The sequence below is a fragment of the Panthera tigris genome, chromosome B3, assembly GCF_018350195.1.
Source record: "Panthera tigris isolate Pti1 chromosome B3, P.tigris_Pti1_mat1.1, whole genome shotgun sequence".
Lineage (NCBI taxonomy): Eukaryota > Metazoa > Chordata > Mammalia > Carnivora > Felidae > Panthera > Panthera tigris.
In genome coordinates, this window is record NC_056665.1 from 126,268,481 (window position 1) to 126,845,196 (window position 576,716).

A 576,716-nucleotide genomic window follows, 5' to 3' on the forward strand; every position below is an offset into this window, starting at 1 on the left:
AGATACCTGCACTGAAAAAGCCTTGTCATCATGTTTCCACATTACCGAATACACTGGATAACAGACTAAATAGAGGGACCTATACATTAATACCTGTGAAAATGTTTGTAGAGATATAAAGTTGGAATCTAATTATTTCTCTCTTGCCCCTTTTTGGATTTGAACTGGTGGCAAATGTTAGAAAGTCTTCCTTTCTGTATGTGTAAGGTTCTGTGCAGAGGTACCAACATGAGACAGTGTCAATGGACCATTATTGGCAAAGATGGTGCGACTACGATATAATAGTTACAGGTCTCCAGGACTCAGGCTTACTTTTCAGGCAGAATAGGAAATACTTAAGTTATAAATTTTAACAATGACAATTTACAGGCCATGTTTTCTGGGTGATACTAGACTAGATACTTGAAGAAGGAGAGTGATTTGGGAGCTAAGCTACTCTATAAGCTCTCTTCTTGTGATAGCATATGATACAAAATAAAATTCCTTGTCAAATGCAACAAATCCCCAGAACATGTCAATGACACTGACCCCGGGCTTCCCTGATTCTCTGTAGAGGAGTGGAGCCCTTGTGACAACCTCATTATTCCATGGACTCACCTTTTATTTCAAGGCCTACCGCAAAATCACTTTTTATTATTGAGCATTAAAATATAGGAATAAGCTAAATATGTGGAAATAAATTAAATGTCTCCGCAGGTGCGTTCTACTCTGGAGCAAACGTAGTTTGTAGCTAAACCCTGTCACCATGACATGAGCAAAAGCATCTCCAGCCATTTGGCACAGTTTTTCTGTCTTTGTCATTGCCTGTCTTCCATCTTCTCTGACACAGCTTTCTTGGCTACTGAAGCTGTGAATTCATTTTTCATCTTCCGCTCTGTTCTTTGCTCGCTTCATTTAATAACTTACTTGCTCTACTCGGTTAGTCTTTTGTGTGAAAGAGAATGTGTAGAGTTGTGTTTTGCAATGCTTTATGCTAGCGTGACATCTATAGACAACACTAGTGGTTTATACCTGAAAGAGCTAAAATAATTGCATTTTTTTCCAAGCGCAGTCTTTGGCATTGAACTAACCAAAATTTAAACCTCAACTCTACCACTTGGTCAAAGCCAGGCAACTAGTAAATTACACAATCTCTGTAAGTCTGAATTTTCTGAACTGTCTGGTGAAGAATTTATGTGTATTTTTAGGACCACTTCAAAAATTAAATTAGTTAATTTCTTATTTAACTATAATAAAACACTTATTATTATATATTATGTAATAATTATCACTTCTCGACCTTTTGGCTAAGATCAAGTGTATATAATAATTATTATCAAATTATTATAAAATATTTATCACAGAAACTTGGTAAAATATGCTCTAAATAAATGGATAATATTGAATCATATAGCTCTAATCCACTAAAATTTATTTTGATTTTATTTAAAAAGAAGAAAGCCCATTGGAAGACATTAGCATCACCCTAATATCAGAATAGTATCAGAGGAATAGCACAGAGCCAATGTTCAGATTATCCAAGTTCTAATTATAATTTTACCACTTACACATTTGATGACCTTAGGCAAGTTGTTTAAACTCTTTGACTATAACATTGTAAAAATAATGTTGAAGTTTTTAAATGTTTATTTTTGAGAGAGAGAGAGAGAGAGAGTGAGTGGGGGATGGGCAGAGAGAGAGGGGAACAGAGTATCTGAAGTGGGCTCTGTGCTGACAGCTGAGATCCCAATGTGGGGCTTGAACTCATGAATCACAAGATCATGACCTGAGCTGAAGTCAGAGGCTTAACTGAGTCACCCAGGTCCCCAATAATGTTGAATTTTCTAAGGAGTCTGAAAAATATAGAAAACAAAGTGCTCAACTTTGTGTCTGCTATCCCAGAGAAGTACGTGTATTGGCTGATGCTCTCTCCTCATTAGGCCCCTTGTAGACAAGCTACTAAAAATTCTCAACTTGGGCACCAACAGGAGGAACTCTTCAAAGGGAACTTAACTATACTCTTCTCCTAGGTAAACCCATTGCAAAAATCCCTCTCATCTATAGCAACCCCATCAATAAAGACCATCTCAAGTTAAGGATAAGATTTGTTTCCTTCTCCTCAAAACTTATCACACCACATAGCTGGTCATAGGAGCTTCACGGACATTTCCTAATGAATGAATGGATAACTATTGCTATCCTGCCAACTTGAGAGACACTTTCTGGATTTCTCTCCCTCCCTCCCTCCCTCCTTCTCTCTCTCTCTCTCTCTCTCTCTCTCTCTCTCTCTCTCTCTCCCTCCCTCTCTCCCTCTCTCCCTCTCTCCCTCCCACTCAATCCTTCCTGGTCCTTTGAGCCAAACAAGTGAGGTTCTGTGCATGTAACAGACCATTGTTCTTGACCTCACCCTGCCATTAATTAACTTAAGAATTGAGGCAAGTAAACTGTCTAGACTTCATGTGAAAATAAGAGGCTGTTTTAGCTCTCAAATGATGCCATAGTTAATATTTCTTGGCAAAAGATAGAAGTTTACCCTGTGGTTCCAGAATGAAGCTAGGTGATCAACCTAGAAGTGAAACTCTTAACCTCAGTGTATCAAGTTCTAAACTTCTGAGACAATTAGTCCCACTCAAGCAGGAACTTTTAACAGTGCATGTCAAAAGTGAAGAAAAATCATGCATTCTTCTGGCTTCAGTTCTATATTCTACATACAATTCTAAATTCTTTTTCAGAGGGAGTTGTTTTCATTCTTTTCATTGAGATAAACAATAGGAGCAGACAAAGTAATGAGCGCTTTCCTCTACCAACTTGTCTTGGCTGTTTGGGGATTGTAGATTTTTTTACTATCCATTCTTCTGGAAGTTGAGTGTAGAACATGAAAGGTTGAAATTTTTATAGATAAATCATCTGCCCTTGTCTGAGATATCTGTGCATCATAATGCTTTCCAGCCAGTAGTAATGAGCCAATCTGTCTCTTGCTTCTCAGAGACCTTCCTTGTATTATTAAAAAAAAAAAAAAAAGTAGTTTGTTATAAATGAAAGTAAAGGCTTAACAATAGAACATGCAATTAAAATAAAAAGATTTCCAGAGTCCAAAAATGACCAAATTAATTTAAAAAAACAATGAAAAGTCCACGGAGGCAAAGATGCTGGCTTCAATAGTTTGGGATAAGGCCATACAAAGAAGAAAAAAATAACTGTCGAAATTTTTAATGATATATGACAATTTATTAATTATTATTTTCATTTAACAAAGACCAAGAAATATCCCTCAACCATGTTACTATGTTGACTTCTAGTTGGAAGTTTTCATTCAAAGTTTCCATGATAGGAAGGAAAAATGGATCAAACACTTGTTCATGCCTTTATTCTTTTACAACACCATTAAGAATGAGAAAAAGAAAATTTTGTCCCATTTCTGAGCATTCCTTTTCATTTGGCTCTGCAGTCTGTGCATGTCTATGTGGCAATTTGTATTTGTAACAGATAGTGCCATCATGCTCTGTGATAAACTCATCTGGTAAACACAGATTATAGAAATATAGGCTTATGAAAATAAAATGTTATAATAGTGTAAAATAATTGTTTGGAGCTATTACAGTATAGTTATAGATACTATAACAGAAATAATACAGAACTAGAAGATATTCCATACACACAATTTCATTTAAATGGAGATTCTCCTAACACATCTAAAATTTAAAAGTAAATGTTGAAAATAGATTACAATCATCTATTTTTTCTAATAAAAAGGGAAAAAATTAGTTCATAATTTTATTTTTTTTGTTTTAAATTAGGCATTAAATTTATATTTTCTGAAAGAATTAATAAACTTAAACCAGATAAATCATTTTAAAAGATAGTTATTTTAAATAATTTTTAAAGTGTATTTATTTTGGGGGGGAGGGGCAAAACGAGAGGGTGAGAGAGAATCCCAAGCAGTCTCCACACTGTCAACACGGAGCCTGATGCAAGGCTCAATCCCATGAACTGTGAGATCATGATCTTAGCTAAAATCAACAGTCAGACATTCAACTGACTAACCACCCAGGTACTCCATTGTAAATAATTTTATAATCATTGCCTTGAATATTTTGCTCAAAAAAGTGATAATATGTGTATAATGTCCTTTTAAATAAAACATTTACCCATTGTTTCCAATAGTAGATACCTAGTAATCCCTTTTACAATTGTCTGTGCTCTGGTTATGATTTCATCTTAATGTAAGATTTTGACATAAAATTTAATATTTTAGAAGCACACAAGCCTTTAATCACAAGACAGAGTTTCTTTTCTACCCAATGAAGATATACTAATTTATAGCAGAAGAAATATTATTTCAATGGTTATAAAATTGCAAAGATTAAAAACAAGCAAAAGAAGGTAGAAGTAATTATTTTCTAATGTCATCCAGATTCTAACCAGTAGAACAAAAAAAGTAGGAAGAGATGTTCTTTGGATTCTGGAGTGATTAACTAATTTGGTGCTTTTAAATTCAAGGTCTTTCACTTTAATTCAAGAGGCTTTTGTGAAGTATTAAATATCACTGTGATAGTCACTTTGCACTTTAGATTAGGGATATCTAACCACATAAATAAGTAAATAATTTAAATTTAAATTTTAAACTTAATAATAATCATTAATATGCATCCCTATAACCAAACCTGGATATCTCAATTTAGAATCTGTTGAAATATAAAAGTGTTTTCTCAGAAGTAGTCATTCATATAAGAATATAATTAAAGGAAGGGTGCTAAATGTGAAATGTAGTCGGAGGCCTTGGATCACCATTAACTGAATCTGTGTGAATATGGAAAACTTAAGCATCCCTGGGGGGCTCCAAAATGCTAAATAAAACATTCTAGCTTTGTTGCATTTTATAACTTGAATGTTCAAGTCAGTTGCATCCATATAAAACTAACCTGCACAATATTTTCATGTTCGATCTGCAATTAAAAGAATAATCAAATATCACCTTTAGCTGTAGTCTTAAGGGTTGTCCTTCAATCACATAAATCATTGTAAAAGAAACTAAATACAAGCTGTCATACAGATGATGTTTTATTGAAATCATAACCATCTGAAATGAGATGAAAAAAAGTCAGATAGCTCTATGTTTCCAAATTCGTTTCTTAACATTTTCAGTTCATTATCAATATGTTTTGGCCAATTACTCTGATTTTATTGGGCATTACTTGACTCTTGCAATAAGCAGTTTATAGTGAGGTATAGACTATTGCTTTCAAACTTTTGAAAGGATATGGAATCAATGTTTAGAAATCTAACATGAAAATAGCACTCTTCTACATCATATTTCATGGAATCAGGGTCTTTTGTGTTTATAGTATAATGAAGAAATTAGCTTGAACCAGAAGTAATGATGATGATGACGGTCCTGGTGGGGTAGCTAGTGATAATTGCTGCTAGTTGAGTCCTACTATGAATTGGTGCTGTGAAGTACATTTGAAATAGAAGATTTCTCATCATTAAAATAACTTTGCAAGGTAGAATTTTTCCTCCTAGTTATGAATGAGGAAACTAACACTGAAAGATAATAAATGAATTCTCTAAGACAGGCAACGGGAGAAAAATAACTGGCTCCAAGCCAGCCTTTAACTATGCCACGAATCAGTCAGACAGAACAACACAAGATAGGTAAAACAGTCAAGAGAAATAAAACTGGATTTAGAGGAAGTTATCAGTGTACTCAGTGACATTTGTTTGAACAGTGCTGAGCTCAGTAATAAAGCAAAGAATGAATCAGTGACATATAAATGCAGGAAAACCATCACAGAGTAATTTTGCTTATTTATGGAAAACTGGAATCATGACTAGGAAAAAGCACTTAAAAAGGTGTTTCTTGAGCATCAGTTATTTGAATAATATCCTATATGTTATGATGCCAAAGTTTTGAGGACATTTTTCAAATCATCTTATTACTAAAACTAGAGATATACATGATAGCTGTTAAATAATATAGAAATATTTTACAGATATGGAAGAAAATGTTCGGTACCTCCTGTAAGCTTAACATGAACTCTTGGGGAAAAAAGATGTTCCAGTCCATTGCAGATGTTCTCAGTTGAAATAACATTCTCATGGAACATTGTTTCAGCTATTTAACTGGTATAAAACCTGAGGGGAAATTAAATGTACTTGCTTTGTGAAATTTAAAAACTAAAAAAAAAAATTAAATCTACAGGTGCCTTTAGTCATGTGCTTTGATATTGGTCATTCTATCCCATAAGAGGTATAACAGTTGAATTGGAAAATGTTACTTTTACTGATTAATTTGCTTTTTGTTTCACCTTGTCATATTTGCATATACAAGTTGAGGAAAATATTGATCATAGAGGTATGCTAACCTTCAGTGGCATTTAATTAAATATTCATTACATGTCTCTCTATTGTTAGGAAAAGCAGATTCACCAAATGTCCCTATAATGAGGAGTAGTATGGCCTCAATGTGAAAAACTAGTATTTTGTAGCAACACCACCTGTGTACCTGCTGGGAATCTCTTTCTTCCACTAGCTCTGTGATCTTGGGCAAGGTATTTCATCACTCTGTGCCTCAGTCTCCTCTATGAAGTGAGGACTCTTTAATTATTTCCTTGTAGGTTTGTTGCAAGGATTAAATGAGTTGTATAAATAAAGTGCTTTAAACAATGCTTGAAACATAAATCTGTTATTATGTTCATCTTGCTGCATCTCATGGCCTTTGACACACATGCCTGAGTTGTGAAAAACCTAGTAATAGTCATTATGAATCTCAGTCAATAGCTAACCCACAAAGTGATTATAGAATGGCTGATGTATCTGAGAGTGAACAAAATGAGAAAGGCAATTGTTGGAATTGGCTAATAAGAATTATAGGTCAAGAAGACAAGATTTTCAACATAAAGAGAGAGGTATGGTCCTCTTCCAAAAGAGGAAGAGACAAATGCTTTCAGTATTCATTTGCCCAATGGTTCCCATGGAGAGTGAAAGCAGTATTTAATCTGGAGGAAAATCTGAGGAATACATTATACAGCTCAGCAGTTCCTCACCAAGCAAGTAGAGGGTGCAGGAGATCTTAACATTAGCACAATTCTGAGACTCAAAGTGTAGGAATTATTGGAAAAGCCGTGGTAATATTTTTATTCATTCATTTATTTCATTTTAAAATATAATTGATGATGAAGAAGATGATGTTTAGAGTAACAGATGTTCAAAGTACAAAAATAATTTAAAATGACCAAAATTGTATTTTAAAAAAGTAAAAGTTATCCTTGGTGCTGTGAAATCTGTCCAATGTTACTCATGTAATCAGTATTAAGAATGTAACCAAAAAATTTTGTAGTGGAGTGCATATAAACATAGACGTTTACCCAATGATACCAATATTGGATTATCTCTGCTTCCATTTCTGATGAGTTTCTCATAAAGTAGAGACCAGAATGTTAAAGTTAATATTGTGCAATCCCAAACACCACAGTATATATATGAAATTTATTGCAGAAAATGAGAAGAATAGTATGACTTTTGAACCCCATAATTCACTTGGAGAATACAGAAAGATGGAGAAAATGGAACGAATATTGTCAGGATGTTAGAAAAGATATTACTTTGGCAGTGATGGACATATAGGTGAGAGAATCACCTTAGGGTCACTTAGGTCCAATAAAATTGAGCTTTTTTAAGACACAGGTGACCCCAATAGATAAACATTAAAGGAATATCATGTGATACTCAGGGTTTAGGGAAGAACCACCTTTAACCATCTTCCAGGCCCACAGTGCTCTCTACATTTCATTGCATTTCATCCATCCTCTCCCAACCTCTCTACTATATCTGGGAAAGAACAGGCAGCTAAAAAAAAGAAAGAAAGAAAGAAGGTAATTGGAGGAGAGTAGAGATGCATTAGGACCCCATCCTCCCTCTCCACTGTTGTATTACAGATTGAAGAAGGTCCAAATTGGGGGAGGGGGGAAAAGTTTAACACTGTTTTAAGTTAGGACTTTCCATCAATATATTTGATTGATTAAAAGTGATTGTACAAATGTCTTCATTAACTACAAATGAGCAGAGAAGGTGCCAGTTTTCAGAGTACTAAAAAAAGGAGCTGGGGTGTATAACCTCCTCAGAATACATTTTAATAGATTAAAATCTATTTTAACACAAATGGGATCATAGCACATGCACTGCCTTCACTTTTCCATGCCACTCCTTTTTTGTAACCTATTTATTTATAAGGAATATCTTTTTATGTTAATATATACAGGTAACTCTACAATTTCTTTCAGGAGATAGAAGCAAATGGAATGTTTCTTAACTCATTCTATGAGGCCAGCATTATCCTAATACCAAAACCAGACAAGCACATTAAAACAAAACAAAACAAAACAAAACAAAACAAAACAAAACCACAACTACAGACCAATATCTCTGATACATGCAGAAATCCTCAATAAAATGTTAGCAAATTGAATCAAACAATGTACAAAACAATTGTACAGAATGACCAAGTGGGATTTATCTTGGATGTGAGGCTGATTCGACATTTAAAAATCAATTAATATAATCCATCAATAACATGCAAAAAAATTTGACAAAATCCACTGCTTATAAATGATTTTTTAAAACTTTCAGTAAACTAAGAATAGAGTGTAACATCCTTAACTTGACAAAGAATATATTTTAAAAAACATTATCTACAAATAATCTACAACTAACATAATAGTTAATGGTAAAAAACCCAAAACATCCCTACCAATCATGTACGAGACAAAGGCATCCCCTCTCACCACTCATCTTCAACATCATTTGGGCAGTTCTAGCCAATGCAAGAAGACAAGAAGAAGAAATAAAAGGTATACAGATTGGTAATGAAGAAATAAAACTCTTGCTCACAGATGACATGACTATGTAGAAAATCTGAAAAAATTGACAAATATATGGAACTACAAGCTATTGTAGCATGGTTGCAGGATACAAACTTAATATAGAAAAGTCAGTTGCTTCCTATATACTAACAATGAACAAATGGAATTTGAAGTTAAATACACAAAATACACAATACCATTTACATTAACACCCTCAAAAATGAAATGTTCAAATATAAATCTAACAAAATATGCACACGACTCTTATGAGGAAAATTATAAAAACTATTCTAAGTGAAATTGAAGAAAAAGTATGTAAATGGAGACATAGCCTATGTTCATGGATAGGAAGACTCAATATTGTCAAGATGTTGGTTTTTCCCAACTTGATTTATAGATTCAACACAATCTCAATCAAAATCCTAGCAAATTATTTCATGGATACTGACAACCATTTCTTAAAGTTTATGTGGAAGAACAAAAGATCAAGAATAATCAATACAATATTTAAGGAAGAGAACAAAGTTGGAGGACTAATGCTATCTAAATCAAAGCTTACTATAAAGCTACAATAATCAAGATATTGGTGAAAGAATAGGCAAGTAGATCAATGGAATAAAATAGAGCTCCCAGAAACAGATCCACCCAAGTATAGTCAATTGACAAATTGACAAATAGTCCTTTGGCAAAGGAGTACAGACCATACAATGGATCAAAGATAGCCTTTTCAACAAATAGTGGTAGAACAATTGGATAGCCACAAACATGAATACCTGTCTATATACATACACACACAGATCTTATATCTTTCACCAAAATTAACTCAAAACAGACTATAGACCTAAATGTGAAACACAAAATTATAAAATTCCAGAAAATAACTTAGGCAAAACCTGTATAAACTTGAGTACAGTGATGACTTTTTAGGTACAACACTAAAGGCACAATCCATGAAGGAAAAAACTGATAAGTTATATGTCTTTAAATTAAAAGCTTCTGCTCTATCAAAGGTAATTTCAAGAGAATGAGAAGACAAGCCACAGAATGGGAGGGAATGTTTGCAAAAGACACATCTAATAAAGCACTGTTATCCAAAAAATACAAAGAACTCTTAAAGTCCAACAGTAAGAAAACAAACAACCCAATTAAACAAATGGATCAAAGACTTTAGCAGACACCTCAATAAAGAAAATATATATATATGGCAAATGGGCACAGAAAAAGATGTTCACCAAGATATCTTATTGGGAAAATGCAAATTAAAACAATAAGATGCCACTACACACCTAACAGAATGGCCAAAATTTGGAACACTGACAACACCAAATGCTAGTATGTATGTGGAACAACAGGAATTCTCATTCATTGCTGATGGGAATGTAAAAGTATATAACCAATTTGAAAGACAGTTTGCCAGTTTCTTAAAAAACTAAAAATACTCTAAATATACCAAATAATCCTTAATTGCTCTCCTTGGTATTTATTCAAGTATTGAAAATATGTCCACACAAAGCCTTGCACATGATTGTTTACAGCAGCTTTATTTATAATTGCCAAAACTCAAAAGCAACCAAAATATTCTTCAGTAGGTGAATGGATAAACTGTGTTATATGCAAGAATATTATTCAGTGCTAAGAGAAATTACCTATCAAGTCATGAAAAGCCATGAGAGAAGCTTAAATGCATATTACTAAGTGAAATAAACCAATCTGAAAAGGCTATGCACTATATGATTCCAACTCTATGACATTCTGGAGGCAAAACTATAGAGATGGTGAAACAATCAGTTGTTGCCAGGGGTTGAGGAGGTAGAGGAATAAAAAAGATGGAGCACTGAACATTTTTAGGGCATTGAAAATACTCTCTATGATACTACACTGATTGATACACACCAGTATACATTTGTCTAATCCATAGAATGAGTGACACCAAGAGCAAACCCTTAGATGGACTTTGGACGATTATAATGTATCAATGTAGGTTCATCAATTGTGACAAATGTACCATTCTAGTGGGGGATGTTGATAATGGGGGAGTCTGTGCAAATGTGGGAGCAGTGGATATATGGGTAAATTTTGAATGCCTTCCCCTCAATTTTGCTGCGAACCTAAAACCGCTCTAAAAAATTGATGTCTTAATAAAAAAAGAAAGAATTCCTCTTTGAAACTAGCACTCAGATAAAGAAACAGAATGTTATCCAAACCAAGTCTTCCTCATGCCCTTTTCCATTAAATAATTAAAAGTTGGCTATTACCTTGACTTCTAATATTACCTATTTTGTCTTTCAAAGAAGTTGCTCTACATTGCACATACAGTTTTATCTGCTTTCTGTCTCACAATGTTGTTTGTGAGGTACGTTCATATTTTTTTGTGTGGTTGTGGATCAGTTTTATACTGCATTGTATTCTACTATGTGAATATATCACATTTTAATGACTTAGCTCATGGGTATTTGTGTTTGCACTCATACAAGTAGTGCAGCTCTAAACATTCAAGTAGATGCCACTTGAGGTACATTTTATTTCAGCCTTTAAAATTAAGTAGGTATCTTTGGTGAAAAGAAGGAAAATACTGTAGTTGAAAATATTGAATCTAATCTAATGGATACTTAAAATAGCAGCCTGATGATAGTATATTTGATTATAATTATTAAAATATACACTTAGAATTAAAATGTTAAAAACTGTAATCTTAGAATAATAAATGAATAAAGTAACTAAAATAATAAAAATAAAATAACTCTAGGAAAAGGAAAATGTAATATCAACTCTTAAAATAACAAGTGTATGTACCAAAGTAATACAAAGAAGCTAATACCACTGACCTTAAATTATGACTTCACCAAGTTTTAGCTTTTTAAAATTGTACAAATTAACATAATTTCTCTGTGCCTCCGTTTCCCTATCTATAAAATGGGGATAATAGTAATATCTATCCAGTAGGATATGTGGAAATCAAATAAGTTCATACATATAAAATGCTTGGAACAGTACCCAGCACGCGGTACCAATAAATATTTATTTTATAGTACTGAATAAAGGCTCTACCTCAGGAAAACATCCTAAAGTTGTAAATAGCATAAGGCAAGGTATCCAGGAATTGTGAAGCAGTAACTCCTTATAGTAGAATAAAGTTCAGTAATTTAAACACTCTTTCACCTGCCTCAGTTGTTCCAAGGGGATTTTTATTATTCTCATTTTAAAAAGGAGAACACTATGTTTCAGGGAATTTATATGTTTAGTTAGAAGTTGACTTTTTCCCCTTAGATAAAAAAAAAATCAAGATCCACTCCAGAAATGAATACAGCACCAAAAATAGAAAAAAAAATAGATAAATCAAGACAAATGGAGTAAGCAAAAGCAGTACTGAAAGTAAAAGGTAAAAATAGAGCATGAAATATACACCACATTAGTGTATAGTTACTAGAAGGGAAACATTCAATTCTGATACCTTAGTAGCCAGATCCAAGAAAAAAGCATGATTAGTGTTAAGATTCACCATGCACTTAAGAACACATACAATCACACATACGTTCTCCAATTCACATACTCATGCATTCTGACTTACTTTTACACAACCACATATATTTTATTACACATGCATTTACACACTCATGGACCTGGACACACACACACACACACACACACACACACACACACACACCAGCAGTTGTAGTATCTGCACAGATTTTCCTTGTATTGAGTGTTCAAAAAAACATCTCCCCTTTATAGGAGAGACGCAGTAAGATTAAGTGGCCTCCATTCCTACAATTATCCATGAAAATACATGAAATACTTTTGCAAGCCACAGACAACACAATGCCCCACTGCAGTGAAATCAGCTCTGAGGGGACGATGGTCTGTCACAGACCCATCTCTCAGCTCTTGAATGCTTCGGCTGGATGCAACAACTTTGCCAGCAAATCTTCAGTCGTGACCGATAGTTCACAATGGCAATAGAGGAATTGCAGTCCTTTACCCAGGAGACATCTACTTTTGAGAAGTGCAACTTCCTAATGTTGGGTAAAATTAACTCCTTGACGTGACATGCCCCACTATGTCAAGTCGCTGGTTATAAAACAATTAAATGTCAGAGGAGTTCTTGTACAGGCTCTGAAAGCAGAGTGATTGAGCACAATTTCCATTTTCACCTCTTCCTGAATGAGAGACTATTTAACTGCCTTCAACTAATTTCCTCATCTGTACAATAATAGTATTAATAAACACCTGACAGAATTGGTATGAGGATTAAGTGATATAATTGATGTATATTGCTGAACATAGCATCTAGTACGTAATAAGCACTTAATGTTAATGATTATTAATTTTGTTATTTGTAAAAAAAAAATCAGAGATGAAATCTTGAGGTAGTCTTTCTGGCAATTATCAGCTTCACTATTTTTTAGCATTTGTTTCTAATTCACAGTAAATCTCAGTATTATCTGCCTAGTGGAGAATAAACTGTTCTCTACATATAGGGTCCATGTATTTCACTCATAAACAATGCATTTTTTTAAATGATGATCTAAACACATATGTGTTTTGTGGAGCTCAAAGTGATTGGAAAACTTGTTTTGACAAAATGCCTGCTGACCTTGCTTCTTAAGATTAAGGTATAAGGTCTATACCAGTAACTATACCTCATATTGAAAAAAAATAACTACTTTTGACATGAATTGATTGACTTCATAATGCATAATGATATGCATTTACAATAATGCATATACATTTACAATAATGCATTTACAATAAGTGTTTTTGTATGTAATTGATTTACTCTTCAAATAATTTGATACTTTCTTAAACACTTTGTCCAGGAGGTAATGAAATGTATTACTAAGACCACTAGTTGATAAATAATAAGATTAAAGCTATCTGCTCTTCTGTGACTGTGCCTGTGTCTATGTGTGAGAATACACAGAGCTTCAGACATGCAGATTTACTTTGGACAAAGAAACTGCCGAAGAAACCAGACAAATGGCTACTAAAAATTTGAGCCCCAAACTGTAGGAGATAACCGGATTGCCCTTTAAGATTAGGACAAATTGGGGCACCTGGGTGGCTCAGCCGGTTGAGTATCTGACTCTTACATTTAGCTCAGGTCAGGATCTCAGGGTTCCTGAGATGGAGCTCCATACCAGGCTCTGCGCTGACTGCACACAGCCTGCTTGGGATTCTCTGTCTCACTTTCTCTCTGCCCCTCCTCTGCTCACATGCATGTGCGCTCTCTCTCTCTCTCTCTCTCTCTCTCTCTCTCTTGCTCTCTCAATAAATAAATAAACTTTAAAAAAAATTAGGACAAATTGCATCCAGAGCTAACCAAACATAAATTATTACAAAGTTACCATGGGTAAATAGACAACCATTTTTAGATAAATTTGTTTAACATTCTGAGATCACATAGCTAATAAGTTCTAAATCTGTGACATATGGGTTCTAACTTATAACTGAATTTTTTTAAATTTAAGTGGTTTTTAATTCTTTAAGTAAATAGACACCCTTTTTGGAGCAAACTGTTACTAAAAAGTCCCAAAATATAAAACAGATACTGAGATGCTTTGGTTGATTTGAGGCTACGGGTCCTGATTGCTGTCCCTTTAACTCTCCAATACCATCTAGAAACTCCTTATGAACTTCAACAAAGCCCTAGGCAAAGTAACACAACTTGAAAATCCTCTTGTGTGCTCTACATAGTTCTAATCATTTATATGCTTTACAAGATCCTTAAGTTACCATATCACATTTTGTGCCCATAAGAAACACCATAATATAAGTAGATATTATTTCTTTTAAACAAAATGTAACTTATATTGAGATTTATAAATTATGTGTTTTGCTCACAGCCACACAAGTAATTAGTAAGTGGCAAAGCAAAATTAAGACTCAGATCAATGACACCATGATGCCATGGTCCAAGAATGGTTCAAGAATTAGTTTCAGTACATTATAACTATCAAGGCAAATCTAGTTTCTTGACCCAAAGAGTTCTTCAAAGATCATATAAGCACCTCTACTTCGCTTTCATTCTTTTAACTGTAAATTCTAAAGACTTGCTTTCATTGCACATATAATTCTTCCCTCCTATAAACTCTACTATGATAATCCCTCTTATGGAAATTTCTCAATCTTTTCCCCTCTTTTCTACCACCTCCTTAAACTGCATTGAGGAGCACTGGTGTTTTTCAAGAATAACACAAAACGCATCAGGCATACAGGTGTGGTCTTTAAACTGAGGGTAGAGTTATCAGTGACAGAAGCAACCAATCAACTTTCAGATTAATGTTAGTTATAATTTTTTAGATAATTCCAGATTGAAAGTGATGAGATGCTGGAGTATTCTGCCTGGAAAGCTCCACCATCCTGGAGGTCCAAGGTTGATGGGGGAGGGGCAGTTGTACTCCAAGAAAAGAACAGTGGATTAGGGTTATTGCACTTTAGGAAAGGGAAGGTAAATGGTTATCTACTTTACAGATTCTTTTTCTGTATTTTTTTTTTTCTTTTTAGCTCCATATTGGTAATATCTAGGTTTGATGCATCTTCTTCTTGGGGCAATTCTCAAGGTTTAGACATTTGCCAGAGCTTCTATGTGATCTCTTTCATCCTCATACTTGGATGCTTTCCTATGTAGAGACAGTAGTTCTGTAGACAAAAAAGAGGAAGGAAGGAAGGAAGGAAGGAAGGAAGGAAGGAAGGAAGGAAGGAGAAAGAAAGAAAGAAAGAAAGAAAGAAAGAAAGAAAGAAAGAAAGAGAAAGGAAGAAAGAAAGAAAGAAAGAAAGAAAGAAAGAAAGAAAGAAAGAAAGAAAGAAAGAAAAAGAAAGGAAGGAAGGAAGAAAGAAAGAAAATAGTTGTCTGGGGAAAAAATTACTGAATGGAAATAGAGTGTGCAAGACATTTTTAAAAGTATTTAGAGAGACATGCAAAATAGTGGGGCTTCCAAGATCCTAGGGAAGAAACAGCATGAGCTCACAGGAAAGCCCTGCACTAATAAACTGGGTGACCATGGCAAGGCATCCCAAACTTCTTAGACTCCAATTCCATGTCTGAAAAGCAACTTGCTAATTGTCCTGGCTCAAATCCAAAGGAGATGGTGATACTAAGGAGCCATCACTACATACTAAAATTGTAGTGAAAATCTTGATTTTGCTTGGTTTTCATCTCAAACATGGTTAAAACACTTAAGATACATAATACAGAACTGAAATTGTATTTCTATGGCATTATTGAAGAATTAGAGATATCTGATTTTTACCTAAAATGTAATAGAGATGCTGAAAACCACATAATAAAATTAAGAAGAAAATTATAACATAAAATAAAAGGAGGAGGCACTAAGAATAATCCTGGGGAATAATTCTGGGAAATGATGTCAACTTAATATGAGTATTTCTTCAATATGGCCAGAGCATTCATGACAAGTATAAGGAGGGATATTTTAATTCACTTAATCCAGAAATATTATTTATGAGCCAATTTTTCACAGCAGAAATTCTTTGGAAACTTTTTCTTAACTTTCTAAAACAGGGAATATCAAAACCACAGTCCACGAACCAAATCTTGTCCTTCACCCATTTTTGTAAGTAAAGTTTTATTGGAAAAGAATCACATTCATTCATTTACATATTGCCTATCGGTGCTTTCATAGTACAATGACAGAGTTGAGTTGCCACAAAGATCACATGACTTCCAAAACCTAAAATATCTACTGTCTGGTTCTTTAAGAAAAATTTTGCCAACCTCTGTTCTGAAACATATTTTACGAGTCTCTCTAAACACAAGTAATATTTAATTAATACCACAAGCATCATTTTTATACATCAGAATAGGAATTAGCAAGATATGTGATAAAAGTATAAGATTATATATAGTTTATCATGTTAATATATTAAATATTAGAGAGTCTTGGACTTTTACCTTTCACCTAGTTAGGCACTGTAAATCCTCTATGTCTTTTGTTACTTATATGAAGAGAGACTGTTTAAATGTCTCTGGTTATTTCTCTTGAAAACACAAATAAGATAGAACCTCCTGGAGAAAGGCACCTTATATTAGTTACTCCTTCTTTGTTAATTCTTTCATTCAATTACTGTGCTTTTGAGCATCTACCATCTGCCAAGCAATTTTTTTGATGTGAGGGATGAAAAAGTGAATCAAGGGGAAATAGATCTCTGCCTTCAACTAGCTTCCCTTTATTGTGTAGCCCAGGGCCTTCCACACTGGCTACTGGACAAATGTTGGTTCAGTGAATTACTGAATGAATCACTGAGTGATATTAGGGTCTCAAAAGTGATATTAGGGCCTCAACAGCTTGCTTGTCGGGAGAAGGGAAAAAACACTCTTGGGGAATCATCATAATGACTGTCTCTAGACCATCTTGAGGCTTTTGAAAATTAAGAGAAATCTAACATCTTTGAATGTTTTCCATGGGAAAAGACATATGCTTGTGTGTGTATCTGTTGACTTAGGGAGAAATTCTGTAAGTCAAATCTATCTAATATATGGGGAGTAGAATTCTCTGAAACACACACATGCACACAGAATTTTTAAAAATTGGTACTATTTTTAAAACTCTGACTTATAATAATAATAATGTATTAGGTCAAAAACAATATATGAGTCTAATTTAAGGGGAAAGTTTGCTCATCTACCTAAAAAAAATCCTAGTGAAGATGCTGGAATTCTTAAATATGTCTTTCCAATATGATTACTTCTACTTATTTTGATGTATTTTTATGTCATGTTTATATGAATGTAAAGCAAAATTAAATGCAGCTAAAGAGCAAAGTGTATCTGTCACTTCTCTACTTCTGCCTAAATATTCAAATTATCACTATTACTACACACCTCTTCTAGTTATTTTGCTTGGATGTCTTGAATGTTAATTTATAGCACGATGTCAAAGTGGTTATTTGTTTCTCAGGTCCTTGTAAAGATCTCAAATAAAAACTTCCCTTTAAACTCAAGCTCTGGATCTAAGGTCACTAATGGGCATTGCATTTAAGAAGTTCTTTTCTGGTGAGCCTGGGTGGCTCAGTCAGTTAAGCGTCCAACCTCAGCTCAGGTCATGATCTCACGGTTTGTGGGTTTGAGCCCTGCGTCGGGCTCTGTGCTGACACCTCAGAGCCTGGAGCCTGTTTCAGATTCTGTGTCTCCCTCTCAGTCTCTGCCCCTCCCCTGCTTGTGCTCTGTCACTCTCTGTCTCTCAAAAATAGACGTTAAAAAAAAAGACTTAAAAAAAGAAGTTCTTTTCCATGCTGGGAATCATTTTGGCAGGGTGGGGAGACTGCATACTTACCTCTCACTTTGAAGAAAGTGGATTGAGTTTCTGAACAACTACACATTGCTAAAACTTTGGCTTTTGCCGTATATTCCAAATGATGTTTATCCCTGTGGCCATTATAAAGGATTGCTTTGCCATTTTAATAATCAGATCTGCAAATTTCCACTTAGCATCAAATCCAAACAATTCAATCTGAAGGTGATTGACATCCCTGCCTGTGCATCAACATCTATTAAACCAGATGTTTTACCTCTTCCCCTGCCAAGAGTGAGCATCTTTTTATGATCAATTGTCAAGGCAAGCCTGTCAATGGAGGCAGCATCACTGATGTTTACATGCAAAAGCATAAGTCATTCAACTGCAGTCATGCTATATCATCTATCTAGACTGTTCCCACTTCACAATTAGATTTTTTTCTTAACATGAAAATCAGCTGGAGCTCTCCCTGAAAATATTTGATGTCAAAAGTGCCTTCTGACCCGCAACAATAAAATCTTCTAATTGCAATCAAAATGAAGCTCTTGTTTATGTGAGGGAATAACTTGGGCACCAAGACTGTGAGTCTGAAAATTTCCTTAATTCGCTCTTAAATTTAGAAGCCTGCGACAACTTTCCTTTCTAAAAATTATCTTTCCTTCTCTGACTAAATTGGGGGCAGATCTTGGGAAAAATCGTTGCATAGCTAATGATCTTTCAGAGCATCCTATCCACACTCCCCTTCCTAATATAAAATAACTCGTTGCTCAATGAATGCAAGAAGATGGCATTTTAACACAGAATGGAATTATACTGAAAACGTCAACAAGAAAACTTTACTTCCTACCTTTAAAACAAACTGAAAATACACTAAACTTCTTCAAAGACTGTTGGAAAACAGTCAAGGTAGACTCCCTTCCTCTGGGAGGTTTCATAGCATCTGAAGAGGCCTTTGGAAAATACATAGTTTAAACCTTATTCTGAAATAAAATATAAAAACGACAATAACAAATGATTAATTGTGGGAGTTTTTAGGGATGGTAATAGAATGTTCAATTTCAACAGTCATATTTCATGCCAGTTTTCTCAAAATCCAAACAATTTCCTCTTGGAGTATGTATTGTATTTTTGTATAGAGGTTGTAAAAACATTTGAGGAAATACAAGGAAAAAGGAAAGTTGATCAATACTTTTGAGAAGACACTGAATGGAAATCCTTAAATAACAGTAAATAATCCCTTTGAAGTTCAAAAATGTGAAGTTCAGAAACAATCAATGCCATGTGAGTGTGGCTTCGTTCACACATACATTCAATTATCAAGAATCAGTGGTGGCTGAAAACATCTGTCAGTTTTTAGTTGTATTAATGTAGGAAATCCAAGACTGTACTCAGTTCTGAGATAAATTGAAAGATGAGTAAGTTTCCCTCTCTAGCAACATTTCTTTTAGAGACAGAGTCAGGAAAAAAATGGAGCAAAGTTTGACACAGAATGATAACTCTTGCTTACCCTGTACAATTAAAGTAGCAAAGTAATAAAATATGGCAACATTGAAAGCTTTGTGATATTAATTTTCTTGGTCTTTATCTTTTACAGAGTACTGTATTCTTTTCCCACCTTTTCACTTCTTTCTTTTCCTCTTCTACTCACGGCAGATAGGCCAAAATCTTTGCCTAGAATTAAATCTGAAGATAAGAAAGTAGCTTAACAAAACATTATGACATGCATGCTCTGTTTAATTACATGAAAGCTTTTAAAAGTTATCTGAGCATACAGAGTCCCTATGTGAATGCATTCATATAAATTCTTCCAAGGGAAGTGCAGCTAGTTTAGTGGAAATGTGGGTAAACTGAGTTTTAGTGGCAGCAAAGCATAAACTATGTCCAAATGAGAACCAACCTCTTCTGGGAGTTTCAATGCAAGTGTAAAAGTATCCCACACATCTGCTAGTGCATTTCCTTTAGTGAGGCATGTTTCCAATGAAAAAGCCGCAGGAAGAGTGGCCTCCTAAACAGCCTGACTGATATGAGCAGAAAGAGAGCATTTTCCAGTGCCCAGAATGTTCACCCTTTGTCTTTAAAACATACCGCTCCTCCTTGGGATAATTCTCCATCTGTAATGATGAGTGCTGTTTAATTTGGTTTTACTTTATGTGTAGCCTTGGAGGCCTTTGTAGTGCAAGGATTAGAGGAGTTAGCAGGAATATAGTGAGGATTTAAGTCAGCGATAGTTGTTTAGTGGGATTGTGAAACTTAATGAGCCCCTTCAAAACTCTGTGGGAAAGATGTCCTGGTGACCACTGGGTAAGAAAACATAAATCTGAGCTGTGCTCATGTTGTTCCTGAGATCATTTGCTATAGAGAACATTTGCTTCACCTAAATTTTCTAGGAGGAAAATGACAACGGGCCCTGTTGTTGGCTGAGGTTAGCAAGCCCTCCTGATGTTCTATGTTATCTGCTCGACAATGGTTTCCCATCTCTGCAAACTGCTGTGATGGAAGGAGGAGAAAGCATGGGAGAAGAAGGAAAGTGAAGCTTTCATGATAAAAAAGGAGCATATTATCCTCTTAAACAATTAAAGCATAGTCACTAGCTGAGATGATTGTGTTTAATCTTTGAATGTGTCCATGAACCTAGAAATGGTGAAGGAGGCAGGGAGAATGGCAGACTAGTAAATCTAAGGTCCAGCATTAAGAGACCACGTTAGCAGAACTCATAAGTGTAGTTTAGGGCAAAAAGGAGATTGTAACCCAAGTTAGTAAGCAAGTTAGGCAAAGAGCACCAGTGTGTTGAAACAGGCTCTATTTTTTTTTTTTTAAATGCTTCTACCATTGCCAGATAGTCTTAATGTAAGCTAGATACTTTACTGGGGTCAGACTTTCTTTTATTTTGCCGTTGACTAGTTCAGAAAAAGAAAGCAGAGGTACCTGGGTAGCTCAGTTGTTTGAGTGTCCAACTCTTGATTTTGGCTGAGGTCATGACCCTAGCCACGGTCATGGGATTGAGTCCTGCATCGGATGCTGAGTGTGAAAACTGCTTAAGATTCTCTCTCTCTCTCTGTCTCTCTGTCTCTCTCTCTCTCTCTCTCTCTCCCCACCCTCTGGCCTTCTCCCCTGCTTGCACTCAATAACTTTCTCTAAAAATAATAATAATAAATAATAATAGTAATAAAATAGCAAAAAACAAAAAAAATCCCACATCTTATGTTACAAATAATATTAGGTAGGAGGCTGAATCTTCTGTTTCTTCTTACTGGGAAACTTTTAGTTATAGGAGTTATTTAATCTTTCCATCACTGACATGATCCTCAATAACTTTGTCTCAGTTCATTTGCAGTATAGAAACTAAGGATTTAATTTTGTGAGTACTAACAATACTGTACTTAGGGACTAATTTTGAGTTACAAATACTTCCATAAATTTTCTAAGTTTGAAATATCCTTTAGTGAGCAAGTAAAATTTCTCCATTGGGTTCCTTCTCTGTGTGCAATTTACTGAATCCAAAATACTTTTGTGGTAGAAAAAAAACAAGAAAATAAATCAAAATAGACAAAAATAATAATGCCCTCAGCATATGTTGAAGAGAAAAAACACCTAAATGTCAAAATCACTGAAGAAAAAAGAGGAGAAATTCTAGGGATCCAACGTACAGCATAGTGACAATGATTACCAATGTAGTATCATATAATTGAAATTTGCTAAGATACTAAGTCTTCAATGTCTCACCCCACACACAAGGTAACTATGTGAGGTTAAGGATGCATTAACTACCCTTATTGTAGTCATTATTTTATGATATATACATATACCAAATCATCACAATGTACACCTTAAATTTATAATTTTACACAATGTTATTTGTCATTTATATTTCAATAAAGCAAGAAAAAAATCACTGAAAACTCAAACAATGTAACACAGCTAGTATTTAAAGTTATAATCTAAGAAAACTTTCCAGAAATCATGATAGAAATGAAACTTCATATTGTAGATTCCACTGAATACTTTGGAAAATTAATCTAGAACAATCAATTCTGAGTAATATTATAATTGATCTATTGTCTTCAAAGTTAAATACCTTATTCAATACTAAAAAAAAACTCAATTTAAATGGCAGTGAAATAATTTTGACACCATCAGATTGGAATAATTGTAGTTTCATAGTATAAGTCATGTCAAATGTGTGATTGTAAGTATGTCAGTTTGTACAGTGTCAGAGTTTATTGTGTATATATTCATTCAAATTAAAATTCTACATAGTTTTTATTCAGCAATTACATTATAATAATTCAGTAATTGTATAATAAATTGTCTAACTCTATATAAATGAAGAAAATCATTGAAATCTTTTGGAAAAAAATTTTTTTAAAAAAGAAAAACTATACAATGAAAACTAAAAATAATAAAATATGGACCACTATTTTATTTTATTTTATTTTATTTTATTTTATTTTATTTTATTTTATTTTATTTTATTTTATTTTATTTTTAAAATTTAAATCCAAGTTAGTTAACATATAGTGTAATAATGTTTTCAGGAATAGAATTTAGTGATTCATCACTTACATGTAACACCCAGTGCTTTTCCTAACAAGTGTACTCCTTAACGCCCTTGTCCATTTAGCCCATGCCCCCACCAACCACTCCACCAACAATCCTGTTTGTTCTCTGTGTTTAAGAGTCTTTTATGGTCTGTCTCCCTCTGTTTTTTTTATTTGTTTTTATGTTTATTTATTTTTTAGAGAGAGAGAGAGAGTGAGCAGGAGTGAGGGAAGGGCAGAGACAGAGACACATAATCTGAAGCAGGCTCCAGGCTCTGAGCTATCAGCACAGAGCCCAATGCAGGGCTCAAACCCATGAACCGTGAGATCATGACCTGAGCCGAAGTTGGACACTTAACCAACTGAGCCACCCAGGCACCCCTCCCTCTCTGTTTTTATATTATTTTTGCTTCCTTTCCCTTATGTGTATCTGCTTTGTATCTTAATTACACATATGAGTGAAATCTTATGATATCTGCCTTTCTCTGACTGGCTTCTTTCACTTAGCTTAATACACTCTAGTTCCATCCACATTGTTACAAATGACAAGATTTCATTCTTTTTGATTGGCAAGTAATATTCTATTGTGTGTATATATATATATACATATATATGTATATATATATACATATATATGTGTGCATATATATGTAATATACATGTTATATATACACCTATATTATATATACCACATTTTCTTTATCTATATATGTTATGTATATATATATATATATATATATATATATACACACACACATACGTGTGTGTGTGTGTGTGTATCTGTATATATACACCACATTTTCCTTATTGATTAGTCGATGGACATTTGGGCTCATATGTTGGCTATTGTCAATAGTGGTGCTATAAACATTGGGGTGCATGTGTCCCTTTGAATCAGCACAACTGTATCCCTTGGATAAATACCTAGTAGTGCAGTTGCTGGGTCATAGGGAAGTTCTATTTTTAATTTTTTGAGGAACCTCCATACTATTGTCTAGAGTGGCTGCACCAGTTTGCATTTCCACCAGCAATGCAAAAGCGTTCCTCTTTCTCCACATCCCTGCCAACATCTGTCATTGCCTGAGTTGTTAATTTTAGCCATTCTGATTGGTGTGAGGTGAGATCTCATTATGGTTTTGATTTGTATTTCCCTGGTGATGAGTGATGTTGAGCATTTTTTTCATGTGTCTGTTAGCCACCTGGATGTCTTCTTTGGTAAAGAGTCTATTCATGTTTTGCCCATTTCTTCACTGGATTATTTGTTGTTTGGGTGTTGGGTTTGGTAAGTTCTTTATAGACTTTAGATACTAACCCTTTATCTGATATGTCATTTGCAAATATCTTTTCCAATTCTATCAGTTGCCTTTTAGTTTTGCTGATTGTTTCCTTCATGGTGCAGAAGCTGTTTATCTTGATGAGGTCCCAGTGGTTCATTTTTGCTTTTGTTTCCCTTGTGTCTGCTGTGGCCGAGGTCAAAGGGATTGTTGCCTATTTTCTCCTCTAGGATTTTGATGGCTTCCTGTCTTACATTTAGGTCTTGCATCCATTTTGAGTTTATTTTTATGTATGGTGTAAGGAAGTGTAAACCACTGTTTTTAAAGAATGTGATAAATGCTGTGTAATTATATACAAAGATTTTTAAGATATATTGTTAATTCAAATTACTAAGTTATTAAATAGTATCTAAAGAATATGTATGAATGTGTTATTTGTGTGTTTAAAATAAATGGGAAATTTCTGCAAGGATATTCAAAACAAAGTGTTTTTGGATTTAGAGAGAAAATCTATTCTTGTGTACACTTTCGTTTCATTTGCTTGCATAAGGTGCACGCATTATCTTTATGATAATAACAGTCCAATCAATAAAAGCAGAATCAATGGGCACTGTGCACTGGGAGTTCAGACAAAAGTGAGAAGAACTCAGAGAGAAGTCTAACAAATTATTGGAATTTATTGGGAACAGGTAAAAGCTTTGAGGACTTGAGTGCAAACTTTAAAATATAGAAAAATGCAACTAAATCAGCCCCTCTTCTGCAAAAGTTTGTTTAGTTTTCTCGACTCACATCTGAGCAAATGGTCCTAAATTTCTCTCTGAACTTGGAATTACAGAGTTCCAGTGTTGAAAGGGACCTTTGGGATCATCTAATAGGACTTGGCATTTTATAAATGAGTAAAGTAGATGTACACTCATCCCTCCTTATCCATGGTTTCCCTTTCTGCAGTTTTGGTGACCCACTGTCAATTGTATTTAGAAAGCAGATGATCCTTTTTTGACATATGGTCAGAAGGTCAGTATTCACCTAACATTATTGATCTCACCTCATCTCATCACATAGGCAGTTTCTCATTTTATACCATCACAAGAAGGGTGAGTATAGCACAATAAGGTATTTTGAGAGATACCACATTTATGGAAGTATTTGTTATAGTTCTATTTTATTATTAGTTATTGCTGTTAATTTTTTTCTGTGCCTAATTTGTAAATTAAACTGTATCACAGATATGCATGTAAAGGGGAAAAACACATATACGGTAAAACCTTGCAAACATAATTTGTTCCAATAACATGCTTGTAATCGAAGCACTTGTATATCAAAGTAAATATCAAGAACCATGGCTCAGTTGTGATCATGCGACATTCAGGTGTTACTCACTGCTCATATTTCAAGACATCGCTCATTTACCAAGTTAAAATTTTTTAGAATTGTTTGCTCATCTTGTGGAACACTCACAGAACAAGTTACTTACAATCCAAGGTTTTACTGTATAGCTTTCGGTACTACATGGTTTCAGGTATTCTCTGGTGGTCTTGGAAACTGTCCCCTGCAGATTAATGGAGAAGAAGGGATTACTGTACTTTGCAGATGATGTGTGCTGACTAATTCAGCTTGGGCAGGTGGAAGGGCCTACAATTCAAGCCACCTCTATCAGAACTCCATCACAACACAAAATTGGCCTAGCAAATTGACAAATGCAGGATGGATTTTTCAACCTCATTTGTGGCCTCCTGAGTCACAATGGGATGGGAGTGTTTCCTGCTGGAAGTAAATGTACAATGACTGTCCTGAGGGAGAATTCAATACAATATAAAATAAAAATCAATAATAAGGCATCTGTTGTCACCTTAAGAGAGTTGAACTATGGTTATTCTATTAACTCACTTTCAAACAGAGTAGAAGTTGGTAATGGAGCCATGATCCTATTTTTGTTTGTTTTTCTTTTATTATTTTTGGGGTTTGCTTGCACTAATGTGTTTTTTTCAAATGTTTATTCATTTTTGAGAGAGAGAGAGAGAGTGTGTGCACGCACATGAGTGGGGGAGGGGCAGAGAGAGGAAGGGAGAGAGAATCCCAAGCACGCTCGGACTGTCAGCGCAGAGTCTTATGTGGAAATTGAACTTACAAACCGTGAGATCATGACCTTAGTGGAAATCAGACCCCTAACCAACTGAGCCACCCAGGAACCCTGCACTGATGTTTAGAGCACCACAACATAAGGTAAGGCTTGAGTGGCCAAGAATCATCTTTTAAAATCTTGTTATGTTAAGTTACTGGATTGAGGGCATGTATGACATCTAAAAGTAGCTAAATTTTTTAAAAAAATTTCACCTTTCTTTGTTAAATTTTTTTTTCTGTAAGAATCACATAAGAATGCTGGCTAGTTTCACTCATGTTCCTCCTTTGAGTTTTGCGATTTCTGGGTGAAATAATAACACCTAACACTTCTACAGCACTTACTACGTATCAGACATTCTTCCAAAGACTTTGAAACTATTAAAACCACCTACCCTTCCAACCGCCTTGTAAGGAAGGCACTGCTATGTTTCCCACTTTACAAATGAGGAAGCTGAGGCACAACGTGCTTAAGCTACCTGATTACGATCACACAGCTGAGACGTAACAGAGCCAAACTCCAGTGCTCATGATCATGACTCCAGAGGAGTGTCTGTGGAAAGCAGTATGGACCTTGCCCTAAAAGCCTCCTTTTTTCTTATACAACAGAGAAAGCACGGTCAAATGCAGGAATAAAATCATAATCCCAAATAACTATTCAGTAATTTATAGTCTTAGCTGCTAGGCCTCCCAGTGCTTTTCTGCACTGAGAGAGCAGATGATCTGAGGAAAATAGCTCTGTCCCATACACTTTTGTATAATAGGCAGAAATTTTCACAGGATTCAGAATTAACATGGATAGATGCTTACTAAATCAGTTTGTATTTTGCGCCCTCTTTAACCTCACCTGTTGGTGTGTGTCTATCCCCTACCCCATCACCCCCACCCCACCATGATTACTTGTGCCCTTTTGTCCGAGGTTCCTATGCCTGCTTGTGTGCATGAATGTGCAGTTCACCAGTTCTATGCCACCTTTCCACGACTGCCTTTGGCAGCCAGTGTCTCATCCTCTAAAATCATTCCTCTCCTCCCTTCCATTGTGAGCTGGAAAGAGGAGTGATTGATGGACTGGTAAATTCAATACTCTACTCTCTGGAAAGTGTTTTGTTGCTGCTATTGTTTATTTTAAAGAAGACTCTCTGATGAGTCTCTAATGCTTGTATTTAAAGCAGAATGCAGTGTGACAACGGGGGAAAGGTTTAGGTAAGAAACAGTCCTTCCAGTTTCTGGAAACAGGCGGTATGGGCAGCTCTCTGTGTAGGTGTGTAAGTGTGGTCTGATTCTGAGGGCAAGCCATGTGAAGGGGTCCTGGGACTTCAGCTGCCTTTTCGGGGCTAAGCTTCACACAAACAGTCCTGATTACACCCTGACTTACTACCCTGTCCCTACTGCTGTGCTTGGTGCATGGTATTGCAAATGTTAGCCCCACAGCGCTGGCTGCATTTTTTGAATATGCAAAGCTGCTGGCCTTTGCGGCTTTGGTCCCTCTGCCTGAAATGACCTTCCTTGCCTCTCCCCAGCCCCAGTCCATTCTCCCCCCTTCCGTTGAGTGCTGCTAGGGGCAAGCTGCAGTCTCCATTCAAAGTCATCCTTCATGGCAATATAAAACGTTTCCTTGTGCTCATGCCATACACTCATCTCCTAAATGTCCCTGTAGGAACTGGACTGTTTGCCTGCATCACAAATGGTCAACGAATCATCTCTGTACGTAGCCTTTGAACGCACACAGGGTGCATGCGGTACTGTGATTACTTGTTCACGTGTAGTTTTCTTTGCCTTATGTTTGCCATTCTCTAAATCCAAGACATTATTTCTCTCAAGGTGTATGAACACTGCACTCTCTCCCTTAACATGTCTGTGTAAAAAAAATAAAGGGGGATTTAAAGAGAATTATTTTCATTTTGTGCATTTTATGAGGGAGGGTGGAGGGAGAGAGGAAGATGTCCAAATTGTCTGGAAAATTAAATCTATAATTCACTTTGCCCTTTATGAGCTGCTATAGGAGATATTTTTAGTATTGAAGATGAAATAAAAATGAAAGCAAAATATATTTTTAAATAATGTGACCTTAAATTTCATTCTATTTGATACTTATTAAGTTTGCTATGGCCCAGTACCTATTCTAGGTATTTGGAATACAGAGCTAAATAAGAAGTCCAAAATAGAGGTTAGAAAGAAAAAAACAATGAATCTGGTTTAATATGCTATCTTAAAGGGTAAATTTTCTGAAATCAAAATTAACCTGTAATGGAGGCTGACTTGAATTTCACATCAAAGCCTTTAAAGACTCATCTTTTTTTTCTGGTCATGTTTACAGATTTCCATGATTGTTTATGAGTTCTGCTATCTGTACCTTTGTGAGACTCTTTACAGGCCTGGCTAATTGCAGATACTTGAAGTGGAAAACACCCAAAGATACTACAAGTGGATGCATGAGTAAAAGGGGGATGTGAGGCAGTGAGAGAAAAGGCTGATAAAGAATCTGTGTCTTGATTAGGGCTTTTAATGAGACTCCATTAAGGCAGATATGCAAGTAAATCTAAAATATGGCTCCTGTATGCTTCCTCTCAGTTGAATTATTAGGTATCTTCAGGGCATCAGAGAATAAGGAAGAAAGAGGACCAGGTTAGAGAAAAAAGTGACAAGTGTGACAAGAAGGAAGGAAGGAACATACCTCTAATGAAGCCTGTACTTGTACTGTATTCCTTCATCTTAAAGTTTGATAGTTTCTATTGAGCCAACATCTTTAACTATTCGTCTCCCATATAATCATTAGGAAAACCTTCTCAGAAATTTATTCTTTTTTTGGCAGTCTTGGTGTTAAATTTTTTCCTGTCCTTTGAGGCAAATAGATAAGCCTACCTGGAGCCTATTTGTTCAGGTGGTTTGGAACAAATCACGTATGCTATGCTCCTCCATGGAGACACGGCTGAGCATTACGTCATTCTCTCCTCTGTTTCCTGTATTTTTTGAAGTCACTCAAGCAGCAGCTGTAGTCACTCTTAAAGCGTGCAAGAGGCACTTCTCCTCCAGGTGCTGTTCCCCAGTTGTACTAATGTTTTCCTTCCACATCCTGTGTATATTGGTCAGCCCTTGCCAAGTGTAATACTCTCCTTTCATGTAGAAAATAATTTTCAAGCCTAGTATCCATCTGAGAATGACCTAAGAACTTCTAGAACATATGATAACTTTGCTAACATATTCTCTCAGGAAGCAATGTTTATAGAGGTTCTTACCTGTAGATTTTCAGATGCTTCACTTTGTTAGTGAAAATAAAATCATTTACCAGAAAAAAAAAAAAACATGAAAAGGAGAGAATTTTGTAGTCCTAATAATCAGAGAGATGTGTTGGAATAACTGAGATTCTGGCAATTTTTCAGGAAGATAAATTTCTTTATTGGAAGAAAAAACATATTGTTATTAGAACTAAGTAAAAGGTCAAAGTCTAGTCATAGGAATAAGAAAAAAATTGCTTGAATTAATAGATATTGGTCCTTAGGTAAGAAGTACCCCAGCTTGTTCAAATTTTATTTGTTAGAGTTTAAATTCTTCTGGATTAGGAGAAGATTAATTTCAGAGCCTGAGTTAGCTTTTGACCTGTGTATGGGACCCAAGTGGCCACAGCTGTGGGGAATAGGAGCCCTAGTGTGGCAGGGATCATAGTCCTTTGTGTAAAGTAAAGAGAATTCACACGTGCTGTAGCCATCACACTCTCATAGGTACTCTGGAAATTGTTATCGTCAAAGTCATCCAAATAGCCATACTGGAATTAGATTTGCAGAATCTAAGAGCTAATTTTAGTATATTGGAGTGGCAAGGCATAAACTATCTTGGGTAAGAAATGAGGATGACTTCACCAAAGGAAGGATAACCAAATTTACATTAATCAATAAAGCAGACATATTTCATATGAACTCTATTAACACAGTGCTTTGAATGTGGTATATGCCATTTTATCATTTGGATGCAATTCTGAGCCTGCCATTCTTCCACAGCATGAAATTCATTTCTTACTTTCTATTGTTGTTTGGAACAAAAAATAATACAAGAGGAGAATTTAAAGGGTACATAAAGTCACTTATTATATTTCTTCAGTTCCAATGCAATAAATTTCTAGTTTCTTTTAGTTGCCTTGTGTCTGTGCAAGTTTTTGCCACCTCCAGACTCTGAAATTCTTTGATCAATCCTTCAGAAATTATAATAACCCATATATAGTAGGAATCATCTTTCAAAAAATGAAAATTTTGTTAAATGTGTTATGTATGACATTAATGTGAATACTTAAGTGAATCCAACCTTAAAATTGAATGCTAATAAGGATTTTTTTCTAACTATTTCAGATCAGTTATTCTATGAGATGAGAATCCTGACCAAATATTAGTATGAAAGACAACTGGTCAAATCATGCCTTAGTATAATCACAGGTAGAATTCACTTAAACAATTAAAATATAAAATAAAGCATCAATATAACATAAACAAACATAAGAAAGTTTTAATTGTACTTTTTTTCTGCAAAGTTAAATTGAGCACCTGCTGTTTACCAGGTTGTGTTACTACTTGGCTTCTATGCTTCAAATACCTTCTCATTGACATTAGAATGAACTCTGATTTCCTTACTATTCCCTCCAAATTCTAAGCTGAACACATACATTTCTCTGACTCCCTATTCCCACCAAAGAGCTCTCCCCTCTGTTTCTGTAAATCCCCAGAACTCAGTTTTGCACTTACTATTATTACTCTTGGTAACACCCCTTCTCTCCCCAACCCTGCTTCCAACCTCCACTCCTAAAATGGTTCTACTTTTCTTTTTACTTATATTTTGATCTTTCTCCACTTTTGTGGGGTAAGAATTTGCAGATTTTGTGCCTACTGTATTCTGAATATCCAGAATAGTGCCTATCACAAAATAGATTTTCAATAAATAAGTTTTGTATATTCTAGATGCAGGGGATTTAATAGTTTGTCCTTAACGGAGTTTTACGATCTCTACTGAATAAGATACATTTTTTTCAAATACATAACCAAAGCACATGTATGTTTTTGTTGCTATCTTTCAACATCATCCAGTCTTGCCATGTGAGTACATGGTTTCATATGTCTAGTCATAGGTCTGGCATTATTGTTGAGTAAGTAAACCCCTCCACCTATCAAAGTAGTAGAAAGACATATTGCTCATACATAATGCAAAGAAAGAAAATTTTAGGTTTGGATTTTTTTAAAGAAAGTTATAATAGATTTCTAGCGTCTTATTATTCCTAGAAGACAAATACACTTTCATTCTTGCTGATATCGTACGGTCAATTGTTTTGTCAATCCAGCAATGCTTCCATTATAAAGATAGTGAGTTTTTAGTCAACTGTTTTTACTTTATTATCTTAAAGTTGGAGTTACATGTAATATGGGTTACTACAAGGTCTATATGATGAAATAATGAGTATTATCCCTCCATTGTTGGATTGCTGAATATTAGGAGAATGAAAAGGTTGGGGAATATAACAAAAATATCACTACATTATAGTTAATGGTTAAAGTTATGTTTGCAGGTAAGCAAATATCCAGGTAATAAATAAAACTTTATTTAACTATTCAGATGTTTTGGTGTAACAGCATCGAATAGATATGTTTCTAAAACTTGTCAGATTTTCCCATCCTTAGAAATGAGACTTCAGCACTTTTCCTTCCAAAAAAAAAAAAAAAAAAAAAAAATCCAAACGAAATGCTTAAGCCATTTTTAAACTTTTACTTTGTGTACTTTTTTTTTAATCACATTTTTGGTCATGTTAATTTTTTCCCCTTATTTGCCTTATTATTCCATCTCTACCTTCTAAACCTTACCTGAAAGCCTTGTCACTTCTATGTAATAAGTATTTCCTCAACCCTTCCCACTACCAAGAGATTATGATCATTGGATTAATTCTCATTGCACTAACTCTGTTCAGGTCTGTTTGTGTATTTGTCACAGTATTAGATTTTAAGATGCCTGAGAGCACATAATGTTTACATCCATATTTTCATTTCTGTAGCCCCTAGAATAGCTTCTGAGACATACCATTGTTTAGCACATCTTTTATGAATTTAATGTCTATATGACTTGAATTTCATGAGCATTGCAAAACAGGTCAAGTCTTGAGAGCCAGCTGTGGAGAAATGAACAGTTTTAGTTGACAAGTACAGCTGATACCAGTAAATATTCTTCCTCCAAAAGATAAAGCATCTATCTTATTTTTTACTAATGTCAACAAAAGAAAAAAATACCAGAAATTGAAACCAATCACATATTAGCAAGAGAATTGAACATTTCATTTGAACTAATTTTATGTTGTAACATATTAAAATAGAAAACTACTAAAATTTCCACAAAACACCCCATGGCTTAGTAACTTATGAAACAGATTTCAAATCAGATGAAGCAATTCTTTTTTAGAACAAAATTTCTGCTATGTACTTTTCATTTTGCTAGTTAAATTGCATGTGGTATAAGCAAGAAAGCATTTTCCCCCTCTTGAGACATCAGATTACCAAAAGCACTATAAAGACTCCTCTCTTAGTCTTTAGAAAGAGAATGAAGCCAACATCAAATATCTCACCTAGGGAATGATTGAAGGAAAAGTCTCAGGTCTAAAATTTGTAAGTGTTCAAAGATTCTCCTCAAATCTTAGATGTTGAGGGGCACACGTGGTTCTAAAAAGTGCATTTAGATCCATGGTTAAAGAATTGCTAGGACCAAATAAATTAAGCAAGAATGGGATGCCTTGACAAGATACTGTAGTGAACAGGAATAGATCTAAATCCTGAATATTCCATAGTGGTAAAGGAAAAATATCAAATGTGAGAAGCGAGGGATGAGGGCCTTAATCATGACTTCACAAAGTTATGATTATGGATTTATTAAACCTAACAAAAACAAACTTTTATTATAATTACCATCACCCAGATAGATATATTGGACATGTATTTTATACGCACCAGAAGATGATGCGATTGATCAATAAACAATGGATTTGCTGAATATCAAAAAAGTAGAACTAGTCATCTGGTCAAATGCATCAGTTATTTGTAAATTTGATAGTCATGGGGTTCTCAGTTTGGGAAATAGACATAATCTTTACCATTCTCCACCATGTAATCGATTATATACATTTTATTTATGAAACAAATGTTGATAAAAATGAGACAAAAGAAACTATTATGTTATAAGTTTATATTATGACAGTTATACAATTATTCCCTCATCCACAGTGGCTACTGGAAGCCAAATGCCATATTATTATAATTACTAATTATATTCTTTCCCCCCCGTACCCTAACATATAATAAATTGGCTGTTTTGGAAAGTAACCTTCATAAACTTTGATGCATTGCCCTTCTATTTTTGCATTTTTCCCATCACCTTAGTTTAGACTCATATCATATCCATTATGTAACTTCCATATAGTATTCTCATCATTCTCCCTGCCCCTAATACGCTGCTGTTCAAACATTTCTCCATACAGTCACTGGAATTTTCTTTCTTAACATCCAGATATGTCACTCTTCTGTTTAAAATGTGACTATCCCTCCCCTTACTTTCAGAATAAGGAACAAACTCTTAGGCATCATAATTCTCACTGACCACTCTTTCTGCAGCCATACTAACTCATTATTTAACTGTTCAGATGTTTTGGTGTAACAGCATCATTTGTTTTATTGACTAGATTTATTGCACATCCCCTGTCTCCCAATTACCGTGCTTATGCTTCATGTATATCATATCATGTGTATCATCATATTTATTCCTTATAGTGGACACTATTGATGCCCCAACCCAATCCCCTTTACTGGCTGATGTGCCACTTCTCCAGTTGTGAGGATTAGCTGCTAATGACTAATAGACACTTGCCCTCCATCAAATGGGAGCCACTTCATCCAGGAGTTTACACACTTCATTCCCACTCCTCCTCCCACCTACAGCCCATGACTGACAGATTGACTGACTGACTGACTGACTAACTGACAGACTGAAAGGAGTTATGACAGCTAGCTGCCTTGCCTCAAAGTGAGACCAACTCTATATACTTCTTGTTCCTTAAACTTTCCATGGGATTAGGCCAAGGGTGAAGCTGGTCTCCAACTGAAACCATTTCCTTGATTAGCTTATTTTTCCCTGTTTTATCCGTGCTTTTCATTCCCTTTGTACTGACAGTACTCTTTCTATGAAGAGTTGGCATAAGAATCTGCTTCTCAGGTTCCTGATTTAGGAAACCCAAGCTAAGATATCCTTGAGATGAATTTTGTGAAGCTCATATGCCTACCATCATTTTACAGATGAGAAAATGAAGGTTCAAAAATAATAAGTTGTTTCTTCCTCTATTCTTTCATAATAACTGATACATTGTTTTTAAATAATTGGCAAAATATTACAGTGAGTCACAAGTGCAAATAGCTTTAGAGTTCAGGGAGGTAATATGCACAGGAACAGGCTAAGATATAAGACAATATACCTGTGGAATAGTTGTTGAAAATAGATCTTGGGTCACCAAAAAGCCATTCAGATGTTCTTGATTTTTTCAAGATGATGCCTGTAGGTCCAAATTGATCTTTGTGCTATAGGTTTGTATTTTAGTTCCAAAGTCCCAAATGAATGAAGGCACACATTTCAATATATTTACTTTATTCCAGGCACTAAACTAAATAATGTAGCATGTGACTTGATTGAGCCTCCATTGTACTGTGTAAACTGGATGTTTATGATAGATGGAAGCTGCTGGTTGTGAACCCTACAGCCATCTCTTTCTCCTTCTGAACTTGCCAGCAGAGCCTACTTTGTACCATAGTGGCTGAAAATAATCAACACACTCCCAGGCTGCCTTGAGGCTAGGGACAGGCATATAATCCCATTAATATCCCATACAATATAATGGGCATATAATCCCATTCAATGGAATTGTGGGCATGATTCTCCTACTGATAGAAGAAGAAGAAAGAGAAGAAGGGGAGGAGGAGGGGCGGGGGAGGGAGAGGTACAACCAGTCAGAAAGGGCAACCCATTGTTTTTCTGTAAGAATGGGATACCCAGGGCGGCTACAACCATCTTTCTGATTGATTGATTGATTGGTTGATTGATTGACTGATTGATTGAGCAAGAGAGCGAGCGAGCTGGGAGAGGCAGAGAGAGAATCCCAAGCAGGCTCCACACTGTCAGCACAGAGCCCAATCAGGGTTCTAACCCATGAACCATGAGATCATGGTCTGAGCCGAAATCAAGAGTCAGATGCTTAACTGACTGAGCTACCCGGCTGCCCCTAGCCATCTTCTGACCATAAAGGTTGATCCCTACAATACAGTGAGGATGGAGAGCAGAGAGATAGGAAAAGCCAGAGCACCCAGTGATGAAGATAAATGTGAGCACTGAATCAACTCTGAGGCTCCTTCCCTTTAGTTTCTTGTTAAGTAAAAACAAACAAACAAAACACACACACTCTTGCTTGAGCCTCTGTTAGTTGGTTAGCATTTGGTCACCAGCAGCAGAAAACATCCTGACTGACATGATATGGAAAAAAGTAAGCCTCAATTAATTTTAGTGGCTTAATCATTTTTTTACTGCTAAATCTGACATGTAACATTGTATAAATTTAAGGGGTATAATGTGTTACTTGCACACATTTTTATATTATAATATATGAAATATGTATGTGATATATAATATGCATGTAATATATAAAATGTATGTGATATTTATCACATTACATACTTAGAGTACAGCACTATTGTCTATGTTCCATAGCCTGTACGTTAAATCTCTATGGCTATTTTGGTACTTGTTACAAGTTTGTACTCTTAAACACCATCAATCTTATACTCCCACCTCTGTCCTCTGGTAACCACTGTTACCAAGAGTGTTTGGTACCAACCCAAAAAACCTCAGTGTTTTGTTTGTTTGTTTGTTTGTTTGTTTTGTTTTGTTACATGCTTGATTTTTTTTAGATTCCACATATAAGTGATATAATACAGTATTTGTCTTTCTCTGTCTGGCTTATCTTGCTTAGCATAATGTGTTCATGGTCCATTCATGTTGTCAATTTTTTATAGGTAATAAGTGGCAGTGTTAAACATTCAGACTTGGATCACCTGACACTTATATGTAGAACATTTCTCCTTCTGTAGCATTCAATGTTTATAAAGGCTTCCCCTTTTTATATGGTTTTCATTAGGATTCTTTCAAATGCTACATTGACCAAATGGTTCAGGACATCTGGATTTCCCAGGGAAATAATGTGCATAAGGAAGGATTTTCACTGAAGTATTGAGGATGAGCACCCAGCTTATTTTTCTTCTCTTTAGAATAAAGCTTTTAAAATAAAGCTTTGCTATCTCAAGTAGCTGGACCTTCAAAATAATGTACTTTTTTAAATCTTCTGTTCATATTTCTTCCATAAAATAAAAGAATATTATTCCATTTGAGTGATGAGCACGATAATTTGATTGGGATATTGATTCTCAATTTTTCAGTACCTAGGCATTTTTTTTTTCCATACTCAGGAAATTTCTTTTAAAGGCACACTTAAGCAATCTGGAAAGTTTAGTCCTCTACCTAAGCATAAGCAGTGTAAAGAAAAAATAAAAACAGGAACATTTTTTGGGGAAATAAATTCTCAAAATTGTTTGTAGGAGATAAATATGTATGGATTCAAACAGAGATTTGTATAAAATCACCATAAATGGCATTTGTATCAAAGAATAGTTTTCATAATTCAGGTGTCTCCTATTTAAAAGTTTTAAGTTTGAAAGAGTAAGTGATTTTTACAATCAACTGTGTATTTCACAGGACTTTCATCTGTATATTGCAAAATGCTTACTAGTTCTTTTTTGAGAGACACTGCGGAATGAGCCTCAATAATCATGACCTTATTACTCCAGTAAAATTTCCTTCTAATATATCACAAATAATCACTGCTTTGGCAGAAGAGCCAGAAAAGCATAAATACACAAGGGGAAAGAACTTAGAAGGGAGATATTTGTTAACAGGATGAAATTGAATAAGGGCAAATGAAGTATAAACAGTTGATTATTAGAAAGAACTTCAATAGTTTCCCAATCAAGAGATAGGAACTATTTCCTTTGGGGATAAATCAGATTGATTTATTAAATTTGAAATATTCCAAGCTAGTTTGAGAAAACAGGTAATACTTTTTTTTTTCTAGTTCTTTACAATTTAAAATGGATTACTGTATGCATTTGATCATTTGATCATTACAATTTTCCTGTAAGGTAGATAAGCTAAGGATTATTACTTTATTATTTTATAGATTGTGAAACTGAGACACAAAAAGAATACTTGTCTAGGGCTTTAGGCAGTAATTGGCATATTTTGTTCTAAACTCTAGAATTCTATTCTACTATTTTTACAAATGCCACTGTTAGAAATTCTGAATAACTGAGCCTGAATAGAACATACAGTTTTCTGCAGTTTCCTATTTTAAGTTGTTAAGCAAAAGAGCTTTTCTTTGAATATTTCAGGGCTTTTTCATTTTTATTATTATGGAAGAATAAAGAAGGTTAAGAATCAAGTTGCCCCCCCCACCAAATTGAAAAATAATAAAGACAACTAATAAGAGATACGACTCTTATGAACTAGAGATATTTTATATCTTGATCTGAGTGATGATTATGCAGGGTATGCAAATATAAAAAATTATCAAGCTGTAACTTTAATATTAGTACACTTTACTGTGTAAGATTTAGCTTGACAAAGGTAAAAATAAGTGTGTGTGTATGTGAGTAATCACATCTATAATCTCATTCATACATGTAGAACTCTTCTAGATATAAAATTAATGTTGCAATGGCAACTTTGTCCAATGCTTACTTTGTTACACAGGCATATTAAAACTCGTTGTTTTAAGTTTCTTTATTTATTTTGAGAGAGAGGGGCAGAGAGAGAGAGAGAGAGAGAGAGAGAATCCCAAGCAGGCTCTGTGCTGTCAGTGCAGAGCCTGACATAGGACTCAAACTCATGAACTGTGAGATCATGACCTGAGCCAAAACCATGAGCCAGACGCTTAACAGACTGAGCCACCCAGATGCCCCTAGAAAAACTTACCTTTTTAGTGTACACATGATAAACTGTTAAAGAATAATATGAAACCCATTGTCAGTCATGAATGAAATGGTTTATTTACATAACTAAAACTTTTTTGGGAATTGTTTTGCATTCTCCACTTCTAAGGCCCAGACCAATGGGCACAGAAAAGATAATAAATATACACTCATTGATCAAGTGAAATAAACTTCAAAACCACAGGGTGTGCCTTTGACAAATCTTGCTAGCTCCATTTCTTTCTCTCCCCATATCTGGACTACATCTTAACTTGGTATGATTCTTGGCTGTCCAGAGTCACCAGACCTTCCTTGGCCAATCATCCTTCGTGGTCCAAAGTTTCCCGTGAATCTGTCTCAGTTCATTTCAACAAAGCATATGTGCATATGATCACCATCTTGGCTCCTATCTGTGAAGTAACCTCTCTTAGCTCTAAAGAGGAGAGGGGTAAGGCGTCTGTGTGCAGGTGTGTGGGGGAGGGTGAGAAGCAGTAAGCTGGTAACAAATGATAGTATAGGTACTATACTAGATACTGGATACTTCATATATCTTAAAAATTCTCACAATATTATAAGCTAAGAATTGGTCTCAAGGTATATACGATGCCAAAGTATTTCCATTTGAAATAAAGTTGAGAAGAAAAATCAGCTTTGTCTCACTCTGAAGGGCAATCTGTTGTTATTTTGTTATTCTTCTTATTCATATTCGACTTAAATTACAGAACATGAGGGCAACTTTAGGGATTTCTAGATAGATAGACAGATAGATGTTATATATTCATATATATGGATTCCGCAGAACATATATATTCTTTATATACACTGAAAGGCATTCAGTGTTCCACAGTTAGTTAAAAACATAATTAAGACTAAAATGTAGATCTTTCAGTTACTGTTGGAATGTGATTTCTTTTACATGAAGCTCTAGGGTGCTGAATGTCCATCTAATGATGCATCACCTCTCCTAAAAGCTAGTAACAAGTTTTAAAAAAAATTTCTTGGAAAGAAAAACAATTTCAATTTCAAGTAAAAAGTTCTTAATGAGGTTGTAATCCCACCCCTCTCTTACATGCATGATAGACCTTTTCTCATTATATTTTAATTATGTATATTTTCTCATTTCTCATACTAGACATGAAGCTTTGAAATTGAAAGCTCTATTATTTGTCTCCATTTTTTGTTTGTTTTATTTTGTTTTCTCTGGGTTTTTTGTTTGTTTGTTTGCTTGCTTGCTTGCTTGCTTGTTTGTTTCACTCTAGTAGGGCTTGGCATATAATTAGTCACTTAGTTTGATGCATGAATGAAGAATGAATGGTCTCCTGGATGGATAGTGGCATTTTGGTCAACTTGATTGTCGGTAAGGAATCTATTATTATTATTTTTAATCTAGGGAAGCCTTTGGTCTATCTTGAAAATATCACCTATTGACAGCCTACTTAAACTACGGGTAAGTATGGCAGCCAGAGTAGAAATAAGTCTGTCATTCCTACAGTGGCTATCAGTCATTGTAAGAGGTAGTCATGATTTACTCCCATGGAGAGAGATACAGTACTTTCTTTTACTGAATTTCATTCCAAGAAAATAATGCTGTTGAAACAACTCAGAATGTTGGCCAAAACAGACATGTTAGTTTTAATCAAACTTTGTGATCAATCACTTGGGAAAGATCATTAGTTCTCCTATAATTCATTGTATATGCTAATATATCATATAGTTTTTTTTAATCTCAAATGGAGGAGGGGATGTTGTCTATTCCTTCCACTTTGCTTATAAATGGCCAAATCTACCCTTCTCTTCAATGATCAGTGCTAAGTGTTTCCTCCACAGATGCCTGGCCAACTAAGATTAGATGCAAAACTAAAGTTAATTTCTCCCCAATAGTAAGTGTGTTTGCTGTGTTAAGAACACTGTCTGGGCTTAAGGATATGGATGCAGATGTAGGAAATTGTCAAAGGGAAAAGACTGATTTCATTAGCTGGAAGTGGCTGAAACTTTTCCCATTACAATAATAGTAAGGTCAGAAGTCTGATTAAGAATTCATACTGCATATTGGTTAGATTTCATTATAAAAGGCAATTTGTCAAATTACCGGAAAATTTTATCAAATGCCATCATCATCTGAAATGACACTGGCAAACTACGCACCCCTGAAAGTAGATGCCTGGCATTTGTGGTCACCAAGAGAAGTACTAAGACACAGCTCCATGGGAGAAGAAGAAAAATGGATTATTTGGTATAGGAAATGAAATGATTAGAAAGATTAACCATTTTGCTTTTTGTGGTTAAGGAGGGCCCTCACAAACAAAACAAAACAAGCAAACAAAAACTCTGTGTATCACTGAACTTCACATTGGTAAGAGGGGAAACCAGTGAAAGCCCACACCCATCACTACAATAGCAAAAACAGGAAGATTGTCATTGAATTCTGTTTTCTAGAAGAAGATGAACAGCAGCTACCTTTAAGATTCCTGTATACCCTTCTGATGGCCAGAGTCTCCTCCTGATTGCCTCCTTGTGGCCCTGATGTTGACTGGATATTAGCACTCAGAAAAGTTTGGCAGCTTAAGAATGTGCTCTCTTTCTTCTCAGCTATAAACTGCTCCCAAGGTGACTCTAAATCCACAGCTGTAGGCTGTGTTACAGTGAAGGGAAAAAGTGACACTACCCTAGTAGGAATAAAAAGGGACCTTCTTTCACTGCCCCCTGTTATAAGAACAGTCTAGGCCTGGATAAAGTAAGTTTTCTCTTTGGTCTGCCCACTGAGAGTGTCAACATGTTCACTACAATTGTCATGCGTGGTTAACTTGGGCCCCTGCAAATATACTAATGACGATAGCTGGAAGGGTCTTTTGTTTTGTTTTGTTTGTTTTATCTGTAACTTCACAAGAAAATATTTTTCCAGAATAACCTAAATAGTATTTTGAGATGTGAATTATATAATGGTTACTCTATAGCTGCCTTTATGCTTATGATGTAATAATATTCTGATTTTCATTTCCCATGCTGTTTTAGTAGTATTTCCAAGTCTTCATGAGTAATTAATAAAAATCCTTGTCTGTTAGGGCTATCTTTTTTTTCCTGACATAAATACTTTCCTACTCTCCCTCCTCCACCTTCTGCTACCCTCCTCTTCTTTTCTTTCCCCTTCCTCTTCTATCCTCCTCCTCCCCCTCTTTCTCTACCTCCTTCTACTCTCTTTCTCTTTCTTCTTCATTTTCTTATTCCCCTTCTCTTCCTCCTTCTCCTTCTCCTCCTTGTTATTTTTCTCCTCCTCCTCCTCCTCCTTCTCCTCCTGCTCCTCCTCCTTCTCCTCCTCCTTCTTCCTCTTCCTCATCTTCATCTTCTCCTCCTCCTCCTCTTTCTCCTCTTTCTCCTTCTTCTACTCCTTCTCCTTCTCCTCTTCCTCCTTCCCCTCCTTCTCCTTTTCTTCTTCTTCATCTTCTTTCCAATTTAACTGTGTGTTCTTTTATATAGAAGTATGTGTATATGTGCCACATATAATGGTTTCTTACAGTGGTTGCCTTTACTACTATTGCAGATTGTCTCTTTGTATTCCTGTTTAAAGTTGATGGCCCTTTTTCTCCAAAATTTTAAAATTAAGTTGAAAAGAAAAACAATGAAGATGGCGTATCTGTTGTGATATCAAAAATATCAACACTGTAGGGGACAATTGAGTCAAGGAGTGAAGATTAGAAAGCAGATGTTATTAGGTTGTAAAGTGTGTGGTTGTGGGATATAAATATACTGGCCATATGGAAAGGCAGCCCTGAAGAAAAATGCAGTAAACTCTGCATGTCTGGTTAAGTGAATTCAAATATTTCTATAGGCCATACAGCACTTTTGTAAATCTTTGAAAAATAGAGTGCCTTACTCACACATTTGTTTGAAAAAAGAACTGAAATCTGATGGCAGTCAGATTCTACAAGTTTGTCTCCATATCTTTAAGTTGAAGTGTCTAGGAGACTAAGGGACAATAAGAAGAAGAGATACAGATTAGAGCAGATGCTGGTTACAGATTGGAAGCAGAGAGTTTGGAGGACGCCCAATTAAAAGCCAATAACAAAAATCTATGCAAATACTGTGAAAGTCTTAACCAGCAAAAATAATATTTGACAACTGACAGTGAAACATTGAGAGAGGATACTTAGTCTGCCTGGGCCTCCATAACAAAACACCACAAACTAGGAGGATTAAACAACAGACATTTATTGTCTCACAGTTCTGGAGCCTGGGGAGTCAAAGAGATTAGGGTGCAGGCCAATACAGTTTCTGCTGAGGGCTCTTTCTCTGGCTTGCAGATGGTGGCCTTCTGGCCATGTCTTCGCGTGGCAGAGACAGGGAACAAGCTGTCTGGTGTCTCTTCGTACAAGGACACTGGTCCTAGTGTATCAGGGATCCATCTCTATGATCTAAGTAACCTCAAGTATCTCCTAACAGGCCTCCTCCTACAATATGATCACATTGAGTGTCAGGGCTTCAACATAAATCTTGGGCGGATGCGATCCAGTTCACAGCAAAAGGAAAGAAACCTAATCCAGGTGCTGTCTCTCTTCAGGCCTGTTCTACATCACAAAGTCCAAAATGTTAGGCCACAAGCCATGTTTAGCACTTTGTTCTAATCTTATAGGCTCTGGAAAGAACTCTAATGTTTCAAAAGCTGTGTTTCACATTGGAAATAATCTTGGATAGTACTAAAATATGCGCTACCAAGTACAGGAAAAAATTAGGGAGAAACTTCAGGAATTAGGAGTCAAAGGATTTTGCTTGTTAATGCAAAGTTTCACCATCATAACCTGATAGTTGCTGCCCACTTGACAGCTCAACCAGCCTCATCCAAAATCTCCTCATGGTCACAGATTTCAGGTGAAAAGAACAAGTGGCCCTCTAGCTCAGTCATGCAGGGAAGTCATATGGTACTTCTTATTCCCATAATACACTAACTCTATATAGGGGAAGCCTGGAAATCAGTACAGAGATTTGATGGTTTTAAAACCCCAATTAGGGAAGCCTTGTTAATCATGTGGGAAAGTTCAAGGAAAAGATTTGAATCCTTTGGCTTCTGCCTCCAAGACCAAAATGAACTGGCAAGAAACTGTGTCTGGTCTCAGAACCCATACTTTGCCCTGAGCCTTATGCTTGATGGTGTCTTCCCCCTGTACCTTATTAGGACGGGATGGTGGGCATGCTCAGTGCAGAGACATGTAAGCTGCTGGTGGTATGGTTTTGAAGCATGTTCTCAAAGCTAAGTGCTGGGCTCCACCTTGAATATCTCTGGCTGAAAGTAAATGGCAGTTGGACGGTTTCATTCGAGGCTTCATGCAATGTTTGTGGGTCCAAGCTCTTCGAAATGCAAACAGAATCCTACATCCTTTCAAATACAGGACACACAATTATATATCTGATCTTATGTATAAACAGCAAGTAATGTGACAGTTTTTCAACTACTCTATTTTCATTCCGCATGACCTGCATTTTTAAAACCTACTAACACTTTCATTATCCCTAAAACTTTCATAATTTAAAGGTGTGATATTATGCAATAGGCAGAACTGTTTATCTGGTGGTTCCTACCTGCCCCCTTCTTTTATTTCTAGGGAACTAAACTGGTTTGAACTGCTAATAGGCAATGGCATTAGAATCAATTGTGGGGAAATGAGAAACTTTTGGATTAAGTTTGATCTTGGACACACAGGTAAATCTCTACCAAGTGAGCATTTAGCTCCTGTACATTGATTCCCCTAGGATAAAATGCAGGTTGCTAGAACAGCTAATATATATTAATTTCATCAAATCGATCAATTATAATTTGATACAGAATTCATAGTACAGTGAATATAAGCATGTCTGAATTGTCATTTTTCCTCCTGTTGTTTATTGGGCTAGGACTACATGATTGGGAGGAGGGAACTCATTGGGAGAACATCCATTGATTTGGGGATCATTAGCTTGAGCCATGCTACATAAGACATACGTCAGTTCTGAGTACATCACATGTGTATTTTAAAACAATTTTTCTTTCAAATATTATTAAGTAGGATATCTTATATTTAGAAATCTTATGCCAGAGAGTATTTAAAGTAAGTTTAAGGTCAGTGTTTCAGGCTATTTGTCCACTTTTCCAAATAGCAAACAAATTGTTTAGTTGGAACATAGCCATTTCACTGGTATGTCTTGTTTCAATATTAAAGTCTGAAGATTTTTATTCTAATCCCAGTAATGCCCTCCCCATCTTGATGGAATCTGCCTTGTTTTTTTTTTAATTGTTTGGGATAAAATATTAATTGAAGGTGAAAGATGAAGAAGTGAAGTAGTGAGTATTTATAATTCTGTTGGGGGATTTTGTTGTAAAGAGGAAATGAGAAAGTAGGTAGTAGCTTGAGGGGATGCAGGATCAAGTGAGGTTGTGCTTTACTTTGAATGCTTGTTTTGCTCTGCTTTTTAATTTTTAATTTGCTTTTTATTCTTGAAGATGGGCTATTCTATAGCTAGTTGGTGTGATGCAAACTCCAGAGTAAATGAGAGAGGAATCCAGACTGCCACCAGAGGAGAGTAGTTACAATTGTTCCGTTGTCTCTCTATTATAGTCCATTTTTTTGGTTAGATCTTTCCTACGTACTAATGTGTGGATCCAGTTCCAGCTCCCATTATCGAAATTTGCCCTATTTCATTCCAATGACTGCATTTCTGCCCCAATTTTATATGTAAGATTAAGTTACAAAATCAGTGAACTCAAAGATCTCTCACTGCATTTGTCTGTTTATGCCCACCATTGCTCATGTGACCTTGCTTGTGACTGAGCTTGCTGATGGAGGACAGAGGAGAAAGGCTTGGGCAGGACCTCAGACATGGCCTTGCTTCCTGCGCATGTTTCTAACACTGTTATAGATGTTCCACATGCATTGCTTCATTTCATCCTTACAGGGAACCCATGTTATGATTGTCAGTATACACATTTGGCTGATCAGGAAACCTGAGTACTACTTGCAAGTACTTGTTTTGCAATTAGAAATCAGATCTCCTTATTTCTTCTAAGGGCTGGCCTCAGCCCTGTTTATCTCACTAATACATACAATTTTGCAGGGCAAGGGGAGGGGACATAATTGGGATTAGTCACAGAAAGGAGTATGACATCTGGCTGAATGACAGCAGATAAAGGACTGTTAACTGCTGGCATTTAACTTTCCCCCTCCACTAACTGTTAACTTCTTAATAAAATTATAGATTCTACCAGTTATTAGTATTTTCCAGTATGCTAAATCTTAACCAGCTACCATAAAATAATTACCAGCATTATAGAGTTGGATGCCATTTATGTCCTCAAGGCCCTCAATATCTGCAAAGTGTTAGTAGCATCACTCTCTCAGATATGGTAGGTTCGTTTGTAATAGTCAGTTCTCTAAAGTTCATCACTGAGAGACTGAAGAAGAATGAACTAAAAATATGTGGCAACATACACATTGCAAGCCATCTGCCAATGCAGACTCTTCGAAATATAACAACCTCATTCCTGGTGTCCTCCTTTTTAGAACAGTAATCATCTTGGAGTCCTTTTTCCCTTAAAGTCTTAGGGGCAAAACAAAAATTTCATGGTAAAATACCTCAGTTCAGTACAGTAAAATCAGTAGAGTTCAGACTATGTATGAATGGGGGCGTGGAATTTATTGATTAATGGAAACATTGCTTTCCATATTGTTCCCCTTGGCCATAATGCCAGCAACCTTTTAATTTTTATGATATTTGTAAGAAGTATTTACAAAACCTTCCTTAACATTTTACTTATGACAGATGCGATGTGATCGTATGCAGTCGGGTCCAAATTGTTTCTACTATGGAAGAAATCTGTGGGTTTCAGAAAGACCTTTTTTCTTTAGGATAAACCATGGAAATCTTTCAAGGATGCTGGATTTTTTCTTGTAAACAATTCCAGCTTTCATTTATCTGACTGCCAACAACCCAGGCTACTTCATTGAATTGAATGGAAGTTTACTCTTCAAAATTAACTCTTTGGGGCTATGACTTATTAACTTACTGCCAGGATAGAATCAATATTCAACTAATGTAAATTTGTTGTCTAGCTTTACATCATGTATTGCTTGGAACCAAGATTTTCAGAGCGCAATGCATTTAAAGAATTCTCATGTCCAATCATTTCAACCTATGAATGGGGGAGCCAAACCCTACGGGGAAAAGCTGCAATACGTTTTGTTCTAAATCACAAAGTAGGGAAATGGCAGAGCTCATACTGGAGCCACTTGCCACCCTTTAGTACTGAATTCATTTCTCTATAGCACTCCTTAACAGCCATGACTGGCTTATAGATGAAAAGCAGACAGTGTCATTGAAAATCCAAACAGATAAAATGTTTAGAAAGAAATAATACTATCAAGTGGGGCTTTTGTTTTGTTTTCTACTCTTCCTTAGAGAAAAAGCCCAAACTCCATTGCTTTGTATTCAATCCACTTAATAACTTTGTTTATTATGAGAATGTAAGGCTCAGTCTATGAATTCTTTTCACCAAAGGCCCCTTATGTAGGATGGCATTTAAATGGCTTATTTGTAGGTTACTTGTGATTATGTCCCCAGAGCAAGCTAAATATGTATGTTATTGTTATTGCATTCGACAATGGGATGCCAGGAAGAGAAAATTGTATGTAGTACATTCTGCCCTTACTTCTTATACCTGAATTTGTCTCATTTTGATTTCTTGGGAGTCAGATAAAACATAGGGAGCCAGAGTTCCTACACCATGACCTGAGAGATGAGAGTCACATTTCACAGTGAGAAATAAGGGTGTGAGGAGGGAAGCGAGGCTCTCTCTCTGCTTCACTCTTCTTGAGTGTCCATGGTCGGGTTGCTTCCTAATCTGATGTGTTTTCCTTCAGCTTTGTGGGAACCTTCCTGATGTTTCTAGTTCATAAAATAGACTTCTCCTTTGAATTCCTGCATCCCTTCAGGGGCCTTAAAATTTAATTTAACCAAGTTTTATATTGGTGCTAAGGAAATGTTCTTGGGTATTAGGCAAATATTTATGTATAAAGAATGATAAATTTAAGAAAATCTTAAAAGGACAAAAATAATACTAAGTGCCCCATCTCCAGGGAATATTCATGTACAGTCTTGTATGTCATTCAATGGACTTTGTATGACTACTTAAAAAATTTGTGAAGACTGCAATAATGGAAAAATCTATGTTATAAAAAGTGAAAACAAGGCATATAATTTTATATCGGTATGATAATTATGGAATGAAAAATCTTTACATAAAAATGCTAGGAGGATTTATAAAAATACGTTACAGTATTTTTACATGGGCAGTAATATTTTGGATGATTTAAAAAGTATCTCCTACTTTTGTACCTTTCTCAAATTCTATTTAATTTATTCATTCAACAAATATTTAGAGAGCACAAAATATGTGTCAGGTTCCCTGCTAAGTGTTGAGACAGGCTAAGGAAGTTAGCTAACCATGTGCAAGGGCTAATGAAAAACAAACAATTCAGAAGAAACAAGAACAGGATAAATGAAGTTCAAGGACAGGGTAAGCCAAATTTTCCAATAGAACGTAAGAAAGGGTGCCTGAAATTTGTAAGGCAAGGTAAGGAGAAGAGTATTGATTAGGATACCTTCAGCTGCAAGTAATAGAAACCATGGAAAATATTTTTAAAAATAAGAAATATATTGGTTCATGTGGTTTGCATTGTGTCCCTGAAAAATGTGTGTTGAAGTCCTAAATCCTGTATCTATGAACCTTATTTGGAAATAGGATTTTTGCAGATACAGTCAAGTTAAACACGTTAAAATGAGATCATGCCAGATTAGGGTGGACCTTAAATCCAATAATTGGTGTCCTTATAAGGAGGGAGAGATTTGGAGACAGAGACCCCAAGGAGGCACACATGGAGTGAAGAAGGCCACATGAAAATTGTGGCAGACACTGAAGCTACAAGTGAATGAACACCAAGAATGCAGGGGGCCACCAAAAGCAAGAGAGGCAGGGAAAAGATTCTCTCTCAGCGTCCTCAGAAGGAATCAACCTGACTGACACCTTGATTTTGGATTTCTGGCCTCTTGAACCAGGAAATTTATTCTTTTTATTGTGTGAAGCCACACAGTTTGTGTTCATTTGTCACAGCAGCCCATGACATTAGAAGTCCAAAGTATAGGTAGAGTTCGGGATTAGCTTAACTCGATGGTGCTTTTCCATTTCTTCCTTCCCCACTCAATTGTTCATGCCCTTTCTTGGTGACAATATTATCTTCACACAGGGGTAAATGACTGTGGCAGTTCATAGCTTTACTCTTACACAGAACATGGAGAGGAAGAAAGAGGTGTCTATTTCAATTCCTATTTCTTTAGAAGGAAGAAAAAACATTCCCAGACACCCTTCACAAACTTCACATTGTTTTCATTAACCTCAATTAAGTAACATGTCTGTCTTCAAATCAATATCCTTGGGTAAGAGAATGCTATGAATAAACCACTTAAGCCTGGATTCCCACAACATTCACTGGAAAGACAGATAGCATGACTGTTTTATGATCAGGCCACATGGGGAGCTTAGATGGAGTCCTCTAATGTGGCTCATGGGCTCTATGGGAGCAAGGTGGACACTTGAACCAAAGCAATGCTTCATTGGGTATGAATCTTGGGTAGAGGGTAGGAGGGATAGATGTTGGGGAGGCAATAAAATATTCTATTTTTCATCTGAGGTCAATTCCTACCTGAGATGGGAAAATGATTAGGATTAAAATGACAAAAAATGAAAAAGCAAGTGAGGGACTTATGGAGGCCTAGAGACACCTAGAAGGAACAATAGGGTGCTATGTGAAAAGACTGGAATGCAGCAGGGTGGGGATGGTGGGTGATGAGCATGGCCTTAAAGACCCCTGAAGACATTTAGACTCATCGTAAGAGCTATGAGGAGGTTTTCAAAAAGAATTATGTAGGCAGATAACATTTTCAGATTTGTGTTTTCAATAGAGCATTCTGCTTTAAATATGATGAGAGTATTTTAGAATTCAAATCTAGAAATAATCATATTGAGGGAGGGAGGTTGTTGCATTAACTTAAGTAAGAGAGAATCATGGTCTAGTTTAGGGTGTTAGCATTCAAGATGGAAATAAGGGGATAAATTTGGATCCATATAGCATGAGCTATGTACTATTAAATATTTAAAATTGTGTGAGTATCTCAGTTGGTTAAGGGTCTGACTCTTGGTTTTGGCTCAGGTCATGATCTCAAGGTTTGTGAGTTTGAGCCCTGCATCAAGCTCTGTGCTGACATTGCAAAGCCTGCTTGGGATTCTCTCTCTCCCTCTCTGTCCCTCCCCTGCTCTCTCTCTCTCTCTCTCTCTCTCTCTCTCTCTCTCTTGCTCTCTCTCGCTCTCTCTCAAAATAAATAAACTTTAAAATGTAAACAAAATTAAAATAAATTTATGGGTGTAGACAAACACACACGCACAGACACACAGACACAAGTAGAAATCAATTGCCTCATATGATTGAACATTTAATTTTGTATGGAAGTTGAAAAATCAACAGGGGCTGGGTCATTCATTCTTTTTTAATCTCCTCATTGTTACCACCCTCCCCTACTCACTTAAGCCTATGATAGGGATGGGCACATTTTCACTTACTAAAATGCTAACTAATTAGAAGAACACATCCTACTTATCCTAATTCCTTAAATCAGGCAGTTATCCTATTCTTCATACTCTCTATGGTCCCACCAATAGCCCTGAATGCTGCATGATAGACAACCTTGGGTACAAAAAACATTCAGGGTACCCAGGGATCAGCTTAATTAGAATTTGTTTGGACCAGCTTAGAAATGCCAAGATACTCGGCACCATTAGGAAGTGTAACCCACCCGCCCTGCCACCCACCATATCTCCATATATTAAATAACAGTCCTTTTATTTTTATTGTTTTAATTCCTCTCCATATTTTCCTGTTCTTCTGTCCTCCATTCAGGCAGTGTGCTCAATCCATGTGTCATCACCTTAGGGGAAGGATGAGGCAAGAATGGAAACCAGAAGAGCACAAAACACTTGGGCTTTATTTCTAAAGCCTAATTGGTTGGGAAAACTGAAAGAGTCATGTTCCTGTGAATGAGGTACAGGAAGAAAGAATGGGATTCCTAGACATAGAGAGAGTCCAATGATGGTACAGGAAAGGTGAAGGATTTCTACCAACTGGAAACATCTTCCCTGGGGCAATGAGGGAGAAGGAAGGAAAGAAGTAAAGAGGGAGAGCAGGAGGCTAGAAGAGATCTCTGAGTTTCACATGGAAAATGAGAACTAGCATCAAACATTTTGCTTCTTAGAAGTACCACCAGGGATGTGTCAAGACTCTAAAAAGGAACAACTGTGGTATAAATCTGGGAAAATAAAATCATAGGCAATCTCACAAAAATCTGTGGACATTTAGTGGGTAAGGAAGCAACAGAACTCTCCTGGACTTGAGGCCATGTCGATGGGCACAGTAACATTTCCCTTCATCCCGTGTGAATGAGGACTGAGGGAGCTCCCCGTACTCCTTGAACCCATACTATGGCACAGCACAGGACTCTGAAACTGTGTAATAAACTTGATTAGGAGTAAAATTGGGACTGAGTTAATTTTTTAGCCTGCTGGTGGAATTTAAAAAAGATCGTGTTATTTGCACACCTGAACTTGTGGACTGAAATTCATACCCACATGCCATTTAAAAAAAAACTATAATTATCAACTAGTTGAAATCCAGTGCCATTATCAGGAACTGACTCTTATTTTTCACCTAGTTTGTATTATCCTACAGGTAACAGAAAAATTATGGCTTAGGTAAACAGTTTTTCTGTTTGCTTTGTTTATTTATTTTTCCCAATGTAATAAGAGGTAGACATTTTCAGATGTTGATTTCAGATATATGGTGATGTCATTTGGAGCACAAGCATGTTACTTCTGCCTTGCTCACCATGTGGATGTCACTTTCATGCCATGTCATTATCACAACCTCAGACATCATGTTCATGTTCAAAGTAAGTTTAAGAGGGAAGATTGGAGCCAGCTGTATCTGAACCTTTTTATTAGAAAAGAAAAAGATTTCCCAAGAAGCTCTAATTTATTTCATTGAATATCTAATGGTATGCCTAGCTATGAGAGATGTTGGGGCTGAGTAGATTGCTATAATGAACACAATCAGGGTTACATTAGTAAGGAATCTGAGGGAATGTTTATGGGTTATGCCCCTGACAGTGTTTGCAACTCACTAATGGAGAAATAAGAAAGGGATAAAAAGCCTTTCCTAATTGTTTCCTATTACTGTCAACAATCACTGTTACAAGCCCAGGGTTTACTTTGGACAATAAAGTGAATAATTTCATATGGTTGTGTGTTAATGGTGGATTTTACATTCATTATTTGATTATTTTTACACTGCCCCATTTATCAAACACTGATTAGTATCAGAGCTGTAAGCCTCTAATAAAAAAGAAAAAAAAGAAAGAAAATCTTGGCTCTTTTCCTGTTTATTTCCTATTTATATTCTTAGAATTAAAATAAACTTCAGCCATAAGAATAAGCCATATTCTGTCAGGGTTGATGAGTTTTGATAATACTGGACAAATCCTATGTTGTGAATGCACACTTGAGTGCTGATTGGGAAGCCCAAAGGCATCTCCACATAAATCCCTCTGTAGTCATTCCCATATGTGAAAGGTGGAAGGAAGGATGGCAGGGCTTCGGGACAGTCCTTTAGATGACTTGTCTAGCGCCTTTTCATTGATGATGGTATGATAGCCAAACTAGAATGTATCACACTTTGATAAAAATGACTTACAAAAGTGCAAAGTACAGGCAGGTGGAAGGAGAAAGAAAAGAGATGATGTGCCTTTGCAGAGTTCTTCTCCCTAAAGTTAAAACTGAGAAAACATAAGTCCATATATTTTACTCCTCTGGGAGAAGGACAGAGGAGGCCAGTAAAATCTATGGCATAGTCTGGCTTACTTTGGCATTTACTTTTAAGCCTGAGGTCACATTTCTCTGATGAAATGTTCCAGGGCCTTCCTTAGAAATGTAGACTATCTCATCGTGGCCTAAATATGTTATCTCACTTTTCATTTATTTTGCATTAGTCGTCTCTATTGACATTCAAGCCATAATGAAGAGATATCCTCACTCCAAGTTGTATGTGTGGGTAGAGGGGTGTTCATGTGTTGTTTGTCCTAGAAGACTTCCAGTTGCATTCCTGCACTCACTAATTCTGTCAATCACCAAATATCTATTTGATATCCACTGACATGCTTACTGCTTCAGAGAGTGTGGATAACAAGACAAAGGAGGGTTCCTGAACTTCTGAACCCATACAGCTCTTTGTGTAACACAGCCTAACATGGTGAAGAACTTAGGACACCACATCTCCTCCACACACATGGATTTAGTCCTGCACAAGACTTCGTTTTTCTCCTCCGGTCTCTCTCCTGCACTTGTAATCATGCATGAAAAGACGTATCTTCATCTGCTTCAGAACAAGCAAAGAAAGAAAAGAGGGTGGGTCAACAGCCTTTGTAAATATCACTTGGTTTTAAGCTCTTCAGGAAATGCTGGCATAAGCCCTCAACTTTGTGTAGCCCTAGAATCCTCCAAATGACTTCTGCTTCAAAAATGTGTATCTTGGAAAGTAAACTCATTCTGTAGCTATTTGGTATTTGTTACATCTTTCCATATCTACTTCCACCACTTTTTAAAATTCATTTATTTAACAAATATTTACATGTTTACTACAGAACATGGAACAGAAGAAATGCTTTGCCCTACAGGCTATTTTGCAGTTTTCAACTACAATTAGTAGAGTAATCCTGAAGATAGGACTTTCATTAGAACGACAGGGGTGGAAGAGAGATCGCAAGGGTTTCAAAGGCAAATAAAAGAGGAGTGAAGAATGGAACCATTAGGTAGACCCCAACGGTTTAGCCAAAGACGAGACTTCAGCCTTCTAATGAGTACTGGGCTACATACATGTCATCACTTTTCTTCAGCTGACCTGCTCTTGGTCCTGAAGGTAATTTCCCCCTAGCTCTATGCCTCACTTCTTCCCTGACCCCTGCCTTGAGTGATCAGGATACTCTAGCCTAAGATCTGCCGTCTCCTAAACTAAAAGAAAGAAAAATAAGCTCCTGTCCCTCAAGTTTCTCTATTTTTATTTCATCCTGACTTAAAATCCCATGATTCTGTGCAAGGAAAATGGGAATCTGACCACCTGCTTCTACCTCATCGCAATTTACTCATTGTCAACCCTCTGCCTTCACTGATATTTAATTGCCAACATGAGGAATGTATTCAAGAAGGCAGGCTTCCCAGAGGAGCTTTCGCCAACCTGCTTCAGATCTCTTGAGTCACTTGGTCCTATCTTACAGTATTCTAAGTTTCAGTTAAATGTGTTTAAAATATTTAGACAAGAGAACAAACGGAGCAGTTTAAAGCATGTTTACAACACAGTGTCATTCTCTTACTTGGAAAAGGAAAGACATTTCAATATTGTCTTAAATAATGAGTTCATGTTAATCCAAGAATAACAGTGGTTAAACATTTGCTTTTCCATAGCTGAAATGGCCTCAGGAGATTATCTAATTTAACGGGCACCTTTAGGTGATAATGTAATTCTCACATTTTACAGAAATGCCTCAGTGGAGGCAGTAAAGGTTAAATGTTTTGCTGAAGGCCACAGCAGGGGTTTCTAGCAATTGAGGGTTCGGGGACCCTTTTTCCTTTTTTTCCTAGTCATCATTCTAACTTTCTTCTGGAAAAAACTTGTATTATGACCTCAGACTGACTTATTTCTTACACCTCTTATGAGCTACATAGCTTTCCACAAGCCACTTAATGTGTTAGCGTAAATGTCCTTGTTTTGTAAAATGCAGAAAACAGCTATTTTGAAGAGATGCTACAAGGAGACTGCATATGTAGACCCCTTTTGAAAAAGATGCCCCCCAAATGATTGTCATTTTCACATCATTTAATACACAGTATTTACTGAGTACTTAGACTATGAAACAGTACCAGACACTGGGGAAATATGGATAAAAGATGCGGCCATGTGTAAGAAGAACTCAGTCATGGAAGGGGAAAAAGCAATCTATAATTACAATGCAATACAAGGTGAAATTTCCTTAAGAGATGTCCTGAATCCACCTGAGAGGAATCAACCCAGTCTGTCTCAGCTTCTATTTCAATAGCTGCAGTGAGAGCTAGACATGGGAGCAGGAACCTTTTAAGAATTTTATGAGATTCCACGTGCAGTAATGGAGTGAGTTGCTTCACCTTTGGGTTCATAAAGGTCAACCACTTTTCAGGGGTTCCCACTTTGTCCCAGACAGAGAAGTCTCGGGTGGATGAATGGCCCCTACTTGTTCTAGTTGAGCAACGCGGCTGGTTAATGACTTGTGGCAAATCGATATTTACACCCTCGAATTTTACCAAGGTCGCCAAAACCAGGGCTCTTATTTGAGTCAGTCTTGCTAAGAAGACTGCTTTGCCTCTGGGTAATGTATTTCCATAATCTCCTGACCTCAATCTCACTGGATATTCAGAGAGACTCAGGCAAAAACCCACAATTCCTCCAAGTGCGTGTTTACTCTCTAGTGCTATGTCCCTCTGCCTGAGTGACTGGCACCCCTGAACTGTCCTTTTTTTTATCACCTGCAGGTTGCACTGGCATTTCTGCTTCGGACCATCAAACTTTAATACATCATGAGGACCCCGAGCCAACCCAGGAAAAGTGTGCCCTTTCTGGTCCAGCACCTGTCTGTTTGCTCAGCTCCATAAACTGCTGACTTATAAGAGCTACTCACACAGCGTGTGAGTAATCCAATTATTGAAGCTTAGCTGGGAGGGCTTATCCCAAACAAAGCCATGTCCGCTGGCGTTCAAAAGAAAGGGGGCAGGCAAGAGGAGAAGGCGAGTCAAAAAACTTCGGAGCTACCAGAGCAGCAGTGTAGAGTGAGTGATTAAATTCTTTTTGTCTTTTCAATCAGAGCTTTCACATAAAGAGTAAAGAGCATCTCTACTTGCTGCAAATCTGGCTGTCTTGACAGACGGATTTAATTCGGCCTCGCTTTCTGCCTGATGTGGAGTGACATGCAATACAGGCTGGTCTGGCGTATCAGATGGATGAAATTGCATGTGGGGCTTTTCAGCTCCCACCTCCTCCCTCTTGTCTGATCTTAGGCAAGAATGGAGGTGCAAGGTACTGCATCTGGGTCCTAGGAATGAAGATGGCACTTTCTCTCCAGAGGCAACTTGGCAAAGCACAGGGTAGAATTCAACTGACAGGTGACATTAGTGCTCAGCTTTGCTCCGCAGTTCAGAGAAGTGATAAAGAGCACAGGTTCTGAACTGGATTCTGCCACAGCCCCACGAGGCAGCCTTAAGAAAATATACCTGCTAGCCTTAGTTTCCTCATCCCTAAAATGGGGCAAATATTAGTTCATACCTCACAGGACTGTAGTGAGACTAATTCCTACCCTGTTCTGGGCAAATTGTCTGATGCAAACTGTGTTAACACTTCATTAGTGTTAGCAATCAGTGAAGTATGTTATGATGTAATAATAATAATATCAATAGTGTGCACCATTTCATGGTTCTTAGATCAAAACAATCTAGGCATTTCAGTGATACTATCCTACAGATTAGGTTGGCCTGATGAAAACTATAGCTTTGACCTGTAGAAAGCCATCAGATTGTGATGCTTTATTTAACATGAGCAAGATTAGCATTTTGCAGCAGATTCTGTGGGGCCTTTAACTATTAGCCTAGGAAGAATCAGAGATCTCTCGAAAACGGGCACGTTAGCAGCTACTGTGATAGCTCAGCTAGCAATGTGGGTGGAGACCTGGTTGACTGTAGGAACAAATGATTGCTCACTGTTGGGCTCCCCAGGAGAAAGGAGAGAGAGGAAGGGGAGAAGCTAACTTCCCGGTTATCTCCTGACTGTTCATCCACAGTGCTCTGTAAATGTCACAACACACACCTGTAGGGAAGGGTTGATACCATAGCAAAGGAGAGTATTATAAAGTCTAGAAGTCAACGTGAAACTCTAGCCATTGTGTTCTTTTAAATCCAAAGGGGAAAAACAACTTTGAGAAAAATACATTTTTCTGCCTCCTCATGTTTCTGCTTTCTTTAACTGGTGTAATAAAAGATTCATGAATTGAGCAAACTAAATAGAAAACAATAGACACAACACATGAATTTGTGTAAGAATTGTATGACAATATCTATATGTAATATGCATGCTTTACTGGGTGTGTGTGCCTTACATGTATGTAATTCAGATGTCTCCACCTCCTCTGGCCTTCTGGGGTCATTGTTTCCTGTAATACCTGCATTCTGTTCACCCTGGACATTCAGAAGCCTGCTCAGGTGGGCTTGCATGTTGCAGCAAGTGGCCCTATGACTTTCTGCCCTTAATTGTTGGGAAGCTTCCAGTGGCTTCTGCCTTCCTTTCTCCCTACACCACTGCTTTCCCCACTTGCCGCCTCTGTTCCCTGCTTTTGCACAACACACATCAGCGAACGGTTCATTAATGAAAAAGACATTTACTGAGACTTGTAAACAGTCCAAACAAGGTAACAGTCTCAAAAATCACTGTCCTAAAATACCTCAATTTTTTCTAATATGACAAACTTGTACCATCTTTTCCTCTAACCTTCTACTTGCCGATAAGTTACTGGAAATTCTCTCCAATTGTCTAATTGGATCTTTCTTTCCTCTTCTTCTCCTACTGCCTTCCTCCATTACCATCACTGTCTTCACTTCCATTTCTAAGAAAGAATTAAATCCGGGGCACCTGGATGGCTCAGTTGGTTAAGCATCCCACTCTTGATTTCGGCTCAGGTCATGATCTTATGGTACCTGGTTCGAGCCTCACATCAGGCTCTGTGCTGACAGCATGGAACATGCTTGGGATTCCATCTCCCTCTCTCTTTGCCCCACCCCTGCTCTCTCTCTCTCTCTCTCTCTCTGTCTCTCTCTCAAAAATAAACATTAAAAAAATAAATAATTAAAATCCTTGTTACTTTATTATTAAGTGTATTTTAGCTTATTTCTGTCATGGTCCAGAACTGCATGTGGGTATTTTAAGACTCACTAAAGTACTAGGCAAACAATGAGCTCATCTATCCTGGGTTTCAAACAGTCCCCTCTTTTTCTTTCTTTCTTTCTTTCTTTCTTTCTTTCTTTCTTTCTTTCTTTCTTTCTTTTCATTCTTTTTTTTTTTTTAAGTCATGCTGTGGTTCTCATTTCTAAGAAAGCATCCTTCCCATCCAAGCAAATCCCTGAGACAATGTGTGGATGTGGAAAGATCTCTTTCACTTACAAGAATGCAATATATGTGTCTATGACAATGGCAACCCCTAACACCTGTGGAGAGCTTTCCGCCTGCCAGGCACTGAGCCAAATGCTTTATTTGCCTCAATTAGCAAATCTTTGCAAAAAGCTTTGGGGGGAAATGCGATTGCATTTCCCATCTTACATTTGAGGAAATGGAGACTTGGAGAAGGAAAATAATTAACTAAAGGTGATGGTGATTAAGCTGGGGACGAAGCCCAGTGGGTCTGACTTGGGACCTCTCATTCCTGTCACTGCACTGCTCCCTGTGTGTTACACCAGGGGAGAATGAGTGGGCAATTCATAGCAATCCCTGGCCATTCACAATGGACTCAGCCTTCCCTGCATCCTAAATATTTGCTCTTTGTTTTCTGACTTTGGTACAGCAGGTGCAAAGAGGACTAGAGTCATAGGTTCAATAGATACACAACATTAGGAAATTCTGTTAATATATCTGGGGCTCATTATTTTTCATCTCAACATTGGGGGAACAATAACTTCCCAATACTCTCCAATGTCAGGAAACACAAAAGTTGAGTTTGAAACAAAAATACGCAAAATTTCCTCAAAGTTGAAAAACTCTACAGAAATGTTTTCCACAGGCTCATTATATTATTACTATTATTATTTTATATAGTTGCTTATATCCATGTGTGACTGCAAATGACTAGCCTGATCATTTCCCTATGTCTCCAAGGCTGATATATTTTTTAAATTGCCATTCATTTTATATCAAATTTAGCAGAATGTAAAAGATTTTCAGACTAACTTATGAAGAGAAAGTTACTTAGGCATGGTTTCCTTCGATTTAATATCATTTTAAATTGCATCAAACACTCAGTAAGGGGCACCATTTATATTGGTCCCCGTGGAAAGACTGAGAAGAGACTGGTACCAGAGAAGTGCCTGGCTCTCTATTACTCATATTTTTGGTAACTAGCCCACAGAAACTTCAAGTGTGCAATCAGGCTTTGGGCTGATCTGTAGCTAGCCCCTACATGCTAGAGTCTTGGATTCTCCCTGCATACTTTACTTTCATGGATGAATTTCTAAGCAGATTCATTATCAAACATCTGCCAGGGTCACTTTGAGGATGATGTGGGTATTAGTGCTAAGTTAGCATCGAAAAATCAAAGACAGATGCCCCTTTTTTATTTTAAAGGAAAATGGGTTTTTTATTTCCTTTAAAAAAACTAAGATCATAGGACTTGATTTTATTTCTTTTTAACCAATCAATTTATCCCTCTGCTTAGGAAGCAGAGAATAAACCCCAGAATTCAAGCCCAATAAAAGCCATTTCAAGAGTATGTCTATCAAATACACTATCCTATGTCTCTAAGGGCCATATGTACTAACTGTAAAGCTTTCTTGTTATTCACATAAATGTACTTATCAGATGATACACCTAGTAGATAGAAACACTGCTAGGTTCTGGGGTACCCAATGTCGGTATCACTTGTGGTAGCTAGAACTACAGAGTGGCCCAGAGAGGATGGCAAAGCACCTTCACCAGCTGGTGACATAGAAGACCTAACTTGGGCCCATGTGCCAAACCACAAGGCAATAAAGGAACAATCAAGGTTATCTATTTAGCAATATTTTTCCCTCACTGTGTACATTACCTGCTACTGAGCAAAACTTCACTCAATAGTACAATTAATAAATTTAATAAAACAATGATTAAATCAATAATAAATGAATAAAATGAAAGGCAATTCAGTCTTCACTTCAACTTTCCACTTTTAAGCTACATCCATCCCTTTTATAATTTCTTCTCCTCTTTGCTTCCCTTCTAAAAGAATCCTGCAGTTTATTTAAAGCAGACAAAGCAACACACACACACAGACACACACACAGACACACACACACCTGGGGTAATTAGGCAGAAAAAAGAGCATGCTGGGATTTGTGCAGTAGCACGTATGCCTTTTATAATGACCTTGGCTTCACCCAAAAGTACTTAATAGAGCAACTGCCATCACTATTCAGTCTTACATAAACCAACCCAGGTAAAGAACTATCATGTATTATCTCAGCTGTTAGTCTCAAAATCTCTACTTGCCCATGGCTGAAGGCAGGGGTATGACTCCAGCAAGGGCTATTCTTTGCTAAAGACAATATTGAGAATAATGAATGTAAAGGTTTGAACACAGAGGACGTGGCCCTTCCTCCTCTGGCTTTTACACATACCATCATAAGTATGACATGCACACACAGGTCACTTCTCTATTACAATTTATTCTCAGCCAAAGGGCTTTAAGAGGGAAAATGCTCTTTAATGGGATTTTCTAGAAGTGCTTAAAGACAAAGAAATCTGAGCTGGTAACTTGTTTCAGAGGACTGCAGAATAGTTAGCAATGGCAAATATCTGTTCAAGGTTTTTTGTACTCTCCTTGGAAATGTCTTAGGGTCTTTAGAATGTTCAGATGTTTAAATAGAGAAATATATATTTGTATATTAGAAAGTAAAAACATATGTATACATATTATATATTGTAGATTATATGGATGTGTATTATATATAGTAATAGATATTATACATATACATTTATAACATATAGAAGGTAATATGCACATATATGTACATTTTTACTTATATTTACATATATAACATGTTTTTAGTACTTTAGCAAATTCTAGACTCTTTTGTAAGTTTTGTAAATGAAGGCATGTTTGTTTTACTGTAGTAATTCTGGTAACTATACTTTTTATCTATAGGCATCTTCCATATTTTGGAAGTTGGTGTTAGGCCACTTCACTTTTATGAAAGACCTACATCATGACTTGTTTTCACTAACCCAAAGAAAATCCAGAGAGTTTTTCAGGGGCGCCTGGGTAGCTCAGTCGGTTAAGCGTCTGACTTTGGCTCAGGTCATGATCTCAAGGTTCCTAAGCTCGAGCCCCACGTAGGGCTCTCTGCTGTCATCATAGAGCCTGCTTCAGATCCTCTGTCCGCATCTCTCTGCCCCTCCCCTGCTCCTGCCCTCTCTCTCCCTCAAAAGCAAACAAACATTAAAAAAAAGAGGATTTTCTATTTTGTGGATCAGGGCAAGAAGTAAAAGCAGTGTTCAACCTTTGTTCTGCAGTGAGCCGTGATAGAGGCAGCACATACCTCCAACAGTGAGAGTGGTACCACCAAGCTCCTTCCCGGAAACTACATCAGCATCTCAGCATCAAGCTGCCAGAGCTTTGAGCTCTGTCTGTGAGCATCTGTGCTTTATCTCCATATATTCGGAGATCTGTAGCAAGATGTGTGCTAAGGTATCAGAAAAACCTAAAAGAGGTTATTTTTGGGGTCTGGGAATGCTCAAAATTCTTTCTGTGTAAATTAATGGCAATTTCTTCTTTGCTTTACATTATTTCTGCTTACAAAAGTTTTCACAGGTATGTTCTACTCTTGGATAGCAAGAGAAACTGGTAACCATTCTTTATTAGTTTTTTCTAACAATGGCATTTCTTTTTTCCACTTGATCTTTCCCCATTTCTTGTGTTCTAGGGAAGCAGTCAATCATGGAGCCCAACACCCCATGGCTATATAGTGGGGGTGGGTAAATGAGCCAGGACCAGCCATTGTAACCCGTCCCCTAGACTGTTCACAGTGACACCCAGCATGCACCTCTGAGCTGGGCTGGTCAATCAGACTCCTCACTTGGAATTTCCAGTCTGAGACTTGAATGGCCACTGTCTTCTCTACCTGTGGAGAGACTGTATAAAGCATGACACTTCAGCGAAGAAAGACAGAGACGTATGATCCTTTCTTTTTCCTGAATCTTTGCATTACATTTGACTGAAAAAAAGCTGCACATCCACTTATAGGAGCCACAACAACTGAAGGAACTGAGAATAGTATCTTGGTAATAATTGAACAAGATGGAAAGTTCTGTGGTCTTGGAGGTGAGAATGAAAATGTCTTCTTTATTGAGAAAAGAGCTTAATAAACTTGTTTGAGGTAAGGCAGCTTAAGCTAAGATTTCCGAGTGGAGAGCAGTTACTCTGCACAAAGGAGAAAACCGTGCAGGATGTGGAACACTCAGGGAAGGAGGGTATTAAGAGAATATAGAGAAAGTAGGAAGGAAGGAAATGAGGAGAAGATTCCAGTGAGCACAAGGAGGGTCAATCACACATGGCTTACCCTGCCCTCCTCTCCCTCAAAGACACACTAATGTCCCTAAAACCACTGGAGTTTTGAGGTACGTGTACTTTTGTATAAAATGATGAGGGGGTGATACCTTCACTACAGAGGAATGAGAGACAACAAATGTAGCATAAGTTGTTGCTTATCCTTGACCATAAAATCATAAGTCTTGGAAAGGAAACAGAATATTTGGGAAGAGATTTGGATTTTTATAGACTATGGAAGTAATTCCTAACTAATTAGAGATTACCAAGAGTTGAGTATGTACCAGCTGACCTACAGGTTAAAGTTATAAACTGAAGGAATAATACTCTGAATACTGGGAAATGAGTTGGGCAGCATATTCCTCATTTTAAGAAACATCATTGTCCACAGGCCCATTTCCAGCATTGTCTACCGGTATCAGGTCCTTTGAAAGCCCTCATAAATAATGATGGTGTAGACCCTGATAATGCCTGCAGCTTTTCAATCTTAAGTGGCTTTGAGGATGTTGCAAACAGATGATAAGCTGTGTTCTGGACAAGAAATTCAGACTTCACAGTACTTCACCAAATGTCTATGTTCTGCTCCTTAACACTGGTGAAGATTTGGAGCTGTCTTCCCCGACCTCCTCGTGCACACCTACTCTCCCCTCAAAGTGCATGCTTAGTCAAAACTGAGCAGGGAAAGGCAGATCTAGGGAGGGTATATCACTGTCAAAATGCTGGGCTAGTAGAACCTCCCCTTTCCTCCTCCCACTAAATGGATCCCACTATATCACTATACCAGCTTCCCAACACATTTTAACGGGGCTGAAGGATTTCATTATATGGGGAAGCAACACTCTAAAAGGAGACTGAGCTTCTGGGTGTTGTATGTAAGTGATGAATCACGGAATTTTCCTCATGGGACCAAGACTGCACCATATGTTAACTAACTAGAATTTAAATGAAAATTTAAAAAATAATAATATACAATAAAAAATAAAAATAATTAAGCAAAAGGAGACCAAGCTTGGTGAGAGAACATTTTCTTTAATAAATCTGATTGCTCAGCTCCTACTAGCTCTGAAAGGCCCTAGAATCTTCTCCTCTTTCTCTGCTTTCACCCATACTCTGTTGGATCTTGAACTCCTTTTCTCAGCACAGATGCCATGTCTACATATGTAGTAAGAACTCAGAATTTATTATTTTGCTAAAATGTACTTTTCCCAGGAGTTTGCCTGCTATTTCTTCTACCTTCTGTATTACCAAATTCCCCTCTCCTTTATTATTTCCATCAGCATTCAAAGATGCAGTCATACTCCCTTACTTAGTTTCCATGTCTTCTACCTGCTCTTTGCTATTATTTTGCCCTCCTGTAGAGAAGAGCTCCCTGAATGGCTTGTCTACACCAGCTGCTTCAATTGTTGCATGTGCCATTCCTGTGTTAGTTCACTCTGAACAGGTTTCACCCAACATCATTCAAAGTACCACTGATTTCTATCCTATGTAATCTTTTTAATTATTGGTCTGTTCCTTACTAAGCCCCTTCACAGCATTAGTCAGAGTTGAACAATCCATAACCTGTAATGGAGAGTATTAATAATGGCCTGCTCACACACATAATTCTAGCCATTGTCACAGGGTTGAGGATCCAATGAGGCAGCACATGTAAAAATAATTTTTAAAAAGTAACCATTAGGTACACATTAATTTACTCAGAGAATTATACAAAATCCAGTTTACTGGAAAAAAAATCCATTTTATTGGGTTGTTTTAAAAGCTAGCACAGCTGAAGAAATACAGATGACCATATGTTATCCCTTGATCTTTATAAACTCTCATCTTTGGCATGAGATTTTATTTACTCTATTTAAGTAGGAGCCTTAATTTTACACAATTTATAATTGTTCTTTGCCTCATTCCCTTTCTGGAAAGCAGTCCTATAATGAAAATCATAGAATATGAAGATGAAAATTGAGATGGTCTATCCCTCAGAAAAGTCTGTATCAAGTGTATTGTTGTAATTTTATGCTTAAGCCTCCATTCCCATTCTAGTGGCCCCAACACTAATCTTCAAATTCCTACACTTTGAAAAATAGAGATGTTCCAGTTGGAAGGACACTCAAGAACAAAGAGTTTGAGTTTCTTAGTCTGTTGATAAAGATTTGAAGTCTCAAAACAAACTACTAGTGAGTTAGAACCACTATGACTCGTGGATTGTTCTGTGAACCTTCCCTCCCTCTGCCTCCAGGCTGCCCCTCCTAAGTGCCTCGATGTCAGAAAGTTTGGGGTATGGTAAGTGACTATGGTGGTGTATTGAATAAAAATAATTTTCAAAGTGGATTCTGGACTAGACTCTTAAGCCCATCCTGGTATAACCTTATTGCTTACCTTAAAGTGATCAACACTTATACCAAATTCTTTCTAAAAGTGATCAACCCTTATATTAAATTCTTTCTAAAATCAAGTGTATAATTTCAGATGTTGTGGAATAAAAGGGCAGAGGTGGAGGAAGAGATTGCATGTGATTTCTTCTTCCACCGCCACTTCTAAGTAGGACACTCTCAAGATTCATTCATTTTCTTCTTTGGAACAGATGCAACTGAGATTGAGTGATATTCACGGCCTCTTTACGTTGTGACTTGTTTACACAGGTCGCCTATGTTTGGTTACCTTCCTTGTTGTCATGTGGAAAATTACTGAGTTAAATCAGTTTCAAATTATCAACGGGAAAATCCACCTCTGACTGATGTTTCAACCCTGTTTGCTACTTGTGCCCTGCTTCTGTTTGTATCTAGCTGATCCCTAAAGATTTCTACCAAATAAGAGGGCTATTAATCATTGACTAATTTGCTCCTAAGATCTACTTGTGGACGTAAGTTATCTATAAATCATCATAAATTCAATTGATTCTTTTTAATTAGGAAAAAATGGTGTTTAATATTTGAACATAAAATGTGTTTTTTCATCTGAAAATCTTTATTTTACTGTAAATGTTGATTTTTATTTGGAGATAATTGTAGATTCAGATGCAGTTGTAAGAAATACTACAGAGTCATTCAATTGTACTCTTTACCTTGTTTGCCCCCATGGTAACATCCTACAAACCTGTAATATGATATCATGGCAAAATATTGACATGAATAGAGTCAATACAGAACATTTCCATCAAAGGTAAGATCTCTTATGGTGCTCTTTTAAAGACATACCTATTTCCTTATAGCCTACCACCCCCTCCTTAATTTTAGGCAGCAACTAATGTGTTCTCTATTTCTATGATTTTGTCGTTTCAAGAAAAAAGTCCATATATGCCATCATATCAGTATGTATCATTTTAAAAATTGGCTTTTGTCATTCAACTTAATTTTCACAAAATGTTTTTCTGATCAGATCATGGTTGCCAGTACAGGGTTATCTCTGATGGACAATAAATTGGAAAACAAATGTACACACTATCTAGCCTTCGCCTAACTAATATGACTTTTCTGTCTGTTTTTTCTAAGAGGAACAGTCATAACAATATTCTGTAAGAAAAATTCCCATTCCCGGATATCTCATGATCCTTTTCATTATTCTGCCAATGAGAATTTTAGGAAATCACCACAGTTGGACAGCTACTATTATTGTATTATTGTTGCTGTTGTTGTTTGTAAGGGTTGTCCAAGAGAAACAAAGCTGGACATTAGTAGAAGGTGGTAAAGGCAGATTTTATTCAGTGATAATGACTGCAGCTGAGAAGAGTCCAGAATTAACTGAGCTCAGCTTTGCCAAAACAAAGGGCACAAGACTTTTTAAATCTAGGTGTACTAAAGGAAAGGCACCAGAGCACTGAGGTCGATTGGGTCCATGTCAAATTGGGTCCCAGTCAGTCCTCTGGGTTTGCTAATTGGTGCTTATCCAAAGGAGAGACTGACTTCTTTGTGATGAAGGTAGTTGTGTAAGTTAGAATAAGGTGCCCAATGAGATTAGGCCCTTACTCTCCCACCAGACCTGTCTCCTGAATGTTTACATTTCAAAGAGACTGACTCTAGGTCCTTGGGAAGACGGTGCTGGGTAGTAGTAGATTTACATTTGAAAGCAGCAGAGAAGGGATTTATTGGTGCAAGGTTTTCTGAAATAAGTTATCTGAGAGGGGGTTCAGGGCCTATTTACTTATTACCAGGTTTGAGCTGAAACAAACAGCAAATTTACCTGGCAGTGTTGAGTTTTCTCAGACAGGCATTGTGAGGGGGTCTGGGGTCATTTTAGGAACATGGCCTTATACTTCTACAAGCCATGCTAGAAGTTTGGTCATCTTGGTTCAAAAGTTTAAATGGAGTCATTTTGTGCTGAAAGTTTTTGCAGTTCTAGGGCCCACTCTGGGTCAGGTGTAGGATTTGTTAGGACATTCACATGTACTATTGCAAATCATCCCCCAAACCCTGAGAGGGCTATTTTCAATCTCTTTCAATAACCAAGGTAACGTAGATTTATAGAAAGAGCTATGATAATTAATTGGTAGGCGTAGGATTTGAAGTCAGTTATATCTTCAAGGGCATAATCTTACTGATTCTCCAAAATTTAAAATCTATAAAGTTGGTAATTTTTTCAGATTCTTGTTTGAAGAAAATTTTTTGATGTGGTATTGTTGTAAACTTACTTCCAGCTTCTTTTTCTGTATTTGTCGTTGCTTTTGTTGTCGTTGTTTTGAATTGAACATCCTTGTACCATCTCTCTTTTCAATTGAATTAGATCTTTGGATAAAGCCAAATGAAGAGAAAATGAAATCAGTCTTTTATTTTTTTGAATATTTTCTATGCTCCTTAACTTTATTTTCTCCATGCATTCATAATTTTCTCTCCTTCTGTTAGGCTTGAAAAGGGGATGAATAGCAGAGGAAAGAGAAAGACGTGCACATAATTGAATGAAAGCAATGAAGTGCATTTTAAGAATTAGTTAAGATTAGGCAAAATGCTAGGATTTTTAGTTTCACCAGTATTCGCATTTTGGACCAGACAATTCTGTGTTGTGTGGGCCTCTCCCATGCATTGTGAGATGTTTAAGAGCATCCCTGGCCCCTCCCACACAAATGCCAGTAGCATCCTCCCCTATGTGATAACCAAAAATATCTCCAGATATTGCCAAATGTCCCGTGGGAAGCAAAGTAGTCGCAGGTGACACTGGATGAAAGGGAAAGAAAAGAAAAGAAAAGAAAAGAAAAGAAAAGAAAAGAGAAGAGAAGAGAAGAGAAGAGAAGAGAAGAGAAGAGAAAAGAAAAGAAAAAAGAAAAGAAAAGAAAAGAAAAAAGGAGGAAGGAAGGAAGGAAGGAAGGAAGGAAGGAAGGAAGGAAGGAAAGTAGAGAGGAGGGGAGGGGAGGGAAGAGAAGAAGAAAAACATTCTACTTACTCTGTGCCCCAACTGCTGCCCTGTTTTGGTTAGTAAAGTCTTCTGAATTTCACCATAGTGCTTTTGGATCCTGCCCTGTTTCAAACTCTGTCTAATATTCTCACAGACGAGTAGGCCTGGCCTTGGTGTGACCTCATTGCGTGGCCCAGGCACCAGTTCATTGATGAGTTCTTGCTTGTTCAGTTCTTTGTCTCATACTCCAATTTCATGTGGCATATTTGCATTGAAATGCCAGTTTTTCTAGGGACTAAAGTACTGCCCTGCCTCTCCGCCTCTTTGGCTGATGTTCATTTCACAAGTAACCTATGGCCTTGCTCCTTGCCCGCCTCCTGGGGCATTCCCCACAGTCTCTGCTGCCAACACTCTTGTCGCTGTGCTCTGTCTTGTCTCTCTGCCTAGGCCTCTCATTTTTGTGTGGCACTTGATAAATAAAACCCCTCACAGATGTGCTTCAAAAATGAAAGGCAAGAGCTAAAAAGTAGAAAGAGCCAATCCCAGCAAAAGTTGCAGGGACTGGCAAAAATAAATAAAAGAATTGATTCACAGAGAGAAATGGGACAAATTAGCTTCGGTGAGGAGACCACACATTTCTGTAGAAATAACTCCCTGACTATACAATGCCGCAGTCAAGGAAGGCAAACTGAATAAAATTGAATTAAATTTTGAAAAGACTCCCTATTAGTTAACTTCTGTTTCAGTTACTTTTCTCTTTTCCCTTTTCATATGTTTGTACAGGCCCTTTCTCTGTTATTAATTGCTTTCCTCATTTTACGTGCTGTCCGGTAGTGGGGATGTGTTCAGTAGGTCCATGATAGGGTTAGCGTGTGCCACATCATTAAACAGTGGCCGAATGCATCCCTCAGTTTCAAAACTCTAATGGATTATGGGCAAACTAAAGACATCTTGATGGTTTTTGTCTGTTTTGGTTTTGAATACGAAGGAGAGGATAAATCTGTTTTAATTCAGAATTCAAAAAAGAAAGCTGGGGAATTTAATCAACAACCTCAGGAATTAAATCAATAAATAAGCAAATCTTCCACATGCGGGCACTTTATTTTAAAGCTCCTTTTAGTGTCTGGCCACACCTTACCTGGTCACCATTCCCTTATGCAACAAGCACTTCAAGAAATGTATGCCATTTAATTGGAGCCACCTTCATAGCAAAGTCTGTCTTTGTTTGAAGGGCAGACACATAATATATCATCTGTTTTGTACCTTAATCTGAAAAGTGCATGGAAATACTCAGTAATCCACATGTTTGTTTCATCTTTACCAGGTCTGGTTCCATAACAAATTTAGAACAGAACAGCTTCTAGATACTTAATGCACTTGAACTAAAATATATTCCCAGAGGACTCACAGTGATTTGCATCAATTGTACATTTTGCAAATAAACATTTGAATGCTTTAGAAAAAAAATCTGTCCATCTATCAGTGAAAGGAACCGATTGCAAATACTAAGAATCTAAAATTGGGGGTGTATTTCTTTCTGATCTTTTATTGTTGGTTACATTAGCTTACTAAGTACCTTGCTTGTTAAGAAAAGGCCATTGCCCTACTTAGTCTGATTAGGTTTCTAGAGAGCTTATCAGAAGTTTTTCTTCCTAGAATAATCATTGTTATTAGAAATCATTATTAATGTCACAAACTACTAGGTAACACTCAATATGCATACTCCTGATCTTACTGACAGGATTATGTAAACCGTTTCCTTGTATTTCTTCTGTTATTTGGGGTCACCATTATTATTAGGTAGTTTACTTGATTTTTGTTTATTTACCCATATATATTGTTTATTAGGCTTTCAGCAGAGAGGCAAAATAATTTAAGGAGATGATTCTTGGATGTGTTTGAAAGGAGAGTAATATTTCCACTACTGATCAAGAAGACAGGATGTAGTAGCAAATAGAAATTTTTAAGGGTCAGAACAAAAATGCACAATCATATATTTCAATAAAATCGGTGTGCTTTCAAGTAGAAGCCACAGAGTTGGGTTTGGGGGATAACTATAAAAGAAAGTCCCTATTTCAGAAACTACATAATTGCTAATTAAAAAGCTCATCAGAACAAAAAATGGCAGGTCTGCAGTGTGTACAAAGTGGAAGATGTAGCTGTGACTTTACAACATGAAGAAGAAGAAAGATGCATGACCAAGGTACAGGTTTAGAATGGAAAAATCTCAATAACTTATGACCAGTCATTCGTTGTAATAATATGTAAACTCCTAACAATGCAATACATTGAACAAGTCAACATGTGAGATACAGTCATCAAGCGATTTTCTTAATCTCCCTTTTTTTTTTCTTTTCAAACAATTAGAAACAAATCTTCATCAGTAGGTATTAGATAAAATACGGTACATTAATATAATAGAATATATATATCATTTTTAGAATGAAGTAGATAAACATATTTGGACTTTGAAAGATGTCTAGATAGTTGTTATGTAAAAAGAAAAGCAAATTACGGAAGAGAACGTAGAGTATAAGCTATTTGGTAAAAATATCAAATCAGTAGGTATGACAGATAATATGTAACATATATTAGATACTACATATCAAGATGATGTATATCATATATAATTATATAATTATTATAATATAAAAGATAATGTATGTATAATAGATAACATCTTTTCACTTCTTTAGGTTGGGATTATAGGAAACTATTTGTAATTATTATAGGTTGGGATTATAGGAAATGTTAGTTTTTTTTAATTCATTTCTGTATGTGAATTGTTTACAGTAAGCATGCTTTTATTATATAATTCATACAATTTATAATACAAAATACATAAAATTTCAACATAGAAAAGGACAGAGAAATATACTAACATGATTACAATAATTATGTCTAGTTGATGAAACCATGAAAGATTTTTAAAAATGATTTATGCTCTAACAAATCTTCTTCCATGTGTATATGCCACACTGTTTTAAAAATCAATTTATTTAAACTAAGTCAAAATCAAAAACAAAAACAAAAGTAGTCCACCCATTCTCCCATCCTCCACACCCCACCTCTGGCAACCACAAATCTGTTCTCTATATGTATGAGCTTTTTTAAAATTCTTTTTAAAATTTCCATATATAAGGGATATCATACAGTGTTTTTCTTCTCTGACTTATTTCACTTAGCATAATGTCCTCGAAGTCCATCTATGTGGTCACAAATGGCAATATTTCATACTTTTAGGACTGAATAATATTCCATTGTGTGTGTGTGTATATGTGTGTGTGTGTGTGTGTGTGTGTCACAATTTCTTTATCCATTCATCCATCATCACTTAGGTTGTTCCCATATCTTGGCTATTGTAAATAATGCTTCAATGGACATGGGGGCACATGTATCTTTTTGGGTTAGTGTTTTAATTTTCTCTGGGTAAATACCCAGAAGTGAAGTTGTTGAATCATATGGTAGTTCTATTTTTAATATTTTGAGGAACCTCCACACTATTTTCTCCCATTTTAAATACCTGCAGAGGGCAAATTCTTTCCTTGCCCTTGGGTAAAAACAGGAAGCCCCCACAAAACCAGTGGCTAATTACTCTATCTCATTCAAATAATAAAAATATCTATTCCCAGGAAAAAATTAAGGTACAAATTTGATTTAAACTCAAGTGAGAATTTTTTTCTTTTCCAATCTGAATCTAGAAGCAATCTTGAAATTTGGCAAAGTGAGCAACAGATTACTTTTTTTTTTTTCCCATCCCTCCTTCCAAGCTTACTAACCTGTCTTTTTCTTTTCCCTCTATAGCTCTCCTATTCCTTGCCATCAGCATCTGGGTCAATGATGAGCAGAAGTAAGGGGTAAAGGAAATCTCTCTGTGGACACTGAGGTAGGGATTGACTGATTGTCTCTGGATTTGACAGATATTCAAAGCTGACTCACTTTTGTAGGCTCTTCAGAAACCATCCCCATCCATTTGAAGAATCATTCACCTATAGTCCTTCTGACAGAATTAAATGCATCTCTACTTCTGCTGGTCCTTCCATTTTCATCACTAAGAATCCACGTCACTTCTGCATTTTCCTGGCTAAAGCCTACTTGTCTTTCTAGAATGTCATTTGGACAAGACCTAAATGACCATGAATCTCTTGCCCTTAGATCCTCCAGTCTTCGTGCTCCTTCAAGCTTCAGGAAGGCGCGTTAAATTTTAAATGCTCTCCTGAAGTCTCTTAATTTATTTAAAAAGGGATAAAAGCTGCACTCCTTTATGGATGGAGGAGACTCCTAATCCCCCAACAAATCTCTCTACATGAGGTTTTTGAATAATTTCCTCCAAGTTCTTCTAGCTTGTTTTGAAATTTGGAGGTGGCAACCAACCTCGTCCTCCTCAGTGAAGCAGGACAGCGAGAGAGATTTCCAGCTTGGCTCATTCCAAGGAAATCATTTAAAATCCTTTCTCAAGTTCAAAGTTCCCTCATCATATCCTTTTTATAAGTGAGGAAGTCAAAGGTTATTCTAATGTAGTTCATCATCTATTCTAAACCTTTTCATTGCTTTTTAGGCTCTCCTTTGGAGTTTACCTCATTCATTTTAATATTTTTCTTTGTATTCTGCCTCAAATAAATTGTGATGTTCCTTATAATGTTAGAATTGCACTATGAAAAACTATTGTATTCATTTGTATGAACTATTACAGTAGTATAATTTCTTTCATTCATCTTTTGTTATCATGGTCCATCCTATTAAATGTTCTGGGAATATTTTTTTCCTTACATGGACTCCAACTCTCTTAATCTTCATCAAAATAATATCACGTCTCATTACCAAAACAAGTCATTTTCTTTTAAAGTCTTTTATTATGCTCTTTTCTTCATTAAAACACCATCAGTCTCATCCCTAATGCTAAATCATTGTGAGTGAAGGAAAAGTTCACTCAACTTCTCTATGTGAATTACAAAATCAATTACAACATTGTCAAGGAAAGATTGATATAAATTGGGATGAATATCCAAAATGAAATAATACTGAAATGATATATGCAGCCTGTTGAGTAATATTTGAGATTACTAATTTTCTGGGAATACTCATTCTCTCAATATTTAAATTTCAAGCAAAAACACTTGAGATGAAGCACATTTTATCCTCATGGGTACTATCATTACATGATTATCATTTAAGGAAATGGTACATATACTAATATTTCAGACCTTTCTAATATTGTGTGCTACTAAACTTAGCTGTTTTATTTGCTTAAAATTTTTGGACAGCTTTTGTGAATACATACATTAGTAAGGAAGATTTTCCCAATTTGTCCTCAGATTTTGCTTTCGGGGTGGAATAGAAGAAATGGTTTATTTCTCTTCTCCCTCCTTCTCTTCTTCCCTCTCTCCTTTTCCTCATTTTTTCTTTTCAAGATATATTTAAGTGAAAAAGAAGTTGATATATAAACCTATTTTCGCTAGATCATTCTCATTAGCAACGTACATCACATCTACCCAAAAGTTTGGTACAATCAAGTGTCCACAGGCCATTTACTATAGGAAGTCAGTATTTGCAAGCCAGAAAGGGACATAACACCTAATACATGCCATATTACTCAATTTCCTCCCTCTACACAGAGAAAAGACATAGGAAAGAGTTTTCCCAAATGCCTCAGACTGCTTACTGTTTAGTGGGGGGGAGAAAAGTAATTCGGAAGTGCTTTTAAGAGAAATTAGTTTCACTTGTCAACTGTCATTAAGATGGATTACACTCAGCTGCATTGCAGAAGCAGCAATGAAATCTAACATATTTGCAGCCAAGACAATAGTGTGCATATTTTTAAATTGCATCAGGTAGGGCCTATTATTTAAGATTCGTTGCTATTGTCATTGTCACAACATCCTACATTATTCAAACCAAGCATCAATTCCATTAGTCAGTCTCTCCTTTGCTGTCAAAGATGCAAATACAGGTTTGTATTGCTTAGAGTAAATGCATCATCTGAATGGAAATGTGTCAAGAGATATAAAATGATATAAGGTATGATTTGTGAAATAAAATCAAATAAATATGAGTCCCTTTCTCTCCAAAAAAAGGGAAATTCATTATTAAAAAAATCCCGTAAGATTATGAGCTCAAATATAATCATCTTTGTGTTTCTACCATTTGAAGAATAATAGGTGTTCTCCAGTCTCATACTTAATAGATGCTCAATATATATTTTTTCATACAATATTTAATGAATGAATGAATGAATGAAAATCAAAGAATGTATTGATATTAACAATACATTAAGGAAATAATTTGACCTATTAACATTTCCCTGGGTGTTCAGGAAAACATGAAATAAACATACACCATTCCAAATACCCAAACATTCTATAATGAGTCATATTTATGTCAACTTGTGTGCTTAGGAATTGGCAATATTTCAGTCTACTGAACAAGAGTAAAGTGCTGCCATAATTAACTATATTTGAATAGATGTTGTTGTATGCCTGCTACTTGCATGCTTTCATCAACACGTACATCCAGGGGTCCAAAACACCAGGGGAAATTACATCTTTTGTTGCTGAGAAATATTAGATCAAGACCCATTTCATGAGTTAAGGATGAAACCCACAACACTTTCCCCAGAGCTGACCTGAGGCTATCCATCAAAAATGGATATTGGTCAACTGCTTTCAAAGATTTTTAGCTACACTGTCACAAAAGTGATTCCATTAAACCTTTAAAACTATTCGTTAAATTTAATCAGGTTAGTAAAATAGCCTATCTAGTTTGCTTAAAAATTTAAATAAATACTATAAATATTTGCATCTATTCAACTGATTATGTAATTCTTTTACACCATTATATCTTTATAGTTAGAAAACAACCGGCTTATTTTAAGTTACTACCACTGCTTATTATATGAATATTTTGCTAAGTATTTTTAACTTTGCATTAATGCCTCATGAAGTCCAGGATAGTTTGAACTAAAGTTGAAAAACAGAATTTGTTTGCAGTACTAAGAACTGAAAATCTTATTATTTATTAAGTATCTACTATGTTTCATGGGCTTTATTTTATCTTTCAATTTAATGAGTTTGGTGTTATAATCTTTATTTCATGACTGAAAAAGACACTCAACAAGTTTGGGTAACTTGCCCATGTCTAGACAACTAGTAAGGTATATTCAAACCTTAGCCTTTCACTATGCCATCATCCCTCCGCTTCTGGTGGAATGAATTGGATATCCTCTCATCGATGAACATCACAACCAGGCTATTTTTCTATTGCATTCAAAGCTATTCCATGCCTTCCCTTTAAGGTCTCTTTTCAAATAAAAGTACAAAAGACTATCAAATATATAAATAAATTCGTAGAATGTTGTGGGATAATGTGTATTCTGCACTTTTAACAGTTCCATCCATATGAACAAAGCCAATAGTATAATATCCCTGGCCTGTCTCTCTTCCCCTGCTTATGTTCCCTCTGGGGAGGCATAGTCACTTATCTGATTGATGCATGGGGAAGAGCAGATTTGGAAAAACAAAGCTTGACCCTGCAGTTCCCTTATTCCTCTTAAACAAGCTACCTGTTAGGACCAGAAATTCTTTCCTGCTTTTTAATGTCTGAAGTACGACCTGGACAAGATTCACCTGTGGCAATGCCCGCCCTAGTCCAGCCTATGCTTGCCTGTATCTGGGCTTTATATGTTATGCACGTTTGTTCTCCTACTAATCACTATCTACCATCTTAGTCTTTATCAGAAATAACACTGAAATTGGGTCAGCACCTAATACTTCTTTAGTTTATGTCCCAATTTGTATTCATTTGGGTTAAATAAAAAAATGCCGTTTATTAGTTCCCCTCAGACCCTTCAGAGAACCTCAACAAATGATAAAAAAAAAACAAAAAACAACAAAAAAAAAACACATGGGGGTGCCTGGGTGGCGCAGTCGGTTAAGCGTCCGACTTCAGCTCAGGTCACGATCTCGCCGTCCGTGAGTTCGAGCCCCGCGTCGGGCTCTGGGCTGATGGCTCGGAGCCTGGAGCCTGTTTCCGATTCTGTGTCTCCCTCTCTCTCTGCCCCTCCCCCGTTCATGCTCTGTTTCTCTCTGTCCCAAAAATAAACAAAAAACGTTGAAAAAAAAAATTAAAAAAAAAAAAACACATGTAAATTTACCTACATAGGGACATAAATACACAAACACACAAAACCAGAAATCAAAAAAACCCCTTTATTAATTACTATTTTTAGATAGTACTTTGCTATAAGAAGTCAGTGATTTGCCTAGTTTTATTGGTCTAGTCTTATTTTCAATATTCAAACAAAGAGAAAAAAATGAGTGATAGCATGAGTACTATATGCAGTATTGATACTTTTCTTTCTACCTCTTGTATTTGCCAAATTATAACTCACACGTTTGGTGTTTTCACTGAAATTAAACTTAAAAAAACTTTTAAAAAGACCACTTTCACGCTTTATTTAGGCAACAACCTGCTGTGTTATAAACCTGTGAAGGGAAAAATTGATGCCTGCTATTTTTTTCTTTTTGAACATATGGGAAAACATACATTTAACTACAAACGACATAAATATTGACATACAAGTGCCTATTCCTATGTCGGGCATGAAATATTTAATTTTAATGACCTAAATATTTTACATTAGCATCTGTTTTTGCAAGCATATGCTTATAAATTACACTGGCATTCTGAATAAAATATCTTCCTAAACAGCAAAGTTTAGGTAACCCACAGGGTTCAAGTACATAAGTACTGTGTTTATATTAGAGATACCTCATATTTTTCTTAGTTAGTATTTTGATAGAGCTACTATATTTTAACTTAACTTCACAGTAATAATATAGCACCTTTGGGATATACATGTCTGTATAGCTAGGATTTCAACACCAGAATAATTTACATCAAAAAATCACTTCTGATTCAATTCTGGTGTTTGCCTCTAAACCAAGATGGGAATAAGAAAACAAAAATTTAAATATGACTACTAGTGAAATAACTTACTAATCAGATGTGACCTATGCTCACTCTTTCATTTTAGCTCATCTGGTTCTCTGCTTCACTACTGCCAGGATTTCAACTTACCATGTGATGTAATGTGTAGGATAGAAAGCAAGTCTCAGTAACTAATTTTTACATGCACGTTTTGGCACTTAAGCAATATATACTGCCCAAAAATAAATGTTTGGAGAGTAAAATTACTATAAATTTTCAGTGAAAATGAATATGAATCTTTCCCAGTTGGCTTTATATGTCATAGTAGTACAGTGGAATTCTTGGATAACCAATAAAAGGATGAAATTATCTTCTCTACTTATAAAAATCCATTACTTTTTATCCTTATTGTGTATTGAGAATAATACAAACGAAACCAAAACAAACAAACAAACAAACAAACAAACAAAAAACACAGTTTTGTAGAGAAAGGGCATGTAAGTGTTCATAAAATTGCAAGCACATATCTTCTAATATGTTAACTCAATGAAAATGAATAAATATATAAGCAAGGGGTTTTATTTTATTTTTTTAACGTTTTATTTATTTTTGAGACAGGGAGAGATACAGCATGAACGGGGGAGGGTCAGAGAGAGAGAGACACACAGAATCCGAAACAGGCTCCAGGCTCTGAGCTGTCAGCACAGAGCCCAACGCGGGGCTCGAACTCACGGATCGCAAGATCATACCTAAGCCAAAGTCGGACGTTCAACCAACTGAGCCACCCAGGCGCCCCACAAGCAAGGGATTTTAAAAGGTGCTTTTAAAATGGCCTTTCTTTTTGGAGTGCAGGGATTTTCCTATCAGTTCTTAAATGTTTATAAGAGATCACTGGTTGGCCAGCATTCAAAATGGTTACTCAAGTTAACCTCCCACTGCAGGCTGCGATAGAACTAGACAAATACATATAGCAACCATGATGTGCACGATTGTGACCCTTAAAGGAAGGAAAACACACAAGATGAGCTCCATATTCACCCTGGGAGTTTGTCTGGGATTAACTTTCTGAGCTGAGGCAATGGAGCCCAAAAAGAAAGCAGGGTCTTGCCTGGCAGAGGAAACTGAGATTTGAATTGAGGGATGCAGAAGAAACTAGAATAAGCCTTATAGGATATGAGAGAGAAGAGAGTTGCATAGACAAGGGACACTAGAAATCTTCAGTCCCTTGGAATCTTTGAATATGATAAGCTCTTTCTGTACAAGGAGGGGCCCAAATCTATCATAAATACAGATATAAAGTTGCTTAATAATGTTAGAAAATTTAATTCAACTATAGAAAAATATAATGCATTAGAATCAAGTGGAATTTTCTCAGAAATTCACTAATCATTAGTGTAATTTGTGCACACTTGATTTAAGAAGAAAAATTATAATGTCCTCTTAACAGGTATATAAAAAGTAGGTGAAAAATTCAATGCATATTTATAGTAAAAGTTTTTTCAGCACAGTAGAAATATAGAAATAAAGGGCACCTACAACAAACTTGCAGTTAATATCATAGTTGATGGTAATAGACTGAACACTTACCCCTAAGATTTGAAACAAGGTGGGAATGTGTTAAAGTGCTTTATTGAGCATTGTATGGCAATCCTATCCAGTGCAGTAAAGACGAATAAATACTAAGGGAAAGAGGAGGAGGAAAAGGAGATGGAGGAGGAGGAGGGGAAGAGGAGGAAGAGTAACATACAAAACACTAAGGAGTCTAATATGAGGGAAACTGCATAATCAATACATCACATGGTGCTTTGCAATGATTAAAAACATGACTTATCCACCTACTCTCTACAAGGACTACAGAAATTTTGTCAGTGACTCATGCAATCCTTTTTCTGATGAGAAAGACCTGAGCAATGTAAAAGCCATAAATAATGTAAGATGAAAAAAATGGATAGAGGGATAGAGAGATGAAAGTTTATAGACATATATAGATCTATGAATATGTAAGTAATTATATATAAACATATATATATATATATATATATATATATATATATATATATATCTAGGTAATCGGAAATATAATAAATAATGGTACATATACACATATCTATCTACCTATCTGTTGGTTTGCAAACTGGCCCCCATACACAGAGGGCTAGGAGAGAAGAAAAGAGGCAAACTTCTCCAGATTGGTAGGTGGCAAGTTTAATAAGCAAGGAAACTTACATATAGGAGGCTTGTTTTGGGAGGCCACAAGGATGAGTACATCTCCGTACTGCTCCCCAGAATCTTAATAGTTTACATAGAGGCCTTAATGGTACTCAGTCATGTATTTGGTCCAGATGGTCTCTATAACACATTGCTCTCTTAAGGCTGCATCCTTGGCAACAGCATGGCTTTGAGAATAGTGGGCAGAACGTAAATTCTAAATGCGGGCTAGGAGGTCAGGAGTCTCTAATTGCCTGGATCCCCTGTAGGTCAACCAGCAGTCATGTCTTCTCAATGACCTCCTCCAACTCTATCATTCATCTATCTATCTATCATCTATCTATCATCTATCATCTATCTCTAAATATAAAAAGGAAATTTTGCTACCATTGAGAATACAAAAACTAATAAATATATCTCAGATTTGCAGGCTTCTTAAAAAATAAGAAACAATGAGGAAAATTACTCTCATGGAAATAAACATCTGTCTTCTAAAAGTGACTACTCTGAGGAAAGGAGAATGTCTTCATTTAGATGTAAAGTTTCTCATCTGTCTGCAGACTAAGACAATTCATTGTTCTTGTTATATATGCTGAATTAGTAATAATTAATTGTCACAAGGAAGACTGGGCACATAAAAGAAATAGATAGTATACATTAAAGATCTCAATATGTTTGTAATATCTATTGGGTGAACAACAGTCATCAGCTATCTCTATGTTTTGAGTTATGCATATTCTAAATAAAAGTGTGCCGTGTGATCAAAAGAATGAAATCTTGCCATTTGCAGCAACATGGATGGAACTAGAGAGTATTATGCAAAGCAAAATAAGTCAGTCAGAGAAAGACAGATATGATATGATTTCACTCATATTTAGAATTTAATATACAAAACAGATGAATATAAGGTAAGGGAAGCAAAAATAATATAAAAACAGACCAGACAAACCATAAGAGACTCTTAAATACAGAGAACAAACTGAGGATTGCTGGTAGGGTGTGGGTGGGGGAAAGGGCTAAATGTGTAAGGGGGATTAAAGAGGACACTTGGGATGAGCACTGAGTGTTATATGTAAGTGATGATCATCAGATTCTATTCTTGAAATTATTACACTATATGTTAACTAACGGATTTAAATTTATAAAAAAGTGTGCCATAATTCCAAGCATCTTCACTAATTAATTAAATTAACTTTTTAGTCTTTCCACAATGGCATGTGCAAAGTGAAAAATCACAATTTGACGCCATTAGTTTTTAATGTTAATGCAGAATAAAGATAATTTTGGAGTATGAGTGGAGAATTTAATATATTAAAGAGATATTATTGCACAATGTTTTAAGAGCTTTGCACTGCGCAGGGTTGCTTTAGCTCAAATACTAGTCTGCTGCTTAGTGGTTTTTGTTTTTCTTTCTTTAACCTTTATAAAATTAACTTATTTATGCCTTAGTTTCCTTATTCATAGAAGGTGAGTGATTGTAGTTTACCTATGTCATTGGGTTATTCCGTGAATTCAATGAATTGATACAGGGAGAGTCTGAATTAGAATACAGTCTTAATTAGAATACTTTCTGACCATTGGTGGCTCTCTATAGGCTCACTAGTATTTTTACATCCTCTCTTTCACAAATCTGTTGTTCTTCTGTCTTTCCATTCTTATAATTGGTCAGTGTTGAACAGTACTTTGAATCACATTACTATTGCATTATTATAATTATTTTAGTTATAATTAGTGGATCACCTAATGTATAGGCTACTATGATAGACCCTTTATTTACTGCTCACAACAGCCCTATAAAATAGGTATTGTTCAAATTTAAATAATGTGAGAAATGAGGTTCAAAGGGTTTACTAAATATTACTTTCAAAAGCTGAAATTCAAACTCAGGTTCGTCTACATTTCAAACCATTCTTCCTTCCGTTAGGATTATTAATTTATCACATTTTTATTCTCTTGGAACTCTATCCTCATAAATTCCTGGTTATGTAATAAAAAGTTACTGTTAACTCCTCATGAATGAGCAAGAAAACTGGAAGTAAAGTGTGTGTGGCTTTTTAATCTAGCCTATATGAAATGCTGCCAGTAATATGCGACTAATGCACTAATTAGCAGAAGCTGGTGTCTTTATTATGGGTAGGTAGGTCACTTTAATAGAAAAAAACTTATGCTAAACACAATATTGACTTGTGAATTGAAAGGAAGTCATTTAGCTAAAACCATTGAAAACAGGGGCACCTGGGTGGCTCAGTCTGTTAAGCATTCCATTCTTGAGGTGCTCAGGTCATGATCTCATGGTTCCTGAGTTCAAGCCCCAGGGAGCTTGCTTGGGATGTCTCTCTGCCCCTCCCTCCCTCTCAAAAATAAATAAATAAACATTAAAAAAAACATTGAAAACGCAATACGATTTGAAAACAGAATGAAAGAAAACTGAATTATATGTACTTTGGTGAGAGGTCTGGTAAAAAGATCACATGTATTATTCTACACAGCTCCCTCTCTTCACCAGGTGTCCTTCTATAACCCCTTGAAGTGGCCTGTACTTTGCATAGATCCCTTCTCTAATAATTCAAAGAGGAAGGGTGACCTTTCCATTTACTCCCCCCCCATGGAAGTTCCCATTTTGTGGTCATAATTGGTATGATTAAGTTATAAAGAGAGAATAAGCATCTGTATCATGGGACTCCACACCAAACCATGGATGAATTATAGCTCTGCTTAACCTCAAGTAGTACTGACATTTAAAAAATCGAGCTTCTTAAGACACATGCATAAATCTCTAATGTTGGAATTTCGGAGGATATGTTTTTGAGTAAAAGTTTCCTCTTGGAGCCAATAAAAGTGCTACATTTGTGTGAGAACAGTCATGATTCTTTTTAAAGATAACCTTGAGTTTCCAGTGGGCAGTTTTTCATGTACAATTGATGGTCCCATGCAATACCACCACCTGCCATTAAACATCATCCACGTAGCCTTTTCCAGCCCTCTCCTGCAGCTCAATCTTTGAACAGAAGGACAGGAACACTATCGTTCTTGCCATTAGTTCACATTTGCATTCCTCAAACATATACTATCTTCTCCACAAAGGCAATGAGTGGCTGACACTGCCTCTCCCGGAAATGCTTTCTAACTTTCACATTTCCCACAACCCAGCACCTCCTTTTGGCCCTTTCTGTCACAGATTAGATGCCACTGCCTGCAACGAGCTTTTCAAGAACCAGTAATTCTGTACTTCAACAACATATTCAAAATGAATTCCCCTTAGAAGTATGTACTTCTTAAGGGTAGCAACCACATCATGCCTACTTCTGTATCCCCAACATATAGAAAATAGGTGTCGAATGAATAAATAAGAGGCACTGGGGTGCCTGGGTGGCTCAGTCTGTTAAGCATCTGACTCTTGATTTTGGCTCATGTCATGATCTCACAATTCATGAATTCAAGTCCTGCATTAGGCTGTGTGCTGAAAGTTCGAAGTCTGCTTGGGGTTCTCTCTCCCTTTCTCTCTGCCCCTCCTTGGCTTGCATTCTGTCTCTCTGTCACTTTCTCTCTTATAAATAAACAAACAAACAAATAAATATTCTTATTTTTTTAGTGTTTATTTTTGAGAGAGAGAGACAGACAGAGACAGAGAGCATGAGTGGCGGAGGGGCAGAGAGAGAGGGAGACGCAGAATCGGAAGCAGGCTCCACACTCTGAGTTGTCAGCACGGAGTCTGATACGGAGCTCAAACCCACAAACCCTGAGATCATTACCTGAGCTGAAGTCAGACGCTTAACTGACTGAGCCACCCAGGTGCCCCTAAATAAATATTTTTTAAAAGGAGAGTTACTGTGGGAAAGATAGGGAAGAATGGCAGAATATAAAGGGGCTTTATACTGTAGGAAGAACAATATTATTGTTCATTTATTATCACTTAAAAGTGAAAAAAGTTAACCTCACGGGTCAGGTGCAGATAAAATATTCTGAAAATGTGTTACACTTTCTATTTTGAGTCACAAATCTGGAAAGGCTAATGGAAATATAACCCTTCTCATCATACAATTATTCACCATTTTGCTTTTTTACTGGAGTCCTCATAACCTTAAACAGTCTTTAGGAAAAATAAATAGGAGTGTTCATAACATTAAGTACTTCTTCTGTTAAGTACCAATTCCCATAGATTCAAAACCCTTGGGGAAATTGTCAGGTGTTTTATCATCCATGATATATAGCTTGATTTCACAAAAACAGGTGTGGCTGGGTTTGTCCAAGGTTGTTATGAAATATTTGTCATAAACTGGAGACATCCTATTAGAAAAATGATACAATGTATGATTGGTTATACATTAACAGAAGTGAAGAATTAAGATGAATTAAGGTAATTGCTCACTCTATAATCTGGGCCACTGCCCCTACATGGCTATGTTCTGGTTCATGTACCTCATGTGAAATACTAGAATACATCTTAAGATGAGCAAACAGCCTAATGAGAAACCATAAATACCACTGTAAGGTGGGGTTGATGGAGAATTATGCATCCTGACATCCTCAGATGGGTAATACGCAGTTTTCTGTGAGAAAACTGCCAAATGACATGGATCCATTTATGTAAAGTGGAAAAGATATCATAGTTCTATTTGTTTTGTGATATAGTAACACTACCAAATTTTTGTAGAGAAAGTAAAATATCAAAGAAAAACTACAAGAATAACTAGACAGAAGTGACCAAATTTACAGATTTTTAAGAAACGATTTTGCCTTTTTAATGTTTGACTCTACTGATTGAAAACAAAACAGTTCCCAAAGTGAAAGTACAGGGATATACTTTGCATCCTTCCAGGCTAGGGGTCGGCATTCACACGGCAGAGAAAAAGACATGGGACTTTTCGTACATCTGTGGGCTGTGAAGACCTACATCTGTGTTGTCGGGTCCTAGGAGGTACAACAAATCTATGGGAGAGCTTCAGAAGGTAGAAAGGCAGTCGCATCAGGTGGTATGAATGTCTTTTCACCACAGGTTGCTTTAGAGGGAGGGCCCTGGAGACCTCTACTTTATGAAGCTAACTGCATATACACATGGTGCTTATTAAGTGCATCCATGAATTAAGGTATTCAGTGATGGCAAGCTGCCTACAGCCAAGCAAATGCCAATCATTTCAAACATACCTTTAAGGTCAATTATACTCCTTTAATTTAGACACAACACCGAGCCAGAATCCACACTAATACATTCATATAATGTTTTATCATCCTACTGTTAGAGTTTCAGACCTCGATTCAGAACACTTAGAGGACAGTCAAGTGACCTCCCAGAAAAAAAAAAATAGTAGCATTTGCTGTGGGAGTACAGTACCAAATCAATAATTATCCTTCAGATCCATATCAGTGCAAAGATCTGAAATCCTGGTCAATGACTGTGAATATGCCTCCCTCTCACACACATGTCCCTGCCCCCTGTCCACATACATATGCTTCTCAAGTCTTTTTTTTTTTTAATTTTTTTTAATGTTTATTTATTTTTGAGACAGAGAGAGACAGAGCATGAACGGGGGAGGGGCAGAAAGAGAGGGAGACACAGAATCGGAAGCAGGCTCCAGGCTCTGAGCCATCAGCCCAGAGCCCGACGCAGGGCTCGAACTCACAGACCGTGAGATCGTGACCTGAGCCAAAGTCGGAGGCTTAACCGACTGAGCCACCCAGGCGCCCCTCAAGTCTTATTTCTAAAGTGGAATCCGTGTCACGAGAACAGGTCTAATAAAAATGCATTAATAATAGCACATACTGAGTTTTTACTATGTTGAGGGACTGTTGTATACCATTTTCCATCTTTTAATTTTAGAATAGTGTTAGATTGATAGAAAAATTGTAAAGAAAGCACAAAGAATTTCCTTATACCCTGCATCTAGTTTCCTCTATTGTTTAGATGGTATATTCATGTGATACATTTCTTACAATTAATGAACATAGATTCAACACCCATAGATTATTTTTTTTTAAGTTTTTTCTTAAGGTTTATTTATTGTTGAGAGAGAGAAACAGAGCATGAGCACGGATGGACAGAGAGAGAGGGAGACACAGAATCCAAAGCAGGCTCCAGGCTCTGAGCTGTCAGCACAGGTCCCAATGTGGGACTCAAACTCACAAACAGCAAGATCATGACCTGAGCCGAAGTCAGACACTTAACCCACTGAGCTACCCAGGCACCCCCCATAGATTATTATTAATTCAAGTCCATACTTCATTTGCATTTCTTTAGTTTTTACCTAATAATCTTTTTTTTGGTCTTAAGATCATCTAGATTACCATACTACATTTATTCATCATGTCTCCTTAAGCTTCTGTGTGTTTTGGACTTGCCTTAATTTTGATGTCTTTGATAGTTTTGAGGAGCATTGGTCAGGTATTTTGTAGAATTTCCCTCAATTGGGAATTGTCTGATGTTTTTCTCACAAATAGACTGGGGCTATGGGTTTGGGAGAGGAAGACCACAGAAGTAAAGTGCCATACTCCTCACATCATATCAAGGTAACACTATCAACATTAGTTATCACTGTTGATGTTAACCTTGATTACATGGCTGAGGTAGTGTTTGTTAGATATTATCCACTGTAAATTTATTTATTTTTCCTCTTTTCATATTGCACTTTTTGGAAAGAAGTTACTACGTGCAGCTTATGCTTAAGGTGTAGGGGGTTCTACTCTACCTTCCTAAGGGATGTAGTGTACATGTTTCATAAATTAGCATATTTAATGTCCAAGATAAAGACTATGAGGTAGGTAAAATCATTCCATTTTATGGATGAGGAAGCTGAGAAACAGACAAGTTTAAATAAAGAACAAGTGCCCAAATTACATGTCTAAAGGTTGTTGTGCTCCAATATGAACTTGGGAACCCTGGTTCTAGGTCCTGAGCTCAAAGTCAAATGTGCCTGTGATGAATTCAGACAAATGAATCCTAAGAGGTGACCTGATGATTATAGTCAAGTGGCTGAAAGCCTACTATATAGAAGAAGCTATATATTTGTACTGGATACTCCAAAAAGGCAAAACTGAGACCGATGGATGGAGTTTACAAAGAGAAAGAGTTCAACCCAAAAATCAAGAGACAATATGCTGAAAAATGTGAAGCAATAAAATTAGAGTTAGTAAGATACTGGAGACTAGTAGCCCTTGGGTGACCGGGTTATTTCAGAAAGGATAAAGTAATAAGAATGAAAACATTTATCACTTAGAATGGTTCTCCCATTGTTATAAGTGTTTTAAATGCAATTACTCATATATTAATTACAATGATCCCACAAGGTAGCTAATGCTCTTATCTCCATTTTGCAAAGATAAAATTGGGCACAGAGAATCTAAATAACTTGCCTGGCTCTGAACTGACAGTGTGGAGCCTGCTTAGGATTCTCTTTCCCTCTCTGTCTGCCTTCCTACCCCTCAAAATAAATAAACATATATTTAAATAACTTGCCCAAGTTCACACACCTAGTACATGGCAGACTCTGTGTTCAAACAGAAGTAATCTTAGATCCTTTGTTCTTGGTTTTGCTCCTACAGACTGCCTTCTGCATGGAATTGGAGGCTAAGGTAGACCTTGCTCAGAAGCACTTCCAAACTGCTAGAAGCTGTGGTGTCTTCCATTTGACTAGTGCTTTCTCCTTAGTAGAAAACGTATAGCCTTTGGAGGTGCCTGGGTGGCTCCTTCGGTCATGATCTCGCGGTTTGTGAGTTCCAGCCCCGCATAGGGCTCTGTGCTGACGGCTCAGAGCCTGGAGCCTGCTGCGGATTCTGGGTCTTCCCGTCTCTCGGCCCCTCCCCTGATCATGCTCTGTCTCTCAAAAATAAATAAATTTTTTAAAAAATTTAAATAAATAATCTTTTATTAGTGCATTGTACTTCTTATAATCTTGAATTTAATTTATTTGTATAAATGTAAAGGCAGATCTCCAGCTTCAGTTTTATTTCAGGAAGTAACTCAGGAAATCAGAGATAAGAGAGGAAGTCATCAGCTTAGAAAAATGAACATATATCCCTAGATATATCCATATATATATGTATAAATATCCCTATAAGTGGGAAAAATGATATAAAGGGTTTAAATATGGCATGCAAATACAATACCCAGTGATTTTTTTCTCTAAATGTAATAAGTTCTTATTCCTGGAGATGAAAAGTCCTTATTTTTTGACTTGTGTTTTTGAAAAAGGTGATAAATCATTCATTCATTCAACAGAATAATTAATTTGAACAAACACAGAGACCAAGATAGCAGCTGGGGTTTCCTTCCAGCTCCTTAAAGCCAAGAGTTTAAAGCAATGTCAGAAAAGGTTTAAAAATATTTCAGTTCACCAGGCTGAGTCTATGCAACGCAGTGATGTCCCAGTCTTGGCCAAAGGAAAAGGAATAAAAGCAAGGGGTTGGGAGCTCAGCTAAGCCCATGAAAGAGCACCACCTTCAGCTAATCAATGTCATTACTACACTCAGTTAAAAGGGTGAGAAATCTGAGTTTAACACAGAAGAGAAAAGGAGGAGTTATTTTGTGAACCTCTATCAGCAACAAATTATGGCCTGAGCATGGTAACAAGCAGAGGAGATAAATGGAATCCTGTGGTTCACCTTCTAGATTTCCGTACTGCAACATTTGTTCAGGTCTACAGAATTGATCTGGGCGATGCCTGGAAACAGGAAGCTTCCAGGAAGTTCCAGTAATGAAAGGGCTTTGTCTCCCCCCCATCGCACATAGGGAGCAGGGCTGCGGACAAAGTAGAATCCATCGGGTTTCTCCTGACTGACACATGTGGTTAATTGAGTGTCACATTGTGTTCATGTTACCTCTGTTCTGAAGCACATAACAAGCAATCACCCCTGACAAGTGATAGCTTAGAGCAAGCATAAATAAAGCATTTCATTGATCTGGCCATGGCTATATAGGTAGAACCCACAGCCCATCTGCCTGACAACCATTGCACATCCTAAGAGCATCATAATCTTTTTTTCTTTTTTCCTCTCCCTTTCTTTTCCAATATGATTTAAACACATGGCCATTTAGATTGATTTAGTGGTCACTAAGATGCTGCTGATTTATCTACAGCAGGATGTGTAACCCTTCACCATGTCACCCCACCCTACTAACCCCCTGCTTATGCTTTTCCTTCATTAAAAGTTTGCTTTCCAGGAAGAAATGCTGGAAGTATTTCCCGAAGGCTGATGGATGGAGTTGCACATGAGGTATCGATAGTCTTTTAAAGGGGATCCAGAACCAAGTGGGATGAGAAGTGGAGAAGAGAGGATGATAGGAAGAAAGGAAGGAACAGGGGTTTAATGTTGGTTAAATACTATAAGCCAGACATTGTCCATCAAGCCTTGACTCCTCCAAGCAGAGCTTGACTTATTAATCATGTGTGTTACCACAGCAACTGAGCCTCGGTCTTATTAGAATTATCTTTTTGCAGGTAGAGTTCTAACATCAAATTTTGTGCTTTCTGAAAGCTCTATCTTCACTGTTTATTACTGGAAGTGTACAAAGCAGAGCAGAGTTAAGAAGGCCTTCACTAAGAATTTGGTCAAAGAACATGTGAGTAATGAAAAGTCATAAAGTGATGAATGTCTTAAGAAGCATGTATAGTTTATTCACCTACATAAATCAGAGGCTCTCAAACATTTTAGTCTTTAGAACTCTTTATGCTCTTTTTTTTTTTAATTTTTTTTTTCAATGTTTTTTATTTATTTTTGGGACAGAGAGAGAGCATGAACGGGGGAGGGGCAGAGAGAGAGGGAGACACAGAATCGGAAACAGGCTCCAGGCTCCCAGCCATCAGCCCAGAGCCTGACGCGGGGCTCGAACTCACGGACCGCGAGATCGTGACCTGGCTGAAGTGGGACGCTTAACCAACTGTGCCACCCAGGCGCCCCTATGCTCTTTTTTTTAAATGTCCATTTATTTTTGAGAGAGAGAGAGAGAGCAAGTAGGGGAGAGGCAGAGGGAGAGGGGGTCAGAGAATCCAAAGTAGGCTCTAGGCTGACAGCAGAGAGCCCTACGCGGGGCTCAAACTCATGAACCCTGAGATCATGACCTGAGCCAAAGTCAAAGGCTTAACCAACTGAGCCACCCAGGCACCCCAAGACTTCTTTATACTCTTAAAAGTGTTAAAGTATTAACCATTCAAAATGCTTTTGTTTATATGAATTATGTTTATTAATATTGGCCATATATTTTGAAATATTAATTCATTTTTAAAAGAAGTAATCATTCTATTACATGGTAATATAAAATCTGTATTTTTATAAAAATATATATAAGAAAACTAATTTATAGGAAGAGTAGTATTATTTTTCCATTTTGTGAATTTCGAACAACTGACTTAATGGAAAACAACTGGGTTCTCATATTGATTTCTGTAATCACTGTGTTGCAATATGACATGTAATGTGTGGCCTCTGCAATACTCCACTGAACACTTTTAAGAGAATGATAGTGAAAAAGGCAAATGACGTTTTAGTATTAACATGGAAATTGTTTTGACGTTATGGCATCCCTGAAAGGGTTTCAAGGACCCTCCAGTGTCCTCGGGACCACACTTTAAGAAACTCTGGTAGATGTTTTGAAACTCCACTTAAAGCTTCAATTAGCTCAACTGATTTCTCATTGAAATGTAGCTTAGAAAATGATGAGCCAGCTGTGTGACATTGACCCTACAGGACCTACTGGCAAGTTGTAAAACTTTGCAAAGGTTTGCATTTAACTCTTCTGCTGATCCCCTCCATTTCTGTAAATTCCAAGCATAAAAATGATGTTGCCACAAAACATCATTGCCGCAAAACAATACCCAGCCATCCTCAACCCCCTTATCCAATGACTTCCTTGTCAATACCCCTTTCTACACATGGAATAGCACTTACATGCCTCTCCAACAGATCCTGGGCTGATCCTGAAATTTCAGAGAAATGGAAAGTTGTTCCTTTTCTCAAAAGGGTTGGGGAATACATAAAATATACACTGCTTATTTTGATAACTAAGTATAAACAAGGATTAAAAAAAATTTACCTGGAAGCCTGCAGATGGCAGCTGTCAATCCTGGCTCTCTGACACTGTCTAAATCTAGTTCCAATTAAATAAGAATACGATTTCCAATACCTTTAAATAGCAGAATCATATGGCCTCTTGCAGCCAAGTAATGCTTAAAAAGGAAAGAGCCAATCAGAAACCCCCACCCAAGGACACGGAAGCTAACCCTATCAAACTGACTATCAATAATTAAGGCCTTTGATGCTTTGAATCATTAGATAATAAGATTGCTTTGAAGTAAATAAATATCAAATTAGGATTTGTGGCAGTCACAGGTGTTTGGCAGGGCTGGCCTATAATCACAGAGAAAATGAATGCATTTTATTCAGCATAATTAGAAAAAGAAATGAAGTTTATATGCAAATTGTAAACCACTTTAGTCAAAGATAACCGGTCAGACTGCTTTTGGTAATTTAAACTTTCATTTAGATGAGAATTTGCAAAGTATCTATTTTCAATGCAATTTGAGTGCAGCTGGTTGCACTCGCATAGTCATTGAGAGAAAAATGTAAATGTCCCTGATAACCCTCCAGTCTTGTTTTGGTGCTGACAGAACAACATATGCATTTTTTTACTTGACTTCTCTTACTCTTTTTTTTTAATGTTTATTTATTTTTGAGAAAGAGAGAGAGTTGGGGAGGGGCAGAGAGAGAGGGAGACACAGGATCAGAAGCAGGGTCCAGGCTCTGAGCTGTCAGCACAGAGCCCGATGCAGGGCTCGAACTCACAAGCCGTGAGATCATGTCCTGAGCTCAAGTCAGATGCTTAACCTGCTTAAGGGACAGAGCCACCCAGGCACCTCATTGACTTTTCTTACTCTTGTCTGTGCAAGAAGCCAGTTACAGAAGGTTATATGGGATTTTTAGCACTCAGCACCCACCCAAAGGAAAGCAGGTTTGGGAGGGGGATCAACACAGTAAAGATCAGGAAGAAGAAATTTATTTGAATGATTGTAACATGTAAGAGTTCTAAGAACAAAGTGGGAATGTAAGCACTGTTTATGATTTTGTTTTTCCTCTGGTAGAGCTACATGCCTCTAAACTCTTTTAACTCCTTTGTGGTAGTCTCCCATATGGTACTATTTACCTGCCTGGCTTAGCTTCTTCCCGTTAGACTATAAGCTTCTGAAATCCAGGGGCGTTTTTCCACAATTTTTCCTGAGTAGCCAGCACCATTACTTGCCCTAAATAACTTCTTGGTAAATATTTGTGAAGTTAAATGGAATCATTGACCAGTGCTAAAAACAGAGAATAATTTTAAGGGGAAAAAATATAACTTCTTGAAGGGAGGAAATGTAATATTTAAAAAGTAGCAAATTATTTTTCATATGCTGCAATATTTAGTTTGCTCCTTTTCCCCCCTGAAGAGTTGCTAGTTGGATGCAAAATGCTGCCTCTGCTTTCCTTTGCACCTGTCACCTATTCCACCAGTCACCAGCAACCTCAATCATTTGCCTGATACTAAATGAGTACATTCCTATCTTAGTGCTTTTTGCAAATGCTCACTGTTGTTAAACATATGAGCTAGTCATATTTGCCTCTAAAAAAGGCATGTTCCATACCAATATTTTAAGCTTACAGTGTAGTATAACAATCCTCAAAATTAAATGGGCATCAAAATCCCTGAGGGAGATTGTTAGAAACAGATATTTTGGCTCTGCACAAGACCAACTAACTCAGAATCTCTGAAAATCAACTGGATCTCAAAAGGGTAGTAAGGATTAAGACAAATTAATGTATGAAAAGCACTTGGCATAGTGTCTGGAACAGTAAGTGTTTTTATATATTAGCTATTGCTATTAGATATTCAACAAATGTATAAATGAAAACAACGGACAAGTGAATAAATGCCCAAAGGAATAGGTAGGTATATATGAGTAGAAAAGTTTCAAAGAAGATAGTCTAACATGGCCCTGCTAAATATTTGGATGAAAATGTCATCTCCATCTTCTTTCTGGCCCCTTTCCTCTACCTCTCTCAAACAGAGTCTCATTTATATCAAGGCATATATAAAACAAGTTTGTAATATTTCATCATTACTTCACATGGAGAAGTTGGTACCTTTCACTAATATGCTCGTGAAAGAGGATGGCCTTTATGGGACAGTGCCCATTCAGATGGCAAGTAACTGAGAGCCACACCTATCCTTTCTTCCAATTGTGAAGAAATGTGGGTCCTTCACAGATAAGCGACCACTGGCTGTCCAGGAAAATCTTAAGGACCAGGTCTTGATTCCTCTCCATTTTTGTTCACTACTTATGTCTTCATTTCTGAATCTTAGCATGGATTAATAATATACAACCCAAGAGAATAAAGTTGTTGTGGTAGAACTTTGAACACTATTGACTGAGACAGGAAGGTGTTTGTTGCTATTAGGTGTATTTGTTATCAATTGCTGCATAACAAATAACCCCCAGTTGTAGCAGCTTTGAGCAATACATATTTGTTATCTCACCATACTTCTGGATCTAGAATCTGATGTGGCTAAGATGGGTTTTCAGACTCAGGGGCTCTAACAAAGCTTCCATCAAGGTGTCACAGAGATACCATCATCTTATGGGTCTATGGGAACAGACTACTTACCAGCTTATTCTTAGGCTGTTCGACTGAGACCCTTAGTTCTTTGCTGCCTGTTAGCCACAGGCTTCTCTCTTTTCCTTACCATATGGGTTATCTCCATCGGAGAGCTTGCAACATGAATTTTAGTTTCAACAAAACTAGTAAATAAGAAGGTAAAAGAAAGAATGCCAACAAGTTAGAAATCCCAGTCTCTTATAATCTATTTTTGGAAGTGTTATCTCATCACTTTGCCATATTGTATTGGTTAGAAGCAAGTTACTAAATTCAGGTATATTCAAGGGGAGGGAATTCATACACAAAGGCATTAATATGAGTAGGTAGGGGTCATTGAGAGTCATCTTAGAAGCCACCTATCCCATTAGGGGCTGCCAATTCTTATTTAGTTATATCACGTGGACACTACTTGCTCCTTTTATCAGTTTGGAAAATAGCAAAAGAGAGCCTACTCAAGTTCAGAGAATTTGTATTTTCTTAATGAAAAAGCATTAGTATGTGAGGCTAATAAGAAGATGTATTTTTGGATATGAAGGCACTTTTAAAACATTTCCCTGACACTCCATATCATATAGGGTAAAATTCAAGAGACTTAACATAGTGAATATGCCTGTAAAGCTGGCCCTTCCCACCTCTATAGCCCCCCACTGTCTTCCCCTTGATGAAGTTTTACAGTCTAACAGTATTACATTGTATTTTCTGAGGTAATTAGGCACATATTCCTATTGTTGCTAGTGTCTCAGATGTTCCCGTACATATCTTAGCCACCTGATTACCTCTTACTCAAGTCTCAAGAATTAAATTTGACATAGTTCCCCTAAAAAGCCCTTCCTAACCTCCTCACTGGGCTATATACTCATTATCCCTATTTCCCTAATATTTCATGCTTACCCCCAATGTTGCATTATCTGTTTGTCTTCTTCAAGAGTATATGGAATTTTTTTAAAGCCAAGAATTACTAATATATTCAACTTTGCATTATCAACACCTAATGTGACACATCGGCTATAATAAATTTCAATAAATATTTGTTGAACAATGAAGATAGAAAGAAAGAGAAAGAAGAGAGTACTATCCTCCAAGCCACCTAAACTGCAAAGCTCTTATAGCCATTGCTGGTAAGTGCAATGCAAGAGATAAATAAAATATGGTAATCCAATGAAATTATCACCAACTTGATTCAAGTTCTTTCCTTGTAGTCATAGATTTGAAAATAGACAAAGAAGTAGAGATCAGAGTAGAGGCTGTCCTGCTGTGGCTAAAACTCGTGACGTAAACAATGTTTTCAATGATTACAAAAAGTACTAGAATGAGAGAGTTTCAGACTCATTGCAGTGAAACAAAGCTGTCTTGAGGAACTTCATGAACAAAAGTGTCTTTTTAGGTCAAAAATGTGAACATCTCAGAGCACATTCATTGTCTGAACATACTCCATTTTCTCAAGAGGTGAGGCTCTGTCTTGTAAGTGATTCTTATTTATTCCCATCACTTCATCATTCATCCTTATGCAAAACAAAGCACAGACCACTCAAGTTAAGAGCTGTGCTATTTAACTCACCATTGTTACTAGAAGTAGCCACTCTCCTCCAGCCAGGACTGTTGTTTCTGTTGTTAAGTGAGATAATTCACCTTCCCCAAAATCATGTTGTTAAAGAAAATCCAACAGTTGCAATGTCCCTGATACATACGGGTAAATATAATTGGAAGAAATTAAATAATGTGATATAAAGAATACCAAAATAACACTTTACTTCTTCCTTCTTCTTGTGTTGTTAGTGGAGAGGTCGCTGAATAGGCGTGATCCCGGATAGACCTGTGAGCCGGACCCAGCAGATCCTAAGCTTTGCAACTCCACCCCTGCCCTGGAAATGTGGGTTCCACTTGACCTTCCCACTCCCAGAGGCCACTCCAAGGAGATGGCCTTGAGATAATGATGTGTTGAGAACAGCTGTGCAGTATACATGATCCCAGTTAGGGCCTCTTTTTAAACTCTTAAGAAGGTGGCTGTGGGAAACCATTCATCTTGCTGCAACCCTAGACAAGCCTCATATATAGGCTTCCTCTGCTTATTAAAACTGCCATCTACCAATCAGGAGTGGCCAGCTTCTTCCTTAAGTCTCTCCCTGCCCTCCACACAAGGGGGACTATCTCATGGAGGCCAGTTTCCAATTTCACCAGGGAGAGTCCCCATAAGGTTGCAAACAAACAGTTGTTTTATTTTGCAATCTGGAAATTGATGTTCACTGTCAGAACGATTGTTTTTTGTATTCATGTTTTTCCTTCACCTGTGTTCACTTTTGTCCTTTGCTTACAAAGTCAACACTTCCTGGGTAGCATAGCCCCAGTTCTTAACTCCGTGAGAATGTGTCCCATCTAACTGGACAGCCTGGGCTAGGCAGACAACTGTGGCAGGCAGAACAGAGCATTGGGAGGGGCAAGAGTAGCAGGTGCCCTAGTACATCAGTCTGGGTAAAGACGGCTCTGTTCAGAATGCACTCTACAGCAGATACTCTGAGGAAAATAGTATTCAGTAAATCCCTTCTGAGTGAGAAGTGCTGTCCTGTAGAATCCTTATTTCTTCTTTTAATCTCACTCTGCTTGTTTTTTCTCCTCTCGGCATCTCCTTGTAACTAAAGCTCCCGGTCCTGATTTTCTGCCCAGGATTCATTTTCCTGACTAATACAGAAACATATCACCTTCATGGACTCCTGTTTGCTATTTTCCAACCGATGATGATGCCAAATCCAGAATTTTCCATAATTGATTTTTTTGCGCATTTTTCCTACCCAATAATAACCTTGCTTATTAAATTATACTTATATCCTGAGTTGTGGTCTCTGCTTAATACATAAATGCAAATACCAAGTAGAGTAAAGGATTACTTATAATAAAAAAAGAAAGGTGATTGGGTAACTTTGAAGAATATCCATTATTAAAACACATTTCCAAGAAGCAAAAAAAAAAAAAAAAAAAACCAATCTATTTCCAAGTTAACTCCTTTTTCAGGTCCCCTGAATGTCTAAGTTGTCAGGGTGTTTATTGTAGAAGCCAGGTGTGATTGGACATTTCACACTTTTGACTTTCATAATTTTTAAACTATTCTTAACTTTTTAATACTCTAGCTGACAATATTTTCTCACTAAGGTAACATGGCAGAAACTTTACCATAAGCAAAAACTATGCAGCACCTATGTTTCAAAGATGTAAAAGGAATAATTTAACAGCTGAGGTTCTTATAGAGAGCTGGATGTACAAGACACTTAATTTTATCTACCAAATGTTATCCTTATATCAACTCCAAGAGGCAGATAAAATTACAGTATCAGTTTACGTCTGAGGAAATAGGCAGCTTTCCAGAGTAGATGAGTAACCAAGGACATCTGCTAATTTGCAGTGTGCCCTGGACTTGACCCAATATACCGATGCTCTACCCTAGGTTCTTACCCACTACTCTGCTCTGTTGCCCAGATTTAGTCCTAAGGTCTCAAGAACAAGGACCCCACGGAGAAACAGTATGTATTCTAATCTTTTTTGAGGGAGGGGAAGGGATAGAACATAATCACCTTTGAGACTGTGTATGGCTTTTTTTAGTTTTTTTTTTTTTAATGTTTATTTTTGTGAGAGAGAGAGAGAGAGAGAGAGAGAGAGAGAGAGAGGAAGGGGAGGGGCAGAGAGGGAGGGAAAGAGAGGATCTGAAGTAGACTCTGGACTGACAGCAGAGAACCTTATGCGGGGCTCGAATCTTGAGAGCATGACCTGAGCCAAAGTGGGACATTTAACAGACTGAGCCACTCGGGGGCCCCATAAACTGGGTAATTTTTTCATAGGTCGAGAAGATCTTCTCACCCAAGTTATCTTCTTATTGTCTTAATTGACTCCAAATTTCCAGTTCATTCCTGGGGTTAAGATTTTCTGTGTATCTGTGCTGCTTCAGAAGGTTTACCATTTACAGACCTTAACTTTTTAGTTCGAATGCGTTTATTATCTTTGCCTTTCAAGACTAGAGAACCTGAGAATACTTGAAGGGCCTGTAATTAAGTAAGTTGCAATTCTTTGAGTTAAATAGCAGTGCCTAAGAAAAATACCTTCAGCAAGATCTGTATACAATATTATTCTCATATGTTTATTTTTTAAGGGAATCTTGCAAGGAAAAGGAAATAATCTAAATATACTTTGATAATGTAGGAAATGTGGTTTAGATCAATGCAAAGTTTGACATTCTTAGGTAGGCTACTATCGCGTGCCTTTCATTCCCACTTTGTTTAACCACATGCTGACCCATTTGATGTTTAAATTCTTTTCTTTTAATGTACATTTATTTTTGAGACAGAGACAGAGACAGAGCATGAGCAGGAGAGGGGCAGAAAGAGAGAGGGAGACGCAGAATCTGAAGCAGGCTCCAGGCTCTCAACTGTCAGCTCAGAACCAGATGCAGGGCTCGAACTCACAAACTGCGAGATCATGACCTGAACCAAAGCCCCATGATGTTCAAATTCTTTTACTCAAAGGTGGGTTAATGAATTATGCACTCTTGTAATTTTAAAACCATCGAATTTCAGTTGAAAATCACACTTGTCATAATTTTTCTCCTCTTATTTTCTGGGCACTTTATGCTACTATGCTTTATGCTACATGTTATCGAACAGTTGGCTGCATCCTTTTCCCTTGTAATGTGAAGTTATTTACTTTATGTACATATTTAAAAATATTTATTTACTTACTATATTTTTACTTGACCAATTTGGTTTATACTGGGTAGTTAAAGAGCCACAATTCCTTAAGTTTCCTTGAAATCATTTATGTTATGTCATAAGTGCCTGTGATTTTAATGCAGAGATATAGCTGACAATTCTATAGTTCCAATTAAGAAGATATCATGTCTTAAGCCTGCCAGAAATATTATTTTTTGACCTGATATTTGGCAGAAAAATATTAAAGTAATATCTGGGGAAAGTTCATTGTAAACATGAACTGATATGAGGAACTTTTAACTCACCAGTTTCTCTTACACTGTGATTTGGTCTCAGAAAATAGTACCAATGAACATTTTCTGGGAAAACATACATACACCAAAGGAGGCTAACTCAACTCTAGAAAGACATTTTGATTACTTTTGGGTTTATAATGGATTGTTAAGGACATCATCCATTCGATTCCAGTTATTTCTTTCTTCTCTGAATCATGTCCATTAAACATGAAATAAGAGAAAGAGTAAGGGCAGTAGATCATGTAGTGATGTCAAATCAAAGTATTCTCATAATACCTGATCAAATCAACACAAACATTTTTAAAAATAGTAAACAAATCAGCTTCAGCAATCAAAGAAGGGAGAACAGCCACATATAGATCTATCACAATACACGTATATAGCAAGAGAGACAGAAAAGAACAGACATGGAGACAGACTTAGGACTTAAGCATGGATTTAGGCACACTACCTTGACCCAGAAACCAATATGGTGACTGCTAAGAATTCTTACAAAAGCCAGCAAGCCCGAGAAAGCAAACCTAACGCATTTTCTTCATTTCCTCCTTCGGGTCTCTTGGGGGAGCCAAGCAGAGCACAGAAGCCTCAGGCAAAGAGAGCAGAGAGGCCCTGCAGGTTAACACAAGTTGGAGGTCTGGTCTTGGAAGGCTTCCAGGAGGCAGCAGCCTTGGGTCTGACCAGACTCTTTCTGAGTCTTGAAAGGCCACATTGCCTGGGTCTGCCTGCAGGACCAAAGCTTATGGGAAATCCTATGTGAAGTGCCATATAATCACTAAGAACCACATGGAAGTGCTCACTGCCTCAAGATGCTGATCTTGGAGATAGCAGGTGGGCAAATCGAACTTGACTCCTAGGTGATGCCCAGGGCACCTGCGGACCAGGGAGTCCTGCTAGAGCACTTCCTGGCTGTAGAGGGAAAATACTTATGAGTTTCTAGAACAATTTTGAAATAGCAGATCCCATAAAGATGTAAATGCTATAATGGAAGAGAAAACTCCATGATCTGAACTGGGAAGAATGATCTGAAGCTTTAGCAAAGGAAAATCAGAATTTACCCTCCTCCCAGTTAATGAGACCACTGGTATATGACCTTTGTAACTCCTCACAAGAGAGGAGAGATGCCAAATATTCTGGCAAATAATTTATATAACTTTATTGTATGCGCAATTTTCATTGTTATCTCCTCCTCCATCTCTTTAAATAATTATTGAAATAATGTCCAGTTAATTTAATAATGTCAAAAAAAATGAAATACTTTGAGAAGGAACAGTAGTCTCCTATTCTGATATTTAGGAAGAGAAACAAAGATAAATCATCCAAATTACGTCAAAACAAACAGGAATCTAGACAAAGACATACAAGATGAAGTAAAACGGAAAAAGAATCAGATAGTAACCGTGCAATTATATGTCTCCTTCCCCATCACCAAAAAGAAAAGAAAAGAAAAAGTTGGGAAAAAAAATAGTTCCATAGACAACAACAACTAAAAAGAGAAAAGAAGAAAAATAGCATAAGAGTTTATATGAACAATGCAATCTAAAATGAAATATAATGCAAGAATTAAGGTGAATGTTTCTAAAGAATGATTTATGCTACAGAAAACCTTAATGAAAACATAAATGTCATAAATGCAAATTTCAAAGAGAAAATAAAACAACAAAATGAGATTGTAACAAGCTCACTTATGGCTCCCAAAGGTATGTTCACCTAGAACCTCAGAATGTGGACTTATTGGAATAAGGATTGTGCAGATATAATTAAGGTAAAGATTTCAGATGAAATCACTGTGGATTACGGTGGACCCTAAATCAAAATCCCAATTCCTTTTAAGAGACTGAAGAGAAGACTCAGAGACACAGGAGAAGCAGCTATAGAGAAACAGGAAAGAAGGCCACGCGAAGAGGAAGGCAGAAGGGGGTTGAGGGTGTGCAACTACAAGCTAAGGGATCCATGATTGCCAGTTGCCGGCAGAAGCTAGGAGAGAGGCATGGACTAGTCTCTGTCTTTCTCTCAGACTCTCCAGAAGGAACCAGTGTTGCTGAGAACTTGATTTCAGACTTCAGGCCTCTGGAACTGTGAGGGAATTAGTATTTGTTATTTTAAGCCACTAAATTTATAGTAATTTGTTACAGCAGACCGAGGAAACTAAAACAGAGATGAAAGGGAGATCGCATAGCTAAAGAAGCAAATCAGAGATGAAACAAGGTTATTACAGAACTAATAATTAAATTAGAAGCTGTGGGGATAAGCTAAACACCGAATACACTAAAGAAAATGTAGCAGAAGTTCCTAGTTTTCCCCCAAATGCCTTGACACTCTTTTCCTTGAAAAAGGAAGCCTCTCTAATGACATTTCGTGGTCTCTCTTGCAAGCAGGTGTAAAGTGTAACCCAAGTTCTGATTATGGGGTAAAATAGAAGTACATGTGCAATTTCTGACATGTCTTTAAAGAGAGAATGCTGGCCTTAATCTTTCTATTTGCTTGCTGGTTGACACGTAAGTGTTATGGATGGAAACGGAGTAACCCTCTTGGATTTAATAATCCTTCCTGTTCAGACTAGCAGAGCAAGGAAATGAAAGCCAAGTGGGTCTCTGACAGTGTTTTAAGAACATTGTATCAGCTATGCGTGGCTTATTCCAGGCTTGTATGAAAAACAAAGGAACTGCTATCTTGTTTAAACCACTTCTACATTCCAGGCTGTGTTATATAGAAGCCAGAACTCTTAAGCGATGTATCCAGTTTTGCACAGAGATACATGTGAAATTATATTTAAAAATATGTTAATGATGAGTATCTGCTTAACTTTTTATAATATCTATTTTTCTTTACGGAAAAGAAAGAGAACAGCTTTGAAATTAGACTGGGATTCAAATTATTGAACTATCATTTGGCAAATGATTGATCTTAGCTGAATCATTTTATCTGTTTAACCCTTTTCTTCATCTGTGAAATAGAGATAAAACTACCCATTCAGCCTTCTCATACTTCACTTTTGTAAACTCCAAAATGGTCATACTAGTTTTTCCTCTTTCATAAGGTTGTTTTCAGGATTTATTTCAAGCGTTTAGAATGATGTCTGGCACATATTAAGCAATATGTAACTTCTAGTGATCATCAATATTGTTATTGTCATTATTATAACCTGGTAAGGTGTGAGGTTTAAATGTGATAAAGTATATAAAACGTTTAGCTTAATGCCTGACAAACAACAAATGCTAAGTGATAGTCACATTATTTCAACTGTTACTTAGTAATCACCTTAAGCTGTGTTTTCCCATCAATCTTCGACTGTCATGTTAATCGAGGTCCCTTATATAAGAGCAAAATTTTAGTTTCCCACATAATAATCTGATATTCTTTCTAGAGTATCCTTCAACTTTAATATATTCTAGCCATTTCTATCAGATTAATTATTTTGAAGTTTGCCTTCGTAAAATCACTATCTACCATGGACTGAATGTTGTGTCCTCTCAAAATTCATGTTGAACCCCTAATCCCCAACTGGATGGTATTAGGATGATTAGGTATTAGGATGATTAGGATGTTATTACCTTGAGGAGGTAATTAGGTTGTGAGGGTGGAGGCTTTGTGATGGGATTCATGCCTTAAAAGAAGAAGTGCGGAAGAGATGATCTCTTTCTTCACCATAGAAGGGTACGGTAAGAAAATTGCTATCTGCCAGCCAAGAAGAGGGTCCTCACCAGACAGAGTCACCCAGCACCTTGATCTGGGATACCCCAGCTTCCAGAATTCTGAGGGATGAATGTTTGTTGTTGAAGCCACCCAGTCTATGGCATTTTGTTATTGTAGCTCAATATGACTAAGACACTATTCTATTCCTTGTGTCCTCAAGAATCAAATAAAATTCCTCATTCTGTTTTACAAATCCTTTCATGATATAATCCTAACATCCCTTCCAGTTTTGCCTCTTTGACTTTTATGCTGGTGTTCTAGGAGCTGGTGTCAAGTCAAGGAGACGAGTCATAATTCCTAAATATTCCTCAAACTTTTCTTCTCCACACCTTTGCTTGTGCTAATGTTGCCATTTCTTGGAATGTCTTCTTCTCCTCTTTCTGTATACATAACTGACTAAAGACTTTCTAAGTATTAACTCCTCTGCCAAGTCTCTCTAGGCATTTCTTGATTGAATGTACATTTTCTCTCTTCTGATTTTTGAATATCTGTATAATATTAGCTATGATGGATTGGATGAGAATTAGTATGCAAATCTGACTGATCACTTTCCTCCCCAATAGGCAGCATGAAAAGTCAGTTCCAAACACTGCACAGAAGACAATAGCTAAATGGGAAATAGAGTACCTCCCCCACCAGCTCCCTACTCCCACTGGGTTGTGTAATGTTACATGGACAAGGAAGCTAAGTAACTCTTCTCTTAAACCCAACCTTCAGTTTAAGGTTTAAGAACCTTCAGTTCTTAAAACAAAGAAAGAAAACAAAATTATGGTGACATTTGGAATTATCCATTAATTTAATGTAAAAAGACACTACTGATCATTAGAACTGAATGAACTGAATTAGTGTACCTAAATTGTAATACTTCAGAGAGGTGCAGTGGACTTACGATTTGAACTTGAAGTAATACAAATATTTTGTAGTCTTCTTATCCTATAGATTACAAGTTTTCATGTTCTTGAAAAGTAACAAGAAAGTTTTGTGACAGATGCCACATACTTCAAAGCACGTCAACAATGTGAAGACAAACGCTATTGATGGAATACATAAGCTTTTATGTTGCAAAATAGGGTTCATCCAACCCAGTAATTGACTTGATATGCTGACTATGGAATCCTAGAAAATGGTCTCAGTACTTCTTTCTCGGAGAGGTAGTGTGCTAGATACAAATGATTAAGTTAAAGTTAATTGTTTAATGCACAAGAGGAGGGAATCTGGTATAGAAGACAGAAATATAAGCAGGTACCAGTAATTTTGGGGGTTGGGAAGGGAAAGGACTACTAAATCTATCTGTTGGGGTGCAATAAAGATTAGGAAACGTTGCCTACAGATAGGAAAAGGCATTTGAGCTATGACTTGAAGTCTGGTCAGAGTTTTGCCAAGCAGACAAAGATTATGTATTAGGGTTTTCCAGAGAAACAAAGCCAATAAAGGACATCTATTTATCTATCCATCTGCCTCTCTCTCTCTGTCTCTCTGTCTTTTCCTTTATTTAGATATTTAAACATATTATAGAAAAGAATTGAATAACAGAAATTGGCTCAGGCAGTTATAGAAGACAAGAGGTCCCACAATCTTCTGTCTGCAAACCAGAGAACTTAGGAAAACCAGTAATGTAATTCAGCCTGAGTCCAAAGGTCTAAGAAGTAGTGTAACTCCAGTCCAAGCTCAAAGACATGAGAACCATGGGGTCACTGATGTAACTCCCGGAGTCCAAAGACCTGAGAACCAGAAACTCAGATGTCCCAGCTCAAGAAGAGAGAAAGAATTCACCCTTCCTTTGCCTTTTGGTTTTATTTGGGCTCCCAATGATTTGGATGCTGCCTGCCCACATTGCTAAGGGTGGATCTCTTTACTAGTCTGTGGAATTAAATGCCAATCTCTCCCAGAAAGGCCTTCACAGACACCACCAAAAATAATGTTTTACCAGCTATCTGGACATCCCTTAGGCCGGTCAAGTGGACACAAATTTAACCATCACATGAAAGAAAAAAAAAAAAAATTTCCAGGCAGAGAGACAACATTTGCAAGTCTCTGAATCCTAAAAGGTCTAGTCTGTATAAAGAGTCATGAGATGCCCTGAGAGGGTGGTCATGAATGGCAAGTGACACTTGTGAAGAGAAAGAGCCCAGTGGTGAAGAATGTGGCTCTGTCTCTGATTCCCCGAGTTACGACCCTAGCTCCACAATTTATGATCTGTGCCTCATTGGACAGGGGATTTAAACTGCATCACAGCCCACTCACCTATGCAATGAGAAGAACTTTCTTGTAGGGTTATTGTGAAAACGCATGAGTTAATATTTGTATTGTGCTTAGAATACTGAAATGTGTCTAGTACAGAGTAATCCAATGAGGAATGAGCCTTAAGAGTGTTCCTAAACAATCTGCAATAGTTTAACAATTTAGCCTGTTGCATAAGTGCAGTATTTGTGTGTGTGTGTGTGTGTGTGTGTGTGTGTGTGTATGCGTGTGTGTATGAGAGAGAAGATACATGATATCCATTATAACCTATAATATTTTAGAGGGAGTGAATATATGTGGGTATATGTATATATATATAAGAGTATGGGGGTTGTGGGGGGAACACAAGACAGACAGAGAAAAGGCACCCCATCTAATTTTGTAGACAGAAACCAACAAATTCCTTTTTAGATCATGGATTTAAAACAGCTAAAGCATGAAAATCCTTTAATGTTTTTTAAAGGCGGATTTTTTGAGTTAACTGAATATTAGAAAGTATTACTCAAGAGAGAATAAAATGCCTTTCCAGTTAGCTGGATTAATTCAGTAAAGCCACTAGGCAAGATTATGGACTCATAGGATCATAAAGAGAGAATCAAGCTCTCTCTAGCTCTCTGTCTGCTATCCCTCCTTCTTGCCTCTTTTCCTGGTTTCATTACCACTCCCTGCAACTCCATACCCCAACCGCCAATATTATACATATCCCATTATGCTTGTTTATCTTATGTTTTAAAAAACCGAATATAGATGAAGGAGTCTCTTGGCATATGACTTTTGTTACTTATTAGGCTAGCCCAAGATCCTGCTGGTGCCATCACTCTTACCAATTCACATCTCTCTCCCTGGCCTCTCCACACTGGCTCCATTCCTCTCCGCAGAGGTTCTATCTATTGAGTATATCCTAGAGAAACACATCGTTACTTAGCTACTCCCTTAGAACAACATCTGATGAATGAAATCACTCTGAGATACTAATGGCTCATTGCTTAGTTTTAACTATGGCCTGGTATATTTGCATTTCACTTAACTTCCCTTATGAAGGGAAGCAAATTTCAAAGCATGTATATATCTTTTTCTGGTTTGTGGGAGAGACCTTCTAAACTCATACTGTGTACATAGACTCCTAATGATTAAGACTAGCCCTCCTGGAAGATTTATCTTTAACACCAAATTTTAGTGTTTCAAGTTAGGCAATCCCCTTAGAAATCTATCACTGCATACAGTGCCTTTGCTTCTACTTTTATGAGAGTTACCATGACTTAAATCTTATCACAGAGTTAACCTTCAATAGGGATTGAAGCAACTGATTCCTTTTGTCCCTTTTGGTATTTTGGTTTGAAAATCTTATTTCTCTTCAAAAATTCATTCTTGAAAGAACAGTTATACAGATCACAAGGGGTACCAGTGTTTTTCCTTAGTGGTTTTTCTTTTTATTACCACTGTTTTCTGCCATTCTTTTCAATCTTAGTATAATTAGTCACCCCTGATGCTCCTCTGCATCCTTCAAAAACTTTATTATCTTTATTTTTTTCTCAAAACAAGGAGGGCATTGATTGGACTGTAATGCTTGGACAAGTTACAATGTTGCGATTTTCTTATCAAGAGAATCTGATGTCTATGAACATCCACAGAGAGTCTTGGAATTTTCATTCAGGCTAGGATAGAGAAGCTTATTTTGTGTGCTTCTTGGTTGTCATTCATGTTTTGGGGGTGGGTGGGAGGAAATCACACGGCCCAAGAAAACTGACAACCAAAATAAGGCTGTTCTGGGTTTGAAGCATTGCATACTTCACCCATGCCTATAATTTTAAAGACATTTTAACTTTCTTTGATAGTTTAATTCAACCAAACGAGCATTCAGTGTGGACTTAGTATATATCTAGATCCTGGGGGAGGCACAATAGCTGGCACAGGAAACCTTCTTCAAGGACATAGAAGGCTTGGTGTATTTGAATTAACAGGCTTCAAGAAAAGGCAACATACTCTCAGATCCCAGCTCTATCAGCTCTTATAGGGTCAGAATCCTAATTTTAGGATTATATCTGGCTTGTGAGAGATGGGCACACAGTCTCTGATCTGTCACTAACACTTAAACTCTTCGGTCTCAATGTCTTTGTCTGTAATTAAACATTACACTAAATTGGCTGTATGGCCTTTTTTTTTTTACATTCCATGATTCTTGAAATAAGAATTATGCAATACAGTAAGCCACACAGTGCCAAATCAGATATATTATACAACCTTCATGGATAGGACAGATAATTCTATGTGTGATCAGGAAATGGGGGTGGGGGGGGAAGCAACTGCAATAACTAGAAAGGAAAGATGGAGGATGTAAAAATGGACCAATCTTGAAGTTAGACAGAGGGTGGATGGCCTAACAGAAAGGGAACAATGGAATTAGCATATTCTATCAAATGTATGATATCATTAATTACGTGCATACCTCATTTTATTTTGCTTTGCACATGCTTTTTACAAATTGAAGGTTTGTAGCAACCCTGCATGGAGAAAGTCTATTTGGACCATTTTTCCATAGTAATTGTTCCTTTCATATCTCTGTGCCATATTTTAGTATCTCACACTATTTCAAACTTATTATTATTACGTTTGTTATGGTGATGTGTGACTAGTGATTACAATTCATTGAAAGCTTGTTTTTTTTTTTTTTAGTAATAAGGTATTTTCATTAAAGTATGTACATTGTTTTTAAGACATGATGTTATTGCACACTTAATAGACTACAGTATAGTGTAATATGATTTTGATATACACTGAAAATTTTGACTTGATTTATTATGATATTTGCTTTATTGCAGTGGTCTACAATCACACCAGCAATATCTTCATGGTATGTCTGTATAAGATACATTATTATTTTATGCATTGCTAAAAGGTAAACTACCAATTAAACTACAATCCTGTGCTTTGTTATCTCTTTCTTTTTCTTTTTAACTTTATGTATTTTTAAAAAGTTCCTTTTTATCCACTGGATGTAAAAAAGACATACAGATTGCCAATAGGTACATGAAAAGGTGCTTAACATCACTAATCATCAGGGAAATGCCAATCAAAATCACAATAGGATATGACCTCACTCCTAACTCATTCTAACTAATGGTTATTATAAAAAAGACAAGGCAAGGATGTAAAGGGAAACCTTGTACATGCACTGTTGGGAATGTAAAGTGGTCCAGCCACTATGGAAAACAGTATGGAGATTCCTCAAAAAATAAAAAAAAACAAAACTACTATATGATCAGAAATTCCATTTCTGGGTATTTCTCCAAAGAAAATGAAGACACTAACTCAAAAAGCTATCTGTACTCTATGTTCATTGCAGCATTATTTACAATGGCCAAGACATAGAAACAATCTAAGTGTCTGTGGACATATAAATGAGTGAATGGATAAAGAAAATGTTATATACATATATGTAAAACATGTAATATTACAATATATATGTATAATATATTATATTAATATACTTAATACATTAAGTATATTTATTAAGTATATAGATGTATACTATATTATATTAATATGCTTAATATATTTATATTAATCTGTATAATATATAATATGCATTATATATATATACGTTTGCCATTTGCAACAACATGGGTGGATCTTGAGGGCATTATGTAGTGAAATAAGAGAGACGGAGAAAGATAAATACAATATTATTTCACTTACATGTGGAATTTAAAACAAAACAAAGAAAAAGAACTCACAGATATGGAAAACAGATTAATAATTGCTAGAGGTGAAGGGTGAGAAGCAAGTAAAATGGGCGAAAATAGTCACAAGGTACCAACTTCCAGTTATAAAATAAATAAGTCCTAATGATGTAGTTAATACAAAGCATTACTCTAAGGTTAGTAATACTGCATTGTATATTTGAAGGTTGCTAAGAGAATAGATCTTAAAACTTCTCATAAAAAGAAAAAATTATTTGTGATGTTAGATGTTAACTAGCCTTATTGTGATGATCATTTTATAATATATACATATATAGAATCATTATATTGTACACCTGAAACTTAAATAATGTTATATGTCAGTTACAGCTCAATTTAAAAAGAAGTTTCATTATATAATTTGGATGTGACCCTCACATGAACAGCTATGACCAAATTTATCCAAGCAGTCATTGACAGTTGCACTGTCACTGCCGACTGGCCAAAAGATATGGTAGATGCTACTACTGACTGTAGGACAGCCTATTTTCAGAGAGGTTAAAATACGACAAAATAAATCTGTTTAATCTTAAAAATCAGCCAAATGGGCTAGCATGCATCTTATAGGTAAGACCATGGGGTGTTCATGCTAGTGGCTAGAATGGTAAAGGGATTGTGTGAATGCAGGGATATTGCTTGGAGGAAAAATCACAAGGCCCCGAGAAGAAAAACTGGGGTGCAGGACATATAAAAGAAGATGTGACATATAAAACAATGGAAAATCCCAAGAAGGCCTGTTGAAATGCATGCGTATATGAATATAAAAATTCCTAATGACTTTTTCTAATCTGTATCCCATACCTTGATCAAGTAGAACTTGCCAAATAAACTGGATTCTGAAAGAATTGTTATAAACTAAATAGCACCTCTAATTAATAATTGACTATCAAATGACCCATATTTATACAAAAGTAGCATTTAATTGCATGTTATATACTTTCATCTTCGTTCTTGGAGACAGAAATTAAGGATTTTTTTTATACCTTTTGGTTCACAGAATACAGGAAAAAAATGACACTTTCCCCTGTTTTTTCACTGAAACAACTAGGAGTCATTTTGGATTTTATTCAAATCTTCCGGTGAAGGTACTTCTTATACAAATCTTCTCCAGAAAACAGCCAGATGCCTGCAAGCAAACTAAAAGAGAACAAGTCAAAAAGAAGATCGTTCCTCCAGTAATGAGCAATATTTAAGATTCTTATTTTACACCATCTTTACCAAATAGACTACTCTCTGTAGTGTTGCCTGGGGAGTGGATTTCATTACTAAACCCAAGGTCACAGGTGGTTTTGCACTGAAGTATAATTAAATTGTGCAGAAGGAATTAAAATGGTTTAGCAAATAAGGTCTTCTTATTTGGTCTGAATAGGACAGATATAATGCAGTGCCATGTTCAGGCTACAACCAAGCAGCACTTTGGCCCAGGGAGATTAATCTGGAGAGCAATCACTTGATGATCCCTGACTATGAATACTTAGTTGAAATTATTCCTCAGTCACCCTGGGATGGGAAAAGCAATCACTCATAATTAACAGGTCACTTTCTTTGTAGGAATATTTATGCAGGGCACGGAGAGGATGGCATAAGAGAATACCCTTCTTGTTTAGGGAAAAATTGATATGTGTGCTTGGGATGAACACGATGATCAAAAACTATTAAAGAGAAAAGAAACTTATTAAGAATGAAGAGGTATCCTTAATTGTATATTTTCACGTGTGCATGGGACAGGGGATGAAAATACCTACTCTGAAATAGGCAGAAGAATTGTGATAGAAGTTTTTTCACAGTTTGAGAGAAATCAGTTTTCTTCAGCTAGGTCTTGAGGAAAGACAAATAAGCACATCTGACACTAGCTTCTTGCCCTGTTTCCCAAAGATATGATTTTTTTATTTTTGCCGTAAGAGAGACCCTTATGCCTGCGGACTGTAGAAAATTATAACTATATCTCCCATTCAGTCATGATGTATCATTTAAACCATTTTTACATTATCCCAGTTAGTATACTTGTCCAGTCAAGGAATCATAATCTCCAGTTACCACATGGAACAGAACATTTGTTTTTGGACAGCACTTTCAGAATATGTAATGCAATATTGGCATACGAAATACTTACATGCACTGTATATGTGTGGGGAGTACGTTGTCTGTGTTGTGTGTGTGTGTGTGTGTGTGTGTGTGTGTGTGGTGCTGGTAGTATAATAGCCAAATAAGTCCATGAGCAAGTGGGAGAGACTAGCTGTTGGTTTTACTTGATAGAAGAATCTAACTATTTTTTACTAGTGTACTGGAAATATTTGAATGTGACAATTTCCATGAATATTCACCAAGCAGGTCTTTTGAAAGATTCAGGTCCATGAATTGGATTAATCAGATTATCAGATTCTCAGTTATTCAGTAGACATGCAAATTATACTACAACTTTACTGCCAGTCCTAGCAAAGCTTAAAATAGGTAGCTTTCCCCAACTCCTCTTTTTTTTTTTTTTAAATACTTGTTCTGCTACAGTAGAAAGAATTCAGAATATGTAAATACAAACGCAACTTTAAAATGTTATTGTATTGCCTTCCACTTAATTCAAACATTATTTCAGGTTTTCATCCAGTAGGCGGTGGGAGATAGACTTGAGGCAACACAATCAGATTCAACTAATTCACATTCATCTGAATAACTGATACTAATTTACCCATGCAAGATACATAAAATTTAAAACGGGTTCAGATTAATCCAAGTGAAGTCAATTAAATCCAATTGATTTAATTGGATTAAAGTCCAATTAAATCAAGCAAATCAATAACTATATGTAGTTTGAAAATATTCAAAGGGTTTGGGTATATTTTGGAATTGATAACTACTTTTAATATAGTAGTCCATCCTCTGTCTTCTTGGCCCGCTTCCTTGACCTATTACTGCTTTTCCCAGCTTCTCTCTTTCTCTCTCTACATATACCTATACATATATTTACACAATGCTTTTTGTTTGTTTATGTATTGTAAAAACTCTACATCTGTTGTTACACATTTGTGTATACATTTGATCTAAGCACCTGGAAGGAATTAACCAGAAATGAGTTACGAAGGACATCCTTTCCAAGAGTGAATCTCAATCATAATCTATATAGTTAGGATTCTGTAGAAATAAGCTGGAGGTACTTCTCCGTTTGCTCGAAGGTTGCTAAATCCCAGTTCATGTCTGTTGTCCATTTTCCAGTCCAGCTTATCATTTACCCTGACTTTGCCATTTTAAAACGGGACTCAAACGTGATTCAAACCACTTTCTCCCAGAGGACTATCGAGAGCAGGGACTGGGTAAGGCCAGAGAGGCCCCACCGTGCAGCTTTTCCGGGCTTGAGGTAGCGCCTATTTTCTTTTGGCTGTCGATCCACTGCATTCCGGTACCGCTCATCTAGCCGGTTCTCCGACGCACCATAGAGAGGCCCGAGTCACGGTAGAGCGTCCCGTCGCGCCCAGATGACGTCAATCAGGCTCCATTCGCTGAAAGCTTTTCCCGTCCACACCCGCTTTAGTTCTCTCTTTCAAGCCCCAGCCAAGCGGCAGGAGCCATTATAGGAAGCGATGTCCGTTTGGTTTGGGAAAGGAATGCACGCTTTGGAATGGATGTCACTGTCTTCGTTGGTGAGCCGAATTGTATTATTACTAATAGTTGCATTTCAGTAAGCCACGATGAGTTTGGTAGACCTTCAGTTGACATTTTAAATTTAGCACAATGAAATGCACGTGCCGGAAAGAGTTCCTACTTTAATATTACGGTAACAGGTGAAAGATGAACAGAGATGACACCTATTTCTCCCGAACCTTTCCAGTCACATGTATGTGCACATACATAAATGTACCTTCAGTTTCTCTTTCAGGGACAAAATACAGGACATTTGAATAAAACAAATGTTCTTGAAAACAAGTCGCCAGTGATCTTGATGTTGCTCTCCTCTTGTTGCTAGACACTTGTTTTAGCAGTCACCTTTGCCCTAGACTGTGTGCACTGTGACTTGAGCTGCAAGAACGGCATGGGTTTCCTAATGGGTGATGTTAACAGGAGTTTAGAGGGTAGTTTTGCATTAAATGTGTTTGGGAAATAAAGGCTGAACAATTGTGCCGTAATTTGTATAGAGAATAGTCCAATGTTCTTGGTACCTGGTTTTGTCATTTATCACAAGGTGTAAAAATACAAATATATATATTATTGCTCAGTAACTAATTTTTAAATTTTTCCATAAATCCTTTCAACAGCAATGACTTTTCAAAAGTGCATATTTAATAAAACTATATGTATTGTATTTCATTTCTCAAAAAAGTTTATGTAAATGTATAAATTTCATAAAATGTTGACATTTACTATCCACCATGGAGGATGTAGTGAAATAACTGACCACAAATGAAGAGGTCAGCAGCTACATTAAAAAGCAAAAAACAAAACAAAACAAAAACAGTCAGATTTAACTTGTGTCACTACAGAAAGCTTGTTTACAAAAATAATTCTGTTAAACATGGTTTTTCATCCAGATCAAATACATGCTGTTCTCAACTGATTTCCCTTGTTTTCAGTTTTCTTGTGCATTTATAGCTGTTAACATGTTGCCTCGTTAGTAAAAGAATGTAAAGACAGTGAATTATACCAATTCAATAATAACATTAGCATCAAAGAGAAAATCACTGATATTAATGCCAAGAATGGATAGATTTTTTTACATTTCATTACATCAGAACTATTGAATTGTCATACTGTTAAAGGTAAAAGGTAAAACATTCTATCACAAATTCAGTTGAGAAGCTTAACACTGAAAGCACATTTGTTTTTGTATTAATAATACAAATATAAATTTGATAAAGTGTATGTTGTGATAAAAACATTGGTTTTACCAAATCAATAAACTTACATAACTGGTGTAAATTTGGATTTAGTTGTGGTACAGACATGCTTCGTGATTTAATCCAAACAAGCCATAGCATTCTACAGTCTCAAGAGAAATTGCGTTGGCAAAGTTTACATAGATAGGCGATAGATAAAAATGAATTACTTTTTTTTCCTGATGAAGGTAACGTTGTATACAAATTTGCTTAAGCATGGCACCCCACACTTCTTCTTTCGTTGCCACCCATCATCGACCAGAATTTTGAAATATCTGAGCTTTTAAAAATCGAGCAAAATGCCTCTCAGTAGTACTGAAGATTTTTTGAAATGGGGTTACTCAACTGTAATAACCATATTGTTCAAGATGAGGTGGACATTTTTTCTCAGTTTTATTATTTACTTTTTTATTAAAATATAATTAGTGCTCATCATAATAAGTGTATCTTAATCCTCTTTATTTCACCCATTCTACCCTGCCCCTTACCACCCGGACCTCTCCTCTTGGCAACCACCAGTTTGTTTTATTTTGTATTTAAAAATGAGTCTTTTTTTCTTGGTCTCTTTTTTTCACTTGTTTTGTTTCTTAAATTACATATATGAGTGAAATGGTATTTATCTTTCTTTGTCTGAATTATTTCACTTAGCATTATAGCCTTTAGGTCCGCCCCTGTTGTCACAAATGGCATTATCTCATTCATTTTTATGGCTGCATAAAATCATATTCCTGTGTATGTATATGTAGATGGCTTCCATGTATTGGCTATTGTAAATGATGCTGCAGTAAACATAAGGGTGCATATATCTCTTCAAATTAGCATTTTCTTTGGGTATACCCAGTAGTGGACTTACTGTATCATATGGCAATTCCATTTTTAATTTTTTCAGAAACATCTATACTGTTTTCCACAGTGGCTGCACCAATTTGCATTCCCACCGAGTGCATGAGGGTTCCTTTTTCTCCACATCCTCCACTACATTTGTCATTTCTTGTGATTTTGATTTTAGCCATTTGACAGGTGTGAGGTGATATCTCATTGTGGTTTTGATTCGCATTACCCTGATGATTAGTGATGTTGAGCATCTTTTCATGTGTCTGTTGGCCATCTGTATAATTTCTTTGGAAAAATGTCTATTCATGTCCTCTGCCCATTTTTTAAGTGTGTGTGTGTGTGTGTGTGTGTCTGTGTTATATAAGTCCTTTGTACTTTTTTGATATTAATCCCTTATCAGATATATCATTTGTAAATATCTTCTCCCGTTCAGTAGGTTGCCTTTTTGTTTTGTTGATGGTTTCCTTTGCCCTGCAAAAGCTTTTCATTTTGATGTGGTTCTGGTAGTTTAATTTTGCTTTTATTTCCTTTGCCTGAGGAAACATAACTAAAAAAATGTTTCTATGGCCAGTGTCAAATAAATTACTGCCCATCTTTTCTTCTAGGAGTTTTATGGTTTCAGGTCTCACATTTAGGTCCTTAATCCATTTCAAGTTTATTTTTGTGTATGGTGTAAGATAGTGGTCTAGTTTCATTCTTTTTCAGGAAGCTGTTTAGTTTTCCCAATGACATTTGTTGAAGAGACTGTCTTTTCCCATTGTATATTCTTGCCTCCTTAATCATAGATTAATTGACCATATATGTGTGGGTTTATTTCTGGGCTCTCCATTCTGTTCTATTAATCTGTGTGTCTGTTTTTATGTCAGTACTAGACTGTTTTGATTAATATAGCTTTATAGTATATCTTGAAATCTGGGATTATGATATCTCAGTTTTCTTCCTCAAAATTGCTTTGGCTAATTGAGGTCTTTTGTCCACATAAATTTATGTCCATATAAATTTTGGTATATTTTGTTCTAATTTTGTGAAAAATATTGTTGGTGTTTTGATAAGGATTTCATTTAATCTATCGATTGCTTTAAGTAGTGTGGACATTTTAGCAATATTGTTTCTTATAGTCCATGACCATGGAATATCTGCCATTGGTGTCATCTTCAATTTTTTTCACCCATTTTTACAGTTTCTGGAATACAGTCCTTTCACCTCTTTGGTTATGTTTATTTCTGGGTATTGCATTCTTTTTGGTGCAGTTGTCAGTGGGATTGTTCTCTTAATTTCTCTTTCTGCTACTTCGTTATTAGTGGATAGAAATGCATCAGATTTCTGTGTATTAATTTGGTATCTTGTGACTGAAACAACTGAATTTATTTATTCTAGTAGTTTTTTGGTGGAGTCTTTAGGATTTTCTATATGTAGTATCATGAATGCAAATAGTGAAAGTTTTACTTCTTCCTTACCAATTTGAATGGCTTTTCTTTTTTGTTGTTGTTTGACTACTCTAGCTAGGACTTCCAGTACTATGTGGAATAGAAGTGATGAGAGTGGACATTTTTGTCTTGTTTCTGATATTAGAGAAAGAGCTGTCAGTATTTGTTCAAGATATTGTTCAAGATAAGTTGGAAATTTTTAATCAAATTAATCAAAGAGTGGAGTGTAGAAGCTTCAGATTTTCAAGCTTTTAGTCAATTGCAGTTATTGAAAAAAAAAGCATATAGACAGGAAGTCAGTGACAAGTATCCTTATGAAGCAAATGTGTAGCTAAATAAGTTAAACTAAGAGCATATATTGTACATAGATTTAGTATTTAAGTCTGTGAATATTTTCTGAACTATCTCAACCTAGAGACAAAACTTAGTTTGAGCTTCTTTTATTAATTGGATAAATTTATTTTTCATTGAAAAGTCCTATAACTTTGAAATTCTAAAATTAATGAAATTTTTTTTAAGTCATAAGTAGAAGCAACTGGAATTAAAAAACAATTCTAGAAGCAAAGCAGTATCTATAAACATATTTGAGTCAAATACTAACACGTATTGATATGACTAGATGAAAAAAGGCAGTCGCTGTGAAAATATTTTGAGTGGAATAGTCACACATGTCAGTATAAAGTCTGGTAAAATTTAGAATATTCTGTACTCACCAAACTTTTATCTGAGTTTACTAATTACCCCAGAGCCTGAAACATCATTTTCTCAATTCAAAAATATTACATACGATGTACTATAGAAAGTCATAAGTTGAATATTTTTAAATTCCACATTTATTATCTATAAAACAAACTTTGAAGGGAACTACAGGCAATTTTATGATAAAGAGTAAAAGTAAGACTGTATTGAAAAAAAAGATTCTTTCATAAAAATACAGATAGAGCTAAGAAACTGATTACTTTAGCATGTAACAAAGGAACCATTTTTTTTTTTTTTTTAGTTTTTAGAAATAAATACAGAGATTTTTAAAATAATTTTGCTTTCATACTCAGATATGTTTTAATTTTCAACATAGATATGTTTTAACTTTCAGAAATAATTCTTGAAAATACATTCAAATAGAGCTGTAATATGTAATACAATTAATATATAAACAATAGAATGCAGTGTGAAAACATGAACAATGTAAGAAAACCAATTTATCATCAATAAATCATATTTGAAAATTTATTTTTAGTATCCCCATTTCACTCTAAGGTTGTCTAAATTTGAATTATAATTTATGGAAGTCTTTACATATAAACCCCATATTCATAACAATCAAGAATATTAACCAAATAGCCCTTACAAGGATAAAATCTAATTTATTCTGTCAATTCTCTTTTGTCCATTTTCCATTGTATCTTTATTATAAATACTGCTCTTGTACATCCCTAGAGGACCCAGGATAATCCTGCCTCCAAGTGTTCTGGGTTGCCAGTAGCTCAGTTTTGGGGGCCAGATCAATAGGTCAATGTTCTTGCTAAATATACACACAGACAATATATTGTTATCATTCATTGAATATGCACATACACATAACATGTTAGTCTTTTCTTAAGTGTCAATTGTTTTATTTTCTAACTGTATTAAATTAAATATGCAGACTTCATTCCCAGTTTAAGATTTTATTCATGATACCTTAAAGTGGTGAATAGATCTTGAATCTGCCCATTAAGAATGAGGAGGTAGGAATTCAGTAATAAAATTAGAAAAAAAAATAACCATATTCTTGCCATTCTAATTAACCCATTTACCTCTTCATGTGCCAGTGAGAAGCAGTCTCTTTCTTCCTTGGTCCCTCCTTCCTTTCCTCCCTTCCTCCCTTCCTCCCTTCCCTCTTTCCTTCTTTCAGTAGACTTTATATTTATTTTATTTTATTTTATTTTATTTTATTTTATTTTATATTATTTATTTTAGAGAGAGAGAAAGAGAGTGCGAGTGGAGGAGAGAGGCAGAGGGAGAGAGAGAAAATTACAAGCAGGGGCCATGCTTTATGTGGAGTCTCACATGGGGTTGACCTCAGGATCCTGGGGTCATGACCTGAGCCAAAACCAAGAGTTGGACGCTCAACCAGCTGAGCCACCCAGGTATCCTGCAATAGCCTTTTGTTTTGTTTTGTTTTTTTAAAAAGCAATTTTAGAAGGTGTGGAGATTTCCTTTACACCCCCTGCCTCAACGCATGCATAGCCTCCCCCTCATTATCAACATCCCCCACCAGAATGGCAATTTTTAATCTGTGCTTTAAGATACATTTAGCCTAAGTGTGTATTAAAAAGACAACTATTGGGGCTCCTGGGTGGCTCAGTTGGTTAAGCATCTGACTTCAGCTCAGGTCATGATGTCACAGTTCGTGAGTTCAAGCCCCGCATCGGGCCCTGTGCTGACAGCTCAGAGCCTGGAGCCTGCTTCAGTTTCTGTGTCTCCCTCTCTCTCTCTGCCCCTCCCTGCTTATGCTCTGTCTCTGTCTCTCTCAAAAATAAATAAGCATTAAAAAAAAAAATAAAAGAACAACTATTTTACTTTTTGTTTTCTTTTCCATTAACATCTAAGCTGACTTTTCCCTCATTCTGCCTTAGAATTTAGCTAGCAAGTTGTCTTACAGCAAAAAATTTGGTGAGCACGGCTTATTCTAGCCGCCTGTGTTGGCAGAGTACTTACACTGCCAAAGGCATCTCAGTCTCTGCTAACTATTGATTTTAATGGATTTTGTTGGCCATTCCCAGTCCATCTGTCTGCAATAAAACAAAGATCTCTTCAGCCCCTGTAGGAATTTCAGAGCTATGAACACTCAGAAAATGCCACCAGGGAGATTATTTTACCTCCCTTTTTGGCAAAGATTAAAGTGTTCTTCTGGGATTGATTTGTGTTCTTCCAAGCTTTTGAGTAGCTACTTTTCTCACAACTCTTAAAAAAAAAATTCTTTTCCAATGAAATACTCACTCTTGTGAACCCAGAGATGCTGGGATAGCAATAATCAAAAATATGGGCTAATGATCATCTTTCTAAGGAGAAATGTTGTAATAGGACAATATTCACCCTAAGAGACTCTGAGACAGCATCTTTGGGTATCTTCTTCACTTGTTCTAAGAAGGTGTCTCCCATTTTAATTCTGTATTTATTTAAGTATCTTCCAATAAGTATACAGTTCTTGTTTTCCTTCTATACATCATTTCACTGGGAGACCGACCAAAAGAGAACGGAGGGATGTTAACTCTGTAGATTCTTAGGCTAAAGTCACGTCTTCCCCGTTCCCTAACCAAGGTTATAATTCCATAATGTTTCTTCCATCAACTCCTGGAAGATAGAGGAGATATTTCATTCTGAATTACCATGGAAACTTCCAAAAGTGTTCAGGCACATTGTCCCAGCTCAGAGACAGTGGCAGCCTGCATGTTTAGGAACAGGTGTAAATAGTTTCCAATTCTTCTACAGAGACTAAGACTCTAAAAAAAACTCCAGGCTGTCTTTCACATCTTTAATCCTTTTCCCAACTCATGGCTCCAGAGCTGCAAGTTCTCAGTTTCTGGAAAACTTGTGGATTTGAGCTTAAGGAAAACAAATGTCAAGATGCTGTAGCCACAATGATTTATATCTCTATTCATTACCGTTAATATTTTTCTTCCCTATCATAAATGCCTAGAAACTGCCACATGAAATCTAAGGAATGTTATTGCTCAGACAACAAAGGGAATAGAGCGACTTAATGCATTTTATCATTTTACAGGAGGCAAACTAAAGTGAATAAGTACCATGCATCATAAAAAGAATCATATTTTTTAAAAGCCAAATAGAGAGCTAGTAATAAAAGTGAAGGCTTTCTTATTTCACTCAGTCCCCTGCAGAGAAAGAAGAAGGAGAGGCGTTGAAGCTGAGGGGCTTGGCACCCCAAGCCAGGGATCACGCACAGATGTCTGAGGACTGCATTTCAGCCTTCCCTCCCAAAGTCAAGAGGGATACATGCTTATATGGGATAGCTGAGATTCCTGAAGGTTTAGATGATTATGTCAGCCCATCAGAGGATAAGGAAAGAGCTTCCTGGGACCAGACATCTTTACCAAAGGTCTGTTGCTCCTGTTGGCAGAGCCTGTACCCAGCCTGGTAATATTGCAGCTCATTTTACCAAAGCAGCCACTGTCTGTGACTGTTGCCATTGGAAACACTTCCACGGTCCAGACTGGGATTTTCTTGCTACTAATCAGTGAGGGAGTAATTAGGCATGCATAGTTAACTGACAGTGGCTGTAGAGAAGGCACTGGCTTCCTTCTAAAGGGAATTTCCAGTTACACTAACATTATGACACACACGAGATGCTCTGTGTTCCATATGGAATGAAGCAAAGACTGTCACACTCATCTGATTTAGGACTGTGAACCTGGATTCCCATGGAGGTTTCAAAAGCACGAGGTCAGGACTCCTAGTTTGAAGTAATTCAGCACTTCTTTTTTTTCAGCTGTAGATTTCCCTAGGAATCCTCTTTAATATTAGGGCATCCATGGGATTGTGCTCCTAAAAGAAAAAGGCATAGATGTTTCTTTCAATGCCCTGAATACAGAGCTTACCAGTCAGCTCATTATATTCTGCATATAACGTGATGGGAATATTTTTTTAGAAAAAAAAATTCCATAGTGGGCCACTGTTTTATATTAATGATTTTCATGGGAAAATTGTCTGCTGATTATATGGTGAAATAAATTAGTGTGTTGTTGTGATCTACAACCCGCCGGGACATAAAGGAAAAGTAGACAGTTGAAAAAAGCTAAGCACGGGAAGCGTGCACAAAGTGGCAAGATGTGGAATGCCGTTATCTGTAGTGAAGCCAAGGAAGTCCATGTGGGTTTCATATTGACAAGATTTTCTTTTACCTTTTCCTAAAGGAGTACAAAGAATGTATTTTTTACTAAAAATAAAAGATGGGACCAAGTATTGAATGGGGTTATGCATATACTTGTGTGTCAGAGGGTGGTATTGAGAAATAAAGGGATGTGTACGTGAACAAAAATTTTGCTAAGTCTTCTTCATTAGAAAAAAAATGATAAATTTTCGAGGAAGAAAATGGGATATTCTTTGAATAAATGAACTTGATTTCTAGCTTTAAAAATGTAGTTTCAGATTTGGCCAGCAGAAGGTACACTGCACCAAGGGCTGGGTTACAAACTAGCCTGGTACGGTGCGCCCATAAATCAGTTTGCGTAGTATGTTGAATTATGTTCTTAATCATGCAAGGGTGCTTTTGCTTGAAACTATTCTTTCTCATGTTTCTAGTAGTCTTATTTATGGGCATGTTGGAATGTGGCCAAAGCTTTTCCCTTAGGTAAAATGACAACATCTTAATTGGGAATGTTTGGTCTGTGGCATGAGTTGCCAGAGAGCGGTCCCATTGTTCTAATGCACAGACATCCATCATCAGCCTGCTCACAACGCCTGTAGCCTAGTGGTGGAAGCACAGGGCTGAAAGACATCTGAATCATTTTTTGGATTCCAGCACTGTCTAGTGCTATAAAAAAAAAAGGCACGTCATACTCTCTTAGAGCTCAGCCATGTCATCGTTCAAGTGACTATCCCAAAGTTTTGTGAAAATTAAATCAATTTAAGTCAAGGGAATCACTTCGCCCTCAAAAAAGTCATGGAATTTAAAAAAAATGTCAGATAATGTTGATACTATTTTTTCTTGGGAACAACATATTGTAATTCTTAGATGAGCAGAACGGATCCTGTATTACGATTGTAGCTATTAGTTTCTTAGCAATATAATAGAAAATCTCATTGTTTTGTAGGATAGGACAGGGCTGCAGTCTACTCATCTCAGAAGCTGCAGAGAATGCATATCATCTGGTCAAGAAGTATTTCTGAATGCAGTGCAAAGGAGAGGATTTCACAGCAAAATAAAAACAAGCCAAAAAGCTGACTAGAAATCTGTATTCTAAGAAAACTACAAAATACTCCTAAGAGGTACATTAGGGAGGAAAACTTTCCCTTTGAGTGTCTGGAGATGACATTGTGGCTTTAAAGAAAATGAACTGGAATCTAGGAAAAATCTCAGTACGTTATGTCACACAACCCAGGCATAAAGAAACTGATAATTATTTCTCATTTGTTACATATCTTCTAATCTAAAAATTTGGACTGTAAAGGAAACACAAAGTGTGTGTGTGTTTCACGTAGGATTGTGTGTTTGTATCGGAGGTGGGAAGAGTTCAGGGCAAATGTGAGAAAGTGCCGATCTGTGTCATATTTTAGTGACTTCAGAAATAAGGAACACTCCACCTTTCTGAAACAAGCTACACATCTTATGACAAAATATTTTGGTATTGTGAAGACTGGCAGTTGTCAAACTTGATTCAGAAGTATCTTAATCTTTAAGCCTGTCGCCTTTGTCAAATCCCTTACAAGTGCAAAGCAAGTGCTTTCAAGAAAGACCTTGGCAAATATGAAGACCTGCTCTGTTGCCACTAGGTAAGAATGTTGAATTCTGAAGGAGCTGCCAAATCATGCCCTCAATCACAATAAAAACTGATGCAAAGATCAAAAACATTAAGATGTGTTTTAGATTAAGAAGACCCAACTCCTTATTAGTAGTGTTGTCAAATATGGTTCTACTTACTGGGATGGCAATAGCTAATGAAATGCAAGTGTTCTTTTGAACTGAAAACATTTGGAAGATTAAAAAAAAGGTAAAAAGAAGGCTGCCACTTATATTCTTCTCCAGTTTCTGTTGCTCATTGTTTTCAAAAGTTAAATGACTGGTCACCCTTACCTTGCTCTGAGAATCTGTTTTTTTTTCCTTTGAGAATCTGTGTTCTTTCTGTTTTAAAATATTTGTTATTTTGAAAGAGGTTAAGACTTAAAAAAGTTGCACAGACAATACAGAGAGTTTCTGTGTATGGTTCACCCAGTTTTCCCTTATGATAACATCTTACATGAGTACAATACATTGTCAAAGCCAGGAAATTGACATTGGTACAATTATATTAACACAAATACAGACCTTGTTCAGATTTCACGAGTTTTTACATGCACTCTTTTTTCTCTCCCTCCTGGGATTTGAGTTACCTAAATCCCTAACTGGTTATCAATAATAAATACTATGTGATACAGAAACAAATCATTGACCAGCAGTGACATTTAAAATGAGCAATGCTAAACCATAAGTCCCATCTGTTTTCACTTACTTCACACAGTCCCTGTCTTTAGCCTACTTAATCATTCCAACAACCTTCCCTTTTCCAGACCTCCCTCCCAACACCAGTATCCAGATAGCAACTGCCTAAAACAAGAGTTGACATTTCTGAGTGTTTTATCTTTGATAAACTCATGGGGGTCATTTCTATAAATTCAACAGATGCTTTCTGACATTAATACTGACAAATTAAAGAAATGAACACAATTTATAAATCAAAGGGCTTGCCAAGGATACGAGACATTTGTTTATTTCTACCTGGTGAACACCTGGGCTCAACTTGCTAAGGAACAATGAGCACATTGTTTGGAATAGAAAAACCAGTCTGAAGGAGACTTATTGCTGAATAGATACCAATGTAGTGCTTTGGCACACTTGAAGATGACATACTGTAAGTGTGTCATATTTAAAAATTAGAGAGATCATGGCCATTTGTGACCATTAAATGCATCATATGTGTTATTGTGGTTGAATTCAGTACCATTGCAATTCAATACCATTGCAATTCAATATTAATCAACTGAAGGATTAAAAAAGTTTATGTAAAGGAAAAACAGGCAGCAGCCTGTAGAGAGATGAGAAAATCATTATTATTATGCACAAATGTAGCAGAAGTAGACTTAGTCAACTGAAATTATGTGAGCTAGACTAACAGTTTATTAAATGAGAGATGGCCATCTCATGGCCATTTCTCTAATTCTTCAGTGGGAAGGCATGAGACCAGGGCCATTTTTTATAAGCTATGAGCTGGGCAAATTAAAAGAGAAAAAGTGGGATGTCCATAAGACAAATACCTCAATGTGTTTTCAAACATCTGGAACCCTAAAGTACCTTTTTGGGAGACATAAAATCTTCTTTAACTACTGCCTATGTATCCAACTAATAGAGGAAAATTAAAAGATTGTAATAAATCTCTCTACTTTTGCAACCCTGTCTCTAGATCCTCAAGTTCAGACCAGACCAGTTAATAGCATCTATTTTCACTTCATTCACTTTGCTATAAATGAAGGCAAATGCTGTTGGGCTCTGGTGAGTTTGAGTGGGTAATGACTGCTGGGGAGGGGAATGTGAAGTTAGTGGGCCCAAAGGTTAGATTTATGACTCTGGGACACTTAAGTTGTTTTGAAAGCATATACTGGCAGGAGCCTCCAAATAACAAAAGAGAATGAATAGCTTTGTAGAGAGATTTTTGCCTATGTTAAAGATTTATTTATTTATTTATTTATTTATTTTTATTTTGAATATTTTTTTATAAATAGTTATCCTGATGACCTTACATGAAAACATTCATGTCAATTCCAGGCATTAAGGACATTGAAGTAGAAGAATAATTGGGCATTTCAACATTGAAAGGAAATTTACAGAGCACTATTACATACCTGAGCCTCTCTGTCCTTTGTAGAAACTTTGGGGTCTACAAGTATAGATTAGGGCTTCCATTTCCTCGCATTTGCTATCACAGAAATTTATTGAAGTTTTATGGTATATAAGGTAGATCCTTATAGATATAAGGTGGTGAATTATTGGGATCAGGAGGTTGTGCATTTCATGCTATCCAATTCAGTTGTCAAATGGAAGGTTTTGTCAGATATCTGAAATCTGAAGATCAGCTACAGGGCAATCAGTATTTCTGGATAGACTAGTTATGGCTATGATAACCTGTAGATTTGTGCCTGTCAAAATCAGTGAATTTAGGTTCCTTTTATGAGGATTCATTTATTATATTTAATAATGGGTAATTAACATGATAGGTAGTATGTAATACAAAAAAAATTAGATGCCAACAATAAAGACAATCTTTTATATGCCAGAGTTTGCAGTGTGGATTTAGATAGGTAAGGAAACACACGAATACCATTCAGAGTTCAGTACAATAATGATACACAATGCCCTGGGAATATGTGGACAGGTTACAGAACCCCAGAAGGAGAGATCAGGATGCAGGGGCTTCCCAAGTCTCTAATATTTAATATTTATTGCATGCAGCATGTAAAATGAAACCCACCCTTGAAACTTTCCTCATATTTATGTCTCTTCTCTGATCCCAGAGCAATTGCTGTCTGTCTTTCAAGGAGCATTTGCATTCTGTTCTCTTTTCATGTATATTATTCTGTCATCCCCATTACATGGGGAGCCCTTTGAAGGCAGAGGCCTGCTTCCCCAGGCCTCAACAGCTGTGAGCACAAATGAGGTCACACTAGCAACAAATTTCACAGTGGCCCTCCTGTGTAGTAGCCGAGAACTTGGTGTGTAACTCAGATTCTCAAATAGTGATTTCTGAGTGTCCTTGGAGATTTTCTGATAAAAGCTCAACATGCAGTTCTCACATAACTCCCTGCATTCTCACCCTCTGTCATTGGCACTCTACCCCCTGCTGCACCGGCTCCACAGCATTGCTCCACCACTTTTGGTACCTGCTTGACAGTGACACACAGGTGCCAAAGGTGCCATCTCTTAACATTGCCCGCCCCACAGGGATGGCTCGTCCTGTCATGTCTCGCTTTGCTCCTTGAGCACCGAAGCTGCTCGCGTTGTGGTCCTTATGTCTTTGAGTCTCAAGCGAAGCAGCTCCACCTCTTTAACTGCATCTACTGTCTTCATGTGGCTGATCGTTGAGGAAAGGCCTGGAGACTTGCACCACGCTTTCTTCTTTGCTCCCTATTTCCCCAAATCATAACCACCGCTGAATCTAGTAGCTTTCCTCCCTCCTGTAAATCAGTTCGTGCAGATTGACACCTGAGGGCCACTAGATGCCCTGCTTTATTAGGTACACTCCTTAACTCAGCCTGCGTGCCTGCTACATTAGCACCAGTGCTCATGATCGTCTGTATATAATCTACACTCAATCAAGAGAAGTGTTTACTAATTGATTCATAACCACATCCGATATGAAATAGCACCACCTAATAACATGCAGTTGGAAAAAAAAAAAGACTTTTTCTTGTACTTGGAAACCAAAGCAAATATATATGAGTAAATGGCATAAAGCAAAACATGGAACCCACTGTGCTGCAAGACTAACAATATGGCAGTAATATGTGCCTGCCAAACTGCCATCTCCACAAATTAATCTTTCATTCCATCTCTGGATTTACTGTCACACTTCGTCTGGGAGTACAGTTATGACTGAATTGAGATTCTTTTATGTTCATTCTTCATGCTACAACATAATAAATATTTTTATTGCCAAAGTTTTCTTGATGCATATATTACTAAAAATCATAGAATTTGTCTCATAGTTGGCTATATGGGATCGAAAGAAGTAACATTCTTTAAAGTACAGAGTACCTGAAGGAGGTTCACAGAAAATCCATATGAATATATTAAATCTCATCAAACATGCACACACACGCAAACATACACAGTGGGTCAGTCTCTAGTGCTTTACAAATGACATTGGCTCTATTGCCTGTTTTAGGTTCTTTCTCAAAGTGTCCCTAAAATACTTAATTCTTCTCCATTAAAAAGTTTTCGTTGGTTATTGATACTGATTGAAATGAAAAACAGAGGGGTGCCTGGGTGGTTCAGTCAGGTAAGCGTCCAGCTTCAGCTCAGGTCATGATTTCATGGTTCGTGAGTTCGAGCCCCACATTGGGGTCTGTGCTGACAGTTCGGAGCCTGGAGCCTGCTTTGGATTGTGTCTCCCTCTCTCTCTGCCCCTTCCCCACTCAAGCTCTGTCTCTCTGTCTCTCTGTCTCTCTCTCTCAAAAATAAACATTGGAAAAATTTTTTTGAAAGAAATGAAAAGCAGAATATTGGCCTCCATTTACTGAAGGACTTGGCATTTGTACATGAGCATGTTGCATATAATGTCATGGTATAAGGATAAGGATAGTGCTTAATGCAAAATAATGTGTGAGAATCCTTGCACAATATCCATGCAAGCAGATTATTATTACTGGAGAGTGTGACAGATTAAATAACTATTTTTTTTCCTTATGACATTGACAGTTATAAGGGCACAAGAAACACATAAGAGTTCTCAAGGCCTAGTCTCAAAATTTAGCATTGATTTTTGCCTCATCCCATGGCCCAACACAAGTTTAAGTAGCCAAGCCCAGAATCAAGTGAAAAGGAAATCTACTCTGCCCATGATGATACCTTGGCAAATGTGAAGAAGGGAAAAATGAAGAATTTAGACCAATATGTCAGATAGTCACATGATTTCATGTCATGTTTCTATTTCTGATCTGCTTTTCTGTTGAACAAACCTGAGTAGAGAACTCAGTGTTTTATTCAAAGTCATACTTAAAAACTAAGAGAAAAGTACCTACAGTAATGCTTTCCTAGGTATATTATAAGGTCCACTGATGGGCTATATGGAAACTCTTGAAAAACTACAAACACACCCAGTCTCAAGTCCTTAGTTTTTTGTTTTTAAGTTTTTGTATTGAAGTGTGACCATACTCTATATATTTTTAGTTTTAAATAACATTAAGAGAGTATTGGTAAATCATCAAGTGGTTTACTAAAAGCAGGTCTTCCAAAACACTGGGCATGGTTCTGGTTCTGTTTACCTAGGGATTTAAGTTCAACATTATAAAAAGTCTCACTGTCGTACCATATTACCTTTGTGAAGCTCTTAATACATGTTGCAAATGGAAAATTAGAATCCCCACAATTTGGGGCAAGGATGCCTTGGTATCAGAATTGTTTTGAACTGAAAATGGTTTTGAATTGCTGCTTTGCTTGCTTTTCAACCGTAAAAAAAACTGTTGATTTATCTTAATCATAATTTATTTGCTGTGTGTTTACTGTTGCTAAACTTACTTGCGGCAGTAGTATTTTAGACTTTTAAAAGACTATTCTAAGGTTCAGAGATGTTGTGGGTCAAGTAATGATCACTTGTAATTTTGTTTTTATTGTAATTCTACATAGTTCACGTACACGGGCACCAAAAGATAAGTGCAAAATGGCAATTTTCATAATAGTGTAACTTTTCTTTTAGAAGGTGTGAGTTGATTGATTAGAATAGAGTGGTATAGACTTGTCTGTGTAGACTAATGGGGTGTGGTTTGAGAGCTATTCTTCTAGATCAAAGTACATGATGTGATTAGGGTTAAATCAGGGAAAGCTGTACATGAAGCCCAATATCTGAAATCGCCTTCAGTTCTCTTAAAAAAATGGCCCTAATTTGACCTCTCTCATCTCGTGTACAGTAGGCAGCATCCCTGATTATATATTTAATATTCCAGTAACTTGACAATGTGTAACATAGAGGGTGTTATTTATGCAATTCCTAAGTGAAAATTCAATCATTTGGTCAATTGTACAGTTTCTTCTAAACACATGGATGTAGTATAAGCGGTTGAAGTATTCACTTTGAATCCAGATATTTTGGTACTAATTAGTTGTAGTTGTTACTATTCTGATTTTTTTTTAAGTGCTAAGGTATGTGTACTAAGGAAATGACTTGTTTTCTTTCTTTTTATTTACCTGAAAGTTAGGAAAGTGGTGACAGGAAACCCACAAGGATTTAAAAGGATAAAGTGAGATTCATAAATTTTCTTGACATAGACCAAGAATAATGCTAACAGTGTATAATAGCTTGGGTATTTATTTACCTTTACATTTTATTACTAGATACTACATAGTATAATTTGAACTGACTTGGTAAAGAATTATTTTAAGTTTTCACCTTTAATTCATCTTTTAAAACTTCTCTGGACTCTTAAAGTTGTATGCATAAGATTTGCTATGTTGAAATCTGAAGGCACTATCATGTAGTAGACTAGGTGAATATTGTAAAAAAGCCCAGATTTTGGAGTCTAGTAGAAAAGTTTAAGAATTAAGTTTAAGAATTGTGTAATGTGGGAAAGTCACTTAGCTTTGGTAAAACTTGTTTTCTTACAAATGACATAAGAAAAAAAGCCTACTTTATAAGAAGGTTGCAAAGATTAATGGTGACATATGAACTATGTTTTTTATTAAATTTGCTTAATAAATAGCTTAGAATTGATTAATATTATTTCCTTAAGTTAGGAAATGACTGGATGTTACATAGGAAGTCACCATTTCAGTTCCATTAAAAGAAGGATGAATGAATTCTTATATTAGAATGGCTATTCCACCATGGCTTTCAGATCTCAATCATATAATAGTCCAGAAAATGTCATGAAAATGATAGCTGGATTATACTAAAGAGAAAGAAAAAGTTGATGGGAGAAGGGAATGAAGTCAGGTGTGCAAGCAATTATAGCCATGATTGGAGGGGGAAATTTTGAGGTTATCAATAGTAAAATCAATGGACTATAGTGAATATGCTCCTTTCATTCCCAGAAAAGCATAGACTAATTCTCAGTCCTTTGGGGATGGTGGTTCATCAATACTGAAAATGTTAATTTTTTTCAAAAATGTGTTGAATTACTAGTAATGAGAAGTTTACAACTGGAGGGAGTGTAAGCAAAAAGCTAACATGGGACTCTGTCCTTTTTGTGTGTATTTATTTTTGAGAGAGAGAAAGAGCATGAGCAGGGGAGGGGCAGAGAGAGAGGGCGAGACACAGAATCCGCAGCAGGCTCCAGGATCTGAGCTGTCAGCACAGAACCTGACTCCGGGCTCCAGCTCACAAACTGTGAGATCATGACCTGAGTCGAAGTTGGACACTTAGCCAACTGAGCTACCCAGGCTCCCCAGGACTCTGTTCTTTTTACAACAGAAGTATCTTAAAAATTCCTTTATGTGAAAAAAAAAATATGAATGGATGTTAGTTTTCAACCTTTTTGTGTGTTCCAGGGTGGGAAAGTGCTATGTAGTGGCCAAGAGGGACAAGTTATGGTGGTTGTGTCAGTGGTTTTGAATTTTGTTTTCTGCAGTTTTACAAATGCTAAAATTAAAAGTCAGTATAATTCCACTGTTATTTTAAAAGGGTGCTGGGATACTGTAGTCATGGATACCAGATCATTGTAATTGATGAAATGGATCTCAGTCAACTGACAGACTTATAATAACTTTAGTGATGAGTTAATGAAGTTAATCAGGTTTGGACACAACCTTTGTATTCTTAATAATATATTTCATTTTTAAAAAAAATTTTAATGTTTTATTTTTGAGAGAGAGAGACAGACAGAGCATGAATGGGGGAGGAGCAGAGAGAGGGAGACAGAATCTGAGCAGGTTCTGTTATGCCCAGAATTTGTGATCCCCAAAGACCACCAGGGAGCCGAGTCCGATGCAAAAGCAAAAGAGCCTTTATTCGAGCTAGCTCGAGCTCAATCCCCCCTACCTGCACCGACGCAGGGGTGAGATACCAGAGAGAGAGAGCGAGTTTCAAAAGGACAAAGGTTTTACTGGGGCCTAGGGGCAGTTGGTGAGGTAATGGCTGTGGCCTCAGCTGATTGGCTGGGGAAGGGTCGTGGCCTCGGCCAATTGGCTGGGGAAGGGTTGGAGTCCTGTTACACAGGTCGCTGGGCGTGTTTTGATCAGGAAGTTTGAACGGGTGAGTGGGAGGTTACTCAAGGGGAGGAGGCGTGGTCTAGGTGAAGGACACAGAACAAGATGGAGTCGGCGGCAGAGGCCCGCTCTTTCATTTCCCCCCTTGTCATGTAGCTTACGACCCAATCATGGGACCGGCTGCATTTATGGTGACAAGGGGAACAGAGTTTGGAGGTTTACGCAAAGTTCTGGGAAGCAAGTGTCCCTGGGGTGGCTCTGGGAGGTCTGATTAAGTATTGTCCCTGAGCTGGTGTCTGTGATCTGCCAGGTGATGTTTTGGGGGGTGTGGGGACTCCTGGCAGCATGAGCAATGACAAGCAGAGTTAACAGAGTTACCAATATTAGATGGGTCAAATGCGCTGTAGCTTGAGCTTGAGCGGGTTGTGTTGGTCCCGACTGATGGCCCATCGCGTGACGAAGTCCTTCTGGACCTAGGAGGGGTCTGCTGGCCGAATGTGGGTGTGATGGACCCAGGTCGCGATGCCGTCTACTTTGAGAGCGGTGGGGGTTGTCAACACCACGATGTAGGGTCCCTTCCAGCGTGGCTCGAGGGTCTCTCGGTGGTGCCTCTTGACATAGACCCAGTCTCCCGGCCTGTACTGATGAGGTGTCGGGGTCGGGCCAGCCTGGTAGATGGCACGGAGGTGCGGCCAAATGTCCTCGTGCACCCTCTGGAGCCCTCTCAAGGAAAGAAAAAGTTCTTGATCTTTAAACTCAGCAATAAGTTCAGTTCGAAGGCTGGTAATAACAGGGGGTGGCCTGCCAAACATGATCTCGTAGGGAGTAAAACCCAGAGTGTAAGGAGTGTTTCTAACCCGGTAAAGGGCGTACGGTAGGAGAGTCACCCAGTCCCTGCCAGTCTCCATGGTTAATTTGGTAAGGGTCTCTTTTAGGGTTCTATTTATGCTTTCTACCTGTCCTGAGCTCTGGGGCATATAAGCACAATGTAATTTCCAGTTTGCCCCCACCACCTTGTCTACTGCCTGTGTTACCTGCGAGATAAAAGCTGGTCCATTGTCTGATCCTACCATGGCAGGAAAACCATACCTGGGTAAGATGTCTTCTAGTAGCTTCTTAGCCACCGTCTGAGCCGTTTCATGCTTGGTTGGGTATGCCTCCACCCAGCCAGAGAAGGTGTCTGTAAATACTAAAAGATATTTATAACCATACTTTCCTGGTTTGACTTCGGTGAAGTCGACTTCCCATTGGGCTCCCGGTCTGGTGCCTCTGAGCTTGGTTCTTTTTTTATTTGATGTGGCTCTCGCGTTGGTGAGTTGGCAGGTCTTGCAGGCAGATACAACTTGCTCTATTTTGGTGTCCTGTTGGTGAATCTTGATTCCGGCATGTTGGATTAAGTCTTTTAATTTTCGGGCCCCCATGTGAGAAGACTGATGCATGTGCTCTAATATTGAGACTCCAAGCCGGTCTGGCAGCACGAGCTCCTTGTCAGGTGTATACCACCATCCCTTTATCTCCTGGGCGATGGGGAGTTTCTTGATCCACTGTAACTCCTCCTGGGAGTATTTGGGCTAGTCTGGTAAAACTGGGTCTCCCGGGTCCAGTAGTTGTATGGTCATGGTGGGGACTGAAGTAAGGGCTACTGCCTTCGCTGCCTGGTCAGCCTTTCGATTACCTCTAGCTACTGGGTTATCAGCTTTTTGGTGCCCTTGGCAGTGGATAATGGCTAGCTTGGCAGGAAGCCATAAGGCCGTAAGCAGGTTAAATATCTTCTGCTTATTTTTTATAGTCCGTCCTTCTGCCGTCAGTAACCCCCTCTCCTGATAGATTGCCTCATGAATATGAGCTGTGGCAAATGCATAACGGCTGTCTGTGTAGATGTTAAGCCGTTTTCCAGCTCCCAGCATCAGCGCCTTGGTGAGGGCTATGAGCTCTGTTTGCTGGACTGACGTTCCGGAGGGTAGAGCCTCCGCCCATACGGTGTCCGTTTCAGTGACCACCGCTGCACCCGCATACCTGTGTCCATCTCGCACAAAGCTGCTGCCCTCAGTGAACTAAGTAGCCTCGGCATCGGGTAGGGGCCGGTTGGTCAGGTCTGTCCGGAATCCATGTACTTGTTCCAGGATTCCTGCACAGTCATGTAGTGGAGCACCTAGGTCAGGGTCGGGCAGCAGGGTTGCAGGATTGAGGGCTGCACTGGGGTGGAACTGTACTCGTGGAGGGTTGAGTAGGAGGCTCTGGTAATGAGTCATATGTGTATTGCTCATCCATTTATCAGGAGGCTGTTTCAGGACTCCTTCAATGGCGTGTGGGGTCGTGATCCAGGTCTCCTGTCCTAGGGTCAGCTTGTCTGCATCCTTGACTAGGAGTGCTGTCGCCGCAATAATTCTTAGGCATGGCGGCCAGCCGCAGCCACTGGGTCTAGTTTCTTAGACAGGTAAGCCACTGGGTGGTTCCAGGGGCCTAAGGCTTGAGTTAGAACCCCTTTTGCTATTCCCTTATGTTTGTCTACAAAGAGGTGGAAGGGCTTCGTAATGTCTGGTAGGCCCAGGGCTGGGGCACTTAGGAGGGCCTTTTTTAACCGATTAAAGGCAGTTTCTTCTTTTTTAGTCCATTTAAATGTTTTCCCCTCTTTGGTAGCTTCATATAGGGGCCTGGCGATCTCAGCAAAACCTGGAACCCAGAGGCGGCAGTAGCCGGTTGATCCTAGGAATTCCCTCACTTCTCTTCTGGAGGTGGGAGTAGGGATCTTTAGGACAGTTTCTTTTCTAGCATCTGATAACCGCCGCTATCCGCCCTCCAGGATATATCCCAGGTAACTTACCCTCTCCCTGCATATCTGAGCCTTCTTCATGGATGCCCGGTACCCTAAGGCCCCCAGGGTAGCCAGCAGGTCCTGGGTCCCTCGCTCACAGTCTTTGGCCATGTTGGCAGCAATCAGGATGTCATCTACGTACTGCAGGAGGGTGAGGCCAGGGTGCTCCCTTCTGTACTCACCCAGGTCCTCGTGTAGTGCCTCGTCGAAGATGGTGGGCAAATTTTTGAATCCCTGAGGCAGCCATGTCCAGGTGAGTTGCCCACTGTAGCCCTCCTCCGGATCATGCCACTCGAAGGCGAACAGGGGTTGGCTCTGGGGTGCCAGTGGCAGACTGAAGAAGGCATCCTTTAAATCTAGTACAGTATACCAGACCCTGGAGGGCGCTGAGGAGCTCAAGAGAATATATGGGTTGGGAACAGTTGGGTGTATGTCCGCGACCCTCTTATTTACTTCCCAGAGGTCTTGTACCGGTCGGTAGTCATTTGTGTGAGGCTTTTTGACCGGCAGTAGGGGGGTGTTCCAGGCAGACTGGCAAGGAACTAGTACCCCTAGGCTTCGTAGTCTCTGGATGTGTGGCTGGATCCCGTTCCGGGCCTCCTGAGACATGGGGTATTGTTTGATCCTTACTGGACTCTCTCCTGGCTTGAGCTCTACCAGGACTGGGGTCCTGTGAGCGGCTAGTCCTATCCCCCCCGTCTCTGCCCAAACCGAGGGGAATTCTTTTAGCCATCTGTCTATATTATCCTCTCTTGGGAGCGCCTCCTGGTGGAGGCGGTATTCATCCTCCAGTTTCATGGTCAGTACCTGGATGGGGTGGCCCTTGCCATCGGTGACCTGAGGCCCCCCTTGTCTGAAAGTTATCTGAGCTCCAATCTTGGTCAGTAAGTCCCATCCTAACAGCAGGTAGGGGCATTCTGGTATTACCATAAAGGAGTGGGATACCCGGCCCATTCCCAAATCTACTGTTCTTCGGGTAGTCCATGAATACTGGCTCATACCAGTTGCCCCTTGTACCCAGGACTTCTTGCTGGCTAGTTTTCCTTGTGGGGTGTGGAGGACTGAATGTTGTGCTCCGGTGTCGACACGGAAGTCAACAGGGGTCCCCTCCACTTTAAGAGTTACCCTGGGTTCGGGGAGAGGGTCCGAACCCCGACTCCCCTAATCACTTAGTTCATCTAGCTCTAGGACTTTTACTCGATCAGTCTTGTTTCCCTTCCCGCCGGCCCTTTTTGGACAATTGTGGGCCCAGTGCCCTATCTCCTTGCAGTATGCGCACTGATCCTTCTGCAGCCTCTGCTTCTCCCCTTGGTGGTTCCTTTACCTTTTCTTGCGTCGTCTGCCAGCTGCCGGAGATGGCGGTCTCGTTCCTTGGGGAAGTCAGCAGTGATAGCTAGTAGTATTCTGGCCAGGTCTCGAGTCTGTTTACTGCTGGCAGCCGCCATGGCGCGAGGCTGCTTGTCCTCAGGAGGCTCCCGGTTATTATATACCTTTTTGGCTACCACCAGTAATTCCTGCAGACTTTTTTCTCCTAGTGTATCTATTTTCTGTAATTTTCTCCTAATGTCTATGGCTGATTGGTTTACAAAGGCCATGATAACAGCTGCCTTGCTTTCTGGAGCCTCTGGATCCATGGGGGTATAGGTACGGAATGCCTCCATGATCTGTTCTAAAAAGGCAGCTGGAGATTCATCTTTTCCCTGTTGTACATTTCCTACCTTGGCCAAATTGGTTGGCTTTCTAGCAGCCATTCGGAGACCCCCCCATTAGAGTCTGACGGTAGACCCGGAGCCTCTCCTTACCTTCTGCCGTGTTGAAATCCCACTGGGGCCGAGTTAAGGGGAAGGAGGCATCTATCTGAGCCTGGTTGGTGGTGGGATTCCCGTCTGCGCCCAGAACTAGTTTTCGGGCCCCATTGAGGATTCTTTCTTTTTCTTCAGTCGTGAACAGGACCTGCAAAAGCTGCTGGCAATCATCCCACGTGGGCTGATGGGTAAAAAGAACAGAGTCTAATAAATCAATAAGCTCTGCCGGTTTCTCGGAAAACTTAGGATTCTGAGCTTTCCAATTGTAGAGGTCACTAGTGGCGAAAGGCCAATAGTGATGGGGCTGATTCCCCTCCACGTCTGGGGGTCCGGTGGCTCACAGGGGCAGAATAGTGGAGTTGGCGGCGGAGGCGGATTGTTCCCTCTGAGCCCTTTGGTAAAGAGCGGGCTTCCCACTGGAGCGTTTCTGCCTCCTGCTCTTGGAACAGCGTCTACCTCCCCCGGAGGGGGAGGATGGTGTTCTTCCGGCATCCTAGAGGGGTTATACGGGGGAGGAAAAAAATAATCCTTCTTCAGTACCCCCCTGTAAGACAGGGTAGAGGGGTGCTGAAGGCTGGATAAGACTTTTCTTCTTCTTTGTCCCCTGCAAAGCAAGAATGGGTTTGGCTCCGGAGGGAGCGGGGCTAGGAAGGGCTTAAGCCAAGAGGGTGGGAAGAGGGGTAGTCTGAGTCTGTCCCATAATGCCCGTCCAGTAAGTCCACAGAACAAAACAGAGAAACACAAAAACAGACAAACAGAGGGCCCCTAGAAAGTCTTCCAACTCCATGGAAGCAAAACTGAAAGCTAGCTTAGACCTTCCAAAACAGATGAGGGGATTCCACGTCCCTCCAGAAGGGAGAATCGGAACGTCTTCCGAAACTCCCGGCCCATGGTCCTCCTGTGCGTCTACTTAGACCGCGTCGGGCACTACCAGAATTCCAGAAATGAGCTCACACAGAAAAGACAGAACAAACAGACAGACACTAACCATGGCCAGTCAGGCTCTCCGGTTCGGGGGTCCCTTGGGGGTCTTGGGGATCCCGGACGAGCCCCCAAATGTTATGCCCAGAATTCGTGATCCCCAAAGACCACCAGGGAGCCGAGTCCGATGCAAAAGCAAAAGAGCCTTTATTCGAGCTAGCTCGAGCTCAATCCCCTACCTGCACCGACGCAGCGGTGAGATACCAGAGAGAGAGAGCAAGTTTCAAAAGGACAAAGGTTTTATTGGGGCCTAGGGGCAGTTGGTGAGGTAATGGCTGTGGCCTCAGCCGATTGGCTGGGGAAGGGTCGTGGCCTCGGCCAATTGGCTGGGGAAGGGTTGGAGTCCTGTTACACAGGTCGCTGGGCGTGTTTTGATCAGGAAGTTTGAACGGGTGAGTGGGAGGTTACTCAAGGGGAGGAGGCGTGGTCTAGGTGAAGGACACAGAACAAGATGGAGTCGGCGGCGGAGGCCCGTCCTTTCAGTTCCAGGCTCTGAGTTGTTAGCAGAGAGCTCGATGTGAGGCTCAAACCCACAGACTGCACGATCATGACCTGAGCCAAAGTCGGATGCGTAACCGACAGAGACACTCAGGCATCCCAATACATTTCTAAGTACACACACACACACACACACACACACACACACACACGCACAGATATATGCATATATACAAATGGCATATAAAAATATGTACAAATGGACATTTATGAAACAGATATATATTTATATGTTTGCTTTCCTTTAATGTTTATTTTTTCAGCTGATACATCCAGCAAAATGTGACTTTACTCTGCATTCCTACAGTATGATTCTTGTTTAACTTGTTTATTGCTGTGTGACAACATACTCCAAAACATATTGATTTAAGCAACAACCCTTTTATTAGTTCATGATTTTCAGTCTAAGCTAGGCTCCTACTTTGTCCTAGAGTGGGTCCCTCACGTAGATGTGTTTTTCAGGTCAGCTTAAGGCAGGGGTTAGTATCTTTCTTTCCAGCTAGTCTTCGGGACTTTCTTTCTCTGTGTAAATTCTCCATTTGGTTCTTTATGTGGTCTTTCCATCGAGATAGCATGTCTTCTTACATGGAGGGTCAGGGTCAGGGTTCCCAAGGGAACAAAAAACAAGGCAGCTGTGAGTGAGATCTTCTTCAAGCCTAAGCTAGGAAATGGCCAGCATCACTTATAATACATTCTGTTGCTTAAAACAAGTCACAGGACCAGCCTCTATTCAAGAGGGAGGGCATTACATGGGAGTGTGCTTACTGGGATCATAAAAATTGAGAGGCATGATTCACTGGAATCTAGTAACCTGGGTTCCCTGGGTACCCTACTGATTCACATTCCTCCACATACAAAATACATTTACCCCTTGCCCTGGACCTTCAAACTTCTCATCTCATCAGCGCTTCAAGTCATGCCTGAGGTCCAGGATCTCATCATCTAAATTATGAAGGTAATAACGCTTCTTGGGTAAAATTCCATTGCTTTCAGGAAATATTTGAATTAAAAAGACATGTTTTCTTTTCCACATCCACGGAACATTTGATGGTAAGACAAGGAAACAACAAATGCGATAGATACTCCCACACAAATGTTTGTGTGAGAGTGGGGTGTGGCCAGTTGGAGACAAAGCACTGGGTAATTGATGTACAGTAATCTTGAAATCCAGCCAAGCATTTAGCACCATCCTCAGCCTCTACTCTGGGGTGGGGGATGTAAATTGGTTGGGACTGATCTCTGTTCCATGTCACCTTATGTTGGTTCTTCCTGTTGCTTGATTTTGTAATCTGGGCCTTTTGACTTTTAACGATTAACTTTCCATAAGAAAAGTTCGATGTTTGCATCTGGGCAGTTTTCTCAAGTCTGCTTTCTCACATTAGAAGTTTTGAAATTCAGAGGCTCATTTGCATTTTGTACTGTCTCTATCCCTTTTAGACCAAATTTATTAATTCCTTTAAAAATGTTGAGGATGTTTTAAAATTTAGATTCCATCCACTCCATTAGACAAAACCCATGCCCACAGATCTCTCCAAGATAGGCCCAACTTCATATGGATATAGAGTCAGGAAGTCATGAAACAGTATACTCAGCATCTCCAGAAGCTCTTTCTTCTAGTGGACAGTGTCTACAAGGCATGTCTTTAAAATCATTTAGAGCCCCTTTTTCTGTCTGAGAGGATCTGAGAAGCTCTCTGCCTTTTGAAATCTTTAGAAAGAGACTTACAGCCAGGTCTTGATTTTAGTCTTAAGTTCACATTTGATTTTTGCCTTGGATTTGATTTTTGCCTTCAGGCCATTTCCATTTTGAGAAACTTGCTAAATTCACAACTATGAATACAAAGTTTTTATTTTCCAACCCAGCACATTCAGGTTGAAAATGTTTCATGTAGATTCTGTTTCAAAATGAAAAGAAGTTCCTTCTTTAATACATCAGTCTCTGTAACCTCTCATGCAGAGCAAAAGAAGCCTGTAAGCACTTGCAGCATTGTCCATGGCAATCTCCTTAGCAAAATTCTTAAGCTTATTAGGAACATTTGCTAATTATTATAGGTGACAGTTTCTCTCATTATCCTTCCAGTAAATCATTCAGATCCCTTTCTTCAGTCTCAAGTAAGGTTTCGTTATTGCTTCCCCACCCTCCTATAGTACTCTCCTTGGAGTGAGTCCTTTGGTGGTCTTCTTACTGGCTGCTCCCAAAGTCAGTGCCGCAGTTTTAGGATTTGTTTTGGCAGTCCCCACCTACCCCCCGCCCCATGCCGCCCTCACTGGTTGCTAGGTTGGTCATATTTTACTTTAATTATATATGGGTACATATCAAACCACTCCCAAGGCAGTGGATTAAAATAACATTCTTTTTACTCATAGTTCTCAGTCTGGCTGAGCCCAGCTAGGCAGTTCTTACTCTGTTTTTGTCAGCAGGCATTTGTGTAGCTGCATTTAGCTGTAGGGTTCCCTGGGGTCTGGCCTTAGCTATAACACTAGGATGGTAAGACTGTCTCCCTCTCCATCTCCCCTCCCCTTGTTTCTCCTCCCTCCCCACGCCCCTTTCTCTCTGGGTGGTGTGCAGTTTCAGGAATTCTGTTTCTCTATTTGTTCTCTTCTGGGAGGGTAGACATAGTTCATACATGGAAACTCAGTGACTCAGCACCAAAGAGCACCAAAATGGAAACTTCCAGACATTATTTCAGTTTAGTACTGGAACTGACACAACATTACTTCTGCTACCTTATCCATGCTTAAACAAGTCCCAGGACCAGTCCATATTTAGGAGGAATGTGAATCCCATGAGGCAAGCTTCACTGTGGTCCACCCATGTAAAAGAAGTCATATGTCTAAAGCAAAAACATTTTTCCCCCTCTAAGTTGAAGTCATTCTTCTAAAATCTTTTTGCTAGATTTGATGTGTTCTTAGCCAGTGAGAAATCTGCTGTTTGATGGTTTCCAGTTATCCTATCAGGAAACTTGAGGTGTTTAGGCCACCCATAGACCAACTAGAGAAGAGTCCTATGAGTTGCCTCTTAATTGTCAACAGAGCTATTAGAGTCTAATTTACATGACCATGAAAGCTCCTTGGAGGTGATGGTGCAAAATAACTAAGGGCAAGAAAGATTAACTATCCTTTAAAGATTTAGATAGTCTGAGAATAACAACTGCTCTAACATCTTTCTAAATAAGTATTGGTTATTTCACATGTGTGCACACACAGGCTTTGTGTGTGTGTGTGTGTGTGTGTGTGTGTGTGTGTGTGTGAGGGGGGGGTAGAAGGTAGTTGATATTGATTGGAAGATACAGGAGCAGAGCAGAAATGGAAAGAGAAAGAGGGATCCAAGAAGTCAATAGTTAAAAGAACTTGAAAACATGATCCTTGAACAACTATATAGATGTACTTATTTAGAGACACTAAAGCACTTGTGTAGTTTTCTCTTAAGTAATATTGTATTCAGTTTTAAGGATGATGGTTGATGGAAATGATAGAAACAATTTGAAAATATCAACTTTTTCTTCCAAATGATCTGACCTGTAGCCTATTTTTGTAAATAAACTTTTATTAAAATAAACCCACACTCATTCATTTTCATATTTTCTATGGCTGCTATCATGCTAAAATGCCAGAGGTTAGTAGTTTCAGTACAACCATACGGCCCACAGAGCTGAAAATACTTATGATCTGGCCCTTTACAGAAAAGTTTCACTCATTACTAATCTAGGGAAAGTCCTGAAAAAGCAAAAAAGGTTACCTGTGAAAACGTCACTTATTGATCCATCTTTATATAGCTCAAATAACTAAGATGCAGCTCCATTTCTATAGGGTCTTGTTATCCAAATAGAAGGTAGATAATACACCAATGCAGGAAACCATAACTCTTTGGCATTTGGACATTTAGTCTTTAATTCACTGAAACAAACAGAAAAAGATTTTCATAAATATTGTCGCTGATGGAATGTCCCAATTCATAATTTCATTTAGAAATGTGGAAAGGAGATTATATTTTAGGGGCATGTTTTTAAAAGAAATAATATTCAATTCCATTGGCATATAGTAAATAGAATTAATTGAAAATCTGGTTCAAAACCAAATTCATTCATTTTCTACCTTTAAACTGATAACTCACTTCCCATTTATTAATTATCTAAAATATCCAAAACACATATGCAAATATCATAGACATCAGAATAAGTACAAGAATAATTTTCATCATTTTGCCAGATTAAAAAAATTACTAATGTTTTCAAAATCTCCAATATAAAAATAACAGCCAACAATTAATTCATTGCATTTTGAGCAAAATCATCAACACAGGCAAAATTTCACAAATAAATTACCATTATTTAGCATTTGGGAAATAGACTTATATCAATCAAAATGAGTATCTCTCATTTTGGGAAAACTTTCTTTTTTTTTTAATGTTTATTTTTGAGAGAGCATGCACACAAGCAGCGAAAGGGCAGAGAGAGAGAGTGAGAGAGAGAGAGAGAGGAGAGAGAGAGACAGAGAGAGAGAGAGAGAGGGAGAGAGAGAGAGAGAAATAGAAGATCCCAAGCAGGCTGTATGCTGTCAGTACAGAGCCTGATGTGGGGCTCAAGTTTGAGAACTGCAAGACCATGACCTGAGCCAAAATCAGATGCTTCACCAACTGAGCCACCCAGTCTTCCCTGGGAAAACTTTTTGCAAAAAATTCTAGAGGCACCTTGGTGGCTCAGCCAGTTGAGTGGAGGACTTTGACTCAGGTCATGATCTCAAGGTTCATGAGTTTGGGCCCCACTCAGAGCCTGGAGCGTGCTTCAGAACCTTTGTCTTCCTCTTTCTGCCCTTCCCCCACTCACACTGTCTTTTTCTCTCAAAATAAATAAACATTAAAAATTTTTTTAGAAGTCTAAAGTAGTAGCAATTAACGCTTCCTGAGAAATTGCACTGTGATAAGCATTGTGCAAGAAGGGTATATTACTTTCACAGATGAGATTTATGGATCATAAGCAATTAGACAAAAATCATAAATACAATGGCTGTGCTATTTATGTTTTGCTGTCTCTGAGATTATGTGAAGGGAGGAATGAAGATAAATTTTCAGAACGGGTTATCTATGTTGTGAGGAATTTATAGCACTTGTATTAGAATGTAGATTCCTAGAGGGAAAGAGCCTCAGTGTGTTTATTTTGCTTTCTTACAGCTTTCTTTACACATCCAGCAAAGAAGATAGTTGGTGTTTGCAGAAGTGAAAAAGTACCTTTGGTTTTATTTCAAGTATTACTGCACAACTTTTCAAGAATTCATATAAGCAATGAGGCATATATTCAAAACACTTATTTTTTTTATTCCAGAGATATGAAGATGTCCTTCCAAAGACATGTTCAGTTATTAACCTATTGGATTTTATAGGCATTGTGTAAGAATCATAGTTCAAATGTCTTGCTCCCTGATCCTCATTAACTTGGGTGAGAATTTATACCTGAGGGGACTGTCAGCTCTCTTGCATTTCTGCTTATTTATCTGTGCTAACTTCAGGTTTGTAACACTTCTTTATAATTTTCCTTTCATATCTTGAGTCACAAACTATATAAGAGCTGAAGACTGGTCAGTATATTAACTGGAATAAAGTCTGACAATTCCTAAGCCAAATCCAGGGAGCTGTCTATATCCTTATACTTTCTCATCCCACACTCCAGAAGGCTTCTCTTACAACTTGGTGTAAAAGACATTGATGGATGTAAATTCTGACTACTTCGGGAACCTATTTCCAAAGCCCAAGCCTGCATCTAGCTCTGCACTTTGCAGTCAACTTTATCACATTTCTTTGTCAAAATCCATAATCCCTTATCTCAATCCTTTGGTTGTACTTCCCACTAAGTAAAATTCCTGTCTTTGTATGGAGCAGGTGATTGAGTCAATGGCAGAGACTGCTAAGTGTGCACCAAAACTATTTACTTTTTTGGGCACACAGCTAGATTACATTTTCCAGAATCCCTTTGGATAGGGGTGGTCCTATATAGAGTTTCAACTAATAAAAGTAAGTGGAAGGAAAGTATGCCAGTTCCCAGGTCTGGCTCATAAAATCACCTCCCTGGGTTATTGCTCTTTTTTCTTCAGATGCTAGTCGGCAGCACCTTGGGAGACTTAGGAAGGTATATGGTAAGGATAGCAGAGTTTCTGTCAGCTTGGGACACTGAAGGACTGCAACCGCATGGCACAGGAAAACTGTGCTCCTGCGTGGATTCAACATAAGTGAGGAATAAACTTCTGTGTGTTAAATATGGCATTCTGTTATTTGGAGGTTAGAATAAAGCATTAATGTATTCTGTCTTAAAATCGATTTTTTCCAAATGAAGATGTTTTTTCTTTTAATACCAACTTAGGGAGATACTAATTGGTAAGCACTAATTGTTGAATCAATCAAAGGTACACATGAATAAGTAACGTATCCTATCCTTATTGTTGTTGCTTCCCAATCTGGCTTATTATTGACCTATATAAATACAAAATTTGCAGATATAAATAGTATTTAGTATTTCTAACTTGATAATACTTTTTTAATTTTTAATTTTAGGGAGAGCATGAGCGAGGAAGAGTAGTAGAAAGGGAGAGAGAGAGAATCTCAGGCAGGCTCCATGCTCAGCATGGACTCAATCCCACGACCCTGGAATCATGAGCTAAGCTGAAATCAAGAGTCAGACACTCAACTGACTGGGCCACCCAGCCGCCCCTAACTTGATAAAATAGTTTTATAATGCAAAGACAAATGTATATGAGTAAGTATATGTCATATAGAGAGTATGTATATAAATGGCAAATGCATTATTCTTTTAACTACTACATTGACCTGCTATGCCAGGCACCGTGCAAAATCCTGCAGATACAACAGAATGCCACCAAGAAAAGTTATGTGTTTGTGGGCCTCACATTCTAGTGGTAGAGAAGACAATTATTTTAATTTATCAAAGACATATTTATTATTATTATTAACTATTCAAGTACTTATTTGTTTTAATATCTTTATATAGTTATATTCTTAGATTTTGTTTATCATACTTGATATAACTTAGGGCAGCCTGCAACAAATATTATTCTTTTTAATTTTTTTAATGTTTATTTACCTTTGAGAGAGACAGAGATAGAGCAGGAGTGGGGGAGGGACAGAGAGAGAGGGAGACACAGAATCCAAAGCAGGTTCCAAGCGCTGAGCTGTCAGCACAGAGCCTGACATGGGGCTTGAACCCAAGAACCACAAGATCATGACCCGAATGAAAGTTGGACACTTAACCGACTGATCCACCCAGGCGCCTCACAAATATTCTTTAATAATGCATAATATATCTGCAGTTGATAACAACATTTACAGTTTAACAGTAATTTTATTTATTTATTTATTTATTTATTTTTAATATAATTTATTGTTAAGTTGGCTAACATACAGTGTATACAACGTGCTCTTGGTTTTGGGGGTGGATTCCCATGATTCATCACTTACATACAACACTGAGTGCTCATCCCAACAAGTGCCCTCCTCAGTGTCCATCACCAATTTTCCCCTCTCCCTGTCTCCCCCATCAACCCTCAGTTTGTTCTCTGTATTTAAGAGTCTCCTATGGTTTGCTTCCCTTCCTCTCTGTAACTATTTTTTTCCCCTTCCCTTCCTCCATGGTCTTCTGATAAGTTACTCAAGTTCCACCTATGAGTGAAAACATGATATCTGTCTTTCTTTGACTGACTTACTTCACTTAGCATAATACCCTCCAGTTCCATCCACGTTGCTGCAAATGGCAGGATTTCATTTTCTCATTGCCAGGTGGTATTCCATTGCATATATAAACCACATCTTCTTTATCCATTCATCAATTGATGGAAATTTAGGCTTTTTCTGTAATTGGGCTATTGTTGAACGCAGTGCTATAAACATTGGGGTACATGTGCCCCTATGAGTCAGCACTACTGTATCCTTTGGATAAATTCCTAGTGGTGCTATTGCTGGGTTGTAGGGTAGTTCCATTTTAATTTTTTGAGGAACCTCCACACTGTTTTCCAGAGCAGCTGTACCAGTTTGCATTCCCACCAACAGTGTAAGAGGGTTCCCGTGTCTCCACATCCTCACAAATATCTTTTGTTTCCTGAGTTGTTAATTTTAGCCACTCTGACTGGTGTGAGGTGGTATCTCATTGTGGTTTTGATTTGTATTTCCCTGATGATGAGTGATGTTGAGCATCGTTTCATGTGTCTGTTGGCCATCTAGATGTCTTCTTTGGAAAAGTGTCTATTCATGTCTTCTGCCCATGTCTTCACTGGATTATTTGTTTTTTGGGTGTTGAGTTTGAGAAGTTCTTCAGAGATTTTGGATACTAACCCTTTATCCCATATGTCATTTGCAAATATCTTTTCCCATTCTGTCGGTTGCCTTTTAATTTTGTTGATTGTTTCCTTTGCAGCACAGAAGCTTTTTATCTTGATGAGGTCCCAATAGTTCATTTTTGCTTTCAATTTCCTTGCCTTTAGAGATGTGTCGAGCAAGAAATTGCTGTGGCTGAGGTCCATTCTTGTAAGTGGAGTGTTAAAGTCATCTGCAATTACCGTATTCTTACCAATAAGATTGCTTATGTTTGTGATTAATTGTTTTATATATTTGGGTGCTTTGAATTTGGTGCATAAACATTTATAATTATTAGTCCTTCTTGAGAGATAGACCCTGTAATTATGATATAATGCCCTTCTTCATCTTTTGTTACAACCTTTAGTTTAAAATCTAGTTTGATATAAGTATGGCCACTCTAGTGTTTGACTTCCAGTAGCATGATAGATGGTTCTCCATCCCCTCATTTTCAATCTGAAGGTGTCCTCAAGTCTAAAATGGGTCTCTTGGCATGTAGATGGATCTTGTTTTATTATCCATTCTGATATCCTGTGTCTTTTGATTGGGGCATTTAGTCCATTTACATTCAGCGTTATTATTGAAAGATAGGATTTAGTGTCAATTGTGCTATCTGTAGGTTTCATGCTTATGGTAATATCTCTGGTCCTTTGTAGTCTTTGCCACATTTCACTTACAGAGGCCCCCCCCTTAGGATCTCTTGCAGGACTGATTTAGTGGTTGTGATCTCCTTCAGCTTTTGATTGTCTGGGAAAACCTTTATCTCTCCTTCTATTCTGAATGACAGCCTTGCTGGATAAAGGATTCTTGGCTGCCTGTTTTTCCTATTCAGCACATGAATATTTCCTGCCACTCCCTCTGGACTGCCAAGTTTCAGTGGATAGGTCTGCTCTACCCTTATGTGTCTATCCTTGTGGGTTAAGGCCCGTTTGTTCCTAGCTGCTTTCAGAATGCTCTGTATTTTGCCAGTTTCACTATGATATGTTGTGGAGAAGATAAATTCCTGTTATGTCTGAAGGGAGTTCTCTGTGCCTCCTGGATTTGAATGTCAGCTTCTGTTCCCAGATTGGCGAAGTTCTCAGCTATGATTTGTTCAAGTAAACCTTCTGCCCTTTTCTCTTTCTGTCTTCTTCTGGAACGCCTATGATACAGATATTATTACGTTTCATTGAATCATTTAGTTCTCTAATTCTCCCCTCGTGGTCTAGAATTTTTTATCCTTCTTTTCTCAGCTTCATCTTTTGCCATAATTTTATCTTTTATTTCACTTATTCTCCCCTCTGCCTCTTCAGTCCTCACTGTCACTGCATTTAGTTTCTCTTGCACCTCATTTCTTAATTCGTCATGACTATCTTTTAGTTTCTTGATGTCTGCAGCAAGATTCTCTGCTGTCTTCTATGCTTTTTTTCAAGCCTAGTGATTAATCTTATGACTATTACTCTAAATTTTTTATCAGATATCTTGTGTATATCTGTTTGAGCAATTCTTTAGCTGTCATTTCTTCCTGGAATTTCTTATGAAGAGAATTCTTTTGTCATTTTGGCTGGTTTTCTGTCCTTTATGTGTTTTAAAACTTGTTATGTGTCCTACACCTGCGAGCACTGTTATATTACAGAGGGGTCATATACTGTCCAGGGCATGGCCCTTCAGGAGGTGTTTTTTTTTCAGGCGTGTTACCTACTCTCTGTTGTTGTGACTCTGGTTGCTTTATCTCCCTACTTGTAGTGATCGTTTGGACCCTCCACCAGATGTGTTTTGATTTTTTCTTTGAAGTAACCCTAGAAAAAGAAATTTAAAAAAGGGGGGTGGTGTTGGTGGAAGAGGCCTTATCCCATACAAAGAGAGAAATGACAGGGGTGGGGAAAAAGAAAATAAAAGAAAATTGACCAGGCAAAGAAACTATATGGCCTAATCCAGAGAGAGACAGAGAGAGAGAGAGAGAGAGAGAGAGAGAGAGAGAGAGGGAGAGGGAAATGAAGGAGATACAGAACAGGTATAGAGAGAATAGACTAAATATGTCTGCTTAAATAAACCAACAACCAGAACAACGAGACTAGAGAAGGGAAGAAATAAGAAGAAAAAAAAATGTAATAATTGTCCAAGAACTAAATCAGAAAATTCAAAATCTCTGGTTTCCTTGGAACTGGCGGCTGCGCTGGTCTGGAGGAAGTGCTGTCTGGTTGGGCGTGTCAATCTTGCTCCAGTAGATACACAGTTACCGCCAGCGGAGGGGCGTGGTTTGGTGTATGCAGGTACCCCCTCCACCGCGGCCTCTTGTCTGTTCCCTGAGACCCCACCTTGTTGCTGACTGGGAGAAAAATGGCAACACCCCAGTGTCCCCTCCCCAGACCGGGTGTCCCAAACCACTCTGTTACAGGCTGCCCTGGCGGTGCTGTGCAGGTGTGAGTAGGCCGTCCCTCCCCCCACCCCCGCCCGGGCTCCACAGGCTCCCGTACCTCCCTAGCACTCGTCTAGGATCCAAACCCTGATGTCTAAAGGGATCCCACTCCTCACTCCTTGGTTCTGGGGAAGTGCCACTCCTCCCTGCTGAAAAAGGGTGTCTGGCTGGTGGAAGCAGGCAGGGTCCTTTGTCCTTGGAACGGCTATATAGCTTCTTCCCACAACACTCAAGGGAGGAGACTGCTTTCTCCCACTGTGGACTGTACCTCTGAACTAGTTACTGAGCCTGGGGTAGCTCCCCTCCTCCCCAGGTGCCTGAACAGAGCAGCCTGCCCCAGTCCAGAGATAGCAGTTAGAGATAGGATCTTTCTCCGTTTTTTCCGATTCCCAGCCTGTGGTTTTTCTCTTCTCCAAATACAATCCTACACTTCCACAGCCTCTCTTTCTCTTCCTTTTGCCTCTCCACGGAAGGGGATCCCTCCCCTCCATGCCTACGCTGCCCATTTTATCTCTCCCAGTTCACAATCGCACCTAAGGCCTGCCAGGTTGTCCCAGTGGGCCCCTGGAGGCGCTCTGTCACTCTGTAGCCTGGACTTTTGGAATTCCAAGTCCTCTGGCCTCAACACTGCTGTGTTTGAGGGATGAGGGAACTTTGAGTCCCCCTACTTCTCCACCATGTTGGATCAGCTCCAGGTTTGAATTCTTAAAAGAGAGCATGCAGCCTGCATGCCTGCCAGAGCCAAAGACATTCAATAATTTTAAAAATCACATTTATTTACTTCCTATAAACTAGTGTTGCAGGGTCCCTGGGTGGCTCAGTTGGTTAAGTGTCCGTCTTTGGCTCAGGTCATGATTGCATGGTTCGCACGTTTGAGCCCCACATTGGGCTCTGTGCTGACAAGTCAGAGCCTGAGTCTGCCTCAGATTCTGTGTCTCCCTCTCTCTCTGCCCCTACCGTCCTCATGCTGTCTCTGTCTCTCAAAAATAAGTAAATGTTAAAAAAACAAAAAAGAAAAAAAGTGGAAAAAAAAAAGAAACGTGTTGAGAATATATGGTAGTTGTACCTTCGTGTATCATTCTACTAACTTTGTTGAAGTAAATAATTTTCACAGATAAATTTTAAATAAAATCCTCTTTTATGGCTATGGAAATGTATCTATATAGTGTTTCAGTAGGTAGAGAAGGAATTGAATAGTTCCCTGTACCTGCCAGTCTTTTCACATAACATAGACATTTGTGATTTCTTTCAGGGATAATATATTCTAAATAAATATCATTTTAAAATCTGTTCCTGTCTTTTCTCTTCACAGTGAAATAATAGGCTACAAACCCCAACATAAACTCTGTTCTCCTCTGTGAAGGTTTTCTTAATGACCTTTCTCTGAATTTCCAGGCAGGTATTATCTACTGTTCTCACTGTTTAGCCATCACTATTTGTTTTCAATTATTCCAACTTCCAATTATGACAACAATAATTGGACTTCTTGTGTTGCTCGATTTTTGTCCAAGAAGCAAATTTTTAACCTTAAGTATTTGGCAGTAATTGAGTACAGATAAGTGCTTCATATCTTCAAATATACTAATGGACAAAATAAAGATTAATTGGTTAATTAAAATAATTTTAAAGGTACTTAGATATCTTGCCAAGGACATACTTTAAGAATACTAATATGAAATTATCAGTGCTTCAGAAAAAAGTACAATAAAACAGTTTAATATAGTAGGAGATACTTCAAGGCATTATCACCATGACAAGTTAGTCCTTAAGCAAAGAAAAGCTAAAGAAGTCAACAGAATAAATTTTCACTAAGATGATGCGATTTCCCAGTCTTCCTTAGTGGAATTCACAGTAAGCCACCCCACTTGTTATTCTTGCTAGTGTGGGTTTTTCTTAAATTGATTAGAGCCAATAGGCACATTTCATCATGTCTTAGAGAACATAATGCTATAACATTCTGACTTAAAGAGGAAACATTTTTTAGGAACGTGCACATAGATTTTAAAAAGGCTTCTAGTTCTTCATTTTACTACCCATCTGCAGATCTTTGTTTATCACACAAATGTACCTATTCTCTTCTTTCATATAAACGCAAGTACTAATTAGCGCTCTGAGATATGTTAGCATCGTGCAATCTTAGTTCTAACTTTTCACCCATCCACACAACCAACTTAGTAAGATAATCTAGATAGCTGGTTGCCTTATGTGTCTTATATTTTCTCCCAAAAAGAATCATGGTTTATCAGGTTATTTTAAAAATATATTTTGAAATATTCTGTGTAAGAACATATGTGCATAGTTTAAAAAATAAAACATAAAAAACTAGTGTCCCTTATGTACCTCACCTCAACATTCCCCCTTTCCTTACTTTCAAGATAACTACTCTCTTGAATTTAGGATTGATCATTTCCATGGATTTCTTTATATTTGTATTATGTAAGCATCTTTCTTCAACACTGTAGGGTTTGCATGCGCTTGAACTTTATATATACATATATCAGTCATGTCCTTTTTCAACTTGCCCTTCTTTCCTCAATATTATGTTTGTAAGATTAATGCCTCCCAATATGTGTAACAAAAACTACCAAGCTGCTAATTTTTTAAATCTGTTTTTTTGGGGGAAAGCGTCATACAGCTAGACTCTATTTCCTAGCCTTTATAGGTAAGTGTGGCCATATGATAGAGGTCTATGTAATGGAACATGACTGGAAAGGATGGGATATTTCTGGTCCAAGTATTTTAACTAACACTGACATCTTTGCATTTCTGTTTGCAGGATGAAGATGATGACAAGATCCTAGAGGATGGGGAACTACGAGGTGGAAAAGCCTAGTCCCCAAAGTGCCACTTGGAGAAAAGCTGACAGCTGATGAAGAATACCTGCTTTATATATTTTGTAAGTAAAGAAATAATTATCTATAGTTTTTGAGCTATTATACACAGCATTTGTTGTTCCAGCTAATAGTACTTACAGCTTTAGCTCTTTTGTTATATTACCTTTTTTCAAATAAAAATATACCAAATTTATTTATCCATTCTTCTGTTAGTGCTAGTTTCCCTAGTTTTTCGTTTTTAGGAATAATATTGTGGTAATAATTTCATACACATCTCCTTGGACACAGGGGCAGGATTTGTACTGGACTGCGTGTGTGTGTGTGTGTGTGTGTGTGTGTGTGTGTGTATGGGATATTGGTTGAAGTTAAACTCTACTACATCTTCCAATTTGCTGGATTTTTGTCAAAGTGATCTCCATAGTGCTTTGACATCTTAAATACCACTGGCTGTTTTTCACATTCTAGGAATATTTTTGACTCTGAAAAACCTGAGATTCTCTTTTGAAGTAGAGAGCTAAATTTTTTTTTATCTTATTATCACTAATTCTTCATTGGTTGTACAATGGGGTTGAGAGGAAATAACAGTGATTGCTAAATTATTATCTACCAGTCATTTATCATTTTGATATCACCTAATTCATCAACTCTGGAAGGTAATCAGGATATCAGAAAAGATTTATCTTAAAAAAAAAAAGGAAAGCAGTTCAAGATGGTAAGTCAAAGATTATATATGGAATGATGAGCAAAGCAAATCATACACATATGGGTATACATCTTTACTCTAGAAAATAATGATAGTATATAATTTATATAAATAAAAAACACAACATAGAACCATCATCTCAATCAGTCGAAAGTTAGTAGGGGTTGGGGCACCTGGGTGGCTCAGTTGGTTGAGCATCTGACTTTGGCTCAGGTCATGATCTCACAGTTTGTGGGTTCAAGCCCCGCATCAGGCTCTGTGCTGACAGCTTGCTCAGAGCCTGCAACCTGCTTCAGATTCTGTGTCTCCTTCTCTCTCTCTCTGCCCCTCCCCTGCTCATGCTCTGTCTCTCTCTCTCTGTCTCTCAGAAATAAATAAATGTTAAAAAAAAAATTAAAAAAAGAAGTTAGTAGAGGTCTTATTATAGTTGTAATACTCCACAGTTTTGTGTTTCTATAAATATTTGAAGAGAAAAGTAATAATGTAAGAATTTATCAGTATAATGGATTTATGCTAAATATATTTTGTACTCATCAAAAGAATAGGAACTTTTTTAATATAAGTAGGCTTCACGCCCAGCAAAGAGCCCAATGCAGGGCTTAAACTCAGGAAACTTGAGATCAAGACGTGAGCGGAGACCAAGAGTCAGATGCTTAACCGACTGAGCCATCCAGGAACCCCTAGGAATGTATTTTTAACTTCAAAGCTATAAAAATTGACTTTAGTGGGTCACTCAGCATTTTTAAAGAAGTAAATAAAAAAAATGAGATTGCAAAACACATACTCAGTAAATACTGTTTTTAAAAAATATTTATTTTATACTTATATATTTATTATATAATATAGTATATTATATATATTACTATTAGTAATATATACTAGTGAATTTCATAAATTGATAAGAAAATAATAAATTACTAAGTAAAAATGGGCAAAAGATATAAACGTTGTTCACGGAAGAAAGGGCGGTCAAATTTCAGTTGAATAAATGGAAATATTCTAATCTCACTGATAGATTTAAAATAATAAAAAAATTAAACATCTATTTACTGATACATTTCGTTCATTGAAATTAAATAATTTTAAGTACATGTATTCAGGAAAAATTATGGCTAAATAGAATCTCACATAAATTACTTAAATTGTTCAGGAGCTTTTTGGTAGGGTATGTAAGAATACTTTAATAATGGTTAACATTTTAGAAGTAGGACTTGTTTTCTTATGAGAAAGACATATTTTCATCACATACTCTTTATTCTCTGTTCTTTTTATCATGTTCAAGTATAAATTTTGGGGTTTTGTACTTTAATACTTGAATGATCATTTAGTTAATAGCAAAATATGAAGCATATTAGCTTACTGTTGCTACATTACAAATTACCACAAACATCGTGGCATAAAACGACCCATATTCATTACATAAAAGTTATTTGTAAATCAAGAGTCCAGACAGAGCTTAACTGGATCCTCTGTTCTCAGCTTTACAAGGATATAATCAAGGTGGTCATTGGGTTGTGTTCTTAAAAAGGGGCTCAGCTGGAGAAAAACCCACTTCCAGGCTCACTCAGCTGGTTGGCAGAAATAATTTCCTTGAGGTGTTAATACTGAGGGCCTCGACTTCTTGCTGGCTATTGGTTGGAGGCCCACCACCCTCAGCTTCTAGAGGCCACTCACATTTCCTTCTTCCTAGAAGCCACTCATATTTTCTTGTCGCTTGGGTTTTTTCAACATGGTTGCCTACATTATCAAGTCATATAGGACAATCTCTAAATAGTGTTTGAGAGTCTTTAGATAGATTGCTAGCAAGGTGAAATTTTACATAACGTAATCATAGGAGTGACATCCAATCATCTTTGCCACATTTCCTGGTTAGAAGCCAGTCACAGGTCTCACCCACATTCAGTGGAAGGGAAATAATACCAGAATTAATACTAGGAGAGTGGGGGTCATGAGGGGCCTAAATTTATTTACCACATGAAGGGAATATTTAATATTTAATGGAAGAAAATATAATGAATGGCTGATGTGATAACTAATCAGAAACAAACCATAACTAAATAAAAACAAGCAAACAGACAATATCTTAGTGTTTCTTATATGTAATAGTCTTACTGTATAGTAATACAAATTGAATGTGTTATATGCTTTATATAGGTTATTTCTCTATTTTTCAATTTTGTCAGAAATGTTTTTATCTATAAGTAGAGTCAAATTTTTAAGCATGATCTAGATTTTCTAAATATTTGGAGACCATTCATGAGACCATTCATAAAAAGTTTGAATAAATTCCTAGTGCTTCCTTTTTAATCATCCTTATAACTCTTGGATGCTACAGAAAGGCAAATTTAGATTTTTTGAATTTAAGTTGTGCCGAGATAAATTCCAAGACAGCAGGAGATATAACTCAGAGAGGTTATGTAAATAATTAACCTTTGGAAATAACACTTGGTATGCAAACACACATGTCAATAAAAATAATTACCAGATTCTGTTCACCTTTAGCCAAAGATTGCAGTGGGTAATTTAAAGAAAATTTGAAATATTTGCATATCCATTCACAGTGTTATCTTTTCTCTGGGTCTTAGTATTAATAAGCCAACCAGCAAAGCTTCCATATTGGTGCATAAAAAGGGACACGGTGATCATTTGACTGACAAGCAGTTACAGCCCTTTCATCAGACAAATTGATTTTGGGCTTTATTTGTAGACAGTTTGAGGCAATAAGCTGATTTCGTAAGGTATCGATGTTGCTCCATAAATGACAAAAGGAATTTTCTAGCAAAAAGTCTGACAAGGAGGAAATGGTGTTGCTATAAGAATAGAAGATTTACCACGAGTTTTTTTATTTGTCAATATATGATCTTCACACAGAATAAAACCTGGGAATATAAACAGACACCTTTTTTTTGGTTGTAAAGCATTCAATTGACACTTTAATTATCTAGTTTGTTTTAGGCACTATTGAAATTCTCTTAGCTTTTTAATTCTTTCTCTCACAGATTTAAAGTAATTATCATCTTCATCCATTTGGATGAATGTTAAATGAGATTATGATGCTTCCATTGTTAAGAGTGGCTTCCATTTTTTATGACTACAGAAGATCATGCCCTTTTAGAAGGTATCCAGCAAAGGTCCTTTTGGCCTCCTTTTGAAATTTTGACAATTTTATATCTAAAGATTTCATCTTTATGATCTATTTTATTTACACTGCATTGAGGCATTTAGGGGGAAATTATGTTTATTCTAATGGCACAGATTATTTAAATGATACACTAAAGGAAGGAAGGAAAATTACCCTCCTGTGAAATAGGTATTGGTTTTGTTTTCCATTCTCATCTCCAATCCAACCTCCTCCCTCTCACTCTTGAAGTTCACACTTTGTTACTCTCCTTTCAGGAATGGATACTATAAGATATTTTGATTATGTACATAATTTTGTCTGTCAAATATCCTATGTGAGATGGGATATGCTAGCTTCTCATTTCATATATATATATGTATATATATATAATCTTAAAAAATATATATATACACATATATATGAATGTGTGTATATATACATATACTTATATATACAATAGCTTACCAAATAGTTTCCTGTCTTATAAATGTGACCCCAAATAATCTATGTTTGTATTTTATTAAAGTATTCTAACAGAAGTGACATATTTGCATATTAATAAAAGGGTACATAATGGTGGCAATGATGAAACTCTTTGAGTGTGCACCATATGCCACATCCTGAGTCCGGGCCTGGTATTTCACACCTGTAGAGATGCTGTGTAGCTTGATAAGGGCATGGGCTTAGACAGTGTCAGACTCTGTGCTTTCCCATCCTGGCTCTGCCACTTCCTGGCATTGTTTGTATGTGCACATACTTAATCTCTGCTTTGAGTTTACTGGTTTGTAAAATGTGAATGATAATCTAGCTACTTATGACTTAATTGGAACATTGAATGTATTGGCATATGTAAACCACTTTTTAAAAATGCATGGGACACAGTAAGTGTCCATAAATGTTAATGAATATTCCTAACTCTAACTCTCACAACTATGCTACTTTACAAATGAGCAATCGGAGAAGGAGAAGGTTTAGATACTGTTGTCATATTCTAACAACAGAATGGGCCTAAATAGCTGAAACCTGAATGCTAGGCTCCTAACTCACATCAGCACACTCTTCCTCACCTTGCTTTATTTACATGGTTAAGTAGGTTAAATTTGTGACTTAATAGCAACTTGAGGGACTTGAGTCATAATGGGGATGAACTCATTACTTTAAAGAAATGAAGCGTGAATCCTGTGTCATCACGTCTCTCCTACTGGGTAAAATGGAGAAGAATAATAGCTATGTGGCAATGAGCCTCTGATATAATCTTTTGTTCCCTCAAATATAAACACTAGCCAATAATATGATTTTCTCTTTTTATTAGAAAGCCTGAGATAATGCATATTATTAAATAAATATTGTACTGAACAAGTCAAATAAGCAAGGAAAATTTTACTTAGTCTGTTGCAATAAGGGAGAGAATTTGAACTTAATGGTGTTTAGGACATTCTATCCCAAAGTATGGCATCTTGGCATATTGTATATTATAAGCTGAAGAAATTTGAGGAAATGGAAGGAACAGGAAGGTCATTCTGCTCTCCTCTTCCTCTTAGTCTTCTTCCCTGTAACACATCATAAAATCCTCATGAGAGAGGTACCTTCCAGTCCTTCTCTCCAAAGACATAGGGATGCCAAGAAGAGCACTAACAAACAGGCTTTGCTAGTTCCCTCCAGTGGGTGACATTTTCCTCATACTCCTAACCTGCCCTGTTCCTCCACAGCTCTGTACTCCTCATTGAACTGAGCATAAAAATACACAGGTGTAACTCTTCCCTTGGGTTTTCATTTCCTTACAAAGGTGTCCATCATATAAAACTTAAATAATTTGTATATTTTTTCCCATTAATCTCTCTCTTTGTAAGTTTAATTTTCAGATCTAGTCAGGAATCCTAAAAGGGTGAAGGAAAACTTTTCTTCCCCTCACCAGACTCAACTCCATTGAAACAGGGTGGGAGAGTTTTTAAGCACTGAGGTGAGTTAGTGGGAAAGTGCTTGAGAGTATGAGGAGTATTTGTCAGTGTGATTAGGCCTTGTGTGTTTGCTGATTGTTGTTTATCTAAGGCTCCAACTCTCTCACAGATACTGGAAGATAGGAACACTGTCTTTATTTATTTATTTATTTATTTATTTATTTTTTAAATTTTTTTTTTTAATGTTTATTTATTTTTGAGACAGAGAGAGACAGAACATGAACGGGGGAGGGTCAGAGAGAGGGAGACACAGAATCTGAAACAGGCTCCAGGCTCCGAGCTGTCAGCACAGAGCCTGACGTGGGGCTCGAACTCACGGACCGCGAGATCATGACCCGAGCCGAAGTCGGCCGCTCAACCGACTGAGCCACCCAGGCACCCCGGAACACTGTCTTTATTGATGATTACATTTTGAAGAGATGGTTTACAGGTCCTTAAGAAAGACATTTCCAAATTGTCAAACAGGTGAGACTGGAAGAAGATTTAGATCTTAAAGGGCCAGAGGAAAATTTATGATTGCAAGTTTTCTACAGTAAATGCTGTAATGGAGGTCAGGAGCCTATAGTCTGGAAGAAACCTATCTAAAGTTTAGTAAAGCTGAGGGGATTGTTAAGTCTGTCTTGCTCAATATAAAGTGCTTTATTACAGATGGTTTGCATTATGCCACGATCTATACTTACCAACAAACGTCATTATTTTTATTATTGATATTATAACTTGGAGTAGGCTTGCTTTCCTTCCTGGGCTATTAATTTCAAATAATAGGTCAAATGTTGTTATGCAACATAGACAAAGAAATGACAGATATGTAGAGATGACCTAGTCCATTGCCATTGTATAGTTGAAGAATTGATGATCCATTACAATTTCTGAATAAATACATCCTTGAGTAAGAATTTTGACACAGACAAATAATTTCTCATGACAATTTGTCCAGAGAATATCAAAACAAAAGATGTATCAGTAAAGGAAGAAAGCAAATAGAATAAAGTGAACTTGGAGGGTCATGTTGATGAAGTCATGTTTAAAAATTAGGCTCTTATGCGTTGCTTGGTTGCAGTCCTATATCTAAATTGAGTGGCCTTCCAGACTGATATTTCAGAGGGAAAAATTCTTTGGTTTCCTCTCAATCCCACTAGTAGTCCCTGTTTAGAGAAGGTAAGAAGGCAAATATATGACTTCACTATGTGGAATTTAAGAAACATAACAGATGAGCATAGGGGAAGGGAAGGAAAAATAAGATAAAAATACAGAGAGGGAGGCAAACTGTAAGAGACTCTTAAATACAGAGAACAAACTGAGGATTGCTGGAGGGGAAATGGATGGGTGGATGGGTAGATAGGTGATTGGCATTAAGGAGGGCACTTTTTGGGATGAGCACTGGGTGTCATATATAAGAGATGAATCACTGAGTTCTACTTCTAGAACCGAGACTACACTGTATGTTAACTAACTTGTATTTAAAACAAAAAGAAAAAAGGTGAGGAGGCAAAACTATAGCAATAGTATCCAACTGCCTTAAGTCTCTTTAGCTTCTTTGCAGAATAGAGAATAAAATTTCACAAAATCATTATTTTCCCATGAGTTACCAGCAAACAGAATTTGGGTAGTTGCTTTTACTAAATAAATTGCAATAACTCCTGAGGCAAGAATATGACAAAAATCATGAACATGAAATTCTTTCAATTTGAGATATTAATATTTGAATGCTTTTCCCATGCAGCATTATTTCACTCTGAATAGACCTTCTTTTTTTTCCCATTCTCTGTTCTGTGTACTTAGTTTTTATTCGTACCTAGAATGCTTCCTTCTTTTACCCTCCATTCAGGCAAATGGGAATAGGAAGATGAACATCATTTGGAGTTTCACTAGGAACTGTGCAAACTGTTTTACATTTGTTAATTCAGTTTATTCTCAAAAAATGTCAAAATAACCCTCGTGGATCATTACCATTATTATTTTAATTTGCCTTCAAGAAAACTGAATTTTAGAGATATTAATAATATGTCTGTGACCTCGCACACCATTCTGTCTTATTAAGTTTCCTCCTTTACATTTTACCTGGTCTCTCCCTGATTCCATTTTAACTTTCTACCTCCTTTTCGTAGCTTGGCAGCAATGGCTAAGAATGGCTATACTGAAACATTATGTTTTTTACCGTTAAGAATAGTCTGGGGGCACCTGGGTAGCTCAGTCCGTTAAGCGTCTGACTTCGGCTCAGGTCATTCATCTCACAGCTCATGAGTTTGAGCCCCTCATCAGGCTCTGTGCTGACAGCTCAGAGCCTGGAGTCTGCTTTGGATTCTGTGTCTCCCTGTCTCTCTTTGCCCCTCCCCCACTTGTGCTCTCTCTCTGTCTCTCAAAAATAAATAAATGTAAAAAAAAATTAAGAAAAAAAAGAATAGTCTAGAGAAAATCCTATGGTCTAAGCAACAAAATTCCCCATAGAAAGACAATTATTTTCTTAGATAGGTACTCTGATTAGCTACTTTGGATGAAAGGTAAGACCTGTAAGAAATTTCTTAAATAATACAAGATAGTTAATGAGCTAATTTGTAAATGAAGCTATAGGGTCATCACTTTTGTGGCTTTTTTTGCATAATGGGGTACACAAGAGGTAAAGCTGAATTGTGTAGAACATTACAGGAGTCTAGAGGCTGCAGTGAAGAAGAGACAGCACGGGTGAGGGGTGAGATGACTGGCAACCAGAGAGGGCCTTTGGAAGAATAGCAGTGATGTCTAAATGGAGATTTGATTCGGGGCTCCTGGGTGCCACAGTTGGTTGAGCGTCTGACTTTGGCTCGGGTCATGATCTCACAGTTTGTGGGTTTGAGCTCCGTGTTGGGCTCTGTGTTGACTGCTCAGAGCATGGAGCCTGCTTCGGATTCTGTGTCTCCTTCTCTCTCTGCCCCTGCCCTGCTCACATTCTGTCTCTGTCTCAAAAATAAATAAATGTTAAAAAATCAATGGAGATTTAAGTTTACTCTGTGAGGTATGGTTTGCTTCTCTAACCTATCTCTCTGTGACATTCTCAATAAAATCTATTTTTCTTGGTTGTGTATTGAGAAAATGAAAGTGTTATTTTTTGGCACAGGGCAAAGTACTGAGTATGGCCCCAAAGCTGTCTCAGAGAAGTCCTCCAAAGATCTGTGTAAAACTTAGGAGGTGTTCTTAGGATGCTGTCATATGTGTTCTGTCTCTTTTCTCATTTGTTAGTGAAGGAGAAAAAGACACATGTATTCAAAGAGAAAATCTAGTGGAGGAGAGAGGGCAAATGTGTTCAAAGGGAAAATCTAGTAAGTTTAGAGGTATAGGAGCGGCATTTTTTTTTCTCTTGGTGACTTTTGCTGCCTGGCTACAGTGGGTGGATGTGCCGATGGCAGTTCAAATGCGTATGGCACGAAGACTATCGTCGAGGAAGCCAGACATAGAACTTCTAGAAAGTCATATGCCTTAAGGGCCCAAAGGCATCTCTCCTATGAGATATCTCGTATGAGTGTCTCATTTGAGATGAGATTGTGTCTCCTGTGAGACCCAGTGGCTCTCATTCATTAAATTTCGCAGATGCATCTGAAGTTAATAGCTTCATCAAAATCTTTCCTTCACTCTTCTCAAATCCTAAGGGGAACCCAAATCTGAATTTGATCTTTGACTCTCAGCAATGATGCTGCTCTGGGACAACAAACTTTTCAGTCTTTAGTTCATCAGGGTTTAATTCAAAGCAACACATGTTCATTAAATACTTGCTATGTGCCAAAAACATTGACTGGAGCTATGGAATATGGGCAATAAAGGGGCGATTTTCTTTTTGTTATTGTAATAGACTTGTTCTCCATATTTCACTGTCTCACTCAGGAGGCTTTTTCTAGTTTACCTGTCTTTCTAATTCTTAGTTATCTTGAGTTTTAATTATTTGCATGTCCTTTGGATGCCCAGATTTCTTGCTTTGTCCCATTCACTGGCATATTGTTATTTTTATCCCTGTTTGTTTAAATAGAGTGAAATCTATTCTTGTCCTACTGTGTTGATTAATGTGTACCCTCAAAGTTACTAGTATCTGCTCCTTGGTTGGCCTTAACATATTGTTTGATGTGTTGGTTCATTAATGAATGTTTACCATTTGGTGAGGAAAAAGGAAGAATATCCTTATGGCTTTTTTCCTGTGAGTTCTTAGACAAATATACTTCCCTCTGAGAACTGTCTCCGCACACACCTCCCCACCCTCCTTTCTCCTGAGGACAGTCCAGGAGACAGGTAAACAGAGCAGTTTGCATTCCTCTACTGAAGCACACAACAAATCCTTTCGGCAAGTCTTGCTGATGGGATATAAAAGAAAACATTAGCTTAGAAAAGTCAATAATGGTATGTAAAATGAGCCTCAGTTTTTCTTTCTTCTTTTAAGGTAATGAGAGTAAATTTAGCCCAAATGTGTTCCTGCTGTCTGGTTTATTTTAGAGTAATTTAAGAAATAATTCTCCACTGTTAGGTTCATATTCAACTTTGAAATCATCAGTTTAGCAATGGTGAGCTGTTATCTGCAAGTTAATTCAGCTTCAATTTCAGTGGTTAAAGATACAAAGTAACTCAAATTGCCATCTTCTTGGTTCACAGATAATTCTGGGAAAATTGGGAGCCTAGATGACAGGGGAACATTTTCTCTAAAGTTAATTTAAATTAACAGATTCAATTTCATATGTGTTATGAGTTACCTGAATTTCCAGATGGGGACTGTAGCATTTAAACAGAAATCCCACCCAGAAGTTATTCCCTCCACTGGCACACAACCTTGGTAAAATCATCTCTCAGAAACATGTCAACACAGGTGCAATGGAATATAATCAGCATAATTTTCCACAACAGACGTGACTTTGCTAGGAATGCAGAAAGGAAAAGAAAGGCATTGCTGAAGATTTCAGAGGCACCATTATTCAAGCAGACTTATTTTGGAGGAGAGCAATATTTGCTAATATTGCTATTGGACAAAACCAAATAAATATATTACTACACAAAACTAAAAAGCCAGAAATCCAATGAGTAATAAAGAATGTCAAAAGTCACTGAAGTATTTATATGCAGTAGTTAAAATATAGCTTCTGCAGAGGTTCCTTTAATTCACTTTTACAACAATTTTCTGGCTTAAACACAGCAATATTTTTTAACATTAGAATTGGGGAATTCTAGATCTGAAGATATGATTACCTTGTAATAACTGAGATGAGATTTATGTGACAGTAATTAAGAAGGAAAAAATATCCTTTACATAAAGTATAAACTGTGAATTCAGGATTATATGTGTGTTAAGACACATACATCCACTCACAAATAGATCTCTATATCTTGGGTTGTAATATGAACTATATTTTGTTTTTAAGATAGGGGCGCCTGGATGGCTCATTTGGTTGAGTATTTGACTCTTGACTTTGGCTCAGGTCATGATCTAACTAACGGTTGGGTTTGAGCCCCGCATCAGGCTCTGTGCTGACAGCATGGAGTCTGCTTGGGATTTTCTCTCTCCCTGTCTCTCTGTGCCTCCCACTCTCATGCTCACTTTCTTTCTCTCTCTCTTAAAATAAGTAAAATTAAAAAAAAATTAAAAAAAGATAAATTAGACCACACATTAATCTGATAGTCAGTCTAAAGCATTGGAAAGATTTGAAGTATATTTTTTTTTAAGTTTATTTATTTGAGAGGGAGAGAACATGAGAGAGAGTAGGGGAGGGACAGAGAGAGAGGGAAAGAGAGAATCCCAAGCAGGTTCGGCACTGTCAGTGGAGAGCCCATGGCAGGGCTTGATCTCACGAACCGTGAAATCATGACCTGGGTTGAAATCAAGAGTCAGGCGCTTAACCGATGGAGCCACTCAGGCGCCCTAAGCATTGGAAAAATTTGAAAGAAGATTGCCATTTGAATACCCATTGTTTGCCAATTTCTGAAATTGAAATTTTGAATCTAAGTCCAAATTTATATTTAGGTATTGATATCTTTGAACCAACAAGTCATAATATGTACTGTCTGTTCTTAATCATTTTTTTTTTAAAGATTTTTTTTTAATTTTTTTTTAACATTTATTCATTTTTGAGACAGAGAGAGACAGAGCATGAATGGGGGAGGGTCAGAGAGAGGGAGACACAGCATCTGAAACAGCCTCCAGGCTCTGAGCTATCAGCACAGAGCCCGACGCGGGGCTTGAACTCACGGACCGCGAGATCATGACCTGAGCCGAAGTCCGCCGCTTAACCGACTGAGCCACCCAGGTGCCCCTGTCTGTTCTTAATCTTGATAGTAATCTAGAATTTGTTTTCTGAAGTTATTTCCTTCAATTTAAACATACTTATATAAGCGCCATCTCCCTCGCCCATCCCCCAGCCAAAATCCCAAAGGGAACCAGTTCCTGCCAGGGAACTTGCTTGCACTGCACGAACACCCAACTCTGTGCTTCTGCGGATCCATCCCTCCGGCGGGTCTGACTCCCTCCTGGTGCCGCAGGGCCCCTCCCAAAGCAGATCTCCAAAGGAAAAGCGAGCTGAGCCTGCCCCTCCTGCCCCTGTGCACCTTGCCTATACACCCCAGCTAATACGCCAGATCCCCAGCACCACAAGCCTGGCAATGTGCAAGTAGCCCAGATGGGCCACGCCACCCCACAGTGAATCCCCGCCCCCCGCCCCGGAGAGGGGAAGAGAAGGCACACACCAGTCTGACTGTGGCCCCAGCGGTGGGCTGGGGACAGACATCAGGTCTGACTGCGGCCCTGCCCACCAACGCAAGTTATTCAAGACAGCACAGGGGAAGTGCCCCGCAGTCCCACACCACTCCAGGGACTATCCAAAATGATGAAACGGAAGAATTCCCCTCAGAAAAACATCCAGGAAATAACAACAGCTAATGAACTGATCAAAAATGATTTAAATAATATAACAGAAAGTGAATTTAGAATAATAGTCATAAAATTAATCACTGGGCTTGAAAACAGTATAAAGGACAGCAGAGAATCTCTTGCTACAGAGATCAAGGGACTAAGGAACAGCCAGGAGGAGCTAAAAAATGCTATCAACGAGTTGCAAAATAAAATGGAGACAACTACGGCTCAGATTGAAGAGGCAGAGGAGAGAATAGGTGAACTAGAAGATAAAATTATGGAAAAAGAAGAAGCTGAGAAAAAGAGAGATAAAAAAATCCAGGAGTATGAGGGGAAAATTAGAGAACTAAGTGATGCAGTAAAGAGAAATAATCTACGCATAATTGGTATTCCAGAGGAGGGAGAGAGAGGGAAAGGTGCTGAAGGTGTACTTGAAGAAATAATAGCTGAGAACTTCCCAGATCTGGGGAAGGAAAAAGGCATTGAAATCCAAGAGGCACAGAGAACTCCCTTCAGACGTAACTTGAATCGATCTTCTGCACAACATATCAAAGTGAAAATGGCAAAATACAAGGATAAAGAGAAAATTCTGAAAGCAGCTAGAGATAAACGTGCTCTAACATATGAAGGGAGACCTATAAGACTCGTGACCGATCTCTCTACTGAAACTTGGCAGGCCAGAAAGGAATGGCAGGAGATCTTCCATGTGATGAACAGAAAAAATATGCAGCCGAGAATCCTTTATCCAGCAAGTCTGTCATTTAGAATAGAAGGAGAGATAAAGGTCTTCCCAAACAAACAAAAACTGAAGGAATTCGTCACCACTAAACCAGCCCTACAAGAGATCCTAAGGGGGTCCTGTGAGACAAAGTACCACAGACATCGCTACAAGCATGAAACCTACGGACATCACAATGACTCTAAACCCGTATCTTTCTATAATAACACTGAATGTAAATGGACTAAATGCACCAACCAAAAGACATAGGGTACCAGAATGGATAAAAAAATAAGACCCATCTATTTGCTGTCTACAAGAGACTCATTTTAGACCTGATGACACCTTCAGATTGAGAGTGAGGGGATGGAGAACTATTTATCATGCCACTGGAAGTCAAAAGAAAGCTGGAGCAGCCATACTTATATCAGACAAACTAGACTTTCAATTAAAGGCTGTAACAAGAGATGAAGAAGGGCATTATATAATAATCACAGGGTCTATCCATCAGGAAGAGCTAATAATTATAAATGTCTATGCGCCGAATACAGGAGCCCCCAAATATATAAAACACTCACAAACATAAGCAACCTTATTGATAAGAATGTGGTAATTGCAGGGGACTTTAACACTCCACTTACAGAAATGGATAGATCATCTAGATACGTGGTCAGTAAAGAAACAAGGGCCCTGAATGATACATTGGATCAGATGGACTTGACAGATATATTTAGAACTCTGCATCCCAAAGCAACAGAATATACTTTCTTCTCGAGTGCACATGGAACATTCTCCAAGATAGATCACATACTGGGTCACAAAACAGCCCTTCATAAGTATACAAGAATTGAAATCATACCATGCATACTTTCAGACCACAATGCTATGCAGCTTGAAATCAACCACAGGAAAAAGTCTGGAAAACCTCCAAAAGCATGGAGGCTAAAGAACACCCTACTAAAGAATGAATGGGTCAACCAGGCAATTAGAGAAGAAATTAAGAAATATATGGAAACAAATGAAAATGAAAATATAACAATCTAAACATACTTATATAGAATATTCTTTTTATTTTGGCTTTTCTTTATTTTTAAACATGGCATAAGCCTTACTTCCTAATAGCTCAGTAGAAAATTGATAGATCCAAAATATAAAAAAATAAAATGAAATAAAATTGATAGATCAAGAGGACTGTATACTGTTGAACTCTTTCAGTTCTATTCTCTCAAAGCTCCCTATCACCAGACATCTATGTTATCATTTCAACTAGTGACATGCTTTGTTACCACATGCAGACACCTGTATGGTAAACAAGCCAACACTTATTGCTGCTTTAACAAGTAGTTACTATCTATGAATTTTCCACAGAATCTTCTAGCATTTTTAATGGATAGCTAAAATACTACGTATAGTATCTGGTTTCTAAATTTGGTCACCAAATAGATCATTCTTTCCAGTATTCCTGCCTTGCTGTGCTTTTTTTTTTTTGAATCTGGGTTGCTTCTTGAATTCTGAACCAAGAAAATAGATGGTTGTGGTGTTTGTGGATTTCCAAGGCCAAGTCCAAAGAAGGCTTGAAGTTTTCAACTAAATTCTTTTGAGTTTTTCTTCTTGGAGTTATCTCTCTTTGAAATCAGCCTCCTTGCTTGTGAGCAGCCCAAGCCACATGGAGAGGTCATGTGCAGGTGCTCTGGTCTGTATTCCTAGCTGAACTTCCAACTAACAGCCATTGTCTACCACCAGCCATGTGACTAAGCCATCTAACCATAACGATGTGAGAGACTCCATGTGATGGGCTGATCTTGCTGATACATTGCTAATATATATTAATAATCCTGTTTTTACTGATATTTGTGCAAGTAGAAACATGTCTGAGTGGTAGGATAAGGGAGCTAGCTTTTAATCTTAGAGCCACTGAAGATGGCTTCTTTGAAGTAGGAGCCATGTCTTATTATTTTTTTCCTCCAGATTTTAAATGCCTATTAGTATTTCAGAAACTGGGTAAAATTTTTATTTGGTATACAATCAAATTGGAAAGTGTTCTCCAAAGGGTAGTAAAGTCTACAAAGGATACCAGTTTTGAGAGACACAGTTTAATAACTTCTTAAAGTTTATATTTAGATTGTTATGAGTAGTTTAGCTTAGAATGACAAAAATGCCAACGGCTTAACATTTCTTAGAATTGTAAGCTGGGAAACACTGATTTGCTAGCAGTGAAAAATATTGTCAGGTAACATGGACTTTATAGATTACTCATTTTCTCTTGACATTGGAAAATAGGAGTAAAATCCTTATGATTGCATCTTCCACTTATCACGAGGGAGTCTCTGAATGTCTTCAAATGATTAGGAAATCAGAAGTATTGAAACCCTACAGAGCATTTAGTGAAATCAGTGTAGACATATCTTCTTTGTATACTTTGAAGGCTCATCGATCACCTAGAGTTGTAATGTGAAATCTGAAAAGAACAATTCTTAAGGTCTAAGAAACATCGGTTGTCGGAACAGTTGTGCTCTTCTTTTCAGAGTGAAGAAATAGGGAATAGTGGGGAATTTTGTCATTCCCCACTGTCCTGACAATATATAGTTCATATGGAGGTAGGCCTAATAGAAGTACCCTCCCAACACATACATAACTATTCCCCTAAATGTTTCTTTCAATATGTGACCACTTTACTTTAAAAAAAAAAAGCTCCAGTTAAAAATATAAAATGTTTTCTCTCATGATCAGCCTTAATATTTTGTAGTGAGTTTATCAAATTGACACAGTAAAATCAATTAAAGTGCAATATGTGACAATTCTCTGTAGATTGTTAGGCTCTAAATTTTTTTATTAGTAGTCCTTTCACTGTGTAAGCTTCACAGTGAATGTAATGCAAAGAAATTTTGATGCAGGGGCTATACTAAAATGATGATTCCATTAAAATGAGCTACTTCTGTGGCTGCTAAAGGGAGCATCTGCCAATAACTGGTGGAAAGATGTGGGGGACAAAGCTCTGAAAGGAAAGCTAGGACAATGGAAAAAGGTGCAGAGAATGACTAATAGGCATTCCATACATGTCTCTCTCCTTTCGCCCTACTTTATAATTTTGATTGAAGTCAGAAACAAGCAAGATCAACAACTTTTGTATACTTGCACTAGGAAGAATTCATGAAAATGAGTAGAAAAAAACTTTGAAAAATGAGTCTTGGTTAATAATATTAGTAATCTGGTGTAACCCAGGAATGCAGTGTCCTTGGAGTCAACATTATATACTCTGGTTCATCGCATGTTGCTGAGTTCTACATATTCATAGTCCTTTTGGTACATACTCACCACTGACAGCTCAACTCATTATAGCAATCCAAGGCAGACAGAAAACATAGTGCAAACATCTATCTCAGACCCTGCACTGTCAGTGAAGGACAAAGTAATAACATACGGAAATTTCTTCTTGCTCAAGTTGGGTAATATTCAGTCTTCTGTATCCAATTCAGTTTTAAGCTACATATCAGCATATAGTGTTCTGAAAATCTGAATCCAAAATTAAAATAATATCATATAACATATAAGAGTAAATACAAAGAAAAGGTCAAGGGAAAGGATGTAAAAGGCAAGAAGAATTATTATTTTAAAAAGGAATTTAAAATCATTATTTGGTGTGGTGAATACAGAACATAGGTGTCTATCTCAGTAAGATAAAACTAATAATAGCTAATGGAATTGAATAATGAATTCAATTAATATCTTCTTTATTGTCACAATGAGCATAAGAAAAATAGGTATTATGCAAGGGGCAATAAACTCACATTAGACTATTGTCAAACACTCAAATAGAAAATAGTGTTTCTTGGGGAGGAGGTGGGAGATAATAAACTGATAAGCAGAGAGGTAGTAAAATATACAAGACATTCCAGCTTTCAGTATACTCCAGAGAGATAAGCTTATCCTTGGCAAAGCGAGACTGCACTTGCCATGGCAAGGATTCCAGTAGAGAGGGACCACAGTCAGTGTTTTGAGGAATGCAGCCAAGAGACTTTGATGTAATTCTGAAATAGTGGAAGTTCCTTAATCCAGGATACGGTCCTGATAGAAAGGAAGGTGTTTGAAGCTGAGGGGCTGGTTCTTTGTGTGAATTCAGACCTGACATTTCTACTGCTGGAAGTGGAGAGGAGATGAGTTTTAAATTAGGATTGGTCTATCCTTAGTGGGTCTAATACAAGCATTGTTACTGATGGGAAAATAGACACTCATAGAGGTCAAGTAACTTAACCGAGATTATATAGGTGTTTAATGACAGAGTTGATACATTAATAGAAGTAAGAAGAGCCTATAATTTTTTTTGTTTTATTTATGATCTTCATGTAATGAATCAGGAAGCTTTCTTTGTTACCTCATGAAATAATTTGAGTACATGTGTTAATCTGTTTCTTGTGGGTTTTGTAAAATTTGAATGAACAATTGGGTAGTTTGTGGATTTTTTGTTGTTTTTTTTTGTGTTTTGTTTCCCTTAGAAGGTGATGGTGGAGGAAGCCAAGAATTTTTATTTAACAGTTCAGCTTCGTTATTATTATTATTTTTCTTTAAATTAATGTTTATTTATTTTTGAGAGAGAGACTGAGTGTGAGTGGGGGAGGGTCAGAGAGAGAGGGAGACAAAGAATCTGAAGCAGGCTCCAGGCTCTGAGCTGTCAGTACAGAGCAAAATGCAGGGCTCAAACTCATGAACGATGAGATCATGACCTGAGCCGAAGTCGGACACTTAACCAGCTGAGCCACCCAGGTGTCCCCAACAGTTCAGTTTCTTTAATTGTCATTGGTTTGTGTGGGGCTTTCTATTCCTTTTTGAATCAATTTTTGTTAGTAATATTTTCTAGAGAAATTTTCATTTCAATTATGGTATCTATATTATAAAATTATTATAATTAAAAAATAATCTCTCCTGATCTGTCTCTGTGCATTTTTCTTTCCTTAGGTGGTTTTTTTTTTGTCTTCATTTTTTCAATAAACCTTCTAAATTTGTGTCTCTTTTATGTATCTTTTAGTTTTGTCTTCATAATGATTTCTTTAAATATTAAATATATCTGTCACAATATTAAAACAGTTCATAACTCTTTTCTAAAGTTTATTTTTCACTTGTTTATATTATTTTTAAAAAATATGTTTGTTTCTTTCTTTATTTTGAGAAAGAGAGAGGGGGACAGGGAGAGGCAGAGAGAGAATCCCAAGCAGCCTCCATGCTCGGTGAGGAGTGGGATGGGGCTGGATCAGGACTCTGAGATGATGACCTGAGCCGAAATCAAGAGTCAGATGCTTAATCAACTTAGCCAGCCAAGAACTCCCGATTCATAACTTTTTAAAAGTTATTATTTCTGGGTGTGTTTCTATTAGCTAATATTTCTACTGGGTTTGAGTCACATTTGCTGCTGCTTCATATGCCTAGTAATTTTTTAGTGAATTTATGACATAATTAATGATACATGTGAGAGTGTATGAGATTTATCTTTCTTTAAGAAGTGTTGACGTTTGTTTTGACTGGCTTGATTCTTTCAAGGTTTGGTTTTAAATTCTTTTAGGACAAGACAAAAGTGCTAGTCTAATCTTGCTTCTTCTTAAGTGTGACTGTTAAATAGTTTCTAATGAGTGCCCTGAATGTTGAATGAGATTTCTATAGTCTGGTTGTTTGGAATTTGGATGTCTCTTAATCCTTTTGAGATGTTTAGAATTTGTTCATGTGTAACTCCCTGCCTTTGTGATTTGTCTAGCTTAATAGAGTTTCCGCTTTATATTCACAGATTAGTATGAAGTCAGAGATTCAAGGGGATCTAATAAAAATGTCAGGAGTTCATTTTCCCTGCTACTTCCCTCTGCCTCAACTTCCCCAAACTCTGAAAAATATGTTTCTTCAAATCAGTAATCCCATTGTTCTCTGGTTGCCTGCCTCATTCCTGGGCCTAGGTCCAGAAATTTCTTCCAGGCAGAAAGCCAGAGTAACGTAGAGCCTGCTTTGTTTCTGTTCTCTTGAGAGTCATAGTCCTTCCTATTCTGCCTATTGTCCCAATGTCTGGAAACATCTTTTTTCTTATACTTTGTCTACTTTTTTAATTGTTTGCAGAGGAAAGGAGAGTTCCCCTGTAGTTACTCCTTTTTGATTGGAAGTAGTATTACACACCACTTAGTGTTTTGATAAGTCTTGAGTATTATTGTGGTTTAATCTTTAATGTCATGTAATTTTCAGTATGGTTATTTTTTTATTTTTTGTTTAATTTTTTATTTTTATTTTTTTCATTTTAGAAGAAGAGAGAGAGGAGAGAGGAGAGAGTGAGAGATAGCACGCGTGCGAGAGAGAGAGAGAGAGAGAGAGAGGGAGAGAATCTTAAGCAGTCTCCACGCTGAGCATGGAGCCCGATGCAGGGCTAGATCCTATGACCCTAGGATCATGACCTGGGCCGAAATCAAGAGTCAGAGCACTCAACCCACTGAGCCACCTGGGCACCCCTCACTATGGTTACTTTTAATGTGGAATTATTTAGAAGTGGGATTTTTATTTTCCAACAGTGTATTTGTGTATGTGAAAGGTAACTTTGTTATTGCATTGTAAGTATATTTCTTTCTTATTGTTCTTTGTTCTGAGTTCTTTTGAAATAGCATCCAAAATAGGGGTGAAGTAATATATTTTACTTAATTATTGTTTGCAAGGTTCTATATATATCAGTCATATACATTACTATTGAAATAATTGAACCTGTAAAGATTTGGGTTGTTTATTCTATCAGTTTCAGATTGCGTAGTATGATGACCTTCACTATAATTATTTGATGTATTTATTTGTCCTCTGTATAATTTTTGCTGTGTAGAAAGCTGCATTTAGTCAATAGCTTTAGAATTTTTATATCTTTCTACTGTATTAATTGCTTCCAGGCAATTAACTTTTTCCTCTATTTTTTTGTTGCTCCAAACATCTCTTCTTTTCACCTAGTGAAAAAAAATAATTAAAAAGAGGCAATTATTTTTTCTCTGTTCTATTTTTTCCCCCTAAGAATCTTTGTACTGTTAAAAAATGTAAATTTACTTCCTGAAAGAACTTACAACAATAAAATAAACACATCAATAGATAGACTTATAGCCCTTTTCTATTCACATAACAGCTGACAGCAGGTGAGCAACAGAATTCCAAGATCTCCTGCTTAGGAATTAGTTAAATTTTCTACTGAGAGGATTTGTATCATCTGGTTTACTATTATTTTAGTTATATATTTGCCTCTTTGTTTCCCTGCAATTTTCAGTGCTAGTATTAAGAAAGTTCAAAGCAGAAGTAAAGAAATCTATAAATTAAAGAAATACTGTAGGGTTTTACCAACTAATTGCTACCTAGTTTTAAGTTTGACTCTCATTTTTATTATTATAGTGCCATAGGCCAAATTCAGTGGGAAATCTAGAATAGCAGAGGCTGAAAATAATAACTTAGAATGCTTTTTAAGACCATGCAGTGATGATATTTCACCATTTTATTTACACATTGAATTATTTTATTTGCACATTCAGTTCATTTTATTTACACATTGCAGTTGGTATTTAAAAGAGATGTCAATAAAATTGCCTTCCCATTCTGAGAAGAGGATTTTAGATTTTACTTCTACTTTTCGATTTTGTTTTATATTTTTATTTTATTATTTTTTTTAAAGTTCGTTTATTTTGAGAGAGAGAGAGAACCAGCAGGGAAGGGGCAGAAAGAGAGGGAGACAAATAATCCTAAGTGAGCTCTGTGCTGACATCAGAGAACTCTATGTGGGGCTTGAACTCATGAAATATGAGATAATGACCTGAGCTGAAGTTGAACATTTAACTGGCTGGGTCACCCAGGCACCCTAGATGTGGTTTTAAATATAAGAACTATAATGAAAAACAATGAAAATAGCCTTGCAGTGTAATGGGTCAGGAGGAATAATTTTATATCTGAGCATGTTGTTAAAACATCTCATGGCAGTAAAGATTAAAAAAGCATAAAGTCACATTCAGTCATTTCTTCATTCATTGTACACACAAAATGCCTGCCCATTAATGGAACTTACATTCCAATGGAAGAGATAGTATATAAACAGAAACACTAGGGAAAACAATATGTGTTATGTAGGGATACATGCTGTAAAAAATGAATATAGTTGCAAAGAAAGTCTGAAAGGAGTTCAACTTTGGTATAAATGGTCCAGAGAAGCCTCACCAAGATATTTTAGAAACCATCTGGATCCTAGTAGGTGAGCCTTGTAGGTATCTGGGGGATGAGCATTTTGGCTCTTAGAGGAGCAGGTGAAAAGGCTTGGAGGTAGAAATATACATACTATTATATCACAGAACAGCTTGGAGACCAGTGGGGCCCAGCGTCAGAGAACAAATGGGGTATGGGGAGGGACACATCATATAGGGCACCGTAGGTTTGAAAGAAATTTGGCTTTTAGTCTTGGTGAGGTTGGAGGGTTTTGACCTGAGAACTGAGATAATGTGACTTTGTTTTTTTAAAAGGATGTTTGGATGTTGCATGAAGTATAGACTATAGGGAAGCAGAGTATAGATTCTGGAAAATCAATCTGGAGGCTGTTGTGAAAATCCAGAAGGTAGTGGCTTAGACTCCAGTGATAGCAATGGGAAGAGTGAGAAGAAATCAGGTGATTGATGCATTTTGAAGAGCGTGTTGGCTGTATTTGCTGATGAATTGGAGAATTGGAAATAGTATGTGAAAGTCATAAAGGAATAAAGGTTTTTAACTGAGCAGTTAGAAGGATAGAGTTATTTATCTAAAAAAAACTTAATCTAGATATAAGATAATTCAAATAATTCAAGTAAAAAATTAATGAGTGGGGTTGGAATTAATTACAGTGGTTATTGCCAAACGTGGCTGGACAACTGAGTCACTGGAGGGCTGTACAAAAATATAGATTCACAACTTTGTTTTTAGAGAATCAGACTCCAAAAGCCTGAAGTAGAATTCATAAGTGTATGTATATAAATAAAATAAAACATGTAGGTTGATAAGAGAATAAAAGTAATATTAATGATGTTTTATTTTGCATACCTGAAAATAGAGGTATTCTCTAAATCAGTGATGGGCAGACTACTACTTATAGGCCAAATGCTATAAAAACAAATTTTTTTTGGAACCTACCCATATATGTCTGTGATTTGTCTATGGTTGCTCTCATCCTACACGGTAGATTTAAGTGGTTGAGACAGAGACTATATGGCCCACATGCCCAAAGTATTTGTTATTTGTCCCTTTTAAAAAAGGTTGCTGATCTCTGCCCTAGAAAATTGTTTCCATACAATTACTGTACTTGTTTCCATACAGTACTTGTTTCCATACAGGTACTGGTACATTTACATGGTAAAGAAAATGATTTAATGGATTAGATTGAATAATTCACGACTAGAAATGAGAATCTGAAGCTGGATAGTTTGTTTTACTACTTGATTGAATTCACTTGAATGCAGTTGAATAAAAACATGCATTGATCACCTACTTTGAGTTTGTTCTCTGTTAGTTGGGCTGATTTCATGGACAGCATCATTGCCATCAGAACCTTCATGGGTGTATTGCCATTTAGGTTGTGCATTGAACTCTATTGTGCCATTTACATAGGAGACATATGTAGAAATATGATATAGTTCATGCTCCTTGGTTTCTTGTGATGTGGTAGCTCTGATTGTCCTTTGTTCCTGAAGAGTTTCTCACTTAATTCAGTGTAGAAACCTCAACATTTGAAAGGTAAACTTGGGTTTCTGGAAGATTTCTGAATGTAAACTTCTTTATTACTACTCAGAAACTTCAATGAAATACCGTCCTCTGGGTTTGTAATGTGTGAGAAACTTCTGTCTCGGCTTTTTCCCTGGACTTCCAGAATGAGCCTGCCTTAAAATGACTTTCATGACATAGAAATTCCAGACTGTGGTGTTTCCTTTGACCTACATCTACAGAATGGCAAAATAAATGCTTTGGCAGAGAAAAGATCCAGTGAATAGTTACTTCTCCTAAACGTAATCTGACCACTTGCAGAGTGGTTCACCAGAGCATTTTTGTTCTGTAGAAGAAGATCGCAAAGCCAAGTCATAAAAGCTAATGCATAATCTGTGGCTTTCTCAAGAGTATTTATATACTGTTGGTAAATAAAGGATATCTTTTAAATCCATATGACTCATCTCCTATTTGTAGTCAGTCATTGTCCATACTAGGTGAGTTAAGGAGAGTGGGTATAAAGAAGTAGAAAACACGTAGCTTGAGAATAGAGCTATACAAAAAGCTACTTTGTCCTGCGAGCTGTGTGAACAAACAATGTGTGAAGCTCTAAAATCTTGCTAATTTCATGAAACCAATAAATACAAAGGAAAACAATTTTTACAAAGATTTTATGTTGAAGTAATCTCTACACCCAATCTCTCGAATTCACAACCCTGAAATCAAGAGTCACATGCTCCACTGACTGAGCCAGCAATTGTAAGTGCCCCAACAATTTTTTTTTTTTTAAGCACAGACTCTTAAGAGTTTACTTACTGTCCCCTGGCTTAGGCATGCACACCTGAAATACACAGTAGTAAGCACCCTACACTTTGGATACATAGATTAACAGCTACTCCTTTCATTAAAAAGGAGTGAAAACAAAACAATTACAAGCTAACCACTCATCTTGAAATACTAATTACCTTCCAGTTTCTTAAGACCTGTAGACCCATAGCATGTGTATCAGTCTTGGTCCCCTGAGGAAAAGGATTCAAACTCAGATGGTATAAACGCCTTTTTTTTTTTTTTTTTTTTTTTCTGAGAGACCCAACAAGAAATGTTGAGGCAGGGCTCTTAGAGACTAACGAGAGCAGAAAGCCATTACCTCACTCTGGACCTATGGCCAAGAAGAGGAAATGGAAGTATTGAAGTTGGGGGTTGGGGGACTCCTCTACCTTCAGAAGTTCAATCCTGGAGGAACTAGCTACTGCCATCAACTGACACTAAGTCAGGAAGGGTTCAGGGGAAAGCATACTCAACCTTCTCTCAGTCTTCATCCTCTGAAAACTTCCCAGTGCCTCACATTTGGCAAACCCATTTGTTGCTGTGAAGCAAATGGAGAATAAACAGCACATCGTGGGGAAAAACCATACGGGCAGCACTTCTTCGGGTGAATGTTTTCTTCTGTGTAGATTTTTGTTGCATTATCTTTTTTTTTAATGATACGTATATTGTACATTTTTGAGGGGAAGTTAATGAACTAATGAATGTTAGAAATTCATTTTAGTTTCTTCTAAAGCATGTCCATTTAAAAGGAATCAACAAGTGTGACATAACATTTACAACTCCCTATACTCTCTCTGAAGAACGTAAGGAAGCCTGCGAAATGAAATATACCTGGTGAAAAGTGCCTTGAGCAGAGCCTCATAAATCTTAGACTAGCAGACAGTTGAAACAGGAAGACCTGCTGAGCTCTGATGCAGGAGAGTCTAATCCACTGGATAAATTGTTCCAAGAAGAACTCATCCTTGTGAAAATATATTATCCGTATGACAATACCAAGGCCATGGTCCAAGACAGTTATTGGCTGTGCAAATGCCAGTAACAAAAAGTGAAATATACTAGGAGACTGGAGGTGGAGAAAGAAGTACGTGATCAAATACAGCATACAGAGAGATAGAAATGCCTGCATGGGTTCTGTCAGTCTTCTCTCCAAGACATGGCATTCCTGTCATCTGCCTTGGCTGGCACCACCAAACACCCTGTTGCAGATCTATTGAAAAGATACTTGCCAAGAATTTCCTCAACAACTATAATTATAATAACTATTACATAGTTAATAACTAAATCCTGGGATAATAAACTCAGGCCGAAAGAGATCTTAAAAAGAATGATAGTGGCAAAAACAAAACACCACCAAATAATAAACAAAAACAAAAAAATCCCAAACATTTAAGTTTAGAGGACAGAGTCTATCACACACAGTCTTGGAGAGGAAATCTTATTGCCCTTTGCTTCATTTGGTGAACAGCTTTTTAAAAATACGATAATAAAACACCTTGTGGGGTGCCTGGGTGGCTTAGTCAGTTAAGCATCCGACTTTTGATTTCGGGTCAGGTCATGATCTCGTGGTTGGTAAGTTTGAACACTGCATTGGTCTCTGCGCTAACAGCATGGAGCATGCTTCTCTCTCTCTCTTTCAAAATAAATAAACTTAAAAAAAAACCTTATAAAATTGTGATTCACTTGAGTTAGCCTATATATATATATAAAGTGAAATATATATATACTTATGTATGTATAAATTTATTTATTTATTTACAAATGTGTGTGTGTGTGTGTGTATATATATGTGTATATATATATATATATACACATATATATATATATATATATATATATATATATAAAGTGAAATACAAGCCAGTTAAGTTTTTGGGTGACTCAAACAAAAGAAACCTAAAGAAAACAATTTTGTTTTGGTAAAGGAGAGCTGGTATTAATAAAATCAGTAATCATTGTAATCATAACTGATCGTTGACTCATCTAAATAAATATTCAGTCTTCATTTTACCTGCACAGTTATAGTTTTAGAACATGTATTTGCCAAAGTGTGGGGATGATTAATCTCATATGAAATTGGAAATAGTAGTAAATCTCTGGGTATCTTGAGTGAAAATATCCACAGAGGAAATAGTTGGGACTGTTTGTTTAACTGGATATTCTATTTGTGTCAGAAAAACTTATAACTAGTCACCAATATCTGACGAATATGTATTATTTAAAGATGGAAAGGATTCAGACTTTTCCACCTTGAGAGACTGTGCCCAGTACCTCATCTTGGAGGCACGTGTTCAGCGATATGGTTTGTCTAGTCCGTCTTAGTCCCAATGTCACATTCATTGTTCCTGTTCTCCTAAATCACCCCCACAAAGTCATCCTACGTGGCATTTTTGTGCAAGAGAATGGTAGGGTGGTGGTAGAAATCGTATTTTTTAACCCGGGTTCTGATTCCAGTTCTGTCACTCTGTGGGATATCTACAGCATATTTATGAGAACTCATTTCATCAATTCATGTCTCAATTTATTTATCTGGAGATGATTTATCTGTATTTTTTACCAATGAAGTTTTATGGATATACTATAGTAAAAAATTAAAGGGTATTTTTATAAAGGCCAAATTAATTGGCAATAATAAGGAATAGTTAAAATCTCTAAAAGTCCTTACTTAGTTACTTTGTTATGATAATACTAACTCTTCTTCCATTTTTTTCTAAATAACACATCACTTTTTAAAATTTTTGATAGGGTGCTTGGGTGGCCCAGTTGATTGGGTGTCCGATTTTGGCCTGGGGTCATGATCTTGAGGCTTGTGGGTTTGAGTCTTGCATTGGACTCTGCTGACAGCTCAGAGCTTGGAGCCTGCTTCGGATTCTGTGTCTCCCTCTCTGTATACACCCCCCCCTGCCGCCCCACTCATGCTTTGTCTCTCTGTCTCTCTCAAAAATAAATAAATGTTAAAAATAAATAAATAAAATAAAAATTTTGAAGTAACTCATGTTCAATAACGATGATCTGTACAGTATAAAAATGTGAGGAAAAAACGAAACTTCCTTATACCTATGAATACAGAGTCTGATGTATTTCGGATGGACACACACATTCTCACCTATAGAGACACACATTTCAGAAGAATAAGATGATGTTATTTCACATAACACTATATCACAGATATTTCCCACAACTAAACTGTTTTAAATGATTATTTTAACTAATGACATGATGTGCCATTCTATCAACATTCCACAATTTAGTAAATAATGCCCGTTTTTTTTTAAATGTGCTTTTTAATGTTTTCTTTATTCTTAGAAGCAATATTGTGATGAAAACCAGAAGAGAGTGTGGAATCTGTGTGTACACCTCTGATAATTTCAGGATTTTGATACATTTAAGTTAATTTGCTTTCCTACAATTGTCACTAGTTTACACTTCCACCCGCATTAGGTATTTGCTGCGATTTTAAACAGTTGTACATACTTTTCTTGTTTTGGTGTTACTTTGCTAAATAATTTCACTAAATGTAGTTTAGGATGAATAGATAATATCACAGTTATATCATATTTAGTCTTAGGAGAATGCAGTAAGGAATATATATGTAATACAGGAGACACACACGTGCACAAAAGCACACAGAATATGTGTATATAAACAGCAGATAAGCCCACAAACACATACATACATATATACACAGAACCCACACATCAATCAAAGCTCTGACCTTAGTAAGTACCAAGGAAGATCTGAGATATTAAGAACAAGCAACAAATATGCTTATATGTCTGATTAGAAGACCTCATAGTTTTTGATTGGCTCTCTCTTGTAACATAGGCAGATTTTGGTGAGAGATGTAGAATTGTGTGGCCTTGTTGTCTGACTTGAAGACTGTGGAGATCATATTGAACCTATCAGCTTAGCAAATATTTTAAAAGGCTAAAAATAGCAAGTGTTGATATAGATGTGGAGCAATGTATATTCTCAGGCACAGCTGGAAAAGTAAATGGTAAAGGGCAGAACTACTTTGGATAGAGTTCTTGCTTATTCCTCTATTTATCTTACACAATCCTATGGCATCACTCCTCAATGCGTCCAAAATTTATATGTCTAGGCCTCATTTCCCTTCTGAATTCTTCACCATCATTGATAATTTCCATTATATATCTTTATAAGCGTATCTCACATGCCCTTAAATTTTAACATATCCACCAAGCTTTCCTAACTCCTGGGCATGCTGTATTGGTTAATGACCCCAACATCCTATCAGTTATTCACTTTTGATGTTGTTTCTACTTCAACTCTACCTAATATTCTTCATTTCACCTTTCCAATGCATCTTGTGTCTGTTTTTATTTTCTTTGTATATTGCTGTTTAGTGCATTTCATTTTCTTTGGTCCTAACTCATTTCCCTGCTTCTGATCATCCCTTCCTACACATTGCTGTACTAGCCCCTCTCAAAGCTCACCTTTGGTCATGGAACTACCAGATTCAAAGTTTTCTAAACCTTTACATGAATGTAAAACACAGTCCTGTGTCCCCTGCCTGGAATTCAATGTCTTCCTATATTAAGGACTCAACTTTTAGCCACACTTCTTTTCTTGTAATCTTCCCTACCCCTATATACTCACTCATTTGCATCGTGTTGTTTTCAGTGACCAATTATTTACCATTCTCCCAATATTTACCATTCCTTTCCTTATAAATTTGTGCCATCTAGTCTAAAATACACATTTCCTTCCTTTGTTTCGAGTGACAAACACATATTTCCAAGTCAATTTAAAAACAGTTTTCTACATAAATAATTCTTAAACTTGCTAGTAACAGTTAATCTCTCTTTTTAGCTAGAGACCAACCTCAACATACTTTTGTTCTTTTGAGAATTTATCCCATTCATTTCTTCAAACCTTGATTTTTCTTGCCTATCTTTCTTACCAGATTGTGAGAGCCAGAATCTTAGAGCTGATTCATCCTTGCTTTTCTCTTCAGCACCTCAAAGAGTATCAGGCATTTTGCAGACACCCCATGTATACATGTTGGAATTAGTCGAATTCTGCTGGAACTTTAATCAGTATACACTTTAGGGGACAATGATAGAGACACAGTGGACCTCTTCCCACAGAACAGCCTGTCAGCAGCCAAGCCTCGAAGCACACTTTCTGGGTCACACCTGGATGACAGAGCCAAAGGGAAGTAAATAAAAGGAGCCCAAGGGCCTTTCTTTTTTTTTTTTTTTTTTTTGTAGTCTCATTTTTTTTTTTAATTTTTTTTTTTTTAATTTTTTACTATATGAAATTTACTGTCAAATTGGTTTCCATACAACACCCAGTGCTCATCCCAAAAGGTGCTAAAGGGCCTTTCTTAGTGGCAGGAGCAGCAGGCAAGAGGACCTCCAGGTGTGCTCCCTGCCCTAGAGCCATTTCCTCCAGCACCTGAGATGGGATGGCAGGTGTAGAATTCAGCCTGCTGGGCTGCAACTTGCTTTGGGACCTGGCTTCTCTGATGGTTTTCTTCTCCACTCACTTAATGCTCACTGAAGGAGATATAAATAAGTGTAATGGGCAACATCCAAATCATGACCGTCCCAAATTATGACAGTTCCTTGGAGACTGCTTACATTAACTTGTTTTTGGATCTTGAAATTTAAATTAGGTGGCCAACAGGTAATGATGAAAATAACAAACAGTGAATATAGGGAAACTTGGAGGTAGCAAAGAAAATTCACATACATGGCTTCATTTAATTTTCACGACTCCTTTAGGAGGCTGGTAGGGCATATAGTTTTATATTTTCATTGTGTGCTGTTTAGTTGCAAGGTTGTAGATTTTAGAGTCAAATGATCATAGATTTAAAGTTTATCTTTGCCAGTTACTAACATATATCTTTGCACATGATACTATACATCTACGATAATTAAATTTTCATGTGTCGACCTGCCTGGATCAGAGGATGCCCAGCTATCTGGTTAAACATTATTTCTGGATGTATCTGTGAAGATGTTTCCAGATGAGATTAGCAATCGAATCAGTGAACTCAGTAAATGACCCTCCCCAATGTAGATGGGCATTATCTCATCCTTTGAGGGCCTGATTAAATAAAAAAGATGGAAGAAAGAGAAATTCTTGGCTTTTTCTGACTCATTGCTTGAGTTGGGACACCTCATCTCCTCGCCTCCTGCCCTTGACTGGGATTTACATCATTACCTACCCTGGTTCTTAGGCTTTAGGACTTGGACTGAATTATACCGCTGGCTTTCCTGGGTCTCCAGCATGCACGTGGCAGATCATGGGACTTCTCACTCTCTGTAATCACTTGAGTCAGTTCCTCATAATCTGTTTTCGTATCCAATTGATTGTGCTTCTTTGAAGAACTCTGATAAAACATCCCAGTCTCTTTCTGTCTCATTCTCTAGAAAATAGATAACTAGCAACATTGATTGTCCATAAGGATGGACATAAAGAGGATGAAATGACTAAAGATATTTCATAAGGTTCATTTGGATACTTTCAGATAGTAGAGTAAGCTGAGGCTTATGAAAGGAAAAATGCTTGGGATGAGAACTGTGTTAAATCATGACTCACTGTGGAAACCTGGGTATATTACAGACCACTCTGAACTGCATTTTCACTATTTACAAAACTGAGGGCTTGTCCTTCCTGTCATGGCTTGTATGGAGATTAAATGATGTAACAAATTTGAAACTATATATCTGGTAGGAAGCTGTGTTTGCAGCATTCAAATCATTGTTTCCTTTATCTTTCAATAAGCCTCCTTTTATGTTTCATCTATAAAGTGGATATGCACAATGCCCTGACTGTCAGTCTCATGGATTTATTTGTGAGGTCAAATTAGATAATGAATATGCTTTAATGAAATTTTAAAGTGTTAGTTTATGTCAGGTTTTGAGACTTATTTGATCCAATTTTCTACTTGTCTATGAATGTATCTATTGGGAAAGGTTATTAGCTCTCTCTTCAGAATATACTGAGAGCTTGGCCCCCTCTTACATACCCCCGTTGCTCCATGCTGTCCAAGTCCCTGCCATCTTTCACCTGGGTGACTGCTTCCACCTCGCCTTGCACAGGCTCTCCTCATCTCTGCAGTGGGGTTGAGCCTTACATCTGCATTGTGCGTGTTGCATCATACATCTGTTCAAACCCTTGAAAGATTCTGCATTTCACTTAGAGAAAGAAAGAGACTGGTAATGCAGTGCTTTCAGTTATCTGTTCCCCCACAACCCATTATTTCATTATCTTTCTGGTCTCGTGAACTACAGGTCTCTCTCTTGCTCTTTCCATTTCAGTTATATCTGCCTCATGCTATTCTCTGATGGTGTCAATGTAGACTCTTGCTTTGGGCCCTTCGTAAGGGCTGCTCCCACTACCAGGGACTCTCTTCCTTCAGATAACAGCATGGTTCACTCCCTTACCTCCCTTAATACTTGCTCAAATGTCACCACTTGAATGAAGACCATCTTGACCACTCTATTTAACGTTACATCTCCCTGCATTCCTGATCCCCTTAACTCTGTGCTGCATCTTTGTCCATCATACTTATCAACTTATGTTATACAACTTATTTATTTGAAAACATTTGTTTTATTGTGTGTCTAATCCCACTGGAATATAACTTCCATTATGGATCTAAGGTTTGTTCACTAATGAATTCCAAGCTTCAAGAGAAAGTCATCACTAAATATTTGTTGAATTGAAATGAACCAATAGAGACAGAGGGGCCATTTTGTTGAATTGAAATGAACCAATAGAGATAGCGTGGCCAGTTTTTTGTTTTTTTTTTTTTAAGTTCAGTTTGTAGATTGCTGTCAAAGGGCTTAGTGCCTAGCACAGGATTATGCACACACGGATCCATGGTCAGACCATTATCACTTGTATTTGCTACATTAATTTTTGGTCCTTACTGAAGCAGCCTATCTCTCCTATAATTGAAGTTGCTGTCCACAATTGCATTGGTATCTCTTGAGAGAAATAGAAACATGGAGCTGACTTTTCAGAATTCTGATAAAAAATGCATTGCTCCACGGCTGAGTGCACTTAATTTTCTTATATATTAAAAGCTAATGCTTGCATCCCACATGAAGGTAGAAACCATATGCCAGGTAGTTATATATCCCTGGAGAATGGTCCCTAAAACTGCAAACCAGTTTGCATGAAGGATGCTAAGTTATCAAATTCTACTGACAGGAATGTATTGAATATATTTTTTAAAGGAAATAAATATAACTGCATTTTCAATATGAAAATACAGATATGTTAGAGTTTTTAATAATTAAAAATCAAGTGTATCATCAGCCATACTCTATGATTCGTAGTAATGATTGTGAAGCATTTCTGACTTGAAATACATGTATTTTTATCATATCTGGACACAGAGTCTACCCTGAGGTGCTTAGAGTGAACAATGATATCAATTGAATGACTCTGGCAGAGGAAATTAAGAGATTTCCTTTTTTAACCATAGAGCTCTATGGTAGGGATTAGAGGTTGAAAATGTCAGAAAAGGCAGATAATGAAACACTAAGCTACAGAGCCGCCCATGATGGAAAGAACAAGACAGAGGATGAGGACACTGATATCAGAATGTATTAAATACAGGGATCAGTGATGGGAAATGGAACGAGCAGGAGGTATTCTGACAGCTTTTGCCCCTTAATTCACATGGCATGTTGATACTTTCATTTTAATCTTTTCTTCCTTGTCTTTCCTCTTCTTTCTCTTTGTTCTGGTTCAATTCTGTGTGTATGTTTGTATGAGTGTGAGTTTGTGTTTATGTGTGCACATGTGTAGGGGTAGGTGTGGTGATAATGATCATTGTTTAAGAAAGGTAAGAGGAATAGGAAGTATTGACAGTGATTTTTGAGTTGTGACTATATATATGGGGGGGGGGAGACAGAGAGAGAGGGAGAGAAAGAATCTCAAGCAGACTTCATGCTGAAAGTGTAGCCTGATGCAGGGCTAGATCCCACAACCCTGAGATCATGACCTGAGCCAAAATCAAGAGTCAGATGCTCAACTGACTGAGCCACCCAGACACCCCAACAATATTTTTAGTTATATCTTTATTCCTTTCTCTGCTTCTCATTTGCCCCTATTCTCTTCTTTCTATTTTCTCAGGACCAATCTGATTTTTCTTTGTAATAGTAGCAAAAGGTGAATACCATTGGTATGACAGCATACCATTTTTTCTCTCCCCAGCAATAATTCCAGCAAATAATTTTCAGATTTCTTTAAAAAGCAACTTATTTCAATTTCTTATATCTTCATGGGCCAGAATTGTTTCAGAATAAAGATCTATTTAGACATGATAAACTGCCCTTTTGTTTATCATTTGTATCAGGTAAAAATAGGCCCATTGACCATTGACTGCGGTTTTAGAAGTAACCACAGGCATTAAGGAACATTTATCCTCGGAGCAGCTATAGTCCTTTATGATTTGTTAAAACATTCACAGTGGAAGGAGGGAGTTACAAGTTTTCCCTGTGCAGATGGGTGTCACTGTTGACATCCTTTTTGAAGGCAGAAGCCCAGGAATTGCCTCATTGAAGTCAGCAGCACTATGATACTGTTAATATGACATACATACATCTTTATAAAAAGATGAGCAGAAGACAGAGGGCAGCTTTACCATGGGACGTGTCTTACCATAGGCAAGAGACCTCTAATAATATCCATAGATATATTGTCTTAATTATCTGAAAAGCGACTGTGTTTCATTTTATTCATTTTTTCTGCAAATGTTCAGAGAGAAGGAAAAAAAAAAAGAAAACTGTCAAGAAAGGGGCAGAGAACAAATACAAACATGCCCTTAGTCAAAAAAGATTCTGATTAGACATTTTGATTAAAGATGTAATAAACAGAGGGTGGAATCCATATATTGGAGAATTCACGAAGCTATGACCAACAGTTCAAGTGACTGTAGGGCACATATTTATGAAGTAATATAGCAAAGCGTTGCTAAATGTCATCTTTCCTAAATAGAAGGAGCAGCATTCTCATTGCCATGGCAATTTAAAGAGGGTAGAAGCAAAGAAAAGAATACTAAGGTTGTGTATTAGATGTTTTGATTGCTAAGATGAGAGAACTGAGATGAGTTACCCAAATCTCCATGAAAAAAGAAAATTTCTAAGAATGATATTTGAGGGATTGTGGAAACACATGCTGTAAGTCAACCACAGCTAGGTGTTTTCCAACTCTTCTCAGTGGAATAATTAAACCGTATGCATTTGAACATTAAGGTGATGGCTTAAATAAAATGCATTCTTGACAAATCTACATTTCATAACATAAAGAACTGTCATTATACAAAGCAAAATGCAAAGCACAGTGCATTACTCTGAATGTTTTATCCTGAAGATTTGCAAAATCTTGACAGAATTGAGGGCAGCATTTCAAAATAAATAAGATGGAATTTTGCTTATATAGATACAAAATAAAATATCTATAAAAAATTTGCTGGGAAATTATTCCCTTTGAGTGTCCCATATGTGTGACTACAAATTCTTCCTCACCCAGAGGATCTATTGTAATGAGGAAGAAGAATTCAGTTGTGTGGTTTATTTATAAATTCTGATAAAAAGAATTTTATCAGAATTTCCAGTGGTATCAGAAATTTATCAGAAATTACCAGTGGTAATTTACAAAAAGGCTTTAGTCTTCTATTGTACTTTATTTTCTTGTATGTGTGAAATACAATTACTACTAGTTATTTAAACCAGACAATACCTTACAAAGTAATTATATGACTTTGTTTAAGAAAATCATGGAAGACTTGGGGCACCTGGGTGGCTCAGTCCTTTAAGCATTCGACTTTGGCACAGGTCATGATCTCACGGTTCCTGGGTTTGAGCCTTGCATGGGGCTCTGTGCTAACAGCTCAGAGCCTGGAGCCTGCTTTGGATTCTGTGTCTCCCTCTCTCTCTGCCCCTCCCCCACTCACACTCTGTCTCTCTCTCTCTCTCTCTCTCTCTCTTTCTCAAAAATAAATAAACATCAAACAAAATAAAAAAAAATCATGGAAGACTATTATCAAAATTCAATTTACCCCAGCTGTTTATCTCTTTCAGATTATGTATGTGTATACATATGTGTATATGTATGTGTATATAGTATGTGGTGTGTATACACACACACACACACACACACACACACACACACACAATTCTTTTCTTCACATAGTCATAGTACATTTAAACCGTTTAATCTAAATATTAACTCATAAAGATCGTGACAATGAGGTCCAGATTAAAAGAATGGCTTTGACTGTAGTTTAGGCCAGTAAAATCAATTGTCTTTTATACTTACTTAAAATGCCACCTCTTTTCACAGCATCTGTGCCTATTATACCCACTGTAGTTATTGGGCATATATACTCTTTCTTAGGTACTAAGAAATATGCTCTACATGCATTCTTATTAAACTCTGTTGCAATTCTTCACTGAACGTAATTTAATCTTAAGTTTTTATGTAAGGAAATGAGTTTCTGAAATGAAATACTCTATCTCTTTAGCTACTAGTGGCAGAGCAAGAAATCTAACTCAAGCCTTTTTTTACTACAAAGCGTATAGACTTATATTGGACTACACTGTCTCTCAAAACTGTTTCTTTTTACACGGATAAAGACTAATATGGATTTAATGACAGATATTCTATATTGGTTGCTGAACAACGGAACACTGTCCAAGGAACCATTGTTAAATAAAACAAACTGAAAATAAGGCAATTCTCACATATACAATTAAATCAGAAGTTATTATTACATCTCTTCAATAAGTAAAATAAAATTCAGAACTAACATATTAGGTATAGATTGTAGTTCAAAGTAGGAGACTGGGAATATAAGGCTTTTTTTTGCTTCTTAAGAAGGACACCACTTAAACAATCCTGAATGTTTATAAATAGCTAAGAGAACAGGAGAGGGAATCATGATCAGACACAAGAATGCAACACATTCCTGGAAGATGTAGCTTCGATGAGAGAATATTTAGTAAAGTCTGATTTGTTAGTGGCAGTCCCTCAGAATCTAAAACAGTTCCCAGAGCAAAGGAGATACTCAGTACATTTTGTTGAAGGGGTCAAGAAATAAAGATAAAAGCTGGGGTCTAGAAAACTTGAAGGAGACTAAAGCAGATAGATGTGTAGAGTTGCCTTGTGGTATGTCATGAAATCCTAGGATGAGATTTGAGGGTTCAAGACAGCCAAAGGGAATTTGGAATAGGTTGAAAACAGGAAGTAATTGAAAGTTCGTTATGTGGGCCAAATGGAAAGACTTACTTCATTTTTATTATCCCAGACACGCTTGCTGAGGGACTGTCAGTTTATACTACAAGGAAAAACCAAAGGTTTCCCTTTCAAAAAGTCGACCAAACATTTTGGAGAGGTCTAGGTTTGCAAGGATGGGAATTAGTATCCCAGAGTAATGTGCTGGGGTCCCTAGTCTAAATAAATGAAAAAATAAAGAGAGGGTAAGGAAAATGAGAGAAAATGTGAGACACAGATGATTAATCAAGGGTATTTGACTATAGGAGTTTTACAGAGACAACAAAGAAATGGAAATAAAACAATAATCAAAGTGATGACTGTAGCACATTTTCCATAGATAATGATGACATAAATTGTATATTGAAATCATACCAAAATCCCAAATAAGAGGAATGGGAAAATACTTCAAGGAACTCCAGAATAAAAGGAAAGAATTAAGGAAAGATCCCAAGTTTCCAGAGAGAAAAATAGTTTCATGCAAAAGAATAAAAGTCAGAAGTTTTAGTGTGTGTTTGTTTGTTTTTGCTTGTTTGCTTATCCGCAAGAGTGGATGATGGATAAAAATGAGGGAAATACCCCCAAAGTTCTAAGAATATACAATTTTGAATCTAGATTCTGTGTTAAGCTAGAAAATCAATCAAGTATGAGGACAAAGCAAATGTTTGGGGATATGGAAAGCCAGAGTCTGGGATTTAATAAATATGTTTTGAGTTGTGCCAAGGATTCTTGTAGGCATTGAAGGTGAAGTAGTTAATAAAGCAGACAAGGTCCCAGGTAAATGAATCATATGTTCTGGAGGTAGGACACACACACACACACACACACACACACACCAGGAAACTGTAATGGGTAAAAGAGAAATCAACTCCTCCAGTTCTCTGTTGATACAAATACCAATACCAAAGACCTTGCCTCAAATCATGGCTGTTCTTAATATCCTGGTTCCATTTACTGCTAACACCAATAAGTTAAAACTTCTCTGACAGGTTTACAATGTGCATGGAAGTGGTAGGTCTCTTTCTGTCTGTCCCTCTCTTTCTCTCCTTTCTCCCTCTTCTTTGCCTTTTTTTGTTGTTGTTCAATTTCTTTAACTCTGTGGTAGTCAAAGTACTATGAAGTCTTAAATTAGTCTTTCATTTTGTATGCCATTAAACAGCTGTTCCATACTCTTTGCTACCATTCTCTTTGGAACAAGTCCTAGGGTAACAACTGACATTGTAACTAAACCATTTTGTGTTACCATTTCTCTCTGTGAATTTAACTTTGTTACTGTAACTATGATATAGTCTTTAATTATTTCATCTTTAACGTAATTTGTGGTCTATTATTTCCTTTTTTAAAAATTAGTTTCTTTTTCTAACTTCTCATAGTAATTCTCTCCTATCTTAGGATCTGTTTGCTATTTTGGGCGATGAATGCCCTTCTGCTCCCTGCTGGGATTCATAATTGTTACTTGGCAGATGAATCCTGGCATGCCTAATCACTGCTCTGAACTTTCCACCAGCCCAATTAGCAAACAGTGGTAGTGCACGGTTGCTTCTCGAGAAAACCTCAGAGCAGCCTCCATGAGTTTTCAAATTTGCAGTGACTCACTATAATTATAGTTTTTCATAAGTATAAATCATTTATGTCTATAGAAACTACAATCCTGATGTTATATCATCCTTATACCTCTGAACATAGATGGGGCCGGTGCTTATTAAGGAGTACTGGCCTACCTCAGTAAATATTTGCAAGAGATTAGTTGATGGAATGCTTAATATTTCAAGCAAAGACATCTTTGACTTAAGGAAGGTGGAAATAGTAGGCTAAAACTTACCAAAAGCTTCTGCAAATAATATCTTAATGGAAAGTAACTTACTAAATGAGAAATACAACAGGTTATCAGAAAAATACAAAGGTTATCAGATCTATTTTTCACCTCCCTACATCATGTTACTATCAAGGTGTGAGACATTCTACTTCAAAAATAACAATCCTGAATGATGCATATGTGTGTGTTTGGCAGGGATATAACATGATAGACTGTAAAGCCACAGATGGTATCCTGCCTGTACCATTTGACAGTTGGGCATTTAGCCATTGGGCAAATTACTGGTATAAATCAGCAGCAGGTACCAAATATAGGGATAATAGTGTCTTCCTTGCAGAGTCTTTATGAGGGTTGAAGATAATGTAAGTTAAGTACATGACAGTTATGTAGTCAAGAGTTGGCAGTTCATTATTAGAGGCTTATTAGAAAACTGGATCAAAGAAATGGAGAGAGAGAATTTATTAAGGTATTGGATTATTGTTCTTTTGCTTGACAGTAATAGGAATCTCAAAGAGTTAAATAATTTCAGAACTCTGGATTACTATATTAAGGAAGGCCATACAGTGTTTCACTGTGTCCCATGAAAACTTGCTGTTCTACACTTGGGACTAACTTTATTTAAACTTTAACAAGGAAGGAAACAGCTAATAGTAATTGATATTTGGTAATTATCTATTAAAAAGACATTGAGGGGCACCTGGTTGGCTTGGTGGGTAGAGCATGCAACTCTTGATCTCAGGGTCATGAGTTTAAGCTCCACATTGGGGGTAAAGTTTGTTTAGAAAATACAAAAATATGAAAAAAGACTTTGATATATATTCATTGTAATCTCATCAAAATCCCAGCAAGTAATTTTGTGTATGTTGGTGAACTGATTCTAAAGTATATATGGAGAGGCAAAGGAGAATATTGAATACCCCACACAATATTGAAGGAGAACAAAGTTGAAAGATCGGCCCTCTCTGGCTTCAAAGCTTCTTATAAAGCTACAAAAATCATGCTAGTGTGTTTTTTGGTAAAAGAATACTCAGTGGAAAATAATAGAAACCTCAAAAATAGACCTGCCAAATATAGTAAAAAATTTTTTTTGAGAGAGAGAGAGAGTGAGTGAGTGCATGCACATGGTGGGGGGCAATGTTGCAGAGGGAGAAGGGTAGAGAAAATCTTAATCAGGCTCCACACTGTCAGCATGGAACCTGAGGTAGGGCTTGATCTCACAACCATGAGATCATGGCCTGAGCCAAAATCAAGAGTTGGACATTTAACTGACTGAGCCACCCAGGTGCCTCAGTCAAGTGATTTTTGACAAAGGAGCAGAGGCAATATAGTAGATCAAAGATAGTCTCTTTAAATCATGCTGGAACAATTGGACATCTACATGTGAAAAAAAAAAAAAGAATCTAAACACAGACATTATATCCTTCACAAAAATTAACTCCAAATGGATCATAGACATAAATTGTAAAACACAAGACTAAAAACTTCTAGAAGATAACTTAAGAGAAAACCTAGATGGCCTTGACAATGGCAGTGACTTTTTAGATACAACACCAAAGACAATCCATGCAAGACATAGTTGATAAGCTTGACTTTATTAAAATTAGAAACTTTTCTGGTCTGTGAAAGACAATGTCAAGGGAATGAAAAGATAAGCCACAGATTGGGAGAAAATGTTTGCAGATGACACATCTGATGAAGGACTGTTACCCAAATTTTACAAAGAACTCTTAAGACTCAACTATAAGAAAACAACCCAATTAAAAAATACATCAAAGACTTTAACAGACAGCTTACCAAAGAAGATATGACGATGGTAAATAAGCATTTAAGAAGATTCTCCATATGGCATTAGGAGAAATGCAAACTTAAAAAAAAAAAACAAAAAAAACATGCAATACCACCACACACCTATAGAATGGCCCAGATCTGGAACACTGACAATAACAAATGCTGGAAAGGATGTGGAGCAAATAAGAAGTCTCATGTATTGCTGGTAGGAATCCAAAATGGTACAGCCACTTCAGAAGACAGTTTGGCAGTTTCTTACAAAATTAAACATTCTCTTACCATATGATACAGTAATTGCACTCCTTGATATTTACCCAAAGGAGTAGAAAACTCATATTCCCCCCAAAACCTGCACATAGATGTTTACAGTAGCTTTATTTGTAACTGCCAAAATTGTAAGTAACTGTATGTCCTTCAGTAAGAAAACAAAAAAATTGTGGTACATCTAGATGATGGAATATTATTCAGTGCTAAAAATAAATGAGCAATCAAGCCATAAAAAGTCGTGGAGTAACTAAATGCGTATTACTAAGTGAAAGAAGCCAATCTGAAAAGGCTACATACTGTATGATTTCCACCACTTAATTTGGTGTCCAAATATGTGGGTGGTGCTATGTAATGATACATATTTTGGATATCCTATGCCAGATTTTATGTATTACATGAACCAGCCATGAGATTCTTTGTGGTATATCATGAATAATTACTTTCCAGATTAGGGCAATATTGACATAATGACAGAATGAATGATTGTGGAGGAAAGGAGAAAAATAAAAATATAGTTAAATTCTGCATTTGTTCAGAGAGATTTTATAACTAAACAAATATTTAAAATAAACAGATATTTTATTTTCATTTATTTAGTTGACACTCCTTAATTTGTGGATGTGATTGCCTTGACATAATGATCAACACACTGGCATTTGAATATGTATACTATGTGTCAGACACTGGGATAAACATTTTACATGCATTAAACTCATTCAGTCTTTTAATAAGCTATGAGTTAGGTAGGATTGTTATTGTCATTGTATAGATGAGAATATTGGGACTTTAAGTTACTTCTTTCCTTTATAGTTATTTGATTATATCATTTGATTAATTTTTATCCCTCCTTCTCTGATATTAAATACCATAAAAGCAGGTGCCATGTTTATTTTTACTTTTTGTTGTATTTCTGCACATATTATAGTGCTGCAGACATGGTATATGTTCAAAATACATTTTATAAGTTATTTATGTCTTTCACATTTATTGTTAACAGTTTTAATTATAAGTTCACTAGAGTTAATGGGTTAATATTATTACTATTTGATATATAATCACAATCACCCAAAATCTTGAACAAAAAATTGGTGACTTTTCTGGCATTAAATCTGGGAAAAATATTTAGTGACATACAGGACCTGGGTGATTTGCATTGATTTTTATTTCTATTTTTATATTTTTATTTAAAGTTTATTTATTTATTTTAAGAGATAGAGAGTGTGCACATGCAGGGAAGGGGCAGAGGGAGACAGGAAAGAGAGAATCCCAAGCAGTGTCCATTCTGTTAGCACAGAGCCCCACATGGGGCTAGATGACATGAGCTGCGAGACCATGACCTGAGCTGAAATCAAGAGTCAGACACTCAACCGACTGAGCCACTCTGGAGCCCCACGTATTGAGTTTTAGAATAAATGTGCAACATGCTTTCTTGAAGAGAGCTGGACAGGAGAGCTGGGGAGAATAAAAGTTCACCTGGTTACATGACTCTTGCTACCATTCTCAGAGGTACATGGAATTTTAAAGTATACTGATGATAAGGTTAGTGTCCTTGGAATGCTTTCAGAGTTAAGACTCAGGAAATGAGGATCTTTAGGACATATTTCTCCAAGCCCATCTAACGGTGCCTACCATGCCTAACTCACTGTGAACCAATTAATCCCTGTGCCTAGCTCACTGTGAATACATTGGTCCCTGTGACTCACTTTGGGTGCCATAAATGAGGTAGTTTAATGCTATGGAAAGATGTAAAACTAAATTAGGAACTAGATTTCTCAACCTGATGCTGAGAGTTTATTTAATCTTGGAAAAATGTACACATTTCCTCATCTGTAAATAGGCAAAGTCTTGCCTTGATTGTCTCAGACTTTGTTATAAATGTTGAAATAAATGTTGGATCTTTAAGTTTTTTTAATGAGCTATCAAGCATTATCCAAGAATAAGGCATTTTTTAGTAATTGTCCATGAATGCAACAAATGGGCCTAAGTACAGAACAAATATGGACAATGAAAAGCAAAGAGAGAATTGGGATGGTCAAGGATGGGTGGGGGTGGGTGGAAGGGTGGATGCGGACTGGGGAGAAGAGAGGTAGAGTGGAAATACATAGACACCACATCAGGAACTTTGATTTCTCTAAGTATTTTTAACTTTATATTAACCCTTTATGAGGAAAGGGCCAGTGTATAGAAAAGAAATAGAGTCCTGGGGATTTCTCTTTGACACACTGTCTTATTATCTTCAACTAACATTTCTTAATTGTTCACCCTAGCAACATTTTAAAGGCTCAGTATGTCTCTTCCATTACAATTAACCCCACATTTTTTAAAAGACTGTGTTTGGAAGGAAAGTTAAATACTAGAGAACGTTCTAAGGTTAATTGCCAATTATAGGGGATGCTCTTAGGAAAAAAAAATAAAAAGCAACCCATTTCTGATTTCTGGAGTTGTTTGAACATAGCTCTAGCAGGTCAAGATCTGTTGACCTAAATTCAGCATATTTCCTGAAGATAGAAACAATGACAGCTACCCTGCAGAGAGGAAATCAAGAGAAATGTCACATTTCAAATGAGAGAATGAGTTGTGTTTTTTCACTCATTTTATTGCTAGAAGTTGGCTGTGGCTAGTTGGAAGGGACAGACTTGCTTGCTATTGGATATAGTATTACAATGATCTATATTCTTTTTTTGTTTTGTTTTGTTTATTTATTTTGAGAGAGAGAGAGAGAGAGAGAGAGTGTGCACATGAGTGTGGGGAGGGGCAGAGTGAGTGGGAGAGAGAATCCCAAGCAGGCTCCATGTCGTCAGCACAAACCAGGTGCGGTACTCAATCTCTTGAACCATGAGACCATGATCTGAGCAGAAATCAAGAGTCAGATGCCATCCAGGCACCCCAACAATGACTGAGCCATCCAGTCATTGGATGAGTGAGCCATCCAGGTGCCCCAACAATGACCCATATACTTTTTAAATTTATTTTCATTTTTTTAAATGTTTATTTATTTTTGAGAGAGAGAGAGAGAACGAGAACGAGCAGGCAGAGAGAGAGAGGGAGACAGAGAATCTGAAGCAGGCTCCAGCCTCTGAGCTGACAGCACAGAACCCAAAGCCAACTCACGAACCATGAGATCATGACCTGAGCCAAAGTCGGACGGCTAACCGACTGAGCCACCCAGGCACCTCTTCAATGACCCATATTCTTAATGCCTTAAATGCCTACTCACTGTTCTTAAAATTTCATATTTTTAAATAATTTGTGTCAATCACTATTAACATTTTCTTATGTTTCTTTCTGGAAATGATCTCTGAATATATAGACACATATATGGGAGCACACACGCATTTTTACTTTTGTTTTTCCCTCTTATCAAAACATAGTTCCTATAATTCTCAGCCCACAAATTCATATTTTCAGGAAATATAGCTTTATTTGTTAACCTTTTCACTTACATTTTATTTTGAACATCCATTCTACCTTCTGCAGAAACAAAATCTTGGTAAATTTAGCAATCACCTGTTGTTTCCCCTGAAGTAGCATCTCAGGAATGTAGGAAGTGTTCAGGATGAAATGTGGGAAGGGCATAGGAGCTGGACTTTCTTCCTTCTGTGCATTACAGTGCTATCTAACATAAGAGATATGTATCTCCACAGGTTGCTGGTGAGCCATCTCATTGCTGTTTACCAGGCCTCTTTGAGGCTTGCTTTGTATATTTCCTGAGGGCACAGGAAACATTTTTTTTTTCTGATTTATCATGCTACTCTGATGTGCTAGTGATCACCAATTCTATCTTAGGCACTTTTTCTCTTCTGTGCTACACTTAAATTCACCAGAAATTTTCCCACTTGATTCCCTTGTTCATGCTGGGGCTTGCAGAGGTTTGTCTTTGCAAATCTGCCCAGACTATCATGCAGTCATTCTTTTTACTTTTTTTTTTTTTTCTTAACGTTTATTTATTTTTGAGACAGAGAGACACAGAGCATGAACGGGGGAGGGTCAGAGAGAGAGGGAGACATAGAATCTGAAACAGGCTCCAGGCTCTGGGCTGTCAGCACAGAGCCTGACGTGGGGCGTGAACTCACAGACCACGAGATCATGACCTGAGCCGAAGTTGGATGCTCAACCAACTGAGCCACCCAGGTGCCCCCTAATGCAGCCATTCTTTCTGCTGCTTCTTGGTCACTCCAGGTGAGCATGTGTGGTGGTGGGATGGAGAGGTCAAGATTTTGATTTTTGGGGGGGGGGGGTTTAGCTACATTTGGGAACTCAGATCTTGTTTCTTCTTTGTTAACTCCAGTTATCTTGGGGTTCTTTTGTTTCATAATGGATGGTTAGATTAGAGGAATACGAATCTAACTGCAAATAATTTGCATCTCTTGTTATTCTCATTGCTCTTGGGAAGGAAGCCCTAGATCTTGGCATTTCATTGATTTCTTGGTTTCTTGTGTTCTCTCTTCCCTGGAACCATGAAAGCAGGATGCCTTAAAACCTAAATCTCAAGATGGTAGGGGAAATAGGAAATTTGGGGTGGGGAGAGAGGTGTTGCATGGGTAAATTAACAAAAGAATGTGTATTCACACTGTATGTTGGAAAGCTTTTTTAAGGTATACTATTTTAAGGTAGTTGATGGTATTATTTGCGTGTAACATTTTTTTTAATACTTTTTCTATTGGAAGAAATTTAGTTATTTCCATTTTTTTTTTGCTAATATCAAATAATGGTATAAAAAAAGCCTGATACATTCATCTTTTTTCCACGTATGTAAATATATCATTCTAGTTAAATCCCTAGAAATGGAATTCCTGGGTCAATAGACAAATGCATTTTGCATCTTAAAAGTCATTGCCAAAATGCCCTCCAAAGAGGTTGCATCAATTTAAAATCCTATTAACAAAGTGTCACCTGATATTTTTAAATGCATGTTTCATAGTGTTGAATTCATTAATGCTCTCTGAAGTTCACATCACAATTTTGATTTTATATTGGAATTTATTCAAGGGATAAATTGGACATATCTTCAATTACTTAAAATAAAAATGATGGTAAGAGTAATAATCATATTGTGTTTGCATTTTGCAATAAATTTTCCTACATAGTCCTTTTTGTGTTAGTAAATACATAAAATTATTTTTATTTTTATTTATTTATTTTAAAACTTTTAATGTTTATTTTTGCTTATTTTTTAAATATTTTTAATGTTTATTTATTTTGGATGAGGGGCAAAGAGGGAGACACAGAAGCCTAAGCAGGCTCCAGACTCTGAGCTGTCAGCACACAGCCTGATGCTGGGCTTGAAGTCTCGAGCTATGACATCATGACCTGATCCAAAGTTGGATGCTCAACCGACTGAGCCACCCACGTGCCCTAATACATAAAATTATTCTTAAAGATTAACTAGACTGTAAACTCTATGAGGCAAGGAGCTAGTCTATTGCTTCGGCATATAGACAGGGCCTTGATCAATAAATATTTGTTGAATAAATACATACAAATATTATAAATTTAATAACCAAATTGTTCTGCCCTGATCTCCAAAAATATTATACAAATTAAAAACAATGGTGATTTACTTCTTTCAGTAGATAACTCTGTAGATGTGATTGCCTCAGCAGTGAGCTTTTTAGAGTTCTCTTTGTGATAGCCGTTACTAATTCGAATGAATTTGAAACCTTCAGGACACATTTTAGCAGGAAAAATGGAAATGAGGAGATAAGGGCAGTGAGGTGTATCATAGAATTAAAAGTTATCCATTAACTTTACCTCTGATTCTTGAATGTGTTCTATTGTTAACTCAGTAATATCCAGACAAGTAGCTGATGGAGTGTTTCAGTTTATTGTAGAAGAGTAATGACTTTTAGAAAACTTCTATGTTTATTAAGATAAAATCTCTAAATTTGACTTTTCCTTTGGTCTACAGAATTCTTGTACCTAATATCTAAATATTGAAGAAATATTTACATTTTCCAGATTCTCCTCTGGCTCTATCATCAGGTTAAATAATCCCATATTCCTTGATCAGTTCCCATCTCTACTCATCTGTGCTGGTAGGACAGAGTCTTCCATGAAAATAATAATAAACTAGGCACTACATTTGAAATATGCTGGTATTACCTTGAGATCTTTTGGAGAAAAAAGGGATAATAGATACTGTCTAAGTAAGGATTTGCATTTTCATATTTGTATAGAGAAAACGAGAGAACACACATCTAATTGAGTTAGAATAGAGTACTAAACTGAACATGTATTAAACCAGGAGACTCAATAATTTTTTTTATTTTTTTTTTAATTTATTTATTATTTATTTTTTAATTTTTTTAATGTTTATTTTTGAAAGAGAGAGAGAGAGACAGAGTGCAAGCAGGGGAGGGTTAGAGAGACAGGGAGACACAGAGCCCAAAGCAGGCTCCAGGCTATGAGCTGTCAGCACAGAGCCTGATGCGGGGCTCAAACTCACAGTGCCGTGAGATCATGACCTGAGCTGAAGTCAGATGCCCAACCGAGTGAGCAACCCAGGTACCCCTAATTTTTTAATGCTTTATTTATTTTTGAGAGAGAGAGACAGAGTATGAGTGGGGGAGGGGTAGACAGAGAGAGGGAGACACCGAATCTGAAGCAGGCTCCAGGCTCTGAGCTGTCAGCACAGGGCTCAAGGTGGGGCTTGAACTCCTGAACCACAAGCTTACAACGTGAACTGAAGTTGGAGGCTTAACTGACTGAGCCATCCAGGCTCCCCAAACCAGAACACTCAAAATGCCTTCTAGTACAGAATATTTATCTTATTCAGGTAGAGTCTGGGTAGAAAATAAAACAATTCCTGAGAATTTATAATTATACTTCTCCTGGGATTGAAGTATGAATTTACATCATCCATGGGGACCCCCAAACCAAAAACCATAAATCTTAAAATAAATTTAAATGGTCTCTGACCAAGGATGAGCCCAAAGTGCTCATTAGAATCAGAAATAAGATCAATATGGAGGTTTATACGCTCAGTTACTGACACATAGATGAAGCCCTGCAGAAGATGAGTGGAAGCTAACTTGACAAGTTAGGGTGTGATGTAACATGAGTGGGAGTGAAGAGCTACAGTATTCAGTGGAAAGAACCTCAAAGAATATATATAATAGGGAGACTGTAAGTATGTTATAGTGATTGAAGTTATGAAAGGAGATAATTTAAAACTTGAGCAAACAACCAAACAGGAAAATAAAACCAGTGGAATTATTTTTAATTGTATTGTTTATTTTTATTATTCAAGTATAGTTGACATACAGTGTTATATTAGTTTCAGAAGTACAACATAGTGGTCAGATAATTCTTTTTTTTTTTTAGTATTTATTTGTTTATTTATTTTTAATATGAAATTTATTGTCACATTGGTTTCCATACAACACCCAGTGCTCATCCCAACAGGTGTCCTCCTCAATGCCCATCACCCACTTTCCCCTCCCTCCCAACCCCCATCAACCCTCAGATTGTTCTCAGTTTTTAAGAGTCTCTCATGGTTTGGCTCCCTCCCTCTCTAACTTTTTTTTTTTCCTTCCCCTCCCCCATGGTCTTCTGTTAAGTTTCTCAGGATCCACATAAGAGTGAAAACATATGATATCTGTCTTTCTCTGTATGACTTATAATTCTGCATTACTCAGTGCTCACCGTGGTAAGTGTAGTCACCATCTGTCACCATACAATATTATTAAGATATTACTGATTATATTCTCTGTGCTGTGGTTTTCATCTTGGTGACTTATTTGTACCTCTTAATTCCCTTCACCTATTTCACCCATCTCCCCACCCACCTCCCTTCTAGCAACCATAGTTTGAGTCTGTTTCTCCATTTATGTTGTTTTTGTGGATTGCACATATAAGTGAAATTATACGGTATTTGTCTTTCTCTGTCTGACTTTTTTCATTTAGCATAATGTCCTCTGGGTCAGCCTAAGTTGTCACACATAGCAAGATCTCATTCCTTTTTATAGTTGAGTAATATTCTGTTGTATAAATATGCATACCCATACACACACATATATATGTATCTAAGCCACATTTTCTTTATCCATTCATCTGTTGATAGACACTTCAGTTGCTTCATATCTTGGTCATTGTAAAAAAATGCTGGAATAAACATAAGGATGCATATATCTTTTCAAGTCAGTGTTTTTTGTTTTGTTTTGTTTTTTATATATACTTGAGAGAGAGAGTGCAGAGTGTGAGTGGGGGAGGGGCAGGGAAACAGAATCTGAGGCAGGGTTCAGGCTCTGAGCTGTCAGTCCAGAGCCTGATGTGGGGCTCGAACTCACGAGCCATGAGATCATGGTCTGAGCTGAAGTTGGATGCTCAACCAACTGGGACACATGGGTGGCTTTTAAACAGATTATTTATGATTTTTTTTCTTGTGTGTTGAATTTTGAAAATTCTTTACATATTTTGGCTATTAATCCATTATCAGATATGTCTTTTTCACAAATATCTTCTCCCATTCAGTAGGTTGCCTTTTTGTTTTGTTGATGGTTTCCTTCACTGTGCATGCATGATTTTTATTTTGGTGTAGTCCCAATAGTTCATTTTTGCTTTTGTTTCCTTGCCTGAGGAGACATATCCACAATTATGTTGCTAAGGCTGACGTCAAAGAGATTACTACTTATGTTTTCTTTTGGAAGTTTTATGGTTTCTGGTCATACATTTAGGTCTTTATCCATTTTGAGTTAATTTTTGTATATGGTGTAAAATAATGGTCCAGTTTTATTCTTCTACATGTAGCGGTCCCCTTTTCCCAGCACCATTTATTGAAGGGACTGTCTTCCCCAATATATATTCTTGCCTCCTTTGTTATAGATGAATTAACCACATAAGCATGGGTTTATTTCTGGGCTCTCTATTCTGTTTCCTTGATCTACATGTCTGTTTTTGTGTTAGTACTGTATTGTTTTGATTGCTACAGCTTTGTAGTATGCATTGAAATCTGGGATTGTGATACTTCTAAGTTTGTTCTTTCTCAAGATTGTTTGGCTATTCTGGGTGTTTTGTGGTTCCATACAGATTTTAGGATTCTTATAGTTTTGTGAAAAATACTATTGGTATTTGGATAGGGATTGCATTAAATCTGTAGGTTGCCTTAAGTAGTATGAACATTGTAACTATATTAATTCTTCTACTCCGTGAGCATCATATATCTTTCCATTTTGTCTGTGTCCTCTTCAGTATTTTTCATCAGTGTCTTACAATTTTCAGACTATAGGTCTTTTACCTTGATTAAATTCATTTTTTTTGGTACAGTTGTAAATGGGATTGTTTTCTTAATTTCTGTTTCTGTTACTTAGTTATTAGTGTCTAGAAATGCAACAGATTTCTGTGTATTAATTTTGTGTCCTGCAGCTTTATTGCCTTCATTTATTAGGTCTAACAGTTTTTTTGGTGAGGTCTTTAGGGTTTTCTATGAAAGTATCATGTCATCTGCAAATAAGGACAGTTTTGCTTCTTCCTTACTAAATTGAGTACCTTTTATTTCTTTTTCTCTTTGATTGCTGTGGGTAGGACTTCCAGTACTATGTTGAATAAAAATGATGAGTGTAGACATCTTTGTCTTGTTCCAAATCTTAGAGAATGTGAAAAGTTTTCATCATTGAATATAATGTTAGTTGTGAGTTTTTCATATATGACCTTTATTATGTTGAGGTATGTTCCCTCTAAACCCACTTTTTTGAGTTTTCATCCTGATTGGTTATTGTATTTTGTCAAATGCTTTTTCTGCATTGATTGAAATGACATGATTTTTATCCTGATTCTTATTAATGTGGTATGGCACATTGATTGATTTGTGAATATTAAACTATCCTTGCATCCCTAGGATAAATTCCACTTGATCATGGTGAATGATTTTTTACTGTATTGTTCAGAATTCATGCTACTAATTTTTTTGTTGAGGATTTTTGCATCTATGTTCATCAGGGATATTGGCCTACAGTTTTCTTTTTTTGTAGTGTCTTTGGCTGGTTTTTGTACCATGGTAATTATGGCCTCATGAAATGAATTTGGAAGTTTTTCTTCATTTTCTATTTTTCAGAATAGTCTGAAAATAATAGTTATTAACTCTTCTTTCAATGTTGATGGAGTTCACCTGGGAAATTTGGTGTGTTGGTTTTCTGATTATCGATTCAACATTGTTCTGGTAATCAGTCTCCTCAAATTTTCATTTTCTTTCTAATTTATTTTTGGAAGTTTGTGTATTTCTGGGGATTTATTTATTTGTTCCCGGCTCTTAAATTCTTAACATATAATTTTTTAGGGTATTCTGTTATATCTTTTGTATTTGTGTGGTATTGATTGTTATTTCTCCTCTTTCATTTCTCATTTTATTTATTCAAGTCCTTTCTCTTTTTTTCTTCATAAGTCTGGCATAATTTTGTTGATCTTTTCAAAGAGCCAGCTCTCTGGTTTCATTGATCTTTTTTATTGTTTTTTAAGTCCCTATTTAATTTATTTCTTCTCTAATCTTTTTTATTTTCTTCAACTAAATTTGGGCTTTTCTTGTAATATTTCTAGGTCCTGTAGGTATAAAGTTAGATTGTTTACTTGAGATTTTTCTCGTTTCTTGATGTAGATCTATATCACTGTAAACCTCCCACTTAGAATTGCTTTTTCTGTGTCCCAAAGATTTTGGACTGTTTTGTTTCCGTTTTTCTTTGTCTCTCTTTTTTTAATTTCCTTTTTGATTTATTTGTTGACACATTGGTTGCTTAGTAGTGTAATGTTTAGCCTCCATGTGTTTGTATTTTTTCCAGTGTTTTTTCTTGTAATTGATTTCTAATTTCTTACTGTTGTGGTTGGAAAAGATACTTGATATAATTTCAGCCTCCTTAAATTTGTTGCATCTTGTTTGGTGGCCTAACATGTGATCTTTCCTTGAGAATCTTCCAGGTGCATTCGTAAAGAATGTGTATTCTGCTGTTTCGGGGTGAAATGTTCTGTGTATATCTGTTATGTTTATTTGGTCTCATGTGTCATTCACAGCCAGTTTCCTTGTTGATTTTCTGTTTGGGTCATCTCTGCATGGATGTAAGTGGGTATTAAAGTCCCCTACTATTATTGTGTTACTGTCAATTTCTCCCCTTATGTATGTTAATGTTTCCTTTATGTATTTAGGTGCTAGATATTTACGATTGTTATATCCTTTTGTTAGATTGATCATTATATAATTTCCTTCTTTGTCTCTTGCTACAGTCTTTGTTTTAGTGTCTATTTTATCTGATATAAGTATTGTTACTCTGGCTTTTTTTTTTTTTTGCTTTCATTTGCATAGAATATCTTTCTCATCTCTTCACTTTCATTCTCTATGTGTGTTTAGGTCTGAGGTGAGTCTCTTGTAGGCAGCATATAGATAAGTCTTGTTTTATTTTTTTATCCGTTCAGTCACCCTGTATCTTTTGATTGCACAATACAGTCCATTTAAAATTGTTTTCTGATTGTTTTATAGTTCTTCTCTGTTCCTTTTTTGTTCCCTTACTCTCTTCCCTTGTGGTTTGATGGCATCATTTAATGTTATGTTTGGATCCGTTTCTCTTCATTTTTTGTGTATCTGTTATAGGTTTTCTATTTGTCATTACCATGGGGTTTATATATAACATCCCATGTGTATAGCAGTCTATACTAAGTTAATGATTGCTTAGGTTTTTACACATTCTAAAAGCACTAAGTTTTTTACCCCTCCCTCCACATTTTATGTATGTGATGTATATGATGCTTATGTATATGATGTTTTATGTATATAAATTTACATGTGTATGATTTTACACCTTTTTATTGAGTGTATGCCTTGAGTAGTGTCTGTAGATATCATTGATTTTACTACTTTTGTGTTTTAATTTGCATACTGACTATAAGTGATTAATCTCCTTACTACCTTTACTATATTTATATTTACCCAAATTTTTTTCTTTTCATAATTTTCTTATTTCTAGTTATGGCCTTTTCTTTCCACTTAAAGAATTTCTTTTAACATTTCTTGAAGCAAAGCTGGTTTAGTGGTGATGAAGTCCTTTAATTTTTGTTTGGGAAACTCTTTATCTTCTTCAATTTTGGTTGATACTTTTGTTGGTAGAATATTCTTTACTGTAGATGTTTTTCCTTGCAGCACTTTGAATATATTATGCCACTGCTTTCTGAGCTGCAGTTTCTGTTGAAAAATCAGCTGGTTGCTTTCAGCAGTGTCCCTTGTATGTAACTGTTTCTTTTTCTCTTGCTGCTTTTGAGATTCTCTCTTTATTGTTAATTTATGCTATCTTAATTATGGTGTCTTGGTGTAGACCTCTTTGGTTCATCTTGTTTGGGGCTCTCTGTGATTCATGTACCTGAATGTCTCTTTCCTTTCTAGGGAAGTTTTCAGCTATTATTTCTTCAAATAAGTTTTCTGTCCCCTTCTCTCTCTTCTCCTTCTGGGATCCCTGTAATGTGAGTGTTACTATGTTTGATGATGTCATGGAGGTCCCCTAAGCTGCTCTCATTTTTCATTATTGCTTTCCTTTCTTGCCATTCATCTTAGTTGCTTTTCATGAACCTGTCTTCCAGATCACTGGTGTTCTTCTCTCTCCTCTGCAATTGATTTCCTCTAGCTTTCCATGAACCTGTCTTCCAGATCACTGGTGTTCTTCTCTCTCCTCTGTAATTGGTTTCCTCTAGTGTGCTTTTCATTTTACTTATTGTATTCTTCAGTGCTGACAGGTTCTTTTTGTCTTTTTTCTTCTTGGTGAAGTTTTCACTGACTTCACTTCTTTCTCAAGTTCAGTAAGCATCTTCATGATCATTACTTTGAACGCTTTATTTGGTGGATTCCTTTCTTCCATTTTGTTTCGTTATTTCTCTGATGTTCTGTCTCATTCTTTTGTTAAGAATATATTCATATTCCTTTGTCTCCTCATTTTGTGTAACTCTCTGTGTCTGTTTCTATGTATTAGATAGGTCAGCTATGTCTCCAGGTCTTGAGAGTAGTGGCCTTCTGTCAGAGGTCCTGTGTTGCCCACTAGCACAATCCTCTTGGTCACCAGAATCAGGTGCTTTAGGAGTATCCACTGTGTGGGCTGCATGTGCCCTACTGTTGTAGCTGCAATTACTGAGGGCACATTGGTGGCTGGGGTTGGCCTTCAGCCCAGCTGGCTGCAGTGACCTGCTTTGCCTACTGCTGGTACACTAGGTGGTTTTCTCTCTTCACTGTTGACAGTCCGGGCTGCAGCCATTATGGGTTGACTGGTGGGTAGGGCCAGCACTCCGTGTAACTGTCTGCATTTAGCCTCTTCAGCAGTTACCGGCATGCTGAAAGGCAGCTCTTGCCCCTTGCACAGCCAGCTAAAAGGCCAAGCTGCAGGAACTGTGGTTGTGCTGGTGTGTGGGGTTGTCTCCCTTATTTCCCAGGGCAAGAGTCACTTTGGAGGGGCACCATCACTAACCAGGGCTGCCTGCCGGGTATAGTGGGGCAGGAGCCACTTAGCAGAGTGCTTGCAGAGGCAGGCAGTTTGGGTGGGGCAGGCATGCAGGGAAAAGCCAGGTGGGGAATTTGGTGCTGACATGGTAGATGGAGAGTGTGAGATCTGCCTCCTGCACATGTTTAGCTATCTAGACTGGGGGAGAAAAATGGCACCTGCTAGCACTTTTTTTCTTTGAAAAATCTCCTGCAGATACCTGCCCCTCCAGCGCAAGTCCTAAAATTAGTTAATAAACCTTTCACGTATACTTTAGGTGCTTTTCAAACTGCTGCTTCTGTGTTGGCTTTTAAGGGCATGGAGACTTGGTTTCCTGTTACCCTTCACCTGTCCTGGAATTAAGCCCTGTTGATTTTTGATACTCCCTGAGTTAAGCCTCACTTGTTTTCAAAGCCAGATATTATGGGAACTTGTCTTCCCAGTCCAGGTCCCTAGGGCTGGGGGTGCCCAGTGTGGGGTCTTGACCACCTTGCTGTTTGTACCTGGCATGTCTCTCTTGTTTGTGGTTAATTGCACTGGGGGTTTAGTTCCCCGGTGCATGTCCACCCCTCCTACTCTGTCAAAATGATTTTCTCTCTACAACTAGCTGTGGAATATCTGCTCTGCCAGTTTTCAGTTCATTTTCAGAGTCATTTGCAACAGATGTGGTTGTTGCCTCAGTGTATCTGTAGGATGAGGTGAGCTCAGGGTCTTTCTTCTCTGCCATTTTCCCAAACTGGTGGAATTTTAAAATATTTGAGTCGAATTTCTATAAAAAAATTTTAAAATTTTTGAATGTCTTAATATGTTTAAGTTATTTTAAATGTTTTTAAAATAATTAAACTGAAGAATAGGTTAGTGTGCTTGAAGAGCATACTGAGGAAATTGAAGAAATTTACAGAATGAAACTATATATATAGTTTCAATCTGTATATATATATATATATATATATATATGAAACTATATATAGTTTTCATTTCTTTATCTCAAATTTATATACATATATATATATATATATGATTAAGATAACTGGATGATCATATCTCTTGAAGATTCAGAATTCATTTATGAATTACAAATGGAAAGGTCAGAAAGAATGCAGGAGAGGTAAAATTGAAATGACAATTTATGAGACATTTCTAGACTTGATGGAGAATATAATCCTCCATTTTCAAGACAATAATGAATTTCCAGCAAGATAAATATATGCTTAATGTATACTTAGTGTATTAGTTATCTTTTGCTGTGTGATTGGCTATTCCAGTTGATCTCAAAACTTAGTGGGTTGAGATAACATTTATTTTCACAGTTTATGTGTGGGTCTAGGACTCTTGGGCTGGTTTTGGCTTAAGGTCTTTCAGAAGGTTGCAGCCAGAACATCAGTCAAAGCCACAGACATCTGAAGGCTTATGTGGGGCTGGATCCACTTCCAAGATGACTTATTCACATGGCTGTCTAGTTCTGCTCCACAAGACCTCTCCCAAGAATACCTGTGAATTCTCATGACATAAAGAGTGACTTATCCCAGGACACATCATTCAATAGAAAGAAGAGAGCTGGGAGCTATATACTTTTATCATCTAACCTCAGAAGTCACATAGTGTCAGTTCTACCACATTATTATTTTTGGTGTTAATAAAATAGTCCAAGCAGATAATATACACACTGCAAGTCATGTAGAACATAAAAGGAGTAATATACTTAATATTTGCAAGAGAGGGCAGCATAAAAAAATGTTTATGTAGATACTATAAATAGAAAACAAAGATGGAAGAAACAAATATTCATATCTATCACAACCAATAAAAAGTTGCAGATTACAAAAGGTCATTAATGCATAATCTTTATATATAACTGTCACGCTAAAATCAAGGAACAGAAAGCTAAGATATAAAATAATTATAAAGATAGACTATACATTAAACTGTAGAACCTGGATAATTGATAGTCATATCAGGAAGAAATCAGCTTTAATACAAAATTATTTTTTTGCCAAACGATGATTTCTATGTTATGATGAAAAGTTCAGTCCATCAGGCAGATATAAAATCCTAAACTTATATTACCTATTTAAGTAATATCAAATAAAAAGACAAGACAGTTCTCAAAATTAACTAGAACATAGATAGTGGGAGATTTTATCACCTTCTAGTAATCAGTAGAAAAAAAAAAGAAAACAAATCAGTAAAGTTAGAGAATATTTGAACAAGAAAATGAAGCTCAACCTTAAACATATGTAGACTTCATTATCAAACAATTACTATATATATATATATATATATATATATTTAATTTTTTAAATGTTTATTTATTTTTGAGAGAGAGAGAGAGACAGACAGACAGACAGGGAGTGGGGGAGGGGCAGAGAGCGAGGGAGACACAGAATCTGAAGCAGGCTCCAGGCTCTGAGCCGTCAGCACAGAGCCCAATGCGGGGCTTGAACTCATGAGCCTGAGATCGTGACTTGAGTTGAAGTCAGACGACTGAGCCATCCAGGCATGCCACAAGATATATATTTTGATGAGCTACCTTTTGGAAAGTGCAAAAATTGCCCAAGTACCATTTCATATAGGAATTCCCAACAAATACCAACAAAGTGATAAGTATTTATTCTCTGCACCTAATTCAGCTCCATATGAAATTAGTAATAAAGTTAATAGAAAATTAACAAAGAAAAACCTGCATATATGGATATTTAAAGATCATTCTACCTTGAAGATATTAAGATATATTTTAAAGTTCTGTCATTTCATGCATTCCTGTTTTGGAGTAAAGAACAAATGAAACACAACAGAAAGCCCAGAAATAGACTGTACATATATGAAAACTTGAAATATGACAAATAGGACATTTTGAATGACTAAGGAAAGAAAAGCCTTTTGAATATGGTGTTGAGCCAGCTGTTTATCTAGATGACAAATAAACAAAGAAACAGCCAGAAAAGATTCTTGCATTATCATAAACAAAAATCATTTCCAAATGAATTAAAGGCATAAATCTGAAAGAAAAGGTTATACTTTTAGTGAAAAGCAAGAAATTATCTTCATGGCCATATGGTAGATAGGGAATTCTTACACAAGAGGAACAAAGAAAAAAATTAATGCAAGTTATTAAATATTACTGTATTAGCATTTAAAATATCAGTATAAAAAATGTTACCATGAACAAAGGAAAGAAAGATCTTGAGTGAGAAAAGAAATTGTCAACTTCTGTAAACAAAAATGCATTATTTTTACAATGACAAATTAATGACTCCTGCAAATCACAAAGAAAAGACAACTACAAAAATACAGAATAACAAAACAGATATTATGTATGAAAGGAAATTCAAATGAAAACAAACACACATAGACACATTTCAGTATCATAATACTCAGAACAATGCAAATTAAATAGCAAAGTAATACCCTTTTTGCTCCATAAGACTCAGAAGTTCCACACATATATATCAGGAAACATGTATAAGAATGTTCTTTTCAATACTGTTGATGATAATAAAACATTGACAGAAATCAGTGGACAAAGAAACTATTTTTTATGAATGATGATTGACTTAGAAGACTGGATCAATCAGTTTAGAACAGTAGTGCATAAAATATACATATCTAAAGTTCCAAAAGTCGCTAGACAGTAAAATTTGTTATGTTGTGAGATGTACATATGAGTAGCTCTATGTTTATAGACTGTTAATATTTATATAAGTTTATTTGACAAATCTGTATTTATATTGTGATACATTCATTATTTATGTAGCCTGCTTAAATTGCAAGATTGCAACTTGATATCCTCCCCGAAGTCTTTTTGCTCTTTATTAAAATTGCACCGTTTTAAATTATTTTATTTTAGCTTTTATTTTTTTTAGAATTGTACCATTTTTAACATTTTTGTGAAATTTATCATTTTATATGTTGAATTATAGTTTTCATATGCCTTATATTTCTAACAGTTGTGTTCTATAGATGAATTAAAAGGTTTGCCATCAGATTTTCCTTTATTCTCCAGAGCACCCTAGACAAAGTAGGTACTTAAAAAAAAATGTTTGTTGAATACAGTACTTACTATGTCCTTGGATTATTTGCAAGTGAAAGCCTTTTTTTTAGTGATATAATGAATACTATTTTCTATTGAAGATGATTAAGAAAACATAATCAAATGTCCCACCAATAATTCAAGTACCATGAAGATAGTAAGAATGATAGAGGCTCAATTTCCAATGGAAGCAGAGCCATAAAAGGCTTTCTTGCCTTTTTCCTATTCATTTTACTTACCAGATAGGATTTCTATAGGACTTGGAACACTTCTCTGCATTTTCTATCATTAAAAACATTTCATAGGATTTTCTCTGAAATTTAGCCTTCAAGAATTATCACTAGGGAGATTGTGATAATCATCTTTGCCTTGCTAATATGCCCTAATCTTTTTCTCAACCAACTGCACATTTTATTTATGGTTCATAAAATTTCCATTTGAGAATTTTTTAATGATTTAAAATAGCTTTATGTAACAGAGTTCTGAGGGAATGGTATAATATTAAAGTATTCTGGAGATTCTAAAGTGGTAAAAAGTTCGTAAATCTATTATTCAGCTCTCTTTATTCTCCTTCCGATAGCACTAAGAAAAGTGGATTATTTTTATAAATTTGGTCTTAAGTTGGTTTCATAAACCAATTATAAAATTATTGTACTTACTAGACAATGCAGTTAGAAGACTTCAGAAAAAAAAATTCTGGAAAATACCAGAAGATAAAATAATACTGTTTTTATTTTAAATGTATAAACTTGGTAACATGGAGTAGAGATATTTTGGGCTGTGTTCACAACTTAGATATCCCACTTTTTTTGGAACTCATCCTGCCTTGATTCCCTTCTGAGAGCCAAAGAGATGGACCGATGGCAACTGTGTTTTCTCTTTGTTACACTGACCCATGCATGCCTTGTTGGCCTGAGGTATGAACAGCTGACTCAGGCAGCGTCAGTCATATCTATTCTCTGGGAATTTGGAATTAGGTCGAAGAGATACTGTCAGGTTCTCTGTGTGGTTACAGACTAGAAATTAGAGAATAGATGTATGATAGCTTTGTTGCTTAATGGATTCTTCCAGTGACTCTCAGAATCCTAATCTCAGAAAATAAGAATAAAGATTTAAAGGAAAGTGAAATTGAAATGTGAGGTGAGTGTACAGTAAATTCATTAATCTGTACATTTGTTTAGTGTGACTTTCTACAAATATGTTATATTTAACAATAAAAATTTATAAGGTAGTAGATAAAAGCATATTTTGTCAGTTAAAAAATTTAGAGGAAATAAACATACTCTTAGCAAAACACAACTAATCTGTAGTAAAATAAAAATATGATTTCTGGATATATCTAGTAAAAATATTGTGTCAGAAATAAAATCATTTCCACAGGTAAAGCCTCAGTTCAGTAATTCAATTAGTCATTGAAGGAAGAGATAAACTCTTTTTCAAAATTTTCCAGAGAGAATACTGTCTAGCATTATTTGTTGGATGAGCACTGGGTGTCATATGTAAGTGATGAACCACTGGGTTCTACTCCTGAAACCAATACTACCCTGTGTGTTAACTAACTTAAATTTAAACAAATTAATTAACAAAAAATAATAAAATAAAATAAAATGTAGCAACAACAATAACAAAAAAGAATATTGTCCAGCATTTTATATGGTCTGCCTGACCTTGATAGAAACATATAACCTGCCAAGACAGAATCATGTTGAAATAGAAAATCTAAACAGGACAGTTGCCACTAAGGAGACTGTATCAGCAGTTTAAAATCTCCCAACAAACAGAAGTCTAGGACCAGATGGCTTCACTGATGAATTCTGCCATTCAAAGAAGAATCAATCAAACTCTTCCAGAAAACAGAACAGGTTGGAACGCTTCCAAACTCATTTTATGAGCATTACCGTGATACCAAAACCAGACAAGGATGCCACAAACAGAGGAAAATTCCAGTCCAATACATTGGATGAACATATATGTAAAAATTCTCAGTGAAATGTTAGCAAACTCTGAATTCAACAATACACACACAAAAGGATCATATGCTGTGATCAAGTGGAATTTATTTGAGGGATGGAAAGATGGTTCAGCATTTGCAAATCAGTCAGGTTGTACACCACATTAACAAAATGAAGCATAAAAATCATGTCATCTCAATAGATGCAAAAAATCATTTGACAAAATTCAACATCCATTTATGACAAAAACTTTGAATGAAGTGGGTATAATGTATCTCAACATAATGAAGGGCATATATGACAAACCTACAATGAACAACATTCAGAAGGATGAAAAGCTGATATCTTTTCCTCAAAGATCAGAAACAAGACAAGGATACCCATTCTCACTACTTTAATTCAACATAGTATTGGGAGTCCTAGTCAAAGTAATCAGGCAAGAAAAAGAAAGAAAGTGATATAAATAAGAAAGGAAGAAGTAAAACTGTCATTATTTGCCCATGACATATTTTATAAAGAAAACGTAAAGACTCAGTCAAGAAACTGTTAGAACAAATAGACAAATTCGGTAAAGTTGTAGGATACAAAATGAACATGCAAAAATCTGTAGCATTTCTATACACTAATAATGAGTTATCAGAGAAATTAAGAAAATAATTGCATCAAACACAGTGAAATACATCGGAATAAATTTAACCCAGAAGGGGAAAGGACACTGTATAGAAAACTATAAAACATTAATGAAAGAAATTGAAGAAGACACAAACAAATGGAAAGCTATCCCATGCTTAATTTATGGATTGGAAGAATTGATATTATTAAAATGTCCATACTACCCACACCCAAAGCAATATACAAATTCAGTGTAATCCCTATTAAAATTCCAATGGCATTTTTCACAGAAATAGAAGAAAAAATCCCAAAATTTGTTTGGAACCATAAAAGACCCTGAATAGCCAAAGTAATCTTGAGAAAGAACAGAGCTAGAGACATCACACTCATTGATTTCAAACTATATTACAAAGCTATAGGAATTAAAACACTATGGTATTGGCATAAAAATGGACACAGAGATCAATTGAAGAGAATAGAGAGCCCATAAATAAACCCACACATACGTAATCAATCAGTTTACAGCAACAGAGCCAAGAATTTATAACAACAGAGCCAACAGACGGAAAGCACAGTCTCCTCAATAAATAGTGTTTGGAAAATTGAACAGCCACATGCAAAAGAATGAAACTGGACCACTGTCTTACACATGCACAAAAATTAACTCAGAGTGAATTAAAGATTTGAATAGAAGACCTGAAACTACAAAAGTCCTAGAAGAAAACGTAGGTGGCAAGCTCCTTGTCATGGGTCTTGGCAATGATTTTTTGAATCTGGTGTCAAAAGCAAAGACACCAAAAGCAAAAGTAAACCTGTGGGACTACATCAAAACAAAAAGGCTTTTGTGCAGTAAAAGAAACCATCAACAAATGAAAAGGAATCTGCAGAATGGGAGAAAATATTTGCAAGTCATGTGTCTGATAAGATGCTAATATTTAAAACATAAAGAACTCACAGTTCAATAGTAAAATAACAATCTGATTAAAAAATGGGCAAAAGATTTGAATAGACATTTTTCCAAAGAAAACATAAAGATAGCAAACAAGTACTTGAAAATATGCTCTATATCACTAATTGGAAATGTAAATCAAAACCAAAATGATATCACCTCACACCTGTTAGAATGGCTGCTTCCAAAAAAACTGACAATAATAAGTGTTGGTGATGATGTGGAGAAAAGGGAAGCCTGGTGTGCTTTTGGTAGGAATGTAAATTAGTGCAGCCATTATGGGAAACAGTATGGAAGTTTCTCAAAAATTAAAAATAGAACTGCCGTATGACTCAGCAACTCCACTTCTGGGTATTTATCTAAAGAAAATGAAAATTTTTGTATTTGGTAAGATATACACAACTCTTTGTTCATTGTAGCATTATTTACAATAGTCACAGGTCCCCTCCTCTTACAGCATGGCAGATTACTTATTTAAGATTAGCAGGAAAGTGCTCATTGCTATATTTTGTCTCCTTTAACTAATGAGTTCAGGCCAAGCCCACATTATCTGTTTTTGTATTAATTTAAAACCAACTGATTAAGGGCCTTAATTACATCTGCAGATATCACATCTGTAAATATTTTGCTAAATAACAGTAATGGGAGTGATATACCCTTATGTACCTAGTCCAGTCTGTATTCAAAGGGACAGGATTATGCAGTATGTCTATAATCTTGGAGATCTTAAAATTCCGTTTACCGTAGTCATTACTGTGTGAACTAATGAAATGGAGGAGTCACATACCGTATCTCCTGTATTCCCATCATGCGGTACAGTGTTTGGTGAGTATTTGTTGAACAAAAGAAAAAAATGATTGAATGAGTTAATATTATTATTATGTAACTTGACAATGCTGAATATACAAGGAGCAAGGACCTAAGTTATGTGCTGCCAACATACATTGACACGACTAATTTTTCAGAGATTTTGGACTTAGAAGTACTGGTAAAAGCAATCATTTTGAGTTCTTTCTTGCCTTCTTGTTGATTTTGAGCAGCTTTTTTTTCTCCATAAATCAAAACTAGTCAGAATTTTATGGCTTCTCTAAATAAAGATGTACTAAAATTAGGGTAATCTTTCAAGCCCATCCTGAAACTATTATTGCTATCAGAAAACCCATATCAATCTGGATTCAAAACCCTTGTGACTGGATAGGGTTCCAGGATGCTCCAACATGTTGGCTGGTGTCTAATTGTTTTCCCACCAGAGTATAAGGATTAATACATCAATGGATTTTGATAGGTTGGCCTGCAGAAATGAATATTTATTTATCTGACCTATTTCCTAAGAAATGTCCAAATGGAACACTACTGAATGCAACTTTGTTGGTAATTCAATACAGGGAAGGACCAGCCGGACCAAAAGTATGATTTTGAACTTCTAGTATACCCTGTATCAGGTATACAGGGCAGTGACTGGAATCAAACTTGTCTGTTTTAATTGTTTCTTAAATTCAAAAGACCTGTTTAAAGATTTTCATTTCAAAACAGCATAGCATTTACACATAAGGAGAACAGAATATTTTAACTTCCCAGTTGTTAGCAGCTTCAGGAGAGGTCAGGAAAACGCTAACTCCCCTTTCAGTTTGCCCCCATTCTCCCTAAGATACTTCTTTTGATCTGATTCAAAGTTCAGGGTCACTATTATTATTTTATATTTTGAGGAACATTCTAAATCTTAATACTAGTGACATAGACCAAACTAATTTGGAACAATGTTAAAATAACAATAGCCCTGTAACACAAATAAAAGAAAGGGCAATAGTGCAGGAAAGTGTTTTTATTCATGCTTTTGCATAATTTTTCTGCATAATTGGCAATTAACCTTCCTTATCCTTCAGAGCTTTACCTTCAAACTGATTTCCTTTCCGAAGGGGGGTTACTTATTTTTTTTGTAGCATCTCCATTTTGGCCTTCTTAAACTTTGCCTACTGAGAATAATTAGCATTTCCACTGAAGAATATGCATTAGGAGTTCATTCGTACTAATTTGCATCTAGAAGAAACCACTTGAGTAAAAATTAATTTACTAGAAGGATATAGGTTGTACCATGAGTTTTGCTTTAGACTCTTTACCAGAAAGATTTTAAAGAGGGACATCTATAAGGCTGCCTACAGTACATTTTAAAATTGTGGATATTTAGAGATCTAGGCTCCTCATCTTCTTATCTACCTTTACTTATTTGAAAATTTTGCTTCCACTAAACTCAACACTACATGACAAATGAGTACATCAAAGTTTCTTAAAAATCTTGTAAAATTACTTTATTTCTTAGGTCTTCCCTTGGAACCTTAATAAATCTGGTTTAGAATAGATTTTTAAATAAGCTTGGAAGCTTGAAGGAGTAATCTTCAGTTATCTCAAAATGCATATATGGGTTAATCCCATTTCCAAGTGATTCTCAAAATGATTACTTAATCTGTATTTTCAAACTGCTTTGGCAAACAGAGAAATATAAGTTTGAGGCATATTGGTAACTCAGAGACCTCTTATGAGTAATATAGCTTGTTGTGCTAGGTCTTTTTCTTTTTCTTTTTCTTTCTTTTTTTTTCTTTTCTTGAATTTCTCATAACCAAAGCAATACTAACTGCGCATTGAATTGCTTTATTATTATTTTTCATACAATGATGATGCATAGTCTTCACATCATACCAGTGAAATAAATTCTCGAGACGGGGCCAGCTATTAGTATTTTTTTTAGTTTTCCAGAGGCTTCTAATGCGAAGACAGGGTTGGTAATCATTGGGGGTTGGGGGGAAGCATGATTCTGACTTCAATGCAGCCATAATTGGAAAATCATATTATAAGATATCTGTAACATTTCATAAATATATCAACTCAGTGAATCCAGGAGAAAAAGACAAGGAATCTTTTTGCAGCCATAATCATGAGGCAAGTCAAGAACAGAGTTGGGGCTCAGATGCCTGAGTTAGGAGAACCCTTTCTGTCTTATCCAAATACGACTCATAAATAAACCTCAATATAAAACTACAACAATCCATAAAAACTACATGAAGATCAATATATCCAGCTCTGTGGTCTTCAAACTGGAACACACATACGTCTGAGAGTACATGGAGACTTTCTAAGCAGACAGTCTTTAGAAAATAATTTCCCAAATCCTCAGCTTCCATGTGCACTCTTCCTTAAAATGTGTCTTCTGGAGAATGGCATTGGCACTCTGCTGCTTCTCCTTTCTCACCTCTTCTCTCCTTTTTCAAAAGACAGTCAACCTCTCACACATACAGAATCTTGCTTTCATAGTGCATTGGCCTGGTGTGTAAAATCCTGAGTGTCAAAAAAAAAAAGTGCTATGCAATGATCATGAGTGAGTCTCTCTGTAAAGAAGGCTAGGAGAAATGTTTTTAAGAAATAGTGAATGGCGGGGCGCCTGGGTGGCGCAGTCGGTTAAGCGTCCGACTTTAGCCAGGTCACGATCTCGCGGTCCGTGAGTTCGAGCCCCGCGTCAGGCTCTGGGCTGATGGCTCGAAGCCTGGAGCCTGTTTCCGATTCTGTGTCTCCCTCTCTCTCTGCCCCTCCCCCGTTCATGCTCTGTCTCTCTCTGTCCCAAAAATAAATAAAAAACGTTGAAAAAAAAATTAAAAAAAAAAAAAGAAATAGTGAATGGTTTTATACAAGAAACACACTCATGGAAAGATCATGTCTAATTCTTTCCTGTCTATCTATCTATCTATCTATCTGGTGTGTCTATCCCATAGATTTATATCTTAGAAGTGAGGATAATTGTCATATATAATTGTCATATATATTTGACCCCATTCTGAACTCAGGTTTGGCTGCTTGCCGCTCAAAATTAGATAACTGGAGAGAAAAGTGATGATGGGAAAGAAAAGATTGCTTTCTTCAGAAAGCTGGCAACCTTGGAAGATGATGGACTAATGCCTCAGAGACCATATTCTCTTCTGCCTGGGTGAAACTGGAGGGCTTGAAAGGGGAAAGCATGGGAAAAGGGAGGGGGGTATATGCAGGAGAAGCAGGTGCCCAAGCAGTTAATTGTAAGTCAACATGACCCTGAACAGACTTGCTGGCATCATCAGCAGCTGTTTTCGAATGTGGTCAGACCTTATCTTTTGGCAAAGTTTGGTCCTTCACTCCCCAAGGCCAGTGTTTTTTGCAGATCTCAAGGAAAGTAGGTTAGTTTGCTACAGACTAATGGGCTTAGTTCAGCAAGTAAGGAGTACATTAGTTGGAAGCAAGTTAACCCTTAAGACTGGTTGAGGGCTCAGGCTCTGCACTGGTGACGTGGAGCCTGTTTGGGATTCTCTCCCTCTCTTTCTATCTCCCTCTGTCCCTTTCCCACTTTCTCTCTCTCTCTCAAAAATAAATAAGTAAACATTTAAAAAGAAAGACTGATCGAGTGCTGTTACATTAATTTACTTGAATTGGGAAAAGAAACCTCATAGATTATATTTTCTACAGAAGTCTGACCTGACTGATGGCTTGACAATGAGGTCTGACTTATTGTCAGAATTATATGTGTCTTATATGTATTTTTATATGTCCTGTATGTTATATAACTATTGGCAGCAGACATTCTCCATAACTGAATTAAAGAAACCAGCTCCTTCAAATGTTCAGGATATATTTAAATTATATATACATATGCAATTCATGAGAAATTGCATATTTTATTAATAATATTAATCTTATGAGAATTGTTAAAATACCAATCTAAATATGTACTAAGGAATACATAGTTTTACAAAAAATGTTTGAAGATCCCTGGTATAGCCCATGCTACCTTAGGGGACTGATTGAGAGAGAATTTTGAGGTGTTAATAAAATGTACAAATAAATCTAAATGAGGTGGACTTATGTTAAAAGACCAAGAAGATTTTTTGAGCTTTGTGCTGGCTGGAGAACGTCTAGGGTATTGCTGATCTACATGGACAGGGGCAGTAAAAATTAATGAAATGCTTATCAATCAACATAGTCTCTCTCTTCTAAAGTTGGTTCCATCTGCAGGAAGAAAACATCAGAATTCATTTGCCTGAATTAGGATTTCCTGAATTTAGAATTAGGCTTATGTGATATTGATTCAGGATTCCTTGGTCTTTTTCTGCCTTCATGTTTGGTAACCCAACCCACTGGGGCTCTGATCACTTGGAGAAGCTGTCAGAGCCCATCATTTAGGGTGAGTGACCTTCACTACCTGTGGCATCATCTCAAAAACTACAGTTTGACAGCGGATGTTTCTATATGTCTTAGCGTGCCAGAGGAATCTGCCCATGTATTAAACCCATCGGCAGCTCCTCCCGTTCTCATTTCATCCATGCCATTTGATGGAACTATTCAATATAGATTTCTCAAAGTACAGCTCACTTTGCCTGTGAACTCCCACATGTGTTCTCCTTTTGTTAGCTTACATAGTTCTTTAACTTTCTCAGCTGGTGGTTGTATCCAGTAGGCTTAAATAAGTTAATACATGACCTAGGTCTCTCTTCCCCCTTCTAATGCAAAGCCCTAGCCCCTTGAAAGTCCTGTCTTTCTTATCCAAGAATTTCTGTGGGTCTTCAGGTTGTCTCTCAGTTGTACTTAGAACCTCAGGCCCCTAAATTCTAAGTGTCATTTGGACTCAGGGGCACTATTGCGATTTCTGCTAGATATCCACCTATTTGCTGCACGTGGCTGCCATCTCTGCTCTGGAAATTGCAACCCAGCAAATGTTGAGCAGCAATGGTGCCTGTTTAAGCAGACAACACGTTGGCTTCCACTGGGTTCTCTGCCCTTGCTGGGATCTGCTACCTCTTACTTGACATTTTTACACTGAAGATCTTAAGTGCCAGTGCTGAGAGTTTGCTCAGAAGCTGGGGTAACTTTCTCTCTCCCCTTTATGTTAACACTATTAAAACTGTTTCCAGCTACTTGCATAATTTTAGAGTACTTTGCTTTTATTTACCCTCTTCCCCTTTCAGTTGGTTGTGGGACTGGGGTCAGATACACATTGAAGCAGTAAATATTGAGTTTTATTCAGAATCATCCCTGCTTTCCAGTAGATCCTAAGAGTTATTTCTCCATTCTAACTTCCTTAGTCCTATTTGGAAATAAGCTTGGCTGCTGGAACACGGATAGGCACATACTTCTGAATTTCAGTGATGGACACAAATTGGGTGTAAATTAGAAGCTTCATGACATTCATAAAAAAATCTAGGATAGTTGTGGCATATAGTACGGGCTCAAGAAAATTGGATTTCTTTCCTTCATCACTTCACTTTTCTACTACAAATTCAAAAACATTTTAGAAAAAAAAAACTTCCAAAATGAAGCATATATATATATATATATATATATATATATATATATATATATATATATAACAGCATTATTCCTAACAGCACACATACACAAAGTAAATGTGCAACCACCACTGAATGGTTAATTTGGGCAGATATAATTTTATCCTTTCAAATGATGTCTCACTTTTTTTAATGATAGGAAAATACATAGGCTATGATTCAGAGTAATAAAGCAGGATATTGAATTATAAATGTGTTATGATGTCAAATACATGTGTGAAGAAAAACCTGGATGGAAACAAGTTTCAATTATTAACATGGTTTTCACTAGTGAGATTTTGTCTGATTTCTCTTATCTTCTTTGTACTTGAAAATATTTTCCAAAAATTCCAGAAGGTCGATATATTATTTTTAAATTGAAGAGTGAATAATATGATTAAAGAGACACCCTAAAAGCAGTCTATTTGCTGGTGCTCTCCAGAAGGAGGAATTTTCCTGATGATAAGTTCTTAGGAAGTCATTCACTGAAATATTCACCTTTCTGCCAGCTCTTTCCTGCTGTCTGCTCCTCAGCTATCTTTAGGACAAGCACAGAGGACTAAAAGTCCTCATTCCCTTAGTCCATGCCTAATTTGAGAGAAGAAGGAGCTTCTTTTCAGACACCTTGAAACCATTGCTTCAGCTAATAAGCTGTTTTTCTATAGGATTTGATATCTCTTCTTTCATGATTAGAGGTTTTCTTGATTTCTGCATATCTCATTATTATTTCTAAATGAATTTCCTTCACTGGGGTACACAATATTTTGCAATCAGCTTGCCTAATTTAACCTTTTCTTTTCTATAATAATCCTAATACAAGGACATTCGAACTATCCATTAATTATACCCACTGTGGAGGAGGCTTCTTCTCATTTTGAAATCCAACTCCAGAATCTAATAAATTCTGTCTCTTCCTCAATAAGTAATTGACACCTATAGTTGGGGAGTTACATGTTTCACTTATCTTGGTCAAGTAGCAAAATTAAACTTGGCTGCCAAATATGATCAATGCAAACCTGCCTGTCCAAGGTATAATCAAAGACCCATTGACAGGCTACATGGTTCTCTAAGCCCAGCCTCACTTCCCAAATGTATGTAGGCAAGTCTCTGCCTCTTTCTTACCTTTTAGCTTTCATTTTGGAAATCCATCTGTTTGTAATTTTTAAATCATAATGAATTTTGTCTCTGAAGCTTTCAGTATCTGAGACTTAGAAATGAACTAATTTCCTACTAAGAAAACCATACTGCATAATAAGGGATTTAGGTTATTGTAGCCAGTCTCCCAAAATGTTTGAACAAATTCATTAACTAAAATTACAAATGGCATGTATTTATAAACAATGTCCCATAGGCAAGAATTCTGAATTAATTATCAGAGTGGTAAAAAATGTTATCCTGTAGGCTAGCTGGATCCAAAACCTACAATGTCTCAATCAAATGATAACATGCATTTTTGTTGCATTTTATAGATTATTGGTAGAGCAGGGAATGTAGAAAGAGCCAATGTGGGTTTCTCTGGGGTTTTGAATCTCAGTGTACTTTCCTGCATTAGAGATTTGCATGTGGTCTGTGGTGTGGAAGGCTTCCGTGGCAGCCTGGGGAGACAGCTGTGGAGACGTACCGAAGTGGAGTGCAGTATGGATGTTGTTCTCTTGCCTGACTACAAGAAATGGATCTTATTCCTTACGGAGAGAAAGAAGCTCCTGGGATAAATTTAAGGGGTCTCCATTCTCTAGAATCCACTTAAGACTGAGAGAATAAGCAATATTGCTTTGAGACAGAGGTGACTGATGCCGCACATTACTGCTGGAGAGGGTGATTCTGCTCATTTATGCATGAGATTCACCATCACAGTGAAAATGGGAAATAACCCTGTAGCACTTAGCGACTTTAGTATTGCAGCCTTGGTGGCACTGGGAATTGGCCCTCTAGACGGGAAGACGGATAGTGTTCCCATGCACAGCAGCAGCAGCAATGTGTTGTGCCAGCAGGAGAAAGGACATGGGCCAGTGTAGTTGACTACAGCATGTGTAAGACAAGCTGGGGCTTCTCAAAAATACGTGATGAGGCTTCAACTTTATGGATATTTGAAAGCTTGTGGTATTTGACAATAAAGACCTCATTCTTATCCACAGATTCCTGAGGATGATGGACACTAGTTTTCCACAAATAATCTGGTAAAAACCTGATTTTTTTCAATCTTTGCAATCCTATAATGAAGGCAACATCATTCATATGTCAATACAAATAGATTATATCTGAGAGATCAATAAATTGCCCATTCTCATTCAGCCAGCAAATGGTAGGGCTGGGTCTGAAATCCAGTTCTCTGATTGCAGATCCCAAATGTTTTCACTGCACATACTGGATCTTTCTCAAGAGCTTTATCTGATTGAAAGACAAGGATACTATACCTTCAAATTCTAGGATTCTCCCAATTCAGTTCTGTTCCCTTCTTATGCATAAATAAAGCCCTTAATTCTCCCTGAAACGGATAGCGATGATGATTATCATCTAGGTGAGTAAAACATTTGTAAGTTTTCAGTGTCAGATCAAACAATCAATTTATATGGAGAGAGGTGAGGAATTATGTGTGCAGTTTAGGTCAAACCTGTGACTCTGTCAATCACTCCTGTTTTCCACCATGCTTCATGACCAATGTGGTGGGACTATTCTCTGGTTCAACATGGCACCTCTCATTTTCAGGACCTGGTTCACTGCTAACTCCTTTGAGATTGAATCTCTAGGGAACTACTGAAGCCAGATCATTCACTTCCCACAAATATAGGAATTCCACATATTTAAAAATATATAATAATTATATGCTGCTGAGCCAGGGCCAGAAATACTTTTTTTAAATGTTTATTTATTTATTTTTGAGAGAAAGAGGGAGAGCAAGCACACAAGCGGGAGATGGGGAGAGAGAGAGACAGAGAGTGGTGAAATCCAAAGCAGGCTCCAGGCTCCGAGGTATAAGCACAGAGCCTGACATGGGGCTCGAACTCATGAACCACGAGATCATGGTCTGAGCTGAGGTCAGATGTTTAACCGTCTGAGCCACCCAAGTGCCCCAGTTTTTTAATTAATATATAATACCAGAAGCTGAGTCTGAAATATGAAACATGTGGTGCAAGGTCACACAGCCAGCAAGAGGCAGAGTTGGCAGTATTTTCAAGGTCTCTTCATTGCCTTTTGTGTCTTCCTGGACACCAGCTCTCAAAGAGTCAACCTGTCTCTTACCAGAGAAAAGAAATATATTTAGGGAAGTCCTTTATGTATCCTATTAAAAATTTCATTAAGTAGTCTTTATTAGTAGCAACATTTGTGTAATCAAACTCCCAAAAGCTTCCTGACTTGGATCACTCCTCTTTATAACTCACAGAATTGTGGCATGGTCTTCTAATTCTTTCTATACACAGAAAAGTTAGTCTTCTTATTCAAACATGGTTTGTTCACTTTTTTTTGTGAGTTAGTAAAGTCATAAATGCAAGGTTGATGTTTCCCTGGAGAATATTGCAAGGTTTGTTTAATTGAGAATCAGGGCATTAACTTAATGATCTCCTAGTGTTTGATAGGGTCAATAAAAGTCCTTGGTAAGAGGTAAAATGAAGGTTCATCATAATTGATTTTGTTCTGTTTTGTTTCCTTTTAGATACTTATCAGTTAGTAAGGAGAGGGGCTATTAGAGAAGTTATAGTAAATATTTGTGGTTAGCATTCCCAACATCCATTGCCACTTCCAGCAAGAGTCTCAACTTTCACTTGCGAATTCTAGTCTCTTCAACTCAATTTATGTGGTCTAAGTGGAGCTTTATCTGTACATGACCTAGGCCAAGCTGGGTAGTGCACTGTATTTTCCTGGCCATAGTGGGTGGCTCAGGCATGGCAGTGACACACTCTGATTTTATCAGAATGACTAGGAATTTTGCGGGCTACACTTGAAAATAGGAATAACTTTTGCTGGCGATATTAAACATGAGAGGATATGAGGGAGGCTAGGGTTACTATAGACATATTGTCACTAGGATGCAGTAGTCTATGGCACTGGGAGACCACCAAATGAAGCTTAAGAATGAAGCCAACACAGAGATAGGCAGATTCATGAGAGAACCTAAGTCGTTATAGCTTTCTTGAAGCTCTTACTAGGATCTTTCGATTTTTTATTTATTTTAATTTATAATTTTATATAAAATGTAAATAATTTCTTTCTTCCTAAGCCATCAAGAGTGTGTGTGTGTGTGTGTGTGTGTGTGTGTGTGTTAATATATCTGTGTATGTTCTGGTTAGAAATAAATTGTCTTAACTCATAAAATAAGGAAACCAAAGTTATTTATAGGTTGGATAAACGTGTGCTCATCCGTCAAAGCAAATTTCATCATTCCTGATGGTTTTCCTCATCCAAAATAGTGTTATAATGGTTGAATCCTTTGGATAAGTGCTTGTCATCATGGGATAATTTAATCTTGTTTTTCAGTTTCTCGTGGTCTGGCTTGGAAGAGACAAATTAAAATTTTTTAAATATTTTATTTTTCAGTTTTATCGACATGTAATCAATTTACTGAAGGTATTGTCAGTGATTTCTGGAACATTTGAGGAAATATTTTAACTTTCTTCTTTGCTAGAAATTGGAATATGATGGGATTATAAAGGAAAAATAAGTACAACACCCATACCCTTCAGGTAAAATGTCCATAGACAATCAGTGTAGATCAAAAAGAAATAGGAGTCTTAAGGTAATTCTCCTAAAAAGGAGAGAGAAATCCCCACTTGCCCCTTGGAAAACTCTAGTAGATGGACAATTTGGCATTGCCTTTGGGCTGCCCTTTTAGGTTACCTATTAGTAAGATTCCTTCTTAAATTCCTTTCATTTTTCTGTGACTCTGGGAAAATATTTGATGCTTCAGCAGTGTCAGTAATTCCCAAATCTCTCCTTCATACAAAGTAAAGGAAAACAAAGGGAAAGTAGTGCATTGCACACTTCTTTAGGATGAAGCAACCAAGTGCTGTGATCCACCAGAGGTAGTCATATGATAGAAATTTTCTGAATTTGGAGAATGTGGAAAACTCTTTAAAATCTTTAAGTATAATTATTAAAGTATTCACAGATCCAAAATAAATTAATGCTCCTAGAAATGAAAATACTGATGACTTGAAATACATTTTTGCCATTTCTATAAAATGTGGCTTATTTCTTATGTGCACTTTTCTAATTTCTAAAATAATAAATGAACCTTGAAAACACTGAAAAGATCTAAATGAAGAAACAGTATGTTCATAATCTCATCACCTAGAGGGAAATATTTATAACATTTCCTAGTTCGTCTGTAGCTTTTCTCCTGTTGTACCTCCATGTAGATGAGCTTCATTGTGTAATGGCTTGAATATAAGAAAACTAAACTGGTGTGTGTGTGCGTGTTTGTGTGTGTGTGTGTGTGTGTGTGTGTGCGCACGCGTGGTGTGTGTGTGTATATATATATATATATATACACACATATATGTGCATGCCCCCCACATATGTATCTATATGTATATATATAAAACTAAACTGATACATAAAAAAATATATATATACACACATATATATATATCAGAATACAAGCAATACAAAACAACATACTATCTGTATCTATATACCGTCTACACATATATCTGTATTTATATAGATAATATGGTGTTTTGTATTGTTTCTCTTATTTACTGAAAAAGACCAAGTTAATGAGTATCAGTTGATCACATGACTTTTAATGGTTGCTTTTAGTATACACACATATATTCAAACAATTCTATATTGTACTTTTAGATATTTCCAGAGTTCTCCATAATACGATAAACCATACTAAGCATTCTTCCTGTCTCTGATACTGAAATTCTTCTTATAAATTTTAAATTTGCATCTTATAGCAAGTAAAGCAGAGATTAATGACATTAAGTTTCAGTAGGATGCTCCAGGAATAATTTCACTATTAATTTGTTCATCGATTTACTTCTACTTACATATAGTAATTGATTATTTGCCATCTCCTTCACTAGAATATAAGCTTCTAGTGGGTGAGGTGAAGGTATTTTTTTTTATCGTTCGTTTTTTGTTTTTAAGCTCAACATAATATCAGAAGCATACCTCATGGTATGTTGCACACTGCAAGGGTTCAATGCTCACTATTGATTAAGTGAGAAAAACATGGATTAAGTTTTCTGAGGTAATAAAACATGACAATAAGACAATGTTTCAATAGTAAAATCACATGTATTGAGACTTCCTATTTTTCAGACACCATGCTGTTTTAAATATATTATTGTATTTTAAAAAAGTCAACGATGTATTATAATTCATTTTATAGATGAGGAAGAAACATAATCAAACAAGTTAAGTAACTTATTCAAGTTTATAGAGACCCTAAGTTAAGACTAATGACGCAGTATACAGTTATCTGTTTCAGAGTCCATATTCTAAATCACTGGTAGTTTGTAGTTGTATTAGCATACCTATTCCCAGACCGTATTCAGTGTGCCTCAAAAGCTCTAAATTGATAACTGCTCACAATATGCAATTTCTATATGTAAATAATTTACATAAACAACTAATTAAATGAAGGTAGATAAATTTTTGTCTTAGAGAACACTGAATGCATTTCCTATACTACCGTGCGTAATAGAACATTGTCTTTCCTCTTTCTGCATCTAACCTTCTGGTCCCCCAGACCCTCCTGTTCATGATGCGCTATAATGGCACCATTATGCATGTTACTGGATTTCCATCCCGTGGGAGATACGTTCTTGCTTCTGCAAGGCTGGAGATTTAACATACATGAAATGCCATCTTTCTTTGTCTTTGTTGCAATTTTTTCTTTCTCCCTACATATCTTAGAATTTCTTTCATTAGAGCATAAGAGTATATAATTTAAGATTTGACCACACATGAGGTCTGCTTAGAATCCCAGTGAGGGTCTCTACATTTTTTTCATTTAACATGAACAAATTAAGGTTGCCAAATTTACATAACCATAAAACCTACAGGCAAGTGATTGGGATTAGAAGAAATACCAAGTACATGAATCATATCTCAAATCAACAAATGTGGGTTTGCTTATTTGCATATAGGCTAGAAGATGAACACTAACATCTCTAGAGAAACTCGTCACAGATAGGAAGTTTCCCACTATACAGTGTAAGAACCATGAGCTTTCGCTGTCTTGTGTTATTGTCCCCACTGCAGGGCTTTAAGTTGCCCCTGCACTCTCTTAATGTTATAAGGTTCACGCCAGTGGATCCTCTGGATTTGTCTCTGACAGAGGCCTTTGTCACTGATCTAATCAGCAGATTGGCCTGGGAGGTTTCTTGGTAAAGAAAAATTATCTGTATACACAAAGTGACCAGTGGACCTAGCCAAGGCAGCCCGTGGGCCATTCAAGCATGTACTTTGAGATAAAAATTCTGTGGCTTTTCGTTCTTATGTTTATCCCAGAAGTGTGTCTGTGTGTGTGGGTAAGTATTAATAGAAAGGTTAGTCAAGATTTATTAGATAATTTTGTGTTGAATGAAGTTTATGTTGAATGATCATATTAAAATAAATTATTTGTACAAGTTGCCTTCATTTGGTTTCCACATACTATATCAAAGCTGGTGGAGCGAATGTAACAAAGTTCAGTGTCAGTTCCTAGATCTCTGTGATTTATCTTTAATATGTCTACTAGGTTAAAAAGGCCTGGTAAGGCCTCCGGACCCCTCTCTGGAGGGCTTCATTATTTTGTAAATGGCCTAGTCATGGGGGGAGACTACATCCACCTCCCCTCATGGGAAGGCTTCAGCTGGGTGACTCATACCAGCCCCTCTAAGCAACTAGGTAAAACTTTTTTTTATTAAAATTTTTTTAACGTTTATTTATTTTTGAGGCACAGAGAGACAGAGCATGAATGGGGGAGGGTCAGAGAGAGGGAGACACAGAATCTGAAACAGGCTCCAGGCTCTGAGCTGTCAGCACAGAGCCTGACGCGGGCCTCGAACTCACAGATCGCGAGATCATGACCTGAGCTGAAGTCGGCCGCTTAACCAACTGAGCCACCCAGGCACCCCTAAAACTTCTGTTGCTGGAGAGTGTGTTTGTCTCTTACCAGAAACTAGCAAGATCTATACCTGACTTAACTCATATTGGAAAGTTAAGAGCCATTTTGGTACAACGCTCAGAATCTCCTTTTGGGATGGAAACACTTATTTCCATAGCTGCTGGCGGAGTTGGTGACCGCAAGCTTGCACCTGGATCTGGAGGGTCTCCTGGAGATGTGTCTCAGTTTGAGGGAGCTATTTACCCAAGGTCATGCCCCTTCCTGGAGTCAGGCACCATTAAGTCACTGGTTGATATAGGGATAAAGGCCTAGCATCTTCATACTGATTAAGATGACTATGTAAGACCATCCCAGATTTAGTACTCTGTCCAATCTCTTCCTCAGAATCTGTTTCCTGGGGAACCAAAAATGCCACAAAGGCATAGGAGAAAAGGCAGACAATAGACTGCCTTTGGTTCTACAAAAGACCCATCTCTCAGTCAAAAAGACTTTTCTAAATTGGTCAACCTACATGAGAAGAGACCTGTATTGGAATTTGGGTACAAAACTTAAGAGTCATTTACTAGTTATTGTTCAACGCCCAAATATTTTCTTAGTAGATATCATGAGAAAAGTAGCTAAAAAAGGAGGGAATAGACTATTTTGGGATGTTACAGAGCAGTGATGGGAAATCTTAATGCCTTTAGCATTTAGGGCATACAATCATAATCTTCTCCCACACACATAGCATTCCAATAAAAGGTACTACTTGCAAGAAGCTATATTTTCTCTGTAGCTTTGCACATTCTGTTCTTTCTGTATGGAACACCCCCATATTTCAGCTTCTTCTTTGCTAGGTCAATGCCTGTCTGTCCTTTAAAACCCTGTCCTGTTGTGACCCCTTCTAAGGTGGGCTTGATGCCCTTTCCCTATACTCTCCAAATGTACACTCCAAAGCCTCACTGTGAATGTGTTACACACTTGTTTATCATGTCTCTTCCATTAGCGTATGATGTCTTTTACACATCAGTTTTTAGCACCTACTAGGGCTTTGCACTAAACATGCACTCTGTTGAGATAGACTGTGAGAGTTCCATTTGCGTGTTATTATAGATTTCCTATAGGTCTATGAATTCTATTGATTGTGCAGATGGCGATTACTGAGTAGTATTATTAGAGGGCTCTAAATATCTTAAACCATGATATTATGTACTCTATTTTCTCTCGCTAAACTTCCTGAATATTAGTTGTTAACTTTAAAATATTGGCATGATTTTCTAATCTTGTATTGTCAACTATATCATTGAACTCTTAGTTATAAGCTATTGTTTGTTTGATGTGCCTTGTTTTTCAAAATAGATTGTAAGCTTTTTATAACCAAGGTCAGGAGTTAATACTCCACTTTCTTCCCTCACGTGAGTGGTACCATCTTAAATCCATAGCAGGATATGTATTTGGTAATTGGCCAGATGTCACGGAATAGCTTTCATTTTTTTCCCCATAAATGTAAATATTGTCCAGGGTGCCTGGGTGGTCAGTTGGTTAAGGTTAAGTGTCTGACTCTTGATTTCAGCTCAGGTCATGGTCTCAAGGTTTGTGAGATTGAGCCCCGCATCAGTGCGGAACCTGATGGCTTTCTCCTTCTCCTCTCAGCCCCTCCCCCTGCTTGTGTGCATGTGCATGCATGCTGAACACACCTCTCAAAATAAAAAAAACAAACATTTAAAAAATATATAAATATCATCCACGTTATCTATACTTTTCGAGTAACTGAGAATCTTCTCTTTTTGTTGTTAACAAAGATAAAGTGGCTTTGGCATGAACATTTGTCTTAAGTTTCTTTCAAAAAAAAAAAAGGGGGGGGCCTGGGTGGCTCAGTTGGTTAAGTGTCCGGACTTCCACTCAGGTCATGATCTCACAGTTTGTGACTTCAAGCCCCACATCGGGCTCTGTGCTGACAGCTTAGAGCCTGGAGCCTGCTTCAGATTCTGTGTCTCTGTCTCTCTCTGCCCCTCCCCCACTTGTGCTCTGTGTCTCTCTATCAAAAATAAATAAAATGTAAAAAAAAAAAAATTAAAATTACAAAGTTTCTTTCCAAAACTTCAGTCTATTTCACTGAGACAAAATAGCCATAGACAAAAAGCTGTATTTTTCTTACTCAAATTTGCCAAATTATTTCTTACAGGGAAACTACTGCTAATTGTCTTAGCTTTATAAAAAAAATCTCATTAGTAACAATGTTATGTTGTAATTACCTAGAAATCTATGAGTGCTGAAATGCGAAGGCTTTAATATTCTTCTAATTTGCTTCCCTAATTATAGTAAATATCATTAGCTATGATTTCACATACTCAGACCTTTAAAATAATTATTTGTGAGCTATTCTGATCTTTATTTTGGCATTAGTTATAAGGAACCAATGTGATGGTTTATAAATGGGAGTAGATGCAATTTTATAAATCATTTTTATACTGTGAAAAAACAAGTGTTTTAAGGGTTTTATAGTTTTCAGTTACACTTCACTTATACAGAGGGCAAATATTACCTACATACAAAATAACTAAGCACTTGGATGAAAGCAAAAATGGACTCTGAACAGCTAAAATAGAGGTCACAACTTTTCACATTAATAAGTTACCCTTTATGCAATCATTGCAAGTCTGTTCACACAATTTAAAAAGCACTGTTGCTTAGGGTCCTACTCACACAAAATAAAGGATACCAGAGCACGGTGGGTGAGAGTACTATAGAAGCTGAGAATCCAAAGGAGAAAAAAATCCCACTGACAGGCAGACTTCAAGTTGGGGGGGTCATAAATAAAAAAGGTATGGGTACATGAATCCAAGAGGAGTCATTTGGTACTATTAAGGTAGAGAAAAACAAATCTAGGAACATACCTGGTCCTTTATTTAATAAAATACCACATATTTGCCAAATTATAACAAATTATTACTAAGAATAGAATTTTACATTTTAAAAAAGCATTTTTAATATATGCTCAGGGGCTGATGATGGTGAGTATCCATTCATATTGGATATTGACATTTTCCTACCTGTTTTTTAAAAATCTTTAGTATTATCACTGCATGTGTTAACTCTTTTTAACCTTTAGGTAAAATCTCTACTGCAGTTGTAACAGGTTTCTTTCTGTTGCAAATAGAAATATATAAGAAGCAGGTTATTTTTGTCCTCATGCTTATTTTTTTTAAATGTTTATTTATTTATTTTGAGAGAGGGATAGAGCACGAGTGGGGCAGAGAGAGAATCCCAAGCAGTCTCCATGCTCAGTGCAGAGTCTGATGTGGGGCTCCATCTCACAACTGTGAGATCATGACCTGAGCTGAAATCATGTAACTGGACATGTAACTGATTGAGCCACGCAGGAGCCCCAGTCCTCATGCTTATTATTCCAACTATCACATAGGGTGACAGGGTAAGTTCTAACCCAAGAAGAGGGGGAGTATGTTTCACATATATGTCATGTCAGAGATAGGTAGATGCTCTCCAAAGACATGCTCCTATTACATTCATTCGAATTTTTGTTAGGAAATGGGTGCTCAGCTAAGGTCTGCATTCTCCTCCCTGCTTTCACTACTTTCCCCTCCCCCTACCTGACTTCCCTCGTGACTAGCTCCCTTGTGTTCCTTCCAGGCTGAAGTGTAAGCAGGTGTTCTGCTGCATATCGCCACATTCCCATTCCCTGTTCACATGTTCATATACATAGGATACAGCAGAAGCACTAGGGAATAGTTGAGGCACAGATAGAAAGAGCCTGGATCCCTGCCTCTCCTTGCGGAAGACCAGCTGCCACCCAGAAATAGAAGCAATGTACTGTTACATGTGGGTGAGTAATGAATACATCCTGATGTATCAACACAGTAAGTTTGGAATTTACCCCAAGAAGTTGGGGTTTATTGATTAAAGTAGCTGATGTGTAACTACTACTCTATTTAACTACATAGCACACTTTTTTCAGAAGCTGCCAGTGGGCTTCTCATAAGCAGTTTGTAAGGAGAGGGATGTGTACCTATACCCAAGGGAAAGTAAACAAGATTATAGATTTAAAACTCACTTATTTAGCACCGGGAAATAGGCTGGAAATAACTCATATCTAACCATCACCACAGCTTCTAAACTCATTAATATTAAGTTTGGTGTAATCTTGTCTTTGTGGATAGAATAACTACCCCAGTAGAGACCAAACCTCGTGTTAGATCCTTTTCTAGATTTTAATTATCCTGCGCAGCATTTTCAGGTTGTAATCACCAGAAAAATGAAAGTAAGCTACAGAACATCCTCCTCATATTAACCTTTATTGTCCTAGAGACCTTGTAAAATCATCCCTGAGTTTTATCCCTTTAACAAGTTCAGTGCTTTCTTTTTCTTTCTCATTTAAAAATTTCAGATACTGTTCCAACTCTGTCATTCTCTAGTTGTAACTTTATAGACACATTACTGATGTTCATATGTTTTTGTCCTCACCTATAACATGAGAGAAGTTATCTCCAAATTATCATCCAGCTATAAGCAATAGAGAATGTATTTTATGTGTGTATATGGCAAATATATATAAAATATCAGGCCCCTTTTCCATTCATGTCCTATTGATAAATGTCATATTGCAATTTAGTAGAAATACTTTCTGCTCTAAGTATTCCTAGACAATGGTGTAGTTGGTTCTTATTTATTGTTTCTTTTCTTTTAGTGTACTCCAGCCTTAATTGGAGGCAATTGTTAAGCTTTCATGGCATTTACATGTGCATCCAACAATGTAAAGTGTTGATCAAGGTTAAGAACAATATCATAAGCTGATTTACACATATTTATATGCCCCACCCTCTACACACAGTTGTGATCATTGAGAGTATGAGCTCTTTTTCTTCTGCCTTACAGTGGAAAATTTTAAAAAGGACTGAATAAAGTTATTGAACTTTCTCTGTCATAAAAAGATTAAATTATGTTAAGCCTCAACGGGAAAATTAAATTAATGATACCACCTTATTCTCCAAGCTACAGAATACTTAATTTTTTTTTTGTAATTGGTTTTTAGTTTGTAATACTTGGATTTGTTTACATAGGTCTCTCCAGAAACACTTTGCATTGTTTAAATGGCCCAATCAAATGAAACTTCACTGTTGAGTTCTTGAGAAAATAAAATTCCTGGTACTTATGGCATAGAAATGAGTGTACAATTGTTTTCTGAGAATGAGAAGCTCTGAGCTACTGAGATAAACACAATTAAACATTATATTTAATGGAAAACTCAGCCAAAGCCAAGTGAAGTAAAGTAGGCACCCCAGGTAAACCATTGTTACAACATCAAAAAATAGCACAAGATAGTTTCAGTCAATAGACTCTAAATAAAAACTCAAGATAAGGAAGGAGAGAAGTGGAAGTAAATCCATAAGGAAGAATGAGAAGGAATGAATTGGTTGAGTATTTTCTCTTGACTATAAAAAAATGCTGCATTATTTTTAAACTGTAGCTGGTTGGTTGAAATGGCATTATAATGTTCCATCAGCAGTCATGCCTCCAGTGAGGTTTGTAGACCCTAGCTTTGGGGCGTGTGAAAAGAGCTATCTCTTTGAGAAAACTGTGCAAATTACTCCCAATATTATAAAGGGAGTTAGGCTTTGTTGAATGAGATCTATTAATTGTAGGAAAAAGGCATGTGATGTACCATCAGTTTTAGAAAGTGAACATCTTTGCTGTTCCCTGATGATTTTTAAATCCCTGTCCTCTAACAATGAGCAAATAGTAACACTTACTACCAAGTTGAGCCACCAAGAAGAAACTTTATTCAATGAAAAAATAGAAAAAAACATAGCATGTTATGACTTAATCATCTCATAATTCAGGGCTTAAGCATGTATGAGTCAGTCAGTTTTTATTTATGCTTCTCTTGGCTCAATAAAAAATTTAGTTTTGATTAGCAGTTGTGTCACTTAGACGCAGCATGAACAAGTGAGCTGCCTTGGAACCCCGCCTCTGCCATTCCTCTGCTCTTGGGTCTTGGGTCATGATAAAGAAGCTAATTTTTATATTAAACATTTACTACATCCTAGTCACTGTTCTAATTATTGTAATTATGTTATCTTATTTAATACTGACTACAATCATGTACATTGGTTACTACTCTTAGACTGGTTTTAAAGATTAGAAAAGCTTAGGGAGATTGTCATTAGTTTCTGTGGGATATCAAGTCAACAAGAAGAAAAATCGGGGGAGGCAGTAAAGGAGCGGGTATCAAATTGCCTTTATGTCATTATTTAATGTCATTTGTCAAAAGGGCCTCTATCTAAATAATGTGTAAATAAACCTTCTGTCTTCTATGGTTGTTCTGTATCTCTTTTTACTGCTGTTTTTTTCTGTATTGTACTTAGCACCACCTCATGTTTAATGGTTAGGTCTTCTTACTATAAAACCATAAGCTAAATGAGGGCAACTGTCATTTTTGTTTATCTTCCTTCTGTGTTCCCTGAGCTTGGAACAGTGCCTTCATAGTAAGTATGTTAAGCAAAGCAGTATTTTCTGGTTTGCCAAGTTAAAAAAAAAAAAGAGTGTCCTTAAAGTGCCATAATCTACCCCTTTTATAAAAGAGAAGTATTGATCGTAAAAATTAGTAATGAAGGATTATGAAAGTCATGAGGAAACTTTTTGGGGTTATGGAAATGTTAACTATTTTGCTTTTGGTGATTTTGGCTATGAGTGTAGATATGTCATGACTTATTACATTTTACACATAAAATATGTTATTTATTTTATGTCAGTTATACCTGAACAAAGCTGTTAAAACTAAGGATAGAAAATATCATAGAACCAAAGATAGAATGAATTAATTAAATTTACTTTAGGAAATTATCACCAAAAGTATGTATGTATGTATGTATGTATTAATTTATTTATGGGAGAGCGAGCGAGTAGGGGAGGGGCAGAGAAAGAGGGAGAGAGAGAGAATCCCAAGCAGACCTCACACTGTCAGCACAGAGCTCAATGCATGGCTCAATCCTGGGACCTTGGGATCATGACGTGAGCTGAAATCAAGAATGGGACACTTAACCGAGTGAGCCACCCAGGCTCCACTAAAAGTGTCTTATTTTATGTTCCCTTTATTATTAAGTTATTTTAACAGACTGGCATTTGGGATCTAGTAAATTAAATTACAGGGGCCTTATAATAGTGTTTCCAACCCAGAGACATTTGCTTCAGTGTCAGTGAGCTTAACTATTAAATATCAAAATATGTCACCTTACATGCCTCAGCTTAGTTTTATATAAAATGGGTTATGCTAAAGAATGTGAAATATATTGAAATTACTCTGAATATTAGCTCTTTTCCACCCTCTGAATTGTTAGGAGTTCATACACATAATGACACTAAGGCTTTAATGCATACATCATCTTAAAGAAGAGCGCTTGTAATAAAAATGTAAACAAGATCTTATATATGAATTTGCACTTGTTATTCCCTGCTGTGTTTGAACATCAAGTTTACAACTCATCGTTATCATTATTATTCGTTATTATAATTATAGTAGTGCATGGGATAGATAATCCCAAACAGAATAATGTAAAAACCACTCATACTTGATTTTAGATTATTATTATGGAAGCAAGGGAAATAAGTTTAGATTAAAAATGGAAATCCTCATGTGAGCAATCATAATTAGCTGTGTGTATAAGATAACATAGAGTTTGTAACCTAATGTTGGGCCTATTGAGTTAACTAATGAAGCTGCAATGTGGGGGTCTTAGGATATTAAAAGCATATTTAAGACTTTATTAAATAGATCCCAGAAAGAAAAAAAACCTTGCATGATTTTTCATATTTCTAGATTCTCTATATACAATTTTGATATACCTAATGAAAACCGCTTCCACAAGTCAGATTATTCAGCACATTTAAAATAAGGAATAAATGGTAGTTTTATTTTATTTGAAATGTTTAATCATTTCATATACAGTGCTAGGCTTTGGTAATAAAAATTGAGTAATATGTGCTTCCTGCCATGATCTCTTGGTTGAGCATTTGTGATGCTAATGTTCAAGAGAGGATCATAATTTAGTAAAATTTAAATTATCTTGCCATTATGAAAAGTAAGATTTTGTCTTTATTAGGAAGGCAGTTAACACCTGAACATCGTTTGAGTTACCTAGCTCCTTAGGGTAAAATTCATGTCCCCTAGCATTTACTTACAATTGTTAATGTGGCAAACTCTAATGTTATAAGACTTGCATTAAAGTAACTCACACTTAATTTCATTGACATGGAAGAATAGAAGAGTAATACAAATATAGTTATTCGATATGCTAATAGATTTTCTTACCCTTTAAAATTATTGATTAATATTTGGTTCAAAAGTAGAAAAAAAGAGAAAGGCATAGAATGGGTAAGTCTTGCTCCTGATCCTACAACCATACTCCAAATGCTAGTCCCAACCCCGTTTACACACACACACACACACACACACACACACACACACACCCCTAATGTACCCGTTCATTAGTTTTAGTATACTGATTCAAAGATTGTTTATGGCAGTATAAACAAATAGCATGCACGTACTTATTTTATATAAAAGAAGTACACTGACTTTGTTCCTCTGTCTGCTTTTTTCATCAGATAATACACTTTTGAGATCATTTAGTTTTATTTCATTTTTTTAACTACAGTGTCTTCCTTATTAAAAATAATTTTTATTGAAGTGTATTTGACATGTAGTATTAAGTTGGTTACAGGCATAAAACAGCATATATAATTCAATAATTATATACATTATGAAACACAATGATAAATGTATTACAGTATTGTTGACTATATTCTCTATGCTGTACTTTTTATAGCTGTGATTTATTTTATAACTGAAAGGTTGTACCTCCTAATTCCCTTTATTTTGTCTATCCTTCTAGCCTCCCCTTCGGCAACCACCAGTTCTCTATATTTATGCGTCTATTCCTATTCCTCTCTTTGTTGTTGTTTGTTCATTCATTTTGTTTTTTAGATTCAAATAAGATCTATTTATACTGGTGCATGGACGAATTCCCCATTCACCTTTTTTTAAAGTTTATTTATTTATTTTGAGAAAGAGAGAGTGGGGGTGGGGTAGTGAGAGAGAGAGAAAGAGAGAGAGAGAGAGAGAGAGAGAGAGAGAAGCCCAAGCAGGCTCTGCACTGTCAGTGCAGAGTCTGATGTGGAGCTCCAACTCATGAACCATGAGATCATGACCTGAGCCAAAAACAAGGGTTGCATGCTCAACTCACTGAGCCACCCCAGCACCTGACCCATTCACCTTTTAGTGTGAATGTTATTCAGTTGCATATATATATATATAGTATGTATATATAAAGTAAAACATTCAAATACTCCTAATGGTGGCCATGCTGGTTGTTTTCAAACTTTTCTGTTACAAACTTATGCATATTTGCTATATACAGAATAATATATAATTTTGTACATGTGTGCTTTCTTGCACGTGGAGGAATATTTATAGGGTTAATGTGCCAAGGTGATACCTTGCCAAACAGCCTTCCATACATGTTGCACGCATTTGAACTACTATCTGAAATGTATGGAGTGCTGGTTTTCCCTAGCACATATGGTTAAACAAAGTACATTTCCAAACTTGGATCTTTGCCAATCTCCTAGGTTAAACAGATATATTTATGTAGTCTTAATTTGCATTTTTCTCATAGTGAGAGCAGTTGAGCATCCTTTCATAAAGAGGCATTTATATTTTACCTTCTGTGAACTATCTATTCAATAGGTTGTCATTTTTCTTTTGAGTTGTTTCTCTTTTTCTTACATACTTTTAGGATCACTTTATGTATCAGTGATATATTCCTACTGTGAAATGAGTTTCAAATACTTTTCACAATTTAACTTTTACTTTTGATTTTGTTTATAGTATTTTTATGTCAAGTAGAGTTTTCATGTTATTATTTATACAATTACATGTATCAATGATTTCTTTAGGTTTTTCAATATTAAAGTGTAATAACAAGTGTTTTCATATAAATATAAAGGAATAAACATCCATTCATGATAAAAACCCTCTGTGGAGTGGGATTCGAGGGAACATACCTCAACATAATAAAGGTCTTATATGAAAAGCCCATACCTACCATCATACTCAGTGGTGAAAAACAGAGCTTTTCTCCTAAGGTTAGGAACAAGATAAAATGCCCAATCTCATCACTTTTATTCAATATAGTATTGGAAGTTCTAGCCCCAGCAATTAGACAACATAAATAAAAGGCATCCAAATTGGTAAGAAAGAAGTAAAACTTTTACTATTTGCAGATGACATGATACTATATATAGAAAACCCTAAAGACTCCACCAAAAAACTGCTAGAATTGATAAATGAATTCAGTAAAGTTGTAGGATACAAAATCAGTGTACAGAAATCTGTTGCATTCTTATACACTAATAATGAAGCAGCAGAAAGTGAAATTAAGAAAACAGTCTCATTTATAATTCAGCCAAAAATGATAAAATATCCAGGAATAAACTTAATCAAAGAGGTGAAATATCTGTACTCTGAACATTCTAAAATATTGATGAAAGAAACTGAAGATGACACAAAGAAATGGAAAGAATCCCATGCTCATGGATTGGAATAACAAATATTGTTAAAATGTCTATACCACCCAAAACAATCTACATATTTAATGCAATCCCTATCAATATACCACCAGCATTTTTCACAGAGCTAGAACAAACCATCCTAAAATTTGTGTGGAACCACAAAAGACCTGGAATAGCCAAAAGCAGTCTTGAAAAAGAAAACAAAACTTGGAGGTATCATAATTCCAGCTTCAAGTTATATTAAAAAGCAGTAGTAATTAAAACAGTGAGATACTGGCATAAAAGTGGACACATAGATCAATGGAATTGAACAGAAAACCCAGAAATAAACCCACAGTTATATGGTCAATTAATCTTTGACAAAGGAGGAATGAATATCCAATGGAAAAAAGACAGTCTCTTCAACAAATGGTTTTGGGAAGACTGGACAGTTATATGTGAAAGAATGAACTGGACCACTTTCTTTCACTATATATAGAAATAAAGGCAAACAGATTTTTCAACTTGCCAAAAATGCCACATAGAACCAGGGCCAGGGGGAGTGGACCAGAGGCCGGGATGGTTGGAATCATCCTTTCTAGAATTGATCCCTAGACAGGAGCTGTGGCTCTGTTTGTAGTGCTGAGATGTATAACTTTCTTTTTCCCACCTCTTCTAAACTCATTTGTCTTCCTTCCTTTTTATTCTGTGAACTTCCTGTATCTTTCAGATAAAATTCCATTTAGATTAATTTAGCCAGAATCGGTTTCTTTACAATGCAGTATTAAATATTATCTCTGGTTTACACAGCTAGAAGCATCCCATGCTATATCACTGAACAACAAAATGTGGATTTAAACTGATGGAAACTTAGCTTGAAGTTTAAAAGAGGTGATTTACAAGTAAATCATATCTGATTTAGACATCTCCTCTACAGGAAACTGCTCTGAACTCAAGGTCTCTAATTCTGTTATAGGATTTGCTCTGGTTCTGTTTTATTGAATGAATACTCTTGAAGAATATTACCATAATTATTTTTGTTAAGAAATATGTATTTTTTGTCAAGACAACTAATTGCTCAGAAATATTGTATTGAAAACCTTCCAAGCAAATTTTATTTGTTTCTGTTGTCATTTTTGGGTCCTGATAATAATCTTAGACATTTGACTGGAGGTGGGCTTCATTAGTGGTTTTAATATATATATTTTTTGCCATATCTTCATCTGCTATTTCCAGCATTATTATTCAGTAAGGGCCAATCATAGGCATTCTATTTTGAGTGAAGTCAGAATCCCATTAATTTGTTACTTGATACTTGTTAATTTGATACTTTATTTTCTGCAACCTGGTAATACTTTAGAAGTCATTGTTACCTCATTTTCAAAATGAGGTCCAATGAATTTTCTCTGCTTCAGAAATTGCAAAAAAAAAAAAAATCTAATTGGTTTAATAGCACCTGGTTTTAAATTACTAGACTGGCTTGAGGTTAAGTGCTTCTGGTCCCCAAGAGACCTATCTGTGTGCTTCCCTTTAGTTAGGACCCCTCTATGTGCCCATAAGTAAGAGACCCCGTGATGAGACAGGAACTTCCTGTCCTTAAGGAGCAAGAGACCCCCGTAGTGAGACAGGAACTTCCTGTTCTTAAGGAGCAGTTTGCAGTAGATCCCCCACTCTTGCTTTTCTTAGCATTGCCCTAGGTCATTGGGTTTTGATTCTGTATTAAAATTCAGTTATGCAAATATTTTGAAAAGCCTACCAACTAAAGATGTGAGGAAATAGCTGGGCAAGTTTTCTCCCAAAACATTGGCTGATGTCTTATGTGGGACAAATGATCTAGATGATATGGTCCTGTTGACTTCTCCTGAAGGTGTCTTTTTCTCCACCTTCTAACATGTAATTACTGTCAAGTGTGTTAACAGGAAGTTAAAAAGATGACAGAATAGAAAGAAGGCCAACCAGACGCCAACCTATAGAATTGATGTTAATTTTTACTTATGTTACATGCGCATTTGAGGATTCTAGATGGCAGTTCTTGAAGTCAGCCCTTTAAGTGTTGCTTGGAGCTCTGGTATGTAGAGGTGTTTGTAGTAGAGATCAGAATCATCAGGGGCCAAGTTTCATTCTAAACAGAAACAAACTACTGTGCTCGACATTGGGCTGTAGAACCAACCTCATCCAGTTTTGAAAGCTTTCAAGGTGAATTCTCTGCCTCTCTCTAATTGAAGAACAACTTGCTAATTAAGAGGACAATTTAGTGCTCCCGAAATAACTGGAGGGGAGGCAAAATAAAAACCCTGCATAAAGCCTCATAGGTCACAACTCTACAAGTTAATAATTGTTTCTTAATTCCTTTGAGCCTCCATTTTCTCATCTGTAAAGTGGAGAATCCGGTCTACTCTGCAGGGATAAGTGAAACATTTGTAAAATGCCTAAAATTCCTTCTGGCTCATTGATGTGCTTGTAGATATTTTCCCCACACAGTCTCACAGTTTTAAAAAAAGGAAATAAATAATCTACTGCAAATATTCAGCCATATTAAAATAGGTCCTCTTGGTAATAGTCTTAAAATTTTAAATCTTTTACTGAGGATGGCCTTTCAAATTTTAGAAAACCCCCAACCCTAGCCACTTACTGAATTAAGGAGCATTCTAGTCTTATGAAGATATATAGATGGATGAAAGTCAAAATAAAAAATGTTCATGGAACTCGATAAGTATATTATTAACTTGTCAGTCTTTAAAGAGAACAGTGTTTGCATATTTTTTTGGCCTGTCAGATACAATTTTTTCTGTGGAAATAATTCGTAATTTGCTTGTAAAGCAGACATGAGTCTGCAAACTCCTGTTTTGCTTTTGTACTAAAGTTGGATTTAGAAAATACAATGATTTGAATTATTCAACACCACAGAGGTTCTCAGATCTTCACAATTGTTATAACCCAAAGACCCAAGCAGAGTGAAATGAGACCTCAGACTTCAAAGAAATTAAAAAGATAAGTCACAAATCTGTTATGGACAGATAACAGAAAACGAGTAGGATCAACATGTGATAGCTGGTATGTGGCAAGACAGAATCTGAGAAATGAGTTCCTCAAAATGAAAGATGAAAAATGTGATGTATTTTATAGTTACCTATTTTTTGCTTTGAAGATTGGATGGGGAAAGCTACATCATCTTTGTTATATTAGGATGCAATAAGTAGATATTCATCTGTAAGTCGATTCAACCATTCCTTTAGCAATGATAATAAGAGGTGCTGCTGACAAATAGTTAAGAATGCAAGCTCTTGAATGAGGGGAAAAAAGCTGTATTTAAAGTTGTTTCCTCCCTTTATTACATTAGATGAACATGACTTCCTATGTTTGTTTCAGTTTTCCTATCTGCAAATTGAGGATGCCTACCTCATAAAGAACCATCTTCCTATGATTAAGTGAAAAAGATACATAAAACATTTAAAGTGCTTTTAGTTCAGTGCTTGGTATACAGTAGGAGGTAAGTAATTAAATAATTGTTACTGTTTATTGAGTTTTTCCTGTGTAGTAGGTATAGTATCTAATATATTAAATGACTTGTGTCATTTAACTTTTACATCTTTGGCTTGCTAAAAAAACTAATTAATCTTTTATTTTAAAGATAGGGAACCCAAGGCCCAGAGAATTTACATGATTTGCCCAAGTTTACAGAAGTGGTAGGTCCTTGAATTGAACCCAGAGCTTTCTGACCTTCAAGTCTCAGTGCTGTCATTTCTGTTGTTTTCCTCATGACCTTGCTACTATTCTGTCCTGCATCTCTCAGTTTAAAGACTTAATTGCTTTCTGTGCAGCCATTATTACAAATCATTTAAAACTACTTTATGATACTGTTCTCCGGAGTTTTCTACATGTTTATTCTCCTCCTCCAGACACTTCACTGATTTCCCTAAAGAAAGAAAATGGGTCATAAAATATTTACATTGCCATTTCACCTAGGACAGAACTAACACAGGGGTGCATTATTACAGCAGCTAAATAAATAGCAAAGTAATACAGCATAGGCTATATTTTGCTACACTGTAATTCAGGTTAGAGGTTACATTTAGTACATTTTTTAGTTTTCGGTGTCTAGACTAAATGAATGAGGAAACAATTCCAATTTAGATGAGGAAATAACCAAACATAATCATAAAGGATATTACTTTATTACAAGACTTTCTAATAAATGAGTTTTTTAAATAAAATGTTTCTCCCCATTTATAATTTCCTCACTTTTCCAGTAATTGACCTATAACTATATGTAACTGAAACTTCTGGAAATGGAAGAAAACCCTTGCCTCAACCAATACCTGTTCAAGTCTAGTCATTCTGACTTACAGTGAGATTGATTAATTCCTTATGTTGTAGTTTTCTTTCTACATTGAAGCTGACTGTATAAAGCTGTTGCAATGAAAATAGAGTAAGCAGAGCCTTTGACCTAACCACCTCAGTTTCAGATTTGGGTTCTATCACTTGCTTGATGCTGTTCTTTCTTGTTGAGAACTGTCTGAATGATTAGACTCTATTTTGGAGAGAGCTGGGTGCCTAGATCATCTACCCTGGCAAAGAGCCACAGTAAAAATACATGAATTCATGATATGTGTGTGTGTGTGTGTGTGTATGTGTGTGTGTGTGAAGTTCTCTTTAAACAGCTACTTTCCAATCAGTTAATCAATAACCATTTATTAGTACATGCTCTATATCAAACACTACTAAAGTATTATTGGAGATACAAATTTATAGCATAGTTCTTGGAGTATATACTTACACTAAAGATGCTAAAAATGAATAATAAAATACATAAAGACTTAATAAATATCATGATTTTTAAACATAAGCCATAGCATTTAGTATGATTAATTTCCTAATGCATTGTGTCAACAATAACTTCAATAGGTGTTCAGAAAAGGAGAGATCATTTTTGGCAAGGGGTTTCACAGAGAAGATCTGAGTTTTTTTGCCCTTGGCCTTGGCCATGACCACTTCTTTCTAGAGGTTGCTGATAATCTCAGATGCTGTTTCCATTAGAAACCTGCTTCACTTGAACTCTTCTAATCTCTTATTGTCTCTCCTAGTCTTCTCTGCCTACTCCCATGTGACATTTTGGACCTTCTCTAGCTCCCCAGAATTGGGGCTACCAGTGATAGGCTGGTTGTGCTTTGCACAGTAACCATTCTACATGAGCATTGTGGATTTATCTCAGGTGGATGCTTTTTCTGCATCTTTCTCTAGATTATATGCTTCCCTTTTGAAAGTGTAATTAATTCACTGTCCCTGGGTTAAACAGTTCTGGGATCAGGAATATTTTATGGCCATGTCTTAAACCGTACTGAGACCAAGTAAAATTAACTTAGCTGCTTGATTCTGGAAATATCTGCTTCTCAAAGATTAGGCTGAATCTACTAATGAGTTTACCATTCAAGACTGTGACTAACAACTTTTTCATGAAACATTGCTTTTCTTTTTTTTTTATGTATGTATGTTTGTTTATTTATTTATTGTGTGAGAGAGAGAGAGAGAGAGAGAGAGAGAGAGAATAAGTGGGGGAAGGGCACAGTGAGAGAGAGAGACAGAACCCTATACACACCCTTCCCTATTTTTTTCACTTTTGGGATACTTGTAGGACTCTGCTAAATTGGTGTTCTCTGTTACTACAGTAAACCTAATAAACTTAGCTTTTGGGGGGAGTCAGTAGTCAGTACCTTCTAAATGGGGTTTTCTCTCTAATCCTGTGACCTCTTCAACCTAATATGATCTCAGGTAGCATTGTAACCAAACAGTTTGTGCAGTAAAAATTCTAATGATCATAGATGATCACTTCTAAAAGCCAATGCAGAGGAAAGAGAAGGAAAGAGAAATAACGATGATAAGGAAACTGTAAAACCTGTAAGTAACTGTAGATTCTGGTTTTAAGAATGGATTATTTAGTTCTGAGTTCTGCAATTACAGGATTCCATAAGTACCTGAGTATTTTTCCTCTTTAATATTAACTTTAGTAATCACTACACTGTGCACCAGGCATGAATCTAAGGGTCTTATATATATCATTTTATTCTATTGTTACAACAAACCTTTAAGGCTCCCTCCCCGCCCCCCCTCCCCCCCCGCTTCATTTTATGGTCAGGAAAACTAAGTCACAGAGAGATTAAGTTTACATGTCATTAGGTACAAAGTTTGTAATTTGCATGGCAAGGAATAAAATCTAGGTGATGTCACAGCAGATATGAGACTTTAAGCCTCTATGCTGTACTTCCTTCTTGAAATATATGAAGTTCTGGTTTATCTTAAAGTGGTATATGGGTACATTGATTGTGACCGTGTTTGAAACATTAACCAGAAGGGTAATAGGTGATTGATTCTTCTTATATTATAAATTTAAACATAATTTAATAGCTCTCACTGTTATCAATTGTGCATTCTAATTTCTTGTATGAGAGTTTTATGTAAAATGTATGAGCATCATTTGTTTGAAAATTCTGAATATCTACATATATTAATACCATTTAACATTTTTTTTCAAACTTTTATGTCAAATTTGAGTGGTTTAAGATGCAAATAATACATAATATATATATATAATTAAAACTCTTGATTATAGTATGACTATAAAATGCTTAGTTATTTTTAAAAACAAGGATAAATTGTGTAATAAAAATTACTAGAATAAATATAGCAAGATTATTTTTGTCACCCTGTCCTCATTTCCAAGGTTACTCTCCCTGATGTTATGATTCTAATTGTCTTTATGTTTATATTACAAGACATGGTGGATTGAAAAAATAAGCCATAGCTCTGATTAAAATTTGAGAGGATGGCTTATAATTACTATTACTGAAGTGTGAAAATATATACACACTATGCTCTTCATTTAACATAGACAATTGTATTTCTGAAGTATAAATATTTTATGATATTAAAAAAATGAATTACAATTTATCTTTCAGCTTAAATGGTAAGAGCAGAATAATCCATTTTAGGAGCAAGAATGTAACCTATGTTCATAAGACAATGCTTATGTCCTCTTCTCTGTGTTATTATAATACTTCCTGACTCCCTTGCCTCTACTTCTAACTTTCTATCTACACTGATGGCAAACTAATTTTCTTAAAATGTAAAAACAGTCTGGGGCGCCTGGGTGGCTCAGTCAGTTGAGTGTCCGACTTCGGCTCAGGTCATGATCTCACAGTTTGTGGGTTCAAGCCCTGTGTCGGTCTCTGTGCTGACAGCTTGGAGCCTGCTTCAGATTCTGTGTCTCCCTCTCTCTGTGTCCCTAACCCACTCGCATCCTGTCTCTGTCTCTCTCAAAAATAAATAAACATTAAAAATTTTTTTAAATGTAAAAACAATCTTAAACCTCTTTATGAACAATCATTCGCTGACAAAAAATGTAAACTTTAAATTTTCTTGCATGACATCCGATGTCCTCCACAATTAGACCATAACTACAAGATATGAAAACCATTCGGGGTTGTTTTGTTTGTCTGAATTAATATATATCTTTGGTGTCCTTGTTCTTTGCTCCTATTATTCCTTTACCTTGGTATTTTTTCTACTCTCTAGTCTGCTAACACTTTTTATCTTCAAGGTCTATTATCATTGAAAGCTCAAAGATATCTGCTTGGTCAAAATTAGGCATTTGGGCTTCCTCAGACTTTTTTATATCTTTTCACTGAGCATGTGATTTGTTTCTGTTTTATTGACCTAGGATATTATTTATATGACCACTATTTACCCTTGAAGATAGGGTAAATAGTAGTCATATACTACTTTGTTTGTCTTATATTTAAGACAAGTAACCACAGTGCCTTCGAAAATGAGGTATTTTATCAAAGTTAAATTGTACTGAGTGATGGATTCTCACTTATTAATTAATTCCTAGGATTCTCATTGAATAGTGTGGTATGTGCTGTTTTTAAAAGAATGTCTAAAAAATCTCAAAAGGTTTTTAAATTTTGTACTATAAAAAAGATAGCAACACTAAAATGAATTATTTTTAACTTCATTTGAATACAAACATAAGAGAAATTAGAACTTCTCACTTTCTAAAGATAAGTGTAGAAGGAAAAAACATGAAATATTTTTTTAAAGAAAAACATATGAGAAATACAGTGTGACAAGTTTTAGTATGTATTATAATTTTAGTAAAGAAGGCCAAATATCAGAGTTAGAATATTTACTTGTAGGACAATAAAAAACAAATTTTATTATGATAAATAAACAAGCATTTAACATAGGTGACAGCAGCTAAAAGATGGGTAAGTTTTAGCAAGATTTAGTTACATGTTATGGATCATGAGCTCTTGAGTAGTTATTTTAAATATTTAGAACTTAAATAAGAAAGTGTATTTAAAATACTTTTGATAATACTAAGGATGTGTACAAAAGTATTGTAACCCTGAAGGAAGCCATAAAAAAAGTACCAGTAATTAATATTTAGAAATTAAATCTGAATTTTGGGTATTTAATATTATAAATAATTAAAAACCAGGGAATCTAACACAGTGACAGCAACCTAAATCTGCCCTCTAATATCCTTCGAACAGCAAATAAAAAACCCCAGAACATCAAGGAGAACACATAAAACTACCAAAAAAATGTGGTTTAAAAATAACTGGAAGATAAACAAACAAACAAACAAACAAAAACAGAACAAAACAGAAAACAAAACACTGGAAGACAAAAAATGCCCAAACTTTTCATGCAGGTGAAAATAAACAAATACCAAATCCCAGCCAGCAATCTCTCATACCTCATACTCTTGTTGCAATCTTTGTCATGAACAAGGGTAATTTAAGAAAAATTGCAAGGGAAAAGAGAAGAGGGGACCTATCAGCATATCTCAAATTGCTCTTTAACTTCTCCATAAAGATCACTTTTACCCTATATATGAGAATACCAAAAAAAAAGGAAAAGAAGAAAGAAAGAAAGAAAGAAAGAAAGAAAGAAAGAAAGAAAGAAAGAAAGAAAGAAAAATTCCCAGCTAGGTCAGAGTATTGCTTACAGAGCTTAAAACACATGCAATTTGAGGTGGTCGTCTTTCAGATTTATAACTTAAGTGGTAAAAAGTTACGAATAGGTGTCACTTGGAAATTAAACGGTTAAAAGCAAAAGAAATAAATGTGGCAATTTGAGGGCACTAAAAAAAATAAACAGAACAAAGAAATGGAGTAAATTTAATTATCTTTCTAGGATCAAACAAAATAATGTAAACTAAACAAATGGAAACTTCCTGTACTTATAGAAGGGAATCTTAGTGAATTAGGAATCTTGTAAAGAACCTCAAATCCACAAAATGAATAGAGACTAAGTAAGAATACAAAAACTTAAGAAAGCATAAAATAAGGAATGATACACCTTTGATAAAATTCATTCATCCAAACTGAATTAAATATATTAAAACTGATTTTATATACTCAGAATGTATTTAGGGAAATTAGAAACCATTTTTAATTACAAATTCAAAATTTTAAAAAACTTAAAAAACATTGATTGAAACAGGGTTGGTTGGGAAAAAAACATAATCACCTCCATATGAAACGTAACTTATAAGACAATAATAGACTAAGTGGAATAGATTACAATAGAAAATATAGTAAGAGACATTGAAGAAAGTTAAATATACAACCATGAAAATTAAAGTGAGAAGTGAAACAAATCAGAAATATAGTGGTGAATAATTAATTGATTGAAATAATGTATACAATTGAAAGCCCTGAAGAAGAATAAACAATACATTTAAATATTTAAATCCATAAACCAAGATCATTCCCCAGGTAACAGAAGGCTTGAGTGAATGTATTGAAAGAACATCTGAATAATTGTGAAAAATTAACCAAAAATGATTAACCCCAAGTCATATATATTAATAAAATTATTCAACTCCAATAAGAAAGGAAAAATCTTTAAGGCCTCCAGACCAAATATCCAATAACTTATTAAGACACAGCTATGAGACTGGAAATGTCATCTCATAACCAGTGAGCACAGCTAACACCAAGATCTTGTCTTCTTAATATCCATTTTCCAATAAAAGAAACCAGGGCTCCTGGAGAAATGGCTGACTCCTTCTTAGGAAAGGACAATATGAGATGAGTCTGGAAAGATCCTGTGGACCCATAAATAAATGCTCAAAAAGTGACGGGAAAGTGTCAAAAAGATGTAGGAAATGCTTTTTTTTCCCTTGCCAAATTGAAGTAACAAGCAACTGGATTTAATGTCCTACCTAAAACAGTAATAACAACAAAACAGAGAATATATGAGATAACGGGTTCAAGACACAGGACCTGAGGAGATTAAAACAGTGACCCTGAGAGATCGGGAACAAATGAGGTTATGTACTATGATTGCTTCAGCTTACAACTTAAGATGGTTTCCAGGCCATCTTTGAGGTAATGGAAACCTGCAGAGCTTGCAAGTTTCCTAGGGTTAAGGATATCCTACTGAGAGTCTAGAGCAATTGAGATGGCTAGAGTTTATGGAGCAGAGTATTGCTGATGGGCCCGTTTGAGGGTTGGGGAATGCATTCTGTGTTCTAGTAGTATACACATGCTCCCCAGTTTTATCTTTCTTTTGAGCTCTTTCTTATCTTCTCTGCTCTTGCATATGGTCTTACATTCAAGCAGGGATGTATACCTAACACTCCAGTCTGTCACAAGAATGTATGCATCTTTGCCCATGTCCACAGCCTTCTAGAGCTCTGCAGTTATATGTGAACGTATCAAAGCACGCTATGTCTGTCTCATTCCCCAGAGTGTCCTGATCAATTTCAGGCTAGTCTGTCAGTTTCTTGTTTTTCCTAGTCAGGATTGGTGCATTATTGGTCTTTTCCATTCATTTTCCATTGGCATTGCTATGGTTTCCAACACCCAGGGGCATGGAGGTTTTGTGCCCCTTTCAGTGTTAATTGGTTGTCCCAGCATTACTGTGCCCATGTGGAGGTTGGTGAGGAGGATAAAGGGATAGCGTGGAGCAGCCATGAGCTAAAACTGCATTTCAGTGATTTGTTTGAATAAATGCCTCTCAGTTTGTTATTTGCCTTAGTTTCCATTCCTGTTCTTGAAAATCTCATCCAGTGTTATCACTGATTTGTGAAGACTTTTTTGTGTGTTTCTCTCTGTGCCATTCTGTAGTTCTTTTTGTCAGAGTCATTCTTCTTTAGTTCCAGACTATTTGGCTGAAATGGTCACACTGAACCTCTCACACTGTCATTTTTAGTCAGCATTATAATAAAATAATGATGAGAAAACCTGAGAAGCCCTTCGTTAGGAGAAGTCCAACCATTGAATTATTCGTAATAAAGTCTTTATGTATACAGTTTGAGAGGCAGCATATTGATCTGTAGATGTTTGTTTTTTCAGTCTCATAGGCAATTCACTTTTTATCTTCAAATCTCAATTTCCTTTTATAAGATAAATATAAATACTTCTTTATAGAAAATAGAGTTATTTGCCTACATTTTTTAAAAGCTTTTTTTTTTTAAAGCACTTATTTTTGGTCTCTGAAATTCTATGGCCCCAATAGAAAATAGCTAGGATATCAGTTTTCACAACAAATATGGGGAAGAGTAAAATAAACATGGTTGATGTGTAAGCTGTCCCCAACTTATGGAGGCAGAAAATGGGGCTGAATTCCTATTGTTATATGTGAATGTTAATATTAAAGTCAGCGATTAATTTGAGATATGTGTTGGTTATGCATAACTAATCTTAGATGTCAATCACGAAAAAGATTGTACTTGCCAGCAGTCTTTTTATTCAAGATTATTATAAGAGGGGTAAGAAAGTGTGTGAAAAAGCACTGGGATTATATGAGAAAATGTGTGAAAAAGCACTGGGATTATATGTTAGATATGGTGACATTGAACTGGCAAGAGATAGGCTAATGTGTCTTTTGGATATTGAAACTCCACGCTCCCCAGGCTGGATATTGTGAAACTCAAACATCATTAAGTTGAACAATTTTCCTTCAAATTTTTCCCTAAATGAATTTAATTTCCTTAATTAAAGTGACTAAATATAAAATCATGTGATGGCTAAAAGGTCAAATGCTTGCTCTATTTTAAGAAGTATAAAACTATTCAAATTGAATGATTTATTATAAAGGAAATTAAATTCAATTATTCATTTGAGAAAACTGCAAAAGATTGTCTTCGGTATTTATAGTCACTCTTAAATACTGGCACTTGATACAGAGTTGGCCCTAGCATTGGTCTCTGGACTATACATGATGTTAATACATGAGCATAATTTGTTCTAGATGCCCAGGACAGGAAAAAAAATTAAGGTTTCCTAATCAGACTCCAAAAGTGGCCATAATGAAAAATAAATAATACTTATGTATGTTTATATTCTCCATAAATTCTCCAAGCACTACTTTCCACAATGAAAAGGAACCATGTCACTAAGCTAAGATGTAATGATGCAATGTTAGCATGAGATACATACAGGATCACTGTAAATCAATGGGTAGAATCAGTCATTTTAACAAGCTGTTTCAGTAAACAATCTGCAGTTATTCATTCCTTTGATTGTTTACACATTTATTATTGGGCAAGTTGCTACGTACCATTGGTAAGAAGTAAATAATACAAGGCTTAAGCTATATATAGTTTAAAGTTGAGATCATTTAGTTTGTGCTTTCTATACATTGACTTTAATGTGCATACTAATTATCTTGGGGTTTGTTAAAATGAAATTCTAATTTAGTAGATCTGGGGTAGGGTCTGAAATTCAGCATTTCTGGCAAGCTCCCAGGTGATGCCAAATCTGCTGGTTCATGAACCGCACTGAGTAAAGAGCTAGAGAACATCTTCAATGTTCTTACACAAAATATCTCAAAAAAATCACTTTTAGAATACATGTATTAATGATTGGAAATTTCTCTTTTATGCCATAGTCTTAATAAATGAATTTTTTAGTGAGATGAAAAAGGAAATAATTATCAATAAATTATTCTCACCTGTACTTTTATTTAATTGTGATTGTTTAGTATTTGTTTGGTTGTGGTCTTTCCAAGTTTGAAAATGAACTTTATTCATTTTATCTCATACTCAGTTTTTAATTCCCCAAACAACTAACTCATTGTTTTATAAATAAGCATTCTTTGAAGAGGTTGAATGCCTATCAAATGCAGAGGAATTTCCTCTGTCAAAAAGGCATGAGGAATCTGACTTAGATCTGGAAATGTTGGAAGGGACATTAAATAAGCCAAGTTTAAAGAAATTATTTTTGTTCTAAAAATAGATTAGTCTAATCTAAGCCATTAAAAAACTAGAAAAAAAAGTTTTTTTTCTTATTTGAAATAAAAAAACATTAAAAAGCTTTAAAAATGTTGGACATGTATACTCTTTAATGTTTGTCACATGAGTTTCTTATGTTAAGACTGGTATTTTGGTTGAGCATGACTTTTTCTCTCATTGCCTAGACAGTTTTCTTTCTTTTGCTTTTTATGGGAACATTTTAATAATAGTCTGAATCCAGTCAGTCTTGGCTTTCACTTTTTTCTTTTCTTTTCTTTAACGTTTATTTTTGAGAGAGAGAAAGAGAGAGTGTGAGTGGGGGAGGGACAGAGAGAGAAGGAGCCACATAATCCAAAGCAGGCTCAGGGCTCTGAGCTGTCTGCACAGAGCCTGATGCTGGGCTCGAATCCACAAACCAGGAGATAATGACCTGTGCAGGAGTTGGAAGCTTTCCAGCTGAGTCACCCAGGTGCCCCTTGGCTTTCATTTTTAACTCCCATCCCTTTTCTTCCTTCTTCTGTCTTGGCTTTTGCCTATAGTTTTTCTACTCCAAATATCACCATGTCATTTATGAACAGATTCGCTTCTTTGATTTCATCTTGCTATGAAAGATTATGATAGCAGAGACGCTGAAGAAAAAAAAAAAAACTAAAAATCAAAACTCCATTAGAGTTAGGTTTTCTCTAGGGATTGGTAATCACTTCAAAATTGATAATCATTGCAAATCACTAAAACTGTTGCTTTTAAACAAGTTGATTATAAACAACAGGAAGTCATGGGGAAACTTCTCTAATGAAGGAGTTCACCTTACCTCCCTTCCAACCAAGAGTTGGAGGAACTATGGGGACAGCATCCCTTTCCTGGCTGATTAAAAGGCTGACTGTATGTAAGCCCCCCCTTAAGATCCCCATGAAGGAGGCAGGTGCAGGCTCAAAAAATGCAAAATATCACAACCAGGAGTAGAGTAAGGGATACTGAGAGAAGTAATTTTTTTTCTTTGGGAAAAAGATGAAGGAGCGTCATGTGAAAAATAAATATACTTTCATAGAATTTGGTACTGAAATTATTTGTGTTAAATTGTCAATAGAGTCTAATTAATTTAGACAGATACAATTAAATTTTTGTGGTTCAGTATGCAAGATGAATGGTACATGCGGATATCCAGAGGATAGGAAATGGGTCAGAAGGGAAGAGAGAACCTACCTGTTTTGGGGAGGATATTTGGTCCATCAGGCAAAGGGACATTTTTCATTCTTTGTGTACATCCAACAGGGCATTAAAAAATCTAGGATTATATGAAAACTCTGCTTGGTTTAATAAAGTTCTAACACATACTGGTAGAAGGACATATACAGAGAGAAATTATTCTGTCAATCATCAAAATATGTAATGCTATTATCTTTAAATGAGAAGAGTAGATGGAGGGGTCAGGTCATGGCGAGCAATTTGTGTTACTGTTTATGCAATAAATGATAAAGGCTTATAAGAAAAATGTAACTGATGTTTCAGGTAAAAGCAATTTGTTTTCTTTCTCTGTGAAAAGTACACATAGTGATTAGGCCAATATGACAGAATTAGGAGGTCAGGAATTAGCTTGCTTTAAATGTCTGCAGGTTCATTAAGGTGACATTAACTAGTATATAACAGGCCAAATATGTGAAGCCTTTATTCACATATGAAAATATCTGTATGAATGTTATTCAGTTTCATACTACTCACTGTTCTTTGGGTTAGGCAGAATTCTGAGCTGGTTCACAGAATTCCTCCCCTGCTTCTATGTAATCCTTTCCCCTTGAGTGAGGATAGGACTGTGAATATGATGAATTTCACACCCATAATTAGCCTATGTTACATATGAAATGAAGGGATTTTGCTTATATAATTATGGTTCCAATTCAATTGATTATGGGTCAGTCAAAACTGAGCTGTTCTAGGTGGGCCAGAACTAAACAAATGAGCCTTTCAAAAAGGCTGGGCTCTTCTCAAAGTCAGAGATTTGAAGCATGAGAGAAATTCTCCTGGTGGCATGGTGAGAGGATCTATAGAGGAGGTCATGTGGTAAGGAGCTGTAGGCGGTGTCTGGAAGCTGAGAGTGACCCCCAACCAATAGCAAACAAGCAAAATGGAACCTTGGTCCTACAACTGCAAGGAATTAAATACTGACAACAACCAGAGTGAGCTTCATGAGAACATTGAGCCTCCGATGAGATGCTAGCCAGGCCAGTATATTGGTTTCAACCCTGTAAGGCCCTGAGCAAGAAGCCAGTTAATACACCCCAGACTCCTGACTTACAGAATCTATGAGATAATCAATGAGTGTTTTTGCTAAGCTTCAAAATAGTGCCACCATTTTGGAAGAAAGTTTAGCAGTGTCTTAAAAAGCTGAACATAGTCTTAACATACAATCCAGCAATTGCACTCCTTGGTATTTACCCAGTTAATTTGAAATGTTATGTCCACACAAAAATTTGTATGCAAATATGCATATTATATTTATTCATAATTGCTAAAAAGTGGTACATCCATATGATGGACTATTTTTCCACAATAAGAATAAACTGGCTATCAAGCCAGGAAAAGATATGAAAACACCTTAAGAGCATATTCGAAAATGCAAGAAGCCAATCTGAAAAGGCTACATACTGTTTATGATTCCAAATATATGAGATTTTGGAAAAGGCCACAGTCCAGTGAGAGTAAAAAAAAATAAATAAATAAAATCAATGGTTGCTACAGATTTAGAGGAGGGGAGGAAAGATGAATAGGTGAAGCAGAAGGGATTCTTATAGTAGTGAAATTTTTCTGTGTGTTACTGTAATGATGGATATAGGACATTATGCATTTGTCAAAACCCAAAGGTAGAACTGCACAACACAAACAATGAACCTGAACTTAAGCTATAGGCTTTAGTTAATAATAATGTCTTAATATTGATTCATCAGTTGTTACAAATGCACCACATCAATGCAAGATGTTAATAATAGAAATTATGTACATACGGGAGGTATTTGGGAACTGTATTATCTGTACTATATGCTCAGTTTTGCTGTAAATCTTCAAACTGTAGAAAAACAGTCTATTTACTTTAAATGAAAAGTAGCAGCTTCAATGTAACTGAATTATGGCCTCAGCAAGAAGGCATGGTGAGTATAAGGCATTCTGAAGGTAGGGCTCTTGTTATCCAACTCTGAAATTTTTGACATACAGGAAACTGACACCCATGTCTCAAAATAGTCTTATTTCTCAGGAAAAGCAAGAAAAAATGGGTTTCTGTGTATAATCCCCTGAGTTTGAAATGTTGGAAATAAATTCATTAAAAAAAATTTTAAACATTATTTTGGAGCTAGATTTGGGCCCAAAGCAGATAACTTCTACCTTTGATTATAGAAAATTCACTGGTTGGTAAAATGGCAAAAATTAACAAATGGCCGTGGCAGATTTCATTTTCTTTGGTTCTCTCAACAAATGAAAACTCAGTAAATCAGTGTATCACGTATCTGTTGTGTCTTATACAGGCCAATTCCCTATAAGTTGATCACCGTTGAATCAATGATCCAGGGATGCTGTCTGGGATCATTTCTTTTTGGGTTGCTCAAAAAAATCTAATTTAGTGGCAGTGAACTCTTTTCCTAAGTACAGGAAATGCTCTTCCTCTGTCACAGGAGTTACAAATTATACCATTAAAAAAGATATGTTGCAGCTGCGTTGGTCAAATAGTAGGTATACTGCAGACTAAGGAGACATTTCCAGAATGAATGGTGGCCTTTAAATCCCTTGATGTCCATCTTATAATCAGTTAAGCAATAGTGCTATAGTGTGGCCTACTAACTGTATTTTTCTGGCCATAGAGCTAATAAGAGGATTAATAAAAAAAGCCAAATTGCAGACTGCTTTTAAAGAAGTGAAATTTTCAGTCACATAAAAGAATTGCAAAAAGTAAAGCAAAGCAGTGCCTAAGTGAGATTCTTAGCTCATTAGCTGTTGTGGACAGGAAAACATGAATTATAGAAGGTCATGCACTGTAACTTGTATAATTACAATAGATGATTCTTAGAATTTTGAAAATATACTGTATTTGGTTATGCTTTAAATATGTACTTTTCTGTTAGATACAATTAACCCTAAATTAATATATACCATATGGTACCTAAAAAATGTTGATTGAGCATTTACAGTGAAAAATAACTGGGTGAGATTTATAGATAATGCAGTAATCCGATTTGGTGCTTTCTCTCAAGGAACTTCCATTTTACAGAAGAGACAGTTATGTGCAGTATTAGGACAGAAGCTGAGGGAAAAAATTGCTTTGGGGATCCTGAAGGTGGAAGAACTAATCCCAAAGAGAGATGAGAGGAGGCTTTCTTAGGACGAGGTAGCATTTGAGCCTCAGTAAAAATGGAGGGGGTTCTAATAGATGAGATGGTTTGTAACCATAAACAATGGTATAGAGTTTGGAAAATCTAGATGAAGTTTGTGTCCTAGAGAGATAATGTGTTTGGTGAAGAAGGGAAGGTTCAGTCGGTCACAGAAGAAACACTGAAATGTTAATGTTGTTTCAAGTGGCCCTCTGTTATAAAATAAATTCAAAATTTTTAGCATAAAATTATGCTGTCATCCCTGACACCTGCCAGATTTAATTTAGGCCTTTATGTATTTATGTATATTTCCAAAGATGCTGGCATAACTAAATGTACATCACAGATATTAAGAGAGAAGCTTCATGAATATGAACTAAGATTATGCTTTCTGGGAAATCCTGGGTATGGGACTATCATAAGATTTTGAATAGCATATAGTCACTAAAATCTAACTGAAAAAAAAAAAGAACTTGTTATTTTCAGGTGCACAAAAATCCTAGGGAATCATGTCATCAGAATCATTAAGAAAGTCCTATCTATACCAGAAGCTCAGGACCACAAAACTGGACCCCAATGGATAGAGTGAAAAGTTCCTTGATCAGTCTGTACATTAATCAGATGTACACACATTTATATACTGTGAACATTGTATTAGTGTCCCTCCTTCCTCACTATTGTGGCACTTAGCTACTAAAATCAGTGTTAGGCCAAACAAAAAAAGTGCTTCTAGATGCACATCAAAAAACGTTTAGTAGGCCAGCAGATGAGATTTGTAATGAGTAGATTCTGAGAAATAAAACGGGTGCAGGTAAATTTCCTAAAACTCAGAATTTTCTATTTAAATTTCTCACATGTATTTTATACTATCTGCATATAGTTAAATGACACCTATTAAAATGTCACTGAAGTTAGTGGTAGCATCAGGATAAATGTATTACTTGATTTATATATTTATTTTATAATAATGTATATAAGCAATATATGTTTATTACCATGCTCTGATAAACACAAAAAGGTACAAGGAAAGAATCAAGAGATTATTTAGAATCCTACTACTCTAAAATAACCAGTATTAAAATTTAAATTTCATAATTTTCGACATTCATTGATGCCACAATACAAAAAGAAGGATGGGTAGCAGGAAGGATATGTGGACACAAAAGTAATTATAAGAATTGGATCAGATTTTACCTATTATTGTTACAGTACCATATACTTTACTAAGTTAATTTGAATTTAACCAAAGAAAAAAGAAGCTAAATCAAAATGGAAGAAGCTACCAAACTGCAAGATTAGGGTTTCATGACACAATATAGTTGTTGAAAGATCCTTCAAGAAAAAAAAGATTAAAATATTTGAAAGATTATTAAAAACTTAGAAGTATTTTCATTTTAATTGAATATTCATTATACAGTATTAATAAATGCCCTGACATAAAGATCTTTTAATTTGCTTTTTTTATACTTACTCCCACCTCATTTCCTTTCTACCTACCCATTTTTAATACAGATACTATTTTTTGTTTTGTCAGAGATTTTAATATTTATATTGATTCCTTAACCACATTTTCTTAGCTGTTTAATCTTAATTTTTGTATTTAATTAATTTGAGGTTTACCATTGTGCATCATTTTTCAATTATTTATTTCAGTTCATCTCTTTTTAACTTGATTTCATCTTCATTTGGCTTTCTTTTCCTTCCCTTCCCTTCCCTTCCCTTCCCTTCCCTTCCCTTCCCTTCCCTTCCCTTCCCTTCCCTTCCCTTCCATGTTCATATGACCCCAGTGGAGTAAATCCACTTTTATTATCTGAAATGTCTGGTTATTGCCTTTCTCTTTTGAGTTTTTTGTAATGTTTATTTATTTTTGAGAGAGAGAGAGAGAGAGAGAGAGAGAGAGCAGGGTGGGGGAGCAGAGAGAGAAGGGGACAGAGGATCTGAAGCAGGTTCTGTGCTGACAACCTGATGTGGGGCTTAAACTCATGAACCCTGAGATCATGACCAGAGCCAAAGTCTTATGCTTAACCGACTGAGCCACCCAGGCACCCCTATTGCTTTTCTCTTTTAAAGGGAACCTGGCTGGGTATATTTGTGGATAATACCATTTCCCCCTCACCAGTCTTTGGAGGCATTGAACCACTGTGTTCTGACTACAGAACAGATGTCTGAAGGTAGTCTAATTTTTTTCCTTATGGGTGACTTGATTTTCCAACAGGAGGCCTGAACAATACATTCTTCCTCTGTGAATTTCAACGTTAACGAGGGTTTACCTCAATGTCAAAGTAATGTCCTAGAGTATGGCACTCCTTTTTAGATACAAAGTCCTTCGTTCCTTGGTTCCTACCTGCTTTTTTTTTTTTTTCTTCTGAAGTTAAACAGCTGTGGGATGTTTTGATATTGACTGTTTTGAATTATTTTTTGTTATCATATGTATAACCTATGCTTTCACCATATAGACTCAATTACTTAATGTCGTAACACTATTTCTGTATTCTATTTCTGAATAACTTATCTCTTAATATTGTATTGGTTGGCTAGATTTGCCATAATAAAATACCACAGGCTGGGTGGCTTAAACCTACTAGAAACTTATTTTCTCATAGGTCTGGTGACTAGAAAACCCAAGACCAAGGACCAGCAGGCTGCAGTTTCTAATAGGGGTTTTCTTCTTGGCTTGCAGACAGATGCCTTCTCACTGTGCCTCACATGGTAGAATGAAAGGGCAAGCAAGCTTTTCATAAGGGCACTAATCCCATCACAGAGGCTCCAACCTTATGGCCTCATCTAAACTTAATCAGCTCCCAAAGACCCCATCTCCAGATACCATCACATTGAGGTTTAGGGCTTAAATATGAATTTTAGGGGGACACAAACATTCAGTCCATAACAAGTATATTGAGCCCTCAATTTCAGGGTACAAGTGAAGTATAGGTTACATTGTTTTATATGGCATTTATATTTATCATCTTCTTCCTAATTACTTTATTCTTTTTTTCTTTATCCCTTCACAGCGATTGTCTCAAGCTTTTCTTTCATGCCATCAATTTGATTTCTCTCCATGTCTGTTTTGTTCTTTGTTTTTTTTCCAGTGTGTTTATTAGATTTATGTTTTTGCTCAATACATTCCCTTAGCTCTACTTTCTTTTTTTATCATTATACTTTTTCATGCATAATTTTTCTTTTTATATATATTTCATTGAATTCAAATTGTCACCAATGTCTAATCCAATTCTGGTATTGCAGGGAGCTCCTTTGCAGAATTTGTTTCTGTTCCTTTGGTTATGTTTGTTCCAGGCAAGGTTTGAAGAGTTGCCAGCTCATTTATTTTTCATCTTGTTCCTAATGTGAGTTGCTGAGTTCAGATTAACTACGTGTTGGGACACAGTTTTAGCAATTGTTTTTGACTCCTCATCTAGCTAGTCTGGCTGGACCAATAGATATGGTCCTGGTTTTCCAAGTTTGTGACATAATATCATTTTCCTTTCTTTATTAGATTGTTACTGATGAAATCATGGATTTTTAGAATATTTTAACTTTTTCCTTCTCTGCTTACTTATGAACTGAAGGAGATCCCATTTGTGAGTCAGCTTTATTTTTTTTTAAATCTTTACCCAGCATCTCCAAGGCCATGGAACTAAAGAGCAGTTATTGCGGGGACAAAATTTTCCAAGAGAAGACTCCAAGAGAGAGCAAGAAGAAAAATCTTATATATGGAGGTAAGTTAATGATGCTTAAGAGAAAGAAATAAATTCAAGTTCTTTCTAAAGAACTTGGTATGGAGAGCGGAGTTTGCATTTTACCTAGATGCATTCTGCAGACTTTAGAAAACAATAGTAAATGGCCAACTAGGAGGATTTCAGTTGTGATGGTGACTGCTGATGCATTACATTTCTGCCCATGACAGAAGCATGAGTAAATAAGAAAGCGATGTTTGTTTGATAAGGTGTATGTGGAAGACTCCAACACATTTTATACAGAAAAATGTATATATGTTAATAATCCATAATAAACTATATGAGCATTATCTTGAGGAAATGAGCTCAATTATTAAAAGAAGTGACATTTATGAACTATGTAAATTGATATCCAATTAACTTGCTGCAGCTCTCTTATTAAATGCCAATTAAGTGTATTAACCTTCTTTACAATTTCATATATCAATACGAATTTAACTGTACCTTTATTGCCATTGTAATTTTGAATTAATTGCGTAGCAAGATGATTTATCTTTTGCATAATTATGAAGCCTTACCCTCTGTTCTTCAAAAAAATAAAATTGATAGTTTTATAAACTCTGAAGGTACGCCCCCAAGATGTCACTTATTACTTAGCTTTGTATAAATCTTTGTTTTGAAGTAAAATGCAGATTGCACATGGTTTGTGGTAGCTGGATAGTGATTTTAGTTCTTTATTTGAAATAAAATATGAAGCAACTACATAATGCACCTGAAAGGCATTATTAGGTCTACAAATTGTTTTCTCTTATGATTTTTGTTAGCGTCTTTATAGACAGATTTTTCTGGCAACTGAGAACTTTCTTAATCAAACAGAATGCAAAATCATCTATTAGAAAATAGGTATCTTAGATCATTATGGTGAGACATGTTTTATTTTGCTTCCACAATCCCCTGAATATCTAGCATGGTTATAGACATTTACCGAGTTTGAAGTAGTTGAAAAGATCATGGGTTTTGAGGTCAAATAATTTGGGGTTCGGTTTCTCTCCCAGTTTCTATTTCTGGTCATAGAAATCAGTGACATTTATGGCTTTTAGCCTATTCACTCATTAGTAAAATGTGGATGGTAACAATTCCTGCATATGTTTATACTGAATATTATATCTAAGTAAATGCACATATACACAAAAACATATTACTATGAGTAATATGCATGGGAGTCTATACTCAGTAAAAGCTAGCTTTTATTACTATCTTTTCTGATTTTTGATTTTTGAAACAATTTCATTGCTTTGTATATTCCATGAGCCTACTGCCAAATAAGTTTATATATGATTTATGAATGGGGTGGACCTCAGGGCATCTTAGTCTTGAAAGAGGGAAATAAAACATTGCATGCATATGAAAGACAAATTGGAGTATATGCAGGACTATTGTGTCATTTATCTCACTGAAATTACACTGAAATGTTTACTGGCTAACTCTATATTTATACAACGAGAGCTTCTTACACATATATTTACTTACGGTTTAAAAGTCTGTGCACTGATGAATCTAAATCCAAATTATTGAGAGCATGTTGCTAGAAAATCAGTCCTGACTCCATGCTAACTGGCAGCCCTTCCGTGGAGTCATGCGAGTATTTTGGCTGTGGTACCTTTTGTTTTTCTGCTTTAGCATCACACCGTTCAGTGCTCGGCAAATGTGGCCTATTCGTCACTACATTGCTGTGTGATGTTCACATGTACCCTTCAGGTGCCAAGGTATAACTTCTATGGGCTGTTTTTGTGCACTCTGCCCTGTGCTATTTCCCTCATCCCCCCCCATCCCTCACATTGTCTCCGTGTGGAAAGACCAACTGAAAGTCAGACGGCTTCCCTTTCCTCTCCGTTCCTTGCTTAAGCAGCGATGATCTCTTCCCTGCTTGGCATTGTCACTTGTTTCTTTGCTAATCTGTGCCCGTTTAAGTCTTCCGTAAAACCTCCAATAAAGTCACCCATAAAGCCATCAGATGTCAGGTACAATAATAAATGTCTGTGGAAACAAAAATCACCCTAATGAAATAGAAGAAAACCTAAAGTCCTTGCCCATGTGCTTCCAATTAAAAATGTTTCCTCTGGCTTGTCATTATTTATAGCATTGTTAATGATGGAATTCACACTGAAATAAATGTCTTTCTTGTTGGTGATTATTCATGAGGCCCATGTGCCTATAAGTACCTCAAACAGAACATTCTCTATGGAGGTTTGAGATTGAGGGTCGCTGGGAATTGGTGTAGAAGGCCGAGAAAGGATTTCACCTGCAGCTGCACAATAGTCTCATTGAGGTCTGGATCTGACTGATAAGGATGAACAATTGTGACCACCGGAGTAAATTTATGGAAATTAGTTGAACAATTCCAGTGTGGCTCTGGAGTATCAGAATTACAATTTGTACAGATGGTGATTCTTCACAGTCAACTAAGCAACAAAAATAAAGCTCCTGCTACTTGTCAGAAAACCAGCACTTGGATAAAAAGTTCTTGTAGCACCCATAGCCCACATGGCAGGGAGGTAGAAGGCACAAGCCTGACTTGAAAGCTGCCAGCTTTTCTTTTCTAGAATTCGATAGCATACTGTCCTATTTTATTTCTTTTTTAAAGTATTTATGTGTTTGGGAGTGGGGGAGGGGCAGAGATAGAGAATCCCAAGCAGGCTCCGTGCTGTCAGCACAGAGCCTGATGTGGGGCTCAAACTTGAGAACTGTGAGATCATGACCTGAGCTGAAACCAAGAGTCATACGCTCAGCTCAACCAATTGAGGCACTCAGGCATCCCCTATTTGTTTTTCCCAGAGTTCTCAATTTAGAAAGGGATTTCAAGGTCTCTCACCATTTAATAACTAACTGCAAAAGACTCCCATGAAAAGAGAAGGATGGGATCAATCTTAATGATAAGCTTTTATCCATTGTCTACTCTTAAGGCATTTTACATATTCATAGTTCACAAAATAGCTCTGCAGTGTAAGCATTTTTTAGAGTGACTTTACATATGAGAAAACTAGACCTGAGAGACTAATCATTGAGTAAGCTATTATCCAAACAGACTCGTTTGTCTCTTGAGCTCATATTCCTTGTGCTACACTATCCTACTGGTGAGTTAATTGACTAACCTGTGAGTTCATCTTTTCCACATCATTACAGATCTCATTCCTATGAATATATATCCCGAAATCCTCACAATTTTCTTGCATAATTACTTTAATATCTTCTGGAGTCTGTATAAGTTTAGTCACTCAGAAGTATCTCCTGTGTTGTCAGGAAGATATTGTTGCTTTTGTATTCTTTGTGTCCTGTAATTATCTGGTTTTGAAGGATTCCACCTGGTAACTTAATTCTAGTGGAATTAATGTGGAGGGAATACATGAATGCCACAGTGATTGAACCTCATCTGCTACGTCTGACAGTGCGTGCATGGTGTGGAGTGGTAGGAGTAAGGTAAACATTCACCATCTCAAATACTTTAACTCTCTTCTACATTTCCCTTTTACTTTTTTCCACACTTTCTTTGGTTTTATTCCCCCAAGGAGAGCATGGACAGATATAAGTAAGCAGTCCCCTAAAGTCACGATATATTGAGAAATAATTATAACAATGGTGATTGTGCCAGCAAGAAGTTTTAATTTAGGTAAATATTGTACTTAATATTTCATTCAAACATCCCTTAAAACACTGTATTTTTTTTTTTAAATTAACAGTGTTCCCTTGAAGTTGCTAAAAACTGCCCAATTTATGCTGCAATATTCATTCAAAGATTCTAGTCTTCTCTCTTACTTTTCATTGGTTTTGATTCTTTATATAGCACTTCAATTTGTAAGCCCCTTAAATGGTTCTTAAAAGTTTTCATTACTTACATTCATGCCATTTCCAGCGGCATGTTCCACATTTCCCAACAATGGTTCCAGTGTATCTGGGGTTTCGTGTACTGCTGTAACCTGCTAAAGTTCTTGTGTATCTTGCCAAGGTCGTAAACAAATGCTTTCTTTCTCTCTTCAAAAAAACTTTTTTAATGTTTATTTATTTTTGAGAGAGAGAGAGAGAGACAGAGTGTGAGCAAGGGAAGAACAGCAGAGAGAGAAAGGGAGACACAGAATCCAAAAAAGTCTCCAGGCTCTGCGCTGACAGCACAGGGCTCGAACTCATGAACCGCGAGGTCATGACCTGAGCCGAAGTCGGGGACTTAAATGACTGGGCCACCCAGGCGCCCCCTCTTTCTCTTTTTTTTTTGTTTATTTTTGAGAGAGAGAGAGAGAGAGAGAGAGAGAACAAGTGGGATAGGGGCAGAGAGAGAGGGAAAGAGAGAGAATCCCAAGCAGGCTCCCTTCTGTCAGTACAGAGTCTGTCTCGGGGCTTGAACTTACGAGCTGTGAGATCATGACCTGAGTCGAAACCAAGAGTCAGCCACTTAACCAGCTGAGCCACCCAGGTGCCCCACTTTGTTTTTCTTTTATCAAAGCTTTTGTCTACTGCAAGAAACCATTGCTGATTCTGTGGGATGGCTTAACAGAACTTGCTTTTTTTTAGATTTAAGGCCACCACCTTTCTTTTTGAAAAGTTATTTCCTCTCCCCATTGAATGATCCAATCACTTCTGTCTTTCTTAGTTTGCTATTTTAATACATTTTTGGATTCTAGGCTTCCTACATTTCCAGACATATAACGGAGTCAGGGGACTAAGTCCAGGAGATAAATTTGTCATCATAGTAAAGGTGACTGGTAAAACCTCCTCCCATACTTTTCCTAAAGATTAGGGTAAGGTTTTATAGTTTTCATCAAAGTCTTAAGGGGCTTATGACCCAAAATAGGACAAAATGATCTTTTATGCAGATATTTAGGTATGTTAGAAATAGGTATTCACTTAACATTTAATAGTGAAAACCATAAAGCTTTCAGACGGTAGGTTAGGAGAATATTCTCATAACTTGCCGTAGGTACATTTTCCTTAAACAGAACACTAGTTAAAAAATGGATGTCATTAGAATTCAGAATTCCATTTGATGAAAAGACACCATGAAGAGAAAGAAAATGCAAAGCAGGAAAGGATGTTTGCAATACATATATCTGACAAAGGACTTATATCTGGAATACATAAATAAGTCCTAGCAAAGCAATAAGTAAAGGACAAACAGTTTCGTGGAAAAAAAACATAACAAAAAAGGAGCAATTCACAAAAGAATATATCTAAATGATCATAATAAACGTGTAAAGTTTGAAAAAATCATTCTTCATTAAATTAAAACCACAATGAGATCAATGAGATATTACCTTTATTCACCATAATGGTTGAAAATAAAAAAAAAAAGAAAGAAAAGACAGTACCACATGCTGAGTAGATGTTGAGCAAATGCAAATTATACTAATGGAAATATCATTACAAACACCTTGCACAGTGCAGAGTCTCCTAAAACAATACATGTATCCTAACATTCTGTACACACATGTGAATAGTGATGCTGTCTTATAGTGTGTGTGTGTGTGTGTGTGTGTGTGTGTGTGTGTGTGTGAATAGATCTGTCCCTATTTGTGCATCAGAAGAAATGGAAAGGAATGCATACAGTAGCTTTGTTCACAGTAGCTTAAATTGGGCTAAAATGTTCGAATGTTCCTCATCAACAGATGGGATGAATAAACCATGGTACTTGTAGGCAGTGAAACCCTACGCATTAATGAAAACTGTAACAAACTACTGGTATTGGCAAAAACCTAGATGAATCACACACATATGATTATAAGTGACGGAAATCACTCACAAAAGAGTACATACTGATGTCAATATATATTGCTATAAAAGAGGAAAAATAATCTACAGTGATAAAAGTCACAATAGTGGTTATTTTCCTGTGGGTGGGTAATGACTCTGAAGGGGAGTGAGGCGGGTTGCTGGGCTGCTGATAATGTTCTACGTCTTAACCTGGGTGGAAGTTATTTGAGTTTGTTTGCATGGGTACATTTTGTACAAATGAATCAAGTTGTACAGGAGATGGTTGTGTACTTTATGCATTATATCTTAATACAATAAAGTGGTAAAATACCCAAAACTCGATACACAATGATCATATCTAACAAGGAGTATATGAAAGTACCCAAAGGAAGAACACTTTCCTGAGTTTTGTATTTGCCCCGTGGACAGAGCCAGATTAAATATGGCCGAAGAAACTCTTCTAGTTATAGCTCGTAGATACCATTGTGAGAAAAACAGTACACTCATTCTGGCTCATTCTGCCATTTACTTACTTATTGACTGTTACCAATTTTCCTGACATGTAAAATTGTGTAGTGATATCTATTTTATAGAATTATTTGGGAGATTTAATAAAATATTTCAGTGGAAGTGTTTATCACGGTGCCTGGCAGGTAGCACTCACGTGTGTTAGATATTGTTACTGTTATTATTACCATTATGTTTATTAACATTATTATTATACACCCCAGCTGATTTTGCCCAATATATATTTTAGAGGTCTATATTTTTCATGTTTATTTATTTATTTTCAGAGAGAGAGTGTGTGTGTGAATGTGAGATGGGGAGGGGCAGAAAGAGTTGAAGAGAGAAAATCTCAAGCAGGCTTCACTCTGTCAGTGTAGAGCCTGATGCAGGTTTCGAACTAAGGAACTGTGAGATCATGACCTGAGCCAAAATCAAGAGTCAGATGCTTAACCGACTGAGCCACCCAGCTGCCCCAATATTTTTAATTTTAAAAAATGGTACTATTTTCTTGGCTTTCCCTCTATTTATTACACATTTCCATTTAAATGTCTTTGGAGAAACAATTAGAAAACTCTTTTGTATTCTGCAAAATGTAAGTATAATGAAACAAAATATCTTATAAATATTTCTTTTTCTTTAATTTTTTTTAAATGTTTATATTTGAGAGAGAGAAAGAGAGACAGTGCATGAGCAAGGGAGGGGCAGAGAGAGAGATGGAGACGTAATCTGAAGCAGGCTCCAGGCTCTGAGCTTGTCAGCATAGAGCCCGAAGCGGGGATCAAATCTACAAGCCGTGAGATCATGACCTGAGCGGAAGTCGGATGCTTAACCGACTGAGCCACCCAGGTGCCCCACTTATAAACTTTTCTTTATACAAATACATACACATACATTTCTTATCAAGAAAACAGCTGTATTTTTGTATTAATTCCTTTAACAATGTAAGCATCCTTGGACTAGTATCAAACAATTGTTTAGAATAACCCACCAATTGTAGTAATATTACCTATTTGGAACATTTTTAATGTTATGATGACCAATTCAAATGTATACTCTACAAGCCTGACCCTATTTTAGTGTACCTTTTGATTATATTAGTGCCCTCTTTGAGAGCAAAGCAAGACAATAGCTCCTGAGTAGAAACATAATGCATCTTGTTTGTATACCCTTTCTGAGAAGGCAACAATGAGACAAATGTTGCAAGTGTCAAATAGAAGGGATTCATCAATAGGTTCTTTTCTTTGAAATAGACTTACTTACAGAGTTCTGTTTTTAAAGCAAGCTGTGATCTCTACACAGACTTGCAGACCAAACTCATTGTAGTCCACTCTTGCATTAGACCATAAATTAGCCTACAACACATAAATATTAGTGTTGTTAATCACTTAAATAACTCCATCATCTCCTCTTATCAAAGCCTCTAGTTATCCGAAGGTTTTGTTAGTAATGGCTTGGATGATGATTTTTCTTTCTGGAGAAAAGTCAAAGACATTGCAAGTGAATATTTCATGTAATTTCCAGAGATCTGTGTTGTTTACAGTATTTTTGTATTAGAGGAGGTGGAAATGTTCTCCAAAATAAATACATTATGTAGTGGGCAATGAAGGGGTAAAGCCACTTTTCTTTTTTAATCACAGTTTTTTCCAAAGTCATATAGTCCCTACAGATGAGATAATAAAGTAACTCCACATTGGTTCCTTCAGTTCCCTGGAGTTTAAAGTGTATTAATGGCTATTAGATTCAGAATAAATAAACTGGATGGAAAAATCATTATTTGAGTTCTATTTTCCAAATATCAATTTGGTTCTTAAGCACTCCAATAACTTACCCTTAATTTCCAGCTTGAAGCTTCTGAGAAAAATAGTTGAAATTTGGGGCATCGTTTATTTTTCCTCTTTTATAATAATGGGATGTGAATTCATCGGCTGAGTTCATTGAATTTGGCATTAGAAGCTGAGTCATCTCTTAAGAAAACACATATTTTACATATTGAATTTCATCCTTTGGGTGATAACAAACAATAAAAAATGCATTGATAACGATAAAACATAATAAATTGAATTAATTGGAACGGTGGGATGAATAGACCCTTTCTTTTTTTGTTGTTGGTGAATTCAGTAGTATCACGTGAAAGATTTAACATTGAGAATTAGTGAGCAGAACTGTTAAACAGAATTATTTCTTTCCTTGGATACATGTTTAAATTTCCTTGTTTCCAGTTTGCATATACTGGGATCTTTCTGTTTCACAGCATCACAAACAGGAAAGGTCAAACATGGCAGATCACAGTATCAGGATCTGTAGGGCAGTATGTATGATCTACGTGCATGCAAGTAGGTGGATCTTAGGGGAGACCTGCTGAAAGAATTCATTTTTTTAATCATTAAAGCTCCTTTGCATAGAAATAGAAGCAGTTAATTGGCAAGAGTGACAAAAAGATAAGTTGCATCACACAAAAAGAGCAGACCAATAATTCATACTCACAGTCCGAGGTCTTGTAAACTGCTCCAAATATTCACCAAAGGCTAAGTTTCTACATTCAACAAGTGTTACTGACCTCCTACCACTTGTGTGGCTTTCCCATGCAGTTTATTTTTCCTACCCAAATCTCCAGTTAGGGAAATCATGAGATTATTCACCTTTTAATTGCCTTCTTCTTTAAAAAATAAATAAATAAAGCTAATTAAAGCTCATCTTTCTTTCCTTCTCTTACTCCCTCACTACCTGCTGCCCTCCCCTCTTTCCTTCCTTCTTCCTTCCTTCCCTTCCATGATGTTTGTAATTGCATAACTGTTGAAAAACCTAGAATTTAATAAGTACCCATACACCTCACCTTCCAAAGGCAATAAAAGTAATATTTTTATGTAGTGACTCCCCAAATTTCCTGTATGTATTAAAAGCTTGTTGAGTATAGAAATATGTGATAGTTGAATCATTATATATACAAATTTTTGGTGTTTCTTTTACTAAATATGCATTTTGGATTATATACTTATAAATAATTTCTAGGAGGTGCATTACTTTATCAGTTCCAAAATTTGGAATCATGGTTTACTGATGTTCCAAGTGATGCTTCAAGTATTTTGCCTTGTTTTGAGCCTAAGCATAAAAACGTGCTACTTTTTCTAAATGTATATACATTTAAGGCAGCACATTGTTCCGTAAGTGTAGATTTAACTCACTTGTAATATTGATCATCTTGAGCTGCTGTTAAATTAAAAATACATTTTGTAGCGATTCAGGTGGAATATATATATTTCTCCTACTGTTACTGTGTTCATTGAGGCAAACTTCTAAGTGCTCTCTCTATCTTCTTAACCAGATATATTTTCTGAAACAGACCTGATATAGCACTTTCTAGGTGCCTCAAGTTACTTTAAAATTGGAGCATGCATTCTTCATAATTTAAATTTTTATGGCATCCCTTTCTTGCATCTTGGTTATTATTTTTATTATTTTATTTTATTTTTAATTATGATAAGTGTACTCTTTAGTCCCCATCACCTATTTCTATACTCCCCCAAACAGTCCATAGATTAAATATAATCCCTATCAAAATATCAACAACATTTTTCACAGAATTAGGACAAACTGTCCTAAAATTTGTGTGGAACCATGAAAGACCTCAGATAGCCAAAGTAGTCTTGAAAACAGAAAACAAAACTGGAGGTATCACAATTCCAGATTTCAAGTTATATTACAAAGCAATAGCAATTAAAGCTGTATGTGTGGTACCTCTTGGGTATTTCTTGAAGAAAAAGAAAAATGGCCCTTCACTTCCAATAATATGAGACTACTGAAGATTTCTTAAACATACAGTATATTTTCACATTGCCATATATTTATCAAATTCAGACTGTTTCATCATACACATAAAAAAAAAAAAAACAGAACAAAACAAACCATGACCCTGTGCTCTCCCCAAACTTTACCCTTCCCACATACTGACAATGCAACACTAATATACAAACTCATTTTTCTCTTTAGTGGAATGCAATCAACTATTGTTTATAGCCAAACTATACAGCTTTCTCGGAGTTGGCTATCTTGCCCAAATGCCCCTGGCAATTGGAGTAAGTCCCATCTTTGGTCATGTGGTTATTATATGACATTAATCACGACACGTTTTGCCACAACCTAATTTACGCTTTTGAAGGTCAAGAACTGAGCCTTGCTTACTATGCATCAAGCATTGCAGTAAGACTTCCGGCTTTTATTGAATGAAAGAGTAAATTATTGCGATCAATATTTATATTTAAGACCCAGAACAAAAGCCTTTTACCTCTGCGTGTGGCCGGAGAATTGCTTTGGAGGGGTAAATTGATGAAAAACATCAAACTAGACTAAGCTCAAAGAAAATAAAGGACAATTATTTGAACAACTTGAAAACAATTTAGTTCACTTATTGAAATCTTTAAGAGAACAATAAACAGTGACTTTCTTGTATAAGGGGAAGGATCAAGGCAATGGTGAATGTGCTGGATATTAAGAGGTTAATGAAAAATCATGACCTACAGTTAAATGGCTGTAGTTCAGCTACTGTCTGAAGGTATCTAAACACTCCCAAATTCTCCAGCCATTATTAGTCATTTTTTTTTTAGCAAATTGCATTTTAAACAATGAATGGTGTTTATTTGAGCCCAGAGATTTTGTGGTGATAGATACCAGGTATTTTTTTTAATATGAATTCACTTTAAAAAGTAACACATTGAATTAGAATCTGTCTCCCTAGTACCTGTATTTTTCCGTTTTGAAATGCTCGTGATTACTTTCTTAGGAAAAAAATGTTACATTTAAGCAGAAATGAATAAAACTGGAGAGAAGAAAAATAGCCACAAGGTTAAAAAGTTAGGAAAAAGCTGAAGGGAAACCAACACAGCTGCCCAGAACCATGGAGAAAAGCCTTTTGGGGATCCATAATAAATGAACATAGGTGATTAAATTTAATTCAGTAGTTGATGGTTCCCAGGGGCCACGACTGGCTCTCAGTATATAAAATATATAACTCTGCGTTGGCTTAAACATCCGCTGCCAGGCTATAGGAAACACACTTAATTCCACCCCTAACCATCTTTCACATGAGAGGTAATTTATTAAAGACCTTACCCTTCCTTTTGGTATACAGTTCAGATTGCCTGTTTCTCTTCTATCATCATTGTATTGTTTCCCAGAAATGGTGGTTTTGTCAGGGAAATTTCCAACGGCAAGGATAAGGCAGATGGCTTCATCATTCTTTTATTGTTGTGGCCTTCTAGATGGACTGAGGATGGCCTTTTGCATATAAGCTAAACCTACATAAAAATAAGAAACATCATGGGGCGCCTGGGTGGCTCAGTCGGTTAAACGTCCAACTTCGGCTCAGGTCATGATCTCGCGGTCGGTGAGTTCGAGCCCCGTGTCGGGCTCTGTGCTGACAGCTCAGAGCCTGGAGCCTGTTTCGGATTCTGTGTCTCCCTCTCTCTCTGACCTTCCCCCATTCATACTCTGTCTCTCTCTGTCTCAAAAATAAATAAACATTAAAAAAATATTTAAAAAAATAAGAAACATCATTCTTTCGTTCAGCAACACTTTTTGAGCCCCTGCTAGGTGCCAGGCCATAGGAATATAGGGCTGAATTAAGGCAGCAGTGTACCCTAGACAACTGTACATTTCAGACAGAAGAGACATAAAAAATAATTATGATAACTGTACTATAAAAGAAATTCTCACTTCCCATGCCAGCTTCTGAGCGACCGACCACAATGGTGCCCAGAAATTGGTGGGTGTGTTTGGTTTCATTTTGTGTGTTTGTTCATTGTTTGTTTTTATATAGATAAAGTGGTGAGAAATGGTTAAAGATTTTATACTGCCTAGGTAGTTGGGGAGCCTAAATCCAAAAGACATTGAGAGAGAAGGATATTTAACATACTGCTGATTGTCATGTTATGAAGAGAGGAGCAGGGCTGAAACATGACATGGTTGATGGAATCATACCTAATTCCTTGGGATTTAAATAGTTTTCGTAGATGGCAGGGGACAATTAGCTATTCTCTGTAGAATGATTGATTGATTGATTGATTGATAATTGCCCAAATACTTGTCTTCCATATACTTTAACATTGGGTCATCTTTTTAGTTTTAAGACATAGGGTCAGGATTTCCAAACTGAGTTGTTGATCTATAACTAATGTTTTGCAGTCATGAAAATTGCATTGCATGATTGCAAATATCTGAATATAAAATAAGTTTAGTTCATCTGAGTGTGTCAAAATGGCTACATGTTTAAATTGCATAGATTAAGCTCCGCTTTCCCTTCCATGGTGGCCATTTGTTGTAGATATAGCTTAATATTTCCCTGAGTCATAAGCATTTTGACAATATTATATTTTATATTGGAAGAGCAAATTATGGCGCTGAGGACCCACAATATCAGCCCTTATCCACAGTGCCTCCATTCCTATATCAACTATAACACATTATTTTTAAGATGTACTTTAACAGTATAAATTCCCATAGATGTAGTGTTTTAAAAAGTAATTACATCAAATCCTCAAAAATCATCTCGGGATGTTAATTTTAAGCATTGCTATCAAGTCTTAATTTTTTACCCAAGCGTCTTTGCAGGTCAATAAATCATATTTTTATATTTGTTCATATAATTATCATCAGTCTAATACTTTAGCTCAATGCTATCTCACATTCCTGTTGCTTAGCTTAGTTCTGTGTTTCATAGAATCTCTTCCCTTGTTCTACCTTTTTAACAGGATAAAAGGTAGAACATAAACATCCTTCAAAACAAATTTGATATTTTATCTTAAAATCTTTCCCGTCAAGTCTTTCTCTCCTTGACACCTCTATTAATTCTATCAAACATTTCTGGATTTACAGAAAATACTGATATGCTTTTGTGGTAGAAAAAACCTGAGAGGCTCACAACTGAATGATGAATGGGAAATTTTACCACTGTGCTGTGCCACCTAAAGTAAAAGAGAGTTAAAAGGCTCTGGAGAATGAGGTGTAAAGGAGGAAAGACTTTGAACTGTCCCTGTTCCATATTAGGAGAAGGAAGACTCTGGGTGTTGCTGATTGGCTGGCAGTATCTGGGCTTGTCCCCAGGTAAGCACTTGAGCTGCCTGGAGGTAATTGGCTGCACAGATGGTGTGGGGCCCCTGGGGATTATGCATTAGGCTGCCTAAGTCGAGGCTGTGATACCCAGTCAGTTCTGTATTGCTGACAACCTAACCAGGTTAAGGTTGGTCTATTTCTTTGTTACAAAGTGAATAAAACCAAATGTTTAACTGACTGTATAGTTTTCCTTTTTGCTCCTAACACTTGTGTTTCATGGATTCATTTTATGAGCAAATAAAAAGTGTCTGTAAGGTGCTCTGGAACTCTCTCTTTACATCCACAAGCTTGAGTGTGGAACAAAATGAGATGTTTCTTACTTTCTCCCCTCCCTTGAAATTAAACTAAGTCAACCTTAGAACTCTTTGCTGCTAGGGCATCAGGATTTCTCAACCTCAATCCTATTGGCATTTTGAGCCAGTAAATTTTTTTGTTATGGTGGCTGTCCTCTGCACTGTAGGATATTTCATGGCATCCTTGGTCTTGTCAAAGTGAGTAAAAAAAACCTCACTTGAAATCAAGTTGGGAGGCCCTAAAGGGGGGCTCTCCTCTCCATGCAGCCTGCATAGAGAGCAAGAAGATAAGAATTATCTTGACAAAGGAGGTCATTTTTTTTTAACTATGAATTTTATCTCCTGTCTTTAAGAGAAAGGAAGATGATCTCTTCCTGTCTCACTCAGCAACCACACTCTCACCACAGCTTGCAGCCAATGAGAAGCTGTTACAACTCCAAACTTGTTCTTCTCCAGTGAACTTTTATTCAAAACAACCATCTCCAATTTCCTCCTAAAGCCTAATAGAAGCTGACCTTGCCATTGTCTCATCTGACTTGCCTAAGGTTTGCCATAGTTGGCTTGTCTCAAATTGCAGTTTTTCTGCTATTCCCAAATGAACTCATTTTGGTAGTAAGATGGCTATTTTTTTTTAAGGTTGACAGTCTCTACCCATAGATAACCAGTAGCAACACCCCACCCCCAGTTGTCACGATCAAAAATGTCTGTAGACATTGCCAAATGTGCCTTGGGAAGGAAAATCACTTTCAGTTGAGAATTAATGTGCTAGGCTGGTAGAAATACCAGTTTTCTATCACTATTTGATCTCCTTTCTAACTCCTGTAGGGTTATTGAAAGGTCCCCAAAACTTCTATGAGTAAAATATCTGGTAAAATATCTACAGTCTTGGATGGTTTCTGACTAAAATATTTGTCTGAGCTCCGTTAAAGTTTGGTGACTCTGCTTTAGGGCCATGCTGGGAATCAAACAAGCTATGCTGAAGCTGAGAGCCCCAAACCTGGCTTAATTCTCCCTAGTTCTGCTCCACAGCTGTTCCCCTCTGAGCCTTGTGCCACAGAACAGTAAAGGGAGTAGCAGTTGAGTAAATTGCCCACCCACCCATGTGTGACCATGTCCCATTCTCCTCCTCTAGATCTTTGAGATATGACCTCCCTGCCTCCTTCCTCCTGAACAGTTTGGTTGCCTAGTCTTGGCAATAGGTATACATTTAGAAATAAGGGATAAGGGTAGTTGAAAGTGTTTTCTGCTTGCAAAGTGCTAAAGTTTTGGAAGCAAAGTATTATAAGGGTCATTTTTCATGCTTTAGAATGGGAAGGGAAGAAATAGAACAAAATGTGTGTAACTTGTAAAATTTGGGGCAGGAGCAGAAATCTGTGGCTGAAGAGGCCATATGTTGTCCCGAGAAAATTGTGAGTTTCATATATTTGGATAATGTCTTAATCTCTGTCCTTGGACACAAGCCTCTTCCTGCCTTCCAGGCAGTGGATTTTAAGACAAGCTTCTTAGCTCTTTGAGCAATATGAAGATAGTGGATTCCTAAGACTAGTCAGGAGTCATTATTGTTGTTTCTTAATGAAAAACAGATATTGGAAAATCTGATGTTACTGAGACAAGAAAGCAACATGGCTGGGTATACACTTTGGAGCCATCCTGCCAGCTTTTAATGTCTAGTTCTGCCTCTCATGCAATTTACTTAATTTCTCTGCAGTTTAGTTTCCTCCATTACACTAAGAAAACTACCTCTTTTATAGAATGATTAGACAATGAAATAAGTTAATACATTGAAAATTTAGAATGGCACTTGTAGTCAATACTCCATAAGTATAAGTTGTTAACTCTATTATCACCTTGGTAAAAAGGATTACATCTTCTTAAAATGAATCAGGCCATGAGAAGGGACTGGAGCAAAGACAGAATCCGGAAAAATCACTCAGAATGACGTGGAAGAATGTCCTCAGGGAGTATTCAGAATCTATCCGTGCCTTGCCCAAACCTCTCCGTGGCTTATTAAGTCAAAGCCTGGTTTATGTCCATGTCTAATCCACTGTTCTGACTGCACATGGCCTGATCTGTTAAAAGTAAAATGCACCCAATATGCAATATCCAACTTAGTTTTAGTTTTAGTAGGGGTTGACCTCAGATAATCCCAATACCTACCTCTTCCTACCTCAGCCCAGCCAGTGTCAACAGCAGCTGTTCTGTGGGTCTTTGGGCCAGCAGCCAAGAAGTTAGGCACAAATGCTTCGGACCTAGTTAGAGATGCTATGGAATAAAGAAACGCTTTTCACTTCATTTCACTCAGTTTTTTCAAACCTCATTTCTCCACTGAATCTTTTTTTGCCTTTTTCCTCAAGGGACTATCCACACCCTGTGGAACCCTGCATCTGAGGGATGCAGTTCGGGACATGCATTCTCGTGTGCCCATTCACGTTGATTAGTATATGCTCTGGTCTCTGGTCATTTTTGTGATCTGTGGGTTACCTTTTTATTAGCTTTTTGCCAGCCTGTGCTTATTATGGTTTTATCTCACCACACATTCATTAAGTTGTCTCCATTGGCTCTGTGTTTTATAAAAATATCCAGTCTTCTTCACTTATTTTCCCAGTAAGCATCCTAACTCAGTGCAGGTGCCACCTTACCTGCCACACACGCTCTCTTTCTTTAGCTAACTGCGCGCACCGCCCTCTCTTACTTGTGTCCACCCCTGAGATGGAGGCCATTTGGGGACAATTAGTGTTTCACCATAATCGCTTTGCCTTTAATAATGGCTGACCATGAAAGGTTCATATTGAATTACAACTAAATACTAATGTGCTTTTCTGAAGCTAATGAGCCACCTGTGCCTCAAGAGAAGAAAATGAAAATACTGCTGGTTTTGCGAAAGAGTGTTCAGCGCTTTGAGTTCCTTTCTTATGGATCAGATACAAATAGCTCAAAGGTGCTTGTTCTTAAAATATTTCAGGATGCCAGTTTTTTAGTAGCTCCCTTCTAGTCCAAGTGCATTTGGTTAGGATGGGGTCAGCCACGTGGGCAGAGAACCCAGCCTGCCAAATCAGAGCACGAGACTCTCCCAAACACACCACAGCATTTCGGGATGTTACATGTGATGGAAACCAAACTAACGAAAGCCAGCTCGGGAGCTTTTCTGGGAACTCTTTCAAGATGAATGTTCCATTTTGCTGGAGTTGCTCAATTGATAGATAAAAGGAACAGACTTGTTGCTTGAATCTGTTCCGTGACAGAGCTTGGTCAATGTGAAGCCAGGCTTGGGTGGAGGACATAGTGAGACGTGAAGAGACTGCCTTGTCAAGAGACTGTTTGAACCTCTGTATGAGGCCATACCTCACAAGAACTGTTGCTTGGACTGATCCCATAAGTTTCCATTTGGCTTCAACTAGTTTAAGTGAATTTTTTTGTCACTTGCCAATAAAAGTGTCTGGCTATACAGATTCTAATGTACGCAATTTATGATAGAGCCACCTCATGAAATGCAAAGCAACAAAACAGTGAGGTCAAATTTATAAGACAGGAAACTTAGCAACTCTTACATGTAAAAGCACCTTGTAAGAGAGCTATTGTCACATATCTTATCCTGGATTACCCATCGGCATTTCTATGCCACTAGATAATGCTTAAGTTTTGTTACCCCAAGTGCCATTGTATATCTTTAAGCCTCCCTCTTTTGCATGAATATTACTGTCCTAGATACCATAGGAGGAAAATGAACTTTTTTGATTGAATAATACAACAACATGATTAAGTGATGAGAGTTTTTCAATTAAAGTTATTATTTTGGGGGCGCTTGGATGGTTCAGTTGGTTAAGTGTCTGACTCTTGTTTTGCTTGTTTTGGCTCAGGTCATGATCTCATGGCTTGTGAGTTTGAGCCCCGCATTGGGCTTTTCCTGTTTTAAACTCTGTGTTCATTCCTGTTTGTTTTTGCACTCTTATCATAGAAAAAGAGATGATAATCTATTAGAAATATAGATGATAATCCAGTTCCTAACTGCAGTTACATGCAAAAATTAAAAAAAAAAATTAATTTAATGTTTATTTATTTTGAGAGACAGAGCACGAGCAGAGGACGAGCAGAGAGAGAGGGAGACACAGAATCCGAAACAGGCTCCAGGCTCTGAGCCATAGGCACAGAGCCTGACGTGGGGCTGGAACTCACGGACCGTGAGATCATGACCTGAGCCGAAGTCGGGTGCTCAACCAACTGAGCCACCCAGGCGCCCCAAATGTCAGATGTTTAAAATTGCTGTATGCCAATAGAAATGCAGCAAGGTAAATGAAGTATATAAGCATGTTTTTCATGAGTTAATTTTAGGTAATATTACCCAAAAAGAAAATAAGATAATGGACATCATGGACTTAGGCTTTCAGACATTAAAAAGGCATCTTTTATGGAGTTTCTCTTGTGAATTTTTTTTTGTCTGATTCACACTCATAATTGTTAAATAGTTATATATGCCTAGTAGTCAAATGCATATAGACAGAATTAGAATAATATTTGTTTTCTTAGGCTGGCAAATCTCAGCTGATAGCCTTATTGAAAAAGATTTGATGGAACATAGAACTCTCATATAGTGTTGGTAGGAGTATAAATGTCTATCTTTTATGGAGAGCAAACTGGAATTATTTATCAGTTTAAAATAGACATACTCATTGGTCCTGCTCTTTCATTTCTAGAAAAAGACAAGATTGAAATGTGTATGTGTAGGAAATTCGTTGTAGCATTGTTTCTAATGGCAAAAAAAAAGAAAAAAAGGAAACAAAAGAATATCATCACATGTGCTCATAATATTTCATTACTCAGAAGTGATCTACAATGTTGCCATTTATATCCTTGAAATTCTTATTGTAATTGTGTGGTATTCCACCTTCCACTTTGGCTACTGTTCTGTCTCACTTTCAGGATTATCTATCCAGTTGAGAGGCCTCTGGAGCCAGACTATCTGCTCTATTACTCTCCAGAAGTATGACATTGGGGAAAACACTCTTTCCCCTCTGTAGCCTCAGTTTCTCCATTTGTAAAATGTGTAACCGTGTATACAGTGCCTGTCTCAATAAATACAAGCTATATTATTTTTAATATAAAAAAATGTTGACATTTTCCAAGAATAGGTATTTGTCTCTTTACATGCTTCTTGTAAAAGCTCATGTCCATGGATTTAATTTTTACAATAGCACTGTTCAAAATGAAGTGGTCATAAACTGGGATAGTGTGGTTTCCTAGACCTAGGACCCACCCCTAGGTCTGAAAGGGGAAATGGAAGGAGCATATACCAAATCTAGAAGGAGGGCAGGGGGTGGCCCCCCAATAGGAGTTATGACTTCTAATTGAATTATGTTCACAATGTTTGAGGGAGGAAACAAAAATAGTACTCTGACTTCACCTCCTTCTCCTCTTACCAGTGCTCCCCTTTGGTTAAGTCCAGTACCTGAGGCCAGAAAATCCCTTCCTGGAGTCCATACAGATGAGCCTCCCAAAACACAGGCCAATGGGGAGAAAGGATAGGATTTGGATCTGGAAAGAATGGAAGATTTTCAGCACAACCCGTGTACCCCTGATTGCTAGTACTCTTCCTGAAATTTCCTTGTTCGAAGTAGCACATTCCTCATGGACATTTTTATTTTAATTTCCATTGCTACATGCTTTATCCTTTGTTTAATCTTCTCTCTTTTTTGTCCTAGATTATCGCAAAGGCTTCTCAATTAGTCTTTCTGGTTTTTTTCTGCCTATATTCAGGATTTCTTTCTTTTTCTCCCTCTTTTCTCTCTTTCTCCCTTCTCCTCCTTTTCCCTCACCTCTTCTCTTCTTTTTCTCAAAGAGGGAAAATTGTAACATGCAGACTAATTACGACACTTCTTTGCCTGATAACGTCCCATTTGTTTATTTTTTTTTTATTGCTGTGTCAGTAATTACTAGATGCTTAGTGATAGACATTTATTTATTTTGTTATTTCACAATTTTGGAGACTCACCTGGGTTCTCTCCTCAGTGTCTCTCACAAGGCCAAAATCAAGCTGGGATCTTATCTGGAGATTCTGTGACACAATGAACTTCCAAGCTCTTTCTTGTTCTTGACAGAATTCATATTCTTAGATTCTGCAGCCTCATCCCACTCGGCGTAATGCATCGTTCTGTGTGCACTGGCCACACATGTCTCGCTCTCGGGGTCTCTATGGGGTCTCAGCCCCTCAAATACCAACTCTGCTGAACAGCCCTTTCTATCTTCCACACCCCTGCCCTATAGCCTCCCTCCCCACACACAATACACAGTAATGTTTTGGGACATGAATTTGTATGTAGAAAACGGTGTCGAAGAATATATTTGGAAATATTAAGGATTGTCCGTGTGCTGGATTTGCTGGCAATTTTCAGTTGTCTGGACAAGCTTGATCTGTTTTATAAGCATAAATTTATTTTTCTAATCAATTCAATGCAGATTTTATGTTAAAGTATCTAACAGAAACCCAGCATATGCCAGATGCCTCAAAGAGATGATCAACATTTACGATTCAGCAATAATTAGATATATGATATGATTTTAATATCCTTAGTTCAATGATATGTGTATAGTAAAAACTAATAGGCTAAATGATAAACCATCCAAATGCCAGTCATTCTAATATTAGAAAATTTGTTCTACAATCTTAACTACAAGAACATGCCTGTGATTTTAAACTTCTGGTCTCATTATTTATTATCATAATTACATATTGATCATCAATAAGCTCAACCCACAGGATCTGAGAACTTTTTACAAACATAAATATGTTGATATACTTGGAATTTCACTGGGCTTTATACCATGGTTTTACGTAATCATTTGGAACTCATAGATGATATGAGTATTACAGTTGACACAGAAAGTTTAGAAATTAAACCTGTAGAAATACTGTCATTTTAAATTAGACAACACAATTTTCTGGCCATTAAAAATATTCCCTTTTATGTTACCAAATATTGTAAAGATAAGTAAGTTTTTTTTCTCTGAGGAATTGTATAACAGGGACACAGAATTGTTAGAGATCTTCCTTAAAGGAGGAGAGAAAGGAATGGGGGTGGGAAGAGAAAGCTATGATTTTAGTTTCCCATTTCTTTGTCATCCTTATTACATATCTGTAATAGAAAACTGCAGCACAAGCAAAATGTATTTCAATTGCTGGATCTAATGAGAAACAGCTAATGGTGAAAAAAATAGAAATTTTAAATACATACTGAAATTTTATGTATTCGTGACATATCTGACATATGCTTATTTATAGAATCAGAATGAAGTTTGAAAAATGTTTGAATATGAAAAGACAGTAAATTTTTACTACTGTATATTATGCCCCTGTATAATTCTCTCTCTTTACTCCACTGCCCCTCTTACACACACACACACACACACACACACTCACACACACACTCACACACACACTCACACTCACACTCTACAGAATAACTTTCTTTAATGTTATGCACTCATATTTCTATTAAGGAGACACTTATCAAGTGTCTCCAATGTGTTTGGTATTGGGCTAGTTCCCAGATATTCCATGGTGTTCCCAATGCACTTGGAGTTTATAAACTGGTCCGCATTTGCATGTACGTAGTTTAATGGTCTCATCATGACAATCTTGCCAAGTAGTTTTCTTCCTGTTCCATGGATGAGTAACTAGTTTAAAGTCACTTCAACAATTAAGTGGTAGTGGTCTCCCAACTGAAATTTTTCTAGAGATACAAGTTTTAAGGTTCACATTTTTCCCTGATTTATTTGCCATCTCACATACATGATTAACTTAAACATAAAATCTGTTTAAAGCCTAAAGTTGGTTCTGTTGGTTCAGTTCTTTTAATACTTGGTATAGAAACTTTTTAAATCTGCATGTCTAAAACATGGCATTTGCTTTTATTCATTTATTTGTTCATTCATTTATTCATTCCTCTTTTATTAAGCACTTGCATGGGACAGGTTTTATAGCAAGATAAAAGGGATTATAAGATAAGCTGCTTAAGTTCAGACTCTTATTATGAAGAAAGTGGAGAAAAATTTGCATAACCTGCATGTTAGTCACTACTACCCTGCATTTAGAATCTAAATCAAATGGACTGCTTAAGCCTTATAGTGGATAATTGCTGTTTGCTTGCTTGCTTGTTTGTTTTTGGCATTGGTAACTCTTCTTTTGGAAACATTTGCCCTATTTCTTCTCAAAATTCATTATCTTTTGTCAGTTATTTCAGTGTGAGATGACTTCATCTATGGGTATACAGCTCCGGTCTGGCCAGTCAGAACATTTTGTCCCTGGTCATTTTACTGAATTTAGGGATAATAAGAATATAATTCAAATAACACCAAAGCAATTCATTGAAACTTCTCCAGAGCTGTTGCAGAAGAATAGATAAGCCTTCCTACTCTGTTGAAACATGAAAAATGGAAGATGGGAGATGCCCCAGCCATTTTGCCACCTTGAGAAAGCAGCAAGTTCTGAAGTAATGGAGAAATAAGGTCCTGGTGATGGTTGCACCCCTAATTTTAGCCATGCTGAGATGAGGAGCAAGCATGATTTTATAAATTATTACCTTAAACTAGTCTTTACTTTTCTTTTTTTCCCCCCATAATTTCCTGTGTGTTAAACCCTTCACCCCATCCAAGTCCTACTCAAGCTTTCTTTAGTGGATGTTCAGTGGGGTATGGGACTCTAATGGAGGAGGGGTGTATTATAGTGCCATATAACATTTAGTTTAAAACTGTACAGTGTTCTGCATCCACTGGGTGGATATTGCATTCTGCCATTTTGTCTGTTCTCTCTTTTCTTTTCTTCACCAACACTCATGTCTGCCTTCTACCCAAATTCTAATTCAGGTAGGTTGCTGGATAAGTACAGGATGCCGAGTCAAATTTGAATTTCAAATAAACAACAAGTAATTTTTTGGTTAAAGTATGTCCAAAGTATTGAATGGGGCATAATCATGTTAATAATACATATTTATTTGAAATTCAAATTTAATTTAGTGCCCATATTTTTTCCCCTTAATAGGGAAACTAAGTCTAGAGCCATTTGTTGTTTCATCCACACACTTCCCCCAAGGGCCTCCCTTATCAAAGTATTTTTCCACATTGTCATTTTCCTATTTAATAAATAAATATAAAATCTCTCATTTTATTAGAGAACTGAAGTTACTATATTAGATGCATGTTAAATGTTTTATTTCCCTTTGTTTTCAAGGAAAAAAAATCCTCTTGTAAATTGGGGAAGTAGATGACTTCTAATTTCATCTTGTGTCCCATGTCACTGGGACTAGTTACCCTCTTCTACACCCCTCTGTCCCTAGTTCTGCCCATCCCCCAAACATACTATTCCATTTAGCCAACATATCCAGTCCCTTTCCAGTTTCTCCTTTTTTGGCTATATTAACAACTGTTCTCAGAGACAAGATGTTTTTAACAGTTTTAAATCAAAATGGGAACCTATCATTTCCATTGCTATACCTGAAATTTCTCCAAAAACATATCCATATCTTAAAATACAAATGTCTTTTCCTCAAACATGAGGAATGCATCTGCTATTATTAATTGGTCTGGAAATCTGAACATTTCCCTCAGGCTAGTTTGTATTGACGGTGGAGTAGTCAACAACTTTTATTATCCTTGCCTTTTCTGGATGTGGAATTTGCTGGCCTCCTCTTTCTGGTATCTCACTCACAGGGGGAGAAATTACCCCTTCTCCGTATCCGCTAAAAACAGAAACAAATAAGCAATCAGAAACAAACAAAAACTTTCTGATCCATCAAATGTTTCCTTTTTGTTGTTGGTGTTCGGGTTCTTATTCTATGACTGTCTGCATGTCACATTTTTAGCTAGGAGATAGACCCTGTGCATCCATCCTTCATACTCATGAGTGCCCTGGGAGATGTTAATGAAAGTTTTCAGAAAATGGTGTTTGCAGTCATCACACAGTGCAATGCAGGGGACAGCATCTCACTTAAAGATAGTGGCTTTCATGCCTCACACTTGTCTAACACCTTTCTTTTGATGTGCTTGTAGCAATGTACAGGTTTCCATCTTAACAAACCAAATATCTCTAGGAGCCAGGCAGGATACAGGTATTAAAGATCAGTGCCTCTCTTACAGAATTTCAAATTTTCAAGAAAGATACTCATTCAGTAAGTCTTTACATGATTATACACTTTTAGGTGAATAGATGTGTCTAGAGAATGTGTGACGATTGCAGAGATTTAGTTAACTTGTTTCCTGTAGACTTTTTCCATAAACTTTTCAAAAACATTTTTCCCTTTGGATCTCCGTTCTGTTGTGTTAAGTTTGTTTTAAGGCTTTTCATTTTGTGTTTTTTTTGTTCTGTTTTTGTTTTTGTTTTTTTGTTTTGTTTTGTTTTGTTTTTTGGTGCCTCAAGACTGGAAGTGGACTTGGCAGCATAATAATAACTCATCTGTTGGCATAGACAGTCCAGTAATAAATGGCCACTTAGTGCGCACAAGGTTATAATCTTGCCCCTGAGACTTGGTGGAGAATGGCTCTCCATGTCAGGAATAAGGGTGGTTTGTCCTGAAAATGAATTACTGTCACGTCTGCAGACTTTAGGTGGTCTGTTCTTATTAAAGACCAGATTACCTGGATTCCTTTTGAATGTTCTGAGAGCTCAGAAGTGGATGTCTCTGGGGCTTGTAAATGCAAGGAGGAGTTTGTGGTGACAAAGTGACTAGGGCTCAGGGGTGGGAAGTAGCTTTGATTTACAGGCTTTTATGATTTTTAGCAAAATAAACAAACAAAATCATAGGTTCAGTGTGGTTTCTAGTGTTACAGTTTTTCTTTTAAAGCATTTTCTACCTGGTGAAACTGATATATTAGATATCAATACCAGTAGCTCAAGGATTATTACTATAAAACATTCTGGATCATTCCAAAGTAGGCAAGGCCAATTATCAAAGTATCTGGCAAGTAGAATTTCCTTTTATTGTCATCCCCATCGGTTCATACATCTTTGCAAATTTTGGAAGCCTAAAGATTTTATACTCCTCTTCTTATCCAAAAATCCCTTTGAACAGCATCCTGAGATACCATACATTGTTAATGCCAAAGACATTTATTGAGCACCTATGAGAGTTGTGTGCCTATAAGGAGGGGATATGGCTTGTATTTGAAAGAGTAAAATTTAAAAAGTTATATTTTCAATAACACTTCTCACTTTAATAGAAGCAAGGAAGTAATTTGGTTTAAGTCAAAGCAGCGATGTTTGAATTGCTACATTTTAGGCATCGATGTACCATTTAGAAGAATGTTTTGTGTGCCAAGGACACTTTTTGCTGATAACTCAGAAATTTTACCATCTGTGGGGTAGAGGAGGTTGGAAACCAGTCTGCAAAGGACAGCATTAGGATCCACTCCTGTGAGGTCAGCCCAGGGAAGGCTCAACACTCCTATACATATCTCTATATTTGTCCAACCAAATGAAAAGGTATAGAGTTTTACCCACATTCTTTTTTTTCCCACTCATCCTCAGAAAAATGCCTGTGTTTTGATGATATTGATCATTACTCATTCTCCTCCACATGGTTTTATGCTTCAGACCATCATTTTCGTCATTAATGAAGGGTATTTGATAAAGAATAACAAATAGTAAATTTCATTTGAACCTTCATTAGAACAAAAGTTTTATCGAAGTTATTTTCTTACTTTCAGATTTATTCATATGTGCAAGAATTATTCATTGACTTTGTAATATAGATCAGGTGTTAAGCAGTACTCTATGCTATAGGAATATAAAGTAATGAAGATAAGGTCCATGCCCTTTGGTACACACTTTCTACAGGAGGAGTCAAACAGTAAAGAAGTTTTCAAACATATGCAACTTTTGCAATATAACAGGTACTGTAAGAAAAATCAATCAAGTTTATTATTTATTAAGCACATATCTATTAAGGTACACATTACTGTAAGCTCTATTCCATACTGAAAGGCTAAGATAGTCTCTTTGAATATTTTATGTCTGGTGTATGTACTGGAACTTAGTAGGCATCCAACTAATACCTTATAAAATAAATTTTTTACTTGAGTTTCCAAGAAAGTAAAAAAGTTATTTTGCTTTTTTGATTGAGAAATTGCTTCTTTTATCAAATACTAAGCGGTGTGTATTAATTTATTAAGTTATTTAATAAACATAAATGACTCAATATTGAGGAAAGAAGTGGTTAGATGTCTCAAATTCTACTGAGAAAGCCGAGGATTGAAAAGTATCCTTTAGATGTGACAGTTTAGGAACTTACTGTGATCCCTACAAAAACTAAATAGTGGTATTGGAGGCAGGAACAATGTTGGAATAAAACATGTTTTGAGCAATTGTGAGATATCAGTATACATCATCAGATTGATAAAAGTACAAAAGTGAGACAAAACCAAATATTGAAGTGGTTGTAGAGACACTAGAGGTCCTTTAATCTGATATTACGAGTATAAATTGGTGCAAAAATTCTAGACTCTAATGTCATTCAAGCTATGCACACATTTCAAATCCAAGTATTCCACTTTAGAATATGAACCCTAGAAGTCTTTTAAGCAAGTACACAGGGAAACATATACAAACATATTTATTGAAGAATTATTAGTATAAAATATCAACAAAAATACATCTAAAATATGCTATTTTGTAAAAATGGTAAATTGTGGGATTATATCATTTATTTTTTTTTCCTTAAAATGTTTATTTGTCTGAGAGAGAGAGACAGAACGGGTGAAGGGGAGGGGCAGAGAGAGGGAGAGGGAGAAGAAAATCCCAAGCAGGGTCCATACTGTCAGCTCAGAGCCCAATGTGGGGCTTGATCTCATGAACCAGGAGATCATGACCTTAGCTGAAACCAAGAGCTTTACGCTTAACCAACTGAGCCACCCAGGTGTCCCTATACCATTTGTATAGAGGTTTAAAGGATACAAAAGAAATTTATGCATAGTAACGGGGTAAAAATAGACATAAATGTGGTAATATCAATCTCAGGATATTTCTTACAGGAAGGAAGAAAGAGATCTGAGAGAAGGGTGTAGAACAAGAGTTCATTGTATCTGATATGTTTCATTTCTAAAAATGGAAGGAAGGAAAGAAGAAAGGAGGGAGTTGAGAAAGACAGGGGAAAAAAGAAAAGAAAAGAAAGAAGAAAAAAATGAAATAATGTTAAGATCTATTAAAACTAGGTAGTTGGGTGCATGAGTTGTGTATGTTTTTCTTTATGTCATTCTATTATATGTATTCATTATACTCTGTTACATATATATCATATACTGTATAATATATAACAAAATGTATACACATATAATGGCAGAGATATATATATATATATATGTATAATAAAAATTTTTTCAATTTTTTTTACAGTTTATTTTTTTTGAGAGAGAGAGAAAGGGAGACAGAGGGAGAGAAAGAGGAAGGGAGGGAGAGAGAGAACATGGGAGGAGCAGAGAGGGACAGAGAGAGAATTCTAAGCTGGCTCCACACTGTCAGCACGTAACCTGAAACAGGGCTCAAACCCATGAACCATGAGATCATGACCTGAGCTGAACTCAAGAATCGGATACTTAACCGAATGAGCCACCAGGCACCCCTTAATTTTTTGTAAGACAGTGAGTAGACACAGTCACAGACAGCAGGATCTGTTATCTTTATCACATTTCTGGTCACTGTTACTGGTCCACTCATGTGACTGTCACCATCTTTGTCCTTGTATCTTCTATCCTAAAAGGTAAACACACTAGGTAAAGTTCAGTTTAAGCAAAAGCTGAAAGAACCTCTGTAAATGTCACATATGTTGACACTTTTTCATGACTAGAATATGAACATAATACATATACAGATACTAAGCAAGATCATGTGGTTGATTGTGGGTATTATAATTACTAAAAGTAGACTTTTGTTTGAACTATTTTGATAAAATTTGATATTTTGGTAGGATTTTGATCAAATTATTTGATCATAATTCCTTACTTTCCTAAGCTCAGTTGAATCTTTAGGAATATCTATTCTCAAAGTATTCATAAGCAGATAATAATGAAAATCTATTGGTCCTAAAAAGCCATTGGCCTGGAAGAGAATCCACATTATTTCATAACTGTCTCATATACTGGAATTATTTCACAAATTAAGTGGTGATGATGGTAACATGTTAGTAGCTATAATTTATCAAATGCTGTGCTGAGTGCATTGCCTACATTATCTTACTGAATTCTTATAAATTTACAAGAAATATACAATTGTTCCAGTTCACAAAGAAGGCAAAAAAGATACAAGCACATTCTCAAGATGGCACAGCTAGTAAGACTCAGAAGTGGGATTTGAATTCATGTCTTTCTGAGGCTAAGCCAAAATTTGATGCGATTCTACCCTCCTTTTTTATGCTCTGAAGCAAGATCTATAAAGGATAACTATCCAAAGTCCGTAATAAATAATTAATTTATGGGGGTGCCTGGGTGGCTCAGTCTGTTGAATGGCCGGCTCTTGGTTGGCTCAGGTCAGGATCTCATGGTTCGTGGGTTAGAGCCCCATGTTTGGCTCTGTGCTGACATTGCAGAGCCTGCTTAGGATTCTCTCTCTCTCTCTGCACCTTTCCGGCTTGTGCACACACACTCTCTCTCTCTGTTTTTCTAAAAAAGAAACCATTAAAAAACTTCTAAAAACTATTTTCACTGGCCATTGCAGCAATCAGAGGTAAAGTTAGAGACACTACTAGAAAGTTATGTTGACATTGTGTGATAATTGTAAGGAAAATGAAATTAGTATATTATCTTTAATGAAAAATTTCTCACCTGCCTATACTTTCTCCTTAACAATTGATTTTGATGTTGTTTTATAAGTAACCCTCACTCTGTAATCATTGGCCAAAAGTAATACAGTGCTGACTGAACTCCTGATAAGAAAATGATAATATCCCAATATTAAGGAGCACCAGCTATGAAGACAGTTTCTCAGTGGACATAGTTAAGGGCCAATTCTCTTAGACAATTGAAAACAGTAAATAAAACGTAGAGACTGAATTTTTCTCTCTCAGTGTCTCTATGGATATGAATTGGTGGTCTATTAAGTGATTCTTTCTAATTTCTATAATTTGATAATGCAGGCATAGTCATGTATCACCAAAAGAAATCTGATGGTAAATGTGCTTAGCTTTCCTGTAAGACTATTGCAAGATTTTCTTAGGGCTTGATTTCTTCATACAACTGTTTAACATATTGGGGTGCCTGGGTGGTTCAGTCAGTGAAGCATCTGACTCCTGATTTCAGCTATGGTCGTGATCTCACAGTTCATGATCTCAAGCCCTGTGTTGGGCTTTGCGCTGTCAGCGGAGAGCCTGCTTGGGATTCTCTCTCTGCCCCTCTCTCCTCCTCTCAAAAACAAACAAACAAACAAACAAACAAATAACCATTTAAAAAATTTAAAAAAGCACCAACTGCTTAACGTGGAATGTAAGCTGTGTTCTTCAGATTCTGTCATGTAGAGTCTGTGTTGAGAAGGCAGAAAACTTACAGAAAGCAGGACAGAAGGCCTTAGCAGCTATATTTAGCTTCATATTTTGCACATAAACTACTCAGAATACCCAAAGAACAAACTTATCTAGTAGGAAACATTATAGCTATGTCCAGATATTTCATTTATGGGAACTTGGAGAAAGAAGGCCATTTTGTTTTGTGACTGCAAAAATCAGATCAAGAGTTTGAGCTACTAATAACTTCTCCTAAGTGGATTGCAGATGTCAGTCATTGTAACTCAGTCATGGCTGAAGGCAGTTCATCTCTCTAAAAAGACTGAGTAGTGTACAGTTCTTTATACCAGAAAACATATATGATGTATTCTTTATAACGGTAGTAGCAGTCAGAGTGGTCACAGTATTAGTAATAATAATAACACTAGCCCAGGATGTTTTTAAGTGGAAAACAAATGTGTCAAGTACAAAATTATTATCTTTAATAACTGTAATCTTCTGGGATTATACAGGAATACCGGAAATGTATGACTCTACAGCCTGGGGATTTACTATTGATTATGCTTTTTAATCTTCTGTGGCCCATTTTCTTTGGAGTACTTTATCTGTGCCTAAACTTTAGGCCCTGGAGTCTTGTAAATGTTGTGAAGGGAGTACTTTATTTGATCTGGGAAAAATAGAAACCATTGCTCTTCTTGTGATTTGTAAGCATTAACTTTTACTGCTTACTTGGGAGAGTGGCTCAGTTTTTGTTTTAATTATATCGATTTTATTGGCTGCCACTATGTGGAGACATGTTTTCTGGTTAGAGATAATCTGTGTAATAAGTTAACCTTATGAAATGTATCCTATGATAATGTTCTGATCTTGAACTAATATCTGGGTACATAAATTGACTCAATAAAATAATGATAAAGGACAATAAAATGGCAAAACTATATAACTAAAAACTAAACAAAAATTATGTTTTGGTGTAAACATTATAATTGTTTAGCAAATATATATACATATGATTGTATTATACATATAGTTATATTTTTATCTGATGATTCATTTTCCATGCACATTAATGTTGCATTGTAGACCATGTTTGTGTGCCCCAAAATTCATATGTTGAAACCCTATCTTCCAATATGGTATTTGGAGGTGAGGTCACTAGGAGGTCATTAGGATTACATAAGGTTAGGAGGGTGGAAATCTCAAGAAAGAACTAGTGCCCTTATAAGAAGAGAAACCAGAGAACATGTCTCCTCTCCATGAGTATGCACAGAGGAAAGACCATGTGAGCAGAGGGAAAAGGTGGCCATCTAAGGAAGAGTGCTCTCTCACCGGAACCCAACTTTGCTGGCACCTGCTCTCAAATGTTTAAATTCTAGAAATATGATAAAATGAATTTCTGTTTTTTTAAGCCATCCAGTCGATGGTATTTTGTCATGGCAGCTTGAGAAGACTAGGATATATCCATAAATGAATAAAAAGTGTTAACTGAAAAACTGTACATTTAAATTTGTGGTTAGCAGATAATCTCAACTGAGTTCACCTACTGGTGGATGCTCAGAGTAATCTGTTGCTGCCAAAACCTTCATCCTCCCCTCCAACGCTGACCATTTCTTTGCACCACTGCTGAAACTTCTGGTTTCTGAAGTACTTTTTTCCCAGACTTCAGAGGTTTTAGCATATAATAGGCTCATAACTTTAAATAACCTTTATGCTTGGGTAATTTAGATGTGCTTTCTTAGATTCAAAATTAAACGATTATGTAATCAGAGAAAATATTCACATTGTAGCTGCCATAAAGCTATTTGCCTTGCCTAGGGGATATTATAGAGTATATATGAGTGTTGAGTACTCACTCTGAAAATATGAACTATAGATGTGTGCTTATGACTTTGATGTGTGTCTCAGAGCCTCTGCTAATGGATTCTGAAAAACATGTTTTAATGAAATAAAGGATAACACCAAAGCCCAGATTCAGTCAGAAATCTTAGCTACTAAATAAATTTGGTGAATTATTCTTAACAAGAAGAAATGAGAGCCTATTGCCAAAGTCGAGCAATGCCTATTCGATACCTGGGTATGGGCAGAAAAATCTGTAGGAATAATCATGGAAGGTGGGGGGTGGTATCCTTTATTTATTTTACTTATTTTATTACTTTTTATAAAGTTTATTTATTTTGAGAGAGAGAGAGAGAGAGAGAGAGAGACCGACCACATGAGTGAGGGAGGGGCACAGAGAGGGGGAGAGAGAGAGAGAAAGAAAGAGAGAACCCCAAGCAGGCTTCGCACTGCCAGCACAGAGCCTGGTGGAGAGTTTGAACTTAAGAACCATGAAATCAAGAGTCAGATGCTTAACCAACTGAGCCCCAAGGGGATGGTTTCCTTTAAAACACCAAGAAAGAAGTTGCATCTGAAGGCATGTGTCTGATATAAATGTACCCATATTAAGAATATTTCAAAGAGCAATTGTATTAAGGTACTTAGCCTAAGCCCCAGTTATTTCATAATATAAGAATTTGTATACATTTTAGGAAATCATGATTAATGTAATAATGTGTTTGGACTATACTCAAAGTGAAAGCTCAGAATTATCCACTTGCAAATATAAACCATTGTTTCTATCAAGAACCACAAAACAGCTTAATTTTAATAATACTAATGGACATTAAAGCATTTATATTTTAATGAGAAGATTAAATAGTACACATACTGAAATAAAACTTATTTTAAACATTAAGCATTAAAACTTTAAACATTAAACATTAGACCTGAGTCTAATCAATGGTAAGAGAAAAATCAACATAATTTATTTTATTTATTTTTAATTTTTTTAACTTTATTTATTTTTGAGGGGGGCGAGGGGCATAGAGAGAGGGAGAGAGAGAATGTCAAGCAGGCTCCATGCTGTCAGCACAGAGCCCAATGCAGGGCTCGAACTCACAAGTCATGAGATCATGACCTGAGCCGAAACCAAGAATCAGACACTTAACCACCTGAGCCACCCAGGCACCCCTTGGCGACATAATTTATTTAGGAGAAACTGATCTAAGATACAATCAATAATGCTGTAATTGGGAAAATTAATAGGACACATTGGAAAGTAACTCTTGGGTCACTGTTACAGAACATTAATTTTAATAAAATGTATTAAGCCAATGGTATTACCAATAGCAATTTATGTTGCTGTTCAATTGTTTTATTTTTATTAAATTTCATTTTATAAAGAACAAAGAGAGTATTTTTTACTGAAGTTTTTTTAATAGCCATTTCTTTTGGAATAGAGACAACTGTATTGCTTTTCAAGACAATATTAATAAATGAATGGATCATTTAATAATCATTTATTGTTCATTTATCAAACATTAAGTAATCAACCGAATTTTAAATGACCCCTTATCAAATAAATGTGAAATTAAAATTCATGAATGGTTGCGTTAGGAAATGTTTACCCTATTTGTGAAATCTTATAAAGGATAGAACATGAAGGAATATTTGGAATTATTACATTCATCTTGCAGTGAAAGTTGGCACTGTGTCAAAGAATAATACAATGTATTAGCAGTGCAGTCTGCAGCCATCTCCATGAGTTTTACCCTAGAAGTAGGTGAGCTATTCATGAGAATTGTAAATGGACAATAGTTGTTACTAACTGCGTGAACATTTGTCAAGGGGATAATCGATTCCTGTAGTTATTGCTTTCAGTCATTTGCCCACTAGACTTAAAGGAAATAAAGGTTCCGGCTGAAAGAAACATGTTAAGTTAGACTTAGTGTATTTCCTTAAACTTGGTTATTCATAGTGGTTATTGTTTAAGATTTTTGTCCAAGTGTATTTTATGTAACTGACAAAGTAAATTTTATGTTATTTCTTAGATATAAGAAACTTTATGTCAGAGATTTCAATGATAGTAATTCCTTTCAGTAATAGTCAATTCTAAAGAGTTTTATTTAATATAATCTGTGGTTGCATGTTTGGATTAAGACAAATTTGATCCTTTATTTTTTTATGTTTTATGATCATATATGTTTTCTGTATACATGTTATTAACAATAAATAATTTATTTTGGCTGTTCTGGGATAGGAGAGAACCTTTAATACACTATCATTTGACCATATGTTCCACTTACCTAATATAGGATTTCTTCCTTTGTGATTCCAAAGAAAAAGTTCTTATAGGTGACATAAATAGCAGATTAAATTAATAGGTACTATTAAAAAATGTCATGCTTTTATCTTATAATTTGTTTAATCTGAAATTACTTAACTTGAAGGAAAAAAGTGAATATTTTTCAGCATAAAAGTTAAAAACTTTACCTGGCCAAAATAATTTGTGTTGTAAGCCGCTTTAAGGAGGCTACCATATAATCTCTTGGTTTCATAAATTGGAATGCTTAGCTTCTTAACCACTGTTCACCTTTTAAATATTTTTTTTAACTTTTCACATTCTGGAAATTATAAACCACACCAATCAGTAGGAAAATCACTTTAAGTGATGTAAAAGCATTAAATATATCCTGCACTAAAAATGACACAGAATGTTTAAACCTTAGAGTTCAAAATCTACAGCCAAAGGGAACATTTAATAAAGTTTTGCAGAAAGATATCCATGTTGATCGAATAGGAAATTATTTTTAGTTCACACCCACTATGGGAATTATTATGGTATTTAATCAAACACAAAGAAAAACTCACCCATACAGCATGGAATATAAATGTTATCCAAATAGAAGCTGCTTATGGCATAATAAGAAATTAGTGGCAGGCATATACCAGAAAACACTGGGAGAACAATCTCCTTTCTTTATGTTTTTAAAAATCTAATTATGACCATGAGGGACATGCAGATCAAAACTATAATGAGATGTCACCTCACACATGTCAGAATGGCTAAAATTAACAACACAAGAAACTATAGGTGTTGGTGATGATGTGGAGACAATGAAACACTCATTCATTGCTGATGGGAATGCTAACTGATGCAGCCACTGTGAAAAACCATATAGAGGTTCCTTAAAAAGTTAAAAATAGAACTACATTACCATCCAGCAATCATACTACTGGGTATTTACCCAAAGAATACAAAAACACTAATTTGAAGGGGGCACATGCACCCCTATGTTTATAGAAGTATTATTTACAATAGCCAAAATATAGAAGCAGCCAAGATATGGAAGTGTCCATCAATGATGAATGGATAAAGATGTATATAAACACATATAATACATATATATGTGACATATGATAAAGATATATATATATATATGATAAAGATACATATAAACACATATAATGGACTATTATTCAGCCATAAAAAAGAATGACATGGATGGAACTTGACAGTATAATGCTAAGCAAAATAAGTCAGTCAGAGAAAGATACCATATGATTTCACTCATGTGTAGTTTAAGAAACAAGCAAAGGGGTAAAAAAAAAAAAATAGAGAAATCAAGAAACGGACTCTAAATTATAGAGGATGAACTGAGGGTTACCAGAGTGGGAGGGGATAAGGATTTGGGTTAGGTGCTGAGGATTAAGGAATGTGCTTGTCTCAGTGAGCACCAGCTGATGTATGGAATTGTTGAATTACTATATTCTACACCTGAAACTACAATAACATTGTATGTTAACTAACTGGAATTAAAATAAAAACTTAAAAAAAGAAAACAAAAAAAAGTTCCATACAAAAACCTTAAAAAAAATAGTAACTGGTGTAATGTAAAAAAAAAAATAAAACAAAACTAACTAAAAATGGAAAGTTTGGGCACCAGATTAAAGATGGTAGACTGATCCTAAACAACTAACTTTCCTTGCTCCCAACTGAAATCACAGCAAGTATGTATTAAAGAGAATGCATCTAGTGTAATGCAGAGAAAGAAAGGTGGGGACCACTAGCAGAGAAGAGATAAAGCTTCAGTAAGTGACAACTTGAATAGAGATAATCACAGCCTAGAAAATTCTTAGAAAATACCTTCACTGTTCAAAAAAGTCTTGCTAAGCTCCAAACCTATTTTCCTGTGTTTCTAGGTGTGAAGAATAGCTATATAGTATATCTATGTATCTATATATATTTATATGTATGTATATTATTATAAAGATTATACATTTTATAAAAAATTACATATCATTCATATATATGTAGATATATATAGCTGGGTCAGCTGACTCTAGCCAAACCCTCTCCCTGCTATACTTTTAAGTCTTTTCCACTGCTACAGTCTTGTTTGCTCCTGGGCTAAAGATGTAGAACCATATTCTAACCATATTGGTTAGAGCTGGAAATTTCTTTTGGCTTTTTCTGAGGAGGCATGATTTTCTTTATATCCCTGAATCTGAAAGTGAGGACTGAGGGCATTGAAACCACATCACCACAATAAATCAACCAAATTCTTCTTAATTATAATGGACAAATATTTAGGAATGCCAGCAGAACAAGGGAAAAATAGCATGATAAACACACACAGTAACCAGCTACAGAGACAAAACGTGATCAAACCACTAGAAGATACTTTTAAAAAACCCTAATGAATATCCTCAAAAGAGATTCAGAGGATGTTTTATCCTTGCTAAATCAGTAGCATGCTGCTATGAAAGACATAAGACAAAGGCATGTTCTGGGAAATTAAAAATATATTTGTAAATAGGAAGAAAAATTTCATTTAAGGTTAAACACAAGGTTCAGGAAAATTCCAAATTGTATTTTACAAATTAAAGAAATTGTTTTTCCAACTGTAATGGAATAATAGGAACAGATTTGATGCTGTGCGAGAATGACCAGACATGTGGGAGCTAAATGCTTCCCAGTTCACACAGGCTAATGAAGCATTAAATTATGACCAGTCCAAGTGGAGAGTCGTCATTGATCACTCAGAATACTTAGTGGAGATTTTAGAATGGCCACACCCTAGTAGTGGGGCTCAGCTATCCCTAGGATAGAGATATACTAGGCTTGGCTAATAAAGCTTAAAAATAGGGTTGAATACAACATACTGAACACAAGGGTTATGAACTGAATGTTTGTGTTCCATTAGAATTTGTATGTTGAAATCTAATCCGCATCTAATACCATCATGTTGTGATGGTAGGTAGAGTGGGCTTTGGGGAAATGATTAGGTCTTTAGGGTGGAGCCTTCATGAATGGGATTAGTGCTCTTATTAGAAGAGATACAGATCTATTGGCACTCCTTCCACGTGCGAGGACACAGCAAGAAGATGGCTGTCTACAACCAGAAAAGAGCTTTCACCAGGCACCAAATCAGCTGGTGCCTTGCTTCTGGACTTCCCAGCTTCCAGAACTATAAGAAATAAATTTCTTTTGTTGATAAATCACTAGTTTATGGATTTTATTATAACAACTCAAGCTAAGACAAAAAGTAACTTAACATACTACCAAAGTTTTTTTTTTTTTTCCAAAGAAAGACAAGAAACTTCAACATCTAACAGCATAAAATCCATAATGTCCAGCATCAAAACCAAGGGGAAAATAAGTTGGTAAAACTGGCTCCAGAAATGAAACGGTGATAGAATAAATAGACAAGATGTTAAAAATAGCTGTTCCTACCATGTTCACATATTTCAAGGAAAATATGAACAAATAAAAAAAAGATTAAAAAAACAAAAAAGTAATTGAAGAACACGACTAAATGTTTCTCCTTGACACATGATGCTGGTCTGAATCTGCATAAAACTAGTTATTTTACTAATTTGATAGTACTGAGACCTAAATGTCTTAGGAAGGAAAATGTTGAAATCTTTTAGGAACAGTTAAAATTTTGTGGATGTCCAGATTAAATGGTTAGGTGGACTTAGGAAATATTTGGATTAATTTCTTTACTATGATGTGAGTCAAATAGAAGGTATACAGCATGAGATAGAGATTGCTCCTGAATACAAAAGTTTAACCGTGGTGTTAGGATATTACAGCTGATACAATGTGATGCTGTGGGCCTATTTTTATGTGTTTGTATGTTGTATATTAAAAATACTTTTTTTTTTTTTATTTTTTTTTTTTAAATTTTTTTTTTCAACGTTTTTTTTATTTATTTTTGGGACAGAGAGAGACAGAGCATGAACGGGAGAGGGGCAGAGAGAGAGGGAGACACAGAATCGGAAACAGGCTCCAGGCTCCGAGGCATCAGCCCAGAGCCTGACGCGGGGCTCGAACTCTCAGACCGCGAGATCGTGACCTGGCTGAAGTCGGACGCCCAACCGACTGCGCCACCCAGGCGCCCCTTAAAAATACTTTAAGATCTTTTGGCAGCTTTGTTTGCCATTCATTTATGTGAAAAAAAATTCTGGCATTTTTTGTAACTTACACCTTTCCCGGGAATAGGCTAGGGCTTGGATAGCAGAGCCTCTTTTATGGAGGGGCCAGACATACACTAAATCCTGGATTTGATTTAAGACTCTGGGGCTTAAAATAAAGTGTGAGACCCTTAGTGCTAGGGAGCTTCACAGCATGAGTAATATTTAGTAATAATAACTTAGAATGGATGAACCACAAATGGTTCTGACGCTTAGCATAAATAAGCATGCATGATCTTAGATACTTATTCGAACTTCTTTATTTTGGAAATGTCCCAAGAACAGTGTCTCTTGGGAGATTACGAGCATTTACTAACTCAGTAGTGGTGAGAAAAATCATGAGAATCTGATTACCTTGTGGCCTTCTTAGCTGTTAGCCCAAATTGTCATCACCACAAAGTTTTTCAGTTCACAGTAACTCAGGTTTCAAGTTTGTTCATGATTCGAAAATAACTCAAGAGTCTTCTTTGTATGCTTCTTTCCCAGTAATATAATGTGTCTTAAACTACATTTCTTTCTACCATGCCTGCCTTCTCAGTAGGAACTATTCTGTCAGACATCCAAAAAAAATCATTTTTTAATCACATTTGTAATCCCCATCCCTGTAGATGGGGAATAGCAGATGTTGGACTGATTGACTTCAAGGCGAAGAAGAAAATCAAGGCCCTGCCTCCCTTACAGCAAGCATGGGGTGCATTCCTTCCATAATTATATTTTCAGATTGTTCTGCACTTGTAAATAATACTGCTTCACACCAGGCATATGCACTAGGTAGTTTTCCTCTGTCCAGTGAAGCACATTCTTCTCCACATGGCAGATAATAATCCGGCATCCTAATTCTTTTATTTCTACATCCTATTCTTGTATTTTATATAACCTGTAACTCAGACTTGCCAGAGTCTGTGAGAAAAAAAAAAAAAAAAAGGCTCGATCAGTCCCTTTGCAAAGGATCCCTTTTGTAAATGATTTGTACCATATGCATAATATAGACAGTGGTGTAAAGAAAGAGAATTCATTTTGTATGTTAGCTTAAATTAAGAAATATCATGATGATATATGTGTTTGTGTATATATATATCTCTCCCATATATGTACATATACATATATATATACCATCATTGTCATATTTCTTAATATATATATACATATATATATTAAGAAATATATATATATACATATATATATTAAGAAATATATATATATGTATATGTGTATGTATATATATATATATATATACACACACATATACATATACATATATATATGAGAGAGAAAGGGAGAATATAGAGAATAAAACCTGGCAGGCTTTGGTTCTATGAAATTTAGCATGTGAAAGACTTGAACTAAGTAAAAGCAAAATAAAAAACATTGACTTTTTCTTTAAAAAAATCATTATCTTAGACTGAGTCTTTACTGACATCACCACATTTTGATATTCTGTGCAAGAGAACTAGTAATTATGGATGGTGACTCTTCACTGGGCATGAATGATGAGAAAGGAAGGGGTTGAATAAGCAGATTAGATCAAAGGAGGTAGAAGGTTCGGGAGGAGAGGTTTGGGAATCATTGAGCCTTAGGAAATAGGGAACTCCAGAGAGGATACAAACTGTAAAGACCATGGCATGCGGGAAGACTATATATACAGTTTTGGGTTTTTTTCCCACAACATTCTGATAACAGTAAATTCTATAGAATGTTGAGTTTCGTAAGTGAGCAATTTCTTGAAGTTTACAACAAAGGAGAAAGGGAGTGCTGTGTAACTCACGCAGATATACCAGAATAGGTATATCAAATTTGGGGGGAAAAGGTAGGTTTAATTAAAATCCAAACTTCAGTTTTACAAAGACATTTTATGGATTGATTGATTGGATTGATATAGTGTTCTAATCATAAGCTATTAGTCTCCATTGGGAAGTCAACAATAGACTTTATAATTGCAACAATGTGGATGGAACTAGAGAGCGTTATGCTAAGCAGAATAAGCCAGTCAGAGAAAGACAAATATCATATGATTTCACTCATATGTGGGATTTAAGAAACACAACAGATGAACATAGAGGAAGAAAAGGAAAAAATAAGATAACACAGAGAGAGGCAAACCATAAGAGACTCTTAGAGAACAAACTGAGAGTTGCTGGAGGGGAGGTTGGTAGGAGGATGGGTTAAATGGGTGATAGGTATTAAGGTATTAAGCATTTTTCAGGATGAGCACTGGGTGTCATATGTAAGAGGTGAATCACTGAGTTCTACTCCTGAAAGCAAGACTGTACATTACAATTATCATGGCTTTTAATATTTATAGTTTCTAGCATTAACCTAGAAACATAGATACATAGTTTGGAAACAGAAAAAAATGTCAAGTTGTACTATTTACCCATACATAGATTAGGATTTGTAAATTAGTGACCCGTTTGTGAAGACTTCATGGTAACTAATAATTTCTTATGTACCCATACAAACACTGCAAGGTGATTGGGGGTAGTAATCATGTTTTACAGGTGTTCATTGTTTCCATGACACTCTACATAGTGCTAGATGGAAAGTAAGGATTTAAAAAATTTATATTGTGTTCTTTGGAATGAACATCTAGTATTACAGTGGACTAAATACCTAGTATTGCAATAAATTGATGAAGAATAAAACTTTGTTATGTATTTATTATTGAATTATTCCTCGAAAATATATTTCTCATCTTAAAAACTAAATTATACTTACACATACAATGAAGATGGACTGACAGCATACTGCTTTGGCTCCCTGCCTGGATCAGTTTTAAAAAAGACAAAACTGAAACTTTGGTTTTCAGAAATGTGACACTTCTTCAAAATGCAAATTAGTTTAGAGTAATGGAACACAGGTCATCATTTGCCTGGTTTGAGGGGTATAAGGAGTGTGAGAAACAGGTATTACAAAAGAATATGACGGACTTTGCTTATTATAGACTTGTTCATTAACTTGATAGTGGTGAATTTTGCAAGGGTACATACATATGTCAAAACTTACCATTTTAAATATGCTTTAAATATGTGCAGTGTGGAGCACCTGGGTGGCTCAGTTGGTTGAGTCTGACTCTTGATTTTGGCTCAGATCATGATCTCACAGGCATGAGCTTGAGCCCCTGTTGAGCTCTGTGCTGTGTGGAGCCTGCTTGGTATCCTCTCTTTCCCTTTTCCCTCTGCCCCTCCCATCCTTGTGCATGTACTCTTTCTCTCTCTTTCTCTCAAAATAAATAAATAATCATTAAAAAATAAAATAAGTATAGTTTATTGTTTGCCAATAATATGTCAATAAAGCTATAATAAATATAATAGTATTAACCTGAGTTTTTGAATAAAGAGATTCCAAACAGTTATAATTCTAGAATTATACTGGAGTAATAAGATTTTTTTTAATTATGATATTTAAACAGAACTAGTAAAGAGGAATCTAGACTGTACATAGACAAAATCAATACTTCTGGTATTAATAATTTTTAAATGATGTTTTAGAAGAAATGTTGTAATTGCCTTATCTCCTTTTGCACTTAAAGTCAATAATATGTGGGAGAAAATTAAATGCTTGACCTTGTCTCCTTCAGGTTTTATGAACTCCTTATGATCACAGGTCATTCAATATGTATTTAATAACTTTCACTGTGGGCCAAATAAGTATCATTCTCTGTTTTCTGGGGCTAGGGGTTGTCATCTGTGCATATAAGAGACTATAAATGATAAGTGATAGTTCCTAACTTCTTCATAGGATTTACACAGTAGTAGCAAGAAAGACATATAAACTAACTATAACACAATGCAGAATGAAATACCTACTAATAGATGTACATTTTCATTTTGAAAATGTGCTAAAGCAATACAGATAAAGGACCCATGAATTCTGAAGTGAATCCAGTGATGGGGAATGAGGACAGGGGAGGTTTCACAGATGTGAGGGAACTTACTTGCACACAGAGATGAGCTCTGATGTGTATGGACAATAAAAGCTCAAGACTTTGCACCCATGTGATAACTCTTAGAGCTGCCTCCTCTCCTGGGCAGCTGTCAGTCTCCATTTATTCTACTTAATGGAATTCTAGACTTGGTGAGTAGAAAAGTCTAATGCTTAAGCTCAAGCTGGGTGTCCTTTATTAGCTGAACTTTGGAATAAGAGACAGCAAAAGAGCTAAAGTCATGTACTTCAAGCCAGCTCCTTAAATAGTGTGGGCACAAAATATTCTAGAGATCATAGCAGTTCAAACTACACATAGCAATAACTCAGCAAGTCAGGATTTTAATTACCTCAAAAACTTGAATCAACACCGAATGCTATCAAAAGTAAAATGAATGTACATTAATCACAGATATTTCAGTCACGTGGCATCTTTCATCCCAGAAAAGTTCACAACCCCTGGGTCTGTTTCTCATCACACTTAACCTGAGGAAACGGGATAGCAAGTAGCTTTGAAGAGATTTAACCGGAGAAGGTTGAGTGTTTAATTTAGACAGAACTACACAATAGTTGCAGAAGGCAGGCACTTTCTCTTGGGTCTCATGTAGAGTTGCTGTATTTTTTCTCCCTAGTTATAAAAAAGCGGACAGTAGCTTATTTATATGTTTATTGATATCCTTGGCAAAAAATAAGTCTTGAGAGGAACTTCTAATATGCGTCTAATGGGAGACTCATTATTGGAAAATATGATAGTTTTTATAATGAAAAATAGATGAATATGTTTATTATTATTATAACTGGATTCACTAATATCCCAAACAGATACAATTATGGAAAAGCAAACACATAGACTTACGCTTTACCCTTGCTATTGATGATTTACATTAAACAGACCAGAACCATTTTCTGCTCTTCAAACCAAGATATTGGTAAAATATCCTCCCAACTCCTGTTACCATGTGGAAAAGTGGGCCAAAGGAAGGACTGAAGCCATGACAGAAAAATGTTATTTTCCTAAGGCATTTTCTATCAATACTGTTATAAGATAAAATTCTTATATGAAAACAACAATTTTCAAACTATGCTCCCTGAACTTGTACTCTTATTAAAGATTTATTCTAAGCTTTCTGTAAATAATGTATTTTCATCTGAATTAAATTCTCTGGGGGAGTTTCTGAAATAGTTTTATCACTTTTATATAACTGAGAATTATTTTTAAATTTGCATTATGAAAAAAGTCATCTACTAAATAAGTTTTAAAACTATTTTATTAAGAGAAAGATGCATGCGACTTTGAAAAAAAAAGGTAAATTCTTTTGATATTTATAGATTAAATGAAATTTGAAACAAATTGTGTGCGTAATATATTATCTCCAAGATGAATAGCTTGCTCTTCATTACCCTTTATTACTCTGAGTGAGACTTGGTTGGAAAATTATTTCTTGTCTAAAAAGCAGGGTTAAGTATGTTTCTATAGTAAATTCAAGGATCAAACAGAAGTTTGACTATTTGGTATTTAATGGACCAGGATTTAGTGAGCCCTTACTCTGATCTAGGCCCCATACTATGCTAGCATTGGCTGCGTGGCTGTTTTCTAGTGGATCTCAACTGTGGGGAAAGAGAAATGTAAATAAATGCAGCCATGACATTGTATGGCAAATCACTCACACATGATGAAATGTATCTTTCTGATTTTAAGTCAAACTTAATTTAATTTTTATTTCAAAGGTTTGTTCTCTTGTGGAGGTGGTGAATTCATTGTGCTCATTTGCCTTACCTCAGAAACAGTCTTACCCTAGTTTTTATCTGGGCTTCTATCTTGCTTTCGTAACTTACATGCTGTCAAGATGTTGAGGAGGGAGCAGGTCCGTCAGTTATTATATATTTCATCCTTCCCCCAGGCAATAGGGGAGACATCTGTTCCATTCCAGTATCAGAGTTTTCCACACAGTTTTTGTTAAATTGTCCCCTTTTGCTGTTCTCAAGGGCCCACTTGATAAAGCAGCTTTCTTTGTTCATGATATGTCCCTCTTGGGTGCACTCAGGATTTAGTTTATGATACTTAAAAACCACAGAGAGGGTAGCTGATAATTGGGGATAAAGGTTAAGGGACAGGGCCATGAAGTAAAAGTAAGTAACAGGTGAAGTAAGTGGCAATTAGCTAATTATTGTTATCCTACTTTCCCAACACAATGAAGTGCAATCAGGTGAAGTAAGAGCTAAAAAGCAAAGTGGTCAGTACAAGAATAGTACATGAGAAAAGTTCATTCATGTGGGCGTAGGAGGAAGATAGTGCTCAAAGAAGGTTTCCTCGAGCAAGAGTAAATGCCCATTGATGTCTACTGATCCTGTGACTTCTATCTTAGCTTGATTCCCCTGGGTGTGATGTCCCTGCATCATGCAGCTTGCCCAAACTTTTCAACCGAAAAGTTCATCCTTAAGAGAATGTCTTACTACACTTATTAGCCTAATATAGAAATTCTAAAATATTATAGTATCTTTTTGAAAAACGTTCTCATGGATTATTCTATTAATGTGGCAAGGTGTAGCTAGAAGAACATGGGCTTTGGACTCAGGCATATATGGTGCGTTGAAGTCTTAGCTAAATGTTGTCTAATAACTGGAATTTAACATAAATTTAACATAGAATTTAACATAACATAGAATTTAACATAAATTAATTAATTTCTCTGAGATTCAACCTCTCATCTATAAAATTTGGATAAAAAGTTTAAAATGTGAGGCAGTTGTTAGGATTCTATATAAAAAACTTGATAAATTGGGGCACCTGGGTGGCTCAGTTGGTTAAGCATCTGACTCTTGGTTTGCGTTCAGGTCATAATCTCATGGTTTATGATATCGAGCCCTGGTCAGGTTCTATGCTGACAATAGGAAGACTACTTGGGATTCTCTCTTTCCCCTCTCTCTGCCCCTCCCTTACTTGTGTGCTCTCTCTGTCTTTCCTAGTAAATATATAAACTTAAAAAAGAAAAAAAAACTTAATACATTGCCTAACACAGTGCTAAAAAGTGATAGTTTAGTTCTATGGATAGTAATAATGGTATGAAAAATAATGCCTCCCTAATCAGAAAATGCTCAATGAGTGTGGATCACTCTGAGTATTATGAATTTTTAAAGAAACTATAATCAATCAAGTGATTTTATGGTCTCATAAAATCATAAAACTGGAGAGGATCCAAATCTCTCACCTTTAGTAGTAATTATAATAATTAATAGGCTATTTTCCCCCCCATACCTCAGAGTAATCGAAAACTTCAAGTGCAAAATGAATTAGCTATTTTTCACTTTTGGAAAGTTGACATTTAGCCTTTTAGCTGAATGATCAGTAAAAATGTAATTATGTTGAATTTAGAGGAAAAAAAAAACAGATTTCCCTTTTCTGGATGATACATAGTTCATCAGTTTCTACTCAGAATTTTTTAATAATACATAGAATGTGTAGTTAATAACAAAATACAAACATTAATTTGTCAATATTCCATTTTAAAATTTTGTTTCTTCTACTCTATAAGTAGACTAATTTGTGAAATAGGCAAAAATGCCAATATTTTTTACTTTATGTATATCAAACTGAATAATTATCTTGGTCAGTTCTTAGTGTAAAACTTAAGCACTATGATCTTATCACAGATTATCATAATCAATTTCAATTTAAATACTTTATAATGGATGGGGCCATAGACAAAAACCTTGAAGAAGATGAGAATAAAGTAAAGGACTTTATATACATTATATCCTTAGACTAATAGGTAAAAAAGGAACCTAAAATTCTTCTAGTTTGACTCAATTTTTTTCAGAAAAATATCCCAGGCATTGGTGACAAAAACAAAACAACAATACAACACAATAATTAGGTTCACACATCAGAAGTAGCAGTTGTAAATAAATAAATGATAATCTATGGTAAATAAAATAAATAAAATAATAATTTTAAAAAATTAAGAAGTCCCATTTGAAGCCCTGCATTCAAGATAGGAGATAGTCATACTCACATATTTCAATTCATTCTCTAATCATAGGTTTGTTATAAGTTAACTATTTTTTGTTTCCTTTTATTGATGAGCTTGTGTTTCTCCTAGCATCCTACCAACATTATTCCTACAGAGAGAACAAAATGAAAGCCTACTAAGAAGAGGTGAGTTAATACAATGTATGGAAGTTTCTTTTCAGATGGAAGAAATTATGTAAAGCCTGCCCTTTAGTCCCAGTGTTCTGTAGGAAGGAGAGGTGACACAGGTTATGGAAGCAAGCATGAGGCATGTTTGTCTAGATTTCACCTCTCTGGGCTCATACTTAAAAACAGTGTATGATAGGTACATGAAAAAATCCTTAACATTACCAGTCATCAGGGAAATGCAAATCAAAACCACAATGAGATATCACTTCACACTTGTTAGAATGGCTATTATCAAAAGATAAGAAATAACAAGCATAGGTGAGAATGTGGAGAAAAAAGAACCCTTGTGAACTGTTGGTGGGATTATATATTAGTATAGCCATTGTGGAAGCCAGTATAGAGGATCCTCAAAAAATTAAAGACAGGGCTACCATATGATCCAGTAATTCTCCTATTGGGTATTTATGCAAAAGAAAATGAAAACACTAATTTCAAAAAGATAATATGCATCTTCATGTTGATTGCATTTTTTGACAATAGCCAAGGAATGGAAACAATATAAGGGTCCATTAGTAGATGAATGGATAAAGAAAATGTGAGACACACACACAAACACACACACACACACACACACACACACACACTGCAATACTACTCAGTTATAAAATGTGAGGCTACACTTTGAAGTCAAATCAAGTTCCTCATGCACCCAATATCAAATCACCTAAATGTATAAAACAAATACTAACAGATCTGAAAGGAGGAATAGCCAGCAGTACAATAATAGCAAGGGACATTAATATCTCATTTTCAACAACAGATAGATTATCCAGACAGAAAATCAGTATGGAAATGTTGAACTTAAACTAGTCATTAGACCTAATGGACCCAACAGGCATACACAGAAATTCCACTCAAGAGTAGCAGAGTAGAAATTCTGCTCACATGCACATGGAACATTCTCCAGGATAGAGAATATGTTAGGCCACTAAAATTTTAATAAACTTAATTGAAATTTTATCAAACATCTTTTATGACCACAATGGCATGGAACTAGAAATCAATTACAATAAGAAAACTGGAAAATTCATAAATACTTGCAAGTTAAACAACATTCTTCCGAACAGCCAATGGGTCAAAGAAGAAATCAAAATCAAAATATAAAAAGATATCTTGAGATCAGTGAAAATGGAAACATAACATTTCAAAACTTATGAGATGCAGTAAGTTTATAGTGATAAAGAAATTCACATAAATAACTTAACATTATACTTAAAGTAACCAGAAAAAAGAACAGATTAAGCACAAAGTTAGTAGAAGGAAGTAAATAACAAAGATCAGAGCAGAAATACATGAAATAGAGACTTGAAGACAATAGAAAAGATCAATGAAGCTAAGAGCTTTTTTTTGAAAAGATAAACAAAACTCACAAATCTTTAGTTAGACTAAGGAAATAAGACAGATGACTCAAATAAAATCAGAAATGAAAGAGGAGACATTTACAACAGATAAAAAAGAAGTCATAAGGATCATAAGTGACTATTATGAACAATTATATGCAAACAAATTTGATGACCCAGAAGAAATTAATAAATTCCCAGAAACATACAACCAACTTTTTCTTTCTTTTCTTTGATTTCCTCAGCAAGGCACAGAGTCACCTAGTGACCATCTGACTCTCATTTGCCAGGAGCTTAGTATACTGCAGAGGCTGTAAGACTGCAGTTGTAAATGGGACAGCTTTCTTAATTTCACTTCCTGGAAGATTTAATATTAAAGTGTCCATACAACCCCAAACAATCTATAGCTTCAATGAAATCCATACCAACATTCTAAGGGCATTTTTTCACAGGTGTAGAAGAAAAAGTCTTAAAATTCATAGCGAACCACATGGGGTGCATGGGAAGCTCAGTCAGTTAAGCATCCAGCTTCAGCTCAGGTCATACTCTCACAGTCTGTGAGTTCGAGCCCCATGTTGGGCTCTGTGCTGACAGCTCAGAGCCTGGAGCCTGCTTCGGATTCTATGTCTCCCTATCTTCTTTGCTCCTCCACTGCTTGTTCTCTCTCTCTCTCTCTCTCTCTCTCTCTCTCTCTCTCTCTCTCTCTCAAAAATAAACATTAAAAAAATTAAAATTCATAGGGACCCACAAAAGTCCCCAAATATCAAAGCAATCTTGAGAAAAAAGATCAAAGCATAACATTCCCGATTCCAAACTATATTGCAAAGCTATAGCAATCAAAAACAGTATAGTATTGACATAAAAACAGAAATATAGAACAGAATAGAGTCCAGAAATAAACTCACACATACATTGTTAATTTTTTTTAATGTTTATTTATTTTAGAGAGAGACAGCATGAGCAGGGGAGGGGCAAAGACAGAGGGAGACACAAAATCCAAAGCAGACTCCAGGCCGCAAGCTGTCAGCACAGAGCCTGACGCGGGACTCAAACCCACGAACTGTGAGATCATGGCCTGAGCTTAACCGACTGAGTCACCCAGGTGCCCCCATTGTTAATTCTTGACAGAGGCACCAAGAATATACACTGGAGAAATGATAATCTCTTCAGTAAATGGCACAGGGAAAAATGGCTAGCCACATGCAAAAGAATGATACCAGACCCCTGTGTTACATCACACAAAAATCAACTTCAAAATGGATTAAAGACTTGAGTATAAAACCTTAAATGATAAAATTCCTGCTTAAAACCATATCAGGTAAGCCCCTTGACACTGGTCTTGGCAATGATTTTTTGGATCTGACACCAAAAACAAAAGCAAAAATAAACGCATGATACGACATCAAACAAAACCTTTCACATATCAATAGAATGAAAAGACAACCTATGAAATGTGAGAAAATATCCAATAAGGGGTTAATATTCAAAATATACAAGGAACTCACATAACTGAATAGAAAAGCAAAAACCAAACAAATACCCTAATTTAAACAATGGAGAAAGGGTCCTAATACACTTTTTTCTAAAGAAGACGTACAAATGGCAAATAGGTACATGAAAAAGTGTTCGACATCACTAATCATCAGGGAAATGCAGACCAAAACCACAATGAGATAACACCTCACACGTGTTAGGATGTCTGTCATCAAAAAGACAAGAGATAAATACTGGTGAAGATGTGGAAAAAAGGGAATCCTTGACCACCACTGATAGGAATGTAAACTGGTACAAGCCACTATCAAAAACAGTCATGAGAGGGCACCTGTGTGGCTCAGGCAGTGATGTGTTTGACTTGGGCTTAGGTCATGATTTAACAGTTTGTGAGTTTGAGCCCCGCATCAGTTCTCCGCTGTTGGCACAGAGCCCGCGTAAGATCCTCTGTCCCCCTGTCTCTCTGGCCCTCCCCCCTGGTGTTCTCGTTCTCTCTCTCTTTTCTCTTTCTCAAAATAAATAAACTTAAAAAAGTGAAGTTCCTCAAGATTCTAAAAATAAAACTACTCTATAAAATCCAGCAATCGATTTCTGGATATATCCAAAGGAAATGAAATCAGAATGCTGAAGAGATACCAGCACCCTCATGTCCATTGCAGCATTGTTCACAATAGCTGTGATAGGAAAAAACCGAAGCGTTCATCAGTGGATAAAGGAAATATGATATATTCTATATTCACTAGAATATACTTCACATTCAGTGTATAATATTACACAACTCAGTTAGAAAAGAACATCAGAATATTCAGCTTAATATAATTACATCACATAGATTCTCCTGTCCCTCTCCCTTATTGCAGTCTTAATAAACAATTACATTACCTATCATGAAAAAATGAAACTGAGTAAGGAAAAATCTAGTGAAAAAAGTACACATATTTTTATTTATTCTTAAATGTATTTCTTTTGAGAGCAAGAAAGTGCATGTGAGCAGGGGAGAGGCAGAGAGAGAGAGAATCCCAAGCAGGCTCTGTGCTGACAGCATGATGCCTGATGGTGGGGCTCGAACCATGAGGTCGTGACCTGAGCCAAAATCAAGAAGTTGGATGCTTAACCCAGTGAGTCACTCAGGGGCCCCAATACACATATTTTGAAAGTGAAGAGACTTAAATATATATTTTATATGTATTTAATATGTTATTTATCCTTCAAAAAGAAGAAAATCTGCCATTTGCAACAACATGGATGAATCTGGAGGGCATTATGGCAAGTGAGGTAAATCAGAAAGAGAAAGACAGTTACAGAATTACAGCATGGTATCACTTACATGTGGAATAAAAACAATCAAACTCATAGAGACAGAGTAGAATGCTGGTTACCAGGGGCTGGGAAGGTGGGGTAAAGAGGAAGATGCTGGTTAAAGATACAAACTGTTAGAAGATGAATAAGATTTGAGGATCTAGTGTATAAGATGGTGACTGTAGTTGCTCATACTGTGTTGTGTAACTGAAATTTGCTAAGAGAGTAGAACTTAAGTATTCTCACTAAAAATGTAAATATGCGAAGTGATGGATTTGTTCATTAATTCAACTGTGGGAATCTTTTATATATATATATATATATATATATATATATATATATATATATACACACATATACACACACACACACACACACACACACATCAAGTCATTATGTAATACACTTTAAACATATTACAACTCTATCAATCATACCTCGGTAAAACTGGAAAAAATATGTTTCTCATGAAAACTGTGGTAGGAAAGACACCTCAGGGAGAAGATGAATTTTGAGGAGGATATTGTAGAACTTCTCTTGGATTTGCGTTGAAAGAAGCCAGTTAACAAACCTAAGTAATTTTAAAAGTTACTCTTTAATAAAAGTTAGTCTTTGTATTCTAGCCCTAAGAAACATTCTATTAAATGCTGAACCTTTGGAAACAGGGAAGACATTACCGAATCAGGAATGTGACTTTTCATATAGTTCATCCTTAAAAGGATCCAGTCACTCGTGATGTATAATACAGTTTTCAAAACATTCTTAAATTAAACCTTCATCTTTGTGTTTTCTTTTTGTGTGACTGATAAATTGAATTTGACATTCCTCAAAACAATTACATTTTATATAACTTTAGTTTTCTTGATCAAAAGACATTATAATCTATTTACTTTCATGACTAATTTTCTGGTTGAAAGATGAAAACTTAAAAAATACAACCTATTTTGTCCAGTACTAAGGCCAGCATTTTTAATGAGACCATGCTATTTGCGATTGTTTTTCAGTTATACCTTGAAGAGTCTACAAATGTTTCATCCTTTCGTTTTTTTCAAAGTCTGCAATGGTGTGATTTTCCTCCCAATGAACTCCAAAAAGTCTCCTTTATTAATATTTTTGGCGCCTACGTGTTGCCAAGCCCAGTGGCCGAGTGACCAATTCTCAAAACAGCAGTTGGTCAGCTATCTTTCTTTAAATACTTTTTTTTTTGTAATTTGGATTTTAGGTCACCACATTCTTGTAACTTTCTTCTTATTTCAGTGACCACTCTATATTAGTCTTCTTTGCAGGAATCTTCCTTCTTTTTATAGTCTTTAAATATCGTAGTGCTTCAGGACTTAGAACTTGGCCATCCTTTTGTCTCTTTAAAATTTTTTTTCATGTTTATTTATTTTTGACAGAGGGAGGCAGAGACAGAGTGGGAGCAAGAGAGGGGCAGAGAGAGAGGGAGACAAAGAATCCGAAGCAGGGTCCAGGCTCTGAGCTGTCAGCACGGAGCCAGACCTAGGGCTCAAGCTCATGAACTGTGAGATCATGACCTGAGCCCAAGTCGGGCCCCTGAATGAGCCATGCAGGCGCCCCCTTTTATCTCTTTATACTCATTTTCCTTGGGATGTGTAACTTTAACAACATCAAAGACTTCTAAATTTTGAATTCCTGCTTGGACTTCTGTATTCACTGATCTACCGGCTTGACACTCCTATTTAGATCTAGAGGGCCTCTTAATCTCAATATAGCTTTAGGCTAACATTTGACATTTGCACTCATAACTGTTCTGTTCCAAGTATTTTAAGCTTTAGAAAATAACACAGCATTGAAATATACTCCAAATATATTTCTTATCACGTTCTCTGCCACTACCCCAGCCAAGCTGCCAACCATCTCTAGCTTTGGTTATTCAGTCATCTCCTGATTTGTCTCATTTCTGCCATTTTGTTTCTTCCCATAGACTGTTCATTCATACATTGCAGTCAGAGTGACTGCTTTAATATAAAAGTTTTGTTTCTACATGTCTTAGATTATTCTGGCTCCTTTCAATGAACCACTGTTCTCTATATGATCCAGTTTTGGCTCCACTAAAACTCCATCCCTGGTTTTTGTTTTCTCTTTTCCCCACTATATTTTAACCACTTGGCCTCTTTTCTGTTCTTCAAACATCTCCCCAAAAGTCTCTTTCTCTAGAAAAATGCAAACCTCACCCTTTACCTCAGGCATGTCTCTGCTCAAATAGCGACTTTTTCACTTATCCACCTGGTCCAAAATAGTCACTCTCATTTATTCTGTCTTCACATAAGCATACTACTTATCACTGCTTAACATTATCTTAATCATATATTTGCTTTTTAAAAATATTTTTTATCCTCTGCCTTCCTGAAATGTAAAGTCCAAGAAGGAAAAAGACTGTACCACATACTCTTAGAAGAATAATAACTCAGTGACAGACTGATTGAATGAATGAATGAATGAATGAATGAATAATGCCTATCTCTGTTAAATCTTGTCTTAGACTAGTTTCCTCTGTGTATCTCATCTTTTGAAGCCCGGACTTGAGGAATCTGATCTTATACGTTGAGAGCCAGGCAACTTAAAAGAAAGATGGGCACAACCATTTATAGTGCCTTTAATTTTTATGTAGCTTGTATTGAGATAGTGCTTCTACTGCTGTAGAAACAACAATCTGGCGACTGTGTGTTTGAAATGACTATTTGAATATTGTCCACTTTAGCAAGAAGTATTGCTAGAAAATGTAGTGCCCCAAGATAGGATGGTCATTTTGTAAGGAAAAACTTTAATGAGATAAGGTGAGCTGTTAGAACTTGAGGTTTTTGAGATTTATAAACAAACAAACAAACAAATAAGTTTTTTTCCAGAGCACTGAGGAGTATTTTCTAAGTGTCAACTAAAAAGTGGTAAATAACAAGTATCTGGAAAAAAAAAAAACAGACAGTTTCCATATCCAGCCAGTGTTCAATAACTTTTATGCCTCTGGTGGAAATGAACTGCTATAGAATATGCTCATCATTTTACTAGTATAGGAACCTTCAATATTACCTAGGAAGAATTATTGAAAATTAAATATCTAGTGGATGTTAAGTCTCTCATAAATAGAATTTACTTGGAGAAATACGATAATATTTGGTTAGCACTGTCTGTGAAATTGACCTTAGAGAGATTAACAAGATACTTTCTAGACATTATTACCCACAAGAATGAGGAATAAGGCAAATTAAATGAAATCTCTTGTTTTAAAATTCTAGGAAGCAGAAACAAACACAAAGATTTCTTGTACAATCTTACTTAAATATCCAATAGTAATCAGGTTTCTTTTACTGTAACTTCCTAAGAAGAATATCTGCAGATTTCATTCTTTCTGTAAAAGTTAACACTATTGACTCTTTATAAATAACACTGTTTGAAACTCGGGACTTCATACTTCTTTCATTTGCTGCCAGACCATAGGGTCAGAGCTCTTATCATGTAAAGCCCCTGAAAAAGTTATTATGTGACTTGATCCTCTGACTTCATACAATAAAATGCAAAAAAGACGAGCATATTTCAAAGCTTATATGTGCATGTGAGGCCATATGTACCACCACTCATTTTGTTTCTAACCAACTATTAAGCTCATTGTATTCATAAAGGCTTTAAACTTTAAGTAAATTAGCTCATCAAGATAGTTTTGACGTGCCAGAAACCATATTGTGGCTACAGCGATTTTACTGAGTAAATCTGAAATTTTTTCTTATTTTTTTTCACATGGGTTTCATTTTTCCTAGATGATTCAAAACAAAATCAAGTCTATCCTTTACTTTAATTAAATATATTATGAGGTAAAGTAGGCATAATTGTCTTGATGCTCTGTTAAAAAAGCCTGCATTTCTAAAATATACAACTATCTTGTAGAAATAGCAAGTTTGCTACTAATGGAATCACTGTCTGCCAAGTGATATAACACACAGAAATCCTAGCATCTAGATGTTACCAGGGACCTTAGGGGGGTACAGTAGGCTGAAACCATAGAGTGCTCTACAAGACTATATGTCTTTTATAACATCTGTCTTTTATCAGTAGTAGCAGATAAACTGTATGCCTGTATTTAATTTTAAATGTTTCCAGGTTTTTAAAAATAAAATATTTATTCTAAATGTAATATGCAATTATGAATGTATTCAGATATAAGACATTTTCATTTTCATTTAATGGGTAATTCATTTCCGAGCAAGCTGATGTGTCTTTTATTTGTGAAAGCTCATCAAGGGACTGTTCCTTTCCTTGTTTAATGCAGTTTACTTTGCACAACCAGGCAGCGTTCCCTGGCTGATTACACTAATTTCTTTTTGCTAGCTAGCCTTGGAAGTCTTTGATATTATAGAACTACACTGACTGCTGCCAAAGGGGAAACTTTTGTGAATGTCTGATATAAAATGTTCTGCTTTGGATGAAAGGGATTCCCTAGAAGTGGATTTTAAATCCCTTTTAGACATTTTCTGCTGGCTGTTAACTCTATACTCATCATTTTGTCTGTGACTGTTACATATGACGTATTTCAGTGGAAGTTGTTATGGGAAATTTTAAATACCTGCACCCTCATAGACTGACACATTTCCTGATTATTAGGGTCTGCATTTGAATTGCTAGCTAGTGTTGTAGATTGGTTTTATACTGATTCGTTTAAATTCTTGCCCCAGTTTACCTTTTTTTTTTCTTTTCCTAACAAGTATGTGTTTGTTACCTGCCATGCAAAACACACCATGTTTGTTTCTGGGCGTATGATAATGGATAGAGCACATATGGCCTGTACCTTCCATTTCTACTGTAAATGAGACAAACACCAAAAATAACCAATTTAAAAACAACTATTATAAAAATGATAAAAGAGGAATTCCACTTTATAAATTATATTGTAAATAATAACACATTTCTTGTCATGGCCAAAGAAGACAGTATAGCCTATTGAACAAAGCAGAGTAACCATTACTAATCTCCTTAAAAATTAGAGCTTTGCTTAAAATAAGTGAGCTGGCTTCCATAGGCAAAGAAAAAATGTTATCTATGCTATGTAAACATGGGATGGAAAACATATTGTGCAGTGATATTTTTTATTTCAGTGGACTTTCTGGATGAATTAAAAGTAACATAATAAATTCTGTGATGCTTAGCTACTTCAGAAGGAAACTGCAACAAAATGGTAGACAGGATATCAGCTATTGGCTACTGGCTTTAGGTTGAAGTAGGTGGAACTTGAATGCACATTGAACCAATTCCAGTTTGTCACTTTTTATTTGTTTGTTTGTTTTTTATTGTTTCAGATGCTTTTACTTTCTCCGACGCAACTGTAATCTCTGTAGGCATTCAAGTGAATATTGACTTATTTTAATTTATGCAATAAACGACATATCAATAATACATGTTCTGTGCTATCATCAGAAAGTTCAGTCAATGAAGAAATTATTCATTTTTCATAACTGTGGTCATATTTAGTCCTTGATACTCAGAGACACACCTAGCTGCTTAGCTAGAAAATATATTTTAAAATGTAAAAAAAAATGAAAAAATACATTTTAATGACATACATCATCATTTAAAAAAAAAAAAGGGAAAACAGAAACTGTGTTCCAATTTGAACCTGTGTAAACACAACTTAAAGTGAATCTCTATAATAGAATTTGTTTTTAAAGAAGTTAAAGTGTGCCTATTATTCAATACAAATGACTAAGTAGAGAAAAACCAACAGATACCATGAACCCCTGGCTGTTTTCCAGCTCACAGTTCTGTTATGAATATACACGGTTGAGAACTGGCTTCAGTGGTTGTGGATTGTGGTGGCTTAAGTCACTGAACATTCTTCATTTTAGACTTGTTGGGGCTATTGCGAATAAAGAATAATTTGCCATCCCTTTTTTGCATGCATTTTTAACCTTGAACTAGAACAGTAATTGTAATATCTCAACTGATTTATTAAAATGAGTTTTATTAAAATAAGAACTGCTCCATTTAACAATAAAAAGGGTCGAGGTAGGAGATAAGTGAATTTCATATGTAAATGACTTTAACCAGCTGAATTGAAATATGTTTAAATTATCTTTCACTTGTAGTTATTGTGTTACCAATAAATTGGATTCATAAACTTTAATATAGTAGGAGATTTTGCAAGAAATAGTGCTTCATAAGTATAAGTATTATTTATTTATATAATTATAAGCATACGTCACCACCACCACTGCTTCTTCAGTGATAGAAAACAAAATTCAGCAGAGTTTTATAAATATAAACACAAATTTTTAAGTATTTGTTATTATTTAGGCAGTTATTAAAGATGACAGATTTTAAAAGAGGATCTGAGATATCTACTAACTGTGATCCCTGGCAAGTTACAAAATCTCAGTAAGCCTCAACTCCATATCTGTAAATAGATATAGTAACATTGACCCTGCAGTTCCTTAAGGAATAAGTGAAATAATATACAGGTAACAGTGAGTAGGATGTCTCACCTTCAGTGGATGCTCAATAAAGAGATGTTATTGTTCAAAATAGCATGAAAAAATTGCTTAGATGAAAAATGGCTTTATTCCATGAAGAAAAATAAGGGAAACGGGCTGTGATTTCATAAGTCTTTAATGCTTTCATTTATAAAGCTTGAATATTCTGTTATCCATCAGGATGAGAGGGATGGGAGTGAAAGATAGGACGTATAGTTACAGCACCCATGCAACTGTTTATGAAATAATTAGGGAAGGATGAAATAATGAAAAGTAAACTATGACTTCTTGTTTCATAATATAGTATACTCGCTATCCAGAAAAAACACTTCTGATATAGAAAATCAAAGATATAGATTAAATTACAGCAAAAGAAAACAACAGCAAAGAAAAACTTCACCAAATCACGTTTGACCTCATGAGAAGCAAACAAAGAAATATTAGAGGTCGTAAAGAACAAAGACAGATGAACTGTCCGTAGAACACAAGACCAGGCTTTCTCATGCTATCCACCAATGTCTGGCAGAATAGTTTTGTTTTTAATGAGTTAACAATGAAAATAAGAGACAGAGAACTCCAGAAACTTGTTATTGCAGTGGGTACTGTAGGAAAAAACATGCTCTGAAAATTGTATCAACTGAGAATCACTACCAACGAGCCTGTTATCATGGGGCTTTGGAACCTACATTCATAACACTTTTAAGGCTAAAATATGCAAGCAAAATGTCTTCTTTAAGGTGATCCTGTGTGTTAGTTCCAGAAGATACTTAGCAGAAAAGTCACAGATCTCTTTGTAGCCTGTGGTGTAAACAAAGATATTTAAAACTCCCTGTAAATTTCTAAGAAATAGGACTCACAAAGAAAAATCAGAAAACATGCAAAGAAACAAGCCACATGAAGCCAGAGTAAGCAGAAACAAGCATGAGAATGAGACCTGCATAAACTGCAGGTATTTGAATAGCCAAATACAGAATACTAAATGAATTCAATATACTTAAAGAAGATTTCAAAAATAATACTAAATGTACACTGAATACCAATTTGTTATGAGCTAAATTGTGCCCTTCAAAAATTTATGTTTTGAAAGCCTAACCCTCAGTACCTCAGAATGTGACTCTACTTGGAGATACAGCTTGTAAAGAGGTAATTAAGTTAAAGTGGGGTTCTTACCATGATTTAATCTCAACGTGTCCTTATTAGAAGAAGAAATTTGGACACACAGAGGGACCGCAGGTGCACACACACAGAGAATACCTCATGAGGACACAGCAAGAAAGAAAGCAACTATTTGCCAACCAAGAAAAGAGGCTTCAGAAGCAACCATATCTGCCAACACCTTGATCTTAGACTTCCATCCTTCAGACCATGAGAAAATCAATTTTCTGGTTTTAATCTATCCAGTTTGTGGTATTTTTTAATGGCAGCCCTAGCAAAATAATACAGTATAAAAATGAGCAAATATTAAAAAAATAAATAAACTTACAGTATGAAAAACAAATTACTTGAAACCAGATAATTGACATTAATTGACATTAACACTTGAATTAAACACTCTTCAAGAGGAAGAATCAGGAGCAAAAATGTGTCCAATAACATATCAAGATTTATCCAACACCTTTACTAATTCAGACAGTGTGGAATTGCTGCAAGCCTAGGCAAATATACTAAAGTAGTGGTATACATAGTATATGACCCAGAAATTGGGTTACCGTTTATCCCAGTTTTGTTGGGATGGCTCAGTTTACACCAGTTGTCTTGATGTCTCACTTACTTTAGTAATTTTAGTACTCTCAAAATTGTCAGTTTGAATCATAAATTACTATCACCGGATCTCCATATTTTGGAACTTTGAGGAAAGGGCAAACTAGTTAATGAATGTTACTAGCAAAAAAAATTCAACCTACAGAGAAATTTAAATTAGATGCCTGTTCACACCAAATTTCGAATTCAGTTGGTACAAATATTGTGAAAACAATTTAGCATTACATTTGGAGGATGGAAATGGAGTAAGTGGCCATGTACCCAAGCCATGGTCTTGAATCTCAGCGCAGAATAAGGGTATCTTTTTCTAATTGGTCTGCTGCAAGGGGCACTTTTTGCAAACCTGCTTTCCTGAAACGGCACTTTTTTATTTGAATTCTCACAAATTGCTCACATTGCTAAGGTGCTGGCCGTGGCCCTGGTTGGACTTCAGTGCTAGGTGATAGTTATCTGAGATAACTTTAATTTTTGATGATACAGTTCTCATTATTGACTCACTTTTTATTTATGAGTCTTTGGAGTCATAAATCATTTTCATGTGTGCTCTTATCTAACCATTATCTCCATCTTAATATTCTGGCTGTTCACTTAGGACAAAGTGCATGCTCTTAGGAGGGCGCTATGGCACAAAAAAATAAGATGGGAAAGGGAAATTCTGGATTCATAACTGCATCCAGAGGCTAGTTTTGAGAGTTTCAGAATGGTTTGATCTTTTGTTACTTTAAGTTCCAAGTCTATAAAACATGCATAATAATACCACCCCATAGGATGGGGTATGAGTTAAGTGAGGTATCTTCTTCCTGTAAAAGGTCCCGGTACTATGTCACATACATAACAGTACTAAATGAATGCTAGCTCTCACTTTTTGTGTTTATTTTTAATAAATTGAATTTATTCATCTCTTCACTTCCACCAGCAAATATAGTGTTGTTTTGTGATTTTGCCATCCATGATAGTAATAAGATTGTAATAAGTAATCTTACTACCTAATCTTATTACTACTTTTGAAGATTTGACAAAACCTGAGGTTTCTCTCCTTCATATTGGCAATTAGAAAATATCAAAGGTATTGGGTTAATAAAACATTCTTTATTTTTAAAATATTCAATTATAAATCTGAGTACATGGATAAGAACAGTATTTATGATGGGTTTGCAGCTGGGACTAATTTACTTCTTCAAAGATCCCCTGAGTTCTGAGCGATGGACTGAACCCTTGTAAACTATGCTAGCATTATATTGAACTTTTTCTCAGAGTAAAAATACATAGAGAAAACAAAAGTTCCAGAACACACGGAGTAAGTGAATTTGTTAACCCTAAAGACTGGACTTGAATTCAGTCAATCTTTCCGAAATTAAAGAAATACAGAAATTCTGATGTTAAACTGAAATAATTTGTAGGAACCTATTTGAAGTCTTTAAACAAGATGAAGTCCTTCAAAAGGAAACTCCAAAGTTGTCCCTGCAAATCGACCAAGTTTCCTAAGTGAAGAATGCAACAAAAATATATGCCTTCTAGGATGTGGTTTCTCTTTCGGTGAGCAAGGTTAAGGAGAAGCCAAGCAATTGGCAGGTTCAAAACCGGTAGCAAAGCAAGCACATGGGACCAAGCCAAGAGCCATATTCTGTGGAAAGCTGGCTTACTATAAGTTGATCTTCGAAACTAGCAGCCCATCGAGGTTTCCCCTCCTTGTCAGTATATTTTTTCTTATTTAGTAGACATCTTAGGAAGATGGTATAGTAACTGTAGTAAAAAGGATTTTAGAAATAGAAAATGAAATCGTCTATAGTGTTATCATCCAATAAGGTTATTTGTATTAATTCACATTTCTCTTATATCCTTTCAATGTGCAAAGATATTTTATGCAGTCATAATGTTACTGAAAATATGATTTTATGTGCTAAGAATTTAATATAATAGCCTTCATGTAGTTTCATAATAATGTTTGTTGCCACATGTTATTTTATTACATAGTATTGCATATGATTATATATATGATACAATAATCTGTAGCAATGAAAAAAATAATTCCCTCATTTTTAGATGTATAAACATAGCATTCTTTTTTTACTTGTTTAGGCACTGGCATAGTAAATATACAAAAAAAAATTTTTTTTTCTTCTATTACACTTTTCCTCTGAGGTTTATTAGTATAAATATCACCTTTTGGGCTTGTCATTTATTTTTTCCCAGAAAGTTATATGCCAAAATTAAAAACTACTGGAAATATCAGCCAACATCTGTCATTAATTGAGCCCACTCAGTGTTCTGGCCACTGTGCAAGGAGCTGGGGATATAACCAGCTCCTTAGATGAGTTTCTTGCTCTGATGATGTTTCCACTCTAGTGTTGGAGACACACCATAAACTATAGAATGTGCTTATCATCATTCTAGATAACCAAAAAAGCCTGTGAAGGCAGTTAGACCAGTGGAATAAAGTGTGTTTCAAAGAGGGCAAGACTAGGAAATTTAGTTGGGGAAGCTATGGAAGGCCTTCCTGAGTGAAATGTGAATAATGGGAAGGAGACAGAAGGTCCCAGAGAGAGAGAAGAGCAAGAACCAGGTCTTTCAACAGAAACAGATTTCCCTCGATCAAGGAATAGAAAGGCCGGTGGGAGTGACATTGGGTAAAATTCACTTTTTGTTCTATATCTTAACATAGAACATGGAGGGCATTGTCAGTCATGTAAAAGTCATTAACAGGACTGAAGCAGGGAAGGGACATGATCTTAATTTGCATTCTGTAAAGCTCACTCTGGCTATTGTGTGAATAGTGGGTATTTGCAGGTAAGAAAAAAACAAAACAAAACAGAACAGGGGCCCAAGCTTGGAGTCATCACAGAATTCATGTTAGAGAAAATGGTGACTTGAACTAGGATATGGAGAGATAAGAAGTGGATGGATCAGGGTTATACTTTGCAGATAAATTCAGACGGACTCCATGATAAACTAGAATTGATGCGTGAAAGAAAGAGACAATGCTAAAGTAATAGAAGTCAGCCCAGTTACTCCCAAGAACTCAAAGATATTTCACCAATCAGTAAGAAATTTTCCTTTTTAATTAAAAAAAAAAAAAGAAAGAAAGGGCAAAGAAAAACAATCCAAAGGAAACCAAAAACTTCAACATTTTGTAGAGAGTGTCTGTTAATATTCTTCATATTCCCCACTTATTTTAAAAATAATAATAAAAACACAAGGCATTTGTGTTTTTAAGAAACCTCTACTGCCTCCAGGCAAAGATAAAGAAAATTGTTCTACTGTATGGTGTAAAACAACATTGAAACCTGCCTAAGTCCTCTTCTGGTACTGTGAACACCTGATGAAAACCTATTGATTATAATTCAGCTGGCCCAAGGTGATGGAGCAGTGCCACTCAGTACCTCTTCTGTACTCTGTCCACAATTCAAAAAAATATTTGAAAAAAATATTACTCATTTAGAAAGGTAAGAATTTGGAACTTCTGTTAGGCTCCCTCTGGAAAAAATATACTTAACACTGTTTGGGTGTGTGTACATGCACATGTACATATAACATAAAGAAATATATGTATATATGTCATGTGAACTTGTTCAGCTGTAATTCCTATCTGCAGTTCATTGCATCATTTGGAGATAAATAGTTACAGAGGATGGAGCTGTGACTGCAAGGGAAATCCATTAAAATGAGCTTGTTTAGTTATGTTGAGTTTTCTTATCTAGTGGCCTTAGTCCCCTATAACTACTGCCCATTATGCCAGGTCCCAAGGAAGAAATCCAAGAAGCAAGATCCAGAAAATACATATATTCTTCATTAGGTTAGTGTGCTTTGTACAAAATTGAGTTTAATCTTCTGTTGAACTAAATTGATTATTTGGTATATGAAGGAGCCTCTTCTGTGGCTATCAGTAGATCTATCTACAATATGGAAAGCAGTCTTGATATTTCCCTCTTAAGCCCATACTCTGATCTTGGACCTTTAACTCTAGTTGCTTGTCCACACTGAAGAAATCAGTCCTACTTCTCCTGTACTGCTGTAACTGATACCATAATTAAAACAGGAACCGCTAGAGACATTCTGGGTGTCTCTTTTTTACTTTTAGAAGAAAAGAAATAATAGGAATTACTGCGGTTATATTATTCCATTAATATCAGTGTTAGAAAAAGCAATGAGCAAGCTAATGGGATCTTAGATTCAAACAAACAAACAAACAAACAAAACTCTTGATAAGGGTCAAGAGTTATTATCTTTATAATCCATCAGAAATCAATAATTGGAATTACCCACTTATAGATATGTTATCCTCAAAGTACTGACCTTTTATTTAGAAAGATCATCTCCTTATTCAAAAAATGTCATGCTGCTTCATTTCCCCAGACCGCCCCCCTTCCCTCAGAAGGCACAAAAATATGATGCTTCTGTTGATGTTCAAATCACTTATTCAGTTTTTATGGAATGCTTTGATGTTCCAAATAAATCCCATTATACTGTAGATCAAAGAGGACAATGCCTTTCACCAAAGAAGTACAGTATACCAATTAGCATTTCATCTGGGAGGAGGTATATATATATTTTTTCCTTCAATAAGTCCTATCAGTGCCTACAGCGTGCCCAGAATATGTGATAGGACTAAGTGGGCGTGTTTCCAGTGACAAGTGAATAGGCATAAGAAAGGCACAAATGTGCTGAGAACAAAAGGTGTTAAAGTTCTATCATTATCATAAAAATTCTTTGTATTTCTAATAATACTAATAACTATCATTAAACAGCTATTTTATTGCATAGTTTTTTCATCTTGAAAATATATCATAGACTAAGGAAAAATGTAAAAATGGTTAAGCAAATTATAGAGGGAACTATTCTACTTCTTCCATTAATGAGGCTAGAAGTCTTAATCTAAAAGACTAGATTCCAGTTTAGGAAAGGAACACAGCTGCTGTGGGTAACTTGAGGTTGTCTAAAGAGAATGGAGGAAGGATGCCTCTCGCAGTGCATGGCAGTTTTCCCTCTGTGGAAAGATTTTGACTGTGTTTGCATGTAGGGACCATCGGTACAACTACGAAGCTGAATTTTGCTCCCAAGCCCTTGGCGTTGACTTAAGCATCGCACTATTTTTGACTCAGTTCTAATGGAAGTTTCCTTCTTGTGATTTTATGATCTGTATCAATTTTCAAGTTAGGATTAGGAGTCTTACTTTGGTTCTACTGTTGTCTGGGGGGACATAATTCCCTTGGGATATGAGATGACTAAATTAAAATTTATCATTGTCCAGATTCTCCTCAAAACTACCATCTGATACTCAAAGGAGTATCACGTGGTACTTTTCCCCCAGGTCTTTTCTTGGATAAATTATATCCTTTAATTCTATTTGAAAACCCCTACTGCATTCATGTAAATTCTTTTGCTTTGTGATATGTTTCTGAAAAGGATTCTAAGATGATTTCTTTTTAAAGAGGCTGAGGACTTAGGTGACCTCCTCTTTCTGTGTGCGTCTTTTAGAGTTATGTATTGCTACAAAACCTAACAGTTGCTTAAAATAATAAATATTATTGTCTTACATTTTCTGGGCCAGAAATTCCAGGGTAGATTTGTTGGGTGATTCTGGTTCAGGTTCTGTTGTAATGTTGCCATCAAGTTGTCAGGCTGGCCTGCTGAGCATCTCAAAGCTTGACTGAGACTGGATTATTCAGTTCCAAAATGGCCCTCTCACATGTCTGTTGGTAGGGAGCTGAGTTCTTTGCCAGGTGGACCTCTCCTTAAGGCTGCTTGAGAACCCCTCAAGGCATGGCAGCTGAGTTCCCCCAGAGCTAACGAGCTAAGAGAGAGAACAGGAAAAGTCAGTGTCTTTTATGGTATAATCTCAGAAGCCTCATACAATTAACTCCACCATTTTCCATTCATTAGAAACAAGTTATTAAGCATAGTTTTGGTTCAAGGCGGAGGGAATCAGAATCCACCTTTAGAAGGGAAAAGTATCAGATAATTTCTGGGCCTATTTTAAAACAACTAAATGATAGAAAGAGCTGCCCCCCCCCCCCCAAAAAAAAACAAAAAACTGGCTCATGTAACATTCTCGTAGCCTGAAAGAGATCCTTCCCTCTCTGGCTTAGTATTCCAAATAGAACATTTACGCACCATCACAGAAAATTTAAATTCATGACTTGTAAATGTATGAAACTAATAGAAGCAGTGCACAAGATTCTGTACAGAAATAAGGTTGAGTACATAGCACCTTAGTGTGTACTATTTCAAGCACCAGTAAGATGTAGTTCAAAAGGCACTTATCTTACTGTCAGAGGCAGAAGTTTAAAAATGTGCAGGATCTTTCCTACTTGGGAGACCTGAGGCGAGTGACATAATCACTTTGCATATCAGTTGCTTCACTTACTTAAATGAATTCTCACAGTAACTCTGTGAGGTGTGTAATATTAACCCCATTTTATAGAAGACAAAAGTAAAGCTCAGCATCATTGCAACTAGCAAGGGGTAGAGTCAGTATTACAAGGCAAGTTTTGTCGAGTCGTACCAAAACTGCTTTGTTTTCTCCTGTACTTTCTGAGGAAGAGAGAACATTTTGTAAATTACTCGATGATGAAGCATGTATGAAACTGTGTAGGCGGCACGTGGATGGCTCAGTCAGTTAAGCATCCAACTCTTGATTTTGGCTCAGGTCACGATCTTACGGTTTGTGAGTTCAAGCCCTGCATCAAACTCTGTGCTGACAGTGTGGAGTCTGCTTGGGATTCTCTCTCTTTCTCTCCCTCTGCCCCTCCCACACACTCTCTCTCTCTCTCTCAAAATAAACAAATAAACGTAAAAAAAAAACTGTTTAGTATTTTTTTAAATTTTTTATTTAAAAAATGTTTTTAATGTTTATTTCTGAGAAAGAGAGAGAGAGCATGAGCATGGGAGGAACAGAGAGAGAGACACAGAATCCAAAGCATTCTACAGGCTCTGAGCTGTCAGCACAGAGACTGACGCCAGGCTCAAACTCCTGAACCGCGAGATCATGACCTGAGTCAAAGTTGGAGGCTTAACTGACTGAGCCACCCAGGTGCCACAGTATTTTATTTTTAATGAAATTAGCATCCATATAAAACACAAATTCTCATAAATACAAGTTATTCCTGTGAGAACCCATAAACCTCTGCTTCCATTAATTAACAGATTTTTAAATATTGGCAGTTACTAAAGGTGTTCTTTAACATAAAACTTTGAGTTAAGGTAAGCAACCAAAGAATACACTATACTACATTTATCCAACCCTGTGTCTCGCCTTGCTTTGTAATTTCTTATCCGAGGCTGAAGCGGTATGGAGGGTTGTGATTCACAGCTTAGTTCTGGTGACACACGCAGGTGAATGTCAGATCTGTGGTGTTCTTGGATAGTTCATATCTGCCTTCTTTCTTCAAAGCCTAGATTCATCCGGTATCTAGAGTGTGCTGTAGATAGATAAAATAGGTATAGAAAGTTTACCTTTATACACAGTTTCCCTCTAATTATTGACTGTACTGCTCTGGACCAGGTATTAAATATGATAGTTGAATAGCCTTAAATGAAACTATTAAAACCAAGACATATGCTTAAAGCTTAGATGGATGTTTGGGAATTCAGAATCCTTTGTTCTACTTGGAACATGGCAGATTTACCTGAAAGTTGAACTTATTTAATACTTAAGCTATTAACTTTTCTGAAACCCTTAGGCATCCAGATTGCATGTCTTAGTTATAGAATCCTTCCAATGTTATCATTGGAAGGGGCATTGGCCAAATAAAGCATAAAGATGGGTGTCATTCCTATGAATGCTGGTCTGTTTCCTCCAGGCTGCAGCTAGCTTATATTGGAGTTTAACAAGTTACAGAACTATTGAGTATTTAATATGACTGTAATTTATTACATGACAACATACTGAGGCTGAAAAAGTGATCAATTTCAAAGTTCTCCCTTAATATGTAAGAAGGAAGTTGTATACTGGGCAAGTATGAATCACAAGGTAATAAATGTCCTAGAAGATTTTAACAAATGTAAATTGCTATATAAATATTAAATAAATTACACAATATTTTTAGGCTCTGAAACATCAAATCAATTTGCAAAGGACTAAATGTCAAACTAAATAATGCATGTTTATACATATTTCTTCTAAGGGCCATTATTACAACTTTAGCAACACTGTTTGTTTTAAAATTTTTATATCCAGCACATATTCACGTTTTGGCATTTACCCCATATAGGGTAAATACCCCATATTTACCCCTGTTTTCTTTGTTTTAAGCACCAACCTTCATTTTTCCAGGGAATGATTTGAAGCTTGAAGCTTTTGTACCAACTTGTCACTTGCTCTGCTTGGATGAATTGCTGGAAGTTGAGAAATGGGAAGGACGTTATCAGAAGATAAGGGTCCTGGGGAAAATAGTGCCCCTCAACATTTGCGAGTGGAAGGCATTTGATTGAACTGAAGTTCAAAGGCGACAGCATTAGAGAATTAAAAATTCACATATTGGCAGTCTGTGTCCTGAGGGGGGAAATGTGGAAGGAAGAAGAGTGTCTGGTGAGAAAGGGATTTTAGGCTGATACAGTACAAGGATTATGCCTGTAGTAGTGGCATTTGTGTTATCATTATCACTGATATTTTGTGTACTTACATTACAGCAGGTCCTTTACGTAAAGTTTTTCATTTTTAAACCTCACTCCCAGTGAGATTTCTGTCCTCGTTTCTATAGATGAGGAATTTGTCACTCAGAGCAGTGACACTCAGATCACTGACTAAACGCATGTAACAGGTGCATACCAATGACTTTACGTAAATCCAGGGCAGTACTGTACTAAAGACAAGGCAGGTGGTGTACCACCCTCTCTCCTGGCTGCATCTGCCATGCTCACGGAGGCAGTTTGCCTTTCTAAATCATTTTCCGGGTCATCGACTCCCAGTGTCTTTCCCTAGTGCACCCCCTGGAGTATACAGGGTTACCACACTGTCAGAGTCACCGACAGACCTAGCACAGCCATTGGTCAGTCAGACACTCTGGGATTTCTTTCCCTTGCACTACTTTGAACAAACCAGCTGCTTATTCAATGCTGAGATGCAGTGTAGTGTTTGTTTCAACTATATCTAGTAAAACATCAAAATAGGACTAGGTCTTAGCTGGTGTTGAGAATGAACAGACCTCAGAGAGCAGGAGTTTCAGACTGAGAAAAGTCTTGAGAGAATGTCGTGTTATCAGGAATATGATTTTCAGTAGGCAAGAGGGAAGAATTCAGATGAGAAGGTAAAATGAGCATGATGAGGGAGAACTTCTGGAAATTTTCAAAATTTGATGAAGGGAAATCATCACGGATGTCCATGGGGATACACCAAAAGATTGGCTGGGATTAATATTAAGATTCCAGAACATTATTCCAGCGCCCAAGAGGATTAGCAAAACAAGACAGGTCTGAGCAGGAAACCAAGTCAAGGACTGCTTCATTATTAAAGCCTTACTCTGCAGAGGAAATTTCTTATAAGTAGAAATTATTTGAAGAGATCAATAAGAAATAATTAAAGAGGCCAGTTCTTAAAATCAGAGCAGAGAGTCAGAGAAATCGACTTGATGCCCAACTGTCCACATATGTCTTTAGTTGATTTGTTACAGAATTGAACAAGTGGACGTTCATCCACAGGTGGAGACTAGCAGGGGACTGAATGATTTAGCTTTAGTGTAATAGACAACAGAAAAAGGCAGTTATGCCACTAAACATCTTGATGATAAATGAACTCAATTTCTTATTTTGACATTAATAATCTGAAGATGCAAGCTTTTTGTCAGTAATGTATCTGAAATTTACTAACATTGTCTCAGTTTTTATTCCCAAAAGGTAAATGTTTGCATGTTTGAATTAGAAAAACCTATTTATAAATTTCACATTGTAAAATCCAAAATAAAATGATTATTTCTATTATTAATCTTTTAACATCAGGTTTTTGTATTTGGCCCTAAATCCAAATGATTTTTTTATTTTTTTAATTTTTTATTATTTTATTATTTTATATTATTTATTATTTTAAATTATTATTTTTATTATTTTATTATTTATTTATTATTTATTTATTATTTTATTATTTTGATATGAAATTTATTGTCAAATTGGTTTCCATACAACACCCAGTGCTCATCCCAACAGGTGCCCTCCTCAATGCCCATTATTCACTTTCCCTTCCTTCCCACCCCCCATCAACCCTCAGTTTATTCTCAGTTTTTAAGAGTCTCTTATGAAATAAGTCAGGCAGAGAAAGCCAGATACCAAATGATTTTTTTTAGAGTTATATCTTTGCCTGTTCTATTTCCTTTACTAAAAACAATGAACTTGAGTTAGTAAAGGTTTGCGTATGATAATGTGGATAAAATGACAATAGCTATCATTGGAGGATTCGAGGAGACTGATTGTGATGGGGAGTGCCTCATTTAAATTACCATATTTAAGTCCCACAACAGCCTATCTGGAAAGTTGGCTTTATCAATCCCTACAGACAGTCAGTAAATGTGTCCCTGTTGAAAGGTAAGAAAAAGGCATACTGAGACACAAACCTAGGCTGACTCAAAACCTATTTTTAACTGCTTACTGTATTATAAAATGAGATACATAGCCCACTAATATAAAGCTCCTTGTAGCCTTCTATTTCATTATGCAATAGAATAGGAAAACTCAAGATGTCCCTGGAGTAAGAGGGAGGAGAGCTTTGATCACTAGACTGCCTTGTCCTTCTATCTACTCACAAAGACAATATAAAATTTAGTTAAAACATTCCAGTTGTCTCAAAAAGACATAATCCATGGGTTTCAAATTGATCGTGGGTTTTTTTTTCACATTTTGAGTCAAAATATCATGTATTTTCAAGCTTTCAATGTTTTTGTTCTTTTTTACTTTTTAAAAACATACCAGAAATGTTGGAAGTTTGGAAAAAGTTGCTACAAGATAGCTACAAGGTACAATAAGGTACTTTATCTAAAAAGGGAAATCCTAGAACTTCAGCCTAAAAAGACTAACCTAACAGGAAGAATATGATAAGCCTACCTAAGTCATATTTCACATAATAATTGATTTTGCTCTTCGAAAAATATTTTATATGTTACACCGGTGAGCTGGGCTTGAACTATACTTGCTCTATTAAATGCTTAATTTAATAATAATAGACATCCTCCTATACCTTCTTCCACTGTCCACCACTCTACCTCCCATAGCCTTATGAAGGCAGTCTCTTTTCCACAGCAGATATTGTGTGACTGTTGGAACATAGCAACTATACAAGGAACCCTAGTGAAGGCTTATCCTGGGAGATCAGTTCTGTGGTACAGATTATTTTGGGATTCTCAGAGAGCCTCCTTACTTTGTCTTTTAAACCCCATTTTATGACTGCTCCTGGAATTAAAAAAGAAAACAAAAATGTTCACTTTCCCTTTATGTCATAATATACTTTAGAGATGAGAGACATTTTGGTTGACATCTACTCTCATTTTATTTAAAAAAATTAAGATGCTGGGAAATAACAAGACTTGTCAATTGAAGTTAGAATCCACATTTTCTGACTTCCAGGTGGCAATCAATTCTGTTTCCAAAGTCTTTCTTTCTGAACTTGATAATCTGAGCTCAAAATTATCTTATGAATTTTCACATTTGTATCCTATATATTAAATGGCACTAATTTTATGATGACTTTTTATCTTAAACAGAAGATATAACTACAACAAAATTTTTAGGATTTCTGGCCTATAAATAGATTAAATTGATTCTTTAGAATTAAATAGAAATGGGGAGAAGATGTTGGAAGAATGTCAAATAGCATTACATTTTTTTTCCAGTGCAGTGTAAATGTCAGATTTTGTGGAAATACGTAATATATATCATCCTTTATTTTTAAAATTTTTCCGAAGAAGAGAATATCAGTGGGGTTCTTTTGGGTTCTCTTTCCCACCCCACAAAAAAAGATTTACATCTACATATTAGTTTATTGTTAATAATCTTGCTTCTATAACAACTTACAACAAATATAGTGGTATGAAACAACAAAAAATATTCTTTTATAGCTCTGGAGGCCAGAAGTCTAAAATCAATCTTAAGTTCTAGTATTGGGTATTGGCAGTTCTAGTTCTGTCTGGAGAGTCCTGGGAGAATCCACTCCTTAGCCTTTCTAGCTGCCCACATTTCTTAGCTTTGCCCCCTCCCCCACATGACTCCTACGTTTTGATTCTTTTCCTTTCCTTGCATTGGATCTCCTACAACTACTCTGTCTCCCTGCCTCTCTCTTACAAGAGACCTTGCAGTTGCATTGAGACTACACATTGGTTCCATCAGGATAATCTCCCTATCTCAAGATCCTTAAATTATTGCCAAGCCCCTTTGCCACATAAGGCAACATATTCACGGGTCCTGGGGCTTAGGATGTGTTCGTTTTGCAGGGGGGTACAGAGGGGAAGGATTATTTAGCCTGTCATGATCTGCTATGAACTCGATACTTAAGCTGATTTTAGCTATGCTTCATGGATTTCACAAGTACTGATGCATAAAGCTTGTTCATTTTCCATGGGTAGCCCCTGTTGGCTCTTCTAACTACAACACTGCTGTGAATGAGTGACAGGATTTGTTGTGACAGGAATCCTTTGGTAAAAGGTCAACATTAATCCTGTAAGCCAATGTATTATCTCAATTCATTGTTAACAGTCAAAATATGCCCATGAACTGAGACATATGAGCCTATATGCATTTTCTCATTAGAAGTTGGTCATTTCAGTAACTTAACTCCTCTACATTTTCCAAATTCATACAAAAATGTATGCTAACTAAGTGAGGTAGCAGATCAGTAAATATCATGATAGTGATGATTAACCTTAATGAAAAACCTAGGGCAGGCATTCAATTCCATCACCAAAAACCTTTGAATGCCCTGATTTTATTTATGTGCCGATTTAATTCCTACAGAAGTATTAGTACAGTTTGTCTTTTACTGTTTTCTCTGTTCTTCGTTTACTGTATTCATATTTATACAGCTTAGCATATGAGAAGCATAGATGTTTGTACTAATTTTTTTGTAGTTGTTTAAAGCACAGATATTTTAACACAGAGAACATTTGTTGATTCCATTTAGAGCTTTTTTTTCTTAATAGGAAATAATATACTTAGAAGTATGTTCTGTGGGAATTTGTTACAGACTGCCTGTATGCAGAAAGCTGTATGAAAGCCACTGGGAGAAGAATGCCTTCAGAAATAAGTTGAAGCCTCGTCACACGCATCCTTTTCACCCAGAAGTAAGTGCCTCATGGCAACAAGGGTATAAAAATTCTGTAGGACCATGAATCATGAGTGAGAAGATAGGAGATAGAGGGGGAGAAGGTGAGAACCTGAGAGGCAGGGGAAGGTTGGGATTAGACACAGACTCGGTTCTGTACTGGCTCGTTGCAATAATGTAAAAAGTTCCAAAGTTCACATCTAAGCACATGCCAGTGGTAGAGATCTCTGTTTACCTGTGGATATTGTTGTAGAAGAACGGGAAGGTCAAGTTTCTTTAAACCCCCCAAAACCCAGAAAATTGGGTGGTAGACTGCCTTTTGCCTAGAAAAGAGTCATTCAGTTTGAATTATTTTTTAGGCACTAAAAACCAAAAGAGGAACAGAATACAGAATGAAAAAGCTGGTTTTATCAAAAAAAAAAGTCATAGTTTTACATCAAAGTAAGGAATATCAAAATACAGGTAATTAAAGTCATTACTGAAGCTACTATCCTTGAGGATAGTTTTCCTGCTAAAGAGTTTCACACAGTTCTTAAGTTCAGAGTCACTGGTCTGTGCAGTCAGAAGAGGAGCAGAGGGAACTCCGGGGATGGTGGGTGGTCCTGGAATCCTTATAGATCAGTAGACCTAAGTTCCAGGAGATCTCTTGTTTTGTTTTGTTTTGTTTTAACTTTATTTATTTATTTTGAGAGAAAGAGAGAGAAAGAAAGAGAGAGATAGAGGGCAGCATGAGTAGGGGAGGGGTAGAGAGAGAAGGAGAGAATTCCAAGCAGGCTTTGCCCTGTGAGCACAGAGCCCCATGCAAGACTCATTCTCAGGAACCACAAGACCATGACCTGAACTGAAAGCAAAAGACGTATGCTAAACCTACTGAGCCCCCCAGGGGCCCTGACATCTCTGTTTTAAGACAATATGGATTGTTGTAGCTCTGTTAAACAAGCAATGCCAGGCGCCAACCACTGCAACATTGTATATGGTGCAAGTTACCTGTGCCTCACTTAGTTCATTATCTTGCTGCTGCATTTAGACATGAACTGTGTGAAATGGGTAATGGCGGCAGTTCTTCACACAACTCAGGAGGAAAACTCCTGAAGAAACACTTTAGCAACAAAGAAAATATATTTTTTAAAGTCAGAGTTGATGGCCTAAATGTGAAATGACTAAACACTAAGGGAATTCCAGGAAATTTCTAATTTCCTGCAAGATTGTATTCAGCAATTCTAAAGATTAAGTGCAGTGAGAGCTACCTGTTAGGCCCTAGACCAAGTTGAATGTCGTGTTGTCCCTGCACTTGATAAGCTTATATTTTGGTTGGGAGAATAAAAGCTTTTAATAAAGGTGATTTGCTAATCGTGTAATTAACAATGGTTTAATTTTATAAGATTACAAACCTCTTTTTATAATTATTCCACATGAAAGAAATTGTCCAACCCTATGTCCCAATTTTTGTTAAAAAACAATTTCACCATTTAACCTTAAAATAGATATTACTTGTTGGGAAATAAAATCAGTACACCTAAGTGGCAGCTTCTTCATCTCCCAACAAAGTTTCTTTGGAATGTTTTGTATTCAAACCAATGTGATTGACTTTTGAGTACTCCCATGGTCCCTCTAGTACCTTTAACACCATAATTAGTATCTGCTAATGATACAGAGGGAGTTAAAAAAATTAAACCCAGATTATACAGTGGACTTTGGAAAAGAATGTGTAATGCTCCAAATTACAGATAATTGTCCAAAAAAATCTACACTTCATTCTGTCTATGTTGATTCAGCTTCAAAGCCTGGAAAGAGATCAAGTTTTGGCCCAGTCTAAATAAAGTTTTGCCAGACTCTTACCAGTATAGAAAGCCAAAGTTCCACATTTGTTTTTCTTGGGTCATGTGTAAATGTTTTCAAATTTTGTTATTATTCATTACTAATGAGCTAATTTTTCATTAGCCTAGCTCCCCTTTCTTAATCTAACACTCAGATATTATCCAGCTCAGTTTTGTTTTTCAATGTCAGTTATCAATACACCATATAATTAAATAGATCCTAGTTTATTGTTTTTAATAGGTTCACTTATGTATAGCCTTTTAACTTCTGGGTCCTTGACTACTTCTAGGGAATTTAGCAGAAAGTTTAAAGTTTGACCATTATAGTCATTTTCAAGTCTTGGCACAAAGAGACTATTTTGGAAATGGCTTGAGATTTTATTGAGATTTTGGCAGAAGGTGATTAATGAGATCCTATAACTTCAATATTTTTTCCTAAATTATAAGAACGTTTCTTCCCCATCAAGCTTTCTTAACTTAAATTCAACTTGATTAGAGACTTTTCATATTACTTGTTTGGCCTTTCTCTCTCTCTCTCTCTCTCTCTCTCTCTCTCTCTCTCTCTCTCTGGCAGGGATATAAGGAATATATTTTGATAAGTGTTGTTTTCTAAATTTGGTGACTAGTTATAGAGTTTGTAACCTATTGCCTTTAAAACAGTTTGTTGCTAAAGATTTTTGAAAACATGTATTTCTTGATGTGAGATTTTTCAATCACACCCAACTTTCTCTTGAATTGCTGTGATGCATTAGTGTTACAGAAGTAATTCAGTTTGCCAGGTGACATCATGAAAGTCATTCAGACTCCTAAAGAAATCAAAACACTCTATATTAAAAGTCTGATTTAAGTTTAAAATATTCAAAATCATTTCAAAAATCTATTCCCTCCTTTTAGGGTCTGGCATATAATAACATCCAATGAACAGTTGTTTCATGAATGAGTTGTTTCATGAATGGAAGAACCATTGAATACAAAAGCTAAAGATGTTTATATTAAATACCAATGAAATTCAGACAGTGAATGCACAAGGCATCTCCTCCTGTTTTATCTGCATATTCGCATGTCTCTCCTTAAAATGAACCTGTACCCATTTGATGGCACTTTCTCTCCATGCATGCAGAGTGGGAGGGTATTAAGTTTTCAAGACAGATTACTAGTATTATTAGCTCTACCATATTGAAACTATAGTCATAAGTGATTCAGTCACTGTCACTCCAAACTCCTGGCTTTGATTCCTTTGAACACTTGGTGGAGTGGGGTTATAGATGATCTACCCCTGGAGAAAGGATAGAGCAGTGAATGTACGCATAATATGCAATAGGCAGAGTTTCTTTCTGACTTTTCCAGGATGTCTGTCTATTCTTAAAAAGTTTCTAGGTACTAGAGACAGAGATAACAGAAGGGAAACAAGAAGTGCTACCCAAGAAAAGAGGATTCTAGGGGATTGACCTTTGCTAATGACTATTACCGGTTAAAGAGGACATTGGAATTTAAATATACAATATAACCAAGAAGACAAGGGAACAATTATGGCTGGTATCTCTGGGTCTAAAAATGCTGCTTCATGAAGGCCAAATAGGGTCCCAGGATTCATTCCTGGCATAGGAGATACCATGTTTTGTGGTCAGAATATTTCTCCTTTTTCTTCATTATTATCTTCATTATCATTGTCTTAGGAGCTAGAGTTGATTAAACTACTATAAAACGGTGCTGAGTTTAATTTACTATGTTTTTACATGTCATCCTCCAAATAACTCCTTATGGTATGTCATTATCCAGATATTACATACACACACACACACACACACACACACACACACATACACATATACAAATAAATATTATATATGCATATGTATATTTTAATTAGTTATGTAACATAGCCATAAAAACAATAGACCCTAGATCTATCCAAGTACAAATCCTGATCTTATCTCTACTAACACAAAAATTGGGAGTAACCCAGATCTTCAGTCAGAGCCTTTTATTAGATCAATAATTCCAAGCTATATTCCCTTGAAAACTTTGTTCCAAAATATTGTCTGTAATGAAAAAAAAAACAGACGTAAAATGATTATTCCATCCAATAAGCTTAGAAAGGCATGCATAAATATACTTCCTTTGGAGATTTAGAAAGTATATTTATATTAATGGTCAGGAGAAATTCTACAATAAACAAACTTATTTCATATTCTTCAACTCCTTTGCTCAGGTGATATGTGTGCCAAGTTCTGTAGTAAACAAACTTGTTTAATCTTCTTCAGTCCGTTATATAGCCTTTAAACCTTTAGTGCCAGATAATATCACAGAGAAATGTCTTGGGAAACACTTTAGGAACTTTACAGTAAAACCTAACACAGTTCCCAGACATGTAGCAATTTTCAAAACATATTTATTGACTCAATGAATGAATGGATGGGTGGATGGATGGATGGATGGATGAGTTCAGTTTTGGGTAATTATGAAAAGGAGCGAGCTTTCTATGAGAGAGCAAAAATTAAGCTATTCTCCATCTCTCTCTCCCTCTGGCTTACATTATTCTCCATGTTTTTGTGTTCTCTTTTTTTTGTAGCTCCCTGCAGATTTGGCATTCCTATAGGAATCTGTGTTGACTGCTTAACTGTCAAAGCCTCACTATATAGACCCTCGTTGGTACTTCTATAAAAATGGACTCTGCATGAGGATTTTAATTTGACACTCAGTAGAATAGGAAATGAAAAGTTTAAGAAGAGGTAAAGCCTAATAATAAACTTAAGATTGTTCCAGCAAAATAGATCAGATGAGTAGAGTATTCTCATTTCCCCTTGATGTGCCATATGGAAGGGAGAATCTCATCATCACCTCAGCGCATTGTCAGGGCACAGGAGCCTGGCTCTGGGCCAGTCCACCATAAACTTCTTACAAATGGTGTAATTAAATTCCTGAGTGAAATGTTGAACTGACTCCATCTCCTAAAGCAGTCAAAAACTAAAATTTACTTTCTCATCACACTTTCTAGTAAAGCTGATTTTAGGAAAACGTTCCATTGAGAATTATAAAGAGTGACTATTAAAGAGATGGACTTGAGTTAATTTATGTTAGAATTATTTTTTTTCCTGATAGAAATTTTTAATTCAAATGTTTATCCTGATAATATGGTAAATGTCATCCTTAAGAATTTATAAATTAAGGAGGTCATGTCTTTAAGACACCCAGCTGAAAGGCTGTTGTCATTCTGATTCATCAGGAAAGCAGCAAGAGAAAGGTTTTCATCTCTCTACCTTCAGTGAGGTGCTATTTAGAAACAAAACAAAACAAAACAAAAATAGAAACAGATAAAGGATGGTTCTGTGATCTATTTTAAGGAATGTAAGGGTTTTCCCTCAGGTTGTAAGCTGTTAAAACTTTGTTTTCAAAATTATACTTTCCTAGTCAACCTTTACATTGTAGTACAATTTTTATATTATGTTTAGATAAGATTTCATATCCATTTAATAATTTGATATAATAGCTTTACTAATTACAAAGATGAGAAAAGTAAATAGGTTAATTGCAATTTCTGAGTTTCCAAAAATAACTTCTTTCCTCTCCTCTCCTCTCCTCTCCTCTCCTCTCCTCTCCTCTCCTCTCCTCTCCTCTCCTCTCCTCTCCTCCCCTCCCCTCCCCTCCCCTCCCCTCCCCTCCCCTCCCCTCCCATCCCCTCTCATCCCCTCCTTTCCTCTCTCCTCTCCTCTCCTTTCAGAGAGAGAGCACATGCAAGCTGGGGAGAGGGCCAGAGGATGAGAAAGAGAAAAATCTTAAGCAGGTTTCATACTCAGCACAGATCCTGATGTAGAGCCCAGTCCCACAACGCTGGGATCATGATCTGAGCCAAAATCAAGAATCTGATGCTCAATGGACTGAGCCGCCCAGGCACCCCTCCAAAAATAACTTCTAAAAAAATTACCTCACGTCCTCACATCCAACTGAGGTCTATACCAAAAAAAATGTTTTCTTTTAATGTTTTGTAATAGCTACACATTGAAAGAGATTATATAAATCACCATTCTTTTGCACTAATTTTAAAAAATAATAAGGCAAAAATCTGCATGCTTATAATATAGCTTTGCCAGAAACTTCCAAGTGTCAAGTGCACCCAACCTTAATCTCATGCCTTTACTTCCATTGCACATTTTTGCATGTCTTAAATAACTTATTATTTAGTTTGTATATTTTTGTCCTTTACAGGTCAGAATGACACTTGCTACGTCATTCTAAGACTTTCTCTTTTATTTCAGTATTACATTTAAGCTACTTACCCATGTCACCATGTCAGCAGTAGTACTCCAATGCCAATCCACTGATTTTTCTCTAGTTTCTCATTATTGCAAATAATAGTAGCATACACAGTTTTGTAAGAGTGTATTCACGCACAAAAGTTTCTCTAGGGAATAAATCTGGAAGTAGAATTTCTGAAGCATAGGTTATAGATATCTTCAAATGTGCTAGATAATTCTAAATTCTCTTTTAAAATGTGTATAACAGTTTACACACACAGAATGTTTTCAGTTTTGTCTAGAACATTTACTTTTTGAATCCCTTCTGGAATGAATTATTTTATAGAGTTTAAGGTAAAAGTCCAATTTCATATGTTTCCTATAAGGTATTATGCCCAAATCATTTTATGGTAATTCTCTACTCTTCCCACTAATTTGAAAATTCTGTGCTATTATATATCATGTTAAGTTATATGAGTGTTTTTGTTTCTAGGCCTTTGTTTCTGTTTTGTTTGTTTGTTTTTTGTTTGTGCACAGATACTATTAATTAGTTGTTGAGGTATAATTTGCATACTACACAATTCATTCATTTAAAGTATAAAATCCAGTGATTTTTACTTTATTTACAGGATTGTACAGTTATCACCATGATCTAAGTTAGAACATTTTTTTTAATGTTTATTTATTTTTGAGAGAGAGAGAGAGAGAGACAGAGCATGAGCATGAGCATGAGAGGGGCAGAGAGAGAGGGAGACACAGAATCCAAAGCAGGCTTCAGGCTCTGAGCTGTCAGCCCGATGCAGGGCTCGAACTCACAAACCGTGAGATCATGACCTGAGCCGAAGCCGGACGCTCAACCGACTGAGCCACCCAGGCACCCTATAAGTTAGAACACTGTTATCTTTCCTATAAGAAATCCACTACATGTTAGCAGTCCAGTGTCCCTCCCCGGCTCTTCCTGCCCATGACCATCTCTTCCCCTGGCCTAAGAAATCACTAATATACTTTCTTTCTCTATACTTTTCCCTGTTCCCTGCATTTTATATAAATGGAACCATAAAATAGGTGGTCTTTTATGATAGACTTCTTTCATCTAGGATAATGTATTCATAGTTGACCCGTGTTTCAGCACCACTTCATTTGTTTTGTTGTTAAATAATAATTATTTGGATACGCTGCCTTTTATTTATCTATTCATCGGTTGGTAGACATTTGGGTTGTTTTGCTTTTTGGCTACCATGAATAATGCTGCAGTGAGCATTCATTTACAAGTTTTTGTGGAATCATTTCTCTTGGGTATATATATATAGGAATTGAATTCATGAGTCATATGGTAATTCTGCTTAACTTTTGGAATATGTACCAAACTGTGTTTCCAAAGTGACTCTACCATTTTACATACCCACCAGCAATGCATGACGGTTCTGATTTCTTTATTTACTGTAGATTTATAACATGCTTTGTTATCTGGCAGGAACATTCTCCCAGATTGTGCTTCTCTAGGATTACCTTTGCTATTCTTGAAATTTTGCTGTTCAATCTAAATTTGAGAATTAGCTTTATAGGCCCCACAGGAATTCCCATAGGGATTTTCACTAGCATTGGATTATAGATTATTTTGGTAGGAAGGAACATCAGTATCATATTATATTTTCAAATTCTTAAGGATGCTGTATCTCTGAATGTATTTAGTTGTTCCTTGGTTACTATAAATAAAGGTTTACAACTATATACATGGTTGCTTTGCATCTTGTGGAATTTATTCCTAATGAATTTTATTGTAATTTTTATTTAAGTGTTATATTTTAAAAACATTTGTTTATATATTTTTGACAGATGTGCAAATAGCATTTACTATGTGCCACACACTATTCTAAGTAGTAAACCAATATATGAATGTTGAGTGAACGTTGAGTTTGTGTGTGTGTGTGTGTGTGTGTGTGTGTGTGTGTGTGTGGTATATAACTTTCCACCTATGGATTTTAATTGGGATTAACTTTAATTTATTCAGTGATGTTATTTTCTATATTTAATCCTCACAATAACTTTAAAACAGGTACTGAGAAAACTGTAGCTCAGAGAAGGGAAAATACTTAACCAAAGCAAGCAATTGGGAGAAATGAGACTTTGACCCAATTGGGTCAAACAGTAGAGATCACTCTTGTTATTTCAATCTGAAGTAATCACACCTTAGAGACTCTGAATTCTGTGCTAAAATAAACGTCCTCATACACTTGGTTTTACATAAGTTTTGATAATTAAGGGCATTTTCTTTTTTGTTGTTGTATTTGCTTGTTTTTAATTAAGAGCATTTTCTTTAGGAAGTGTATTTTCACTCATGTTTACCCACAGGCACCTTGACTCCCACTTATCACAATTAAAAGTCCTTATAAAATAGCAGTGGTTATATGTAATGGAGCAGAAACTTATGGGGACTGGAGTACTAAGTACCCCGGGGTATTTTACATCATATACTTAGAAATTTATATAATTGGTTTTGATTTTTAAAATATGCCTGGTTTAGGAAAAAGGACACACACACACGCACGCACACACACACACACACACACACACACTAGAATAAAGAAAAATCAAACCAGTTGAAAATTCAAACACCTTCTGCATTTGTTTTCTGAGACTACCTTGGCGAATTGACACAAGTTTGGTAGTTTAAAAACAAAAGAAAATTTTTTTTTCAGTCTGGAGGTCAAATCCAAAATAGAGCAGGGTCGTGCTCCTACATATCAGGTGCTCTAGGAGAGAATCTGTTCCGTGCTTCTTTTAGCTTCTAGTGGCTGCTGACTGTAATGAGTTAATTTTATATGTCCACTGACTGAGCCATGGTGCCCAGATTTGATCAACACCCAGATTCTGGGTGTTTCAGTGAGGGTGTTTTGTGATGATATTTACATTTAAATAGACGGACTTTGAGTGAAGCAGATTGCTCTCCATAATGTGAATGGGCCTCATCCCATTAAGTTGAAGGCCAGATAAAATCTCTTCAGAGGAAGAGGAAATTCTGGCTTCAGATTTTATCTGCATTAAAGTTTCTTCCTGGTTCTCTAGCTGGACTGACTTTGGACTCACACTGAAACTCTTTTCTGAGCCTCCTGCGTGCCAGCCTCCCTTATAAGATTTTGTACTCATCAACCCTCCACAATCACATGAGCCAGTTCCTTAAAATAAATCTCCTTCTCTGTATATACACGTCGTCTTGGTTTTATTTCTCTGGAGAATTCAGACTCATACATTGGGCTTGTGGCCACAACCCTCCAATCTCTGCCTACATCTTCATATTGTTGCAGGATTTCTTACCACAATACCCGGGATTTGTTGTCTCGCTGCTTCGAAAAATGAAGAGGTGGACACAAAATGAGCAGCAGGCAAAAGTTTATTAGAATATAAGATTAGAAATGAAGAAGAGTAGAAAAACTCTCTTTACAGAGAGGGGACATTCAAAAGTAAATTCCTGCCTACAATAGGCAAGGGTCCATGTTTTATAAGGTTCTGGTCAACCCACCCCTTCCCTTCTCCCTGTTCCTTCTCAGATTTCATCCTTATTGGCTGGATAACTCTAGGTGCTGGGTTGTCCATTCCTGATTGGCTCGTTTCCATTGTATGAGGGGTGGTCTGTGGCCATACCAGTTCCTTGTGGGTCATGGGTTTTATGGTCTACTCATTTTTAGTCAGGTCTTTTGTCAAATTCCTGGAGGAAAACTAAGGGGGAGTTTTCTGAGGGGGTTTGCTGTGGTCAGACACTCCCAGCATTGTTCCAAAATGTCTTTCCCCACCCAGGGGCCTCAGGTCCTAATGCTTTCCCTCTCTGCCTATTTTATCCTATGTTTTTCCTATCATATTACTCTCTCTTCTGTGTCTGATCCCCCTCCGCCTCTCTCTTACAATATTTATGATGGTCTTTAGGGTCCACCCAGATATTCCAGAGTAATCCCTTCATCTCAAATATTTTTATCCAATTACATCTACAAAGACTGTTGTTTTGAATAAGGCAATGTTTAAAAATTAAAAAAAAAAAAAAGCTAGGGGTTGAAAGGTCAGACTCTATTCCTGCAACTAACCACAGTTTTGGAAATAACTTTGTCAGATTCTTGTTTGATTTTTTTTTTTTTTTGCATCGAGGTAATATCTCATAGAACCAGTATATGTGTTTTGTTGTTGTTTGCATTTCCTCAGAGCAAGTAAAGTGATATTAGAAGGATCATGTGTTTTTGTTTTTCCTGTAATACACACACACACACACACACACACACACACACACACACACATTAAGTAGCTGTGTGACTTTGGATGAAGCCATTTTCTTGACTTCATTTTCCTCATTTATAAATATGTTAGTTTGGTTATGTAGTCTTTGTGGTACTTTATTATTCTAAAATTTTATGAACTTGCATCTATAAAGCTCTCTATTTTATGATGATATCTCTTGATGCAGAATAGCTGATCCAGCTGTTTCTTATTATCTAACTCACCTACAACCCAGGTTGTCTGAGTGAATTACTGGAATATTCTAAAAACGACTCAACAATTCGACATTTTAAAGGGCCAAATCATTTTGAAATACAACCAACATATGTTAAACAATGTTAACCCATTTAACATCACAATTTTGTGTCAAATTAAAACAATATATCTTAGCATCAGTATGAAAATACCAAGTCACAGATGATAAATTCTTCACACTGGACATATACTGCAAATCAAGTAATCAGATTCTGTACCCACAATATGATAAAAATTTAGTTGCTTTTTTCTTGTCAGTTCATGTACACAAAAGTCAGTTTCAAAAACATGCACATAAATGTCATGAATCTTTTAAAAATTTCCACAGATAACGAAGTCTATTGTCTAATTTGTGGATTTGAATTTAGAAGTCAAGGACTGCTGCTCTGTATTTTATAAAAGTATCAGATACAAAAAAACAGTCATTAAATTATTTTTATGATGATAATAAAAATTAGATGACCACAGCATTGAAAAACCAGGAAGTTCACATTATTTTTCAGCAATGTGAATTATCCATATTTTAATACTCCTAATAAGATGTCTCTTTGATGCTTTGATGAGAGACGATCCCATAGAGCTAGAATTTTTTTAAGTGTTTGTATTTAGCAAGTGTTGCATTGAGTCCACCCAATATTAATTCCGAAGACTTGACTAAATATTTGAAGCTATCATGAGCAATACTTCAGGAAGAGATTCTGAGGCCATTTCAATTGTATCTCATTCAAATATCCTCTGACTCTTCCCTTAGCATATTCTGTTATTTTCATATGGGTGATGGTCAGGTTATGAAGTAAATAACTTAAGTCAGTGGTGATAAAACAAATTTTGTTTTAGGAAAGCATTTCTACTTTATATTTTACTCTTTCTCCATATCTTAACCTTTTATTTGTTCTTATTTTGAGTCTTGATGAACTGTAGGCATATTTGCTGCTAATGCTTCCTGAGGAAGGGTAGTATCTGCCAAAATAAATGAAATTCAGTTGTTTAATGGGGTTTCCCTCTTTGTAGATGTTTTAAATGGACACGTCAGTAGAATCAAATGAGCTTATAAAGTCTAGGACATGTGAATGGCAAGAATGTGTATGTGAGGGAAGAAAGATCAGACTGTCAAAAGAGTCTGTAAGGTAATATGAAAACCCAATTTTTTCCTATGACTCCTCTCAGAAAGTCTGTAATGTGTAATATCTAAGAGTAAAAGTGGATTTTTTGGGCCTGACTGCCAACTCCATCATTTGACAAGCTGTGTAATACTGGGCAAGTTTCTACACTTCTCTGTGCCTTCATTTCTGCAACCACAAAATGGACCTAAAGATTAGATCTTTACAGATTTGGCATAAGGATTAAGTGAGTACTAGTACTGAGTACATGATTAATAAACAAATTACCGACGTTATCAGTACTTATAAAGAAATACCCTTTTCTGGGGCACCTAGGTGGCTCAGTCAGTTAGGCGTCCAACTTGGATCAGATCATGATCTCATGGGTTGTGAGTCTGAGTGCTGCATTGGGCTCTGTGCTGACAGCTCAGTCTGGAGCCTGCTTTGGATTCTGTGTCTCCCTGTTTCTCTGCACCTTCCCCACTTGTGCTCTGTCTGTCTCTCAAAAGTAAATAAACATGTAAAAAATTAAAAAAAAAAGAGTTACTCTTTTCCATAAATATAAAGAATCCATAATCCAATTTCTAAAGGAATTTCCCAGTCGAACTGACATTGGTAGGGCAGATGGTATTTTTTTTTTATTTATTTCAATTTATTCTATTTTATTATTTTTTTTTACATTTTTTTTCAATATATGAAATTTATTGTCAAATTGGTTTCCATACAACACCAGTGCTCATCCCAAAAGGTGCCCTCCTCAATACCCATCACCCACCCTCCCCTCCCTCCCACCTCCCATCAACCCTCAGTTAGTTCGCAGTTTTTAAGAGTCTCTTATGCTCTGGCTCTCTCCCACTCTAACCTCTTTTTTTTTTCCCTTCCCCTCCCCCATGGGTTTCTGTTAAGTTTCTCAGGATCCACATAAGAGTGAACACATATGGTATCTGTCTTTCTCTGTATGGATTATTTCACTTAGCATCACACTCTCCAGTTCTATCCACGTTGCTACAAAGGGCCATATTTCATTCTTTCTCATTGCCACATAGTACTCCATTGTGTCTATAAACCACAATTTCTTTATCCATTCATCAGTTGATGGACATTTAGGCTCTTTCCATCATTTGGCTATTGTTGAGAGTGCTGCTATAGACATTGGGGTACAAGAGCCCCTATGCATCAGTACTCCTGTATCCCTTGGGTAAATTCCTAGCAGTGCTACTGCTGGGTCATAGGGTAGGTCTATTTTTAATTTTTTGAGGAACCTCCACACTGTTTTCCAGAGTGGCTGTACCAGTTTGCATTCCCACCAACAGTGCAAGAGGGTTCCTGTTTCTCCACATCCTCTCCAGCATCTATTTATAGTTTCCTGATTGTTCATTTTGGCCACTCTGACTGGCGTGAGGTGATATCTGAGTGTGGTTTTGATTTGTATTTCCCTGAGTAGGAGTGACGTTGAGCATCTTCTCATGTGCCTGTTGGCCATCCGGATGTCTTCTTTAAAGAAGTGTCTATTCATGTTTTCTGCCCATTTCTTCACTGGGTTATTTGTTTTTTGGGTGTGGAGTTTGGTGAGCTCTTTATAGATTTTGGATACTAGCCCTTTGTCCGATGTGTCATTTGCAAATATCTTTTTCCTATTCTGTTGGTTGCCTTTTAGTTTTGTTGGTTGTTTCCTTTGCTGTGCAGAATTTTTTTATCTTCATAAGGTCCCAGCAGTTCATTTTTGCTTTTAATTCCCTTGCCTTTGGGGATGTGTCAAGTAAGAAATTGCTACGGCTGAGGTCAGAGAGGTCTTTTCCTGCTTCCTCTTCTAGGGTTTTGATGGTTTCCTGTCTCACATTCAGGTCTTTTATCCATTTTGAGTTTATTTTTGTGAATGGTGTGAGAAAGTGGTCTAGTTTCAACCTTCTGCATGTTGCTGTCCAGTTCTCCCAGCACCATTTGTTAAAGAGACTGTCTTTTTTCCATTGGATGTTCTTTCCTGCTTTGTCAAAGATTAGTTGGTCATACGTTTGTGACCCTAGTTCTGGGGTTTCTATTCTATTCCATTGGTCCATGTGTCTGTTTTTGTGCCAATACCATGCTGTCTTGATTACAGCTTTGTAGTAGAGGCTAAGGTCTGGGATTGTGATGCCTCCTGCTTTGGTCTTCTTCTTCAAAATTACTTTGGCTATTCGGGGCCTTTTGTGGTTCCATATGAATTTTAGGATTGCTTGTTCTAGTTTCGAGAAGAATGCTGGTGCAATTTTGATTGGGATTGCATTGAATGTGTAGATAGCTTTGGGTAGTATTGACATTTTGACAATATTTATTCTTCCAATCCATGAGCAGGGAATGTTTTTCCATTTCTTTATATCTTCTTCAATTTCCTTCATAAGCTTTCTATAGTTTTCAGCATACAGATCTTTTACATCTTTGGTTAGATTTATCCCTAGGTATTTTATGCTTCTTGGTGCAATGGTGAATGGGATCAGTTTCTTTATTCGTCCTTCTGTTGCGTCATTATTAGTGTATAAGAATGCAACTGATTTCTGTACATTGATTTTGTATCCTGCAACTTTGCTGAATTCACATATCAGTTCTAGCAGACTTTTGGTGGAGTCTGTCGGATTTTCCATGTATAATATCATGTCATCTGCAAAAAGTGAAAGCTTGACTTCATCTTTGCTAATTTTGATGCCTTTGATTTCCTTTTGTTGTCTGATTGCTGATGCTAGAACTTCCAACACTATGTTAAACAACAGCGGTGAGAGTGGACATCCCTGTCGTGTTCCTGATCTCAGGGAAAAAGCTCTCAGTTTTTCCCCATTGAGGATGATGTTAGCTGTGGGCTTTTCATAAATGGCTTTTATGATCTTTAAGTATGTTCCTTCTATCCCTACTTTCTTGAGGGTTTTTATTAAGAAAAGTTGCTGAATTTTGTCAAATGCCTTTTCTGCATCGATTGACAGGATCATATGGTTCTTATCTTTTCTTTTATTAATGTGATGTATCACGTTGATTGATTTGCGAATGTTGAACCAGCCCTGCAGCCCAGGAATGAATCCCACTTGATCATGGTGAATAATTCTTTTTATATGCTGTTGAATTCGATTTGCTAGTATCTTATTGAGAATTTTTGCATCCATATTCATCAGGGATATTGGCCTGTAGTTCTCTTTTTTTACTGGGTCTCTGGTTTAGGAATTAAAGTAATACTGGCTTCATAGAATGAGTCTGGAAGTTTTCTTTCCCTTTCTATTTCTTGGAATAGCTTGAGAAGGATAGGTATTATCTCTGCTTTAAACATCTGGTAGAACTCCCCTGGGAAGCCATCTGGTCCTGGACTCTTATTTGTTGGGAGATTTTTGATCACCGATTCAATTTCTTTGCTGGTTATGGGTCTGTTCAAGCTTTGTATTTCCTCCTGATTGAGTTTTGGAAGCGTGTGAGTGTTTAGGAATTTGTCCATTTCTTCCAGGTTGTCCAGTTTGTTGGCATATAATTTTTCATAGTATTCCCTGATAATTGCTTGTATCTCTGAGGGATTGGTTGTAATAATTCCATTTTCATGCATGATTTTATCTGTTTGGGTCATCTCCCTTTTGTTTTTGAGAAGCCTTGCTAGAGGTTTATCAATTTTGTTTATTTTTTCAAAACACCAACTCTTGGGTTCGTTGATCTGCTCTACAGTTTTTTTAGATTCTATATTGTTTATTACTGCTCTGATCTTTATTATTTCTCTTCTTCTGCTGGGTTTAGGCTATCTTTGCTGTTCTGCTTCTATTTCCTTTAGGTGTGCTGTTAGATTTTGTATTTGGGATTTTTCTTGTTTCTTGAGATAGGCCTGGATTGCAATGTATTTTCCTCTCAGGACTGCCTTCGCTGCATCCCAAAGCGTTTGGATTGTTGTATTTTCATTTTCATTTGTTTCCATATATTTTTTAATTTCTTCTCCAATTGCCTGGTTGACCCATTCATTCTTTAGTAGGGTGTTCTTTAACCTCCATGCTTTTGGAGGTTTTCCAGGCTTTTTCCTGTGGTTGATTTCAAGCTTCAAAGCATTGTGGTCTGAACGTATGCATGGTATAATTTCAATTCTTGTATACTTATGAAGGGCTGTTTTGTGACCCAGTATGTGATCTATCTTGGAGAATGTTCCATGTGCACTCGAGAAGAAAGTATATTCTGTTGCTTTGGGATGCAGAGTTCTAAATATATCTGTCAAGTCCATCTGATCCAATGTATCATTCAGGGCCCTTGTTTCTTTACTGACCGTGTGTCTAGATGATCTATTCATTTCTGTAAGTGGAGTGTTAAAGTCCCCTGCAATTACCACATTCTTATCAGTAAGGTCGCTTATGTTTGTGAGTAATTGTTTTATATATTTGGGGGCTCCCGTATTCGGCGCATAGACATTTATAATTGTTAGCTCTTCCTGATGGATAGACCCTGTGATTATTATATAATGCCCTTCTTCATCTCTTGTTACAGCCTTTAATTGAAAGTCTAGTTTGTCTGATATAAGTATGGCTACTCCAGCTTTCTTTTGACTTCCAGTGGCATGATAAATAGTTCTCCATCCCCTCACTCTCAATCTAAAGGTGTCCTCAGGTCTAAAATGAGTCTCTTGTAGACAGCAAATAGATGGGTCTTGTTTTTTTATCCATTCTGATACCCTATGTCTTTTGGTTGGCGCATTTAGTCCATTTACATTCAGTGTTATTATAGAAAGATATGGGTTTAGTGTCACTGTGATGTCGGTAGGTTTCATGCTTATAGCGATGTCTCTGGTACTTTGTCTCACAGGATCCCCCTTAGGATCTCTTGTAGGGCTGGTTTAGTGGTGACGAATTCCTTCAGTTTTTGTTTGTTTGGGAAGACCTTTATCTCTCCTTCTAGTCTAAATGACAGACTTGCTGGATAAAGGATTCTCTGCTGCATATTTTTTCTGTTCATCACATTGAAGATCTCCTTCCATTCCTTTCTAGCCTGCCAAATTTCAGTAGAGAGATCAGTCACGAGTCTTATAGGTCTCCCGTTATATGTGAGGGCACGTTTATCCCTTGCTGCTTTCAGAATTTTCTCTTTATCCTTGTATTTTGCCAGTTTCACTGTGATATGTTGTGCAGAAGATCGATTCAAGTTACGTCTGAAGGGAGTTCTCTGTGCCTCTTGGATTTCAATGCCTTTTTCCTTCCACAGATCCGGGAAGTTCTCAGCTATGATTTCTTCAAGTACCCCTTCAGCACCTTTCCCTCTCTCTTCCTCCTCTGGAATACCAATTATGCGTATATTATTTCTCTTTAGTGCATCACTTAGTTCTCTAATTCTCCCCTCGTACTCCTGGATTTTTTTATCTCTCTTTTTCTCAGCTTCTTCTTTTCCATAATTTTATCGTCTAGTTCACCTATTCTCTCCTCTGCCTCTTCAATCCGAGCCGTGGTTGTCTCCATTTTATTTTGCAGATCATTAATAGCGTTTTTTAGCTCCTCCTGGCTGTTCCTTAGTCCCTTGATCTCTGTAGCAAGAGATTCTCTGCTGTCCTTTATACTGTTTTCAAGCCCAGCGATTAATTTTATGGCTATTACTCTAAATTCACTTTCTGTTATATTGTTTAAATCGTTTTTGATCAGTTCGTTAGCTGTCGTTATTTCCAGGACGTTTTTTTGAGCGGAATTCTTCCGTTTGGTCATTTTGGATAGTCCCTGGAGTGGTGCGGACCTGCAGGGCACTTCCCCTGTGCTGTGGTATATAACTGGAGTTGGTGGGCGGGGCCGCAGTCAGAACTGATGTCTGCCCCCAGCCCACCAATGGGGCCACAGTCAGACTGGTGTGTGCCTTCTCTTCCCCTCTTCTAGGGGCAGGATTCACTGTGGGGTGGTGTGGCCCATCTGGGCTACTTGCACACTGCCAGGCTTGTGCTGGGGACCTGGTGTATTAGCTGGGGTGGATCGGCAAGGTGCACAGGGGCGGGAAGGGCAGACTCAGCTTGCTTTTCCTTCGGAGATCCACTTCGGGAGGGACCCTGCGGCCCTGGGAGGGAGTCAGACCCGCCAGAGGGGTGGATCCGCAGAAGTACAGCCTTGGGCGTTTGCGAGGTGCAAGCAAGTTCCCTGGCAGGAACTGGTTTCCTTTGGGATTTTGGCTGGGGGATGGGCGAGGGAGATGGCGCTGGCCAGCGCCTTTGTTCCCTGCCAAGCTGAGCTCTGTCGTCCGGGGCTCAACAACTCTCCCTCTAGTTGTCCTCCAGTCCTCCCGTTCTCCGAGCAGAGCTGTTAACTTATAACCTTCCGGATGTCAAGTCCCGCTTCCTGTCAGAACACACTCCATCCGGCCCCTCCGCTTTTGCAAGCCAGACTCGGGGGCTCTGCTTGGCCGGCGAGCCGCCCCTCAGCCCCGGCTCCCTCCCGCCAGTCCGTGGAGCGCGCACCCCCTCGCCGCCCTTCCTACCCTCTTCCGTTGGCCTCTTGTCTGCGCTTGCCTCCGGAGAATTTGTTCTGGTAGTCTTTTGGCGATTTTCTGGGTTTTAGGCAGGTGTGGGTGGAATCTAAGTGATCCGCAGGACATGGTGAGCTCAGAGTCCTCCTTCGCCACCATCTTCCCAGAAGTCCTCTAAAATATATCCATAGTGATATTTCTGATCCTACATGTCTTCCTAAAACTTTGCAACTTCTCAATCAAAAGATGGAGTCTACTACCTGCCTTGAGCTTTGGTTGGTTCTAATGACTGGAATATCTAGTGTGGCAGAAGAGAAGCTGTATGACTTCTGAGGCTAGGTGATATAAGATGATACAGTTTCTGTCTCTCTTTGTCTCTCTTTCCCTCTCTATTCTCTCTGTGTCTCCAGATGTTTGCCCTTGGAACCCAGCCCCCATGCTGTGAGGAAGCCTGGGCCACCCAGAGAGACCATATGTAGTTGTCCCCAGCTAGGGATTCACTGCCAGCCAGACATGTGAGTAAGGCTTCAGATAATCTCAGCGTTATAGCTGATGCCAAGTGGAGCCGAGAGGGGATGTAATTGCCAAAGCCTGCCGAAATTACAGATTAATGAATAAAATAAATGTTGTTTTAAGCCACACATTTTGTGATAATGTGTTATATGACAATAGTAATTGGAATAGTAGGCAATGCAGATGACCAGTAAAATAGAAAGTGCCTAAAAAATATAATGGGGTGTGATGTTAATTTTTTGTGCCATAAAATTTGACTGGGCTCAAGGATGCCCAGACAGCTTGTAAAATAGATTTCTGGGTTTGTCTGTAACAGTGTTTCTGGAAGAGATTAGCATTTAAATCAGTAGACAGAGTAAAGAAGATTCACCTCCCCAGTGCAGATGGACATGATCCAGTCCACTGAGGGCCTGAATAGAATGAAAAGGCAGAGTAAGCAAATTTGCTGTCTTTGCCTGAGGTGGGACATCCATCTTCAGCCCTTGAACATCAGTGCTTCTGGTTTCTTGCTCCTTCAGATTAGACTTGATCGTTGGGTCCCCTGGTTCTCTGGCTTTCAGGCTCGGACTGGAACTACACCATTGGCTTTCTTGTTTCTCCAGTGTGCAGGCAGCAGATCATAGGACTTCACAGCCTCCATGACTGTGTCATTTAATTCCTATATTAAATCTGCTCTTATAGATCCCTCTATGTGTCCTATTGATTCTCTTTCTCTGGAGAACCCTAATACACTGAGTAATGCAGAAGTCTACCCAGGCATATGTAATGATAAGATTTAAACAAAGATATGAAAATAAAATTATGGTGAGCATCTGTACTTGAATCACTAGACTAGAGCTCAGATTTGGGAATCTGACATCTCTGATCTTAATCCCAGCTCCAATCTTACTTTGCTGGGGAAATTTTTGCATGTTTTTCTTCCCTTCTTTGCTTGAGTTTCATTGGGCAAGGGATTATGGGTACAAATATAAAATACCTCCTGGAATTGTTGAGGATAAAAACATAACAAATAGAATAGAGTAAAACCTTGATACATGTCAGCCATTGGTGTTCCCCTGACAATGTTTTCAGCAAGTGTCCCCCATGTTCTAGGCACTTTCGTAGCCCCTCAGAATACACTAGCAGATACTTTTCCTTCCACATGGAGCTTAGAATCTCCACACAAAGACCCATTGTTTTCTTTGTTTGTATGAATTTTAATCTGTTATCACCTTATATTACTTGAGTTCTTTCCAGTGTTTGAACTAATTTCTTAACTCTTTTTTAACCTTCCTCACCTCGTTTCTATTATGTAGCCCCTTAATAATCTGTTCAGAAAGCAAATCTGAACATACAGTTTAACCAAATTCTTAGCCTCTCCTCCATCACCTTCACGTATAACACGTATACGTATCTTTACGTATAACACTTTTTTATCTTGTTACTACAAGATCCGTTAATTCTGTTTTCTGCTACTGCATTTGAGAGATACTATTGAACTCCTATCAGACACTGTGGCACAGTGGGCATACTGGAAATCATTGGTGAGCAAGACAGCATATCCACTGCCCTCGTGGGACTTACACTCTATCATGGACAATTAAAGGAGCTATAATAACTCAGTTATGATTAAAGATGATCTGGGAGGACGATGTATGGGGAACTTAAATTGAAGAGGTCAGTGTTTCTGAAGAAAATGTGTTCATTTTGAGAGTTGGGGGGTTAGTAGAAGCGAGCTGGCTTTGTCTGGTAATGCATGTTTTAGTCAGTTCAGGCTGCTCTAACAAACTATGTCAGATTGGATGGCTTATATTCAAAAGGAATTTATTTTTCACAGTCTGAAAGCTGGACATCCAAGGTCAGTCTTCCAGCATGATTGGGTGATGGCCCTCTTTTTGGCTTATGGCCAGCACCTGCTCTCTGTGTCCTCACGTAATGGAAGGGGCTACTGGTCTGTCTCTAGCCTCTTTTTTAAATTTTTTAACGCTAACTTATTTTTGAAAGAGAGACAGAGTATGAGCGGGTAGGGGAGAGAGAGAGAGAGGGAGACCCAGAATCCAAAGCAGGCTCTAGGCTCTGAGCTGTGAGCACAGAGGCCAATGCCGGGCTCGAACTCACTAACCACGAGATCATGACCTGAGCTGAAGTTGGATGCTTAACCGACTGAGCCACGAAGGCGCCCCTGTACCCTTTTTTATAAGGCACTAATTCGGTTTATGAGTGTTCTACCCTCTGGATTTCAGCATCTCCCAAAAGCTCATTGACCAATACCATCACCTTTGGGAGTTGGTATTTCAACATATGAATTTGGGGGAAACACAAACATTCAGATTATAGCATAATCATTTTATAAATTGCTCTCCAGCAAGGCCAAAGAGCTTGTAGCATTGACTTATCTCAGGTTCCCAAGTTACTGCATCATTCACTCTTCGTACAATTTACTGTATCTCCATTTTATCACAACCAGTGTTTACCCTTTGAATTCCCCATTCACCTCTAGTAGCTAAATTCAGATGTCTTCTGCCTGACCTTGTATGCATTGCATTAATAAGCACGTTGCATATTACCACATGTGCTGGGATGAGTTGAATTAATCTATAATTCTGTTGTGTGTTCCTAAAGGGCAGGATCTTTTTTTTTTTTTTTTTTTTAATCTTTGTGCTCTTGACACTTTCTCTGGAACATTGGATGCTCTCATTAGAAGTTTTTTTTTTTTTTTAAATGAATAACTGCTTAATTCTCTAAAGTTAAATTTAATACTGAATGCCCAAATTGTGTTTGTCTTTCATAAGTGATTCACTTACTCAAGTTTCCTGTAGAATGGAACAGTTATAAAAAAAACACTTGACAAACCCTTTCTAACACAGAACTGCATTAACTCATAGACTCAGAGGTAGTAATTTATGATCTATTTTCTTTTCATAGCAATGGTGCTTAGAAATAAAAGATGGTGAAAATAACCTTCTAAAGCAAAATGATGCCAAACATTTGGTTTTGGAATGAAACATGTATAAGGGAAATTGACTAGCTGGAAAAACTGGTATTTCATTGATTGTGCTATCAAAATAAGTGGCTTTTTTGAAAGGACTAGGAGCGAAGGGAAATCACTTTTCCTTAATGTGGTCTTGTCAGGATTTTCTAGATGTGTTATGCATGTTTTACCAGTTTAAGGTGGCAGGGGAGTAGGGAAGGAAAGGTCAAAATCACAAAATCTGCTACAATTTGATTTGCAACTATTTTTTTTTAATTTGTCAACTGTTCACATTTTTTGTGAACATTTTTATAAAAGAAAAATACAATTTTTCACAGCTATCATTGGATAATTTGCTTTATTAGTGCCACTGAATAATAAGCAACTATATTCGCACTGAGCATTCTATTGCAATTAGTATTTTAGTGAAAATGGCCTGTGTCTGGGTCCTGGATGCCCCACCGCCTGCTGACGTGGCCATTTCAAGGGATTCAGGGTTGATTATGCTTTGCTCTCTCCACAGGTATTTTTTCAAGACTTTACTTTTTTAAGAGTAGTTTTAGATTCATAGCACAATTGATAGAAAGGTATAGAAATTTCCCATATACTTCCTACTGCCACACAGAGAAATCCTCCTAGTTTATCAATATCCTCCACCAGAGTGGTGCATTTGTTGCACCTGATGAACCCACGTTGGCACATCACAAGCCCGTAGTTCGCGTTGGGGTTCACTCTTGGTGTTATACATTCTGTGAATTTTAGTGACATGTATCCATTATCATGATCTCATACAGACTAATTTCACTGCCTTAAATACCCTTTGTGTCCACCTATTCATTCCTCACCTTCTTCTACAACTACTGGGAACCACTGATTCTTTTGCCATCTGCACAGTTTTGCCTTTTCCCGAATGTCATGTAGTTGGAATCATATATAACAATTTTAGATTGACTTCTTTCACTTAGTAGTATGTATTTAAGGTTCCTCCATGTCTTTTCATGGTTTGATTGCTCACTTATTTTTCACACTGAATAATATTTCATTTTCTGGATATACCAGAATCTTAGCTACCGAGGGGTATCTTGGTTGTTTCCAGGTATTGGGAGTTATGAATAAACCTGCTATAAATATCCAAGCGGAGGTTTTGTGTGGACATAAGTTTTCAACTCCTTTGAATAAATACCAAGAAGTGTGATTGCTGGAGTTCACGATAAGAGTATGTTTAGTTCTATAAGAAACCACCAAACTGTCTTCCAAATTGGCTGTACCATTTTGTGTCCTCCTTCCAGCAATGAATGAGCATTCCTGTTACTTCGTATCCTTACCATTATTTGGTGTTGTCAGTGGACTGGATTTTGGCCATCGTAATAAATGTGCAGTGCTATTTCACTGCCATTTTAATGTACATTTCCCTAATGAAACAAAAATGAAATTATATGCTGGCTCTAAAATTCACGATGGAAATAATATAATAATTACAAAATAAAATTATGTAAATATACCAGGATTGGATATTTGAGTTAATCTTAGTCAGTTTATTTCATTTTATTATATACATAATACATACATATATATATATATATATTTTTTTTTTTTTTGAGAGAGAGAGAGAGGGAACATGCATGGGAAGAGGCAGAGAAAAGAGAGTGGGAGAGAATCTTAAGCAGGCTCTATGCCCAGCGCAGAGACTGACTGGGGTCTTGATCCCATGACCATGAGATCATGACCTGAGCTGAAACTGAGAGTCAGACGCTTAACCGACTGCACCCCCCAGGCACCCCAGTGTTAAGTCAGTTTAAATGATTGAGTTGATAATCAATGTGTTCATGAATCACCCCATCCCAATGTTAACCTGAGAAAACTGAGACTTGAAGAAGTTATTGAACTTGATCCATGATCACAGTTAAGGTGACAACCCTGAGACTGAGAACTCCTTCTGAATCTAGATCTTAATCACTGAAACCCTTGACGTCTATGCCACATGGAATCTTAGAGGACAGTACTTGTTTACATTTTTGACTTTATACATTCAGCATCTAGTTTAGAATTTGGCATACTTACATAGAGAAAAGCTCTGTAAACTCTTACTTGTCTGAACCACATTAAAAGTACCTAAACTCTTCAGCAGCACCTATCCTATATTAATCTAAAAAAATAAACAAGAAAATACCAAAAAATCAATGGATTTTTTTTCCTTTCCCAGTCTTATATTTATTGTTATTATTGGTCTTTCTTTTGAACTTCAGTAAAATTTTTCATAACACTAAGGTTTTAAGAGCGAATCCTTGTTTTGTGGATTACCCTTAAAGCAATGCTTCTAATATTCCATCTGTAAGTAGGATGTTTGCTATGGGTTTTTGTTGGATACCTTTCTGTTTTTATTCATTTTTGAGAGACAGGGAGAGACAGAGCGCGACTGGGAGTGGGGCAGAGAGAGAGAGGGAGACACAGAATCTGAAACAGGCTCCAGGCTCTGAGCTGTCAGCACAGAGCCCGGCGCGGGGCTCAAACCCGTGAACCACGAGATCATGACCTGATCCCAAGTCAGATGCTTAACTGACTCAGCTACGCAGGCTCCCCTTTGTTGGATACCTTTTATGGTGTAAGTCATTTACCTTCAATAAATGATTTATAAGAATTTTGGGGTTTTTTTAAATCATAAATAGGGTTAAATCATAGAGGAAGTCTTTGTAGCTGTTGAAATGACCTAATTTTCTCTTTTAATGTATTGTGACCATTAAGTACATTGACATGTTAACTAATGTTTAACAAACTTTGCATCATTGGGATAAATTCTAAGTGGAATCAGAGCAAATTCTGCTCTTTGGCAACCTCAGTTGTGTAATTGTAGGGAATTGATCTCCTTCCACCTCCTATTCAAATGTTCTTTCTCCCTGTAGTACCCATGGAAAACCTTTGGTAGGTATCAAAGATGTGCTAACATCTGGGGCCTTTTCCTGCCTCTGTGTCCTTATTCTCCCTCCCGATGGAGATCCTGATAGTGAAATCTTCTGTGAGATTTCAGATCCATTTCAGCACCTGTTCACTGTCTGTACTATCTCAGCTTCTTACTGTGCCTGCTGCCTTCACATTCGTGGTTTCCTCTCCCTGTTCCTTGGTCCCAGACCCCTGATGACCTTTGGAAACTTTACATTCACCACTGTCACCTCAGTGCATCGTCAGCCCTTTTCCTTCCTTTTTGCTCCTTTTGGACCAGTCAGTATGCCCACAACCAGCAAATGGTGCTTCCTGATCCTCTCATATAAGGTCTTGACTGTTCTCTGTTGGTAAATAGCTTTTCCTTCTCTGCATTGTGGTCTTTGGATGGAATTCCTCCCAAGAAACATCTTGGGTTCCCAAGAATTAAAGGTCTTTTGGTGCTTATACACTTTCCTCTGTAGGATATGTAAAAGTCTCCAGAGTCTGTAGGTCATGGGTGGGTTCCAGTAGTTTTCTCAGAGCATCAGGTGCTATCATTTAGTCTAATTTGTGGATTGCTTCCTCTGCCTTACCTACTTGTGATTTATTTCTGTCACCTAACTCCATCCACATAAGTTTATAAAACAGGCTTGTATTAATACCAAGTGTGTATATAAAGTATGAGATCTTTCCAGAAGATCTGCTTGTCTATATAATTTAAGATGCTTGTCTATATAATCTTGATGCTATAAAGCATCAATGGATGCTTTCTGGATGAGGAAAAAGAAAGAGTTATCTAACTCGACCTGCCAGGCATATAAATTCATATTCTAACCAGCTAGGATGGATTTCAGTGAGGGGTGTGTGTGTGTGTGTGTGAGAGAGAGAGAGAGATCTGTATCTGCATATATATATATATATATATATATATATATATACACACACACACATGAGAGAGAGAGGGAGAAGGAGATAGGGAGACCAAGGGAGAAAATACATGGCAGCAACAGGAATAGTGGAACATACAACTCAGTCTAGTGTAAATACACACACACACACACACATGCACACACACACACACACACATGTAAATGTTAATTCTGTAAGTCAGGAACTTTAACCTGGGGATGATTTTACCTGCCCCCTGCCTCACTGCTCCTCACCATCCCCCCCCCCCCAGGACATTTAGCAATGTATAGAGACATGTTTTAATTTGTGACTTGAAAGATGCCTACTGCCATCAAGTAGGTAGAGGTATGGGGATACTGCTAAACATCCTATGAAACACAGGGACAGCCCCCAGGTCAAAAAGTATCCAGTTGAAAATGTCAGTAGCACTAAGGTTGAACAACCCTACTCTAAGTGGATTGTGGACATTCTCACAGATCCTTAGAATTTTGTATTCCTCAAATAGATATTGAATTTTAATGACATGCTAAGATATGTGTATGGTTCCTATTCTGATGGTGCTTGTTATATGGAATAAGGTAGACTTCTCAGTAATTCAGTGAGACTTAAGTGATGGGAGCTCCAAGCAGTGGGATACAATGTTCACTGGAAAAATAAAGGAGAAGATATTCAAGAGTCCTAAACCAGAGTTAAGTAGTACTTTTTCATTCCTTCTTTAAATCGTTATTTTACAGCAAAACCTCATTAAGGCAATGTTGTTTTATTCTAAATAGCATGATTCAAACAAAATTATGCTCCTTGGAGAATTAAGTGTAACATTGTTAGCTAGTAAATACGTGCAGTAATCCAAACCACCTCCCCTCCCCACCCATCTTCCCCCTCTCACACCATCCCGTAGTCCTTCAAGTTTGGAATGAGTTTGCTCTTTGTGAATCTAAGTTATAACATTTTCTGTTGTTTGTTTTTCTCCTTTATCTTCAGGGAGATTCTCTCTCCCACCTCCCCCACTTGCTCTCTCTTTTGCTCTCTCACTCTCTCTTTTCTCTACTTCTCTCCAAATCTTATGATGTCATTAACATCTGTTTACACTGACAATAAATAAAAGGCATCTGCAGAGCTGAAGGTACACTGATATGTTTTCAAACTTTATGACTTTTCTCCTAGTATTTGATCTTCATAATGTGCACTTTCTGCTATGATCCAATTAATCTTAAACACGATACCAAGCATGTAGACTGTTTGGTTTTAATTTACTAGGTTATAACTAGTGGTATTTTCTCCTTGGGTATTGCTCTGCACCCATAAATTATTTGGTAGCAATTATCTCTTAAAATGCATTCAAATGCTTTTTACTTGCTTCTTGAATTCCAACTAAGCCCTCAGTTAAGATGTTCCTAAGAACTTATTCTAATGTTCTTTTTGTCCCTTTCTTTAACAGAGAAATATATAGTTGATTTTTTTTGGCTTGCAGTACATGTAATTTGAGGAGTGTTAGAAGCTACTCTCATTAAAAATAACTCCATCTATGTACAATTCCATACCTCATTTCTTTGCAAATCAAACAACAACAACAACAACAAAACAAAGCAAAATGTGGGTTTAAACTCCAAAACTCCCTCATAACATTTATAGTTTATCAGGTAAATTATTAAAATCAGAATTAAAATCAAGTTTTGAGGGTTGTTGGAAAACTGGTTAAGTACTGTAAATCTTTGATGTGTGGGCCATACACATTACTTACATAAATGGATGAATCTATAAAAGAGTCAATGAGTTAAAATAAGAAGAACGAAAGGGAATTTTATCATCAGACAATCTTGTCTTTGAATCTTTAATGTGTCTCTTATAACCACATTATATCAAAAGGTGCCTCCCTCAAATAGATGATATCCTTACCCTGAAGCATTTTTGTCCAGATTAAAAGTAAAGCAAAGATAATGATCATGCTGCAGTTTTCCTGGGCTTTTTGCCTTTATTGTCTTATTTAATCCTCACAAATTATTAATGTGTACAAGAAATGAAATTACAGTGAGATTAAGTAATTTGCCTCTAGTCTGCACAGGTGTTAAGAGGGAGTTAGAAATCTAAGCAATGTGGGTCAGAGGCCATGTCTATACTTACTGCGTATATAATAGACACTAAACAAATTGCAGCTTAAAATTACTGAAAGAAAGCTGCATACATATCTAAGTCATATGTTCACACTTCTAGTGGGAAGATAATATTCATTGTAACCTAACAGCCTGAAATACTGAAGTCAACTTAATCTCTTTTCTTGCACATTATGGCTGAATATACTAGACAATTGTAGCCTAGGGTCATTGTCCGCCTCTGCAATTATTATTAACTCTAAAATATAACACAGCTAAACCTGTGTTAGAATGAATGCCTGAAGTGAGTCTCATTCCAGCTTTTCTCCATGCATTGGGCCTTGGCATTAGTTCCTAAACTAAACTTGCTTCCCTTAATTATCTAAATCAATTGTTTCAATGGTACCATATCTGCTGCACAATAACAGCACAACTTCACACTTAATTTTAATTAGCTAAGCATAAATTAGCTGAGATCACAATCAAACAGATGGAATATTTATGATATTGAACCCACACTGGCCCACATGTTGAAGACCTTCATACAGAGAAGTTACTTCATTTTTCTCCTTTTTTAGCCACTACTCTTGAAAATAAAAACATTTCTCTATGAAATGCCTAGCAGACATTGTTGATTTACTCTTATTTTAAATAGTACATGAATAATGGTACTTAGGCAAGTTTGCAGTAGTATATATAACACCTGTTCAGTAGCTTAGTAGTATAACAGTCCTGTCAACCGAAGTAAATTCAGACCTGTGAGTTTTCAAATGCATAATGAGCCTTGGACTGTTTCTGTAAATATTTGTAATTGAAAAATAGCAAATTAAAAAATACTATAAAAGTATCATTAGATGACGCAAAAAAAAAAAAAAAAAAAAAGTCTACTGTATAGTATCCCAAGAAGCCTTACCAGATGGAACTCATTAAGTTCGGGAATCTACCACGAACCATGTTCTGGCCCTCATATTTGCACTCTCAGTATTTTTATTTTATTATTATTATTTTTAAACATTTATTTATTTATTTATTTTGAGAGTGAGACAGAGAGAGAACACAAGAAGGGGAGGGGCAGAGAGAGCGGGAGAGTGAGAATCCCAAGCAGGCTCCATGTTGTCAGCCCAGAGCCAAAGTGGGACTTGATCCCATGAACTGTGATATTGTGACCTGAGCTGAAATCAAGAATCAGACTCTTCACCAGCTGAGCCACCTAGGTGCCCCCCAATCTCAGTAATTTTAAATTTTAGCATTCATGTTTATGTTATAGGGAAGAATTAAATTTATGTCACAAGGATGATATGGTTATCTATTAATTTAGTGTGAAAGATTATTCTTGTAGGACACAGGTAACTCTAGTGCAAGGGTTGTCAAACTTTTCTGTAAAGGCTCAGATAGTAAATATTTTGGGTTTTGTACATGATCTCTTTTGCAGCTACTCAGTCTGCTTTTGTAACAGGAAAGCAGCCATGAATAATACATAAATCGATGATTAGGGCTGTGTTTCAATGAAACTTTATTTATGGATGCTGAAATTTAAATTCTGTATAATTTCCACATGGCACAGAATAAAATTCTTCTTTTGTTCTTGCTTTCCAATTACTTAAAAACATAAAAGTGATTCTTAGTTCATATACTGCACAAAAAATGAGGCAATCCTTAGTTTCCTGACCCTTGTTCTAATATAAAGATCAACCAGTTCATCTATAAGTGGAGAGAGCATGGCATTTACTGTTTAAAACTGCACACTCAAATAAAATGATGCTCATAAAATGATTAAAATTATGTACATTTTGAAATGTTATTAATTACTGTTTTACAGTAATGCTGTTTTTATTACAGTGACACTGTTTTGTTATTGTTTCTATAGTTATTACAAACTGTTCCATTGTAATGGTAGTCTTCTAGAATAGTTCTACTAAAACAACCCCACTTTCTATTACAAAATTATTTCCATAACAAATGGAAAGATAACAAAAATAAGCAACAAAAAACCAAACATTATCTTTGTTTTGATGGGTTGACCATTAAGTTATAATGTATATAGGGTCAATATTCTTGGAGTATAGTCCTAATGTCAGATCAGTTTCTTAGCCATGTGTGTCTCAAAATAATAGGTCTCACAGCTGCTCACATAATCAACAAGTGGGGGCCAGAGGGGCATCATCAAGCCCTTGCCTCTTGCGTCCCAGCTGTAGGAGGGGCAATCCCTAAGCCCCTGTCCAAGAGCTCTTCCTTCATCAGCAACCCCTCTGCATGCTGGCCTTGCTGGGTCACTGTTAGTCACTTTGAATCTGGATAGGGCTGGGAATGGAGAGATGGGTAGTTATTATCCCCAGTGTTAAAATTTAACCTCATGCCAAATTAAGGACTCTATTCACTGCTTATGAGTCTCATACTTTTCTTGATAAGGCCAAAGGAAATGCTGGAAGCACAACGTAGAGATCTACCAAAGCCATTCCAATGCATTTTTTTTTTAAATGTTTATTTATTTATTTTGAGAGAGGGCAAAGAGAGAGGGAGAGAGAGAATCCCAAGCAGTCTTCACACTGTAAGCACAGAGCCTGATGCAGGACTCAAACTCATGAACCATGAGATCATGATCTGACCTGAAACCAAAAGTCATATGCTCAATGGACAGAGCCACCTAGGTGCCCTTCCAGTGAATTATAATGCCATCGTTAATAGTAACATATCATTACAAAACGAAACATTTGAGATAAATGTTAAATCAGGGGGAGCATTAAGATAACATTTGCTTAGAAGAAAACAAATCCCTTCCCTTTGCCCTAACATGCCTTCTGACTTTACATTTTATACCCTTCTTGAAGTCAGTACTTAAATAGTACCTGAAATATAAGGCCTGCGCTGACTGCCTCATGTAAAATTGAACCCCTGTCGCTACTCACCGTACACATATGGAATTTATCATACCCCTGTTCCATTACAACTTTTTGTTTTTCAATAGCAGTGTTCCCTCCTAACATATACATAATTCACTTACTTATTGTGTTTTTTTGTTTGTCTAAGCTTTCCAAAAAACGAAAAACAAAAAACAAAACTTTGGATGCAGCCTCCAAAGTTGGATGTGAATTTCTCAAAATCAGGGAATTTTGATGGTTTTTTCCTTAATGTATTCAAAATATTTAGAATGTGTCTGTTTTTTTTAATGTTTATTTATTTTTGAGAGAGAGAGAGAGCACAAGCAGGGGAGGGGCAGAGAGAGAGAGAGGGAGACACAGAATCCAAAGCAGGCTCCAGGCTCAGAGCCTGACGCAGGGCTCTAACTCACAAGCTGTTGAGATCATGACCTGAGCTGAAGTTGGACACTTAACCACCTGAGCTACCCAGGTGCCCCTAGAATGTGTCTGATTTATACAATAAGCCCTAATAAACATTTGTTTAATGATGAAATAGTAATAATAATAGATAATATTTTTTCAGGACAGGTTCATAACACTTTCAAAAACTTTTAATAAATTCACTTCTTACTTTTTATCATAACCCTTTGAAGTGGAAACTCTTACTATCTTTAGTTTACCAATTAGGAAACCAAGATAAAGAAAAGTTAAATAACTTGTCACATAGCTAGTAAGTGGCAGAGTAGGATTTAGATCTCACAATCTGATTCCACGGCATGTGTTCTCAACCTTATGACACATTTTTAGTTCAGTAAAAAGTTTGGTTGACAATTTTTTAATTAATAGGTTTAAAGGAAAAGTTATCTCTCAAAAAATTGAGAGAGTGAAACAAAACTAAGACACATAAACTATGAGCTAAAAGTAAAATATAAAAGATAAATCTAGGGTCCAATAACCAACTATAACATTTCTTAAAAGCACATCAACAAATCAGAACAATGTAAGGAAAGATGCCATGGAATAAAATTTTAAGAGCAGAGGACCTTTGTCTTCAGATGCAAACAGAGTTTAGAATCTCCAACCAAATGAATGAAAAGATCCCATACTTAAACATATCACTGAACTATTTTGTAACCCAATGGATCAAATGAAAAGATGAGACAACTTTTCAAGAAGAGAAATATGTCCAAAGGCACTGGAGTCTGAATAGCTTCAGACTCAGCAACTGAGATTTTCTCTATTGCTTCAAGCACCCAAAGTTGGAGGAAAACATATTTTCCACTTGGAATATTGCATCAGGCAAAGTTGTAAACCTCAGCGTGACACAAAAAGACATCTTCAGAGTCGTAAGTACTCAGTATACTTACTTCTCATATAAACCTTTAAAAGAAGGTACTTAGTTATATACCTTGGGCACAAGAAGGTTTAGTTGAGACAGAAAGATTGGGTTAGGAAAGCAGTGGATCCAACCTATTACAGAAATTAAGAGAAGACTTCAAGTATCTGTTTGGGATAAGGCTAAAAGACACTAGCAAGACTGAAAATGGAAGGCATAAAAATTAAGCAGCTAAAGATATGCTATTTAAGAATAAAAGAAAGACAATTAGGATCTGAGAGGCAGAGTCATGGGAAAACTGTAGATGAAAGAAAATGTGATCATCAGTGATGAATATTTACATATTAAGTTATGTCTATTGATTTCAGAATTAATTAGAGTCACAGAAGAGCATGTAAATGTTACCAACCTTGAAAATATCAAAGAAAAAATACGGATAACACAGTTTTGAAAATGGAAGGTGTCAGCGAGTGAGGATAAGAGCTACCTACAATTTTAAAATGGAGAATCAAGAAATACTGTTTTTAGTTATTGGACAAAGAAGTAAAGATGTATTTTTTAACTTTGACTTGAAAATATTATTATAGGGGTGCCTGGGTGGCTCAGTCAGTTAAGTGTCTTCACTTCAGCTCAGATCATGATCTCAAGGATCTTGAGTTCAAGCCCTGTGTTGGGCTCTGTGCTGACAGTTCAGAGCCTGGAGCCTGCTTCAGATTCTGTGTCTCCCTATCTCTCTTGGCCCCTCCTCCACTCATTCTCTCTCTCTCTGTATCTCTCTTTCTCACAAAAATAAAATGAAAAAAAATTTAAAAGTAATTAAAAAATAAAAATATTATAAAAGATGTAAAAGGGATCTAACTCTGAGGGTAAAGGAAGTCGGAACAGAAAAAGTACACTAAACTTTAAGATAGCAATAAATCAAGGGCTAATATTCTAAAATTGTTAAATTATGAAATAATGGTTTAAGAAGATCATTTAGTGATATGGAGGCAACAATGTGAAGAAAGTTGAAAACAGAGTCTTCTGGGATTGGAGATTAGTAGCAATGTCAGTAGGGAAGGAAACTCCCTATTTGATATTTTCCAAAATTATAGAAAAATTATTTATACATTTTAATAACGAGAAAAAGATGTTAGATAATGGAATCAAAACAAAGGAAGTTAGCTGAATCATGTGTTTAATGACATCAATGTTGTGTTTGTCTCTAGTCTCCTCTGGGACAGTTATTACTTTTAGGGTCTCATGCCTGTTACTTACCCCTTCCTTCACCCATCCCTACTCACTTGCCTTCTTGAGTTCCTTGAACTCAGTTGGCCTAGTCTTGCCCCAGGTCCTTTCTACACAATGTACCCTTAGCCTGGATGCTTTTCATCTAGATATTTGCAGGGCTCACTCACTCACCTTCTTTATACCATACACAAATTTCCCATTCTCCATGGACACCTCCCTGATTAGATTAAGACTGATTCTTCCCACAAACTACCCATTCCATTTCCCTGCTTGATTTTTCTTCATAGTACTCATCACAATCTGGCATATGACACACATTTTATGTGCACTGTATTGTTTGACTACCTCATAGAAGATAGGTATCATGAAAGCAGAAAATGCTGCCCATTGTGTTCACTGCTGTATGTCTACTATCTTAAATGGTAGGTGACACATAGTAAACGCTCAACTAATATTTATTGAATGAATAAATTCCTGATGCCCTTGCTAAGGGGACAGGATTAATAGTAGTCACCTGGCAAACGCTCCTCTCTGTTGGCCAGTATCTGAAGGAGTATTGCCACTGTTTGCCATTATTTTGCTTTCATGGACAATCAAGCCCAAATTCTTTCTCTATTGCTACCTCACTTACCAAGTATTTTATGTAGTTTGTAATCATTTACATGTTTTATCAAATAATCCCAACAACTCTGTAGAATGGATATTATAATACCTATTTTATAGAAAAAAACTTAGGCAATGAGACTATTAAGTAACATAATTAAAGCCACTTGGCTAGTAAGTGACAGAATCGATATATTCTGTCAAGCCATAGTCAGACTTTATAGGCCTAGGAGACATTTTAAATTTTCAAATGACTTTGCATTGGTAGTATATCAGTTATATGTTTTTATATGCAAATTATAGCAAAATCAACTCTGGCTTAAATAATAAAGCTATATATATTAGCCCACATAATTAAAAAAGTATGGTGAAGCTCCAGAAAGAAAGGTTTATTCCTGAGGTTTATGATGTCTTCAAGAATACAAGCTATATTTCTCTAGAGTTCTTTTAGCTCTGTCCTATTCTGATATCTGCTTTAATCCCAGCGTCCTTTTCTTAAGGTCAAAATATGGGCACCACCAAATTTTTAGCTTTGTTTCTTTACAGATTAAAAAAAATCTTTTACTATTCCACTAAATTTCAGGTTTTCCCTCTGATTGAAATGCTTGAGAGCCAATATTCTGGTTGACTGAAAAAATTGAGACTTACCTATCAATGAGTTTATGGAAGATGGGTTTATTCATCCAAACTACCCAAGGGGAGCAGGTGGGAAGCTATCGTGCAGGCAACCACAATATCCAGTATTGAGTATGGTTTGTTCCCCAGATTTTCTATATTTCATTTTAATATCTTACCTGGAACCCCATGTAGAATGACAACACTATATAAAATGGAGGAGAACTCTTTCATAAACATTACTATGTTAATTAATAATCTCCAGTGGAAATGGAAGGAAGGGGACATAAAATGACAAAAAGGGAGAACAAGTGGAGAAAGAAGAAAGGGAAGAGGACTACTTAGCTCTTTAGAGAAGAGGCTATAGGAAAGTAGAAACCAGCCTCAGCAGGGGATATCAAAATAGGACAAATCTTATTTTGGCTAGTTTTATGTAGATGCCCGTCGTAGGGTGATTTTATCCTTTATTTGGTAATGAAACACAATATAAAATGTTCAACACAAAGGAAACAGAGCATTCTGGGTTTTGTCAAATGTAACCAAACTAAAAATCTGTAGCTACCTAGCATTAGCAGTGACACTCTTCTAACTGAGGTGGCATTCACAATCGGAATGGTGTCTGTTGAGCATAACGTTCCCGTTTATTCAGACAAATAATCCATGCCTCAGAAACAGACTGTTTCTCAAATGAGTTTAGCAGGACTGAAAGGTAATTGACAGCTCCAGAGATAGAATCCTTCCATTAGTTCGCAGAACAGGTATCTCATATGTGTTATTCTGCTTACAATATTGTCTCAAGCAGTTGATGCAACAGTGAGCTTAGCAATTTACATTAAATGACAGAAAATACTTTTCTTATTCTGGCTGTTTAGAATCCAGGAGGGCTTTGAGATATACACATACACATTCTCATTCACAACCTGCCACAGTAAGTGAGGAAACTTGGTGTGTGTGTGTGTGTGTGTGTGCGCGCGCGCGCGGGCACATGTGTAGTGTTTACTAATTTGGCAATTACAGTGTTTGGTAATTTATCATTTTAAAAGTATGGCAGATGTACTTCAAAAAAGAATTCCGGGGGTACTTGGGTGGCTCAGTCGGTTAAGTGACCGACTTCGGCTCGAGTCATGATCTCACAGTCCGTGGGTTCGAGCCCCGGGTCGGGCTCTGTACTGACAGCTCAGAGCCTGGAGCCTGCTTCAGATTCTGTGTCTCCCTCTCTCTCTCTCTGCCCCTCCCCCACTCACACTCTGTCTCTCCTTCAAAAATAAATAAACATTTAAAAAAGTTAAAAAAAAATTCTGATCTCTGATTTTGCTTGAAAAAGTTAGAGGATCTGTGAACACCGGGCCAATGAGCACGTGATGACATGCAGCCTGTGTCTTTCGATGAGCATCTTCTATCCCATTTTCCATTTACACCATGTGTAGAATAACGCCCACCTTCTTTACAAGCTTTCCTCATTCACTGCTCTCTATGAAGCCAACATGTCCTGTTGAAATAGTAAAGAGAAATAGCACTGATCACTGTTAAACAGTGAGACAGATTTTATTCAGACTATTTCAGTAAGCAAGAGAGACCCCAGTATAAACTGAGCCTACCACAATTAAGGCAAAGGTCACTGAGGTTTTTAAAATTTTTTTTAACGTTTATTTATTTTTGAGACAGAGAGAGACAGAGCATGAACGGGGGAGGGGCAGAGAGAGAGGGAGACACAGAATCCGAAGCAGACTTCAGGCTCTGAGCCATCAGCCCAGAGCCCAACGCGGGGCTCGAACTCACGGACCGGACCGCGAGATCATGACCTGAGCTGAAGTCGGATGCTTAACTGAGCCACCCAGGTGCCCCAGTCACTGAGGTTTTTAAAGGGAGAGCAGAGAGGGAACAAAAAGGAGCCATAGGGAAGTGAAAAAGCTAGAACTAAAAGCTGCTCTAGAGGCTCTGGGGAAACAAGAGGCTCTAGGGAAATGGAAAATCACAGAAGGGAAGTGAGTGGAAAATGGTTAGGCACTGTGAATTAGGACAAAGTACATTTCATGGTTTGTTAGTATTGTGTTGGCTTTAGCAAAGACTCAGCCACCTTAAGTGGCACTGAAGGGACTTCAGTCACCTTTAGTGTCCTAGCCTAGTGCAAGCAGAAGCTCAGTAAAGTTTGGTTTAGTCTCAGTACAGTTTTCAGGTGTGATGGTTAATTTTATGCATCAACTTGATGGAGTTAAAGGATGCCCACATAGCTAGCAGAACCTTATTTCTGGGTGTGTCTGTAGGGGTGTTTCAGGAAGAGATTAGCATTTGAATTGTTGAACTGAGTAAGACAGATGGCCCTCCCCAGCGTGGGTGAGTATCATCTAATCTGTTAAGGAACCAAATATAATAAGAACTGCAGCAAAAAGAGAGCAGATTCTCTCTCTGCTTGAGCTGAGAGTATTCATCTTTCGCCTTTAGACATGGGCTTTCCTGGTGCTTGGGCTTTCAGACTCTGTCACACCCCTGATTCTCAGGTCCTTCGACTCAGTCTAGAACTGCACCACTAGCTTTCCTGGGTCTCCAGTGTGTACACAGCAGACTGTGGGACTTCTTGGCCTCCTTAACTGTGTGAGCCAATTCCTAGAAGTTTCCTCTTGTCTATATGTCTACCTATCCTATTGATTCTGTTTCTTTGCAGAACCCTGTCTAATACCTCTGGCAAGTCCTTTGTGCCACATGGGAGCGCATAGTTCACACCTACAATTCCTCTTTTCAAATTAAGCACAAGGCAGTTGGGCATGATGGAGGCAAGCAGAGGAGAAGGGGTGACAAGGATCTGTGGCCCAGTCTGCAAATCTTCTGTATGAAATTGCTTTGTATGTGGAGCACCTGTATCCACTGGGGGTGGGGTGGGGTGGGGAGGAGTTGCCAGAAGGTACAAACCATAGGATAAACAAGGCCAGCAGGCCTCGAGTAATAATTTTACTGAATAGGAAAATTGTTTTGAACCCAATTTAAATACCTGCTGGTCTGTTTCCTCCATGGCAGCACAGGATGTGTCCTGCTCAGTGTCATTACTATAGATTCTTCCATCATATCAGGCTCCCATTATTTCATCTCTTCCTCCTCCTCCTTTCTTTTTCTTCCTCTGCCTCCTCATTCTTTATTTCTTCTTTTTCTCTTTTTTCTTCTTTGGCTATTATAGTAGTTTATGTAAAAAGACATTCAGGAAATTGAGAGTAAAGATTTCGGCCTTCATATCTGGACTATTAATCAAGTCCCTATTTTCAGTGATACATTATGTAAATATATATAAATGTATATGTATACATATATATGTGTATACATACCTATATATGTGTATATATATGTATATACATACACATACATATATGTATATATAATCTCATATATGTAAGTATACATGTGTGTATATGTGTGTGTGCATGTCTGTGTGTGTGTGTGTGTGTGTGTGTGTGTGAGAGAGAGAGAGAGAGAGAGAGAGAGAGAGATTATCCTGAAGTCAAAATAGTTCAAAAGATTATAATTCCTGTGTGTAAATTACCCATTTTGAGATTTCCTGTGTGGGCTCAATCTTTTGGTCTATTTCTTTTATTTTTGAAAAAAAGTATTTATGATCTAATTTTAATGTAGAGAAATTCAGTAATTAAAAAGAACAGTGCTGAATGTTGTTAACACACAGAAGTCAAGATGTCAAATAGTCATGTGGGAACATTAAAAGAAATTGGGTTCAGTTTAAATCACTAAGGTGTTTGGCGTAGGCTTTATAATTTATTCAGATTTTTCTGGTCTCCCAAATTTAGCTTGAAAACATGTTGAAAGGGATGTAATTTTTCCCCATAACTTTCTGTTCCCATTTGGAATGCAAATTATTCCAGAGCAGCATCGTGCACGATACTGTAATTCTTTCACTTCTCCCTGCCCAACCACAGAGAATAGGAAGCCATGTTACCAAGATTTGTTAACTTTCTCCAGAGTTTGGGATGCGGTGGATTTTGAGAGGACCAGTGCAAAAATAGCAGGACCACAGGAATGGCTGTCTGAACTTCCATTTCTCAAGTTTGCTTCCTGATACCAGAATTTTTATTACTTTTCTTTCATCTTGATGGAGGGCCTGGGTGACTGACAGGCCCGCATCAGATGGATGTCTCATAATTTACAAGCTGTCATTTCTTTTTTGTAAGCAGCACCTTTTGTTAGGGATGATAAAACACATCCCTCTGAGATTTGATTTTTTTTTTTTAATTCAAACTGGAGGAGTGAAAGTTTCCCATGGTTACAGCTATTGTTATCAAATTTTTTAATGCCAGTCTTGGTATGGTAAAGTCTCTAGTCCCTGGGAGGGTAGTTGAGAGGTCAGTATCACAGTCTGTCACTGTGAGGCAACCCCAGCCTGTTCATTATGAAAAATCAGAAAGAATTTTCTTTCCTGCCCGTCGAATTGCTTTAAGAGAGCTCTGCATATTTTTCAGCTCTTTATTCAGGTAGGAAAACCTCTTTACTCTTCCCTACCCAGGGCTTAGAGACCCTAAGAAGGAGATATAAGAAGAGCATTCATTGGGACTGTTGGTTTTGATGAGATAGATAAAAAGATCATGATGAATTGAAGGGGTGAATTTACTTTTACTTTAAATTTGTGAAAAACAGAAGCAACGACACACTGCTATTAGTTTCTTAGTGGTAAAGTCTGACCGAGCACCAGATATGTGCCATTTACTGTGCCAACGTTGGAGGACAAGTGAATATATCTCATTTTCTATCCTCAATGAGTTGCGGCTTGGGTTAAGAAGTACAAGAGAAAAACGTGCAGATACTAACTGTAAAAAAAAGAGTACATGCAGTTAGAAATGTGTCGATAAAGATTAATAGGAATGCAGATGAGGGGGAATCTAATTCTCCCTAAGGCTTATGTTGAGAAAATCTGGAGCAAACAAGGTTGGGCTTTGGAGGGTAGGTAGAAGTTCACCAGACCCACAAGAGACAAAGAGAATAACGGGGAAGAGGAAGGAGATGGTGAATGCCAGGGAGTTGTCCTGATAACACAGCCTAAGGCACAGGTGAGCAGGGCAGAACACAGTTGTGCAGAAGCCTGTGTTCACCATACCAATGTATATAAGGAGACATGATGGCAAGTAAGATTGGTCAGGACACTTTCCCAAGGGGGTGTGTTCTAAAGGGCCAGACAGAGCATAAGCTGATTTTTGAACGCGGAACAACGGGGGGAAAAGGCAAGAAGGCTTTCCACACCATATGAGAATAAGACATTTCTATCTTTTTGGAAAAGGAAAAACCCACCAGGCAGGATTTGAACAGAGAGGCCTTAAGATAGCAAGGAAAGAGATCAGAATGTGTCAGATGCTGTGATTAAAGAGTATGAGCTTTATCTTGCTGGGAGCAAGGCAGGGGTAATTGCAGGAGGATTTATGCAAAACTCTTACAGGGAGATACATCTGGCAGAGTGTGGTGGTTTGGAGGGAAACATGGGAATAAGCCAGTGGCTCAGCACAAGCTCTTAGTTCCAAGGTGAAGTGATCAGGGCTGCAATGTGGGCTGTGGCTGGGACAATGGGGTCACGCAGTGGCCATCAGGAATGCCCTGTGAGATGCATCATAAGCTCTTACTCTTCACCCCTTCCACTAAACCCTCCAGTTCTCCAGTTCCCTCCAGTTCTGTGAGTGCCAGGCCAGGAGAGACCTCAGACACAGTCTGCAGCAATTCTACAGATGAGCCCCACCCTACTTGCAGTTACTTTTTCCTGCACAGATTTCCACCAGATCTTCTGTGTTTGGAGAATGAAATAGAAGAGACCAGCAGAAGCAGCTTGTTCGACCTACAGTGGTTATAGAGGAGATGGTGAACACTTTCACGTTCATTTGCTTTGGCAGTGGGAATTTTTCCTCCTGTTCCCCTGCTCCACCAGAGAGCAGATGAGTGTAGCTGCCACGAAGACATTAAACACAGGCCCTCCTTTCCTGACACTCTGCCCCAGAGAAATGGAATCCTCCTTCTGCGTGGCCTCAGCTTTCTCTGCTCTGCTCACATGAGTACTTAGAAGGAAAAAAACACCAGGGGGTGGAGGGGGAAAGTGGGGCTGATATTCTGAGCACCGTGGGGGAGAATACTGCTGAATAATTCACTGATAATGCAAGCAGGCTCCAACTGGCAAACAATTCCCTTTCATCCAAATGATTTATCTGAAAATTAAAAAGTCTAAATGAAATCAAAATAGCAGTATTAATTTACAGAACTCAGAGTGTGAATTAGAGGAAAGCATTTAATATGTATACCAGGAGAGCATTGTGGGAATGGAACTAAAATAGTACAATTTAAACTTTTTTTTTAATCTATGGGCAACTGCCATTTACATTCAATTCAATCTGGAAATTAGGTTGCAATGATATATAGAGGCTATTAAGGTGTAGATAGTAGGGCTATATTCTGGTTCCCAAGAGCCATTAATTGAATTGTTTCTATGATAATGGATAAATGTTGAATAGCTTTGCACAGAAAGACAAAAAATAGATTTCCTGTGATCCATTTTATACTCAACCCAAAGTATTGGACAAAACCAACTAAAGGCATTTAGCATTTATTCAGTCTCTTTAAGTCCCCATCCTAAAGGTAACATTTCAGCCACTTTTCTAAATGATGATAAATACTTGAAGCCAAGATACCCAAAGGATGGAATTATTTTATCAAAGATTTTCCTCGTAGAATCACCACCTTAACATTCTGTCAAAGGTGAATGGCCAAGGCAGAATTGAATTACGTTACCTAGGCAAGAGAAGGAAAGGAGAAGATAATATGTGGAAGATTTGATGCTCTCTCTAATAGGCTTTTCCTTTCCACCACAGTTGGGTTATCTGTTTTCCAGAAATCAGCCAGAGGGGTATGTGTGAGGGAGAGTGAAAGCTCGCACACATGTGCTGAATGCATAACGTGCCCTAAAACCACTTAAGATTTTTTTTTTTTGGATAATTAGAATTTCTGTAAAGTCTAGTTGACCTCCTGGTTTAGCATAGGGCTGAGAAAAATAAGTAAATATGTATTATAAAAGGTAATGCAAATTTATATGATATGTGTGTAGCAATAAAATAAATTCAAATGGCTGCAAGGTTTCATTTGAGCACCCCTATGAAAATTCAATAGCTTTCCTGAAACCTTTCCCATTCATTTCTGAATGTGAAATTGGCTCTAGAATTCTCATGCGAAGCAGGCTCCCAAGTGATATTCTTGGCACTTACACATTTAGCACCTAATGGAATCCAAAAGTGAGACAGCACATGAAAATGAGAAAGTATGCCAAAATAAGTTCAAATAATGGCCACATCAATGAAAATCACAAAAGCTGAGCATTATGCTGAGATTAAGAGTTGGCTAAAGTACTTGTCTGTTTTATAGAAAAGATTATGATTTTTTTAACTAAAATAATTTTCCTTTCCCGTTTCCCTATCTCTTATCATCAGACTATACCAACAAATTAAGTTGCCCTGTTGGGGTTATCTGTAGACCTTTGGTGCCTTCATTTACATGCACAGTAAGGTGTGAGTAGCATTGAAATAGTGTGTTCTGTCTGCTTCCCCCAATTGTCTACATAACTCTGACCCTTTCTTCCTTTACTTCTTTGCTCAAACGTCACTTTTATAGTCTTTGAGCAACAGTCACTCCTACACATTGGCCAGAACGCATAGAGTGGTCTGTTTTCCCACTAGCATTATCTAATGTATATTTCTGTACTCAAAATTTTGTATTTATTCTCTGATTCCTGCCATCCCAACTATAATCTTTGTCAGAGATGGTATTTAGAATTGCTTCTTGCACATAGTAGGTACTAAATAAATACTTGTTATGTGAACTAGTTTTTCTTAGAAAGAGCTGACCCCAGGAAGTTTTCATAATCTTTGTTCGTGATTGACAAAAATGTCAGTTCTGGCCGATAACGATTCCGAGAATTAAGTACCACAAATAAGTTAAGAGGGAGTAATTAAAAAGTTTAATTTTCTAACTTTCTGAGGCCTCCAATTTTGTGGAGAAAAAAGGGCCAAATGTATAGTTCATTATAATTTAAATTTTGAGGGACCCCAGACTTCTGTGGCATCAGTAGAAATCTGTTATCTTCACTTCGATGGCGACTATTTTTTTAATTTTATTTTTTTAAATTTACATCCAAATTAGTTAGCATATAGTGCAACAATGATTTCAGGAGTAGATTCCTTAATGCCCCTTACACATTTAGCCCATCCCCCCTCCCACAACCCCTCCAGTAACCCTTTGTTCTCCATATTTGTGAGTCTCTTGTGTTTTGTCCCCCTCCCTGTTTTTATATTATTTTTGTTTACATTCCCTTATGTTCATCTGTTTTGTCTCTTAAAATGATAAGGACTATTTTATAGATATATTTCAAGGCCTGCATAAGAAACTGATAGAAATGAAGGAGTAGGTGGTATTTTTAATACTGTTTTTATTTTAATCTATGACATTGAAGGAGACAAGATTTGCAGAGCAGCAGTGTAGATGGTGTCCTCGTTCAGAGTTATAGACCATGATTTTGATACACTAGGGCAAAGCACTCTGGACTTGATAAAAGTGACTACACCATTTTAAAGTTGTTAATAGCCAAGGAATATGAGCAGGTATATGATAAGGCTTACGCATATTTTTTCTCTTTCTCAAGACACACACACTCACACATACATAAGACTTAAATAAACCCATGGATGAGCAACTGGGATGGCAAAATATGAGTAAAAATTAAAACATAAGATGTGAATTAAAGGATTTTCAGTTGTTCTTAAACATCTTCAAGATTGTTGAGATGCTAAGAGGAGGGTTAACTTCTATTGTTTCACTCACTCAATAAACATGTGTATGTATTCTGTCCATTGCCAGCCCATGTGCATGATGTAGGTAAAACAAAATACACCATACAAACACAGCCTCTGCTCTCATGAAACCTACATTCTTGTGGGAAGCAGTAAGACCAAATGGATTAGAATAGAATTTTAATATAAAATTTCATATACAATTATGGGGAAGAAGAATTTAGCTTAAATGAGGAATGTGATCTTAAGAAATGAAATATATTTCTTGTGAAGAATTGAGTTCTTCATCGCTAGAAATATCGCTAGAAATATTTGAATAGCAGCTCATGAGTGACTTTAGAGACATTCTGTGGAAAAGCTTACTATATCAGAGGGAGGATATATTTGACAACTCTTAAGCTACATTCCAACTCACAAATTTCTGCAATTCAGAATTCTGGGGGCTCACTACCTATGGTAGGAGTGTTCCGTTTATTAAGTATGTTAGGTAGTGGTGGGAGAAATTTACAATCATATTAGTTGCCTAAGTAGTCCCTAGAAACTCTGCCACCCAGTCTCTCTCCCATCATTACCACAGAATTTATAATATAATCTGCAAATTGGCAGGTGTGGTTTTGATTGGCTTTGTAGAAGGCAGTCTGCCTCTCTCCATCACAATTGTTCACATGATTGCATTTGCCCCGTCCCCACCTTGTGACTGCTCTCCCTAAAAAAAATCCAGCAAGAAAGTTTTCCACTGACTTCTTAGAAATATTAGAATTAAGTGGTTTGTGGCAGTCTTCCAGGGCTATGGCTTTGGAGTATTCTTTATAGTACAGAATTTTAATTGGAGCCTATTTGATACGATCTTAGATTTACATTGTGCATCTACATCCACTTTATTGAGGCCCCGGACAAATGACGCCCAGCTTTATTTGTGACAATTTCCAGAGGGATAGTCTGCACAATGCAATTTGATAACCCTTAATAGGTGATAAATGTGGCATTGAGTTGAGTTTACATAGCACACCTGGAATAGGGAAGCCACACAGCTGTTAACAGGTGTGAACACTTGTTTACCGGCGTCACTGGCGTCTGCTCATTTGAGTCAGCCTCCTAGGTTTACTAGTGCTGCTAAATGAGTCAAACTTATCTTAATAGCAGTGTTGCCAGTGTCTGTGCTTCCCAGCATCATTTAATGTAGAAGAAATCAGCATGATTGAGAAGTGACTTGCTTGCAGTTCATCTCAGTTTGACCTTCCCGGGACTGGGAACTTGGTTTCCCGGGCACATTATCTGTCTGCTCTGGGGTTTCTGCCAAAGAAGAGAGTCTGCCATCCTGGCAACACGTTTACAACGATCAGACCTTGCCGGAGGGAAGTGTTCGTGAATTGGAAAACTGCCTGAATTTATCCAAGAAGAAAGTTCAGAGAAGGGAAACAAAGGGGACTTTTTCCCCGGAGCATTTTAGAGCATGTTCTGCATTAGATTCATCTGGCAGGGTTCAAAATCGATAGTCTCTCCTGGGTAAGTGTTTTCTTTATGACCGCTCTACCTGTACACCTTGGGGGATTAGGGTTTCGTGTTGGTTACAGGACTTAAACTTTAAGCTTTTAGAGAAAAAGTATGCTCAAAGCGCCTTTGATACCCATTCTTGTAGCTGTGTGATAAACGTTGCAGGTATTGAGACGATTTGACAGTGTTGGGGTTTTCTTTGACAACCAACACAGCCAGTACATGGTTCTCTTCTGTTGGTGAGGAAAGTGACCCAGACTCAAATGTGAACTGCAGTTGGGAAAGGTTTCAACATACGGATATGGAATGCTTCAAGCTAAGCCAATTTGTCCTCAGTTGAGAGGAGGGTGCACAACAGGCTCAGGTGGAATTGGGGTTGTGAAGTTGCAAGACATGAAGGATGAGGAAATAGAGGACAACATCTGTAGTGAAGCATAATTAAGGAACAGAGAACAGTACAGAATGAGAACACATGGCTAAGAACAAGCCCTATCTGCTTGTGACAATCTTCTGTACAATACTTTCAATCATGTAGGTTTCAGTAAAGCCAAAGAAATCTTCCCCTGCCAAGTAAAAACAATAAAAAATTTTATCCATATTATTAGAGATGATTGTTATGAATAATGAAATCAGGCAGTGATTTGGCAAAAAGCACAAAAAGGTTGAATATATGATGGAGGCCCTAAGAGGGAACCAGGTTTCTTAACCAAATGTAATTTTATTATCTTTGTGCCATTTCTTTCTTAGCAATGTTTGCTAATCCTTTATGCAGTGTTATTTTCCAGTGTTATTACAATCACCAAAGATGGTTAAGAAGATCAAATGTTAGAACTGATTTTTAAAAGAACAGGCATTTGCTTTTGTTCTCAAGCCAAATTTAGCATCCTTTCATGTTCTTTATAATTAGTATCTTGGCTCAGAATACAGCCACGCATCCCCTGAATGTGTCAGATGCTGGTGTCACTGTGAAAGAGATAGGCAGGCCTCAGCTTGAACGAACTATACTTGGGGATGGCAAGGTTCTTGTAGAGAAGTGACATCGTATGTTGACTCTTAACTGGAAAATTCCTTACCCAACTTATATCTCCTTTGTCTTTCAGTTAATGTTGGAGTGTATAAACAAAGCTCACCTATTACATTGGCAGCAGAGCACCCTTTCTCCTTCTGGAAATGACTACAGTCTCAGCGAGTAGTTGAGCAGTTACCAGCACCCCCGCATGGCTTTTCCAGGTACTAATTAATCCGTTTTGGAAGGTAACAGCAGAAAGGTCCCAGGGGAGTAGGTTGGGAGTCTGTTGCGCTGAGCGACTGAAAATCAGATTGGCTTGTAGAAATAGAGAACTTTTAAGCCATAGAACATCTGTAGATTACACAATATGTGTTTGTTGTTAATTTGCCAGTACGCATCTTTCTGACTTTTCCACTGATATGTTTCTTCCTTACATAATATTGAAGGAAGGAAGAATAATGGTAGAATTTAAGCACATTTCTCTCGCTTAATCTCGAATTTAGGGTCCAGAAAAAGTTAGGGTACATGTAAATACGTAAGAGGAAAGTCTTTCATGTTAAAGAAAATAATATATATAGTTTTCCTCTGGTTTTATAAAAGAAAGGTCATTTGTATTAAAGTAAAATGCAGATTTAGGAAAGGTTTTTCTATTAAGAGACCTCAAAGGGACCATCACTGTGACATTTACCTCAGTTTCCTTTCTACCCTTACCACCGTGCTTGCCTCTTACCTCTGTTTAATCACGAATCCAATTATCTTTACTGAATTCCTTTAAAATCATCTGAGAAAGGCCAGCATTTTAGCAAAATCTTCCTCTTGTTGTCATTTAATGAGATTTCCCCATCCTCCAAGCTTCCTATTTATTATACTTTTGCTTCCTGGAATAGACTGTTGATTGTTCGAGTCACAGCGACAGACATTGCGAGGAGAGCTTTCCAGTTTTGGGGTACATCTCTTCCCCCAGTTCTAGTTCAGTTTCCAGCTGAGAAATAAGACTCATCTACAGCATATTAAGAATAGAGAAAACAAACAAATCTCTTGAGCTGAGATGATTGTCTCCTAAAAAAAGGAAAGTAATTTGAATGAAGAACCTTTGACCTTTCCGTCTAACTGCCCAAAAAAATTTAGGTTGAGGATCTGCTCCAGGAAGAGAGCTATCACCATATTTAACTATAGCATAATATAAACTAGATGTGATAGGTAGAGAGGAGATTAGCAAAGTCTGTGAAAATTTCTTTCTGTGTCCCATTGTTTTTGTATGGCCCAGCAAACATTTGTTTACCACACATTTACTCTTTTTAATTTTCTTGTGAATTGTCTGCCTTCTCTTTTAAGTCCCAGACCTCTAACTCTTTCTCCTTAGCCCTGGAAGGCGTATGAACGTCAATTTCCTGATTGCCTGTGGGCCTCATTTTTCTTATGGAATCCCAGTACATACATATTTTCCTTGTATTTTCTTCTGTTAATCTGTCTCATGTCATTTTAACTCCTACACCAGCCAGAAGAACCTTAAAGGGTAAAATAAACATTTTTCCTCCCCAACATCTGTTAGGGCATGAACAACTTTGAAAATATGTATTACTTTATCTACAGAACTCAATATTATTTATTAAGTAGTTATTATATGTCAGACACAATTCTCATCATTTATTTGTACTATCCTAATTTTATTTACACAATAATCTTAGGAGATCAATTATTACTTTAATTTTTATAGATCAAGAAAATTAACTTCAAAAAGGTTAGGTAATATGATGGGTTATAAAGCTGTTAAGAGCATATGTTTTTAACCACTATGCTATAAGATTTAGAGATTTTCAGAATATTCAGGCTAGGAGATATTTCAGACATTATTTTTCCACATTACACGAATTTCTACAAATTGCATAAAGCTGAACCTGGCATGTTAATGACTTGCCTACGATTGTATAAACAGCTATACCTCCTGGATCCTAGTCCAAAGTAACAGCTTTAGCAACATGATTTCACTAATTTACCTATTCACATGGTTCAGTGTTGTGATAGTCCACAGTTTTGGTTACTCCATACTGAGACACACATATTTTCTCTTCTCCCAAAGTAAAGTTCCTAATGGTATTTTCTGTGCATATATTTAGAAAAGACAATTCTGTGACTAACAGTCTTTTTTCTTCCAATTTGAACAAACTGAAACTCATTATGTGAGTGAGTCACATTTTGCAGGGACTAACACTGCTTGAAACTCTGACTCCTGTTTGTCTTGAAATCTTTATACAGAGGAGTAAGACCTTATCTACAGCATGTATCAGATAGGCTCTTCTCTCCATTCCATGCCTGTAAGTCCCCCCAACATTTGTATCTTTCTCTCCCAAATTTTTGTCGGTCTCAGATAAGGCTGACTTAGCAGTGGCTCATAATCAGATAGAGTAGTAAATGTTATTAACTGAAGAATACAAAGTTCCAGAATTTTTCCTCTTTGATTAAAAGAAAGAAAAAAATGCTTGAACAAAGATTCTCAAAAGGTTAATATTGGTAGTATTTTGTGGCATCTGTATACTTTTAAATTTTTTATTATTTTAGAGACAGAGACAGAAAGAGACAGTGTGTGTGAGTTGGCGAGAGGAGCAGAGGGGGGTGAGAGAGAGAGAGAGAAAGAGAGAGAGAGAGAATCTTAAGCAGGCTCCACGTGGACACAGGGCTCAGTTCCATGAGGTCATGACCTGAGCCGAAATCAAGAGTCCAACACTCAACCTACTGAGCCATCCAGGTGCCCCTGTATACTTTTTTGTTCTGTTCTTCCAGATGTGTGATATCATGTATTGCCAGTTATGAGAATTATGTATCCTTGTTAATATAATATATACTCACTTGGAACCAATGAAATCTATCATATATGCATTTAATCACTAAATAATCCATTTTGTCTTTCTCACAGGACACTATATTAGTTAGGAAAGGTTGGGTTTTTCCAGAGTAACAAATTACCCTCCAAATCTCATTATATTCTTACCACAAATCTAAAGCACATTTTGAAAATGGAGGGTGGCTTTGTTCCATGTTAGACACTCGGAAAGTTGGGCACTTGTAGGTTCTACCATCTTAGGTTACTGCCAACTTGTGGCTTCCAGGTTGGCTGCGGCAGGAGGAAAGAAAATGAGAAAAATGCACACCTACCCTAAATTACCTCAGACTGAAAATAGCATCCGGCAGCTCTGCTCACATCCCACTGCTAAATGACTCACATGGCCCCGGCTAACAGCAAGAAGGACTGACGAGTAGAGGGAAACACGTGACCTATTTGGCACACTGTTGAGTTGTTTCCATTGGTGACTGAGTAATGGCTAAAAGCATAGGGTTTAGAGCCTGACAAATACAGTTACATTGATCTCAGGCTCTGCTATTTACTTACCTGGGTAAATTTTGTGATCCTTCTATTTCATCTTCTAAAAATGGAAATAACAATTTTCACAGAGTTTTTGTGATCTTTAATGGAATGACACACATACAAGTGTGTAGCACAAGACGTCTGTTACATAATAAGAACTCAGTAATAATTCTGTAATTTTAAAAATCACGGAATCTACTCCCTAAACCAAAAGCACACTGTATACACTGTATGTTAGCCAACTTGACAATAAATTATACTTAAAAACATAACAAAAATTCATTTGACAAATAATTAGCCTCACTCACTTGAGAGCTAAGGACTAGAGGAAGGCAACAAAGGAAATAAGTCACCCGCCTGCATGGAAATCTTGGTAAATCAGAGAAGAAATAACATCCTTACAGATTTAAAACTTGTATCTGAAGGTTTTTTTTCCCTCCAATAGCTTTTGGAGGTTTCCTATCAAAAGAATAAAAAGACGTTAACTTGCTTCAAAGGAAGAAAATAACAAAACAAAAAGTTCCTTAAGCATGTTTAAAAAGAGCCACAGGCTCTGAAACAAAGCTTTTCAATCTCAGAAAAAAATCATAAGTTAATAGAAGTGAAGATATGAAAGGGTCCCGCTTTCTATAACTGGACTCGGTTTATGTGGGGAGTGTGAGACGTTGGTGGCATTTATTGGTATGCTTGAAAAAAAGATGAACTATTTCATTTGCAAAAGTGTCATATAAGTTTGTCTCACATGCTGCTAAATTATACAGTTATTAATAATAAAATTCAGTGCTGTCAGAAATCTGCTTGTAAGGATGGGGACTTTTTTGAATCTCATCATAATTCAAGGCTGGGCTATTGACCCTAAGCTAAATTCTCCCATCCTAAAAAGCAAACCAGAATGAAAACCTAATAATAATGTGTAAAAATAGAGGGAAAGGAGAATTGGCAGCTCTGAAACCATGATGTTTTCTAACACTATAGATTGAGTTACACAAACTTCATAATTAGCCTTTAGAAGAAAATCCAGGTCAAAATTTAGCCCAATTAACCTCTTGAGTGTCTCATTAATCAAAACCTGCTTAAGGTGATTTTTTTATTCTAAGTACAATGTGATGTGAGATACTCTGTGTTTATAAATCCCCAGTGTTCCTGTAACAGTGTCATAGCAGTGGGTGTTAGTTTCTGTCTTTGTTTTCTTTTTATTTGGTTGGCTTTGGCTTTGTGTATTTCTTTGCTCTATCTTTCAAGATGTTTATGAGGAGAGAATTACCTACCCATTACATGGTGTGTACCTTTCCGCTTACTAGTCCACTGCTTTAGGAAATATGAGATACATAGAAAAAGGGAAGTTAGTTTAAATTTAAAATGTGTAAGTCATGGTAGACAAGCAGCTCAGAGATCGTATCAATGCTATTACAGTCACTGACAGATTTGAAGAAAGAAAGAAAAAAAAAAAAAGAATCAGATCAGGACAATTGAAATCTCTTGCCTCCATTCTGCCCTAACATATACTCAGTTAGATTGGACTGAAACAGTAATTGCAGAAGTTTCTCAATCTGTCCATCACTTTACTCAACAGTAGCCACAAGGATAAAAATGACTCATCTATAGGTCATGATAATTTTAAAAGAAAATGTGTTATGGTGCATTGTGGGTAAAATATGCAAATTATAAAGACAGCAGAGATAATTAAATTTTCTCAAATCAGAATAAAATGACCTTCTTTGATTGAACCCCTTTTCTGGGGGAGACAAACTCACCGCATTCATTGTTATAAGAGCATGCCTGGTAATAAAGTCAAGCTTGACAGATGAGGAGATTAGGAAGCCTGAGGATTTATAATAAGAAAAAAAAAATGAACAAATAGATTGAGGCAAAGAAGATGCTACATTCATGATATATGCCACCTTTCCTCTATATTATTTCAGTTGTTTTGATTATTCACAGATACTGTTAATTAAATCTAGCAGATAATAGTGTAAAAGTAAGCAAAGTTAGGTCAGAACAAGTGATAATGCTTATTAACTAGAGGGAGACCTGTGATAATAAGTATACTTTTAATGAAAATAGGTGTGCCTTTTTTTTTTTTTTTTTTTTGCAATTTACATTTTCACCAGGACCTGACATCTACTAAAATGTTTGGGAATTCAGAAGGACTCAGTGAATATTTGTTGAATCAATGACTAAATAAAAGGATAAAATAAGTCATTATAGTATATTGATTCTATTTCCCATTCCAGACTCAATGTAAATGCCTATGCAATGTTAGTTACCAGCTGAACACCACCCAACTTATTTTTCTTTAAACTAGGTAGATTTGTGTGTGAATTATTGGGCTTGGATGGATTAAAGTGAAGATTTAAACTTGTATTTGATCTCATTTGGGTACCAGATATTTTAAAACCAATCATCTGCCTATGCTGTCTACTGCACTGATTCTCTTTGTTTTAAGTTATAACTGGAGGTGGTGTGTTTGCACACACGTGAGTGTGCAGGTGCACGTGTGCACTCACATGCATGTACGAATGCATGGTTTCCCTGACAAGACTACTTTTTACTTGGCAAAGCTTTTTTACTGCTGGGCAAGCCTACGTGCGCCGTAATCAGGAGATTAATTTGGCTTTTAATGTCAGCAATATGACTGTGAAATGAGCTTTGGGTTATAAATCAGTGTTCATATTCAGAATCACCAATTAGAAGATCTATGACTTTGAGACAGTAATTTTAATTCTTTGGGTCATGTTTTTCTTGTCAAAAGTAAGGAAGTAATCTCGACTCTCAGTACTGTCCACAGCTATTCTGAGATACAAAGAAAGTTTAGGCTCTACCGGGCTATGAGATGTGTGAAAACTTCTCTACGTTAGCCACCAAGATTTCGTTCAGCTTATTTGAAGAACAGTTCTACTGGATCTAAGAAAACATCTCGTCCTATTTATACCCGGTGCTTTGCACATGAAGTTAAAGGGGACAAGGCTATGTGGTGGCTCTGTACAAAGCAGGGGATCTTCCTCTGTCACCCCATTTGGTGATAACCACAACCTCCCAAACCTGTCTCTCCTTTTAGCCACCTCTTTCCAAAGGTGTACAGTGTAGGAAACCTTCCTGATTCAAAACGACAACAATAAATCCAGGAGAAATAAAAAGAACTCAGAATCTGATGATGCAAATTAAATGTCAAGATAAATCCAGAGAGGGGCTGGGAAGGTTCTACTTACCATGGACATTTTGGTGTCTTTTTTGCACATGATTTCCTTTCCTACAGGTATGATAACTTGGATATCATGGTTCTGGTAGTTCACTTCCATTTGTACTGTGCTCTCCCATATCTACCACTTCATTTCAGCCCTGAATAGCTCACTTTTCTTAGCCCACATGCAGCTCTTTAGCCAGGAATAACCACCGACCTTCATAGAATTCCATTTAGCTGGGAACACTGTGACATGATGCACAGACATCCTCAGAACTCACCTTTTCCTAGTGTTTTTCTGAAATACTGACCTACTAAGCTCCCCCTACCTGTGTCCTTCCTTCTATCCATTGCTAAATCTTTAGTATGTTCTTAGTCTCCGTTTTTTAAAGGGCATGCCTTTTTTTAATGCTAATTTCCTTCTCGAGTTTCAACATACTATACTTAGTTACCATTTCTGACTGAAACTGCATTTCATCTTTAGTTTGCTGTCTTTTTAATTCACTCCATTACGCTCACTTTGCCCCCAATCATATATATCCTATTTTCAAGTCCCTCTCCACTGATCTGTGCTACAAATTCCCAACTGTTTCTAGCCTGAGTCTGACCTGAATTAAGTCAGTTCTGCCTGATTGATTTTGAGCTTGAATATATTCTTGTTGATGAAGTTGAGGACATTTAATTATAAATAAAAGAGGTCACCTAATGAGCAAATTAGCAAAAAGGAATTAATTTCTTTCTAAGATGTTAACACAAAACTAGTCCTGAATAATATTATTATAAATATATTTTGATGACTATAAATTGGACATTTTTACTGATGATATTGATAATTTAAAAAGTATATAATTTCTGAGCGCCTGGGTGGCTCAGTCAGTTAAGCATCTGACTTTGGCTCAGGTCATGATCTCACAGTTAGTGGGTTCGAGCCCCATGTCGGGCTCTGTGCTGACAGCTCATAGCCTGGAGCCTGCTTCAGATTCTGTGTCTCCCTCTCTCTCTGCCCCTCCGCCCCCCACTTGCATTCTGTCTCTCTCTCTCTCTCTCTCAAAAATAAACGTAAAAAATTAAAAAAAAATAAGTATATGATTCCTTGAAGACAAGGTCTAGGCATTATTATCTTTATATCCTCAATAGTATAAATTAGTTAGGTTGTCAGACAGTTCTTATATTCTGTCTTCAACATACCTTGGATAGTTGTATCTATCTTCTTAGCTTAGTTGGGTCATGTTGACTTCACAAAGCTACCAGTCTTGATTTAACAATGGATCCTACCTAACAAATTGCATTATTGAGCTCTTATGCCAAGTGTTTTTCTAAGAGATTTTAGGAAATTGGCTAGTTGCTTGCCATTGTCCTGCTCCTTTTTACTTCTACATTTCCCACCTAACCTTGTTATGTGACTACATTATAGCAGTTAGAATGTTGTTGGAAATGATGTATGCACTTCTAAACCCTGCCCTCAAAGGTACAATTTCCATATATTCTCTCTCTCCTCTTTTTTATCAGTGAGTGAGATGCAAAAAATAGGGGGTGGACCTTGAAGACCTGAGGGATGACAGTGTCACTAGATGGAAGGACCTTGGGTCCCTGAATAAGTGTTTAAAGCACATCCACTCCATTCCCCAACCTGCATTGAACTATAAAGTGAATGAAAAATAAACCTGTATTGTGTTAAGCCACTGAGAGGTCTGGGTGATTTGTAAGAGCAGTTGGCCTACTCTAAACATAGCACTCGAAAACGTTAAATCACTTAACTGTCATAGCAAGGCTTTGAGGCAGGATTAGATTTAGGGAAAGCTGAGGAATTCCTGGAGGGATTTGAGAATGCTAATGGTAAACAGAAGCAAATGAAGCATTCACCTTGTAGAGAGACTAATACCTACGGGTGGTCCTTGAACAACACAAGTGGGGCAGGGGAGCTGGGGCGCCGCCTCCCCATGCAGTTAAACATTCACGTATAACTTGACTTCTCAAAAACTTAACTACTAATAGCCTGTTGACTGGAAACCTTATTGATAATTTAAACAGCTGATTAATACATATTCTGTATGTTATATGTATTACATACTGTTTTCATACAATAAAGTAAGCTAGAGAAAAGCAAATCATAAGGAAGAGAAAATACATTTACAGTTCTTTACTGTATTTATCAACACCAAAAATGCATATATTTTTTGAAAAACAGCCACATACAAGTGGGCCCGTGCAATTCAAACTCATGTTGTTCAAGGGTCACCTGTGCTTCCAAGGTAAAGTATGCCACTTATGGCATAGCGTCTTATGCACAGAAGGTACAACAAAACGGAGTTGAAAGTACATAAAGTAGCCCAGTAGCGGGGAAAAGGTACTAAGTTTGGTGTCAGGCAGACCTCTGTTGGAACAGCAACTCTGACTTCTTTGTCCAAAGCTACTTAATCTCTGTCAGACTCATTTCCCTCATTTGTAAAAACATAGCAGTTTTGACCCATAAAGATTGTTGTATTTTTACATGTGTTACATACACATGTTACACACACATGCACAACAATGCCTGTAACAGAGAATCACGCAACAAATGGTCGTGTGATAGATACTATGGTAGTTTAGGGTGAGAATACTGGCTGGATATTCATGGTGAACTGAAGATCAGGCCAGGCATTCTTTTTGACAAAGTCCCTGTTCTGGGTTCATTTGTGCCTCCCAACCCATATTAATATGTTGAAGTCCTAATGCCCAGTACCACTGTGACCTTCTTTGGAGATAAGGTCTTCCCCCGCCTGAAGTTTGTTTGTTTGTTTGTTTGTTTGTTTGTTTGTTTATGTAGAGGGAGGGAGAGAGAGCAGGAGGGTTGAGAGAGACAGAAAGAGAATCCCAAACACGCTCCAACTGTCAATGAGGAGCCTGATGAGGGGCTCGAACTCACAGAATTGTGAGTCATGACCTGAGCTGAAACCAGGAGTCGGATGCTGAGCCGGCTGAGCCACCCAGGCACCCCAGAGATAGGGTCTTTACAGATGTAGTCAAATCAAATTGAGATCATTACAGTAGGCCCTAATCCAATATGACTAGTGTTCTTATAAAATGGAAAATTTGGTGATAGGCACACATCCAGGGAAAACACCATGTGAACGTGGAGATGGCATCAGCAAGCCAAGGAAAGAGGCTGCAACCAATCGTTCTTTCACAGCTCTCAGAAGGAATCAACAATGATAACACCTTGAATGTATACTTTTAGGCTCCAGCACTGGAAGACAATGAATTTCTGTCATGTATACCACTTAGTTTGTAATATTTGATTACAGCAGCCTTACCAAATACACACACACACACACACACACACACACACGCACACACGCACACACACACACACACACACTATTTTAAAGACTGAGAAATAGAAGTATCATATACAAAATAAAATATCTCAAGGCAGTTGGGAAACAGTAGTTGCTAACAGAATAACATACCTTCTGTCTTTACCAGGCCCAGTGAAAGACTAAGCTCTCTGAAGGACATCAGAGACAGACAGTGGACCTAGTGTGACACATTCTCTGATTTCCTGAGGGCAAAAGGCTACATATAAAGATTGGTCTCACTAACCTCCTGTGTCCTGTGTCCCTCTGAGAGTAACAAAGAGTAATATTACCATGGCAGGGGTCCCTATTCCTTTGTGCACTTAAAATGGTAGAATACTTGATATCCTAGAGAGGTCAGTAAATCATTGCAAATCACAGACATTATGGAAAAATTAAGTGTATATTTCACCTGAGGAGAATATCAGTTCCTTGAAGATTTTGCTTTATGGAACCAGGGACAAAGCTTTGAAGAGAAAGTGCTTAACAAGTTTGCAAAGTTAAAAATAATTTTTAGGAGGTTGTTGTTGGAGGTGTTTTATATTGTTTTTTTATTCCTAAAATTGGTGCGTATGGCGTTAATGCTGGGAAAATCATTGGTAGACTCACTTGTGTTTATTATTGATGAAAGCAGTGGCTTTCCCTTATTGGTTATTGCATAACCCTAGCAACTAGGAAAAGACCATACATAATATAAACTGAAGTAACAAAAACTAACTTAGGAAGCCAGACTAGCCATGATCAATTATTCCCTTTATAGACATAGCATCCTTCACATTAATATAAATGATGTTATTTGTTGGATTGCTTTTTTTTTTTTCTCAAATACCCCTGAAAAGGGGCGCCTGGCTGGCTCCGTTGGTTAAGTGTCCAACTCTTGATTTCGGCTCAGGTCGTGATCTCATGCTTCATGAGTTCAAGCCCTGAGTCAGGCTGTGCTTCACGCTGACAATGTGGAGCCTGCTTGGGATCCTCTTTCTTCCTCTCTATTGGCCCTTCGCCTGCTCACATGAATGTGCACACACTCTCCCTCTCTCAAAATAAATAAATAAGAAGCTTTGAAAAAAAAACTATTTTGAAAATAGTCTTTGAAAAAAGACTATTTTGCAGATTATATTTATTCAACAAACGTAATCTTTTTTTTTTTTTTATTTTTTTTCAATGTTTTTTTATTTATTTTTGGGACACAGAGAGACAGAGCATGAACGGGGGAGGGGCAGAGAGAGAGGGAGACACAGAATCGTAAACAGTTTCCAGGCTCCAAGCCATCAGCCCAGAGCCTGACGCGGGGCTCAAACCCACGGACCGCGAGATGGTGACCTGGCTGAAGTCGGACGCTTAACCGACTGCGCCACCCAGGCGCCCCAAACGTAATCTTATTTTTGAGTATATGTTACTAAATATGATGTATTAAGCAGCTGTGGAGACCCCAGAGTAGTAAATAATATGAATTATTCTCCAAAGTGTTGATCTGACTCTTCAACTTTCAAAATTGTCTTATATTTTTGAGGTGTAGTTTCAAGTGTGTATTAGGATTCTCCAGAGAAGTAGAACCAGTAAGATGTGTGTGTCTACATATAGAGAGAAAGAGAGTATAAAGAGCTGGTGCACATGATTATGGAGATTGGCAAGTCTGCATCTACAATGTGGGCTGGCAGGCTCAAGACCCAAGAGGGCCAGTAGTACAGATGAGGTCTGAAGTCAGTTTGCTGGAAAACTCCCTCTTGCACAGAGAGGCAGATCTTTTTGTTCTGTTATGGTCTTGAGCTGATTGGATGAGGACTACTTACATTATGAGGGCAATCTTCTTACTCAAAGTTCACTGATTTAAATGTTAATCTAATCCAAAAAAAAAAAAAACCCCTTCAAGTTGACGCATGAAAGTAGCTATCACAAAATGCCGTAGGATCTTGTACTTTAAGCAGTCAGGGCCAGCCTAATCCTAAACTTCTCTGTTCTTTTCCCACCTCTAGCAGTCTTTGCCTTACCATTGGGACCTTAATATCCCTCTCAATATGCCAGAATGTAGGGTAGGAGCAGCTTATGCCCATTTGAAAAAACCCGATCCTGTCTACTAACCTGGCCTGGAGGAGACACCCTAGTCCCCATACTGTACCCCATACTATTTCTCTTTCTGTTAGTACAAGTTGCTCTTTATTGTGACTGGGTGGAGTCCAGTTCTAACTTCTATCCTTGTTGCCAGGTCCCATGTTTTGAAACTTGCTGAATGCCTCAGTCTCCTCTTGAGGATTGAGGTTTGGGGAGGTGTTTCTCCATAGAATCAATGCCATAGTTTTCAACTTAGCTCAGTGACAGTGTCCCATCAGTGCAATTCTGGGCATGCCATATGAGAACTTCCTGTTTGTTTTATTATTTTTTGTTTTTGAAATTTTTATTTATTTTTGAGGGAGCAAGAGACACAGCGTGAGTAGGGGAAAGGCAGAGAGAAAGGGAGACACAGGATCCGAAGCAGGCTCCAGGCTCTGAGTGGTCAGCACAGAGTCCAACGTGGCGCTCGAACTCACCAACCATGCATGACCTGAGCTGAAGTCGGACACTTAACCAATTGAGCCACCCAGGCGCTCCTCTGTTTGTTTTCTAAATGTCATCAGTGCTTTTCCCTACTTGTTGAGAGGAAACAAAAAGTTATAATCTTTGGTAAGCCATTATAAAATGTTTACCTAAATTTCCTCAGTGAGCTCCTGCAACTCCTCTAGACCTAAGAATCATACACAGGACTCAATGGATAGGTCCAGGCCCAATCAGAACATCTGTTCGGGCCTACTCATCTTGCTTCCCCTGCCAAAATCATGTATTTCCATAGTCTTCCCTTCTTTATCCAGCCTACCACCACATCCCCCCAATTTAATTCCCATTATCTTTGTATTCTAAGCCATTCTTATGTCATTTAGCCTCCCTATCCCCTTGTATTACTTAACTTGACATGCCAGTGTCTTCTGTATGCACTTGATTATACATTCCCTGGGAGAAGTATTCTTGCTACCACTATATGAGATTCCAGCTCTTTCTAGGTAGATCTAAACATGACCTCTTAATGCTTTTCAGAGCTATCAGAGTTGTATTTATCTCACCATTAAAGTTGAGAGCACTGAAAATAATCATCAAACTAGTTTGTGAACTCTCAGAAATATACTAAAAAGTAAAAGTACCAACCCCATGTTGTTCCTTATGGACTTGGGCTTAAGAATGTTGTAATTTCACATATTAGTTCATTGAATCTCTCTAAGCAAGCTTAAACATATACAGACTCCTAAAAAAATAAAAGCTTCTAGTGTTAATTAGTTAATGTTCAAAACAAATAAATTGATGGAAAGTAACCCGAGCTTAACAGGTAATAACTTGGAGTAAGATACAGCAAAAAGAAGGCCCTGTCATTGATTTTAAATGGGTGGTTGGGAGACGTGAGGTTTACTCCAAAAGATAGAGCTACTTTGTGTTATGCCTCCTAATTTTACCCATCATAAATTGAGAACCATGCAAATTGCATGACTATTTGTAGAAGAATCTCCTTTGATAGGGATCTAAATAGTGTGACTGACATTGCATAATCGTCCATGATATCCTTTGAAGGGAGAGTGCTCAGCTGTGAGAATTTCCTGTCTTGGGACTAAGGGTGGAGATAAAGAGATAGAGACTACAGAGATCACTACACGCTTCTTTTCTCCTTTCTTTATGGAGCTTGCTGTTATGAGGGCTCAATTTAATTAGGCCATGTAAGTGGAATAAGGGGAATGTGAAGTCACTGTGTTCCCAGTATATTTAAGAAAATTTGCCTGACATACAGAAAAGCGCCTGGATCATAAATGTATAGCTCAACACATTTCCAAAAACTGAACCCATCTGTGAAAACTACATCAAGAAATAGAATATTTCAAGTAGTCCTAAAGTTCTCTTTCTGATCCCTTCCAATTATTATCTGCCCTCAAAATAACGGATATCCTGCCTTCTGACAAAATAGATTTATTTTGCACATTTTCGTACTTTATGCTACATTATCTAAATTTATTGTATTTTAAATTAATACTTTACAGATCTTTCGTGCCTGTATTCTTTTGTTCAACCATTAAGTTTACAAGGCCCATTCATACTGTTGCATGTGTTTTTAGATTGCTCATTCCCATTGCTGTATGATATTTCCCGGTGTGAGTATATCATCATTTATTGATCCATTCTGTTGATGGGTATTTGGGTAGTTTCCAGCTTGGAGTTACTACAAATAATAATGTTGCTATAAACATTTCAGTCCATTATTTGGGGGTGGGGTCATATGTAAGCATTTCTGAAGGCAGAATGAATTTCCCCAGATTTTAATTCTTCTAGATAATTCAAAGGAATTTTAAAACATGAAAAATAAAAATAATATCTATTTTGGCTACATATCTCGCCTATACCATGCCTCATTCTTCTACCCAGTAGAGTAAATATCCTAAGGAGTTACACTCTTTCATTTTTTTTCCTGAATCCTCTTCCAGCTGAAACCAAATGTCGGATTGCCACATTGGGCTCACCGAGATCTCTCACTAAGAATTTCAAGGATGCAAGCAATCTAGGAGCACAGGTGAATGGCACTCTCTTGCCCAGGTCAAAAGAACTGATCTGTAATTGAAATGGACAGGTTTTCACACAGCAGAGAAGATTTAGGTAATGAAATCTCCCCATTCTATACTCAGATAGGTATATAGTTTATGAGATACTTTCCAGGAACCTAGGCCCTCATAAATCTATAAATCAATGATATGCTGCTAACATAATTTCATGAATAAGAACTCTCCTCCAATACCATTAGCTTATTTGCTGGGAGGTTCTAACTAGTGTTACAAGGAGAACAAGCTGGAGTCACCTGTGTTCATTCTTTCCTGAAAATACCACCCAGGTGAAGGTTCACAGACCACGAGCTGGCTGCTTCAACCCTCTTTCCATGCTACAGGGAGGCGTTTATCCAGTCTACTTGTCAAGACCATCAGTGATCAGTTCTATGTCCTCTTCTTACCTGATCTGTCGGCAGCACTTGGCGTAGCTGATTACTTATTCTTCCTAATGCGCTTTCCTTGCTTGGCTTCCCCGGCTACGTTTCACTTTCCCTGTCTCTCTTCTTTTTTCCAACCTCACTGGCCACTCCTTGTTTCTCTTCTTTTATGGTTTCTTTTATGATTTTCTTCTTATCTTCCTTTAAAATGAGGGTGCGACATAGAGCATTAGTCCTTGAAACCTCTCCTACCCCCTTTTCATTTCCAGAGTCTCATTACTCTAAGTCCCATCTAATCCTGAAGATGCCCTAATTTATATCTTCCCCCGGTCCTTCCCCACCCTGCTTTTTGTTCCCCCAGCTTTGCTGAGGTATAATTTACAAATAATATTGTATATGTTTATATAACATAGGGGTGCCTGGGTGGCTCAGTTGGTTAAGCATCCGACTTCAACTCAAATCATGATCTTACAGTCGGTGAGTTCGAGCCCCGTGTCAGGCTCTGTGTTGACAGCTCAGAGCCTGAAGCCTGCTTTGGATTCTGTGTCTCCCTTTCTCTCTGTCACTCCCCTGCTCATGCTCTGTCTCTGTCTCTCAAAAATAAATAAAGATTAAAAATTAAAAAAAAAATAAAGTATATAACATAATGATTGGACGTACATACATGCGGTGAAATTATTTGATCCTTTCATCATTAGGTCCTCTCGATTCCATTGCCAACATTTATAAAAAATCAGACTACTTGTCTCATCTCCACTTCCAAAAATACATCTATTTTAAAAGTAATGAAACTTATGCATTATGGCCCCTCTGTTGTATAGGGCCTTTCTATCCTTCTGGGGATTCAGGACAAAGGAATCTAGCCATGTGCTAGAGGTACAAAGTGCAGTTAGCACTATAATACATGCCAGAGGTGGACTGGAGGCTGGGAGTAGGGGACAGCATGTTGGCAGCACTCCTTTCTCTAACCACCAAGTCCAGAGCAACACTTGTTCATGGTTGACCTTGACTAGTATCTGGGCCCCACCATTCATTCACTCCAAGGGGAAGGATATGAAGGTATCATGGTTGTTTTATCTGTGGGATAACCATTATAACCAAGGCTTATCCTTGCCCCTCATCCCCTGGGATTGGCCCAGTGGTAGCAATGGTGAGTAGGAGTGAGGAACCCCAGGAGGTAAAGATTAGGCCAAGCTGGACCAGTGTTTGAGGCAGTGGTTTCTCCATGGGCCAGAGGAGGGAAATGAATGGACTAGAGCTTTGAAAGGCTTCTATCCATCAACAGGCACATCCTGGGCAAGAATTGCAGAGGAAATTATGAAACTAAGGGTTATTTTTGTACACTGTCAAAAATAAAAGACAAATTTTGTGTCAGCTGGCTACACAAAAGAACAGGTTTTTATTTTTTCAGTGAGAGAATTATCTTTCTATTCTGTCTACTTTAAAAGTATTATATAAGGAGGTGATCAAAAAATGCTTATAGAATATAGGGAAAAAGTAACATAGAAGTTTGTCATGCAGCTAATAATAATAATAATGACGATGATAATAATTTGTACATTCTAAGACTTTTATGATGCCTGTGTTATTTATCAGCTTTTTAACACTTGTAGTATCTTTACTTTTTTCTAAATAAATATTTACTTCTGTACCTGACTTTATAGCAAGAATTTTGTGTATTTTTAGAGAGCTCCACAAAACCCTTATGTATTCCTGTGCATTGCTTCCACCTTATTCCAGGTGTCCATCAATCTGTAAACTGGATTAACTCAGGAATCTCCAACCCTCCCTGATTGCCCTGCCCCCTTTTTCCAGTTAATTCACAAAAGAGCAGTTGGAGTGATCATTTCAAACTGTAATCCAGGCCAGGCCCCTCTTCTGCTTAAACCTGCCTGTCTTTTCCTGCCTCACTCAGGGTCAAGGCCAAAGTCCTTACACTGGCCTAGCTCATAGCCCACTTAACTCTCTGACCTTATCTGCCCTCCCTCTCGCTCACTCAGCTCCAGTCAGGTTGCTCTCTTAGCTTCTATGGGAATGTGATAGGCAGGTTCCTGCCTCGAGAATTTCTTCCATGAGTCCCTCTTCCTGGAGGATGCTTCCTAAGATAGGCAGACAGCCTTTTTCCTGACCACCTTAGACTGCTTGTAAACAGCAGTGAGAACTCCCTGATCATCCTGTTGAAAAACTGCCTCCTCACTTCTGACAGGGACTTCTCTTTCTCTGCTTCATTTTTCCATACATTAGCATCTTCTAAAATACTATAACATCAGCTTGAGTATTCATTCATTGCATTTCTCCCTTCATTGCTCCATAAAGGCAGGGATTTTTATCTGGTGTATTCACTCACTATTCTTTCTTCCAATATCTACACAATGCCTGGCACATAGTTGGCCCTCAATAAATGTTTTATCCATTCACAAATGAATAAATGATTGAATGAATAGTTTATGCTTCCTGAACTCTTGCAGCTCTAAGTTTAGAGTCAGAAATATCAGTCCTCAATATTGTTTTGGTCCTAAGTATAATAAAAAGTTGTTGAAGGTTTGTGACTGGTTAAGTAACATCATGAGATCATGTTTATGGAGGATGGTTATTGAAACATTTATGGAAGATGGCATGTTTGGGGTAAGACTAGAGATAAGAAGACTAATTGTTTAGGAGTAATGTGATAATGATCTGCACTAAGATAGTAGAAATAAATATTACAGTGTTTGGCACATGAATCCTGAAAATTTCACGAATGATTTTCTAAGGTTTTTTTTATTCTTATTTTTTTGTGGCTTTCATCCAAATATTTGACCTTGTGTTGGCAAATCTTAAATTAAAATTGAATAACCAAAGGGTACCCAATGATACCAAAAGGATTCAAATCTAGAATTGGTGGGGTAACATGCCTTCATGAAATATTCTTCCAGAAATAAAAAGTTTAATACATACAGATCCATTAGTTACCAACATGTTAACCTTTGAGAAATACCTGTGGGGAATCACCTGAGCATTCATCATAAAAGCACATCCATCCAGTCCATCTGTCTATGAAATGGCAGAGCATCTTCTTATGAGGGATGGGGAAGAATGGCAGTGGGAACAGGAGGTGTTTATCTTTGATTCCCTATGTTTGTGGGTATCTCCTCCCCATAAACTGAAGATAGCAAATTGCTCTTCGCAGATCAAAACACACAGGAGAGGCTGGAGAAAAGGAAAAAAAAAGAAAAAGAAAAAGAAAACAGATGGAAAAGGAGGAGGAGGTGGTGGAAAGAAATGGAGGGGAAGCAAGCTGACACCTGTTTTCCAGCACAATGATCATTAAAGTTATCACATGTGATGCCAGAGCTTTATTTTAAATACCCTGTCTGCTACCTTCTGAGTTAAGTAAATAGTTTTGAATATGCATCTCATTCAAATTAGTTTCCATCACAGTCAGTGGCTGTAGTTAAAGTGACTCGAATAGTTTTTAGTCCTACCAGAAAAACAGCAAAGAAGTATAGGGAATGCTATCCGGTCTTGTTCATTCAGGAACATTTCCTTGTTTCTGGATATAAAGTAGATATATTTAGTACTTTAGTCAGTGCTCCCTGAGAGAGCCACCCGTTAGTATTCTAATAATCATAGAATTATGATTCTACATAGGATTCTACAGCAACAACAACAATAACTACAGAAGGAAGTGAAGAAAACATTAAGGGTAGGCAATAATTTAAAAGATTAGTACTAGTCCCCACAGATTTTTCTGACCAAAAGTCTAGGGATTAGTCACCAAGTGGAAATTTCTGGATATGTAAGCCATACTTATATCAACTTAGTTTCTTATAAATATAAAGTTGACTGTGTTGTGCTGACTCAGCTATCTGTGGAAATATGTATCAGTTCTAATAATTAGAAGGTTCATCTGTGATACAGCAAGGTTTTTTTGAAATTAGTCTGTATTGATTAGTAAATATTCACAGGCTTCACTGTTATTACAACTATTATACGAATGTAATAATTGTTGCTGAGCACAGCAGTTGGATTCTATTTTCTCTTGATATTTATATGCTTGTTGCAATGAGCATAAGTTAAGTTCTTCCTGTGTGAACACTTGTGTTTCTAAACTAAATATAATCAGTAACTATAGAATTTATTACAGGCTTTTAGTGTAACTGCTTATTTTTAGGATATCGACAAATATACATTTAATTTAAAGTGTATATACTCAGATGAAAATGAGCAACACTGTAAGAATATATTACCATGATGTTAAGAGCCAGAATCTGCTCCATTGCTGTTTCTTGTTAACTTATACAAATTTACTTAATTGACTTGACACCAGTGTCCTCACATACAGAGTGGGAATAATGTTTTGCTAATTGCATAATTCATTGTTACCCGACGACCCCCTTCCCACGAAAGAAAATAGTTATGAAATCTGGACATAATACCAGAAACAGTTACACCGGACAGTGAGCAGCAGCAGACAGACTCGTGGGGAGTACATGCATTGAGAAGGGGAATTGTATAAACAGAATCCTCAATCCTGTGGTCTTAGCCTGGGGCCAAGGATAATTTTTAGGGTATTGGCAGAATGTGTGCTGCCGGTGGTGGAACAGGGGCAGTATTTTGACCTGGGAAATCAGAAACATGAAGCCAGGCAAGTTAGGGCTGCTGAAGAGAGCAGGGAATAACGGGAAGGGACAGAGCCAGACAGATGATCACATATTGTATCACGGACCCCTGAACTATGTATGCATCCACGGTACAGACTCGGAACAGCTGAGGCAGAGGCAAAAGACTGGGTCTGAGATGGGCTTCCACCCAAGAAACAGAGTTTACATTTCAAGTCTGTCTAAGATAATTTCTGCCAAAGTAGGGGAAGCAACACCAATCAGAGAAAAGGACAGATTCTATGCAGAGTGCAATTAAAAATTACCCAGTATATATGAGGAATCAGGAAAGTGGAACACATTTTCAAGAGAAAAAGAAACTGACTCTGAAATGGCCTAGTATTGGAACGAGCAGACATGAGTTTTGAAATGGCTGTTAGTTTTCTTCAAAGAAGAAAAGTGAGATATTCGCCTATGAATGAAAATATAGGAAAAGACAGCAGAGAAATATTAACAATATAATGTAAAAGAACTAAGTGGAAATTCTAGAACTATGAAAGACATACATGGAATTAAAATTTTATTGGGTGGGTTTAACAGCTGAATGGAAATGATAAATGAAAGACTCAGGGACTTGAAGATAAAATAAGAGAATTTATCTAATATGAAGAACACCGAAAAATAAAGATTATAAAAAACCTAACAAAACCTCAGGCCCTTTTAGATTATATCAAATAGTCAAACATGCATGTTATTAGAGTCTTAGAAGGAAAGGAGACATAGAATGAACCAAAAGAAAAATAAAGAAATACTGGTTGAGGATTTCCTAGATTAGAGGAAAATTAGAGATAGAGATTAGAGACAGAAATTTCCACATATAATATTCTTAAAAAAAAGACAAACAAAAAAATGTTGTACTTCAGCACATCCATATGGTGTCAAATTGTTGAAAGCATCTTGCCCACCCCCCCAAAAAAGGCCAGATCTTAAAATCAAGAGAAAATTAACCCATCACATAGAGTGCATCAGTGAAATCAATGATTTGATTAATAGTTGACTTCTCATCAGAAATAAATATAACCACTGCAAAAATGGCAACCTACATGTTTTTTCAAGTGCATGTAATGTTTTTAAGGATTGGCCATATGTTCTTCTATAACAAATTCTTAATTCAAAAATATTGATATTATAGATAAAATATTTTCTGAACAAAATTAATTAGAAGTCAATAATAAAATGATACTAGGAAGACTTAAACATTTGGAAAATAAATAACAAACTTCTAAATAGTCCATATGTCAAAGAGGAAATCGCCAGGAAACTTTGAATTCCACAACAATGAAAAAATTCAACAGATAAAAATTAGTAGGGTATAGCTAAAGCAGTGCTAAAAAGAAAATTTATAATTTAAATTCATATGTATTTTTTATAAAGGAAGGTTTAAGGGCACCTGGGTGGCTCAGTTCATTAAGCGTCTGGCTCTTGGTTTCAGCTCAGGTCATGGTCTCATGGTTTGTGAGTTCCAGCTCCCCGATGGGCTCTGCGCTGACAGTGCAGAGCCTTCTTGGTATTCTCTCTCTCTCTCTCTCTCTCTCTCTCTCTCTCCCTCCCTCCCTCCCTCCCTCTCTCTCTCTGCCCCTTCTCTGCTCACACTCACTCTTTCTCTCTCTTCAAGTAAATGAATAAACTTTAAGAAAAGGAAGGTTTAAAATAAATCATCTGTGATTATAGTTTAAGAATTATAAAAGGAAGGGGCACCTGGCTTAGCTCAGTCAGTAGAGCATGCAACTCTTCACCTTGGGGTTGTAAGTTGGAGCCCCACATTGGGTGCAGAGATTGCTTAAAAATTAAATCTTAAAAAAAAAAAGAATTATGAAAAGAGCAAATTAAACCCAAATAAGTAGAGGGAAGAATATAATATAGATAAGAGCAGGAAATAATGAAATAGACAACAGAAAAATAATGAAAATCACTACCAAAAGCTGAATAAATTTATAAATCTCTAGATTACACTGATGAGTAATCAAGGAAAAATGAAATATATTATCAATATCAGGAAAGGGGCATCAATGCAGATTCTATAAACACTAATGGCAATAGGGAAATATTGCAAATAAATTTATGATGACACATTTGACAACTGGATGGAAGGAGCAAAATCCATAAAAAGTAAATTGTACCAAAATAAACCAAAGAATAAATAGAAGCTGAAATATCCATATGTCAATTTAAAAATTAAGTTCATAATTAAAAGTTTTCCCAGAACTAGATGTCTGTGCTAGTAAATTCTGTCAAACAATTTTGAAGGAATATATATATATATTTTCAAAAAGTATCAGAAGGAACACCTGTCTATTTTATAATAGTAATACTGTATTAACCTGATTTAAAAATTAAAGACATTAGAAACATAAAATTATAGGCCAATAACCTTCATGAACACAGACATCAAGAACTTCACAAAATTTTAGCAGACAGGATCTGACAGTCTATAGAGGGGATAAATATATCATACTGACAACGTGAATTTTTTCCAGAGAGTCCAAGTTTTGTTTAATACCTAAAAAAATCAACCAACTTAATAAATAAAATAATCATATGATCATTTCAATAAATGCAGAAGAATTTCACAAAATTCAATACCCACTCATAATAAAAATGCTCAGCAAACTGTGAATGAAAGGAAGCTTTATAAATCTGATAAAGGATAATTATAAACAAACAAAAAAACTACCACTAACATCCAATGTAATGCTTTCTGCTTTACATTAAGGGAAAAAAGCATGGATTTGTATTCCCGACATTTGTATTGAACGTTATGTGGAAATAAGGTAGGGAAACAATAGAAGGCATTGGAAAGGAAGAAGTCCAACTATTTTATTTGTAGACAGTATGATCACGTGTGTTGAAAAAGTAAATATTACTTTTATTCAGGTATTGTGAGTCCAGCAGTTGAGGAGACAGTTGCCATTAAAAAGATAGGTTATGACTCACAATTCCTGAGTACCCAGGCATTCAAGAGACCATAGCAGAGGACATAGGTTGGTCACAGGTAGAGAGAGGGGAATTGAACACAAGGCTTTCCTTGTGGTTTTCTGGGAAGGAAGGGGCAAGGCTGACTGAGGCTTAGTAGGTTTAGAATTGGCTAGTCTGAATAAATTCAGAGGGCACAGGGGAATAGGGGCTGCCCCTAGTTGTTTGATATCAGGCCCTGGGGTGATAAGGACAGAGGAATAGTAGCCTGGAACATAAGAGCCTGATAAGAAGGTTGTTGGAGTAATGGGTTCTGGAATGGCTAGTTTGCATTTACAAGGCATGCTCTGAGGCAAGTCATTTACTATCTCTAGAATCAGCTAACCCTGGCAGAGGCAGTGTCTCCTTGGTTAGTAAAAAAATCAAACAGAGAAAGTAGAAAATATGGTTAATACATTATTTGTAGAAAATCCTAAAGAACCTAAAAAAAATCCTACTAGAATTAATACATGAATTTAACAAGATTTTAGGGCCTACATCCAAAATACAAGAATCCGTTATACGTGTGTGTCTGTGTGTATAAGCAGTAAACAATGAGAACACTATAAAACATCAGTTCCATTTAAAATAGCAAAAACTATATAAGGAATGCTTTAATAAATGATGTCAAATACTGAAAATTCAGTATATTAAGGGAGATTAAAAAGAGCTAAATAAATGGAGTGATATACTGTTTATGAATCAGTACAGCTTATATTATTAAATAGTGATTCTTCTCAAATCCATCTATAGATTTACTATAATCTAAATCAAAATTACAGCAGGCCTTTTTCCCCCAAGAAATTCACAAATTGACTCTAAAATTTCTGTCTGGAGGCATAGACAATCTTAAAGCAATTTTAAAAATGGAAAGATTGGATAGCACACTACCTGCTTTCAAGGTTTACTATGAAGCTGCAGTAATTAAGATAGTGTGATATTAGCATAAAGACAAACATATAGTTCATTAGAGCATATAGTTTTACGTCTTCTCATAGAAATACAATTGATTTTCAGTTAAATGCCAAAGTAATTCAGTGAAACAACAGTCGTATCAACAAATGGTTCTAGAGCAATTGAAAATCTTTAAGAATAAGAAAAAATGAATAAGGTAAAGAGGGTGTACCCTTTAGTATAATTACGAAAGTATGTCAGTGGTTGCTTGAGTCTAGGAGTCATAGGAAAAGATGGACAACAAAGGAACTCAGGAAAGTTTTTACAGTGATAAAAATAGTCTATATTTTGATAGTAATGGTATTACTCAACTGTATAAAATTACCAAATTACATCCAATTCTACACTTAAAATAGGTAAATATTATATGTGAATTTTATCTCTATAAATATGGATAAAAATAGGAATAATCATGTCTTACAATTCTGAAATTTACAAATACATAATGCACATAAAAGTGCTTAACTTATAAGTTATTTTACAAATTCAAGGTATTATTATTATGTAATCAAAGTTTCGACTCCTTTTTAAAATTTTTTTTTAACATTTATTTATTATTGAGAGACAGAGACAGAGCATGAGTGTGGGAGGAGCAGAGAGAGGGGGAGACACAGAATCTGAAGCAGGCTCCCGGCTCTGAGCTGTCAGCATAGAGCCCAGCGTGGGACTCGAACTCACAAACTGAGATCATGACCTGAGCCAAAGTCGGACGCTTGACCGACTGAGCCACCCAGGTGCCCCCAAAGTATCGACTCCTTAATTAGGAAGAATGCATCATTCGCATAAATTGAATGCATCATGTGTCATATCAATTACATACATCATCACATTCATTTGAAATGTTTGTTATTATAACCTTTTTAACAAACAAATTTATAGAGTGTGAATGAAATGAAAAATCAAATGGTCAGTAAACTGCAGAACTATGACTGAAACAAGCCTTCACTCTATAGCTAAGTCTCTCTACTTAGTCATTATGTTTTTGTATTGAAAGTGTATCAGGGGCCGCCTGGGTGGCTCAGTCAGTTAAGCATTTGACTTCAGCTCAGGTCATGATCTCACAGTTTGTGAGTGCGAGCCCCACATCAGGCTCTCTACTGTTAGTGCAGATTCTGTTTTGGATCCTCTGTCCCCCTCTCCCTCTACCTCTCCCCTGCTGACATTCATATTCTCTCTCTTTCTCTCAAAAATAAATAAACATTAAAAAAAATATATCAGGCTCAAATGCTAGACATGTACAGAAGTACAAGTTTTCATAGAAGTCTATCCACAAAAAGTTTTGTGTATGCTAGAATAATTTAAAGATGATCTGGTGAAGAGTGGTTTCCCTATCTTCTGCAAATTTTAAGGGTCATAATAGAATTTATTCAATAATATTTATGTAACATGATACAAAACTAATTCCTCTTGGAATTTAGTACTGAAATCACCTTGATGATCAGAAAAATAGGTGTGTTTATTTTTAATTTAGGAAATAAATAATATTTATGGGGAATATTGTGTGATTTAAAAGCATCTATATAGATATGTGCCTTTAATATGTTATAAATGGTATAGCTGTCATTTTGTCCCATATGATTTTTTTTAACTTAGCTGCCATGAAGTTAAAAAAAAATTCAGTTTTAATAATCATTTAGTCCTAATTTAATGACATACAATCTTTCCATATTGCCTAATTTCATAGGTATTTAATATTTGTCTTATGTGTGATTTAATATTTTATGCAAATGAGTGTACTTTTGAGGCAAGTAAACTATAAACAATAGTAAAATTATAGTAAAAAATAGTTTGAAAAAAGAGGTTTGTTTATTAAGTTTAGCTCTTAAAAATTAGCATTATTTTATTATTTTTTATTTTTTTATTTAAAAAAAAAATTTTTTAACGTTAATTTATTTTTGAGACAGGGAGAGACAGAGCATGAACGGGGGAGGGTCAGAGAGAGGGAGACACAGAATCTGAAGCAGGCTTCAGGCTCTGAGCCCTCAGCACAGAGCCCGACGCGGGGCTTGAACTCACGGACCGTGAGATCATGACCTGAGCCGAAGTCGGCCGCTTAACCAACTGAGCCACCCACGTGCCCCCAAAATTAGCATTATTTTAAACATCAGTATCCTAAATCAGGCCTCTGGTAGTACTTCTTTTCATAAAGTCTACTATACATTATTAAGGCTATTGGAAATAACATTGGGAAGCTGTAATGATATTACATACCAAGAACATATATATCTACACACACATACATATAACCTTCTGGAAACATGTGATTTTTACCAACTGATTCTTTGAAAGTGAGTACATATGTTAAATTTGGATAACATACTCATATTCACTTTAATTACTTATCTCAATTACTTAACATACATATGTTATATAAATAACACATAAACCAAATCTCTTTCATGAATTGTAAAAGGAAGAGTAAAACAACTACTTAGTGACATTGGTTTCTGAGTAAATATTCAGAGAAATGCATGAGGTTCTTCTCTATTTGGTAAAGTCTGGAAACATATACATATGAAGTATTATGATATAGAAAAAATTCCTGGAGCAGAAAATTAATATGCATATCATGTACATATGAAGATGTTCATGGAGATTGTTTCAAATTTAATTCAGGTGTATGAGTCATTTTCCAAAAGAATTATCCAGTACATATTAATTTGTGTGGCATTGGTAAATTCATAGAATAGATACACTGATTAAAAGAGAACACACACACACACACACACACACACACACACACAGATGGTTTGTATTATTACTATCAAGAAAAGAAAAGGTAGAGTGAACTAATATTGACTATTCTTTACATGCTATATGCATTGTGTAGCTATTTAAATATTTCCATTTCCTCCTCATGGGATGAGCCTAAATTTCAATCATTATTTTTTCAAGTTTCAAAGCAAACACTTTAAGAGCAAATAAAATACTTGCTTTTGTTTCTAAATACACTGAATTGAATTTGATATTTTATTGATTAAACAAAATTAGAAGCATGAGCCACAGGCTCATCATTGATATTTGTCATTTCATTGAAGAGCACCAAAGTGGTAAAACATAGAATGTTCCCAGTGAAAAAGGGGTCAACAAATCAGTTTTTGCCTCCACTGTGGCAGAAAAATATGTACTGGTGCTAACCATCATTTAGATGTGCTTCAGATCAAGCTCTTGGATATCTCGGTGTCTAGTACCTTGAAATTGTGGCAGTGCACCACCTGTGTATGCAGCCATGATGTTCACAAACCTATCTGGAGAGATCACATGTTGGTGAGATATTTGATCTCCTCTTGTGCGGCTTGTCATAGTATGTTCTTGATCTGATCAGGGAAATCTTTTGTCACTGTAGAAACTAATAATTTATTCTATCATGTATATCCTATTGTTTAGAAAATACTCCTTGATAGGAAGATTACTTGCATGATGGCATTTCCAGGTTGGTCATTTGGTTGGTGAATCTTTCCTTTCAGATACCCAGCTTTGAATTTGGAATGTTGTTGCTGTGAGGTCTGAATATGCCCCTGTAAAATTTATATACTGAATTCCAACTCCCAAAAGTGATGGTATTAGGAGTTGAGGTCTTTGAAGGTGCTTAAGTCATAAGGGAAGAAAAGAACCATCATGAATAGGATTAGTGCCTTTATAAAAGAGACCCCAGAGAGAAATCCCTACCCCTTCCACCATGTGAAGACACAAGTAGAAGTCTGTGACCTGGAAGAAGGCTCTCACCCATCCATGCTGGCACCTTGATCTTGGACTTCCAGCCTCCAAAACTCTGAGAAATAAACCTCTGTTGTTTATGATCTACCCAGTCTCTGGTATTTTGATATAGCAGCCAGAATGAACAAAGACGGTTGTTATCCTGACCAGTTTCAATTGATGGTAATTGAAAGATGAAACTAACTCTATGTGTTGGAGTCTTCATATGCTACCATGAAGATTTGAGTATTTGAAAAATTACCTTGCTATCTCTAGAGGTTGGGTCTAAGAGTCCACAGGAGAATGAAAATGACTTCTCTAGAACTCATGAACAAATTTGCTTCTTTTCAAAATCAGAAGGTGTGAGACTGAGAAAAGCCAGGTCTCTTGGACAAATATCCTAATCCTACCCCTGTGCTGGAGTCATTACAAGAGGTCTGTTGTTAGAGTGCAAGTGGGGCTGAGAATGAGAGCTGTTGCCAGGCACTGCTCTCTAGGAAGCCCAACTAAGACCATGGGAAAACAAAACCATTTCCAAAGATCACAGGCTTTGAATTAAGGGAACCCAAAGCAAAACACAGAGTGGTGTGAAAGTTATGAACTGAGAGGGCTCCGCTGGCTTCATGTGGGTGGTGGGAGCTGGTCTGACCAGTGCATTCCCCGCACTCAGGCCAAACACCTTGTTCCCCTCTAACAAGTACGATCATTTGGATTTCCAACACAGTTGGCGTTTTCAGTTACGTGTTAACCACTCTTTAACTAGCAAAGTAAGAGGGCGGGGGAAAACTCTGAGGGTGAGAAATTCTCAGAAGATGTTAACTTTTAAAACACAATTAATGATGCTACTTTTAAGTCAAAATGGCTTTTAATTATTGATGTCACTATGGTCCCAACCCTACAGATTTCAGTCATTCTGTAAACACATTCCTCTAGATTTGGCCTCAGAATCCCTGTGGGCTAGAAACTGCTAGATGGAATTTCTAATTAAAAAAATAGAAAGGGCTCCCAGCAATTTAACCCCACGTTCCCTCGTCAAACATTTACCCTCACACTCCCTCTTATAAGTGCCCCTAAAGTCTCTTACTCATATTGACAACTTGTACTTGACAGCACCCATGAAAGACCTGACAGCTTTCCTCCAAAAGCAACACCCTCCATACTGACATTGCTTCAACACCTTGAAATTTACCCTTCAGACTGAAAGGTTCCATACATAGTGATTAATACAATTCACAAAGGATCTATTTTTAAAAGGATTGTGCACTTGGGTGATAGTTGCTAAAGTAATATTCTTTTGCTTTGGGTCAAGGCTGAAGAGAATTTTGAGTTCATGAAACCCTTATGTATTTACACAGGTGTGGAGCCCATACACATTCTATACACGTTTCTTTGCCTCTTTGTGGCTTCTCTTTGTCTCTTCTTCTTTCTTCTGGTCTGCCTCTGTGTGCCTCTCTTATATTCTAGCTCTCTTCTTATCTTATATTCTAGCTCTCTTCTTATTAAGTTATTTTAATGTCAGCGAAAGTTCTGGGAAACTCACACTGGAAACTACCGTCAGTACATTTTCTGATTCCACATTCCTCTTGCCAAGGTGACTGACATTAAAATGGCTCCATTATGTCTGTTGACAAGTTGGTCCATCAAGACTTTTTCTGACTTGTCTAGAATGTCTCACAGGTAGCTAATAAAAGAGAAGTAAAAAATGTATATCTTTCAATGACACCTCTTCAATTTGGTTTTGGTCCTTGAATAGAGCCAATGGAATATTTGATATCTAAATCATAACTCTCTCCATTGTGGGATTCCCTGTTGTTGGTTTTTTTCCTTTCTCTGATTTTCAGTAATTAAATATATTCATTACATACTTAGGAGAATAACTGTAGGAGACTTGAAGAACTGCTTAATAAGTGAAATATTAATATTTACATTACTTTGAATTCATTTAGGAAATTATGTCCTGATCATTTTGCTGTAGAAAACCTAATGTATTTTTATTTCAATATTTGTTAATTTATAAAATAAAACTTACTTCAGCTAATCAAAACTTAAAAAAGACAACTCCCTTTCTTCTTTACCAATATATTTCCCTCAAACCCAAAGCCAAGCGAAGTATCCTTTCTGTGGTATGCCCATTAGCTGATGCAATAGAGATAGGGATTGAAGAAAATATGTGGTATCATAGTCTGGATAGGATTTAAAAATAAATTAAAAGCCCTCTATTCATTCCTGAGTGGTTGTGGAACTTCAAGAAAAGATATTACTGTCATAAAACTAAGGAAGCTCTAATTTTATATGAATAGTTCACTCTTTAAATGGGTCTGATTTTTCCTTAGTACTTTGTACTGCTCTTATAATAATTTCTGTTACCACCTGTTCTTTCTGTATAGGCCTTTTAGACAATGAGCACATAAAGAAAACTGTGCCAATTAGGGGCTGCTGTGCACAGCCTATTTTATTAATAGAGAATCCCAATTAAAATGGGTGTTATTTATTCTGTTTTGCTATTATTGCAAATTGCATTAATGAAGATTGACCCTTTGTAAATTTCACATTTGTCCTAAGCACTGATTTTCCTCAATAAGCTCAAAGATTGGTGTTCTTGACTTAGACAAAAGGAGATTCTAAAGCTTAGCCACAGTTCAAGAAGTGACTTATGCTTGAATAGTATCTCAATCATAAATAAAGGATTCTCAAATAGAAGGTTATAATTATATGTTTTTTTTCATTATCTCTGTATAGAGCTCTAGATATTTGAGACTGTTAACTACCACTGATAAAATGACCTAGATTAAAAAAAAAAATTCCACTGGCTGAGCCCTGATTGTTGAATACACAATGCAAAGTAGAAATGTTTAATTTCCTCAGTGGATATAGCCTAATAAAATCACCAAGGCTTTAAGGGATACCTAATTTATAAATTAACCAGCTACATATATTCTAGAAATAGAAATTTCTTGACCTTTTGTGTTTGGCATTTTGTATATGTCTGGATTAATTTGAACAGGTTTGGCTTTATGCTTCTTCCATACTAATCTTCCTTTGCAGAATAATCAAAACAGAAAAAAAATCCCCTCAGTACCTTAAATGACCCTAGGTTTTTCCAGTGGAAATTCACCTGCAGCAGCTTAGAGATGAAAAATGGTAGACTGCTGCCGAATTTTAATTATTCTTTGGATATTTTTAAATGCAATTAATAAATATAAGAAATTTTTTAAAGAGTGAGAAAGGAAGAGGGAACCCGAGGGTTTTTTTTTTATTGGTACGTAGCAATTTATTTCAGCATAATCTATTTCTATATATTATTTCCATTATTAGATAATATGAGGAATTTTTACTTGATTTTTCAAATTATTTAATTTGAATAATCTTTAGTTCCTGGGGATTGTTATAGATGTAGAATGCTGTAAGCTTATCTCAAAATGCCATAATTTTGAGAGATTATCATCATATTTCATAATGAACATTACAACATAAATTAGAAAACTATATTTGCAGGCTTACCTAGAGACGTGCACACATTTAGAGCAAGGAGTTTGAAAACTACTAACCTATTTTTTCCTAAAAATTATTTTATTTAAGGGCAATCAGCACAACCTGATAGAATCAGCTTACTCTATACCTAGAATGTTCCCAAATCCAAGAAATAGGTTTTGGACCTACAAAGTCATAGACCCATTAAACTAATGTGTATCCAAAACAGTTTCAAATATTACATAGAAAGATATAGACTGGATTTGAGCCAACAGATATATGTTTTGGATTCTAGCCTTTCCTCTCATTAATCTTTTAAGCTACCTTCTTCTTCATGTATAAATAAGGATAACTGTAGTCATCCCATAAAATGGAAGTAAGGAATAAATGAGATAATGTATTGAAAGTGGTTTTTAAAATTTTTTTTATATTTATTTATTTTTGAGAGACAGAAACAGAGCACAAGTGGGGGAGGGGCAGAGAGAGAAGGAGACACAAAATCCGAAGCAGGCTCCGGGCTCCAAGTTGTCAGCACAGAGCCCGATGCGGGACTCGAACCCACAAACCGTGCGATCATGACCTGAGCCGAAGTTGGATGCCTAACCGACTGAGCCACCCAGGTGCCCCTGAAAGTAGTTTTTTAAATGCCAGGCCATAAAAGGGGTATAATTTTCCTTTCCTTCTCCTAAAACATGTTGAGGGCCTGCTATATACGAACTTTTTCTGAAAGATAAAAATTATGAAACTACTCACAAAATAAAGAGTGAAAGACAAGAATATGAAAACTCTGAATTGCAATTTATGCTCAGAGAGTGAGAACTTCCCTATGACTATAGAATATGGTACATATGTATCACCACATGATACAACCCCCTTGATTAAGAGATAGGAATTAAAGGTTTTGCCAGAAACATGGGAAACAATGAAGGAAGGATCTTAAGAGCAAAAGCACTTCAGGTACAAGTTCAGCTACTTTTTCATTCAGTCATACTCTTTTGTTCACTATGGGTCTGTGTTGATTGCAATTTACTCAAAAATGCAGAGCGAGTAACACAGATAATCATTTGTACCTGCCAGTTAATCGTTTTTAACAAATATCCATCAACTACTCGCACTGTGCTGGGCATCTTACATATATTACTTCTTTTGAGTTATCTGAGAGCCTTTCAAGCTAAGTCTGATACTCTCTATATTATGCCTGAGGAAACAGAAGGCAAAGATTTTGAATGGGATTCACAAGTGACATAAGAGAGAAGACTGAAATCTGAATGATATGCTTCCAGATCCTAGCACTGTTTAACTATAACAGACACACTAAACAGACAGAATCTGTCCCTATTTCCTTATTCCTAAAAAGCATTAAATCTATCTTGGAGAGCAAGTGGGAGATCTGGAGAGAACATAATAGTAAAAAAATGAAAATTAAAACATAAAGGTAGACATCTGGCATTTAATGGTCATTAGTGGAAAAATTAGACAGTTGTGAATTATTTATCAACCACTAAGTTCTTGGTGCCCTTTCCCAAAATATAGCTATTTATTTCCATTTCAGACAACTGAAAATAGAAGATTAAGACTCAGTTCAATATCTCACTCCACTATGAAATCTTGGGCTCTCTGCAAATTGAGCACAAATTAAGAGTTGGTTGAATTACTCACCCATAAAAAAGAATGAAATCTTGCCATTTGTGACAACATGGGCAGACCTAGAGGACATTGTGCTAAGTAAAGTAAGTCAGACAGAGAAAGAAAAATACATATGATTTCACTTACATGTGGAATCTAAAAACCAAACAAACGAGCAAATAGAAAAAACAGAAACAGACTCATAAATACAGAGAACAAACTGGTGGTTTCCAGAGAAGACAGGGGAGAGGGGATGTGCATAACAGGTGAAGGGATTAAAAGGTACAAACTTCCAGTTATAAAATAAATAAGTCAGGAGGGTGAAAAATATAGCATGGAGACTATAATCAATAATACTATAATAACCTTGTATGGTGACAGATGGTAATTACACTTGAGCTGAGCATTTCATAAGGTATAGAATTGTTGAATCACCATGTTTTACATCTGAAACTAATATAGTATTGCATGTCAACTTCAATTGTACTTCAATTAAAGATAAAAGTTTAAAAAGAAAAATAAAAAAGACTTGGTTGAACTTCAAAAGGCAGTGGTGGGGAAGGGCTATCCAGATTTCAGGTAGAAGGTATAGAACAACAAAGACAGAGATAGTAAGTTGAATCCTTGTGATGAAAAGCTTCCAGTGGTAGGCTGTGGGGTTTATTCTTAAAAAAAAAAAAAATTATGTTTATTTATTTTTGAGAGAGAGAGAGAGAGAGCACGTGCACACGAGTGGGGGAAGAGGCAAAGAGAGAGGGAGACAGGATTCAAAGAGGACTCTGCATCGGCAGCAGAGAGCCCGATGCAGGGCCGAACTCATGAACTTCAAGATCATGACCTGAGCCGAAGTCAGATGCCTAACCGACTGAGCCACCCACCCCATGTGGTGTTTATTCTTAATTTACCAGGAAAGAGCAAAACATGGAAGACTTTAGAACTCTGTAAAACAACTAGGCATAAGGAAGATTAGTTTGGCAGTGGGAGACATATTTTGGATCACAGAGAAAATGGACGTAGGGGGATGAATAAGATGGTTATTCCAATATTTTAAGTAGTTGTTGGAGGAAGGTCCAAATGGCAGTACAGTGCTGAAGACAGAAGAAAATGGACAACATTTGCCATCCAGGCATTAGTGCATCTGACACATAATTTTGATACCACAGTGTAGCTAACTCTGTGCCATCGCTATGTGTATTTTAATGTTTTTTGTATCCAGTCATTGAATATAATCATTTTGAAAATAGTAAAGTACTCGTTCGTGTCGTCACATAGCTACAATATGTAATGGTATGACAAACACACGGGTAGTTAATTTATGCTTTGCCAGAACCTGCCAACCACGTGGAACAAGTTGCAAAACACATTTGAAAGTGCCATGTGGATGCTTTTGCAACTCAATATACATTTTTTACAAGGACAGTAGCTACTCGGACATGTAAGTCACCTAAGACATGTAAGTCTCTCCTAACATATGACTGCTTTTTCAAAAGAGATTAAATAAATACGTGTCTTTCCCGTATCTCTTTGCATTAAACTAACTCACGGAACATTGCTTTTTTGTCTGCTTTGAAGACACACTTTGCTAGAACTCTCTGTGCCACATCTGAACTCACTGCTCCATACACATATACCTTGGATACCCCTCTGTACTATAATTTAATTCCCTTTTAATCAAGGAATTCAAAGTCAGGAGACAATTGGGGTTTAATATGCAGATCCCAAGATGTAGTAACAGACCACATGGAAAACAGGGGATCCAGAAAGGAGGCATGTGGTGAGGAGAACACAAATATTTCTTGACTTCAAAGCAAAGACAAAGAATAAATAAGTCACTCTGTAGTCATCAACTACATATATTTATTACCTTTAAAAAAAGGCCAGAGGTACTAAAATATAAATGGAAGGGTCTATGTAGAAGTCTGACACTTTTCCTTCCCCTCAGAACTATGCAAAAATTCACTTACCCCAAGAACAAAATGTACGCTTTTCTTTTAATCTTTTTGTTTTAGTTAAATTAAACAAGAAAAACATGCTTGCTTTAACAAATTCAAATAATATGTAAGTGTATGTAGTAAAAAGTGTACGCCCTCCTCTGCCTTCTTCCCCTTAATGGTTCTGTGTTTATTATCCTTGGAGAATTTTTCTGTGCACATAAATATGCATCTTTATGTTCAGCTACAATTTCGTTTGGGTCTTTAAACAAATTGGGATCAGATTCTTCATTTTGTTCTGAGGCTTGCTATTTCATTTAACAATATGCAGTGGATATTTTTCTAAGTCAGAATCTAATTCGGTTATCGTAATGGCTGCACAGCTTTCCATTTGTGGATATTGTGTAATTCTTCTCTCTCTCTCAATTGTTTTCTTTTTTCTCCTACCACTAACAATGCTGCTGTGAGCATACTTGTACATATTTGTATATATGTGCTCAAGTATTTTGTAGAAAATAGATTCCTATGTGTTGTTCAACACTGTAAGCATTTTGTTCCCTTCAACATAATGAATGATAGAGTCATTTATACGCAAACGCACACACACACACATACACATAAACACACATTTACAGACATATTTTGCTTGTGTCTCCATAATTTCTATCGACCAGAGAGAATATTTGAGGCAAATATTTGAACATTTTATAACCAGAATGCTAAACATCATTAAGTATAATTTTTAGTAATGAAACATTTCTGCACCTTACGCTACCCCATCCTCTTAGCTCTAAGTATTCACTAAAATATTCAGATACTCTCTTCTTATTTTGTATCTTCACCTATAGCCATCTTTGCTTGTGGTCCAGCATCTTCCTCTACTTGGCACTTATCCACATGCTGGTGATGCTACTTTATTTTTTCTCTTTTCTTCTGGCAGTTTTTAGTATCTGCCTCTCTCTGCAGTAAAGAACAAAGCTACAATGGAAATGACAGCTTCCCTAGAAGCCATCTAAGTACCTTCCTACGCTCTGGATTTGTTTGTTCTTTTTAGAAGATCAGAGAACACAAAACATGGACTACATCTGACAAGATGCTGGGTTGAACTCATTTTTAGCAGATGTCATGCTATGCCTGACAGTTTCACAGCTGGAAGAGTGATTTGGGACAATGGAAGGGAGAATGGGACAGCATAGCAGTATTTAGTATTTTCTTTACAACTTCATTGACTTCTTTTTTAAGGAAATATTCTGTAGTATAATGGAGATTATTATCATTTTTAGTGAAAAAAAAAGCCACAGAGTTAAAGTGACATTAGTTTTATGAAAAGATAGCTAATTAATTTAGTAGTAAAGGGTGGAACAAATTGGGTCTCTGTGCCTATAATTATGGAAAGACCTAGAAATATAACAATTGGAAAAGTAAAGGAAACTGCATCTTTATTGAGTAATTATACAGGAAGTTCTAAAGCCAGTGTAACTAAATAGAAAAGTACTGTATTCCTAGAAGTGGTATGAAAATCAGGGAAGCCCAGATTCTATAAAACCACCTTCTTTAAAGAAATACTTCTTTCTAAAGATAAAAATGCTTGGAATTTATATTGAGCATTTACTTTGAGGACTTATTTAATCTGGAAGCCCCCTACTTCTGTACATTAGACAGCCCAGGAACAGTGACTGGTAATACGTAGGTGATGTGCACAGTCCAAGGCTGTTTGTTCATCACCAAATAGAAGTGAAAAGTCTATTTACACTGGATAGCAGTCACAGAGAAGAATCAACGATTGAATCAAATCAGTTGTCTCAGTGTGTAAGAGGTAAACAATGCCAAAATAAAAAGTGCATTCATTTCAGTTGATTGACACCAGTTGAAAATCAATGTGATGGGATCATTCGGGACTCCATGCTGTTCTGCATTATCTGAATTAGGTTTCTCTCCTGCAGCACCCACCAAGTCAGGCCAGGGACAGGTGAGAAGGTATTATTTCTACAGCCTACCTAAGTGCCTTTGAGGCCATAATCATTTTCAACTACTTAAGTTTTATTAGTCTGGGAATTCTACAATTCAGAAGTGAAATAGTACGTTGTGTATAGTTTGACATTTCATGGTAACAAAGTAGGTTGTAAAAGGGCAAGATATTCTTTCTTTCCTTGTATTTGCATCATCTCTCTATATCCCCAATGAAATGGGGTAAGATTGATTGTCCTCATTTCTGATTGATGCATAGGTATCATAAATTAGATGGTTGAGTGTTGCCCTCAGTATTGAAATTATGTCCATCTAAGTACGATTAATGCCTTTAACTTTCAACAACTTGAATTACTCCTGAAAGACACAATTTACCTAAAATAGCATCCGAAGAGCATCTGAAGGATGTCTTTTATTTAGAATTTGCCTACCAGACCGCTCATTAAGAATTTCCAGAAAACACCAGCTATGTTTTCAAGATAGGATGCCCAAACCGAGCTGTGATTTCGAAAAGCTATTTGACTAAAGTGAAATTTTATCTAATTAAATCCACATTGTAAATATATTGGCAAATTATTTACACCTCTCAATAGCTTTGGGAATGTTGCCAACATAACTAAGGTGGAAGGAAATCCTATTTTTTAAAAGTGACTGCTTCTTCCTGTACGGAATTTAGATACCATGGTTCTGAAATGCCTCATTGCGCTCTAGTTCTAGGGTGAAAGGAACTTAAGTGGTATCCTTTTTAAAATTTTTGGTTACATTTTTAACACAAAGGCACAAATTATTGCTCTTAAGTACTCTAGGTTCACTTAAGAGTTTAGGTCTTTAATAAAACCTGAACATCAGTTTCACTTTAGATCTTTTTCAGGGCCACTACTTGCCCATTTGGAACCTTTCTGTGAATTAAAGAAAGGTGCTGTTTGGAGTGGGCACAGGCTGAGTCCACACCTCCAGGCCCTCGTTTTGGCATCTCATCTGGGCACTGTTTTGCAGCCACAATCTGCTCAACTGTACATGGGAGACTTGTGTCTTCAAATGGTCTCTAATAGGATATTTGTCACAATTATTTCCCGTACATTCTTTGAAGCTTTTCTGGATCTCAAGCCTTAAACTATATCCAAACCACTCTGATCGCTTGCCAATGATGCTGCTTCATATTTTAGTGAAATAAATTATTTAAAGGTATCTGAATTCTATTTCTTCAACTTCTATATACTTCAAATACTTATTCATCCTCTTCTTGTCTCAGAGAAAGAAGTATCTCTCCTTCCATCTGGGATTAGCCTGTTCACTGCCCCACCTGTTCAGATGATTGACTACTCCAATCTTCCCCTCTCGGTTTTCCATGGTCAAGCTTTCTTTCTCTCTGAATGGAATCCTACATTTTGGTTTGCATATGTTCTTAAACCTCCACTATCTAAACCACATGCCTTTACTTTTCCAATTCCTTCTACCAGGAAAGACCTTCACCATTTATATATATTCCTGAATCCTTCCTTCTTTTCAAGACCAGTGATAATGCCACTTACCCCAAAGAACTTTCCTTGGAAGAAGTACTTCTTCTTTTGAAGGTCCATAGAACTTCATTTAAATCTTCCTTATGGTAGTCACCATTACATGACCTAGGAAAACTATTGCATGTGTATATGTTTTGTATGGCTAAAGAAAACGTGAGCATCTTGCAGACAAAACTCACCTATGCTTTAACTTTGAGTCCCTAACACAAAAAAACAGGATGTCATGCATATATTTAACACCAAATACATTTTATAAAAATTTTGTGGAAGGAAATTTTTATTTATTTATATAATGATCCTCTCTCTTTTTAACATTTTAATTTCTTTGAAGATTTTTAATAGACCTAATTTTTTTAGAGGGATTTTGGGTTTGCTACAAAATTGACCATAAGTTAGACACAGCCCATATATTCCCTGCCTTCACACATACATAGCCTCCCCCATTATCAACATCCCTTACAAATTTATTCAAATTGATGAATCTATGTTGACACACCCTTATCCCTCAGAGTTCATAGTTACATTAGGGTTCACTCTTAGTGTTGTACATTCTGTGGGTTTGGACTAATATATATTAACATACTGTAGCATCCATTATTGTACTAATCAACTACTATAGTATAACAGAATAGTTTTGCTGCCCTAATGTTCATCTGTTCTCTGCCAATTCACCCATCCTTCCCTTCCCCCTAAGCTTGTGGCAACTACTGATCTTTTTACTGTCTCCATAGCATTGCCTTTTCCAGAATGTCACTTAACTTTTTAGCCTTTGCAGATTCACTTCTTTCATCTAGCAATATTAATTGACGATTCCTCCATGTCTTTCCATGGCTTGATAGCTCATTTCATTTTAGCACTGAATAATACTCCATTGTATGGATGTACCAACGTCTGTGCCTCCGTTCACCTGCTAGAGGATACCTGAGTTGCTCACAGGTGTTGCCAATTATGAGTAAAGCTGCTATAAACTTCCATGTGAAGGGTTGTGTGGAGACATGCTTTCAACTTACTTGTGAAAATACCGGGGAGCAGGACTGCTGAATCCTATGGTAAGAGAATGGTTAATTCCGTGCGCATCACCGGACCGTCTTCCAAAGTGGCTGTTTCGTGTTTCATTCCCACCAGCAGTGCATGACGCTTCCTGTTGCTCCACATCCTTATCAGCATTTGGTGTTGCCGTTCTTTTGGGTTTTAGCTGTTCTCTGATAGATGTGTAGAGGATTTCATTGTGTGTGTGTGTTTTTTTAATTCACAATTCCCTAATGAGATATGTTGAACATTTTTCATATGCTTATTTATCAGCTGTGTATCTTTCATCAGGTGTCTGTTCAGAACTTTGGCCCATTTTTAAATCAAGTTGTTAATTTTCTTATTGTTGAGCTTTAGATATTCTTTGTATGTACTGGATACCAAAATCTATCTTTTGCAAATATTTTCTCTCAGTGGTCACCTGTTTTCTCATCCTTTTGAGGTTGTCTTTCACACAGCAAAGGTCTAGTTCTGATGAAGTCCAGCTTATCAATTATTTCTTTCAAGGAGCAAAACTTTGGTGTTCTATTTAAAAAGTCAGTGCCAGACCCATGGCCATCTAGGAATTCTGCATTATCTTCTAGGAGTTTTATAGCTTTGCATTTTTACATTTGGATCTATGATCCATTTGAATTATTTTTTTCACCATATATTTTTGAAAACACTTTTTAGGGGATGACTAGGCTTTACCATATTTATTTTAATTCTGCCTTCCTTTTTGAAAGAGAACTTTCCTAAATGTAAGATTCTTGGTAGATCATTTCTTATCACTTTGAGGATGTTATCATCCCATTTGACTCTTGCTTTTCTTACCACATTCTTTTTCCTCTCTTTACCAAATTTTCATAGATTTCCATGAATAGATATTTATTCATGTGTTATTTTCCTTTAGGATCATTCCCGGAGGCTTTATTTTTTGTTGTTATTATATTTTAAGTAATTTTCACCAGTGTTAGTCAGAAACGGGTCAGCAGAACTTCTCAGACTGTCATGCTAATCAGTCTTCTCTTGTGCTTCTCCTCTTTGCATACAAGGCCCTTCATTGTCAGGTGTTTTCAATTGTATATGAATATAGCTCTCAGAAATTTTAGCGTGAGATTCAGTAATCACATGGGAAGTCCAGTGGTATTCTCTCCAGGCACTGGCAAATAAGAATATGCCTCTCTGAGTCTATAATCATTACTTTATCTTTTCTCAAATATTGTAAGTCCCTTCAAAAGGAAGATAGTTATGAAGAAAAAGTGCTACCGAACATACCCAAATATAAGAAAGTATTTATGTGTATTTATATACAATCTATGTGAATTAGTTCTAAATATATAAAGAGAGAGACAGAAAGAGAGAGGGAGAGAAAGAGAGAGAGAGAAAGAGAGCTCAGAAAAGAGATAGTAGAAGAATTTTCTTAAGATGTCTGTCAAATTTAGGTACTCTTTACCAAGTTGTGTATTTGGACGCTAGAAATAGGAAAACCGTATTTTCACAAACGTAAGTGAATTTGCAGTTCTTTATGTTGGTAAGATTGAGATTTCCCTTAATTGAAAATAGGAGCACGTTAGCTTTATTGCCAGCTCTGCTACTATATGGCCCCGTTAATTTGGAGAGGTAGCTTAATATTTACCTCCTTCCTTATGTGGGAAGTTATGTGAACGAAATCTGAATTACATACCGTACAGAGCCATTACATAGGACTAAAAGCAATAATGTAAACATACCATATAAATGCAAACTGTCGCACACGTCTTGTATTTAAACAGAATCCATACAAAGAGAAATTGGATCTTCATGGTTTCCATGTGTATTTATGAAGCGGCCACTATTCTAGGCAGACAAGTTTCAGCAGCGAAAAATCAGTCTTGTGGACTTTATCTTCCATTGGTAGAGACAGAAAAGAAACCAGTAAATCCATAACTGCAATGCAATTACACATTTACATAAGAAAATATACATTTTAATTCCATCCTAAGTTTTAAGTTAAAATGAGAGTCAAAATTCAAATTAACAAAATTCTGTAATAATGATTTCCATCTTGGAGAAATGCATGCATAAAGGGGTGCTTTATTACAAATGCAAATCTGAATATTACACTATTTTTGAGGTTCATAGTTTAATTGGACCGTTTTTATTTATATTGTTCTGGTCAAATAATGTGTTTTTCATACATACTTCCAGTCTACCTCTAATTCACAAATATTTATTAAGTTCCAACAAGGCTAAGACCATGTACGACATGAGGGAATGACTTCAGAGCCTGCCTAGATGACAGATGGGATATTAAGCACCTCTCATAGCAGAGACTCTGTTAGAATTATACCAATGTAAAATGACAGGTGGCAACTCCATAAAAAGGTTTTGATAAAAAACAAGATGGAGAGAATCTCAAATATGATGCACATTCACATAGGCAGAACCACGGGACAAATACAATTAAGGAGGTGAAATGTCAGAATGGTAATCTCTGTGGATGCTTATACATAGTATCATAGAAGTAAATGTTTATTTACTAAAAATGTTGAGCTCTTACTATGTGTCTATCATTCTACTTGGGCTCATGATTTGAGACGATTGGGCATGGGTTGTGCCTGCAGATTGCCTCCAGTCAATTAGGGAGAGGCAACCATGGAAATACAGAAGTATTTCCTACTGCTCTACTGATCAACAGTAGCGGAGTGTAGTATCTTGGAGGGAGCAGTCCCAAAGAAGAAGTTAATTCCGTACAGGAGGACAAGAAAAGGCTATAAAAAATATTTGGTGTTGGGGTGGCTGGCTGGCTCATTTGGTAGGACATGCAATTCTTGATCTTGGGTTCATGAGTTCAAGCCCCACGTTGGGCATAGGGCCTACTTAAAAACAATTATTCAATGTTGAGTTGACTTTTGAAAGAGGAGATATTCATCAGAAAGATATGATGAGATGTGGGATGGTGACAGTGGTAGGGAGTGTTCAGAAAGTATTCCAGGCAAACTGTTAATTCCAAGATTAACACTTTGAGCATACATGCACAAATGGTTTAGTGCAGGAAGAATTTGGGAAACACTTTTTCTTTTGTGTTTATAAAGTTTCATGAGAATATGTTTTCATTATGCTGTCCTACAAAATGTTGCAATTATTATACTGTAATACCTGATTGGGTTTTTTTTCCTCAATATACAGATACAGAAGAGAGGACTATAGTCTTATATACAGGTATATTGAATAGGCTTTACTAAATATCTTTTTCAAATTTTTAAAAAACTGTAAGTGAAAATTCACACACCTTCTAGCACTGTTCATATTATCCAAAGAATTATGGGAAAATAGTTCAACGGTATCTAAGACATTGGAAGTTATTTGAAATTTCAGTTTTCCTTAATCTCAGGATGTTTTGTGTTATACAGTGCTAAAATATTATTGAAAGCTATTATAGGTCAGCATTGGAGAAAAGACGCACGGAACATAAATTCTAACACTAGGGATCTGTTTTGCATACTATAAGGTAGAAAAACAGAAAAACACAAAAGAAGATGTAAAAGTTATACAATATCTGGAGAATATCTTATTGATATTCTTTGGGCCATATCAAGCAAACTCCAAATTTTGCTCCAGAAAATCTCAACTCTGTATATTTCTGAGATACATACAAACTTCGATTTGATTCTCACTATTAAAAATAGAGGGGGGTGCCTGGGTGGCTCAGTCTGTTAAGCGTCCGACTTTGGCTCAGGTCATGATCTCGTGGTTCGGTTCGTGAGTTTGAACCCCACATCGGGCTCTGTGCTCACAGCTCGGAGCCTGCTTCGGATTCTGTGTCTCCCTCTCTCTCTGTCCTTCCCGTGCTTGCACTCTGTCTCTCTCTCTTTCTCTCTCTCTCTCTCTCTCTCTCTCAAAAGTAAATAAAAATTAAAAAAAAAATAAAAAATAAACTACACTTGACTACTCAACATCAAACTATTTTTATAGCCAGCTTGTTCATCAAAAACTGAAGAATCCTACATGTACCATGGATCTTTGTGTTGGCAAGTAGATGAATATTTAGTTCTGAATCAGCCAAATAAAGCTTACCAAGCTTGCAAAATAACCTGTTATAGATGTGTGAGGGAATGGTTGTAAAATGTTCGGCCATTTCTTTTCCTAAATATATATTTTAAAAAGTACTCTTCCATATGTAAGAAATTGGATTGAAATAAAATTTATTCTCCATTCACAATTTGCTGAGCTACTAGAAAAGCGTGCCTTTCTTCATTCAGAAAAATTAAGCCACACAAATTAAGTGCAGTCCACCTTCCAGTTCCAAAGGTATGGTGTGGGATGTGAGTAGGGCAGGAAGGAACCATGGAAAATGAAAGGGACTCTGGAGGCTCATGCCCAAAGAAGTTTTCAATCACACTTTAAATTTAAGTGTCTCAAATCAGGATTTAATTTACAGTTTAAGATTTAATAACATAGTCATTGCATGTTAATTAAACAGCGATGGATCATTTACCAACCTGTTTAATGAGGTGTAACAACTATTGCATATAAAACATACCGACATTATTATTACATTGCCATTAAACTTCAATAAATCTGTTTGAATAATTATTGGTATTTAAGTACTACAAAATCTCTAACATAACTAGGCATACCTATTTATATTCAATAAAACAGGAATTTTGTTGTAGGAATAATTAAATTCTCAGGACCACATTCCTACCTTTGTATGGCAAGAATTCCTATTGGCAACAGAACAAGTTGCAGCTCCAGTAAATGAAGTATTCAAGAGAAAAAAAAAACATCAGCCCACACGAAAGGAACTGTCCTCATCATTAGTTTTAGAATCTCACCTTTCTGTAGGGGCGAAGCTCACCTTTAATTTAATTAATAAATATAATTGGAAGAGCAGTCCCTCCATTATTCTTTTGCCTGGAGGATCATAAATCCTTACACGACCTCCCTTTAGCTCACACAGGATAAATTGGAGAGGCCCGGTCTAAGCATGTGACCTGACCTAAGGTGAAGCAAAGCAGTAATTTTTATGTCGGGGGATTTGGTGAGCTAGCAAGGAGCAGAGGGCTCCGCTGGCTGAAATAAACACAGGTAACGGAGCTGGCTTCATATATGTGAGGAGGGTATGATGCCATCAAGAACTGATGTACTCTGAATAATAAAGTACCATGCTGTGCCGCCAGCTACAACGTTAAAAGGCCTGTGGGCAGAGAGCAAAAAAGGGATTTAGAAAGACTGTGGGAATGGGGAGCTCTAAGTTGGGTAATCTTTAGTAGCAATGACTTGAAAAATTTGTGTTACTAATATCTAGTTTTTATTTAAAAGAAAAATTTAAGTCTATATTATTTGTTTTGAGAGAGTGAAAGGAAGAAGGAGCGAGGACGGGGCAGAGAGGAAAAGACAGAATCCCAAGTGCTGTCAGCACAGAGTCCAACACGAGGGTCCATCTCATGAACCATGAGATCATGACCTGAGCCGACATCAAGAATCAGATGCTTAACTAACTGAGCCACCCGAGTGCCCCACCAATATCTAACTTTTAGATGATAAATAATAAATATAGTGGTTTCCCATTTATCCAGGATTAAAAAAAATAAAAATAAAAAATAAAACAACCTGCTGTGATCCTCCAGAGAGTAAATAGATTATTGTGGTATCCAGCTTGAAGGTGACATTTTATGGAAAGCAGGCAGCACAGTACATCCTGGAGACTGGAGATGGAGATGGCATTAGCAAGTCAGTGGAAGCTTGATATTACCCATAAGGGAAAATGTAAACACCCAAAGTACACCACCAGTTGTGGATCAGGAGTTCAAACACTTTTGTGTCAATTTGAAGGGAAGGATGGCTTTGGGAAGCCTGAAGCCTTATGGAACACCTAATCTGACCCTTGAGCAACACGCATATTTGTTAATTTGCACCAAGATCAACAAAGGTGATGCATAAAATCTGTCATCAAATCAGAAAGCCACATATTGTGCAAAGAAAATAACAGAGAAAGAAATAAAACGGTCCGGGTCAGTAGAGAAATCAATGATTGGCAGGAGCTGGTGAGGGCGGAGGTATGAATAAGTAGAGCACAGAGGATCTTTAGGGTAGTGAAATTACTCTGTATGATACCTGGTAGATAAATGTCATTATACGTTTGACCAAACCCACAGAATGTGCAACAGTAAAAGTGAATCCTAATGTGAACTTGAGACTTTGGTAATAATGATGTGTCTACGTAGGTTTATCAATTGTAGTGAATGTACCCCTCCGGTGGGTCAAGCTGGGAGTGAGGGGGGTTGTGTGCGTGGAGGGGAGAGATGGTATATGGGCTCTATCTGTACCTGGTGCTCAGTTTTGCTGTGGATCTAAAAATAAAATCTATTTTTTTAAAAAAAAGATCAGAATCTATTTAAGTGCTAGTTAAGTACAATAGAAATTTCATGGAAAGGAAATTTTAAAAATGGGAAAATCAGTGAAGACGATGATGGCTTCAGAGAGTAGAAATGTGAATTATGCTCTAAAGAGCAGAAGTTGAGTAAGGAGAAGTGAGGAGACGAGGTACTTCAAGAAAGAGAAAGCTTGAGAGAATGTAAGATGATATGTGGAAACACGTCTTAGTATAATAGAAAATTACACCAATTAGAAAATGGGATTTTTTTTTAACACGTAAAAACCAAGCGTTCTGATTTGGAGAACTGCAACTGGGTTATTATTAAATATATTGTTATTGAGCTAAAAGGGTTCAGATTTGCTATTATAAAAAAAGCATTAGGCCACTGACGGATTTTTTAAAAAAATTTTTTAAAGTTTATTTACTTTTGAAGGAGAGACAGACAGAGTGTGAGTCAGGGGGGAGGCGGCAGAGAGAAAGGGAGACACAGAACCCGAAGCAGGCTCCAGGCTCTGAGCTGTCAGCACAGAGCCCGACGCGGGGCTCGAACCCAAAAACCACAAAATCATGACCCAAGCAGAAGTCGGACGCTCAACCGACGGAGCCACCCAGGCACCCCCCAACTGACGGATTTTGACACAAGAAACGCCATGCCAATAAATGACTTCCTATCCAAAGAACATCATTGTTCTTTATCAAAGCGAGGGTTATGATTCATGGAGACTCCAACAGTAATGTGAGTAAATTATTATATCATCTTCACTTCCTTTGTATGGCTCATTAGTTTCTGCAAACAGGTCAATATATGTCTTACCTCTGACTTGCTTATGCAGAATCCCTGTCATAGAATGTCCTTGCTACTTTGCAAACTTCATAATAACTTACTTGTCATTCGAAAGCAGATGTGTGTTGTCTTTCTTGGGAAACTTTCGATGCTTTAGCAGCTCCTTGGTAGAATGAACCACTTCTCTTTTAAACTCCCTAGAATTCTGCACCTGTTACTCTCATGGCACCAGCAAATGCTATTGCATGCCACTGTTTTCATTTTCTACCTGTTACTCTCATGGCACCAGCAAATGCTATTGCATGCCACTGTTTTCATTTTCTTTCTATGTTTTGGCTAAAGACATTTGGTAACACATCCATATTTTATTCATTTATTATTATGTTTTTAATTCCAGCGTTATTGAGATATAATTGACATGTTGCATAAGTTTAAGTTGTACAACTGTGTTGGTTTGATACACTTATTTATTGCAAAATGATTACCACCATAGCATTAGCTAACACCTGTATCATGTTACATACTCATCATTTCTTTTTTATGATGTGAACATTTAAGATGTACCCTCTTAACAACTTTCAAGTATCTAATACACGTTACTAACTGTAGTCACCATTCTGTGCATTAGATCCTTAGAACTTAATTATCTTATAATTGAAAGTTTGTATTCTTTGACTAACATCTCTCTATTTCCCCAACACCCCAGCTCCTGGTAAACACCATTCTAGTCTCTTTCTATGAGTTTGACTTTCTTATTTCCCACCTGTAAGTGATATCATGCAATGTTGTTCTTTTGTCTGATTCATTTCACTTAGCATCATGCTCTCAAGGTCCATCCATGTTGTTGCCAACAGCAGAATGTCCTTTCTTATGGCTAAATACTATTCCATTTTGTATACATACCACATCTTCTTTGTCCATTCATCCCCACTGAGGAACGCTTAGGGTGTTCCATATCTTGACTATCGTGAATAATGCTGCAATGAATATAAGTGTGCAGCTATTATCACCTCACACCTCTTAGGATGTGTCATCTCTTAGGATGACTATCATCAAAAAAACAAGAAGTAATGAGTGTTAGAATTGATGTGAAGAAAAGGAGACCCTTTAGCATTTTTAAAAGGAATGTAACTGGTGCAGCCGCTATGGAAAACAGGATGGAGTTTCTTCAAAAATTAAATTAAGAACAGAACTACCATATGATCCACCAAACCCACTTTGGGGTGTAGATCCAAAGAAAATGAAAACACGATCAACTATTGTATTTTGAATCCTTTTATTGGACCTTTAGCTGCACAGAAGTTGGTTACTCATAATCCTTGGTTTGTGACACACCTTCAGCTTCTCATTCATCTTGCTCTCTTGAGTCTTTAGCAGAGAATTGGAATGTAATACATAGAGCATGTATTCAATGGATTTATGCTCTCTAAATGAATGCATACTGTTTCAGGTAGAATTGTGTTACCCCCCAGTGTTACTCCCATGAAGATTTTACTTTTTTGTGCTAAAGGGAATTATCTTGTTGGATCTAATCTAATCACCCAAGCCCTATAAAGGCAGAATGCTCTACTGCTGGTTGCGGAAGAGGAAGTAAGGGAAAATTCCAAGAGTGAGAAGGACTTGGGTACTTGGTTTCTGGTTTGAAGATGAGCGAAGGTACATAAGAATATGGATGGCCTCTAGGGGAAGAGAGAGGTCCACTGCTGGCAGCCAGCAAGGCAATGGTGACCTCAGATGCCTACTACAAGGAAAAAGATTCTGTCGAAAACTTGAATGAGCTTGGTGAATTGTTCTCCAGAACCATAGTATCAGAACCCAACCTGGAGGACATCTCAATTTTAGCCCTCTAAGAACCTCAGAAGAGAAGCCAGCCAATCCCACACAGCATTCTGAGCTGTCCCAACTGTGAAAGAATGAATGGGTATTGTTTTAAAGCTGCTATGTTTGTGGTAATTTGTTACACAGCAATAGAAAACTAATACACACCAAAAAAATTATCTTTTCCTTTTATGTTTATAACAATGTCATAAGTAATACATTATGAGAATATCAGTAATACTTTTGATATCAATAAACAGGATAGCTGTTAATCTGACCTATGAAGAGCTATATTTTCCATGACTGTAAGAATTAATTTCTAATTTATGGACAGTGACAAATGTCAAATTAGTTATTTTCTTGCTCCAAGAGTGATATTAGCAGAGGACAACATTATCCTGGTTCAAACTGGGCTATTTGTACCCTTCCAAAATAGGAGACACTTCTTTCCTAACAGGGAATGGACTTTGCAGCACTGACATGTGCCAAACTAGAGAAATAAGTCAGGACAGAGGGTCTTCTGTATCAGGCATCAGAAGTCAGATCAAATGTGAGTCACCAAAAGTAAGGGTTTTAAGAAAACTTTTTGATCTGTCTGTCCCAGATATCCCCAAAAGTCAAACACTGAGACTGTATTAAGCTCAAAGTTTGCATCGAGCCTAGTTAGAACAGGCAATGGAAATATCTGTTAGGAGTTTGGGAATATAGGAACCACAGGAGTGTCTAACCAAATGAATAGAGAAGAAGAAAACATTACAGGAATTTTAAAGATGGGGGTTATTACAGGACAGAACAATGGGAGAGATGGATTTTCATATTGTACAGAGTAGTTTTCTTATCTGTTTTGAGGAGATACAGACCACCATGCACAGAGGGCCGTATGCATTGAACCATCAAACATCCTAAGTACTAGAAAGGCAGTTTGGGGGAGTGCCATCTGTCTCTGAGAGGTCAGCCAAAGACACTCTTAGATGATATAGAGGCTTGGCATGGAAGCAAACCCCGAAGGAGGGAAATACTCCCTCAGCCACAATAATGCCAGTATTGTTTTTACAAACACACACACACACACACACACACACACACACACACACACACACACGGTGAGGTAGGGGAAGAAAGAAACTAGGAATGCTAATTAGAATCAGCGACTTTCCTCATGGAAGAACTTTGTGTTTTCAAAAACAATAGATAAAATAAAATACAAAGTTTGTGTTTTCTGTGGAAGAAAATCTATACTTATTGCGTTGAGGTGTTGGTCCACTTAGGAGGAAAGGAGTCCTTGTTATACTTGGTGGATAAAGTTAACTGGATTTTGAGCTCTCATTCCCTATTTCACAAGACTGGAATCCAACCTTTTCCCAAGCAAAACCAGTACTTGGTTTAGAAAAAGCTCTAATAAAACCTGGCTAAAGCAAAGACAGCTAAGTGTACAAAATAAAAAGTGTAAGAATGTCAAGACTCCTTTCTCACGTGGGGTGAATTGATGTCTCACAAAGGAGGAGGACGGGGACATCAAATCAGAAGGTGGGAGCATTGCTCAAAAGAGGAATTATGAGAGAATTCAAATGTCATTCATTATGATTGTAGCAAGTATACACTCTGAAGAGTTACTCTGCTCTACACACAGCTGAATGGCAGGTAGCATTTACAAAGAGAAAAGTTTAACAACCAAAGCCAGGCTTAAAAAGATTTCTATTTCCAAGGACAAGAAATCCAAAGAGATGAATGGAGCTTCAGAGAATGGCAGCTGGGAGTTAGCTCTTGAGGAATAACAGGAATGAAAATTGCTAAACGAAGGTGGAAACTAGTTTCCACTAAGCCCTATAGGAACTTTGTGCAAATTAGGAAAAGTTTCTCTCCTTAGATGTAAGTTTGGTTGGGGGTCAGGGGTTGGTAGGGTATTTTACAAGGGAAGAAAAAAGTCCTTTTCTCTGAGTAGTTATAAGGCTTGAGATGTTTGTTCCAAACACAAAATTCACAACCATGCAGTGTTCACAACGGCCCTGGCTGGGGAAAAATGCATTATAGCATTCCTCTTGGGGCTGAGGTTCATGTGGAAACACAGGCTTAATGAATAGGAGGACAAAAACACAACATATTAATCAAGACTTGAGCAAAGCTACTTGCTGATATGGACTGGTACTTTGAGATTTCTGATATCAGCATGGAGGCAGTAGCCACAACCTGTTGTTATAAGAGTTAGTTCTACAGAGGAGACCCAGCAGCAACATCTGAACAACCATCAAATCACTAGGCAAGGAGCGGTAAACCAGAGGAAGAAAGTAATCAAAAGTGAAAACAAATAGACCTAGACAGATTAATAAAACATATTCGTAAATTCTATAAATTGCTGACAGTAAAAAATAAGAGAAAATAAAGACTATTATGTGTGGTTTAAAATAACAATGAAGTTAAAAATCGAGCCAGGAATACCACAGTAGTGGAGGAGGAGTGACGAGTAGTTACCTACTGCTTGCTAAGTTCCTTGTGGGCTGGAAATTTAAGCACAACCATTGGAAGAGTTGTGAATGTAATCTGAAGCTTCCCAACTAGAAGAGGAAAAGAAAAGGGAAGATAGAAAACCTCCTCTATTTAAGTGCTGACCAAGTGAAGGGTGGAAAGAATGGGAAGATAGTGAACGATAGGATCATTATTTCAATCAGTTTTAAGAGATCTTTACCGTGCTAGAATTTGACCCCCATATCTCAGTAACTTACATTAAAAGTGTGTTTTTTGCTGCCACTAAATGTCTACCATGGGTTGGCCTTAGTTTGGGTCCATAAAATCTTCACTCTGTGACTCAGGCTGATGATGGAGGAGCTCCTATCTGGGAATCTCTTGTGATAGGGAAGGATGAGCTCATGGCAAATCGCAGTCTGGCCCACAGTACTTTTGTTCAGAGGTGACAGTTACTTTCACTCAAATTTCATGGGCAGATCAAGTTATTTGGTAAAAGTGACATTAGTGGAACTAGAAGGCATAATCTTGCAAGGAGGGGCACCTTGGTGAGGGGGCACTGCGGGAAAAGGCAGCAATGATTTAAAAATGATTACATTGGTCAAGCAGAATCACACAATATGACATTGTAAATGAGACAACATAGATTGATAAACACAGTAAAATAAACAGGTAAAAATAATCCATTAAAAGAGGGTGTTTAAAACTTTTGTTAAAATAGTGAAATAATAGGCTGCTTTAAACATTCTTAAGACAAAAGCAGATAGAAAGTCTAAAAACCAGGTTAACTGAAAAACATATGCCAAGAAATTACCAACTGAAAGCTGCTATAGTAGAAGAAGACAGATAAAAAATAATATAAATCAATATGCTGTAATATAAATCGAGTCACCAAAGAAAAAATTCACCAACAAAATATAAAAAGCACCAACTTTTTGCATCTAAGAGCACTGCTTCATAATTGTAATTTGAAAATTCAAAGCAATAAGTAGAAACCAACAAAAACTGCAAACATAAGAGATTTTAATTTGTCTCTCTTGGAAGCTGATGCCTACAACAAAATTTGGTAAGAATATACTAAATTTGAAAAGTAAAATTAAAAAGATATCCCCACACCCATAAAGATAGATATATGGTGAGAGAGGTAGACGGATAGATCTAATAGATTTACATAATCTCCACCTAACCAATTAGATTATACATTCAATTAAAGGACACATTGAATTTACAAACATTGCCCTCAAACTAAATCAAAGAGTAAATTCAAATAAATTTCAAAGAACATTTTAACAATATATTATGATCTGACCTCAATGCAATTAAATTAAGCAACAAATGTTAAAGGATCATAAATCTATCTGTATCTATAAATAAGTAGATAAATTAAATATATTTAGAATTGGAAGCAAATAAAATAATTACATAGCAGAAGGAGAAGGATGAATGAAGTTATCCTTTGGGGCAAAATATCTAAAGAGAAAATACACAAAAGAGGACAAAGTTTCCAAAAATGAGGTCTCTTCGTTTGTCAAAGAGCCCTACGGTACCAAATGTTACAGAGTAACAGGGAAAGGAAGCCTTCATACATAGGTAATGAGACTTTAATGTAGTACAACCACTTTGGAGAACAAATGGAACCATGCGTGGCAAAGCTGAGGGCATACACACCTGGCAGTCGAGTTAGACAGCCCTCAGAAGCTCTTGCACAAGTGTCCAGGGCACCTCTGAAAGTAGGTTCATTTTAGTATTACTTGAAATAGTAAAAAATTCACAAAAGCCAGAATATCTACTAAGGAATTCATAGGTATTACAAAATGTTCATGAAATTCAACTCTAATCAGTAGTTGAAATTAATGAACCAGAGCTGTATGAATCAAATGTATGAAATTATGAAACAGTTTACAATTAAAATAAACAAGTTGTGGAATGATAACCACTACAGTACGGGAAGATTTATAAAAATGTTTAAAACATGCAAACAATCTTGGTGATTGTACATATGCATTCTTGGATTACAGCACCACAAATTAAGAATAGCAGTTAACATTTTTCAGGAGTAGGCTGGGGAATGTGCTTAGGGAATTATACTAAGAGGGTTGGAACTATATTTCTTAGACCTTATTTCTCTAAATAAATAAATAAATAACATAAAATGAAAATATTTGAAGCAAATATAGCAACATTAAGATTTATGAAACGGATGGAAGGTGTATAGTTATTTGTCATCTTAGTCTCTTGGATTTTCTGTAGGAGTGAAATATTTTATGACTAAGGTAGAAAGAAATGTCTAAAGACTGGATGTCAGAAAGAGACAAGGAAACGGATTCAGGATCACCTTCTAGATCCTACAGCCATAATGGTTGAAGGTTGCCTGGCACTTCCTTCCTCTGTGGCCTGCTAGGTGGTAGAAATGATCTATCAACTGATAATTTAACAAACGAGAAAGTTCTGACTGTATTCCCTGCCATTATATATAGGAATGGCTTCTTTTCCAGAAAAGGAAGAAGGAACACTTGCAAAGGTTAAAAATAGAAGTTCAAAAATCTGATTCGATGTTAAATAAAAGGAAGTTTTACATTTTTTGTTTTTGTTTATTGTTGTTTACGACTTCAGGACTCTTCATAAGCTTAATTAGGAGAGAGTTGACTATTTCATCAATTCCTCAGATAAGCACACATCTGCGTGTAAAGAACAATTATACAGTTAAATATCTGGACAGAAGATGCTCATTTGTTTCACTAGGTAAATGACTTGGCAAAATATATGGGTAATCTTTACCATCCCACCAGCTAGTAAGTAAAAAATGCCTAAACAACTGGCGATCTCTGCTGTTTGGAGTTAGCTATAGGAAAAATACCTTGGACAAAAGTAATAAGTTCTTATTACCTCCCTTCAATGACTCCTCTTTATGGATTCTGATTATTAAGGCCTAGAGAGGCTTGACCAGAGGAGACTGGCATCTTATTTGGTAGTTTGTGTTTCTAAAATCACACAAAGAACAAAAGAATACAATAGAAAGTAGAGATTTAATATCCATGGGTATAAAGAAAGCGTGTGATTACCACAGCTAATAAATAAGTATAGATTGTAACTCTGTTAATAATTTATTGTTTTTATTTATTTTTTAAACATATTTCACGTTTATTTATTTGGAGAGAGAGAGAGACAGACAGAGTGTGAGCAGGGGAAGGGCAGAGAGAGAGGGAGACACAGAATCCAAAGCAGGCTCCAGGCTCTGAGCTGTCAGCACAGAGCCTGACACAGGGCTTGAACCCACAAACTGTGAGATTGTGACCTGAGCCGAAGTCGGATGCCTAACCGACTGAGCCACCCAGGTACCCCTGATAATTTATTGTTTTTAAACCAGAGTAGTGTCTATTGACTGGTCATTGTTTTAATAATCATCTTAAAGAAAAACATACCTCTTCATGATAATCACTTATTTTAACTATGCAAAAAATGTATTTTCATATATATATTGTTTTAGCAAACTGTACCTATTTAATAAAATATATATTATATATGTATTTATATATCAATAAACTATACCTGAAACTATCAAAAACATATCAAATAAGAATTATCAGTAAACTATCAATAAACATACCAGAAACTACCAATAAACATGCCATATAAGAACTTAAACACTGTGCAGAAATATAATGTATCATGTTTATTGTTTGCTAGGGAGATTAAATTATCACCTTAAATTTTATAGCTCATTTATATATTAATTATAAAGAATAATTATGTAAATGAGATTTTCTGACCATGTTAAAAATGTGTATTTGAATACATGAAAATACTTTTTTTTAAGTTTATTTATTTTGAGAGAGACAGAGACTGTGCAAGTGGGGGAGAGGCAGAGAGAGAAACAGAATCCCAAGCAGGCTCTGTGCAGTCAACACAGAGCCCAACCTGGGCTTGAACTCACGAACCATGAAATCATGACCTGAACTGAAACCAAGGGTCGGATGCTTAACCGACTGAGCCACCTAGGTGTCCTGAAATATATATATTTGAGTTTTAGCCTGCATCTTCCTACAGGAAACTCAGTTCTACATATTTCTACAATAAAAGTAATATTTAAGTAAAATCATAAGAAATGTTTTTTGTTTTTGTTTTTGTTTTCTGTTTTGAGAGGGATAAAGAGTAAGCAGGGGAGGGGCAGAGAGAGAGGGAGAGAGAGAGACTCAAGTAAGTTCCGCACTGTCAGTGCAGAGCCCCACATGGGGCTCAAACCCATGAACCTTGAGATCATGACCTGAGCTGAAAGCAAGAGTCGGATGCTTAACCGACTGAGCCACCCAAGCACCCCAAATCATAAGAAATATTAAACATATGTATCGTCTCTCATGATAATACATGCTCATGTTTACTGTATATGCAAATAAAACAGCAAAAAAGACTCGAGTTAATTTTAAAACAGTATTTTTGTAGAAAATCTTAACACTCATTCTTTAACAAGCTTCTTTTGAGAATGTTTCACTTTGTGGACTCAGGAAGAAATGATTTCCAACAGAATACAGCAGGTACTTAGAACAATAAAGGTAACGGAGACTGGACACACATATTCTTTGTGAAAATGTGTGGAAGGTAAGCATTTTCAATCTTCTCACTTATGATAAGTAGCAGCCAGAAATGTCTTTTTGGACAGTGCTTTAGAGTGTTGTCAACTCAGGGCAGATGGAAGTAAATGTCTGGAATTCTTTAATATCCCCAAGTCGCATGGCACCAACCCTTGGCATGCTAATACTTCCTGCATTTTCTCCTGGCTCTGCTCTTACCCAGGTGGAGGTTAGTATTCCGCACGTGCTCTGCCTCTACTGCTGCTCAATGCTTACACTTAGAAATTCCTGGGTTTATCATCATTTATTAATTGCTTAATCAATAAGCTCTGTAAATGGTGACCATAATTATCCCAGAAGGTCACTGAAATAAAGGAGAGTGAGGTCCCAGGGCGATAAGGCCCAGGCTCAAATCCATTTATCTGCATCTACATGACAAGATGCTATTTTTTATTTCTGCCTTGAATTTCAAATTAACAGTCAGCTGCAAAGATTCTGTTGAAGAATGAATCCATAATAAAGGGATTTACTTCTTTTCCCTTGGAGTTGTTTCTTTGCTGCCACTGATACTGATTAATGGGACATGTACACCTTAAAGGAACACGGCTACTCTTTGACTATCGTCTCTCTAGAGTATGTTAGGATCATGTTAATGTCTTGCATTTCTCAATGCTCAAGAGTCAGTCAAGTGTTTTAGAAACTATGTGTTTTATAGAAAGTCAGGAAAGCAGAATAGAAATGTATGCAGCGTGTTCTCACTTTTGGAAAAAAGAACTCCATGTACTCTGTTTTTAACTCTGCTTCTGGCTATAGAAAATATAGTTTCTGAAACACTTCATTCATTTTTGAATGTTGAAAAATACAAGATAGATAAATAGATTAATGGATTATAGAGATAGATATCCGAATGTATTGCTTATATTCTAAAAATATGTAGAGGAGTCATTCATTTTCATCACTACTTGCTTGTGCTGTTTCATTTTGTTCATTTTAGTTAGCTTTTTTGTTGTATGATTTACATACAATAAATGCATGAATTTCAGTGTACAGTTCTATGACTTTTGCCAATCTATCATAATCTGAATTATGATATACACAGCTACACCATTCAATTCAGTAGCAAACAGACACGTGGTAAATTTGAGTACTGGAAACACTAATGTCACATAGAGAATAACATTTTGGGTCTATCCGGTTAGGTGGAACCTGTGTAATCAAATTTAGTTACACTTTTTTCTTAGTACCTTTTTATTTATGTTTTTAATGTTTATTTATTTTTCAGAGAGAGAGAGGGAGAGAGACAAAGAGACAGAGTGCAAGCAGGGGAGAAGCAGAGAGAAAGGGAGACACAGAATCCAAAGTAGGCTCCAGGCTCTGGGCAATCAGCACAGAGCCCAATGTGGGGCTCGAACTCATGAACAGTGAGATCATGACCTGAGCCGAAGTCGGACACTCAACCGACTGAGCCACCCAGGCACCCCTCTTACTACCTTTTTAAATATGGTTACTAGAATTTTAAAAATTACATATTTTATTCCCATAATACAGGGTAGATATAGAACAATTTCATCAACATAGAAAGTTTCCTCACATCCCCTTTCATTGAATCTTCCCGCCACACCCTCACATCCTGACAGCTACAAATCTATGTCTGTATCTAGGTTTGACTTTTCTACAATTTTTATATTAGCAGGTGTGTGTATGCATTCTTGTAATTGTATATAAGTAGCTCTGTGCACATGTGGTCTTTATTGGCATGTTATGTAGTCTGCATATGCCTCTTACTTTGCAGAATGCTTGGATGCTACACTCATATTGCTATATCAGTAGTTCATTCTTTAATACTGAGTAGTACTCCTTGGTAGTATTCCTTTTTATTGCTTAGTAGTATGGATACACTTCCATGTGTTTGTCCACTCACAAGTCCATGATCTTTGAGTTTGGGCCAGTGTGAACAAAGCTGCTATCAACATTTGAGTACAAGTCTGTGTGGACATACATCATCATGGAGTTTGGATGAATACCTAGGAATGAAGCACCTAAGTCATATAGAAAGGCTAAGAAACAGTCAAATAATTTTCCAATGTTTCTGTACCATTTTACATCCTATCACCCATGTGTGAGAGTTCTAGTAGCTACCACGATTGTCTACATATGCTATTGCCAGTCTTTTCAATTTGATGAGGTCTGGTGAATGTATAATAATATCTGTGTGGAAATTAGTTTTCATTGCCCAAATGAGAAACAGATCTCTTCTCATATGATTACTTAGAATTTATGTATCTTATTTTCTGGAATGAATATATATTTTTAAAAATTTTAATGTTTGTTTATTTTTGCGATAGAAACAGAGTGTGAGCTGGGGAGGGGCAGAAGGGGAGGTAGACACAGAATCCAAAGCAGGCTCCAGGCTCTGAGCTGTCAGCACAGAGCCTGACGCAGGGCTCGAACCCACAAACTGCGAGACCATGACCTGAGCTGAAGTCAGATGCTCGACCAACTGAGCCATCCAGGCGCCCCTGTAATGAATATTTTTTGTTCATTTTTTTAGAGCTAGAAAAAATTTTCATCTAGAAAAACTCCTTTATCAGACTTATTTTGTGAATAGTTTCTATCATCTGATTTGCCTCTTCATTTTCTTAACATTATCCTTGAAAGTGCCAAAGTTTTTATTTTCATGAATTCAATCTGTCTTTTTAAGAAGTTTATGGCTTATAATTTTATTATTCTAAGAAAACAAATATTTTCTTCTGTGATCTAATCAAGACCTTTTCCAATTTGGACTTAATATATATTTTTGAAAAAAAAAATCAATTGATTGTGTATATGTGGGTCAATTTCTAATCATCTTTGTGCTTTAACCTTTTTTTTTTCTTTTTTTGCTTTTTAAAAAGTGACTGAGGGACACATGGGTGGCTCAGTTGGTTAAGCATCAGACTTCAGCTCAGGTCATGATGTCATGATTTATGAGTTTGAGCCTGGCATCTGACTCTGATGTTGACACTTCAGAGCCTGGAACCTGCTTCAGATTCTGTGTCTCCCTCTCTCTCTGCCCCTGCCCTGCTAACGGTCTCTCTTTCTCTCTCTCTCAAAAATAAACAAACATTAAAAAAATTAAAAAATAAATCGATAAAAAGTGACTCAGATTTACGTTGTAGTCATGAAACTCTCATGCCCTGATAATATTAGCTGTATTATTTACCCCAAAATCCTCAAGTTGATTTTATGTCTTACTTTCAAAAAAAGATACAGTGTTTTTTTCTATGGCAGAGGTGATGGAGTAAAATGTGGACTGGGAATGAGGTTAGGTGAGCCAAGGAAAAGTGAACAGTAAATGTCTCGAGCACTATGATGACATCGCTGAAGAGGTTGTGAACCAAAAATAGAAATCTGGCTGATCATTTAGGAGAACAAATGTGGAAGGCTGAATGAGAGTACCTAAGCAGAAGTTCAGGAAAAATAAATAAAAGGTTTAATAGGGACAAATAACGTAGTCCAAGAAATAGGTTTAAAATTATTGCTTTTAAGGGGTACCTGGGTGGTTCAGTCGGTTAAGTGTCCTACTTTGGCTCAGGTCGTGATCTTGCAGTTTGAGCCCCGCATCAGGCTCTGTGCTAACAGCTCACGGAGCCTGGAACCTGCTTTGGAGTCTGTCTCCCTAGCTCTTTACCCCTTCCCCACTCATGCTGTGTGTGTGTGTGTGTGTGTGTGTGTGTGTGTGTGTGTGTGTCTGTGTGTGTGTGTGTGTGTCTGTCTCTCTCAAAAATAAACATTAAAAAAAACTTTAAAAATATTGCTTTTAAGTATTTCAGAAACTTTGATAGCTAAAACTTTTGAAATATATCCATTTAAAAAGATAAAAGTGACCTGTACCCCTGCAAAAAATGCAAATGACTAAATGAAGATTTTATATGCCATCTTGGTGGAGTTGTGTTTATCTGGACTCAGTCTCTAACTATGAACCTGTCAATGCAAATTGGAGACGAGTGTAACTATAAATATTTAAATGATATCTGCTTTCCAAGACAGAATGGACAATTTACATCTCAGCATTATGGACATTTCTTATTTAGGAAGTGCATGATGAATTGAAAGGGCACATTTGAGAAGGAAAGCAAAATCACATAACAGGGCGCTCCGCTGCCGTCCTGTGATGTGTTTTACGTGGACGTTTCCTGCAGTTATTCATACTCCCCAGTGCTGAAGTAGGAGCACATTCTGTTGTTTTCCTCTTCCCATGGTGCACTTCATCTCCAGATTTTCACTATGCTTTAATTACTTATTGGAAAAGATTCAATACCATAGAAAGTTATTTCATAGTTGTAGGATTTAGAGTACTACAAGAAAGCTATTCTATACACCAAGACATTTGAGGTTCTTAAATTTATGTTTCTTCCAAAATTGCACCATTAAGTGCAGAAAAATATAGCTTAAGTATAAGGCTTAATGCTGTTCATTCAGAAAGCGCTTAACAAATACTTGTGGAGTTGAATATTCTACTAGAGGCAATTCTCAGGATTAGGAGAAGAGAGTTAGATTCCAATTGCAGTTCTAAGTGGATAGAGGACTTGAGAAAGTTAACCTGTTTTTTGTTTTTTGGTTTTTTTTTTTGTCTCCAATGTGAAGAAGCTGACCTGAATCACATGTAAGATTTTTTTTTAAACCACTGTCGGGAAATGAGAGTCAGCACTGTTTACATGTCTAAACATTTTTTGTGTGTTTGGAGGTGTCCCTTTAAATAGGACAGGTTTCTTGTCCAAACCATACCTATGATGACTATTTCCCTTAGATATTTTCAGAAGTCATTGAAAGTTACTTCTTTGCAATTTGTGGTTTCCCCCCTTGCTTGTTCTGGCTCTCAGAATTACAGATGGCCATGCCGAGGGACCAGTGCCATTGTGTGTTTGACCTAAAAGTTAGGGGTGACATTTCTGTTAGTTGACTAACCTTCCACTTTGAGGTCTCCTGAGTTCACTACTCCCAATGGCCCATGGAGATTTTTGCGAAGCAGTTGTTTTAGTATTTCTCACTTCTGCCAATTTACTTTAACATTTCTGAGATAACGTGTTCTTCTTTGTGGGATTCAATAATTTTTTTGCTAATAAGGTAATTGGAAGGCATCCAGAATGACAAACCCATTCCCAGAATCATCTTCCACCACATCAGAAGAATTCTTAGACTCTTGTACCTAAACGACTGTAAAGTCTGCCTTTCTAGTTTCCCAAACAAGCACATGTGTCCACAGTCTAAGGTGAGCACAGCTCACACTCAAGTCGGACACTGTACTAAAGACAAGCTCGGAACAGATTGGGCCTTTTTAGTTTGTGAAATATAGCTCCCAAATAATTTGCAAAGTGCATGTAGATTTGACAGGATAGGTGATAATTAGCAACAACCAAACTATTTCATTCTTTGAGTCACATCAGGTATGACCTTTCAGTTTACAGCTTTGCACTGGCCTTTTCAACTACAGAAACTTATATATAATGTGATCTTTGGAGCTTCAAAAGCAGGCGCTCTCCTAGGAATGAGAATAGGTGGTAACAGGTGCTTTGTCATTCATGGCGGTAGCCTTGCTACAAATCAAGAGTAACTGGAGGGCAATGAACATATAAACCACCAAAACCTGCCCCCATCTTGAAAATATATGCAAATCCACATTAATAAGCTCTAGAGTCTTACAAATGGTTGTTTTAACAATGATAATAATTATTTTCTATTGCTGAATAATAACTCTTCAACGTTTATTTATTTTTGGGACAGAGAGAGACAGAGCATGAACGGGGGAGGGACAGAGAGAGAGAGGGAGACACAGAATCGGAAACAGGCTCCAGGCTCTGAGCCATCAGCCCAGAGCCTGACGTGGGGCTCGAACTCACAGACCGTGAGATCATGACCTGGCTGAAGTCGGACGCTTAACCGACTGCGCCACCCAGGCGCCCCTAATAACTCTTAATCGAAAGTGCCAGATGTACAATGAACCCTTCAAAGGTGACCTTTTGATCAGTGTAAAGAGGTTTCCTTATATATTTTAACTGAAGATATATGATTAAAATGTCTGGGTATATGCTGAATTGAGATATTTACACATTTTGTTATATCAATTATCTGTTTATTAATAAGTTTATTGATTTCTTTCACCTAATTGTAACACCCTATTTCTATATTTATTATATTATTTTGTGTCTTTGGCCTGGTGAAAATTTCACATTAATGTTTTAGCACCAGTGAAAAGGACTCAAATTTTCTTATCCTCACCTTCTGGAAAACAAATTAATATTCAAAAAAATATAAGTACTGTACTTGATGTGCAAGGAGATATATTGAAAAAAAACAGAAACAGGGAGGTTTTAGTATGTAAATTTAACTCTATAAGGCTGTAAAAGACATTATGTTCCATTATGTTCTTTAAAAGGTAAACCTAAAGTTATTATATTTTGGCTTCTTAATCAATGTCCACAAAAGTAAATTTAAAAAAGGCTTCTTGGTAATTAATATATGCCTAAATAAATGTGGTAAACAATTAGCACAACAGCCTTCCCTTATACAGTCTTTATTTTTCTCTTTGAAAATGAGAAATTCATCTTTTTGTTGGAGTGAAAAATTTCTGGTTATTGAGCAGCATAAACCCACCAACGCCAAATCCTTTGTAGAAAAGGAGCATGTCAACAAGGCTCCTTTATGATATTCAGCAAACAACATGTACATTTGAATGCTATATGGAGAAAACATATGTTAGGATGACTTTGCTTTATGATTTTTGGGGATAGGTTTTCAGATAAACTTTCTTAGTGGAAACACTAATGGGACAAATGCATTTTTGTTAAGTCATTCCAGAAGAAGAAAATTTCAGAGTTGCTGTGTTTAAAAAATATATACATAGTTATATAATATAGAAAAATTATATATTTTATATAAACATTAGCTAAATAATTTAGAATAAGCAATAAAAATAATATATGCTTTGTTTTAAGTGGTCCTAAATTATACATTTTGCCTGTCCACATTGATTACATTACCTTAAAAACAAACAAACATAAATAAATAAATAAAAGGAGATTGTGAGTTTAGTTTTCCATGTTTCCATGTGTAAATTGAGGTTCAAATAAGGTACAATGATATTTTCAAATCCAATTCTAAATAGATTAAAATTGCTCATATCTTGCTAAATTGAGGCTCAGAATTGGAGTTATAGAAATAAAAAACAAAACAGAATAAAAGAACACTTTCTGTCTTTTAAAACCTAAAACATACTTATCCCCCCAGCACTTTTGCTTCTAATTTACAAAAGCTTATTTTTGAAGGAAATTTAATCTTCTGATTTCTTGTGTATTTACACTGAAATCATTTAAGATGTCATTTTGTAAAATGTATTTGAATTTTGAGAATCCTTTTAAGGATTTGAGATTCTATGAAGAATTTTTTCTTCTTTAAAGTCATTATTTAGGGGCACCTGGGTGGCTCTGTCAGTTGAGCATCTGACTTCTGCTCAGGTCATGATCTCAGGGCTCACGAGTTTGAGCCCCACATGGGGCTCTGTGCTAATAGCTGAAGCATGGAGCCTGCTTTGGGTTCTGTCTCTCTCTCTCTCTCTCTCTCTCTCTCTCTGCCCCTCCCCTGCTTGTGCTCTGACTCTCAAAAATAAATAAACATTAAAAAAATTGTTTTAAATCAATAAATATAGTCACTTTTTAAGAGCAGGATATTGTGTTTTGCTAAACACAAGTAACCTTGACCATAAAAAAATCCACTTTTAGTTGCAGGAATTCAACTAATAATAATTTTTAAGGCAATTTTAAAGTTGGTAAAATATTTTTTCAGCCTGAAAACATCGGTATTGATGGTGAGGAAACATACGAGGATTTTCTGACAGGTAGAGTAATCCAGTACTGTAGAGTTTTCAATCAATGGTGTTCCTCCTTGTTGAAGAGAACCAAGGCAACATTCTATATCTGATTGTAAGAAACATTTCTGCATTTACCATCCCACATTTTAAAATGCTGTTTCTCAAGATCAAAATAATGTATGTGATTTTCTTTTTGTAAGATTCCCTTTATCTTCAAGGCCTATTTCAAGTATTGCATTTAACTTGTAACCTTCCTTGTCTTATTCAACATTCTCTTCAATGAAATCCCATCATACTAGCACTGAGTAAAATCCATTTCAACAAGAGAATTTATTTGTGGGGTGTGTGTGTGTGTGTGTGTGTGTGTGTGTGTGTGTGAGTGTATGTTGTTTCCATCTCCCATAAATAATGTAAGTTCTTTGGGGAAAGGGATTTTTATCTTCTGCTATGCCTAGTAGCCAGGCTGATTTCATTATCCTTAATGTTGGGATTATACAATGATTAGAAATTGCTATGAAATCAATATATAAGACTAAAACAGCTAAGAGGCTTTAGGAAATCTTGGTGATGTAAAGAAGGTTCAAAGTTTCCACTTGGCGTTTAAGAAGTAATGAATCAATTATGCTGGATAAACGGTTTGCACAAAACTACAGAGGGGCACGATTATACATACACCTCTGGTTGTGTCCTTAGAAGATAAGGGTTCTAGTCCTGGCTCAGGCTATACACGTGACCATGACCAAGTCACTTAATCTTCATTGGGCTTTAGTTTCTCCAACTGTAAAATGAAGTTGGTCTAGATTTTGTAGTTTTCAAGCTTTTCTACTAAGTTCCCCAGGAAAGAGTCTAAGGCCATCGTGGAGTTGGGTGGGGAAGCTGAGCAGGTAGATAACTGGCTCTTCAGTTCCATTTCAACAAGAACAATTCCGTCTCATACTTGAAACATTGCATTTTCCCATATGAATTCCTTTAGAGGGGAAAGTGTACTTCGAAGCTAAAAAATAGTTTCCAAATGATTGCAATATTATCTGTAAAAGTCCTTCTGACTCCAAGATCAGTGAATCTGTTTTTTGGTCTTTAACCCAAGGAATTGCTTCTAGAAATATCCCCATGGTTTTGGTCTCTGCTGCTCTTCCAAGCTACCATCATTCTCTGTAAATAACCCTCTGATTTTGCACATTAGAATCAGGATGAAGATAGCTCACATAAGACCCACAATGAAATGTGCCTCTTTATTCTGGTTTTAATAGAGTAAATTCAATTGCATATTCCTTAACATTTTGTTTCAAATCTATTTTTATTCATTTTTAAAATTTTATTTATTTTGAGAGAGACTGCAAGCATAAGTGGGGGAGGGGCAGAGAGAGAGAGGAAGAGAATCTTGAGCAGGCTCTGAGCTGGCAGCGGGACTTGATCCCATAAACTTGGGAGATCATGACCTGAACCAAAATCAAGAGTTGGATGCTTACCTGACGAAGCCACCCAGGCACCCTCAAATCTATTTTTTAAACTTTTTATTGACTTACTGACAAACTCTTTTAATTAGGTCTATTTCTGCCCAACAGGAAATTTACCAATTCCTCTTCACTCCTTCCCATTAGGGTACTTAGGATAAAGTAGTAAGTTTCCAGTTAAAAGGGGGTCAGTTTTCCATAGCTATTTCTCTCTTATGAACTCCCATTGCCTTTAATAATGTGGGTCTGAACTTGAGACACAAAAGAACATTTGTACTTCTTACTTTTTAAGTGAACTTTAAGTTTTTTAACAAAAATCTAAGAAAGTACTAAATTATTCCATACTTTATAGACTTCTATTCCACAACCCAAAGAAATACGAGTGAATTTTTTGAGCATTGGTGTAGCTAAATATCCATTTTGCAACTCACAGACTTTTCTGTGTACTGAAAAATGCATATGACATTTTCCAGGGCTGTCATTGTACACTTTCGTCAACAATGCATTCACTGATGAAGACAGATGTTATTAATGTAACGTAAAAATCCTTCCGTATCTCTTATATTCATGTCCTCAGCACTTGCCACATATGATGATATATTGATATAGACGGCAATATGTTACACACACACTCACACATGGACAGGCACACACACACAAATACCTGTCAGCATTATTCTTTTCATTGCAGACTAAGTTTGTAGCAATAAAATCAGTGCCATTAGGTATGGCAAATATTAAAAACACTAATAATTATATCATAATAAATTAAGTTTACAGCCTTGAAACTAGCTTTTTATTAAACTTGACGACATTCATGTAATGGTATGTTTGAAAGGATACATAAATCCAGTCAAGTGTGTTAAGATGAGAAGGGACAGAGAAAGAAAATTTCACTGAAATTACTTTGATCTAAAAAAACGTGGAAGATAACACATTAGGTGGATTTTGGGGTCTCTAAGAGTGAAATGAATCTAGTAATGAATTACCCACAGATTTTGACAATCCATAAATAATGTAAAATCCTGCTGTTGCTGAACTACTAGAGGTAGAGGAGAAAGGCAGGGGCAGTGACTCACTGGAAAAGACTGATTTGCAGCAACATCTTTGTCCGAGGCAGCATCGTGTAATAGGGTGTACTCTAGACTGATTTTAAGGACAACAATTTTTAGGACAGTCTCTCTCACTAATTACTTCTCTAAATGTACATAAGCCTAGAGGAGGTTTTTTTCTGAATAAAAAAGAATTAAACTTGGTTCTACCATGTAATAAAGATCAGCAAGAAGACATTTAAAGAATGTTAAAAGGATATTCAGGATTGTACAAGGGAATTTCTCTTAATGCCATTATATAAAAATGAAATGTGTTGCATTTTTACAGTGAAGTTCCCCCAGAAGCAGCCCCAAACAAGCAAAATGGCCTATCCCTGGAGATTTGTAGTGTCTGAGAAATATCAACGTCAAGTGTTTTACCTCTAGGGTTCTTTCAGAAACAGAGCCAATCCAAGTCCTTGTTTTATCTCTGTGAGGTTCAGTTTCCTGATTTGTAAAAATAGAATCCAATCCTCACTGGATCTCTAAGATCCTGTGCAGCTCCAGAGTTATATGATCATAATGTAATGTGGCGCTTTCTGTTGCCTTTATTTCTCCAAATAAATGAAGAGCTGTTGCCTAATATAAGACTGACAGTAAGTACTAGGGATTCAAATTGTGAATAGTATAGTGTGGCATATGGTATAGATTTTCCTTTTCGGATGTGATATTTGCAGTCAGAGTTTTCTGAAGCCAAAGGTAGGGTGAGATGTAATAACTACCACTAAGAAATCACTTGGGTGCATAAAATATTCTGTGCACACACACACACACACATGCACACACATCCATACATCTAATTTGGATACAAATAATAAACACCTCTGTAACATACTTTGTCAGGCAGGTACAAACTGTGAGTTGAGGCTTGGGACTTTCCAAGGTTATTCCTTTTCAATAGGTAAAGTAATTCAACATGTGACTGTGGGAGAAGATAAAAGTAAGTGGTTAGGGAGAATATTGTATAGCATTAATGACAACTCAAGCTTCTTCAGATGCCAGTGAAACCACTTCACTCTTTTTTATACACTTTTGTGTAGAGGTTTACATTTGAACCAACACTGATGACTCATAGTTAAACTGAGATATTAGCTTGAACCAAGTGAAATTGCTAATACGTGATAATTTCTGACCCATAAAAACAGTGATTTCATAGTTTACTGTATACATGGTCCCTCTAGCAAACTTTGAGCAATAATTTGCAAACTCAATTAAATATTAGTTGTTGATTGATTGACAAAAAGGAAGCCCACTGGCAGCTAATTTGTAATATACACTTTGTATTAGAATTTTAGATCTCCTTGGCATTATTACATCTAATGATTCATAATTTTAAAGCCAGACATTGCCCATTCGTTTACCATTCTTTACATGAATGGTTCCAAATTACAAAATGCCAGGGGATTTCACAATTTAATAATTTCTTCTCCTTGTATTACCAGACTCTACATACTTAATAGCCCTGTTTTCACTCAGAAAATAAAGGAAGCCCCACATATCAACAAACAGAAAAAATGGAACAACTATATACTTCAGTACCAATCAGGTGTCTCCTCTATAAGCTCCAACGAGGGAAGCCCTAATAACGCATCGATTCATTCCTCCATGGTGTTTGTGAAATTTGTCTCTCAGTTACAAACCCTCCCTTCTATACTCAGCTCTGTGGTGCTGGGGCTGGGATTCTGCAAATTACATTTCTTTCTTACAGTCTGGCTCCTTCTTAGCTTTTACAATAGGCACACTAGATGGGACTGGAGAGCAGTCAGATGAAGTGATATGAAACCTCCTGGTTTATTTGCTGCTGCTGTAAAAGTCGTTGAAGCAAGAGTGTTCTATCCAGCAGCACCAATGGTACCAGTAGAAATTGGTTCCAGTTGCTGTTTTTCTCCCACCCTTCCCAGAACCAGTTGCATGGAGCCACCTCAGAGGAACTGGCACCGATTGTGGTGTTTCTCCTTCCTCAGAGATTTGAGCCCAATTCTAAGAACTCTGAACGCTTCCCTTTTCACTTCAGTGCTTGAGGGTCTGCTATCATTGCTGACTCCTGTTCGTTCCAAGTTTTCTTTGCTTTTCAATATCCGTGAAATCAATTTGCCGTATGGTATTCTGTCTGTGGAGATAACCAGTGTGTTTGCTGTCTCACTGCCTGATACATCCTAGTGCCCTAGTTGATGTTGTTAATAAGTTGTTTCTTTAGCATGGAGTAGTTTGTCCAAATCCTAATATTAAATGCGAGAATGGTATCTAGGAATTGAACTCATGTTTACTAGACAGAAATCTAATGGGTAAATGGTTGGTAAACATTTGACAATTCCAATATTTGGTATTAACTTTGAACCCTAAGATAGAAAAGCTGAACAAAAAGATAATTCGATTTAAAACCCTAAATAAAAGGCTTCTCTGCAGTCAATTGTGAAAAGTTAACTTCTTTCATTTAGGAAGAATCTCAGGGCTGATTTAACAGATTATTTTATGGATCAAAGATACTCTTTTGTTTGAAAGCACATGTCCAATATACCCACACATGCATTTGGTTTGTTTAGTTACCTTCTATTTTTTTTTAATTTTTTTTAACGTTTATTTATTTTTGAGACAGAGAGAGACAGAGCATGAACAGGGGAGGGGCAGAGAGAGAGAGAGACACAGAATCTGAAACAGGCTCCAGGCTCTGAGCTGTCAGCCCAGAGCCCAACGCGGGGCTCGAACTCACGGACTGTGAGATCATGACCTGAGCCAAAATCAGACACTTAACCGACCAAGCCACCCAGGCGCCCCAGTTACCTTCTATTTTTAAGGAGTAACCATCACAACGTATTCTGGCTGGTGAACTAGGTTCTCGTTTCAATTATTCATTGAAGTCTGGATCCCTATATGTACTTTAAAACTGTAAGAAATTGGAGCTCTGTTTGATTCAATGCCTTTCTGCCCCTTTTCCCATTAATCTTTCATGTTCCAGGCCACGTGGGGAGACTTCTTCCTTCCAACATTCTGAGCTTACTTTTTGAGAGGCAGTCCAACCGATCCCATAGCTGCCATGCTTAAATAATTGGGTCGCCACCCATTGACCTAAAACCTACTTTTTCGTGAGATCCTTCATACTACGTTGAGATCAGTGGCAGCTTGTTCATTTCAGGTACAGGGATCCTGTATTATGAGAATGCTAATGTTTCACACTCACACACCATCTTTATTCGTGTCACTTCAGTCGTGGAATGTTTCAGTCTCCTTTCCTCTGTCATTAATGTTGAAAGAGCTTTATTTCAGGATGATTTATTGCAGTCTTGAAGTTTGTCTGGATTCCGGTGTTAATTTCTTATTGCCATGTCCTTGCTTACATTTGTTAAATGAATCTCTTTAGATAAGGAGTGCAAACGTGATAAAGGAATCCCTCCATGATATGGCCCCTGCTCTTTCTCCACCCTCATTTCTCCCAACACCCACCTCATACTCTCTGCCACGTGTGAACTGTTCACAATTCCTGGAAGAGTCTTTGTTTTCTTTCCCTCCGTTTCTTCGCAAATGTTGCTTCTTGTTCCCGGAACATCACCACAGCTCATCTCCTCTTCTTCCGTCAAGCAACCCCTCTCCCCGTGGTGGAGAATCAGCTTGAGTATCTGCTCTTCTAGTAAACATTTTATGATTCCTTTGGGTTTCTGCTTGGAGCTGTTATCACTGTACTTGCAGTTTTCCTCTCTCGTAAATCTTCATTCATTCTGTTGCCAATGATTTTTATGGCATTCTTCAATTTAATAATTGAGATTTACAGAGGGGTAGATACATACTTTATAAACCCTAATTTTTAAAAGAACCAACCAAGACAAGAAACAAAAATATTATCAAAATCTTGCATTTGGTTATGTGTTTTTACCTGTCACATCTCTCTAGCTCCTTTCTTTTTTTTCTTTTTAATGTTTATTTTTGAGAGAGAGAGAGAGAGAGAGAGAGAGGGAGAGAGAGAGAGAGAAAGCAAGCACATGAGCATGGGAGGGGCAGAGAGAGGAGACACAGAGTAAGAAGCAGGCTCCAGGCTCTGAGCTGTCAGCACAGAGCCTGACATGGGGCCTGAACTCACAAACCGTGAGATATGACCTGAGCCGAAGTCGGATGCTCAACCGACTGAGCCACCCAGGCGCCCCGACTCTAGCTCCTTTCTTAAAGATATTCACTAACTTAAATTTTGCTTTGTGTTCATTGCTTTTTTTTTTTTCCATTTTTTAAAATATGAAATTTATTGTCAGATTGGTTTCCATACAACACCGAGTGCTCATCCCAACAGGTGCCCTCCTCAATATGACTTTCACACATGGATATGCTCTAAACATTTTTAGTCTTCCCTGAAAATGTTATCATAAACATATATCCACATACATATATATACATATATATATATAGTATACATACTGTGTGTATTTATATATTTGTCTGGAACTTGCTTTTTTCTCAACATTTCTGAGATTAACATATATTTTACCTGTAGTTCTAGAATATTAACTTGTACTATTAAATATGATTCCATTTTGTAAATATACCAGTATTTATGTCATTATTCTTCTGCTTTCCTCCTAAAAAAATGTCGTTAGTGTATATTTCTCAGAGTTCTAGTCATCATGTTTGCAAAGAGATTATACTAAGTTGCTTGGAAGCATTCCTCTAGAAATCAGGAAAGGAGTGGATTATAGGTCATTTGCTTTAGCTCTGTCATCCCTACATGCTCACTAGTCATTTTCTAGCACCATTATCGTCATCATCATCATCATCATCATCATAGATTATAGACTCTTCTGATAAACTAAAGAGCCTCTTTTCTCCCAGACTGAAGACCAGATCTTGAGAGAGCAGAGGTAACCTTTTAATTTTATCTATTAAAAAAGAAATAGGAACTTTTGTGTAATCCTTTGACAGTAGTAGGTATTAATAATTCCAGAAGCTCAGGTAGGTTGGGAAAATGTCATATTATTTCCTTTAATTAAAATTGCATTTGATTCTTAGCCTTTATCCTGACTGGACAGCAGTTACTTTTTAATCTCAGGTATTATTAGGTTTCCTTTCCCATTATGGACTCTGCAAATGTCCTAAGCAACTGATCCAGAGGGAAACATTCAAGGGGGTCCTCTGATCTTCAGTCCATGTAGTTACTGTTGAGGTGCTCATTGTCTGATCCTGCATGAGTTCCTGAAATTTGTGTGGACCCTAGAAATCTATTGGCCTTGTCCCTATGTAATGGATATCTGTAACTGATACAGTAATTCTCAGTAAACAGTCCATTTTTGTCCACGAGTTCTCCTTCTACCTTGAACTGAGGCCATGTGACAGGTTCCAGCCAAAGGGCTATGAGCAAAATTGACATGTATCACTTTGGACATAAACCATAGAGAAGGGGATGTTAAAGCCTCAGTTTGCACATTTCCTCTTCCTCAATAACCTCAGTAAACATAAAGCAACATGTTGAGATAGAGTAGCTTGTCAAATAGGGATGCACAGTGTGTAGAATGAATTAGTGAAAACGTTTGTTGTGATATGCAATTGAGATTGAGGGGCTGTTTGTTACTATAGCTTATTCCAGCCTGATACACTACTGTATTATGTTTTTTCTAGCTGTGAGCCTAGTTTTCTATGGTCCAACAATCCTATGGTATCACGTGATATTGCCTCTTAAGGTTTTATCACCTTCTTGGACCTCTGATAGGAAATCTGTTACGGAACTGTAATACCTGTGGAATCCAGTCTTTGAAACACTACTGAGGCTGAATGTATTCAATTCTTAGTCTCTCTCCAAGTCACTCAGGTCTCTCCCTTTCCTTAGAAGATTCAAACATATTCTTCACTTGCCTTTGCCTTTCAAAAAATACAAAAGGACAAATTATCGTCTTACAGCATTCCCTATGCTTAAGGAACACACAAGTCCTTAATTCTCCTTATTGAATCATGGAGAAGGAGGAAAAAAATTAGGGTGTTTTGAGTAGAAAGAGTGACAATTTTTCTCCTAAAACATATGGATAGCATTAAGGTGTCACTCTTTCTGGCTCTTTTATAACACTGAACATGAAACATGAATTTACATCTCAATAAATTGGCCTGCCATACACCTAGAGTTCTTAATGTCCTGACCCTGAATCTTGACATCTCACAGATTGTATTTGACTTATAAGCATTAAGCTTGATTGAATAAAATGACAGTGCACAGCCTTACAAAGGTTTCCTTTACTCTACTAAACATACTGTATAACTCCCACATCAAATTTTTGAAGACCAGCCATTCTTGAGCTGAGTGTTAAATACATCTGTGACCCCAGCACCTAACCCGCAGACTTTCTACCCTCTTTTCATGCTTTCTCTTCCTTCCTGTGCAACTTCTTTCCTCCACAGGACTCCTCTCTTTATTTCCCACTAATGTTTCTCTTTTTGTTTCTGTTTCTGCAGATGATGAATGCCTTCATTGTATAAAGCTGGGTTTTAAACACATGGCTTTCTCCCTGCCCCAAGAAAATTTGACGACTTACTTCTCTAAGAGCTTTTTTTTTTTTTTAATGGCCAGAAACCTCCAACATGATTTTGTTTCCCTTTTTATAATTTGATCAATGTAAGATTTTCCATTTTGTGATAACTTTCAACCTGCCTGGAGAGTGAGTAATGATCTTTGCTATCAGCAGTCTGATTTACATCCTATAGACAAGTAGATTGTTGTCATTCTTGGAGCATCTCCAAGGACTCCTCTCCCCAAAAACTGCTTCCCTTTTTATAAACTGGATTCATTCTGACTGTGATATTGTTGCCTGAACGCATTAGCTATATTTAGAATCAGGCCAGGCCAGTGAGCAGAACTGTACATTAAAGGGCCTTTTTACTCAGATCCCCATTTTCAAAGCTACTCTCCCCCTATTTTTAAAAGTCCTATTTGGCATTCACTGGTCTCTTAATAGCCAAGAAGTCAATTCTGAAATAGTCACAAAAAGGAGTTAGGATGAATTTGCCACTCTTTTCATTCCTTTTTTCATAAAGTTTTACAATTTACAAGATAATTATGATGAAGAAGTAGCCAGGAGTAACAACAAAAATGTTGTTGTTATCCATGTAGAGAATATCCTTAGTTGTGAAATATTTTGGAATCTACCAAATAGGATCATGTAAGGGACCATTTCTGGGACAAAAATTTATTTCCAGGAGTAAGAGAGTTATTAATCAGAGTGATTTTATCAATGAAGTTGGGATATAGAACATCCTATGGTAATTAGATGCTAGATAGTAGAAATAAGACATAATTCAAATGTGTGTCCAAGTTTTATTTACTTTCATATAATTATGTTGCATTTTTGAACAACTGGTTTTGACTGGGGATTGTATGCAATTTACACAAAGCAAGCCTATGTTCAGGAGTGATATTCTATGTTGAATTCCACTGACTCAGTAAGCATTACTTTTTTTTTAATGAGATACGGTAAATCCCTTGAAAATATTTAAATGAATATCCAATATTATTGTCTAGTGCCAACGTTTGGATGAAAAACAACTCCAGGGATTATTTTTTCTTCACTTTGTTTTCTCTTTTTAGATTCAATTTTCTTCATTCCTCACATATTCCTAAAGTTTGGCATATTTCATGTACCTTTTTTCCACATTGGAGGTTTCTTGATACATATATGTTATTTAGAATATATAGACTTTATGACTGACATGTAATATTTTAACATTGCTAGACTAAATCCTGTGAGACAGTGAGTATCTTTGTGTTCATTCTGTATCCCTAGAGTCTAGAATGATTCCTGGAACAAAATAGATTATGATATGATATGTGTTTTGACAGACAGGATCCAGTTTTGCCAACTTTAACCACTTTAGTGTTCTTTCATCTTCATGTCCCCTAAACCACAGCTATGATCTTAAAGCAAATGCAGATTAGCTAGTTCAATGAACTAGCTGCACCCATTGTAGATTTCACTTCTGAACTCTTCAGTGTCTGTGACAATATGCAAAAAGTGGGAATAATAATGGATACCATGGTTTCCTTAATATAGTTATCAAATATTTTCCACTTTCCAACTTCCAGGATGATGATGGGATTATATTCCAATGTGGCTCCCTTGTGACTTCATGAAGCTTTGATACTAGTTGTGGCCAATGAATTTTGAAAGAAATGATAGATGTAATTTCACACGTAGCCTATAAGTCTCAGTGCAGAGAATTATATCTTGCGTGGCCACTGATCACAATCAAGATGGTGGCTGTATTAAACATCTAAAATCCTGAGTGACTATGATCAGAAGAGAAACTGACAGACCAACAATTCGTAAGAGTGAAAAATAATCTTTTCCTGTATTAAGTCACTTAGTTTTAGAGATTATTACTGCAACATAACTTCACATACACTAACTGATCCAGATAATTTATCAAAGTGTTAAGGTTTTAAATAGAGTGATTTAAAACTTCCATGCACTATGAAAAAATGCCAGTTTTTATTATCTGTGCTTTTGTAATGGCCATTTTATTTATTTATTTATTTATTTATTTATTTAGTATGATTTATTGTCACTTTGGCTACCATACAGTGTATGCAGTGTGCTCTTGGTTGGGGCGTAGATTCCCATGATTTATCACTTACATATAACACCCAGTTGTAATGGCCACTTTAAATGCTGCCGCACATCCTACTCTTTCCTTTACCCATTTACAACTGTCTGTTGACATACTTTTCGGAAGACAAATACATACTTGTTAAAACTAATATTCTTTCAAAACTGTTTCAGATTTCCTCTACCCTGAAATATGTTTATCCCTCATTGGGTGTCAGCCTCTACTGTTAGAGCTACATCTCTCCCTTGTAGATGATGCCCAGTCTCTTCCAACTAATTACAGATCTACCCACTAATGCTCATTGAATCTGTATGGACATATAATTTCATCACATTCACACAGATAAACACTAGCATACCAGCCACTGATTTTAGAAGATGAACAAGGAAATTTCTATGAGACGTGATAGCAAAGCCATACATATTTTTTTTTTTTGTAGTGTGGAATTTGTACAGTTCTGGTTAACACGCTGTTCTCCTCCAAACAACCTTTAAATTGTTTAGATATATGTACATTGGACCTTAAATTCCTAAGTGCAAACCATACGCTGCCTGATACCACTGAATCTGGCTTTGGCTTTGGAGGTCATCCCTCCGTGCCTTTCTGAATTTTATGACTTTTTTTTTTTTTGAATAATCTTTGATCTTTTTATTTTTATTTATTTTTTTTTAATTTTTTTTAACGTTTATTTATTTTTGAGACAGAGAGAGACAGAGCATGAACAGGGGAGGGGCAGAGAGAGAGGGAGACACAGAATCGGAAGCAGGCTCCAGGCTCTGAGCTGTCAGCACAGAGCCCGACGCGGGGCTTGAACTCACGGACGGTGAGATCATGACTTGAGCCGAAGTCGGACGCTTAACCGACCAAGCCACCCAGGCACCCCTCTTTGATCTTTTTAAACTGCAGAGGAATTCTGACAGATCCACTTTAAATAGGCTTTTGAGTCTCTTTGTATTTTTTCATTCAGCAAATTAGATGATGGAAGATAGGCATTGTCCTACTTTTCACTAAGAAAGAATATGCACCAGATTTGTAAAATGCATCTATAATGAGAAGAAGATGGTGGGTAGGGGAGAAAGGCTTCAGGTCGCACCAAACCTCTTCAATGGTCAGTATTTCCTTAAGATGTTTCATGTGTTTGTATTTCTTGTCTCTTTTAAACTATGGTTATAAATTCTTGGAAGAAACAGAAAATCTGCCTTCTGATGCTTTGTGTCCCTTACTCTACGTAATAGCAGGGTTGCCAGATAAAATACAGGACTCCAAGTTATATTTAAATTTCAGAACAATAATGAATATATGTTTTTAGTATAAGTGTGTTCCATAAATTATTTGGGACATATTTTTACTCAAATGTACTTCATTGTTCATTTGAAATTCAAATTTAATGGGATTTTCTATATTTTTACTTGCTAAATCCAACACACCTATAGAGTAGGCACTCAAGAAACACTTGGCAGACTCAAAAGCTAACCATTTTTGCTATTAATAGAAGGTCTAGTGCTGGAATTAGACCCAGAGTTTTATAATTTTCTGCCCAGAGATCTTTTCTTCATATAAGGCCTATTTGTCATGACAGCTCATAGATGTTCATTGCATCGGCCCTGGAGAAAAACTGCCTGGATCAGCTGTTAGATCCACCACTTACTAGCTGTTGGATGCAGTTCACTTTTCTGTTCTTTAGTTTTCTCATCAATGCAATGGGAATTAAAATAACATTATAAAGACACGCAAGACAAAGTACTTAAGTAGGCAATAACTATTATTCCACAGAAATAGAAATTATAAGCAAATACTTATTTTCTTTTTTCATGTTCTAGGTCCTTTCATACAGACTGTTGAAATATGAAGAGCCCTCAAAAGAAAATTATATATTCATAAGTCATTTTCTTAACAATTCTATAAGGTCATGGTCTCTCTGAAGCCCAAGTTCCATGAAGATGGAATGAATCTACGATCAGTTTTACATACGTTTTAGGACACTTGATATTCAAACAATACTTTGTTAGGGAGGTGGCTTCATAAACCCAATAGATCTGCTCTTTTACCAAAATAGAGCTATCATTTCTTAACCTTGAGATATCCAATAATTCTTTCTTACAAAGGGCTGAGGTGTTCAACTTGAGCTGAGTTGATGGCATATTGCTGACTGATGTGTTCTCTAGAGGGCTTCAAATTCACTGAGAGCATTTTGCTAGTTGGGGACACATTTAATTTTCTTAGCACTATATTCAATGATCTGTAGCCTTGAACTTAAATAGTGAATTTTTCAGGGCACTTCATCATGTACTTTACACAGCAGAACACAAACTATAAAAGGGAAACTCTTCAGAAAGTGCTCTTAGTGCTTAATTACACAATCCAGTATGACTTAATAATTTGTATTATCCAAGTATACTTTGCCTTATCAAATAATTGTAATTTATTCTCTAAATTATAAACAATCCATAATATTTTATCATTCTATCCGTACTGCCACAACCACTGGAAGTAAAAGGAAATGAAGGATAGAGGAACAAATATAAATCATACATATACTTGTAACCCATGTTGTATGCTTGAATTCCCCACTGAACTGCACAAATTAAAATACAGTCTTTGTAAGATAGGCTAGATCTATTAACGTAAGGCTAGATCTATTCTGTAAGGATTGTCAAGCCTAGAATATTCTACATGATGTAGGGCATTCCAGATGGATATCCTATGTAAGGGAAACTTTCTCCAGTTAGCAATAAAACAGCTAAGGAATACAACTGCTGCATCCAGGCACAGGTTTTGCTTAAATCTTATGAGAGGTCTTTCATCCTCAGATACTATTATGAGATAACATTATTGAGCACAGGGAGGTTAAGCAATTTGTCCAAGGTCACAAGCTGGTTAGTTGCTGAGCAGAATTGGAACACGCGCAAACTGTAGCAGAGAACTTGCTGTTGCTGCTGCTGCTAACAGCTGATAGTTACTGAGCACATGCTCAAATTGAACTAACATTTTCCATCTCCTTTTTTTTCTTCAGCTACTGACGTATAATTGACAAATAAGTTATAATATATTTAGAGCACACAATGTGATGACTTGATATAGGTATATATTGTGGAAGGATTCCCACCATTAAGTTATTAACACATTTATCACTTCACATATTTACCTTTTATGGATGGGTGAGAATACTTAAGTTCTACTCTCTTAGTAAATTTCAAGTATATAATACAGGGTTACCAACTATAGTCACCATGTTATACATTAGATCCTCAGACCTTATTTGTCTTATAAATGAAATTGTGTATCCTTTTACCACCCTCTCCTTATTCCCCTAGCCTCCAGTCCATGACAACATTTTACTCTCTGTTTCTGAGTTCTAATTTTAGGAAAAAAACTCATATATAATTTGTTTTTTTCTATCTGTGTTATTTTTTTTATTTATTTTTATTTTTTATTTTTTATTTATTTTTTTTCAATATATGAAGTTTATTGTCAAATTGGTTTCCATACAACACCCAGTGCTCATCCCAAAAGGTGCCCTCCTCAATACCCATCACCCACCCTCCCCACCCTCCCACCCCCCATCAACCCTCAGTTTGTTCTCAGTTTTTAAGAGTCTTATTCTTCGGCTCTCTTCCACTCTAATGTTATTTTACTTAGGATAATGACCTCCAGCTTCATCTGTGTTGTCACAAATGGTATAATTTCCTTCTTTATTAAGGCTCTCTCTCTCTCTCTCACTATATATATACATAGATATACATACACACATATACATATATGTGTACATACACTTATTCCATTCATTCACTAATGGACATTTAAGTTGTTTCCATACTTTGGCTATTGTGAAAAATGCTGGAATGTACATGGATGTACCAATATTTCTTCAAGATACTGTTTTGTTTCCTTTGGATATATACCCAGAAGTGATATTGCTGGGTCATATGGTAGCTCTATTTTTAATTCTTTCAAGCCTCCATACTGTTTTATTATGGCTGTAACACTTTACATCCCATGTACAAGGGTTCCCTTTTCTCCACATGGCCAGAATTTGTCATCACTTGTCTTTTTGATAATAGACATCCTAACAGATGTGAAATGATATCTCACTGTGGTTTTGATTTTCATTTCACTGATGATTAGTGATGTTGAGAACCTTTTCATGTACCTATTTGCACTTGTAGGTCTTCCTTGGAAAAATTTCTATTGAGGTCCTTTGTCCATTTTTAATTAGGTTATTTATTTTTGTTTTGTTTGTTTTGATATTGAGTTGTGTGAGTTCCTCATATTTTTTGGCTTTTAGCCCTGTACTGAATATATGATTTGCAAATATGTTCACCCATGGTATAGTGTGACTTTTCATTTTAATGTTGATTTTCTGTTACTGTGCAGAAACTTTTTAGTTGAGGTAGTCCCAATTATTTGTTGTTGCTTTTGTTGCCTTTGCTTTGGGTATCAAATAAAAAAAAAAATTATTGCCAAGACCAGTGTCAAGAATGTTTCCTCAAGGGAGTTTTACAGTTTCAGGACCTACATTCAAGTCTTTAATCCATTGAATTGATTTTGTGTATGGTTTAAGATAGTGGTCTAGGTCATAGGTCATTTCTGGTTAGGTTTATTATATTCCATGGTATCTGTCTTTATACCAGTACCATCTTTTTTGATTACTATAGCTTTGTAATATATTTTGAAATCAGGAAGTGTGATGCCTACAACTTGATTATTCTTTCTCAGTATTGCTTTGACTATTCATACATAATTTAGGATTTTTTTTCTATTTCTGTGAAAATTACCATTGGAATTTCTATTGGGACTTCATTGAATCTGTAGATTGCTTTGGATTGTATGGACATTTTAATAATATTAATTCTTCTAATCCATGAACATGGAATATCTTTCCATTTATTTATGTTCTCTTCAATTTCTTTCATCAGTGTCTTACAGTTTTCAGTGTATAGATCTTTCTTTCAACCCCTTGGTTAAATTTATTTTTAAGTATTTTATTTTTGGTGCCATTGTAAATGAAATTGTTCTCTTAATTTCTGTTTCCAACAGTTTGTTAATATTGCATAGGAATGCAACTGGTTTTTGCATATTTTTTAGACAAATAATGGTTATTTATTTTTTGAGAGATGGGGGAGAGAGGGGAAGCACAAGTGGGGGAGAGAGGGAGCCACAGAATCTGAAGCAGGCTCTGAGCTGTCAGCACAGACCCTGACACAGGACTTGAACTCACAGACCTTGAGATCATGACCTGAGCCAAAGTCAAATGCTTAACTGACTGAGCTACCCAGATGCCCCTGGTTCTTGCATATTGATTTTTTTATCCTGCAAATTTACGGAAGTCATTTATTCTAAAGTTTTGGGGTGGAGTCTTTAGGATTTTCTATATATAATATCATGACATCTGCAAAAATAAAATTTTACGGGGCGCCTGGGTGGCGCAGTCGGTTAAGCGTCCGACTTCAGCCAGGTCACGATCTCGCGGTCCGTCAGTTCGAGCCCCGCGTCAGGCTCTGGGCTGATGGCTCGGAGCCTGGAGCCTGTTTCCGATTCTGTGTCTCCCTCTCTCTCTGCCCCTCCCCCGTTCATGCTCTGTCTCTCTCTGTCCCAAAAATAAAAAAAAAAAAAAACGTTGAAAAAAAAAATTAAAAAATAAAAATAAAAAAATAAAATTTTACTTCTTTTTTTCAATTTGGATGATTTTTATCTCTCCCTCTTGACTAATTGCTCTGATAGGACTTCAAGTATTATGTTGAATAAAATGGGTAACAGTGGGTATCTTTGTCTTGTTCCTGATCTTAGGGGAAAAGATTTTAGGTTTTCACCATTGAATATGATGTTTGCTGTGGGCTTATCATATTTGACTTTTATTATATTGAAGTGTGTTCCTTCTATATACAGTTTGTTGAGAGTTTTTACCATGAAAGAATGTAGAATTTTGTTGAATGCCTTTTCTGCATTTATTGAGATAATCATATTACTTTTATCCTTCATTCTGTTAATGTAGTGTATCACATTGATTGATTTGTATGTATTGAACCATCCGTGCATTCTAGGAATAAATCCTACTTGATCTTGGTGTATATTCCTTTTAATGTAGTGTTGAATGTAGTTTCAGTCACTCTGAAGGGGCTGCCAGGAGGTTTCCTCTTCACCAGCTCCCGGTTGCCTGTCCAACTTTTGTGACTGTCCAAGCTGCCGTCTTTATCCTCAATAGCTCCTGTTTGTTGAGGTGTGCCAGAGCCACCAGTATCCCAAAGGAGAGGAATGCAGTCAGTAGCTAGATGCAGGCTGATCAGAAGCAAGAGTCTCAAGCAGGAGCTGGGAAAGTATGCATTGACACCCATTCCAGAGAGAATCTGGGGTATGAGCATTTTGCCTGCTACCTCTGCAATAAATCTGCTCCTTCCACAATATAGCCATGAAGGTGCTACTGTGCCTGTTTAAAAGCTGCTTAGTAGAACTCATAAATGTAAGCTTCACTGGCTATCAGAGCTAGCTGATTTGGGGGTCCATACCTCAAATGGCAGTTGTAAAACTGAGGCAATGGATGTGTCAACAAGCTCCTTCCAGGGACATACTTTCAATTTGGTTTCATTTTTGGAGCAAGCCAGTGGGAGAAGGTGGGTGAAGTATCTGCAAATTCCAGTCTCCAGGGAGAAGAGCAGTCAGCATCTAGATGTATGCTAGTTAGAAGCTGGACCCTCAGGCAGCCGCTAATAAAGTATGCAGTCAAACTTCTTCCAGAGAAAGACTGGGGCATGGGGCCTTTTCCTGCTCCCTGTGTACTGATCCCTGGGGCAGTACCCACAGCAAGTCTTGTGTACCTGATGAGAACTGCCCTTGTTTTCTACAGTACTGTGGGACTCATAAATGCAAGATCCACTGTTTTTTAGAGGTGGGTGTTTTGTGGACCCATCCCCGGATGAAGTGTTAAAGTTGGACCACTGGATGAGCTGGCCAGGCCCTTTGCTCCTAAATGAGAAGCTGGGAACTAGAGGCTTTTGCCTGATTGTACAATACAGTGCTAGAGATGAGGTTTATGGTAAGTGTGTGTCAGATTTTCCTACCCATTTTTTTAAAGTTTATTTATTTGTTTTGAGAGAGAGAGAGAGAGAGAGCACAAGTGCATGCATGAGTGGGGAAGGGGCAGAGAAAGTGAGAGAGAAAATCCCAAGCAGGCTCCACGTTGTCAGTGCAGAGCCCTGAGGCAGGGCTCATGAGCATGACCTGAGCCAAAATGAAGTGTCTGACTCTTAACTGACTGAGCCACCCAGGCGTCCCTTTCCTACCCATTTTGATGTGGGTATTTCTCTGCCCTTCGATGTGTTGGAATTATGCAGCTATTTTCTGGATTTTTCTCAAAGACAATTGCTTCATGCGTAGCAGTATATTTGGTGCGCCCATGGGAAGGGGGAAATTCAGGAGTCACCTATGTCACCATCTTGGTCAAAAACAAAACCAATCTGCCATCTGCTTTTGAAGATTTTGATTATTTTTTAAATATACTGAAACTGAAACTACCAGTCAGTAAAATTTGTCAATATGCAAAGACCATGACATAATATACTTCAACTATTTCTTTATGTGAGCGTAATAAAATTCAGAAAAAAGAATATCTATACTGAGAAGAGTGTGTTCTTTCCTCTCATAGACCTAGGTCTACCTAGACACCTGTCCAGAATTTTAAAAGTAATTTGACCTTAAAAATTAAACTAGCTGGTTACAATTCCTCTCTGGTATTATTTTAGGCAGATTCCCAGCAGCAGCAGCAGCAGCAGCAACAACAACAACAACAACAACAACAAAACACAAATTACAAAAAAATATTTTAGATCTAGTAAATAGTCATGAACCAGATGTTGTTTCCCTCTGGCCTCTCTGCCTAGCAGACTTCATTTACACCCTCTCTCGTTTTCACATTGCTCTAATGATATCTGTCCGCCATTGATAATTAATCTAGATAATGACATGCCTGAATATGATGCCACATCTCTGGACACTGAAGTGTGTCCAACATGCCATTAAAATCCCATTAAAGCTTTATTTACCAGTCTCAAATTAAAAATAAACATTGGTTGTACATAAGAGAGAATAATGATCATGCTGACCTTGGAATGTTTGTTCCCTAAAACCTAAGGACTGAAGTAATGGTGAGCTGAGACACAAAGTCGGTGAAGGACATCTAACTACAGTCTTGACAAAAGACCTGGAATATATGTGATTCCTTATTTATTATTTGTAATTGAAACTTGGGGTGTTCTTTAAATGAGGTACAATATCAGAAAAAAGTTTTCTGAGTTATTTTTTGTTTATCTGGGTTTTTTGAAGAATAATAAATATAAATGGTGTAATATAAACTAATATAAAATGAGAATAGTCAACTATGAAACGTTTTCATTAATTAGACATTTAAGGGTGTTTGAAAAAATTACTTTTGATTTACATACATGTTTACAATCCCTTACAATCTAGAAATCTAAATGATTTTCTAATCATCCATCTATCCATCATTTCGCTGAAGGAAGACAGTAGACAAGTGTAAATGTTTCAATACATTCTTATAAAATGCTCGCTGCATAATTCATTTTTTATTCTCAGAATCTGTTGGATCAATTTAAAATGCAGGAAGAAATTTCTGAACGCTTCAGTAATTTCTAGCTGTACAATTAAAGTACACAAAAATAAGGTAAAATATTTTTAAAAAGGAAACACCTCTAATTAGGAACGCTAACTTAAAATACCCCAAATTTTGAATTCTGAATTGGGTGAAAAGGATTTGGTTTGACAATCTCCTTATAAGATACCTCTAAGTACTGTCAGTGTCTTATTAAACCACTTAGGATGCAATGCGTATCTCTGCCGTTAAGAATTTCAGGGAAATGCCTATCTATCTATCTATCTTGTTCATATCATGAACATAGAAATGAAAACAGAAAAAGTAGCCAACGTTTGAATTCTCTGTAGCTTTGATTTCCTTGTTCAGAATTTACTTCGTTTGTGCTCTCTTTGTTGATATAAAAATAGGACCTTTTCGCATGCAAACTCTTTTCTCTCTGGATGCCATTATAATATTATTCTGTTCTTCCCCTAGCTCAGGAATGCTCAAGGAATTTATAGTCCAAGAAAAATAAATGTATAGTTAAGTCACAGTCCTCCCCAATCTAAGCAGACAGAAGTGGGCTGAACAGCAGGCATGAGTTGGTGAAGAGAGGGCTTCTGCCTTATGGTCTCCCTTTACCGCAGGTTTGGGGAAATAATATATAAAGTGAAAATATGAGAATTCAGGTCAAGATGATGCTATCACTAATAATCAAGTCAGTTGGAGGAATTTAGAAAATGTGAGATGCAAGAAAAATACTTCAATCTAGCTTGGCTGCAAAATTCTTAGCTTTGCAGGGCTTTAGGGGATAAAGAGAATATAGAATGGTTTAAAAAAAAAGGAATGAAAAGTCACCATTTAACAATAGGAGTAAGCAGAATTACTTGGAATATATTTTACGATAAAGGAAAGCGCAAATTGAATTCACACTTCAAGGCTGAACTGAATCATATAGCTAGCTAAAAAAACCAAAACAAAACAAAACTGTGTTTTATTTATGTTTGTTTCTTATAATCTAAATCAATAATACTGTACATAGGTATAGAAAACACTGTGCAAAGGTGTTTCAGAATAAATATCTATTTTTATCTTCACAGATATCCTCTGGAATTGTGAAGATTTTAGTGATTACCATTTTGCAGATGGGAAAACAGTTTAACTAAATTGGTTAAGATCTTTTGATATCACACGATGCGTTCTGACAGATCTGGAACTCAAATACAGATTGTCTGAATCTCAGGCCCAGACTGTTCTTGTTGTAATATACTAGATATGTTATATGACACCTTGTTATTCAAAAAAATCAGAGAAAAGCAAAATCTTTTCAAGGTCTTAAGAGAATATTTTTCTCAATGTGTTTCATGATACAAATTAGTACGTATACAACTTTGGTCAAGGTCCTTTCCCATGGTTTTGGAACCCTAGCCCTAAGTGTGCTTTTTAAAATGTTTTTGCATGCAAGACTTGTGGGGGTTTTGCTTTCACTTATTAGGAGATTAAGTATACATATGAATATATGAATACACACAATATGAAACTGAAATGAGATCATGTATATAAATTTCCTGGTATATGCATGGCACATATTAGGTAGTTACTGTTTGAGAGCAATTATAATTGTAACTATTTTCCAATATACAAAAGAATGAGTGCACTATGCTTTCGGATAATCCCTTTGTTACAGTCAAATGTAATTCTCTTGAAACAGCCGAATTACTGTCTCCAAATCTGTGACACAGAGACACCTAATTTTCCTATTAGAATACTACCATGAATCCAGTGTTTGCCTTATTGTATATTATTTTTCAAGAAATGGGGGCATGCAAAGGAACACAGATGCAACACACCGCTAGCACTTGGAAGCACGCAATTTGTGGAGGTGGGGCATGTGGGTCGGGGTGGGGGGATGACAAGCAGAGAAGTCCTAGAGCACACTGGCTCTAGAGCAATCCTAAGCCCACAGAGAACATGTTTAGGTCAGACGTAAGTGCCCAGAAGGCAGCAGCATAGCACTTCCCTAGAGAGGATTCCCATGTCTCTAACATTCTTACCATTTGTAACCAAGTGAAGGCAGGGCATAGCTGGTGCCTCTGGCGGGTCCTAGTCCAAGAACTGGTCAGGTTAGAAAGGAAGCCCTCCAGAGCCCAGGCCATCTGAGCCATCTCAGATCCATGAAGCCTCTTCTTTGCTAGGTCCCAGGAAACAAAAGAATTGAGCCCCTGGGGACATTTTTATTTGTCTCTCGATTAGTAGTTAACTTCTAGGACAATTTTATTTCACATTTGCCATGTTGTTAAAAGGAAAGTGTTTGCTAGAGAGAGGCCAAAGCTCAAAGCTCATAATCTTTTTTTTTTTAACTTGAAATATAATGAACATACACTGTTACATTACTTTCAGGTGTGCAATAGAATGATTCAATATGTTTATACATTACTCAGTGCTCATCATGGCAAGTGCACTCTTCAGTCACCTTTATCTGTTTCATCCCTCCCACACCCATCTCCCCTCTGGCAACCAACAGTTTGTTCTCTGTATTTAAGAGGCAGTTTTTTTGTTTGCCTCTTTTCTCTTTGTTTTGTTGCTTGAATTCCACACGTGAGTGAAATCATATGGTATTTGTCTTTCTCTGACTTATTTCACTTAGCATTATACTCTCTGGATCCATCCATGTTGTCACAAATGGCAAGGTCTCATTCTTTTTTATGGCTGGGTAATATTAGGTATATATTTATTATATTATATTATATTATATTATATTATATTATATTATATTATATTTATTATATTTATTATATTTATTATATTTATTATATTATATTATATACATATAATGTGTACATATATAATATATATTACATATATACATAATATATATAATATTACATATATACGTACATATGATATATATATCAATCAGATCTTCTTTATCCATTTGTCTATGGGTAGACACAGTGGCTGTACCAATTTGTATTCCCATCAACAATGTACAAGGGTTCCTTTTTCTCCACATCTATCCCACATTCTTGCTAACACTTCTTATTTCTTGTCTTTTTGATTCTAGCTATTCTGACATGTGTAAGGTGATATCTTATTGTGGTTTTAATTTGCATTTCTCTGATGATTAGTGATGTTGAGTGTCTTTTTCATGTGTCTCATTGGCCATTTGTGTCTTCATTGGAAAAATGTCTATTCAGGTCCTCCGCCCATTTTAAATTGGATAATTTGAGTTTTTTTGATGTTGAGTTGTATAAATTCTTTATATATTTTAGATATTAACCTCTTATTGGATATATCATTTGCAAAATATCTTCTCCCGTTCAGTAGATTGCCTTGTCATTTTGTTTCCTTCACTGTGCACAAACTTTTTTATTTTGGTGTAATCCCAACAGTTTATTTTTGCTTTTGTTTCCTTGCCTGAGGAGATAAATGTAGCAAAATGTGTCTATGGCAGATGTCAAAGAAATTACCGATATCAAATATTGCCTATGTGTTCTTCTAGGATTTTTGTAGTTTTAGGTCTCACATTTAGTCTTTAATCCATTTTGAGTTTGTTTTTGTGTTTGGTGTAGGAGGTCCAGGATCATTCTTGTGCATATAGCTTTCCAGTTTTCCCAGCACCATTTGTTGAAGAGACTGTCTTTTCCCCATCGTATATTCTTGCTTCCTTTGCCATAGATTAATTGACCATACCAATGTGAGTTTCTTTCTGGGCTCTCTGTTCTATTCCATTGATTTACGTGTCTGTTTTTGTGCCAGTACTATACTGTTTTGATTACTACAGCTTTGTAGTATATCTTGCAAAGATAGAGCTCTAGCTTAGTTCTTCTTTCTCACAATGCTTTGGCCATTAAGGGTCTTTTGTGATTGCATACAATTATTTATTACTATTTGTTTTAGTTCTGTGAAAAATGCTGTCGGTGTTTTGATAGAGATTGCATTAAACTATAGATTGCTTTGAGTAGTATGGACATTTTAACAATACTGGCTCTTCCAATCGATGAGCATGGAATATCTTTGCATTTGTTTGGGCCATCTTCAGGATTTTTTCATAAATGTTTTATAGTTTTCAGAGTACAGATCTCTCACCCCTTTGGTTAAGTTTATTCCTAGGCATTTTTTTTTTCTTTTTGGCACAGTTGTAAATAGGATTATTTTCTTAATTTCTCTTTCTGCTACTTATTAGTGTGTAGAAATGCAACCAATTTCTGTGTATTAATTTTTCATCCTGCAACTTTACTGAATTCATTTATCAACTCTAGTAGTTTTTTGGTGGAGTCTTCAGGGTTTATTATATATAGTATCATGTCAGCTGCACATACTCTTATTCAGACCAACGTACTTTGGACGAACACAAGTGGTATCCGGTATCCTATTTTCATGTCTTGGGGGCCAGGGTTGGAAGACCTGATTTGGAATGTGTACCAGTTTTCATGGTGTAAACCACCTCTTATTACTAATTTCAAGCTACCAGCATAATGTCAGTGAATGTGGCATTGGAAAGAGCAGCACACAGTGAAATTGTGCCAGCTGGGAGGAGCTGCCTTCACCATTTCACTGAGTGGACACAAACTATGCCACCAAAAGTGGTACAATTCTGACGGTTAGAGAAATACGGTTAGTATCGAAAATGGGACAACAGATGCAAATTGAGACAGGTCCAAACAAGAGGAGACATATAAATGCTGCAGCTCCATGAGAACACAAGCATTTAGAGGGCATTCAAAGAATACCTTGAGATATCGTCTATACCCCTAGGATTCCTTTGGTTTGGTTGTTGTGGGAACTCTGTGTAAGAATTTGGTGATTTTTAAATTATTTTTCTTCCTAGACTTTGAATCTTAAGTGGAATTTCACATGATAAAAAAGGACTTGGCTTCCCCCCCCCCCAAACTTCCCTTGATGGGACTTTAATTTTAATTTTAATTTTAAGATTTCATTTCTCTGGAATCCCAGACCTAGTAATTCTCTGGTTGTTCAATTTTGTTTTGTTTCAAGCTGGGAAGTACTCTGTAAATTTCCAATACTGCTAAACAACACCCACTTTTTTCTTTCCTCACATTGCCTAGAGTTGGTTCTTGTGGCTTATCACCCCAAACATAGTGGTGGTGTTGGGATGGAATAAAATAGAAGGAGGTATGTCTACATCACTGACAGACTGTGGTACACATACAGTACCATAGGAAATGTAACCCCGACAAACCCTTAGAACTCCAAGCAGCTCTGGGAACGAGGGTGTGGATAGGAAATTCTTCAAAGAAAACTTAGTAGCTTGGGGTGCCTGGGTGGCTCAGTCGGTTGAGCGTCGGACTCTTGGTTTCAGCTCAGGTCATGATCTCATGATTTGTGGGATGGAGCCCTACGTCCTGCTCCACACTCCTCTTTCCCTCATTTACTCTATCAAAACTAAATAAACATTTAAAAAAAAAAAGAAAACTTGATAGATTATTTGTGTAAACTGTTTTAAGCAGGCAAAATCAACAGCTGTCCTTTCTGTGAATAATTTTGCAGACCAGGATTAAGTTACAAATATTTGAAGACATTTGTCAAAAGTTACAAAACAAGATGATAAAAGAGACAAGCTTCAAACCCAGTCTCTGTTCTGAGCTCTTTCTTCTGAGATGTCTTGCATGCATCTGATCATACTTCTTAAAGGTGTCTGAGTTGGGCTTCTAAGTGGTAATGACAAGCTAATTTGTTTGGCAATGTATCTTATGGCCCTAAAAATCAAACTCAGTTATTTTCAGTTTAATTTATCTACTGTTTAGAAATCCACTTTTCTAAAATGGACCTATGAAAGGGAATTCTGTGATCTTTTTTCTCAATGATATGCCACAAAACTTCAGCATAAATGTACTGAGAAAAGGAGTTAATCTTCCTTAGACATTCATTAATTTATCCAACAAGTATCTATTAACATTTATTTATTTATGTACACTAGACACTATCTTAAGAATTTGGTCAAATCTAGGGGCCCCTGGGTGGCTCAGTAGGTTAATCGTCTGACTCTTGATTTCCACTCAGATCACGATCTTACAGTTGGCGACATTGAACCCCCGCATCAGTCATTGTGCTGACAGTGGGGAGCCTGCTTGGGATTCTCTCCCTCTCTGACCCTCCCTCACATGTGCTCTGTCTCTCTTAAAATAAATAAATAAGCCTAAAAAAAGAATTTGGTCAAATCTATGAACACATCTTTGAAAATAGATTGTAGTGAGAATGTTTGCTCTTCCCCAATAGTAAGGAAAGAGGTTGATCTCTCATTTTCCTTTGAAATTTCTTCTGGACTGCTTACAGGAGATCTCCTTGAATCAGGCAGATGAGAAAAAACCAGTTGTCATTGGTAAACACCCTCCTTGATGCTCATTCTGCATTTGGATAATGTATAATATTAAAGGAGAAGCACATTCTTTACTCCTCTGCTAGTCCATGAGGAGGAGTTTTTCCTCAATACTTGTGGTGCCCCTCCTGAGTCGAGGAGGGAGAGAGGCTTCCCTGGTTGTGGTGGCAGCTATTGACAGAACCAGTTGGATCCATCTAATAAGGTTCCCAAGCATGAGAAGTTATTTCTCCCTTTCCTCTGTCCGCCTTTATAATGAGAAGCAGCAACCACAGTAACTATAAACTGTTTGCTCTATGAAATCAAACTCTCACCAGTGGGCTTTTACAAAATCTCAAAAGAAGAGAAAGATGTGGGGAACTTGGAAGCCCATTTTTTTGCTCTCCAATAAGCTACTCTCCTACTAGTCTTTCAGTAATACACGTGTTATCTTCTCTATCTGCTGACCCCTTTGTCTGATTCTCAATTTCAGAATTTAAATAAGGACCTAGTTATTTTTTCCCACATCCTAAGAATGTTTGTTTTTGATGGCAGTGGAGTTGTGGGACAAAGTTAAAAGTATGTAATCACGGTGTTGGCTCTTAGAAGCAGACAGAATTGCAGTATTTAATTACATGAGGGGCTATGCTGAACTGTACCCTTTGAGTTTCACGTTGGCAGTGTTTGTGTTGCTGTGTTTGGAAGAATTGGTACCAAAGGCTAACCTTCCAACTCTTATTGTTCTGCTGATCTTTTCAGACATACAAATCAAAGTGAAAAATAGACTGAAATGCAATACACAGAAGGGGTGAGAAGAAAGCAGGGTATCAGCAATATTATCTCATAAAAAGAATGCATTGAAAGTAAATTAGTTGGATTTTTTACATTATTTTTAATTTATTTCCTCTATAATAAAGTTGAAATTGTCAATGAAGCCTTAGCATAGTTGATAAAAATGAGGGAGACAATAATTGAAGAAAGAAAAGAATCTGATGACCTCTGTTACTTAAGTCCATACAAATCAAAAATAATCCATAGCAATTTGCTGTTTAGTTGTTTCCTCTGTGATCTTTAGTTTCCAGGGATTACAAGTGCAAACCATACTTTTAGATGTAAGCAGCATTGAAAATACAGGCTAGAGTTCACATCCCCAATGTAATCTACAAACAGATACATTCTTGTCTCACATTCACGAACTTTTTTTAGAATCATATACAAACAAATTTCTCCACATGGCCACAGGTAATTGGACTGAAATTGAAAAGCTTTTTGATACCCAAAATTAATTTTATAATTTCAAGCTATGTGAGTATGTTAAAAGGCAAGTATTTTGTTTTTTTTTCTAATAGTGATATTACTGTTTATTATTGTAAGTGTAAGGAACATATCCTTAAATTATAAGAACTTTTAAAAGACAGAAATGTATAAAAATTGCCATCATAGTTCTCCTGAGTGTTTACTAAGGTATTTACATGTGTGACCTCAGTTTCTACTCATGAATAAGATCTCTGATGTTGGTGTAATTATCCTGAGTTTGCTACCAAAATCCTGAGCCTCAGAGAAGTTTAATAACTTTCATGATTTCACACATGTTGGAGGGGTCACAGCCAGGGTGAAATCAATCATATTCTCATCAGCCAAATAGAATTGTTGTTTACATCTTGATGTGCTTCCTTCCGTGTGTGTGTCTGTGTGTGTCTATTTGTGTGTGTGTGTGTGTGTGTGTGTGTGTGTGCGTGTGTGTGTTCTAAACTGAGATAAGAATATAGAAATGTATATATTATTCCCTCCCTTTTTATATTATACTTACCTCTATAAAACATCTTTATAAACTTTATTTTTAAAAGCACATTGAAATCCCCTTATTTGTCTGAGTTGTCATTTATTTACCTACATCTTTATTATTGGTTGTTTCCTCATTTTTCCTTCTCTCTTATAAACAGTACTGTGGAGGGGGGGTGCTCCTGGGTGGTTCAGTCAGTTAGTCGCTCTACTCTTGGTTTCGGCTAATGATCTCATGGTTTATGACTTTGAGCCCTGCATCAGGCTCAGTGCTGTCGTTGCCGAGCCTGATTGGGATCCTCTGTTCCCCCTCTGTCTGCCCCTCCCGGACTCGTGCTCTCTCTGAAAATAAATCAATTAACTTAAAAATAAACAAACAGTCCTGTGGTGAACCTCTTTGCACTTTGCCTGTTGTTCAATTCAGAGAACTAGAGTAGATGACTGCATTCAAGTGGCCCAAAACCAATCAAAGAACATTTACTACAAAATGGACAATTATGGACGATAGTAAACTTCCCTCCTACACCCCATACAAAATACACACAATGGTGAACACAACCAAACTAAGAGAATGCCCAGAAGCAAAATTGGCCATCAATCATGCAACCAGGAAGATCAGTGGGAACTGGTTTCAGTGATTGCCAGTGTCTGATGTCCAGTTGGGTAGGTTTTATGGACTATGAACATAGAACAAGGGAAACAGTTGAGGCCCCGTATAAGTCAGGAAGTTGAGACAAACATCCCTGTTTAAACATGGAACCACAGAGTGATATCCTCATGACCCACCCTGTTAGAGAGTCTGTACAAAATTTCCCTGCTTCTGTGCTATTCAAAGAGAATGTCTTTGCTGAGAATTCCTAACTATAAGCTGACCTTCATATGGGTTTTTAAGGCACTACTCGCGTAGCTTGTGTGGCCTAAATACCCAAGTTGATATTTACAGTTGGTTTAGGATTGCCAGTGCCCCAAGGAATACAATGGTGTGGAAGCTCACAATCTCCCTGCAAAAAGTACCTTATGGCAAGGCTCAAAGGAATGCCTGAAGAAAACATTTCATGGATCATGAGCTCTAAATTAACTAATAATACATCAGAGAAAATAAGGCCTTATGGATAGAGTCGTAAATAATGAGCAATTATATCCCCACCCAGTCTGATATGTTGGAATGATCACAAACAGAATATGGAATAAGTAGGGTTGTATATTTTAAAAAGGGAATTAAAAATAAGCTCACGAAAAAAGAATCGTTAAGCAATAAAATAGTGTGTGAAATGGATGGGCAGACTAGGAAAAGATCCACTTGTAGAAGTGGTTCTCAAAGCAAAACATTTAGAAATGAAATTGCAGTAATTAAGAGTTCAATGGTGAGATTTAACAACTAATTTGAAAAAAAAAAACCTGAAGAAAGTATGAGTAGATTAGAACTGGCATAACAAACTACCTCTCAAATCCAGTATAAAGAAACAAAGGGAAGGGAAATTTGACTGAGATTTCAAATCACTGAAGATAGAGTGAAAGCTAGAAACACTTATATTTAGAGTACCAGAAAGAGATAATACAGATGGAGATGGTCATGAGATGCTGTTACTACACTGAGAGATGGTTCTCAGCCAAAGTGGAACACATTAAGTGCCTCCAGAAATGTGGAATTGGAAATAATAAGATTCCAGTGTTGATGTCTTGTTTCCTAGAGTATGCAAAGATAAATTTTGAAAGTGTTGGTTGGCATTTCCTACCTCATAAACTAAACAAACTTGTCTTAAGTACATTACTAACTAAACTTCAGTTTACTCAAATATATAACCAGAGTAACAACCTCATAATGTTTTAAAGTGAATTAACATGATGGTTGTACATGTTACTTGGCATACTAAATGATACAGTATAAGTGATCAGTACATCTCAGCTACTTTTGAGGCTGTTGTTAATTGACTTGTTCTTTATGAATCTTCTTACATTGGAAAGATTAACTGAGCAGTTACCAAAGCAAACAGAGAAAGAGGGGATTTCCCGAGTTCCTTAGAGTAATCTCGACTTTTAGATTCTGAGGACAATGAATCTTGCCCTATTTTATTTTATTTTCTTAAATGTGCTCAAGTGAGCTTCTGTTACCTGTCATAGATATGTTCCAAATAATAGTTATAAAGTAAAATTAAAATGACTATAATTTAAACCTTCCTGAAGCACATGCCATATTAGGAAGGGAATTTGCAACATCTAAATGAAAACACTGGGTGTTCCAAGCAAAGAAGCTTCATCTTTGTGAGTCACCCACATCAAGAGTTATTTCACAATCTGGTAGTCCAGAGGACTGACTCAGTGGCTACATCCCTGAGCACCTCACTTAACTTCACCTGAGTCATGAAACAGGCACCTTCACTCTCTTGTGTGCGGTCTACCATTAGTCTGAAATCTAGGCCAGCTAGTGGAAGCTAACTCATACTCTTCCTGTGCTTTCCTTCCGTATTCCAATTCTAACTTGCTAAAAGGAGCTTTAAATTTAATGTAGAACTCAACCACTTCTAAATAAATGATGATTAAGCAAAAAATAAATAGGGTATTGGCTTGCTGATTCATATGAGGTATCAGAATTGCTGATTATAAGAGGATAAGTGAGTCAGAAAGAAAGTAGTTAAGTGGGTAAAAAAAAAAATAAGTGACTCACTGGAGATTATAAGCATTATAATACATGAGAAAAACTAAACACACTTCACATTAAAGATATTTTTCATGCATTCATGGTGGCAACCATTGAAGTTTACCTTTATTGACACATTAAAAAGTTATTGTAGACTATTATGACACATTATTTCTTGCTGCCTTTTGTTTTTAATGACTTTCCTAAGACAATGTTCTATAAATTGCTACTAGCATAAAACACATTTTCAGCAATAGATGAAAGCAGATTCTTGGTTGCAAGAAGCAGATATTTCCGTACCTGCTTTGGGCAGAATACATTGAATTTTGTGCCCTCTGTTGTGATTTGAGTAATGCTATCCCTGTTGTTTCTCATGGGGAACTAAAATAATAATACCTAAATAAACTAAAATAATAATATCTTAATTTCTCAGACATCAATATTAAATAGTGAGATATTTTCAGAACTCACTAACAAGACCCAGTTTATCTTTAATAAAACAACAATATCCAAAACTCAAAGCTTAAGGGATTTTCAAACTTTACCATAACATAGAGCAACAACCCTCTTTAGAATCAAAGTCAAAAAAGAGGGAGATTTTTTTTCACATCAGTTGTTTTGCAATAGGCCTAAATCTTCTATATGAAAAATAATACCATAAAATAAAATAATGTTTTATTTTAAAATTTCACTGTAAAAAGTTATATTTTATTAATTAAAAAGCTATTAATAAATAATGCTAAGTGCTAGCCATTAAGCTAATTTCTATAACTATGAAGAGAAATAATTCAACATCATAGAACTCAAAGGCAGTCTTCAAAGGAATCAGACAGTACACCTCATGTAAGAAGCACTGTAGGTAAGGTAGGAGTGCTCAGGAGGGTATGGAGAATGGGTGGAGTGGGGTCAGAGAAGACTTCCCAGGGCAGTCAGCGTCTAAACTGGTTGAATAGAAGTTATTCCTATGGTGTTACACAGAGTCATAACTACAAAGGCTCAGGACTGAGAGAGAACCTGGTAGACTCTGGGAGCTTCAAATACTTCTGCCTACTTTGAATGTGGACATGTGGGAGAGAGGACAGGTGAAGGCCTGTCATGGAGCACATCATGGACCATATTAAAGAGATCAGATTTATTCTGAAAGCTATAGGGAGCTAACAAAGAAAGGCTTTAATGTGGGAAAAGGACATGTTCTGAGTTGTGATGTGACCCACTCTGGCAACAATATCAAGAGTATATTGGTGGGGTGGGGCGTGACAGATGTTACATTACTTGTGACAACAAATAAGCACCATAATTGAAAAAAAGCATAAAATGTCAATAGTGGTAGAAGTTTTCAATCTAATATAATTCAGCTTCCCGACCCTGCCTAATAAATATAACATATTGAAAAATTTACAGATAGTAAAATGAATTTCAAATAGACATAGCATAGAAGATTGAGATCAATAATACATACATTTATAAAGATATATTATTTTTAGTTCAAGGGTAGAAAATCACTTTGGCCCAAGCCTACTACTATGAGAAAGCAAAGCTCACATTCATTGGTCCGCGACTACCAAGCAACTCTGATTAATTCTGAAGACTTGCCTTCTTTAATTCTGACCCCAAAACCAATGAGTAGGGGCTCTTATTCCTCTTATAATGATGAAGAAACTGAGATATACAGAGGTGTGTGACTTTCCAGGCTTCGTAGCAGATCCTGGAATGAAAACCACATTTGACTTCAAGGACTATGGTCTTAATCTCTCTGAAATATGCTCCGTCTCCTAATTCATGTATTTAGAATTCTCTCTGCACCACTATGGTGAATTCCATTCTGCAGCTGAGAGCACTAACAGCAGGTAGGGCTTCCATCAACCAAGGGCTTTGATTCTGGCTTGTGTAAAGGTTTTAGGTAATGGATACAGGCTTAGCTGCAGGTGCCATGCCTGCACATTTGTAGCTTAATGACCAAGGAGGGCCAATAAGCAGCCGTGTTGGCAATCGCTGCTGCAAGGGGACAAGATAGGATGGGGGGGGGCAGACTGCTGTGAGGGGAGAGCAGAGGAAAGAAGCACGAACACCATCAATATTAATGCTGGTCACAATATGAGCTCAGTGCCAGGGAGTCTGGTGAAGGAAACACCCGTGAGAGGCTAATAGCCACATCCGATCATCAAAGGGCAGATGTTAAATGTGATTCAGATGAAAAGTGAGAGGAAGTGCTGACAAGGGCACAGCTGAAGAGATAGGCAGACACACGTGGTGGAAATTGACAGACACAAGTGTCATCTTGGGCAAGAGCAGAGCGTTGGGTGGGGGATGGAGTTCTCTTATTCCTCAAAACCCCGCCATCTTAGCCTTTAGCCCAAGCCAGGGGCAACAAAACAAAATAGCAAACATTTAAACATGTTCGCTAGTGCCAATAATAAATCAAAAAATCAAAGTGAGTGGTGAGTGGTCTCTCCCAAAGGAAATACTATGGCATTATGAGAGGCGGGAGTTTCTCTGAAAATATCTTAACTAAGGGAACACTAGAGTGAACAACAGAAATACCCAGTGTTCATTCTTTATTTCTTCTGTCTGCTTTCATTTATCTACAAATCTGCTTATACGGGGTGCCTGTCCCCATGCGCGTTGAGCATTTGTGTTTTGTTGCTAAGGAAGGTTGATGAGGCTAGCAGGAATTTCTCATGGATGAGTGCCGAAGCAGGAATTGTTAATCTGTGAGTTGTAGAACTCTTCCTGCGGTGCTTCAACCAGTTTACCTATTAACACAAAAGATCCCCACTTCAGAGAATGTAAGAACAGTACATAATAGTGTGCCTGAAAGCATAAATGTGTGTTTAACTGTGACCTTCTCCATCGCCTCCAGTGGACTGAAGAATCTTCCAGCACAGCTAGCATCGCTCCTCAGTAATGTTGCTGTAACTAGTACAAATCATACTCCAGGCAAAGAAATGCCTTCAGATATCTAATGTGTATTTGCAGCAGCTAGTGAATATCTACCTGAGGCCAGGCATTTTAGAAGCAAAAGGGAAATGACCACCTCAGTTATTCACAACCTAACAGCCACAACCCAAATTGCCACCCATATTCCAGGAAGCTGTATGGACACTAAGGATAAAATGTTACGAAAGCATAGCTTATAGTGATGATTTGCATTGGAATGACTGCACTTTCTTTGTACAGCTAGATATGTATCACCTTTATTTGAATTAAGTACGAGAGGAGACGTGTGGGACAGAAAAGTGAAGAATTGAATAAATACAAGAGGACGGAACACAGAAGATAAAAAGGGGCATTAATGAGAGTAGTGAAGGTACAGATAGGGGTCTTTCACACACAATATACAAGAATAAACAAGAAAAGAAATACAGAGGCATGAGGAATAAGGCTTCACAAGCTTTAGAGTTTCAATCTGTCTTGTCAACCTCAGTTCCCTATAAATCTCCCTAGAGCCTCTGATTAAGTCAGATCAATTACCTTACATTCAGATGGGATGTGTATCCCCACCAGGAATAGCGACTGGAATATTGTAAGAAGTCAACAAATGTCTGTTGAATTAAAGAAGGAATAGAATCTAAAAACAGGTCTTTCTATTCCATACTTACTTATGTCTTTGTTCCTATTTTCACCTTTTAGACTGTCCTCTTTGAATCTTATATAAACGATGCAAGTTTCCTCTTAAAATTCTCACTTCTTTGTAGAATTTTTTGGCAATTTTGGCCCAAAATGATATACTTTATGGAATTACAATGTTTATTTTTGGTTCTATTGATGTAACAAGTTATATACTGTATTATGACATATTTTGTATAGTTATTTTGGGGTACCTATAGTTAGTTTCCTGTATGTGTATATGTGTGTATTGCTTTATTTATTTGTATTTTACTTTTATTTTTTATTATAATATTTTAATTTTAATTTTTTTTTTATTTTTGAGAGAGAGAGAGAGAGAGCATGGGCAGAGTAGGGGTAGAGAGAGAGGGACAGAGAGAATCCCAAGCAGGCTCTGCACTGTCAGCACAGAGCCGAATGTGGGGCTCATGAATCATGAGATCATGACCTGAGCTGAGATCAAGAGTCCGATTCTTAACTGACTGAGCCAGCCAGGCACCCTTATTTGTTTATTTTTTAATTTAAATTCAAGTTAGTTAACATATAATATAGTATTGGTTTCAGTAGTAGAATTTAGTGATTCATCGCTTACATGTAGCACCCAGTGCTCAACCCAACAAGTACCCTTCTTAATGCCCATCACCCATTTAGCCCATCCCCCCACCTCTGTGTGTATTTCTACCTAATGCCATGGTAAGTTTCTGGAGAGTCAGGAGCTCATTGGCATACATTTTTACATCTTTTTAGTGCCCAACATAATATCATGATATGGATTCAGTAATTGTTGGAGGGTTTATTCAACAATCATCGAAGGAATGGGGAACCTATAGTTAAAAGGCTGAATGAAGCCAGGTCTTCATTCTGCTTCAGGAAATGAGAAAAAGTGATTATTGAGTAATTTTTCCTTCAAGTTAGATTAGAAGAGGAAAGGGTGGTGATAAGGTAACTACAGATTTGCTCTGCAAAGCATTTGCAATGGAATTATTCAATAGTAAGAAAGAGCTTTTTTTTTTTCCCCAAAATCAGTACAGTAAGCAATTAGGTAAGCTAAACAATAACACAAAAGTTCCACATACAATTTTCACCTGAAGAGTCACAATCCATAAAAGAATAATGAAACAATCTTGGAACTTATGCTTTTCTTTATTACTTGAAATGTCCATGTCATCAGATAAAATGCATACATTAAATATATACCCACCAAAGTGAGCTTAAAAGATTATTGCTTATAAATGAGCAAGGACATAGAAAAAGGGAAAGAGAACAGCGGAGTGTCTCAACATTTTGAATGTCAAAACGGAATGGATTCAGTAGAACAGTGAGAGCTGGAACATAAATGTTCTCTAACATGTATGATTAAAATAAACAAGGTGAACCACCTTGCGGGGGGCATAGGAGACTTGGGTTAGAAAACACTGAAGAAGTCAGAGATAATCTTAGACTATGCAGCTGGATTTAAACCCTGTGGAACAGTTTTACTTCTGGCCTCCTCGCTGACCCAGTACCAGTTTATACCAATCCATTCTCCAACACCATAGGACACCTGAGCTTTCCTTTCAGAGCAATTTGGTCTGCACCTGGAAATTGCTGGTGGAGGGAGGCCTGGGCTCATCAGTATGGTGTTACAACAAACTGAAAAGGATCAGCCATGATGTTGATTAACCAAGTTAGATGAACTCCCCAGCACATACTGTTAGGCCACCAAAAGACTGGCTCATTGCCTCTTTACACTGCCGGAAATTCATCAGACCCCAAACCAAGTCCACAGCAGTCTGAGCTCACAAAAAGCTTTGAAATGCTTTGCTTTGAAATATGAATAGAAAGTGATGATCACTAGACATTTAAGGAGAGATGCAATATTAAAGAAAGTGATGAAAACAATCAAAGAATGCAAAAAGAGAAACTGGTTAAAAATAAGAGAGGGATGAAGATGTTTATAAAGTAGAAGAATAGGAGTGTAACCTGGCTCATTTCATCAAGAGTAAAGATGCTTGTCCTTTTTTTTTTTTTAACTCTACATCTTTAGATCTTGCTTTCCCTTGCTATTTGGTTTTCTGAGATGACACTATCATTTCCCAACCAAAATTATAGTAACTTCAGGGTGCTACCTCTTACCACTATCAGGCTTTGTTTTGATGTACTTAGAGTAAGGCCTTTTATCTGAGCATTTCAGAGCCTTTACGGAACAGATCATCATTGCTCATTTCCACTATTAACTTCATTCAAACTTTATTTTACTCATTCCTCACCGAACTCATAAAATGCCATTTTATCAATAGGTGTGCACTTCACACCTATTGCAACAAGGTAAATGCAAGGTAGAGTGCAAGGTTTACCTAGCTACCAATCCAGTGTTGACCCTTGAACTTTAAAAATAACGAGAACATTCTAATTCTATAGGAAGTCGCAGTTTACAATATCTTCAGTAAATATTCTCAAATATAGACTTTTCTCTTTGCCTAAAGTTTCATCCACCTTCCCTACTTCCTTACCTTCCTCAATGAAATACATACTTAGCTTGAAACGCACGTATAAAATAAAATAAATATCTTTTGGCTTTACAAAGAAATTAAAAGCAACAGAGCATGTTATCATAGTCTTAATACTCTGTCTAGGCTTAAAAATATGTGCTGTGAGGCAGATTATTTTTACATCTAAAATTGAACCAAGTTCATAGTACTGGATTTTCTCAGGTTTTATACATTTTCTTACATCTAAAGTATCATCTATATGTTAGCACAAAATAGGAAATTATTCAAGATGAAACTACCTGATATTTGGTAATGGTGGCAGAGTAAGGTGGTTGTTCAAACCCTCCCCCAAATAATAAGAACTGGATTAATTTTGAAAACCAAGTATTTAAAGGAACTTTTCCAAAAGATGACAGCAGCCAGAAGAAAGTTTACTCCTGAAGAATTACAAATAGAAGGAAGACTATGAAGTTCAGAATATTAAAACAAATTCAAATAATGAAATTTTAAAAAATAAACCTGTGAACTGAGAAGTATATATCTGATAAATTTCAGATTAACAAAAACTGAGAGAATCTGGAGCTTGCAGATAGGTCCTATAAGAAATGTTAATAGTAGACTGTGACACCAGAAGTTGCCTTGAATTTCAGAAAGTGATGATGAGCACTGAAAATGGTAAACATGAAGATAAACATAATATTTTTTAATCAGATGTTTACCATGTCTTTTCTTAATTTCCTTTAAAGAGCATAATTTGTTGAAAGCAAAATTTAACTTACTAATGAGAAATTAATAATATATATGTGGCAATAATGACACAATGTACAAAGTAGGGTAGTAAATAGCAATATACTGCTCTGAAGTTTCTACATGGAAGTGAAATTATTAACCCTGTATAGGTTGGAATAAGTCAAAGATGCATAACTTTAATTCCCAGACTTTTAAAATGTATTTACTTTAATTCCAATCCCTAAAAGTTATGCAAAATAATATAGCTAGAATGCGAAAATAGGAAATAAGTGGAATATGAAAGAAATACCTGATTAACAGAAAATAACCCAGGAAAGAAGAGAGAAACAAAAAGAGAGGCAAAGAAAATAGAAAACAAAGAGCAAAGTGGCATATCAAACAACTTTTCTATTAAACATAAATAGACAAACACCTGTTGTGACTTTGTTAAATTAATATTTGTTAAGTGGAGCACTAGGTGCCAGATGGTGAGACACAGTTCAACAATAGACCACAAGAGAGATGAAATACACAAGTTGTTACTGACGCGTCCTAGAGAGAGTACACGCGGTAACTCCAGGGCCATATGGGGAAGTGAAGGCAGAATGTAGACAGAAAGACAGGGCTTGGAGCACAAGCCTTAATTAGAGTCTGTGGGTGGAATGCTTTGGGGTTCCTGGCTTAGGGTTGGATTGGTCAATTATTTATTCATTTTTTTATTATGAAATTTATTGTCAAATTTGTTTCCATACAACACCCAGTGCTCATCCCAACAGGTGCCCTCAGTACCCATCACCCACCCACTCCTCCCTCCCGCCCCCCATAAACCCTCAGTTTGTTCTCAGTTTTTAGGAGTCTCTTATGTTTTGGCTCCCTCCCTCTCTAACCATTTGTTTTCCTTCCCCTCCCCCATGGGTTTCTGTTAAGTTTCTCAGGATCCACATAGGAGTGAAAACATGTGGAATCTGTCCTTCTCTGTATCACTTATTTCACTTAGCATAACATTCTCCAGTTCCATCCATGTTGCTATAAAAGGCCATATTTCATTCTTTCTCATTACCACATAGTATTCCATTGTGTATATAAACCACAATTTCTTTATCCATTCATCAGTTGATGGACACTTAGGCTCTTTCCATAATTTAGCTATTGTTGAGAGTGCTTCAAAATTGGCAAAGATGAAGTTAAGCTTTCACTTTTTGCAGATGACATGATATTATACATGGAAAACCCAATAGACTCCACCAAAAGTCTTCTAGAACTGATACATGAATTCAGCAAAGTCGCAGGATACAAAATCAATGTACAGAAATCAGTTGCATTCTTATACACTAATAATGAAGCAACAGAAAGACAAAGAAACTGATTTCCTTTTTTTTTTTTTTAATTTAAATTCAAGTTAGTTAACCTACAGTATAGTCTTGGCTTCAGGAGAGAACCCAGTGATTCATCTCTTACATATGACACGGGTGCTCATCCAGAAAAGTTCTCTCCTTAATGCTCATCACCCATTTAACCCATTCCTCCACCCACATCTAAGAGCCTCTCACCATTTGCCACCCTCTCTGTTTTTATCTTATTTTTCCTTCCCTTCCCCTATGTTCATCTGTTGAGCTTCTCAAATTCCACATATGAGTGATATCAAGTATCAGTCTTTCTCTGACTTACTTATTTCATACCCTCTAGCTCCATCCACGTTGTTGCAGATGGCAAGATTTCACTCTTTTTCATCGCTGAGTAGTATTCATTTGTGTGTATCCATGGATTTGTCAATTTAATCCAAAAGAGCAGAGTTTTGGTCAGCCCCGCAGGGTCTTATCTAAGAGACACGTAAGGGACACAGGCACTATGAAGCAGGGGAAAGTGTTGATCATGGGATATGTTGGAGAAATCATATCAGGAACCTACAAGTGTAGGTTGTGACTCCTTGGCTGCTATGGAGGGTGTGTGCTTGCCTGAGGGGCTGGTGTCGGTTTAAGTTCCCTGAAAGCCACCTGGACGGACAAATTGGACCCAATTCGGCAATAGAATAGCTGAGCTAAACTCTTGACCACACCCAATCAGAACACAGTGAATTTTCAGACTGTTTACAAAAGCAAGAGCCAACTGTATGCTCTATAAAAGCAACACCCTTTAAATATAAAATCCAAATAAATTGAAAGTAACAGGATGAGAAGAGATACGCTATGTAGGCAGTAAGAGGAAGGATTTATATCAGGAAAAAGTAGATTGCAAGACAAGAAGAGTTACTAAAAACAAACGGCAACACTTAGTAGTGACAAAAGTGTCAATAAATCAGGAAAGTATACTTTAAAAGGTATATGTGCCTCATAGTAAATTTAGAATTGAGCAGAGAAATTGATATAAATACTCCTTTCTCAGTATTTCCTCAAAAAACTAGCCAAAATAATAACAGTAGTAAAGATGTAAAACAACTAAATGACTAATAACTAATATTAGTCTCTTAATCTTCTGACATTTATAAAAGACTACATACCCAAAGTATAGAGGCTACATGTTAGAAAAATTAAAAGCACTGAATTCAGTTATTTAAGCTCCCTGTATAAGAAGCTAGAAGAATAAAGAGAAGATTAAGCATTAAAGTAAGTGGAAGGATAAAAATAAAGATTAAAAAGAATAAAACAGACAACTCAAAATAAATTAAAATGTCAGTTCTATAGAAAGATCAAGAAGGGCTGTACCGCAAAATGCTTGACATCATTGGTCAGTCAGGGAAAGGAGCCTTTGAGCCACAATGATACACCTCCATGTGCGTATTAGAATGGCCAAAATGAAAAAGCCCCACAATATCCAGTGTTAGAAGATGGAACATTGGAACCATCATACACTGATGGATATTAAAAATGCTACATGTGGGGGCGCCTGGGTGGCTCAGTCGGTTGGGCGTCTGACTTCGGCTCAGGTCATGATCTCACGGTCCATGAGTTCGAGCCCCGCGTCGGGCTCTGGGCTGATGGCTCAGAGCCTGGAGCCTACTTCCAATTCTGTGTCTCCCTCTCTCTCTGCCCCTCCCCCGTTCATGCTCTGTCTCTGTCTCAAAAATAAATAAAACGTTAAAAAAAAAAATTAAAAAAATTAAAATAAAAAAAAATAAAAATGCTACATGTGAAAGATGTCAGACACAAGAGTACATGCTATATGATTCATTTTATATGAAGTTTTAGAAAATGCAACCTTTTTATAGGACAGAAAGCCAATTGGTGATTGCCTTTGGTGGTGGTGGGGGCGGATCACGTCAGAGACAGGCGTTAACTACAAAGGGCACGAGGAGACTTTGGGAGTGACAGAAATGTTCTGCATTGTGATTGTGACTGTACATTTGTATGTCATTGAATTCTACACTTTACATGGTGCAGTTTATTACATGTCACTTACATACCTCAATACAGTTCATTTCAAAAATAAATGGAAGACAAGGAAAAGATTAAATCATTTGTAATGAGAAATCAGGTTAATTTATTTTAGGGTCAAGTCACTGCTAGTGAATTATGTGCTGTTCTGGTGGAGGGTGTTTAAGGTAAAGAGAGGAATGGAACCATCATTTATGAAGTGCCAGCTATTGGATCGGGATTTTACCAGTTTACTCGATTCCCACAATGGTGTTGGGACATCAGTGCTCTTCCCATCTTAGAGATGAAAAACTGTTGAGTTACAATTATTATAAGATCTGACCAAAGAGTACATGTCTGGGTCACTCAGATTTGAAAGATAACACTCCTTGTTACATCTTATCTGTGTGCTGCCTGGTGCTCACCTGAACATTTGGTGAAAGTATTAATGAAAAGGCTTTAAAAACCTTGTTTATATGGGGCACCTGGGTGGCTAAGTCGGTTAAGCATCCAACTCTTGGTTTCAGCTCAGTTCATGATCTCACAGTTCATGAGTTCGAGACCTGCACTGGGCACCAAGCAGACAGTGTAGAGCCTGCTTGGAGTTTCTCTCTCTCTCTCTCTCTCTGTTCCTCCCTGTTTGTGTGTGCTCTCTCTCAAAATAAATAAATAAACTTAAAAAATAAAATAAAAACTTGTTAATTTTATTAGTAGGAGGCCCAGTACAACACAAATGGATGATAGATAACTTTAGAAAGCAAAGAGCACACACAGCCCTTTATTTATTTATTTTAAAACAATGTTAAAATCTCTTGTTGCTAGGAGTGTTGTGCTGGTAAATGCTTAACAACAAGTTCAGTAGAAAAGGAAAAGGAAAAACCTGAGTTTGTAACACTTGATGGCTTCCATGATGTGAATATCCCCAGCATGGCCAATTTCAAGGTTTTATATAAACGCCGAACCGGGAGGAAATGCTCAGAGGAAATGCCCGCATTTGTTCTCTCCAGTTGTTGCAAACCAGCTCCAAAGCACCCTTGCTTTCAGCCTATTTAATTAAACAGGATGGGTTGATATTTGTTAACATTATTTTGTTTCACAGCTTTTTTTTTTGTTATTAGCAAATTTCTTTGTCAGGTGTTAAAGTAAGTTGAGTTTCTTGGCACTCATTAATAGAATTGAAACTCATTAGCAGGTTTGTGTTACTTACAAGAGGGAAATTTCCTGATAACAAGTTGAGTTTAGTACATCAACAATACAGGTGACTTCAGTCTTCAAAACATACCTCTTTACGCAGTGATACATTTATAAAACTAACATTCCTTTTGGAAGGCCTTCCTTGACCCACTTTCCTCTACAGCTCATTTTCTGTCTTTCAAGAAATCCTAGTGGCTTTACTTTAACACATCTCACCATGCCTCACCATGTTCACCTCTACCTTCACCTTGACACAAGCCACCTCCTGGGGTATTGCACCAGCCTTCCAACCTGACACCATTCTTGCACTCTTGCCCTGCTGTCCTTTCTTGTGAGGAGAGATACTGACATGCTGCTTGTACCATCTGAACCTGATCTTGATAGGGCCTGGTTCAAATCCCTCTGATTTTGCATTGCACTGATGGTTGGAGGCAGTCCAAGTGGGACTGGGTCACCAAGTGGTGACCTACATTTAGCAATGCACTGCATGACGGGCACACTGTCCGCCCTCCACCTTCACCTCCTGATATTTGCTCTCACAGTCACCTCTAATGCCCCTGATACTCTTTGCCTTAGGCAATTTCTTCTTTGGCAACTCTCTTCTTGCACATTTCCTTCCACCTGGTGCACATCTTCATTTCCTTCATGTCTTTGTTCAAGTCACCTGTTCTGTCACGCCTTCCATCTATTTTCTTTAAAATTGTACACTACCTCTCTATTCCTACCCTACCCTTGCCCTGGCCCTCCCGTGCTCCTTCCCTACTTACTTTTTCCACAGCACTTTGGACCTTCCCATAACTGTAAGATTGACTCGTTTATTTTATTAACTCACTGCAGTTGTTACCTCAACGATGGTAGGGATTTTTGTTTGTGTGGGATACCTAGAACAATATCTTATCAATCATAGGTGCTAAATACAATTTTTAAAGAAATGAGCCAATTGAAATGTTAGTATTAAGTTCACCATGCAGTTAGGGAAATATCTGATTATAGTCCTTGTTTTCTTTCATATTGGAGGATTGCTTTTGGTTTCAGAAAAGAATTTTCTGAAAATCTGTTTAATAAAAACAGTTTGGCCAGGAAGAAGAAGATCTGCCCCAAACTGTATGGCTAGAAATGAAGAGGAAAAAGAATTATAGAAATCTGGTTACTACCATAGGTTTCTGCACATGCTACAAATAATTTATTAAGACCCTTCTGCATGTTTAGATATTTTCTGATGACTATAAAGTTCATTTCATATATACTATATGAACTGTTTGTTGATGTCATCAAATCTTCTGGTGTAAATACCATTTTAGCAATAAATAAATATTTCTTTAAAACCAATACACAGGATTATAGGATAGATACCAAAGATATGACAGGAAAAAGAAATCTCTTCTTTGTAACATCATTGAGACAAGGAAGTGAACAGTTGAGAATGAATATATTCCCATTTCCAGATGAAGAACATTTTCACTTTATTGTCTATAGACAATTATGTGAAACAAACTTCAAAGAGGACTGATCAATACCATGGATCCATGTAACCCTGGGTACCTTCATTGACATGGTATTCATGAAAAATGTCACTCCTTGGGGAACAATCTCAGATACAATGTGAATGGCTTCCTTGAGGGCCCTCCCTCTGAGTGGGGTCCTGATGGAAACAGGTTCCTTTAGAATGAACAACAGCCAGCCCTTTGTGAGTAGGGCTAGGTGAATGGTCTTATAGTAGTGTATCAGTCAGGGTTTATCCAGAGAACCGGTAGGAGATATATACTAAGAGATATACTCTGAAGATATTGGCTATGGATTGTGGGTTCTGGTCAGGCAAGACTGAAATCTTGAGGGAAGGCTGAATGGGAGGGCACATGGAATTTCTGCTTTTCCTGACAAACCTCATTTTTTTCTTAAAGCCTTTCCACTTCCCGACCAGATTGTCTAGCATAATCTTATTCACTTAACGTCAACTGGTTATGAACGTTAATCATATCTAGAAAATACTTTCACAGCAACACATACATTATTGAATTGAAACGCATTATTTACTGGTGGAAAGGTGAAACTACCACAAGAATAGACTGATCTTACAGACTCCCTTTCTCTTTCTCATTTTCTTCCTGCCTCTGATATTCCTTCTGATGCCCTTGTATTCAATGCTGCATTTTTGGAATTATATCTTTATTTTCCTAGGAATTTTATTGTCAGCTTCTTGCTAAACAAGTTGCTAACTTGTTAAAAACTCTTATTATTACAATTATATGGGATCCTGCAATAAATTCCGTTAGGTTGTGGAAATTGTACTTATCAAGACAGGGCTTCAGCTCCCCATCTCTCCCTTTCCAATCCAGTGTTTGTTACCCATGTGTGTACTTCAGAATAGTTCATAAAACTGCAAAAACTAATAGTGTTTCAGGCCCTAGCCTTAGACCCCTAAAATTGAAACTTCAGGATTGATGTCTAGGAATACATATTTTTTAAAAAAAATTTGTTTACATTTATTTATTTTTGAGAGACAGAGCACAAGCATGGGAGGGGCAGAGAGAGAGGGAGACACAGAATCTGAAGCAGGTTCCAGGCTCTGAGCTGTCAGCACAAAGCCTGATGTGGGGCTCGAACTCACAAACTGTGAGATCATGACCTGAGCTGAAGTCGGACGCTTAACCGACTGAGCCACCCAGGCACCCCAGGAATACATATTTTTTAAATAAAATTCTCCCTGGAAAATTCACCTGTATAGTCAGTGCTGAAAACTGCTTTATATTTTTATTGTTGTTCATCTGTGTTCTCTTCTGAATACAGCAAAATAAACAGCCCAACGCTCCCTGCTCCCCCTGATTTTCCTTACATTTTTTTTCCATTTGTGGTAAGGTTCAGGATTACATGCTTTTTACAACCTGAAAAATAGTCAAACTGTTTTTAGAAGAGTCCACAGGAAACTGGGAAACGTCAGATAGCACAGAGCCCAGCCTTCTATAAATGCCCAGGGAGGTTGTCAATCTAATCCCTGAATATTAGGTATAATGCAATAAAATCACACTTTTTCCAATCAATGCTGCATTTCCCAAGGTTCAGTTTCAGTAAGTAGTGGAAACCTTCTACTCTCATTGATCTAAACCACACTGAGAGTACATCTATTCTTCTTAAATTGTTATATTAGCCACTTTCCTCTAGAGAAACAGAACCAATAGGAGGTTAGATAGATAAATAGATAGATGAGAGACAGAGAGAGAGATAGAGATGATAGAGAGAGAGAGGGAGATAGACATAGACATAGACATAGACATAGACATAGACATAGACATAGACATAGACGTAAAGGTATTTATTAAAGGAATTGGCAAATGGAGTTTTGGAGGCTGTGAAGTCCCCTAATCTGCTGTCTGCACTCTGGAGAACCAGGAAAGCCAGTGGCATAGTGCGGTATGTTTCTGAAGGCCGGAGGCTCAAGAGATTTGGTGTAACTCACAGTCCAAGGTCAAAGTCCTGAGAACAATGGGGATGCTAGTGTTAGTTCCAGAGTCCACAGGTGTAAGTACTAGGAGCTCTCCAAATGTAGAAAAGGATGGACATCTCAGTTCAAGAAGAGAAAGAGGAATTCATCTTTCCTTTGCCATTTCACTGCATTTGGGACCTTGATGGATTAGATGATTCCCTACCCACATTAGTTAGGGCCAATCTCTTTGCTGTCTACTGAATCAAATACTAATCTCTTTCAGAAACACCCTCAAAGATATACCCCCAAATAATATATTACCAACTGTCCGAACATCCTTTAGGCCAGTCAAGTTGACACATAAAATTAACCATCACAATTGTCAATGCTTATCTTGTGTTTCTAGCAATGTATAATTGGTCTATAGCAGGAGCAAGGTTTGACCTTTTCAGAAAAGCAACTGCAGATCAGAGCAGGAAAGGTCAGTGTGGCATGGTAGCATCATGATATGCATTAGCAAAACAACTGGATCACTTCAGGGGATTATTCTTTGACCTTGATTTTTGCAGTTTGTGTTGACTTCCATTTATGCCAGTGGTTTAAATGCATAAGGTTTTGCCTTAGATTTTCTGAATTCTTATACAAAGAAATAAACCCCATGCAACAATGTTTTCAAGTAGTGTTTGCTACAAGGCAAGTGATATTCACATATAAAACAATTCAGGAAAAGAAGCAAGAAACATTTTGTTGGGGAAATGCAGTGCAGTTAATGACTAGCTATTAATTAACAGTCTTAGGGACTCACCAGGTTGCAGTAGCCCAGGATTACCCATTCTAGGGATAACTAGTTTGAAGCATTAATTGCTATTATAATCTATTTCCTGTGGTTCAAAAGGGACCATTGGTTACCACAGTAACAGAAGATAATAGCTACTTAATCAATTGGGTAAAAGTCTTTAATAATTTCAGAGAGTTAGACTTTACATGCTAATTTGTTAAAGATTTACTTACTGGTTTTCCAAAAATAGACATCAGTGACTAAAAGAGATATTATCACTACATTTGTTGAGAAACAAATTATTTTATTACTGCTAAAAAGGACTACAAAATGCAAATCCCTGTCCATATGCAAAGAATGATGCAGATGATGATGATGATGATGATGATGATGATGATGATGATAGTGACTGTGAAGATAATAGAAAAAGCTTTTTGCAGGGTAGCAGGGAAAACTTTCAGATGGAACCAGTCATTTTGTTTCCCTCACAAATTGACATACAAATTGATTCTGCTGATAACTAATATAATATTAGCTTTTTAATCATTTACATATTTAGGATAAAAAAAAACAGCAACTAATGTTGACCAATTTCATTCCACACTAAACTGATTTGAGTGGTGATCTGAGTGATGTGAGGTGTAAGCTTTGCCAATGGGAAGCTGAGAAGGAATCAGGAAAATACAAATCAAAGTAACAGGATGTATGTTTCATTCTTCAAAAAGACCAGTTCTGAGTTTGCTCAAATTTGCTTCTTTAAATGTCCTTAGTTTATTATTGGTAATATCAAGCCATTTGTATGTATCATCCTGTCACGGATAAATTCAAGAAGACTCTGTGGTGAAGAACTTTTTATATTTCCTCGAAGCTTCTTTATCCTGTGTGTGGGGGAAGGGTGATGAGGGGGAAAGCTGAGAGGGCGACAGAAAGAAACAGAGGCAGAGGCAGAGACAGAGAAAGAGAATGCATTAAGGGGCAGATGGATAGGAAGGTGTAGACAACCTTGGATACAAAATAAATGGCTAACAGTACATGAAGCAAGAGTTCAAAGAAGAGTTCTGCCCAAGAAACTCAGAAGGAAATAATTCTTGAGAGTCATTCTTTTTAAATATCTGCATTGCCAAGTATGAACTTGAAAGTGATGGGCCAGGGGATATGAATAGCAAGCTTAATTTACAAAGTTAAATTGTTTCAGTGGAACTGCTTAAATATCATTGAGGATGTTCACCATCAATAATACATTGCCATATGTAATGAAGTTATCTCTCCTGAAAAATTAAAAACCTTCCTTCCTACTGATGTCCAAGTGAAAATATATAAAATGCACATTTGTCACTGACATGGTTGCATAGATTCTAACATCCCTTCATCTCTAAAGTCCCAATGAGACATTCCTTACAGTAAAACTAATACCAAGCATTTTTTTATATAAGAGAAGTTGTGCTGTCTTTAAATTTACCTGTCACTTTATGTTCTTACTTTGTCAAATAAAATTAATCTAATTTCATTCTGGCAATCACTTTAGAGTTAAACAAAGCTGGCCACCCTAGAGGGATAAGACACTTCTTAATGGACCGAGGTGAGATCTAGGAATTTTTCAAGTTACAGTTTTTCCCAATCATCCTTCATGAGCCCCAGGAATTTTATTTATCTATTTTTTTAATCAATTGAATTTTCTAGAATTATGTCCTTGCAAAATGACCTCAGAATATAGATAGGAATAAGATAGCAATAAAAAGTAGACTGCAATTTTAGAAATCATTGAGATTTTAAAAGAAGTTCAAAATTAGCTTTTGGTTTAAATAGTAGAAATTATATATTTTACACAAATTAATTCTTTAAGTGCAATTTCAGTAAAAAGCATCTACCTTTTCAATTTTTTTTTTAATGTTTATTTATTTTTGAGACAGAGACAGAGCATGAATGGGGGAGGGCCAGAGAGAGAGGGAGACACAGAATCCAAAACAGGCTCCAGGCTCTGAGCTGTCAGCACAGAGCCCACCGCGGGGCTCGAACTCACAGACAGTGAGATCATGACCAGAGCTGAAGTCAGAAGCTCAACTGACTGAGCCACCCAGGCGCCCCGCGTCTACCTTTTCAGATTGATCGTTGGGGCAGGTGAGGCTGCTGGCAAAATAAGACAGGCAAAAAGATTTGGATTTACATAGTGTTCTCTTGTTTTTCATCAGGTACTAAAATAACAATCTCGAGTGCTAGCTAGAGCATACAGTATGCCTTGCAGCAGTTTTCCTAATAAGATAAAAATCTGAAGGATGATTCATTACACTTGAAAGAGGATGAGATATGACAAAATATCAGTGATGACTGGACATTATAGGGGAAAGCTATGATCCTTGCTGTGATCCCAGATTCAATATGAATCTCAGTGACATGTTTTAATGTCTTACATTACACAGTACATGAAAAATGAGTATTGATACTAAGGAGAAGAAGTAAAACTGCAAACCAGTCCTCCCACTAAAATAGAGATTAATACAAACAGGGGAAGAACATTCAGATGCTTGGAACTTTTAATTTTCACGGGATATTAATTTTCATAACACAATTCAGGGACCTTTTAAAAAGTAAATTAGATTTTATTCAACCTAGACTTTTGCATTGAAAAACATTTCTATCCTTATATAAAAGATGTTAGGTGGTTTTTCCTCATGGAAGTATTTGCATTATATTCTAAAGAAACAAAGTTTTAGGAACAGATCTCAGATGGTAATCTTTCATTCATTTGAATAGATAGATTTTGAGTTAGACCTTTGTGTGAGTCAACAAATTAGGAAATAGACATGGAATATTATTTCTAGGAGTATCATCTTTGGAAGATAAAATAAAGACAAATATTTAGCAATGACATAAGATTGAATATAATATATACTATAAGGAAGGCTATGAGAATTTGTAGGACAAAAATATCTTTAGTGTGGGTTTCAGGCAAAACATTAAGGCTGATTCAAGTCTATGAGCCTGAAGCTTGTGTGATTTGCTAATTCTTTTCAATGCAAAAGAATACAAAATTATAAATGCAAAATTCCTTCTCTCCAGAGTCTGGGAAGGGTTGTGTGTGTGAAGGATCCTGAAGCATAATTCTCATGATAACTCTACTTCTGCTCCCCAGAAAACAGTGCCCAGGATTCTACTAAATTATTTTTATTCATGAGCTCCATTGAATAGGAGGGTGAGGGCAAACTCTTGGGAAGAAGTTTTCCAATGTTTTCTTCTTTATTTGAATAAATATTGATTCTTCAAATTGATAAAGACTGGAAGTAGATCCCAGTGGACTTTAAATGAAAAACTAAGGGTTTTGAACTTTATTAACTAGGTAGTTGGAAATAGCAAAAGGTATTTTATGGAAAAACTGCCTCTAGAGAGATGTAAATGACTTACAGATACATTGATTTTGGCTGCATACCACTTGAGTGAGAATAAGAGCCTCGATTAATATGTTGTCATAGGAGTGGAAAAGAGGTTAGAAATCCATTAGTAGATGGAAAGGCCTAACTGAATTAAACAAATTATTAGATTGGGAGAAATACATCTCTGTACATGTACCTACCTACCTACCTACCTATCTAGAGAATAAGCCTAGGTACCCAGAGAAGGTCGAAAAGAGGTGGCCTGTTCAACATATTGAATCAGAGGCATCAATGTTGTCATATTTTGGTGAAGACAGCTGTCGGAAGTTTGGGAGTTTGGAAATTCAGTATCAGAGAAAAATGAACTGAAGGTCTCCCTTTTTAAGAGTCATTTCCATGTTAGGTTATGTTTGTGATTATGGTTCCAACTCTAATGCTGCTATCAGACAGAAGATACCACAGTGTTGGTGATATTCTAGTGTTGTTCTTTGGGTAAGGTTGTAACCATGATCCTTTTTGATCTTTCCTTATAAGGGAATTCACATATGTTACATAGTGGGGTCATTCTTTTTCACTTCAGGAGTCTTTTGGCTAATATGGATTGGAGTTACTATGGCATTTTCATGGTACCGTGGATACATGGTACCTAGTCATAACAAGATGTTTCTAAATTTTACTGGGTGTATTATTCTGGAACTGTACTAATTATTTACTTACTCATTCAACAAGAACTTTTTATGACTATTCCATGCCAACAACTATCCAGACACTGGAGCAGGGAGATTAATTAATAAAATTTGGCTCACCTTAAGAAACATGAATATTAGTGGGAATTAAAAAAAAGCCAGGGCTGATCATAATAAATATCACAAATGTGAAAGCAATGAGTTAATAATAATAATACAGACTTATGTAGGTAAATATACGTATGTAAATATAATAGCATAAATGTAAAGAGTGCTGTAATAGTGAGGTTGCTGTATCAAAGGACGGGCTCTGTGCTGACAGCTCAGAGGCTGGAGCCTGTTTCAGATTCTGTGTCTCCCTGTCCCTGACCCTCCCCTGTTCATGCTCTGTCTCTCCCTGTCTCAAAAATAAATAAAATGTTTAAAAAAATTTAAAAAAAGGGGGGGGGGCCTGGGTGGCTCAGTTGGTTAAGCGGCCGACTTTGGCTCAGGTCATGATCTAGCGGTCCGTGAGTTCGAGCCCCGCATCGGGCTCTGTGCTGACAGCACGGAGCCTGGAGCCTGTTTCAGATTCTGTGTCTCCCTCTCTCTCTCTGCCCCTCCCCTGCTCATGCTCTGTCTCTCTCTGTCTCAAAAATAAATAAAACGTTAAAAAAATTTTTTAAAAAAAGGTATCAAAGGAAAGTATAGGGAGAAAACATACTTTTGGACCCTGCCACCCTATAGGTGCTACACCATTTCTCCGTTCTTCACAGAAAAACTTTTCCAAACTATTGTCAATATTTTGTTATAACTCTTACTTGTCTTATCCCAACTTACTCCAATTTGGATTTTTTTTTTCCAACTGAACTTCACCGGAAGACTTCATATTGAGGTTTATCTTGTCAGATTCTGTGGTTGACTTTCTTTCCCCGTCTTCTCAGAGAATTTGGAAGAAGGAAGTATCATCCTCTTTGAAATACTTTATTCTCTAGATTTATGGATACCATGTTCTCACAGTATTTCTCCTTCTTTGTTGTCTGCTCTTTTCTAAACTTTTTCCTCACTTCTTGTCTTTTGCCCTAATCGGTACAGTAGAACACTCCATATCCTGGGGCTTTTCTTATCTCTAACTACAAGCTTTCCTTGGCTGATCTAATCAAGTCAAATGGCTCTATATGTCCCATCCTTACAAAATATTCCTATGTATTCATCTCTGTTCCACTCTCTCTCCTTACTCCAGACTGGCTCATTTATCCAACTGCCTATTCAGCATCAGGCTTTAATGACCAACACGCATGTCAAAATTAGCATATATAAAGCAGAAGTCCTATTTTTCTTCCTTTAACATTATCTTCACCCATCTTTCCCGTCTTAGAAAATGACACCACTTATTTGTTTCAAGTCAAGACACCAGAAAGGATAGATTATTTTTTTTCTTCTTCCATTATCTCTCACATGCAACATATCAGAAAACTGTGCCATTTCTCCTTCTAATATAAATCCCACATGGGAGATCTCCTCATCATTTTCAAAGATAAAACCTCTGGGGGCTCCCGGGTGGCTCAGTTGGTCAAGCGTCCGACTTCGGCTCAGGTCATGATCTCACAGTTTGTGAGTTCGAGCCCCACTTTGGGCTCTGTGCTGACAGCTCAGAACCTGGAGCCTGCTTTGGATCTGTGTCTCCCTCTCTCTCTGCCCCTTCCCAGCTCATGCTCTCTCTCTCTCTCTCTCTCTCTCTCTCTCTCTCTCTCTCTCTCTGTTTCAGAAATAAATAAACATTAAAAAATTTGAAAACTCTAAAAAAACAGAGATAAAACCCTGGACCATACCACTGTCTCTTGACTGGATTATTTCACGATCTCCCAAATTATATCTTTGCTTCACTCTTCCCTGATCACTATGCATATTCTATTCATTCTTTAAATAACATGTAAGTGATATTTCTAATGGAGCCCAAATCCTTGCAAGGAAGCCTATGTGATCTCACTTCTCCCTGTCTCTCTGGTTCCATACAGTCCATTCACATCTTCCCAACTCCTGACACTTGACCTTTTTATTGGACCTGGACCCCTTGAACATGACTGATGTATCATCACGTAAGGGCTTTTGAACTTGCTGGTTCTTCTTTCACCTGCAAGAAGCCACTTCCCTTGGATATTGTAAGAATACATTCTTTTCATCAATTAGATCCCTGTTCAAGTTTTACCATTTAGGAAAATTTTCTCTAACACACTAACGTAGTCCTCTACATATAAACCATAGGTCACTTACAATTTCATCATTGTGTTTTATTTCTTTGTAGTTGGTAGTAGAACTAAAATCTCTTTATTTATGCATATCTTAACTTTCCCACTAAATATATAAATCTAAGAAGGCAAACACTTTGCCTTTTTTTAATTGCTGTTTTTGCTGGGCCTACAGACGGCTGACACGTGGTAGATGTTTAGTAATCACTGGTTGAGCAAAAGATTGGGTGAAAGTGATGAATCAGCTTATTCAAAGTGCCAGAAGATATAAAAAGTGCCTTACTGAATCACGTCGGTTGTCAGTCTACTTCAGTCTTCACTGGTGTTCATTGATGTGGAAGGCTCGTCTGCCTTTTACTCATCATCCTTATTACCTGACGTTGTCAGGTTCACATTCTAATTTGCTTTCGTTTCTCTAAAACAACATACTATGAAATTGTAATGCAGTATGGAGAAATTTCTAACTTTTTTTTCGTTTCTTTTAATTAGAGAATGAACAGTTCATTAACAGAAATGAGAAAGAGGGCTATTTTCCACCTGTGACCCAATATGGCTTTGGAGATTCAAAATACAATCGTCTGGTTTTCACATCCTAACCTCTTCTGGTCTTGCATCAGCTTTGTCAGGGATGATCTCATACAAAATGTATTTTGCTACATATTTTGAGCTGGACGTTTCAAAGCTCTTCAATACATTCCAAAATTAGTATTTATTCAGCAGGTTACAGAGGGACTACTTGCCTAAGGTCTATCCCTTACCAAACTGTTTGGAATTGGGGTAGGAAAGTGAGAATCAATCATTGCAGTAAAACCTTCAGAATAGATTTCCTTTTCTCATTGCCTCCCCAGTCATTACCAAATGGCTGACTGTGCAGCTGGGCAGCCGGTAACACAGGTGAGCCGGTAGACCTTAAACTCACAATTTTTCCTCCTCTACTTTTTTTATGAGTTATAATGGCCCACAATTTTTCTTTTCCTTCTTTTTGTCTTCAGCTTAACAAACCACTCACCCTGAAGAATGGTCCTGAAGAAGCCAAAGTGATGTTTCTTTAAACAAAATGTATAGATTTCCTGCCAGAGACTATTTATTTTACCTTCTCCTGCTTTCCTCTTATTGTCCTTTTCCTATTATTAAGTTTTTAATTTTTTAAGTTTATTTATTGAAAGAGACAGACAGAAAAAGAGAGAGAGAGAAGGGAAGGGCAAAAAGAGAGAGGGGGAGGAGAGAATCCCAAGCAGGCTCTACATTGTCAGTGTGGAGCCAGACATGGGGCTTGAACTCATGAACTGTGAGTTCATAACCTGAACCGAAACCAAGAGTTAGAGGCCTAACCAACTGAGCCACCCAGGTGCCCAAGTTTTTAATTTTAACTCCAGGATAGCTAACACACAATGTTGTATTAGTTTCTCATTGTTATTTATGCATATATGTATATGATATACATATATATATATTGCAGATAGCCTGATGTGACTAAATTTTAATGAAAAAAAAATATGGAATTTCCATTCAAAAAGCACAAAAGCAAAATACATTTTAGGATCGAAGAATTATAGAGCTTGTGATTAAATAAACGTGTTTCTGAATAAAGAAAGAATGGTCTTGATGTACACAGTTTAATTAAGGTTTTAATTAAACATTAAACATTTTGTTTTACCTTGATGCTATAAAATCGTATACTTGCTTGAAATAGTCATGACAGCAGAAAATATGAAAACTTGTTTTGTTAGTTTCTTTTTAAGTGTATTTATTTATTTTGAGAGAGAGCACACGAATGACAGAGGGACGTAGGAGAGGGAGAGAGAGACAATCCCAAGCAGCCTCTGCTCTGTCAGCGAAGAGCCCAGCGAAGAGCGGGGCTCGATCTAATGAACCCTGAGACCATGACCTGAGCTGAAATCAAACGTTGGAGTCTTAACCCATTGAGCCACTCTGGAGCACCTGTTTTGTTAGTTCTTTTTAAATAACAATGTGGAGAGGCAATATTCCTGTTTTCAATAAGCTTCTCTCTCTCTCTTGTTTTTAATAAAAGTGGAAAAGGGAACCATCTTGGGGAAAAGAAGGTTTTATAATATGCCTGTATCCCCACATCAGCTTACCAGTTTCCATGTTCACAATCAATTATTTAAAGTCTATATATATTTCAGACATGTTAAACAACAGAATCCAACTGAATAAATTTAAAGATCAAATTGGCTTTATTCAATGATTCATAAATCAGGCAGCATCCCACTTGGCCATAAAAAGGAGCTCCAAACAGCTTCAGAAAAGGAAAAAGTTGTTAAAAGGCAGAGAAGTGGTAGGATAAGGAAGTCAATAACAACAAAAGGGATTATTTAGGGAGAGGTCACCTTCCTTTGGAGAGCAGCAGGGGGCTTTCAGATGGTTTACATCACTAGTGCTGACTAGAAAATTCCAGACTGACCAGTTAAGGTTTCAATCCCGGTGAAGGCTGAAACCACAGTTGGGTGAGGTATTAAGTCTTGGTTTGCTGATGTGGGGTTTAGCACAAGAGACTCCATTTTGGGTCTGCTGTCTCCTTTTTAGGAGACAAAATATTAACCAAGGGACATAAATGCAAAACATTGCTGGACTTCATTGTTTGTGTTTTGATTTTTATATAGCATTAAAAAATTAGCCATCATATATTCCCTTACTACATATATATATATATATATAGATAGATATATAGATATATAGATATATATATATATATACCATAATGGATAGATTTAATTTGATTTTTAATTCTGTTTTTTAAAATGAAGATCTGCTACCTGCTGTTTTGCTAGTCTCATCCTAATCTCGCATGAACCATTTCAGGTTTGTGGAAACCTGGCATATTTTAGCCAAAATTTTGCTGCTGCTAAATAATGATATCATTGTACTGAAAAAGATATTTTCTGTTAATAAATTAAAAGTAAATAGAATAGACAAACCAATGCTGAATGGTATTGCAAGGATTATAGCAAGAGGTGGGAAATGCTGTGGCTAAAAAACAAGATAAAGAAGAATATTGTCATTCTACCTTTAAAAAAAAAAGAAAAGAAAAGGTACTTTATGCCAGATGGAGGGAAACAACCTATTACTTAACATTAAAGAGCTATAAAAATGCTTCTTTTATTTTTCTATTGAATACAAAAATTTTGTAGTAGAAACAGATTGGTAGAAATTTACAATTTGCCTTAAGGGATAAAAAACAGAACGAAATACCAGAGAGTCTTTAAGAAAGGTTACATTTTCTTTGATCCTTTGTTGAAGTGTCTTTCAATGGGATGGAAGATAGAACACCAGACTCCCTGCAAGAACATTCATGAAGATGGTAAAAATACCTACTGGACCTGAGTCAAAGAGAATAAAAATAGAACACAATTTTGGCAAGATTTAGTACACTGTACTCTGTCCTTTAGCCTAAAAGTCAAGCCTAAAACACCATTAGACAGAGGGAGAGAGAGAGAGAGAGAGAGAGAGAGAGAGAGAGAGAGAGAGAGTTAGTTCACATGTACATGTTCAACTATGTGATAGGTGGAGAAACTTAAATTAGAATTTGAAATAAATAATCTAATTGTGGAGGTGCTAATTAACAGTTGAGTACCTTTGAAATATTTAAATAGATGATAGTATGTCTATTTTTTCTTATTTTGAGAGGTAGAATTGCTTAGCTATGAATTTTGGTGAGGAAAAATAGTTTTGTTATTAATATTGAATTTGATAGAATCTCTCATATACAACTTATTTCAGTGCAGTAATTTCCTTGTGAAAACTAATTATCTCAAAATTTTGTTATTTTATCTTTTTATTAAATGTATTAATACCTTGAATATTTTGTATCATATTTTCAATTAATTTTTGTAATAAGTCCCTTTATTTTCTCTCTGAAGGTTATGATGTATATATAGTAGATTATAAATATATATGTATTTTTATATAAATATACATATAATACATAAAAATACATATATATATAATCTACTATATATATTTGGATTAGTAGATAGAATCAGGTTTCTGAATCAGGTTTTATTTCACCAGTTAAGACATGATCAAGTAATAGAATCACATGGGAAATCTCTAAATGAGATAAATTTAAATCCTTTTGTCTCAAATCAGGACCCCAATAGCCTGAGAATTGAGGCGTTCTGCTAAGATTTAGTAGCTAACTACTTAAAACGAAAGTAGTTGACAATAATGTGAGCCATAGCACCTCTTTCTTTTTCTAGACTATAAAATGGTCTTTTAACCTTAACACCCTAATAAATTGGGGTGTTTGATTCCCTTTGGATATATTGGAAGAAACACAGAGCACCCTTTCCTCTCCACATGCCTGTTCTAAGACTCCATGGAGAGAACCACTGTGGGGATTCAGAAAGAGCCAGTCAATTGCTGTATTTGAGGACTTTTCTATCCATTAGTATATTACACAGGGGTTTCGCAGACGACCTCCAGCCACTCCTGTGCCTTCAATGAGGCATTCTGCAGCCGCCCTGCTTTGCTGTCTTCAGTAACTGCAGTGGAGAGCATTTCAGGGAATGTTAATACAGTGCCTCTTCACACAGGTGACTCCCATTGCTACAGTCTCTCTCTCTTGCTGTCAGCTTTGGGGATTCCATCTCAGTTGGCAATGGCAACAGGTCATCTTGCTTCATGCTTTGAAGTGTAAATGGTATTTATATGGCTAACAGCTTTTTGAGTGGATATATTCACATATAATAGATATTATGCTGATTGACATATATGTCCTAGCTCATTTAATCTTCATGCAACTCTGTGAGATAGATGCTTTCATATTCTGCATTTCAGAGATGGGAAACTGAAGCTCAGGATGTTAGGTAACTTACCCGAAGTAGCAGAGTTTGGGTCAGGAGTAGGATTTCAACTCATGATGCCTGGCTCTGGAGTTGGCTATTATTGCACAGTTAGGAAAAAATATACATTGTTTCGCTATATGCCTCAGAGTCTAGGAACTGGGAAATGATAAGATGGAAATATCACAGACCCAGCTGAGGAGTGTGGTATGTGTAAGAAGCTACAAAGTTAGGGTGATTTCCAGAAATTAAAGGCAGGTCTTGGGTGAGAATCTGTGATGTGTATGTGTTTCTATTATGGTTCAAGTCCCACAGAAGCTGGAAAATAAATTCCAGTTACCCCAGATTTCACCTCTCTCCCTCTCTCTCTTTCTGTCCCTGTCTCCCTCCCTGTGTGTGTGTGTGTGTGTGTGTGTGTGTGTGTGTTTATCCCGTATATCACAGTCCCCTAATATTCCTGGTCACAGTCCGGAAGAGCTTTCGAGGAATGCTTGCTTTGGCAGGTTCAGAATAAAATCCCCAAATGAATCTAATAGTGCTAGTAGTAGTAATGGTTATTTGTAAATGATGAGTAACTGTGTATACCTGCAGGCAAATCCTTTTAAGTATGATTTCCTTTCTGTTTTACTTATTTTATGAAACATGTGACCATAAATGACACCATGTTAAAGCATATTTCCTCTTTCATCTGAGTTGCATATGTTTATAAAAGAATAGCCAGGGTGGAGGAACATTTTGACTGGAATGTTTACATCCTAATATTTACAGCAATGAAGTCTATAGTAAAGATCATCACATTTTCCCCTTGCTCACCCTGCCAAAGAAGGCTAGCCGAAAATACCTTAGTGATGTGTGCTTTCGGTATTGGAAAACAAGCTGATAGTCTTTGAAAACTTTGTATTTCAGAATAAAACCCCTTCTATAGCCTAGAAGGTGACATTGCACTTTCTTTTTATTCTGAAATCTTACACACACACACACACACACACACACACACACACACACACACAGGTGCCCTCATGCAACAGAACAAAAAATCCTCTGCATTTGTCTTCCTATACCTATACTGCTATACCAATAGTATACACTAGAGGGCAATGCAGCTATTATCATTCTGCCTGCCAGGTTTTGATCAAATTTCCTGATGCTATTATAAAATATAGAAAGCATACATTCATTTAAAATAAACTGCACGCATTTGTTTTAAAAGCACTTAGCTTGTACCTGATGGTTAATAGATGTGAATTGCTCGGAGCCCTGATGCACACAGAGCAGTGAGCGTAATGAATTTGGCGGCTTTTTTAAAGAAAGGGGGAGGGGTAGACAAATATGAACTAAATTCTTTCATTTGCTTTGATACCTTAAGGGAAAAAAAATCAGAAATAATGAAGAGTCATTATGAACAAGCTGGTAGGTATAAGTATTAGTTTACATTTAAATGAAAATAACTCACAAGAGAAGAAAGGGTATGTTTCAAATAGTTTCCAGCATCTCGTTTGAAATGCAAAAGAGCAATTTGTATTTGTATTAATTTAGGTGGATGGCTCTGATTCGCTTGGTCCTTGTTAAAGATTTGTTTCTATTTACCTTGGCAATGGGCATTTGGAACAGGAGTTGGAGGCAGTGCAAAGACTTACTAAATGTGAGGCCTAGAGGGCTTGATACCAGCCAGGGCAAAACGAGCCTGGGTGAGTTGAACACCCTTCAGGAAGGAGAAACGGCAGAGCAATACGTTAGGACGTTATTCCCTTTCACTGGCAAAACTTAAAAGAATAAATTTATAAACATAAGGCACCAGAAATAAAAACACCCTTTCGTTCTATTTCCTGCAGTGACAAGAGATATATATTCTAGATTGTAGACAGAGCTGCCTCGGAGATAAATTGTCTGATTTCAGCATCTCAGCAGTGGATAATAGATTCCCCTCAGAACCACATAATTAAAAAATGACATTTCTGCTACTTTGTGCAAACCCAGTGCCGCTGCTGCCCCTGGTTTCCGGGCCTGGGAGCCCTGCAGGGTACAACCAAACAAATTTTGCATTATTCAGTGGGACAATGTAAGGCCTTGTTAACAAAAAAAGTTCCTTCTAGGAGGACTGGAGGACTTTATTATATTCTTCTCTACAAATTGCTCATTCTGCTTTTTCTTCTTCTTCTCCTTCTTTTTTTTAATCGTGCCGACAAGAAAAGGGTATGAACGATGAGATTAGGACATCCACTTATTACAAGTTAGCAAGATGAAAGAGAGCATATGTGACTAGCAGAATAAATTAAGAGCCTAATTTTAGCTTTTTTTTTCTCCAAGCAGAAATTCAGAATCAGCCAAAGATAAAGCCAAATGCTATGAGAAAAATATGCAAATCAAAGTGCTTTTTAGGTCCATATCCTTAGGTATCTTTTAGATGAGAGGGTTAATCCTTATATGGATTTTTCCCCCCTGGGAGTTTCTTGAAAGGTAATTGCCTGCAGTCTGAACAGCTGCTCTTTATGAGCCTGTCAGTTCACTGTATATCTCTAAAAAAGTGTGTGTGCTAGACAAGCCTCCAATTAACAGTTACTAAAGTGTAAATGGATTTCCAAATGTCATATAGCTGGTAATTAGCGAAACCAGGACCAGGAATGGATCTCTTGATTCTTACTTGAGGTGTTGAAATAACTGCCAATATTCTGCAGGTGTCTTTATTTCAAATAACAAAAGCGCACCTAAGAATAATCTTTTTTTTTTTTAAGATGATATCAGACTCATTAAAGGTAAAGAATTCAATGAATTTAGATTTTGGAATTTGAAGCCCAAATTCTGAAATTGGGATTCCTCCACACAGGGTTTCAACGCTAGCACGCAACTTGTTGCCCCGTGACCCTAAGGATTGCACTATAGCTTTCTGAGATTCCGTGTTCTTGTGAGTAAAACCAAGTTACCTGGACAGGACAGCCTTTCTCTCAGACTTATAAAGAACATGTAAAATGTTGTGCCTAGTACCAAGTGCTACAAAAAAATGTGAAGGAAGATGATTATAGATTTTAATCAATGTATGTAATGCCCTAGAAATCACCATGGCAATCTAGAGGTTGAGAATAGAGTCTGCAGAATATGATGTTCCTGGTGCTGTCATTTTCTTGCATTTAACGAGTTGGTTTATTTGAAGCAGTGGCATGATCTTGTGCCCTTCTCATAGACATGTTGTGAGGGTTAGGGGGTGGATGGGTTTCATTTTGGTCCAGTAGCTGGTGTGTCAGGAAATACACAGACACAAAAATGCTTGTCTCTATCATTTAAAATCCATCAGTATTCATAACTTCCACTCAACATATTGTCGATTCAGAAAACAGACTGTCAGATTTCAAATTCACCTCCACTTATTAGCAGCATAACTTTGGCATTAGATTAAACTCTTGGGGGGCGTCTGGGTGGCTCAGTCGGTTAAGCGTCCAACTTTGGCTCAGGTCATGATCTCACAGTTGGTGGGTTCAAGCCCTGCGTCGGGCTCTGTACTGACAGCTCAGAGCCTGGAGCCTTCTTCGGATTCTGTGTCTCCCTCTCTCTCTATGCCCCTCCCCTGCTCATGCTCTGTCTCTCTCTGTCTCAAAAATAAACAAAAACATTAAAAAAAAATTTTAAACTCTCTGTACCACTGTTGGCCTTTTGTTCCTAATGCGTATTTATTACAAACTTTGGGAAGGTATGCTGCTCAACAAAAGCAGACAGATCTATTTACTAGTTCATATATTACAAGAACTAAGGAACATGACATCCTATTGAAGTGTAAAGGATGGAGGAAAAATGGTGATATAAATAAATTTACATTAGATGAACGTTCCATATGCCCACAGGAAGATGATCTTGCTGTCTGCCAGAACTAACGCTAGGCACAGTGTCAGTGTGATAAAAGATTAATGCTGTAGTTAATGTTGTGTCCCCCAAATTCTATGTTGAAATCCCAATGCCCAGTGTGATGGTATTAGGAAGTGGGGCTTTGGGGGGGATGCTTAGATTATGAGGGTGCGGCCCTCATAAATGGGATTAGAGACCCTAGAGAAATCCTTTCCTCTTTCACCATGTGAAAACACAGTGAAAAATCTGTGACCTAAAAAAAGGCCTTTACCCGACCATGCTGGCACCCTAAATCTCAGACTTTTAACTTCCAGAATTGTGGCAAAAAAAAAAAATCCTGTTGTTTATAACCCCCTCCCCCAGCCTGTGGTACTTTGTTATAGCAGCCTGAAAGGGCTAAAACAATTATATTGAATGATTTAACTAACAGTTATTTGAATAGGTGTTAGTTATATTTCTTAAACAAAATTTTGATTAAAATTTTATAAACTAAGTTGTGGGCCTTCAGGCTTAGTCACAATGACCTTGAATAATATTTACAGTAATTTACACATCGATGGCTCAGAAAAAAAATGGTCTAATTGTCTTTTTTTCCATTTGCCACAATATGAAAATACATATGCACAAGTTTATTCATTTCCACATTATTAATAATTGTAAAATATTGGAAACAACCTAAATATCTATACCTAGGAGAGTACATCAATGAATTATAGATGTATGCATAATTGAGTACAATGGAACTGTAAAAGGAGGTAGATTTCTATGATCAAAGAGTAATTTCAAGAATATATTGTTAAACAAAGTGAAAATTATTTGGAATATACTTCATGTAAAAAAAAGACGGAAATATGATAAGTTATATATGCATATTCATATTTGTAGCTAAGAAATATGGAAATGATGACCAGAAACTATTCAGATCAGTTACTAACAGGGAGAGAGTGGAGGCAGAAAGGAGGTGTGGGGGAAGAGAACTGAAGTAGCACAGATGTGGGATGTACTTTCAAGAAAGTTCTGAAAAGAAGGTTCATAGCAATGTTTCCACTGACTCCAAATACTGATAAAAAGTTTAAGACCATAAGTTTCCTTTCATTGTGTTAATTGTTTCCTTGGCTACACAGAAGCTTTTTAGTCTGATGTAGTCCCACTTGCCAATGTTTGCTTTTGTTCCTTGTGCTTTGTTGTCATATCTAGGAAATCATTGCCAAGACCAATGTCAAGGAGCTTCTTCCCTATGTTTTCTTTTAGTTTTGTAGTGTCAGTTCTTGTATACTTGCAGTAGAATTATAATTAGGTAATGAGCAGGAAATGAGTGAAATAGAAACTCGTTTTTGAGCAAACAGCACAGTATAATGACCAAAGACAAAGATCATCAATGATAAACTAACATTAGCGAGTGGGGTGCCTGGGTGGCTCAGTCAGTTAAGCATCTGACTTCAGCTCAGGTCACGATCTCAGATCTCAAGGTTCATGAGTTTGAGCCCCACATTGGGCAGCTCAGAGCCTGGAGCCTGCTTCAAATTCTGTGTCTCCCTCTTCCTGTGTCCCTCCCCCGTTCTTGTTCTCTCTCTCTCTCTCAAAAATATAAATAAATAAATAAATAAATAAATAAATAAATAAATAAATAGATAGATAGATAGATAAATAAATAAATAAATAAAATTAGTGAGCAAAATTGTGATGAATAGGATATTTCTATGGCTGCAGTGTAACTCCCTACAAAATACCTGTTACCACAGAAGGAAATCTAGTAACTTTATCAGGGAAAAACTTGGCACTAACTAACTGTCCAAAGGTAATATCACCAGTTATAAGTCACTGACCTTAGGTTTCTCTTGATGTGATGTAATGAGAGAAAAACTCATTTCAGTGATATTTTTGCTAAAAACCCCAGTTTAATCATCAGAAATTATCATGCAAACAAAATAAATGATATTATACAAAACTTGACCAGTCCTCTTCTTAAGTATTAAGGTTATAAATGACAGAGAGAGAGAGAGAGAGAGAGAGAGAGAGAGAGAGAAACTCTTGCAGATTTGCAGATTGGAAGAGATTAAGGAGACATGTCAATTAAATGCAATGAATGGTTCTGGATTGAATAGAGGAAAGCAAAACCAAAAACAAAGACATTAATGTGACAAGTCATGAAATTCAAATCAGGTCTTTAGATTAGTTAATGGGAGTATATCAGTGTTAATTTTCCTTTTTTGATCGTGTACCATGGTTATGCAAGGTGTTTACTTTAGGGAAAGCTAAGTAAATAATATATTGAAATTCTATAGGGAAAGCTAAGTAAATAATATATTGAAATTCTATTATTTTGTAACTTTTTTATAAATCCAAAATTATTTAAAAATAAAGATTTAAAAACAAAAAAATACTCTGAGCATACAGATACTTCAATATTTAGAACTTAGTTTAAAAGTAAAAAGAAAAGAGAGGGAAACATTTAGAAATGATCTTAAAGCTATGAGTGACAGGGGCGCCTGGGTGGCTCAGTCGGTTAAGCATCCGACTTCGGCTCAGGTCAGGATCTCGCGGTCCATGAGTTCCAGCCCCGCGTCAGGCTCTGGGCTGATGGCTCAGAGCCTGGAGCCTGCTTCCGATTCTGTGTCTCCCTCTCTCTCTGCCCCGTTCATGCTCTGTCTCTCTCTGTCTCAAAAATAAATAAAAAACATTAAAAAAAAAAAAAAAAAAGCTATGAGTGACAGATTTTTCACATACATTTGGAAAAGTAATCTAATTTTTAGTAATACTAATGATTATCTAATTTGGTTAATTATGAGAACAGTGTAGTAGGATACATGTCCTATCTCAACTTTGTGGGATAGGTTACAATGTTCTCCCCATTTTAAGAGGGTTCAACTAGCAATTTAGAGGGTTATTAAATCATTTTTCCAAAACAGAGTTCAAATTTGTTCTCTATTCATGAAAATAAATTTTTATTTACCAGGTACCTAATAAGATTGTCACTTTGCATACATTATGTCTAAGCCTCGTAATGTGACTGAAAAAAACTCGTGTCCTTATTGAAGAGTTAGGAAGCTAAATTCAGAGAGGCTACCTATTAATAACAGGGAACTTAAATGAGCATTTTCGTGGTTCTACTTCTGTTCTATATAAGCTACACTACTAACTTCACTGAGGCCACATGGCTAATTCAAAATCTATACTCTCCCCTTACATATCATCTAAGCAGGGCTAATAGAAACTTTAGTTTGCCGGGCCATTTTTCTTAAAATGAAAACATGAACAAAGGGCTTCTGTTTAGTCATGATTAAATGAGTAATATATATTTTTTAATTCTCTTAAGTAAATGAAAGTAAATAGTATTATTCCAATGAAGTTGAAGAAACTCACACATACACACACACACACACACACACACACACACACACTTAAACACATTCAGATACACACACCTGATGCAAGACAACTAAACAAATGTCAAAAACCCAAAACTTTTGTTCTTCGTTTCATTATAAATTCCTTTCCATATATCATTTGGTACATGTTCTAGTGACAAGCAGTGTGCTGGCGGTAAATCAATGGCTAATTTATGTAACAAGACTCGACCTGAGCCTTGAGCTGTATTCAGTTTAGAGAGTCAAACTTTTCTTTTTTCTGGTGCACTTGTGTGCTTTTTTGGCTAGGAACTTATTTGCATGAAGAAACGAGGACAGAATTCTCTGAAGGACAAAGAGGAACAGACAGAAAAGCTTAGACTGGTATCACAGCCCCAATTATCAGTGTGAAAGGGGATTTCCAGTAGAGTATTGGGTTTAATGTTCCCTTAGCGGCACCCCCAAAGGAAGAAGAATCACATTTGTGACCAGGTCTGAGAGCATTAAAAGTAGGAAACAATGTTAGCAGAAGATTAATAAGTTGTTTTCGCTCTGTAAGTGCAAAACAACAGAGAAGAGAGTGAGTTGCCCTCTCTCCACATCTGCCAGTGACACAGTTGCTTGTTCCACTGAGGCAGGTTGACATCTCTGTCTCCAGAGGTTTGGACGCACCCGACTGTGCCTGGTGGAAGGTCTTCCATGCAAGTGCCGGAAGCTGCTGTGTAGAGTCCTCGTAGAGATCCCTCCAGGAAATACTACTTGTGGTAATCAGAGGAAGAGGAAGGAAGCTGGGGTCAACATGTGAGAGAAGCAACACGGTTTCCCATGTATGGGAGATGCAACTTGTGGAGATTCTTCAGAAAAAACTTGAGTGAAACCGTATGAAGAATTTGTCTGAGAATCCTTCCAATAACTTGTGGGGGTAAATCTAACAGAATAAGTTTTATCATCCTTAATGCATTCGCCTTCACTGTGACCTTGGAAAACAAGAGGTACTGAATGTTGTGTTGCTACCATTTTACTTAGAAAAGTCTTCCTAAAACGGTTTCCTTTTCAAAAGCCAAAAAACCTTTTCATTCAGTGAGTTAAGGTATGCTAAAGTGGGTTTAAAAATGCCCCCCAAATATCTAATGGCTTGAACCGAAAATAAATTCTAAGAGTAGTTGGGAGAGGGGCATAGTTTGGCCAGGCAGCTCTGCACCACGAAATCTTTCATGGCCAATATCTGAATGAGCTCTGCTATCTTCCAGGTACAACTTCCAAAACTTCCCTGGGGGTTGCCCCCTTCTGGGTAGCCAGGGCGGTGGGGGGGGGAGCGGAATGCAGTGGCACATGGGAAGATTTTACAGGCCAAGCCTGAAGGGGACACATGTCCCTTCAGCTTGCCCGCCCCGGTCAGAAAACCCTCCTCGTGCCACAAATACCAACCAGAGAGCTAGTGAATGGCACATGTGAGCCTCAGAAGAAGAGGAAACAAGTTTTGGCAAATAGCCAGCAGTCTCTGTCACATTCAATGGCCATTCTTTGAATTAGTTTTTTTTTTAACAAATTCCACTAAACCTTCTGAGGGATGAACCCTTAATACAGGCTTGCAAATAATAAATCCTTGCCGAATCAATAAATGAGTCACATCTAAAGTAAACTTAATTTTTTAAGTGATTAGCAAGATACCTAAGTGGAAGTTAACCGTTACATTTCTTTATACTGGAAATAGCTTAGTTAGGACTCACTTCCTTTGGCCATTCAGTGCATTTATTCAGGATACATTTATGAAAAAATATGTGATTTGTTCCTATTTTAGACATAAGGAATACAGCAGTGACAAAGATCATCCAGTGCCCTACTCTAACAGAGAATACATTCTAGTGGTGAAGGCAGTGATGGACAAATCAATAGTGACATGTATCTATTCATTCTATACATGGTAATAAGAATATTGATTATGTTTAAGACACTGTCCTAAGTGTTAGAGAGATATTAGTGAATATAAGATAAAAAACTATTTTCCTCCAGAGACCTTTGATTCTAGTGGGTGATAGGAACTATAAACAGACTAATTAAGTAAATACAAGCATATTAGGAAGCCATCTGTAGTGTGGTAGGAATCCTGGGGCAGGAGAAACCTAGCAGGCCCATTTCACAAGGTAGGATCAGGGACGATAATGGAGTCTCTGAGTGTGGAGAAGCTACAAGAAGCTAGAAGTAAGCCAGGTCATGACTAGGAGACACAAGCAGAGCTAGGAATCTTCACAACTCAGCCCATAGCCAGATAGAAGGAGACCATGCTGGCACTCATATCTTGGGTATCTTTATATGATTTGATAGTAGAAATGGGTATCAAATCCTCAACTGGAGTGATGACCAAAAGGATGCCTTATTCGCAAGATGATCTTAAGAGGGGCAAAAGATGAAGAGGCCTGTAGAGTTTCATTACTCAGAAGAAGAGAGAGTGCGGAGCTGGTATTATAACTGATTGGATTGGGGAGACATTCTGTCCTCAGAGGAGTGTCCACTCATGAGAAGCTACTTCAAAAGCAAACAAATTTTGAGTGGGGAAATCTATATTCTTGGAATGTTGGCCCAGGTAACAGTACCTATCCTTCTCCTTGCTGAGGTGAGGTGAAGTAGACATCAAAGAAACAGCTTCATTAAAGATAGTCTATGGGATGTTCATGGTGAAAAGCAAGTGAGAGACACCCAGACTTCAACCCAGGTACCTAGGCCTTGCCAGCCCAGGCAGCCATCAGCCCACCAGGGTTGAGGATGAAATAAGTCCAACCAAGTTCTTTGTTGACTTTTTTAAACGAGGTCCCAATGCCTCTAAACTACCCTTACTGTCAAGCGATACAGTAGTAGCTTTTAGACTCGTACTCCTCTCCACATGCCTTCGTGATGCCAACCACACCCACTTTATGGAAGGATCGTGTGAGACAGTCCTCCATGAGTTTCTTGAATTCTCACTTGTCTCTCTAGTTATGTCAAAAAATGACCAGGCCTCGATTGCTCTTAACTTGGGCAGTTTCTCAGAGTGTGTTTTGGAGAGAGCAACTTTGAAAGATGAGGTCTCTGCTTCAGGGAGAGATAGCAAACTTGCCTACTGCTTGTTATACAAGCAGTGGATTGTGCTAACTCAGAGTCCCTTGGTAACAATGAAAATCCACTGCATGCATAGCATCTCTCTGGCCTCCTCCACATCACAAGACTTAGGATCAAGGGAAACAATTCAAAACAGGAGTTTTGTGTCTTCTGAAGCATCCATGAAATAGTATACGGAGTTAACAAGGAGTTAGCTCCTTGGCTTGTGAATGGGGGTAAAATAAAATCCCAGGGGCGCCTGGGTGGCGCAGTCGGTTAAGCGTCCGACTTCAGCCAGGTCACGATCTCGCGGTCCGTGAGTCCGAGCCCCGCGTCAGGCTCTGGGCTGATGGCTCGGAGCCTGGAGCCTGTTTCCGATTCTGTGTCTCCCTCTCTCTCTGCCCCTCCCCCGTTCATGCTCTGTCTCTCTCTGTCCCCAAAATAAATAAAAAACGTTGAAAAAAAATTTAAAAAAAAAAAAAAATCCCAGACCCCATAAGTAATCTGCTAATGAAATTGGCCTTTTGAGAAGTTGTGTTTGAGATGTTTATCAAACATCCAAGTGGAGATGTCTACATATGGGGATATATAGTTTTGGAGTTCAAAGGAGAGGTCCCGGCTATAGGCAGCATTGGAAGTCATTGGGATACATATGTATTTGAAGCCTTGAAACTTCATGAGAGTGAATTCACCAAGAATGTGAATATAGTTAGGTAAGAATAACCAAGCCTGAGTCCTGAGACATTTCAATGTTGACATAACAACAAATGCCACTAAATGCCATAGAATAAATGCTAAATTGCTGGGTCAAGAAAATGCCAATGACTTCTAGGAGAGAGGTGGAAGAAATTATACTTTGGAGCATGACCGTCCCATCTCTCAATCTCATCTCATGCTGCTTAATCCCTAGCATTATTGGAAATATTTTGTTTGTTGAACATACCTACAACTTTTCCTGCCATGTGTCCTTGCTTTATTCACATTCCTGGGCCTGGGATACACTTCCCGTCTCATTTCTAAAAACTAAGTCCTGCCCTCTCAGATTTCTGCTACCATGTTGTTTCTTCATTGAGACCTATCCCAACCACCTCACCCCCAATTATGTCTTATCAAAACACATATGCATTCCCTTCCTTACGTATATCACAATTTATATATCTAGTATATGTTTAAAATACTAGGTTATTTTATATCTGATTACACATTTACTTATATACTGATAATGTCCTGCAAAATGCTCCATGAGAATGTGGATATCAATAGTTTTCTAGTCTGCTACACTCCCAACATCTGATCCTGTGCCTGGAGTTTGCAAACAGTTCAGTAAATATTTGGAGAATAAAGCCAGTACTTGTATAAATGTTGACCCTTTAATCCATCCAAGCCTCTAGTCACCCATCTGTAGAAATATATCAATTATATAGTTGTGAGACTCAATGCAGCTTGTTTATATGTATCACCTGATACATAGTAGGCCCTCAGTAAGTACAAAAAAATTAATCACTTAGTGTTGGAAGACTATATGGGAAAAATACATTGAAGAAAAGCATCATTTGTTCAAAGGCAGAATTCTCTCTGCTCAGGAAGAGAAATGAATGCTGAGACTAGTCTATGAGTGAATAAAAAGCACATACAGAAAGAAGACTAATAGATTGAAATGTCAAAGACTGGAAGATTGGAAAAAACCCAAAATGGAGCTAAAGAAACTAGAACCAAAATGAGTAAAGATCTAAGCAACAAAATGAAAAGAACATTGTACCAGAAATGTCCATAAATCTAAGGAATGTTTCTGGTTCAGAGGGAGCAAGAGATCAGCAAAGAAGAAGATAGGTAGTGAGGAATGACAAAGATTGTTCTTTGATAGAAGCGGCTGAGCTGTCATAAAATCAAAAATAATACTTTCTCTTCAGGATAATAAAAGAGAGTGATGGGGAAGAAATGCAGAAAACACAGGTACACCTTCCAGAAGAAGTGTTAGGAGTTGACTTTGAAAACTATCAATCTTGGGTCTAAATAACTGATTAAAAATTAAGTGTTCCATGACCTTGACTGAACTCTCAGAAAACTCCAGATTTCATAAGAAAGAAATAAAAATGTTGAAGTGAGGAGTTTAGGAGAGGCCTCTTTAAAAATATCCACAAATAAGGTAAACTTTCCTCCTTAAATAGAGAGGACTTGGGGACTCTAATATATATAGAGAGAGTATATATAACATATATAAATGTTATATAGAGTATATATATAACATATATAAATATGTGTTTGTGTACATGCATATATACATAAATACACAATATAAGGGATAAAATAAGAAAAGCAAAACAGAACTATTTAAAAAAATTTTTTTCAACATTTATTCATTTTTGAGAGACAGAGAGACAGAGCACAAGCGGGAGAGGGGCAGCGAGAGAGGGAGACACAGAATCAGAAGCAGGCTCCAGGCTCTGAGCTGTCAGCACAGAGCCCGATGCAGGGCTCAAACTCACGAACTATGAGATCATGACCCGAGCCGAAGTCGGGTGCTCAACTGACTGAGCCACCCAGGCGCCCCATGAACTATTTTTAAAAGAATGGCCACAAGGTTCATGTACACATAATAAACACAAAGGAAATATGTAATTATTCTTGTTATAATTTTATTGCAATATTTTACTTTTAATTATTATAAACCATTCTTTGAATGAATGCTATACACATACATAAACATCTGAATCCCTTTGAGGACAACAGTGTCTGGCTTAGGCTGAAATTCTGGGATCTTGGATCGGGTTCCACAATAAGCAAGGAAGGGCAAGACCTCAAATGACAGAATACAAAGAAGTTTATTGGAAAAATTTCATTTTGGAGTGAAACTTAAATGCCATTTGAGGTTTCAGAATCAAGGGTCTTGGTAGCGGGGTGGCATGTGGGTGAAAGGAAGCAATGGACATGGTATGAGAGGAAGAATGGAGTCAGGAGGTAAAGGCATAAAACATTTCTTCAGTCATCAAAGGGTTAAATGGTCAATACACTATCCTAGTTTGGCATGGGTAGGGAGCTGTTAAAAGTGACCTGGTGACTGAGAAGATAACTATAAAGACTTTTCAATGACTTGACTTCAGTTGCCAAGTTTATTTTGACCTATGCTATTGGGTTTATGTACCCTGCAAATTCATATGTTGAACCCTTAATCACCAATGTGATGGTATTTAGAGATGGAGACTTTGAGAAGTGATTAGGTTGTTAGGGTGGGGCCCTCACGATAAGATGAGCATCTTTATAAGACGAGACAAGAGAGGGCTTGCTTCCTCACTCTCTCTCCTCTCCATGTGAAGCTACAAGGAGAAGATGACCATGTGCGGACCAGGAACAGGGTCTTCACTAGGAGCAAAGTCAGCTGGCACCTCGGTCTTGGACTTCTCAGTCTCCTGAACTGCGAGTAATAAATTTCTGTTGTTTAAACCATCCATTCATTGGTATCTTGTGATAGCAGCCTGATCTGATGAAGACAGCCCGATACTCTAATAAATCACTGATCTTTGAAGCAGATATTTCAGATTAGTGTAATTTAAGGGGACTCATTTTCCAGTAATATCAGGTCCCTAAGATTCCTAACATCAGGCTCCGAGGGCTACTGACCTTATGAACATCAAAAAATAATTTTCAATGTGTGTCTCATTTGCAAAGAAAACTGCTGTGCCACCTTGACATGTTTCCCCCTTGTTCCAGATAATAATCTACTAGTAATAGCATGGCATGTTATGCAGTAGAATTCTGAGATAACTTTAGTAAGAATTTTATTATGCCTTGTGATGTTGACCTACCTTGTTCACACATTGTTCTTACAATAATCAGGTACCAGATAAGGGGTTGGCAAACTATGACTTGTAAGCCAAATTTGGCCCACCAGCAGTTTTTGGAAATAATATTTTATTGGAACACAGCACACCCATTCTTTTTCTTTCTTTCTTTCTTTTTTTTTTTTGTATTGGCTGCTTTTGTGATCTTGACTTGTTGTCATCAGATAAAGTTGCCACTATGGGACCCAGTACTCTGTAGCACCACATCTGAATGGGGTAGTCTGATCACAGTTCTCTGGAAAATCTCCTATAAGATTTCCTTTCAAAACTTGATGGTGCCTCTTCCTGCCTCATATAAGCATATGTAAATTTTTAAAATCATACTTTTTGAATTTATCTGCAAAGTTTCACAGGTATGTGAAGAAAGACCACCCTATTAATCACAGGAACAGGATTAGTAATTTTGCCTTTTGGAGTCATTTCCTCAGCTTTATTAGATTCTGTTTTTTAAAGAATCTTCTAGAAACTGTAATTTTGTTTGCATACAGAGGTACAGAACATGCTTTAGTTCAGCATCACTATTCTTAATCTGAAATGTGAAAATAGCTTTTTGTTCCCTCAATCACTAATTGTCCTCAACTCTTACATTCCATCTTTTTCTTTAGCTACTCACATTTTGAAACATTATGATGACTTCTTATATCCTCCAGAGTAAAGCCTAAATTGCTCTATTAGGCCATAGAGGATTTGCATAGTGTGGCCCTAATTCATCTGTCCTGGTTTGTCCCTGTCACCTTTCTGCACCCACACTTTGCATTTTCTGTACGTCGTGGAGGCTTTCTCATGCCTCCAAGATTTGGTACCTTCTTCGGTTTTCTCTGCTCCATAAACCTTGTGCATCTCTGCATACGCAGTACCCATTCATCATTCATTTCTTTATTCTCTCCAATTCATCAAATATTTATTGAGCACCTGCTCTGTTTTGGGTTCTTTACAAAGCATGGGAAGAGAAGGATGAATAAACATGTACATTCCCAAGGAACTGATAATCCAGAGGGAACTTCAACTACCTAAACATTTAATCATGATGCAGCATCAGACCTAAATTAAGAAAAAGAAACATACATTTTTGAAAGCAAAAATAGACATGAATTATAATACTGTATAAGAAATATGTTTGTACAGGATCCAAGTGAGGCCTAGAGCCTGTCAAAAGTGGCACCCAAATCATTGGTATTGCACCAAAGTTGTCTGCACGTATAAATCTGACTTTCTTTGAATTCCTACCATCATTTCCTCATTTGTAACTAACTAATAGAGATATGTTCTTGGATATTAGCTAACATCCTCAAAATTAGTAACTCCATATTTGAACTTATCATCATATCCATCAGATATACTTTTCTTGGGTAAACTCCTTTTTTTCCCTGAATTCCTAATCTGCAACATCACCTGATTCTTCTGAGTCATGTAAACATGCATGCACACACACACATGCACGTGCACATAATTTAAATTTCACTTACTCTGAGAGCCCTTTCCTAGTTTGTTACACTCATTCATAGATTTCTATCCTTTTCACAATATTGATCACAATTTAATTTGGTACTGAATTAGTAATTCAATAAATTATATCAGCCCCATCCCACTAGACTACAGCTGTTAGTAACTGCATGAAAAGTAAACCACTGCATTCCTAGTATATCTCTTATTCTCTGGCACAGGGTAGATATTCAATAAATAGTTGCTTTTAAGTAAGCTTTGGGCCAACATGGGGCTTGTACTCATAACCCTGAAATCAAGAGTCACCTACTGTACCAACTAAGCCAGCCAGGCACCCCAATGAATAGTTTTTGAAAGGAAGAAAAAGAAGACATTGGTCTTTGTCTTATTATGTTCCGTGATTTGTTGAAGTTACTTTCTTAAAAACCCTGCATTTCAACATGTTTCCCTCATTTTTAGAAATTAAATCACTAGTCCTCCACCTCTAATATATTTGATACATAGAAGTCAAATTACATCACTTTAACTACTGTTCAAATTTACCTTATTAACTCAAAAATATTCAATAACTCCACTTTGACAAAAGAATGATATCCGACCCCTTTATACTGGTAATCAAAGCCCCAAATATTTTTTTTTCCTGGACTCTATGCTGTATTTTCCAGACATCTTTAAAGTAAGATGTATACATATAACTGAGTACTAATAAATGGAAATTTAACCATAGTAATGTGCCTCCCACTCAGGACTAGTCCATGACAATCTCCAACACATGATTCTCCATGATCTTCTCCTCTCTGTTGGCTGGATGTCAAAACCCAGGACACTCTTGGAAGCCTTGTATTAAAGATGGCAGAACCTCTACCAGACAGTCTGGTTGAATGTGTGAAGCAGATAAACTCTCTACAACTCTGGCACATCTATCCATTAAATGATAGAATTTACATGAATTAGAAGCATATTTCTATTTGGGTATGTGACTGAGATATTAAGGTTTCCTGGTTATATCATCCGATATTGTTTAATGAATGTAACCTGATTAATATCAATATTCTCCTTTAGAAATATTTCCCTTTAGACAAAGTGAATTTACACGTGTGTAACTTTACCTTTGTAAAAGACATACCCTGTATTGTACATTGCACATCTCACAGCAGTGGGGCCTTGTAGACCTATCCACCTGATTATCCTTCCCTGAAGTCAGAGATGATTGAATAAATTATGGTTGAAACTGAGTCAATTCTATTATTTCTCCTAAACTGGGCAGTCTTGTTGGATAGTGACAGGAACTCAAGGTAAAAGATGATTGGAGGTGCCATTTTGAGATGGTCGTAATGGAATAAATAGAAGAGCAGAGAAAACTAATATGTGTATGCAAAGGGAGAAAATTAAAAGACAACACAGGGAGAGTCAGAGACGAGCACTCATTTTCCCTTAAACAGAAGCAGAGGAAAGAGTAAGTGCTTGTCTTCTCATTGATGTTTTTGTTCGTGTTCCAGGTTCTGGTGAAATCCAGGTACACTGCTGGCAATGGCTTTGATGTGGTGTCCAGATACTCTTCCACTAAGTTTTCCCTTTTCAGACAAGCCACTTAGTTGACTTCTACTGCACTCAATCAAATGTTCCTTTTCTAAGGCAATACTCCAAGCTTTTGGTCTATGTACGTTTGCTTGACCGATTTCTTCCGTAAAATGCTCCCCTACTGACTTCCACGCTTTTCAATTTTTACTTATTTTTCATGGCCTCCCTGATTTTTTTAGGACAATTTAAAACTAAAAGAAAAGTACATTCTGTATCCTCCAAGTTCCCCAAACACACATTTCTGCCCGAAAAGGGATAAAACAAACACTTATATTCCTTAAATGTTCTATGTAAAGATGAGAAGCTTTGAATACTGATTCTTCAAAATCTAAAAGAGAAAATATTTTGCGATCCTGAGAGGTGATAAAATAAAATTATGAGCGTACTTTGACTTCTATTAAAATACAGGCAATATTAAAAAATGAATGACCTATTCTCTCAACTTTACTGGCACGTTTTATCAAAAGCATGTGTGATAGTAATTAAAATGTTTCTAATACGAATCATGAAGGCAGTGTTTCTACAGCTTCACGTTAGTACATGTGTAGTTTCATCTCTTGAGATGATTTTTTCTTTAGAAGAACCATTATGGTTAGAAAAAGTCCTTGAAAGTTCTTTCCTGATTGTCAGCTCTTATCTTCAAGTCTTGTGCTTGTATATCTTTTCATTTTCCTAGATCATATTCTGGATGTTCTTATGCCTGATATAAAGCAGTATGATATTGTGAGACCACTAAATTCATTGGATTATACAATAATGCTCATTCTAATTATCAATCTTACCATCCTTTACCTCCTTTTCATTTTCACCTTCATCAGTGCCAAGAATTAAGTTCGTACTCTGTGCCGGTCACTAGCTGATGCTGTTCCCGGTATCAGCTCAGCCAGGCTTTACAACCAAAGACTGAGGCAAGTATTTTACTGAGGAGGAGATTAAGACTCAGAGACATTCACTATCTGACCCTGGGTTATACTGTAGCCGATAAATGGTTGTATTGGAGCTTCAGCCTCGTTCAGTCCAAAACTCTCTTAACATCTGCTCTTTCAATGAGGAGGATGGAGGGGCACGTTAACATTGAGGGGCAGTGATGAGGCGACACAGGATGATGTCACGGAGGCTGGCAAGTGTTTGGGAAAGTGGGGGTGATAGTGATGAAGGAGAGGAAAGGTAATTTTCTCTTATTCTGAGTTCTTAGGTGAAATTCCCATAATAAAAAACAGATTAACAAGAGAAAAGCAAATAGAATTTACTAATATAAATATCTCCTATATGCATGGAAGAAACTCAGGGAAAATGAGTAACTCCTGGAGTTGGTATAGAATTCAGGATTAAACACTATATTGATAGGGAAAGAGAAGGAGGGGGGTAGACTTTCTAAAAGAGAGGAAGTGACTTGGGGGAAAGATGAGCAGGTAGTTTTTGATGCCCTTGGAAAAACAGATTGGGAGGTATGACAGTTTGTGACAGTGTGTTCTGTGTGGCATCTTTCCTTCTGTCATGAGTCAATCTTCCTCAGAAGATGAAGCTCCTGGGGCAGATTTAGACAACTGAGTTCCTCTTGCAGGGTCTGTGTTTAGGTAGAGAAGGGTAATTCAGAGAAGGCCTCTCCTTACTTTGGCTGTTTTTCAAGTGCCAATGTCTCAAAATAATGTGCCAAAGTGACATACTTTGGGGTGGCATATTCGGCCATCCTGCAGAGACACGCTCAGATGGTAGAAAGGTGACACCACACAGAAGATCACAGGGATATAAGACAGTGTTTAGTATGACCTACTTTGGTTACTACCTTCTGGAAGGAATTAAAATTAAAAGAAATTTAAGTAGAGAAATCCAGGCCATACTGTTCATAGGCAGGAGTGTTGGGCAGAATTCGAGGAACACAGGCCACCCCGGACCTACCGCCTCATCACCAAACCCTGTACGTGAACTGGAAGCATTTTGTGTCATAAACGTTATTAGCACATGAGAGGTAGGAAGTGTCTCTGCTGTGGCACTACTTACTGTCATACACTACGTCCTTCTGTAGAAGTCACATGCTTAAGCATTTGAGTGATGCTCGTATTAGTCAGAGGATTCAAGCAAGTTCAGAGATGATGGACTTTTCTCTTCAGAGCTATTTCAACATTACCATCTGGAATCCCGCTCTTCTGGCTTTTGTTCTATTTCTGCTACACCATGTCCAGGCCTTGTGAAGCCTTCAATTTCCTCAGCAGATTGGAGCCAAACCCAGCATCAATTTAGGACTGTAGCTCATTCACACTGACTCCATATTATTTCCTCTTAAACAGAGTTTTTATACATTTCTGGGGGTACGTTGCTTTTATTTCTTAAGGGGGAAGTAAATTCCTGAAACCCTGAGTCTAACTGCTGGCTCTAAAGTAACTATGGTTTGCTTCTCCCTCCACAGCAAGAGAGAATGGCCAAATGTAGAAAAAGGAGGCTCAGGGAAGGACTTGAGCATTGAGAAGGCAGGTTACTGCTGACCCCAAAGATTCAGGAACCCACCCCACGGCCCTACAGCTTTCTGGACCAGGCAGACATCTCTGTTGAGAGACGTTTTGCTGAGGTGACATTCCTGCAAACCAAATGGGCTCGGGTTCCCCTGAAAGTAATGGGATCATTGAGAAGCCAGAAAAATAAAGGGTTTTTAATGGAGTAAGGGTTACAAATGCCGTAGGGCATATGGAATAAATTGTGAAGAAGTAATCATGAGACTAGAAGCCACAGATTTAATAAGACTCCATTTGTACCGTATATACAAACAGAATTAGAAATAAATCCTATATGTTGGCATGGTCAAACCAGCACAGAATCATTTACCTTATATTGCTTTTATTTATTTGTTCATTTTTTACGAAAGGAAGAATAAATGGTACTCTATAAACAAATGCATGTTCATGCTTTAGAAATGATTTTTACGATTTTTTTCCCTTTCCCCATCCCCCTTTAAATACTTCACTGGTCATATGATTCTATATTTGAAAATTTTGCTTTATCATCAGGAGGACTCATGCCTTCATAGCTCAATGTAATTTTTTAAATTTCTATTTGTAGAGTTAGAGCTGAGGGAACTAGCAACATTTGAAACCTGGAATGTTTCTCTGTTTGCGAATTTAATTTAATTTTATGTTTCACTCAGCATGGTGCATATAGAGAGGAATCCATTTAACTTCAAGCTTCTCAAACATTTTCTCTATATTCTCATGTTTGGATTTCTTAAGCTATGGGTATAATACTCCTTGAGCTTCTTTTTAACACAGAAAAGTGGTATGGGTGGGCTGTTCCACCCAAATTACAAATAAAATATTCAGCCCTAAATCTGAATTTACTGGTATTTTCAATTTTCCATTTATATAAAATAAAATGGAACTTAATATAAAACTGGTTACTTAAGGAACATCTTTAGTCTGTGCTCCAAGCAGTAAAAACTAATGCAGTTTGAAATTAAATTATTTTACTCTCCATTGGTGGCAATTATATTAAAGATTGAAACAAATAGTTTTTGGTATTGTCAGTCTGCGTAGTTTGCCCATTCTCCTCTTCCACCTCTGCATTACATTATTTTGGAATTTAGGTGATTTAAAAAAAATTACCAACTAATATTTTGCACATGAAATTAATATATGTTTTATATTTTTACATTATGAGCTATTAATGAACTCCTGTGCATACATTCTTCATTGAAGCTACTCATGTGCTTGTGCTAATCACATGAGCCAAACTATTTTTCCAGGACTAAAACCACTGCCCTGAATGTTATGTTTACAATTTTTTCTTTCTAATTGAAAGAAATAAAATAATGATTTTTACCACACATGTATGTAGTCTTAATATACTGCTTAATTATCTTTATTTTAAAAAATCATCAAAATGTTGTCATATTGCCGGTAGTCATCTGTAATTGACCCTATTTGACCCACATTGTTTCTATGACCCATTTGCATGTTGCTGAGGATTGTTTATTTTCACTGCTCTCTATTTCTTTAAATGGCTATCCTGGTATCGATTTATCCACCATCCTGATGATTAACTTTTGTGTTGTTTTCAGCTTCTGTTTTGTTTTATTTTCGCTATTCCAAATACAGCTACTATCAATGTTTTCTACATGTTTCTTGGTTGGTGAAATGGCTTTCAAACTCTTCTGACAGTGATCCGCAGCTAGAAAAGTTTCACATTGTGGCCAGGAAAACATTAGGGAGAACTGTGCAGAGTGTGGAATATCATCTTACTTGCAAGCTAACAAACTGGCCTGCTATTATTTCATGGATACTGGAAGGAGACACGAAACTCTCAGGTCAGAGACAAAGGACCTCATTACTCATGGCAAGAGCAGTAGCCAGAGCTTCACGTTTTCTGGCATCAATTCCCCATACCTCAAAGTCCCACAGGTGTGACACAAAGGGTCCGTGATGGATGCCTGAACATGCAGTGGGCTGTGTTACGAGAGAGAAACACTGAGCTTGGGTGATCTTCCGCTTATGTAGTAAGCCTGCACGTTGTCTGGGGGGGAGACATTACCTCATCCCCCAAGGCTGTTCACTGCAAATACCACCCTGAGTCGTGGCCTGGACAAAGAGTGGGCAGAGCTCTGAATTCTTGACATACCAAGTAGGAATGTGCAGGGCCACCAAGACCCATGGTGGATTGCCTCTTGCAGCAAATACGTGTATGACTGAAGCCCTTATCCTTAGGTGAATATTGATCTTTTCTCCTCTATTCTATTTCATTTTCAAAGCTTCTGTATATGACCCACCAAAATAATTGCACAACCTAATATGTCACAACCCTCAATTTTAAAAATAAACAAAAATCAATATGCTAATTCATATGCCTGAGAGTATAATTGCTGGGTTTTATTTAGCTTTAAAACACAATGTGAATTGTTTTACAAACTAATCTATCAATTATTTACTACCCTCTTCTTTAGGGCGTAAATGTTGCCCTGCTATATCTCTTCACCACTACTCAGCTTTGTCAGACATTTTATATTTCGATAAACAAGTGATTAGATTTTAGCTAATTTGCTGTAATTTGCTTTTGAATGATTATTAGTGAGAAATAATAATTACTAATCATTACTAAGCTTGTCATATGTCTGTAGGTCATTTGTATTTTTTCTTTTGCTAAGTGCTTGTTCCATGAATTTAGGCCATTTAAACATTAGATATTTGTTCTTTCTTAATTAGACATATAAATTTTTTTTTCCATTTTTGGTTATGCGTACTGTCAATATCTTCTGACTATTTGAATTTCAATATGTTTTTCTCCATTTTTGGTATTTTTTATAAATAGTATTTCTTTTAATATTGTAATGTTTTGCATGTTTAATTTTTATTTTGTGAATTTTGTCACATACAATAAATCATTCTAGACCATTAGTTATAAAGATATTGCCCTATACTTCCTTCAAGGATTTTAAATGCCTTTAGTATTTAAATCCCCAATATATTTGAAGTGATAAAATCATTCAAATACCTAGAAAAAAATGTAACAAAGAAGAGATAAAGCTATACCAAATGAATCACATGATATTATTGAGGGAGAGTTGATATAATCTTTAAAAAATGAAGAAATATTCATAGAATAGAAGACTTAGGATATAAATAACCAATTATCCCCAAATTCATCTATAAATTTACTGAAATCCCAAGGAAGAAAAATCCCAATTCTTGTGGAATTCTTTTGTTGACACTTAAAAGCTGATTGTAAAATATAATATAAACCTTGTAAGGGCCAAGAATAGCCAATGCAATCTTGAAGAAAATGGCTGAAATAAGACCACAAGTCCCAGTTATCAAGACTTATTTCAAAGCTACTGTAATTAAAATAAGAGTGTTGTTGGTGCAAGGTTAGTCAAATCAGCCTAGAGAACAGCATAGGCTTTAGAAACAGATTCAGATAGGGGTGCCTGGGTGGCTCAGTCAGTTAAGCGTCTGACTCTTGTTTTCCACTCTGGTAATGATCTAGTGGTGCGTGAGTTTGAGCCCTGCGTCGGGCTTTGTGCTGATAGCATGGAGCCTGCTTGGGATTCCCTCTCGCTCTCTCTGTCTCAAAATAAATAAATAAACTTAAAAAAATAAAGAGACAAACTCAGTATGGATACTTGATTTACAGTGAAAGTGGCACAACGGAAGGATGGAAAAAAAAAAAAAAGGACAGTACTTTCAATATATTGCACTTTGTCAATTGGATATCAAAAAAAAAAAAAAGAGATTTTAATCCACTCCCAGTATTAATGGTAACCAATCTCAGGTGGATTTTAGATTTTAATGTAAAAAATCTTTCAGTTGATAAAGAATATCTTCATTACGGTGGGGTATACAAAGAATACAAAGATGACAAAGATTACACAAAAAAAACTCTAATTGTAAAAAAAAAAAAAAATTGACCAACATTCTGTGGAAATTAAGAGGTTGTGTTTGTCAATATACAATATGCCTTCCAGAGAAGTGAAATGGCCAGCCATAGAGTGGGACATTTGCAGTGTCCGTGACTGACAAAAGATTGATCTCCATAGTATATATAAAAAAAAAGTTCCTATAATTAGTAAAGAAAAGGAAACTTGATTAGAAAAAAGATAACTAAAGGAATTGAATAGGAACTTCACAAAAGAGGGTATTCACATGGAAATAAATATTTGAAAATATACTCAATCATGTTAGTCATCTAGGAATTTCAAATTAAAACTATTATTACATAGGACGAGCGAGGCTATAAATAGAGTGGAAATACTCTTTGTTGGTGAGGGTGTGGAGCATTTTGTTTGGCATAGTTTAGCCATCTGAGTAGATAGCTTTTCTTGCCTATCACCGTCTATGAAGTCTTCATACTATGTACACTCCAAACCATAACTGGAATGATCTATGGTAAATTTATAACATGTGAATGAATTTAACCAATCCACTTGATGTGTGTTCCTGATGCGATCATCAAACCTCTTTCTCCTTCCCAAATTTCCTGGGGATGAATTCTCATCTCTGTGTTTGATACAACTTCAAACTCAGACTTGCATCCTGGCATCTTTACAAATCTTCAGATTACGTTAGTAATTAAAATCCTATGTTTCTGTGTACTCCTCGAGCTCCTAGGATATATTTTTCCTGGCATAACTCAAGGTTACGTTCTAATAGTATGTTCTGTTGTTTTTGTGTGTGTGAAAGTGTTGTCAGATCAACATAAATGTTATTTTCTTTTTATTTCCCTCATGTCACCTATAAGGCCTTACATAAGACTGAGCCTAATAAATATGTTGAAGATAATCTCAAAATGATGTCGCTAAAACTAATTTCCAGACCAATTACATTTTTCTCCCATGATGGCTCAACAATCCAAAATTATTAGGCTCCTCAGAGGAGTCAGAGCAATTTGTCTGAAGTCCAGTAATACCTGCCTTGATCAAGTGTTCTTGTGGGTGGTTTAGAAACCATTCCTTGCTTTGCAGATGTTATTTATCACAGGGTTTCCTCTTAACACCTTCAATGTTGAAGATTTGAGATTAGTGGAGTTGTGGAAGTGAAATTATTAGGGTGTCCTTAAAGTCCTTTTCCATAAATGCATGATTTATTGGGGCAATGAAAGAAAGGAATAAGTTTGCCTGCTCAATATAGCCCGTCATTTTTGATGAATGTGACTCACCTTTCGGGAAGAAGTCCAATTTAGCACTGGTACCATTTCTTGAATTTTATAGAGAAGGACATTGTAAAATACCTTAGAAATGTAGCCATGGAAGGAACAAACAGAGGTTGGAAGTTCAAAATCTGAACTACATTGATTATAGCATAAAGTCAATACTGTCCAATGTCAAGATACCCACCGGATAAATTTTGGCTTTTTCTTTTGTAGCCATATTTGCTTGGTGTGGACTACCAGGTAGTAACATTTCACTTCATTACCTCTGTTATGTTCAGCTTAAAGTATGCCTTTTATGGCATGACCTTCAGTGGTTTGCTGGACTGGCTTGCAATAGCTCGTCAGTGCATTGTATACATTTCTTCCTGACTCCTGTTAGTGACATGTTGATAGCTTGAACTTGGCCATGGTGAGAGTATTTACACCATGAAAACTGATATACACTACCAGTCAGGGCTTCCACCCTTCCAGAGATCCACTGGGTGAGCATCCATCAGCACACCACTACACTGCCACGGTCCCAAGGGTGACTGCGGAAGCCTCTCAATTTTTCACCTAAGTGTCTATGACAACTTTGTCAATCTAATACTGTGTTCGTCTAATAAACACACAAGTACTTCCAGATCCACAACTTTGGTTGGCTATTACCAACTAACAGCTAAATGGAATAAAATATACCAAGAAGATTGATTCGTATATACATGTTCTCAAGTAATTTAAAATACTTTAAGAATTTATTTTATCTTATTATTTTTATTTTTATTGATTTTAGAGAGAGAGAGAGAGTGTGTGCATGTGTGTGTGTGCAAGTGGGGGAGAGGGACAGAGGGAGAGCAAATGAGAATCTCCACGCTGAGCCTGGAGCCTGAACGGGGATCAATCCCAGGACGCTAGGATCATGACCTGAGCTGATATCAAGGGTCCCATGCTCAACCAACTGAGCCACCCAGGCACCCCTAAAATATTTTGAAATGAATTCATCTTTTACAAAATAAACTTACCATCAACCATAGAAGGAATGAAATATGGAGAAACACCAGGAGACCTGTACTTAATTTGCATTTCATTTCTTATGCTTATTATGGAATGATCTTGAAGAGATTATTTCATTTCTCCGTGTTTCAAGTAGTTCATCAGTAAACTTGGAACTTATGATACCTATATTTCCAGACTGTTGTGGCTGCATGGTGTCCAAATTATAGGAAATGCACACACCAGTATACACACATCAAACAAAATACCTGAATCCATTAAGAACATGGCCCCTGCCTTTTCTCAAGGTCAGCATAGCCCCTGCCCCTTGGCACTGTTTCAGTGTTTCGGGTGTTAGTTCCATAAATCCTGTCTCTGTCCAGCCTGTTGGTACTGTACTGAAGAAGTTGCCCCTTTTCTGGAGCCTCAGCTAGGCCACTAAGGAGTTTAAGTAATTGCGTGAGTCTGGGCATTACACTTAATTAATATAAGCCTTGGTCATCATCTCATCAGTAAAATAAAAACAAAACCTGCATACTTTTTTTATAAAAATTAAATTAAAAAATGCTTTTAATGTCATCATCCCAAAGATGTCACCTAATTGTTACTTAGCGGTGATAATTTGTTTTGTTACTATTAAAATTATTAATATTATCACTTTTATCATTAGTACCACTTTTATTATCATCATTTTGTGATGATGTGTCTTAAATGCATACTTCCCTCAAAAAATATGAATGAAACGTAATGGAATGATGTATCTTCCTATCACAAAGGGTGTTTCGTCAAGGGATGCAGGCTACCTGTCAGAGGAGTCCCACCTGACACTGATAATGGCCAGAATCTATGTTACAGGTGGTTGAGTGATATTGGGACACCCCAATCCTTCTAACTCCACCCTTCTTTTCCAAGTGCAGGAAACAAATGCTAAGGTCCTCCTTCAGTAGATACTATGCCATGAATATCATAAAATAAAATATGATGTGGCTTGCTCGAGCCTGTTGGGAGAAAAGCAGAGTCTTAGGAGCCAAAGTGGAGGTCCTTTCCTGTCCCTAATGACTTCGTGTTTAACCTCTGCCTCAGGATTTTTCTGAGGGGCTGAAGTAACAAGAGAGGGAGAGAAGGCTGATGTGTAGTTTGAGGAATTTGATAACGGGGCTTTTTGGGTAAAAGGGGAGAGGGCCTAAATAGCTTCCCTCAATCATCCACATTCTCTGACCCCTCAATTGATCTCATTCTCATCACAGCTTGCTGTATTTTCTTCTTGTAAAGACCAACATATTTTTCCTACCCCTCACTTCTTCCCCCCACCCCGCCCAGTGTCTAAACTCCTGCCTAATACCCTAAGTATCAAAGTTTCTTTCTTTCCAAAGGTTTCAGAAGTGTCTCCAAAAATTTGCCAAGATCATGCTAGATGCATCCTGGCTAATGTCTCTATCCCTCCTAAGAGCTCTCTATCACAGTAATTATGTTCTCAATTTTTTTTAAGTGAAAGTAGGTGATATGACTCACCCATGACCACCAGCTTTTTACTGGCACAGTAGAGATTTTTATAAAGATTGATTTGTTTAAAAGCACCTGTGTTTTCCACTACCGTTCACTAGCCCCCAAGGCAAGGTTGGATAAAATTAGAAGATCCAGACAACAATTCTAAATAACTCAGTTGACTCTCTAAAGGGTTGTAATTAAAGTTTCTTTCTTCTGAAAACTCTTTATGAAGGAGAGAAAAAACCTTACCTTGGACAGCTGGAGCTGATAAAGGGTGTCCTGAGAGAGAAAAATCCAGACAAAAGAGACTCTTGGGAAAGGCAAGGTCTGGCAGAAGTAGGTGAAAAGAATATTGTTCCTAAGGAGAAAGAGAAAAATAATTTTTTTGAGGTTTGGAGCATTATTTCTCTCTTTGCTGGTTGAAGGATCTTTATTTTCATCTGACAGGCAAGACTTATTTATTCTTAGGGAGAAAGTTGGTCTTCTCCCATTCCCTGCCTAAAGTTAGTGGATTGACTGATTCCCAAATCCAGATGTTATGACAGAAGAATGGAGAAGTCATAATGTGATAACATCTCTAAGACCCTCTTAAGATGCTTTCCCCCTTCCCCCCTGCCAGAAAAAGTAAAAATGTCTTTTTTCTAATTGTGTTTTGTAGGCCAGAATAGCCTTTGGAAGTAATGCTAGTTACACCCTCTGGGCAGGACTCTTTGCGAACAAAGGAAGCAGTTTACATCATTGGTCTTGAGGTTTGTTTTTGTTTAAAATGGATGATTGTGCCATATATATTCAGTTCTCTTTATTCCTTCTTTTTACTGAAGTGTTCAGTTTAGCTTTACTTGTTAAAGTGACTGCAATATATTTGGAAGAAAATGATTAAATTAAATGTGTACTTTGTTAATCTGCTTCCTGATTTGCTCTGGTTTGCTCTGCAGAGGCTTCTCCATGGTGGCAATGACTAGCCTGTTTTCCAAATAAATTTATTTTTGGCTCCCACTGTGATTTGTCCCTCCTGATTTCTGACCTGGAGGGATTAGCATCAAGTTTCTTATTATATCTACTACAAAATGAATTTTATAAAATACGTGTAGATTTTCACTGGAACCCAAATTAGATGAACCTCTTGGCTTAGCATTTCTAAAAGAAGAGGGAGGACATAACTCTGCAGTCAAATCTGGCTTTGAATCTTCTTCTAACTACAACATTGGACAAGTCATATATCCTTTCTAAACCACAGGCTTCTCATCTGGAAAATGGTGATAATATTAGTCCTCACAATAATCCATAATAATCCTTACAATTCGAAGTGTATATGAATGAAGTTATGAATTTTGAAAGTCATCAGGCATAACTTAGCACATGGAACTTAGTGCCATACCTTGTACAAAGCAGACGTTAAATATGGGTCTCTTGTCACTGTTCTTTCTCATTTACCTCCTCCTCTCCTTCCTTCTCTTCCTACATTTCTGTTCTTTAGCAGATCCTCTGCTCATCACCCCAGTATATTGGAATTTTTAAAAATAGAATATAGAGCATAAAGAATATAATTTAGATTTTTTCTATTGTTGCTAAAACTATTGAACTAAGAGTCTAGGACTCAGACTTTCCTACCTCAGGCTTTGTCTCCAGGTACTGAATTATTTTCCCTTTCAGCAGTCACTGACAATTATACTTTGCTAAGCAAGTGAAGGGATTTCAGGTAAAGTTCCACGCCTGTAAAAGAAACATCTAGGCTCTCATAATCCACTGTTCAAACAAAAAGAAGTACAACCTTGAGCAACTGCTTTTTTAAGAGTGTTAAAAATTTTTGAGGGCTATGAGGCTATCAGCAGGAATGGAGCATAGCTGGAATGCCTGACAGAAAACTGGTACATATTATATTCAAAACAGTAGGTGCAGAATATTTATTTTGGTGAGAAGAGAATGACATGTATCCTGTGTATTATTACTGGGATAGAGACATAGGTTTCATTCCAGGAGGACAGAATGCCACAGAAGGGACAAAATTCTGACTGTATAGTATCATCCTTTCCTTTGCTGTCTTTGGGAGAAAGTTGACAAGTGGAATCTTAAATTCTGAAACCCGTGGGTTATGCTTAGAGAAACAGAGGCTGGCATAGAAAATTGACTTCTCCCTTCTTCCCCCTTTTTTTCCCCAATACATGTGTATGAGTGCTCTAGATAATCTCTTTCTCTGCAACGTGCATTATGTTAACAGAGTCAGTCTGTTTTGCTTAATGAAAAGAGCCTATGATTTTCAGTTGTCTGAAATTTGTTATATTCAATGGTTCAACTATTTATAAGTCTTATTACTTAGCATGGAATATTCTCCCTGATTATCTTTTGCCGAGCATATTTCTGCCAGTGCTTTTCATAGCCAGAAAGGAGAAATATCCTTCCTATGACTCTTACTCCATGAGGACTTCCCTTTTTAACTTATTCATGCATAAACACACTTTCCTGACATATTCTGGTGCACAGGAATCAAAATGCAAATGTCACCTAACAAATGACTTAAAATTGACTATTATGCTGTCCACCTCACTCAAGCACCAGCAATGGTCTTGGGTCAGGCTGGGTTTTTTAATGAAGAGAAAAAACACTCCTTAGCCATGCGAAGGCAAAGCCTGAGGAGGATCAATTTACCTCAACATAGCTTTTCTATTTTAAAAAAAGGAGAAAACAAGCAAGCCGGCATTTTAAGGTACGGTGTCATGGCAAACAGAGTGAAGCTGTTTCTTCTTCAGCTCTGTTGCCAAGAGCCCTGCAACTCAGAAATCATGAAAATGTATTTGGCAATAAAATGGAAACCCAGAATTGTGGGCTTCCTCATCTATTTCTGATAAAGCCAGTTTTGCATGAAGAATCTAAGCATTGAATATGAAGATTGTTAAACCCCTTTATACCCAGGTGGTCCAATCTCTAGAGCCCATCCATAGAATTTCTGTGGGTATATGGACATTCAGGAAGAGCTCCCGATGTGGAGGAAACAAGAACTGTAGATTCTTGAAGAATGCAGGGCAAATGCCTAAGAAAGCCGAAAGCTTTGTGAGGTGAACTGATTTTGGGTGTTGCTTTCTCCTAGTGGTACCCAGTGATACTTGGAGATGTGACTGGAAGACTGAGTAATTAATTAGAACTTTCGAAAGTTTGTGCAGGTTAGTGTGGGAACGGCATGATAAAAAAAAAATGGAGTCCAGGCAGCGCTTGTCATATTAGACAGGACATCTTGGCAAATCCCAGTGGTAAATACATAACCATAAATCAGTAGTAGATATCAGGAGGAAACAAAGGGATTTAGAATGTTCTGTAGTTGGGGCGCCTGGGTAGCTCAGTGGGTTAAGTGTCAGACTCTTGAATTTAGCTCAGATCAAGATCTCCAGGTTTGTGAGTCTGGGCCCCAGGTCAGGCTCTGTGCTAACAGTGTGGAGTCTGCTTGGGATTCTCTCTCTCTCTCTCTCTCTCTCTCTCTCCCTCTCTCTCTCTCTCTCTCTCATTCTCACTCTCTCTATCTGCCCCATCCCTGCTCATACTCTCTCTCTCTCAAAATAAATAAACTTAAAAAAAGAAAACAAATAGTAAGAAGGAAGATTCATATTTAGATAACAGCAATTTAATTAATATCAAAAGCTAAGTAATAAAATTAAGAAACAATATATGGGATTTAAGAAACAAAACAGATGAACACCGGGAGAGAGGGGAAAAGAGAGGCAAACATACCATAAGAGACTCTTAACAATAGAGAACAAATTGAGGGTTAATGGAGGGAGAGGGGTGGGAGATGGGCTGGATGGGTGATGGGTACTAAGGAGGACACTTGTGATGAGCCTTGGGTGTTATATGTACCTGATGAATCACTAAATTCTATTCCTAATGTAGCAGGATTCTCATACAAAGAGTCATGACACCGAGACTTTTCTTTCCTGGAAGCAACTTTATTCCCGCTGGCACTGCTCAGTTGGTTTCCTACCCCAACAACTGAGGTCGGAACACCACGAACGCCATGTGGTGTAGTTTTTTTGTATATATATATTTTTTTTACTTCTTTGTCTCCTATATATGGTAACACACACAAACATGCAGTCTGACTAAGTGGTCTCATGTTACCAGGTCATGAGGGATATTGTCAAGTATGTGAATAGCAAGATTGCCTTGAGGTTTGTTTTTTTTTTAATCTTTCCTTAGGGAGGGGACCCTTCCACACTGAAACCAATATTGCAATGTATGTTTAACTAACTGAAATGTAAATAAAAACTTGGGGGAAAGAAAGAAAAACATATACCCAATGACTGAAAAAAAATTAAAAAAACAATATGGTTGAACTGAGGAATAAACTAAAGCATCCATCTTACCCCAAAATACATTAAAATTGAAAGTTAGGGGAAAATTGAAAGGAAAGGATTTAAAAATATGTAACATGTAAACATTAACTTAAAAAATGTCAAAATATCACAACCTTCATATTAAAAATGCATCTTGAATACACACAGTTAGAATTAAAAGAAAGCTCAATGATTAAATTTCTGGTAAGAAATAAAGGAAAACTCAAGATGATTAAATATGTAATTAAACAATAAGATAAGACTACCTCAAATATACATACCTATGAATATAGCTTAAAATATATAAAGACAATTTGACAGAAATAAAAGAGCTATACATACCTTTTATCACAGCTGTATCAGTCTTTCAGTAAACAAAACAAACAAAAATGATTAATAATGATATAGAAGACTAAAAGAACAAGATAAGCAAAAGTGGCTTAATTCATACTTAGTGAGTAATGTACCAAAAAACTGTAAAAATATACATTATTTTTAAAAAACTAGCAAATGTTAATCAAAAACTAGCATATGTTAAGCCATAGAACACTCTTTTACAATTTGAGAAATGAATTATCAATGTCAACAGTATGTTTTTTAACCACAGTGCAATTAATAAAGCAATCAATAATATAGGAGATAATTAGTAAATTACTACAAGAAATATACTTGCAAATAATCTATGACATGCACCATAAGGATATCCCCATGCATTTATAGTTTAACAGTACATCAAGGGATGCCTGGGAGCCTCAGTTGGTTGAGGGTCCGACTTTGGCTCAGGTCATAATCTCATGGTTTATGGGTTCAAGCCCCGCATGGAGCTCTGTGCTGACAGCTCAGAACCTGGAGCCTGCTTTGGATTCTGTGTCTCCCTCTTTCTCTGCCCCTCCCTACTCACACTCTGTGTGTATGTATCTCTCTCTCTCAAAAATAAATCAACATTAAAAAAAAAAAAACAATAAGTTGAGGATTTCAGCAGAGTTTATATGCATAGTTTGTGGGTCCTCTTTTTTGTGTCTCCCTTCCTTCTGCGTTTCCCTCCTTATTTTCTAGTTTCTTTAGTCCCATTCTTTGTCCTCCATTATAGAGTGAGCTGCAACTTTCTGCCACTCAGGCCAGTTGGATTTAAGAGTGCTCTCTGCCAAATGCCTCAATTTCCCCAAGGCAGTTCTCATCTTTCAGTTGTCAAGTTTCCTCTAGCTTCTTCATGCTTTCCTTTTGGTTATTCTTTAACACCTTTAAATACCTTATTAAAAAAAACTATTATGCCCTCATTTTCAGATTGTTATCCATGGAACATTAGCCCCATCAAGCTACTCTGCCATTTATCAGAAACTAGAAAGATAGGGTTCATTTGTTTTTATTTCTATAACTTGGATTTTAAATTGATAAGCCATTGATTTGTTGTATTGTGGGGTTGGGGGGGAGTGGACGGTTAAATTCCCATGTTTCCATAACAAAAAGACCTTGATCTGTTTCTCTGGTTTGAACTTTGTGGGGGATGCTTTTTGCCACTTCATGCATTTTGTGATCCATGAATTCTTACGCTCTCCTACTCCTAGTTTGTACAAAGTTTTGCTCTTTTATGTGGTCCAACCTAACCTTTATTCCATGGCACAGAGAATGAGGCTAATTTAATTATTTTGTGCTCAAATAGGCTTGTAGCATATTAATAATTATTAATTATTTGATTGCTTTTATTGAGAGAGTATTATTTGAAACAAAATTGGTTCTAAGTCCTGTTTTCTTTTAAGATTATTATAAAGAAAGAGAGGGGAGTAGGTAATGATGGGTATGTTAGATCAATATGTAATTCTGTGATTTGTCACGAATTTGTCATAGCCACTGATTCCTGCAACCATGACTTGCAAATGTCAAAAATCCAGAAGTAGCAAGATTAAAACTACCAGATCAATAAAATAGTATTTAGGAAGAGTTTATTGTGCATGTAAGAACAGTTCATGAACTAAGAGCTTTCAATTCAAAACTGACAGGAATCTCAGGGGCATGATGTTACAGGGTGGCTTATAACATCAAAATTGTGGAAACTGGTTAACTTCCCAATGGGAATTTCCAAATGGCAGGGAATTGATTAAAAGTAATTATCGCATACCATTTTAGGAAGATAACTTAAGTTTCTTGTATGATATTCAGAGGCATTTACAAGAAATAACTTAAGTTTTGCTTATGTCTGTGAAATAAGCTAGACTTAGTTTTGCATACGTTGCTTAAATGGTTTTGTCTGGGAAATTTTCAGATCTGGTTTCCATTTTGTGTTTAAGTTTAACACAAGACATAGAAATGCAGCATTAAATTAGGCTAATTTAACCTAACTAAACAGTTTAACCACTGTTGATTCTGATGCAGTTGGATTAAAAGTAGCATCTATCAGATAAGATAGTATAGGATTTATGAGATTTTTGTCAGTAGGCATGGGGAATGGATCATATGCTTCAGTGAGGATGGCAAATTTGGTATTACTTCATATAATTCAATTATGCTGAAAATTATCTATTTTTTTATGTTTATATTTTTATTGTGGTATTTTCAACAGAGCTCTTGTAAATGGTAAATGGCAGAAACAAAAAAAAAGTTTAATAGAGCCAATTTGTTTTGTTTCAATTTTTTGACTGTGGGATTTGAATACTTTTTAAAATTCTTCTTCTTCTTCTTCTTCTTAATTTTATTCATTTTTGAGAGACAAAGAGACAGAACATGAGCAGAGGAGGGGCAGAAAGTAAGGGAGACACAGAATCTGAAGCAGGTTCCAGACTCTGAGCTGTCAACACAGAGCCTGACATGGGGCTGGAACTCTTGAACCACGAGATCATGACCTGAGCTCAAGTTGAATGCTCAGCCAACTGAGCCGCCCAGGTGCCCCTGAATACTTTTCTTAGTAATGAAAAATTGTGTCCCACATATTTATTTTCATTTGGAAAGTTTAGCAGTTTAAAATAAGTTAAATTAAAAAATGACTTGACTTTATTTGTCTCAGAATAGAATAACTAAATACAAACTATTAGACATAACTGTAGACCAAATGTTTGTATCTTTCCAAATTAATACGTTGGAGTTCTAACTACCAAAGCGATGATATTTGGAAATGGGCCTTTGGAAAGGTGGTTAGGTCATGAGGGTGGAGCCTTCATGAATGAAGTCAGTGCCCTTACAAAAGAGACTCCAGAGATTTCCTTTGTCCCCTTCTGCTATGTAAGAACACAACAAGATGAATTAGGAAGTAGGCTCTCATCAGGTATTGTATCTGCTAACACCTTGATCTTGGACTTGCCAGCCTCTAGAACTGTGAGAAATAAATTTCTGTTCTTTATAAGCCACCCAGTGTCTGGTATTCTGTTATAGCATCCTGAATGCACAAAGATAGACATTAAAAGAATTTCAGAAAAACATAATTTCTTTCTAGGTAAAGGAGTATATTAATTGAAATTAGAGAATTAGAATTAATTAGGATAAAAAAATTCTTCATTCTGAAATGCAGAATCGTGTCAATAATTATGTCCATATAATCAGCAGTTAGTCTTACTGTTGTGTACTCTGGTGTGAATCGACAAGCTTCTGAAGTGTTTGAACTTGCTATTATTCTTTATGATAGTGAGTATTTTGCTAACCATCGGCACCTTAATTTTTGGTTTTTAGCCCTGGGAGAGTGTTCTTGCATGGAGGTTGGACAGGGCTGCAAGTGAAGAACCAGGCAGCAAAAGAGAGGTGATTTAAAAAGACAGCTGGGGTCTCCAGAAGTGAATTTGAAATTATAATCCTATTTTTGTCCCTGGTTTTTATTTCCTACCAAAAGATTGATCTGTAATAGTTATGGGAATATATTATTTAGTATGTCTTTTGACAAGGCACTCTAAACTCCCCTATGAGGATTACTGTGGAAGGCATTTCCAACAAAATAGCTCCTACTGATGGAATTACTAAGCATGAAGAGAAGGAAACTAGGATTAAAAATATATTGGCATATACTTGTTTTTTGTTTTTTTGTGATTTGTCGTTGTTGTTTTATCTTGTTTTTTTTTTTTGTTTTTTGTTTTGTTTTGTTTTTAGCTTTTCCAACCTTTATAACCATTGCTTGAAGGATCACAAAAAATAAAGAGCAGAAAATCTAGAAACAGAATATATCCTAAGGAAAACAACTAACAAATAATTTCTCTATCCAAAGTATGGCCCAGATCTAGCTACATCTTCTATAGAGGATCATCCAAATGTTTTAAAGATGAAAACAGGAACTGCAAAGAGAAACAAAGCTGCTCTTGGCTGAGAAAGGGATTGGAGGGGGAACATTTTCAGCAAGGAAATCATATCTTCCTTATTCCTTCTGGGCTATTTGGGAACAAATATGCTAGCATCTGAACTTCTCAAGCATGCTGTATTTATTTTAGTTAAAATATCAGCCTTATAATTTTGTGAATGGGATGAGGACACCTATCTCGTGTTTATTTTGAGGAGTAAATTAGTTTCTCTATGCAGTGTTTCTTCAGATATATTCCTTCTACCACCTACAAATAAACATCAATGTCAAAACCATAAATTTGAACCCAGGTCTAGTGAAATAGATTTTCAGATTGGGGAAAGGTTGGTTCCTGACAATGAACATTTTGATAATTTGTACAGGTTATTTTTAGGCACATTAAAGTTTAACTATCATGTGGAAAACTCATCAGTTCAACTGATTTTGTATAAAATATATATTAAATGCCTAGTATGTTGAAGGAGGCTTGATAGATATGAAGTTTCCAAAGAATAAGGGAATTCCTCAGACCTCTAGGAAGTTTTTTTTGGAAATATGAGGCATATAAATATATAATTTGTAAAAAAATATAAAATTTGTAAATGATATATAAAAGTACATAGGATAAATAATAGAATGACATAACTTTTCTATTTGGGTGCAATGTTATTAATTACTATAAGGATTAAAATGAAATAAGGTATCTTCTTGGATTGCCTTGGTTAAGCAAGTCTCAAAAAAAGAGCCAAAATTTGGGGACACCTGGGTGGCTGAGTCAGTTGAGCATCCAACTCTTGATTTAGGCTCAGGTCATGATCCCAAGATAGTGAGATTGGGCCTCATATTGGAGCTCAGGGCTGAGGTTGGAGCCTGCTTGAGATTCTCTCTTGCCCTCTGGCTTTCTCCCCCACTGATGCTCTGGCTCTTTTCTCTCAAAAAAAAAAGTCAAGATTTCAATGGTGTTTTTTTTTTTTTTTTTTTTTTTTTTTTTTTTTTTTTTTTTTACTTAAAGCAGTGCTATATGAAAGCTAACAATAAATACTTTTAATACTAATTTCTGTACCTTGCTATAATGTTCCATTTGTACTAAACTTCTTCTAGGATTCAGTTAATCATATTACTTCACATACATGGAGTGAAGATTGAATGCACTTTATAATCCTTACCAAACACGCACTTTAATACTCATGAGTGGTGAATCCTCTGAAATTTACTAACTCATTTGTCTCAATAGGCGACTATGACAATTTGGGAAAACTCATTTACCTAACAGATTTCCTCTTGAGATTGTTTTGGTTGGTGACACACGCATTAGAAAGAGAGGACATTATTTATCTCTCTACGTCAACACAAGGAAAGGAAATAGGGAGGAGCGCTCTGCTCTCCAGGAAGACAAAATTAATTCCAGTATATATTTTAATTTAGATTAACTTCATAACCATCCACAGCACCATTATTCCTCATCTTTCCTTCAGGTCGTTCAAGTGATTTCATTTCTTCTCGCATAAACTTTGCATTACATTTAATTCTGTAATCTCAGTAGAAGCCACATATCTTTTCATTATGCACCTTTCACCACTCCCCCGAAATTCTCCACAGAGATCAAGTCATATAATCATAACAAAAACTAATCAGCCTCCACTTGTGAGAAAGAAAGTATGTCAGGGAAAGTAAATAGAAGCAGTAAATCAGGAGACAATTGAGAAGGAAAACAGAGCACAGAGGTTACTAAATAATCCAGAAAGAGGTGGGATCCCAGGCTCTGGCAGAATTAACCTTTGCCACTTTCTGTGATGACATTCTTTACTGTTCAGATGCTAGGAATACGTTCTGCCTTCTAATTAGAGTGGGACGAGTAAATTTTTCTTCCTCTTCTCTAAACAAAATCGAAAGTAGAAGGAATCATTATTCTGTGTTCCCATTTTGCCCCAAGTAATAAATGCATGGGGAGAAAGAAAAAGCCTTTGTTTGTCTACAGCTATTGCTTTTTTCTTTTCCTTTCAAATTCACCTTTTAAAACATTTCTTTTATTAAATTAATGATGCAGTTTATTATAACTATTTAGTATATTCACAAGAGTTCTTGAATTATATTAAATCTTGTTAAGGCAATTTAAGGCCATTATTTTAAAAACAAAACTTGAAAGGGTATAGTATTAATTGCCATGATTAACAGCTATAATTAAAAACTTATTATTTACAGCTTATTGCCATTTTCTTTAGGTTATGCTAATCTATAGGCATTTAAAATTACCTGGCTTTAATTGCATTATGACGATAAAAAAGGATACATTGTAATTAACTAATTTAATTGTCCAGTTTTCCCTTAAAGGGCTTATTACTTTTTGTCAAATGAGAAATATTTGTTTCTATATTATCCAAGGTATTACTGTTCTTCACAGTTTTCTTTTCTCCTAAATTTAAAGTAATAAAGCCAAATTATAAACTAGAATGGTAGAAAAAAGACTACAAAAGAGCTCTGGAAGGACAAAAATCATCAGTTCATTTGTTAAGAGTTATTGATTGGGGTGCCTAGGTGGCTCATTTGGTTAAGTGGACAAAGGTTCAAGTTCAGGTCATGATCTCAGGGTTCATGAATTCATGTCAGGATCTTCACTGACAGTGAGGCGCCTGCTTGGGATTCTCTCTCCCTCTCTCTGCTCCTCCCCCACTCAATCATTCTCTCTTTGAATGAATAAATTTAAAAAAAAAAAGAATAATTGGGATACTTGGGTGGCTCAGTCAATTAAGAATCTGACTCTTGATTTCGGTTAAGGTCGTGATCTCATGATTTGTGAGTTCGAGCCCTGCGTTGGGCTCTGCACTGACAGTGGTGAGTCTGCTTGCGTTTCTCTCTCCCTCCCTCTCTCCTTCTGCTCTTGTTCTACTTGTGCTCCCTTTCTCTCAAAATAAATAAATAAACATGTAAAAAAGAGTCATTGATTATATGGCATCAAGAACATGGGGCAAAGAATTTTGTGACATTGCTATTCAGTTAGTTAATCAGATAACAAAAATTATATGCCATAATTCTAGGTTTTATTCCTAATCCATTAGCTAAAGGAAGGACTAAAGCATGGGAGTGGATAGATTAGTGTACCCTCAGCTTCACTAGAGGATGAGGCAACAAAAACACATGGGAATTTTTATCTTAATGTCAAAAGAATCAGGTTAGAATTTATTGCTGCTAATTAACCAACTGAACACTTCAAGTCATGCATCCACTTTCCTCATGTGTAAAATAGAAATAATGTTACCAATGAACCAAGATCAAGAGACAGATGTAGACTATAATCTCATATAGTTCACATCCCTCATAATATACTATTTCTATGTAAAGGGTTTTTACTAAACATATATTTCAACTACCAATTTTCTTTTAATGGAATAATGAGATTAAGGTAGATTGGGCATCTTGCTGGACCATTTTAAGATCTATACTAATAACTCTTTCAAGATTCTGTAATGTTTCAAAGCCTGGTAAAAAGTACATTAGAGAGATAGAGTATATGTTGGGAGGGAGTATAGACTAATCACATTTATGAATATTTTGTAAACATTTAAAATTATTTAGTAGGTAATAAAATACAACAGCAGAATGAAATAAGAATATCAAGGGGAAAGTCCTGACCAAAGAGATTTTATTCCAGGTAAAATGATATTTCACTAGTAAGAAATTTATTCATGCATTTAGTCTGTTAATAGAAATTAGAAAAAAATCATATGCTTATTTCCGTAGAGTCCGTGTAGGAGCAGAGAAAGCATTACACAAAAAGCAATGTGAACATTATTATATGTTAAAAAAACACTCAGTAAAACAGCAATTGTTAGATATCTTTGATATACACAAAGACATATACATCCACAAAAACAAAAACATCTGCATAAATTCAAGAAAGAAGCTTATTTAATTGAAAATATTAGAAACTTCTCCACCAAAATCATCATGGTAAGGATAGCCACCATCTCCAGGAACATTTAATGGTTGAGAGGAAATATTAGCTAATTTGTGTAATTAGACAAAAGGACACTATTAAGATTGTATGAAGTAGAAAGGCTAAAATCGCCTCTATGTGCAGATGATATAATTATACATTTAGAAATTCCAAAAGAATCAATGAAAAAACTATTATAAACAAACAAATAATTCATTAAAGTATCAGGCAATGTAATGCTGGGGCCAGCTTGGATGGGCTTTTAATGCAGATTGTTAAAAGTTCAGGAATTTTGCAAGCCAGTGAATGAACCATTGAAAGTTTGAAACTGGCCACAGTGGAATTATTTATTCTACAAAAGTTAGTAAAATCTGCAAATCAGCATACCAATTGTAGCAGGTAATAAAATCAATATACAAAAATCAACAGCATTTACATGTATTAACAAAAAGTAGAAAGAATATATACTAGAAAAAATGATCATTTTTATAATACCAAATTAACTAAGAAATAACTAAAATATAAATCCACAAATCTGTAAATTAAACAGAATTACCCTAAAAACCTGTGTGAGTAAAACAAAACAAAATATTGGGAAACATGCCATATTCTTGGATGGGAAAAATCAAAAGAGTGAAAAGGCAATGCATGAAATGAAGAAAACATTTGTATGTGAAAAGAGGCTAATATCCAGAATATGTAAAGAACTTTTACAATTCAACAACAACAAAAAATAAACAACCGGGTTGAAAAATGGGCAGAAGACTGGACGTTTCTCCAAAGAAGAAATACAAATGGCCAAGTAAGCACATGACAAGATGCTCTGATTAACTAATCATTAGGAAAATGAAAATCAAAAACATAATTAAATATTTCACACCCATCAGGATGTTTATTATCAAAAAAAGAAATGAAGAGCCTACAAATACTAAATTCAGAAGAAAAGTGGAAATGTGAGAAACACATTTGTTTTCTATTTGACTTAAAAAAGGTGCTAGCATTGTTTCATCACAGTTTATTATATGTTATTTTTTTTATTTTTTTAATGTTTACTACTTATTTTTGAGAGAGAGAGAGACAGAGAGGGAAAGAGAGAGCAAGCAAGCAGGGGAGGGGCAGAGAGAAAGGGAGACACAGAATCCCAAGCAGGCTCCAGGCTCCCAGCTGTCAGCACAGAGCCTCACGTGGGGCTCTAACTCATGAACTGTGAGATTTTGACCTGAGCTGAAGTCAGACACTTAACTGACTGAGCCACCCAGTTTCATCACAGTTTAAAATGAAGTGGAAAGGAGCCGAATGATCTCAAAAAGGAAATTATTTAAAAAAATGAGTTTCAAAGTAAGTAGGGGCAGATGAGATCAAGTAGGTTAAATATATTCTTGACAATAAGACACATTTCTTCCTCTCAGCATAGGAAAGAAAGAGGTAAACATTTGTATGCACATATGCAAGAAGGGAAGGAAGGAGGAGACTGGGAGAATTTAATGTTCATGCACCATATGAAAATACCTCATGTCAAACTAATATATTGCGTTAGTCATTTACAATTTTGATTTTGTATTTTGAATTCTTTGTGTATTTTCATTCAGTCCTCCCCCTCTCGTTTCTTCAGTGATGAAGTTTTCAAGTTATGAGGAAGAAGATTTGGAACCTTTGTATCCTGTAATATAAACTGTGTATGAATCATTTGAGCTGACCAAAGCAGGACATGTGAATACCACCAATAAGTCTTGATAATTAGGAGCAGTGTTATTAGTTTACCGTACCCAGATAGGCTAGACTTCAGATTCTCACCCTCCCCAATTCATTGATTTAATGGTTCAATTCTTACATACATTTACAGCTGAATAAGAACTGTTAATCTGGACCCCTATGGGGAACAATCTTATCGACTAGAGTACAATCCTTAATACAGATGGTTTTGCCTTTAGTTTTACAGAACCCACTCACTTCCAAAGTTAGCAACATTTTCTCCCACTCAGTTTACTAAGGTTCTTTTATACTTCTGTAATACAGTTAAATTGTTTTTGCCATATTCTGCATTACACCTAGGGATTCCCTCAACCTCCTAAGTGATTTATAAAAGTTGCATACATCATAGTTCACTGTTTGTGCTATAAAGATCAATGGGCTTTGACACATGCATCATTTCATGTATTTGCGATAATAGTATCACACAATTTTATCATCCTAAAGGAGTGATAGGAATTCTCTGTGCTTCATCTGTTCAACTCTCCCCACTCTGTCAATTACTGATCAGTTTATTATCTCTATAGTTTTATGTTTTCCAGAATGTTGTGCAATTGAAACTGTACAATGTATAGCTTTTTCAAACTGATTTTTTTTCACTTAGTAATATGCATTTAAGGTTTCTTCATGTACGATGTATAGCTTTTTCTTTTCTTTTTTAAATTTTTTTTAGGTTTATATATTCTTGAGAGATAGAAACAGAGCGCAAGCAGGGGATGGGGAGAGAGAAGGGGAGACACAGAATCATAAGCAGGCTCCAGGCTCTGAGCTGTCAGCACAGAGCCCGATGCGGGGCTCGAACTGACTAACTGTGAGATCATGACCTGAGCCCAAGCCGAACGCCCAACCGACTGAGCCACATAGGCGCCCCAGATGTATAGCTTTTTAAAACTGATTTTTTTTTCACTTAGTAACATGTATTTAAGGTTTCTTCATGTCATTTCATAAATTGGTAACTCAGTTTTTTTAATATCAAAATAGTATTTTATTAATCCATTGATCTTCTTGAAGGACATCTTGATGGCTTCTTGCTCTTAATGATTATAAATAAAACATCTATAAGCATCTGAGTATGGGTTTTTGTACGAACGTGTTTTGAAGTCAGTTGGAGAGGGGAGTGTGGTTGCTGGATTATATGGAAAACTGTGTTAACTTTTTAAAGAAACTGCCGGACTCTGTGCCAAAGTGGCTGTACCATTGTGCACTTCCGACAGCAGTGAATGAGAACCAGTTGCTCCACACTCTTGCCAACAACTGGCACTGCCATTTATTTAAGGAGCCAGCCACCCTCACTGATCTAATTGTAGCACAAAAATGAATGACCTGAGACCTACTGTCTATTCCAGTCGTAGCATTTTTTTCTTTCTTCCACGTTAGGCTTGTATCTTGTCTGGAACTACTTTGGAAAGAATTGTTCTCCTCCCTGGAGATTTTTGCAGGGGAGTCACTGGTTCTTTTACCAGCTGTCTATTTTCTGGGCTGCCCTCAAGTTTTCTGACCGACCACTTCCTTACTTTCTTGTTTTCTAATACTGGTATTGTTTTATTCTTCTTTTTAACACTTTCTGTTATCTAAATGGAGAAGGAAAAGGAAGAAAAAGATGATGCTTCTGCTCTGTCTCCATCCAAGAATCAAATACTCATCTTAAGTGTCTAGTTAATAGGGATATTTTTGTGTAAACACATAAATATTTTTTAAAAGGTTACTAATGTTTTATTTGTAACACAAGGATCCTTACAATATTTTCTATGCCTTTTTATAAGGAAGTTATGCCAACTGTATAAATCTTCTTTTACAAGTGATTCCCAACTCATTACATGCATCCAGTATAACCCTAATATGAAAGCCAAGCAATAATACTGTATGAAAAGAAAACTAAAGAACAGTGTCAATTATAGGGGTAGATATAAATATTCTAAATAAAATATAAACACATTAATTGAAAAGTTGAAAATAATTTTCTAGCAATGTTTCCTCTTAAGATTTACAGATGAAAGGATCCATTAGCATAATTCAAAACATTAATGGAGTAAAAAAGAAAAATAACATTTAAAAAATAGATGTAGATAGTAAATTTGATAAGTTTCAAATGATTCACACTAAATTTTTTTAGCATATTAGGAGGAGGCTTCCATAAATAAGTGAAGCATATTTACCAAAAATCTATAGCAAAAATCAGACTTGGTGTTATATTTTTGGAAATAGTTTCTTCATGTGTCAGAATAAATAGTACCTTGGATGGCCAAAACTATTCATTATTATACTGGAGTTTGGAATTTCTTATCCAGAAATCATTAAGCCCAGGCATTAAGATGAAAAAAGGAAATAAAAAAAGAAAGAAGAAAGAAAGAGAGAAAGAAAGAAAGAGAGAAAGAAAGAAAAAGTAAGAAAAGTAGGGGCATTTGAGTGGCTCAGTTGGTTAAGAGACCAACTTTTGGTTTTAGTTCAGGTCATGATCTGACAGTTCATGGGTCTGCACTGGGCTCCCCATTGTTAGTGTTGGGCCTACTTGGGATTTTCCCTCTCCCTGTCTCACTCTGCCCCTTCCTATGTGCTCTCTCTCTCTCCCTCAAATATAAACAAAATTTTTAAAAAAGTAAAATAGAAAAAATTTGCATTATTTGTTGAAGATATATGGTGAATTTAGCACATACAAGATAGTTAATGGACAAATTTGTATGACTAATAAAAGTGCAGCCAGTATAATAGATATAAAAATAATATATAAAAATAAAGATAACATATAATATTAATATGTAATTAATTTGGGTTAAAGAAGAAATCTGAGTAAAAATGTCCAAGACTAGAGATATAGAAGCTAAAACTACATTTATATCATTTTCTATGTTTATACTTATATACATGCAATTGTTTAGAAGACTCAGGGAATATAGAAAGTGTAGAGGAGAGTTAATAGTGAGCAATTAATTAGGGATTGCAAAACTTAATTCTATCCTTTAAAAAGATTGAGAAAGAGAGAGTAGTAACATAGGATGAAAACTAGGAGGATGTTGTAACATATAAGCCATATGTAGAAAATATCTTAATTTTTCATGTGTAGAAAATATTTCAAGAAATATGTTTCAAGTCTGATCAATTCTGCCATGAAGCTGAGTGAATCAAAGGCCAGTAGAATTGACTCCTGGATCTGGCAAGAAGTTTGTCACAGTTAACTTTTGAGAACAGCCATTTCTGCATGGTAGTGGGTTGGAGGCTTCTATAAATTCCTTATGGGGCAGTATCTTATTTTCTCTATTTGGCTGCATTGGCAACTAGAAGCTGGACCCAGTATATTCTGACAGCCCAGCAGAGGTATAAAGAGTGTGTGATAAGAAAGATCTTGACCATCTTGCCAGCCCACATAAAATGTTCTTTCTCAGATACATAGTCTTATTTCAACATTATATCATTTGGATTAAAGACAACACCATGTTTCATCAAATCTAAGTTGCTATCAATCACAGGATGCACCTATAAACCACCAAGAATGAAGTGGTTATTCTATAAACCACTAAGAATAAAGAAAAAGAAAAATTAGAAAGTGAAACCCCAAAACCATAGCCAAGGAAATTATGGCCGTGCCATCAATTGTAAGACATACACCAATTACAGAGATGTTAAATTGTAGGACAAATTGTGATTTTGAATTGATGAAGTACTGTAAATATCCTCTCGAATAAGTTGAGATATTACTTTTACATTAAGAAACTCACAAAGAAATCAATGAGTAAAAGAGGATATAAGTCCAGACCAATGATCAATTACTTAGCATCCAGGCAATAAATAGAAGAATGGTCCTTAATAGTGAATAGAAGAACCCTTAAAGAGAATGTAGAAAAGAAAAACTATTCTTTGTTAAAGGGTAAGCATATTTGAATCTTACATCATGTCAATCTTTGCTTATGGTTGATATGCAGTATAATTTTATAATTAATCAATATTTGTATTATATAGATTAATGCAAATATTGGCCAATATTTTTTTTTACTGGTAGGCTTATTTGAAATTTGATTTCCAGGTCACTGAGAGATAAGTAATTTAAGAAAATTAAGATAAAAAATTAAAAACTGGTAGTGCTAAGAATGAGCTTTTGGTAGCAAAAATGGACACAATTAACAGGTTGCTTATGCACAATAAAAAATATTTTCTCTTGTGTTTAGGCCAAGTCAGGAGAAGTGTTTTTAAGTGGTGGTCAACTCTTCTTTCTCTCAAGTCTTCCTGCTCATCTTGCATGTGACCATGATAAGATCTATCTGAATGGAATGACAAATCCAATTTAAAAAAAATGTTTATTTAGACAACTTTCTGTGATGGACAACCTTCTGTGATGTGGAGGAAATGACCTCTTAGAAGTAATGGATTGTGAGGCTGTAGGCAGAAACTACATTGTATTTTCTCCTTAAAGTCTATTTTATTTTTTAAAAATTTTTAGTGTTTATTTTTGAGAGAGAGAGAGAGAGAGAGAGACAAACATAGTGTGAGCAGGAGAGGGAGACACAGAATCTGAAGCAGGCTCCAGGCTCTGAGCTGTCAGCACAGAGGCAGACACGGGGCTTGAACTCACAAACCTGGAAATCATGACCTGAGCTGAAGTCGGATGCTTAATCCACTGAATCACTCAGGTGCCCCCTTAGAGGATATTTTAAATGACAACACTAGCTTTATTCATTCCTTTGAAACTCAGTGTAGTTTTCCCACAGATTTTAAGAAACTTTGTGACTAGGAACTCTGGATTTCTAGTTATTACTTTATTAGTCTTCAATAGAATGAATCTTGCTATAGGCAAGTTATTCTAATGTAAAACAATTGAGAAAATTCAATGTAAAAATCTGCATATTAAAGCATTAAAAGTCTTTCAAATTCAGCATTGTGTCCTCCACTTATAGAATTTTCAAAAGTAAAAAAAAAACACAATATATTTAAGAGGATTTATACATAGTGATATTAGGCGACATACCTCATGCAAATACACACAAAATTTATTGGAAGCATGACCTATTTAATTGAGGGAATTGTTCTCAGATTATGTGTTTGAAATACTAAGAAGGTTTTGCTAATAGCCATACAACCAGCAGGCTTATTTCACTTGGGACTTCTAGATTGTTAGTCATGAAGAAATCTGAAATATATATGTGGAAACGTTCTAACAATTTTGAAAGATCACATGTTCATCATACTCTTTCATCCAATTAGATTTTGGAACGGGAAGAAGTTAAACATAAGGTAAGTAGGTAGTAATAAGAAACTGAAAAGATGTCATGATTTATAGCTTATCAGTAGAACAAGAAAAATAAACAAATACAAATGTATTTAGAAAGAGAATAAATGACCTAATAGGGATTTTTTAAAAGAGAAATTTGGCCTGGCAAGAAAAAGACACATAAAATCTATCTAATAAGGAAAAACAAGAGTTATTACCTAGAAAGAAAATCAATAGTGGATGATATTTCAAAAGAAAGAAATAAGATAGGATTAAAAATAGTACATGTCCTCAAGAGTCCTACTTTAAAGTAAAGAATGAAAGTAAAACACCAAATGAAGTTGAAATGTTTAAAAATGGAAAATTCTATAAAATTCTATTGAATAGTAAATATTTATCATCAAAATTTGATAGAAGAGAAAAAAGATGATGAAGACTATACTGTTTGAACAGTGTGTATATGTGTTCATGTGTGTGTATATAGATGAGTATTTTAATAGATAATACATGATTCTGTTATAGATATTATAAAAAACTAACGATTTCAATACAGATTTTCATCGTTGCCAAGAAAGAGGGGGATTAGGGATTTCCACTACTTATGTCTCCTGGAACATGTGACTCTGATGAAAGGGAGCATCCATAACTCTTGACTTAATAGTAAATTATAGGATACCCCTTCAGGACTAAATTATGATACACATAGTAAAATCAGTTGATGACATGGAAATCAATAAAAATATGAATGTGATATTCCATTCATCTATGAATTTACATAAAATTGAGGAGAAAGTGAATGTGATAAAAGTAAGATCAGAAACTATGGATATCCCAAGAACAAGATTTAAAATTTTGTCTTAGAGTAAAATAAAATTTATGAGTGATTTTGGGCTTTGATATTACCAAGTTTATATTTTCAGAATATCATTTTAGAAGCAATATAGAAAATAGAATGAAGAACCTCTTGCTTAATTCTTGGTAGTAATTTCCTTATCATTGCTATAAACAGTGTATTTGGAAAGTATTTTATATGATCATAAGAAATGCATTTCTTATTCAGTGATTTTTGCATGTATCTGTTGAATATTTGGGGAGGAAATACTATCTACATAGGCTTTTAAGATGAATTTTTAATATATATATAATACAATGATTTTTGATACATTATTTTTCTAAAAGTATGAGAAACTAAAACAATCATAGCTTTTTAACCTATTATACCATCTTAAAGAATTTGCTTTTCTTCCAATATGTGCTGTAGATACATTATGCGCCATTTTGGATGCTTTACATTTCTGGTTTTAAAGTTCATCACCATCTTTGAAACTGGAGAGGGGAATGTTTTGAATTGGTGGAGTATAAGTGGTTTGATAAACTTCACAGAGAAAGATAATATGCCAGAAATGTCACTTTGTCTAATTGACAAGATTTAATAAGAAGGTTTCTTTCAAGATTCAGATGAGTTTTCTATTTATTTATTTATTTATTTATTTATTTAAATGCTTATTTTTTAAATGTTTACTTATTTTTGAGAGAGAGAGAGAGACAAAGTGTGAACAGGGGAGGAACAGAGAGAGAGGGAGACACAGAATCCAAAGCAGGCTCCAGGCTCAGAGCTGTCAGCACAGAGCCCAACATGGAGCTTGAACCCATGAACCATGAGATCATGACCTGAGCTGAAGTCAGACACTCAACTGACTGAGCCACCCAGCTGTTCCCAGACATGAGTTTTCAATCAGACTCTTATCTTTCCTGTAGTAACCTGTATTCTAAACTTAAATTAGGGCAAATAGGAGAGACTGATCACCTGGTGAAATCGAAAATAAAACATTATTCTTTTCTTTCAGTATCACCTTATGTATTCTGGAACATGTGTTCAAAAAATTTCTCCTACTTTGATACAAAACAAATATATAGATTTTCTTCTCTCTCTTTCTTTGCATTTATATATGAGAAATGCAAGAACAATTTTAGTATACCCATTTAATAGAGTGTTTACAGTGCAGCTTTGATTAAACCCATCTGCCCTTATTTATATATGAATAAAATATTATTCATGCATTATCTGAGTATCCACAGGCTTCCTTTTTGATATAGGACAAACTTAGGTTTGATTTTCAGTTCTGCTATTCAAGTTCATGAATTTGGGGACTCTTCTTATACTGCGTTTCAGTTTTAACATCTTTAATTTATTATAATACTACTACTATATGGGCTTGTCATTAGGATTAATTAATTAATAATATATGTGGCATACCCTAAGGATTAGTTACATATAAACTAATACTTATGCTTTTTTCTAATTTATATTTTACTTTCAATGCCAGTATAGTTAACATAAAGTGTTATATTAGTTTCAGGTGTTCAATATAGTGATTTAATAATTGCATACATCACCCAGTGCTCATCACAAATGTATTTCTTTTTTTTTTTAATGTTTATTTATTTTTGAGACAGAGGGAGACAGAGCATGAATGGGGGAGGGTCAGAGAGAGAGGGAGACACAGAATCTGAAACAGGCTCCAGGCTCTGAGCTGTCAGCACAGAGCCCGACGCGGGGCTCGAACCCATGGACCGCGAGATCGTGACCTGAGCCGAAGTAGGCCGCTCAACCGACTGAGCCACCCAGGCGCCCCGCACACATGTATTTCTTAATCCTCACCAGTTTTACCCATGCCCCAATCCACCTCACCTTTGGTAACTGTCAGTTTGTTCTTTTTTCTGCTTTTTTACTTTTTTTTTTTTTTTTTCCTTCTGCTTTTGTTCCTTTATAGAGGCTAAAAAGTCAAATCACTCACCTTCCCAGATTCTTTTGCATCTAGATGTGGACATGTTACAGGCTCTGGCTAGTAAGATATAAGCTGAAGTCTCTGGGGAAGCCTTCTGGGAATGTTTCATTTTTGATAGAAGTCTCAACTGGCATATCCCTCGGGCCTTCCACCCTCTTCCTGCCCAGAATGTACAAACAATGCCTGGAGGTGACAGAATCATCATGCAATCGGGAGGATGAAAGTCATGTCCTAGGAATGGCAGAGCTCAAAGGTAAACAAAACAAAATAAAAAAAAAACACACACCAAAAAAACCCTGATTCCTAATTAACATTTTTGAGCATATAAACTAACCCTGGGTTACTGTGGCCTCTAGAATTATTGTATGGTGGAATAGAGCATTTGTTTGTTTAAGACACTGTTAGTTTTTAGTTTGTTTTTGCTTGTGGGAAACACTCCTTGTTTTTCTAATACTTAAAGGATATAGGGATTCTGTTAACATAAATTATTCTTTTTTTTAATCTTATTTATTTATTTTGAGAGAGAGAGAGAGAGAGAGAGAGAGCAAGCATGGGAGGGGGAGAGAGAGAGAGAGAGAGAGAGAGAGAGAGAGAGAGAGAGAGAGAGAGAGAGAAAATCCCAAGCAGGCTTTGCATGGTCAGCGCAGAGCCCGATGTGGGGCTCAAACTCATAAACATTGAGATCATCCCCTGAGCTGAAACCAAGAGTCAGAGGCTTTCCTGACTGAACCATCCAGGCACACTTAACATAAATTATTCTTAATATATTTTAATCTTCTCCCAATCAGCTTACTGACAGATAGTTCAGGAGGGAAAAAAAAAAAGCTAATGAAAATTAGAAAATCTTCATATGTGTGGTTAGATTTTGAAAGGTATTAGCTTATTACTTGAACCGCAGAATTAAGAGTAGCAGACTTCTCAGAATTACTGTGGCAATATTTGTTCATTTTAAAGCAGAATCCCACTGTACTACACATCACAACAATCGATCAGGATTCCCAATGCATCAGTAAATCATGGGCATTTTAGGAAGGGGAAGAGACACATGTTTTATAACTTAGCATTTCTACTGAAATCTCATCAAATTCTTCATGAAACAACTCAAAGTTCTCTCTTCTTGGCTCATTCATCTCTCATTTTCTTCAGAGACAGAGCCTCTCAAAATCACCCTTAATGCCAATGCCATTCAGCTGTGTCCCTTCCTGTTAAATGTAAGCTGCTCTCTACCGCTTAATAATTCTGTCCACGGTGGGAGTGGGAGGTGTAGAAGGTGAACCTCAGCTTATTCTAGAACAACTGCAATGAAATGAAAAGGAAGCAATTAGGAGCTGTTTCAAATGTTTGTTATTTTATAAAATTAAGCACTTTTAATAACATAAGAAAAAGATACTTAGAGTATCTCTACTAAATCCCATAGAACTGGTTCTTAATGGACTGCTTTTTGTTGTCCAAAGGCAACTTAATGTTACATCTCAAATATGATTATTAGTGTATAACTTAGCAACAAAAGGCAGAAATAGTGAAATAAAACTACCTAATTCTGTATCTTCTTTTAATTGCAAGGACTTGGATCTAGAGGAAATAAACCTCTGGGCTTGAAAACCTAAAGGTGGTGTTATGCTATGTTATGTAAATAACCGAGTTATTAACAGCTATACTACCACTGCCTATTTACAGACTCGATTTTAAAGAGATCTCTTAATCCTTTATAACTTGAAATAAAGGATTTTATTTGGATACTCTCAGATCTTTCAAATGGAAAAGACATTTGTTCTGTTTTCCTTGTGTCTTGGGCTTAAATATAGACAGATTTACTTATTTCCCACTTTTTCAATCTTTGAGAGTAAAATGTAATACAATAAAACTTTGGTTTGCAAGCATAATTCATTCTGAAAATATGCTTATAATCCAAAACACTTGTATATCAAAGTCAATTTCAAGAACCATTGGTTCAGTTATGATCTTGTGACTTTTGGCGTCATGTACTGCTCGTACCGTAAGATACCATTCGTTTTTTTATTAGAAATGTTTCTCCTCTTGCAGAACACTTGGAGAACAAGTTACTCGCAATCTAAGGTTTTACTGTAATAGGTCTGTTCATTGATAATAGATTCTTGAATCAAAGTGAGTTGACTCATTCAATTAGAGGAGGAATTTGTTCTGTATTCCTGTTCGCAAAACAGAACTCCCTATTTTGCGCCACAAACCAGGATGGGTATCCAAACTTTTTTTTTCCCCAGACACTTCTGAAGATGCTTTTGTTGAAACGTGGCAAGGGAAGCAGGCTGCAGGCAAATATGGGCTTCTGTGTGTTTCAGTGGCAATATCACCTTTTGCACATCTGAACACATAAGCAAATTGTATTGAAAAGTTATTTAGAGAATATGCATTGTGGCACATTTCTGGTTTCTAAAATGCACTTCTGGTTTTATAAAATACCATGTTCATCAGGATTCCTCATCTTTATTTTTCTTACTATGAGACATGGGATACCAAAATATGATTTAGTTTGTGCTTTATCACTCCAAAAAATGGCTAAACAATAAAACTTATCAAAAGACAAAAACCTATCAAAAGACAAAAACCTCTCTTTCAGAGGTTGTTTGATGAGAAGGGGTGTGTGTGTGTGTGTGTGTGTGTGTGTGTATTTGAACTCATATTTGCCAGGCACATAGTTGGTGCACTACCTACATCATCTCACTTAATCCTAAAAATAAGTCTGGAAAGTTAGATAAATTGGACCATTTTTAGAGAGTCAAATTGAAGCTGAGTGGAATTAAGTAATATTACTCTGGGTGAATGGTTATCAAATTATAAAGCTGGAGTCCAAATAGGTGCGTGTTTCATCCTCAAATCAGTTTATCCAGGGTATGTGCTGTGGGGAAGAAGTGGGGTTTGATGGATAATTGTGCTTCTCTTGAGCCCTAGGAATTCTTGGGAAGTAATAGCAAAATAGTTCCATTTCTACCTATTTCATGACTTTGGCTTTCATATAAGATTTGCTCTCAAGAAAATATTCTGTTAAGAGAAATTTGCAAGACTTCATTAAAACATACATACAAATATTTAAAAGAACACACAGCTGTGGAGAAGCTGTCATTTTCTTACTTTTGCCTCTGCCAAGGCTTTCTCATTTGGAGTAGTTTCAATAGTTTGCTTCTTTTTATGCCTCTATATGTGTTTCCCAAGTAGGTGTGGATATAACACTGGCAGTCTCTAGACACAGAGGATCCTGGGCCACAAAACCCAGGAATGAAAGCAGGATGAGGAAATTTCACTTTTAACATGAACGGATGATGACATTTTAGAAACCAGCAAGGTAATATGGAAAGAAACAAATCTATGACATTACGTTGGTTCCCTGAGATTAAATCCTCCCCAGAGAGAGTGAAGTAAAGAGAATGACATGGAATTGATTGATTTCAGTTAACCCATAATTGACTGTGCTTATTATTTCTCCTGTTAGTTAGAAGGCTGAGACATACAATTAACTTTCATTAGTGTAAAAATTAAGGCTATATACTTTTTACACATATAATCTTCAGGAAATACTGTACCCATTAGAAAAATATGTTACTAGGTAGTTGTCTTGAGATCCTATTGTTGCTTTGCTGTTGACACATCTTTGTTTTTACTAGTAATTCCTTCCAGGTAGTGAAGAATCAGTGAAAAGTGTTGAGTCAATGAGGTAAATTTTGCTAATTTCTGCAAAATAATCATTACTTTTAAAATATCCCCATTGTATTTGGTAGAATAATGCATCATCTCCTCCAAAGATGTCCATTTTGTTCTAATCCCTGTGACATGTGAATACATACCCTTATATGGAAAAATGGATTTTGCAGGTGTGATTAAGGATCTTGAGGTTGGAAGACTATTTTACATTATCCAGGTGAGCCCAGTGTAATCACAAAGATCCTTAGCAAAGAGAGCCAGAGTCAGGGAAGGTGATGTAATTACAGAAGCAGAGGTTGGAATGCTACAGCCACAAGCTAAGTGATACAGGCAGCCTCTAGGTGCTGGAAAAGACAAGGGATAGATTCTCCCTTAGAGCTTCCAATAAAAAAGCAGTTCGGGGCGCCTGGGTGGCGCAGTCGGTTAAGCGTCCGACTTCAGCCAGGTCACGATCTCGCGGTCCGTGAGTTCGAGCCCCGCGTCAGGCTCTGGGCTGATGGCTCGGAGCCTGGAGCCTGTTTCCGATTCTGTGTCTCCCTCTCTCTCTGCCCCTCCCCCGTTCATGCTCTGTCTCTCTCTGTCCCAAAAATAAATAAGAAACGTTGAAAAAAAAAAAAAAAAAAAAAAAAAAAAAAAAAAAAAAAAAAAAAAAAAAAAAGCAGTTCTACTGACACCTTGACACTTGAGCCCCGTAAGACTCAGTTCACACTTAGGACTTCCAGAGCTATAAAATAAGTCTTCCATGGTGTCATTTGCTGGTGACAGAGAAGAATATAAAGGAAGCCCTCTAGTAATCTGAGACGGTATGACTGAGAGTTAAGATAATTGATATGGCAGACGACATAAAGAGTTAACCACTCTAAAGGGATATTGTGAAGGAATGAGCAAGAAGAGGAAACTATTTCTGACAAAGGAAAAAGTATTTGTGAACATCTCATTTTGGCTAAGAGCTTAGAGAAATTGAAAACTGAAAGAACTGTAATATGGATGGAATCTTCAGAATTAAGTTGGACAATCAAATATTGTTTCCTTGGGGTGACTGAGTGGCTCAGTCAGTTGAGCATCTGAGTCTTGATTTTGGCTCAGGTTATGATCCTAGGGTTCTGAGGTCAAGTCCCATGTTGGGTTCATGCTGAGTATGGGAGCCTGCTTGGGATTCTCTCTCTCTCTCCCTCTCTCTCTTTCTCTCTCTCTCTGCCCCTCTCCCCTGCTCATACTCTCTTCATCTCTCCAAAAAGAAGAAGAAGAAGAAGAAGAAGAAGAAGAAGAAGAAGAAGAAGAAGAAGAAGAAGAAGGGGGAATAAGGAGAAGGGGAAAAGAATTGTCTTTATTTTGGAGGCATTTGGAACCCATCAGTGGGTGTTGCTGCACAGGGTTGGTTGGGACAGTTTGGACTTATGTTTCAATTAAACTATTCCATTTCATGGCATTTCCCCACCTCCATCCATTCAATTTTTTATTTCAATGTTTTTCTTCATCCCAACATTAAAAGCATCTACAAAAAATACATGGCATGAGTCATGATAATTTTAGGATATGACCCTATTATGCCTCTGCAATAGTGTAAACACCAAAGATGATTATGTTGTTTTATGCAATGAAATACCATATTTAAATGCCCATATTTCTGAGTACTGAGTAGGCCATTTAGATAATTAATGAAAGTCAGTTAGTTTTTCACATCATCTTAATCAATAAAAGTTAGATGGACTCAATATTTCTTCTTGCCCTTTGCCCAGCCCAAATGCAAATGGAGATGAAAAAGAAAAATCACTGTGATTAAAAACAAATCTTCTATAAGGGAACTTTAAAATTAATGTGCCCCTGGTGATAGTCATGGTCTGCGTTTCATTCTCAATTAAGTGCAATCTAGAAATGAATTAAAAATGACATTTGTAAATGGATGGAAAAGAAATCATATATAACAGTGATTTGACTTTAAAGGCCCAATGATATGAGCTCTTTAAAAAAGTCTGAGGGCAAGAATGAATTGGCCTATAAAACTTGTGGTGTCAGTATTTCCCAGAGACAGATGAGGCCTTACTAATTCTTACTTATTTGAATGGAACTGCTCTAGGTTTGATTAAGGGTCTTTTTTTAAGGGGGGTGTGCAGAATCATAATATTTTATATAACCTCTATCTGTCATGATAAAAATTTAAAGTGTGAAGAATCCCATCAAATCCTCAAACATGGACTTTAAAAAGGATAAATAAAATTTCATGTGGCTGAGCTAATTATAATCAAGCTAAGGGGTATATTCCTCTATCACATATTTTGAAATAGATTTAGATGCAGTTTTAAAAATTTGCACAGATCTTTTGTATATTAGCATGTATCTCTGAATAGGAGATGAGGAACTCAGGTTGAAGCAGTAAGACTCAGTTAAAATCTCTCTTAGGCTAGAATATATCCTCTACTCCAGCAATAATTAAGTTTTCCTCTATGAAAAGTATGTTCTCTCATTTTTTAATCAGAGTCATTACATGCACATATAAATATTTTAAGTACCGGAAACAAGTCATACAAACTCAAGACACCCTGGCCAGTCTTGGAGACAGAAGATCAGATCTTGAGATGAAAATATCAAAGTTCTTTTAGAGTGTCCTCTCCTCACTGACTTTCATTTACCCACATTCCTTCCATTCAAATAATTATTTTTTTGCTTCTTCCTCCATTTCTAAAACATGACTTTGTTACTTATGGCAGTACATTTTTCTTAAAATGTCTGTAAGAGGGAGATAGAGTATAGTGGCTTTGGTCCAAGAAGATTTTATAAATTCTGGTTTGTTTCCTTATGAATTTCAGATTTAATTCATGGCCTGGTGTTTTAGGAGATATCTGTGTGTGTGTGTGTGTGTGTGTGTGTGTGTGTGTGTTTTATCAATTCCAACCCCTTTATTCTTAAGGTCTTGAGGTGCTTTATGATAATTAAAACCAAAAGTTTCTCTAGAGAAATACCTAACATTCTCATTAAAAGAAATTTGGAGGATATACAATGTTCAAATGTTTAAACACCTCAACTGGTTAAAATATTTCTGGATAAAGAAATGTAGTTCTTGGATTTCTATCAGAAGTTTGTTACTTTAGAACACTCTCTTCCAGCTGAAAAAAGATCCATCATGATGACTTTATTATCTGTAGAAATACTCCTTTGCATCATTAGGAGGTAAATCACAAAAATGTGTTCCACTTACTTTTCATATTTTCCAGAATCTTACATTAAACAAATGATATTAAGGCTAATGACTCTATTTTGATGTCTAAAATATTTTCATGAAACAATCTGGGATACCCTGATCTACTCTAATCCTACACTTAATAAATAATGGCATATGTAATCAGCCATGGTTACATATGGCCTATGATAGGCCATTGTCTATGAGCTAAAACAATTCTGGTAAATTTTCTAGACCATATAAAGAGATTATAAAACCAATAATTTATTTTTAAAAATATTTGAATTTTATGTGGGATTATATATTGTATAAATTAAATATTAATATAAGTATAATATATTACATAGTAATATATATTAAAATAAAATCCATTTTCATTAACTGGAAAAACAAAACCAAACATGGTTTGTACTGAAAATTGGAAACTAAACAAATGAAGATTAAAATAATGCTGAGATTCATCTATAAATGAAAGGCTTTATTTTGATCTGGGTAACTTAGAAATGAGTTTTGTTGTGTTTTTTTTTTCCTCAGAAATAAATATATAACCATGGAGGCTGATGACAGTGTTGTTGGCCTTTCACATTCCATCCTTCTCTTAGGAACAAATTATGATTGGAGAAATTACCTTTATCACATGTAATTAGAATGCATTTAAACATTTAAAATCATGCCACTAGCAATTTAGAAATATAAATTTATAGATTATTTATTTCCACCAAAAAAGGAGGAGAATGGGGCTTTATTAACTGCATTTTCAGCTGATAGAGACTAATACTTATATATGTTCCAGATCAATGCCACACAACTATTTAAAGGCAAATCCAGAACATTAACCTAGATCCAATATGATTAACCTTACAATAAACTCACTCCTCATCATGTTTTATACTATTCCACAAGTGGACAGAGAAGAAAGAAATTATAACAAGAGTCCAAGTACCATACTCTAAGAAAAGAAATTTTGTGCAAAGGTAAACAAGTCCCAGAAAAACATTATCGTGTTGATATCCCTACAAGATTGTTAGAATTAAGTAACAGGTGACATTTTAAAAAATATGTTATTTATTTATTTAAAGAGAAAGAGAGAGCGTGAGCAGGGGAGGGGGAGAGAAAGAGGGAGAGAGTGAGAATCCCCAGCAGGCTCCACACTGTCAGCACAGAGCCCAATGTGAGTGGGGCTCGAACTCATGAACCGTGAGATCATAACCTGAGCTGAAATCAAGAGTCAGATGTTTGATTGGCTGAGCCATGCAGGCATCCCGAAAGGTGACATTTTTTTTTAATAAGATGCAGTTCATTTTAGAGTGTAGTGGATTTGATTTTGTTGTATTGGCTGTAATTTTGTTTGTTTTTCTTCTCGGCATATCCTTTCTCTCCTCCAGTAATGATTCATTGGTTTTCTTTTCACAAATCACTTTCTAGGGGCACCCGGTTGGCTCAATCTGTTGATCATACAACTCTTGATTTTGGCTCAGGTCATGATCCCAGGGTGGTGGGATCCAGCCCTGCATCACACTGAGCATGGATCCTGCTTAAGATTCTCTCCCTCTCCCTCTCTCTCTCTCTCTCTCTCCCCCTAGGCCCCTCCTCTCTGCCTACACACTCTCTCTAAAGTAAAAATTAAATAAATAAAAATAAAATATTAATAATAAAAAGGAAATCATTTTCCTTCTATCTTAGTTCATGTAGTTTGAGAGTAGCATCTATTAAAATGGAGAAGGCAAGATGGTTCCAGTGGCAGCTGCACAAACAGTAGAAAATAGAGGGAGGGAGGGGAGGGTGGGTGATGGGTATTGAGGAGGGCACCTTTTGGGATGAGCACTGGGTGTTGTATGGAAACCAATTTGACAATAAACTTCATATATTGAAAAAAAAAGAAATGTCATAATTGCATCATGCAAAAAAACAAAAAGAAAATAGAGGCAACAAAAGGCAGAGAAAGAAGGCAGAAAAATTGCATTTGCTCTGGACCATTGTAGAAGCAAATGTTTCTTTAACATACCAGTCTTCCTTAAGCTGGTTACTGTGTATAACCTGATACAATGATCATGGTCTGAAACAATGCCCCTTGTTTATGAAGAGCATGTTATATTATATTCATTATGATCTCCTAATGAGACAAAATGCATAATCATGTTAAATTTCTTTCTTTCTCTCCAGAATCTTGCTTGGTATGTAAGATTTTCTTGATCAAAAAATAAGCTTCAAATTTTTATAAAATACTGGGTTTTAGAGTGCCTACGTGTCTTTAAACATTGATGTTCTTCAATTCCAAAAATTCCAATCCTCTGATTTTTACAGATGGAAAAAAAGTCCCTGGAGAAGTCAAATGATTTTTTCAGATCCCCCAGCTAATTAATGAGTGGTAGACTTTGGCAAAAATTTATGTCTTCTGAGCAAAGAATACTATACATTCTAATATGCCATTGCTTCACCACTTGCTGAATATTCATCCTTTAATAAATGAAGCATTTGTTCAGTTATATTTGAATAATAATGTTTTGAACCAAAACATTATTATTTGTAAAGACAAACATTGTTGGTGTAGACAAACACATGTAACTTCTTTACAAGGACATTCAATCTAACTGTGAATTACTCTCTTTTCATTGAATCCCCTCCTAAATTTATATCCAACAGATGAAAATAATTTCTTGAAAAGTAAATAATTTTTAGCTTTTTTTTTAAATCAAGAAAATTGGACCCAATAATTCTTATTGTCTTCCCATATTTAGATATTTTTTTCAGGTGCTTATAGAAAATTTTCTACATAAATTAGATAAGAAAAAGATATTTTGAAGGCACTACATAAGAAATTATTATAATGGGACTTGGTTCTTAAAGAAATTAAACTGATGCATAATCAAACTCTAGGTGTCACAGGCTAAGACAATTGTACTCCAAAGATTACTTTGAAATTTACAATTTCATTTGAGTTTGTGTTTTCTGCATTGTATGCATACTGTTATAGAAAAACTTAGTTAAAATATCTTGCAAATTTCATAAAGTCAAGTAAGAATGTAAAATCTCCAATTTTGATGTGATAATTCATTTTAACAGTGAGTAAATAAGTCTAGCTTCCTTAACTGTAGAGAACAAACTGTGGGTTGCTGGAGTGGAGGTGGGTGGGGAGATGGGCTAGATGGGTGACGGGTATTAAGGAGGGCACTTATCATGAGCACTGCGTGTTATATATAAGTGATGAATCACTAAATTCTACTCCTGAAACCAATACTACATTACATGGTAACTAACTGGAATTTAAATAAAATCTTGGAAAGAAAAAAAAATCATCTGTAACATAATGAGGCATGAAATTTCTATGTCAAAAGAAAAGTATATACTTAAAAATTGTTTTAATGTTTTATTTTATTTGTTTTTGAAGGAGAGAGAGACAGAGCACAAGCAGGGGAGGGACGGAGAGAGAGGAAGACACAGAAAGTGAAACAGGCTCCAGGCTCTGAGCTGTCAGCACAGAGCCTGACATGGGGCTTGAACTCACAAACCGTGAGATCATGACCTGAGTCGAAGTCAGACGCTTAAGCAACTGAGCCACCCAGGCACCCCGAAAAGTATATACTTTTAAAGACAGACTTTAGAGGTGCCTGCGTGGCTCAGTTGGTTGAGCATCTGACTTTGGCTTAGGTCATGACCTCACAGTTCCTGAGTTTGAGGCCCCATGTTGAGGTTTGTGCTGACACTGCAGAGCTTGAAGCCTGCTTTTCGTTCTGTCTTCCTCTCTCTCTGCTCCTCCCCCACTCATTCTCTCTCTCTCTCTCTCTCAAAAATAAATAAACATTAAAAAATGTTAAAAAATAAAAGGTAAAAAAGTAAAATAGAGACTTTAAAATGTGTTGCGTTGCTTTTGTAGGGGACTTTAGATTCATTTACTCTATTTCTGAACTGAAAAAAATGCAAGCTAATAAGGGCAAAGGATGTAATGTGATAAAATTCAAAAATTTGGGAAGTTCAAAATCGCATTGGTTATGATATAACTAGGTATCTCTGCATAAGAGTTTGCCAGTGTTCAGGGCAACACACATTGTGACCAGTCTGCTCTACTGCATTTCCCACTGTGTATATGTTTTTAGGGGAAAATGAACACCAGAGTAGAAATCTGATTCAGAAGACCAAGTGATGAGGATACAAATATGCTTACGTCAGTTATGGTTTACCAAGTAAAGCAAACCTGTGAAGACTATTTTGGAGTAAGAGATTTGTCATAAGAATTACATCTTAAAAAATTGTGGGAGTAGCTAGGGAAGAAAAGCTCCCACAGGGGGAGTTAAGTAACCTACGACAAATCAATAAGCATATTTGGCACAAGTGAAAGGAAACTCGCCAGAACACCTGGAATTTAGGGATGTCCAGCTGCTGTCATTATACCGCGAATTATGGGCGACTGTGGAGATCTGTGGAAGGACGTCAGTTCTTCACAACTATGGTCTCTCTGAGTTTCACACTCTGTGGTGTGAGTTTCATCAACTTCTGTGGTCTGATGTGGGCCTAGTTTTGCTCCTGATCATTGGGATTTGCTGATGGGAGGGAATGCTGGAATTAATAGGATGGGTGAGGACAAACTACCCCCTGCCAGATTCCAAGTGGTGGTTTTTCTCACCACCCCTAAGCAATGATTACCTCTCAGAGGGTCATGGCAACTCCTTCATTTTTGCCTTCTGAATCTAGTACAATCTCACTTTGACAAACTCTTGCCTGGAACCATAGAGGAAAGGGTGTGCTGGGACACTTAGTTCCTAGGGTAACCAAGCTGAAAATCTGCATAGTGCCCAGAAGTGAAGCAAATATTTTGACCATGTTGACGTATTTTTATTTCTTCTCTTTTGAAGCTGATATTTTGAGGAGGTAGGCAGAGAGTCCCAAGCAGGCTCCATAACCAGTGCAGAGCCCCATGCAGGGCTTGATCCCACGACTCTGGGTTCATGACTTGAAACAAAATCAAGAGTTGGAGGCTTAACTGACTGAGTCACCCAGGCACCCCTGAAGCTGATTATTTTTACTAAAATATAATTGACATGTTAGTTTCAGGCGTGCATCATCATGATTAGATAGTTGTACCTACTGTGAAATGATCACTTGCAATAAGTCTAGGTAAGAAGAAAGTATATGTATACAGAGACGATGAGTAACACCAAATGGAATCTATGGGACTCTCAGCATTCTAGAAATCCATATAACTAGGGACAGATGTCTTTGTAAATGGCATAGGAGAACACTGTTTTGAGAATATCAATAACGATGTTAAGGGTAAAAGACGGTGGGGATTCCACACTCAACTGTGCTTGTGAAATGCAGTGTTACAAAGGTTTAAACAACATTTAATCAAAAACTCCTGAGAGAATTAAATATTCCATTTTTTTGATTCATTAAGAAAGAGCACGAAGAGTTTTGTTAAAGTATTTGTCTCTATAACTCTTAAGCATTTTTGTTTTTCTCCCTAGGTAACATCTCCAAGAACAAAGAAGGAAATGTTTCCATTCACTGAAAAATCTGGTGTAAGTTTTCACCTACATTTCTTATTTCCCTGTGTTTAAAAGGTAAATTCTTTTTTTTTTTTAACCTGGAGGATGAGGATGGTTGATGACTTTTCACAATACACAATCATCTCCTGACAATTTTGGGTGCCTAGGAAGCAGTGAATGGATAGTTTAATGCAAACCAATTGATCACTGAAGGTTATTTTTAGTTAATCAGCATTTTAAAAAAGTTCCAGAAGATAACTGCAGAGTGGAATTCTTTCTTTGTCCTTGATTCATGATATTCCTATGACTTTGCTCAGGGGAAGCGTTGGCAGAATCATGCTGCAGTCAATCATACAAACATCCTTAAATGTCCATGTTAATGACCAACTTCTAATCACATTGTGGATCATTTTAGTCGAAGATAGAGACGTGGTTTGAGATAAAATTACTCATGAAATTGGTTTTAAGTAAAATGATACACTTTTGTTTATAAAGTTAAATTTTAATTTTATCTTCATATTTTTATTTTAATAGCAGACAATTCACATTTCACAGTCTAGAAAGACGTTTAGCATTGACAGTCTTTCCTAATATACCATCTAAATAGCAAGTTGTGTGAAGACTGCAATGTCTTAAAAAGTCTTTCTTATATAATAACCCCAATCAAGTGTAAATGAGAACTCAGAAGTGGCACCATGGGCAGAGATAGAAAAACCATCAACATTTTGAAGCAATTTAGGTAGTTTCTATCCACAGATCAAAATGAGTATTTATAACATTGGTGCTATGAAAATATTGCAAGAGTACTTAGATTAGAAAAATGAAAAGAAACGTGAGTAAAATGCACATAGGTAAAATTTTGCCAATGCTTTTATATCTGCAATAGGATTGATTATTTATTCTATGGGTCTTCAATGGCTGTGTTCAACTTCTGTCAGGCCCTCCCCTGTAATCTGCAGTTTTATCCGCCCCTTCTGTTGGTTAAAAAAATTCTATTAAAATAAAATTAGCTTGTTGAATATTAAAATAAAAATATACATTATATGTGTAACATATTTATAATCATAATATTCACATATAGTATTATACAATATTATGTAAACATTTGTATGTGCTGTACATGGAATATTTGTATGAATTTAGACATAGAAAAGGGATCTGAGATTGAGATAAAGTGATATTTCCTATATAGTAGACCCATGATATGCATTTATTCTATGATCTTTCTGAAAAAGTATATATATCTTTTTTAGTTAAGCTAGATCTTGTAGCAGAAAAATTAACTTTTGAAAGTAGACCAGAAATGCCAGTAAGGAAAATTCACTGGATTTCCCTGAAGAATTCTTCCCTGAAGAATTAATACTATTATGGTTTTAAAATATATTTAAATCTTCCTAATTTAATGAGAGAAAACCCACTGGAAAGAAATGCTAATCAGAATTTCCCAATCAAAGCTAACTTAACTTGATACAAAACAATAGTTATCAAGATACGTTTGCAGGAAATATGTTCTATTTGGAGACTCTATTTCACAGTAAAATTAGATACTTAATTTTTACAAGATTTTAAGAGAATTAAAAAGGAGATCCCTGGGGAAATAAAGGGAGAGATGTCTCAATGAGGAAAATAAGCCCACTTTTTTATTGACTTCATTTTCAATAAACTGCTCAACATGTTTGTTAGAGGATAAGAAGAAATGATTTTACTACTTATGGGTATAGGTAATAAGGAGACTAAAGGATAAAGTGATTGATTCAATCAGATCATTTTCTGTCACATGAAGCCAGAGATAGGTGGGTGGAATGTAGGTCAGTTAGCTGATGCAATGACATAACTCCCTGGGTTCCTTCTCTCTTGAACTTGCCTTCTCTAAGGTGTTGTACTGACAAAGGGATCAATGCCACCTTGCCTACATGATATCTGTTTTACAGTTAGTGAGAAGGGAAACAGAGTTAGTTCCTTCAAATCGCCTAGAGTTAAAAAGCAATTTCCTTTAAAAAGATTTGACCTGGAACAGACACCTCTCGCTTCTGCTCATCTTTCGGTGGTTGGAGTTCACTGCCATGCTGCCACACACAGTTTCAACGGAGGCCAAAGATTGTATTCTCCAAATTAGGTCACCATGTGCCCAACCTACATTAATGTGGAAAGACCACGAGAGGCTCTGTGGCTGAAGAACATGGACATAATGAATATCTGGGAGGTTTAGCAATCTGCCCCAGGAAACTGTGCATTCTGCTTCACTAATGTAGCCTCATCTGAACAAGGTTCTGGTCCACTGAGGGTGCTCAATGAATATTTTTGCATCAGGAAAATAAAATCTTAAATTAGGAAGTACTTTTTTTCCACCCAAAGTGAATTGTATTTAGCTTGTTTATATAGAACTTATTATTTTACTAGCTTAGCCAAAAAGTGAAAAGTCCTCATGGAGTATTTTTGTTGGCCTTCATTGTTTTTTGTTTTGGTTGGTTTGTTTGTTTGTTTGGACTATTTTTTTTTCAACGTTTTTTATTTATTTTTGGGACAGAGAGAGACAGAGCATGAACGGGGGAGGGGCAGAGAGAGAGGGAGACACAGAATCGGAAACAGGCTCCAGGCTCCGAGCCATCAGCCCAGAGCCTGACGCGGGGCTCGAACTCACAGACCGCGAGATCGTGACCTGGCTGAAGTCGGACGCTTAACCGACTGCGCCACCCAGGCGCCCCTGGACTATTTTTTTTTTATAAAGTCTGTATTATTTGTCTGGTGGAGCCACTGAAATCTTTTCCCAGTTAGCTCCGTGGTTGGCTCTTGATTGGACAGAGATTTCCTTAATCACCAGGCAACTCTTACCTTAGCCTTCACTTTCTTTTCAAGAGACCCTCAAGGTCAGCCAGAGATGAGAGATTAGGACTTTATACATTTTCTGGGCATGTGCACGGTCCTTTACATTTATGTGGCCTTCTAAATTTCCATAAATACATTAAAGTTTTTTCAAAGTCCACTATGGACACCTCCTTCTCCGATTTGTCTTTTTAACATTTTTGGTGAATGTTTTATTATTTACAACTGGTTTTGCTGCTTCGAGCTTCTGTGATGTTAAACATTTTCCAGTGATTATTTTTGACAAATGCCTTTGGTATTCATCTTTTTGCTGAGAGCATAGATTGGGTCATGTCAGTACAGACAAGCCCTAAGAATAGAGTCTTTCATGGACCTTCCACACATGCCAAATAGGGATTCTTCCCTGGGCATGGGACTTTGGAGGGGCTTTAACTCTGATCTGTCCCTTAGAGTGTCTCCTAAAATGCTAGGCTGCTGGTTTTTATAGTTACTATAATTCTAAGGCTGTTTTCAAGGATACCAAAAATATGTCAAGAGAGAAATGAAAAGAATTATGGCAAGTTAAAACACCACAAAACTTGTTCTTTTCACTGAGTTTTGGCCATTTTTCACTCAATTTTCACTGAGATTTGGCCATTTTTATTGAATAAACTATTCTGGGGGTTATTACAAACTTTTGGTTGATTTCCAGAGTTTAAAAAAAGGTTGATTTTGAACTGTTTTGGATAATGGTCTCAATACTTTTATGGAGGAATAGATTTTTGGAGGAGGTCTTTAATCTATTTTTTGACATCTGGTTGTTATACTTTGACATTACTTCTGTTTAGATCAGATATAAATAATTATTTACCTTAGTCATCTTTACCATATTTAAGTATATCAACTTATTTCAGAAATAAGAATGGTAGTCTGTTTTAATCTTTACCACGTTTTTTAAACCTTCCCCGCAGGTTGAATACATAACACAACTCTGTTGAACTCGAGCATGATCATATGGCTTATTTAGACAATGAGATGTAAGCTGAAGAGTGCTTATCACATGTTGGAAGATACATTAAGGGCCAGTGTAAACTTTTCCATACCCCTATTCCATCCCTTCCTCCCTGATCCTAGGTATAAACTATACAGAAGCTACACCAACATCATGGGTCTCTGAGTAAAGATATTAGGGAATGATCCATAACTTCCCATTGATGGGCCCTTAGAATAAGCCATTGAGATTTTGAGCTTTGTTACTGCAGCATAATGTAACTTACTCTAATAGATATGGTAGCCTGACGTAATATATACATATGTTAAGCAAATTCCTGACATTTGCTTTATGACAAGGGTGCCTATCTCCTGGTATGGTTCACAGAGCTTTTGTCCATTAAAAACAACAACTACTTCATTGCTTCTATATAGTCAGTGAGCTGCACTTGATAGTTTATCCAAGGTACTGAAATATCCTGTACCGTCTTTAAAAAGTGATAAATGAGGATCTTAAAGGCTATTTGTATTTTTTTTCCAAGGACAATGAGTTGTTGCACTTTCATATCTGAAGCAGAGTGGGAATGAAGCAGGTATGCACATGACACTAGATGGGAGATTGAAAATTCCTAACTCTGCATTTCCTTTTCCTCATTCCAAAAAACATAACAGTAATGTCTCTCCTATGTCCCATTCAGGGTTGTTATAAGAAAGCATATGTGAAATGGTTTAAAAAGTTTAGTGCTATCTAAGTGTAAAGTAAGGATGTGATGACTCGTTTATGTGTAAATCTTCAAATGCTCACCTTCGAATACCCACCCTGTTCTCATAGGGGACTTAAGACTAGGCATGGTCACAGCATAACAAGATACTCTGTTAGGAACCAATGTGAGAACTCATCTTTTCCAGTCCCTGTATTATACAGACAGAGCCTGATGTTCTGGAAATTTAAATGACTTTCCCAAAGCAACTGAACTGGCAAACACCTAATCCAGTATGAAACCAAGGCCTTCTAGATCCCTGGCAAACTTTGGTCAGTATTTAGGAAAAAAAAAATAGATAATATATAGATACTAAATATCTACATATTATATCTGTATATAGCATATGTTACATGTGATTCTAAACACATAGAGAGCCCAAAGTCAGATAATGGTGAGATGACCTTGGCAGAAAGACCAGAATGGGTCTCAGACCAGAGAAGAAATAACAGTCCATTGAGTGAGGGTATTTAACATTTCAAAATAGCCATTATAGTTGTAAAACAGAGATGTGATTTTGCATGAGAATTCATGTTTGAAAGTTGTTGCTGATGTGTTTTCTTTTAAGTTAATTAGAAAATTGACTGTTTTTTCCTTATGAAGATCTCTCCTTCACTTTGCATTTAACAGCGACTTGTTGAAGGGAGGAATATATATGTCACTTCTGCCAGTTAAGGGTAAATTCATTTTAATTTACTTAGTTAAAAGTTTAAGAAAGTAACATCTTGCAGTTACACACAAGCCTTCCTCCATATGCTTATTGCCATGAGTATCAGATAACCTCTATTGAAGACCAACTGCCTCTTGTATTTCTTTGGACAGGACATATTGAATTTAGTATCCCTCTAGATCTTAACATCAGTGTGTTACCTAAGTGCCTCAGCAAGCTTCCCAATCAAGTGGGTAAACAGCTTGCATGGTGACACAGAAAAAATATCTGAAGATGGCCAACATATCATCAGCCCACAGCTTCTCACCCACTCCCCAATCTCCGATTTTCCACCGTTACTGAAAAACAGTGAATGGTTCTGTCCTGCCCTGTTTTGGAACTTGGCCTGAGGGTCGGGTAATTCCATCACCTGTTTTCCCTACTTAATGTTGTTTTAATTTAGTATCTTCTGGAAGAAATCTTAGGGTTGTTAGACAGGGAGGGACTAGATGAGTATTCGCCTCTGGCTCTGTTTTTCTCAGGGGTATTTCCTGTGGCTAAGAAGCCTGGGTGAATTTTATGATGCAGGCTCTGCTCACAAAGCAGTCATCATGCCCGGGAGAATACTGAGGAGACAGACGCTCACACTAAAGGGAAACCCTGGGGATTCTGGTGACTTGTCTCTCCCCTAAGCACATAACCAGCGCATCGGAGGGTCCTTTGAAACAACACACACATGGATTTCACTTCGCTGGTTATTTCCGTTTCACGAGAACATTAGGCTGAAATCTGCCTTTGACGTTTCCTGGGGTTGCATCTCAACTGCTGGCAGATTCTTTGATTCTTTATGCAGCCTCCTTCAGAGAGCTTGTAAAACTAGATCAGAAATACCCATGTGGCAACACATTCAAGCTGTCTTATTAGACACAACTTTGCAAACAGCTTTGCCACTGTTTGTTGCAGAAGCTTGAACAAGAAACCTATTTGCACACAGAAACCTATTTGCTACAAAGGCCAACATGATCGGCCCCAACTTAAAACGCTGCCTTGTAAACAGTCTCAGGACACCTGTTGGCCTGATCACCCTCAACTGTGACCTACTATGGAATGTCTACTTGAAGCTTGGAACACAGATTTATAAATGTGTTGGAGATATGAGTGTGTTAAAGGTTTGCAAGGAGACCCTGCACTTTATTTTGAGTAGGATGGTCTTCTCTCTTCAGTGAAGCCCGCGTGAATAGATGTTTTGACAAACTCTGACAAGTGGGATGCTTCTGTTTCAGTTGTAGGAATTTAATTTTCAGTTTTGTTGATAATTGCTCTTACATGCTGTGTGCTACCTCCTGAAAAGATAAATGCCATGTGTATTTTTAAAACCTTCTTAAATAAATTATGTGGCTTAACTCAATAGCCCTTTTTAACATGCACAGTGCAGCTTCCAAGGCCAAACAATAGGTGCAGTGGTAATTGAATGGTAAGTGATCTCCTGTAATTCCATTCATAGTGTATGTGAAGATGCTATGAGAAAGACAGTAACCCGCCATTGGCATTACAAACTGCCTGAAGAGGTACTTAAACATTCTCCAATGTTTAAAGTGAAATTAATACTTTGATTTGTAAATGAACACGTAAATACTAAGAAATTAACAGCTCTCCGGGTGGAAGCTCTAAAACAGGATTCGGAAAGATTCATGGAATTCTGGAACTGTAGTTCTCATGCAAGGAATACAGACACCAATTTTCAAAATGTTTTTCATGCGTTGCCCAGGAAAAAGTACTCTGACATTTCAGGTAATGCAATGAGCACTGACAGGTCGAGTGTCTAGTAATTCTCTCCCTGTTCATATCTGACAGAGAGTCTTATTATTTCTATTGAATTAATTTGTTGAGTTGTGCTATCTTCTAGACACTGTTGTAGGCACTTACACTGTATAGTGGAAACACACAAAGACTCTTAGAACTATTGAACTTAAGTTTTTGTATGACAATAAATAAGAACTATGATAAGGAAATAAATTTTACAGTACAGAAATGTAAAAGATGATAATTGGTGTGGCCCAAAGAAACCCAGCAAAATGAGGAAATTTTTTCATTACTAAATAAAGAGATTGGCCTTCTTTGAAAAGATCTAAAGAATATGATGAGATTAAACAATAGTTTAATCTGGGAAAGAGTTTACCAGGTAAAGGAAACTGAATACAAAGGTGTGAATGCTCTTAGGAGTATGCCTGATGTGTTGGAACAACAGCAAGGAAGTGCTGATTAGATGGCTGGGGGCTAGGTGAAGGGCAGCTAAGTGAACTGTGGGAGATGAGATTAGAGAGATGATATATTCGGATAGAGAGGTCATGCAAAATCTTGTAGGTTATTGTAAAAGCTCTGGCTTTCACTCTGATTGAAGTTGAGAGCTATTACAGGGTTCAAGCTGCGAATCTGACTTGCATGTTTAAGAGGTAATTCTGGCTGCTGTTGGAGGCAGAGATAGACTAATTAGGAATCTATTTCAGTAGTTCATTTGAGAAAAGATAGTGATTTAGACCAAAGGGTAGCAGTGGAGGTGGTAAAAGTGCTCAGCTTCTGGACAAATCTTGGAGGTCCATCCAACAAAATTCCTCACTGATTGAATTCAATTGTGAGAAATTAAGATTGACCAGAAGTTATCCGCAGGAATAGATTGACATTGGCAAAGATGAATAAAACTGAGGGTCAAAAAAATGTGGCAGAACAGGGCATATAGGAGTTTTCTTTTGGAAATGTTGGGTTGAGATATCTACAATACTGTGTTAAGAGACAACCAATGGTACTTTTAAGGATTTGCATTTCAGGAGCAAGTTGTGGGCTGGACACATACAGTTAGAAATAAAGATGAAATTTGAAGTAATGATACGTGATTAGATATAGGGTGGTGAATATAGAATAGAGAAGACAAGGGACTAGAAGGAAACAAAAGGCAAAGGGAGAGGAGCAGAGAGAGGAGAGGAGGGGAAGACAGGGGACAGGAAGAGGGGAGAAGTAAGGATTAAGTCTTTATGAAGTAATATTATACGGTCAAGACACTTGCCAAAGAGATTGAGCACCCTATGAGAAGAAAAAAGCCCAGAGATAATCTGGAAACTGTTAAGAGACTGATAAAATGTGTCAAATGCAAAGCAGTTCAAGCAATGTATTGGCTAATAATTGATTGCTAGCTTTTGTACATGGAATTTATTGGTAATTTGACAGGAGCAGTTCAGGGGCATGATGGTAGCAAAAGTTTGGAGTGCGGTTAAGAGAGAATTGCTACCTGCTTCTTATCTGTACCTGCACTCAGCAAAGCAGAAGAATGTGGAAAATCCACAATATAAGACCAAGAAGAGGAAAATTTGGGGGGAAATGTCCTTCAGTAGATAATAGGAGATGGGATCTCCCTACAGAGGAAGGCAATGGCTTTCATTAAGAACATACATGCTGATTAATAGCCAGTCATATTGTAAAGATGAAAGAGGATGTTATGTAGAAAGTATGATTCTGAGACCGTCACCTTCTATATTGACTGGTTCAGTGAAGTCAGGAGCAGGATCATTAACTGAAAGCAAGGATGGGGAGAGGGTATGGGCTTAGGAGAGAGAAGAACATGGATAGTCATCAAGAATATCTTCCCAAGGGTATGGTCCAAGCAAAAAAGCAGTGTCAACATCATTGGGAGTTTGTTAGAAATGCAGAATTTGCTCAGATGGTTAAGTATCTGACTTCTGCTCGGGTCATGATCTCATGGTTCATGAGTTGAAGCCCCACATCAGGCTCTGTGCTGACAGTGCTGAGCCGGCCTGGGATTCTCTCTCTCCCTTTCTCTGCTTCTCCCCCACTTGTTCACACCCTCTGTCTCTCAAAATAAATAAATGAACTTAAAAAGAAAAAGAAATGCAGAATTATAAGTCTGTCCTCAAGCTTACTGAGTCAAAATCTGGACTTAGTATTAAAATGCCCCAACGATTTGTACGTATATAGAAGTTTGGGGGGAAAAAACTTTTCTAGGAGAGTTAGGAGAGCAAAATGCCTCTGGAGGTATTAGGAGTGACTGGTGGTATTTCAAAAGCACTGGAGGTTGAGGTCAGAGGCCATGAATGTAGACCAGTAATCGTGCTTGTGCATTTGTTTTTCAACCATGTTCACTTAGATGGGTAAGTATAAGGGCTGGGCAAAGAGATTTCACTGGCTGTGGTTTTGTTCATGGAAAATGGCAAAACATGAGGGAATCTCTTGCCTTATCAGATGCAGTCTCTTGTTTATTCCATTTATTCAAATGTTTTCCCCTGTCTCTCTCTCAGCTTCCGTTACTTTTTGTTTCCCCATCGTCTTCACATTCTAGGTCACATGATCTCTTGACTGGATAAGTTCTAGCTTGACTTTGTGTTACTTGATCTTACCCTGTTATTCAACTGCCCTCCCACCAAAGTCCTGGAGCAGTCTTCCAAAAGCGTACTAGAGGTTATGTTCACTTCTCTGCTCAATGATCTTCAATACTTTCCTATTCTCTAACAATTTGACCGTTGAGTGTTTAAGCACCAAGATTCCATGGACTCAGTTACTGTTTAGAATCTTTTCTTTCAAATTTTCCTTTCATACATCTCATATTCCTGCTGTCTGGACTACAACCGTTTCCCTCAAGACCATCCATATTATTTTTCCTTTGCTTTTGCTTTTAACTCTGTATCTACCAATAATCCAAACCCTTTTTTTTCTTACACCCTCAGCTTCTTGGCAAAATCCAACTCACATGAATATTGCTTTATTTGGTGACACTCTTTCAAAAAACTGTTATTTAAAACAAGCCAACCCACTACAAAAATTTCTCCTTTTGCTATTGAAACTTCATAACACTTTTTATCTCTTTTATGTTTTTCTTTAAAATTGTTCATTCTTCTGTCTGTCTCTCAAGGGTCTAGACTAATGCATTGTCGAGACTGTATCTTATTAATTACTGTATCCACAACATACAAAACCTAATATCTTATGTATAACCTGCACATCATAAATACTTGCTCAACTAATGTCAAGGAAGAGAAAAACTGAAAACCTCATATTGTCTTCATTTTACTAAACATTAAGAGGCAATATAGATTAAGGAAATGAACTGAAATTACCATTCCGAGCCACTTGGATTTGCTTTCTGATTTCCTCCCACTGTGCTTTTATTTCCAGAGGCTAAATAATAAATCATACATTCAACAAATGCAAATTGAATCAATGTTAAGAAAAGTCATGTTTCGAAGAACACAGTGCAACTACGTTTCACAGTTAAATTGTATACATTTTATATCCAGGATGGAGATAAGGGAACCTTGAGAACTCTTACATATTTACCACTGAGGGCTCAAAACTAAGGAAATGCTTTTAAAAGGTATGTTCAACATCAGTGGAACATAGTAACAGTTGCTTTTATGTAGTTATGTAGAAGCAAAACAAAACAAAAACAAACAAACAAAATCTTTCAAAATAATGCTAAATAAAATAACATAATCCTTGTTCATAAGGCATATTTTCAGCGAGTGGAGTTATTCCATCCCTCCATGATACTCCACTTGCTCCCATCAGTAGAAATATCTTGAAATGGATGTTTTACTTTAAATGCACAATATGAATTTTCAGATTTCAGATTTTTCTTGTACAAACTGACGTCGTCTCATCCAGTGGCACTCAGGAAAGTCATTCTAATGAATTCTCTCCCAAAGCATGGGTCTTCTGGGGCGTTTCGCTGGAATTAAGAAGGAAATGCAGAAGCAAAAGTTTCCTTACTCTAATAGGGTAGAAAAAACTGTTCAGATTACTTCACTATAAAATTTCACAGCACTTTAGTTTACTGATTTATTGAATAAATATCAAAGAAAAGGATAATTTTCAAAAATATGTGACAGTGAAACAGTTATATTTTTCTTCTTCTTTGTATGCAGTCATATCAGTCTACTAACATACTGAGGAACACACTTTGGAAAATACATGTTGATACTACTGATAATGTTATGCTTCAATGTTTACCAGTTTGTTTACGTTTTACTAATCATATTGGGCATTTGTTATTCAGTGTCTTCTTGCATTCATTCCTCTTGCTCCCATAGTAGCAGAAGCTCAATTTACTTTGAAGTAATTGTCTCATTTAGCACAGAGTTGATGGGAATGACAATTCCACCCCAGACCCAACTAGTGGATATAGTGATCCACCGTGGGCTATTCGTGCTTTCTCTGTTGGAATTTCAAATCTTGAGTGGAAAGACAGAAAAATAAAGAGATAATTTATTCCAGTGACAGTACTGTTGATAAGTGCGGTAGTGAACACCTCACTTTCTCCCTAAAACAAACAAACAAACAAACAAGCAAACAAACAAACAAAAAAACAAAAGGGATCCATGTTTTAATCCCTAGAACTTGTGAATGTTATCCAGGTGAGCCGAGTGTAATTGCAAGGGTTTTTAAAGGTGGAAGACAGAGGGTGAAGAGGGAAAATCAGAAAAGAGAACGTGAGAAGGCTTTGCAGATGGAGGAAGAAGCTTAACTAAGGAACCTGAGCATCCTCTCACAATTGGAAAAGGTAAGGGAATCAATTCTCCCCATAGAGCCTCTGGAAAGGAGGGTAGCTTGCTGCACCTGTTAGCTCAGTAGGACCCATTTCAGACTCTCAAACTGTGTACAGACCTGTAAGATGATACAGTCATGTTGTTTTCAGCCACTGTGTGTGTAGTAATTTATTATAACAGTCAGCTAGCTATAGAAAAGGAATACAACAAACTTCTAGCTTGATCTCTGAAATTAACATATATCTCATCCATTCCTAAATGGTTCTTGGACTTCCTCTTACATTGTATAATTCCTTCTAAAACATTTTAATAAATTCTATGTTTGCTAAATGTATGCGGAGTCCATTTCTGAAGTTTTGTAAACAAATCATAATATAACAGGTTTATCTTTGTATTTTGGTCATCTTTTATCCTTATTAGATTATAAATACTTCATGGAAGACATCTTGATTTATTCCATGTATAAATAGAATCTAATATAATCTTATGAATTCTTTGTTATCCAATATTTGTATGCTGATCATGATTAACTGAATTCATTGAAACAAATTTACAAAAAAGATAATTCACAGCAGAACATGTCTTATGGATATTTTACTAGAAATAAAAATGGAATAATGTAAAATTAGTTGCAATCAATTTCCTCTGAGGCCTTGTTTAGATGTATGCCTGCTATTAAATAATACTAATGTATCAGTTAAACGGTTTCTATTTTCATCTTTTACTTAAGCATTTTGTATGTTACCATATTATCTTCATTGCTTTTACTCTTACTGGCAGTAATATTCCACTAGACTGTGCTACAATTTATGTGTTATTAGGGTTTACACTATTTTAATTTTTTAAGAAAATAGTAAATGTGCTTGCTTCCCTTAAATACATCCCCATGGGTTGTAGTCTTTTGTCCAGTGTAAATAACTTGATTATTTTTATTTATATATTTGGTGTTCCCCAAAATCTGTAGTCATAAATAGTCACCAACTGTGTATGAATATAAAAACATTATGTCATAATCATGCAGATTTATATCATCACCCTTTGTTTCTGCTTTTTTTCTTTACATAAACAAATTCATACAGGTAACTAGACAATTCATTTCTCTGAATTTGGCTGAATTGTTGCTATTGAGAAGTCAGCTGTCAGTAAGATTTGTATACTGTGTGTGTGTGTGTGTGTGTGTGTGTGTGTATTTTCTAGATGCTTCATAGAAAGTTTCTTTGGCATTAGTAATTCCGTGGTTTAATTACTTTATGTGTAGGTGTGAATTTATTTTATTTATCCTTCCTGGGATTATAATTAGGAATATTACGCTTACTGATTTGCTTTAGGTTGCTAGGTCTGGGAATTAGCATTTCTCAACAATTCTGGAAATTTCTTGGATCTCAGTCTTTTAAATATTTTCTTCATTGGATGTATTTTTGAAACTCTAATTTAATGTACATTTATCTTACTGTCTTGAATTTCCATGTCTCTTCAGTTCCTATTATATTTTCATTTTGTTTTCTTTCTTCCTAAAATCTGTTACAGTCTTTACATTTAAACCCATTTCATGAGTCCTTTAATGTAATCAATACTCTTCTGTTTCATATCTGCTATGTATTTATATTTTAATAATTTAAATGATTACACATACATATGTACACATGTATGTACATACATTTATATTCCTACTTTATTTAAAATTTGTAACCACATTTATTTTCTTTCTTATTTTAAAATCTACATGTTTATTTCTTAGATATTCATACCATTTTTACTTCTGTAAATATATCCATCTCATTACTTCTCATAATTAAAATATCATAAGCATTTTAACTCAAAATCTGATACCAATTTTGTTTTATTAGCTATAAATCATTTTGCCTTATTTCCTTAGCTGATTTTTGACTTTTGACTATGAAGTCATATTTTTTACAGAATGGAAATATGGTGCACATACGTTAAAGTTGAGTTACTCTGAACAAGATTTTTTGCTATCATTTGACTGTCTGGAGGCACTACAAATCTGGGATCATTTTAAATTATTTGGTTAGAATTTTTCAAATGACATGGATTGTTCAAATTTAGGTTATAAACCTGTGTCAGAACCAGATTGTTAAAAAAGAGAAAAGGGACTTTAAAAGACTATCTGTAAACTTTAAGCAAATTAACATACACAAGTAAATATGTTTTCACATTTCCTAATAACATTTGAAAGGGAGAATTCCATTCTGATGAGAAAACCACTAGTTTGAGTTGCTGCCTAACGTTTTACAACATGAGAACCCTACTCACACTCAGAGTCTGGACACTTAGATAAGGACCTGAGTTTAGGATTCCTGCCATAAATTCCCACTCTGCTTTTCCCAGGGCACCTTTTAAAATAATCACTTAGAGTTGAGGCTGCAAGAGGTTAGTGACCTCCTCCCCAGACACCTTGCAAGTAATAGGTGCTTGCTACCCTGCTCTCTCTCCTGGTCTCTGTGATCTGGGACAGAGGACTGTCCTTCCTTCATCTTATTGCACACCCTCCCCACCCCCAGCTGATTTATAGTATCTGTAGGTGATACATCTTGTGGCTTTACTTCTTTTTTGTGAGTGCAATGAAACAGAACTTTCAATCAAAATGACCCCTGGGTTTGCACTTCCTCAAAGTGGGATCTTGTATGCTGAAGGAGCTACTTGCTAAGTCCATGTAGGTGGCTTGTGGCTCCTTATTAAGTAGGTCATAATCTACATATTTTTAATTTACAACATCAACTATGGGCCCCTCATCACAGACATATATTGAGAAATTTAATTTTTCTAGAAAATTGAGTTTATTATAATATCACATAATATATTCCAGTAATAATTTATCATAGGTGATTGCCCAGATCCTACAGGGACCTTCTGAATAACAAAAGGAGGGCTGGACAGACATGGCTAACAGAGAATAGAGGCGATAAAATTATAAGGAAAGACACAACACAGCAACCCAGCTATTGCCGTGTTTTCCTTGATCTTTTGATATTATAGGCACAGTTTTAGTATTGTAGATTTCCAAATATTATGAAGAGGCTAGAATTCTAGATTTTAAAATATTGAGAGTGCATTAAAAATAAATAATAGGGGTGCCTTGGTGGCTTAGTTGGTTAAGCATCTGACTCTTGATTTTGGCTCAGATTATGATTTTTCAAAAATTCTCATTATGAAAAAAAGGGGGCATTTTTTTTTTTACCTATGTGGTGATTCCCTGGAAATACCCCACTTGAAAGTCTTGTTTTTATTAGATTTGACTCAAACTCATGTATCACTAAAAGCTCTCCTGGGATGCATTTGTTGAAAATATTTATAGGGAGGTGTTTTAATGTTGCAGAGGCTGGAGATAAAGGATAAAAATTGATCCACATAATAAACTGCTCAAAAGCATATAGGAAAAAGCTGAAGACTAAGATGTTGCCATAACAAAATACCATAGACTGGGTGTCTTAAACAACAGAAATGTATTTCTTACAGTTCTAGAGTCTTGAAGACAGATCTGCGTGCTAACATGGTTCATTTCTGGTGAGGGCTCTCATCCTAGCTTGCAGAAGGTTACCTTCTCATGGTGTCTTCACATGGAAAAGAGAGAGATAGAGAAATATTTCTCTCTCTTCCTCTTCTTATACGGCCACAGTCCCATCAAAGTCTTTTATAACCTCATTTAACCTTAATTACTTCCCAAAGACCCTATCTCCAGATACAATCACATAGGGGGTTAGGACTTTAAATATGAGTTTTTCGGAATCTAATTTGGCCAACAGAAGACATCACAGAAACTTTGAAAAGCTCCAACATATTTCTAAGAGTCTAAAATGTCATGCACATTTGTGGAGCTGTGCAGATGCCTAGGGAAGCCCTGAGAAGGGCTTAACCTCTCACCTCTCACTCCCAATTGATCTTGAAACTATACAGGCAGGAATTAAAAGCCAAGGCAGAGTGGTAAATGGCCTTACTGAGAGTTGAACGTGTGCTACAGCATGCACATAGACATCTCACGAAGATGAAGAGACTTACTGATTTCAGGTGTTTAGGGAAATCTCTGTTTAATTTTTAGCTAACCACTAAGCTAATCATGAAGAAACTTCAGTGGCCACACATGACAAGGAATATATACTTTCTAGAATTAGTCCTAAAAAGATACTGAAAAGAACAAACTACAATAAGCAATGACATAAACAAACCCTGGAGGATAGGGAAGAATAAATAGAATTTTCTTCAAGGAAGCATGGTAGAATTGCCAGACAAAAACTTTAGTCAGCTGTTTAAATATATTTATTCAAAGAGCTAAATGCAACCATGTTCCAACCATGTCTAAAGAACTTAAAGAGAGTGTAAAGACATACATTAATTAAAAATTAGAAGTTCACTATAGCAATCAACAGTAGACTTCAGTGGACAGAAGAAGGAAGCAGTAAACTAGAAGACAGGTCAATTGGCAGTAAAAGATATGAATAGTTGGTCAAAAATTAGTTCTTTGTAAAGATCTACAAAATTTGCCAACTTTATCTAGACTGAGCAAGAAAAAAATAGAGAAGATTCAAATTATGGAAATCAAAAATCCAAGAGAGGGCATCAGTATCCACCATACAAAAACGAAAACAACAACATCAAAAGAACTTCAGGTGTGCACCATGAATACTTATATGCCAACAAATGAGATAACCTTGTTAAAATTAGCAATTTTCTAGAAAGACACTGACTACCAAACCTGATTCAAGAAGAAATAAAAAAATCTGAATAGATTCATAATAAGAATTTGCATTAGTGATTTACAAAAATCAGAAAACAAAATAACCCCCCTTCAAAAAAAAAAAAAACAAACAAACAAAAAAAACAAAAAAACAAAAACTCAGGAAGATATGGCTTTACTTGTGAATTATACTAGACATTTATAAAAAAAAATTACACCAATACCTTACAAACCCTTTTAAAAATAAAATACTACAATTCCTAACTCATATTATGAGGCCAATATAACCATGATAACAACATTCAATAAAGATATTACAAGAAAAGAACCTGCGGAACAGTATCACTTATGAATATAAATGCAAAACTCTTTGACAAAATACTAGCAAATTAAATACAGCCACATATGAAAAGTATTATATACCATGCCCAAAAGGGATTTATTCCAGAAATATAAGGTTGGGACAATGTACAAAAATTAATAGAAAATATGTAATATAATAAATTATATTAATAAAATAAAGAACAAAAACAATGAAAGGCACTTGACCATCTCAGTAGATGCATGAAACTCATTTGAACAAAATAACAAAAAACAAAATAATATCCTTTCATGATAAAAACATTCAACAAACTCATTATAAAAGTTAAATTCTTCTATGTGATAAAGGGCACCCACGTAAACCCACAGCTAACATCATATTTAATGATGAAAGACTGAAAACTTTCCTCCTAAGATCAGGAATCACACAAGAATGTCTGCTCTTGTCATTTCTATTCAACATTGTACGGGTGGTTCTAGTCAAGGCAATTAGGGAGGAAAATGAAATAAAGACATCCAGATGGGAAAGGAAGAAGTAGATTATCTCTATTGACAGATCGCATAATCTGTAGAGAAAATCCTAAGGAACACATGCACACACACACACACACATTAGAGCTGATAGATGAGTTCAGCTCGGTTCCAGGCTGCAAGAACAATATACACAAATCTGTAGTATTTCTTTACACTCAGAATGAACTGAAAATGGAATTAAGAAAATAATTTCATTCAGAATATTATCAAATATAATAAAAATATATTAAAATGAATTTATCCTGAGTATCAGATGAGTATAGTGAAATAAACAGAAAATTATTGAAATAAAGAAGACCAAAATAAATGGAAAGACACTCGTGTTTTTGGATTGGAAGACTTAATAGGCAAAAGATGGAAATATTCTACAAATTGAAATATATATTCAACATAATTTCTATAAAAAATTTCAATAACTTTAATAGAAAAAATATACAAGCTGATCCTAAAATTCATATGGATTAGTAAGTTTCCCAGAATAGTCAAAACAATCCTGAAAAAAAAAACCAAGTATAGAGAACACAAAATATCCTATTTCAAAGTTTACCACAAAGCCATGGTGTTTAAGACATGCAGTATTGCCATAATATGTACACACAGAACCATACAGTTAAATTGGGAACCCAGAAATAGACACATGTATCTGTGGACATTTGATTTTAGAAAAGCGTGCCAAGAACATTCAATGAGGAAAGAAAAGTCTTTTCAACAAGTGGTTCTAGGATTACTAGAAATCCACATGTAAAGAATAACTTTCATGGGGTGCCTGGATGGCTCAGTTAAGCGTCTGACTTAGGCTCAGGTCATGATCTCCCAGTTCTTGAGTTCGAGCCCTGCATTGGGCTCTGTGCTGATGGCTCAGAGCCTGGAGCCTGCTTCAGATTCTGTATCTCCCTCTCTCTCTGCTCCTCCCCATTCATGCTCTGTCTCTCAAAAATAAATAAACGTTAAAATTTTGTTTAAAAGAATAACTTTGGATCCTAAATCCACACAGAATGTACAAATTAACTCAAAATGGATGGAGGCTAAATGAAGTAGTTAAAACTATAAAACTCATAGGGAAAACACAGGCTATGTCTTTGTCACTTTAGGATAGACAATGGATTTTTAGATATGACACCAAAAGTATAAGCAAAATATAGAGAAATAGCTAACTTGGATTTTATCATAATCTAAAATTTTATGCATCAAAGGACACTATCAGGGAAGTGAAAGACAAACTACAAAATAAAAAAAAATCTAAAAATCATGTATCTGATAAGCACCTAGAATCTGGGATGTATAAAGAATCATTAGAAATCAACCATAGAAATTCAAAATAATTTAAAAATGAACAAAGTATTTCAATAGCCATTTATCCAAATAAATATATGCATGGTCAACAAGTGAATGAAAAGATACTTAAAATCATTAACTATTAGGGAAATGTAAATCACAGTCATAATGAGATACCACTTAACATCCACTGAGATAGATATCATCAATGAAACAAAACATAACAAGAGTTAGTGAGGGTGTGGAGGAATTAGAACACATACATTGCCGGTAAGAATGTAAAATGGCACAATCTCTGTTGGAAACAGTTTGGTAATTCCCCAGTTAAACATAGAGTTGCCATATCAACCTGAAATTACTCTTGTATTTATATACCCAAGATAATGAAAAACATATGTTCACATAAAAACTTGTACAGAAATTTCTGCAGCAGCATTGTTAATAGCCGATGAATGAAAATATCCACCAACTGGCGCCTGGGTGGCGCAGTTGGTTAAGCATCCGACTTCAGCCAGGTCACGATCTCGCGGTCCCGTGAGTTCGAGCCCCGCGTCAGCCTCTGGGCTGATGGCTCAGAGCCTGGAGCCTGTTTCTGATTCTGTGTCTCCCTCTCTCTCTGCCCCTCCCCCGTTCATGCTCTGTCTCTCTCTGTCCCAAAAATAAATTAACGTTGAAAAAAAAAATTTGAAAAAAAAAAAAGGAAAAAAAAAAAAGAAAATATCCACCAACTGATGGATGGATAAAAAAAAAAAAAAGTAGTGTATCAAGGAATAAGTGGAATATTATTTAACCATAAAAAGGAATGAAGTACTGAAACATACAGACCTAATCAAAGATCTAGGTACAGCAGAGTGAGATTTAGGCAGTGAAGTTAAAAATATAAAGTTATAACTGGGCATAGAATATCTTCAGTATTCATTGTTTAAATTAGCTCTTTAACAAACCAGAGATGCTGGTATTATTCCACAAGTAAGGAATCAGCCTTTTTTTCTGTCACTCTCCATCTTGTGTCTTATATCATGTGCCCATAAATATAAGATGATATTTAACAAATATTTACATATTAAAAATGCTTATTTATTTTGAGAGAGAGAGAGAGAAAGCATGCAAGCACTGAGGGGCAGAGAGAGGGAGAAAGAGAGAGAATTCCAAGCAGGCTCTGTGCTGTTAGTAGATGATATGGGGCTTGATCTCACAAACCATGAGATCATGACCTGAGTGGAAATCAAGAGTCGGATGCTTAACCAACTGAGACACCCAGGAGCGTCAATGAATATTCACATATTTTTTATTCCTTAATTGCTCCCTCCTCTATTCTTGCTCAGGTGAATTAGTACTTATTCTTAAAAATGAGCTAATGTGTCATTCTTCTCTTGGGTATGCATTTACTTTCATAATTCAATTTGATCTTTCATCATGGCATTTTGGGTTCATAGATTTAATACATCATATTATCATTACAAAGGTATACAACATTTTTTATCCAGTGGTTTCATAAGTGTAGGGATAAGGTGGTCATAATTCTTCCTTCTTTCTTTACTTCCTTTTCCTCCTTCCTTTTTTTTACTTTTCTTTTTTTTTTAACCATTATGGTACATTTATTATATCTCATCAGTAGATAATAGTTCTTGGCTCAAACTAGATGTCTACATATCTCTGGAGGCAAGAGAAACAAAAGCAAAAATGAACTACCGGGACCTCATCAAAATAGAAAAGCTTCTACACAGAGAAGGAAAGAATCAGAAAAACTAAAAGGCAACCAACGGAATGGGAGACAGTATTTGCAAACGACATATTAGATAAAGGGTTAGTGTCCAAAATCTATAAAGAACTTATCAAACTCAACACCCAAAAAACAAATAATCCAGTGAAGAAACGGGCAGTGAATAGACACTTCTCCAGAGAAGACATCCAGATGGCCAACTGACACATGAAAAAATGCTCATCACTCATCATCAGGGAAATACAAATCAAAACCACAATGAGATACTGCCTTACACCTTTCAGAAAGGGTAACATTAGCAATTCAGGCAACAACAGATGTTGGCAAGGATGCTGAGAAAGAGGATCTCTTTTGCATTGTTGGTGGGAATGCAAGCTGGCGCAGCCACTCTGGAAAACAGTATGGAGGTTCCTCAAAAAATTAAAAATAGAACTACCCTACGACCCAGCAATTGCACTACTAGGTATTTATCCAAGGGATACAGGTGTGCTATTTCGAAGGGACATTTCCACCCCAGTGTTTATAACAGCACTATCAACAATAGCCAAAGTATGGAAAGAGCCCCAATATACATATATACACACATATACAATGGAGTATTACTCGGCAAAGAATGAAATCTTGCCATTTGCAACTACGTGGATGGAACCGGAAGGTATTATGCTAAGTGCAATTAATCAGAGAAAGACAAAAATCATATGACACTACTCATATGAGGACTTTAAGAGACAAAACAGATGAACATAAAGGAAGGGAAACAAAAATAATGTAAAAACAGGGAAGGGAACAAAGCATAAGAGACTTTTAAATATGGAGAACAAACATAGGGTTACTGGAGGGGTTGTGGGACGGGGGATGGACTAAATGGGTAAGGGGCATTAAGAAATCTACCCCTGAAATCATTGTTGCACTATATGCTAACTAACTTGGATATAAACTAAAAATTAAATTAAATTAAATTAAATGGTAAAAAATATATTGAATACATTTTTTAATGTTTATTTTTATTTTTGAGGGACAGAGAGGCAGAGAATGAGTAGGAGAGTGGCAGAGAGAGAGAGAGATGCAGAATCAGAAGCAGACTCCAGGCTCTGAGCTGTCAGCACAGAGCCTTATGTGTGGCTTTGAACTCACAGACCACGAGATCATGACCTGAGCTGAAGTCAGATGCTTAACTGACTGAGCCACCCAGGCACCCCTATGTTGAATATATATTTAAAATTAGGGGCGCCTGGGTGGCTCAGTCGGTTGGGCATCCGACTTCAGCTCAGGTCACGATCTCGCGGTCCGTGAGTTCGAGCCCCGCATCGGGCTCTGGGCTGATGGCTCAGAGCCTGGAGCCTGCTTCCGATTCTGTGTCTCTCTCTCTCTCTGCCCCTCCCCCGTTCATGCTCTGTCTCTCTCTGTCTCAAAAATAAATACACATTAAAAAAATTTTTTTTAATGATATTTGATGAGAGTTTATTTCTTGCCCAAACTCGCAATGCTACTATGCGTTATTGAGATTGATTTAAATCTTCTATATTTGAGTACTATATTAAAATCTAGTGTTGGGGTGCCTGGGTGATTCAGTCGGTTAAAACTCCAACTCTTGATTTCAGCTTAGGTCGTGATCTCAAGGTTTGTGAGATCGAGCCCCAGATCAGGCTCCATGCTGTCAGCACAGAGCCAGCTTGGGATTCTCTTTCTCCCTCTCTCTCTGCCCATCTTCCTGCTCAGTCTCTCTCTCTCTCTCTCTCTCTCTCTCTCTCTCTCTCTCTCTTTCTCAAATTAAGTAAATATGCAAAAAAATTTTAAAAATAAAATACAGTGTTTATTACATTTCAATTATTTTTCTAATATGTATATAGATATACAAGATTAAATACTTGTATACTACTCAAATAATAGTGGGTTTTTATTTTAATAAAATATCTGTAGAAAATATATATACATACAGGCACACACACACATTGGGTTGTGTTCTTATAAGTTTATACATTTACATATATGCTCTTTGTTTTATGGGATTCAAGTTAAATTACATACTTTAGATTTGGAAGTAGGATAAAATAGTTAATTTTCTTTTGTACATCATCCAATTAATATTTAGGGTGGTCCTGTGAATCAAGAACACGATCTTTTTTTAATCTTTTGCTTCTTTTCATAATTTCTCTTCTCAAGTCCAAGGTAGTAAGTGTGGACAGCAGTAATTGTTGATGGATTTAGAAGCCTCCCCTTCATCAGCCTCAAGATAAGTGATATTAATTCTTTATCGTTGCTTCTAAGCACATTCAGTTTTTAAACTGTATTTTTACAATGCCTACTATTAATTTTCACAAATACCTACTGAATGTCTATTTTTTGATTGAGGTGACAGAACTACATTCTTAAATAGAACCTATCTGAGGTCCTACATAACTAAATTTCAAGAGAACAAGAGAAATTTCTGGAGGCTTTAAAGGAGAATCCATCCCTTGCCTTTTGCAACTTGTATAAGCCATCTGTATTCCTTGATTTAGGGCCCCTTCCTCCATATTCAAATCCAGCCAGGTAGCATATTTAAGTCTCTCTCTCTGACTCTGACTCTCCTACCTCTTTCCTATAAGGATCTTTGTGATGGGTCTACAGAACAAACCAGGATATTCTCACTATATCAAGATCATTAAGTTAATCATATTTGCAATAAGTTTTTGCTACATATAAAGTAATAAGAGTCACAGGTTTAAGAGATTACAATATTCACACAGTGAGGAGCTATTTTATTCCCTTCTGTACTACCCATTTATATCCTTGGCCATTTTCTCCAAGTGCCCAAACCAGTAGTCACCAAGAGTACCTATACTCACAAATTCCTTTTCTTGACACCATGGAAAATACATTCTTTTTTTCAGTTCCATCTAAGGGAAGGACTCCATTTATCACAACTTCAGCCAGGGGGGGTGCTGTTTTCAGAATAAAGACATGCTGAGCAAACCTTCTAAACAAGTATCATTCTCTAACTCACCATAAGTGAAACATCATGCTAGATTTTATTGGAAAGAAATCAATTAGAAAGCATGAATATTGCCCTCCAGCTAAGTTCCATACAGTTTGTAAGGGAAACCTACTAGATATTGAACTGATATAAATCTGGCTTTAATGATGCTATAACACAGGCACAACATTATAGAAGTATATCTTTCAATTGTTTGGACCAACCATATGAATTATAAACATACAGTCTATCTCGCTAAATGCCTCCATGTTGTGTTATAGATATTCTAGTATTCCTTTGGCAGAGGAGGCATTTAAGGCACAGAGATGTCACATAACAATACTAATTTGCTGAATCTAATAAATTGTGAAACTGTGATTTTAGCTCAACTGTGTAGGGTTCCGAAATGTCTAGTAATTTAATTGTGCCTTGTGTTCTGACATACTATTGAGAGATGATACTTGAAATCTATTGGGTGATAACCATTGTAATTTGTATTTCCCCCCAAAAAAATTTTGGCATGAGTTATGAAACCTGGGTTATATTCTCAAATTCTGAGTGCCTCCAATCTCTTTTCTATTTTTGAAGTAGAAAGTAAATAAATGGCTCTCTAGACTTAT

At 36.6% G+C, this 576,716-nt stretch overlaps 2 long non-coding RNA genes across 5 annotated transcripts; one reads left to right on the top strand and one right to left on the bottom strand.

Moving 5' to 3' along the window:
- Positions 1–109,721: 109,721 nt before the first annotated feature.
- On the top strand, positions 109,722–389,700 carry LOC122239676. Of its 4 annotated transcripts, none has more exons than XR_006219021.1 (7): positions 109,722–109,941; positions 147,672–147,791; positions 254,888–254,988; positions 326,006–326,102; positions 371,598–371,727; positions 385,880–385,965; positions 389,543–389,700. It is a non-coding gene; the product is annotated as an uncharacterized LOC122239676 (long non-coding RNA). The 4 variants fall into 4 exon arrangements; XR_006219020.1 differs by lacking the exon at positions 109,722–109,941 and adding an exon at positions 117,805–117,878; XR_006219022.1 differs by lacking the exon at positions 109,722–109,941 and adding an exon at positions 140,806–140,887.
- LOC122239677 lies at positions 370,743–372,531 on the bottom strand. Its single transcript, XR_006219024.1, has 3 exons — positions 372,237–372,531; positions 371,628–371,857; positions 370,743–370,919 (listed from the first exon to the last, which is right to left on the bottom strand). It is a non-coding gene; the product is annotated as an uncharacterized LOC122239677 (long non-coding RNA).
- Positions 389,701–576,716: the final 187,016 nt, after the last annotated feature.